The sequence below is a fragment of the Chiloscyllium punctatum genome, chromosome 33 (assembly GCF_047496795.1).
Source record: "Chiloscyllium punctatum isolate Juve2018m chromosome 33, sChiPun1.3, whole genome shotgun sequence".
NCBI classification, from domain to species: Eukaryota; Metazoa; Chordata; class Chondrichthyes; order Orectolobiformes; family Hemiscylliidae; genus Chiloscyllium; species Chiloscyllium punctatum.
In genome coordinates this window covers 21655211-22066895 of record NC_092771.1, presented here as the reverse complement: position 1 = coordinate 22066895, position 411685 = coordinate 21655211, and the positions used below count along the sequence as shown (strand labels likewise).

At 42.2% G+C, this 411685-nt stretch overlaps 1 protein-coding gene across 5 annotated transcripts; it reads right to left on the bottom strand.

The window, feature by feature from the left end:
* Nucleotides 1–123234: 123234 nt before the first annotated feature.
* Nucleotides 123235–407336, bottom strand: vps13c (vacuolar protein sorting 13 homolog C). 5 transcript variants are annotated; one of them, XM_072553135.1, is made up of 85 exons: nucleotides 407198–407336; nucleotides 403754–403797; nucleotides 398298–398340; nucleotides 391321–391416; nucleotides 380574–380675; nucleotides 374440–374502; nucleotides 356530–356589; nucleotides 352473–352582; nucleotides 352199–352258; nucleotides 332997–333056; nucleotides 329879–329959; nucleotides 327512–327569; nucleotides 324445–324572; nucleotides 322228–322334; nucleotides 320803–320974; nucleotides 317335–317397; nucleotides 317123–317255; nucleotides 316223–316317; nucleotides 312968–313110; nucleotides 312377–312569; nucleotides 302951–303065; nucleotides 302635–302771; nucleotides 296233–296362; nucleotides 293424–293541; nucleotides 288635–288767; nucleotides 287315–287402; nucleotides 282573–282742; nucleotides 279614–279767; nucleotides 276136–276215; nucleotides 274987–275046; nucleotides 269310–269481; nucleotides 265781–265897; nucleotides 262499–262602; nucleotides 261509–261676; nucleotides 258457–258761; nucleotides 256796–256943; nucleotides 255700–255811; nucleotides 253610–253746; nucleotides 250561–250717; nucleotides 247813–247892; nucleotides 244177–244236; nucleotides 241329–241482; nucleotides 240083–240196; nucleotides 238793–238896; nucleotides 236140–236307; nucleotides 232061–232365; nucleotides 228271–228418; nucleotides 221421–221574; nucleotides 220663–220796; nucleotides 217096–217265; nucleotides 216390–216622; nucleotides 212050–212282; nucleotides 211479–211571; nucleotides 210860–211225; nucleotides 207354–207443; nucleotides 205117–205272; nucleotides 203153–203417; nucleotides 202308–202468; nucleotides 201397–201518; nucleotides 198889–199186; nucleotides 194349–194738; nucleotides 192154–192258; nucleotides 186330–186494; nucleotides 185005–185133; nucleotides 182138–182271; nucleotides 178042–178168; nucleotides 173837–174072; nucleotides 162319–162463; nucleotides 161497–161631; nucleotides 157190–157271; nucleotides 157022–157091; nucleotides 154972–155083; nucleotides 152815–152928; nucleotides 150556–150695; nucleotides 148397–148478; nucleotides 146791–146904; nucleotides 146618–146693; nucleotides 146277–146440; nucleotides 141409–141454; nucleotides 140139–140262; nucleotides 138851–138965; nucleotides 129777–129868; nucleotides 127593–127713; nucleotides 126779–126868; nucleotides 123235–123649 (listed from the first exon to the last, which is right to left on the bottom strand). In XM_072553135.1, the coding sequence occupies exons 1-85, from the start codon at nucleotides 407295–407297 to the stop codon at nucleotides 123560–123562; spliced, it is 11322 nt and encodes a 3773-aa protein (XP_072409236.1). In that variant the 5' UTR covers nucleotides 407298–407336; the 3' UTR covers nucleotides 123235–123559. The 5 variants fall into 5 exon arrangements, with proteins under 5 accessions (XP_072409236.1, XP_072409237.1, XP_072409238.1 ...); XM_072553136.1 differs by having other exon boundaries at nucleotides 212050–212279; XM_072553137.1 differs by lacking the exon at nucleotides 356530–356589.
* Between the last annotated feature and the right edge of the window lie 4349 nt (nucleotides 407337–411685).

Sequence of the window (411685 nt, the reverse complement as noted above, 5' to 3'; positions counted from 1 at the left end):
ACACATAAACCTATCACTGTACTCATTCAGTATATGTGACAACAAAGGCTATTGTATTCTATGTAGGCCAGACTGGGTCAGAATAAGAGCCTTCCTCCCCTAAAGGATATTAATAAACTTTCTTTTACAAAAATTGATGATAGTTGTCATGGACACCATGGCTGAGACCGGCTTTACATTCTAAATTTATTCACTGAATTCAACTTTTACCCGCAGCCATAATGGAATTTGAGCCCAGAGTATTCGCCTGAGTATCTGAGTTACTAGTCAAGTGATCTTACCGCTATGACCCCGCTTCCATTGTTTCCCCTACAAGACCCACTGCTGCTTTGGGAAACAGTAGATATTGTGAGATACGAAGACATGTCAGGCTTTATTCACTGGCCTTCACCTCTTTGAGAGCTCAAATAAACAGAAGAAAAAAATCATTTGGTGGCGTTCTGCCAATGGCTGTCACTTTGAACTGCATCTACAAGGTAACAAGTTGTGTATTACTTTGCTGCTATTACATGCGTCAATGCCTGAATGAGTAAGTAAAGGATAATGGAGAAAGAATAATGAATAAAGGATGTCACTATACTTAGAGATTTTGGATTTTTTCCAGAGTCTGTGTCCTGCATGAGCAGATGAAAGCAAAATGCTGGAAAATTGAAAGAAAACCAGAGAAATGCTGAAGAAATTCGGCAGGTCTGGCATCATCCATGGACAGAGAAACAATGTTAATGCTTCCAGACAGGGAAAAGCTATGGAAAATGAAAGGGCACAGAGTTAAGGGAGTCAGTGAAAGAAGTGATGGTGAAATGAAGAGAAAGGTTTTTACACAACAAAGGGTTAAGGTTTGGAATGTACTGTCTGAGGATGCAGAGGAGAAAGTTTCAGTCAAAGCATTCAGGAGGGAACTGGGTTATATACCAGGAAAGGAAGGATATGCAAGGTTGCCAGGAGAAGGCAAGTGAAGGAGCCCCAGGTAAATTCCCCTATAGGAATGCAAGCATAGACATGATGTGCTGCAGGAGATATTCATGCTCTCCTAGTCAACATGCATTGCTGTAAAGCAGCTCAGGCAACATGTGAGGAGCAGGAGAGGTGATGTTTTGGGCATTACCCCTTCAACACAGTAGCTCAGTGGTTAGCACTGCTGCCTCACAGCACCAGGGCCCTGGATTCGATTCCAGCCTCGGGCGACTGTCTCTGTGGAATTTGCACATTCTCCCCGTGTCTGTGTGGGTTTCCTCTGGGTGCTCCAGTTTCCTCCCACGATCCAAAGATGTGCAGGTCAGGTGAATGGCCATGCTAAATCGCCCATAGTGTTCAAGGATGTGTAGGTTAGTTGCATACGTCAGTGGTAAATGTAGAGTAATAGGGTAGGGAAATGGGTCTGGGTGGGTTGTTCTTCAGAGGGTCAGTGTGGACTTGTTGGGCTGAAGGACCTGTTTCCACATTCTAGGGATTCTTCTAAAAAACATTCCAGATGAAGAGCTTATGCCTGAAACATCAACCCTCCTGTTCCTCGGATGCTGCCTAACCTGCTATGCTTTTCCAGCACCACATTTTTCAACTCTGATCTCCTGGATCTGCGGTCCTCACTTTCTCTCATGCATTGCTGTCAAGACACTTACCTTATACTATGGCTTTAAGAGGTGTATTTGGTCCTTTCTTTTATGAAATGTCATGAACAGCTTGTGAGACTTGGTTTTTTTTCTCAATTTGGAACAATAGAAGCAGCCTGAATGGGTGGGGTCAAGCTCCCACTGAACCAGAATTTTTAGTGTTAAGTTTTCAGTAGCAGTTACTGGGGTCTTGAAGCTGGACGTGGAAGCTGTTTTTGCTCTCTCTCTTACAGCTAAGAGCTGGGGCTCTCTTTCTGCTGCTGGAATTACCTACATGAGAATCTATTTTACTAAATTTGTCTTTGCTAAGGCTGTGTTTATGGAACAGTTACTCTTTAGGAGTTAAATCATGTACTATTCTGTAACCTTTTCCAATAGACTTGTTATTCCAATGTCTTCTTTCTTTTGTTGTATTTTAAAGACAGTGTAGAAATAAAGTGTTTTGCTTCATGCCTGATAGTTTGACCAATCAAATTGCATCCAGAATACAACAGCTGGCACTTGGCTTTAAAATAAGAAAGAGTTAGGGTCTGAGCTATCTTCTGAGTATATTTTGAGGAGGTTTGGTCTGGTCTGTAACACTTATGGATCTAACTCGCTGGGTCTCCTTTTTCTATTTAACTTTTCTGAGATCCAAACAACCCAGTCAAAATGGGTCAAAGGTAGAAGCCTTGTGAAGTCCGATTGACCCAGATGAACCACATCACAGGTTGCTGAGAGAACTAAGAGCGAAAAAAATGAGGTCCTAATCGCTTTGCAATCCTTTCAGGTCGCAACCCCTTTGAAATGTTGAAAGGGAGACTTCTTTGTGATGTTTGAAATTAAAAAAGGGGCTAGCCAGATTGGAGAAGAAAGAACTATATCCCTCAGATGAGAAGTCATCAAAAAAGGAGGGCATTGATTTAAAAGAATTTGTGGTAGGCCTCGTGAGATTTTACACTCAGAGGATGGTGGGGTCTGAAAAACTCCTTGAAAAACTCACTACATTTAAAACAAACTCTCCAATTTGCACTTGGAATGCTGCAACCCACAGGGCTGTGGTTCAAAATCTGATACATTTCGGGCAAAAGCCCTTCATCAGGAATCTGATTGGTAGCTCCGCACTATCCTTGATAGCTCTTCTATGGCTAGTAGAGATATGATGGGCCTGATGGCCTCCTCCTGAGCTAACTATCTCCATGGATTCTATAAATTACACCTCAAGGAGGATATGTTGTCTTTTAGAGTGCAGAATGACACTGGGGCCGATGGGGTGATTACACAGACTGAGATTGCACAGCTCACTGCCACCTATTCCGGGATAATTATGGATGTGCAACAAATGATGGCCTTGCCCATGGCCCTCACATCCCAGCACAGAATTAGAAAAGGCGAGTTTTGAAGATTTAAGGGGAGAACGAATTAACATGTTTAAGGTGACTGAAACATTTCATAAGATACATTGAGAAAAAAGATCTTGGACGGAGTTCGGAAAAAGAAAGCAGAATGTTACAATTGGAGCTTGTCCATTCAGGGCTGATCTCAGGAATGTGGAACTGTTCCCAGTCTTAACAGGTTCTGACCCAAGAATTACAGAAGTAATGATACCGCCGTCCAATTCTTCCATTAACCATCAACATTCTTTAGCAATGTAATATACACCATGCACTAAACAAACGGCAATATGGAGTTATTGCTGGAATTTATAGTATACCCATAACCCGTCAGGTGCAGGACTCATTGGTTGACTCGAATACATCACTGCAGTTCTAAAATTCAAAAGTCACTCTCAGTTAAAATCAGTGTCAATTCCAACGTTCTTCAGCAGTACTCATTTCAGATCGGCTAATTGTATAATTGTCCAGATATGAAACTTGGCTGTTTGGTTGCTAGGTGATGAAAACACACACACACAGACACACACACACACACACACACACACACACACACACGCGCGCATGCATACACACAGACACACACACATGCCCGCATATACACACAGACACACATGCCCACACGCACACGCACATACACGCATGCACACACACACAGACACACACACACACACGTCTTTTTCCAGAGTTGCAAGCCTCTCCTTTGTCCTAGTCTGATAAATCTGTCTAACTATATTTGGAATAAAAGTTTTTTCTCAAAGACAGTATTCACAGTGCAGCAGTGCTAATGTTATTGGGCTCTCCATCAAGACCCGGGCTGATGGGTTAAAGGAACTTTGGAACTGAAGGCTAGTCTCAGGAACGATGACCATAAAACTATTATCAATGGCTTAAAAATCTTTAGTTCACTAGTCCAACAACCTCTGGCCTACATGTGACACCAAAGCCTCAACATTATGTTTGAGTCCTAGCTGCAAAGCCATTCAAGGATAGTTAAGGATGGGAAAGAATTCTCAGCGATGCCCACATCTCATCAGTCCCTTCTGTTTCCAATGATCCAAAGCATGATGGGATAGAATTAGAATTAGGTTTATTGTCACGTATACTCAAGAACAGGAATATAGGGAAAAGTGTACAGTGTCACCAACACACGTTGCCATCTTAGGTACAAAGTACCTAGGTACAAGTCATAAGTAGAAAATAGGCAAATAAAGAAAAAGAAAGTTATATTGTGTTGCAATCATTCATTGTATAAGTTTGAAGATTAAGATTATCTGAAGAATAAGATAAAGTTAAAAAGAATAACATGGCAGATTTTCAATAAAGGGCCTGCTAGTGGATCAACATTGCGGGCTTCCACACATAGTCTGAGTGGGATCGCAAGGCACTGATTTCCCACACCGGTCCTCAGTCTGACAACTGGCCCCGTTCTTCTCCAGGAACGCTGGTCATCTCTGCTCCACTCTGGGAATGCTGGCATTCCTGCTTCGCATCAGGAACTTTGGCCATCCCTGCTCCACATCGGGAACACTGGCTGGCCCACTCCCCTCTGGGAATGCTCACTATCCCGCTCTGCACCAGGAACACTGGCCATCCTCCTCTGCAGCAGTTACACTAGCCATCCCCGCTCCGCACCGGGAACACTGCTCACTCCGCACTGGGAATGCTGGCTACCCTGCTCCACGCTGGGAGCACTGGTTATTCTGCTCCACTCCAGGAACACTAGCCACCCCTGCCATGCTCCAGGCCTCCGGCCCGCTTCAATGATGTCATCGCCCCTCCAAGTTTGTTTTAAAAAAAACAAAAAAAAGCCTTGAATAAGGGACAGAAAAGAGAAAAAAGAAGAAAAACCGTACAGAATGGATGAGCCCCAGGCTCAGGAGCCTGGAGGCTGCCTACTTTGCCACTGCCGCCATCTTGGAAGTCAAGCTGGAAGTATTGGTATACAGGGTACTGTGTTTAGAATGATGGTTGGTCTCACCCTGAGGTGCAGTTTGTCTTCCCACAGGCTCCTCACGATAATGATCTCTTCACACAAAGGGGACTAGAAACCTGGAACTCTCTCCCTTTGAAAACAATCCGTTGATGCTCAGTTGAAAACTTTTTGTTTTATTCATTCATAAGCTGCGAGCATTTATTGCACATCCCTAATAACCCAGAGGGCTATGGGGTCAACCACATTGCTGTGGGTCTGGAATCACATGTAGACCAGACCAAGCAAGGATGGCAGATTTCCTTCCCTGAAGGACATTATTGAACCATTCTCAACAAAAAAAAACCCATGGCCATTATTCAACTCTTAATTCTAGAATTTTTTTATCGAATTCAAATTCCACCATCTCCCATTGTGAGATTCAAAAGCTTGTCGTTAGAACATCAGTGGGAAGTTCTGAATCAACAATGCAGTGACAATACCATTAGTCTATCATGTCCTGCTAATTGGTTGGATATTTCTTGGCAAGGCCATTGGGTAAGTGGACCAAGGCAGGAAGAAGGAGTTGAGGTGAATGACAGGTTTTGACACAATAGAGAAGATGAACCAGATTTCCTGACATCCCTATGTTCATTAACGGCCAAAACACCAGAAAGGAGCCAGTTTTTCCAGACTGTCGCTATGTTCCTACATTTCTTTCCTAATTGATTCAGTAAATGCACAGACCCAAGGTTTAACAGGATGTTAGTGCTGTTTTAATTGGCTGCTCATCAGCCTTTACCTCCGCTTGTGTAGATACAATTACATCGCTTGAAAACCTTAATGAAGGAAAAAAAACATGGAACATGTACAAAGGAGTGCTATTCACCTCCTCGGGGTTTAATTTGCTCCGAGCTCACTGATCATGTATTCAGTCAGAGTTAACTTTTTCTCTGTGTTGGCAAAGTACAGGAGTACCCAGCCTTTCCGAGCATTTCCTCACAGCTTAGTAGCGGACCATAAGTGTCACCAAAAACTCAGTAACCAGTGCTGCATTATCCTGAATGATTGCATCTTAATCCTGCCAGTGTCAGCCAGTGTAGCAATCTATTGCAGTCTCCCCGATGTAAATGATGAAATCCTTAATTCCTATTTACTTCTCCTATCTTCTTGTTTGGACTCTGTGTTGCGAAGACTGATTGGTAGCTTGAGGCGAAAGGGAGGACTGCAGAAGCTGGAGATTAGTGTCAAGAGTGTGGCGCTGGAAAAGCACAGCAGGTCAAGCAACGGGAGAGGAGCGGGAGACATTTCGGGCAAAAGCCCTTCGTCAGGAATCTGATTGGTAGCTCTGACTAGTTTCTGTCAGGATTTTCTTTTATTTACTCACAGGATGTGGGTGTCACTGGCTGGGACTGTCTTTATTGCTCATTTCTAGTTGCCCTGGAGAAGGTGGTGGTGAGCTGCCTTCTTGAACCACTGCAGTGCATTTGGTGTAAATGGTTAAAAATCACACAACACCAAGTTATAGTCCAACAGGTTTATTTGAAAGGACTAGCTTTCAGAGTGCTGCACCTTCATCAGATGGTTGTGGTGTATAAGATCATAAGACACAGAATTTACAGCAAAAGGGTTACAGTGTCACAGAGCTGCAATGATATATTAAACAAATTTAGATTAAGTCTTTCATTTTTTAGCGTGGGATATGCTAGGTTCAGTTCTTTAATATGTAAATCCCAGAACTTCTTTTAAGTTATATTCTCAAGAGAGCTTTCGCTTTCCTAACAATAAATGCCATCTCAGCTCAGACAATGGAGTTGTCTGTAAATGAACCACAATGCTATTAGAGAGGAATCCAAGGATGTTGACCCAGCGCTGAAGGAACGGCAATATTTTTCCAAGTCAGGATGGTGGGCGGTGTAGAAGGGAACTAGGGTGACGTTCCCAAGTATCTGCTGCCCTTGTCCTTCTCGGTGGATGTGGTCGAGGCTTCAGAAGGTGATTTTTAAGGATCGTTGGTGAACCTCTCCAGTGCAAAGTAGTTTTCAACATGTGCTACAGTGAGATGTGAATTGTGTCTCTCCTGTCTATCTGATGTTGAATAGCAACAAGGGGGGGGGAATGAATATCAGAGAGATCAGAAATAACAAAATGTAGAGAACTTAAGGTTCTACTCACACAATGATGCAGTCCAAACTACAGCATTGCAGACACTGAGTGGAATCACTTAGTGAATATTTCCAAGCTGAGATTACCTCTACATGTACCATGAAGAGAATCATAGAGTCGTAGAGGTTTACAGCATGGAAACAGGCCTATTGCCAAACTTGCCAATGCGGCACAGTTTTCGCAAATAAACAAATCCCATTCGCCTGCATTTCCCTCCATTGCAATCCCAAACATGCTCTTTCCTATATGGTACTTGCCTCCTCTGGCAGCCCATTCCAGAAACTCACCTCCCTCTGTGTAAAAAAAAACTGCCCCCTGGACCCTTTTGTATCTCTCCCCTCTCACCTGACACCTATGCCCTTCAGTTTGGACTCCCCGACCAATGCCTCTAACTTTGCATGCAGAGTGTGACATGCATTAACGAATTTAAGGAGGAGATAGGTTTTTTTTTAAGTAGTAACAGGTTAAAGGGTTATGGGGAGCTGGCAGGAAAGTGGAGTTGAGGCCGAGATAGGATCAGCCATGATTGTGTTAAATGGAGGTTCAGACTCGAGGGGCTGAATGGCCTACTTTTACAATTAGTTTTTTAAAGTTATTATTAAACATACATCACTTGAAACATCATTTCAGAGTGGAACAGATGGAAATGTGAGGATGGTCAGAGCTTTAGTTTGCTCGCTATTGAAAGAAGCAGCAAAGGATGAAGTTTTTACAAAAAAAAACAACTTTAAATTACTGGGTGAGTCAAAATGGTTGAAGAAAATGTGTTGTTGGAAAAGCGCAGCAGGTCAGGCAGCATCCAAGGAGCAGGAGAATCGACGTTTCGGGCACGAGCCCTTCTTCAGGAATGAGGAAAGTGCGTCCAGCAGGCTAAGATAAAAGGTAGGGAGGAGGGACTTGGGGGAGGGGCGTTGGAAATGCGATAGGTGGAAGGAGGTCAAGGTGAGGGCGATAGGCCGGAGTCGGGATGGGGGCGGAGAGGTCAGGAAGAAGATTGCAGGTTAGGAAGGTGGTGATCTCCAGCATCTGCAGTTCTCACTTTCTCCCCGAGTCAAAATGGTTGTCTATTTTTCACTCTCTGCTGCTGTGGCAATGAAAGGGCGTATGAGACAGAATTGGAACGTTTCCACTCTCAGTAGCAAAACAACGAAATACCAACAGAATTAATTTTATATCTGTGTATATGAAGGTAGTAACCCTGCTGTTAGAGCTGAGGAAAAAGTATTAGAAGTTGCATTATTAGGCACTCTCACCGAGAAGCAGAAATGTCAGACTGCAGAGACTTTCTAGGCTATGAAGAGACACTGAACGTCATGTTATTTTTACTTATGAATGGTATTTCTTCAAAATCAGAGTTCAAAGGGAGAAGCAGACTGTTGATCTGTATGTGACTGCCTTGATGCATCCTGCTGACTCCTTTGAGTTTGGGTGACTAAAGGATGAAATTGTCAGAGGTAAGATTGTCTCCTGAGATAGGAGACTCTGTCATGAAACCACATCTCTCTGAGAGGTGAGAAGTGCACTCTCAAGGAAGCGAGAGAGTCAACCATCAGCTGAAACGTATTCATGGGAAGACAGGCATTGCATAAATCACAGAGGCATTCCAGACTGAATGAGAACTAATGGGTGGAGAACAGGAAGGAACATTTGCAGAAAAGCCAGCAGAAAGATCAAGGCCAGAAGACAGGATGCAGATATTGTGGAGGACATCACACAAAAAGGAAGGGACGGAGCCCAGCCTGGGAAATGAAGCGGGGGAGCCGGTATCGGGAAAGCAGTGCTTTAACTCTGACAAGCTGAATTACACAAATGTCTCACTAGAAAGAAGCAAAATCCAGCTGGTAACGTTGGCAGTTGGAAGAAATATCAACCGATGATTCTGATAAATCGTTTTACACCACAGCCTGGGTTGGCTTCGTCAGGTCTGAACGTAATGAATGGGTTGAGGAGTCTTAGAAGGCTGACAGCAGAAGGAGAGCATTATAGAATGCCTACAGTGTGGAAGCAGGCCATTCAGCCCACACTGAGCCTCCAAAGACCATCCCATCTTATCCCTTGTAACCCTGCATTTCCTATGGCTAATCCACCAAACATACACATCCCTGGACACTGTGGACAATTTAGCATGGCCAATCCACCTGACCTGCACATCTTTGCACTGTGGGAGGAAACCGGAGCAAACCCACACAGACACGGGAAAAACGTTCAAACTCCACACAGACAGATGTTGGAATCAAACCTGGGTCCCTGCACTGTGAGGTAGCAGTGCTAACCACTGAGGCACTGTGCCAACCTCTGTGCAGTATGATTGATGGACACCAGTGCTTTGTGCAACATTCAGAGCTTTGCAGAGCAGTATGAAATCAATCGAGCTGGTGACCAAATAAACAGTGAAGCCCTTCAACATGAGGCTGAGTCTGTACTGACTCTAAGACAACATTGACAAGCCAGTGGAGGTTCGGGACAGGGAAGTGAGAGGTGGTGCACTTTCTTCAGAAGAACATTGCAAGACAATATAAAATAGTGGGTCGAATTCTACAGGGTAGGCAGGACCATAGGGGCTCACACATTGTTGAAGGTGGCAGGAGAGAGCAGTTAAGGAAGCATACAGCTTTGTAAATCAGGGCAGAGAATGAGAGCAAGGAAGTGATGTTGAACTTGTACAAGACAATTGTTAGACCTCAGCTAGAGTGCTGAGTACAATTGTGAGTGCCATATTGTCAGAAAGATGTAAATACATTGGAGAGAGTACAGAAGTGATTTACAAGGATGGTTACAGGCATGAGAAACCTCAATGATGAGGATAGACTGAAGGAGTTGAGACTGTTCTCCTTGGAGAAAAGGCTGAGAGGAAACTTGATCATTTCGTGCAAGATCATGGGCAGAATCGATAGGGAGAAGCTGCCGAAAGGAATAAGAATGCAAGAGCATATATTCAAATGATGTGCAAATGAAATAAAGGCGATGTGAGAAAAAGCTTTCTCAAAGTGAGAGGATAACGCCCTCCCGCTGCACACCACTCTGTCACCACTTTGGTTGGCTGATGGTGGGACAGGACATTCTCAGGGGTGGTGATGTCTGAACATTTTCTGTAAGGTATATTTCCACAAGTTCTACTATTTCAAGCTACTCCTTGACCCAGTGCAACAGTTCTCATTGCTAGATGTGGCAGCAACTGATGGACAGTTGCCCACTTGATTCCAATTGACTTTAATTATGCCAGGGCTCCTTCATGAAAGACTAGGTTATCTGTTGCCTTGAAGCCAAGAGCAATCGTTGCCACATTACCTCCCACCGGTTAGTGTTATTACTGCTTTCCCAGGCCATAGTAATTATGAGCTGGGAGGGAACCAACAGTGGGCTGATGGACAGGAGTTAGCACTGCTGCCTCACAGTGTCAGGAACCTGGGTTCAATTCCAGCCTTGGGTGACTGCCTGGGTAGAGGTTGCACATTCTCCCTATGTCTGTATGGGTTTGCTCCGGTTTCCTCCTATTGTCCAGAGATGTGCATCTTACAAGGATTGGCCATGCTAAATTGTTCACAGTTCCAAGGATGTGTGTGTTGTTGGGTTAGCCGTGGGATTTTGGAGGGGAGGTCTAGGTGCAATGCTCTTCAGAGGTTTGGTGTTGAACCAGTGGGTTGAATGGCCTCTTCCTGCACTGTGTTGGGATTCTAAACCATTCAGTTCCTTAGGTCTACTATTTAACACAATCATAATTGATCTGATTGTTGCCTTAACCATTTTCCTGCCTGTTCCCCATGAACCCTTACCTCCCTTAGTGATCAGTAGTCTAACTTAGCCTTGAATACATTCAATAACCCAGCTTCCATTGTTCCCTGATTCCAACAAACTAACAACCCCCGAGAAAGCAATTTGCTCTTTATTTCCATGGGAGACTCCCTTTGTAAAGAAATTGCCCCCTATTCTAGATCCCTCAACAGTAGAATCATTCTTTCAGCTGTACCACGTGAAACCCCCTCAGAATCTTATATGTTTCAATAAGATCACCTCTCATGCTCCTGAACACCAACAAGTCGGCCTAAACCACTCAATCCTTCCTTATAAAAATCTCACCTCCATCTCAGGATTCAGCTTAGTGAATCTTAGTTGAACTGCTTCCAATATAAGTGTATATCTCCCTAGATGAGGAGACTAAAACTGTAACCAATACCCCAGGCATGGTCTCCCCAATTCTCTGCACAGTTATTACCAAAACTGTCCTTTCTTTACACTTCACAACCTCCCCCCTCGCCCCCCCCCCCTCCCGCAATACAACCCAACGTTTAACTTTCCTTCCAAATTGATTGATGTACCTGCATCTTAACCTTTATGATTGGAATACAAGGACATGCAGATTCCTCCAGACTGCAACAATTTCTCTCTGTTTAAATATAATTCTGATTTTTTTTTATTCTTCCTGCTAAAGTGGATGACTTCACATTTCCCGACACGTTAATCCATCTGCCAAATCTTATGCCCATTCACTTAAACTTTATTTTGACTTTGCAGATTCTTTTTATCTGTCAAACAACTTGCTCTCCCACCTATCTATGTGTCTTCACCAAATTTGGCCAACATGCAGCTAGCTAAAATAGAGTACAATACAGAAATGAGAAACTTAGCTACACCAAAGGCCAACGTTTCAGATTGGGAAACATTAGGTTATGTCCAAATTCTAGAGATGATCAATGAGATACAAACCAAAGCACTTCATGAGACAGAAGATTGTCAAAGATCCCAGTTCAGCCATAACATGAGTTTGACTCAAGTTAGTAGCAGTATAAAGGAAGGTGATGGCCTTGTAGTATTATCATGGGACTACTAATCCAGGGATTTAAGCAATGCTCTGGGGTTCAAATCCTGCCATGGCAGATTTTGGAATTTGAATTCAATGGAAAAGAAACCTGGAATTAAGAATCTAATGGCGACCATGAATCCATTGTCAATTGTTGGAACAATCCATAATGCCTTTTAGGGAAGGAAACTGCCATTCTTACCTGGTCTGGCCTACATGTGACTCCAGACTCACAGCAATGTGGTTGACTTTTAACTCTGGGATGAGCAATAAATGCTGCCTAGTCAGCAACACTTAAAATAAAATGTATACATGTTAGAAGTGACATTTGCTCATACATAGGGACCTATTCGCTGCTTTTGAAAGGAATTTGCTCAAGCATTTTTTGAATTGCAAGTTAGCTTGGGTGGTTTAATGTTTCATGTTGCTTTCTCCATGGTAACACCTCAGCCAATTAGTCAACTTGCCAACCAATCAGCATCCTTTTTTCCTTTCGTGGACATTATTTTGATGTTTTGAAATCTGGCATTCTTACATTTGCCCTGAGTGCAAGCTGGAAACTTCAGTAAGTTGTCTCCCTTTTCAGCAATATACAGCAATCAGACAAAGCAGCAAAGAAGTTTTTAACCTACGTGGGTTCAGAGTTGAATGTTGGCCAGGATACAACAGAAAACCCTTTTACTCTTCTACAAAATGGTGCTGTGGGATTTCCATTCAAAACGGCAGGTGGAATGACAATCCAAAGGTGGATAGGCAGGAACATTAGTCATAGAGTCATACAGCATGGAAACAGACCCTTCAGTCTAACCAGTATTTACCTAAACGTCTTTTAAATGTTGTAACTGTACCCATATCCACCACTTCCTCTGGAAGTTCATTCCACCCAGGAACCACGCCCTGTGTTAAAAAAATCACCTCTCATGCCTCTTTGAAATCTTTCTTCTCTCACCTTAAAAATATGTCCCTTAGTCTTGAAATCCCTCACCCTAGGGAAGAGTCACCTGCCATTCACCTTATACATACGTTGTTGTGGTTCTGTTCGCTGAGCTGGGAATTTGTCTTGTAAAAGTTTCGTCCCCTGTCTAGGTGACATCCTCAGTGCTTGGGATCCTCCTGTGAAGCGCTTCTGTGCTGTTTTCTCCGGTATTTATAGTGGCCTGTCTCTGCTGCTTCCAGTTGTCAGTTTGAGCTGTCCACTGCAGTGGCCGGTATATTGGGTCCAGGTCGATGTGTTTGTTGATAGAGTCTGTGGATGAGTGCCATGCCTCTAGGAATTCCCTGGCTGTTCTCTGTTTGGCTTGCCCTATAATGGCAGTGTTGTCCCAGTCGAATTCATGTTGCTTGTCGTCTGTGTGTGTGGCTACTAAGGATAGCTGGTCGTGTCGTTTCGTGGCTAGTTGGTGTTCGTGTATACGGATCATTAACTGTCTTCCTGTTTACCACTAGGACTCATAACAGCACACAAACCAACAGCCACGCTCAGACAACAACTCACCAGAACAAAGGACCCGATACCCAACATGAGCAAAACTAATATAGTGTACAAAATCCCATGCAAGGACTGCAGAAAACACTACATCGGACAAACAGGAAGACAGTTAACGATCCGTATACATGAACACCAACTAGCCACGGAACGACACGACCAGCTATCCTTAGTAGCCACACACACAGACGACAAGCAACATGAATTCGACTGGGACAACACTACCATTATAGGGCAAGCCAAACAGAGAACAGCCAGGGAATTCCTAGAGGCATGGCATTCATCCACAGACTCTATCAACAAACACATCGACCTGGACCCAATATACCGGCCACTGCAGTGGACAGCTCGAACTGACAACCGGAAGCGGCAGAGACAGGCCACTATAAATACCGGAGAAAACAGCACAGAAGCGCTTCACAGGAGGATCCCAAGCACTGAGGATGTCACCTAGACAGGGGACGAAACATTTGCAAGACAAATTCCCAGCTCGGCGAACAGAACCACAACAACGAGCACCCGAGCTACAAATCTTCTACCAAACTTTGAACCTTATACATACCCCTAATGATTTTGTAAACCTCTGTACGGTCACCTCTGAACCCCCTACACCCCAGTGAAACATTTCCCAGCCTATCCAGCCTCTCCTTATAACTCAAACCCTCCATTCCCAGCAACATCCTGGTAAACCTCTTCTGAACCCCCTCCAGCTTAACCCCCTCCAGGGAGACCAGACCTGGACACAGTACTCCAGAGAGGCGTCGCTAACAACCTCAACCTAACACCCCAATTCCTAGATCAAAGGACTAAGCAATGAATGCAAGCTTGTTAAATGCCTTTTTAACCAACTTGCCTATATGTGATGCAAACTTCAAAGAATTATGCGCCTGAACCCCTCAGTCTCTCTGCTTTACGACACTACCCAGGGCGCTACTTTTTATTGTTTTTGTTTGTTTTTTTACCAAAATGCAATACCTCACATTTATCCAAATTAAACTTCATCTGCCACTCTTCAGCCCACTGACCCAATTGATCAAGATTTCTTTGTAATTCTATATAACCTCCTACACTGTCCACTAAAGCATCAATCTTGGTAACCTCTAACCCCCTATACCCTCAAATTTACTAACCATGTCTCTTATATTCTCATCTAAATCAAATACATAAATGACTAACAAACGTGGACCCAGTGCCAATTCCTGTGGTATTAGCAGTATGGGAGTGGAAAGGCAACACTTTCTCAAGTTGTTACAATTGGAGATACATAATAGAGGCAACAGTTTGGAGGAAAATGCTTTCTGTCCTGCAGACTGCTTGGATACACCTGCTAATAAAATTTAGATCCACCTGGTGGATAGCCTGCATTGCTGTTCATGATGAGGTAGAGGAAATTTCATAACTAATGGATGGTGGAGAAAACAAGTCATCGTTTAAAGGAAGTTTGCAAGTGATCTGGTATGGGGCAAACAAGTAAGTGGCATCATCTTTTTGATTGTCTCAAGACTAAGATATAGGAGCAGAATTAGGCTATTCGGCCCATTGAGTCTGTTCCGCCTTTCAATCATGGCTGATAGGGTCTTGATTAGTTAGGTGATCAAGAGTCACAGGGAGAAAACTGGAGAATATGCTTGAGAAACCTATCTATCTCTGTCTTAAATACACTCAGTGACTCAGCCTTCACAGTTTTCTGCAGCAATACGATTCACAAATTCCCCACCCTCTGACTGAAGAAATTCCTCCTCATCGCAGTGCTATAGGATTGTCCCTTCGCTCTGAGGCTGTGCCCTTAGGTTCTAGTCTCTCCTACTAGTAAAAACATCCTCTCCATGTCCACTCTATACAGGCCTGTCAATTTTCTGGAAGTTTCAATGAGATACCCTCCTCATCCTTCAATGAGATACCCTCCTCATCCATTGAGTACAGACCCAAAGTCCTCAACTGCTTCTCATATGACAAGCTGTTCACTCCCAGGATCATTCTTGTAAACCTCTTCTGGACCTCCCTCCAAGCCCAGTAGATCCTTCTGTCTGAAGCTGTGTCCTCAGACCTTATATTCTCCTATCAGTGGAAATGTCTCCATGTCCAATCTTTCCAGGCCTCTGCAAAGGATACTGAAAATCTGGAACTCCATCCTGCCCCCTCGAACATTTGAGATTGAGGATCAATCGAAAACTTCTAAATTAAGATTGATAGAGTTTTGTTTGATGACGGTTTAAAGAATCAAATGATGGAATTCTGTTCCCAAACCTCTCTTTGTCATGTCCGTCCATTAACAGGTTTATTAAATTGATCTCTTCCACCAAGCCATTGATTATCTATGAAGTACAAATTCAAGTCGGCCTGAGTTGACTGACTGATGCATGTCCAAGGTGATTAATGGTTTCTCCTTGCATTTTCTGGGCTAGCAGCATTATAGATTGTCCATCATGCAGTGAGATTGTGCTGATTCACATTCCCCGACATTGTAGAATCCCTACAGTCACCTAGTCCTCACTGAGGCACCACCACTGACTCCACAAGGTCAGGATTAGACCTGATTCTTCAGCCTCAGACACCACCAGGGTAGACTGAGTCACTGGATAATGGAGCAACAATGAATGGCCTTCCTCACATTTTAAGTTCAAACTCCTTCTTCTGGATCGCTGTCACCAGAGGAAATAATTCCTTCCTAATTGCTCGATCAAATTCTTCAATACTCTTAAACACCTTGTTAAATTACTCCTTAATCTTCTAATGTCAAGGAGATGCAGGCTGACTCGCCACAATCCATAATTTAATCATATTAGACTCCAGCTCAACCCAGAAACTATAGTCCTGGAGACAGGGAGGCCTTCATCCCAGATATTGTTTGAGTTTCTCCACTGGCATGGTGCTCAATGGATGAGTAGCTAAGTGAGCATAGTGATGCCAGTCTGGATTTATTCAGTGGCTGACAGCAACTAGTGATTTGGTACAAAATCTGTCAATTAAGCCACATTGCTAGTTGACCTTGCAGTGAGACAATGTCCCCCATACACTGTGAGTCTATTGCTGTTCAAATTTTTGTACTTGACTGTTTTAACCATGGTGCAGGTGGGTAGAGAGACAATTACATAGCTTCATCATTCAAGTTACACCAGAGCTACACCAAAAGTATTTATAATGACATTACCATAGAAAGCTTGTTTGTAACTTGAGTGTCATAACCTCTTAGTGTCAATGCAGTGTAATTGGTAATTCTGTATCATTCCCTTTCTTCCCCTGCTAATACCTTAAACACTGGGGGATGTTAGTCACAGCGCCATAAGAATCCATTGTGGAATCTTTGAACATAGGGATGCTGTGGCACAGCTTCTACTGAATGGCCCTGACTGACCAAGAGACGCTTACAGCTTGATGTAAGCATATTGGAAGTTTTGACCACATCTTGAACACTTTCCAGATTGATCAAGTCCTGGACTGGAACTTGAACTGGATCAGCATGGTGGCTCAGTGGTTAGCACTGCTGCCTCACAGTGCCAGGGACCCGGGTTTGATTCCACCCTATTAGTCTCCAGCTCAACCCAGAAACTAAAGGCCTGGAGACAGGGAGGCCTTCATCCCAGATGTTGGTTGACTGCCTGTGTGGAGTTTGCGCATTCTACCTGTGTCTGAGTGGATTTCCTCCCACAGTCCAATGATGTGCAAGTTAGGTGGATTGGCCATATTAAATAGCCCATAGTGTGCAGGGTAGGCGAATTATCCAGTGGAAATCCAGAGCTACAGGGATAGGCTGGATCTGGGTGAGATGCTCTTCAGAGGATTGGTGTAGATTCAATGAGCCAAGTAGCCTGCCTCTATGCTATAGGGATTCTAGGAATATTATCCATAACCGCTGCCACCCTTCCAATTACATTGTTTGTTTTAGACCTCCATTATGATTAAGCTCAGATATCTCACAATCCTTTAGTCTCCCTTTAGGATTTGGATCCAATTGAAACAACATTTATGAAACATGGACATTTTCAGCATACTAATGAACTTGCACAAGGTTGAACTGGGACTTAACAATTTATCCATTTATTTCCCCCAAAAGGTCTGAACAAAAAAAATCCGTCATTGAAAGAATCTGTCACTGAATTTGACAATGATTCTACCCAAGACTCTGAAACAGTCAGTGCAATAATAAAGTGACCATGTAATTAGCTGTTAATGATAATGGACCAGATGGGAATAGAAATAATAACTGGCTCAACTAACCAATGAAACTGATGTCAATTAACTACTAATAGTGCCCATGGTGGAGTTTGGTGATCACCTTTGTCACTACTCAAAGGAGGTTATATCACAGAGTGTTCGGCTCAGAAAATCAGTGCTTCCAAATTTATTCAGCGTGAAGGGCCCAAAGTGAGATGAATACAGGCACAGTACAGCCATGTCTTCTCTTGTGTACCACGCAGCTCTTCATTAGCATTCCAACAACGTCACTACACTGCCGGCATTCACATTGCACATGCAGATCAAGCAGCACTCATTGAGATGGAATATTTGGGAAAAGTACACTTCACAGTGTCATCGTTAACATTATCACACTACGAAACAAGTAACCACAAGGATAGGTGCACAAGCAATGTGGATCATGCCAATACACATTAACATCTACAGAAAAATGGGCTGGAGAGTAATGAAAATAGCATCTTCACCCATAACAGCAAGGGAATGTATGAGCATCATAATTGGGAGGAGGTAGAACTATTCCTTGCATTGGCTGAATTACTGCATTGGGATTGAGTGGAAGGGTGTGCAGGCATTGGGATTGAGTGGAAGGGTGTGCAGGAACCAGGAGCCACTCTGTTGTTTCAAAATTCTTTCAGGGGATGAGGGCGCCACTGGCCACCTTGGCATCAATTGCCCATTTTTAATTGACCTGGCAAAGGTAGTGGTGAACTGCCTTCACAAATTACTACAGTCCATACCTTGTAGGGACAGCCACAGTGCTGCTGGGGATAGAGGTCCAGGGTTTTCACTCAATGAAACTGAACCTGGTATATTTCTAAGTCAGGATGGTGAGCGGCTTGGAGGGGAACTTGCAAGGGGTGGTATTCCCAAGTATCTGCTGCCCTTGTCCTTCTAGATGGAAGTGGCCATGGATTCGGAAAGTGCTATCTAAGGGGCTTTGCAGTACATCCTAAAGATGGCACACACTGTTGCTCCCTGGGGGGAGAGATAAACTTCAATTAGATTTTTCACCGTGGCACCAGAAGCTTTCAGAGTCAGAGGAGAGACTTCGCTGCAGTAAATGATAAGCAGCTGGAGGGCACTTTAAAAAAAGTCTGTCTTAAAAAGTAGGCAGGTCATGGCCATTGGTGAAGTGGGTACATGGGGGTTGAGGGGAGTGGTATGCCACTTGATAAAGTATGCCAGCCTGCCACAAAGTGCCCACTTCCACAGCTGAAACTTCTCCCATCATGTTGGAAAATTGGATGCAGTTGGCCTGGTTAGTCCCTTCATAGAATTCCCCACAGTGTGGAAGCTAGCCATTTGGCCCGTCACCAACCCTCCAATAAGCACCGCACCCAGAACGACCCATTCCTGCATTTCCCATGGCTAACCCAATTAGCATGCACATCCCTGGACACTATGGGACAATTTCCCATGGCCAATCCACCTAACCAACACATCCCTGAACACTATGGGCAATTTAGCATGGCCAATCCACCCTAATCTGCACATCTTTGGACTGTGGGAGGAAACCGGAGCATTCAGAGGAAACCCACACTAACACCGGGAAAATGTGCAAACTCAACACAGACAGTCATCCGAGGCTGGAATCGAACCCAGGTCCCTGACACTGTTAATGACCTTGCCACTTTTGTTAATAAAGCTTTTGATGAGCCTAATGATAAGCTACCAGCCTAGAGAAGGAGAGGTAGCTGTTGCTGGGCCCCCAGCACACATCGGCCAAGAGAGCAGATGGCAGAAGCATGATCACCCACCTTAATGCGCAGGGTCCAGCCACCTCCAACCTCAACCTAGGCAGACCCTGATATCCAGCCTCTATAATAGCACAGTGGTCACTTTACATTTTGTTTCATTGAACCGCCCCTCAAATCTTCTGCAGCACTAAATAAATTAGTGATTTGCAAACACAAAAGAGTACGGAAGGAGGGTGGGTTTGAATTAAGATGGAGTTGGAGGGGGAAGTAATGCATCCAGTCCCCGTGGTGCCCACCTCTCAGCTTTGAGAGTGTGGGTGGGCACAGCGTGCTGTCAACCCAAGGATACTTGGGTGCAACCACGTAGCCTCAGAAGAGAGGCAGGCAATCAGCGATGACAAACCCTTCCAAGGCCCACTGCCAGGACCTGTTGATGGCCACCTTGGCCAGGCCCAGGAGGTGGTCTCCGACTTGCTCCTCCCTACCCCACCCCAGACCAAGGTCAAAGGTCAGGAGCGTGAGCCTGAAGTGGAACCAAAAGCACAACAAAGTTTTTCCTCAAACAATCTAAAACGCCCACAGTCAAAAGACACATGGCTCACAGACTCCATCGCATCACAAAATAAATAGTTTGGCTGACAGCTCGCGAACCACCTTCATCCACAATTGCACAGGACAGCTGCATGCAGCACTCTCAGCCCCATATCCCTGATGGAGAGTGGAAGCACTCCTGCAAGCCCTAACTTTAATTTTTGCCAGTATTGACTTAGCAGTCTCCGGAGGGACTCCGTTAACCACCAACCCAGGGGCAGGGACTTCGGTAACCAGGGACCCAGGGGCGGGGACTTCGGTAACCAGGGACCCGGGGGTGGGGACTCTGGTAACCAGGACCCGGGGGCGGGGACTCTGGTAACCAGGACCCGGGGGCGGGGACTCTGGTAACCAGGGACCCAGGGGCGTGGACTTCGGTAACCAGGGACCCGGGGACGGGGACTCTGGTAACCAGGGACCCGGGGGCGGGGAGTCTGGTAACCAGGACCCGGGGGCGGGGATTCTGGTAACCAGTGACCCAGAGCAGGGATTCTGGTAACCAGTGACCCGGAGCGTGGACTCCATAACCAGGGACCTAGGGCGGGGATTCTGGTAACCAGTGATCTGGAGGGTGAACTCCGGTAATCAGTGACCCGGAGAGGGGACACCACTAACCAGTGACCGGAGCAGGGACACAGGTGTCCCCTCTCTAGGTTGCTGTTTACCAGAGTTCCCGCTCCGGGTCGCTGGTTACCGAAGTCCCTGCCCCGGGTCCCTGGTCACCAGCATCCCCACTCCAGGTTGCTGATTACCGGAGCACCCGTCCCCGGGTCACTGGTTACCAGAATCCTGGAGCAGGGACTCCGATAACCAGCGATCCAGAGTAGGGACTCCAGTAACCAGTGACCCAGAGCGGGGACTCCGGTAAGCAGTGACCCAGAGCGGGGACTCCGGTAACCAGTGACCTGGAGCAGGGACTCCAGTAACTAGTGACCCGGAGCGGGGACTCCGGTAACCAGTGACCTGGAGCAGGGACTCCAGTAACCAGTGACCCAGAGCGGGGACTCTGGTAAGCAGTGACCCAGAGCGGGGACTCCGGTAACCAGTGACCCGGAGCAGGGACTCCAGTAACCAGTGTCCTGGAGCAGGGACTCCAGTAACCAGTGACCTGGAGCAGGGACTCCAGTAACTAGTGACCCGGAGCAGGGACTCCGGTAACCAATGACCTGGAGCAGGGATTCTGGTAACCAGTGACCCAGAGCGGGGACTCCAGTAACCAGTGACCTGGAGCAGGGACTCCAGTAACTAGTGACCCGGAGCAGGGACTCCGGTAACCAATGACCCAGAGCGGGGACTCCAGTAACCAGTGACCTGGACCAGGGACTCCGGTAACCAGTGACCCGGAGCGTGGACTCCGGTAACCAGTGACCCAGAGTGGGGACTCCAGTAACCAGTGTCCCAGAGTGGGGACTCCAGTAAACAGTGACCTGGAGCAGGGACTCCGGTAACCAGTGTCCCGGAGTGGGGACTCCAGTAACCAGTGACCCGGAGTGGGGACTCCAGTAACCAGTGTCCCAGAGTGGGGACTCCAGTAAACAGTGACCTGGAGCAGGGACTCCGGTAACCAGTGACCCAGAGCCGGGACTCCAGTAACCAGTGACCTGGAGCAGGGACTCTGGTAACCAGTGACCCAGAGCGGGGACTCCAGTAACCAGTGACCTGGAGCAGGGACTCCGGTAACCAGTGACCCAGAGAGGGGACTCCAGTAACTAGTGACCCGGAGCGGGGACTCCGGTAACCAATGACCCAGAGTAGGGACTCCAGTAACCAGTGAGCTGGAGCAGGGACTCTGGTAACCAGTGACCCAGAGCGGGGACTCCAGTAACCAGTGACCTGGAGCAGGGACTCCAGTAACTAGTGACCCGGAGCAGGGACTCCGGTAACCAGTGACCTGGACCAGGGACTCCGGTAACCAGTGACCCGGAGCGTGGACTCCGGTAACCAGTGACCCAGAGTGGGGACTCCAGTAACTAGTGACCCGGAGCAGGGACTCCAGTAACCAGTGACCCAGAGTGGGGACTCCGGTAACCTGTGACCCGGAGCGTGGACTCCGGTAACCAGTGACCCAGAGTGGGGACTCCAGTAACCAGTGACCCGGAGCGTGGACTCCGGTAACCAATGACCCAGAGCGGGGACTCCAGTAACCAGTGACCTGTACCAGGGACTCCAGTAACCAGTGACCCGGAGCGTGGACTCCGGTAACCAGTGACCCAGAGTGGGGACTCCAGTAACCAGTGACCTGGAGCAGGGACTCTGGTAACCAGTGACCCAGAGTGGGGACTCCAGTAACCAGTGACCTGGAGCAGGGACTCCAGTAAACAGTGACCCGGAGCGTGGACTCCAGTAACCAATGACCCGGAGTGGGGACTCCAGTAACCAGTGACCCAGAGTGGGGACTCCAGTAACCAGTGACCTGGAGCAGGGACTCTGGTAACCAGTGACCCAGAGTGGGGACTCCAGTAAACAGTGACCTGGAGCAGGGACTCCGGTAACCAGTGACCCAGAGTGGGGACTCCAGTAACCGGTGACCTGGAGCAGGGACTCCGGTAACCAGTGACCCAGAGCGGGGACTCCAGTAATCAATGACCCGGAGCGGCGACTCCAGTAACTAGTGACCTGGAGCAGGGACTCCAGTAACCAATGACCCGGAGCGGGGACTCCAGTAACCAGTGACCTGGAGCAGGGACTCCAGTAACCAGTGACCCGGAGTGGGGACTCCAGTAACCAGTGACCCGGAGCGGGGACTCCAGTAACCAGTGACCTGGACCGGGGACTCCAGTAACCAGTGACCCGGAGCGGGGACTCCAGTAACTAGTGACCTGGAGCAGGGACTCCAGTAACCAGTGACCCGGAGCGGGCACTCCAGTAACCAGTGACCTGGAGCAGGGACTCCAGTAACCAGTGACCCAGAGTGGGGACTCCAGTAACCAGTGACACGGAGCAGGGACTCCAGTAACCAGTGTCCTGGAGCAGGGACTCCAGTAACTAGTGACCCGGAGCGTGGACTCCGGTAACCAGTGACCCAGAGTAGGGACTCCAGTAACTAGTGACCCGGAGCGGGGACTCCGATAACCAGTGACCCGGAGCGGGGACTCCGGTAACCAGTGACCTGGAGCGGGGACTCCAGTAACTAGTGACCCGGAGCGGGGACTCCGATAACCAGTGACCCGGAGCAGGGACTCCGGTAACCAGTGACCCGGAGTGGGGATTCCAGTAACCAGTGACCCGGAGCGGGGACTCCGGTAACCAGTGACCCAGAGTGGGGACTCCAGTAACCAGTGACCTGGAGCAGGGACTCTGGTAACCAGTGACCCAGAGCGGGGACTCCAGTAACCAGTGACCTGGAGCAAGGACTCCGGTAACCAGTGACCCAGAGTGGGGACTCCAGTAACCAGTGACCTGGAGCAGGGACTCCGGTAACCAGTGACCCAGAGAGGGGACTCCAGTAACCAGTGACCTGGAGCAGGGACTCCGGTAACCAGTGACCCAGAGTGGGGACTCCAGTAACCAGTGACCTGGAGCAGGGACTCCAGTAACCAATGACCCGGAGCGGGGACTCCAGTAACTAGTGACCCAGAGTGGGGACTCCAGTAACTAGTGACCTGGAGCAGGGACTCCAGTAACCAATGACCCGGAGCAGGGACTCCAGTAGCCAGTGACCCAGAGTGGGGACTCCAGTAACTAGTGACCTGGAGCAGGGACTCCAATAACCAGTGACCCGGAGCGGGGACTCCAGTAACCAGTGACCCGGAGCGGGGACTCCAGTAACTAGTGACCTGGAGCAGGGACTCCAGTAACCAGTGACCCGGAGCGGGGACTCCAGTAACCAGTGACCCGGAGCAGGGACTCTGGTAACCAGTGACCTGGACCGGGGACTCCAGTAACCAGTGACCCGGAGCAGGGACTCCAGTAACTAGTGACCCGGAGCGTGGACTCCGGTAACCAATGACCCGGAGCGTGGACTCCAGTAACCAGTGACCTGGAGCAGGGACTCCAGTAACTAGTGACCCGGAGCGTGGACTCCGATAACCAGTGACCCGGAGCGTGGACTCCAGTAACTAGTGACCCGGAGCAGGGACTCCAGTAACCAGTGACCCGGAGCGGGGACTCCGGTAACCAATGACCTGGAGCAGGGACTCCAGTAACCAGTGACCTGGACCGGGGACTCCAGTAACCAATGACCCGGACCGGGGACTCCAGTAACCAATGACCCGGAGCGGGGACTCCGGTAACCAATGACCCGGAGCGGGGACTCCGGTAACCAATGACCTGGAGCAGGGACTCCAGTAACCAGTAACCCGGAGCGGGGATACCCATGACCAGTAGCCTGAGGCGGGGTCTCCTATAACCAGTGACCCAGAGTGGGGACTGTGGTAACCACCACCCCCTGCACTGGTCTGCTGCAGGAGAGAGACTGTGATGTTTGCTTTTGTAATTTTCCTTCTTGTTTTTCTGACCACCACCTCCCCCCCCCTCCCCCAATGGTTATACTGTCTGTAACTACAATGTCACTTTATTTCTTTACCGTCAGTTCTGCTATAAAGCGGTGCAAACCCATGTTATAAGAAAATAGTGTACGAACAAATCATGTCAACTAATGGGGCCAGAATTGCATTATAACCAATACACGCATTAAAAGTTCACGCTTTGGAAATTCACCAATTGCATTATAACAAATTTGCATTAAAGGAACATGTTATAGCAGAACAACCTGTATTTCTTTACTCTGTACCAAGGCACTGAATGTAGTGACTTATAAACTTTTCTCTGTACACGTACTTGTTTGAGTATATGACAATAAAGCTAATTCAATCCAACTCAATCAGGCTTGTTGCTTAGCTTAATAACGACAAAATTCATACATCATATAAAAATTGATGACTATTCCCTTGGTTTAAAACTTCTTTCGTGTGTGACACAGCCTCAACCTGTTGCTGTCTTGCACTAAGTGTATCATTCCCCACCGTTAATATCTCTGCCATGGTGTTGCACCAAATTGCAACGCATCTAATTAAAAAATAATGCATGGCACAGCTTGTAAGGAAACATGTGAAGTATCAGCATTTTGCAAATAGTGTTGGTGCATCGCTCAAACTGATTGTGTGTAGCTTTACATGATCAGAAATGTGAGTGTCTAAATCCAGTATCATTTATCACGGCAAAACAGAAGGTGTTAAACATGGCTGCTTGCCAGTCACAGATAGTGAAATATTTACAATTAATTCATCAGAAATTCTCTCCTCCTTTGATTAGCTGCCACAGTCCAATTAGCCATCCAATTAAGCTACTCTAATTAGTACAATTGCTCTTATGCAAATTACATGACTGAGGGACAAGAAGAAATGTTCCCTTAAATGATGCCCTAAAACTAACATTTCAAAAACATTAAAGCTACGATGAAATTCAGACAGTGAGTGATATTCTTGGGTTTAGGGACTGTTGTGTTTTTGAGTCTTTCCTGTCCTCACTTATACTTTGGATTTGTGGTTGAATCTGGTTTCCAATGATCGAAAGAGACCTGCAGTGGGTTCAATTCCTCATGAGCTCTGGCTGACAATCAAGAAACCTTTCCAGAAATTGCTTTGTAGAATCATAGGATCCCTACAGTGTGGGCCTACTCCTGGGCCAGGCCAAACTGGCCACAAACAAGTCCAGGCATCGGACCTTAGAGCAGGTCATTATAGCCTGCCCCTCTTCCATGGTTACGTCCATGCCCGGGTGTCCTGGGAGAAGGAACACGTGGTGTCTACTAACACCCTTGAGATTTTCAGGGAGAGCTGGGCAGGGTTGTGGAGTGTTTTATTTCTTCCTCCGACTCTATTTTGATTTAGTCCCTGCCCTCACCTATCACTTTTTGATCACATAGCATTGCTCTTTGATGTGAAGGGCACTGCTTGGCACAGGCCACTCTGGTGTTTCCTTTCTTCCTGGTGGTGGAAAATGAATTAAGATTTATGTTTTTTTTTACTGTGTCTCACACACAAAATGGGTGCTGTGGAAAAATAGAATCTTTACATTCAGCCCACACCATCCTTCCAAACAGCATCCCACCCCAAGCCTGTATCTTTGCATGTCCCATAGCTAACCCACCAAGCCTGTATATCCCTCAACATTACAGGCAATTTAGCATGGCCAACTTACCCAGCATGCACATCTTAGGATAGCAGGAGTAAATTGGAGCACCTGGAGAAAAACCACACAGACACAGGTAGAATGTACAAACTCGACACAAACAGCCACCCAAGGCTGGCATTGAACCCAGGTGCTTGGCGCTGTGAGGCAGCAGTGCTAACCACTGAGCCACTATGCTAACCAGCAGAAAGGAAGTTTGTTGCAAAAAATGTGACCTTGCTATCTAAACTGAGGAACAAAATCAAATCAATATTTCTTAACAGCACGAATTTTCACAAGAATCAAGGAAATGTTAAAAAAAAACAGGATTTGATTATGGGCTGTGAGGAGATGGTAGCTTCTGAAATATGTGCAGTGTATATATTAAAGTGATTGAGGGGAAAGTCTACTGTGTTAACAAACCCCAGTCTTTATCAAGTTGTTATATAGGATTCACAGAAGAACATGTCACCCATCGGTCACTCTCATTGCACTCAGACTAATGTCTCCTGTTTCAGCATGGTGGTAGATGGCATGGGAGATTCATTCTTGCCCCAGTAATCTACCTGAGAGGGTCATCCAGCTTCTGCAGAAAGCCAGACGCCCCACATACCACGCTGTGACTGAAATATTCTCCCAGAGAACGTACACTAAATCATTCTTGCTGCAGGACCAGTGGTAATGACTCTCACCAGTCCCCTTCGTACTGGGACCACAGGGAGATTTGAGACACCGACAGAGGACATTTTAGGAGCCTGGTATTTCGCTGTGCCTTGTTACATCAATAACTGAAGGGCTGGCTCATTATACGCCTCACTAAATACGCCTCAGTAGGAACTCACCAGGGAGACAGATATGAGAGTCGGTATTTACGTGAATCCCACAGAGCTCTGCCGTGGGATTTATTACTTTGTATTGGACGGAATTGCCGATTGCTTTCCTCGATATTCATCCTTGATATTTATCCCCAAGGAATGAGTAATGTTGTATTACTTTACTTCAACAGAACCAATTCTTCATGGATGCAATTCCTCTTTGTGTTAGACCTAACAAATGCTTAGTGTATAATAGCATGCACTAATTTTATGCACCGGCAATAACTTCTTGTCAACAACTTTCCTAAAATTGCTCTAAGGACTAATTGAACTTAATGCACAGCGCGAGGTTGCATACATGAAAATTTGCTGATACTTCCCTTGTTAATGATGGCCATTATAAAGGCTGTAATATGATCGTGCAGAGGGTCAACTGAGGTGAAACAGAACAAAGAACATTTATGTACTGACCTGATGTGATGTATTTTCTATTTGTTAGCCCATGGAACACATACCACAGATACTGGGTTTTTTTGAGAGAGAGATGTCTTAACGTTTATTAACAACACTAACTATATATGATATCTTAGACTTGCACATACACACTAGGTGCTGTGCTTACTTTTGATATCAGTCCATTAGATATGTAGGAATATAGAAGAGAGGAGCAGATATAGGCCATTTGGCCCTTCAAGACTACTCCACTAGTCAATATGGTCGTGGTTGATCATCAAACTCAGTCTCTGTTTCCACTTCCTCTCCAAACCCTTTGATTCCTTTCAGCCTAAGAATTATATCTAACACCTTCTTGACAACAGCCAGTGTTGTGGCCAATCAGCCCATGGTTAAAAAAGGCTATCCCAGTTAATCCCATTTCCCTGCTCTTTCCCCACAGCCCCGTGATTACTTATCCAATTCCTTTTCAAAGTATAATTCACTCGATTTTCACTACCCTGTCAGTCACTACTGATCACAGCAATTTGCTGAGTAAGTTCCTTTGCCTCATATAGTATCTGTTTTTCTTATTGTCCATTTTAAAATCTATCTCCTTTGATTACTGACTCTTGTGTCTCAATAAACAGCCCTCTTCACTGACTCTAGCTGCACTGTTGATTCTGAACATGGAATCCCTACAGTGTGGAAACAGCCCCTTCAGCCCAACAAGTCCACACCAGCCCTCCGATCAGTAACCCAATCAAGCCCATTCCCCTACCCTATTACTCTACATTTCCCCCTGACTAATACATCCTTGAGCACTGTGGGCAATTAAGCACGGCCAATTCACCTGACCTGCACATCTTTGGATTGTTGGAGGAAACTGGAGGAAACCCACACAGACATGGGGAGAATGTGCAAACTCCACACAGACAGTCACCTGAGGCGAGAATCGAACCCTGTGTGAGGAAGCAGTGCTAACCACTGAGCCACCAAGCCACCCCAAACACCTGCATCAAATCTTCTCATAACCTTCCTTGCTCTCAGGAAAACAGTCAGCTTCTTAACTGAATCCACAGGCTACATTGAGTATTCGTGTCATGGGAGCCTCTGAGATACTTTGTCCCTTCAATGGAGGGAGCTTCATCTATCACACTGCTAGTTCTTGTCTTTCCCTGAGCTTTAGGGAATGTAATAACAAATCTGCTTCCTCATGAGTTGTTGGCTAATCAGTTGGTCATTCCACCAGTGGGAGCTGTACCTTCTGCTGCCAAGGCCCAGTAAGCTGCACACGGTCAGCAAGGAGAGATCCCATTTACAGTGAGACACAGCCCCAAGTGAGTATGTAGTTTGGGGAATTTGGAGGCAGTGTGGGAATTTGGTGCAGAGGGGAAGAGGTTCTTTATTGTTTGCTTTTCCCAGCTCATAGTTTAGAATTTAGAATCCTTACAGTGTGGAAATAGGCCATTTGGCCCAACTAGTCCACACCGACTCTCTGAAGAGTATCCCACCCAGACCCATTCTCCTTCCCTATTACTCTACATTTACCCCTGACTAATGCACCTAACCTACACATTCCTGAACACTGTGGGCAATTTAGCATGGCCAATTCACCCTAACCTGCACATCTTTGGATTATGGGAGGAAACTGGAGCACCCAGAGGAAGCCCAGCAGACACGGGGAGAATATGCAAACTCCACACAGACAGTCACCCAAGGCTGGAATCAAACCCGGGTCCCTGGTGCTGTGAGACAGCAGTGCTAACCACTGAGGCATCATGCTGCCCTCCATTTGTAAGGTTCTTTTGAACAGAATAAACTGAGGCCCAGGATCAAGGCCCAGCACAAAAAATGACATCACAAGCAAACCATAAGTCTATTGGTTGATGACAGCTGCTAATTTGACCATCTATTAGAGGTTGCTTTCAGATTGAATGTAAATAGAAATATTTACAGGATACAAACTAAACGTTTAGTATGGAATTTTTATGAAGCAATTAAGAACTAAGCAATTAAAATCGAGGTGCCACATCAAGCAATGTATTGTAGCAGCGTGATATGGATGCGAGTGGGTCCCTTTATAGTCCCCTCTGAACAAAGTTGCCATGTGAGTACGAAATGAAATTAAATCAGTAGTAAGAAGCGATATTGAGTCAGAAGGCGTAGTTTCTGTGTGGACAGAGTTGAAGAATCTAAAAGGAGAAAAGATTTGGATGGGAGTTGTGCACAGGACACCAAGCAGCAGTCAAGATGTGGGGTAGAAGATAAATTGGGAGATAAAAAAGGCACTTTAGAAAAGCACTATTACAATAACCATTGGGGACTCCAATATGCAGGTGGACTGGGAAAATCAGGTGGGTAGCAGACCACAAGAAAACAAATTTGTGGAATATCTTCAAGATGGTTTTTGGAGCAGCTTATGGTAGAGCCCACTAGGGAACATGCAATTCTGGATTTGGTGATGTGTCATGAGGCAGACCTGATTAAGGAGCTTAAGGTGAGTGAACCCCTAGAGACGGAGTGACCATAATATGATTGAATTCACCTCGCAGTTTGAGGGAGAAGCTTGAATTAGATGCAACAGCCTTACAACTGAGTGAAGGTAACTACAAAGACAGGAGGGAGGAGCTGGCCAGAGTTGAAGGAAAGGGGAACCTAGCAGGGAAGATGGTGGAACAACAATGGCAGGAGTTTCTGGGGGTAATTCAGGAGGCCCAGCAGAAATTCATACCAAGGAAGAAGAAACAGACTAAGGGGAGGATGAAGCAACCAAGGCTGACAAAGGGAGTCAGGGACAGCATAAAAACAAAAGAAAAAGTACACAATGCAGTGGATATTAATGGGAAAGCAAAGAATTGGAAAGTCTTTAAAAACCAGCAGAGAACAAATTTGGATACAGAGTTGGCTCAAAGGTGGAAGACAGAGGGTGGTGGTGGAGGGTTGTTTTTCAGACTGGAGGGTTGTTTTTCAGACTGGAGGCCTGTGACCAGTGGAGTGCCACAAGGATCGATGCTGGGCCCACTACTTTTTGTCATTTTATATAAATGATTTGGATGTGAGCTTAAGAGGTATAGTTAGTAAGTTTGCAGATGACACGAAAATTGGAGGTGTGGTAGACAGCAAAGAAGGATGCAACAGGATGTTGATCAGATGAGCCAATAGGCTGAGGAGTGGCAGATGGAGTTTCATTTAGATAACTGCAAGGTATTGCATTTTGGGAAAGCAAATCTTAGCAGGACTTATACACTTAATGGTAAGGTCCTAGGGAGTGTTGCTGAACAAAGAGACCTTGGAGTCCAGGTTCATATCTCCTTGAAAGTGGAGTCGCAGGTAGATAGGATAGTGAAGAAGGCGTTTGGTATGCTTTCCTTGATTGGTCAGAGTATTGAATACAGGAGTTGGGAGGTCATGTTGCACCTGTACAGGACATTGGTTAGGCCACTTTTGGAATATTGCGTGCAATTCTGGTCTCCTTCCTATCAGAAGGATGTTGTGAAACTTGAAAGGGTTCAGAAAAGATTTACAAGGATGTTGCCAGGGTTGGAGGATTTGAGGTATATGGAGAGGTTGAATAGGCTAGGGCTGTTTTCCCTGGAGCATTGAAGGCTGAGGGGCGACCTTATAGAGGTTTATAAAATCATGAGGGACATGGATAGGGTAAATAGACAAGGTATTTTCCCTGGGGTTGGGGAGTCCAGAGGTAGAGGACATACGGTTAGGGAGAGAGGGGTAAGATTTAAAGAGACCTAAGGGGCAACTTTTTCACACAGAGGGTGGTACAAGTGTGGAATGGCCTGCCAGAGGAAGTGGTGGATGCTTTGTTTTCACTGTCTGTGTTTTATCATGATCTCTCTTTGCTTCTCTTATGTCCTTCGTTGTCTCGCCCCAAAACCTTCAGTTTTCCTTCTGGTTCTCAATTGTATTTCCAACCTGACACCTGTCACATTTTTTCTTCTCTGTTTTAGTTTCTATCTCCACTGTCATCCAGCAAGCTCTGGATTTCTATATCCTACCCTTTTCCTCTTGAGTGAATATACTTCGACTCTGCATGAACTATCTCCAATTTGAAGGTAGCCCATTGCTAAGTGACTGGTTTTCCCAGTAGACTTTGATTCCAGTCTTTCCAACTCAGTTCTGATCTTGTCATCAGCTCTCCACCATCTTATCCTTACTTTGGATTGACCATTGCTATTTTCCATCTTGTATCTTTGGATGCAATAAGCTCTGACCCTTCAAATATTCCCCCACTGTCCTTTGATCCAATTTTCCCACTTTATTTTGAAGAACCAGGAATAACAGCATCTCCTTTCGTATCCAACTGTTCCCCCATTATAACTGCTCTATAAAGTTTCAGGTTTCTGCACTTTGACTGGTTGCTGGTCGACACTGAGTCTCGTAATTACTCCCTTCCTATTCCTCCGCTCCAGCTAAATTGATTCTCTCCTTGAACCCTCGGCAATGCTCTCCAAACCGCACCCTCTCTCTGGTTTGTCCTTCCCTATCTTTTTTATCCTTGTAAGCTGGAATATTGGACACCCAGTTGAGAGTGTGCTGCTGGAAAAGCACAGCAGGTCAGGCAGCATCCGAGGAGCAGGAAAATCGACATTTCGGGCTGGAGCTCCATTCATTCCTGATGAAGGGCTCCTGCCTGAAATGTCGATTTTCCTAATCCTCGGATGCTGCCTGATCTGCTGTGCTTTTCCAGCAAAACACTCTCAATTCTGATCTCTAGTATCTGCAGACCTCACTGTCTCCTATATTGGACACCTATCCCGCCCTTCCTCACCATTCATTATCAGAACATTCTAATCCCACTTGGCAATCTGTACCATTCCTGATGAAGGGCTTTTGCCTGAAACGTCTATTTTCCTGCTCCTCAGATGCTGCCTGACCTGCTGTGCTTTTCCAACATTACACTAATCTTGACTCTAATCTCCAGCATCTGCAGTACCCACTTCCAGCTAATATGTAACTACAGCATCCTCAGTTGTATTAATTTTGCTCCATACATTCAGATTGATGCAGTGTAACCTAGATTTAGGCTTCATTACTTTCCCACTTCATCCACCTACTCTATTTTAGGACCATCTGCCTCTCTCAACATTTTTGTGAATCCTGGGATTACTTGCCAATATTCTCTCCTAGTTCCCACATTCCCACTGAGTTAGTTTAAATCCTTCCCAAAGGCACAAGCAAAGTGCTCCATAAGGAATTAAATCCCAACTCTGCTCAGACGTAACCCATCTGGCTTGAAGTCTGATATTGCTCTGTGAAGGGGTCTTGGGATGTTTACTATGTTGCGAATGCAATATAAATGCAAATTGCTGTTTGCAATTTCACCAGGTTACATTCAATTTCCGAATCCAAGTTATTGAGCGCAACTAGAAATCATGGTGAACCTGTAACGTTGAGAATTATCAGACACTGCTGCAGGGATATTGGAAAATAAACTATTTGTACATCCTTTGGAATATTTAATTTGCCAGAAGGAACACATGGTCAATAGGTATTGGGAGATATACACCATTTGCCACGGCATGTTACAGATCAAGTGTGCCACATGAAAGACTCCTGGAGTGACCATCTAGGGGTTCAAAATGCTTTGAAGTAAAAGTTCAGTCAGATCTTCCTTGATGTAATATTCTGCCAGCCATGTATCTGCCTCAGCCAGCTCTCTGCCTTTTTGTTCTTTGCTCTGCAGGCCCTCATCTCTGTATGGAATCTGTCTTTACACAGGCCACAACTGCAGAGCAAGCCTATCCTTCAGGAATGCTCTGCTGTTGCTACGGACGCAGCCAGGTCAAGAATCTGGGAAGTTGTCAAGGCCGCTTGCACTGAGACCTGACCAACACTTGCTGTAATGACAAATACATCTTCATTTCACTTCAGTGGCGCCCAGTGTAGGCTGGGGTAAGGGAAGATCTTAGTCACAATTTTTAAATCGTTATTTTACTGAGCAGAAGGTGTGGGTCAATTAATAAGACTTTTTGAACTAATATCCAGTCTATAGTTATTGATTAACCATCCAAGATAGGAGCAGCATGATTCAAAAACCATGATTCAGGATGTGACAACTTAAAGCATGAAACATGTCCCTTTCAGAATGAGGCCCACAGTTCCTGTTGATTTTGGAAAAGCCCCTGTCATAAGATGAACTACTTTATATTTTTATAATCGATCATCCTGTGATGGTGTTAAATTTCCATTGGAACTCTCTCCTCTCATGTCAGAATCTCCATTGCACTTTTTTATTTTCAAATTCTCATCCAATTTCAAGATTATCCCACTCCTTCATAGCTAATGAGTGACAATAACTAGAACTAGAAATTAAAGTCATATAGCATTTTTGAGTAAGTAGAGTATCCCATGGTGCTTCATGGGAGTGTTAGTGTAGAACATTTGAGTGACACGGCAATATTATTGCCAATTTTTGTAATTCATGGGATGAGAGTTTTGCTGGCTAGGCCAGCATTATTGCTCATCCCTAATTGTCAAGAGTCAACCACATCACTGTGGGTCTGGAGTCAAGTAGAGGTGGCATGGTGGCTCAGTGGTTCAGTGGTTAGCACTGCTGCCTCACAGCCCTAGGGACCCAGGTTTGATTCCAGCCTCAGGCGACTGTTTGTGTGGAGTTTGCACATTCTCCCCGTGTCTGCATAGGTTTCCTCACCATGCTCAGAGAGGTAGGCCTCAAAGAATAAATTATCTTGAAGGACAAAAGCAAGTTAGAGAGCTGGAGAGGTTTAAGCAGGGAACTCCAAAGTTTATGGTCCTGCCAGTTGAAGGTACACCTACTACTGTAAGGGCTATAAAAATGGGAAGTTGAAGCAACACAGAGATCTCAGGGGTTTGTGGGGCAATGGATTACAGCAGTAGTGAGGACGAGCCCACGGTGGAATCTGAATATAAGGGTAAGAACTTTCAAACTGAAGGCCCTCCAAGCCAATATAAGTCAGTAAGTACTGGAGGTGATTGGCCAATGGAAGTTAATGTACATACACCAAAACTTAAGTGCAGGAGCTTTGAGATTCCTTCTACAGAATGACACCTTAAAGTAGAACTTCCAAGGTTTGATTTCCTCAAATCGCTGTTTTGGGAGCGTTGTATATACGTGCACTACCGAAACCATCAACCTGAATTGTATCACATGAATGTGGCTGATGACAGAATGGTTGCACAGTGCTATCAGGGCTGGAGTATCTGGCACAGTCATGTGTGGCATGGAGAGAGCACAGAAGGTCAAGGTCTTCCATGTAATAGCAAGCTGCTTCTTCAGTTCCAATGTGGCATTCTTGTCTGTAAATGATGTTAATGGAGTGTTGGGTGGCAAGACATCAAATAAGTTGTGGGCGGCACGGTGGCACAGTGGTTAGCACTGCTGCCTCACAGCGCCTGAGACCCGGGTTCAATTCCCGCCTCAGGCGACTGACTGTGTGGAGTTTGCACGTTCTCCCCGTGTCTGCGTGGGTTTCCTCCGGGTACTCCGGTTTCATCCCACAGTCCAAAGATGTGCAGTCCAGGTGAATTGGCCATGCTAAATTGCCCATAGTGTTAGGTAAGGGGTAAATGTAGATGTAAGGGTATGGGTGGGTTTCGCTTCGGCGGGGCGGTGTGGACTTGTTGGGCCGAAGGGCCTGTTTCCACACTGTAAGTAATCTAATCTAATCTAATCTAAAAGTTTGCACTTTGCACTGATAGAGATGCAACAGTAAATTATAAGACTTGGAATAAATGCCCAATGCTATAAAGTGAGGGGGAAGTAAGGGGGATCTCGATGTGAAAGTTGTTATATGGTCAGCATTGATAATGATTCAATGACTAGACTATTCTTCCCATTTGGCCAAGTCTGGGTCCAAGTCTCAACATATTTCATGTAATGCTAATCTTACAAACCAGAAATGTGATTTGATTTGATTTGATTTATTGTTGTCACATGTACCTAAGTACAGTGAGCAGTGCAGGCCGGTCATAGCACACAAAGACATGCAGATCATAGGGTGCTTAGAGCGAGACACAAGATTACACTGCACAGGAGGTGCACAAAGCAAGATCAACATGAGTTTTGAAATTAGAGATGTCCATTCAGCAGTCTAATAACAGCAGATAACATCGAGCTGCTCTTGAATCTGTCAGTGCGTGTATTCAAACAAGAGGTTGGAAGAGAGTATAACTGGGGTGGGATATTGGCTGCCTTTCCATGACAACAAGAAGTGTAGATGGAGTCAATGGATGGAAGGTTGGCTTGTGTGATGGACTGGGCTGTGCACACCACCTTCTGTAATTTGTTCCCGTCCTGGGCAGAGCAGTTGCCATACCTGGCCATTATGCACTCAGATAGAATGCTTTCTATGGTACATCTGTATACATTGGTGAGGGTCCTTATGAACATGTCTAATTTCCTAAGCCTCCTGAGGAAGAAGAGGTGCTGTTGAGCCTTCTTGTCCATCACATCTACATGGGAGGGCCAGGACAGGTTGTTGGGGATCGTCACTCCTCGGAACTTGACACTCTTGATCTTCTCCACCTCAGCTCCACTGAAATTCATCAACTTCATTAAAGTTATTTCATGGAGCTTTGTCCTGGATTCATCTGCGTGTGTTGATTTCACCTGTATCAAACAGACCCTCAAAGAGATTGCAACAGTGAAAGCATGAATGGACTAAAATGGCAATGTCATTGGAATCTTTACTGATTGGCAAATCCTTCATTAGTGCCTTCTCGAGATCAAGCTGTAAGAGCAATCTGAATGGGCTGCAGCTTTCACATTTTACTGGCTTTCTTACATGTTTAAAATAGTTTGCACTCCTAGCTTGTTTACAGCTGGAGATAAATTGTCATCAACAGAATGCAGAAAATGAATGTTTCAGAAGTCAGCACCTACTCTTACACATCAACAGACCAGAGTAAACACAATCCAGAGTAACTCAACTGCGGTTTACTCAACTCCTTAGCACGTGATCCAGATTGACATTCCAGTACAATCCTTAGTGTGTGTAATATTGTTGGAGATGCCATGCTTGGCTGAGCTTCTACCTAAAGGTTCAAGTTTATGTCAAATGACACAGAGCAGAAGTCTCCGATCCACAAATCACTTAGACAAAATCAGAAAGAAATTTGCTGCTCCTCTCCTTCATGAGGCTGCTGTGGGACAAGCCCATTGCAGGCAAGGTCAGTCAGGGTTTATCGCTCATCTCTGGTTGCCTTTAAATTGATCAGCTCTCTAGGCCATTTCCGAGGGCAGTTAAGAATCAAGCACACTGCTGTGGGTCTGGAGTCACATGCAGGCCAGATTACTTTTGCCTTAAAAGATCATGAATGAACTGGATGGATTTTTAACAATAATTTATACTGGTTACCATTGTACTACCAGCTTTTATTTTACGGTGGTGTCGCTGGATATCTAACAGCGACAAGTCAGAATACAAAGGCTTGGTGATGCGATGCAATGAGAATGACCTCTCTCTCAACGTTGGCCGAATTAAAGAACTTGTCGTTGACTTTAGAAAGAAAGGAGGAGAACATGCCCCCATCTTCATCAACGGAGCTGAGGTTGAGAGGGTGGAGACCATCAAGTTCCTCGGAGTGATGATAATCAACAATCTGTCCTGGACTTCTCACATAGATGCGATGGTCAAGAAGGCACAACAACTCTTCTTCCTCAGGCGGCTCAGAAAATTTGGCATGTCCATAAGGACCCTCGCCAACTTCAACCAGGTGCATAACGGCCTGGTACAGCAACTGCGGTGCCCAGCACCGTAAGAAACTCCAGAAGTTGGTGTACACAGCCCAGACTATCATGGTTATTAAGAAGGCATACGGTCTGTTAGGTTTTATTGGTAGAGGGATTGAGTTTCGGAGCCACAAGGTCATGTTGCAGTTGTACAAAACTCTGATGTGGCCGCACTTGGAGTATTGCATAACTCTCAACCGTTCTTTGAAGTGAGTCAAGATTACAGTAGTGCTGGAAAAGCACAGCAGGTCAGTAGGCAACCGAGGAACAGGAAAAATCAACATTTTGGGCAAAAGCCCCTCATCAGGAATTTTGCCCAAAATGTCAATTTTTCCTGCTCCTTGGATACAGCCCGACCTGCTGTGCTTTTCCAGCACCACTCTGCAATGCCGACTTCTGCCTAGTTCTTTGAAGTGGCCCAGCAAGCCACCCAGGCCATGGGAAATCATGCAGAGATAAAAATCCTAGCTTGCCAGCAATGTCCACATCCTATGAAAGAAATGCAGTCACACCTTGCTCTTTCACAACTAGATATACGTGGCTAGGCCTTGTTTCCCAAAGACACTGTCTCATCTTATCCCTTCACACAGATTCAATGGAAAGAAGGCAATGCTTGTGCCCATCAACGATACTGTCATCTTGACGTTGTGCACACATTGGTCTTTACAAAAAGCAGCCCAATTATAAGTGCTGCTACCTCATAGTGCCAGAGTTCTGGGTTCAATTCTGGCCTCGGGTGACTGTCTGTGCGGAGTTTGCACACTCTTCCTGTGTCTCTGTCACTGAGCTTTGAGATGAGAAGTAACTCTCTTTACTTCTCATTAAAAACAGGATTTGAATCTTTGGAATTCTTGACCACAGAGGGCTGTGGAAGCTCAGTGTTTGAATATGTTTAAGCTAGAGATTGACAGATTTCTGATTACCAATGACATACCAGGTTATGGGGTGTAAAAGGTATTGAAGTGTTCGATCAGCTATGATCGTATTAAAATGTGGGGCAGTCTCGATGGGCTGAATGGCCTTCTCTTGTCCTCTGTTCCTAAGAAATTCTGGAAATGTTCAACAGGTCTGCCTGTGTGTGTGGAGAGAAGAACAGAGTCTGGACTTAGTCATTCCCAGAACAAGAGAACAATATGCAGATGGAGAACCCAATTTCCCATTAGATGGGCTTTGCTGATGCTCTTTCCCATAGCAACGATATTATCATCCCAGGCCCTCTACCAAGGAGACCGGTTTATGTACTGAATCTGTCAAGGGAAGCAATTCTAATGAAGGAGACCATGAAATGGCTTCAAGGACTTGGATTCTGAACTACCACAACAGAGAGAAGATCAAGGAAGGCAGAGCCCAGACAGAGGACAACAAAGCAGGTGTGGACGGAGCTGGCTGAGGAAGAAGGTAGTAAATTTGGAGACAGTGCACCAAGAGGATCACAAGAGCATGGAGGTGACTGGCATCCCACTCCCAAGTACCAAGCTCCACAATTGGACTTAGAGAGAGGGTGATGGAATCATAGAGTCATACAGCATGGAAGACACCCATCAGCCGATCAGTTCTACACTGAACTATCGACACTAATCCCACTTTCCAGCACGTGGATCATATCCTTGAATGTTATGACACTTCAAGAGCTCAACGATTTTAAAGGTTATGAAACTTCCTGTCTCAACTACCCTCCCAGATGGTGCATTACAGACCACCATCACCCTCTGTGTGAAAATATCTATTTTCTCGCAATCTCCTGCCCTTTGTTGACCCTTCAACTAAGGGAAACAGCTTTTTCTCTATCCACCTTGTCCATGTCCCTCATGGGACTCAGCATCATCCTGCAGAGTGCCCCTCAGAGCAACAAACCGAGCACAAACATTGAATCCATTGCCCTGCAGTGAAGGCAAGTATTTGGCCACCGACAATGGACTCCCATCTGATCCACCAGGAAGGAGGTCTTGCTCCTGGAGCCTGCAGAGTTTGGGAATACTTGTTCAGCAATGTTACCCACTATGTCACGTCCTCAGGACCCATCAGAACATTTTCAGCTGTTAAATGTGCTTCCTAATGGCTGGTGGGGCTAGTTGCAGGTATTGTTCCATTCTGAGATAAAAACGAGTGTGTGACAGCAAGAAGGAGCAAAATGATGAGATCGTGTTAACCAGCTGATAATAACTCATCGAAAAACATGAGAAGTTATCTCATCAACCCCTCAGCATCGCTAATTTTCAGCTCCTGGAGTCTGATTAACAGATTATTGCATCGCATGAGGGGTTGATACAAAGACAAAGCCCACTTCCTTGAAAAAAGAATGTTTAAAATAATCGGGGACATTTTGTTGTCTGTTCCAGTGCCTTGTTTCCATGATGTGCATAAACCACATTAATCAGGAGATTTTATCTTAAACACAGATCCATGATCCAAACCTCTGTCAAATTTAATGCTGCATTTACAAGGATGTTGCCGGGGTTGGAGAGTATGAGCTACAGGGAGAGGCTAGATAGGCTGGGGCTGTTTTCTCTGGAGCATTGAAGGCTGAGGGGTGACCTTACAGAGGTTTATAAAATCATGAGGGACATGGATAGGGTTAGCAGGGTAGGGGAGTCCAAAACTCAAGGACATAGGTTTAAAGTGAGAAGGGAAAGATTTAAAAGAGACCTAACGGGCAACTTTTTTCAAACAGAGGGTAGTGTGTGTGTGGAATGAGCTGCCAGAGGAAGAGGAGAGTTCTGGTACAATTAGAACATTTAAAAGGCATCTGCACGGGTATATGAATGGGAAGGATTTAGAGGGGTATGAGTCAAATGCTGGCAAATGGGACTAGATTAATTTAGGATATCTGGTCGGCATGGATGAGCTGGAGTGAATGATACATCTCTATGAGTCTATGGCTTTCTATATGAAAGTAATTATGATAACAGAGGAAATGTTAAAAGTCGGTGTACTATAAAGCAGCTCTATGGAACAACCTGAGATAGTACTACCGTACGGAGGAGGCATTGACTTTAGTCAGATGTTTACAGTCTGCACCAAGGTCATTGTCAATTTCAAGCCAATGATGAGTGTGGGGAACCCATGTGGTCTTCTGTCACTGGGGGTCAGGCTGAAAGAATCTGTGGGGTTGCTTCGCGTTTCAGTTTCCCCAGCGGAGTATTAAGAAGTGCCTCAGTGAGGGTCTGCACATGGGGAGGCTAGAGGCAGTGGGGGGGGGGGGGGAGAGAGAGTTGGCATGGAGCTAGTGGATAGGGGTGGCATTGAGGATGCTTATATTGGGAATGAGTCTGAAAGTGGCGGGATGGTGGTCTTCTCGATGGGAAGGCTGGGAGTAGAATCGAGCTGTCGTTGGTAGCGGTAGGGTGGTTCTTAAGGGGGGGGGGAGAGATAGGCATCGACGTCTAGGAGGAGGGTATAGGTGTCGATGATGGGCATTGTTCCTTTACACCAGTATCTGGGTCTGCCTGCTAAGTGGAGCTGCCAACACTTGATTAATGAACTCACAGTGAGAACTGTCTGGTAACACCGACAGTGGGGCCCAATGGGACATTGCGATAATGTGGCTATTGGCACCATCCTTAAAAACACAACAGCGCCAGTTTGAAAAGACTCAGCCTCTATTTATAGAACGTCCACCTCAGCTGATATATTCGAGAACAAATTTCACGGAATAATCATCCCTTTGTCCTGGATCAGTGGAAATGAGAAGGAAAGATTCTGGCAACTGTAAACAATTAGTTAATATAACCGAGCCTTAATACAACAGTAAGCTGACCATAGTAATCAGCTCATTAGTGGCCTGATCATTACCATTAGTACAACAGTCAATATTAAATCCAACAGTCTCTGTTAAAATTGTCTTTTTGAAACAGAAGGCCAGAAAAATGCAATGAAATACAGAATAAATCTCAGATATAGACATTTCCACGCAGCCTGGCTGCTGCTGCAGGAAAGTGTTCTGTGATGAGAAGATGGAACATCCTCAGTAAATCATCCGGACTTTTTGGCTTGCTGCTCCCAATTCCATCTTCAGGCACAGTAGTGGGAGGTGAAGCGGTAATTTGTCAAACTCGGCAGCAAGTTGATAACGATCGGGCGAAACTCACACGGACACACTCGATGGAGCTGAGGCATCCACTGGGTTGCTGCGTCAGGTTAATGGAGATGGACACCTCACTACCTGTGACCACTCCTGTCACTGGCAGAGTTACTCCAATACTAGAACAATACAAAGCACTAACACACACCAGACATTAATTCCCTGTGACACTAAGTGGCATAAACATCACACCATTTCAACGAATAAAGCAAGGCTTGTATTCCTTTAGCTTTCTTTACAGGACATCCCAAAGCACTGTATAACCAATTAGGTCCTTCTAAGATTTTTTTTAAAGCGTTGCAATGTAGGACACACAGTGACTAACTTTTACCCAACATAGTGCCACAAACGACAACGTGAAAAATGGCTAAAATCAGGGCCTGGATTTCCCACACATTTGGGCTGGTTTCTTGTAGTTGTAACTTGTCAAACAAAATATCAACCAACCTGACACAAGTGATCACCAAATTTTAACCCAGCATCGCTGCAATTCATGTTCCCTCAGTCTTCCCCATAAATTTGAAAGCATTGTGTTGATGGTGAACGCTGTCCTCAAACCTGACCAAGGGCAGCACAATAGTTCGCACTGCTGCCTCATGGAGCCGGGGACCCGGGTTCGATTCCAGTCTCGGACGACTGTCTGCATGGAGTTTAGACGTTCGCCCTGTTTCTGGGGTGGGCTCCCTTCGGGTGCTTGAGGTTCCCCCCACAGTCTGAAGATGTGCAGGGTTTTTTTAGATTAGATTCCCTGCGGTGTGGAAACAGGCCCTTTGGTCCAACAAGTCCAGACCAACCCTCCGAAGGGTAACCCACCCAGACCCATTTCCCTCTGACTAATGCACCAAACACTATGGGCAATTTAGACTGGCCAATTCACCTGACCTGCACAACTTTGGACTGTGGGAGGAAACCAGAGCACCCGGAGGAAACCCACACAGACACGAAGAGAATGAGCAAACTCCGCACAGAGAGTCACCCAAGGCTGGAATCGAACCTGTGACCCTGGTGCTGTGAGGCAGTAGTGCTAACCACTGAGCCACCAAGGATTTGGTTGGGTGGATTGCCCATATTGTCCAGGCTAGCTGGATTAGCTATGGGTTGGGTCTGAGTAGGATGGGTTGGTGTGAGCTCACTGGGCCGAATAGCCTGCTTCTACACTAGAGTTTCTATCACCTCTCCAACCTGACCCTACACCACATCCATCCTCCCAGGTGATCTAAGCATCAACTCTTTATAATATTTGCTATTGGTTTGGGCATCTTTGAGGAAGTTGCAAAAATGTAAACAACAAAGAGGGCCATGCTTTGAAACTTTCCAACATAATTATTTCTGGTTTACTAAAATCAGGGGCCTGGATTTCTCACACATTTGGGGTGGTTTGTTTTAGTTGTAACTTGTCCAAAGAAAAAAAATCAACCAATCCATCACAAGTGATCACCAAATTTTAACACAACGCCGCCACAAGTCGTGTTCCCTCGGCGTTCCCCACAAGTTGGAAAGCGTTGTGTTGACGGTGAATGCTGTCCTCAGACCTGACCAAGGGCAGTGGTTAACACTAGCATATAACCTGACAAAGCCAGTCTCAATTACTTATAACCAGGATATCTGTAGGTAGTAGAACCGATATTCTGATTTAAGGCATGTATTTATTTTTGTAGCAACCCTATTTCCCGCTTCAAACACTGAACTGGAAGGCAATGGATCTGCTGTCTGAGTTTACTTTGTTGTGAGAAAGTGGGAACGTTTTGTCTTCTGGATGTCAGTATTCAGCTCTGGGAAGGCAGAAGCCTCCCAGTAAACCTTGTAACGTTATTCAAAATACTCAGCATGACATTGTGAAGACTTCCACAATGGTTCACTGAAAATGTGCCCATCACAGGGGGGGGGGGGGAGAGAGTGAGCCCTAATGGGAATTGTCCAGCATGGAACATCTGCAGGCCTGTGGCTGAAGAACGGACTGTAATGTTTAGCTTTTTAACTTATTTCCTTATTTTGCTGTTTTTGTACCTAGGTACCTTATGGGGAGGAAGCGGGAGAATGGGTTTGAGAAACTTATCAGCCATGATTGAACGGCAGAGCAGACTCAATGGGCTGAATGGCCTAATCTCTGCTTCTATGTCTTGTGGTCAAATATTCTTTGAAATATGTAACAAGGTCTTTTACATCAAGGTATGAGTTTAGATGCAGCGTTTGCTTAAAGTCTTTTGTGTTGTGTTAGGATCACTTTAAGGATCAGTGCTGTCCACTCTCTCCATGACTGTGGCAGAGTAGACAACATCCAGTCTCTTGGGCCTGAGTCTCGTCCATTCCACCTGATTTTCTTTTGTTTTTTGTTTTTCCCGTTGTTTTTCCTTTTTTTTAAAAAGTGTTTAGATTGGTTTTGGGTTACCTTCTGGAGACAGCTCGCTCATGGAGGCAGTGGTGGGACAGAGTGTGGTGGCAGCAGCTGTGGCTAGGCGTGAGCCCAGATGGCGTCCAGTGGCAAAGTCTGGTGCTCCCGGGTGGGACTTCAACCTGTGCAGGTGAAAGTGTGCCCAGACCTGGGGGAGAGCGTGCCCTAGTGGGGGGGGAACCCAGCGTGGAGCGTCTGCAGACCTGTGGCTTAAGAAAGGACTGTAATGTTTCGCTTTTTAAATGAGTTCTTTATTTTTCTATTTTTGTACCTTTGTGTGGCAACATTGTGCACTTATCACTGTACTCCTGTACTTGAGTACAATAAACCTAATCCTAATAATAAAAGACAGGAGGTGATGCAGCAATCTCAAGACACTGTGCTCAGTAAACAGCAGTAGGCAGACATCTCTCAATTAACACTGCTTGCATAGAGCTGTGGAAATGAAAGTTACCATAGTCACAGTGAACCATAGACTGCTCTCTCCTTGCAGAGCCTGAAGTCCACACCCTGAGTGAGGGTAAGACATCAGTCAGTGCAGAAACTGAAAATCTCCAGTTTGTATTACAAACCAGCCATCCAGCTAACCAAGCTAATAGACTCTTCTAAACTCAACTTAAAAAAAATTCACCTGTTATGATTTTGATTGGTATATATATATATATGACGATCTTAACTGAAATAACTCCCAGAAGGCCAGTATCCTGTTGCCAAGTCACCCTTTATTTACATGTGCACAGTACATGACACTGACCCAGCTCCCTCACAGCTGGCTCCTAGTGTGAGCAGAACCCCTGACACTCCTGTTTATTTTATTTTCTCTTGAAAACAAGAGTGAGAATTTTTAAATTGAAGCATTTCTTGACAGGGAGCCAATGTAGGGCTAATGGGGTGAATGGACTGAGTGTAAATTAAGATCCAGACAGTAGGGTTTTGGATGGCAGGCGAGGGGGTAGTTACCATTAACCAGAAATTTTCTTGAGTTAAACGTGTAAATGTTGTGGATACAAAAGCTGGTCAGGAGTAAAATAACTCCACAGAAGGCAGGACCCCACCACCAATTCCCCCTTTATTGATATGCGGAGTGTCCTTGACACTGATCCAGCTCCCTCAGAGCCAGCTCTCAGAGTGAGCAGAACCCCTGATATAAACTCCTGTTTATTTTTTTCTTTTTTTTTCTTTTCTAGAGTGAATAGAACCTCTGACACTCCTGTTTATTTTTTTTTAGTGCTTATTTTTTCCCCAGCACCCATGTTGGGTGTGTGCAGGTGTGAGACACAGTGAAAGACACAAGGTGCACAAATCATTATTCACTTTCCACCACCAGGAAGATAGGAAACACCCGAGTGGCCAGTGACAAGCACTGCCCTTCACATCAAAGGACAATGCTGTGTGATCAAACAGTGAAGGGGAGGGTAGGGACTAAATCAAAATAGAGTTGGAGGGGGAAATAATGCACTCCACTCCCTGCGGCGCCCACCTCTCCCTGAACACCTCCAGGGTGTTGGTGGACACCGCGTGCTCCTTCTCCAGAGACACCCGGGCTCTAACATAACCGCAGAAGAGGGGCAGGTAGTCGGCCCTAACGACCCCCTCCATGACCTGTTTATGGCCAGTTTGGCCAGGCCCAGGAGCAGACCCACAAGGAGGTCTTCAGACCTGCCCTCCCTCCTCCATACCGGGTGCCCGAAGATCAGGAGCGTGGGACTGAAGTGCAGCCAGAAACAGAGGAGAAGGTTTTTAAGGAAATCAAAAAGGGAGTGCAAACGCCCACACCCAATATATACATGGTCCACGGACTCCACAGCGCCACAGAACAAGCAGTTGGGCTGGGAGTCCGTGAACCACCGCAATCTGCGGTTGCAGGGGACCACTGCATGCAGCACACTCCACCCCAGATCCCCGAGAGAAAGGGACACTCCTGTTTTTATTTTTTTTTCTTTTATTATTATTTTTTATTTTTTATTACCCCCACACTACCGCCTAACTGCGGTAGTGCTTATTTTTTCCCCAGCACCCATGGTGTGTGTGTGTGCAGGTGTGAGACACAGTGAAAGACACAAAGTGCACGAATCTTTATTCAGTTTCCACCACCAGGAAGATATGAAAAACACCCGAGTGGCCAGTGACAAGCACTGCCCTTCAAACCACAGGGCAATGCTGTGTGATCAAAACAGTGAAGGGGAGGGTAGGGACTAAATCAAAATAGAGTTGGAGGGAGAAATGATGCACTCCACTCCCTGCGGCGCCCACCTCTCCCTGAACGACTCCAGGGTGTTGGTGGACACCGCGTGCTCCTTCTCCAAGGACACCCGGGCTCTAACGTAACCCCAGTAGAGGGGCAGGCAGTCGGCCCTAACGACCCCCTCCACGGCCCGCTGCCTGGACCTGTTGATGGCCAGTTTGGCCAGGCCCAGGAGCAGACCCACGAGGAGGTCCTCGGACCTGCCCTCCCTCCTCCGCACCGGGTGCTTGAAGATCAGGAGCGTGGGACTGAAGTGCAGCCAAAAGCAGAGGAGGAGGTTTTCAAGAAAATCAAAAAGGGAGTGCAAACGCCCACACCCAATATATACATGGTCCACAGACTCCACAGCGCCACAGAACAAGCAGTTGGGCTGGGAGTCCGTGAACCACCGCAATCTGTGGTTTCAGGGGACCACTGCGTGCAGCACCTCCACCCCAGATCCCCGAGAGAAAGGGACACTCCTGTATTTTTTTTTTTTTTTTCTTTTTGTGTGTGTGCAGGTGTGAGACACAGTGAAAGACACAAAGTGTACGAATCTTTATTCAATTTCCACCACCAGGAAGACAGGAAAAACACCCAAGTGGCCAGTGACAAGCACTGCCCTTCAAACCACAGGGCAATGCTGTGTGAGCAAAACAGTGAAGGGGAGGGTAGGGATCAAATCAAAATAGAGTTGGAGGGAGAAATGATGCACTCCACTCCCTGCGGCGCCCACCTCTCCCTGAACGACTCCAGGGTGTCGGTGGACACCGCGTGCTCCTTCTCCAAGGACACCCGGGCTCTAACGTAACCCCGGAAGAGGGGCAGGCAGTCGGCCCTAACGACCCCCTCCACGGCCCGCTGCCTGGACCTGTTGATGGCCAGTTTGGCCAGGCCCAGGAGCAGACCCATGAGGAGGTCCTCGGACCTGCCCTCCCTCCTCCGTACCGGGTGCCCGAAGATCAGGAGCGTGGGACTGAAGTGCAGCCAGAAACAGAGGAGAAGGTTTTTAAGAAAATCAAAAAGGGAGTGCAAACGCCCACACCCAATATATACATGGTCCACGGACTCCACAGCGCCACAGAACAAGCAGTTGGGCTGGGAGTCCGTGAACCACCGCAATCTGCGGTTGCAGGGGACCACTGCATGCAGCACACTCCACCCCAGATCCCCGAGAGAAAGGGACACTCCTGTTTTTATTTTTTTTTCTTTTATTATTATTTTTTATTTTTTATTACCCCCACACTACCGCCTAACTGCGGTAGTGCTTATTTTTTCCCCAGCACCCATGGTGTGTGTGTGTGCAGGTGTGAGACACAGTGAAAGACACAAAGTGCACGAATCTTTATTCAGTTTCCACCACCAGGAAGATATGAAAAACACCCGAGTGGCCAGTGACAAGCACTGCCCTTCAAACCACAGGGCAATGCTGTGTGATCAAAACAGTGAAGGGGAGGGTAGGGACTAAATCAAAATAGAGTTGGAGGGAGAAATGATGCACTCCACTCCCTGCGGCGCCCACCTCTCCCTGAACGACTCCAGGGTGTTGGTGGACACCGCGTGCTCCTTCTCCAAGGACACCCGGGCTCTAACGTAACCCCAGTAGAGGGGCAGGCAGTCGGCCCTAACGACCCCCTCCACGGCCCGCTGCCTGGACCTGTTGATGGCCAGTTTGGCCAGGCCCAGGAGCAGACCCACGAGGAGGTCCTCGGACCTGCCCTCCCTCCTCCGCACCGGGTGCTTGAAGATCAGGAGCGTGGGACTGAAGTGCAGCCAAAAGCAGAGGAGGAGGTTTTCAAGAAAATCAAAAAGGGAGTGCAAACGCCCACACCCAATATATACATGGTCCACAGACTCCACAGCGCCACAGAACAAGCAGTTGGGCTGGGAGTCCGTGAACCACCGCAATCTGTGGTTTCAGGGGACCACTGCGTGCAGCACACTCCACCCCAGATCCCCGAGAGAAAGGGACACTCCTGTTTATTTTTTTTTACTTTTTTTTTTTCTCTTTCTTTTCCTCCCTCCTCCATACTGGGTGCCCAATCTCCTGTTCATTTTTTTTTTTATTTAACCCCCACACTACCGCCTAAGTGCGGTAGTGCTTATTTTTTTTCCCCAGCACCCATGGTGTGTGTGTGCAGGTGTGAGACACAGTGAAAGACACAAAGTGCACGAATCTTTATTCAATTTCCACCACCAGGAAGATAGGAAAGACGCCCGAGTGGCCAGTGACAAGCACTGCCCTTCAAACCACAGGGCAATGCTGTGTGAGCAAAACAGTGAAGGGGAGGGTAGGGACTAAATCAAAATAGAATTGGAGGGAGAAATGATGCACTCCACTCCCTGCGGCGCCCACCTCTCCCTGAACGACTCCAGGGTGTCGGTGGACACCGCGTGCTCCTTCTCCAAGGACACCCGGGCTCTAACGTAACCCCGGAAGAGGGGCAGGCAGTCGGCCCTAACGACCCCCTCCACGGCCCGCTGCCTGGACCTGTTGATGGCCAGTTTGGCCAGGCCCAGGAGCAGACCCACGAGGAGGTCCTCGGACCTGCCCTCCCTCCTCCGTACCGGGTGCCCGAAGATCAGGAGCTTGGGACTGAAGTGCAGCCAGAAACAGAGGAGAAGGTTCTTAAGAAAACCAAAAAGGGAGTGCAAACGCCCACACCCAATATATACATGGTCCACGGACTCCACAGCGCCACAGAACAAGCAGTTGGGCTGGGAGTCCGTGAACCACCGCAATCTGTGGTTGCAGGGGACCACTGCGTGCAGCACACTCCACCCCAGATCCCCGAGAGAAAGGGACACTCCTGTTTATATCAGTCAGCCAGGGCTCCCTGATTGGATCAGGTTAACAGCCCTAATCAGGGAACTCATCCTATGAGGTCCTCCTGGCTGACTTCATTACGATCACTACATTAACATTTTTCAAAAGGCATAGCTTTGACATTGCTGCACTCTCTCAGTGTGACACTAGAGGATTAGACTGGGTTCTGTGCTCATTCCTTAGAAGTGAAGATCTTATCCACAATGTTCTGACTAACAGGCGAGTGAGATATCTGTCAATTGTGTTATCAGTATCTCAAATGAGTTACGTTTTTTTATTTTCTTGCCAATTATAGATTAGCGTGATGTGTAGTAATTGGTGTTTTCTTCTTCACTGTAATAACACACTTTACAGTCAGACAGTGTCACTCTGCAGCTTCAGTTTTGCAGTCTGTGATGTGATCCCTTCAAAATGTTCGAGGAGGGATTTTTGCAAAATAATTTTCCTCTAAGAACATTTTAACAATCATTTCCTTAAGTAATCTACATCCTGTGACCATATCATAAACCTGTGTCCCCATTGGATTAGCCCGGGGAAACAGCGCTGATTACTGTAATCGATTACTGAAATTCACACAAGATTCCCACTCTTTCTCCTGTGAAATATCAAACACCAGGCCCACTGGCTAAAATTGCACCAAACGTAGGAACATTGGAACATGAAAGAGAGTTTAGCCACTAGAATGTGCTCATTAAGATAATGGCTGAGCCATGATCTAACGCTAGACTCCAGTCATTGTTTCACATTCCTTCACACCTAGCCAAACAAACAATCTGCCAACCATAGGTGTAAGAGCATCTCTGCTGTCAAACTAACTGAGACAGTAGTAGCACTGACAGAAGGCTTGAGGTTCCACGTACTTAAAGCACCTTAAGAGGAGACAACAAATGCACACAGCGTCTTTTTGCTAACTGAGGAGGCCAAAGTGCTAGGGAGGGTGCAGACACCTCATATGCTTCTCTCACCTTGCCAGCTATTGGATAATGCTGATGGTCAAACCGATGGACACATCCCCACCATCCATCCAGGGGTCAGGTCAGTCTGAGTCGCCTCCAGTGTCACCATTCTCTCGTAAGGGTGGATGTACAGATGAGAGAGAAACGTCTATATTCATGGCCTGGATGGACACATCCGCTCTCAAAGCCAGGCCGTGGGTACTCTCTGGAATCTCCATAGACCTCACACTGGACATTGAGTACATGCCACTTCCTGGAAAACTTCAGAGAAATGCCTTCATCCTGCAGCTTAGCGTAGGTCTGGAATCCCATCATCCCCCTCAGTGACAGTGGTCTCACTGTGCACATGTATGTGCATCTGTGTGTATGTGTGTGTGTCTGGGTGTGTGTTTATGTGTAGTATGAATGTGTGTGTACATGCATTTGTGTGTGTGCATATGTGTGTGAATGTGTGCATGTGTGTGTCTGAGTGAGTTTGCATGTTTCTGTGTGCAAGTGCAAATGTTTGTGTATGAATGTGTATGCACATATTTGTCTGCGCGTCTGGTGTGTGTATAAGCCTGTCATTTGTGTGTATCAGTCTGTATGTATGTCTGTCTGTGTATGCATATTTATCTGACAGTGTGTATATGTGTCTAACAATGTGAATGTGCTTTTGCCTATCAGTGTCTGTGCGTGGCCATATATCTGTCAGTTTTGTGTGTGTGTGTGTGTGTGTTTGTGTGTGTGCGCGCGCATGTGTGTTTATCTATCCGTCTGTCTCTGCGCCTGTGTTTAAATTACTGACAGCAGTTTGCAACCCCAGATCTACTCTCAAACGTAAATGGCAGTGACTGATCTGACCCCTGAGGAACACTGCCTCCCTCCTCAGGATTGGGCAATGGTCTCCTGCAATGGAAACACTCTGTTCCTGGAACTGTCAGAGAAAAATGTAATGGCTTTTTTTTTTGCTCCTCCATAGCCAAGACTCCAGAATACACATGGCACATAGACACCACTCAATATGCTCCCTCGTGCCTAGTCATGAGGGCACCCACCATTGCACTGCTGCCTCACAACTCATGGTGGAATAGCTGCCGTGCTGCCGTGCCAATTGCCGAGAGATGTCCTCCCTGGAGTGGTGTATACTAGGGCCCCACCAATAGTCCAGACCATTTTCCACACGGATGTTTTGCACCTGCACGGGCACAGGAGAGGAACGTGAATTGCCCCAGAAGGCCATGCACAATGATTAAACAGCTGGCATCCTGGTGGCAGTCCCTGTAGCCATGCCATACATGTGCCATTGCGAGAGGCATCAGTGTCAGACACCTGCCCATTGACAAGGTAGTGTCCTGCTCCTTTCAGAGGGAGTTGCTGCAACTCTCACTCCGACATCACCGACCCTCACTCCGGCATCACCAATCCTCACTAAGGCATCACCGACCCTCACTCCGGCATCACCAATCCTCATTCCAGCATCACCGACCCTCACGAAGGCATCACCAATCCTCACTCCGGCATCACCGACCCTCAGTCCGGCATCACCGACCCTCACTAAGGCATCACCGACCCTCACTCCGGCATCACCAATCCTCACTCTGGCATCACTGACCCTCACTAAGGCATCACCAATCCTTTCTGCAGCATCACCAATCCTCACTCCGGCATCACCCTCACTCTGGCATCACCAATCCTCACTCCGGCATCTCTGACCCTCACTCTGGCATCACCGACCCTCACTGCGGCATCACCAACCCTCACTAAGGCATCACCAATCCTCACTCCAGCATCACAGACCCTCACTCCGGCGTCACCCTCACTCCGGCATCACCAATCCTCACTCCGGCATTACCAAACCTCACTCCGGCATCACCAACCCTCACTCCAGCATCACCAACCCTCACTAAGGCATCACCAATCCTTACTCCGGCATCACCGACCCTCACTCTGGCATCACCAATCCTCAGTCCGGCATCACCGACCTCACTGCGGCATCACCAATCCTCACTCCGGCATCACCAATCCTCACTCCGGCATCACCGACCCTCACTGCGGCATCACCAACCCTCACTCTGGTATCACCAATCCTCACTCCGGCATCACCAACCCTCACTCCAGCATCACCGACCCTCACTCCAGCATCACGGACCCTTACTCCGGCGTCACCCTCACTCCAGCATCACCAATCCTCATTCCGGCATCTCTGACCCTCACTCTGGCATCACCGACCCTCACTGCGGCATCATCAATCCTCACTCCGGCATCACCGACCCTCACTAAGGCATCACCAACCCTCACTCCGGCATCACCAATCCTCACTCCGGCATCACCAACCCTCACTCCAGCATCACCAATCCTCTCTGTAGCATCACCAATCCTCACTCCGGCATCACCAATCCTCACTCCAGCATCACCAATCCTCTCTGTAGCATCACCAATCCTCACTCCGGCATCACCGACCCTCACTGCGGCATCACCAATCCTCACTCCGGCATCACCAATCCTCACTCCGGCATCACCGACCCTCACTCCGGCATCACCGACCCTCACTCCGGCATCACCAACCCTCACTCTGACATCACCAATCCTCACTCCGGCATCACCAAACCTCACTCCGGCATCACCAACCCTCACTCCAGCATCACCGACCCTCACGAAGGCATCACCAATCCTCACTCCGGCATCACCGACCCTCAGTCCGGCATCACCGACCCTCACTCTGGCATCACCAATCCTCAGTCCGGCATCACCGACCCTCACTGCGGCATCACCAATCCTCACTCTGGCATCACCGACCCTCACTAAGGCATCACCGACCCTCACTGCGGCATCACCAATCCTCACTCCGGTATCACCAATCCTCACTCCGGCATCACTGACCCTCACTGCGGCATCACCAACCCTCACTCTGGCATCACCAATCCTCACTCCGGCATCACCAATCCTCACTCCGGCATCACCAACCCTCACTCCGGCATCACCAACCCTCACTCCAGCATCACCGACCCTCACTCCAGCATCACGGACCCTTACTCCGGCGTCACCCTCACTCCAGCATCACCAATCCTCACTCCAGCATCACCGACCCTCACTGCGGCATCACCAACCCTCACTCTGGCATCACCAATCCTCATTCCGGCATCACCAACCCTCACTCCAGCATCACCAATCCTCACTCCAGCATCACCAACTCAAACCCCGGCATCGCCAACCCTCACTCCGGCATCACCAATCCTCACTCCGGCATCACTGAGCCTCACTCCAGCATCACCAACCCTCACTCCGGCATCACCAATCCTCACTCCCCCAGCAGGGCACCCTCACAAGCAGCTGGCAGAGGACGCACACCTACGCAGAGTGGGAAAGGTATCTTGTGGCACATGACCTCTCCACATCCAGGCTTGTCCTTTTAGACACCAAGGCCTCCTCCTTCTGTCATTGTGGGAGAGCCTTGCTGGAGTAGCCCATGAAAACATACAAGGGAGACGCCGAGGGACCAGGGGCCCACACCGATCGCTATCTGACAGTGCTGGCAAATGTTTCTTTTCCTCAGGCCTTCAGCTGGTGTCACTTTTAACGGAGGAGATATGGCACAAGGCAAAACATCAACATCAAGCCAGATCTGACAAGTATTAATGCAGTATTTTTAAACACATTACTACCACTAGTTTCTGATCTCCCTCAGGCCAAATGGGCCAAAGATAAAAGAATAAACGCTTATATGTCTCAACTTACATTGCTGACAGAAAACCAGCAATGTTCACTGGATACAATCAGATCAATCCTTCAAACTAGGGCCTGAGCTTTCCCATGATGCAGATGCAGCTGGAAGCAGGCACCAGGATTAGAATCATAGAATCCCTACAGTGTGGAAGCTGGCCATTCGGTCCATTGAGTGTAGACCATCCCTCTGTGGAGCATCCCACCCAGACCCACCCCTCCTAGCTTCTCCCTGCAACCCTTCATTCCCAATCCACCTAGCCTGCATATCCTTGGACACTATGGGTAATTGAGCACGGTCAATTCATCCTAACCTGCATATCTTTGGACTGTGTAAGAAAACTGTGAAGGGCAAAAGCCCTGCATCAGGAACCGAAACGTCGATTTCGAAGCTCCTTGGATGCTGCCTGAACTGCTGTGCTCTTCCAGCACCACTAATCCAGGAACCCACACTAGTTTAGATGGGACCTAGAAAATGCTGCAGTCCTTGGGGTGAAGGGACACCTCTGTTAGGTATCAATCTGTAATTGGTAACTTAACCCTGAATAGTCCCAGGCTTCACACAGCTTTGGACACTTAGCGAGAAACGATTTAACCAAACCTGTTTACTCTATAATCTCAATATTGCTTATGCACCCACTTTTCAAGGTTCCACTGAGATCTTTTCATTCCATCCACACCAAACAGATTTTTATAGCTCAAGATAAATATCTTTCTCTTGCACTGGAAGTTTAAAACTTTGCTTAGGATGTATATTCCCATTGAGTAACAGAATAATATCGACTGTTAACAATAGAACACTGGGAATGGACTAAAGCGTTCGAACACAGCATTGAGACATTAAAGGTGAACACAGAACTGTCTGTGACACTGGCTCACTACCAAACACTTTATATTCTCCTTCCTTCTGGGGAGCTTCTTGCTGATGAAACCAATGGTGCATTAAAATATGATTTATTCCAACTATAGGATTTATCATGGTCATTACTGATGATTAGGGACTGCCTTTGTGGGACTCTCTTTCACTGAAAATATAATTGCCTTCATGAAAGTGTGTCGGCAAGCCATTGTGATTTTAATCATACTCTGTGATGCATAAACATTTTGATGCTTGTATTATTGTAGATAAAGAATAGCATTAAGTAGACGTTTCTAGACCATTTCCTCCATTAACTGAACATGTATCAAACAAACAGCATAAACTGTGACTGAGCTGGTTACATCCCTGCCTCTGGGTCACAGGATGTGTCTTGACATGAGTATCAAATCTAGACTGACCACCAGGGGAGCGTTGCCCATTGTATAAAAAAAGATGGCCTGAAAAGTTACACTCAATAGCTTTGGTATAGCCCTGCTCTTTGACATGTGAATTTGTGGTTGTCAGAGGAACTAGTCAATTTGTTCAACAGGTGTGAACTGGAAAAGCACAGCAGGTCAGACAGCATCTGAAGAGCAGGAAAGTCAACATTTCAAGCCAACAACCCTTCACCAGGACTGGGAAGAGGCAGGGAGCCCAGAGGTATATAGAGCGATCAAGGTGGGGCTGGGGAAGGTGGTTGGGCTGGTGATTGGTGGATGCAGGTAGTTGGTTATTGTGATTGACAGTGGGAAAGGTGGAGCTGATAGGTGAATGGGAAGATGGACAGGTTAGGTCCGGTCAGGGAGGCGGAGGTGGAGGGGAGCTAGGCATGGGATAAGGCTGGGGAAGGAGGGACTTTGAAGCTGGTGTAGACGACATTGAGGCCATTAGGCTGGAAGCTGTCCAGGTGAAATATCAGGTGGTGTTCCTCCAGTTTCTGTTTGGTCTCACTCTGACAATGGAGGAAGCCAGGGATGGACATGTGGCGGGGGAGTGGGAGGGGAAATTAAAATGGATGCAACTGGAAAGTTGGGTTGGTAGGTGCGTGCGGAGCGCACGTGCTCCACGAACTGGACCACGAGTTTGCGTTTGGTCTCCTCTAGCAAAATGTCCATCCTTGGCCTCCTTCACTGTTAGAGTGATGCCAAATTAAAACTGGTAAAACACCTCCTGATATTTCACCTGGAAAGCTTACAGCCCAAGGACCTCAACATCGACTTCACCAGCTTCACAATCCCTCCTCCCCCAGCCTTATCACATGCCCATCTCCCCCAACCCCCTCACCTCCCTGAACTGACATGTCCATCTTCATACTCAACTATCCACTCCATCCTTCCCACTGACCAATCACAATCACCCCTTACCTGCATCCACCTATCACCATTCCAACCACCTGCCAATACCTCTGGGCTCCCCTCTGCCTCCCCAGTCAGCCGGAAACGTTGACCTTCCTGCTTTCCGGATGCTGTCTGACCTGCTGTGCTTTCCGAGCCTCACATCAATTGGTTCCATCTTCCAGCATCTACAGTCCTTACTGTCTACTAGTCAGTTTGCTGTCAGCCATTAGTCTATTCTATGGTTGACATCCATGTAGTAGGGGCAGATTTGAGTGAGAAATCCAGGGAGACCCATTGCAACATTAAGACTATTTCACTCAACCTTTTGTGCTTTTGCCAAGCAGTGGCGCAAGTTTGTTGCTAGTTGACAGCGAGTTGCCATTTAAGGGGGATAATCACTTGTTAAATGTTTCATTCATAGCCTGACTCATCTCATTTGTATTCAGCTCCCTATCTTACCAAATGTATCAAACAAGCTCGATGATGGGAAAATTCAACATGGTGGACACAGCAGGTACTTAATGACTTCACTCGCAGCTCCTTCATAGGGCATCATGTTGGACACAGGGAACCAACATAGATCATAGAATCCCTACAATGTGAAAACAGGCCATTTGGCCCAACAAGTCCACACCAACCCTTTGAACAGTAACCCACCCAGACTCTTCAACTACCCTATTACCTTAAATTTCCCCTGACTAATATGCCTAACCTACACATGCCTGAATGCTATGGGCGATTTAGCATGGCCAATCCACCTAACCTGCACACCTTTGTGATTGTAGGAGGAAACCAGAGCACCTGTAGGAAACCCACGCAGTCACAGGGAGAATGTGCAAACTCCACACAGACAGTCGCCCGAGGCTGGAATCGAACCCATGTCCCTGGCGCTGTGAGGCAACAGTGCTAACCACTGAGCCACCATTCTGCCCTGCATCTCATGGGTGTGGTCACACGTACCCCATATGCATAGAGATTGGCATCTGACATGTGCCAACCTCTAAGAACCTTCATGGCCTATCTCTGATATATTTACAAGATCCTTCTTGCACTTCAATGCTACACCTCGGGCTGCTTTGGAATCTCTCACTGTGACACTGAGTGAGTGGGCAACTCAGAGGACATGTCTCTGTGTTATGGACCAGGCCAGATACCCTCAGAACATTTTAAGACCCTCACCTTTCTCGTTGTTTTAGGCAGATGTAAGGTAGATATCCCAGGAGCGATGCAGCCGGTCAAACCACATGGCTTCAAGTAAAACAGAATTTATTTACACACCACCAAAGGAAGCACAAACAAACAAAAACAGAATTTAGAACAACAACGATTTGAAAACCCAACTGAAACAATATCGCCCGCAACTTAACAAAGGGCTGTTCTGATTTCCTTCAGTATCCCATAAACAAACCCCTTGGCAAAAAGGTAAATTCAAACTCAGGTTCTTACAGGAGAGAGAGATTGCAGAGAGAATCAGGCAGGGATCATTTGCTGAATCATGGAACCCCTTTTCACTGGTGCAGCTTCTCTAGGTCCCCAGCTAAAACTAAACCAAACTAGAAAGATCCCTGAACTGTGAGAACCGGCCACTCCCCTTTCATTGTACAAATGTTTACTTTTTAAAAACACCTAAAAGTCCTTTTTCCTGATTGTTGCCTGAGGCGGTATCTGTTAGCCATAATCAAAGTGGCCTAAAACCAGACAAACCGGAACCTCTGCCTTTAGAACCCCTTTTGGATAAACTAAGGATAACATAAACTTGTTAAAGTAGCAGCATTGTCATAATAGTTAGTGCTGTTGGGAGGTTGTGGTGGATGAGAGCAAGTGTGGAAGATGTTTCAAGCAATGGGGAGTGGTAGAGTGTGAGCCTCGCTGGGAGGTGGTTGCAAGAGCAGAGATGGAGAGAGGGTTCGGTGTCATGAGGAAGTGTACGCTCTTCCAACAGCAGAGTGGAAAACGGCATTGACCTTCTTTCTCCAGTGCTAGAGCATACCTCCAGACGACGGTGGCTGCTCTAACGTGGGTGGCAGCCTTAGATCAGCCTGGGTACAGTCTAGTATTGTGGTCCCTTCTGCTGGCCTGGCAGAAGAGGGCACCCCAGCTGTGCACCGACGAGCAGGATTTCCAGTGGCATGAGAAGTTCCCCCTCTCTCGGGTAAATATCAGAAACCGTGCAGGGAAACTCCTGAGTTACAATGCTTGTCCAGGTGTACAACAGGCTTTTAGAGATGGCGTGGGCACAAGGGATTCTGGGATATTTCAGATGTTCCAGGAATGGCACACAAGTAGATGGGTCTTGGACACAGACATCACCAACACCATCAAGGTGGGCTAAGTCAAATTTGCGAAGAATCAGCTTCACAGTGAAAATCCCTCCAAAAAAATCCAGGCTTAGGAAAAAGTAAGATTCTTTTCTTAGTTATTATCTCTATGGTGATTTAACAATGTGTGTTACCCAGTATTAATGTACCTAACCAGTCTTAGTCTCTATAACCTGTTATCTTACTATTGTGCAACAACTACTTCTTGTTACTTAAGTGCATGGTTCTTCTGCCAAAGATTTATTAATGGTCGATCCTTCACCCTTTGATATTAGTGAGTCCTGATTACAAAATGGTTGATGGTAACAAATCTACCTAAAGAGGAACTTAGCATAAACAAAGGCAACGAATGTTAGAGAGACTCAGCAGGTCTGGCAACATCAATGGAGAGCGAGAAATAGCGTTAACCTTTTGAGTCCAATTGGCCTCCCTTCAGAGTTCCAAGGTGTTATCTGGGTTCTAGCAGGACCAGGTCCATGCCCTCAGCATCTCTGACAACAATGTGTTTCAGATCAGGCCTTCAACTGAGGTGCTGCCTGGCAGATCTGAAAGATTTCATGGCTGTATTCCCAAAGGAGAGTTTGGGTGTTTGCCCTGGTGTCCTCAATCACAGTACACAAAAACAAAACAGATGGTGACCATGTTGCTGTTTGTTTGAACACTAGCTGTCCAATTTCATAGATAACACCAATAATTACACTTCTAAAGCACTTGGGTGGCACAGTGGCTCAGTGGTTGGCACTGTTGCCTCACAGTGCCAGGGACCCGAGTTTGATTCCAGTCTTGGGCGACTGGCTGTGTGCAAACTGATTGCACATTCTCCCTGTGTCTGCGTGGATTTCCTCGCACAACCTAAAGATGTGCATGTAAGGTGAGTTGGTTATGGGAACTTGCCCGTGGTGTCCAGCGATACGTAGGTTAGGTGCATTGGTGGGGTAAATGCAGAGTAATAGGGTAGGGGAATGGGTCTGCGTGGGATACTCTTTGGAGGGTCGGTGTGGACTTATTGGGCCAAATGGCCTGTTTCCACACTGTAGGGATTCTATGAAAATGCCTTGGGATGTCCTGAGATCATAAGGGGCAAAAGAGAAATGAATGTTTTTATTCTGCTTTTTCAATCCTGATCTGAATAAACTACGAGATGTTCTTCCATGAAATACAGTGCCCCCTGGCGTGAATGCACTGAAGTCAGCAAGTTAGCCGACATTGTCGGCAGTCACTCACTGATGAGTATAGCTGTCCACCTGTAAATTCCATGTCACTGGCTGTGGGTTCTGTGGGACTTTGTGTGGTTGATGAGCCCAATCCTAGAGCTCAATCTGCACATTTAACAAGTGTTTCAAGTAGGACGGAGTGGTCCCTGGCCTTGAGAACACTGGCATTCCTTCCTCCGGTTCCTTTTCCGTACTTCCTCTTGCTGACAGATATTCTCCAAGAACCATGTCCTTACGTGTGAGAGGTCGCTTTTTTTCTGAACAAAGGTCTCCCATGCTTTGCCATGCGTGTTGCACTTTGAGGCAAACCTTCAGAGAGTCTTTCTAATGCTCCCTTCTTCCTCCCCTTGTTTGAATTCCTCCTTTGAGCTGGGTGGAAGATGATTAGCTTTGGCAATCAGAACTCAGGCACCCTGCGCACATGGTTGGCCCAGCAGAGTGTGAGGTTAACGGATTGCCAAAGTACTCTGTGTAACAGTGTAAGCTTGGAAATTTGGTGATTGTGGGCACTCAGTACAGTGAGGGAAGAGGAGTTATAAAATCGTAGAGTCATAGAATGACAGAGCACTGAAATAGACACTTTGTCCAACCAGTCCATGCTGACCATAATCCCAAATTAAACTAGTCCCACCTGCCTGCTCCTGGCCCATATCTCTCCAAACATTTCTTATTTATGTACTTTCAATAACTGTAAGAAATTTCGAAGTGAGTCTAGAAATATGCCTGAATCTCATGTGCAGCTGCAAGATCCATGCTACTCTGAGTCCAACAGTTTAGAATTTTGTTGTTCTGACCTTGTACAAATCAGCATTTTAAGACAGGCATCCGGAGACTGGCAGCAAGATATGAGAGCTAAAACCTGGACACATTGACTAGGAGAGCAGTTTTATGCTTTTAATTTCACTTTATACACAGGGGCAGTAGTTTAAACTGGAACTACATGTGTAATAGTACATTTATAATTAAATCAAATAATATCGATACTGATTATCATCGAGCGATAGTCATAAAACTAATTTGTTAAATAAAACACAGTAAGGGTGGTGGAGATGGATGAAGACGTGGGCACTTTATTTTACACAGAGAATGGATCTTTTGTGGAATGAATTTCCTGAGGAAGTGGTGGAGGTGGAATACAATTACAATGTTGAAAAGACATTTGGATAGCTAAATTAACAGGAAACGTTTTGGAGGGATATGGACCAGGAGCAGACGGGTGGGACTAGTTTAGTTTGGGATTATATTCAGCATGGACTGGTTGGGCCGAAGGGTCTGTTTCCATGCTGCATGACTCTATGACTCAATGTGTTGCAGCTGTAGCATGTGGGTAATGTTGGACACTAGTGCGATCCATGGCAACCACATTTGCAATTAATGGTTACTCCTCAAGGAACTTCAGATACTGCAGTGCATTTAAGGGGAGGGGGGTGGAGGGTTGTGTAGAAATTACCTGTCCAGGAGGCAATCCCACTCTTTTAGCTGAGCGATTTGAGTTTGGCGATGGTCAGGCACAGGTAGGTGTGACCGTGAGTGAGGCAGGTATGGAGATCCAGAAGTTAGTACTAATTGGCATGAGCTTTTGCAACTTCCAAAAACGTTCAAGGTTGTAACTTTTGTGGATGAGAGCATAGACTGCACGGAGGATGGGCTACTGGAGTACAAAATCATTTCACTGGTAGAGAGGATATGAGAAGGAAAACAGTTTGTTTTAAGAAATAGTTAAAGGGTAACCATTGTCCACCCCATCCAAGGGTGTCAGTGAATGCTGTGTCATCCATGGCTGCACTGAGGTTTCAGAGGAACCTGGAATGAGACCTGATAGTTCCAATTGCCTTGTTTCATATTGGGACTAATAGCAGAGGAAGAATTAGGAAAAGGGTTCTGCTAAGAGATTATGAACAGCTCAGGGCTCAATTGAAAAAGAAGACAATAAAGGTAACATTGTGTAGACTACTCTCTGAGCTTTAAGCAAAGTGGCATAGAGTGAATAAGGGCTCAAGGAGTGCATGGCTCAAAGGTTGGTCACCCCCATGAAAGAATGACATCATCAAAATGAAGGACAACTGATGACGGGAAAGACAATAATTAATGATCTGAAGAAAAGTATTTGCAGCAAGTGCAAGTGGGGGAGTGCGACAAGGTGGATTGCTCATGCAGTGAGCTAGCACAAACGTAAAAGGCTGAATGGAGTCCGTCTATGCTGTAACTATTCTCCAGTGAGTATTGAGAATTTCCAGAATTCCATCGATGAGGTAAATTTAATTTGCACTAAAGGCAGAGTGGAATAGCTCTGAGGAAATTATGAGCCCAGGTGCTGCTAGACCAATGAAAATTTATTATCGAGCAGACCAAAACCCCTCAAAATATATCAAGGAGATAGCCTAGACCCTAACTTTTATCTTATTTAGAGATAAGTGTTCCAGATGTGATTCGATTGGTCCACTAGTAAGCTTTAAGCAAAACACACTTTATTCCTACAACTCAGTTAAAGTACAAACAAACCAAAATTAATTAGCATGACTTTATAGAAATGCATAACAAAACAATACATTATTTAATTACTATTCATCAACTGTTTCAATATTGTAGCATCCCATAAACACTTAGAAAAGGCAAAATAGATTTTTTCTCACCTGCTATCACCTCCAGACCAGGAGAAAGGAACACTGAAAGAAATAATCGAGCAGCAGAGACAGAACTCAAGCTTTTCACTGCAACAGAGAGAGAGCTGCATCTATCAGCTTCAAGCCCTAACTACTTTAACCGATAGCAAAACTAAAGCCCAGGCTCTATGTGAGCCTGACTCCCCATTGAGCTAATTTGGTGTTAGAGGTCAGTTAAGGATAACAATGGGATCCCTGCCTCCATCCTGGCAATGTGCACGTGCCTTTTGCTGAGAATTTGCTTCCTAGATTTTTATAAAATAGAACCCACATTTCACCATATGCCGTTGTGGGATCTGAACACACCTCCCCTACTTCAGAGGAACCTCAAATATCCAAGGACACAGGTGGGGAGTATTTCATTTGGTGAATCGAATTCCAGATAATCGACTGCTGAATAACATAGTTGAGCCGAGTATTGGGCTGTTGCCAGATTAGCCAATATTCGAATGTCGGATAATCAAGGTTCCTCTGTATACCTTTTATTCACTCATGACTATGAGGCCAAATTCTGCCCCAACTCCATTTCCAAGTTTGCTGATGATAGCAGCAGCATAGATTGGATACAGGAAAGAGATTGCGTGCTTAACGGTACAGTGTAAAGACAACAATCTCTCCATCAATGCAACAAAATGATGGAGATGGCCATTGACTTCAGGAAATGGAGTGGAGGGCACTCCCCGTCTGAGGTGGAGATGGTCTCGAACGTCAGGTTCCTGGGAGTGACGATCACCAACAATCTGTCCTGGTCCACCCCCATTGATGCAATGGCCAACAAAGCACAACAACGCCTCTACTTCCTCCGGAGGCTAAGGTAATTCGGCATGGCTATAAAGGACACTTACAATTTTTACAGATGCACCACAGAAAACATCTGACCTGGATGCATCACAGCTTGGTACGGCAACTACTCTGCCCAAGACCACAAGTTATCACACAGAGTCCATCATGAAAACCGCCCTCCCATCCAAAGACACCATCCACACTTCCCATTGTCATGGGAAGTCAGCCGACATCATCATAGGCCCCTCCCAACATGGTTATACTCTCTTCCACCTCTTCTGTTTGGCAGAAGATATATAAGTTTGAAACATGTACCAACAGATTTAAGAAGGGTTTCTTCCAAATTTTACCAGACTTAGGAACGACTCCTCAAATGTTAATTCTCATCTCTCTTTCTCTCTGCACCTCTCTGTGACTGTATTCTGCACTCTGTTAGGCTACTCTGAAGTACATTTTATGGTACAGTTTGCTTGTAGAGCACACAAAAAACCCTTTTCACTGTATCTTGGTACACGTGACAAAAATCAATCAATCAATCAAATATTTCCAGCCTGGAAGCTGATGATGATGAATCCACAGATATAGGCAGTACACCACCACCAGATTTTACTTTCTGTAGGTTGGAGGTTTCCTCCATCATTACTCGGGAATGAGCTGCATTGGTTACCTTCAATGGACTTGTTAAAGAATCAGCAATTCAGCAGTAGCTGCAACACCAAAAGATGCCAGCAGCAGCTCGTTTTACAGTGACCTGTAGATGGGCAGAACACTAATCAGCAAAGGGGAGGGGAGCACCAGTAGACTGAGAAGAACGGGAGCTAAGAGTGGGGAGCAAGAGCATAATGAGAGATGTAGCAGAGAGAGGGCGCAGGGTTGGAGAGAGAGTGCAGCAGAGACAGGGAGCAGGGTTGGAGGGGAGGTGTACTGGAGAGAGGGGAGCAGGATTGGAGAGAGGGTGTAGCAGAGAGAGGGAGCAGGGTTGGAGGGAGGGTGTAGCAGAGAGAGGGGAGCTGGATTGGAGGGAGGGTGTAGAAGAGAGAGGGGAGCAGGATTGGAGAGAAGGTGTAGCAGAGAGAGGGAGCAGGGTTGGAGGGATTGTGTAGCAGAGAGAGGGGAGCAGGATGAGAGGGAAGAGTGTAGCAGAGAGAGGGGAGCAGGTTTGGAGGGAAGGGTGCAACAGAGAGAGGGGAGCAGGTTTGGAGAGAGCGTGTAGCAGAGAGAGGGTAGCAGGGTTGGAGGGAAGAGTGCAACAGAGAGAGGGGAGCAGGATTGGAGAGCGTGTGTAGCAGAGAGAGAGGAGCAGGTTTGAAGGGAAGGGTGTAACAGAGAGAGGGGAGCAGGGTTGGAGAGAGCATGCAGCAGAGAGAGGGGACAAGGTTTGGAGGGAAGGGTGTAGCTGTGAGAGGGGAGCAAGAGCATAATGAAAGATGTAGCAGAGAGAGGGGAGCAGGATTGGAGGGAGGGTGTAGCAGAGAGGGGGGAGCAGGATTGGAGAGAAGGTGTAGCAGAGAGAGGGGAGCAAGATTGGAAATAGGGTGTAGCAGAGAGAGGGGAGCAGGTTTGAAGGGAAGGGTGTAGCAGAGAGAGGGGAGCAAGGTTGGAGAGAGCGTGTAGCAGAGAGAGGGGAGCAGGGTTGGAGAGAGTGTGTAGCAGAGAGAGGGGAGCAGGTTTGGAGGGAAGGGTGTAACAGAGAGAGGGGAGCAGGTTTGAAGGGAAGGGTGCAACAGAGAGAGGGGAGCAGGGTTGGAGAGAGCGTGTAGCAGAGAGAGGGGAGCAGGGTTGGAGAGAGTGTGTAGCAGAGAGAGGGGAGCAGGTTTCGAGGGAAGGGTGTAACAGAGAGAGGGGAACAGGTTTGGAGGGAAGGGTGTAACAGAGAGAGGGTAGCAGGGTTGGAGAGAAGGTGTAGCAGAGAGAGGGGAGAATGATTGGAGAGAGGGTGTAGCAGAGAGAGGGGAGCAGGATTGGAGAGAGGGTGTAGCAGAGAGAGGGGAGCAGGGTTGGAGAGAGAGTGTAGCAGAAAGAGGGGAGCAGGTTTGGAGGGAAGGGTGTAACAGAGAGAGGGGAGCAGGTTTGGAGAGAGGGTGTAACAGAGAGCAGGGAGCAGGGTTGGAGAGAAGGTGTAGCAGAGAGAGGGGAGCAAGAGCATAATGAGAGATGTAGCAGAGAGAGAAGAGCAGGACTGGAGGGAAGATGCAGCAGAGAGAGGGGAGAGGATTAGAGAGAAGATGTAGTAGAAAGAGGGGAGCAGGATTGGAGAGAGGGTGTAGCAGAGAGAGGGGAGCAGGGTTGGAGAGAGCGTGTAGCAGAGAGAGGGGAGCAGGGTTGGAGAGAGCGTGTAGCAGAGAGAGGGGAGCAGGGTTGGAGAGAGTGTGTAGCAGAGAGAGGGGAGCAGAGTTGGAGAGAGCGTGTAGCAGAGAGAGGGGAGCAGGTTTGGAGGGAAGGGTGTAACAGAGAGAGGGGAGCAGGGTTGGAGAGAGGGTGTAGCAGAGAGAGGGGAACAGGTTTGGAGGGAAGGGTGCAACAGAGAGAGGGGAGCAGGTTTGGAGAGAGCGTGTAGCAGAGAGAGGGTAGCAGGGTTGGAGAGAAGGTGTAGCAGAGAGAGGGGAGAATGATTGGAGAGAGGGTGTAGCAGAGAGAAGGGAGCAGGATTGGAGAGAGGGTGTAACAGAGAGTGGGGAGCAGGGTTGGAGAGAGCGTGTAGCAGACAGAGGGGAGCAGGGTTGGAGAGAGCGTGTAGCAGAGAGAGGGGAGCAGGTTTGGAGAGAGAGTGTAGCAGAGAGAGGAGAGCAGAGTTGCAGAGGAGGGTGTAACAGAGAGAGGAGAGCAGAGTTGCAGAGGAGGGTGTAACAGAGAGAGGAGAGCAGGGTTGCACAAGAGGATGTAGCAGAGAGGGGAGCCAGAAGATGAAGAGGGGAGCAGAATTGAAGATGAGGAGCAGAAGCAGAGATACGAGTAGGAACAGATAGAGGTGTTTCGGAGTGAACAGTGCTGAACAGAGACAAGTAGAAGAGAGGACCAACTCATAGGAGGCACTGTCTGTAAAACAAGACCACTCTGCAAAGGCTGAGCTTCAGAGGAGGTTCAGCTTCTCACTCTCTGTCACTGGACTCGAAATGTTTACTGTTTCTCTCTCTGCAGGTGCTACCAGATCTGCTGAGTTTCTCCAGCAATTCCTGTTTTTGATTGAGATTTCCAGCATCCACAGTTTTTTGCCATGTCAGATATTTGCAGCCTTCGGGAAGCAGCCCAGCTCATACGCCCAGTGATTCGTCCACTAACTACCACCAACACAGTGAAGATAGATAGAGTGAACCAGGCACAGGGTGTTGGAGGGCAGGCTGGGGCACGGAGCGGGCAGAGGGCATTAGGCAGCGAATGGGGTGGGAAGAGTGCAGCTGCGAAAGGAGAGAGTGAAAAGGGTAAATCATGTGGTCACTTATATAAGGAAGAGAAAGGCCCAGTGGAGGTTGGGAAAAGTAACAGGACCGAGAGTGGGGAAAGGATTGGGAATCTACCTTCAGGCACAGCAGATAAGGGGGCAACCATGAGGAGGGGAGCAGTCAACACACGACTGAGGGTGTTGTACTTAAATGGATTCAGTGTACGAATCAAGGTGAATGGGCTTGTAGTGTTGAATGAAATTGGTAAGTAAAATGCTGTGGGTATCACAGAGACAAGCAGGTCAGGGCTGGGAAGGATATACATCTCATCGAAAGGATAGGCAGAGGGGGTGGGGTTGCCTTGTTCGAAAGAAATGAAATTAAGTCAATGGCAAGACATGATAAAGGGCCAGAAGGCGTAGAATCTGTGTGGGCAGAGTTGAGGAACCGCGAAGGGGTAAAGACTCTGATGGGAGTTTTGTACAGGGCTCTTTGCCGTAGTCTAGATATGGAGAAGGAAATATATCAGGAGGTGGAAAATGCAGGTAATAAAGGCACTATTACAATAATCATGTGGGAATTCAATATGCAGCTGGACTGGGAAAATCAGATTGGTAGCAGATCTCAAGAAACAATTTTTTTTTAGAATGTCTATGAGATTTTATTTTCAGAGCAGCTTGTGGCGTAGCCCACTAAGGAACAGGCAATTCTGGATTTGGTGCTGTGTAATGACGCTGACTTGATTAGGGTGCTTAAGGTGAAGGAATCTCTGGGATGGGCGGAAGTGACTGTACTATGATAGAATTCACCCTGCAGTTTGGGAGGGAGGAGCTGGAATCAGATGTTTGACAAGTGAGTGAAGGTAACTACAAAGACAGGAGGGAGGAGCTGGCCAGAGTTGACGGGAAGGGGAGTCTAGCAGGGAAGATGGTGGCGCAGCAATGGCAGGAGTTTTTAGGGGTAATTCGGGAGGCCCAGCGGAAATTTGTCCCAAGGAAGAAGAAACAGACTAAGGGGAGGATGAGGTAACCACAGCTGACAAAGGGAGTCAGGGACAGCGTAAAAACCAAACAAAAACATACAATGGGGTCAAGATGAGTAGGAAAGTAAAGGATTGAGAAGACTTTAAAAACCAGCAGAGGACAATTAACAACAAAGGGGGAGAAGATGAAATGTGGAAGTAAGCTAACTAGTAATATAGTGTGCCCAGGCACAGGGTGGGCACAGCCGGCATTAAGCTTTGGCAAGGATTAATTGATTTGGAGTGTTTGACATTCCACGGAACTGGCCACCCTGTTCAAGTCACAGCCATAACACAAAGTCCTCCATGTTTTAGGGCAGGCTTGTCAATTCTCTGTGTTCATACAGAAGGCCTTTCAGTACCCATCTGGTGGAGAAGACCTGCACGCTCTGGTATCCCAGCCCGACCCCTCCCATCGACCTTTGGCCGTTTGTGAAGTGTGAGTCACTGTACGTCGACTTTTCTCACCAACGCGTGCGTGCCCACCGGGTGTTCCTGTGATGATGTAGGAACAGAAGCGCTCGCTCCATCAAAGAAATTAATGTTCACAACCTCCAGAAATTGCTGTCACAAGTGTGAGGACCTTACTGGAAATGAAAGGTTGTGATGGCATGGGAAGAACATTGAATTTTATCGTCGTGAAGATTAGATGGCAATCAAGTCAGCAAGATTGATCTTCCTAACACATTGTAAATAGTTATTTTTCTCACTGTGAGTGTATTAAATGGTGGGCTTGGCTCAACACCTGGCCCACCCCCCAATCCTGTTTTCCCTAACTTGTTATCCAGTTGTCTGGCATCCTGGATTCTCCTGCACAACTTCTGGATATCTGGAGCAAGTGGGATTTGAACCTGGTCCTCCTGACTCAGAGGTAGGGATGCTACAGCTGCACCACCAGAGCCCACACAGCTCCGCCTGTATGCTGATGAGCTGGGAGATGTGTCAAGGCCCAGCAACAATTCCCTCCTTTTCTGTACAAGAGAAAGAGCATTGATCAAGGAGAACGTTGCTATGCTGGAGAAAGAAGCTGCCTTCGAGGACAAAAATGAATTTGGTGGAGCTAAGAAACAAATTGAAAGGAGCAATTACAGATGTCCCTCCTATTCACGGGTGATACGTTCCATGACCTACTGCGAGTGCCTGAAACCGCTGATAGTAGGGAAACCTATCATTTAAACTTACCTCTCCAGCATCACTCTGGAATTATTTCTGGAATGTTCCACGGAATATTTTCAGGCTATGGTAAACTGTGGATAACTGAAACCGCGGAAACCGAATCTGCGGATACAGGGGTTCTACTGAACATTGCTCAGTGTAGTCTACAGACCTTCTTAAAATTGTTTATTCCCCGGCCAGTGGAAGACTTCAGAGGAACAGATTTGCAAGTAAATTACAGGGATAGGGTAGTTGTCGTGGGAGACTTTAATTCTCTGAATATCGACTGCAATGTGGTCGTTAAAATGGTAGTGAGAGAGGAGACTCTCTCACAGTGAGTTCAGGAGAATGTTCAACAGCCATATGCTCCAATCCAAGAACATAGATGTGTCAGTGCTGTGCTTTTAAGGGGGATGTGTTCTGTACTGTTCCTTTTGCAGTGGGGTATTGCCATAGTGGTATCAGGATGTCTGCTTCAGACAGGCAGCTGGTGAACAGCTTGGAGTTATCCCTGTGTGTTTGTTTTTTCAAATGGTACAGAAGAATCATGACTGGGCAGGGTCAGGATTCACACAGACCCAGGAAGGATTTTAGTTTGGCTTTCAGTTCATCAGAAGGTTTCTGTTCCTGTGGAGCGTGAAGTCTTTTAAGAGAGGCTTCGTCTTAAAAATCAAAACGGGGCAGATTGTTTCTTCCTTCTGGACTGGAGAGAGTCAGCACATGAGAATCATAACTGTGTGGCTGAATTGCATTTTTCCCAAAGGATGTTTATGGGATGCCACCTATTTTAGAACAGTCGATGATTAGTGGTTAAATAATGCATTATATTGTTAGATATTTAAATTGAGTAAAGTTATGCCAATTCTTTTATTTTGTATTTTAACTGTGCTATAAGAATAAAGTGTATTTTGATTAAAGCGTACTGATGGGTCAGTTGAACCACATCAGGAACACAGCGCCTTAAACTTACCTTAAAATAAAAATGAAGATTAAGATTCAAGGTGTAGCTTCAGAATACTTTTGGTGCTTGTGGGGGTGGGGTGGGGGGTTTAGGGGGAAGTTGGGAGGGTCTTAGTTCAGGTCTGGACCATTACAGAAGACATTGCTCAACCTGGTTATTGGGTCAGTAAACCAAAAAAGTTGATAGGGGACCATTTAAGTGATAGCGACCATTATAAAGTTCAGGTTGGCTATGGAAAAAAGACAATCCAGAAATGCAAACCAAGGAAAAGCCAATGTCAATGGCACAAGAATCAATCTGGGCAAAGTGTTTAGAAGTCAAAATGGCAGAATAATGGGCCACCTTCAAAAAATCCTCTGAAAGGGAGGGAGAAAAATAGCAGGTCTCCCTGGATGACAAAAGATATGAATAATACAGAAGAAAAAAGCTTGTTCATGAATAGCATTCCCTCTAGTTTTTTTCTACTGCATCGACCTTCGAAGTCAGTGAGCATCAGTGATTTCAGAACCAGAGGTCATAAGACAAGCCTTTCATCTCTGGAATTAATCTGTGAATTCCGTCCAAAACAATTGTATCCTTCCTCAAGTAAGGGGACCAAAACTGTACGCAGCACTCGACATGCTGTCTAACCAATGGGCTGTGCAATTACAACACCATTTCCCTGCTTTTATACTCTATTCCTTTAACAAGAAATGTTAAAATTCCATTTGCATCCAACAGAAAATATAAAAATATAATACCTGAGGGACACTGTTCCAGAAAGTTTTCTGTTCCTAAGGGATAGAGTTTCCATCTAGCATCAGTGAATGATACAGCTACACACACCACACTGTCGAAAGTTAGCAGATAAAAATTAAAGGAAGTGTCATGTGACATGCAAAGGCCGGAAATTCTCTGATAATAGAGAAGCGAAGAGAATAAAACAAACTCCATCACAAGCATAAAGACTTCAGGGAAATGAAATTAAAACTCAATGACTCCAAAACATTAAGAAAATATTAAACATACATTCTGAAGAAGGGTCACTGATTTCTCTCTGCAGATGCTGCCAGACCTGCTGAGACTTTCCAGCACTTTCTGTTTTTGTTAAACTAGTAAGTGCCCTTTCTTTCTACAACTACACTTACACACACAGGGCTTAATGGTATTGGAGATTTCAGAGTATTCGAGAAGATTTGTAGCTCAGGTTGTGAATGAGGTTGTTGACTTGCTCGCTGAGCTGGTAAGTTTAGTCACAGATGATTTGTCATCATGCTAGGTAACATCATCAGTGCACCTCCGGTGAAGCGTTGGTGTTCTGTCCCACTTGCTACTTGTGTGTCTGGGTCTGCTGGGGTGGGTGGTGTCATTCCTTATTTTATTATTGGTTCTGTTTCTTACTGGTTGGTATATGGGGTCCAACTGCACATGTTTGTTAATGAAGTTCAGGTTGAGTGCCAGGCTTCCAGGAACTCCCATGCATGTCTCTGTTTGGCTTGTCCTGGGATGATCCAAATTGAATTGGTGCCCTTCTTTGTCCATGTGTATGGATACAAGTGATAGTTGGTCTTGTCTCTTGGTGGCTAGTTGTTGTTTGTGTACCCTGGTGCCCGATTTCCTTCCTGTTTGCGCTGTGTGGACTTTTGACAGTCATTACATGGTACTGAAGAGTTCCTGTTAATACTTTTTGCAAGTTAAGCCAATAATAAGTGTTATTTTAGAATGATTTAATGCAAAATCTAACAAATTATCATCATTACAAACATCTGGGACTGGCAAAATAATCCTTAACAGCAATGCCTCAGAATCAAGGGTGATGTCTGTCATACAGCATTGAAGCAGAAACTTCCGTCCGTACTGACCACGTTCCCAACTAACCTCGTCCCACCTGCCTGCGTTTGACCGATACTCCTCCAAACCTTTCTTATTCATGTACCCCTGTTGTAACTGTACCTGCATCCACCACTTCCTCTGGCAGTTTATTCCACACAGAAACCACTCTCAGTGTAAAAAATGTTGTCCCTCGTGTCTTCTTTAATTCTTTCTCCTCTCACCTTGAAAATATGCCCCCTTGTCTTGAACGCCCCCCCCATCCAAGGGAAAAGACCATTGACTTTCACCTTATTGTGCCCCTCATGATTTTATAAACTTCTGTAACATTACCCCTCAACCTCCTAGGCTCCAGTCTTCAGAGAAGCCAAATTTTGAATGCGCAAGTTTCTCCACAGCGAAGGTACGTCGTTGTTTGGGCAAATGGAATTTTCAGTGTTGGGCATTCATCTCCTCTCTCTGCCACCAGCGCGATGAAGTCATTCCACCTCAAAATGGCTTATGGGTTCATGATTGCAGCTACCTCATGTAGGCAGTCGACAAATTGTAGCAATTTTCTGATAGTTATTTGAGTTTGTTATGAAGGGGCAGTTTAGGTAGGATATCTCAGTTAATTAGATAAAGAGAATGTGTGGCCATGAGAGATGACACTATTTCAACGATCCTGTCGCTATCCTGTAGAACAGAGAAGGAGAGGTGGTGGTTTCGACGCGGGGGAGTGTTCATCTCTGACATTGTGCAGTCTTCAGTAACAGTCTTTGATGATGACAGTTTTTGTCCTTCCCTTGGGCTAGCGTAGAGGAATTCCTGATCTTCTCCCAAAGACGTGATTGGCTTGTTTCCCAGGATCCTCTCTGTCCCTTTTCCCCCACCCTCCCCTATTGATAAACCTTTACTTTAGGAGCTGACAATGTGTCAACCACTTGTCTAAACCCTCTCGGCCAATGACCATGGGCAGCTCCTCTGATACCAGGATGACCACTGTCCCCTTGCCCACCTCCATTTGAAGGTTAATCGCCATTCTTTCTAAGAACAAAACCTCCTTATTTTCCCAAACATGGCACTCAGACCATGGCATGGTGACCTGATTATGACCCAAGTTAAAAATCACATGACATCAGGTTATAATCCAACAGGTTTATTTGGAAGCACAAGCTTTCACAGCGTTGCTCCTTCACCAGGTAGCTAGGTAGGCTTATTACAGCACAAAAGATGTTTTTGTTTGATGAAGGTGAGTTACTATAACCCGGTGAAATAAGGAATCAGGCTACACAGGGAATACCAACCTGGAATATGAAGAGAGATCAGCTTTCAATCTCCAACACTTGACCTTGATGGACGGATCTGGCGATACCTTGCCACAGTGGTCAGCAGCTTTCTCCTTCCAGTCAGTGGTGTCAATACCTCTGTGCTTTGGGGAACTATTGAGTGTATTCTTAAACCTTTCCACTTGGCTATCCTTTGAGCTTTGGCCCATGGGGAGCTGGGAGAAGGCAGGGAGATAGTTTGAAGGCAATGGACCATCCATCAGAGTTGGTTCTTCAGGAGCAAGGCTGTGACGCTGTAGAAGCAGCTTCACAGAGGATTCTCATGTCAGTTCAGTTCACGTCACTCTCACTTGCTCCCCAGGATTTCACAATGATACCTCTTCCAGTGTTTGACTGAAACAGCAGCTGAGATTCAGGAGTTTCATTGGGCAGTGTCTTGGGCTCAACCATCCTCAGATTTAGTAATTACCTTCCCTCCACCATAAGGACAGAAGCAGGCGGTGTAAACGTGGAGCAAGACTTGGACAGATTTGATCTGGTAAGTGGCAAGTAACATGTTTTGCAACACAGTTTTTGCAACACAAGTGCCAGGTGATGACCGCCTCCAACGACGAGAGAAAATCTAAGCATCTCTCCCTGACATTTAATGGCATTTCTATCACAGAATCCCCCACTATCAACATCCTGGGGTTTGCCATTGACCAGAAACCTAACTCGATCTACCACATAAACAAGCCACTCAGTCCCTGACTCCCTGAAGCCTGTCTACCACCCACAAGGCGCCAATTCAGGAGTGTGATGGAATCTCCCCTATTTGCCTGAATGTGTATGATTGCAACAATACTAAAGTAATTCAACCCAATCCAGGATAAACATGCTTCATTGGCCAGCCATTCACATTGACAAGATGTGCTGTAGCAATTCACCTGGGGGTTCTTCCATAGCCAGTCACCTTAACTGCATAATACCACCATTTGCAAATTCCCCTCCAAGCCACACACCATCCCGAGTTGGAACTGAATCATCATTCCTTCATAATCAAAGTCCTGCAACTTCCTTCTGAACAGCACTGTAGGTATACCGGACAGCAGTACATGGACTGCAGCTGTTCAAGACAATGACTCACTAGTGCCATCTCAGGAGTAATTAGGAATTGATGGTTCCTTGCTCACATTCCATAACGGAATAAGTAATAGGACTGTCTTTACTAGTCAAACAGACCAAATCTGTGACTCACTGAGCAACAACAAAAATGTAATATTTTGTAGCACCCTTAAGGTCACAGAATCCCGACAGCGTGGAAGCAGGCCATTGAGCCCATCAGCCGATTCTCTGAAGAGAATCCTACCCAAACACACCCTAGCACTGTCACCTAACCTTTGGACTGTGGGAGGAAACCGGAGCACCCAGAGGAAACCCACGCAGATGCGAGAAGAACGTCCGCAGAGATAGCCACCCGAGGGTGGAATCGAACCCAGATCCCTGGCACTATGAGGCAGCAGTGCTAACTGCTGAGCCACCCATAATTGTTATGGTTGGGTCCAGGAGTGTGGGGTCTTGATTGTTGGCAAACATTATCTTTTATTTAAGCTTGTATGATTTTGTGGGATGTGGGTATCGCTGTGTAGACCAGCATTTAATTGCCCAGAGGGCTGTTAAGATTCAACCACATTGCTGTGGGTCTGGAGTCATGTGTAGGCCAGACCAGGCAAGGACGGCAGATTTCCTTCCAGAACAGGGATTTATTAACGAGATGGTGTTTTTCTTGACAGTCAACAATTACCTGGTCATCATTATTTTCTTAATTTCAGATTCTATAACATAGCTGTAGGTGATAACCGTAGGTGAACAGCTAACAGGAGAGAAGATCAGCTGGCATGGAAAGGAGTCATAAACAGGGAAAGGTGTGGAGACATCATTAACAGGTTTGAACCAAGCCGAACTGTTAGTGAATTGACACTGCAGATTCACGAATTATTAGATCACAGTTGGACAGAAACCCCACCGTCCTGTGGCCAAACACTTCAACTCCCCCTCCCATCTGCCAAGGACACGCAGGTCCTGGGCCTCCTCCATCGCCACTCCCTTACCACCCGTCACCTCAGGACCCTCCAACCCCAGGGCATCATTGTGGACTTCACCAGTTTCCTCATTTCCCCTCTCCCCACCTTACCCCAGTTCCAACCTTCCAGCTCAGCACTTCCCTCATGACCCATCCCACCTATCCATCTTCTATCCCAGCTATCCACTCCACCCTCCCATCCGGCATATCACCTTTACCCCCACCCCCATCCACCTAGTGCACTCCCAGCTACCTTCCCCCCAGCTCCACTTATGAGGCTCCCAGCCTCATTCCTGATGAAGGGCTCTTGTCTTGATTCTCCTGCTCCTCGGATGCTGCCTGACCTGCTGTGTTTTTCCAGCATCACACTCTTGACTCTAACCGCCAGCATCTGCAGTCCTCACTTACACCCAGCTACAATTCCTGTTAAGGAGCAGCTCTGTTGGATTCTGTGCCCAGTAGAAGGTGGCTCAAATGATGTCCGAGTCAGTGAAAGGATTGATGGGGAAACCGCTCCATGTGATAAAGCAATTAAAGGATTTGAAGCTAACTTCAGTGTCAGGAAAAAAAAACATTCACGTTGAGTGGGCGAAGTTTAATAACCACAGACAGGGACTGGGAGAGAGCGTCGATGCACACGTTCATCGTTTATAGCAGTTGGTGGAACATTGTGAAAATTCAAATCAAAGGGAACAGTTAATCCGAGGTCAAGTCATGATGGATGTCTTAGATGAAATATTATCTGAGTGTTTTACAGTCAAGAGTGGCTTGACATTATCAAAGGTCATGCTAATCTACTCTGTATCATTCCAATTTTAGTATATGTGTTGCCAAAGTGAAGCCATTCCTGATGAAGGGCTTATGCCCAAAACAACAACTCTCCTGCTTCTCGGATGCTGCCTGACCTGCTGTGCTTTTCCAGCATCGCACTCTCAACTCTGATCACCAGCATTTGTAGTCCTTGCTTCCTCCCCGTTATCAAAGGTCATTCAGTTAACCAGGCAACTGGAGGCTAGAACTCAGATCCGATTCAAGGATTGTTAGTGGCTCTTAAACATTTTTATATTTATGTCCATTATGATCACAACAAAGCTATCAACAGGGGCTAATCATAATCCCTTGGCCTTTGTAGAGAAACTCAAGATTTGAGATTATTTTGATAGAGCTTGTCAGTTCAACTTAATAATAGAAGCATTAGTCATATCACAGGAAAGGATAAGTAATGGTAGACACTTTATCAAGAAACCAATGATGCTGGAAAAGATTGAACATTTGAAAAGGCAAGGGGACTAGAAGTTGTACAAATCCTGCATAAAAAATGAGCGAGGGTGAATTAATATAACTTGTTTTGTGTTTTATTGCACACACATATTTATCTTTGAACAAAGAACATTCCGGAGCAGTACAGGCCCTTCAGCCCTCAATGTTGCGCCAACCTGTGGAACCAATTTGAAGCCCATCCAACCTGCACTATTCCTTGTCGTGAAATCCATTCAAAAAATATCATTTCACCTCTTTCAAGGGTGTAAGGAGTACGTATGCTTTATTTGGAGGCATATCCTGGCAAATGGATGTTTGGACAGATGTATGGCAGTGCAAGAATTAGTTGATAATAACTTAGAGAAAAAGTGGTACTTTGTGCTGCACAGGAACAATACCTCTGTAGTTTTTAGATAAAGCTGGATTTGATATTTCTGTAAGAATAGCTGGCACTGGGCACTCTTGTGTTGGGAATAATATAAATTGTCTAGCAACAGTTTTTCGATTGGTTTTCAGGAGCAGTTTATCATAGAACTGAGAGGAGAAAGACCAGTTGGGCTCACAGACCATCAACAGCTTGCAAAGAAATCAAATCACTTTCTCTACTGGTGTGAGTGCAAACAAAATAAAACTCAAAGACTTTGCCAAGAGAGAAAAAAAAGAACTTCTAAATTAAGCCAAGTCCGAGGTTCAACTGAGCAACTAATAAATTGAGCATTATCAAAACTGACGTGATATATTCATCAAACTCCGTTCTCCTCATAGTCTAGTCTTTTGGTCCACAGACCTTTTTGTGATTTTGCTTTCCTTTTACCCATGATATTCCTGAAGAACTGATTGTTTTATTTGTCTGTCATATTTGCGAATGAGTGCATGTGTGTGCGTGTATTTAAAGGAGTTAAAGTTTAAGTTTGCACATTAATAATTAATAAACTATTTTTCTACATTTTGAAATTATGGTCGATATAATACAGATTTTTTCTTCTCTTATTCGGTGATGAAACCGGGTGCGAGTTTCTTTTATCTTCGACCAAGGTTGAAAGTCAGGTATTAACCCTCCCAGTGATTAAAATGGTCCTATTGCACTTTTGAGATGACTTATGGAACAGTGAGTCTTGAAATCCAGTGCACTCTTCCCAACAGAATCGCAGCAAAGTGTTTGCGCAATCCTATTCTGAAGCAAAGAAGACATCTCACAGTCATAGATGACCTGCTTATTTGTGATGAGAGATTGGTCTCACATTGGGTCTTCAGACCTGATTTACTTTAATAGTTGCACTAGCATCATTTGGGTATTGTGAAAGGCAGCAGCAGAATGTAAAATTTCGTTTGGTGGTCAGGACTCTCAAAATAATTAGAACGGATGGCTTCCAATTGTATCACACGTACTGTCTATCGTAGGAGCAAAGGGAGCAATGACTGACATTTTTGATTCTGCCCAGAGAATGGAAAAGTCAAAGAATGTGTCTTCTGGAACTCAGAGTGAAAACATTAAACAATTGTACTTGCTGGGCATATCCTTCAACACTTCTCTGAACAAAAGCAATTTTCCACTTCCTTAGCATTGCCCCATATTGTAGGAAGAATGTAAGATTACCACTAAGGATAAGAATTTTAAAATTTTTGGTGTTGCTTATCATAGAACATAGAACATTCCAGTGCAGTACAGTCCCTTCAGCCCTCGATGTTGCGCCAACCTGTGAAAATAATCTGATGCCCATCGAACCTACACGATTCCATTATTATCCAAATATACGTCCAGTGCCCATTTAAATGCCCTTAACGTCGGCGAGTCTACTACTGTTGCAGGCAGGCCATTCCATGCCCATACTACTACTCTGAGTCAAGAAACTACCCCTGACATCTGTCCTAAATCTATCACCCCTCAATTTAAAGCTATGTCCCGTTGTGTTAGTCTTCACCGTCTGAGGAAAAAGGCTCTCACTGTCCACCTTATCTAACCCTCTGATTATCTTATACATCTTGATTAAGTCACCTCTCAACTTTCTGCTCTCCAATGAAAACAGCCTCAGTTCCCTCAGCCTTTCCTCGTAAGCCCTTCCTTCCATTCCAGGCAACATCCTAGTAAATCTCCTCTGAAGCCTTTCCAAAGCTTCCACATCCTTCCTATAATGCAGTGACCAGAACTGCAGCCTTACCATTGTCTTGTACAGCTGAAGCATGACCTTGGGTCTCCGAAACTCAATCCCCCTACCAATAAATGCCAACACATCATATGCTTTCTTAACAACCCCATCAACTTGGGTGGCAACTTTCAGGGATTTATGCACCTGGACACCGAGATCTCTCTGTTCATCTACACTGCCAAGAATTTTACCATTAGCCCAATACTCTGCATTCCTGTGAACTATCTCACACCTTTCTGCATTAAACTCCATTTGCCACTTATCAGCCCAGCTCTGCATCTTATCTATGTCCCTCTGTAACCCACACATCCTTCAGCACTATCCACAGCTCTGCCTGCTTAGTGTCACCTGCAAATTTACTAACCCATCCTTCTACGCCTACATCCAAATCATTTACAAAAATGACAAGCAGCAGTGGCCCCAATACAAATCCTTGTGGCACCCCACTGGTAACTGAGCTCCAGGATGAACATTTCCCATCAACCACCGCTCTCTGTCTTCTTTCAGTTAGCCAATTCCTGATCCAAACCACCAAATCATCTTAATCCCGAAACTCCGTATTTTGTGCAATAGCCTACCGCGTGGAACCTTATCAAACACCTTACTGAAATCCATATGCACCACATCAACTGCTTTACCTGCATCCACCTGCTTTGTCACTTCTCAAAGAACTCAATAAGGTTAGTCAGGCACAAAACCATGTTGACTATCCCTAATCAAATTATTCCTTTCCAGATAATTATAAATCTTATCTCTTTTAACCTTTTCCAACACCTTACCCACAACCAAAGTAAGGCTCACTGGCCTATAATTACCAGGTTTGTCCCGACTCCCCTTCTTAAACAAGGGAATAATATTTTGCTATCCTCCAGCCTTCAAGTCAGGCCAGTGAGCACTCGGGTAATGGATGAACAAGATATTTTCAGGCAGTAGAGTCATGGATTTTTAAAAATGTACTTATGGAATGTGGGTGCTGCTGGCTAGGCCAGCATTAATTGCCTGTCCCTAGTTGCTCTGGAGTAGGTGGTGGTCAGCTGTCTTCTTAACCCACTGCACCTGAGTCCACTTGCACAATGCCATTAGGGAGGGAATTCCAGGATTTTGATGGAGTAACAGTGAACGAACAGCAATATATTTCCAAGTCAGGATGGTGAGTGGCTTGGAGGGGCATTTGGAGGTGATGGTGTTCCCATATATATGACACACTTGTCCTTCTGGAGGGAAGTGCTCGTGGGTTTGGAAGGTGCTGCCTGAGGGTGATTGGTGAATTTCTGGAGTGCATCTTGTAGATGGTACACACTGCGCTACTGAGCATCGGTGTGGAGGGACTGGATGCTTGCTGATGTGGTGCCAATCAAATGGAGTGAGCATTGGGTTAAGAATTCCAAAGTACTGCACATTAACCCTATTACATTCTCCGAAAACATTGGGTAGGGAGACAATTGCAAAATCCTGTGCCGGCCTCCAGATACACGAGAGAATACAGAGTCTCAGAAATAAATAGGCTATAACAGATAATGTTGCATTGACATGCTAAAGTCACACACAGTTTTGTTTAAAGGTATTGCTGCAAATACTAAGATCAGATTTCAGGAGATACATAAATAAAAATAAAATAGTGTAGAATCTGGAAATCTGAAATAAAACCAAGTGCAGAAACCTTTTGAAGATGACAAGATGTTTGTAAATTTGCTGCGAATACTGGAAATCTGAAGCAATTGCAAAATGTGCTAGAGAAATTCAGAGAAACTCTAGCTAGGCCCCATTTAGAATACGGTTTCCAATTCCAGGCCCCACACCTCAGGAAGGACATACTGGCAACTGGAGCGTGTCCAGCAAGGTTCGCACAGATGATCCCTAGAATGGTAGGCCTAACATACAATGAACAGCTAAGGATCCTGGGATCGTATTCATTAGAGTTTAGAAGGTTGAGGAGAGATCTAATAGAAACTTACAAGATAATGCATGGCTTAGAAAGGGTGGATGCTGAGAATTTGTTTCTGTTAGGTGGGGATACTAGGACCTGTGGGCACAGCCTTAGAATTAGAGGAGGTCAATTTAGAACTGAAATGAGCAGACATCTCTTCAGCCAGAGAGTGGTGGGCCTGTGGAATTCATTGCCATGGAGCGCAGTGGAGGCCGGGACGTTAAATGTCTTCAACGCAGAGATTGACAAATTCTTGATCTTGCAAGGAATTAAAGGACACTTAGAGAGTGCGGGTAAGTGGCTTTGAAATGCCCATCGGCCATCATTGAGTGGCAGAGTGGACTCGTTGGGCCAAATGGCCTTACTTCCACTCCTATGACCTATAGTCTTATAGCTCTGGCAGCATCTGTGGAAAGAGAAACAGTGTTAACTTTTTAAGCTTGATATGATCTTCACAACCCTGACGAGAGTAATTTTGGACTCCATTCTGCATGCAAAAGTCAATTGCTGAGTTGGAAATGACCAGTTTGGTTCTTATCCTTGTAAAATTCAGTCAAGTTAATGTTTTGAGTCCCATGATCCTTCTTTGATCTCATCTGAAGACCGGTTCTGAAGAAGGGTCGCTGCACCCAAAACATTAACTAGTTCTAGTTCTCTCTCCACAGATGCAGCCAGACCTGCTGAGCTTCCCTAGCAATTTCCGCTTTTGTTGCAGGTTTCCAGCATCTGCGATTCTTCGTTTCCCTTTAATTCTTTTCCTTGTCGTGTTTTACCCACGTTCTCATTGACCTTTCCAATCAAACGACAAGATCCTGACTTTTACAGATATAGATGCTAACCCATGTAGGTCAAACACTGGGTATAAATCTTCTTGGCTTCGGGCAAAGGCAGAAGGTAGTTGACTTGCAGAGTGGGCTGGGCTCAGGCACCACAGAGAGCGGTGGGATGTGACAGGTTCATGGTCCACAGAGTTGGCTGCACTTGCAGTTGGCTGGAGGCTAATCTTCAGCATTGTGGCCAGTTGGTTGCTGATCACTGTTCTGGAACACCCACTTGCCAGCTGGGTAACAGGATTAGTGCCCAGTCTGAACATTGAGCAGAGAGGCTTGTAATCAGACTCATCCCACTTCTTATCTTAAATAAAAATTAACACATTACCAGATACATGACAAAGAAATGCAGAACTGCAACAATTAAAGACACACTCAACTTTGTGCAAACACTAATATTGGTTGATAGATCGGGAAAACATATTCATGTCGTCCGTCATTTTATCCATGTATCTGTTTTATGTTAGATGGTTAAATCAAAACACACAGGGCGGCACGGTGGCACAGTGGTTAGCACTGCTGCCTCACAGCACCAGAGACCCGGGTTCAATTCCCGCCTCAGGCGACTGACTGTGTGGAGTTTGCACGTTCTCCCCGTGTCTGCGTGGGTTTCCTCCGGGTGCTCCGGTTTCCTCCCACAGTCCAAAGATGTGCAGGTTAGGTGAATTGGCCATGCTAAATTGCCCGTAGTGTTAGGTAAGGGGTAGATGTAGGGGTATGGGTGGGTTGCGCTTCGGCGGGGCGGTGTGGACTAGTTGGGCCGAAGGGCCTGTTTCCACACTGTAAGTAATCTAATCTAAAAAAAAAGGAATTGGAAAGGCCATTCAGCACTTCAAAGCTCCTCCACCTCTCGACAGAATCATGGCTGATCATCCAACTCAGAGACCTGTCCCATACCCTTTGATCCCTTTAGCCCTGAAAACTATACCAACTTCCTTCCTGAAAACCTTCAATGTTTTGGTTGCATCCTCTACCTGTAGCAGAGAATTCCACAGGTTCACCATTCTCCAGAAGAAGACATTTCTCCCCATCCCTGTCTTAAATGGCCTACGTTGTATCCTTAGACTGTGACCCCTGGCACTGGACTCCTCAGCCTTCGAGGAACATCCTTCCTAAATAATCTGAAAATAAGATTACTGACATATAAGAACTGAAGAATGTTGTGGGAATGTTAGAATATATGAACTTCTAATTTGTGACAAATGCGAAGAACCAGTACTTGGGCAAGCCCCTATTGATGGGCAACACGGTAATTCAGTAGTTGGCACTGCTGCCTCACAGCACCAGGGACCTGGGTTCGATTCCAGCGTCAGGTGACTGTTTGTGTGGAGTTTGCACATTCGCCTGTGTCTGTATGGGTCTCCTCTGGGTGCCGCCCACAGTCCAAAGATGTGAAGGTTAGGGTGGGTTGGCCATGCTAAATTGCCCATAGTGTTCAGGGATGTGTAGGTAAGGTGGGTTAGCCATGGGAAATGCAGGGATACAGTGGGGAGGTGGGGGGTGAACTTGGGTGGGCTGCTCTTCAGGACTCGATGGGTCAAATGGCCTGCTTCTACACTGTAGAGATTCTCTCATCCATCACCTCTCATATGTCAGAGGCTACCAATTCAAACTCTAAGCCAAGTACATATTGCAGCAAACTATTTCACTAGAATGCCAATGTCCACAACTTTTACTGGTTTGGACAAGGGGAAACAGCAGGAGAGATGATAACCAGAGGATACACATGCAGGATAGTCAGCAGGAAGTCTGACCACAATGCACAAGAATTTCTTTTCATTTTAGCAAATCCTTATGATCCAGAGTGCACTGGGCTGTTCATCTCCAAACAGAGACAGCAGGAAGAGACACACAGTCAGTCACTTCACCCGACTTCTGTGACGAATGCTGATATCCATGGTTCCTATCTGAAGAAGGTTGAGTGCAGTTTTGTGTAAGGAAAATCAACAGAGGGAATGAAAGAATGGGAGAAATATAAGAATGGCAGTAGTTTGAGGAACAGGGAGCGGTCAGTAAATCCCTCAAGCCTATTATGTTCTTCAATTAAGTCATGGCTGATGAAGGGCTTTTGCCCGAAACGTCGATTTTCCTGCTCTCTGAATGCTACCAAACCTGCTGTGATTTTCCAGCACCACTCTGATCTTGACTCTAATCTCCAGCATCTGCAGTACCCACTTCCGCCAAGGCTGATGTGTCACCCTGTGAAATCGACATGCCTCTATTTCACAATGTTTGATATCTTTGCCGACCAAGAATCCAGATTTCCACAACTTTTATATCACATTTATGAGACAATCTGTAGTAAGGGTGTTAACCAGAGGACGTTGAACAGTGGATTTTACCCAGAGTCCAAAGATGTGCAGGTTAGGTAGATCAGCCACACTAAATTGTCCATGGTGTCCAAGGATGTGCAGGCTAGGTGGATTAGCTCTGGGAAATGTGGGGTTACAGGGATAGAGTGGGAGGCCGGGTTTGGGCAGGATGCTTTTCGGAGGGTGGCTGCAGACTCACTGGGCCGAGCAGCCTCTTTCCAAACTGCAGGGGTTCTATGACTCTATGTACATTTGAAACAACAGACAAAAAGTTTGAGTGCAATACTCAAGAACGTCTCTTCCATTTAGCGAGTCGCTGAAATCCAGAAGATGCTAGGCTGTTAAGGTGCTTTTTGTCGTTTATATAAATGATTTGGATGTGAATATAGGAGGTATGGTCAGTAAGTTTGCAGATGACACCAAAATTAGTGATCTAGTGGACAGCGGAGAACGTTGCCTCAGAGTGTGAGTGGGATATTGAACAGATGGGCCGAGGAGTGGCAGACAGAATTTAATTTGGATAAAAGTGAGGTGCTGCATTTTGCAAAGGGAAATCAAGGCAAGACTCATTCACTTAATAGTAAGGGGAGTGTTGCCAAGCAAAGAGACTTTGGGGTCCAGGTTCATAATTCCTTGAAAGTGGAGTGTTGGATAGACAGGGCAGTGAAGAAGGTTTTGGTATGCTTGTCTTTATTGGTCGGTGCACTGAGTACAGGATTTGGGAGGTCTTGTTGCGGCTGTACAGGATATTGGTTAGGCCACTGTTGGAATATTGTGTGCAATTCTAGTCTCCCTCCTATAGGAGCTGAAAATGTGTTGCTGGAAAATCGCAGCAGGTCAGGCAGCATCCAAGGAACAGGAGAATCGACGTTTCGGGCATCAGCCCTTCTTCAGGAATGAGGAAAGTGTGTCCAGCAGGCTCAGATAAAAGGTAGAGAGGAGAGATTGGGGGAGGGGCGTTGGAAATGCAATAGGTATTCCAACGCCCCTCCCCCAAGTCCCTCCTCCCTACTTTTTATCTTAGCCTGCTGGACACACTTTCCTCATTCCTGAAGAAGGGCTGATGCCCGAAACGTCGATTCTCCTGTTCCTTGGATGCTGCCTGACCTGCTGCGCTTTTCCAGCAACACATTTTCGGCTCTGACCTCCAGCATCTGCAGTCCTCATTTTCTCCCTCTTATAGGAAGGATGTTGTGAAACTTGAAAGGGTTCAGAAAAGAATAACAAGGATGGTGTCGGATTTGGAGGGTTTGAGTTATGGGGAGAGGCTGATTAGGCTGGAGCAGTTTTCCCTGGAGCATTGTAGGTTGAGGGCTGATCTTATGGAAGTTTATAAAATCCAGAAGGACATGGATAGAGTGAAGAGTCAGGGTCTTTATCCCAAGGTGGGGGAGTCCAAAATTAGAGGACAAGTTTAACGTGACATGGGAAAGATTTAAAAGAGACCTAAGGGGCAACGTTTTCATGCAGAGGGTGGTGCGTGTGTGGAATGAGCTGCCAGAGGAAGTGGTGAAGGAGGGTACAATTATAGCATTTAAAAGGCATCTGGATGGGTATATGAATAGGAAGGGTTTGGAGGGAGATGGGCCAAGTGCTGGCAAATGGGACTAGATTAGGTTAGGATATCTGGTCAGCATAGATGAGTTGGACCGAAGGGTCTGTTTCTGTGCTGTACACCCCTGTGACTCTGTGGTGGATAGAGATCCAAAAGTCACTTTCAAAGGGGAATTGAAGACATGCTTGTGAAAGAAAAAGGAGCAGTCACTTTATTGGGAGTTATCCACAGGCCCCCTCAATGGCAACAGAGACACAGAGGAGCAGGTTGGGAGGCAGATTTTGGAAAGGTGCAGATGTAATAGGGTTGTTGTCATGGGTGACTTCAATTTCAATTATTGATTCTAACCTCTTTAGTGCAAATAGTTTGGATGGAGCAGATTTTGTCAGGTGTGTCCAAGAAGGATTCCTGACTCAATATGTAGATAGGCCGATCAGAGGGAAGGCCATATTGGATTTGGTGCTTGACAATGAACCAGGTCAGGTGTCAGATCTCTCGGTGGGAGAGCATTTCAGTGATAGTGATCACAACCCCCCTGACCTTTACTGTACTCATGGAGAGGGATAGGAGCAGATGGAGTGGGAAGGTATTTAACTGGGGGAGGGGGAATTACATTGCTATTAGGCAGGAACTATGAAGCATAAATTGGGAGCAGATGCTCTCAGAGAAATGCATGATAGATTTGTGGAGGTTGTTTAGGGAGCACTTGCTGTGAGTGCTGGATAGGTTTGTCCCACTGAGGCAAGGAAGGGATGGTAGGGTGAAGGAACTTTTGGATGACAAGAGATGTGCAAGAGGAAGAAGGAAGCTTACTTAAGGATGAGAAAGCAAGGATCAGACAGGGATTTAGAGTGTTACAAAGTAGCAAGGAAGGAACTGAAGAATGGACTTAGGAGAGCTAGAAGGGGGCATGAGAAAACCTTGGTGGATAGGATTAAGGAAAGCCCCAGGACACTCTCTGCTTACGAGAGCAACAAGAGGACAGCCAGAGTGAGGGTAGGGCTGATCAGGGATAGGGGAGGGAACTTGTGCCTGGAGTCGGAGGAGGTAGGGGAGGTCTTTAATGAATACTTTGCTTCAGTGTTCACTAGTGAGAGGGACCTTGACGTTTGTGAGGACAGCGTGACATAGGCTGATACACTCGAACAGGTTGATGTTAAGAAGGAGGATGTATTGGAAATTTTGAAAAACATAAGGATAGATATGTCCTGTGGGCCAGGGGAATATACCCAAGGTTACTATGGGAAGCAAGGGAATAGATTGCTGCGTCTTTGGTGATGATCTTTGCATCCTCACTGTCCACTGGAGCAGTACCGGATGATTCGAGGGTGACACATATTATTCCCTTGTTCAAGAATGGGAATAGGGATAATCCTGGGAATTACAGACCAGTCAGTCTTACGTCGGTGATGGGCAAATTATTGTGGAGGATTCTGAGAGACAGGACTTATGATTATTTGGAAAAGCATAGTTTGATTAGAGATAGTCAGCATGGCTTTGTGAGGAGCAGGTCATGTCTCATAAGCTTTACTGAATCTTTGAGGATGTGACAAAACACATTGATGAAGGTAGAGCAGTGGATGAGGTGCATATGGATTTTAGCAAGACATTTGATAAGGTTCCCCATGGTAGGCTCATTCAGAAAGTGAGGAGGCATGGGATACAGGGAAATCTGGCTGTCTGGATACAGAATTGGCTGGCCCATGGAAGATGGTAGTAGATGGAATGTACTCAGCCTGGAGCTCAGTGATGAGTGGTATTCTGCAAGGACCTGTTCTGGGATCTCTGATCTTTGAGATTTTTATAAATGACTTGGATGAAGAAGTGGAAAGGTGGGTTAGTAAGTTTGCCAAATGACATGAAGGTTGATGGAGTTGTGGATAGTGTAGAGGACTGTTGTAGGTTACAGCAGGACATTGACAAGATGCAGAGCTGGGTTGATAAGTGGCAGAAGGAGTTCAACCTGGAAAAGTGTGAAGTGATTCATTTTGGAAGGTCAAATTTGAATGCAGATTGCAGTGTTAAAGGCAGGATTCTTAGCAGTGTGGAGGAACACAGCAATCTTGGGGTCCACGTCCATAAATCCCTTAAAGTTGCCACCCAAGTTGATAGGGTTGTTAAGAAGTGTGTTGGCTTTCATTAGCAGGGGGATTGAGTTTAAGATCCACAAGGTTATGATGGAGCTCTATAAAGACCTGGTTAGACCACACTTGGAATATTGTGGTCAGTTCTGGTTGCCTCATTATAGGAAGGATATGGAAGCTTCAGAGAGGGTGCAGAGGGGATTTACCAGGATGCTGTCTGGATTGGAGGGCATATTAGATTAGATTACTTACAGTGTGGAAACAGGCCCTTCGGCCCAACAAGTCCACACCGCCCCGCCGAAGCGCAACCCACCCATACCCCTACATCTACCCCTTACCTAACACTACGGGCAATTTAGCATGGCCAATTCACCTGACCTGCACGTCTTTGGACTGTGGGAGGAAACCGGAGCACCCGGAGGAAACCCACGCAGACACGGGGAGAATGTGCAAACTCCACACAGTCGGTCGCCTGAGGCGGGAATTGAACACGGGTCTCTGGCGCTGTGAGGCAGCAGTGCTAACCACTGTGCCACCGTGCCGCCCATATCTTATGAAGAAAAGCTGAGGGAGCCAGGACTCTGTTCATTGGAGCAAAGAAGGATGAGAGGTGACTTGATAGAGGTGTACAAGGTGATGAGAGGTCATAGATAGAGTAGATAGCCAGAGACATTTTCCAAGGGCAGAAATGGCTATCATGAGGGGGCATATTTTTAAGGCAATTGGAGGAAGGTTTAGGGGAGATGTTAGAGGTAGGTTCTTTACACAGAAAGTGGTGGGTGTGTGGAATGCACTGCCAGTGGTGGTAGTAGAGTCAGGTACATTAGGGCCACTGAAGCAAATCTTGGATAGGCACATGGATGATAGTAAAATGAAGGGTATGTAGGTTAGTTTGATCTTAGAGTAGGATAAAAGGTCCGCAAAACATCAGGGGCCAAAGGGCCTGTACTGTGCTGGACTGTTCTAATTTCTATGAAATTGCAGGATTAGGGGGGCAGGAATATTGTGGGTTGTGGAGCTTATTAATTGGCTCAATCCAAGGGCTGGCAAAGGCACGATGGGTCAAATAGTCTCTCTGCTGCACGATGTTCCGAAACTATTTCAGTTCCAGCAACCTAGGGACAGGAGGAGGAGGAGCTTGCTCTCCTTGAACCTGCTCCACCATTCAAGTGAACCATGGCTGATTTATGTCTTAATTGCATCTACCTGTTTTGGCTCTGTAACCCTCAATACCCTTGCTTAACAAAAATCTATCTATAGAACTGTGACAATGAGTAAAAAAAAACATCAAACTAAAAGTCACACAACAGAACTATGCGCCTGGCAGTCCTGTTGCACAATGATCTAACTGTGTCTGAGCTTGAAACTGTCTCATTAACTATGACATTGAACAAGGCTCATCTTTTGTCAGAAACCTGACACAGGGAAGAGAAATTTCCAGCTCTACTTGCGCAGTGCTGATTAAATCACTTTTACGAAAGGAGAACAGTATAACATCTGTTTAGACAGGAACATGTTTTAAATTAAATCACTAATATTTCTCAACTTGAGAACCATCCTGCCTGTCACATGTGTTAGATGCACATCCCTCCAGTCACTAACTGCCCCAAGTGCAGCAAACACTCTATTACTCCTCCTTGCGATTATTTTCCTCACCCAAATATTAAAAAAGCTAATAGTGCTTCAATTACATTCAAGTAATCTGTAAGAAAATACAACAAGTGCCAGGCTTAAAATGTTAATTTTCAAAACACTCAGAAAATTATTTTGTCTGAAAACCTTGAAGATCATAAGAAATAGGAACAGGAATAGGGCCCTCAAACATGCTCAACCATTCCTTAGGATCGTGGCTGATTCCTCCCATCCATTTTCCTGCGTTTTTCTCTGTAATCCTTGATTCCCTTACTGATCCAGAATCTACCTCAGCCTTAAATATACACAAGGACTCGGCCCCCACAGCTCCCTGTTGCAAGATGTTCCAAAGACTCTCGCCTTCCCCCCCACCCTCGCCCCCCCCACCACCACTCCCCCCACCCCTTCCTCGAGAGAGGAAATTCCTCCTCGTCTCATGCTGTGGAGGAGCCAGTATTGGACTGGGTTGGACAAAGTTAAAAGTCACATAACACCAGGTTATAATCTAACACGTTTATTTGGAAGCACTAGCTTTCAGAATGCTACTCCTTCATCAGATGGTTGTGGGGTATAAGATCCTAGGACCACAACCACCAGTTCCACTCTCGGGCAACTTTCTGTGTGGAGTTTTCACATTCTCTCCATGTCTGCATGGGATTCCTCCGGGTGCTCCGGTTCCCTCCCACAATCTGAAGATGTGCAGGTAAGGTGGATTGGTTGTGCTAAATTGCCCGTAGTGTTTAAGGAAGCATGGGCTAGCCATGGGAATACAGAGATTGGGTGGAATGCTCTTTGAGGGTCAGTGTGGACTTGATGGGCCAAATGGTCTGCTCCCACTCTGCAGGGATTCTATGGTTGCCCCTGAATTCGAGGATGATGTCTACTCAGACATTTTGCCATGGGGTTTCAGGTGGCTGAACAGACCAATTCTCAACCCCAAGGATCTTTGGACACAACAGACAGGACCTAAAGATGGTGGATCCAAGTATCTCCTTGCAGAAGTTTCTCTTTGAAACCCTGAGCCATTAGTTTGGCTTTCATTTTATATGTCTCACCAGAGAGCACTTCCTCCTACATATCCATCTCTGTGGTAAAGCTTCCTGTCCCCAATTGGTGTGCACAAAACCTTTACCACCCCACCAACTTATCTTTTAATTTATTTGCAGTCAGAAAATGCAGTACAAGCTTTGAAAGTGGACCAGGGAAGTGAACATGGTCCTGGGAAAAGATTATAGACTTTTCAATCAGACTCCCTGAAATATTAATTCTGATTTCTCTTCACAAATGCTGCCAGACCTACTGAACCTTTCCAGCAATTTCTGTTTTCTGATTTACAGCATCTGTAGTTATTTCAGTTATTGATTAAAATTAGCCTGCTTGGCACAAGATACGTTCTTGCTGTCTGTGTACTGTCACAGGGATTGGAGGTTAGTCAACCTCTGACAATACAGTGCCTGAACTCAGTGGGTAGACAGGAGCACAGTGGTAACAGTTACTGAGTACAACCAGAGATCCTAACCATCAATCTGTTAGATTGCTCTTTCCCAACACACGGTAATATAAGGAAATTCACATTGACTGGATGGTCAGACAACAGGCCATTCAGCCCACCCTGCCGATACCAACCTTTTGAAAGAGCAAAAGCAAAATATTGTGGATGCTCGAAATCCCAAACAGACACAGAAGGTGCTGGAGAAACTCAGCAAGTCCGGCAGAATCGGGTGGAGAGAAATGATTAATATTTCACATCTGGTATGGCTCTTTCTTCAAAACAATTTTCTGAGGAAGGAATCACTGGGCTGGAAATGTTAGCTCTGTTTCCTTCTCCAGATACTGCCAGACCTGCTCAGTTTCTGCAGCAGTCTCTGTGTTTGCCTTTGAAAGTGTTATCCAGTTCGGCTCACATCCCTGCTCTTTCCCCATGGCACTACAAATATTTCTTTCTCGGATATACATCCAATTTCCTTAGTGTAGTTTAACCACACTTTCAGGCAGTGCATTCCAGATCATCATAACGCAGTATGCAAAACAAACTTTTTCTCCCCTCTGGTTCTTTTTGTCAATTACCAGAAGTCTGTCCCCTCTGGATAGCAACAGTTCTGCCAATAGAAACTGTTTTCAATTTAATTCATCAAAATCGTTCAAAGTTTTGAATGATTTACCCTCAACCTTCACTGCTGTTCAGCAGCCCAGTCCCACTTTCTTGAATCTTTCTCTCCATGCCTAAAGTTCCTGTTTTTTGTTATACTGTTGCAATAAATTTCCCCTCTCCATTGTACTTCTAACACAAGGATTACATTTCAAAACTACTTCAGCACACTTTTGGAATATTGTGTGCAATTCTAGTCTCCCTGCTATGGGAAGTATGTTGTGAAACTTGAAAGGGTTCAGAAAAGATTTACAAGGATGTTGCCAGAGTTGGAGGGTTTGAGCTACAGGGAGAAGCTGAAAAGGCTGGGGCTGTTTTCCCTGGAGCGTCGGAGGCTGAGAGGTGACCTTATAGAGGTTTATAAAATCATGAGGGGCACGGATAGGATGAATAGAAAAGGTCTTTTCCCTGGGGTGGGGGAATCCAAAACTAGAGGGCATAGGTTGAAAGTAGGAGGGGAAAGATTTAAAAGGGACCTGAAGGGGCAACTTTTTCACCCAGAGGGTGGTGCGTGTGTGGAATGAGCTGCCAGAGGAAGTGGTGGAGGCTGGTACAATTACAACATTTAAAAGGCGTCTGGATGGGTATATGAATAGGAAGGGTTTGGTGGGATATGGGCCAAGTGCTGGCAAACGAGACGAGATTAATTTAGGACATCGGGTCAGCACAGACGAGTTGGGCCAAAGGGTCTGTTTCCGTGCAGTACACCTCTATGACCCTAAGCATTAAAACATGTTGAGACATTCTGAGGTTGTGGAAGGAGGTCTCTCAATCCAAATCGATCTTCAGCTCTGCCTATTTATTTAGATTTCCTTAAGAACTTAAATGTAAAATGTGAGACTTAAAAGAGAGTATAACGTAATGTAGGCCAACCAGTGAAGTTAGCAACTTGAGTCAGTTTACATTTAAACAAACTTTAAATCCAGGAACAAAATCCTTTCCCATAATAACATTCACTGAGCATAAATGACTTTGATTGCAATTGCAAAGTAAATCCTGTTACTCACTAATTGTGAATCCTACATAGTTTAAATTATATGATTTCACTGACTCCCTATTTAAAAAATGATATTTTGTACAAGAGAGAGGGTGATGTCTACCTAAAAACAGAAAATGGAGTATTTTAACCTGTCTTGTGGTTTGAATTTTTTTCTATTATAATAAGTCTATATATCTAGGTAGCATCTTTTGATCATAAGAAGAGGGCACCTGGTCTAGCAGCTGGACAGCTTGACACACAAATATAGTGCAGCTCCACAGAAACAGTTCCAAAATTACTTTATTCAATGAGAAGAGAGCTCATGAATTAAAGATCACTGTCCTCCCTCTATTATTGTGATGCTCTAGATACTGCAGGCAGCTCCGCACGCCTCACATTCCAAGCTGTGGCTGGTACAGAGTTTCTGAGGGACAATACACAATCTGTTTTATTACCCTGACCCAACTCCCACATCGCTAGCACCTTTCCTCCACCTCACCAGACACTCTCCTGACTGGAATCCATCGATCGTTTTGTGTGCAGTCATTGAGTCTTCCCTGAGCAAGATCCTGCCAATCCACTGGGACGCACCAACACCAAAGTCCTCGACCAGGCCAACATCCCCACCATCGAGGCACTGACCCCTCCCTCGATCCGTTGCGATGGGCTGGCCACGTCATTCCCATGATCGATACGAGGCTCCCCGAGTAGCTGCTCTCCTCCCAGCTCTGGAACAGCAGGCCAGCCCCAGGTGGGACAGAGGAAGGGCCTCAGGGATATCCTCAAGGCCTCACTGGGGAAGTGCAGCATTCCCACAGACACCTGGGAATCAGTGGCCCCAGACCGTCCCAAAGTGGGGGAGGAGCATCCAGGAAGGCATTGTGCTCCTCGAGACTCACCATCGGGAAAAAGCGGAATCCGGGGTGAAACAGCGAAAGGGGCGTGGTGCCACACCAACGCCCCACCCACCCCCTTCCTGTGACCACTGCCTGCCCCCAGTGTAACAGAGCCTGGGGTAGCTGCATCGGTCTGTAAAGCCACCTACAGACTCACCCTGAGAGTGGGAGAGAGTCCCCCCCCCCCTCCTCCTCTGAGGGACTGGTTATGAATGAATGAGAAATAGGTTCTAACTCTATGATCCTACGACTGCTGTATTAATGACCAGCTTCAATGTGAAGCTCACCAACAGTTCTGTGTTCTGCAGATTCACCGAGACAGCACCTTCACAGGTTTGTGAGGCAACCCTCAAACCTCAACTTCCATTTCAGGCTGAATAAAGTGTATCAGTGACACCTCGCAGCACCTCTAACATAGAAAGAAAAAAAATCCCAGCGTGCTTCAGAGGGGCATAATTGAAACATAGAAGCAGTAGTCAAAAATATAGGGCAAGACTTGGACAGTATCTTGGGCTGACAACTGCCAGACAATGGGCGAAGGTGAGGACTGCAGATGCTGGAGATCAGAGTCAAGATTAGAGTGGTGCTGGAAAAGCACAGCAGGTCAGGCAGCATCCGAGGAACAGGAAAATCGACATTTCGGGCAAAAGGCCCTTTATCAGGAATGAGGCTGGGAGCCTGCAGAATGGAGAGATAAATGACTCAACTGCCAGACAATGGTCATCTCCAACAAGAGAGAATCTAAACATGTCCCCTTGGCACTTAATAGCATTACCATCCCTCAATCTCCTATCTTCAGAGCCCTGGGCATTTCCATTGACCAGAAACTGACTGGATGCACCATATAAAAACTGTGACTACAAGGGGAGGTGCTGATGGAGTGGTAATGTCACTGGACTACTAATCCAGAACCCCATACTACTGCAGTGGACATGGGTTCGAAGCCTGTATGTTGAAATTTGAATTCAGTAAAAAATCTGGAATAAAAAGTTTACTTAATGATGATCGTGTAACCATTATCGATTGTCGCAGTGAAAGAAATCTGCCCTTCTTATCTGTCCTGGCCTATATGAGACTGTTAACTGGCCTCTTGGTAATAAGTGCTTGCCTAGCCAGCAGTGCTGACATGCTACGACAGAGGCTGGGGTATCCTGCAGTAAGTAGCTCACATCCTACCTCCTGAGAAACTGCCTCCCAGCCACAAAGCATAAGTCAGCAATGGGATGAAATTCCCTGGATGATTGCAGCTCCAACAACATTAAACTCCATTCACAATATCGAAGGGAAAGCAGCCCACTTGCTCAATAAGTTCCCTAAAGGTAAGGTCATCACAGTCCCAGAGGACCACTCTACCATCTTAAACATAGAATCACAGAATCCCTACAGTGTGGAAGCAAGCCATTCAGCCCACTGAGTCCATGCTGGCCCTTCAAAGAGCATCCCACTCAGACCCACCCCCTACCCTGAATTTCCCATGGCTAACCCACTTAGACTGTGCATCCCTGGACTCAATGGGAAAATTTAGCATGGCTGACCCATCTAACCTGCACACCTTTGAACTGTGGGAGGAAACCCACGCAGACACAGGGAGAAATTGCAAACTCCACCCAGACAGTCGCCTGAGGCTGGAATTGAACCCAGGTCCCTAGCGCTGTGAGGCAGCAGTGCTAACCACTGAGCCGCCAGTACATACATAGCTGCTTGCTCCATCTGCAAGATGGTACCATCTACAATTCACCAAGGCTCCTTCAACAGCATCATCCAAAGCTTTCCTATCTAGAAGGACGAGTGCAGCAGATACATTGGGACACCACCTATCTGTGAGTTTCTCTCCAAGCCCCTCACCATCCTGACTTGGAAATATATCACCATTCTTCCACTGTCACTGAGTCAAAATCCTGGAACTATCTCCCTAATGGTGGCTCTGGTTACACAAGGCGGACTGCTGAGGGTCAGGAAGGCAGCTCGACACCACCTTCTCCCAGACCACTACAATGGACAACAAGCGATGGTCCAGCCAGTGATGCCTTAAAGGCTCTGAGTGATGAAGAGATTATGCCTGAAACGTCGATTCTCCTGCTCCTTGGATGTGCCTGACCTGCTGTGCTTTTCCAGCGCCACACTTTTCGACTCTGACTCTCCAGCATTGGCAGTCCTCACTTTCTGCTAGTCACCAGTACAGTTAAGTACAGGTCCGTAAGGGCCTCACAGCGCCAGGGACCCTGGTTCGATTCCAGCCTCGGGCGACTGTCTGTGTGGAGTTTACACATTCTCCCCTTGTCTGCATGGGCTTCCTCCGGCTGCTCCTCCCGCAATCCAAAGATATGCAGCTTAGGTGAATTGGCCATGCTAAATAGTGTTCGAGGATGTGTAGGTTAGGTGCATTAGTCAGGGGAAATGTAGAATAATAGGGTAGGGGAACAGGTCTGGGTGGGTTGCTCTTTGGAGGGTCGGTGTGGACATGTTGGGCCAAATGGCCTGTTTCCACACTGTAGGGATTCTATATTTCTATAATTAAAATAAAAAGAGTGATAACAGGAGCAGGAATAGGCCATTCAGCCCTTCAAGCCCATTCAATGTGACTGTGACTGATCTTCCAACTCAGTCCCCTCTTCTTGCTATCTCCCCCATGCCATTTGATCCCTTTAGCACTGGGAATTATAACTAATGCCTTCTTGCCCTCAACCACATTCAGTTTCAGAGAATTTCACAGGCTCCCCACTCTCTGGGTGAAGAAACTTCTCCTCATCTCAGTCCTAAATGGCCTCTCCTGTATCATACAGCACAAAATCAGACCCTTCGGTCCAACCAGTCCATGCCGACCATAATCCCAAACTAGACTAGTCCCACCTGCCTGCGCTTGGCCCCTATCCCTCCAAACGACCCTTACTCATGCACTTACCCAAATGTCTTTTAAATGTTGTAACTGTGCCTGCATCCACCACTTCCTTTGAAAGTTCATTCCACACACATGCCACCCTCTGTAAAAAAAAAATCCCATGTCTTTTTAAAATCTTTCTCCTCTCAGCTTAAAAATGCCCCCTAGTCTCGAAATCCCCCACCCAAGGGAAAAGACATTTGCCATTCACCTTATCTATACCCCTCATGATTTTATAAACCTCTATAAGGTCACCCCTCAACCTCCAATGAAAAAAGTCCCAGCCTATCCAACTTTTCCTTATAACTTAGATCCTTAAACTGTGACCCCTGGTCCTGTACACCACGGTCATTGGAAACATCCTTCCTACATTTATCCTGTTAAGTCCTGATCAAGTATTTATTAACTATGTATATGTATACAAATCAGCAATGGTCCTAATACTTCCCTCTGGTCTGATAAAGAGACAGAGGTTTAGGGAGTGAAATCCAAACCTTTGGGCCTCAGCAGCTAGACATAACGACCAATGGTGGAATAATATCAAAGCAGGAATGTACAAGTAGCCAGAATTGGAGCCCATGAAAGTTTGTTAGAGTAGAGATAGGGGGGAGGAGAAAGCATGGAAGGATGTGAAGATAGGAAAATTTGAAATGAGAGAGGACTGGGAGCCAATGTCAGTGAGTGAGTACAGGGATGGTAAATGACCAGGACACAACAGGAGATGGCAATGTTGAACCTGAAAAGATGACATGATTAGGTTAGATTAGATTCCCTACAGTGTGGAAACAGGCCCTTCGGCCCAACACGTCCACACTGACCCTCCAAAGAGTAACCCACTCAGACCCATTTCTCTCTGACTAATGCACCCTACGCTATGGGCAATATAGCACGGCCAATTCACCTGACCGGCACATCTTTGGACTGTGGGAGGAAACCAACGCAGACGCGGGGAGAATGTGCAAACCCCACACAGACAGTCGCCCGAGGATGGAATCAAACCCAGGTCCCTGGTGTTGTGGGGCAGCAGTGCTAACCACTGAGCCGGTGTGCCATCCCTACTCACGATACTGAGGTGAACTCTGTTTTCTTTCTGAGCACCATTACCAGTCAGCAAGGAAATATTTTTATCCGCCTGGCAATAACGCACTTGGGAGCTGAAACTGTTACCGATAACTGGTTAAAAAAAGGACCAAAATTACAGTCTTCAAATGACTCCCAGACACAGGAATGTAGCCAAAATGCTGAGGCATTGACATGTGTCTACGCTGTAAGAAAATCACTGAACACTGGCATCAGAAGAGTTTACAAACTGTCCTTTCCCTTGCTTCAATGGCTTTATCACACACTTTCCCCCTTTTATTTGGATTGGCCTCCTTTATTTTCCTCTTGTGCTGTTTACATAAGGTGCACATTACTGAGCATGCTCAGTTTTAGCATCTTAGATGTGCACCTCCTAACACATTCCCCAGTGAAGTAGATCCATCGTTCCCAGTCCCGTATTCACAAGAAGTGCCCTTTTATTTTCTGGAGAGGGTGCAGAAGAGGTTTACCAGGATGCTGCCTGGATTAGAGGGCATGAGCTACAAGGAGAGGCTGGAAAAAAGGGTGGTTTTCTCTCGAGTGGTGGAGGCTGAGGGGAGACTTGATAGAAGTCTATAAAATTATGAGATGTAGAGATAGGGTTAATGGTCGGAATCTTTTTTCCCCAGAGTTGGTATTTAAGGTAAGAACGTGACTGTTCAAAGGAGATGTGAGGGGCAAGTGTTTTTGCATGGAGAGTGGTAGGAGTCTGGAACAGGCTGCCAGGGGTAGTGGTGGAGGCAGATATGACAGGGGAATTTAAGGGACTTTCGGATAAGCACATGAACATGCAAGGAATGGAGGGATATGGACCATGGGCAGGCAGAAGGGATTAGTTCAATTTGGTGTCATGTTCGGCACAACATCGTGGTTCGAAGGGCCTGTTCCTGTGCTGTACTGCTCCACGTCCGAAGGAGATCACATGAGTGGATGAACTTTGAACTTTCCATGCCTCCTCAATGTTTGGACCATATTAGCTGCACATGCTCAGAGCACAATCTTGTGGAGCACAGTCACCAACCTGCAATCCTGTGTGTGGCTCTGTACTACAGACTCAGTCTGTAAGATCAGTACAATGGTGCAGGTTTATGTCCTAGAGCCTTAAGCCACTGAGAGAAGCCAGTGTCTTCCCTGACAACTAACCTCATGATTTAAAAAAAACTTTTCTCTCTTTTACCAGGAACCTTGTTGTTAATATCTGTCGGTCCACTCAGATTAACGATTCAGACCAGATCCCAACTAGATCTGTGATACTTTATAAGTATTTGCATTTTAATATTGCCTCCCACAACCTCAGGGCATCCCACATAATGACCTAGCCAACGAAGAGACGTCTAATCCAAAAAAAAGGCAGCAAATCCTGCAGTCCTGCACAGGTGTTCCAGGAGTTAATAGTAAATTCCTTCTCAAATTCTGATCTTCAAGTACTCAGGCAAAACCCCTGCAAGATCAGTTATGATGAAGTAGAAATTGTCCAGAGAGCTGTGACGTATATCTACCCTGTGTTCTCAATTCTCAAATGGTAATGATCCTAAAGAACGTTCTTTGAAGACACTCTCAAGTTCTCCTTGGACAACATGGACCTTAGTGACTGAGAGGAGCTTGCTCAGAAAAGTGACTGAGAAAAGCATTAACTTGCCCAACAACGTGTATCTTGCTTCAAGTCGCAAATGTCTCACAGATGAGGTGCAGCAGAGAAAGAAAAGAAAGAAGCTCTGCCATCCTGGATCTCATTATCCCATCGCACTTCTTGTCCATGTGCCCAAAATTAACCTGTGCACATGAAATCAGACAAAACTCGGCACCAGCAATCTTGCGTAGGCATCATCCTTGAATCAAGAACCAGGCAAAGTCAGCCTGGATTACATATGCATAGATTCCCTACAGGCCATTCAGCCCGTACCAACCCTCTGAAGAGCATCCCACCCAGACCCATTCCCCTATCCTATCCCTGTAGCTCTGAATTTTTCATACCTAACCTACCTAGCCTGCACAACCCTAGGCAATATGGGCAATAGCCAATCCATCCTAACCCGCACATCTTTGGACTGTGGGAGAAAACCCACACTCTACACAGACAGTTGCCTGAGGGTGGGATCGAACCCAGGTCCTTGAAGGTGTGAGGCAATAGTGCTAACCACTGAGCCACTGCTTTACTCCTACTCTCTAAACCTTCCCCCTCGCCTGAAATATGGCAACCCTCAGGTTAAACCATCACCAGTCATCTGGATCTATTGAGAGAGTCGCCCTATTGTCTGTAAAACAGTGGTGATTTTGTCAAATGTTAAACACCAGAGATAAATGTTAGTCAGATTTCTTCCAGATATATTCTTTTCCGGTCGGAATTTTGTTCCAACTTGCATCAGAAAACTCCAAACATTGATTATTTGTTCCCCATGCAAATGATGCACTCAATGCTCACTCCATTACTCAACTAACTTGCATCCACTCACTGTAGGGATTGTATGAAAACAGACTCAGTAATGTTTGATTTATATCCAGCATTTGGAAAAAGACCAGTTTCTTCTTTATTCTGGACCAGTGTTAGAGGTTACACATTTTGGAGTTTGTTTGATATCAGGTGGGTGCATGTGTGGGGAGACATCCAAAACACACCGGCTCTTGAGAAAGACGCAGATAAGATCTGCACTACTCAGACTTTGAAACTGCCTTCTTCGAGAATGGGAAATGTGACCACAAGCAGTTGACAGATTTCTCTCACCCGTGTTTTTTGCTGGTGTGGGAGTCTCCCGGGTTCAGTTACATCAAGATCCTTCACACAGCATTCAGATAAAACTCCAGCTTTCCCCTTTAAGATTTTGCAGTTTTGCAGTAAAAGTGCTCAAGGCACAGAGATAGGCACAGGTGCAAAACAATGAGGGGCAGAGTCGAGGGAAAGATATATGTTGTCCTCGGAGAAGGGGGCTGGAGGAGCGTGGCTTCCCAGGGAGTGGAGCTGCTGCTCACTGAGTAATGATCAGCATGGGCTCCAACACACAGCAATCTCAGGGCCATCTGCTGAGTGCTACTGCCTTGCCCTCGGGGTGAAAGCTGACTCTGACCTTCAATAACTTTATCCCCTTTCACTTCCACCTTCTGCGTGTTCCACTTGTTCTTCGTTGTGTTTAATTCTGTTCAGTTTCCAGCCAGTTTACGGTGCCAAGGAGTGTGATACCTTCAAGTGAAAAAAAAATCAGTTTAACTTCCTCACCAACATCCCCAAGCTCCAGGTAAGCTGCTCAGGTCTCTGGGGTGTCAGCACAGCTCGCTGATGGTCGTGGTTTCAAGTCCCACATGGAGACTGAAGCACATTATTCCGACTGACCATCAGTGCTGCTGTCTCTCAATGGAGACATTAAAAGTAAAGCCCTCATCTACTCTCTCAGGTGCGGATGAAAGATATTATATCCATCCTCAAGGCAAGGCAGTGAAGAGCAGCTGTTCAATGTTTTTCCCTCAAATAATATCTCATTGATACAAACCCAAAGATTGCAGGTAAAACTCAGCAGGTCTCTGCAGAGAGAAACAGGGTTAACATTTCTCATCCAGTAGGATTCATCTCATTGATACTTAAAGGCTCAGTTTGTTTGCTGTGTTTTCACAGAGTGTTGTGGGCGCTGCTAGCTGTCAATATTTGATGGCCATCCCGGATTCTCTGCAGAAGATGGTGGTGGGAGCTGTCTTTTTGCTGCAGGTAGACCCACAACGCAGTGAGGGGGAGTTACAGTCATTCACCAGACCAGACAAAAAAGGGTTCAAAATTTCCTGTTAATCATTGCCTTTGATTTGATTGCAATGATGCATTAGGTACAGTTTTACACATACCTCAGTTCACATACAATTAACTTTTCTATCCTCATGGTGTATCCAAGGTGCCGTGGTAGGGGTCACTTGGCAAGAGGGAAAAGCAGACTGCTCAATTCAAAAACAAACATGCCGTGATAGGATTAATTTTGTCAACTAGAAATTCAGCAGATCAACCTTACATCCACTGACTGGAAAGTAATTTTTTGATTTGATTTGATTTATATTTGTCACATGTATCTAGGTACAGTGAAAAGTTTTGTTCTGCATGCAGAAGAGGCAGGTCATACCGTACAAAGCGTGTTGGGGTAATAGAACAGAGTGAGGAATACCAACCAAAGATGGCGCCCAGTTATGGTCAACTCCTTGCGAGCTCCTACGTGCAGATCTAAGTTTCCTATTTCTATAATCGTTCTACACTCTTTAAACTTAATAGCATACTTCTAAAACTTACTAATAACTACTGAATGGACTCGCAAACTCTTAACATTCACCTGTACCTGTGTTTTTGTTCTTGCTGCTGTTTACCTATTATTTACTATCTCTGCTACTTAACTCTGGGATCTGCCTGTATTGCTCTCAAGACAAAGCTATTCACTGTGCCTCGGTACATGTGACAATAAATTCAATTCAATGTTACGCTGCAGAGAAGGTGCACAAAGAGTGAGATCAATATTAAACTAAAAATGCGAGAGGTACATTCAGAAGTCTAATAAGCACGGGGAAAAGCTGCTCTTGATTCACGTGTTTAAACTTCTGTATCTTCTGTCTGGCAGAAGCGTGTTGGGAGAGATTATATCCGGGGTGGGAGGGGTCTTAGATGATGTTGGCTACTTTCCCGAGGCAGTGGGAAGTGTAGATGGAGACAATGGATGGAAAGTTGGCTTCTGTGCTGGACTGAGCTGTGTTTACAACACAGCAGTTTCTTACGTTCCTGAGCAGAGCTGTTGCCATGAAGAGACGTGAAAGACATCAGATTCCATCAGAGAACTGGATCACAGAAAGGTTTCTCTAGATGATGGGAAACAGGTATTCACTGTCACCTCCCATTTCCTGCAGGAAAGAGTTAAGTTTAAGAATTACTGGCAACTGATGTATTATTTCTTACTATTCACTTCCACAAGTCAGAGTCTGAGCTGCACATGACGATGTTTTGCTGCTTTCAAGTCAAACAAAGCTCAGATAAGAATTTAAGTTAAAACCAACATAAAAAGGGTGATTCCCTTGGCGTAAATCATTGGAGAGAGCTGGGTGAGTGGAATCTCTCTCTGGGACATTGTGAGCACAAGTGTCATTCAATGGATAGCACTCATATCTCTTCGGTTCTGCATTCAATTCCCACTCAAGAAACTTCAGCCCATAATCCAGATGGACACTGCAGCGCAGTGCAGAGGGAATGCTGCACTGTCAGGGGTACCTTCCTTCAGATGACACGTTCAAACAATTAAGGACCTGTCATATTTCTGAGGCAGGGTCACTGGACCCAAAACATTAACTCTGATTTTTCTTCGTAGATGCTGCTAGACCTGCTGAGCTTCTCCTGCAACTGCTGTTCTTGTTGCCATTCTTACCCAATCTGGCCTACATGGGACTCCAGACCCACAGCTGTCTGGCCAATTAGAGAAGGACAATAGATGTAGCTAGTGAAACCCACACAGTGTCTTAGAGTCATCTCATAAATGAATACAAAACTCTCTATTGAGGAGGAGGTGAGTTCCAGTCAATATTTGTCCCTGAACCACCATCAGTAAAACTGAATTTGCTGGACATTATGAGATTGGGGTTTATGGGATCGTGCTGTGTAATCGCTGGCTGTTGTTTTTCCCACATAATACAATTAACTCAATTTGAAGAAATATCCCATTGAGTGTAAAGACATTTGGGACATTACGATTCTGCTTGATAAACATAAGTCATTGAGGGAACACAAACAGAAACTGCGGAGACAGAAGCAGAGTTAATATTTTGAGTCCAATGACACTTTTCCAGAACTGACAACAGTTAGGGAAAGTCAGGATGGGGGAAGGCAGGGAAGAAAGGAGTAGTTAGAGATGGAACCCAGGGAGAGGGAAAGACAGTTTGACAGACAAAGGGATGGTTGATAGGAAGCCAGGGAAGGAGAGAAGCTGATGATTGCGACAGTGAATAGGTGCTGTACTGAAATGACTGTGTCATGACTGGACCTGGCCTGTGGGGCTGGTTAAAGGACATGGGAGAAGATGATCAGGCCCTAAAATGGCTGAACGTGACACTGAGTCCTAAAGACTGCAGAGTTCCCAAGTGGAAAATGAGGTGCTGTTCTTCCAGCCTGTGCTGAGCTTCACTGGAGCACTGCAGCAAGCCCAAGACAGAGATACTGATCAGGGACGAGGGTGTAGTGCTGGAAAAACACAGCCGGGCAGGCAGCATCCAAGGAGCAGGGGGATAAGGCATAAGCCCTTCAGGGTTTATGTCCGAAATGTCAACTCTCCAGCTCCTCTGATGCTGCCTGCCCTGCTGTGTTTTTCCAGCACCACATTCTCGACTCTGATCTCCAGCATCTGCAGTCCTCACTTTCTCCATGTTGGCCGGGGAACACGGTGGGTTACAGTGACAGGCAACTGGAAGCTCAGGGTCCTTTTTACGGAAGTCATTGAGGAGGGGGTCTTATGGCACAGTGGTAATGTCCCTACCTCTAAACCAGAAGCTCTGGTTCAAGTCGCATCAGCTCTGTCTGATTGGGTTGTATAAAATAACTATAAATGGTAACTGTTTCGTTGTGTAAGAGCGAAAACAGAGACAGTGTGTTGAAGATTAAAGCATTAAACCCTTACGCTGGACTGAAACAAGGTAAAATACTTCTGAATTAGAAGCATGTGTCCACCAATGAAGCCAAGCTGACACTAGCAGGAAAATGTTTCAAGGTCAGTGATTGAAGTAAGATTAATTCATAGACAAAATAGATTTTTAAAAATTAAACAGTCAAAAACAAAGGAGTTGGATGAGAAACGATATAATTCGAGAAAGCTAGAGAGAGGCCAAACCAAATTAATTGGACAGAAAGACTCAGATAAAATAACAGACCAGCAGCAAAATGCTTAATTGTGAGGTACATAAGGAACAGATTTCAAATGCATTCCAACCGGAATAAAGGAATTAGCAACTTGAAGTCTACACTTTTACATCAGCGGAACATAGAAACAGGAATAGGAAAGGCCACTCAGCCCCTCATCCCTACCCCCCCCCCATTCAAATGATCATAATTGATCTTGTATCTCAACACCTGCATTATCAGGAGAACTTTGTTGTGCTCCCTCTAAGGCAAGTCCACCCTTCCTTATATAAGGCACCCTAAACTGAACACAATATTCTGTATCCATGCAAAGTTGTAGTGCACAGAGATATTTAGCACAAGGAGGTTGCCCTTCAGCCCATCACACCTGTGCTAGCTCTTTGAAAGAGCTGTCATGAGTCGTCGCATACTCCTCCTTTTACTCCTGACAGGGACGGACAGTGGTGAAAGAAAACTTTGCTCTGTTGCATTAACGGAATTCGCTGGGAAGATCTGTCGAGCTGTCCTGGTGAATGTACTTCCGTCTCCCTGCACTCAGGGTTTGGAGGATTCCTTGGTTACAGGAACTTCCATTTGGAACTGGCAACGATCACAGGAAAACCGATAACTGACAGCACAGGAGACCATTCAGCCTATCATTTTCCTGCCAGCTCTCTGCAAGGCAACGTCATCCAGTCCATTGTAACCCCCCTCTCCCCATTTCCCTGCAGCCCTTCAATCTTTTCCTCATCAAATAATGATCAACTTCTCCTTTAAAAGCTTCAATCGAATCAGCTCCCACCACACTCCCAGGCAGTGCATTCCAGATCGTCGTGTTAGATGGTTTTTCTCATTGCTCTTTCTGTCAGTGGGCTTCAATCTGCACCCTCTGCTTCCCAATCCTCTTGCCAATGAGTACATCATTTCCCTTTTGACTCTGCCTTAGCCTCGCAGCTTTGAGCAATTTGATCAAACCTTCGTTCAACCAGGGGAGAAAGTGAGGACTGCAGATGTTGGAGGTCAGAGTCAAAAAGTGTGGCGCTGGAAAAGCACAACTGGTTAGGCAGCATCCGAGGACCAGGAGGATCGATGTTTCGGGCATAAATGTCCCGATGAAGAGCTTATGCCCAAAACGTCGACTCTCCTGCTCCTTGGATGCTGCCTGACTGGTTGTGCTTTTCCAGCGTCACACATTTTGACTTTATACAATCATCTCACCTCAGTGGGGAACAGCCTCAGGTTCTCCCAGTCAGTCCACATACCTCACCCCAGACCCATTTTCATCGATCTTTACTGTACCTTCTCTCCTGCGTTCACATCTTTATGAAGAGTGCAGTGCCCAGCTAGTTGAGATTCTGAATGGGCTAACAATTGAAAAGTCTGATAAGACTCCAGGGTCAGATGGGTTGCAACCCAGGATTGGGAGAGAAATAAAGTTGAAAATTGTATAAGTGCAGTCCTAAATCCCTCTTCATGGTGCTGGTGAATTGGAGAAATGTTCCACCTGTATTCCAAAAAAAGGGTGTAAGGGTTAGGATAAAGCCAGTAACCCCGAGGGACTCAGTTTGCTGGTGGAGAGGCTATGGGAATAATAAACTTAGGACAAAATTAATCATGTCATGGACTCACTCAGTCCCACACTGGAGTGTCAGCCTGAATGATGGACCTGAAGTCCCTTTCGATTCCCACTGCAGCAATGCACTTGAGTTGATGAATCTAGGTTAAAAATCACACAGCACCAGGTTACAGTCTAACAGGTTTATTAGGAAGCACTCGCCTTCAGAGTGCTGCTCCTTTATCAGGTAGCTGTGGAGCAGGACCATAAGACACAGAATTTACAGTAAAAGATTAGAGCGTCACATAACTGAAATTATATGTTGAACAAACCTAGATTGCTGTTAAAGTCTTTTATCTTATGTGTTGAATAATTCCTCAAACCCTTTCCTGCACCAAACTGCTGACCCAATTTCCTGATAGCTGCCAATCCCTTGGATCTGGTTAGACAAAGGGAATAATTTCTCAGGTCACTGTATACACTGTATAACGTAGCCGGCACGTCAGATGTTAAATTCTCCAATAGTCCTCCAAAGGTTAATAATGCAAATTGTAAATTTCATCCAGAAATCCTGGCCCATGTAATTTATTCATTTATAGGTTGACACCTCACTGGTACTTAAATAAAACACTTGTTGCCCATTCTTAGTCAACTGTGAGAAGTTGGTGGGGAGCCATATTCTCGAACCATAGCAGTCCTTGTGAAGGTACATCCACAGTGCTCTGAGGAAGGGAGTTCTAGGACGTTGACCCAGCGACAGTGAAGGAACAGCGATATACCTCCAAGTCAGGATGGAGTGTGGTTTGGAGGGGAACATCAAGGGGGTGGTGCTCCCTGTATTTGCTGGCCTTGTCCTTCCAAGGAGCTGAGCTTAAATCCCCACACTCTGGTTAAGAATGAATATTGTATGAGAAACAGGACCAGAGCAACCCCATGCTTTATTGTTGTGTCAAACATTTCCGAGCTCAAAGACTTGTAGTTCATGACAGCTCCCTACCTCCCATTCCCAAGTCAGGTTCCGACAGGGAGTTCTGCTGTGTCACCCATTCCCTGACTTTTTACCTGTCTCATTAATCTTGCGTATAGAACCTTGTCAAAAACCCTTTGAAAGTCCAGAGCTATAACACCCGCTGCATTATTCTTGTCAAAAATGGCAGTAATGCCACCAAAACATCGAGAAATGTAATTAAGTATGAGCACCCTTTCTGAACCAACACAGACAAGTTCCATTTTTATATTTGTGTCCATGTTAGATCCTCTACCGTGGCCTTAAATAGTGTCCTAGCTTCGAGCCTATTGTCAAAGTATTTGTTAATGCAGTATGGGGTGGCATTGTGGCTCAGTGGTTAGTACTGCTGCCTCATAGAACCACGGTCCCAGGTTCAATTCCAGCCTTGGGTGACTATCTGCATGGAGTTTGCACATTCTCCCCGTGTCTGCGTGGATTTCCTCCGGGTGCTCCAGTTTCCTCCCACAATCCAAAGATGTGCAGGCCAGATGAATTGGCCATGCTAAATTGCCCATAGGGTTAGGTGCGTTAGTCAGAGGGAAATGGGTCTGGGTGGGTTACTCTTCGGAGGGGCGGTGTAGACTTGTTGGGCCGAAGGGCCGGTTTCCACACTGTAGGGAATCTAATCTAATCATACTGTTATTATTCAATATGTTCGCCAGCTTGCTAAGGTTCTCTCTTAAATCTTGTAAATTATTAAATATTACTTACCACATTTCTCTTTTAATTGTGAATGAATTTAATCAGGACAAATGTTGAGCCTAACTTTGATGTTGTATGAACACTGCCTAACCCCTCCTCAAACCATCCCTCGCGAGCTGCTCCTGAATTTGCTTTCAGTTCTCTTCCTTCTGTAAATTTTTAATAACAATTAACTTAGCTGCACTCTATAAGGACACAGCTCAGAAATATTCCAAAATGTACAGCCTTTGTATAAAACATACTGTTTAAGCTACATATATCACATCCTACAGTGAATTATTCCTTTTATTGCTCTGAAACTCAACCCTCATTGTTTCAGGAACAATTTTAAATTGATCATCCCATTTCGCTGTCTCCTCACACTGGAGAAACATTTAATCACACAACAGACACCCTTCGTCTTTAACTTGCTTTAAAACTCTCTATTAAATCTCCAGTGATGCTTGCACCCAGGGAATAATTGAAATAGTCACAAGAGTCCACAATGTGAAGGACATCAGAGCAGAAAAAGTAGAGGACAACAGACTCATGAGCACCTATTAGATCACCAGTGATCATACCCAAAGGATCTAGAATGGTCACAAAGACATGTCCTCTCAAGTCAGCCACAAATCAGCTTTCCAAGTGAAATTTACTTGTCCTCTTGCTGTTAGTAAGCAAGACAATTCTCTGTCAGTTTGTTTTACTCATAACTAAAAATTTTCCTAAATTTGCTTTAGAAGGGCAGCACAGTGGCTCAGTGGTTAGCGCCAGGGACCTGGGTTCGATACCAGCCTTCGGCAACTGTCTGTGTGGGGTTTGCACGTTCTCCCCGTGTCTGTGTGGGTTTCCTCCGGGTGCTCCGGTTTCCTCCCACAGTCTGAAGATGGGTGAATTAGAGGGGGTCAATTTAAAATGGAAATGAGGAGACAGTTCTTCAGCCAGAGAGTGGTGGGCCTGTGGAATTCATTGCCACGGAGTGCAGTGGAGGCCGGGATGTTGGGTGTCTTCAAGGCAGAGATTGATAAATTCTTGATCTCACAAGGAATTAAGGGCTATGGGGAGAGTGCAGATAAGTGGAGTGGACTCGATGGGCCAAATGGCCTTGCTTCCACTCCTATGTCTTATGGTCTTATGATCCAATGTCCTGTTGTGTCCAGGGATGTGCAGATTAGATGGATTAACTATGGTGAATACAAGGGTGGGTTTGGGTGCTCTCCGTACGGTCAGTGTGGACTCGATGGACCAAATGGCTTGCTTCTACACTGGAGGGATTCTTTAACTAGGTGTGCTTTTTGTTCCAGTTCAATCACATCCATAGTGGGGATTTCTGTGACAATCCCCTCTCAGAGAGAGGTAAGAATCACACCAGCTGAATCCAAGCTAGCATCTCCGAAATGAGCATGTTGTACCACAATGGATACAAGGAGTACGGATCCACATGGTCCCTCTCCTTCTCTTAGTTGAGGTTGGGAGTAATTCGGGATTCACAGGACACATCAAAAGGAAGGACAGGACATTGGGAAAGGTGCAAAAAAAAAGAGCTATAGGAAGAGGCTGAATAAGCTGGTGCTGTTTCCCTGGAGCATCGGAGGCTGAGGGGTGATCTTATGGAGGTTTATAAAATCATGAGGGACATGGATAGGGTAAATAGGCAAAGGTCTTTTCCCTGGGGTGGGGGAGTCCAGGACTAGAGGGCATAGGTTTAGGGTGACAGGGGAGGGATATAAAAGAGATCTAAGTGGCAACGTTTTCACGCAGAGGGTGGTACATATATGGAATGAGCTGTCAGAGGACGTGGTGGAGGCTGGTACGATTACAACATTTAAAAGGCATCTGGATGGGTATATGAATAGAAAGGGTTTGGAGGGATATGGGCCAAGTGCTGGCAAATGGGACTAGATTAATTTAGGATATCTGGTTGGGATATCTGGTCAGCATGGAGGAGTTGGACCGAAGGGTCTTTTTCTGCGCTGTACAGCTATACGACTCTATGTTCCTGCCTTCTGAACAGCTCGTTTTACAATTCCGGACAAGTACACGAAAGACGAAGGTCATCCTACAACCCAATCAAAATAAGGAGCGGAGCTCAGATTGGAAATATGAGAGTAATCCGCCTCTCCCCCCATTCTGCAGTAATGGCTGCTTCCAATATTCAAGCCAACCACATAGGATTCATGCTTTTATTTGTTCAAGGGATGTGGGCACAATGGAAAGGTCTGAATTTGTTGCCCATCCCTGTTGCCCTTAAACCGAGTGGCTTGTTAACATATTTCAGAGGGTGGGCAAGAGTCAGCCACATTGCTGTGGGTCTGGAGTCACATACAAACCAGAGTGGGTTAGGCAGACTTCCTTCCCTGAAGGACGTGACTGAACCATTGGCGTTTGAACCACCTTTGAATATAGTTTCTTGGTCACCAGCTTTCAATTCATGATTTTTAGAACGGCATTTCACTTCCACCATATCACCACACCATTGGATTACTGGTCCAAAGGCGTTACAATGCTACCATCTCTAATTGAGCATTTAAGAGTACTTTTCTAAGATTACATCTCTCTCCAAACAATACAAAGTCCCAGCAAACCTGCCATCTAAACATTTGTTGGTCCACGATAGAAACAGATCTGCCAAAATCTGGTATTCTCCACATTATTCACATCTAACGCTGATTTCTCAGCAGCACCTTCCAACCCCGTGACCTCTGCCATTGAGAAGGACAAGAGCAGCAGATACACGGAAAAACCACAACCTGCTAGTTTCCCTGTGAGGCACTCACCATCCTGACTTAGTAATATACTGCCATTCTTTCACTGCCACTGAGTCAGAATCCTCGATCCCCAAGAGTATTGTGGGTGTAGAAACCCAAACATATAAATAGAAAGCAGGAATCATGAACAATGCTTCACCTGGAGGCCCATTGAAGATGTTACCTAGTAGGGCGACGAAACGTCTGGAAATGAGCCTTCCAGCTTGGTGAGCAAACCTGTATCCAGAATGGATATGTTCAAGCAGATGGCCAACCTCCATCTTCTCAAGTACAAATGGCACTGTAAGTGTCAGTCGGGCCAATTATACCCCAGAGCTGGACTGAAATAGTCACAACAGTCCACCATGTGAAGGAAAGCATAGTAGAAAATATTGGAAAACAGATCCATTAACCCTTGGTCTTGTTAGTTACCATACCATAGAATCCCTACAGTGTGGAAACAGGCCATTTGGCCCAACAAGTCCACACCACCCAGACTTATCCCCTTACCCTACACCCCTACATTTCCCACGGCTAACCCACCCAGCCTGCAAATCCCTGGACACGATGGGACAATTTAGCATGGCCAACCCGCCTAACCTGCACATCTTTGGACTGTGGGAGGAAACCGCAGCACCCAGAGGGAACCCATGCAGACATGGGAAGAATGTGCAAACAGGCAGTCGTCTGAGGATGGAATTGAACCTGAATGTCTGGTGCTGCGAGACAGCAGTGTGAACCACTGAGCTATCATGCCGCCCAAGTCAAAACATAGGTCAACATCTTCTGCTGAAAGGAGCAAGTGAGGACTCCAAATGCTGGAGCTCTGAGTCGAGAGTGTGGTGCTGGAAAAGGCAGCATCTGAGGCGCAGGAGAATCGACGTTTCGGGCATAAGCCCATCATCCCCACTCTCTGCTGAAAGTCTGTAACGTGCTGTTGGTAAGCAAGTCAAATCTCTGGCATGTGTAAAGAATATTAACTAATGACCCTCTTAAAGATGCTTCAAAAGAGTACGACATCTAAAGCTTACCTTAAATTCCACTGTTCCATCACCAAATTAATCCAACTTAAACCTTCAAATACAAGAGTAGTGAGGAATGAGGGAAGGTGATGTTTCTTTCGCAGGTTATTCTTGGGTATGCTCACTGACATTGTAGCACATCAATGTAAGTCACATTACATTTCAATTTCACTTCAGCTTGATGTGATTGTTTATTTCTCTTAGTCAAAAGGTTTCAAGTTCAAACTGAAAGTACAGTATCAAGGGAGTGTTACACTGTCAGAGGCACCAACGTTCAGAAGAGATGTTAAACCAAAACCATGTCCGTCCTTTCAGATACGTGTCAAAGATCCTGTGACACTCCTTGATAAAGAACAGGAAAGTACTCCCTAGAGAAACTCAGCAGGTCTGGCAGCATTTGTGGAGAGAGAAATGTTTCAAGCTCAACATGGCCCCTTCTTTACAACTATTCTGAAGAAGTCATATTGGACTTGAAAACGTCAACTCTGCTTCTCTCTCCTCAGATGTTGAGTTTGTCCAGCACTTTGTTTTTATTTCAGGTTTCCAGCATTGGCAGTATTTTCCTTTCGTTTGAGTTGTCTCTGGTGCCGTGATCATGATTTATCCCTGAACCAACATCACAACAACAGATTATCAGGTCGTCATCAAACTGCGCGGTTCTGAAGGAGGGGAACCGGGTCTGAAACATTAACTCGGCTATCTCTCCACAGATTGGCTGCCAGATCAGCTGAGCTTTTCCAACAATTTCTGTTTTTGTTGAGGGGCTTGTGGAATCTTGCTGTGTCAAAATTTGCTGCTATTTCCCCTACATGACATCATCTAAAATCTGGTGGTCATAGAAGAAAATATTTAAATACACTCGTTTTCTCTTTCGTTCAGTTCTGAGGGAGTGCTGCACTGTCTGATGTGCTGTTTCTCAGAAATATTAAATTAATATCCCATTTCCTGCTCCAGTATATATATAGAAGATGCTAAACCCCAAGAATTCCCCTGACGTTCTAACCAACATTAATCCCCCTTTGCCAGAATTAGCTTAAGTGATCATTTAAGTTTTGCTTTGTGTGGGATCTTACAGTTTATGGATTCACTACTATTTTTATCTCCAAGGCAACACTTCTTACTCATTTTGGGATTGAGGATGTCAATGGCTAGGCCGTCCCTAATTACCCAGGGGGCAGTTAAGAGTCAACCACATTGCTGTGGGTCTGGAGTCACATGTAGGCTAGACTAGGAAAGGATGGCCGTTTCCTTACCCTGAAGGGCATTAGTGAACCAGATGGGTTTTCCTGACAATTGATTCATGGCCGTCTTAATTCCAAATTTTTACTGCATTCAAATTCCACTATCTGTCCTGGCAGAATTCGAACCCAGGTTTCCAGAACATCAGCTGAGTCTCTAGGTTAACAGTCCAGTGATAATACCGCCAACCCAATACCTCCCCCTTGTACTTCAATAGGACTGCGTGACATTCTAATGTCGGGGTAAGCATGTGTTAAATGCAAGTTCTCACTCGCTTGTTTCTTCTCTGTACTAACAGAAAATGAAACCAATTAATTTTCTGAAAAGCTCCAACTGTTGCTTCACGTCTGATACGGGTAGTAGGTGTGGCTGATACATGTACCTCACTTTTGTGCTCTTTCGCAAATCTTACTCCTCTGACCTCACTTTGCTTTTCTCCTGAGACAGTCACTCCTTCCCAATTGGAGATTCACCCTCGCTACTTCACTGAAATGTCCAAGAGTTGCTCAGTAAAATGGCCATTTTAGTTCATTCTCCTCCCTTCCCCCAGCTTATTATTGAACAACATTCATTACTGTACATGGGCATCACTGGAATTGTCAGCATTTATTGCCTGTCCCTAATGGCCCCTGAATTGGCTGGCTTAGACAGACGTCCATGCAAAAGTGTTAGTGGGTTTCTTGGGTGGCACGGTGGCTCAGTGGTTAGCACTGCTGCCTCACAGCGCCAGGGACCCGGGTTCAATTCCAGCCTTGGGCGACGGTCTGTGTGGAGTTTGTACATTCTCCCTGTGTCTGCGTGGGTTTTCTCTGGGTGCTCCGGTTTCCTCCCATAATCCAAAGATCTGCAGGTCAGGTGGATTGGCCATGCTAAACCGCCCGTCGTGTTGCTAGGTCAATTAGTCAGTGGGGAACGGGTCTGGGTGGGTTACTCTTCGGAGGGTCGGTGTGAACTTGCTGGGCTGAACGGCCCGTTTCCACATTGCAAGAAATCGAATCTTGAACCGCTGCAGTCTATGTGACGTAGATACACCCATTGTTGGGAAGAAGCCCAGAGACAGTGAAGGAATGGCAGTATAATTCCCAGTCAGGATGGGAAGTGGCTTGGAGGGGAGCTTGCAGGGGATGGTGTTCTCATCTATCTCCTGCCCTTGCCCTTCTAGAGGATAGAGTGTAGATTTAGAAGGTGCTGTCGAAAGAACCTTAGGTGAGTTGTTGCAGTATATCTTGTAGATGCTACACACTGCTGCAATTGGGCAATGGTGATCGAATGGTGGAGGATGTTGTGCCAATTAAATGGGCTGCTTTTGTCCTGGACGGTGTCAGGTATCAGACCTGCACCCAGCCAGGCTAGTGTTCCATCACACTCCTGACTTGTGTCTTGTAGATGATGGACAGGCTTGCAGGAGTCAAAGTACTTGTCCCTGAGTTCTCGAACTGTGACCTACTCTTCTAGTCACATTATTCCCATAGCTGATCCAGATCAGTTTCCAATCAATGATAACTGCTGCAGTTCCTGTGTCACATGTAGGCCACACACGCGTATAAATCTGATGGAGTTTTATAACAATTGATGTGATTTCACACCACCGTTTCAAAGACTTATTTTCACAATTCAGATGCACAGATCATTCGGCCATAACATGCGTTTTATTAACGCAAATTCACTGTAACGTGATCGCCAAATTAGGGACGTTGTTTCAAAAGCGCAAACTTGAAAACGTGTGTTGACTGTAATGCGATTACATCGCCAACACTAAGTGCTGTTTCTAAAGCGCAATTTTTCTATAATAAGAAAGCAACCATTGCGTTACAGAAGAACTGTCTGTATGAACTGAATTTTAATTCTACCAGCCGCTGGTGTAGGAATTGAATCAGTGTCACTAGAGCCGTAATCCAGGCCTCTGTAAAACTAATCCATAGACGTCACTACTATGATACAACTATGAATATTTTAAAAGCTGTTGACCAATTTAATTCATGGGTCATAAATCCTGAGAGGACACAAGGATTCTTTCTGGGTTTCTCTGGACTGGTGAAGACTGTCACCCTCACTGAAGAAGCTTGGGGTGCCATGGGTGGCTCAGTGGTTAGCACTGTTGCCTCACAGCACAAGGGATCTGGATTCAATCCCAGCCTCAGGTGATTATCTGTGTGAAGTTTGCACGTTCTCCCAGTGTCTGCCTGGGTGTGCTCCGGCTTCTGTCCACAGTCCAAAGATCTGAAGGTTAGGGGGGTTTGGCTGTGGGAAATTGTTCAGTGTCCAGGGATGAGCAGGCTAGATGAGGTTAGCTATGGGAAAGGCAGAGTGGTGGTGGTGGTGGGTCTAGGTGGGATGCTTTTTGAAGGGGTGCTGTGGAGTCAATGGGCCAAATGACCTGCTTCCACACTGTAGGGATTCTCTTAAAAAAAAGCTACAAGTCAGGACTAGATGCCATACCAACAATTCTGGCTTTTCCATTTTTCTCCAGAATTACAGGTTTAAATGGAAAAATGGAGTTGGAGTGGGTCGGTATACCATCATCAAAGATTCATTTGGAGGATGTTTGTGTCAAATCAGAATTCAATGGGTATCATTTAGATCAGTCCCATGTCCAATCAAAGGATCTCGGAGTTTCAAACTGTTCGTCACAAAACAGCATTTGGATCCATCACCAGAATTCTCACAGCAGTCTCTGCCTGTCTTTTTGCTTTGTTCTATTATTAGAAACTAGTCAGTGACCACAGAACCCTGCTGAGCACCACTGCCTCATTGCTTCAGAGTGCTGTTATTTCCCTGTGCCCTTAATATGTATAGCGTTCACTGCTGACAATAGTAAGTGCCAGGTACCATTGATCAGTTGCTGCAGGTGCTCCCTGCATCCTTAATCAATGTCCCAGCAAAGAAAAGGACAAAAATTGAGATGGATAGGCAGTGAGAAAAATTCATCGTCCTGTCAATTCCCTCACAGTTGTGCTCAGCTGAGGCCATGCAATCAGCATGTGTAAATCCAGCAGCTCACGTCTTCATTTCCAAAGCTTATTAATGTGCGGAGCACCTGCACCAGAATTAACATACCGTCCCTTCCAGAAGAATGGTTATTCTCCTATGCCTTTGCTTGCGTTTGGACAAGTACTGTCCAGTTAAGTAGCTGCATTTTCACTTCTCTAAGTCACACAGCCAGAATAAAATGCCTTTAGCTTTGTTGTTCTGGACAAAATTATCAAAGGCACGATCGATGGAATGGGTGATGGGCCTTTCAGGAGGTTTGGGGGCATTATGCAGTGGATTGGAACCTTTATAGACCTCTGTCTGAACCACCAAGACAGAAATCGGCAGTAGAGGGAGCAGAAAACTATCATTATTTTCAGACTTAGTGCTGGACAGAATGGGAGATAGGGAGCAGAAGGGAGAGGCGAGTTAAATGGACAGGTCTCTTGGATTTATGGAGATTCACCAGTCCAGGCAAGACTTCTGCATTAAACCACAACCCTGCAGATATATCTGCATCATCCTTGACTATGGAGAATTGGGAACATCCCATTTGGGTTAGGGAGGGTTGCAGGCCGAGGAGGGATATCCTGATACAAAAGGCAGGGAAAAGCCCACTAATTGAAAGCTTGGTTCAATATTTGGATGCAGGGTGGGCAATTAGAGCCATTCTTCCAACTCTCACACAGTAACCAGTTCATTAATCTCTCAATAAGAATGATATATATAGAATTATCCAACACAACACAGAAAAAGGTTATTCCACTTAACAGGTCCACTCCAGTGTTTATCTCCCAGGTGAAGCTTCTGTCATCCCTCTCCATCTCACCCGATCAACGTGGCCCTCTGTTTCCTTCTCCGACATTTTTCTCCCATTTTCCCGTAAATCCAGCTCGATGTCACACTCAATCGACATCTCACCACTCTTTGGGGACAGAAGCCCCTTCTGAATTCAGGGACTAAAGAAAGACAACACATTCCCACACTTCTAGCTGTTTCCCCACTGCTCCAACAATGCTCCCAATCGAAACATTTACCCAATTTACTTTTACAAGTTAGGATTTGACCTGCTGCCATGAGCCTTTCAGACAGAGCACTGCAGCACCTCACTGTGTGAGATTGCCTCTTTCCAATTTATTAGTGACCATCTTATGACAGCTGACTGAACACGCATCAGCAGGCAGCGTTTTCTGGGGCAGAGAGTTTACTGGTGTGCCTCAATGTGCAAACTGTAACGAGGTGGTGATACTTGTGAATCGGCACAAGTTGTTGCCTGACCTGTGTTCCTCCAGCACTTGCCTCGTTATAATGTGACCCCCACCATCAACTGTCAGCCACAAGTAAGTACTGGATTGACATCATGAAGATAAAGTCAATTCATTGCAGAAAGGGAGGTTTTTAAACAAGATGGGATCTTTCCAATGGAAACCTTTATTTTCCAGTGTTACCACTCAGCTCTGGCCTGGAAATGGACAATTGACACTATAGACTCACTCTTATATGTTCTTAATATGTATCTTCATTAAAACAGCTTTAAGAGCAAAAGTAGGCCATACAGCCCTATAAAGCAAAACTTAGTTTGTAGAACAGGTGGTTGGGTCTCTTGCTCTAAGTCCCACTCTAGCCCACTGTTCAGAATGATGCTCCGGGTCACTGCCAAGGGAGTGCTGCACTGTTGCAGGGTCAGTGCCGAGGGCGCGCTGCACTGTCGGAGGGTCAGTGCTGAGGAAGCACTGCACTGTCAGAGGGTCAGTACCAAGGGAGCAGGTCACTGTCGAAGGGTCAGCACTGAAGGACTGCTAAATTGCCTGGCAGTCAGTAGTGAGTGAGTGTTGCACAGCCAAAGTGTCTCTACTGAAATAGCGGGGCATTATTGAAGGATCAATACTTCTGACACTGTCAGAGAGGAATTAATAGTCAGAGGGAAGCTTTGGGAGCACTGCATTGTCACAGAGCCAGTACTGGGCAAACATTGCACTACTGGAAGGGACATCCCTGAGGGAATGCAGCACTGATGGAGGGGCAGTATTGAGGGTGTACTGGGCTGTGGAAGAGTCTACTCCAAGGGAGTATCCCACTGTCAGATGGACAGGACTGACTGATTCTCTGCACTATTCGAGATGCTATTTTCAGATTGGATTTTATATAGAATCTAGCCAATCAAGGTCTCATAGCATTAACTGAAGAGGGGAGAATTCTCCAGGTGGTCCTGGCCAATATTTATCCCTCAAAAATGCTTGTTAGTTTGGTTTGCCTCACAGCCATAGCTCCTGTACAGCAGTGACAAGTATTTCACAAAGCCCTTACTCCAACAACAGGAAAAGATAATTTTTTAAATGGTTTCAATTGGATTTCGAGAAGCAGAACTACAAAATAAGGGAAAGAAGCTTTAGCCTCTAATGTGTTGTCTGGCTAGTTCCCTGAGGAAGAAAGTAAAGGCAATTTTTCACGTTTGTTCCCAGAATGAGTGTGCTGCTGGCTGTGCCAGCATTTATTGCGCATTCCTAATTGCACTTGAGAAGTTGGTGAGTAGCTGCCTTTACGAAGTGCTGCAGTCCACATAGTGTAGGGACACACCCATAGTTCTGGAGGTCCAGGGGTTTGACACAGCAACAATAAAGGAACAGCTAGGTAGTTCCAAGTCAGGATGGTGCACAATTTGGAGGGGAACTTGCAAGTGCTGGCATCCCCATGTCTCTGCTGCCATTGTCTTTCCAGATGGTAGAGGTCACGGGTTTGGAAGGTGCTATTGAAGGAGCCTTGGTGGATACAAATTGTCTCTGCCCCCTGCAGACAATACACAAACACTGCTACCACAGGCGATGGAAAAAGTGAATGTTTAAACTGGTGGACGTAATTGAACTTAATGTTCTTTTACCGAGTAACCCCTTAACTAGGAACAAGAAGAATGATCAGAAATGCCCTCTTGTTAGCTCAGGGCCAGAATTGAAGTCGTGAATTGCCAAATTGAACATTAACATCAAGAAGAAAGAATACTCTGGTCACATTATTATTTACAAGATTTGGTGATACCAAAATTTAAAGAGAACCTACTAAATTAATGTGGTGTGCTGTCAAGTTGTTTGATATTTACAGAAACCTCACAAACATTATTCAGACACTGTGGGGGCAAGAGACTAAGGGCTAAGGGTGAAGGAGACTCACAGACACAAGAGTTAATCCTCAAAATGAAACCCAGTAAACACTCTGAAGCTGTAGAACCTCTAGAGCAAATTTCACTTTGGAACAATAATGAGATTAAACATGAACTGAGATTATTTGTGAAAGAAATCATAACTTAGGCTGATAAAGTTAACTCACCCACCAAATGACCCGACCATTTGGGTTCTCACATGGTTCTGTGTGTTTCATGACGACAGGATCTTGTAATGGTTACTTCGTCTGTAGAATGTACGGCTCAACAGTTTAATTGTTCCTGATGCACTTATTATCAGCTGTCAGTGATTCTAATAGTGATTGAACTTCTCTCAAGAGCTGCTCTAACATCTACACATTGATGACAATAGTAAAAGGAACAGGAGGAGGCCATTGAGCCCATCAAACTGACTCCAACTTGAAGGGTAGCACGGTGGCGAGCCTTGCTGCCTCTCAGTGGCAGGGACAAGGTTTGGTTAATAAGATCTGATGAGATTGTAACCTCTACTCCAATTTCCCAGTCTTAATAAGGCACAATCTGTTGAGCATAGTAGAACAAAATATATGTAAGAGCTTCAGCATTCAAAATCCTCTTGCAAAGGCATCTGAAGAGTGCAGATCCTCCTGTGTGCACCTTCCTCTGCTTGGATCAGATTCCAACATCTCTGTTTGAAGCCTATTCCTACATGAGGTCTAAGCGCCCTCACATGGTATGCTCAGATACTGCAGTTGACATTCCTGTATAAAGAAACTGTCCTAATAAAGTCATGCAGCACATGGTTAGTTTCTTCAGTCCAAACCACCTATGCAACCAAGTTTCCCATGCTAATCCCACCTGCCTGCATTTGGCCCAAATCCCCCTCAACGTTTCCTATTCACGTACCTCTCCAAATGTCTTTTTATAGCAGTACAGTGGCTCCGTGGTTAGCACTGCTGCCTCACAGTGCCAGGCACCTGAGTGAACTTCCTTTGGGTGCTCCAGTTTCCTCCCACAGTGCAAAGATGCACAGGTTAGGTGGATTGGCCATGGGAAATTGCCGCATAGTGTTCAGGGATGTGCAAGTTAGGGGGAATTAGCCATGGGAGTTACAGGGATAGGGTAGCATGGAAGGTTTGGGTGGAATGCACTTTGAAGGATCTGTGTGGACTTGATAGGCCAAATGGCCTGCTTCCAAACTGTGGCAATTTTATGATTCGATGAAATGTTCTAACTGTACCTGCATCGATCATTTCCTCTGGCAGGTCATTCCACATACTGGAGAACTCAGAATATTCATTTGATTAGTACGAGTAGAAATGGACAAGTATGTTCATCTGTACAGTCTCCAACCAAGGACAGATTCAAAGGTCTGTCTTCAAGCAAAATACAATAGCTATTCACAGAGTCATAGAGATGTACAGCATGAAAACAGCCCTTTTGGCCCAACTCACACAGGTTGACCAAGTATCCTAAATTAACCTTGTTCCATTTGCCAGGATTTGGCCCATATCCCTCTAAACCCTTCCTATTCAGAAACCCACCCAGATGCCTTTTAAATGTTATCATTATACCAGCCTTCACCACTTACCCTGGCAGCTCATTCCATACGTGCACCACCCTCTGTGAAAATGTTGCTCCTTGGATCCTTTTAAATCTTTCCCCTCTCACATTAAATCTACGCCCTCTAGTTTTGGACCATCCTACCCTGGGGAAAAGACCTTGGCAATTCACCCTATCCACGTCTCTCATGAGTTTTTAAGATTTGCCTGCAGATTGATCTGGATGAATGTTACTGCACTAACTCCAATCCTATGTAAATTGATCACTTTTTGTTCTTATAAAGTTTACAGCTTTTAACAGTGATTTCTGCCAGGAATGAACACAAAAGCTCAATTTACCCAAAAAACAATTTGCAGCACAAGCATTCAAAGAAAGAAGTTTTGAAAAAATGGTTTGCACATATAGAAATATCTTTGTTTAGTTGTTTCAGAATTACATTCAGATTCGAACAGGGTTCGGCATTGACACAATGTCTTCCCTGCAGCAGGTGGGTGTTTCGGTGGATGAGGGGGTGCTGCAGGGGTCCCAATGCTCGGTGAGTCCTTCATCATCTACCTACCTGATACCAACCCATCACCTTCACATTCCATTTCCTCAACAAATCTCCTGCGATGGCTGCTCTTCATACCAATATGGCGGCCTCTCTCAATATCAAACTTGATCTTTCGCCCATCCATGCTCCCTGTTCCATTGCTACCACCCAATTCATTCACCCCTCCCCATTCGATCCTTGATCGTGCATTCTGCTACTGAGGAGCTTCTAGATGCAACTACAGATGAAACTGAAAAGGATTTTTGATAAAAGTAAGGGATAGAGGATTTGACAGATATTCGTAGAAAGCCTACAGCATGGAAGCAGGCTATTCAACCCATCTAGTCAACACTGACACTCTGAAAAGCATCCCAGCCACCCACTTACCCTATCCCTGTAACCTCATTTGCCATGGTTAACCCATCTAGCCTGCACACCCTGAACACTATGGGACAATTTAGCATAGCCAATCCACCTCCCCTGCACATCTTTGGACTGTGGGAGGAAAGGAGAAAGTGAGGACTGCAGATGCTGGAGATCAGAGTTGAGAGCGTGTGGTGCTGGAAAAGCACAGCAGGTCAGGCAGCATCTGAGGAGCACTCTCGACACTTCACAACCCAGGAAGTACTTTTCCAGTGCCATCACTGTTGTAGTCCACAAAAATAACTTGGTTGACAATGCGCACAAAAGCAAGATCCAACAAGTAGCCATTAAGTGAGTGAGTATATAGTCCGACTATGGCAGGAAAGCACAAAGAATTCCTCAGTGGAATAGACCAGTGTTCAGGCTCCTAAGCCAGAAACTCATCTGCTCCATCAGCTTTCGTTTTTGGTTTTGTTTTCACGTTGTGGTTTTTTCTTACCTTAGCAGCTGCATCGGTGATGACATCGGTGGTGGATCACCATGGACTGTGGAAGTGGCAAGCGAGCTTTTGGGTTCCGGGTGGTGAAAGGCAAGTTTGGGCCCAGTCTGGGACCCTATTGTATTGGCAGCAGCACTGGTCTGACATCGCCAGAGTGTAGACTCAGGTCACCAGCAGCAGGATGGAGTTTGGACCCAGCGGCATTGGTGGCGGCTGCATCAGCGAGGTTGGCTCAGAAGGCAGTATTGAGTTGGTTGAGTGCAGGACCCAGGAGGATCAGTATCGGTGGCAGCTGTGTTAGTGAGGTCGGCCCAGCGAGGACTCAGGGGCGGTGGCATCAGTGGAGGCATGATGGTGCTGAAGAATGGTGACCGTGATCCAGCAGCAATGGTGTAAGGACTTGAGACTGGCTGACGACTACATGCTGGTGACAGTCTCCGCATCGGGGTGGAAGAGTGCCCAGATCCAGGTCCATGACTAAGGCACTTAAGGCAGGCTGGAAAGTTGAACATTGTTTTCTGCACTTATATTCTCCATTTTGGTTTACTCGTCTGCATTTCAAGTTGGTGCCAGAGAATGGTGACACCACGCAGGTAGTTCTTGTATGACGTGATGGTTGCATTCTTGTGCAACCCAGTGTTATAGAAAAATTGCGCTTTAGAAACAGCACTTAAAGTGTTGGCGATGTAATTGCGTAACAGCCAACACACAATTTAGAAGTTTGCACTTTAGAAAGTGTCCCCAATTGGTCAATCACATTACAGTGAATTCGCATTAACGAAACAAGTGTTATATCTGAATGACCTGCACAACACTTTCCAATGTATTTTGTAACAAAACACACTCTATAATAAACAAACCAAATCAAAGGTGAATATAAAAGATTTCATTCTGAAGTGAGGCAGGGGAGCTCTCTCTGCTGCTTTAACATTTATCCCTGAAACAGCATCACTGAAATCAATTTAAGTTTCCTGTTAATGAGGACCTAGCCCTTCATTGACGGCTGTGTTCCTTACATTACAAGAACTGCTACACTTCAAAAGAACGCTCCAGTGCTTGCAAAGTGCGACAGGCTATCCTGGAGGTCATAAAAGGCGCTGCCCGAAAACAAGTCTTTCTTTCCTCTGGGGTTCTTTAAAACAGTCACCGAGAGGTCAGGCAGACTGTGGTTTGACATTTCATCTGAAGAAATGTTCTCCCAGGCCTAGGGAGCCCAAGCTTTGCATTTTCAAGGCAAGACAGTTTTAGTTTCTGCAAAGTTAAAAAAAAATCACACAACACCAGGCTATAGTCCAACAGGTTTATTTGGAAGCACTAGCTTTTGGAGCGCTGCTCCTTCATCAGGTGGTTGTTTCTGCAGTTATGTTAGGCCAGTGCAGCTTCGACCCAGCAATAGTAAAGTGTAAGCAGTGTGAGACACCCAACAAAAACAAAGTTAAAGATTGGCTTCCACTCGGTGTTCAGCCCAAAAAGCTTAAGCCACATGCCCTTGCTACATTATGAAGGACTCAAATTATTGATATTAACTGGACATAAAAAATAGGCAATGGGATATGAAAATGTAATCCCTTCAAGGTAAAAAGCCCAAGAGAATATGTGCTAGAGGACCTAGCAGTGGGGAATAAACCAGAGGATCGAACAATAAAAAGGGAACATCTCTGGAGAAGCGACCAGAATACAAGTTTTAAATGACATCAAGTAGAACAGTAATTGCTAGAACAAATTAGAGGCAAGCAGATATTGAGGGATAAGAAATGAACATGGGGGGGAAAATGAAACAGCAGTAATAGTGGCAGACAATGACTGGACAACAATGGGAAAGCTTTAAAATGGCATTAAACAGAATACAGGTAAAATAAATTTTGCCTAAAGAACAAAACTAAACATCAGTGAGACTCCACAGTTGAATAGAGAAGTAAGGGAACAATTGAAAGTTAGGAAAGAAGCATATATCAAGTACAGAGACAGAGAGATGTGCACAATATAAGAGAATACAGACAGATTAGAATAGAATTTAAAAATGGAAATCAAACAGTAACTATGCAATTGTTATTAAGGAGGCTTGTGTTTGAGAATGAACCCCCCCCTGGGTATTTCTAGATTTTAAATAAGCGTATGCACAGACTAAGTGATTTTTAGTCACTGCACGTTTTGTCATAAGATTCCTTAGCCTTAAAATGCTGAGCTGAGTGAAAAAGGAAAACTATGTAAAAGCAGCTTCAGAAAGTTGTGTTTCGTTGTGCAGAAAATCAATGAGCTGAATTATGGCCCCAGCTGATATTAATAAAGAACAAGCCATATCCCTGGTTAGTTACATCCTAGTTTAGTTTTTTTTCCTCAGTGAGGCTGAGTTACTAAACAGTTATGAGACCACCAGTGTACTTTTAACACGAAGAATAAAACATTTATTAAACAAGAAATGTAATTACACCAAGAAAAAAGTATTTCATTACAGAAAAGGATTCAAACTGTCATTACAGCACTTACCATTGTAAAACCTCATGATACACTTCACAGAAAAGCCCCTTCCCTCAGGCTCAGACCTAGACAGCTGACCCCAGTTTCATTACAGCGAGCTACTATGCAGCCACTACTTGCTTTTTCCCATCATACTGTACCTCCTCCTGAGGCACAAACTCAAAACTAAATTCCCTCACACTTTTAACTTCAGCAACATGTGTTTCCTGAGCTGAGCAGGCCAGTTACCTTGCCTCCAACTTCTGGCACACCTGAACATATTTGCTGGATGGTTCTGCTCCTTGGTACACCTGAAGTTCTGTCAGTCGGCAACAGCACCTTTTCCCCCCCCGACTTCAGCTTTCTTTTAATAATGCATCAAACAATTCAACACTAAATCCTCACTTCAATCTTGTAAAACCTCGTTTAAAGGCATGGAAATAGCACAAAACAGCAGACTTCTCTTAACCACTCTGATAACAAATTTAAAATGAAAAGCACATTTCCTCCTTAAGACACAGTACAAAAACAAATTCAACTTCAAGTTATATATTGTTTCCAACAGCTGGCTTTGCCGTTTGTTTATAACTAGTAGAGGTAGCTTTCCATACTTGATCAATATTTAAGCAAATCTATATGGTCGACTGAACAGTTAGTGGTTAAGTCAATCAAAAAAACTGAAACAGTTGATTGTTGACTCTGGGTCGGAGGGATACATTGTACATGAAGCTTGGAATTATGTATGGTATTGATCAAATGCAACTGTGAAGATCAAGCATGGGTGTAAACAAATTCTTAAAACGACATAATTTTCAACAGTTGGAAATTCTTTTCTGTGACAGTAGAGCTGTCCACGTTGAGAGATTCATTGAGCTTCAGTTACGAATAGAGCTGACATTTTGATTCTCAACTAGAAGCTCAGCATTTATCAAAGTGAGTGCATTAGTGACCAGATAAAAACATACAATCTATATAACATAAAGTTTTTATTTTCAACTTATACATGAATTGATTTTTAACACTTGAAAGATTTTTGGTAGTGCAAAATTAGCAAATCTTTAGAATATTAACTGAAACAATCAACATTCAGATACAAAAGAATGTTGATATCAGTACAAGCACGCCTATTCTTCTGCATAGAAAAGATACCAATAGTTCACAGAATTCATACATTGAGAATCATTTTTCATTAGAAGTAAGAAAATATATAGTTGCAGTGCAAATTACAGTTTTGTGGAAAAGCAAACACTGGACATTAATTTAGTGCAAAAGGAGCAGGAGTGCATAACACCTCAGGGCTTCAAAAACCTCAGTGATTTTCGTTTCACCAGCTGTTGCTGCTGCCTTGCTGCTTGAGCTTCTTCAAGGGCATCGATCATCCTCTGGAATAGAGCATTTGCATTCAAGTTACTGACTAATCTTGTAAAACTGAACGTCAAAAGCTCAACCACGAAGTTCATCAAATTACGTGCTGCATGGTTCAAGTCATAGAGAGTTAAACAGTGCCTTTTAAATCCACAAAGACTTTGTCTCTGAGAACAAAGGACTGCTCCCCCCCCCCGCCACCACCACCAGCCATTCATTATCCTGACTTGGAAAGGCATTGCAGTTCCTTCAGTATGTCCTTATTACAGAGGAGGAAGTGCTGGATGTCTTGAATCACATAAAAGGTGGATAAATCCCCAGGACCTGATCAGGTGTACCCTAGAATTCTTTGGGAAGGTAGGGAAGTGATTGCTGGGCCTCTTGCTGGGATATTTGGATCATCGATAGTCACAGGTGAGGTGCCGGAAGACTGGAGGTTGGCTAACGTGGTGCCACTGTTTAAGAAAGGTGGTAAGGACAAGCCAGGGAACTATAGACCGGTGAGCCTGACGTCAGTGGTGGGCAAGTTGTTGGAGGGAATCCTGAGGGACAGGATGAACATTTATTTGGAAAGGCAAGGACTGATTAGGGATGGTCAACATGGCTTTGTGCATGGGAAATCATGTCTCTCAAACTTGATTGAGTTTTTTGAAGAAGTAACAGAGGATTGATGAGAGTAGAGCGGTAGATGTGATCTATATGGACTTCAGTAAGGCATTCGTCAAGATTGCCCATGGGAGACTGGTGAGCAAGGTTATATCTCATGGAATATAGAGTGAACGCGTGAATCTGCTATCTCACCTTTTGAATACGGAGACAAGGTAAACATAATTCATTAGTCTACAAAATAATTTTAATCTGAAATTTATAACTGCGGGTTTCAAATTAGGGTATTTCGCACTTGTTTGATTTTCTGTAAACACTCAATATCCATTCACTCCAGCCATCTGCAGCTTTAACGAAACATGCACAGGATGCATCACAACAATGCACCATAACATTTCTCTGTCAACTCCTTCAACCAGAAATGTTGTGGAAAACACTTCTACATTCCCCTCCAGGCCCCAGACACACATGGGGGTCAATATCCTGTAAACCTTACTGTGACAATGCTATGACTTTAAGAGGTTATTTTGACCTTTTTGTTTTAAAAGGTTTCAAGTTAGAGGTTCTAAACAATAGAAGCAGCCTGGATGGGTGTGGCCAGCTCTCTCAGAGCAGAATTTCTAGTTTGTGATTTTCTTTTTAGCTTTGAGATTGAGCATCAGTTGTTGTTAGAGTCTTAACAGTATTGAAAGCTGCAGCAAATGCCTCCTGGCTGCTTAGTCTCTGAGTTGTCTTTTGATTTTTTTCCTTCTGGGCTGCTGGAACTACCTGGGAGACAAATGTATTTTCTGAATTTTGCCAAGGGTTGTGTTTAAAGGATATTGCGATATTGGAACAGTTAAGTAGTAATTACTTAATCTCCCCAATATTCTGTTCAGTTTTCCAACAGAAAAAAGTTATTTTAAATCCCTCTTTCTTTGATTGTATTTCAACTATAGTGTTTCAATAAATTGTTTTGCTTAATGTTTGACCAGTCACATTGCACCTGGAACACGGCACTTCACATTTCCCTTTAAACTTGAAAAAAGTTCAGATCTAGGCTACCTTCTTCATATATTTTGAGGGGACTTGTCTGGTCCATAACATTACATAACACCATGATGAAAGCACCATCACCATAAAGATTAGTGTTGGGCCAAGATGATGGACAAGGTAGAATGGGCAATAAGTGTGGCCTTCTCAGCATTATCCAGAAACTGTTCTTAAAGTAGACAAAATGATTATAGGCAGATAGTTTTAAAACTTCAACCATTTAATTAGAAACAAACTAGTGCATAATTAACAACCAAGAAAAATGCTTACGGATCCATGGTTCTTACTAAGTTCACACAGCAGTGGTGTAACACAGCATCATGAATAAAATCGAAAGGAATTGCTTGAGAATATCACCAGACTCTACCATAAGTCTTAACTGCGACATGTAGGGTATTGGATTTCTATTAGTGAACCAGATGGATTTTTGAAACAAATTTCACAATGACCATTAATGAGACTAGTTTTATATTCCAGATTGATTTGAAGACAATTCAATTCCACCAGCTGCCACAGTGATTCCATAAAGTTCAAATCTCAATCATAGAATCAGAGAATCCCTACAGTGTGGAAGCAGGCCATTTGGCCCATCAAGTCCACACCGATCCTCCGAAGGATAACTCACCCAGACACATTCCCCTATCCTACTTGTGTGTGAAAAGCCTGAATCCAGTTTCTAGATTGAGAAATCAGGATTTGACATAATGAATTGAGTCAGTTTTATTTCTTGAATAAAGACAAAATATCCCAGTTGCTGGAAACCTGAAACAAATGCAGAGAATGCTGGAGAAACTCTGCAGGTCTGGAAGCATCTGGTGGAGAGAGAAACAGAATTAACGTTTTGAATTTGGTATAACTCTTGTTCAGAATGGATTCATACTGGATGTAAAATGTTAACTCTAGTTCTCTCTCCACAGAAGTTGCCAAACCTGCTGAATTGCTCCAGCATTCTGCATGTTGGTTTCAGTTTTATTTCTTCTTGGTCAATCACTGAAATCTGATAATATAGTTATGTAATTTCAGATGTGTTTTAGACTTTGTTAAGCACAGGAGCATATCTTTAGTCCTCTCAAGTATTGTTGCACACAGCATCTCATCACAATGAGAAGGCTGACAATTTATAAATAAAACAGGAAAACAAGGAAATTATTATGCTTGGTTAAATAGGAACGAAAGGTAATTTGGGGAAAAAAGGAATGAATTTGCCAGTGCCTTGATGCTTGCCTACAGTGCAAACAAAGCAAATGCAATATGAAGAGCCATTACAGCATCAATATTGGGAGGGTTTAATCATAGCATGGTAAGCTTGCATGGGTTATTTCCCATCTAAATGTGTACATGGGGATTTCTAATAAAAATGACAGACAATTATATTAAAAAATGACAATCGGTAGTCAAACTTTCATACAGGAAGTACTCATATATCATTTCTAATGTAATAAAGAAGTGTCCCTTCAGGAAATCAGGCTGGATTCAAATACTCATTGCTCTTTTGAGGAAGTATTTACCTTCGCCATCTTCACATCCTGGAGAGCCACTTTCCTCACAAAACCTTCAGACCCACTTTTTGGGTTTGAAAATCCGATTATCGACTGATCCTGTTTTTAAAAAAAAACACACAGCTTTTCACCAATAATTCGACTGGAAAAATCTTTACAAACGATATTTTTGAATTATGTTTTAAATGTAATGGCACATGACCCAGCTGAGATATTGGCCAGAGATAGGAACAGGAATCACTGCTCCCACTCCCACCTGGCTCCTGGGCTAGACAGCTGGCCCTGCCCTTCTCGTTACCCCAGTGGCTGCAACTCCACTGACCCAAGCACAGAGGCCCACCCCGAGCCTGAGGCCTAAATATTATATTGAGAAGAGTGTCATGGGCACTGACGTACTTATAAAGTCAGGGTTGGGCTAAATTCTGAGCAAACTCAAGATACAGATAAATCATACTTTTCTAACAACCACTTTGATGAATCACTCAAACTCCTAAACTTTATTTATATTCTGCTATGCACTCAGGGAGGTCTCTGAAAATACAGAAAATTGTTCAAAACTTACAACAAAAGCTTTAATATTTAATGATCAAACTTCCAGCTACATATTAAATCACAAAGAAGCATAAGAACAATAGCCTTTGAGAAACAGTGCTGCGGAAATCTGTAGTTCGCGTTTTACATAAAGGATAACACTGATTATTACAGTAATAAAATTTTAAATTAGTATTTGCCTGTGAGCATAGTATTATAGTGGAACATTAATATCACTCTTTGATCATACGCAAGTCATTGATGCTAGATGCAGTTTGAGAAACCAGTGTACCTTGATGTACAGACTCAACACATTGCCTTCTAAAGTCGGTGGTTGAACAAATTCTTCAAAAGTGTAATTCCAGTCACTACCAAGATGGCCTAGAATCTCATCAGACAGACACACCACCCTCCTAAAAGAATGACAGGCAAACAGAAGAGAGAGATCAATTTGTGCTTAGAATGCAGAATTACTACAGGTTTCAATTCACATAGACCAATCAATAGTAAAAAAAAACTATCAAAACAATTAAAAACCTAACTGAGCCATAGAGTGTGGAAAACCTTCCAAGAGCCCTCATGGGCTCAGCTTCCCTCTGGTGAGTGGAAATCATACACCACCATTTAAATAAACTTTTCACTAAACGTCCTCAAACACTTAGGCTCATTGCAAAGTGATCAATGTATAACTAGCAACCACTTGAAAACCAATAAAATTGTTGGTATCTTCCCAAAGACCATCTAAACTTTCATCAGAATAAACACTCAAATTGATGCAAAAATAAAATCATCCATTCTGGTTTTTAAAACACAAACTGATGTCCTTTCACCGAGTATCATGGACTTGCCTTTCATAACATCGTCCATTACAAAGATCCTGCTGGCCTCAAATCTTCACATCCTAGTGATTTCTGCGTACTGTACTTAGTGAGTAAATTTCAGCCATTCCTGCCCCTTTGCTATGGTCACAGAAAACAGTAAAGCTATTGGTAATATGATACCCATTCCTATAGTATGCCTTCCCTTCACCCCCAGTGACTGGTTAGCCAGTCCCAGCCTCCTTTCTAATTAGCTTCATGGTCAAGCCTACAAAAAAAGCACAATGCTTGCAGTCACAACTAGCAATTCAGTTCTTAATCCAACAAATAAGGCCCTTGACTTATTTTGATTACTCTCTGGTTGACGCACAGCCTTAGAAAAATGGCAGAGGAAGAACAATAGATGGACAGGAAGAACAGATGGTGGAAAATAGATAGATGGAAGGCAAAAGGTTCCAAAATCCTGGAGATGGAGTTTTTAGGGTCATGCAAAACTGTTTGAAATCATGAAGAATTAGAACACATAGTCTAAGCGTTGGTGAGAACCACAAGAGGCGAAAGATTTCAGAGCATTGGAAGTGTCTGAGAACAGCAGCAATGGGGTTGTTTAGATTTAACACGATAGTAAGGTAGATGAGGGAAACAGTGATGGGATATAGAAGCAGGAGGGGGAGTAAAAGAGAGATGGCAATTTTTGTAACCTACATTTAAGGCATTATCCTCCTACAGCACTTCAGTTTTCAGGTTCCTCCTAACTGTTAGGCTGCTAGCTAATATGGAAACACCTGCTTTAAAACATTTCAGAGCAATTTTTATCATTGTTGCCAGCTCCTGCTGGCAAACTGTCTCTCGAGGCTGTGATTTTCCATTTACTTAAAGAAACCAAACCTTCCTCTGCGTCTTGTGGGAATACTATTGCTTTTAGGAAAATAAAAACCAGCACTGAACTCTCTAATACCCTAATTCCTTTCTGTGGAGAAATAGCCAACAGAAGAAAGGTTTGGCACATATACTCTGGTGGGGGGTGGCTTAACAATAAGTGTGCAAGTGTTGTTAACACTGACAGTGTAACACTCATCAAAACATCCTCATTTGACAGTTGGGAAGTCTGAAATTGTTACATGTCCCATGGGGATCATTTCTCTAAATACAACAGAAAAGAGAGACATGGCCAGATAGCAGTCTTTAGAATTACGAAGGAGTTTAAACAGGTAGGACACAAAAGAAAAGGTTTTCACTTGAGGGGGTGACAATGAACTAGGAATTAGAAATGTACAATAGTCACTAACAAATTAAGTAGGAATTTCAGGGGATCTCTCTTTATCCAAGGAGTGGTGAGAATCCGAACTCTGTACCTCAGGGTAAGGTGACTAACATAGATAGTGAGAGCAAAGCTACATATTTACTTGAGAGAGAAAGGAACACACAACCAAGTTGAAACAGTCAGAGGACATAACAATCAATTACAAAGTCCAGTGGAAGCAAATAGTTAGCTCATGTGCTGTAAATTTACAATTAAAATACACGTGTACCATTAGAAAACTAATAGTGACCATGTTAACAACTGAGAGATTAAAGTTTTGTTTGCGTTATGCTTTATTTAAATTGGTTATACAAAACTATTGACTCTGCTGAGAACCAGTTGGTGTTTTGTGTACCTGTTTGTGATGAGCAGATGAGCCTTTTTTCTCCCATACAAGCGACAATGAATCCGGTAGTGCTCCCCTTCAAATTTCTGAATATCCAATTTCTGTCAAAAAAAAAATTAAATTTCAGCTGTCATTTTCTCCAGCACCATACAACCACAGTTACGCATTCAGTGCCCATCAAGCCCATTATGTGCAAGCTCCATACTCCTGGCAGAACGGTTAATTTGTTAGCTCTGATTGCTTGCAGTCCAATCCGTATAACCAGGTTGGACATAATTTAAAGAATATTGCCTTGAAATGCTAATTGTTAAGATTCAGCAAGTGGTGCAGGGTAGAAAATGATCAACGATTCACTAAAGTGACACACACTTCATCTCCACGAGTTCCCACTGTCTACTCTCAATGATCAGCAAAGTGATAAAGGTGTTAACACCAATGCGAACAAGAACCTACTCACGGAGGTTCTGCTTGGTTTCTGTCAAACCCACCCAGTGCCTGACCACATTAAAGCCTGGTTCAATCCAGTGGACAAAACAGCTGAACTCAAGGGGGAAGAATGTCTTGCCTTGACATGGAGAGACATTTTGACTGAATGTGGCATTGAGGAATCCTAGCAAAACTGGAGCTAATGGGAATTGGAGGAAAATGGTCCACTGGTTGAGCTCTAACATAGGACAAAGAAAGATGCTTGTGATCATTGTAGGTTAATCATCTCAATCTCAGAACACTTCCGCAATAGTTCCTCAGGTCGGTCTCCTAGGCCAATGACCTTCCCTACATTATAAAAACAGAAGTGGTGATGTTTGCTGGTGACTGCACAATGTACAGCACCATATGAGAGCCTTGGAAACTAAAGCAATTAGTGTCTAAAGGCAGCAAGACCTGGACAATATGCAGGCTTGGACTGCTAAGTAGCAAATAACATTTGACAAACCACAAAAAGTGTCAAGCAATGACTGCCTCCAACAAGAGACAATTCCAACTACCTTACTTTGATTTTTAACCCCACTATTCTAAAACTAAACTAAATCAGTCATAAATATTGAGGCAAGGAGACCAGGTCAGAGGCCAGGAATTCTGCAGTGAACACTTCCTAGTCCCTCAAAGCATGCCCATCATCTTCATGGCACAAGTCAGGTGTGCGATAGAATACTCTCCACTTTCTTGGATGAGTGCAGCAACAACAACAGTCAAGATGCCCGACACCATCCAGGGCCAAGCAGCCCACCTGATTCATGACAATCCTAATACATTTAACATTTGCTCCTTGCACCACCAATACACGCTAACAGTAGTATGCAACAACTTACCAATGCTCCTTAGGCAGCACCCTCCAAACCTGTGACCTCTACCATCTAGATTCCCTTCCAAGCCACATACCACCCCAACTTAGAATTACAATGGCTGTTTCTCCACGGACAAAATCCCCAAACTCCCTTCCAATTGTGTGTGGGTCTACACCACATGGATGCAATGGTTCAAGAAGGCAGCTGACTACCACCATCTTAAGGGCAATTAAGGATGAATGGAAAATACTGGCTTAACCAATGACACCCACATCCGATGGATTAATTTATAAATAAACAATATTTGAGGAATATACACACTGCGTTTATTGGGGAGGGGAGGAATGAATGAGGGGAGGAGAGAAAGGATATATTCCATGTTGTAGAATACTAGCCAACCACTTCAGAAAACATTTGACAACAAAACCTGCAGAAACAATCTGAATGCGCTATATTTTCATCTATTTCAGCGCAGTTTCTCAAATCTGTACTGTCCCAAATTAAATTCTACATTTAAGCCAAACAAAACCTTCAATGGCAAAATCTAGGCTCAATTTGTCTCATTACAGAGAAACGTCAGATGCTAGACTGAAAAAGAGTTCAGATCTCTAGAATGGATCACTAGGAGGGGTTGTGTTAACAATTCTAAGTTTCAGCTGAGTATATACGTTAGGACAAATACAGGAGTATTTGCTAACCATTCAGCATTACCTGAAGAGAAGGCCAATGCTTTTTCTTTTGAAAACTGAGTTCTCAAATGTCAACATTTTCTGTTTTTTGTAGTCCTACCACTCAAAATTATATCAGAGGAAATTTCATGACAAAAATGCATTTTGAAAACTGCAAAGGGTGCACAAAGCACTTAACTGATTCGATTTTAACATCCTAGTGTCAACTACTTCTATTAATCAACAGAGCAACATGAAGTAAAAGCAGACAATTGTAGAGTGAAGGCAATGGATATAGTCTACTATGGATGCAGCAGAATTTAAGTGTATGCAATGTTAAGAGCATCTCTGCCAGAGCCTTTAAGCATCAATCCTTTGTTTTCCAGTTGCACAGAAGTACAATCAAAATACAGGTTTAAATTAAAACCCCCTTTCTCGGAGGAGCAGCGATCCTTATAGACTAACTTCGCAAATGAGGAGAAACTGAAATTCTATCTTTTGACTGCTTGTTAAATATGTTCTGCACTGCAACACTGTGGGTGGCACGGTGGCACAGTGGTTAGCACTGCTGCCTCACAGCGCCAGAGACCCGGGTTCAATTCCCGCCTCAGGCGACTGACTGTGTGGAGTTTGCACGTTCTCCCCGTGTCTGCGTGGGTTTCCTCCGGGTGCTCCGGTTTCCTCCCACAATCCAAAGATGTGCAGGTCAGGTGAATTGACCATCCTAAATTGCCCGTAGTGTAGGTAAGAGGTAGATGTAGGGGTATGGGTGGGTTGCGCTTCGGCGGGGCAGTGTGGACTTGTTGGGCCGAAGGGCCTGTTTCCACACTAAGTAATCTAATCTAATTTGGAAAGCAAGACAGTAGGAATCAAGGGGCATGTCACTCGAGTCAGGCAGAATTCTTATTTCTAAGGAGAACTGCAGCATTTTCTTTTGTCAATAGGTTTCCTCGAAGGCAACTAGAACACACTAGCTCTCAACCAGTATCGCAATGGAATCTTTCACGCAAGCAACTCAAGCACTGAACAGCATGGAAACTTGATCAAGATACTCAGCCTCTTCCTTCATCATTACGAATGACAGGTAACTCTCCCTTTTCATGGACTGACAAAACTGGGGAAAACACAGGACAGAAAGTGAAAGAAACCAGGACAGAACAGTCAGGACATTAAAGACAGATACACACAAATTAAACACAGATATTTGGAAAACAATGCAGAGATAACAACTAATATTCAGAACTTTTCAACATCCCAAGTTATACCACAGAGGAATCAGACCAAAGTAAATGTTGAGACAGAGGGGAAACTACAAAAGACTTGGCCACAAATGTCAGTCTTAACAAGGGTCTTAAAGAAAGAGAGCTAGGTGGAGTGGGAACAGACTGCTCTACAGCTTACAGTCTAGACAATGGAAGAGATATGACAACTGTTGGATCTTCAGGAAGGAAGCACGCACAAAATAACTTCTAGTCAAAGCAGTGAAAATAGTTCAATTAGATCACAGAGGTATCAAGGGAGAATCTAACCCATACAAGGAAATTATTAGGACAGGTAGCCAAAACATTTGATCAGAAATTAGATTCATTTTGGAAGAGATTAGCAGTAGTCTTTTGTGGAGAAACTACCTGTCTTTTGAATCTATGCAAAAGGGATAATAGTGTTAATAGTGATGAAATTCAATCCAGAAGCAAAGTTCAAAGGCAAACAATTGGAGGACTCCAGGAGGTCACACCAAGATGGGGGAGGGGTTGGGAGGGGTAGGTGGTGATGCCACAAGATAATTTTGAAGTGAAAATGTAGAAGATTGGGAGTCTATATAGGTAAGCCAAGACACAGGTGATGAGTGGCTCAGACACAGCTGACTGAGACATAGCTCGCGATGGATAAGAGCTCTGGGTGAGTGCTCAAATTTAGGGTACAAGGTGGCCAGTCAGCAGAGTATGCGAATAATGAGCTCTGGGAGGTGAGAAAGAGATGACGACAGTTTCAACAGCAAACTGACTGGCATACAGGACGAAACAGATGATGTTACAGAGGTGGAAATGGGTGAAGAGGATGAGGCTGGAGGCTAAGCTTAGGGTCACTGAGGTTGTGAACAGTGGGACAAAGATATGACTAAAATGAAGAAATCACATCAACTGACGTACAAAGCAGACTTAACATAAAAAACAAATAAATAAGTCGCAGCGACAGAATGGCATAAGCATGCTTTTGTGAAAAATGCTATGTACAGCACAGCCTAGTCGAGTGTCATGGAGTGCTACCTATTTTGTTGTTGAAAGCTTAAACCTGTTATCCTCTCATCACAGATCAACAGCAAGTGCATACAAGGTACTAGCTTCCAGCTAAATGGAAGAAACATTAGTGAACATGGATGCATGTTGTTGTTTACATGTACTGGAAACACTGATTCTACGAAAGTTCAAGTTCACTGTACATGCGAATGACAAATATATGTTTTGTAAATATGTAATTTATATAAAAAGGAAATATTTTAGTAAACAATGTAGTGGCAACTGTGTGTGTGGTTGGTATAACACAGGCCACTACAATCTGACAGGATAGGCACTAGAGTTTTCACTGATCCACTAGGATTCATAACTCATTGAAAAACAAGCTCAAGATCACTGTTACGTCATGTTTTATCCAATATTTTTGTTTAATACCAAGAATGAGAAAAATCAAATAACGTACGTGGGGATGTAAACTGTTTTATTAGATAAATGCTAGGAACACAACCAGCCAAAAAAGATTTCTGAGTGAAGTAAATATGCTGTCACTCCTTGCTCACCATTGATAAATTCAGCAGCAGTTAATTCTGTTAACTTTTTTTTGAGCAGTGTGGAGTGAGAGAAACAGAAAGGGAGAAGGAAAGTCACTTCCGCCTCACTCAAACCTCCATATTCCATCAAAATACATCCTTACATCCCCCAAAGCTAATTTTAAAATGGGCGGTTAAGGAACAAAATTGAAAGTTATAAACATTGAGGAAAAACTATGCACTCATACAGATTTTCATACAGAATAGCAATTTGGGTGCTTCCCTGTTGATAAATACTGATTGTGTTCACTTTACATTCACCCATGCAACAGGAATTTTGATCTCAACATGTTGGAATGTGCAAAACAAAGATATTGCAATCGGAACATCTCGTATTCTAAAATACCTTTTTGTTAAAAGGTTACTTATTGCTTTCTTAATTAGTAGTTTTTGAAAAGAAATAAAGTTTGACTGCAAGGTCAAAATGTGAACTGAAATGTACATTTTTAATGGTAAGTTAGAACTCTTTTTGGTTTCAGCAGGAATAGTCAGTCAGTCATAAAAATATAGATACTTCTACTGTTCAAATATACACATTTCAAAATCAATGAGATAAGTGATTACCCTTTTCGAAGCTGATGCTAACTTTAGAAATAGGAAGAGGTGACTTAAGAGTTACTCTATAAATTTTATATATAAGTTTATAATGTTACAACATTTTAATCTGTTTGGTACATTCAATTATCAATTAAAACTAATATTCCACAATTAAACATGCTCGACACATCAAAGCAAATTATAAAAATGCATTCAGGACGCACAAAGTCAGGCTTTAAAATACAATTTATTTTTATTTTAAATCAAAGTATTCACTTATATTTCCTGCTGCTATAGTACGAACAATCATAATATAGAAATGAATCAGGTAGAAATGTACATGAACAAGACTACAAGTGTTTCATAGCATGGTTCCTTCATGTTCATAGGTGTACTAGGCTTATCGGTGAGACAACAGAATAATTTGTTGTATACAAGTTTAAGCAATGTACAAACCCATTCAAAATATACCCGTCCATCATAATATATACCCACTATTTATCAGAACTTGTATGATAGAGATAAGAAAGTTATGTTACAAAATAAATATATTTACATTTGATGCTGAGACAGTAAATCAACAGGTTAAGAAAAAGCTTACAACATAAAATTAGCACAAGCGAAGAATTTTAAAATCTCATTCCATGTCTTGCTGCATGTTTAAAAAAAAGAAAGAAAAAAGTAAGAATCTTGCCACATTGAAAGGCTGAAGTGCAAATGCTTTCTCATTACATAGTTTTGTTTTGCGATAAAAGTAAAAGTGAAAACCTGCAATAAAAAGATGACTGGAAAATCACAGAAGATTTACAACATGTGGGAAAAGGAAGACCAATTTATTTTTTGGGGCATGGAATCAGCAGCAACAGTAGACACTAAATGCAAAGAATATGTATCTGCAACATTTCTCAAACCAAAATTGTATTTGGAGGTTGTAACGATAGTGAGGGGATGCAAATGCAACAGATTTTACATCTGGTTCTATGATACAGGAAAGTAAGGGGCAAAAATACGTCAGGACTATGTGGTGAGAAGCTAAACAAGGGTGTTGAGGATGGAATGGGCCTCACCAAAAAATTCCAATTCTACTCTGATTACAGTTGCTATTCCATTAATGTTAAAGTCACTTTTTGAGAGCATCCATGAGATGATCAACAACATTGAAGGTTCCAAAGCTCAGTGATTTGGATGCCACTTGCAATGACAGCTTAGGCAGTCATACAAGGGCTCAATACCTTGTTACAGAGTGGAGGTCAGGTGTAAAGTCTACACAGAGCTTGAATTATCTAAATTATTCAGCCCATAATTACCAGTGCTATCCAACTGTGTTTCAAAGATATTAATGTAGTGCTGATATTCAAGTAAACTGACATGAAACAAAAACTCTTTACCTTTACATTAGTAACTGAAAGTAATGGATGAGATTGTTAAAACAAATCATGAGTATCACCTGTATGGAAATAAACTAGGAAGTGACATTTCACATGATAATATAAAGGGCAGATTCTGTTGGACTTCTGTTGAGGAGATGGCATTGTAAGTTGGACCCCTATAGTATGGCTAACCAGGTGTGGCTTTCAATAAACCTTTGCATGAATAACTGTGGTGCAAGCACCAGATACTGGGCACCTTTGGTAAAGTGTGAAGGTGTACAGACAAGGAGCTGGTCAAGGGGAAGCAGTGGGTACCAGGTGAGGAAAGTGGCACAGGGCTACAGCTTTTCAGGAGCAAAATGACCCAAGCCAGCTTAAACGTTTCACTTGCCACAGATCATCTGATTTGGAAATGCAAACTGGTCACATTAGCAGATAAATACCAAACCGAGAGAGTTGGTGAATTGTGCTGGTAAAGCAGCCAAGAAATTACTCAAGGAGATGAACAATTTCTGAGCAAGCTGCAGCAATAAAACCATGGCAGGCTACACCCATACAGATAAATGTGGGTGGTACATAAAGAGGAAAAAGTGGCACATGTCCTTATAGTAAATTTGATCCAACACTGAAAATGCCAGCTCAATGCTAACTAGAAGCAAAAGCAAACAGAATAGATATTGGCAAAGCACACAGAAGCAAGCCACTTAGTCCTTCAAGGCTGCACCGTCATCCAATCACATCGTGGGTGAAATGTATTTCAACTCCATTTACCCAACTCTGGCTTTGTGTGACAACAAGTAAAGCTATTAATCTGTCTTCAAATTTTCAATTGTCCCCCAGACTCAATTGATTATTCTGAGGTAAGAGAATCCTAGATATTCTTCCCTCTCCCCCACCAGAGAAAATAGTTCCTCTATATCTACCCAAATTCCGCTACTATTTTAAAAAATTACCATTTAACTACAAGTAGTTCTTCTATAATTCGCGTTTTATAGTCTGCATTAGCTATGACACGATTGATGATGGTGGATGGTTTTGGAGAGCGCAAACGTTCTGCTGAAGGGTTATAGCGGTTTCTCCATAGCACGAGCTTCTCCAGCATGCTTTCCATAGCAGTTTTCCATAGTACGAGGTTACAGAGGAACGCAACTGTCATGTTATAGCAGAATGACCTGTATCTAAATTTAGATGAAAGCTATGTTTATATATCCTGTGACAATTCAGAGAAATATCTAAGTTACATGTCAGGGAAACCAATTATATTTAAAGAATGTCAAAACACCCTGAAAACACAAGAACTCTAACAAGATCAGTTTTCCATGGGGACTTGCTACGATGATGATTAATCAACAATTAAGTACATCCTCAACTATGAGACGTTCACAAGTTCCAACAATTGCAGCATGGCTGAATTAGAGTCAGAGAGAAGTACAGCGCGGAAACAGACCCTTTGGTCCAACTCGTTCACGCCAACTGGATATTCCAACCTAATGTGGTTTCATTTGCCAGCATTTAGCTCCTTTAGTTGACAAGTTCAAGAGAAGCAAGTGACATTAACACGTGATGGAGAGATGAACACATTATTGTCATAGACTGTGCAACAGAACCACAGAAAGGGACTTTGCAATTAAAGAACAAGAACAGTGAATGCACATTCAAACAATATTTAAGCCATACTGGAAAAGTAAACTACAACAGGATGATAAGCAACACAAAGAGCAAAACGGGGCTAGCCCAGTAAAGGTATAAAGAAAATCACACTCGGCCAGGGGCAACATGCACAGTCCAACCACAGGGGCTGCAAACAAACAGTCCAGTGAGGGGAGATATAAACAAACAGCTCAGTGAACGGCAATATAACAAATGCAGGTCAGCCAGTGGCAATATTGCTTGACTTTAGAAGTGGTTTAAGTGTACCAGCTTGAACTTACGTGTCCTTCATAAGGCTGGGAGCAAACATTGCAGCTGTTTGTAATTTGTATAAAGTAAAGGTCGTTCTGCTATAACACGACAGTTGTGCTCCTCTGCAACCTCATGCAATAGAAAACTACACAATGCAAACCTGCTATAGAAATTGCATTGTAGAGACTGCGCTGTGGAAAAACTGCTATACTTATTCAGCAGGAAGCTCATATTATGCAAACAACATCCTCAATTCATCATCAAGTGCATTATACCCAATTCGCATTGATGAAACTGTACGTGCGTTATAGAAGAACTACCTGCAGTGAGCATGATGCTATCTCCAGCAGCTGGGTCACTCCCTGCACAGTTATGTTGCATGCAGCACAACTTATGACACCAAAGCTCTTTGACTTGGAGCCTCACAAAATAATAGAGGATTTAGGAATGTTTGCCCCATACTTTTCAATTTCCAAACAAATGCGACAGATGTTACCTCAAATAAATGGCATCCCTCGGATTCTGTGCGATCATAAGGCCTAATGATTCCATCCTCACGGATACACCGTGGTGGGCGGAGTTTATTTACATCTTCGGTCGATTCTGCAACCCTAGTGGAATCAGATATTGTAATAAATGACTGATAATTAAATAAGGAAAAAAGTATCGATTTTTTTAAACCAATGGTGCAATCCACTACAAGCCCACTCAACATCATTGGCAACCTCCAAAAGGATTTCTCTCACTAAACGGCTAGAAAACTGCAGCAAGTGTGTAGCCTGTGTAAGACGTACTAAGTAATTCACCATGTTTGTTTCTAAAAACAGCATTCCCCAAACCGATAATCTATAATGACTAGAATGACAAGAGCAGTACGTGCACAGGAATACTGTCATTTATATTTGACATAGTATCCTGACTTGGAAACAGATCATTCCATTGCCATTGCTGGTTCAAATTCCTACAACTCCCTCCCTAACAGCACTGTCAGAGCCCCTTCACAGAGGCAGCTCATCACCAACATTGTAAGGGCAATTAGTGATGGTCAAAAAATGCTGGTCTTGCCAGCAATGCTCACGTCCTAAGAATGAGTTAAAACAAAACTGTTGAAAACAAATAAAAACCGAGGCAAGGTCTGCGCATTTTAATTGGTGCTTTATTCCGAGTTTAAAACATTCGTCATTTTAACTTACGTTGTGCTCCTTGTGAATGTTGTTAGTGCATTGTGGACAATAATGTCTGATTTAACAATCAGGATTAGTTAAATATTTTTAAAATCACAGTTCTGCTCGAAATCCAGTTTCTATTAAAACAAACTAATGAATAGATTTTTACTCCAAATTAAAAATAGCTTTTAGCGTCCCAGTTCGTAAGGGCACTATTTACAAATTTGAGTCTTCTCAACAGGCAAGAGCCATTTTGGGCAGCATGGTGGCTCAGTGGTTAGCACTGCTGCCTCACAACACCAGGGACTTGGGTTCAATTCCAGCTTCGGGCAAAAGTCTGTGCGGATTTCCTCCAAGAGTACCAGTTTTGTCCCACAGTCCAAAGATGTGCAGGTTAGGTGGATTAACCATGCTAAATTGCCCGTAGTGTTCAGGGATGTACAGGTTAAGTGGATTCACCATGGGGAATGCAGGGTCACAGGGATAGGGTCAGGAGAGTGGGATGCTCTTTGGACAGTCAGTGTGGACTCAACAGGCCAAATGGTCTGCTACCACACTGCAGGGATTCTATGCTTAGTAGAAGATTCAGATAAATTCAGTTGGTTCAGTACATCTTACTTTTTAATTCCTTGTAAAGTGCTGCTTGCCATGTCAACGATCCCACCAGTTGGCCGTGCAACGACACCAACCAGGCCTTTGCCCACTCCTTTGAAGAAACCAGCTGCGCCTTCTTTTTTGGCACCTGTTGTAAGAAATGCTACATCATTACTTGGAAGTGGTAATTCAATGAGTGGAACATATTCAGAACAGAGACTGACACCAGCTGCTTACACAAATTAGACATTACACACTGGGGTTTGGTTTTCCTGTCAGATTCTCTCACATGGACACACAGCACAACTCAAAACAAAAGAATTAAAAAGAACTGGGCAGAATTACATAACATAGGCAAAAGTGAGGACTGCAGATACTGGAAATCAGTGTCTAGATTAGAGTGGTGCTGGAAAAGGACAGCATCGGGTTCATTCCTGATGAAGGGCTGCTGCCCGAAACGTCGATTTTCCTGCTCCTCGGATGCTGCCTGACCTGCTGTGCTTTTCCAGCACCACTCTAATCTAGACCCAGAATTACATAATACGTCAAAGTCTGCATCAAGAACCGTGACAACGACAATTACAGCCAAGATTTTTTCCAAACAAAGAAGAAAGCTAAGCAAAAGAATCACGGAGCACTTAGACCATTCTTGTGCACATTTCAGTCAACATTTTGAGACAGATGTTTAAACATCAGCCCCTGGCCTACTCTCCAGAGCAGGGATGCCCCTTTAAGCCTTCAAGCTACAAGCTTGGTGGGTTTTGTTCAAATCAAAATCCTCTAAAAGAGAGTGATAAAATTCCACAATCCCACGAACCACACAGGAGGTTAACATATTCAGTCGATAACTAGTAGCCTGAATTACCAAGGAATAGAGGCGCAGAAAGTAATGCTCAAAACACAAACAATTCTCCGATAAAAACAGAATTGGACTGTCACTTTAATCGTCTTTACAGGGCTTTCATTTTTCGGTGATCTTCATTAAAAGGATTTGGAAATTAAAGATACTTAAGTTTTAAAACAAAGTGATTTTGCACATTTTGAAATGCTGAATAGGTTATTTATTCCTTCAATCAGTAAGTTAAACAGCCATAAAGCTAAAATTGGAAAGGAATAATACACTGCAGCACTTCCAAGATATGACCAGAATAGTCGAAAGCATCACAGAAGCTGAAGACAAATAGCTGAACACATTATATGAGAAATGTTTCTTTGATAGACATTCAATTGCCTGTTTATTACAATACTGTTTCAAGACATTTATGCAATTCTACAAAGTTTTTATGCAATTTACCTTCAACTGGTTTTGTGACTATTCCTGTAAATCCTCCAACCACACCCTGAAAAGATACATGATAAAAACTTGTAATTGTTTTTCATTGTGGAACCTATTACTTAATTGAAATCATCAGACTGCAACGTAATAACAGGGCCATTATGTCCGAAAAGTGAAGAACGTTTTGCTGAGCCAGTGCACCGAAAAGAAAATACAAAGTTTCATACGTGAAATTGCAAACATATTTGTTTTTAAGATTCCCGATGGCTTGGGAAATCTGCTTGAACACTCCACATGCACAGACAGAGGTGAAAATCAGATATTAGAATCTATAAAGAGGATGCTCTCACCCATGCTGCTAATCCAAACCAACAGCTGCAAGATGTTGGAAGCAAGTTACAAGTTCACAAGCTATAGAACTAACTTGGGTGAAGCGGAGCAAAAATTACTGTACTCATCGCACAAAAAATGGAAATTGGTGTTGTTCCAAAAGGTGTCTAGAATTTGGCACAACAGAACAAGTGGTACTGAGAATAAAACCAAGATCTGATTTGAGGTTACAGTTTCAAATGCATTATTTTGGACTTTGAAACAACACTTAGTGAATTTAAATATAAAAGACTTCAGAAAAACATACTACCAACGTTAAGAGTATGGCCAACTGCATTCTCGCGCTGTGAATCAGGTCACATTCACATCTGTTTTGATGTAAGCTCCTGCAGATCACAACATCTCGCCAGGTTGAAGGTTTACTTTATTTTGACAACTCAGGTTATGGAATGTAATATAAGTATTCAAAATTACAGAAGGATGGCTCAGAATAGGCCCCTCAAGTCTGTGCTGATCTATCTGCCCCAATCCCAGTTCACAGCACATGACCAATAGCACGGAATGTCGTGACGTCACATGACGGCATGTACTTAAGGGTTGTGAAGCACTCTGAAAGATTTAACTGTTAGAGCTTGGACTATAACCTGGTGTGCGATTTTTAACTTCGTCCACCCCAGTCCAAAACCGGCATCTCTACATCATCACAGTCTTTCCAGGCAGTGCATTCCAGACCATCACAACATTTGGGTTAAAAACGCTTTCCCCAAATCCCCACTAAACATCCTGCCCTTTCCTAAAATTATGCCCCCTCATGATTCACTTCTCAATTTAGGGGAAAGCGACTTCATATCTACTCTATCCATGCCCTGCAATCTGAGGGACCTCGATGACGAAACCCTTCAGTCTTCTCTGTTCTGTAGAACACAGCCTGACTTGAAGTGATAGCTGTTTCTCTCTCCACTGATAATGACTAACCTGTTGAGTATTTCCTGCATCCACAGCATTTTGGTTCAGATAGAAGCAGACTGTTTCTACTGGGAGAGTGTCTAGAATGAGGAGTCGTAAATACAAAAACCTCATGTGAGAGACACTGTGGACTTCCAAAAAGGATTAGACCGTGAGACAGAAACTGAGCCGCATCCAAATTTACACTAGTTAGATGAAAGCGTATTGGGAGAATTTAATTACGTAGAGATCAAAGTCCGACATGAACTACACAGGGAGCAGACAACACGATGAAGGATGACACAGCAGTGTTAGAAACACGTTCAGAAAGAATACTGATCCAGGCTATACCTTAGAGAATGGCGCTGAAGCAACAGGGCTGTGTTTCAGTACCACAGTAAATCAAGAAAAAAAATATACATTTAAAAGGAATAAATCTTCTGAAAAAACTGCCAAGTTGGTTAATTTCTGTTCAGTTGCATCTGGTACAAAAGTTGCTTTCTCAGTACAGTCTCAGACATTCTGGCTCTACATTTGGTTAGATGCTCTGTAGTTTACAACTTGTCCAGGAGGTGGAAGTAGTAGACAGTGTCATTCATAAATGTCCTACCATTTCACTTGCAAGGCAACAAAGTATTACAAAAAGAAAGTGATGGTTTGTTTCAAAGACGGGTCACAAGCAAGGTAGTACAACATTGCAGTCTACTTTCTTAAATTTCTGAACACTTGATTACAGTAGGACTTTGCACGTTCAGTTATTTTGTAAATCTTTATGAAGGAGCAGATTTGTACAAACATTTTTGATGGGTTTAAATTCATCCATGCAAAATGGGTGTGTTACTGGCCAGGCCAGCAATTATTGCCTATCCCTATTTGCCCAGAGGACAGTTATGGCTCAACCAGATTGCTGTAGGCATGGAGTCACATAAAAGCCAGGCCAACTAAGGACAACAGATTTACCTCCCAATGGGGATTAGTGAATCAGATGGATCTTTACAACAATTGACAGTGCAACAATTGACATGGTCATCATTAAGAGAGCTCTTTATTACTGATTTTTGTTTTATTAAACTCAAATTTCATCATCTGTTGTGGGGTATTTTGAAACCATTTCTCCAGAATATTGGCCTGGGGTTCTGGATTGCTAGTCTAATTATATTACCGCTACACCACCGCCTCCCCATAAGGATTATTCAGTAAGGAATATAAAAACAGAGTTTTTCAAGGTTTAAGACATAAGAGTTGGTAAAGCGAGTATAGGTAAAGTTACTGTGGCCCAGAGGAGCCCAGTTTGCTCTGATTAGAGAGAGATGACTGCTGATGCTTTGACCAAAAGGTCACAACGCCACAGGTGAGGGGAGAGGTTGAGAGGGACAGACCTATGTGGTAATCTCAGCTGGTGCAGGAATGGAACCTGCACTGTTGGCATCACTCTGCATCACAAACCAGACATTCAGCCAACTGGGCTAACCAACACCATTAGTTCACTAGAGAGTGAAAATATGGATGAAATAAAGAGATATTTTGCTTCCATCTTCCAGGTACCTAGGCACATTTCACAAATACCAACTTTAGAAAAGAATGATTAACGGGCTTTGGCAAGAAGGAAATGGGCCAAGTGCAGGGAAATGGGATTAGTGTTGATGGCAACTTTGGTCAGCATGGACCAGTTTGGATCAAAAGGCCTGTCTCCGTGCTGTAGGACTCGATGACTCTTAAAAAAGATTGGTCAAAGGTTGCATTAATGAAGGCTCCATGAAAAAGAGAAACAGGAAGAAGAGGAATGTTACTTGATAAGAAATTCAAGCTAGCAGCTGAAACACATCTACAAGTATTGAGATGAAGGGAGAAGATTGGATAGAAGTCTTCATGTAAAAGTATGATTTGATGATAGCATATTTCAGCTTCTAAAAGGCATTCAATAGGGTGGCACACAAAGGTGAAAGCAGCAGAGCTGAGAGGTGGAGATCATATATTAGCATGGTTGCAGCATTGCTCAACAGCTGGCAAGCAGAAAATGCAGATAAACAGGGTCATTTCAAGTTGGCAGGATGCAACTGATTGAGTGCCGCAAGGATCATTGCAGAGCCTTCAGCGATTCATGATCTTTACTAATAACTCAAACATAGAGAACAAGCATAAGCATTTTCACAATACAAAATTACAGCTAGGAGGAGGATATATACAGGTTCTAAAGGTGATATAAATTGGTTAAGTGAACACATAGGTGGGTTGGAACATAAATACAAGGAAGGAGAAATTATTCACCTCCACAGAATGCCATGTACTTTTTTTAAGTCACTCACGGGAAGTGGAGTCGCCAGCTGGCCAGTATTTATTGCCCATCCCTAGTTTCCCTTGAGAATTATAGAATCCCTCCAGTGTGCAAGCAGTCCATCTGGACCACTGAATACTCACCAACCCTCCGAAACATTCCACCGAGAGCCCCCCTGCCCTATTCCTGTCACCCTGCATATCCCATGGCTAACCCACCTAGCCTGACATCCCTGAATGCTATGGGCAATCTAGCTTGGCCATTGCACCCAACCTGCACATCTTTAGACTTGATCTTTCAGAATGTGGTCATGAGCTACCTTCTTGGACCACTGCAGTCCACATGCTGTAGGTTGACCCACAATGTCCTTAGAGAGGGAATTTAGGATTTTGACCCAGCAATAGTGAAGGAAGTGCACTATATTTCTAAGTCAGCATGGTGAGTGATTGAGCGGGTTGAAGTGGAGGTATTCCCATGTACCTGCAGTCGTTATCCTTCTAAATGGAAGTGGTCATGGGTTTGGAAGATACTGCCTAAGGATCTTTGGTGAATTTCTTCAATGCGTCTTGTAGATAGTACATACTGTTGCTATTGAACATCAGTAATGGAGGGAATGGATGTCTGTGGATATGGTGCCAATCAAGTGGACTGTTTTGTCCTAGTTAATGTCAAGTTTCTTGAGTGTTGTTGGATATGCAACCATCCAGGAAATTGGGGAGTCCGGGGATGAATTATTCACCAGAGTATTCTTAGCCTCTGATGTGCTCTTGTAGCCACTTTGATTATGTGGCAAGTCCAGTTGAGTTTCTAGTCAATGGTAACCCCAAGGATGTTGACGCTCGAGGATTCAGTGATGGTAACATGATTGAATGTCAAGGGGCAGTGGTCAGTTTGTATCTTATTGGAGATGGTCAATGTCTGCATGTGTGTGGTGTGAATGCTACTTGTCAATTGTCAGCCCACGCCTGGATATTGTCCAAATTGTATTGTATTTGAACATGAACTGCTTCATTATCTGAGGTGTCTGAAATGGTGCTGAACATGCTGGAATCATTAGCAAGTATCCTCACTTCTGACCTTATAGTGGAGGGGAAGTCATTGAGGAAGCAGCTGAAGTTAGATGGGCCTACGTCACTTTCCTGAGGAGCTCCTACAGAGATGTCCTGGAGCTGAAATGACTGATCTGCAATAACCACAATCTTCCTACGTGCAAAGTATGACTCCAACCAGCAGAGAATTTGCCCCAAAGACCCATTGATGCCAGTTTTGCAGAAAAGAATAACATTGCATAAATCTCTCATCAGCTGTCAAGTTCTAAAATGCATGTTTATCTTACTCGTAAGAAGCCTTTCCCTCCTTTGGCCAAACTGTCTCCAAAGTCTTTGGGTTGGCGGTTCATTTCCTCTCTTCGTTTCTGCTGGTATTCTTTATCCATGGTAATTGCAGCCAGCCCTTTCCCAACAGTGCCTGTGATTCTAGATACCACACCAGCTGCACCACCTGAGAGTAGCAACAGGACAAACATGAGGCACACAAGTAGCTAAGCAGTGTGGAACTAAAGTCGGATTCAACACAGTACATGATCATGCAGATTAACAAACTGATAAACATGACAATTTTACTCCTCAGCTCCAACATGTGCTAACACTGAAGGTGCATCAGAGAGTTATCACCTACCAACAGTGTGTCCAAGCAAACTCCTCACTCCTATCACAAAGCCCTCTGCGAATTCCTCTGGTCCCTGAACAGCACCCTAAAGATTCAGAATCACCATTGTTAGAGGATAAAAACTGGGATCTGCTTTGAAAATCATTTTTCGTGAGTCTTCCATGCTCTTCTCAATTACTTACCTGAAAGGGCTCATAGAAGAAGGCCTCAACACCTTCAGACAGTCCTCTGATCAGGCCAACTGGGTTCCCCAGAACATCCAGCCCCAAAACGAGTACGTACATTTGCTTTAGAAACTGAAAGGATTTTGAAGGATTTGGTTAGCAATGCAATTTAGGCTTTTCATGTCTATTAATGAGAACACTTCCACCACTTAAAAACGTAATGTCAATCCAACCACTTGTATTGTTACATTTCCCTTCTGCAAAAGAATATGCATGAAGTGTCACGTAGGAGATCCAAACCAAACAAGTGTTACAATCCCAGTTGGTGTTATTACTGGACAATTTTGACCCCAGACTGAAATGTGACTTGATAAATCATATTTTGTTTTGGTCTTGTTTAATGAGGTGGCTATTTCACTGAAACACAAGAACACAGTTCAGCTGGTTTAGTTTTTAACAATAAAACAAATGTTTATTATGAAAAATAATACAAATAAAATACGCCAGGCTATTTACGTTAAACAAAATTTGAAAATTTCAAAACACACAAAAATACAATCCCATTCATCTTCACACAACTGCCATACAGTAATTCTGACACCACAGAGAATTCACTTCTCAAACACACCTATAGGTGTGACGTAACTTTCTTTCAATTCCTAGTCTTCAGAATTTGATGGCCTTTTCCTTGAGGAGTCCCGAGCTTAAACTTTAACTTCAAATAACCCTTGGAAGTTGTGACCAAATTGCTGATTTGTGACTTTCTCATTAAAACTGTTAGACTGAGATAGCCTGGTTCCTAACATCTCTAAAACCAACTCCATCCTCCAGAAGAAACTAAATCAACTCCTGACACTGAAAGGAAGCTTTTCAATTTTTACTCAGTCCAATAATAAAAAGCAACCTTTTTCTTAGTGATTGAAAATTGTAATTCCAGAAAAGTAATAGGGACACAGCTAGAAAAGTAAACAAAGGAGAACCATAAAGTTACATACCAAAGCAAATACCTATAGTTCTAGGAATAGACTGACTGAAAGTCTGACTCCAGATGCTAGTGCAGAGATAATAAGGACTAAATAACGATGTCGGCAAAATAGAGGGAATGGACTGACAGCATTAGGGTCACTCAGTAACTCTATCTTGGGAATTCTAAATTAGAAAAAAACTCAAATCAGTTCCCTCTGTCTCTCTCTCTCTCTCTCTCAATCATCCTCTCAACTTAAAACATGCCCTCGCCTTGAAATTCCCCCATCCTAGGGGGACAGACACCTGGCATGAACCCTACCTACAGCCCTCATGATGTTATAAACTTTATCAGTAAAGTGAGTGGGGTGAAAATAATGGAAACATCACATTGGTATTAAAAAGCATCCCTGCCTCTGGATCAGGAAGCTTGGAGTAAAGTCCCACCTGTAATAACATCCCTGAATAGTATAATTAGAAAATATCAGGAGGCATTTGCTACTGCACCTCAATCATTTGAAGAATCCTATTCATACTGTCTTGATCATTGACCCAGAACATGCAAAGCAACAGCAACGTCAGAACCTTTAGATAGTCACACCTGGGCACCACCTTGAAAAATAAGCAACCTGCAGGATTATTTAAGAGAATAATCACTTACTTGTTCACTATAATGCGAAATTACAGCCCACATTAATTGATCCCGCTTTTGGAACTGGAATTTCATTTCGAAGAATGCAAGCCTGCAACACAAGAAGCTTTTCAGCTCTTCTTCAAAAGTGACTAAAATACATTCTCAAAGATCCATCCCACCCTAGCAATATTTTTCTACAACCTCTACCATTGGGGAGAGGATACAGAAGCCTTAACAGATGCACTAGTCAGTTTCAAAACAGTTTCGACCCTACTATTGTTAGAATCCTGAATGGACTCCCAAACTCTTAACATTCGTCTGTATCTCTGTTTTTGTTTTTGCTGCTGTTTACCTATTATTTACTTATCTATGCTACTTAACTCTGATCTGCCTGTATTGCTGACAAGACAAAGCTTTTCATCACTGTGCCTCTGTACACACAATAATAAATTCAATTCAATTCCCCACCTTTTCCTTCGATACATTGATGACTGTATCAGCGCCACAAGATCCCATGAGGTGGTGGAACAGTTCATCAATTTCATCAACACGGTCCACCCCAAATTTACATTCGCCCGGACCATTTCAGACACCTTCCCCGCCTTCTGGACTTCTCCATCTCCATCAACGGTGACTGTTTCGACATGACATTTTCTACAAACCCACCAACTCCCACAGCTACCCGGACTACATCGCCTTCAACCCTGGCTCCTGTAAAAACGCTAATCCCTTATTTCCAATTCCTCCACCTCCACCACATCTACTCCCAGCTGGACCAATTCCACTGCAGGACACACCAAATGGCCGTCTCCTTCAAAGACTGCAACTTCCCCTCACGTGTGATCGATGACGACCTCCAGAGTATCTCACCCACTTCCCACACCTCTGCCCTCGAACTCCACCCCTCTAACCACAACCGCACCACCGACAAATGGTCCTCACCACTAGAGATATATTTCCCTCCCCAGCCCTAGCCTGCTTCCATAAAAACCATTCCCTCTGTGACCCGCTTGTCAGGTCCACGCCCCCCACCAACCCACCCTCCCGACAGCTTCCCCGCCACCACAGGAATTGAAAAACCTGACCCCACACCTCCCCCTCACTCCATCCACAGTCCCGAAGAAGCCTTCTACATCCACTAGAGTTTTATCTGCACTTTCACACATCATTCACTGTATCTGTTTCTTCTGATGCGGTCTCCTCTCCACTGGGGAAACAGAATGCCTACTCGCAGAGCGCTTCAGAGAACATCTCTAGGACGCCTGCACTAACCAACCCCACAGCCGAACACTTCAAGTCCCCGCCCACCCTGCTGAGGACATGCAGGTCCTGGGCCTCCTCTATCGCCACACCCTAACCACCTGACGCCAGGAGGAAGAACACCTCATCTTTCGCCTCCGGACCTTCCAACCACACGGCATCAATGTGGACCACCTGATCCCAGTTCCAACCTTCCAACTCGGCATCATCTTCATGACCTGTCCATCTTCCTTCCCACCTATCTGCTCCACCATCCAAACTATCACCTTTACCCCCATCTCTATCTACCTATCACATTCTCAATTACCTTCCCTTCAGCCCCAACCACCTTCCATTTATCTTTCTACCCCCTTGGCTCACAAGCCTCATTTCGGATGAAGGGCTCTTGTCCGAAACATCTATTTTCCTGCTCCTTGATGCTGCCTGACCTGCTGTGCTTTTCCAGCACCATATTCTCAAGTTCGGAAGAAACATTAACTCTGCTTTTTCTACACAGATGCGACCAAATCTGACAAGCACTTCAGCAATTCCTGTTTCAGATTTCCAGCACCTGAAGTTCATTGTTCTTGGCTCGGTGCTTTGATTTTACTGTCTACGGGCGTTAACTTGCAGGGCCCTTTATAATGACATATGAATGGGTACGTTTAAACCTTTACGCTCCCCTATCAAATGAAAATACCCATGGAACCAACCTTGTTCCTCTAAGTAAAATGCGCAAAAATCACCTTGATATTAAAATTAATTAGGCATCCACAGGTCAATTTTGCAATTTTATGAAGTCAGTCAAACAGCTACTTGACTAGCATTCATGCACGCAGTTCAGACAGTTACTTGTTGGCAACTACAATGTTAAAAAGTTAAATTTGCGGCTTTGGGCTGTCAGAAATACATAGTCATAATATTGAAAAGCAATACTTTGCACTTACTTAAAGATGAGATCGTCCACATCTGTTAATGTTGCTCCAATGCTTTTGAGTAAGATGTGGAGGGACTGCAGTGGCACTGCTTCCTGCTTTTCTTTACTGGACTCATCTCCTCCTGAGTCGAGAGATAAACTTAGATGCAACTGTTTAGAAAAAAAAAGATTCTAACTGAGCAGAGGAATCAATACCAGAACCAGTACTCTTGTTTGCCGGCATGGTAAACACAGTTTGAATGTTTACAGAAAACTGTAGAGGTCTTATGAACTAAATTCATTCATTGTTTCTCAGGTTCAAGATAAGCTTTCTCTGGAGGGTGAAGATGAGGAAAGGCAGGCACTATAAGAGAAATTAGGTTGCAGTTCAGGAAATAAGGGGCTCTCTATGAACATAATAGCAAATAAGAAAAATAGGCCACTCGGCCCTTGGAGTCTGCTGCCCCATTCAAAAAGATTGTGGCTGATCTGATTTTAACCTCGAGACTACATTCCCAATAATCTTTCATCCCTGTGGTAATCAAGGATCTAATTCTGTCTTTTAAATTTTTTAGCAGATTGTACATCCACTGCCTTTTGAGGAAGCAAATTCCAAACTGTTTCCATACTTAATGACTTAATGACTCTCAACTCAGAAAAAATACTTCCTCACGTGTTGTAAATGGCTGTGCCGTTATTTTTAAACTGTGACCTCTAGTTTTGGAACTAGGCTTTAGATTTGATTAAAGAATACAATGAATTATGGGATGTACAAGAAAAAATACTACATATTTATATAAATTATCAACCCATCATTAATTTTCCATAGAGCAATAGGATGTCAAATTAGAATTAGGTTTTATTGTCATGTGAAGTCACACAGGAATACAGGAGCACAGTGAAAAGTTTACGATGTTGCCATTCCCAGCACCATCTTAAGTATAAGGTACCTCGTTACAAATTCTTGGGTAGCAAATAGAAAAATAATGAAATACGTTACAAGTTCAAGATGACAATTCTTCTCAATATAAAGTAGTCAATATAAAAAAGTTAAAAGCTCCAAATTATAGTCCTTCTTTGGCAATGGGCCTGCAATCTCTCCATGCTGGCCTTTCCCTATGAGGGACCAATCTCTCTCCTGCACTGGATTCAATCCTTTACTAAAGATAAAATTACTTCACAAAAACACCAGCAAGCCTGAAACCATTTTGTATAGCAAAGTTCCAGATTTCTTTTTTTAAACTTTAGTTGCTTTTCATTCAAGAGATTACTCAACTGATGCACAAAAGGTGAACAAAGTCAACAGATATCACAAAATACCAGTCCCAACTTGGCTCAGTGGTCAGCGGTCTACCTTGTATCATTCATTCCTGTTCACGTTTACACAAAGACAAAACAAACTAAAATATACTTCTGCCTGCTTTCTAAGTTTATGCTTACAGCATGGACCCTCTGGTCACGTTTAACTGGAAACATCACTGTACATTGATTACAATGGAAGGAAATGAAAGCAATGAACAGAAAGTAATTAACGGCACACTTCCAAACACTTGCGCAAAGATTCCCATGTAGTAGTGAAAATCAATCCCACTACTTCTGATTGAGAGAATTAAACATTTTGTGCACAAAATAAATATTTTCATAGACATTGCAGCTTATAACCATTACAGAAGGTATGCATGGGACAGGAAACAATGTTCAAGATGACAATCTAGGAATTCCCTGGCTGTTCTCTGTTTGGCTTGTTCTCTGTTTGGCCTGACAGGTACCCCTGCTCAGTTGAGATGGAGTGTCCTTCCTGGTAAACTCAATGGGCACAGGAAATGAACACTACCATTATAGGGCAAGCCAAACAGAGAACAGCCAGGGAATTCCTAAAGGCATGGCACTCATCCACAGACTCTATCAACAAACACATCGACCTGGACCCAATATACCGGCCACTACAGTGGACAGCTTGAACTGACAACCGGAAGCGGCAGAGACAGGCCACTATAAATGCCGGAGGAAACAGCACAGAAGCGCTTCACAGGAGGCTCCCAAGCACTGACTGTGTCACCTAGACAGGGGACGAAACGTTTGCAAGACAAATTCCCAGCTCAGCGAACAGAACCACAACAACGAGCACCCGAGCTACAAATCTTCTACCAAACTTTGAACAGAAAACAATGACAAATGAAGTATCAAAATACAGAACCACTGCTCCTTTTACTAAAAGGATCTGAACAGATTCTAATATGTAAACAATATTAATTCCTTATTGAGTTTGAAAGAGAGCTAAACTACTTACTTTGATTGGTGAAATATGGAAATATTCAAAAAAGCTAAGTCTTGAAGCATCAGTCATTGATGTTTCCATCAACTCTGCCTTTAGGGCTTCCATGTCCTGATCTATCAGATTAGTCTGCAAAATAAAACCAAAGTATTTTAAATAATCCAAACAGACCCAGCTGTGATTGAATTCATTTGCAACAATGAGCAACAGAATTGTCACAGCTGAAAGAGGCCATTCATCCCGTCACATAGGCACTGGCTCTCCAAATGAGAGAATCACTTCATGCCTTGCTCCTGCCAATCTTGCATTCATGTTAAGCTAATATTTTAAGTTTTCCAGTGGCAATGGCTATTTTACACAAGTGAGCTTGAAGACAGGAGTACATGTTAGTCATTAAATTTTCTTCAATGCATATGTGTAAACTAAAGCTATATTGATACTTGATTAGGTAAATAGTCTCATCAGGTTTACACTTTCCCCGTGAATACATGGATTTCCTCCCGCAATCTAAATACTCTGGTTTGTGCAGGTTAGGTGAATTGGCCATGCCATATTGCCCAGTGTCCAGGGCTGTGCGGGCTAGGTGGATTAGCTGTGGGAAACGCAAGGATAGGGTAGTGTGGGGTGGTGGATGGTGGTGGTGGTCCGTCTAGGATGTTGTTCAGAGGATCGGTGTGGACCCAATGAGCTGAAAAGTCTACTTCCGTACTACAGGGATTCTATGATTCCACGTTGCTTACCAACTGAAGATGTTTTTTGCGAATGCTGTTCCTCTAAAATGGGATGTACTAATACTGGGAAATGTTTCCATCTGCATGGGTAGCTCCAAAATGCAGCAAAGGAGCATCATTATATCCTTACTGGACGATGGGCTGCTCGCTCATTAGACAGAAATGATTGGTGGTAGTTTAACCTGACAGGCACCCCCGCTCAGTTGAGATGGAGTGTCCTTCCTGGTAAACTCAATGGGCACAGGAAATGAACCACTGTCCAGCTAACTGAGCTACATTTCTTCACGTGAAGCAGGACAGTAAAAGCTGAATACATGACTATGAAAAACTTCACGACAGAACCCACACTCCACCCCTCAAGGTTAATTTCTTTTTAAAAAGCGAAGAATAGGATAAGTATTGAGTACTTCACACAAATATCATTGTTATGCAACACAGATGGTAATCTTTCGTATGCCTTAAGTGCTGTATCAGGGCATTGGACTGGATTTGAATAAACTCAATGATTTATATTACAATTCCCAGAACATTCTTTGAAATATCTTGCATCGAGTAAATAAATATTGTCCAAATGCTCCTTTAAATGTAATTTTCATTGATTTCTTGTCATGTCTTGAACTCTCACATTGCTGGAATACTCCTCAGCAATTATTAATACATATCTGCTGGCCTTTCAGAGACAAGGCCAAGTTGATCTTTACATCATAAAAATCAAGAGAACTGCAGATGTTGGAAATCAGAAATGAAGAAAAGGGAAATTGCTGGAAAGGTTCAGCAGGTCTGGCAGAGGTTTCAGGTCCTTAGTTCAGAACTTCAGTTCTGAGGAAGGGTCACTGGACCCGAAACATTAACTCCGATTTCTCTCCACAGATGCTGCCAGACCTGCTGAGCTTTTCCAGCAAGTTCTGATCTTTACATCAGCAAGGTAAGATAAAAAGGAGGGACATGTGATCAGGGTCTGTACAGGAGGTCATTTAGCTGCTAGGGCTTGTCAATTCTTTGTGCAACAAGTTGTGAAGTATAATAACATAAGGCAAGGCATGCTCTTAGATTAGCGAAATCAGTTATACTTTTAGAAGCTGAAGGCAACTACCCAGAACCAGTTGGTAACACACCAAGCCCTATTGTGAATCAACAGCATTTTTATCGACCTAGATTTAACAGTAGCCTAAAACCTTAACGGGTACCCCACCCTCCCTCCCATCAAGGGGGAGTAAATTGACCCGCAGCACAAACAAGTTCAGGTTGGAGCCAACTGGCATTAGGCAATCACCTGAGCTGCATTTATGAACACTGCATATGACTATCACTCCATTAAACTGGTCAATTATAAAACTGCTTTTGTTATTAAATTGATACAAAAAGTTTCTAATAATAGAACTCATGATTGGGCAATGAAACCAACACCAATGAGTAAAAACATGACAATAACAGGCATTACCTTTTGAGTCACTGCCAGAGGATCTGATGCGGAGGTAAACAATGCTATAACTGCACTGAGAAACCCTTGATCGATCTTCACAGCCATTTCCTGAATCAGGACCATAAAGTATCTAGAAGAAAAAAAGACATCATCATAATAAGGTAATCACATATTTAAAGGCACATGCATTCCAAACAAGGCATCATTTCAAAAACATACAAGTACATATCACCACTGGCCTTTTAACTTCTTGTTTCCAAAGAGATTCTAATATGGCACAAGTGATTAGTAGTACCAGTGAAGTTTACACTGTGGTCCTGCCTGCATACTATTCGGCCAACACCTCTGATGGATCTGTCCTGCCAAGGGAACAGGGTGCACTGAAGGATAGCTGGGAGTTTGGAACACTAGCTGAGGGGGATAATTCAGTGAGAATAGCTGGCAGCTTTTATTTAACTATCTGAGGGGCAAAGTTGCCACTTGACTCCAGGTTATAGTCCATCAGGTTTATTTAAAATCACAAGCTTTCAAAGCACTGCTCCTTCGTCTTTGTCCACTCCAGTCCAACACCAGCATCTCCACAACATACCTGAGGGACTCCCAGCTCTGGTGCAATTCTTAGCAGTGGGATGTGAGCAAGAGTGGGAAGGTTGGTGATAAAGCAGGAAGGAAAGGGAGTTACATGCTGTGAGGTCTATCCAGTTTGCGTATCGGGGCAGGCCCCCAATATCATGGCCTCATTTTGTGCTTGCCAGGATTTACCCGTGTCTGGTCACCATCACTATTTGTTATGGTATTGCTTGCAGTCTCGGTATGACTTCCGAAGATGCTGGGACTGCACAAACTGTTGGCCAACCAGACTGAAAATTGGACTTGCTTCCACTGAGGAGCAGATGTCCCAATCTCTGCTTGTTAATGTTACCACAAGTAACACAGTTGCTAGGGAGCATTTTTTAAAAGATCGTTTGCAATAGGCAAGCAATATACCTAACCCCCAGTAAAATTAGAACAGAATACAATATCCTTTATTGTCACGTATACAGGAATACAGTGAGAAGTTTTTATTATGGTTGCCTATAATGGCACTACCTTAGGTACAAGTATCTAGGCATAAATCTTGGATACAAAAGAGGAAGAAAAGGAAAAGTCGTAGCATTCCCTAATTAAAGCCATGTTCTTCTCTTTGCAGGTGGTACATTTAGTTTAATTCTTTGTGAACTCTTCTGAGTTCTTGCTGGACCATTACTGAGTAGTTAAAAATCAACCACATTTCCACTGGTCTGAAGTCACATGTAGGCTTGATCCTTGGATAAGGACTGCAGATTTCCTTCCCTGATTGGCATCACTAAACTAGTTTTTTTTTTAAAAACAATCTAGTTGTTTCATGGTCATCACCACTGAAATTTGCATTTTATTCAAGCTTTATTAATTGATGGAATTCTATTTGAAACTGGCGTTTCTGAAGTTGAAGTCTTGCCCTCTGGATTGACAGTCTAGTAACATTACCTGATCTCCTTCAAAAATGGAACCTATTTCAACTCATTTACTCTATCAAAACCTTTCAGGATTCTGAATAGATCTTGTACATCTTTTGTTTAACAAGGGGAATAACCCAGGCACCCCAATCTCTCGGCAATAACTGAAGTCCCTCAAACCCTGGTACCATTTCGGCCAGCTCCATCCGAGTTCTCTCCAAGGCCTTTGAAATCCTTCCTAAAATCTGATGCCCAGAGTTGATCACAACATTCCAGTGAGGTCCCAACCCGTTAAGATCATCAAAGGTTCTGCAACACATCTGGGCCTGACCCGAAATCCCAAAGGATGGAAGTTCACAGTCTGATCACACAGTCCTCAATCAGAGAGGACACCGTCCAGTCTGCACTTGCAACTGTGTTTGAACCCCAGTCACCAAGGATGAATCTGATGAACAGCTTGACTCTACCGGTGCAGTGTTTGATGCTTATTGATAATTCCTAATAGCTACGATAATTTAATAATTTTCTAATAATCTAGTACATTAGTCTTAATGGAAGTAGCACTATTACTAATATGAAGAAAAGATACTCACTTGAACTGCATGACTTGACTGTGTTCATTAAATCTTGTGATGATGCTTATATCTACAAATGGTTTTGGTTCTAAACAGAGGACACATAAAACTATCAGTATTTGCAATATGCATGAGTAAATGATTGTAATTATAGGTTATAAAGTATTGATTCACTTGATTACTGACCGGAATCCAAAGCAATGGACTTCGGAGGTGGTACTGGATGGAAAGCTATTGGAAATATTGCACCAGGCAACTGGTTATCAACCTGTAACAGAGAAATTGCTCCAAAATTCAACAGAACTATACCTTGTATTCCAAAGCATCAAGACTTTAAACTGTTTACTTTTGCTATCAATCATGAATTCTCAGTGCAGACTCTCTCAGTTTTACTGCACCTTATGACTGTAGAGCACCTTCTGGTAGTCTTTCTGTAGGAAGGATGTTATTAAACTTGAGAAGGTGCAGAAATGATTTATAAGGATGTTGCCAGGACTGGCGGGTTTAAATTATACAGACTGAATAGGCTGGGTGTTTTTCCCTGGAGCATCAGAGGCTGAGGGGTGATCTTATAAGGGTTTGTAAAATCTTGAGGGGCATGGATAGGGCAACTAGACAAGCTTTTTTTTCACCAAAGTACAGCCCAAAAGGATAGGTTTCAGGTGAGGGGAAAAGAGTTTTAAAAAGGACCTGTGAAGTAACATTTTCATGCAGAGAATCACAGAATCTTTCCAGTGTGGAAGCAGGCCATTCAGCTCATCAAGTCTACACTGACCTTTTGAAGAGCATCCCACCCAGACCCACCTCCTCCACCCATCCCTGTAACCCTGTATTTCCCATCATTAATCAACTTAAGCTAAATGTCCCTGGATACTATGGGCAATTTCCCACGGCCAATCCACCTAACTTGCACACCTTTTGACTGTAGGGGGAAACCCACACATCAGAAGGAAAACCATGCAGACACAGGGAGAACTTGCAAACTCCACACAGAAAGTTGCAAGAGGGTGGAATTCAAGCTGGGTCCCTGGCGCTGTAGGGCAGCAGTGCTAACCACAGAGATACTGTGCTGCTGTGCAAGGTGTCACAGATATGGAACAAGCAGCCACAGGTGGAGATGGGTACAATTACAACATTGAAATGGCATCTGGATGGGTAAAATGAATAGGAAGGGTTTAGAATGGGTCAAATGCTAGCAAATGAGACTAAGTCAGATTGGGATGTCTGGTTGGCACGGATGAGTTGAACCGAAGGAGTCTATTTCCATGCTGTACTACTAAAAGTACTTCATTCTGTTTTCTAATCCCATACTCCTTTTCCCAGCAAAGGTTGGAGACATGCCCTTCTTAATGAAAAGTTCCAGAATTAGCATGCTCCAAATCCCACTCACTTGCGTTTATCATCTAAGAACGTTTAGGAACATGAGTAGGCCACTTGGTCCATCAACCTTATTCCATTACTGAATAGGGTCATGGCATGACTCCTTTCCACTTTCCCGCCTGTTCCACAATCCTCTACTCTGTTGCTCAGCCTTGAAGACGTTCAATGCACCAGCCTCAACTATTCGCCAACGTAAAATTCTAAAGATTAATGACCCTCAGAAATAAAATTTCTCCTTATCTTCATTTTAAATGGGACACCAGTAATTTTTAAATTAGGCCTCAAGTTCAAGATAGACCAAAGGAAAACACCCTCTCAGCCTCTAATCCAATCAAGCCATTTCAGCATCTAATATGTCTCAGTAAGACTGTGTCGCATTCATCTGAGCTTCAAAGCTCATCTCCCTAAATTGGCTTAACTATCATGCCGGCTGCAGGCTCTCCAAATGAGCACTGTGATATACTGTAATTCTCCTGCCTTTTCCTCCCACTCTTGCACATTGTTTTTATTGAATTAATCATCCAATCCCTCTTGAATGTCTCAACTAAATGTGCCTCCACCACACTTCCAGGCAGTGCATCCCGGTGCTATTGTGCGCAAAAGATTTTTCTCATACTGCAATTGCTTCTTTTGCAGATCATGTTAAATCTTTGACCTCCTAATTTGGATCCTCTCATAAACAGTTAAAAAAGAAATCCCCCACATCTACTCCATCCAGCACCCTCATTATTTGAAATCTCTTAGCCTTCCTCTCTCCAAGAAGAGTCCCAATCTCTTCAATCTATCCTCAAAACGGCAATTCCTTATACCTGGAACCATTCACGTATATTGCTTCAGCACTCTCTCCAGTACATACAAATCATTCCTATAGTACGGCATCCAGAACTGGGCATAATATCTCCTGAGATCTAACAATCATCTTATGCAAATGTTTCTTGGTCACTAAGTACATGGAATTATTAAGACATTAACTGGATAGAAACTTTGGTTTTCCCTTTGCTTACTCTCTGTTATTGTTTGAAGGTGTGGACCAGTACATGTGTGTCTGATCACCAGTGACCTTTGTGTTCAATGAGTGCACCTCTGCAGTGAGTGCATATAACACAGGATAAGCCCACACTAACAGAACATGACCTGCTGGATTATGTACATATGAAGTGAAGCAAAAAGCTACAGCAGTGCTTCACAAACTATTTCCCAACGTGACTCAATTTTAGCTCACCACCACTTTCAAGCATTATTTGAAAAGCAACAAAATCTGATCCTGCCAGTGATATCCACCTCGCGGCCTATTAAGGCAACTCCTGAAAATTAATGTTCCCTCAGAAGTCAACAAAAAACAAAACACAACCAGGATAATAACATTCAGTATACAGTCAGTTCTGTATTGCTAAAGCTAGACACATTTTATAAAAGCCTTTTTTTTTCCCCCCATTAGAGTCAGAGAGATGTACAGCACCAAAACAGACCTTTGGTCCAACTCACCCATGCCAATCTGATATCCTAACCTAATCTAGACCCATTTGCCAGCACTTGGCCAATATCCCTCTAAACCCTTGCGGTTCCTATACCCATTCAGGTGCCTTTTAAATGTTTAATTGTACCAGCCTCCACCACTTCCTCTGGCAGTTCATTCCATACACGTACTACCCTCTCTGTGAAAAAGTTGTCCCTTATGTCGCTTTTATATCTTTCCCCTCTCACCCTAAACCTATGCCCTCTAGTTCTGGACTCCCTCACTCCAGGGAAAAGACCTTGTCTATTTACCCTATCCATGCCCCTCATGATATTATAAATCTCTGTAAGGCCATCCCTCAGCCTCTGATGCTCCAGGGAAAACAGCCACAGCCTATTCAGCCTCTCCATATACCTCAAATCCTCCAACCCTGGCAACATCCTTGTAAATCGTTTCTGAACCCTTTCAAGTTTGACAACATCCTTCTGATAGGAAGGAGACCAGAAATGCACGCAATATTCCAAAAGTGGCCTAACCAATGTCCTGTACAGCTACAGCATTACCTCCCAACTCCTGTACTGAGTACTCTGACCAATAAAGGAAAGCATATCAAGCATCTTCTTCACTATCCTATCTACCTGTGACTCTACTTCCAAGGAGCTATGAATCTGCACTGTCTTGCACCCTTCAGGGCAATTCTTAAGAAGGCCAACATTTACACTGCATGAGGGGAAATTGCTGATCAGTCAGCAAATGGATGATGATTGATAGAGGCATTGAGACATGGATAGTGCTCCAATTAATACTGATTGTCAGTTAACTGACAGAGTTTAACCTTTAAACGAAAGAGGTGGTCTCTAAGTGGTCAAGTTGTCCATTAGGTTATTGAACACTAAAGAGGCAATGCTTCAATGAGATCGGGCATTGGTCAGACTCCATCTCAAAAACCAAGTGCAAATTTCTTGTTTCAGGAAGGATATAAAAGCATTGGAAGTGTTTCAGAGCAGGTTTACTAATGGTTGAACAGAGTGGGCTCATTTCCAATGGAGTTTAGACAAGTACGGGTGACCCGATTGAAGTGCATAATGTGCAGAATGGCCTTGACAGACAGATGTGGAAAGGAAGTTTCCTCTTGTTGAGGAGTTCAGAGCAAAGGGTTGACCTTTGAGAACAGAAATGAAGGAAATTTTTGTTTCCGAGGGCAGCACGATTTTGAAGTACTCTACCTGAGAATGTGGAACTGAATAGATTTTTGTTAGGACCAAAGGTCATCAGGAGTAGACAGGAATGTGGAACTCAAAAAAACACACATCAGCCATGATTTTATTGAATGGCAGGGGAGGATTGAGTGACCGAGTGGCCCTTATTCTGCTAGTTTTTCAAACTTTCCTCATAAAACATTTTAGATTATCAAGCAACTACAGATTGCCTCTGAACACCATGTTGCACCCAAATCATCTTTTAAATTGCCAAATACTATGCACGGCCCTGTAAGCCATTATCCCTTAAACTGAGGTTGACTATCTTTAAATGCCCAGCAGATAAAGTGAACATTTAGATGCACTCTACTTAGGATATAATTGCCTTTACAAAACACATTCACAAACATAAGAATAGGGAAGCCCATGCAATAAGCTGAAAAACCAATGAACATTACCTGCAGCCAGTTCAACTGGGCACGCAAACTCCTGTGATGAGCAGACTGCTTAAATTCAACTTGAATGCCAGATAAAAAGTTTCGCCTAATGCTCAATCGCTGAGGCAAACGGATTTGCATAACATGAAAATTAACCTAAAAGCACAATAAACATGGAATCTCAAAACAGGAAATTCATTGCATCACCTGAAGCAGTTTTCACTATACCATCTGGTGCTCTATTACATTATATACAAAGGGATAAATAAAATTTAAAAACAGCACATAAAGATCCAATTTCCCATGATGACTGAAGATAGCAGAAATGCTCTGCCATTTGCCTTTTAAATTGTGCAGAGCTCTTAAAACATCAAGTAGACTTTGATTCAGCCAAGGCACAGAAAGGAAGGAAAGAAAAATTGTATTTGTTTTACTCCATTTCCACCATTCGGAATACTATAAGCTTGTTGCATGATGATAATTTTGCTTGGTTGTGAACTAATGGCATTCACCTTGTTTGAACTAATATCATGAGACCTAACAGAAAACAGCTCACCAAAGATGACAATCTTGAAAGTAAACAACTTTCTAAATGCTTACCAATGCTGCTGTTGAAGTGGGGCGGTAAACAAATTTTATAAATGTTAATTATATGAACTTTCAGGAAGGGAGCAGCAAATCAAAATCATTAAGATTTTGTTGAGTTTTGGAAATGTCAACAAATTGACTGAGTGGAAGCATAGAGCAAGCTTGATTTTCTGGTTAAGATACGCAACTTCACAGTCATGAGCTGGCAGGTCTATTGGAACCTGATCTTAATAAGACCATCCATTTGCATGTTACCTCCAAGTTACTGTCCAACTTGATCCAGTGTTCTCCAGTCTTTTCAGTCCGGTGTGTCTGGTAGCTCTGTTCCAAAAGATTGATGTGCTTTTGACTAAAGGGCCTCCATCGTTGCTTCCGTTTCATTTCCCAAACGACTCCAGAACTAAAGTTCCAATGAAATACCAGTTATAAACAAGGAAAATGCAAATCTGGTATGCAAAGATTATTGAGAACAAGGATAATAAGTCGTCCTCCATCTCTTCATACATCAACCCTCTTTGTTAGCCACACTTAAATCCTGTCTCTCTCCAAAGACTACAGAGATATGCGTCAGCTGGAATGGCTGACATTGTTAACAATGGTTAAGCACAATGTTTTGGTAAACATACCTGCTGGACTTGAATTCTTGTTTATTTTCTACCTTTTCCAAAACTGTATTCTGTCATTTGACCTTCCCATCACAGTGATTAATATGATTATTTTTTTGTCTGTTCCTACTGTCAAGCTTCTGAAGCTAACCTTCTGAAGTTGAAATGAGAATGGCACAGGAGTGTAGATTGATGCTATAGCACCTTTCTCCGATGTTCTTTACAGGCTGCACATTCCACATTTAGACCTTACAAATGTCTGGCTTCTAAACTAAATTGTAACTTGGTTCATGATTCTTGACATGGATTCTGAAGAACCAAGTATATAAACCAACTGTGTCTCAACTATTCCATAAAATGTTAATAAGGCCTTGCCATCCTGAATCCACACTTTCCAAGCGATCATCTGTTAATCTCAAAACATCTTACAATTTGCCTTAAATTAGATGTTAAGCTTACTGCTTGATAGTTGACACACATATCCCAAACCTTTTCTAAATAAGTTAGCTTTAGATATATGCGGATTCCAAAGATTTAGAATTGTTAAATTCAAAGGTCTAACATCAAGATCATTCTTCATTCTGAGCAAGTATTTTGAAAGAATCCAACTTTTTAAAATCTATTGCCATCTATAAGCTGCTTAGTTCCTTCTCCTTTGCACACAGACATTAGATATAGGCACTTCCCTTCTTCAATAAGAGTGATCTGAAGGAACTACTAAGCAATTAATTATTCCTTGACCACAGTTTTAGATTACTTACATGATTAGATTACCTACAGTGTGGAAACAGGCCCTTCGGCCCAACAAGTCCATATCGACCTGCCGAAGCGCAACACACCCATACCCCTACCCCTGCATTTACCCCTTCACCTAACACTAGGGGCAATTTAGCATAGTCAATCCACCTGACCTGCACATCTTTGGACTGTGGGAGGAAACCAACGCAGACACGGGGAGAATGTGCAAACTCCACACAGACAGTTGCCTGAGGCGGGAATTGAGCCTGGGTCACTGGCACTGTGAGGCAGCAGTGCTAACCACTGTGCCACCGTGCCGCCCAGTTGTGCAACATTTTACATAGACCACTCAATTTTTATTTGGCATGTACATATTTCTTAGCAAACATATTAGGTTTTTACTTGGTTTTATGTACTTCTAAAAAAAATTGCTTTTTTTTTTACAATTTCACAACACCATTGTTTCCTGAATCATTGGAAACTTGGTTTACAGCATTTTAAATTTATAGCATGTGTAGTCTTTTGCTTTTATTTATGAACATCTCATCACCGTCAAAAGGTTTGTTCATTTGAACTTCCAAGTCTCTCCACTCCTACACGCTATTAAAATTGCACTATATACCGGATATTGTTTCTCTTTTTCCTGCCTTCATTCTAAAATATATCATTTCAGCATTTGAATGCTTTAAATTTAGCCTGCCATGCTCCTATCCATTTTACCAGTCTTTGATCTTCTGCATTCTATTACAATGCACCTCACAGTTTGTGTAGTCTTTGAAAATGTGCCCCCATATCCAAACCCAGAAAAGTTAACATTTCTTAAAATTAGAGATTTGTCCCAATAACTGCTCAGAAGACAACAGTGCACTCCAATCTGCGAATAATCTTATTCTATTCACATTACCACTACCCCTTTAATCCCACTGACTTCATTTCTTCTACCATTCACATTAAAATCCTTTTAAAAGTCCATTCAAATATATTAACACACTAATATAACTGCCCCCTCCATACTTTCATTGAAGACTTCAGTGTGAAAAATGACTTGCCTTTAAAAAAAATCAGTGTATTATTAACTTACGTGTGGTTTTTTTCTGAATTAAAAAATTCTTAAATTATCTGGTCTTCTGTTTACCAGTACGAATAGTGTGAGTGCAATGTCGACAGATTAAGGCATTTGCCTTAATTAATTGGTTCATAGGTCATCCCTTCACTTGCTATTTGGCTGTTGACACTTTACTCACAGCGTCTGACACTTTTGATCACCTGCAGACACTTATTATTCAATCTGTCGACACTTCACTCACTATTTGTAGTTATCTGTTGACACACAATTACCTGGAATTATCTTGCCAGCATATCTTCACCTATATACAGCATTCTGCATCTGCGTGCTTCCCTCTATTGCACTTGTTGAAGGAGCAGCGCTCCGAAAGCTTGTGATTTCAAATAAACCTGTTGGATTATAACTTGGTGCCATGTGACTTCTAACTTCGTCCACCCCAGTCCAACACCGGCACCTCCACAAGAAAAGCACAGGTCCATTTTAAACACCACATAGGGGAGTACACAGGACTCAGTACATCAAACTCTGCATAACTTGGCTGGTACAGAGGGGCCTGGAATTACTCCTGATCTTGTCATATGTTTGATGCAATGGTTTCAGTATACGTACTTAAGCCTGTATTTGAACTGCTGTAATGAATACATTACTGGCTTTGTAAATCAGAAGTCTGTCAATGGGGGAACTGATTGGAATGACACAGAAGTTTTGTTTTAGATTTAAACTTGTAAAAACTGCATCAAATTAGGGTGCATTCGTTTCTTTAAAAAACAAGCATTTTCCTTTCCTCTCCACATTTGTTTAGAATCCCAAAGCAACATTCACCCTTGATTACAAAAGCAAGTGCCAGTGAACTATTTGTTGTAATTCAGCCCCATTCAGTCCTCAAATCAATGCCAAATACACACACTTTTACAAGGCTTTGTTCGACAAACCTGAGCTGATAATTATTTGCTAACATACTAGCTCCGAGGACGAGTGCAGCTCCACAGCAAGCTAATGCCGTGGGAGGAGAACCACCAAGAAATAAAAACAAATGTGAAAGATCTAAAATATCCATGTGAACAATAAAATCACTCCTATTTCTTCAAATTGAAATTCTGTCATGGTTCCCAAAACAGTAACACACAAGAAATGCATTACATACAGAAGTATTATTCTTTTTTTTTAAAAACAGAACATAATGGAAAAGCTGGATAACACTCATTGTCAGTTTTGAATCATACACTCTGACCTAAACATAGTGCTGAATTTAATAGCCGTAGCAGCAGGCCAGTGTAGTCAGGTACTGACAGCACTTCAGTCTCAGTAGTGCAGCTGGGATTGGTCACCGTGGCCGGACCTACAGGACACCAAGAGCAATAGCATCAATGGATGGTACAGAGGACAGGGCAGTGGAGTAGGAGGAACTCTTCTGTGAGGGTGCCCCTGACACTGTGACTGCTCTCATGGGGTACAGGATACCTGATCCTCAGGACCGGTCTTCTTGCAGCCCTTAATATGGTGCAGCCCAACAACCCTGCTCCAGCCCCTGGTACAAATCAATGGCCACCCAAATGGCTGGAACTTGTTCCCTAGAGTGTAGGAGGTTGAGGGGTGACCCTATAGTGTTTATTAAATCATGAGGGGTATACATAAGGTGAATGGCAGTTGCCTTTTCTCTCAGGTCAGGGATTTCAAGACTAGGGGGCATATTTTTAAGGTGAAAGGAGAAAGATTTTAAAAAGACATGAGCATAGATAGCGTGCGGAATGAACTTCCAGAGGAAGTGATGGATACAGGTTTCGTTACAACATTTAAAAAGACATTTGGATAAGTACATGACTAGAAAATATTTGGAGAGATATGGGCCAAGCACAGGCAGATGGGACTAGTTTAGTTTGGAATTATGGTCGGCATATACTGATTGGACCAAAGGGTCTGTTTCCATGCTGTATAACTCAATGTCTGAACTGGACTAGGGCCATGAGACCAATCTCCACTTTTCCCACCATGACTTTTATTTGGGGCATGCTAGGATGGCGCAGGCTTTCCAGATTATTTCCATATTTTTTGGGGGTGGGCGGGGGACAGAGGTTGAAGAGAAGACAGAAAGAAGGGGAATGATTAAATTCCATCCAGTGTGTACAGCACAGTCTCTCCAATTGGTGCACTCCTCAGCTACTTGACAGTAAAATGCAAGTCCTGATTGTGTGTTGCAAGGCGAACCTTTTACCTTTTCATCCATTCTGTGACAACTGTACAGAATTAAGTGCTCACACTGGAACAAGATCAGTTTAAGTGAAGCAAGTATTTATATCCATGTAAAGACCAGGAATATATTTTATATCTCTTGTGGAATCACAGATAAATTGATGTTTGTCCACTCAGGCCATGATGAGACAGATCCAAAGACTAAGTTTCTATGTTTAAGATACTGAGTTTAAAGTATAGCGGAGAGGCGCTCTATATCATTACTGTCAATTCAATCCTGTAAAATGTTTTATCAGATGTAGGGAAAAAACAAACTAAGGTGAGAATGGCTGTCAGAAAATTTAATGCGATAGTGACTAAAATGTTGACTTGAAGTCAAGAACAGAAGTATGACATAAAAATTAATTTTAAAATTTTAAAACAAACATTAGCAAAAATACACATTTCACATTCCAAAAGCAACATGCGTACATCACATATACGAGTGTAGATGATCTTCTAATTTCCTATGCAAAATCCATCACTTATGTCAACATGACAAAAGTTCTGTTGACCAAGCTCTGACTTTGATTTGGCTGATTTTCTCTCTATGCTTTGCTTAAAATCAGAATATTCCCATCAGCTATTGCAATCATGTGTTTCATTCAGCTCTCTTAACATTGCATAATTTTGATTGCATTACTCCCTCTTTACTTCAGCTGTTAAACTGCCTTATCATGTGTCCTGCTGAGCTGTGTCGAAACACACCAGCAGTACAGATATCAACCTTCGCCAACATGCAACCCAGAGGACAGGTCTCCTCATCTACACAAGTGTACATGATACGTTCAAAAGAGGAAAGCATGGCTCAAGTTTAGACCATTTGTGCAATCTTATTTTTGGTATGGATGATCCTAGTTTTACTAAGAAAATATATATTGAGCGAGTTGCCTTCCCATTGTCAATTAGTCCCACTCTCTGCATGCACAGCCAAGGCTTAGACAGACAAATGCGTATTGATCAAAAGTGTGCCTTAAAAAGATAGGAATTGCTACTTGTGTGTGTCTTTGAGTCTTCCCCTCTCAAAGGAAGGTTGTGCATGCAAAGTAAACTATAGTGTCTCTTGCACAGTCACCAGTGGAGAAAAGCAAGGGAGAAATGCAGCATTTCGAATTGTCACAGCTTATGATGTGAACTCATTCTTACATGCAAGGATCACTGCTAACCTGCTTGTGAGCCAGCTGGACGATGGCAATTTAACCAGTGTTGCTGAGCTACAGTGGGTACTGCATTTCAAAGATTGTGCCTTCATACAAACTGCACAAATTCTTCCCAAAAAAATGTATCATCAAAACATTTTGTCTACATTACCATACAAGACAACGCAAGATAAGAGAAAAACAATAGGCATTACAATAGGTGATGTTCTCTGTCAGTTTGATAAGTGACCTGAATTCAAAGCTTAGATAACAAACGCTTTTACGTATTTTCTTCAGACTTCATAAGACCATACATCACAAGCAAAGATGAATTAGGATTAATTCATTTGGCCCACTAAACCTGCCTGGTTTTCACGGCTCATCTATGTGTGTTTTGAATTGCTCATTTCAATCCACCTCCAAAAATCTTTGATCCCTTGACCGAATGAGAATCTGCTACCTTCACCTTCCAAATATTCCAAGTATACCTCCACTGTCTTCTACGGTGGAGAAAGGGAGAGATGATGGTGCAGTGGTAAAGGCACTGAACTACTACTCCAAGAGGGTCAGGCTAACACTCTGGGCATATGCATATGCACAGCAGCTAGTGGAATTTAAATTCATTTCATCCTTCTGGAACTGAAAGCTAGTCTGGGAGTGACGGTGTCCGTGAAATCATCATTGATTGTCACACGACATGAGAAAACATTCATGGAGTCTCAAAGCTGAAAAGACAGAACATTTTACACTGCAGTTAAATTGCGTTGGTAGACATGACTTCCGTTGCACTTGAAACTAAGCCTCACTGTAACCTTTGAAAGTGCCAGCTTCTTTCCCTGCCTAAAGTAATATGAGAAGCTGCTCTCCTTGATTGTGACAGGCTGAACACTTACCAATGGCAAAGCATTGATCAACTTGCTGGAATAAGTGTGCTAATTACTAATAAATCAAATCAGGAATTCAGAAGCAACTTCATTAGTCAGTGTGTGTAGCGAGAATGTGGAGCTCAATACCATAAGGAGTAGCTGAAGTTAATCACTTTTTAAAAAATTTAATTTGTAGGATGTGGGTGTCGCTGGCTGGCTAGCATTTATTGCCTGTCTCTGATGCTTTTAAATGCACTTAAGGCAAAACATTTTCCCCCTGTAATCCAATTTCAAAACTTCAAAACTGTCACACTCAGTGAGCAGTGGTTTTGTGCATTAGGGAAAAGATCTGAGATCAGGGGAAGGAGGCATCAAAAGAGATGGCCATTATTGGCTGAAAAGTTCACAACCCCAAAACTACAGCTTGTGACCTCACGTTGGGCCCCCACTTGGAAAGGCCTGATTTAGGGAAAGGCAGGTTAAGTAGATGATGGAGAAAAGAATAGAATTCTGATGGGGTAAAATAACGTAGGGTTGGAAGTGGTCATTAAGGAGGATGTAGATGGGAAAGCAGGATTGAATGGGCTGTGTTAGAACTTCTCAATACACTGTCCTTCTGTGCAAGTACCAGAGCCCGGAATAAGGTGTAAGTGTAAATAATTCCACTCCATAACATTGGACACCAGCTTCACCTGTGATTTCCAAGAGTGTCCAATGTGATTTATAATTTAATTACCGAAACTAGTAGCATTAATCAGTGACAGCACATGCATTTTTTTCTATCACACTGCTTTTTTCCTGCACCCTCAAACACTTTACAAGCTTCCCTATACCAACACCCAGCCCAGAAACTATTTAATTAATTTGCAGTAAAATATAGCATTTGACTCTAACCACAGGATGTGCTCAAGTGCATCATTCAAATTATTCCTTTCAAGTCTCGGTGTGCCAAGGTCCCACAAAAAGTAAACATGGAAAATTAACAACTCATCTCAAACATGAGTTGGAGATGCCATTGTTGGACTGGATTGGACAAAGTTTTAAAAAGAAAATCACAACACCAGGTTATAGTCCAACAGATTTATTTGGAAGCCCTAGCTTTCAGAGCTTTCATCCAGTGGTTGTGGATGTTAAGATCATGATTACAGAATTTACAAGTAAAGGAGTCCAGTTTTGTGGGGATATGATAGAATAAATAATCTTGGATTAAAACCTTCATCTTTTATAATGCTGGTCAAAGAACAGAAACCAGCATATCCCATTATAAAAGATGGAAGTTTTAATCTAAGATTGTTTACTGTATCACATCTCCATAACACTGGACTCCTTTGGCTATAAATTCTGTGAGCATGATCTTAACCTCCACAACCACCTGATGATATGAGGCAGAGGGTGATGGTAGAGGGATGCTTTTTGGACTGGAGGTCTGTGACCAGCAATGCAGCACAAGGATCGGTGCTGGGTTCACTGCTTTTACTCATTTATATCAATTAGTTGGATGTGAATTTAGGAGGCATGGTTAGTAATTGTGCAGATGACACCAAAATGGGGCCAGGGAAGATTACGTCAGATTACAACGGGACATTGATTCAATGGGTCGAGAAATGGCAGATGGAATTTAATTTAGACAACTTTGAGGTGTTACATTTTAGTCAGGCAAACCAGGGCAGGACTTGTACAATTAACAGCAGGTCTCCGTGGGAGTCTTGCTAAATAAAGAGACCGAGGGGTGCAAGTGCATACTTCATTCAAAATGGAACTGCAGGTAGATGGAGGGGTAAAGTATTGTTGGTACACTTACCTTTATTGGTCAGAACAGAGTATAGGAGTTGGAACATGTTGTGGCTGTACAGGATATTGGTGACGCACTTTTAAAATACTGCATACAAGTCTGGTCACCCTTCTAATAGAAAGGATGTAGTTAAACTTGAGAGGGTGCAGAAAAGATTGACAAGGATATTGCCAGCACTGGATCATTTGAGTCACAGGGAGAGGCTGAATAGGCTGTGCTTTTTTTCCTGGAGCATCGGAGGCTGGGAGATGACTTTATAAAAGGTCATAAAATCATGAGGGTCACGGTTAGGGTGACTAGACAAGGTCATTTTCCGAGGGTGGGTGAATTCAAAACTAGAAGGCATAGGTTTAAGGTGCAAGGGAAAGATTTAAAAGGGACACAAGGGGCAACTTTTCATGCAGAGGGTGGTGCATGTATGGAATGAGTTGCCAGAGGAAGTGGAGGAGGCTGGTACCATTATGACATTTAAAAGGCACTTGGATGGGTATACGAATATGAAGGGTTTGGAGAGATATGGGCCAAATGCTGGCAAATGGGACAAGATCAGATTGGGATGTCTGATCGGCATGAACAAGTTAGAGCGAAGGGTCTGCTTCCAGGCTGTATAACTGACTATCTCAAAGAGAGCACCTCTGTCAGAGTTTCATTTTCTCAACAGTACCAGTTGATTATTAGCAAGATTTATAGTTAGTCTTTCACCTAGAAAAAAAGTAGAGGCAAAATGTAACAGTAAACAAATTCTTTCAGCAATTCAACAGTCAGAGGCAAAGAAATTAGAAAACTTCAAGATGTAAAATTAAATTGAAACAAAGATGCGAACAAGATGGCAAATATTCCAAATGACTTATGCTAACTCAAGAACAATATGCCCTTTCTAATGACTCAGAAGCAAAATTAACAACTTGATATTAAAGTTCAATATCGGACATCTTGAAATGGTTAATTATTTTTTAAAAATTCCACATTCCAATTCTTACAGATAAAAAAATAGTTTTAGGTACAACCAATAAAGTGGGAGTTATTGGACAAAGAGGAAGGTGGAATGGAATCAGGTTGATTTAGTGCCAAATATGGATTCAAAAATATACATTATCATTAGGGTTGAAAGGATGACCTGGATTCTGCACTTCGGCACGGTGGTTCAGTGGTTAGCACTGCTGTCTCACAGCACCAGGATCCCAGGTTGAATTCCAGTCTCAGGCAACTGTCCGTGTGGAGTTTGCACATTCTCCCCGTGTCTGCGTGGGTTTCCTCCGGGTGCTCCGGTTTCCTCCCACAGTCCAAAGATGTGCAGGTCTGGTTAATTGGCTATTCTAATTTACCCATAGAGGGAGATGGATTTGGGTGGGTTGCTCTTCAGAGTGTCGGTGTGGACTTGTTGGGCCAAAGGGCCTGTTTACACACTGTGGGGAACCTAATATAATCTTGAAGGGATCATGAACAAAACAAAGCTGCGCTGTGAATGTCAAATAATACCAATCCCACATCAATAAGCACAGGGCAGATGAGTTTCAGGTGACATATTCACAAAGCATATAAAAGCAGGCAGATTGCCTGCATTGGCATTGTGAAGTCTAAAGGTGATGAGGGCAGATGAGGTCAAAGCTGAATCAGATGGGTGTGAGTGTACGCAGTCTTTGTGATGCTAATAACAAGAAAACTCATTTCATGTCAAATATGACAGCAAGGCTGCAAAAAAGCTGGTTCTGCCTCAGACTATTCCAAGGGAGAGGAGTGGAGTCAGCGGCAATAGAAGAGAGTTTGGAGCAGAGACAATGGATGTGGGCTTCTCATTATTAATGTAGAAATGTCTTGTGCACCCAATACTGGCTATTGGATAGAGTGGGATGACTTGTCAACACTGTAGGTGTCAAGAGAAATGGTACTGAGGTAGAGCTAGAAGTTGTCAGCAGACAATGAAACAAACAACTGATGCAGTTGAGGCGAAGCAGGTAGATGAGAAATGGTCAGGGATCAGAGGGAAATAGATTTGCATTTAATGAACAATGTTAACAGACAAAAATGAAACAAAATCCTGAGGAACTCGGTGCCTAAAACAGTCAATTCACACACAGCAACAACCAAAGCTAGTAAAAATGCTGAGCCATGCACCCAGTGCTGTCGGTGACACGTTAGAGGAACTTATGACAACACTATATTCTGAAAAGACCACTTTAGCTACGTGCCCAATTCTGGACAAAAATGCACAAGCAGCCATTTGGCAGTAGTGCAGGCTAAAGCCACATGGCCATTCACCAGTTTTGAATGCTTGAGCCATAACTGATCATTGAAGTAACATGTGAACAGAAAACCAGAAGTTGGATACAAAGTATAAAAGGCGCCAAAGAAGTAGCTTCTGGGTTTTACAGCTTCTGAGATGGTGTGGAAAAGGTAAATCCAGAAAACTATTTCCAAGCAAAATGCAAAAGCAGGACAATGGGACCAAGAGTTAAGCTATCAACAAGGAAAAAATTAGGAATGACAGCCAGATATTTTTAAAACACCAATATTGATTTGTTTCAACCATCATAACGCAGTAAAAATAACATGGATTGATGCTGCAACCAGTCTTGATGGTTGGATGAATTAATACATACTGAATGGCCTTTCATCTATCAATTCTGTAGCATTCTGTCAACAGTCTTCACAAGTGGAAGTATTACCAGTTGAGCCAGGCTAAATTGCAAAACTGCTGAATCTGGAAGATTACAGGCTTGAAGTAATTACGCTGAGTTCAGGAGTATTTAGTTCACAGAACTATCACAATGCAGGAGGCTATTCAGCCCATTATTCCCTAATGCAATCTCCTGCCTTTTCCTCCTGATCCCAGCACACAGTTTCTATCCAAATAATTATCCAATGCCCTCTTCAATGTCTCAATTAAACCTGTATCCACCATATTCCCAAGCAGTGTGCACTCCATGCCCTACCTATTTGCTGTGTGAAAAAGGTTTCTCTCATATCATCCTTCCATGCCTCCATTATTTTTCCTTTTAGGAGTGGTTACTTCCATCACATTTAAGAGGTGAATTCTCCAAGTTGTATTTCTCTTCACATATATTATAAATTTTAATGGTGGACTTCCTGCTTCAATATTATTCAGTATTATTATAAAGTGTCTCACATTAAACTCCTTAATTTGTGTTATTTGTTAGCTTTTTATCCTGAGCAAGAAGGACCTCCTGCAGTTTTACTTACATTGCTTAATTCAAAAAAATGAACAAAAACAATTCAGAATTAAAGACCAAGACCATATTTCCTGACCAGGTTACTCACCTTTTTTTGTCATAATTTCTTTAAAACACTTAAACAGCAAAAGTAAATAGGAAACTTACCTGGTAATTCCTATGTATGCAATTTCCTGTTTGCTTTCATTGTTAACAAGTGACAGTCCGAGGCTGTGAAGTGAAATTGTAACTCCCATGTCAAACTGCATCAGATCCTCAGCTTGTCGTGCTTTAGAAATAACTGCAACATCTTCAGTGAACACCAACACACGCTGTCGGCCATCAAGGAAAGATACCCAGTGAATCTGATTGTTGTTTTGCCAAAGAAACTGCCCAAACTGATCCTGGAAAACACAAGTTATTTTATCAATGAGATAAACAGGATGGGGGTTTTGTTAGAAAGTTCTTCAAGTTGCTTGTTATGTGGTAGCCAACATGGAAACAAGATAATCAAAATGAACTAACTTTCCTCTACTCTGCATTAGGATAACCAAGATGAGAACAGAAAAAAAGATAGAAACTTGTAGAATTCAGCCTGTGCTGTTACATCCATGACCTTTTTTGGATTTTGGAGTCAGTGCAATGATAAATCAAGTGTCTGGTTCACTCTACATTCCCTAGTACATGGCTTTCCCAAGAGATATCATCTTACGGCAAAGTTTTATGGAGAAGGTGAGAGAGTCAAGAGTCAAAGTGCGGTGCTGGAAAAGCACAGCAGGTCAGGCAGCATCCGAGAAGCAGGAGAATCGACGTTTTGGGCAGTACATGCAACATCACCTGAAGCTGGAAATGTTTTTAATAACTGCAAATAAATGCTCACCTCGCCAATCTCTAGATTCCCTGAAATGAACCACTCAACTGTAATTGTTTCATAAATTTGCTAAGCGACCTCAGAAACTAGTCCTAAGTCAATTACACTTGTGTGGGATTAGAGTCACAATGGCTGGATTGGGTAAGGGAAACTAGGTTTGCATGCTCAAGTGCAAGTGATGGGCTTTATGACCAAAAAGACACATTCATAGACATTTTTGCGGTTACCGTTTTTTAACTCCAGATTTTATTTCAGATGAGATGAGAACTACACCTCTGGAGTGTTAATCCACTCCATACCATTGGTTAGTTATGAAGAAATCAGAGTAGGAGGCAGCGAAACAACTCATCACTATTTAATGAGATTCTAACTGAACGTGCACATCAACTCCACCTTGCTACATACAACAGTACAACATAGGAATAGGCCATTCGGTCCACCATCTCTGTGCCAATGACGGTACTAGTTTAAACAAATCCAATCTGACTGCACATGGTCCATATCACACTCTTCTCTGCTTGTTCACGTATGTGTCTAAATGCCTCTTAAACATGGCTTTTGCATATGCTTTTTACCATTTTCCCTGGCAGTGCATTCCAGGCACCTGCTACTTTTGTGTTGAAAAAAACCTTCCTTATAAATGTCCTTTAATCTTTCCCCCCTCACACATTAGACCTATGCTCCTTAGTATATGATATTCCTCATACTGGGAAGCACTCTGAATATCCACCTAATGCTCCTCATAATTCTATATATTTCTATCAGGTCAGCCCTCAGCCTCTGACACTTTGACATAAACAATCCAAGTTTGTCCAACCTCCCCATAAAGCTAACACACTCCAAGGCAGACATCAGCCTCAAAGCTCTTCTGCACCCTTTCTAAAGCCTCAACATCTTTGTTATTGTGACTAACCAGAACTTTGCACAGTATTCCAAACATGGCCTGATACAAGTCTTACACACTTGCCAACTTTTCTACTCAATGCCCTGTCTGATGAAGGCACGTATCTTATCCACTTGTGTTGCCACTTTCAGGAAGCTAAGACGTTGCACTTCAAGATCCCTCTGTATATCATTGTCCATAAGGATCTGACCATTTATTGAATACTTTCCTCGAGCACATGACCTCCCAAAACACATCACCTCACAATGACCCAGACCAAACTCCATCTGCCATTTCTCTGCTCAACTTTCCAGCTGATGTATATCCTGCTGGATCTTTTGATATCCTTCCTCACTATCAATAACTCTAATTTTTATAATATGCAACTCAATAATCAGACCACCAATATTTTCATCCAAATCATTTACATATATTATAAACAAAAGGTCCCAGCACTGATCCTTGTGGAACACCACTGGTCACAGATTTCCAGTCAGAAAAACACACTTCCACAACTACTCTGTCTTTGGCCAAGCCAATTTTGTATCCAATTTGACAACTCACCATGGATTCCATGCAATTTGATCTTCTGGATCAGTCCACCATGGGGGATCTTGGCATTTGCTTTAGTAAAGTCCACGCAGACAACATCCACTGCCTTAACCTCAGACTCATTTTTGTCACTTCCTCAAAAAATTCTATTAAACTAATATGCACAAAATGTCTTGGGATTCTCTTTAATCCTACTTGCCAAGAACATTTCATGGCCTCTCTAGCCATCCTGATTTTTTTTTAAGTTCTTTTCTGCTTCCTTTGTACTCAAGGGTCTTGTTTGATTCCTGCTTCCTTTCTCTTTTTAAATAACATCTCTCATTATCTAAGGTGCCTGAATCTTGTCATCTTTATCTTTCACCCTCACAGGAATAGGAGGTTCTGAAATCTGTTCAACTGGCTTTTAAAAGACTCGCACACAAAGGTAAATTTATTTCCAAATAACTGCCCTCAATCTAATTTTTCCAGATTCTGGGACGAGATGGTGGCTCAGTGTTAGCACTGCTGCCTCACCCGCCTCAGGCGACTGTCTGTGATTGCGTGGGGTTTTCTCCGGGTGCTCCAGTTTCCTCCCACGATCCAAAGATCTGCAGGTCAGGTGAACTGGCCATGCTAAATTGCCCACAGTGTTAGGTGCATAAGTCAGAGTAAATATAGGGGAGGGAAATGGGTCTGGGTAGGTTACTCTTCAGAGGGTTGGTGCGGATTGTTGGGCTGAAGGACCTTATTGCAGGGAACCTAAATCAGTTCATAACTGTTTTCATTAGCCTTCCCCCAGTTTAGCACTTTCACGCAAAGACCAGCCATATCCTTTTCCATAACTACCTTAAAACTTGCGGAATTATGATCTCTGTTACTGAAACGCTCCCCCACTCTAACTTCAAGGACCTGGCCAGGCTCATTGCCCAATTCAGTCCCCTTCCTTAGTTGGATTATCTACGTATTGTTTCAAGAATCCCTTCTGGGTGCACCTAACAAATTCTGGTACACATGGACCTAAAAGTGAAGTTTCTTTTCCCCAAAGGGTCTGAACTCACCACATCTATAGGCCTGTGCAGGTCAAGACCTTCAGTTTTCAACATCTCTTCAGTTTCATACACGTGGATAAAGGATGCCCAACCTGTAGTATATTCCAGCATTTTTCTATTATTAATCTCAGATCTGTATTACCCTAATCTATCTGCTGTTAAAAGCAGATTACATGCACTGTCCTCCAATTCAAGACGACCATTCAAGAACCTTGAATTCTTAAGAAAAGTAATCATTGCAAACCTAAGAGTTCAAAATGTCAGCTTTACTCGAAGATGGCATCACAATTTTCCACACAGGGCAAATGGTAGTCATACTAAACACTGTGATCTGGTTGTCACGGGAAAATAAACACAAACCAAAATGTTTTGCAAATCGAGTGACAGATTTCACACTTGATCCACAAAACAGACAAATGAGTTTTTGGAGACAGAGCCAGAAACAGAGAAAAAGAGACAATGCAACTTCTACTGTGAAGAACAGAAAAAGCCTACTTTTGTGTTAGCAATAAGCAGGATGCTGAGGAGAACTTGCTTGAAGCCAAGAAAATTGAACATATGGAATTTGAAAATTTCATCTCACAGATGAAAATCAGTTCTGAAAACTCAGACGGAGTGGAACAATTTTGACTGATGCTCTACATGTTGATGTAAGTTCATGTCTGAGAAGTTATCAAACAGTTCTCATTCTGACCTCAAGTTCAGTTCCTTAATGCCTCGATCCCTCAATTCTCAGGACTAATCGCAATTACAACAATAGTATTCAACACGGGCACTGCTCATGGAGGGCTCCAACTTACTGGACTCAAATGGCCATCCAACTCTCACCTGCACCTTCAGGTGACTGCTTAAGGTGTGTCCATCTCATAATGGTGACACTACAATTATGACCTTTCTTAACAGGTTGAAGTTGAGTCAAAAGGTAACATCTGTATTGCAGCACCTTCACATGGTTTAACTGCTCAGCTATTCAGTGGAGGTCAGTACGGAGAAACCTTTCTTTTCCCAGAATTCATTATTACAGGAGATAGCTACATACCTTCAGCAGGTCAAGTTCTGCTGTTTTCCAGGCGCATCCCCAATTAAGTTTCCTGACACCAGTAGGATCAGCCCACGCAAATAGTCGTGCCTCTCCGGGGTCAAGTATCAACTCATCCTGTAATCCACTGTCAGTCAGGAAAGGAGGAAGGAGCAGTTAGAACATCCTAAATGACTTGCGAACAAGGCTTTTTGTTTTTCAGAAATATTGTACTTCTATTCTAGCACAGAGACAGAGACATTCACAGAAACTAACACCTATACATTAATTTAAGCAGCTGCAGCAGAAAAGAAATCAGAAATTTAAGTACAAAGAAGCTGGAACATAGTCCTGTGTGTTCAGATAAGTGTATATGATACACAATCCGACATTTTTAAAATCATTAATTGTTAAGAAAGGTGAAATAAAATTACATGCTACTTCTAAAGCTCTACACACATGCAATGAGTTACAAAGTAGAAGTATATCTCAGGCCTCAGCTAAAAATAAACATACAGAATTTTGATCCATAATGTAACTATTTTACAACAAGTTACTGTGCAAATACATTTTCTTCATTAGGTGCCACTATTGAGCACACCTGTTTCTGGTTAGAATATCAAGCATATGATCTACTGCCTGGCCCAGATACTTGAGAAACATGAAGATTATGTAAAGAAGTTACAATCTTATTGAAACAGAAATGACCGATGTTGGAAGAGGGGTTCTCAGTGAGGGACAATAGAGTTCAACAAGTGTCAAAATTAAATTATGTTCTATGAAGTGTTCACCTTCCAGTTCTCGATGTAAATAAAACTGCTTGGATTTATATAACGCTTTTCAGGTACCTGCCCAATAATCTAAAGCATCTACAGTTGACAAATTGCAGTCACTGCTTTGCAGGCCAAGTCAACAACTGGACATACCCAAGACCCATTCTCTCAGCAGCAGGTGAGAGAAACTGTCATTTGTTTGTTTCGCTGGGGCTGGTTAAAGGAAGAAGTTGGCTATGAAAACCAAAAGATCTGTAGATGCTGAAAATCAGAAATAAAAACAGAAATTGCTGGGAAAACCCAGCAGGTCTGACAGCACCTGCGGCGAGAAATCAGAATTAACGTTTTGAGTTCAGTGAGTCTTCCTCAGAACTAGATTGTTGTGAGGAAGGGTCTCTGGACCCGAACATTAACTGATTTCTCTCCAGAGAAGCTGCCAGGCCTGCTGGGCATTTCCAGCAATTTCTGTTTTTGTTTTTAAGTTGGCTATGAAAATGGGAAAGCTTCCAGTTATTACTTTAAACAGTGCCACAGAAGCTTGTGTACAAGGAGAGATGGAACCTCCATTTAATGCTATCCCAAAGGACAGCGAAAACAGAGCATCGACAGGCAGTCACACACTTGCTAGATTGTATGTTAAGTGAAATGAATCTTTTCCCACAACTGACTCAGAGGCAAAATTGCAACCACTCAGCAGAAAGAAACATTAGGTCTCACATCCTCTAGAGAGAACTATTTCATCAAGTTGATTGCTCTTATTAACTCTTTCTTTGGTCCAGAGAGTCTGGTCGATGATGTTCTTGTGAAGGGCCTTGATATGTTTGTCCCAAATTAAAGGCATCATACAAATGTTTATGCATATCTCTGGTGAATATTAAGTGCTTAATAGGAAATGTAGAACATTATATAAAAATGTTTAAAGTTTATTTCAAAGTAATTTGAAATAAGTTAATTCAGAGGTTGTGAGAGAACACAAGGAAACAGAAAACATCATACTGTCACACACAAGGATAGTTTACACAATGTATAAACCTGAGAAGTTCAGGGCCAAGTACAGGTGTTACAACTAACAGAACAATATCAGTGAGGAAAAAAAAAATCAGTTTCAAGCTCATGGTTTTCATGTAATTAGGGATCTTGAAATAAGTCTAAGGTACTCAGACACACAAAAAATACCATCATGGTTTTTTTTAAACAGTTATTACTTGTAGTCACTTGGTAGTACAAAACTTGAATGCTGCACCGATCAGAATAATTAGTAAGAATTCCAATTCAAGAAGAAAAGTAACATTGGTCCTGTATGAAAGGAGAGTGCTCAGTGGTTGGCAAATGGACTCAAAAATTGGTGGTGGTGTTGATAATGCGGAGGACCATCTCAAGCTCGGCTAGTGATTTGGGCAGAGCAATGGCAGATAGAATGTAATCCTGTTAAGTGTGAGGCAATGCATTTTGAAATGTCTAATAAGGAAAGGATATACAGAATGATTGGTGGATTCCTAGGGAGTACTGAGGAACAAAGAATCCTCAGGTAACAAGTTCATAGACATCCTGAAGGTGTCAGCACAAGTGGACAGGGTGGTGAACAAGGCATATGGGATACTTGCCTTCATAACCCAGGGTTTGAGAATATAGGAGCAAGGAAGTCTTGTTACAACAGTAGAGAGCATTGTTTTCGCCACATATGGGATACTGTGGGCAGTTCAGTTGGCACACTATCAGAAGGATGTGAATGCTCTGGAGAGACTGCAGAGGAGACCAACCAGGATGTTGCCTGGGATGACAAGTAAGAGGAGAAACTGGACAAGTTAGGTTTGTTTACCTTGGAACAGAGAAGGCTAAGGGAGAATCTCATCGAGATACTCAAGATTATGAGAGACAGAGAGGGGAGATTGTGTGAACTCACCCCCATGGTAGACGTATCTAAGACCAGAGAACCATGTGTGAGGTGAGCCGTAAGTGGATTAAAGATCGGAGGAAAACTTTCATTATCCATATGGTGATAGAAATATCAAACATGCTAACTGTGAGTGTGGTGGAGGCAGGCACTCACTCACCATTTAAAAAGCATCTGGGTGAGCACTTAAACTGCCAGGCCATCATAGGCTATAGACCAAGAGCACGTAAATGGGATTAGCGTTTGTTGGTCAACACAGGCAGTGGCCTGAAGGGACTGCTTTTATGCTGTATGACTCTCAAAGTGAGAGGGGCTGACTTTTTCCAGCAATATTCAAGTCATATTTATCTTTAAATTCTGGTTTCTCCTTCCACAGATTTTACCAGATCTGCTGAGTATTTCCAGCATTTTCTGCTTTTATTTTAGGTTTTAAGAGGACTTCACATTCTTCTTCAAAAAGGATCTTTTTCAATTCATTAATGGGATGTGTGTGGGGCTGGCTAGACAGTATTTATTGCACATCCCTAATTACCCAGAGGGCAGTTGAGAGTCAACCACATTGCTAGGGTCTGGAGTCACATGTAGGCCAGACAAGGATACCAGTTAGACATTAGATGGGTTTTTCCAACAGTCGACAATGGAGTCATGGTCATCATTATGACACTTAAATGCAATTCTATTTTTAAAAATGGTTTCAAATTCCATCATCTGCCAAAGAGGAATTCAAATCTGGCTGCCCAGAACTTTATCTAGGTCTGTGGATTAAAAGTCTACCTATAACACCACTGGGCCATTCCCTCCCCAGGGAATCTTTACATCTCGGAGAGGGACAAAAGGGCTTCATATAAATGGGTCCTCTGGAAAACAGGATTTCAATTGAGAGCAGCACTCCTTCAGAATCAGCCTATATTATGTGCTCAAGTCTACAAAACTGAACCCAGAACCTTCTGACTCAGAGACAAGAAAACTACCAATAAACCAAGTCGAAAGACCTGATGTTATTTGGTATTTGTACCAAAGTGTAATGGCTGCACCAAATGGACCATACAAATAACACACCATGATTATAAATAGGTAATTCAAGATTATCAAAGACAGTGAGACTGATCTACTTAAGCCGAAATATTTTTCCCTCCATTTTATTTGCACTTTGGTTTAGGTAGCTTTGAAATCCTATCCAGAATTTAAGCAAAGCTAAATTCTTTCAGCTGAGACATTAAACTGAGGCAGTCTACCTGATGAGATACTCAATCTCCTCGAGAGCTCCACAGATGTTCTTGAGCCAATAGGTTGATCTAAAATATCTCATGCAAACTTCACAAGTGGAGCATTCAAATACTCAGATTCTTCCTTCAAAACACCAATAAATTATTACCTGGCCATGCACTGCAATGCTGTTGGTGGGACTTGGAGAACAAAATGAATGATTCAGCAGAAGTGTTGCACATACCTTTGCTTGAAGCGAAACTTCACTGCTGTTGTGTGATTAATGATTAGAGCAGGTGCAGAACCATCATAATAGTCTGTAAAAGTGATCACTGTGGCATGGTCAGCTACGTTCACATCCACTATAATGCCACCACACTACCAAAACAAAAAAAAATGCAGAAGATCAACTCACAGCTCAACTCAAGATTGAATTCTGAAACATAAGATTGTAAAACATTAGCAATGGTTTAGTAGACTTCTCATGTCGATATTAATGCTGCAGAGAAGTAAGAGGAGATTGATCACAGAAACATGAGAATGAAGTTTCTTTACCCATTTTGGAAAACACCATCTGTATAACAAAAGGAGGGGTGTGCATGTGTTCATGTGTGCATGAATGTGTGCATTCAATTCCTCACGATTTCCATTGCATCTACCTGCCAATTATGAACTGGATTTTTAAAAAAATCAAAGTTAATTAATTCTGCCTTGTGGAGTTTTGCTCACTCTATGTACATCTGAATTGCTCAAAATTAGATGGATTTTTAAACAAGTCTACTACAAATCTACTAGGAGAAAGTGAGGACTGAAGATGCTGGAGATCAGAATCGAAAGCACGGTGTTGGAAAAGCACAGCAAGTCAGGCAGAATCAGAGGAGCAGGAAAATCAACATTTCGGGCATAAGCCAGTCATCAGGAACCAGTGGCTGACAAACTTCAGGGCAGAGGAGATGACCTGGAGGGTGCAGTGAGAGAGGGACTCACTGAGATCCTTGTGGAGAGAGGAGGAGAACTTCTTCAAGGTAAGCATCCTTGGAAGAGGCTTCACTGTAAGATTAAAATCTACTAGGAGAAAGTGAGGACTGCAGATGCTGGAGTTCAGAGTCGAGAATGTGGTGCTGGAAAAGCACTGCAGGTCAGGCAGCATCCGAGCAGGAGAATCAACCTTCCGGGCTTTCCTGATTAAGGGCTTTCATCTGAAACGTCGATTCTCCTGCTCCATGGATGCTGCCTGACCTGTTGTGCTTTTCCAGCACTACACTCTTGACTATTGCAAATCTAGTTTATATTTTCCGCATCCTTAAACAATTGGTCATAATCCAAACAGCATTTCCTTTGGTGCTTGAAAATTGATATTCTTTGAAGTTTAGTGTTTTAGGTGGCCCAAGCAGTCTTTTAGATTGACTATGCTCTCAGTATGGCTTGGGTAACTTAGAGCTAAAGTGAGTACTATTCAAGGATAGTCAGACCCTTTCACTGATGGTAGAAGAATTCCTATTCTGTCACAGGAACAATAACACAATAGCAAAATACTGTGGATTTTGGAAATCTGAATCAGACTAGAAATACTCATGTCCACCAATGTCTGGACAGAGAAAATGTGATTAGATTAGATTAGATTACTTAGATTAGATTAGATTAAATTACTTACAGTGTGGAAACAGGCCCTTCGGCCCAACAAGTCCACACCGCCCCGCCGAAGCGTAACCCACCCATACCCCTACATCTACCCCTTACCTAACACTACGGGCAATTTAGCATGGCCAATTCACCTAACCTGCACATCTTTGGAGTGTGGGAGGAAACCGGAGAACCCGGAGGAAACCCACGCAGACACAGGGAGAAAGTGCAAACTCCACACAGTCAGTCGCCTGAGGCGGGAATTGAACCCGGGTCTCTGGTGCTGTGAGGCAGCAGTGCTAACCACTGTGCCACCGTGCCGCCCATGTGTTGAATGTTTCAGGTTAGTTGTCAGAATGTAGTTAATGACCACCTGACTAGATATATTTTTGTTTAATTGAAATCCAAGACTAAGTCGAAGTCTAAGAGGTGATATGCTGCGATTTCAATTTGTCTGCAGATTATCACTTTAGGCCTCTATATTGCATATGCAGTAACACAACTACCATGTTCCTGCTCCCAGCTGCAGCCCACATCAATAACCTGGTCGCTCCAGGTTTCTAAATATCTCACTCCCATGCACCCCCTTAGCATCCCACAGCAACACTCTGCCTCGTATCCAAGTAAGTGTGCCATCCATCTGTCTTTTGCCACATGTGTCAAACTACTGTAAAATTTCTTTAACAGCGTACAAGCCATCGCTTCTAACATCCAGCTGCAGGACCACAGGACATAATCGTTTGGTCATTAACTCTTTCCTTAAACATAATTGAGATAGATGAAAAATAGCATCCTCCATCTAAGTGATCTACCTTTTTCAGTAAAACACAGACAAAAGTAGTTTTGAACATTTTTTTTTCTAATATTTAGATATTTGGTATGCTGACAAAAAATTGGCCACCCGACTGTTGCATACCTCATGTTCTACATGCTTCATAGCTCAGATTGACAAACTGCTATAGTAATGCACTACAGCACCATCAATGCTGATATCCGAAATGGAAAAGGAAATTCAGAATTATAGTAAGCTGCGCTTTGGACACTACTATCCTCACAACTGACATCAGCTTAACAGGTCGCTGCAGAGTATAAAAGGCCCAATACTGTGGTCTTCACTCATCTTGTTAATTTAAAAAAGGTATGTTAATGAAATTCTCATGCTGAGAGAGTTATAGACTAAAGATTTTAATAAACTATACAAATAGTTCCTAATTGTGATTTGAATTATTTTTGGATAAAGGAGGATGGAGGAATAACATGAAAATATTGAGATAGGTGGATTCAATAAGAAAGATACAGGTTGATGGCTCCCACTTCTTGTCCCAACCATTTTATGTCTGCAACTGTGTTTACAGGAAGGCAGAGAACTTCCATTTGGCAATTTACTCACAGCAGACAGTAGACCTCTGCTCTCCATTTTAGTCCAAATTAAAAGAAAAATCTTCATCACCAATGAGAATATCAACTAAGCAAACCACACGAACTTACCACATGTTCCAGACTCAACAATGTGCCATTGTCTTGCTTATTATAGAAGAAAGACTTTGAATTCAGTTCAGAACCAACCACTCTTACACAGAGCTTACTTGTTGTTGTTTCAGGCCAGAAAGGAAGACACTGAAAGAAAATTAGAAACACTTATGGTGTTTTCAGAGGAACTGTCTATTCAACAGATACGACATTAAAACTAACAACATAGAATGGTTCGCAGAATTCCATATACAACTTGGTCAAGATAATTTGTTCAAATCAAACAGAATTACAGTATCAGCATACATTTAATAATGTTCAGGTCAATGTTCTGTTCACCTCATGGAAAAAATAAAGTCTTCATATTGACTGCTTGCACCATACTATCAAAATACATTATTTCCTTACTGCTGCATGTTGGAGAGGACACTAACGTGCTGGGAAAATGAAATTAAGACTCAACTTGGGGATAGAAAAATTGCTAATCAACCTCACTATCCAATATGCATTAGTCCACACAATTTTATCATATACGTAAACACATGTACTGGTGTAACTACACCAATCTCTCCTGAAATCCAAATTCAAAAACTTAAAACACAAATGATTTTGAACTTCAATACAAACTTTAACTTCACTTTCTCATTTGACACAGAAGTCACTGCAAGGGCAACTGAATAAAAAGGTACTGCAGTGCTCAAATGGTGAACAAACATCTGAACTGGGAATCCAGTCACTTAGTAGGAAGCAACTTTTGATATGTGCCCCCTGCCCCAATATTTATGGCACTGATGTAAATACTAATCATTAAATTTGCGGAGAGATCTGAGCAAATATCCAGATATTGAAGAAGTCTGTTCTTTTCTTCAGGGTAAGTTACTTAAATGGGGAGAACCCAAATGTGACTGCTTTCCAGTGAAGCAGATGGGAAGGAACATCAAAGTCACAATTATGAAAACCAATACTCCCTGCTTTGAATTTATTAGATTTGGAATAGTGGAGATAATTGCTTGGAAAAGTTATGAAATATTTGGCGAAGATACTGTATGAAGTATTAGATTCAGAACAGAATGAACATGGTGGAGGTGAACAGGCTGTCTATATAAAATCACCCAAAATGTTCAGGAACACAACAGAACCCTTGTTATGTCTATCAAAGTACTGTGCACTTTGTATTTATATTCTGCTAATGATGCACTTCTTCATTAAAGGAGCCAGCAGGTGGTAGAGTGGATGCATTAAATATGTGCTAAATTCTTGAGTAGTAATTACATATGTTGCTCCTGTAAATTTGTCATCAGCAAATAGGCTATTTTCACATTTATGGAAATACTATGTTATACCTCCATTGCTGAAATATAAATCCACTGGCCACTGTCTAATTGGCCAGCAGGCTGATCTTCGCCAACTTCCAGTTCATAGGAAGACTTATTAACTAATGTGTAGAATGGAGTTAGGGTAACAACTTTGGTCATGTTGAAACTGCTCATCTTAATGGTTACGCCAATCTGTAATTTAAGAAATAAATTAGTTATTAACGGTTCTTACAGCAAAGATTGTCGACCTTAAAAAGTGATCTTGCACACAGAATGACCTTCCAAAAACCAAACCAAATCAAGGACCAGCAATGCATTTCAGGCTCATGAAGAAAAGGAAATTGCCAAATTTCCTATAAAGGAACGGCAAATGAAAAAATATGATTGGAGGGGGCAATTATAAAGCAATGACATCTATCATTAAAAGTAGGTACGATGGTGTGGACAGAGACAGTACTTTTCCAACAGGCAGATATTTACAAAAATGAAGACCATTAACATGTGATTGAATTGAGATATTCTGAATCATTGAGAGATCCAACAATTATAGTTTAAAAAAAACTTGGAGAAACATAGAATGATTGGGCATGCATAGCTGGGTTATTCAGGAGTGAAATCAGGAATTACCTTCCCACACTAAGTATCGTGGAAATTAAGAATTCCCATAATCTCAAGAGAGGGGTTGGGATGTGGAGGATCAAGAATGACATATCTGTTTTTAAAGTGAGGTAGAGATAGGGAAATAAGAGTCAAAACAGATTATCCATAATCTAACTAAAGACAGAATTGAATAGAGTCAGATGTACAGCACGAAACAGACCCTTCGGTCCAGCTCGTCCATGCCGACCAGATATCCCAACCCAATTTAGTCCCACCTGCCAGCACCCGGCCCATACCCCTCCAAACCCTTCCTATTCATATATCCATCCAAATGCCTCTTCAATGTTGCAATTGTACCAGCCTCCACCACTTCCTCTGGCAGCTCATTCCATACACATACCGCCCTCTGCGTGAAAAAGTTGCCCCTTAGGTCTCTTTTACATCTTTCCCCTCTCACCCTAAACCTATGCCCTCTAGGTCTGGACTCCCCAACCCCAGCAAAAAAAAGACTTTACCTATTTACTCTATCCATGCCCCTCATAATTTTGTAAACCTCTAAGGTCACCAGTCAGCCTCCGACGCTCCAGGGAAAACAGCCCCAGCCTGTTCAGCTTCCCCTATAGCTCAAATCAAGAGGTTTAATGTCCTAATCCTCTTTCTAAGTTGCATTGAAATCCTAACAAAAAGCTCACCACATCTCAAAAAGATATAAAAGTGCCAAATATTAAATCCAACAGTCAAGTAGAATTCAAGATACTGGATATATTTTCAGTTCTTCGTTACAATTTTGGACAGCATCCCAAAACAATGAGAGTAAGGTTACTGAAAGATAATTACTAAAAATAAAGAAGCACATTCTAGGAACGGGAGCTAAACTACAGAACATCATGCATTATAGTCTCTAGATTATGTGTTTCGTATGCAAATTTCCACAGGGATCAGGATGGGGACATGAATACAAGAAGAAAGTGAGGACTGCAGATGCCGGAGATCAGAGTCAAAACTTGTACCGCTGGAAAAGCACAGCCGGTCAGGTAGTGTCCGAGGAGCAGGAGTGTTGACAATTCGGGCATAAGCCCTTCATCAGGAATGTTGAAGAGCTTATGCCTAAAATATCAACTCTCCTGCTCCCGGGATGCTGCCTGAGCGGTTGTGCTTTTCCTGCACCACACTTTTTGACATGAATACAAGGCTCATTAAGTGCTGTGGGAAAGGGGGGAAACAATATCATGGGATATTGGCACAAATACGGGCAGCACAGTGGTTAGCACTGCTGCATCATAGCACTAGGGACCCAGATTTGGTTCCAGCCTTGGATGACTGTTGCGTGGAGTTTGCACATTCTCCCAGTGTCTGTGTGGGTTTCCTCCAGGTGCTCCAGTTTCCTCTCAAAGTCCGAAGATGTGCAGGCAAGGTGGACTCGCCATTCTAAATTGCCCCGTAGCCTCCAGGAATGTGCAGGCAAGGCGAATTAGCCATGGTAAATGTGGGGTTACAAGGCTAGGGTGGGATGCTTTTTGGAGGGTCAGTGCAGACTGTCAGGAGCCAATGAATCTACACTGGAGTAGGAGAAGACTGCATATTATTAGCAAGCTCTTCTGTAATTGACAGTGATCAGAGTTGTAATTGAAAGGATGAACGGGGTGGTCGCAAAGACTTCATTAAAGCCAAGAGTGAGGGAGGTGCTCAGCTGGAAAAGTTTTCACTTAACAACTTGTGAAATGAATAGGGAAGACAGCAAGAAGGTGGTCAAATTGTGATTTGAGCACCCAAAGTACTGAAAATTAAAATATTTCACAGATTTAAACTAAGTGCGAGAAATAAGGAACATGTGAGTAGAGTATTAATCCAGAAGGGGAGTGTGTGCTGCATCGTTTCATTGAAAGTTTTTTAGAAAAACATGCAGGAATATGACAATCAACTTCAATGAATGCAAGATGCAGTCAAGGTGAATTCTGACACAAATTCAATTTGAGCATAGATGGCAATCATTAAAAAGACATGGCTACAAGACAGTCAAAAATGGAAACTAAATATCCTAAGTTCAAAAAGGTGTACATGAAAGACAGAAAAATGATAGAGGGGAGGAGTACTCTTCCAGATCAAGGATGAAGTAGTTTTAGTGGGAAGAGAGGATATAATGATGAGAGGTAAAACAGATCCTGGAAACTTTATGGGTAGAACTGCAAAATATAAAAACACAAAGATTATGGTGAAATTTACATTGAATCCTAATAGCAACTGTGAAGTAGCAAACTGTACAAAATCTGGATAATCATTTACCAAAAGTAAAATGGATTTAATGAGTTTGCCTGGAACTGCGATATTCCCTCTCTGAAAAAGGAAGCAGGCCAGATTAAATTAATAACTAGTAACAAATTAGACTTTGTTAACAATCTAATGGTGGGTGAACCTTTCTAATAGTGTTCATAATATGACTAAGTTCAAATTTGTGCTCAATAAGTGAAAAGCATAAGACAGTGACTAAGATTCTAGACCGAGTGGTGTTACCTTCAACCAGATTAAGATAGAGATAATCCACAACAATCTGAGCAAATTTATCAGAAGATGATCAGTGGAGCATGTTTGTAAAGAAATACAGATACAAAACAAGCTTATAATACTAAAATGTTGAAGGTCTACTCGACAAAATCATCCATGGATAACTAAGGGGTAACAGAGAAATAAAGTTAAAATGCATAAAGATATAGACTTGTGTGTGCGTGTGTATATTATATACATATATCTTGATGATTGAGCAATTTAGAAATACTGGTGGGTTAAAAAAAAGTCTAAGATCCACATGAAAGAATGAAAAGTGCACAGGATATATTAAAAACCATGCAAACAGACTTCAATGTTTGGCTTTTTTTTTTAAACTGTCCAAAGTGGATGACCTCCCAAGGTAATGACGAAATGGTGAAAATCCACAAACAATTGACGTCTCAGGAGACTTGAGGGCCCAAATACATACATAATGAAAATGCATCGTAAAATTAACATAGGCAATGGAATGCTAACCCTTGTACTGGAATGCAAGGCAGTAGAAATCATGTTTCAGCAGTCAAAGCTCTAGTTAGATCACATCAGGAGAACAGTGAACACTTCTATACACCACACCTTTGAAGAATATAACGGCCTTGGAGGAAGTGCAGCTTGGATTTACCAGACTAATATCTGGACCTCATGAGTTAGAAGAAAAGCAGTTATTTATTGAAATGTAGAAGGTGAAGAGGTGATCTGAAGCTATTAAAGGAACAGATAGAATACAGATAAACCATCTTCTCTGGTTAGAGAATCTAGGACTAGGGCACAGAGTCCAAAAGATGAGAGGCAGACGTTTCTTGAATGAAATCCCATGCTAAGCTGGTTAGGAAAGCAGCTGAGTAGCAAAGGAAAAAAAACAATACGATGACAGATATTCTAATTGGCAGAACTGACGTGTGGCACCTGCCAAGCATCGGTGATGGCTCAAACTATTCACTGCATTAAACTGCAGTTCTACAAAAACATCTAACAGGCTGGAAGATGGAGGAGCAGACGTAGGTCATTGAGCCCAAGTCCACACCCCCATTTAAATGAGATCATGGCTGAGCTGATAATCTTCAAATTCACTTTCCTGCCTTTATCCCCATAATCTTTGATTCCTTTACTAATTGAATATCTATCTCAGCCTTGAACACGCTTAATTAAATCAACCTTTTCAGCCCTCTACAGCAAATAATTCCGCAGGTTTATTTCCCTCAGAACAGATTTTTCATCTCAGTCTTAAATGGGTGACTCTCTGCAAGGGAAAACGCATCTGCTAGTCAAACTCACAAAGAATCTTGTGTGTTTGAGTAAGGTCTCCTCTCAGTTTCTGACCCTAATGAAGGCAAGCCCAACATACTCAACCTCTCCCCATAAGAGGATCCCTTCATAACTGTGATAAACCCAGTGAACCTTCTCTGGATTGCCCCCAACACCAGTAGGTAGGGGTCAAAACTGCTCACAGTATTTTAGTTGGATGTTGACCAGTGCCTTGTATAGGTTCAGCAAGACTCCCAACTTTCACATTTGGTTCTCTTTGAAATAAAGGCCAGCATTCCATTTATCTTCCCTACTGCCCACTGAACTTGGACACTAACTTTGAGATTTATGCACAAGGTGGCCCCAAATGCTTGTGCTGCAGCCTTGTGCATTTTTAAACGTGGAATTCCTCTTTTCCTCTTTCCAAAGTCACATTTCCCACATTACATCCCAAATGCCAAGTTTTTGACTCATCATTTAACCTGTCTCTGTCCTTCTGCAAACACGGTCATCTTCACCTTGCCTTCAAAATATTTGTGTCATCCACAAACTTGGCTCATATATTCACTCTCCTCATCCAAATCATTTATAACATAGTGAATAAGTGCGCCCTCAACATGATCGACAACCTTCAATACATATTTCTATAAACACTTGAAACACCACAGCAAAGGAATTGGGATTAGAGTAGATAGAATCTCGATAACTGGTGCAGAATTAATGGGCTGAATGGTGCAGTTCCGTACTGCATTACTCGAATTCAAGAAATTCAGAAACACTTCTGCAGAGAAACAGTGATGTGCAAATGGTAATTTGAGAGATTTTGTGAAATCTTTTAATTTATGAGATTTAAAATTTTTGTGAACTAAAGGTATTCAAGAATATGGAGCAAAAGGCCAGTACACGGATTTTGGTCACAGTTCAGCAACAATCTCGCAGCCTCTCTGTCTGGTCCTATAATCGTATATACCTGTTATTGTTCACAGAAAGTAAAATACTGGAGTTCTACAAACACAGAATAATATTGATAATTGAAACAGTGACAAAGGCAGTGATACATTTAAAGCAACATCATTGATCAGTACGTTGTAAACTGTCAAAAAGGTGAGGTTTAAGCTAAACCCAAATGTACACAGGAAGAGCTGAAATTGCAAAACATTAATTCAGTACATCATTAGCTGAGGGGCAATGTGGGTGGTTGGCACATGAAGCAGAGAAGTGATGTGACTGCAGTAATGGCTTGTTATACATTGGGGTTAAGGTTAAATGCTTGCTCAGAGCTGAGAATATACATCCCATATAATTTATGAACATTTGCGGTGCTGGTCACACTGAACTACAAATCAAATATAAAGTCGATTAGTGCTACTTGGCCTACAAATTTTAAATATTTTGAGTGTAAAACGTAAGGACCTCACTTTTTATTAAATATTCAAACTGTGCTTCAAATAAAAAATCTCACCAAATATTCCATATGCTTTGCTGGACACTTCACACAACCATAACTTCCCACAGTGTCTAATGAGAAACCATTAGACCAGTTGCTAGTAGATACACATAGCTGAATCTGTAAGCCAAAACAACAAAAACATTTCCAATTCAATATTTCACAATCATCAGCTCTCAGAATCTTCATAGCAAATCAATTGAATGATTAAAAAAAAGTACTTAGAATATAAGAACAAAATAGTGCACAATAGAGCAATACTGTTCAACAGGGAGTCTGAATGAAATCCTCACCAACTTCAGGCCTTTCAGGCCTTACTTACATTCTATAATTTCAAATGACGACCAAATAAGCAATGCACTGCAGATTACTAAGTCTCTGATAAGCTGAGTAAAACTGGGTACTGTGTTAAAAAAAGGGAAGAATTGACCATTTTGGTAGTTCGTTTTATGAACAAAAATTAGCAAATTTTTTGGGAGCCTGTTGATATTACATAGCTGAAAGTACAAAAAATATAATACACAATTCCACACGAATGAAAACACTGGAAGGGTAGATTAAGAAGTTTCCCTGACACACCATCTACGTTTGCCAATGAGCAAGGCAAAGGCAGGTATCAGAAATGTCAAAATGCTTGGATATTGATGACGTACCACCAAGAAAAACAAAACCCGAGCTCAGATTAGGCCACTTAATCACATCAGTAATTACAAAGCAAGAACCTCTTTCCCCATCATAAAGCTGTTCGTTCGGTGATTTTTCAGTCATAACTCTTCTTGCCATGAGGACCGCTCCCAAATCTTCTTTCACTTCACGTGAAAAGTTGTTCTATAAGTCTCATCACACTTGCATTTGAGTTAGCATTTTAGATTCACCTTCATCATGTCATTTACACATCACTGAGGTAACCGCTCATTGCATTTTCCAACATTTCATCAGATCACTCATACTTATGATTGCGATGCTTCCCTCGGAGGTATGAATATTTCTTCTATGCATCACTAACCATGATTACAAACAGTATTCATGGATTCAGTGACTCAACGGATGTATAACTTAAGCATGACTTCTTCAAACTTGTAGCCTACCACTTTGGTTATAAAGGTGTCATAGTCTTACCAGACCATAGAGCTGCTCTCCCATTCGAGAGAGAGAAGACTGGTGGCGTTTTGACCAGAGGGTCACTATGCCTCAGGTGAGGGAGAGGTTCAGAAGGAGAGCCCTACACGGTAACCTCATTGGAGTGGGAATTGAACCCATGTTATTAGCAACACTATGCATTGCAAACCAGCCATCCAGCCAACTGAGCTAAATCAACCCTGCTTTTCTGAAAGGAGATATGAAAGTTTTTCAACTTGGCTCTCAGCAGGACTGAAATGCAAGAAAAGCAACACTGGAAAGGAAACAAGAATTTATACAACATGAGAAAGGGTGCTAACTGGTTGGACTATGTTTGGTAGAGAATTAAATCTGCTACAACTCCATGTCAAAACTTCATGTTACACCATTTTGGTTACACATTCCAGCACATTGTTGGCTTGAAGAAAATCCATCATTACTCGGGGTTGAAGGGCCACCAACGCCGTTGCGACTCTTATGGCTTATGAATTTTTCGTGGGGCTCAGGAACTCGAATGTGGAACAAGGTGCCACTGTGGTCATGGCTGCTCCAGCCTTACAGAAATTGAATAAAAGCACACTAACACTGCAGTATCACTTCCTGTATTTGCACATCAACTGAATGCTATCATTCCAAATTCACACCATGCATTACTTACCTCAGCCTCCATCAGTGTTCATTAACAGCAGAAGTAAGAAAGATAAACAACACATGAATAAAAAAAAGATGCTCTAGACCCTGTAAGAAGCTGCAATGATTTATTCCACCTACAAAACAATTTACCTCCCCTTGGGCCCTGTATGACGTCTTTCACTAACTGGGTCTATTTCAACCTTTAATGCATTGTAACAGCAGGTTAGTGACCTCTATTTGTGAATACAGAATTAAAACTTGAACCGAAAGGGGATACTTCTAATGATGAAGAGGCACCCTTAAGAAAAATCACAAACTATAATTTATTTTATCTAAATATGCTTTGCCATTCAGCCCATCTACACCTCTTAAAACTGCAGATGGCTATCCATTATTCAAATAACTGGCAAATCTCCTCTATCTCCTCTAAGCTGAAACCACAAAGGAATGATACGCACCTTATTTTTGCTGAAAATGTTTTTCCGTTTGAAGGAAAATAGGACAACATCACGGAAGTCAGCCGCATGTTTCACATGTATATCTTCTGCACGATATTGCAGGACCCGGGATGTTTTATTAATGATCCAGTACGGGCTATAAATAGACAAAACCAGACGGCCACTAATTTTCCGAACGTGCACCAACAAATCAATGCTCATGCGATCTTTACTGTCAGCAGTGAAGCATATTGGAAACATTTCAGCCAGTCCATCTTCAATTTTAACATGGCCACTCCAGTTCCTGCCTTGATATTTAACGAGGACTAGTTCCATTATTTCACCCTTCATTCTGGATTGGAGTACGTCTGCTGAGGATCCTTCTGCCAGTTCATTAATTTCAGCTGTTGCCTAGATAAAACAGACAATTTATTTCAAGAGCAAAACTTTCAAAAGTAATGTGAACCATCACATTTTGGAAGAAAATTTGAGAGCTAATATTAACTAAATAATACAAGTTTTAATGGAATCCAGGAATAGAGATCTCCACAGACAGTTGCTTGTGGAAGATCGGGGCTGTTTGCGGTGTTTCCTTTACGTGGAACGGTCCTCGTTGCCATACCGGCACCACAGCCCCACCTGTTCCTCCACTATACCGATGACTGTATCGGCGCTACCTCATGCTCCAACGAGGAGGGTGAACAGTTCAGCAACTTCACTAAACACCTTCCACGCCAACCTCAAATTCACTTGGACCATCTCAGACACCTCGTTCCCATTCCTGGACCACTCCATCTCCATTTCCGGCAGACTAACCACGGACACCTACTACAAGCTGACTGACTCCAACAGCTACTTAGACTACACCTCCTCCTACCCTACCTCCTGTAAAAACGCCATCTCTTATTCCCAATTCCTCCGCCACCGCAGGATCAGTTCCCAGGATGACCAATTTTAGCTTACAAAATCTTTGATGGCCTCCTCTTCAAAGAGCACAATTTCCCATCCCACGGGGTCGATGATGCCTTTCAGCGCATCTCCTCCACTTCCTGTACCTCCGCCCTTGAACTCCACCCATCCCAATGCAACAAGGACAGAACACCCTGGGCTTCACCTTCCATCTCACCAACTTCCATTTATATCACATCATCCTCCACCACAAAACAAACCCCACTACCAGAGATATATTTCCCTCCCCACCGCTATCAGCGCTCTGGAGAGATCATTCCCTCTGTGACTCCTTCACGTCCCCAATAGCCCACACCCAATTCCTGGCACCTTCCCCTGCCACTGCCACTGCAGGAAGTGCAAAACCTGTGCCCACACCACCTCAGTCCAAGGCTCCAAAGGATCCTTCCACATCCATCAGAAATTTACCGAGACCTCCACCAATGTCAATTACTGCATCCATTGTATCAGGTGTGGTCTCCTCTACATTAGGGAGATAAACGTTCTGCAAGTAGGTCTCCTAAGAGAATATCTCTGGGACACCCGCACCAACTAACCCCACTGCCCCATGGCTGAACACTTCAACTCCCCCTCCCACTGTCAAGGACATGCAGGTCCTGGACCTCCTCCATCGCCAAACCCTTACCATCCGACACTTGGAGGAAGAACTCCTCATATTCCGCCTTCAGACCCTGCAACCACATGGGATAAATGTGGATTTCACCAGTTTCCTCATTTCCCCTCCCCTCCACATTATACCAGTCGCAAGTATCCAACTCGGCACCACCCTCTTGACCTGCTCATTACCTTTCCCATCTATCTGCTCCACCCTCCTCTCCAAACTATTACCTGCTCCCTCACCTTCATCTACCTATTGCATTCTCAGCTCCCTTCCCCCTAGGCCCAGCCACCACCACCATTTGTCTTTCAGCCTGCCCGGCCCACAAGTCTAATTCCTCATGAAAGGCTTTTGCTGGAAACATCAATTCTCCTGCTCCTCTGACTCTGTCTGACCTGCTGTGCACTCCCAGCACCACACTCTTGACTCAGGTCTCCACAAGTGACTTAGAAGGCCAACATATGCAAATTCTTCTTGATGACAGGCCAGGTTAATAAGATGGCTAAAAAACGTCACACAGGATCCTGAGCTTTTATAAACAGAATTAGTGCTGGGTTTATTGTCACATTACTCAAATGATTACAGTGAACTGTTCACAAGTCGCCACTTACGGTGTCATCTTAGGTACAAAGTTACCTAGGTACAGATTCTTCAGGAAAAAGTTTAGAAAAATAAAGAATTAAAAAGTCCAGCAATACAGATCATAGGAATAGATTAGAAAAATAAAAAGTTCAGAATAACAATCCTTCCAACCCAGTACACGCTGGCACCTCGCCTCCATTCCAGGCTAGGCCTTGACTCCAGACCAGGAGGGCACTCTGGAATCATCTCAATGCTGGAAAGTCCACACTAAGGCCATACCAAGCCACACTGAGGCTGAGAGCTCGAGTGCGCACTGCGTCCAAGAGTCTGAGTCGGCATTGAGGCAGGGAGTTCAGGACAGAACCGAGGAGAAAGGGAAAAGAAAAGCACAAAGGAGAAAATAAAAAGGAAAAAAGCAACGAAACAGGACAAGTTCCAGCTGAGGAGTCCTATTCCGCCATCTTGGAAGGAAACAAGCAGAAAAGAACAAAAAATAGGAAGCTCAGTTTCACTTTCATGAATCACTGCTTAAATCTCAGCTAAAGTGCCATGACCAATTATGGGCATCATACTTCAGGAAGGATGGCAGTATCTTCGAGGGGCTGCAGGGGAAATTTACTGGAATAACCCCAAGCATAATTAATATTAGTTACTACACAGATGGGAATCTGGATTTCTTTCCCACAAAACACGAACAGTTAAGTGGAGATAGAAATGCATAAAATTCTGAAGGGCTTTGATAGATAGGCAGAAACTTGATGATAGCAAGGATGCGAGGTTGGAAGTTCACCTCAAGGTCAAACAGAACAATGGTTACTAGCAGTCTGGTTCAGCGTCAGACAGTTATCACAGAAAGGTTGAGGAGATGGCTGATCAGCAGAGTTTGTCACGATGAGTGAAAACAATGCATTCAGTGTTCTCAATATTTAATTGGAAGAAAGATCTTTCATCTAGCACTGGATGGTGGAAAAGCAGTCTGAATTTAAACAGAATAGCAGACGACTCACCATCGTGGGTTGTGCAAAGGAATATGTGGCAGATAAGTGGCTTGAAGAAGAGAGAGTACATAGTAACTGAGTTAAGAATTTTGATGTCAAGATGAAGGATGGGAAAACATAACAGGAAAAGGTGGCAGCAAATTGTGTAAAGCCATTTATTTGCAAAAGAGTTCTGAAAGTTAGTCAGAAAGACAAAAAAAGGCAAGTCTCAAGTTGACAGAGATAGCAAACAGTTTTACTGGTGGTAGGACTGAGAATGGCGAGAAGGTTATGGAGTCAGGAGGTTGAGGATACAATCTTGGCCATGGACTGAAATATTAAATTTGGTCTATGATAGGCCACTGAGGCTGCACACCATCAGGATGAACTTGACCGGCATCAAAAATGGTGGGAACAGGGGTCGATAGCATAACACATCTAACATTGTCTCAATAAGGTGGTTTAGTTCTTGACAATATGAACATGTAAATGAGCTGGCACTTGTATGATTCAACATTGGGTAAACTAAGCAACAATTGTAGAATCAAGGATGGGTAGCACAAAGATAAATTTCATTACTAATCAGAGATATGTGAAAACTGACTCTGCACTTAATTTGATGATCTTCAATAACCCCTATAATAGCATCAGAGAAACGGAGGGGATCCTAAGAGAAACTTGGACATGCCAGAAAAGAAATCTTAGCACATGTGCTAAATGGCTTTGAGACTGGTAGGAGTGTTACAGTAAAAAGTAGTACATGGAGTGGGACTACATGCGAGGCAATCAATGTGTGTTTGTTGACTCCGCCAAAAACCAGAGGGTTTGAGGGTCACTATGCATCATGATCTATATTCTCACCGAAGGTGAAAGACTTTTTAAACGAGGTCATCATTAGTGCTGTGACGAAGACAAATTGGAGATGAAAAATATGGAGCTATCACTGGAGCATTTGGGACTTGAACACAGCCCTCTTCTCAACAGTATATCCCAGATAATTAGAGAACAAGCTGAGGTGGAAGATGAGGAAGGTAAACATTTTAAGAATAGGTTGAGTACAGCAGCTTAGAAAGTAGCATCCAAGACAGAGAGAGTAGTAGTAGTTTTGGGTCAAATAGTATAGTGATTAGAAGCCACATTAGGGGTGTCTCAATACAGCACAACATTATTTCCAAGTTAAAACATCCACCACTTTATTCAATGCGCTCTGTTGCATAGTGTTATGATTATGAGAGGTGGTATTAAACACGTAAAACAAAACTAAATCAAATTTGAAGTCATTAATTTGTTTTTAAAAATAACATTTACTGTTAAGCTACAACTTTAACTTAAAAAATAGCTAAAATGGATCGTACTTCCAATTCAAACCAACCCAAATTCGAGAAGCATAAAGATACTTCATTGCAAATAGCCACTCTAAATGAACTGAACTCACCTCCAACATGTAACGCAAACTATATGGCAGAAGATTTCTGATTGTAACTGTTGGGTAGAGGTGAATAATATAGGCTGGATCCCACTCATCTTCACCATGGCTACTAATAAAGTTCAGTTCATCTGGAATAGCAACAGTATTAACTATAAGAGGAAGGAAGCTCATCTCAGTGGAAGGGCATTGCAATGTGCATCGGATCTCGGTGCTTCTGTGAAGCTCCTCCTTCCATGTAATGTATGTTGTTGACATTTTGAATTGGTCCTCCAGTCTACCCGATGGCTTCAAAAACAATTGCCCCCTTCAAAAAGAAAGTAATATATTAGCGCTTTGTACAGCTCCTACCTTATTGATATCCAGAATCAACCTGTTCAGATCTGCTGCGGAGCTACCACTGCAGCATTTGGGTTTTGAACGCAGACCTCTTGTTTCAGAGGTGCGACACTACCACTGCACCACAAGAACCATTTTTGTTTTAAATCAACCTGTTCAGATGTCTTCCAGAGCAGGCAGGACTTGAACCTACAGCTCTGGACCAGGAGTAAAGGTACACAAAGAATTCACTACACAAAGAGTTCATCAACTGGGAAGTTTCAGATATTTATAAATCAACTTGTTCAGGCTTGTTTTGACATACCACAGGAGGAGGGACTTGAACTCCGAAGTATGGACTGCATCATAATGGCCCACTCTAATTTATCATACACTTAATGCCAAAGTATAATGAAGCTTCTCTTCAACATAAAATTGTTCTTCTATGGAGTTGCCTGAAGCCAAATGTGTTTATAATATTAAACAGCTATGGTTGAATGGTGTTCAACCATGCTTCTCTTCTCTCAGCCATCATTCCAGTCCTTAGTTCTATTTGTAAACCTTGAAGATAGAAGTTAATTTTGCCTTGTTGAAAACCTACATCTTTAAATGGAAGCATTGGACATACAAAGTTGCTAATTTGTAGTCCTATATTGCTTGGCTGTTTGCTAACGATGTGACTGACTCCCAGATACATGGTCCAGACTGCCTTTCTCAAATCTGAAGTTTGAAAATAAGTAGAAGTCTTAGCACGATGAAAGGATTTGAAAGATGTTTGGATATTAATGCCCACTGCATATTTTTGAGGGTTGCATGAAAAATTAACTGATGCTTTTCTTAAATTCACTGGATATAAATGCACAATGTGCATTACAGCTGCATAAATAAACTTTTAAGTAAATAAATTATTACATTCTCAGTACAAACAGAAACAAGGATTCCCATTTGCCCCATTCCAAAAATGAGATACTTAATAGTTTTTCCTGTGATGCATCTTCAAATAAAAAAACAAATTTATCTTCAAGCTCTTTTCAAAATGCTTTAGTGAAAGAAAATAAAATTTGAATATTTCCATAACTTGACACACTAAGACTACTGCTTGGCAAAAAATAAAACTTTTACTCAGCAATTATACTTCTAAGTTGCAAGGGTGAACATTTGATTATATATGACATAAGAAACAATATCAAGACTTTCTTTACATGATGGAGAAAGTGAGGACTGCAGATGCTGGAGATCAGAGCTGAAAAATGTGTTGCTGGAAAAGTGCAGCAGGTCAGGCAGCAAAGGAGCAGGAGAATTGACGTTTCGGGCATGAGCCCTTCTTCTCCTGAAACGTCAATTCTCCTGCTCCTTGGATGCTGCCTGACCTGCTGCGCTTTTCCAGCAACACATTTTTCTTTATATGTTGTCAATACTGGTCATAATTTTTTTTTCAAAAAGCAAGGTGATCTGCAATGTGCATCATACTGGAGACAGGTAACAATTCAGCAGAGATAGCTATAGTTACCCCTAGACAGGGTTCTGATGGCTTGAGGAAGATTACTGGGAGATTGGCAGCACAGCCATTGACATCTTGGAGTTTCTGGAATCAACTTTTAATTTAAAAACTGCAAGATGGTGACAAAGATGGCTGCACAGCTTATCAATCATTCAATGTGATGTAGATTTGGGCACCAGCACAATAGCTCAAGTATGGACAGTCACCTGCTCGTCAGATCAACAGTCACTGAAGGTTTGGCCAGGCAGGAAGCGTGGCTGGATAGGGCAGCTTTGTGTTAAGTTGCAAACCCTGACCAATAACAACTCTCAACCTTTGCAGTGATGTGACACTAACTTGTATTCACGCTAACTTGCGTGCAGTCACTGCGTCATGACAATAATCAGAGCTTTCCTAAATACTGCGAGCGTATCCACACAATGGAAACACCAAATCTACTTTAGGTAGATTCTGAGGTTTGAGGTAATTGAAGATTGCTAGAGTTTGATAGGAGTGGGTGGAGAGATGGGAAACATTTTGAGTTGGTTGGGAATGGAGAGCAGATTCCACGGAGTGGCTTTCAGATTGACAATTCTGTGATCTGGCTATTCTTAATGCAGATGGAAAGCAATGACATGTCCTGTCATGGCTAAGCACATCTTATCTCCCCAGTTCTGACTACATGATCAACATCGGATAACGTTACATTAGATTTCCACCTGTAAGAGTCTAAAGGCACGTGGAATTCCTCCTCAGGATTAGCCATACCAACAGTCTCCAGTGACTGGTCATCCGGAATAAACTTGTAGATGATAAAAGAGACAGAGAAATGGTTCTTGATCTTTAAACATGGGATAAAAAAAACAATAATCAGCATTTAAATAACCATACCATCTTAAAAACCAAACCATCATACAAGTTTGTAAATCCATTCTTGTCATTCTATGACCATTCAAATAACATGGTCAGATCAAATTACAATTCAAATGGCTGTCACCATTGCTCTAAACCAACTAGTAGTACCAGCATCATACTAATCCAGGGACAAACCACTGTTTAGTTTTCATAGTCTCATAAAAAATATGCGGCATCCACTCAAATTGTGCATGTTCTATTAATTAGCCAGACTAGTTCATTGTCCACAGTGTCATTCTTCCTTCAAGGAATAGATTACTGAGACACCTGCTGAAGGTTGATTTAGTTCTTAACTTTCCTTGCCTGCCAAACATGCAGTTTTTTATAACTATCACCCTTCATGACCATGGAAAGACAAAGTTGGATAGACAAGGTACATGCGCAGATTTTAACCAAAGTGTGAAGCAGATAACTAGACTACTTAAAATTGTAATATAATTTGTCTAAAGGTGAGGCCGGGGTAGGGGGGGTGGGGGGGGGGGGTGTGTGGGTGGAACACATCTAACAAAACAATAATTCAATGTCCACGCCCCTTAGTAAATGAGAGGTCTGGCTAAAGAAGAGTGGAGGCTCCCATTTGTCACCCAGTTGTCCTTTTTTGTCACAAAAGAACCCATGATTAAAATAACTACCAAAACAGTTGAATATGGTCAGTAACAGCATTAATATGAACTTAGAAAAAGCAACAATAAAAGCACTGAAGAGAAGTTATTACCTGGAGAGGAGAGCGGATTATAATTCTTTTATCACCTTCCACAACATCTATCTGGGCTACAAGTGACACTGAATGTGTGCTGCCAGATTGGAGGACATTATACAGACGTCGGCCTGGCTTAGCAACAGGGATATTTGCTACTTCAGTATAATCATATGGCACTGAGAAAAATAAAATTTACTTTCTTTACTATGAAACTTAATCATGCTACTTTTCAGCAAAACATTATTACATACCTGAGAGAATCAGTTTATTTAAGCAATGCTTTGTTCACTTGGCAAATCTGTGGTACAATACTTTGGAAAATTAATCAACCAATTCAATATAATTTTACTAGTTAAACCTAAAGATCATTTTATAAACTAGTTAATTGGGACTGGAAGAGTCAGATACCTTGGATATGAATTCATTTTAGTGACAACATAATTTATAATGTCAACATAAAAGTCTACAAATTTCATGTTTTGTTCAGTACAGGAATTGTTCTAGCCCACAAGAGTTCCAGACAGGTTCTGATTAGCCTCAGAGGATCACAGTGATTAGTTGCAACATGACTTGAGTGGGACATATCCAGGTATTCTCATGTGTGAATACAGAAATAAAGAAAAACAGAAACCCATCTCAAATTCCAAATTACTGCTTACAACAAGGACAAAAATAATTCAGTTGTCTAAATTTAAAAACTAATGGAGTATCGAAAACCAATAGGCAAATCTTTACAAGGGAAAGGAAAAGCAAATGCCCTATATAAACATATTGTCTTCATCAGGTTATTTCCTTCATAATGCACATCAGAAAATGTTTCTGCTTGTCATGCAAGTATTTGCTCTCATTGTTCAACTTACCTACAGTTAAACTAAAAAGACTACTTTCTTGTCTTTCTAACACAGAAAGCTTTCCTCGATTTCTGGGTTGCACAGCCAAGTAATCAAGTTCCAGTATCTGCCCAATATCCAGATGATGAAATTTCTGATCAGGAGGCAAACCAACGGCACAAAGATTTGCAGAGTGAAGCACATCCAAAGGAATGCCCAGTGCATTTTTTAAGGTATATGGTACTTGGTCCTTCAGTGAATAATCAAATGTTGAAGCAGTTCCTGCTGAAAACGCCTGTGGAGCGTACACACAATTCATATGAATATTTGCCACATTCAAAAAAACTAGCATTTCTAAAGGAAACAAGAAAAAGGGTCTCTGCACTCAATACTTTAACTCTGTTTCTCTCAGTATATCATACTGACTCTGGATGCTCAAAACTAAAAGCTCTGCATGAACTTAGTTACCACAAAAAATGGAACAGCCATTGGGCTGGGTCCCAGAGCGATATGGATACTGTGCAGACAGCCACGGTTATTTCTTAGCAAATTCACAGAAAAGTTAAAAGAGAACAATTATAACATTTCATGGTGAAATAGCTGCACACATCATAAAATCCCATTGTAGTTTTTTTCAGAAATAATTCTCAGGACGTGGGCATTGGTGGTTGAGCCAGCATTTATTTCCCACCCTTAATTGCCCAGAGGGCAGTTAAGAGTCAAACCCTTGCTGCAGGTCTGAAGTCGCATGCAGGTCAGACTAGGTAAGAACAGCAGTTTCCTTCCCTAAAGGACATTTAAGTGTCAAATGGGCTTTTACAATAACTGAGGACTGCAGATGCTCGAGATCAGAGTCAAATAGTGGTGCTGGAAAAGCACAGCAGGTCAGACAGCATCTGAGGAGCAGGAGAATCGACATTTCAGCCATAAGCCGGATGCCGCCTGACTTGCTGTGCTTTTCCAGCACTTTTACGATAATGGACAATGACTTCATGATCATTAGGCTCTTAATTTCAGAGTTATATGGATTTCAAATTCCATTCTTGCGGCAGGATTTGAACACAAATCTCCAGAACGTTCTCAATTTCTGGGTAGTCTGGCAATAATATCGCTCAACCATCACCGCCTTGCTAAATGCATTCGGAACAATTATATCAATACATTTCAACTCCTTGCTTAACAAGAATTTATCCATCCACATAAGCAAAATACTGTGGACACAGGAAATCTGAAGTGAAACCAAAGTGCCAGAGAAACCTAGCAGGAATGGTAGCATCTCTGGAGATGGAAACAGAGTTAATGTTTCAACTTTAACACAACTCTTATTTCGGTTTTAAAAATAATTCTCGCACTAAATTATAACACTGTATTAACTTTCCTAATGATTTGCTCTGCCCACAAACCAGCGTTTTGTCCTATATGCACTAGGACACCTAAATATCTCTACATCTCAGAGCTCTGAAATCTCACTTCAGTCTACGTGCTTGGTAGACAACATGCCTCAGATTGAACAGCACCCTCACCAACCAACCTCTTGCACAGCAATTATACAATCAGGAACAACTCTAACCCCATTATCTTGGTTCTTTGATCAGCACAATCTTTACCTGGAACCCCATCATCCCACTAAACAACACTTCAAGCCACTCTCTGCTCTTAGCAAATCATCCAATCAACTCCAGAACACACATACAAATCAGTTCCCAATTTGTTCAAATAAACAGTTGGCCAGACTCGCTGCCCTGATTTTACTCTCAGAGGTCAATACACATTCATCTAAACTGCCAAGTAATTGCTGATAAACTATTTCCTTTCAACACCATTCAAAACACATGACCATCCAAGCATTCACTCACCCCTCTCCCACATCAGTGATCACATAAATAGCCCCCAATGTGAAATTGAATACCTCCCTTTGAACTGCATAATGTACTGATAAAGTTATAAAACATGCCTCTTTAAAAAAAAGGATATTAAAAGTACTGGTATTTTACCTTGGCTAAGGCATCAAGAACGCTTAAGCTGCATTTGGACACAGTGATATTCAATATGTCCTTTGAGGAAATAGTAATGGCAGTCTGCGGGTCAAGAATTTGAAAGAAATCATCCCCTGGAACAAGTGCTGTGTCCTGGCCCATGTTGGTTTTCATCTGAATTGAACAAACACAAACATGTAACCAATAGTGCACAATCTCTTTGAAAAAATACTTATCAGGAATATTCAGCCCAAAGTTTATTCCACTCCACAGATGCATCAATCGACTGCCACAAAAATCCCCCTCCTTGCTAAGTAATAACTCAGCTTCGACAAACTCATTAATTTATCCCTGCTGTACACTAAAATCTGAAGCATCCAAGGTAATTCATTATCAGCTGACATAAATGCCAGAAATTTGAAGGATATGAAGCCAGTCACACTCTGGTGTCAACACGGATTACTGAGGAAAAATGTCACGTCCAGCAGTAGCTTCAGTAAATCAAAGCACTGGTATAAAGCCACAGTTTAAAGCCAAATAAATATTGATAAATGCACATGTAAAGACAGATATTATGAGCACGGATAAGGAAGGTTTCACATTCAGGCCTCACATGCTGTGAACCTAACATGGAGCATATTTCACAAAACTAACACACTAGTCTATCTGACTTCAAGTAGAATGAGAATCCCAGTTTATATTAACAAAAGCAAAAGAATGTTTTTAAAAAGTAAAAAAAAAAGATTTTTACTTGTTACTGAATATTCTATGAAAACACAAATGCTGTAAGTTTTAGCAGCCTACGTTCAAAACACATTTTGTAAGTGGTATGACTATTAGGTTCCTCCAATTGCTCTGCACAGACCTTTCAATATACAATTGTAACAACTCTTCAGTCCTTTTTTCACCCATAGTAAAGGGACCTATAACAAAGTGCTACACGCTCATTTGGCATTTTAGACAAGAGATGCTTACTTATTTTGAACTTTTTAATTTTCTTCAGAAGATCCACAAATTTAGTTTACATCTTTTGTATCCTATTTTCAACACTGTGCTAACTTATGCTCATTATACTGTGTTTGATGAGATTTCTTAAAATTCATTTGTGGGATGTGGATGTCGCAGGCTCGCCAGCGTTTATTGCTCATCCCTAGTTGCCCTTGAGAAGGTGGTAGTGAGCTGCCTTCTTGAACTGCTGCAGTCTACCTGCTGTGGGTTGACCTAAAATGCCCAGAGGTAGGGAATTCCAGGATTTTGGCCCAGCGACAGTGAAGGAACAGCGTTATATTTCCAAGTGAGGATGGTGAGTGGCTTGAAGGGAAATGTAAAGGTGGTGGTGTTCTTATGTAGCTGCTTCCCTTGTCCTTCCAGACGCAAATGGTCATACATTTGTAAGGCGCTGTCACAGGATCTTTGGTGAATTTTTGCAGTGCACCTTGTAGATAGTACACACTGCTGTTGCTGAGCGTCAGTGGTGGAGGCAGTGAATGTTTGTGGACTTAATCCCTATCGAGCAGGCTCCTTTGTCCTGCGTGGTGTCAAGCTTCTAGAGTATTGTTGGGGCTGCACTCATCCAGGCAGGGGGTATTCCATCACTCTCCTGACATATGCCTTGTAGGTGATGGACAGGCTTCGGGGTGTCAGTTACTTGCCAGAGTCTTCCTAGCCTCTGACCTGCTGTTTATGTGGTGAGTCCAGTTGAGTTTCTGGTCAATAACCCCCAGGATGTTGATAGTGGGAGATTCAGTGATGGTACCACCACAATGTCAAAGGATGGTGGTTAGATTAGAATTCTGATGACAATGGTGAAATGACCTTGTGGAAGTCATAGAAAATCTCTCACAACTGGCACGCAGTGCCTATGCCAGACTTCAGGAGCTTAAGACCATAAAGACCATAAGACATAGGAGTGGAAGTAAGGCCATTCGGCCCATCGAGTCCACTCCGCCATTCAATCATGGCTGATGGGCATTTCAACTCCACTTACCCGCATTCTCCCCGTAGCCCTTAATTTCCCGAGACAACAAGAATCTATCAATCTCTGTACTGAAGACATTTAGCGTCCCAGCCTCCACTGCACTCTGCGGCAATGAATTCCACAGGCCCACCACTCTCTGGCTGAAGAAATGTCTCCGCATTTCTGTTCTGAATTTACCCCCTCTAATTCTAAGGCTGTGTCCACGGGTCCTAGTTTCCTCACCTAACGGAAACAATTTCCTAGCATCCACCCATCCTGCACTTTAAGATCTCATTACCTGAAATGTCAGACTCCACCTTTTCTGGCCTCCAGCAACTTGCTCCAAGAGAGGCTCCCACACTGCACTCATTTCATTATAATAAAGAACCTGAAATCAAGCAGATAAATATTATGAAGTTTCCAATTACTCACTGAACGCAGTTGAGTTTAGAGGAAAAAAAAACTGACTGAACAAGGGGTAGAATACAGCAGTTCAAAGAAATTGCAAATATAACCTCAGGACACCTCAACGCACTCTATTGCTAATTTAGCAGCTCTGATGAATTATTACTTTTACAATGCAGGAAATGTCACTGATAGTTGAGTGAAGCAATGGAAGAGGAAACATACACCAGTCTCATTTGAGAATGGAGGGGTGGAATGCAGGACTCTCAGACATTCTAAAGATAGGTCACAGCAAGACCACAAGGGCTAGTGTTGAGAGGGGAGTGATTTTAGAACTAATGCAATCAAAGATGGATAGCCAGTGGATTGGTGATGTCATGTTAATGATATTGGTCTAATAATCAATCACTCGTCAGACATTGACTAACTCAATGGGTAAATTTATACAAAACAATATACAATATGGGTTTGATAGCAAATCAACTAATTTCTGTATTCGTAGCTTGTGGACTACAGAAGGCAAACTACCAGCAGTCACAATATTGTACAAATGCAGCATATGGCATTCGCACAAAAAACACTCAAAGTACAAATATAAATCCCTTCCCCGTCCAAAAGTTTAATTGCTTACAATAACAAGTGAGCTGATGAGTTTCTAACAACACATAGTAACTTGCTTATACAGTAGTCGCCAGAAAATGCCAATAGCCTGTATCAGGGATGCCTTTTCTGCTATTTCACTTGCAAACATATTGAACTTTTAGATACATTCCAAGACCTACTCTGGATGCCCAAAACCGTGGATAGGAGTGAACCCATTTTTAAATTGGAAATTTACCTCCCTGGCAGCCCCTGGTTCTTGGTTCTGGAATGTCCCATGTAATATTTTGGGCCGCGGGAAACTGAAACCGCGGAAGCTGATTCCACGATACGGCAGCTGCCCTGTACATCCAGATCTCATGATGGCGACTGTCTGGAGATGTTACTGATTTCTTAAGTCATCAGTGATATTTCTATCTGAAATAACTCCAGAGAGTCACCATGTCACATTTAATTTATATGTGTGGAAAGTCCTTGAAATTGGTCTAATCTCACTTAGAGCCAGCTCTCAGTGAACAGGATGCCTGACACTCCTGTTCTTCTGTCAGTCAAGGGTCTCTGAATGGACCAGATGAACAGCCACAATCAGGGAACTCATATTCTATAATGTCCACCTGGCTGACCTCAGAATCACTACACTTTTCATTCCCGTTTCTGTCAAGGTTTCCTTTCATGGATTGTAGTTGCTGTTCCAGAATTGTTCCGATAAACCACAGCCAAGTTTTGTTCCAACATTAGCAACTGACCAGTTCAGTTCCACAACCAGCTTTCAGTAGTTCAATCTTTTTAGCATTTATTATTTTGTCCTTTAATGAGCTTCCAGATCATTAAAGGGGTCAGTGTCAGGACCACAACAATTCACGTTACACACTCAATCTGGATGAACGAACTGAGGGCATTGTTCCTAACTATGCAGATGACACAAAGATAAGTGGGGGCCAGGTAATGTTCAGGAATTGAGGCAGCTGCAGAAGGACTTGGAGAGTCTAGGAGAGTGGGCAAAGAAATGGCAGATGGAATTCAATGTGGGAAAGTGAGAGGTCACGCACTTTGGTTGGAAGAATTCAGGCGGAGATCAACTGGGGAAATCTTTGGAAATTTTAAGCACAAAGGGACTCAGGAGTTCTTGTTCAAGATTCTCTTAAGATAAACATGCAGTTCAGTTGGCAGTCAAGAAAGCAAATGCAATGTTTTCGAGGGGGCTAGAATACAAGGACTTGGATGTCCTGCTGAGGCTGTGTTAAGATTCTGGTCAGACCATTTTTGTAATATTACGAGCAGTTTTGGGCCCCTTATTTAAGGATAGATGCACTGGTTTTGGTGGGAATCCAGAGGAGGTTTACAAGAACGATTCCAGGACTGAACTGCTTGTAATATGAAGAGTGGCTGAGGATTCTGGGTCTGTACTCAATGGAGTGTAGAAGGACGAGGGGGATCTCACTGACACTTAGAGAATACTAAGAGGCCTGGATAGAGTGGACGTGTAGGAGATATTTCCACTAAGAAACTAGGACCCAATGGCACAGCCTCGGAGTGAAGGGTTGACTCTTTAGAACTCATGGCCACAGAAGCTGTAAAGGCAAGTCATTGAATATATTTAAGACAGAGATAGATTGATTCCCTTACTAAGCAAAGACCCAAGGTTACAGGGAGAAGGCAAGAGAATACCAAATGACAGAACAGATTCAATGGACTGAATGGCCTAAATTTGCTCCTATATCTTACGGTTTGTGGGCACATGTTCTACAGGATTTGCAGGGGTAATGTACTGGCATTGCCTTTGTGCCACTCTTAGCCAATAATGAGTGTTATCAATTTTCTAAAGACAAATAATTTGAATTTTTGTGATCACTTAGAATTGTTGGATACTACCCACTAAACTGATAGCGTGAAACCAGTGTTCACCGTGTACATCCGATTCTGGGTCCTCAAATGACTTCAGTATTTGCTTCCAGCAAGACACCAGATGATCTTCACTGTAGTTTAAAATAACTTAGTGTATGCAAGGTCTACTGCTCTTTGTAGCTGCATGTGTCTTTGGTCTGGGACACAGTCTCTACCAATGGCCTTTCTGCTATTTTACTTGCAAACATATTGAACTTTTGGACAAGACTTTTGTTCAAAGAAACAAAGACTGACTGATTATCTAACTTTTAAGCATGAACAAACACACTGGTGAAAGTTTCCCTGTGTGAAGCCCGGAAATGTCACATCATTAGGGTGTTAAGGAAGGTTCAGAGGGTGAGACGTCAAAGGCAAACTAATTATCTCCTCAGGTTATATTCTAGACTGGGGACACAAGTCCAAAGATACATTTTGTTTACCATCCCAGGAATATACAAACAGCAATTAAAAGCCAACTGCAGCCCCTAAATTGTGTGTTCATGGACAAGTGAGCGGTGAAGCAAGAGGACAGGTTTTAAACACCTCTGTACTGTACGTGAAAAGGGTGTGCCTTACTCTGAGCCAGCCACCATGATATCAAAGAGAAAAAAAGAACTTCAGCTGATCTGCAATATCAAACATCTCAAAATCAACTGCTTCCCTACCAGCATCAGTGCTGCTCTTCTTCCAAAACAAGGATAACACAAGGAGTGCAAAGCACTTTGCGATGTACCAAAGTTTGAACGACATTAATCAAATGCACTTCTTTTATTCTAATTTAAATCAATATGTACATTGCAGTGCTAACTATTACATTGATACTACCCTTAGAAAAAAGGCAATATAAACAGTTCAGCTTACTTTAGTCACCAAGACATTATGTATCTAATCAAAGCACAGAAAAGCAGAAAATACCTCAAGTGTCATATCTGAATTCACACTGACAAACGATGTCCAATTTTCAATTCTTCCGGAAAATGTTGACTCAGTCAGAAGTAAAGGAATTGTGCAGTGACCATGCCCACATTCAAGAGTGACTTGAATTAATGAAATGTCTATTTGGAAGGACTCCCCTGTCCTCTCCCGCTTTTCCTCTGTGAAAGTCTCTGTTGCTTCACTGGCCATATCTACTCCCAGAAACCAGTAATTACAATTGAAGACATCCTTCACAGCCCAGAGGTCAGTCACCTGGTCAGTTACTTGCTGGATTTCCATCTCCTGCACTTTGGGAGTCATGGCAGACATGATTGTCATCACTGTATTTAATATAATTGGGGAAACCTGTAAACAAAAGACAGTCAATTTACAAGACATTGTACAGAACAGTAAGAGAATTTATCATTCATTGGTTTAAAGTTCAATTATTGTTGCAAATATCTTTTGTTGGAGAAACAATTGAAAGTTCAGACATATATTAAATTACAACTGTAACATTAAGAAGCTGAAAACAGCTTGCTTTGTGGAGGATAAGAAAGACAGCCGTATGCCCATAGCTCACACCTTTGAATACTAAAGTACTAGGACATTGCCTTACCTTTACAATTATCTCTTCTACCTTAAGACTGATATTTTGTGGCCCAAATGAGGGCTCAAAGAAGTCCAAGAACAATGAACATGGTTGCAACACCTGAAAATATATAGTACAACACAACAATTAACAATGAAGATTTTACCTTGAGTAGTTTGCAGAAGGGATAGAATACAGATCTAAGAGTCAATAACATTAAAGAAGCTGATCATACAAAAGGTGGTATAAGGCAAAAAAGAGGTACAGGCTTGGTTTGTTTTTGGTAATTATATCCTCTGACTGGTATAACATTTGTCAACGTTTTCTGCACTATACACTATCATCAAACAATAATTTCATGCCCCAGCTTCTCAAGGACAAATGTTTTATCCCATGATCTTGTATTTAATAGCTAACAATAACTACAGATAGGAACAGAAGTTGGGTATCCACTTGTACATATTCACCAAAAGCGCCACAAAGTCGGTCAGCAAAGTGTGCTTCTGATTTGTAATGGCATCAATATGAAATGACTATAAGCACAAAGAATAATGGACGCCCAAACCCACAGTTGTATCAATAAAGATGCTGCTCTTACTGTGGTTATATTTGTTCCTCTCTTCTCTCGGAGGAAAGGACAGGCTAGAACCTTTAAGTCACTGACTAGGGCAATCATCTTACGGGACTGCTTTTCACAGATGAACGAGAAGTCACAGTGGAACGAAGCAACAAGTGCAGGGGCATCGGCTTTTGAGAGGTTTGCCACAAACACAACTTCAGGATTCATCACCAGTACTTTCACATTGATTTTTTGTTTTGGAGTGTCTACTGCTGGAACAAAATAAAACCAAGTTAAGACAGATTGCAAGTGCTAAACCCATAGTGTGGTCTCATAAGATTACATTCTTACTTTGTGAAACAAAATATTCTATCCATTTATTTCAACAGGAATCCACAAAAAATCTGAAAAAAACTAAGAAGGTGCATTTCAAAATTGTTATGTAAGTTACAAAATAGTTGGACAGATTTGTTATCATCTAATGTACAGATTTCTAGGTAATCGGGATTGGGGCTTCACGGCGTTATGAATTCTTTGTAACAGGAGCTTATCACAAGAGAACAGTCTGATATTTTAAAGAAAAATTGGTTTGCTATGGGTTATAAGATCAACAATAAAAACCAAAAAAAAACACAAAGCAGATGGGGTACAGTAACACAGTGTCTTGATCAGAGTAGTGCTGGAAAAGCACAGGTCAGGCAGCATCCGAGGAGCAGGAAAATGAACGTTTCGGGCAAAAGCCCTTCATCTATTCCTGATCTGAAGACAAGAATCCAAATGCCACCACAGCAAGATTTAAAATTCTGTTAATTAAATATATCTGGAATAAATCAAAGCTCCCATCAGTAAAGACTAACAAATGACGTCCACTCATGTCCTTTAGGGAAGGAAATCTGTCATCATTGTCCAAGGTTATATGTGACTCCAGCCCCACAGCAATATGATATTTTTTTCCCTCAATAGGCCTTTGAAATGGACTGACAAGCCATTCTCATATTTCAGAAAGCAGACCAATATACTCGTCTCAAAAGCAATAAGTTCAGGTCTGATTGATAATGCCCTCGTCTCTTGAATTAGTAAACTAAAATGTATCAGAGCAAACTCCCCTCTCTCTAATCCATTCAGTTTCTGCACTATATATACACAAATTGAATTTGGAAAGTCAAACAATTCTACAGAACTGAAAAAGACAACCTATACCAATGGTTCAACTAATTTTGGATGGAGGTTTGCTCGCTGAGCTGAAAGGTTCATTTCCAGACGTTTCATTATCTTACTAGGTAAGATCTTCAGTGGGCCTCAGGCAAAGCAATGCTGAAAATTTCTGCTTTCTATTTATGTTCGAGTTTCATTGGGTTGGTGATGTCATTTCCTGTGGTGAAGTCACTTCCTGTTCCTTTTCTCAGGGGGTGGTAGATGGGGTCTAACCCGATGTTTTTGTTGTGTGTATTCTGGTTGTAGTGTCATGCTTCTAGGAATTCTCGTGCGTGTCTTTGTTTGGCTTGTCCTTGGACAAGCCATACAAAATAAATCTTTCAGTTCTGCAAGCAAACCTACATCCAAAACCTCAACCTGAGCTATAAATCTTCTCAAAACTCACCAGATCCAACTAATTATTTGGTATTCAATTTCTTGAAGTGTGAAGCTGTTTAACCAGCTTAAAATGTGTACAGACTATATGGGGACTTCGCAATTACTTATAGGAACCACTGGCCTGACAACACTCTAACCTAACAAAGATCTGCATTCTTTCCTAAAAAGATTTTAAGCTTTAATGATGCACTAAATGGGAACACCACTGTAGTGACTGTAATGAGGTCAGCCAGGTAGACCTCAGATTGAGTTCCCTAATTGGAGCTGTTAATCTGGTCCAATCAGGGAGCCCTCGCTGACAGATATAGGTTCTGTTTATTCAGAGCTGGCTGAGGGGGACCTGGATCAGTGTTAAAGACTCTCCATGTGTAAATAAAGGGTAACTTCATGATGGGATATGAGCCTCCAAGGAATTATTTCAACCAACGCCTGCAAGTTCCTTCCAAGTCACTCACTGTCCTGACTTGAAAGAATAATCGCCATTCCTTCATTGTCACTCTGTCAAAATCCTGAAATTCTCTCCTTAAGGGCATTGTGGATCAAACTACAACATTTGGACAGCAACAGTTCAAGATCACAGCTGACCTCTACCTTCTCAAGGGCAAACTAGAGACAGGAAATAAATGTTGGCCCAGCTAGCAACATCCACATTCCGCGAGTGAATCAAAAAGAATAGTAAAATATGCACGTCTTCAAATTTTTGTTTTTACAAACATGACTAATTCGTGTGCCTACAGCTAAAGTGAGAAACAACAGTGTTATTGGATCAGCCATTGGAAAATGAGCATTGCTTGGATCCCAAGATCCAATACAAAAGGGCATCAAATAAAATGCCTAAGAGAACATCTATTGGACATTTATTTTGAATAGAACATGTACATATTAGTATAGTCAGACATTTACAGAAAACAACAGACGTGTATTCTCAATGCTTGCTCATATTAGGAAAGCAGGCCAAAGCTGTAAATTTCACAGATGTGAAAGCTTCATGATCTAGTTCCTGTCATCAGCCATGTTCTGCCAAGGGCTGTCCACCCCCACAAGGCAGAAAGCCAATTAGGCTAATTTAGAGATTTTAAGAGACAGTGGATATTGGAATCCAAATGGAATTTTTCATTTGGATTCCAAATTCCTAACTTAAGGAGGCAGTTCAACATCCTTAAGGGAAGTAATTAGTGGAAAGCTAGGAAACCATCATTTCACCAAGCTGCTTTTTCTATTTTCTAATTCAATTTTTAAAAGTTGCAGTAAGGGGCACTTTCTTGTTGAGACTTACTCTCAGTTAATCACCAGCCATTGAGTCAGCTGCTCCTGTGAAGCTGGAAGGTACCTGATCAGCCAACCAACCTCAAGAATCTGCCTGCGGCCCTTAATTGGGTAGGGAACATATTTACTTGCTAATTAACAGCATCCTGGTCAAACTTCCAATGAGTAGGCATTATCCATTCCTCCCTTTTCCTCTGGGAGCAGTTTCAGACCTGGCTATCCCTTACTGCAAATAATTCAGCCTTGTGTGTTATGGTAGCATTGCACCTACATGGAATAGCAGTCATTCACTCATGGGCTATTATGGGATTTTTATATCTGATTAAATTGAAAAAACATAGGAGAAAGTGAGGACTGCAGATGCTGAAGATCAGAGCTAAGACTGGTGCTGGAAAAGCACAGCAGGTCAGGCAGAATCTGAGCAGAGGAATCGACATTTTGGGCAAAAGCCCTTTTGATGAAGGGCTCATGTCTGAAATATTGATTCTCCTGCTCCTCTGATGCTGCCTGACCGGCTGTGTTTTTCCAGCACCATACTCTAAATGGAAAATATAGCAGGTACAGACCAATTAGTGCAATCAGCTTCTCAACCAGTTAACCAACCACCAGCATTACCCTCAATTCTCGACTTTGATGCAATTAATTGACATCTTAAAAACAAAAGCCAGAAGTCCAAAAACATTGTGCAACCACCTGGTACCATGTGATTCTCCAAATGAAGTGAATGATCTATAGTGGCACTACTGTACAGTAGCTAATAACTTTAAAGTTGCACAAGCAAACAACGGGAGACAATATTCAATGTATTCTCACATTGTCTTTGATGTTATGGGCAGTTATTAGAATTGCAGAGTCTTGTAGTATTTTTCTCTGGATTAACATCTTTGTATGAATATATCATTTAATGCCTTTGCTATGTATTAAGACTCCATAATGCTATTTTTCTTCAAAATAGTTTAAGTTAGCTTCTGAGATAATATAGAGTCAGAGGAACAGCACAAAAATAAACCCTTCGATCCAACGCATCCATGCCAACCAGATATCCTAACCTAATCTAGTCCCATTTGCCAGCATTTGGCCCATATCCTTCTCAACCCTTTCTATTCATATACCCATCCAGATGCCTTTTAAATGCTGTAAATTGTAACAGCTCCCACAACTTTCTCTGGCAGCTTATTCCATACACGCACCACCCTCTGTGTGAAAAAGTTGCCCCTCAGGTCCCTTTTATAAATTTCCACTGTCACCCTAAACCTATGCCTTCTAGCTCTGGACACTCCTATCCTAGGGTAATGACCTTGTCTATTTACCCTATCCATGCCCCTCATGATTTTATAAACCTCTATAAGGTCACCCCTCAGCCTCCGACGCTCCTCCAAAATTTCAACAATTGGAGACCACAGAATGGCAAAGCCGACCAATGTGCCACTTTGAAGTTGAGCAACAACGTTTGAAAGAAATACCAGGATATAGTAATTATTTTGTACAGTATTTAGGATGTGTACATAAGCTATACCAACCACCAATGGGAGAAGCCTTTCCAGTTTGTTTCGAATATAACTGGACAGATTTGTCAGCTGATTTTTCAGGCATAGCTTTGATGAAGAAATCTGCCACATTCAGCAAGAACTCCACACTGGCGCAAAGATACAAATGTTCCAGCACAGTCGTGATTGATATCTCATCCTCCATCTGGTTGTACCGCAACTCAATCATGACGTTTTCCTGAGCATCTTGTTTCTTTTCAATCATTCTGCGGTGAAAGGAAACATTCTGATCATTTAAAAACACGATTCACGCAGTAAAATAATTAATGAAGCAGATGTTGGATAATTTTAAAATGAGAAGAATAAAGAGGAGGAAGGAAACAGATACATTTAAACGATTTTCAAAGGGGAGTAAAGTGAGAAAATTCAAAAAGCTAGAGAAAAGTAGAACTAGACACAAAGAGCACTTTCGAGAAGAGTGCAAAGAGAAGGAAAAAACACCATGTGAGCACAAGCAATTTTCAAGTTCAAGTAAATTTGAATGTTTAATGTTTACACCAGTTACAGGAATAAAGCTATTCCATTGCATGATTCCTATGGTATATTAACAATGTTCCTTGCAAGTGAAGCTACATTTCCCTCGACCTGAGGTCATTATTATCTGAAAACAAATTAAAAATATTCAGCAATAATAATAATGGCAGGAGAGAAATTAGAGAGCGACGTAATTCATTCTAACCTCTGTGTAACTTTTTCAACTCCATCTCTTAGATCATCCAGTGTACATGTGGTGAGGTTCATGTCAAAAACCAGCGAACCATCTGTGAACATCATCCCTGAAGCTGTGGTGAGATGTAACCTGAACTCCCCGAGACATGAACCTTCCGGACGCTGCAGCTGGTCAGTAGACTGCAATATGCAAAGTTCAAAAAAAATTCTACAAGCGTTCTGAATAAAATAATCTACATGGATTGAAATATTTAAGCGATCAAAATGTGAATACTGGAAATCTGAAATAAGCATAAAATATATGGAGAGATTCAACTCGTCAGGCAGTATCTATGGAAACATTTCACATAACCCTATCTCAAGAGCTTTTTGGCTTCATTTTGGGAACACCACCACCAAGTTGTGCAAGGAGTGCTTACATGCAGGAACACAACTTTGCAGCCAGCAGACATCACCAGCCCGCACCTGCTGTCATATTAACACCTGGATGAGGAGGGACATCATTGTGTGGGAACAGGCATAGCATCAGTTCTCAGATTCCCAACTTTGGGAAAGGCCCCTCTCGGTGAAACGTAGGAACTAGAGAGGGCCAAATGATCATGGATTTGGAGTGAACATAATAAGAAAGTGGCATCCCTGACATCCTACTCTGCAAACACCGCAGGTGAGGGGAACTCTATTCTGTCACCTCCATCCTCTACATTCTTAACTTGGTGATGACATGGATGATATTTGTGCAGAGATCATTTTGATGGGTTGGATAATAACTCCAGAAGTTGTAAGCCTGAAGTTGGAAAGGGGTAAAATTAACAAACAAGAGGATCTGTAATAGGGTGGGTGCCAAGAGGAATGAAATAACACATGCAACATCCATAAAGACTGGGGATTAATATAAAAGTGCACTGAACCAAGATAGCAGCAGAAGTGACAATTGAAAGTCGTTAAATTCAATAGAATTCAGAAAGCTGCAGAATGGTGCAAAAAATGGCCTTGTTCCTCCAGTTTGACTGAAGAGTCACTTGAGCACTATTCAGCCAAAGACTGAAAGGTCAGCATGGAAGCAAGATGGAGAACTGAAAAGTTCAAATTTTTATCTCACTGCAAGGAAATAAAGTATTGCACAAAATAACAGATAATATGCAATGAGGGAAAGTGGAATAATAAAGGAAAATAAAGCAATTAGTTTTCTTATATCCTTAGATGATCAATGTTAACTCTCAAATACGTGCATTTTTTAGCACCTCCCCAAAGCACAGGATGTTCAAGAGTGCTTTATAGCCAACTAAATGGCTTTGAAATGCAATTACTGTTGTAAAGGCAGAAAGCAGGACAGCCAATTTCATACACCAGATCATCTGCTCCAAGTGAGTCTGTGAGGTTTTCAGCCTTTCATCGAACTAATTCCCAGTTCTGATGAAAGGTCTTGGATTGGAAATGCTAACCTGGTTCTTCACAGAAGCATCTTGTCCACTTAGCATTTGACGTTTTTTTTATGTCAGAATTTCAGCAACATTTTGCTTTTGAAGCTGCTTCATGGGTTGCTTGAAAACTAAATATTAGCCAGGACATGGGAACTCCCCTCTCTGCTGAATATAGTGCCATAGGATCTCATGCCCACAAGGGGGAAGACTGAGACTCTATTCAACGTCTTACTCAAAAGACAGCATTTTCAGAAGTGCAGCAATCCCCAGTTGTCATACTGAAGTACTGGTCTGATTAGAGATATCAAAAGTATTGGGAATGCTAGAAATCTGAAATAAAATCATTACGTTTTGGAGAACTTCAAGTTTGGCAGCATCAATAGAGAGGCAAAGCTAATGTCAAGTTTAATAATACTCTTCTTTGGAACTGTTCATATGATATTGAATTGGAGAATTGGAGAAATGAATATTGTGCTCAAATTGGTATAAACAGTTGCCCATTCAAATTATAATGCATTGTACAAAAGATAAATTTTTTGAAGTCATTTGCCCAAAGTGTTTTAGAATATTGTGTGTCAACCTCTAAATAGCCAAACTGAATGAAATGGTCAAAACAGTGGCTTCTTTTTAGGGTTCTCTACGTAACCTTTCCAAGTGTTTATCATTTCATTTGAATGACACGATTCAAGTGACATTAAATCTCTCAAAGATCTTTAACCTCTTAGCATTTATCAAATGTACAAATGTCAATTAAAGATGGCTCATTTGCCTGACTTTGACTGTAGCTAATGTCAAAGTCTTGTAAAAATGAAACATTACGTTCGCAGTTACAGGCTATATACTTTCTGCTTTAAGCAATCATTCTAGCCTGCAAATAAACTTGACTTATGACATATAAATGATAACTACATTTACACAGCATTTTTAAAGACAATAAAAGCATCCCAACGGGCTTCACAGGAACACTATATCAGATATGAGCCAAATGGGAGGTATACGTTACCTCAGCTGCGTAATACAGAGTCTGCAAGTTGTCAGGAGAGGTTGAGGCCAATAATTAACATAATTAAAATTGGAGATGCACACAGCAGCAGTATCAGAGCAAATGAATTAGTGTTGTAGAGTTGGGAGGAAGGTACAGAAAGATGGTATGACGACATCATGGTGGAATTTGAACACAAAAATGAACATCTAAAATTGAAGAATTGCCAGATAAAATCCCACACCATGAGAACTACAATATTTTGGAGTGAATAGAATAAGACATTGACAATATTTATATTTTATATTTAAAAATCAAAATGATTGTTTGCTGAACAGATTGCCAATGTTAAACTGTAGAGACATGACTATACTTACGAAAACTTTTTATTTCTTGTAAAGAGTTTAATGTTAACAACCCTATCTAGGCTAGTATTAACCTTTTTGAGTGAGGATGAAGTGAAGATCACCAAGAATAGAGTTTCAACCAAATAAACTACTTTAAGAAAACGTAATCGCATAACAGTGTGACACTTTGTGGAGGATCTCCACTCAGTCATGATCTTACCATTGTTTGCCATTTTAATTCTCCACCTTGTTCTTACACTTACTTTTATTTTTGGCCTGCTGCAGTGTTCCAGTGAAGCTCAATGCGAGCTTGAGGAATAGCATCTCACATTCCTAGAAACTTTAAAACCTTTCAGATTTAAAATTGAGTTAACCAATTTCATACCATTCATCTTCAATTTTTCATCACTTAGAACTGTTTTATTATTGTGCCTCACTCTGGATCTATGCATTATCATTTACCTTTTGCTCCATAACATCTTAGTTATGTAATCTCTCCTACCTTCTACCATATGCCAGACCCTTCCTTGTGCATGTTCTTGCATCCCTTCATTTTACATACCAATTACATTTCTACTTCCATTTAAATCGGAAGTAGTGTTATAATCGACTTTAGTCATTAACCTGCTCCATAGATACCATCTGATGTGATATTTCCAGCACTGTTTTTGATTTGCAGCATCTACAATGTTCTTTTAAGTATAACATGATTTCTGCTCATGATTAAGAAAATTCTTGTAGACAGCATTCTTTATTGCACAGCTTCAGACAGATTTTAAAAAGACATAACAATTTTCAACTCTGGATGAAGTAAACATGCAACTTACCTGTTTGAGACCTTCAGTATACAGCAGAATCGAAAGTGATTCAAACTTGAAATCGAACTTGAGTGTCTCATAAGGCTCAGGTTTAAGCTTGGATTCGACATAAGTCACATCGCCTGCTTTCACCCGTGGAGAGCCTGCAAAATGATGTACGGGATTCAGACACTTACTGAGTCAATGCATTGCAATTAATCATAACACATGACAGCTTGACATCAAACTAAACAACAAACTTTATTGAACTCTGCTATTTTCAGGAGTATTTCTAGCCAATTGCTGCAATCCCAGCCCAATTGTGCGTTGGATTGATTTAAATCGGCATCATTCTTGTCTGTAGACCAGAAGTTGTGGTCTTATATTGTTCTGCAAACAAAAAGTCATGGGAGGGGTTTGGTCAGATATGCAGAATGGTGACAAAAAATAACTTAATCCAGAAAATGTAAGATAACCCTTTTTGGGTGCACTATAAAGGCAAGGAGTGCATGGTGAATGGCTCTGATTGCTGAGGGTGTTGCCATGGGGCCATGTCATTGCTGACATGAATCCTCTGAATTTGAGAAACATGCAATGCATGTGCAAATTCCTTTTGTCTTCAGAAACCAAGATCATGAGCAATTATGTATGCAGTTTCTAGCATGCACACACAAAAACAGACTACACTATGCACCAAGGTGATGATTTTACATTGGTTTTCAGTGTAACTGATGCAATAATCTTTAGTTCACCAGCCAAGTGTCAACTTCTCCAAAATGGTCAAGTACCTTCACATTGATTGGCTCCAGAAGCAACAATTTTGTCTCTTATTTTGTCGGAGCCTTTTGGGTCGACTGCAGCATTCTTATCACTTGTGGCCTCACCGAAGTTTTCCAGCAGGATTTTCAGAAGGATTGTCAAATCATCCTGACTAACTGTAACCTGCAAACAAGACACGACAAAGAAAACCAAGCATCAATGTCATGTTTTTTCAGGAAATTTTCCACTCTATATCAATACTGATTTCTCACCATCGAGGAGCCAAGAGCTGAGAAGGTCAAGAGTAGCTTTATTTGTCATTTCTACCACATACAACCGATACAGTAACCACGAGACAGTGCTCCTCCAGGACCAAGGTGCTATATGGACAGCACAAACTACACGATCATACACAGGGCGGCATAAAGTGCATACAAAGTGCAAAACACACAAGACAGCACAATAATTCCTGACATATCAAGACAATAGCCAGAGTGGTGAACAAATTACAGTGCAAAAAAAGAATGAAAATTAATAAAACATTGTTCTAGTAGCAATTCAAAGTCATGCAAAGAATATCAGGTGGAATAGAATCTGACCATAGTGTTAAGGAGCCTGATGGTTAAGGAATGAAACTGTTGCACAGTCTGGTCATGAGAGTCTGAATGCTCTGGTATCATCTGCCAGATGGCAGGAGGCAGAAGAGTTTGAGTGAGGGGTGTGTGGGGTCATCCACAATGCTCTTAGCCTTTTGGATGCAGCGTGTGGTGTAAATATCTGTTAAGCAAGGAACAGAGACCCTGATGATCCTCTCTTGTAGGGTCGAGACATTGCAATTCCCGAACCATGCAGGAATGCAGCAGCTCAGGATACTCTCAATGAATCGTCTGTAGAATGCGGTGAGAATGGGGTATGGGAGGTGGGCTTTCCTCAACCTACACAGCATGTAGAGATGCAGCTGGGCTTTCTTGGCTATGGAGCTGGTGTTGAGGGACCAGCTGAGATCCTCTGCCAAATGGGCACCAAGAAACTTGGTGCTCTTCACAATCTCCCTGGGGGAGCCGATGTCCAGCGAAGACTGGTCACTCCGTGCCCTCCTGAAGTCAACAACCATCTCTTCCGTTTTGTCCACGTTCAGGTAGGTTGTTTGGTGTTGTTGCGCCTCTCTGTATACTGACCAGTCATTCCTGCTAATGAGACCCATTACAGTCGTGTCATCAGCAAAATTCATGATATGTTTCAAGCCATGCATCCTTGCACAGCAGGGTGAACATCAGTGGACTGAGCACATAACCTGGCGGAGGAGCCCATGCTCAGTGTGACAGTGTTGGAGATGCTGCTCCCAATCCGATAGACTGAGTCACGAAGTCCAGGACCCAGGTACACAGGGAAGTCTTTCGGCCCAACAGACTCAGTTTTTCAATCAGGTGCTGAGGAATGAGAGTCTGCATTTAATACTATGAACATTAAGCTGACGTAAATGTTCTTCTGCGCCAGGTGAGTGAGGGCCAGATGGACGGTGGTGGAAAAAGCATCACCTGTTGAGCGGTTTCCACGATACACAAACTGCAGGGTGTTCAGTGAACGGGCAGCAGGGTCTTCATATGCCTCAGTAAAACAGACAGGGAAACATGAGCTGAAATGTCCCCATCTCTCACTGCTACAACAGCGAGTATAAACACCTGGAACTCAACAAGGAAGGTCAAATGACCAGGAGCGTGAGCAAGTAGTAACATGCCCAAACTCTTTTTGTTAACAACCAATGAATTTCTGCAATGTTATTTAAGGCTCAATGGAAATGTTAATACTACACTTGGACTCATTATCAACCTAACAAGTTTTCTTTCAAAGGTAAAGACAGGATTTTTAAAAAATAAAATACAGAGGTCTTACTGGTTAAAGGCAGTGGGAGCCAAGATGCACAAAAGACAATGAGGCAAGTGTATAAAATAAGGGATTTAGCGAGCAGGATTAAGGAGAATCCCAAAGCATTTTATTCTTATGTAAGAAGCATGTGGGTAATGAGAGAAAGGATTGGTCCACTAAAGGATAACAAAGGAAGGCTGTGTGTCAAACCTGAGGAGTGAATGGGTGAAATTCTGAATGATTACTTTGCATCAGCATTCACTGAGGAGAGGAACATGATGAATCTTAAGATTAGAGATAGAAATTTGATTAGTCTGGATCATGTTGACTTAAGTAGGGAAGATGTGTTGGCTAAGCTAGAGATTATTAAGGTGGACAAATACCCAGGACCAGATGGGATCTATCCCAGGTTGGAGAAACTGAGGACTGCAGATGCTGGAGATCAGAGCTGAAAAATGTGTTGCTGGAAAAGCGCAGCAGGTCAGGCAGCATCCGAGGAGACAGGAGAATTCACGTTTTGGGCATAAGCCCTTCTTCAGGAACGAGGATTCCTGAAGAAGGGCTTATGCCCGAAACATTGATTCTCTATCCCAGGTTGTCAAGGCGGTTGAGTAGGTTAGCTTTATTTTCATTAGAAAAAAGGAGATTGAGGGGGGAGCTGATTGAGGTTTACAAAATCATGAAGGGCATAGACAGGGTGGATAGAGACAAGCTTTTTTCTAGGGTGAAGGATTCAACAACAAGAGGTCACGCTTTCAAGGTGAAAAGTTTAAGGGGGATACACATGGCAAGTACTTCACACAGAAGATTGTGGACATTTGGTACATAGAGGCAGGCACGGTAGATTCATTTAAGATGTGTCTGGACAAATGCATGAGTAGGTGGGGAGCAGAGGGATACAGATGCTTAGGAATTGACCGACAGGTTGAGACAGTACATTTGTATAGCCTCAGGCTTGGAGGGCCGAAGGACCTGTTCCTGGGCTGTAAATTTTCTTTGTTCTTTATTCCAGATCTCTGCAGGGCAAGATTATGGAAGGGTTTGAAGAAAAAGTTGACAATTTTGCATTTAAATGTTTTGAGAGCCAGAACCATTGCACAGAGGGGTCAAAGGTGATGAATTGTTAGAAATTAGAACAACAAGTGCAGAGAGTTCAATGATATGGAGTCTATAGAGAGTGCAAGAAAAGCTAACATTAGGACACCAAATAAGCATGGATAAGGATTACAGTTGCAAAGATGTCAGAACTAAACAATTTTGCTGACTAAGAATAAGCTTCCTGGGGCATCTATTTCTAAATATCTTCCAAACATCTACATGTATTAAGTATCAACCAATCATTTAACAGAAAAATCCTTCACTTGGTTTCAACCTTCTAATCTACTTCTTCAAACTCCTCTGTTGCCTCTCATTTCTGAAAATATCTGATTTTTCCTGAAACAAGTATGCCACTTGGGCAAGTGTGGGTTAATTAACAAATGCATCCATAATGGCAAATCATATTTAAATAACTTGCATGAGAAACCCACGCAGACACGGGGAGAATATGCAAACGCCACACAGACAGTTGCCCGAAGGTGGAACTGAACCAAACTGGGGTCCCTGGCACTGTGGGGCAGCAGTGCTAACCAATGAGCCACAATACTGCACAATGTACCAGGATTATTGAAGTGCAATGTTGCTGTAACATCACTGCTGCAACATCAGGGTGCCATTGTTTGATGTGTTCGAATTACAGGATCATCTCAAATTGAAGATTCCAATCAAATCAATAAAGCATTTGATACTGACAAAAGCAAATTTCCATTGTAAAACTAATCAATTCTGGTTTACTGACCCATAAGTTTAAGTACATTTATTTCTGCATTCTACATCACAAACATTTCCAAGTTACTTACACAATTAACTAATACCACAGAAACGGCGGCACGGTGGCTCAGTGGTTAGCACTGTTGCCTCACAGCGCCAGAGATCCGGGTTCAATTCCCGCCTCAGGCGACTGACTGTGTGGAGTTTGCACGTTCTCCCCGTGTCTGCATGGGTTTCCTCCGGGTGCTCCGGTTTCCTCCCACAGTCCAAAGATGTGCAGGTCAGGTGAACTGGCCATGCTAAATTGCCCATAGTGTTAGGTAAGGGGTTAAATGTAGGGATAAGGGTGGGTTGTGCTTCGGCGGGTCGGTGTGGACTTGTTGGGCAGAAGGGCCTGTTTCCGCACTGTAATGTAATCTCATCTAAAAAAAAAAGTCCATTTGACCAATCAAGTTTATGTTTGTGATTTGTTTTCAAATGAATATGCTAATCTTATTAACCTCCACATTTTAATGTTTCTCATTTTGAAGTCAACTTCTATTTCCCTGTCAAACAAATTCATCAACTGAGTCAACTTCTGTCATTGGACAATGACTTCTGTATGTTTACTTCTGATTCAAATCCATGCACAAAGACCACAAGTGACATTTCAAGTTGCTCTTTTTTTCATCAGCTTCTCTGGTTATGATGAAAGGTCAGCAACTATATCCTCTCACCTTGATACTGTCTGACCTACTCAGCATTTTCAGATTTCCAACACCTGGAACATTTCGTTCTGATTTATTGTATGAAAATCTAGAAGTGCTCAACAATATTAAGTCAGTCACATCTATTTCTCATTCATATGCTGCTCCCTGGCAATAACATCCAAGAACACATCAGGTTCTACACGTATACTGATGACACCCATCCTGCTTCATCGTGACCTCTGCTGGTCTGACATACAATGCTGAATAATCACATTCCCTCCAACGGTATACTAGAATGTCAAAGCAATCATCTTTACCCCCAACTACAAACTCAATCACAAGCTAGAAACATTTATCAATTTCCCTGGCAATAAACTGGAAAGGTATCAAAGAGTTCACAAACTTGGGGTATTTTTGACACAGATGAGCTCTCTGCTACATAACTCACTCGTCACCAAAACTGCCTACTTCCACCTTTGCAACGACACTGGGGCTTGGATAATGAGGAGAGAGGAGATAAAATGGCAGATGTCTCATCTTGTCTCATTATTTAGGAGTGGGTCATGGGAAAGGGAAGAGATGCTGGGGCTGGCTGAGGATTGGAACAGATCTTCCAGAAGAAACAACCCTTTGGAACAATGAAAGGAAAGAATGGGAGATAGATTTCTTGAAGGCATCATGGGAGGTGGATGGAGGGATGAGAGCAAAGAATGGATCTAATCACAATTTTGTCAATCACAGAAGAGGAGAATGTGTATTTGAGGAAAAAGGTAAGACATAGCAGCACTGAACATAGAACATTCTAGCGCAGTTCAAGCCCTTTGGCCCTCGATGTTGCACTGACCTGTGGAATCAATCTGAAGCCCATCTAACCTACACTATTCCATTCTCATCCATATGCCTATCCAATGACCATTTAAATGCCCTTGGTGAGTCTACTACTGTTGCAGGCAGTGCGTTCCATGCCCCTACTAATCTGAGTAAAGAAACTACCTCTGTCACCTGTCCTATATCTATCACCCCTCAATTTAAAGCTATGTCCCCTGTGCTAGCCATGTGCTATGTTCAATGCTGCCTACTACACCAGAGGGTTTGAACGGTCTTCCCTTATCCTCAAACACAAATTCTCCTCTTCTGTGATTGACAAAACTGTGATTGTGTCCACTCTTTGCTCTCATCCCTCCATCCACCCTGTCAAATGGGATACAGATGGTAAAACAAGAGAATGCAACAGAGGTCTTTGAGGAAACTCTCGTTCATGTAGCTTGTAGAATCAATGCAGACTCATAGCAGATGCCGGTCAATAACTTAATGATGGAGTTGAAAGTGGATTGTGTGAAAGCATGAGCAATGACTTGGAAAGCTAATGAAATACTTTAGTTCAGAGCACGAAACCACAGTGATACAGAAATCCAAGTGAGGAAGTAGACCCCCACACAGGACTGAAACAAAGGATGTTCTATATATTCCACAAAAAGACCAGCACAGTTATAAACCTACAGGTTCCACAGTAAGACATTTTATTTGGACAAAGTGAGTGGATTCAGAGAAATTACTCAACTTGAAAACAATTACTCCCATCTCCCCCCAAAACGTGTAATGATTAATGACTAACACAGCCTCAGTTCATTAAACAGACTGTCCTCAGGTCATTCTGGTAGGAATTATGGGAATGGTGGGAAGTCTGGCCAGAAAACCAGAAACTCTCAATCATAAAGGTGCAGGATCATCAGTTTTCTGGATTTTGGAAAAGGAAGGAGAAGTGAGCTACTCCTGGTCGGCTCTCGAGGGAAGAACTTCAGAGGGGAATGAGGTTTGTGACAGTCTTTAATATTAATGTTGATGTTTGGCAGAGAGACAGACCAGAAGAGGTGCGAAAAAGTTGGATTTGGCTTTTTCTCAGTAAAGCTCATATGCTAAAAGTTGGATAACAATGTTCAAGTCAGACTGGAGAGAATGAAGTGCACCAAATTAAAAAGGAGATAGTTCTAATTATTGTGGTCAGCAGGAAGGTTGAGACAGCTGGTGCCACACCAGTACTTCTTAATGAAATGATCCATAAAGATCAAGAGGTCGGAGAGAATGGAGTACTTTGAAACAGAACCCTGAAACCACCACGCAGGGTAAGACTCATTGTCAAAAGAGTGGGCAGGGAGGCAAAAATACAGAGCTTAGGTGATAGGCTCACAATTCACAGCAGTTGAAATTAAGAGGATAAAACGGAATACACTGCTAAGGACTGATAGTACAACATCAGATACAAAAGGTCAAAGAAGAATGAAAACAAGCCAAGTAGAAGACCATGACATTACCAACAGTTCCACTGTTTTATTCCAGGGCATAGCTGTTGTATGGAATGATGTGATATATTTTCACATTAGCTTATTGACAACTGTTCTTCAACTGAAAGGTGAAGGCATTCACCAAAGAACATCCAAATGTCAGTGTAACATTGCATTAAATGCTACAGCAAATTCATTTTTGTCTTTCATTGAAGCCTTTCCAAAATACTTACATTCATTGCTTTCAGATCCCCATTTATTTCCATGCCAGGGATTTTGTGATACCACGCTACAGCCAGATTTCTTTTTATTGTCAGCAGCATGTTCACTGGCTGCAAAATCAGAAAATCAGGCTGCGCCGAATCCTTCTGGAGAATCGTGCTGAAATGAGAAAGGAGCGATTTCAAGAAACTAGAACTGAACTGCTTACAGTGGACTCATTGCCAACAGCAAAAGAATGCAAAAAAATATTAAAGATTAGAACACAAATGTCATGTTCATAAGGCCAAATCCAAACACTCTTTATTACAATGTTTTGCGAAACGGTGGATCTTCAACAACTTCATGAATGGGGTTTAATCAAACTTGAGTGAACCCTTTGAAGATCGTATAAAAAGCTGTCACCTCCACCTATTTGCTCACTAGCGTGTGTTTCATCACGAGGTAGATAACACTTAATGACAGTTGATCAGATCTGGAGCTTCTTTTGATTAGAACTGAAGATTACTCAAGTTTGCACAATAGAGGCTTTCAACACTGCCAGAAATCTTAGCAGGAACATATTTTAATGAAAGCCATCTTCATAGCTTTGCAGATTCCCTCCAGATTACTTTAATGTTGGGATTACATACTTACAGACCGAAAGGAACTGAAATATAGAATTACGTGTACGTTCTGCATTAAAAAATGGCTAAGGTTTTGAAAGGACTAGAGAATTAGAATGGTTCAAAAGTAATGTGAGCAGTGATCACTTGGTAATTATTGAAAAGACATGTATTTATGAAATGGAGACAAATGAAGCTTTTAGGAGAGATAAGGGATGTGGTGTATGCCTTCACTGGATGGATAAACCTGGTTTGGAAGAGACGGGGATGACGTGCTGAAAACTGACTAACACCACTCTTCTTGAGTTAATTCCTGTTTTCCAGAACACCTGGGAAAGGCCAGGAAAGACCTCTGACATATGCATTAAACAACATTTGCTACTGAAGCATTTAGAAGGAGCTTCACAGGAGGAAAATCTTCAAAATTCTCTCTGTAAAGAACGTTTAGAGAGCTGAGAAAATTCCTGACTACCTTAAAACTGAAAGTGGAACTGTTACTTCCAAAGAATCAATTCTAATTAACTTCCCATCTGAATTGAAGTCTAAAGATATTCCATCATGAAACAGCAGTCAGTATTTTGATCTCAAATCAGGAGTTGACAGGAAATTCGGGGAACCGTGAGAAGTCATCCCATTATATCATTTCAGTTTGGCATACTGACCCACGGGGTATCTGTTTTCCCTTCTTGTTCTTTTTTGAACTAAGTCTGCAAAGCTGTTGTCTTGTTTGTGTCACTGCTTGCACTTCAATTAAAGGGGATGTAGTTTAATTCTGCAATATAACTGAGCTGTTAACCAGTTTTGTTTCTAATAACGGAGTTAACTCGACTTTATTCAAGATACCAGGTAGAAATCTCTCATTATTACAACTATGCAGAATAAACGAAACACAATTTGGCCATTTTGGGGATTGCTGTAACTCACAGGGGACAGTGTGCTATAAATCAAACCCCTCTGTTCCCAGAGTCTTCACAAATGTGAACATTTGACTAAAGCACTGAAGTGTCCAATTCTACCTAACTGCCTAATTTAGATTAAAGGAATGTGCACAACTGTTTTTTTTCATAGACAACAACTACTTCTCGCCTTTAAACTCTTCTCAACCAACAGCAAGTAGAGCAGATGAATTGCTAATGGACATCTTTATAAAAGATCAAGGACAGCAAAAGGGCAGGATTTCTCATTTACCTAACTTGCATTCCATGCACAAAGACAAACAGACACAAATATTATCAGTGGAGGGGAAAACAATACTGAGAGGAACAGTGTTTTTCAGAGCAAAGTGGCATGCATCAGCAAAGTTGATGCAGTAAACCTGTGAGGCTTCTGTCTTGTTTTCATTGCCCTCAACGAGGTCTATGCTAAACCGCAGCCAATCTAGTCATAAGGCTGTTACTACACGAAGCTCTCTTAAACCCACAACATCTAGTGCCAACTGAAACACTGATCATAAATCTAAACACACCAAACACACTGAACAGACAGTGGTGTCGATTTGTCTAGACATTTCCCCCGCCACCCCCCCCCCCCCCCCCCCCCCCCCAACTGTTTCAATAGACAATTTACATGCAACTCAATGTATTCCAGTAATTTGCTTTTTTATTGAAACTGCAAAAACCTTAAATATTTGCCTTGGTTTAAAGCAGTATCTTTTCAATTTTTAGTCCACAGTCCAAGGAAAAGTGGTCTTTACATAACTGAATTAAAATATGTATCCGGATAGTTTGACTTGTGGTGTATAGTGATTACCAACATATGCTTCAGGCTAACCCTCACCTGTGTCCAGCGCATTTCCCATAACTGTCCTCACCCTTTCCCTCCCAAAACAACAATATAGACTCCACCCCCCGCCCTCACTTTCAACCCCACAAGTCTCTGTATCCAAAGACACACATCCCTTCCACTCCCTTGTCAGTCATCCTCAAACACTATTCCCTCCAAGAAATCATGGTCACTGCTCCTCCACTTCCAATACTTCCCCACATCACTTCCTCATGCAATAGTAGAGATGTACACTTGCAGATTATCTCCTCCCTCCTCACAATCCATTGTCCCAGGCACATTCTCAATGAAGCAGCGATTTACCTGCACTTCATACAACCTAGTGTACTGGGCTTGCTCTTGACAATTTGGTCTCCAGTACTGTGGAGAAATGCAATATAGACTGGGTGACAGTTTTGTCAAACACCTACAATCCATAAAAATGACCCCAAGCTACCACGTGACTGCCACTGTAACGTGTTCCCATGCCAAACTGCAAGTCTCAGTCCTGCTGCAGTGCTCTGGGAAAGCTCAATACAAGCTGGAAGTATAACACCTCAACTTGCACTGAGGCACCTCACAACATGGAGGACTCAACAATGAATTTAACAATTTCAGAATGTGAAGATCATTCTCCATGCCAGGTGCAGATATCTGAGATCTCTCTCAATGTTCACTCTTCAGTTTCCCACTCACCACTGGGGAACTTCTAGTATACTCCCATCAAGGTGTTGATCCCCTTCTTATTTGAGTTCCACTCATATTGATTGTAAAATTATGGAATTAAGTCTAATGTTGACCATGAAACCATTGTCAACTGTCAGGAAAAGCCCACCTGGTTCACCAAGTTCCTAACTGCCATCCTTACCTGACCTGGCCTACATGTGTGACTCCAGATCAACAGCAATGCGGTTGACTCTCAATTGCCCTCTGGGCAATTAAGGGCAGGCAATGAAAGCTGGCCTAACCAGTGATGCCCACATTCTGTGATTGAATTTTAAAAAACACCAAAGATGAAGTGCTCTCTCCACTGCCAATCAATCTTAGCTCTAATCAACCGGTTGCACATTGAATACAACAAGAGTGGACATTTGCAATTCTATGAACAAACCGCCAATCATTTAAACAACTTTTAGGAAGGGAAGAGTTAACTGAAAATAATCTTCTGCCCTAACTTCACCTGCAGAGTGCCAAATAGGTTAATCATCTTAGTCATTGTGCCAAATGCACCATCCAGAATTATTAACAATGAATTAATCTCTATCGCACTAACGGATATCAAAAGATCATGAAATAATTGAAAACGTCACACAAACAAAAATGGAAATAACTACTCCCCTCTTCTCAAACAGCCATCGAAGTAAAGTTGTAATCAAAACCACTTTCTAGACAGGTTGGACAACAATCTACTGAATTAGTTCTTCTGCTTTTATCATACCGTGAGAGTTTTAGTTGTGTCAGGTGAACCTCCATGATGTCCACCACTGGTGGCAGTGTGCACTCTTCAGCAGAGATCAGAGAAAATTTATTCTGCACAGTAATCAAACCCAAATCTGCCACAATAGCATTCATGGAGATGGAGGACTCAGGGACGATAATAACCGGAGCTTTCAAGTTGATGTCCATTGCCAGTCGGAAACTCTTCTGGGCGAAATCCTTGACGCTGGAGGCTGCTTTTTCTGCAGCCTGGGCTGTTGCTGCACTTAACGCTTCCTTTGCTGCTTGGAAGTTGTCAAAGAAGTTCTAGTGACCATAAAACAAACAGTATTAACATTTCTTTTACATAAAACCCACAAAAGAATTCTCCTTATAAAAGAAGAAAATCTAAACAATTGGTGGGGGATACAATATGACGTCTTCTCAAAAATGCCTGTTCAAAGCAAGCCTTCAGTGTTTCACAATATGGCACTGACTGCTGCTGAGACCTTCAGTCAAACAAGTGAAAACTACTGTCTGCTCGATTTTCAAAGATAAATGACAGTAAAATCATATACAGAGGAAACAAGGCAATTTGCCTTAATTCAGCCGTGTTTTCCATGTGAGGTAATTCCCAGGGATTAAAGTTTGGTTTCTAGTACACTTCTTCTACTTACTTCCCTCCCTTCTTGACATCTGGAAGAATAGACTTATTGGGGACGGTCAGCATTGTTTTACACAGAGGAAGACTTGTCTCACAAACTTAAGTTCTTTGAGAAACTGACCAAGATTATTGATGAGGGCAAGGCAGTGGAAGTATTATCTCCATGGACATTCCCAATGCGTTTGACAAGGTGCCTCATGGTCGGCTGAACCAGAAGATCAAATTGCATGGAATCCATGATGATTGGCAAGTTGGATAGAAAATTAGCTTGGCCATAGAAGACAAAGAGTAACTGTGGAGGGATGCTTTTATGACTGGAGGTCTGTGACCGGTGGTGCTCCACAAGGATCCATGCTAGGACCTCTGTTGTTTATAATACAACGCAGGGGAACCTCGATTATCCAAATACCAGTTATCTGAAAATCAGATTTCCGAAGGAGATCTCGAGGGCCCGATAGAAACATTACATTAAAGACGTGTTGCCAACAGTGATCACGTCTTTTGTTTAGTGATTAAACAGGCATCGTCTCCAAATGACTGACCTCCTGCACTGTCTCTCTCCCTGGAGTTCTACAGAGGCATGTACCCTAAACCAGTCCCCCACCTTCCCCAGATAATCTCTCCAACATTGTCCTGTACAGGGCAAAAAGTGGAACCTGTAAAAACGTTGCAGTAAAACGTTGTGGGTGTGCACGTGTGTGTTGGGGGGGGATGGTGGACAGGGTTCTGGGTGCAGGCGGTGGGGGCAGTTTTCAGGGCAGGGGCTCGCGCGCTTTGTGCTGGGGGCAGGCGGGGGACTGTGCTGGATGGGGTCGGGGGGGGGGGGGGGGGGGGGGGGGGGGGCGGATGGGGTTTTGGGGGCGGGGGGGGCAGGTGTTGGACGGGATCAGGGGTGGGGGGGCAGGGCCTCGCACGCTGTGTGCTGCTGCCATCTCCTCTGGGACTCGGACCTTTTTAAAGTCTGCTCCCTGTTCAGGAAAGACATTTAATCCATTAACCAAATAATCGAATATCCGAACGAAATAGTGCCCGCCCCTCACTTTCAGATAATCGAGGTTCCCTGTATATATTATAGAGGATAAAAAAGGCAGTGATCTGATTAGTAAGTTTGCAGATGACATGTAAATTGGTGAAGTTGTCATTACTGAGGAAGGATATCAACTGATATCAACAGGATAGAGATCAGATGGGAAGTTGGGCAGAGAAATGACAGATGGAGTTTACTCCGGACAAGTTGGAAGTGATGCATTTTGGGAGGTCAAATGTAAGAGGAAAGTATACAGCAAATAGCCAGACCTTAAGGAGCACGGATATACAGAGGAATCTAGGGGTCCAAGCCCATAGCTACCTCAAAATGGCCACACAAGTGTAAAACGTGGTAAGGAAAACATACGCATGCTTACCTTTAGATTTTTTTTTTTAAAAGATTCCCTACAGTGCGGAAACAGGCCTTTGGCCCAACAAGTCCACACCGACCCTCCGAAGAGTAACCCACCCAAACCCATTCAGCTACTCCCTACTAATACACCTATCACTATGGGCAATTTAGCATGGCCAACTCACCTGACCTGCACATCTTTGGACTGTGGGAGGAAACTGGAGCACCCGGAGGAAACCCACGCAGACACAGGGAGAATGTACAAACTCCACGCAAACAGTCGCCCGAGGCTGGAATCGAACCCGGGTCCCTGGTGCTGCGAGGCAGCAGTGCTAACCACTGAGCCACTGTGCTGCCCCAAAGCTGGGGTGTTGAGTATAAAAGCTGACAAGTCTTACTGCAACAAGATGAGACTTTGATCAGGTTGCATTTGGAGTATTGTGCACTGTTCTGGTTGTCTTACTATAAGGAGGACGTGGAGGTTTTGGGGAGGGTACAGAAGAGGTTTACCAGGATATTTCCTTGATTGGAGTGCATTAGTTGCAGGGAGAGGTTGCAACTTGGATTGTTTTTGCTGAAGCATCAGAGGCTGAAGGGCAATCTGAGAAGTATATAAAATTATGAGATGCATGGATAGGTTGGAGAGTGGGAGTCTCTTTCCCAGGGCGGAAATGTCAAATACTAGTGGCATAGGTTTAAGGTGAGAAAGGGAAAGTTTAAAGGAGATGTGCAAGGCAAGTTTTTGTTTTCAGAAACACAGAAACGCACTGTCAAGGGAGATAGTAGAAGCAAATGCAATAGTAAGGTCGAAGAGGCAGTTAGACACATGAGCAGATAGGGAATAGAGGGATACAGACCACACGCAGACAGATGGGCTTAGTTGAGAACCATGGTTGGCACAGATAGTGGGTCGAAGGGCAAGTTCGTGTTGTACTGTTGTATGCTCTCTCATCAACTAGGATATTCCAAGATCTGAGGATTACTTCTCAAATGCATTTTTCAAACTATACTGTACTCAATTTTTTCATGTAAGGAAACTACTCTTAACTCTCCACCCCCACTGCTCCACTCTTGTGTAAAGTTTAATGGGTAAATTTTCATTATTGATTTTCGCACTAAAATTCTACTTTATGAAAACATTTTTAAGTTAGTAATTTTGAAATGCTCCGTTTAATTCTCTTCTCGGCCTTGCAGCCCATTGGAAATATTGCTTTTACCTCATCTCTGACCATAATTAGACACTATCATCCACCAAATTCACCTGTAAGATGGGAGGTTGGTCAAGGAAACATCAGAATAGCTGAATTAGGAGATAAAAGTTTAATGTGCAGAATTGACAAGCAGTACAAATATCAACAATTACATGCTTCTAGACACATGTCTGTGCAGCTGTCATGTTCTACCTATAACAGATGTCCGAAATCTCTCAATGTACAATTACCTAATCAATGCTTTTGCAGCAGGAACACCCAGGACTTTTAAAAATTAACTGCTGAGTGACATTAAAATTATTTTTTCCAATCTCTCTAAGACGATAATTTAAACCACCTTGAACTGGTAAAACATCTGCATTTACAACAAAATCACACCAAAAATTAAACTGAGCCAATGGAGGTACCATTAGGGCAGATGACTAAACACTGCTTCAAGTGAATATATTTTCAAGAAAAGTATTTGAGGAGTTAAGAAGGTACAAGAGGTCTAATCCATGAGTTTCAGAGTGTAGGGTCTAGACAGCTGTAGTCACTGCTGCCAGTGGTGGGATCAAAGATCTAAGGGATGCACGAAAGGTGAAATCAGGGGAAGAAATAGAATGTACAGGTAAAGAAAGGGCAAGAAGGAGCAATCACATGAAAGCATCAGAATCAGGAGCATTAAAACATGAAAATCAAGTCAATGGTGCAGCTGGACCCCCTCAGTGGGCAAGAAGAACAGAGGCCTGGGCTTGACAGCATTTGGGTAATGTCAAGTTGAGCACTTTAGTCAAAAACATATTGGAATAGTTGAATTAGGAGTTAACATAAATTTGTTATGTCGAATTGGCAAGCAATACACTTACCAACAATGACATGAAGAATTTGTGTAAGTAGACCAACTGAATGCAACCCATCTGCAATGTCACCTCTCCATCCACTTTTGACATATCAAAGTAGTCCTTTCCTTCTGTAGCACTGGAACACAAACTCATCTTGAAGCTGAAAACTTCATCACCAATGATTGAAACAATCTAAAAATATACAAATAGAGTAAAGGTCACTTTTTCCATTGGTGTGAAATCACTGGAAATCAAGCCCTGCTACTCCTGGAGATGTCGCAAGAGTTTAAGATTTTATAAAAATACTCAAAATTTCCCAAATTACTTGCGTTTTTAAAGCCCAGTTTGAGAGAAAATAAATAGACTCCACCTACAGGCAAACAATGACAAACTGATGGCATCCAACTCTACTCATTAAAACTTGAACCCCCTTGTAAACAGCCCCTCAATATGAACAATACATGGATGCTCTGGGAGGGGGAAAAGACTGCTAACTTAGTTTAATGGTTGCTATTCCCAGAATTCACAGAGATGATTCTTTTGGTTTGTTAGGATGTTGCTCCTTGATTTTCCTTCTCCAGCATTTTTGGTCAGGAGGTGTAGGGAAGCTGGTTCACACTAATAAAGTATCTGATTCACTGGTTAAAATGCTACAGCTTACAGCAACTGATGAGGGAAAAATAAACTGGCTTTTTCAGGTTTAAGAATATTTTTAATGCACAGAAAAGGCACAGGTCGTTCCCTTTTGGAAATGAAATGGTTTCACCCAGAAGCTGTTCACTACATAGGAACCAATCACATAATTGATGGCAGGCTCCTGCTAGTCTGTAGCTGGACTAACACCCACTATTAGGGCAAGCAGCTTTGTAAACAGCACTTATAATGGGTGTCAGACAATTTGCATTTCAGAAGCACAAGTCATCCTTCAACTATCCATTAAACAATCCTTTTCCCTTTTCAATTCATAATCACAAAGACAGAAAAATAAAAAGAAACAAATAGCCTTTACAAAGTTAACGGATTAATTCAAATCCACAATTGTGCAATGAGGAAGAATTCAATTATTTGAGTGTAGTAAATGAGTTTCTAGGGAATTGTGATTAAAATCAAAAGTTTAAATCAAGGGGCTTAGCTCTCAACAAAGTAATCTATGTAGGTATGAGGTGATGAAGTGAAAATTGGAAAACCAAGTAAAAAGTTACAAAAATAGATAGACAATGATGAGCATTGAAGATTTATTTCCAAATGTGTAAGTAATACACATTTCTTTGAAGGATTTTTGAAAGCCAAGGGAAAAGTGGTATAATCACGGCTAGCAAGTTATGACTGAGTAAATAAAAAGCTAATGATGTTATCAAAAGAGTAAAAAGCATCAAGATGAGAAGGATTTTAGTATTCTCTAAGAAATAATCAAGATAAAGAGAAATCAACTGGGAATAGAAGATGCAAAAATAGATTGCAAAAGCTTATGCAGGCATGTAAGAGAGATTAGCAATAAGAACCACTTACAAAGAGGTAGAAAATTAAAATTGGAAATAAATAAATGGAAGATAAATTAAAACAAACACTCATCTTCACAACAAAGAACTGCAAAACATCTTAGAAATAACGGTAAACAAAGGTTTAGTGAAAATAAAAAAAATTAGAGATATTCCAACAAGTAAATAGCTGGTTTTTGAGAAGTTACTGGTACTTGAGAAGTTATTGGGACTTGAAAAGCAACAAATTCCATAGATTCGAACGATTTTAAGAGAGATGGCTGCAGAAGTAGTGTATGTATTGGCTTCAACATTCTAAGATTCTTAGGATTCTAGGTCAGTGTCCATGGAATGGATGCTAGCAGATGCAACCCAGTTATTCAGTTAAGGAAAAGGAGCAAGAACAGAAACCAAGTTAGCCTTGACATCAACAGTGGGGAAAATGCTGAATTATGAAGTACAGGTTTGAGAAGACTTAGACGGCCATAACATAATTAGGCCAAGCCAATATTAATAATCCAAAGGATTAAAAATTTAAATCATACTGCTTGAAAATTAGAACATGGTTGGAAAAAATCCATAACTTTAAAGCTGTAACAAGTAAAAATTAAAATTAAGCCACTGGATTGCTACAATAACATTAGAGAGCCAATTGGGTTATGATGAAAAGCAGCTTGCCCTCCTTACCCAGCCCTTGTATGTACATGTATGAAACTTTACACCAACAGCATGGTGACAGACTCTTAATCGTCTCCTTCAAGTAATGGCTTGCTTCCATACTAGAGGGATTCTACAATTCTAACAATGCAGATCTTGTTTAAAAGTTAAAAATCACAACACCACATTTAGTCCAACAGATTTATTTGGAAGCACTAGCTTTCGGAGCGCTGCTTCTTCATCAGGTAGTTGTGGAGTATAAGATCACAGTACAATAGCAACTTATCACCTTCTCAAAGCAACCTGGGATCCTCTGGGCTGCTCAGCTCAAAGAGGCTTCAATTGAGTCACCCCATTGGCCTTGGAGTGTTCATTTTAAGTTACAGTCTACGTGACAAACCATGTTGGCAATTTGAAGTAAATGACTATTTTAGCGATTAAAACAAAACTGTTATTCAGTTTGTGTATTTGAACCAACATGGAACAACACCACAAAGCACCAGGTGCTGCTCAAAATAATTGACTCACATTGAACAGCTTACCTTTTTATGTAGAGTCTTTGAACCAACATCTGTAACAACTACATCTTTGAGTCGGGCAAAAAGATCTATCTGCTTTGACAGTACAGCTACGGATGCATCCATACCTAGAAAGTTTGGTTGGAAGATCATCATATAATCACAGATTTGATATCAAGCCACAGAACATGGTATCGCATTAATAAGCCATTTCTCCATCAAATGAGGTCCTAGGACGACTATAACTCCCATATTACGATCTTAGTGTTAATGTTGGCATTAGCAAGAGCATGTGGAGTAATCTGAGCAGTTGTTGTTTTTAAATCCAGGTAAAGCTAAAAGGCTGCGAGTAATATTGGTCTACAGCCCATAAACTAAAGCCTAAAAACAATACAGAAGACAAACTCACCAATAATTTGTACACCATTCATTTGAAGTGTATTTTACAGTTTAAAATTAACCCGGTTACATTAACAAACTTAATATAAAAGTTTTATCCCTTGTTTGAAAAGCTCAGTGAAATTGAGATATATTTATTACCACTTGCCTGGATCAAGAAAATGGAGATTGATCGTCAATGGCTACAGTCATGATGAGAGCCCACTAATAGTAGCAACATGTCAAATACATCTCTATTGTTTGTTTTGTATAGACACGGTGAATAGGTTATTCCATCGGATAAGTGCATAGATTTGTCTCTTCTCAAAACCAGAGGATGAATGGAGAAGAATTTGACATCCACCTGTCGATTTCGATGGAACTTGAACATGCAGATAACTAAAGCCAATCCCTCACCACGATATCCTCAACTGAGGTACATAGCAATTAGGTTATGTATTGCTTTACAGGTGCCTAAATAAGATGAAAGTGAGGACTGCAAATGCTGGAGCACAGCATGTCAGGCAGCATCCGAGGAGCAGGAGAATTGACGATTCGGGCAAAAGCCCTTCAGCCTTCATCAGGAATGAGGCTGTGAGCCAAGGGGGTGGTGAGATAAATGGGACGGGGTGGGGCTGGGGGGAGGAGGAAGGTAGCTGAGTGTGTGATAGGCAGATGGAAGTGGGGGTAATGATGATAGATTGGAGAGGAGAGTGGAGCGGATAGATGGGATGGAAGATGGACAGGTCTGAGGGCAGTGCCGAGTTGGAAGGCTGGAACTGGGATAAGGTGGGGGGGGAGGGGAAAAGAAGAAACTGGTGAAATCCACATTGATGCCGAAATAACTGGCACGTAAATAACAGTCGCGCTATCACACATCTCAGAAAATACGAGACATTGCTTTTAAATCCAGAGCTCAATCTGGGTTTCATTTACCTTGTATTTTGATGTCAGCAATGTCGAACTCTTCATCACAAACAAATATGTTCAATGCACCGAGTTCAACAGAAAACTTTAGGTCAAACACATTGACTGCTGTGTCTAGGGAGACTAAATGAAAAAGCATTCGCTTTGTCAGTAATGTGAAAAGAACAACCAAAAACAATTGTTACACATCTCAAGAGATGAACTGGCTTGCACTGTTTATTCCTGTTCGAATGGTAAAGCTACCAACAGCAATCATATTCTAAAAACCTGACATCACCATAATGCCTTCAATGTAGCAAATCATTCAATGTCTTCAATGTAGCAAATGTAGCTTCAGAGATACATCAGACAAGATCTGGCAGAGAGGTGACCAAACCTTGAGGCTTGAGTGCCTTAAAATAAGGATTCAAATTTAAAATAAACATATAAAAAGGCAATCAAGATATGCTATTTTCTTACTAAGAGTAAAATGAGAAGTTATGGCAGTGAGGTAGGATAGGTAGGTGGTGGGCAACATAGAAGCAAAGTGACAAAACTTGAGCTCCCCCCAACCACGCTGTTCAACCTTGCTGTTCAAGACATCATGAAAAAGCAGCAAGTAGATAATCAATGCTTCTCTGCCAAAAGGAGAAATAACTAGCGCACATTTGGAAACACACCAATCATATGGAGATCTGTCATTCACTTGCAGATAACATGCACTACTACATGGCCAAAGATGGGAAGACAATTAGAATCTTTGCCTTTTAACTGTTGCCTAAATATACAACAAATATTAGCCGAAGCTGCCTCACATCTCCATCTATAACCGTCTGCTCCATCGGATACTGAGAGAGATAATCATTCCACAATCATCAGCAGTATGCGTGATACAGACCAAGATGCGCAAACTATGTTTCAAAGATGAATCACATCTCATACCAGGTGATGGTGCCACATGACTCATCTAAACATAATTTAATCTGTACCTCAAACAAAATTCCTAATACAGGAAGAGGTCAAATAGCAACAAAACGGAGTTCAACAATTTTGTTTATCATGCACTGTGGATTTCCACCGCTTGCAGCAAAAAGGCTTATTTCTTGTTCACTACATAAAGTGAACTACTCAAATCTTTCTCTCAACAATTTATGCAGTATTTCTGCACATATGAAGCATCAGAAAACAATGCAGAATACAAACTAAATGCTCATTAAAAACATACATCAACTCTTCATTCGATGCACTATTCAGCTTCCCTTTTTTTCTAACCTACCTGCTTTCGTCACAGTCTCCTTTTCATGGTCTGTGCTTGGTTTTCTTTCACGCTCATGATCAGGAATGTGCGATGGGAATACAGCTGATACAAAGTTCATGGTTGAAAGTAAGGCTTGCGAATGAAGGATCAGGTCAAGAGAAGAAAAGGCCACCTGATGCCAAAACAAGTAGTTTCATTATTCCACTTAATGGATAATTTCACCGCAGTACAAAAATGATGAAAAACTAATAGGCAGCACCAAAGTAGCAATGTTTAAAAGCAAGCTTAAATGGTAATTAGAAAATAGTCCAATTTTATGTTACATGTAGAATATATGGTAGAATGTATGGTTGTAGAATTGGTCAAGAGAAGAAAAGGCCACCTGATGTCAAAACAAGGACAGCCAGTAAATGATTGCAAGATACAATTGTGACAGGATGTCATACAGTCAGTCAGTTAAGAAAAATACATTTGGCTCCTTTATGTATTTGTATGCTAAAATCTACAAGTCTACAATCAAGTTAAATAGGTCAAATATATCTTTTAGGGTTTTGATACAATTCTCCACAACGAAAACAATTGAAAACGTTCTGCAATTATTCCAAACAAATTCATCAAGAAGCTCCCAAAAGAGGAAAACAAGAGTCAGAGATATCCCACTGTATGAAGCAGGCCATTCGGCCAATCAAGAGCATGCTGGCGCTCCAAAGAACATCATACCCAGACCCAAACCCCTAGACCTGTAAATCTGCACATCTCCCATGGCTAATCCACCAAACCTCCACATCCTTGGACACTATGGGCAATTTATCATGGCTAATACACCTAACCTGCACATCTTTGGATTGCGGAAGGAAACCAGAGCACCCAGAGGTAACTCATGCAGGCACGGGGAGAACTTGCAAACTCCACACACAGTCATCCAAGGCTGGAATCAAATCCAGATCCCTGGTGCTGTAAGGCAGCAATGCTGACCGCTGAGTCACCATGCTGACGCAGAGTCAAAGTAATCAAAATTTTAAAATAATGCAGTACCAGCCAAAATTCTTCAGGGATTAAATCTACTTGTTTTAAATAAATACACAATTAGTATTCAACAAAAGTGAGGAGCAGGGAACTGGGGGAATGGTCGCAAAGAGCATGAAAACCCCATCTGATAAGAGAAGGGAAATTGCAGTTCAGACCATTTTCTCAGGAATTGTTGAAAGTTGGTTGAAATATACAACAGATTTCTATTCTAGATCGCTTCTGTTCCTTGTGTGCATAAATGATGTGGGCACAGAATCATAGAGAAGAGGGTTGACATTATAGATGGTACTAACATAGAAGCCAGAATTAAGAATTTTGGTGGAAGGAATAAAATGATAGGATGGGTAAAAAGACAGCAGATGGAATTTATAGTTAGCATATTGGATAATAGGAAGTAACAAAAATTCTCATTTAAGCAGAGAGGCTATGTACAGAAGTAGAGGAATCTGGCTGCTCAGACTCAAGAGAAATTACCCAGTGGATAAAACCATTAAATAAAATGATAGCCAATTGGGGTTATGGCACACAGAGTTCAAAAATGCAAATGGGAAGTTTGAAGCAATATAAACTTCAGCAAGATCATAGCTAAAGGACCGTGGGCAGCACTGGCTACATGTCATGAGCATCTTGAAAAAGAAAGAGAGATATGAATTGAGTAGAAAGAGAATTTAAATGTAATCTATTTTTGGGATTCTGTAGCAATATACACCTATCGTGACCAGCTCACTTAGTATCCAGGAAGCGAACAGAAATTTATTTCTAATTTTATCCAAACTTTAGAGATATACAAATTCTGGGAATAATAAATTTGTACTCCACAACAAACCATTTTAAGATACCACAGCAAAGATAACAAACTTTGTTTTTTGAAAAAATTCCAAATAGGATGAAATAGGAAATAAATGACTTGAAACTGGCATAAACTCAATATTTATTTATTCAAGGGTTAGATGATATGAATGAAATTTCTGAAAAAAACCATGAACAAAATGTCAACGATGGAAAAGTAATATCATAGAATGCTTCTTCTGGTCCTCTTGGCAGAACAATTCCCATGTTCCAAATACTGCTTACATGGAAAATCTCAATGGACAAAAATTTCCCAAGATGCTCCATAAATGGTTGGGAGAAATTAGGTAAAGAGCCACAAAGGAAAAGGTGACTTAAAAGGTGACCGGGCTTTCCAAGAGTTTTTAAAGAGTTAGACAAAAGAAGGGAATTTCAAAGAGTATCCCAAAGGCAGTTGAAAATTTCAGCAAGAAAATGGGAGGAGAGACACCAAGATCAGAGGAAAGAGTGTTGAGGAAGATGATAATCAGAGGTGCAGGAAAAGAAGAAACAATTCTGAATTTAATGCACGACAGATGAAGAGTCAATATCAGTCACCAATGACAGGAGTAATAAGAGAACAGAATCTGCGCTGACAAACTCTATTGAGCAGTGTTTTGGGAAAATTTCAATTTGTGAAGGATTGCAGATGTCAAAAGTAACCAGATTTCCATTCAGAATGAAGGTTAAAACAAATTAGAATTATCCAGCATGAGCACTGACCACAATGAATAATTTCACTTCCAAAATCCGAGGATTAATATGCTCAGTTAACACTCCAATCACAGATGCAGAGCACCTAGGAGAACATCTCAAATGAAAAACTACAGAACAATCTGCAAAGAGCTTGTTAATGCAGGGAACACAGAAGAGCATGGGCAGCTAGAAGCAACAACGATTTACCCAAGTAAACCTCAAAACAAGTAAACCTAGCTAGAGCATAATTGACAGGAAGATTAATAAAAAGTTACGGCACCAATATATTTTGAACACATTATAAATTACTTACAGTGAGCGTTTGCTCAGTGCTGTCATAACTAGTTTTGAAACGTGGTCCATTTCTGTCTGCCTGTGAACAAAAAATTATTATGTCACACTTATCTGATCAAATGAAATAAACATACCATGCTGGCTCTTTGAAAGAGATATTCAATTAGTTCAAACCTTCACATTGCTGTCAACATGACAATTTACAAAACTTTCTTCTTGTGCATAAATTCCCCTTGTGAACTGGGAAAATTACTTGTTTTTTTAAATGCCCACATCTGCTAATTAATCCCTTGGGATGATGCTTGACTGTATGCGCGCCTTAAATTTTTCTTGCTTTAGGAATCAGTTTATGACTCTGAGGGCTTATAATAATAGGACAGCCAATCTTAAATATCAACAGGACGGACACGAGGGTAAACATGCAAAGACTGCTCAAAGTCACTGGACAGGTTGAGAACATGTTGAATAAATCACACAGTAACCTACAGTTTACTACTAGGGACATGGTACATAAGCAAAGTTATTTTAAACCGATATAGCCTTATGTAGAGTATTGCATCCAATTCTGGGTACTGTACTTTAGTAAGGATGCAGGGAAAAAAAAAATCAGAATGGCCCAGGACGAGGAACTTCAGTCATGTAGATTGGCTGGAGAAGCGTAAGACTGTTCTGCTCGGAAAAGAGAAGCTGAAGTGGAGATTTATAAAGATGTTCAAAATTGTAAGGGATCTAGATAGAATGGATAGGGAGAAACTGTCGCCATGGTTCGAAGATTATAGCACCACAGGGCACTTGGCAAAAGAATCAATGCCAATCAGAGTTAAAAAAAATTTTATACACAAAATGGTTCAGATCAGTGTATTGGAGGCGGATTCACTCCAGGGATTCAAAAAGGAATTGGATCATTATCTGCAAAGATTTACAAGGATACAGGCTAAAGACAGGGTAGCGGCAGTTGGTGAATTGCTCATACATTGGGCCAGCACTGAAAATGGCCTCACATCTGTCAAATCCATACCCCATCCAGGGTGCATTGAACCAACGATTTGCTTGCAAAGATCCACACCAGCAGGTTATCAATCTTGATTTCCCTACAGAAAATTAAAACTATTATCACAATTTATAAAGTTCACCTTCCAACTCTATAGGGTATAGAGGGTTTCCAGGAGGGGCAAAAGAAAAGACACCCAAACGTCAATAACGTGACGTGATAAGCCTGCACACCACTCTAAAGGAAAAGCAGCTTTGGGTATGAAATCAACAAATTTTGGCAAGTGTCATAAAATATTAACTGCAAAGTTGGGAAGACCTTATTCTTGATTTTTAGTTCTATCACTTGAACGTACTTTGTTAACTCAGTTTTTGTAGAATATATGAAACAAAAATATTTCCAGTTCTTCAAAATAGAAACAGCTCTCTTCAGGGAAGTTACAATGAACATTAACATTTCTCCCATGGGAACAATGCCAAATACAGTTTAAAAAAAAAATGGACTTTCATTTCCTGTAACAGCAAGTCTTCAATAAATGGCACTGACGACAATCAACTATCTAGTACTAACTAGTTTAGGGTGTAGGTTTGCTCGCTGAGTTGTAGGTTTGATATCCAGACGTTTCATTACCTGGCTAGGTAACATCATCAGTGGCGACCTCCAAGTGAAGCGAAGCTGTTGTCGCCTGCTTTCTGTTTATATATTTCTCTTGGATGGCGTTCCTGGGTTTTGTGGTGATGTCATTTCCTGTTCATTTTCTGAGGGGCTGATAGATGGCATCTAGATCTAAGTGTTTGTTTATGGCGTTGTGGTTAGAGTGCCAGGTCTCTAGGAATTCTCTGGCATGTCTTTGCTTAGCCTGTCCCAGGATAGATGTGTTGTCCCAGTCGAAATGGTGGTTTCTTTTCATCCATGTGTAGGGCTACGAGGGAGAGAGGGTAGTGTATTTTTGTGGCTAGCTGGTGTTTGTGTATCCTGGTGGCTAACTTTCTTCCTGTTTGCCTGTACACAGATTCCTCAAGAACAAACCACGACAAGACGACCAAATACAGCCAGAAACCCTAACCACCTTACCATACATCAAAGTAGTTTCAGAAATGACAGCCAGACTACTAAGACCCCTCTGAATCCTAGTAGCACACAAACCCACCAACACTGTCAGACAAAAACTAAAAACCTTAAAAGACCCAGAACAACCCATGGACAAAACCAACGTCATCTATAAAATTCCATGCAAGGACTGCCACAAACACTACGTAGGACAAACAGGAAGAAAGTTAGCCACCAGGATACACAAACACCAGCTAGCCACAAAAATACATGATCCTCTCCCTCGTAGCCCTACACACGAATGAAAAAAAACCCACCACTTCGACTGGGACAACACATCTATCCTGGGACAGGCTAAGCAAAGACATGCTAGAGAATTCCTAGAGACCTGGCACTCCAACCACAACGCCATAAACAAACACACAGCCCCTCAGAAAACGAACAGTAAATGACATCACCACAAACCCCAGGAACCCCATCCAGGAGAAAGACATAAATAGAAAGCAGGAGACAACAGCTTCGCTTCACTTGGAGGTCACCACTGATGATGTTACCTAGCCAGGTAATGAAACGTCTGGATATCAAATCTACAGCTCAGCGAGCAAACCTACACCATAAACCTCAACCTGAGCTACAAAGCTTCACAAACCCTGCAACTAACTAGTTTTCCATCTGCTCCAAACAACATATGGTCAATGGGCTTTCCTCATCAGTAGGTCTGATGGTATATCATAAAAATTAAACCCGCAAATATTGGACTCAACAAGGCACCCTTCTGTTTGGACTCTCACTTTACCACTGTAACAGATTTTCCACAGGGAAAGAACTTGCCATTGGGATATCATACCAGGACCACAGAAAATCAGACCTGGCCTATAGTCTTCATTGGTCAGGAGATATAGTCATTCCACTACGAATGAAACCATACTGCTTATTCCTTCCTCCAGTACCAATCTTGCTCAGGGCATAAAATCTTTCATAAAACATGCCAGCCACTTGAAAGATGTAACATCAGGAAGAACCTGAAGCTAAATAATACCATGCCATTCCTCTTCCCATAAACGATGCAAATCATCAATAAAATTAGCGATTTTGCCATGAAACATAAAAGCTAAGAGATTCTAAGTGCAAAAAAAAGCCTCAAGAAAATGCAACTGGACTGTAAAATCAACAGCTCAATCTCTGGTTCTCCAGTTTATGCTGATCTAAGCTAATTCCCAGCTGCTGCACAACTGGGGTTTTGTTATAAGAGGCCTGAAGGTGAGAAGGCATAGCCATGTTACAATATCAAGCTTAGCATGACAATGGGAAACCTCATCAAGCACTATTTACACACCAAGGTTTCCCAATAACCAACCCAGCTAAGCCAAGCAATTTATAACATTGTGCAGTGTCACTGGACTTGAAATAGTAACTTTTCTCTCCACAGATGCTGCCAGACTTGTTCAGTTTCTTCAGGAATTTCTGTTTTTGTATGTTATGCTGGGCTCACTCAGCAACTCGTATAAGACAGACTTGAGAATCAGTCATATTAAGGTAGTCTGCAGCTGGCTGAGAAAGCAGTTAACTTTTAGATGTCAATCTTCTGAAGAGTTGTGAAGATTAAAACTCTACCTTAATATACTGTACTTTCAGAAGATCAGATCCAGGTTCGTCCGAAGAACTAATCAAATTAAGCGGTTTACGATTTGAATCTGCAACAAAATTAGCAGTAGTGAGCTTTGGACGAGGAACATCAAGTTAGGTTTCCATAAGTTGAATTTTAATAACTACAAATACACTTTAACAAACAGAATACAACAATACATGTAATATAAAACATATATATAAATGCTCAAAAACAACCCAGGATGTAATTTTGAAAACAAAAAAAATATTTTCAGGAAGGGCAGTGGCTCAGTGGTTAGCACTGCTGCCCCACAGCACCAGGGTCCCAGGTTCGATCCCAGCCTTGGGCTACTGCCTGTGTGGAGTTTGCACAGTCTCAGTGTCTGCGTGGATTTCGTCCAGGTTCCTCCCACCGTTACAAAGATGTGCAGGCCAGGTGAACTGGCCATGCTAAATTTCCTAATTGGGTTAGGTGCATTAAGTCAGAGAAAAATAGGACTGGGTGGGTTGCTCTTGGGAGGGTTGGGAGGGTTGGGAGGGTTGGGCCAAAGGGCCTGTTTCCACACTGTAGGGAATCTAATCTAAAATCTAAAAAAAAGTATCAAATAAAAACTAACACCAAAAATTGCAGACTTTTGTTCATAACTATTTCTTCATCTTCACCCATAAGACCATATTTCAAAATTCAAGTTAGACATTCATTTAAAAGCCAATGAAACAGTCCAAGAATAGGATGTCAGAAGAAACTCTACTAAACCAATAAGGCATTCTTAATTCGAAAGTTTTGCAGAGTAATAGGGATAAACATACCAGAAGAAACAGTTTTTGTAAAACAAAGTTCACCCTCTTCTTATGTAGACTCAATTAGTGGATCCTTTGAAATTTGGCATTCTTGTGATTCTGTCCCGATGAGGGCAAGATACCACTCTTGTTTGTTTTATTTATTGGTTTATTATGTCTTGAAAAGTTGCTGGGATGGCTCTTATTTTGCATTCTGAAATGATCCTCGAACTGCAGAATGTATGACAGCCACCCAGAACAGTAAGTACGTTCATTTTCACTCAAGCTTTGCTATCGAAGTTTATATTTTGTACAAGGACATGTTTTTGTTCAAAAGAAAGCAGGGATTTCCCACACATACTGCATTGGATACGAGTGAGCCATGTTGTAATGAAAATGCTTCACCCCTATCATAACGGCCAGACACTGCGTTGGTGTGGTTAAATTTAGACTCACTATTGCTGAAAATTGAATTTGACCTATGCATGAATAACACCTTTGACATGCAAGCTAGTTTAACAATTACTTCTGAAACCCTGCTTATGCCTTACAGCTCTGGGCGGTTGAACATGAATTTTGTATTTCTTGGGTCATTTCAGAATGCATAAAATGTGGCACTCCAGGTATTTTTAAAAGATGGCCACATCATAAAACTGCATTTCTCACAATCACATTACAATTACTTTTTACCATGAGTCCAATGCCAAAGTTGAATTCAATTCATTAATAAATACAAGCAACAGCTTTAAAGTTTTGAAATTATTTTACAATAAAATAAAATGCTGCATATAAAACTGATTTCCATAAAGTACACTGTGAAGAGTTACACATACCAGTGACAAAAGCTTTCAAAAACAAAAATGTTTCACCAGATAACTCAATCAGGGCTGTTTCGCCAGAATTTTCTAGCAACACGCAGCTCTTTATGAAATATAGCTCAAAACACCAATTAAATATTTATCGTAAGATGACATTTGACTAACAATGTTTGATAAAGATGTAAATTATACTTATGAAACCAGGTTTATTGTGCAATTAAAGTGAAAATTTCTATCTTGCTTTTTTTAAAAAATGTTGCAATGGCAAACAGACTATCAGCAAGGTAGTAAATGTAAGCATCAATGACTATGCTCAAAAATACTACAGTTAACACAGTACCTGGAATGAAGCTGAAATAGTACAGCAAGCCAGACAACTGACAACAGCACTGAACTTTACCATATTCAATGCATGGGCAATTTTTGGAAAATATCAAGCTAATAAAATGTTGGGATTCATAGCAGAAGAGTATACTTCAAGTATATAAAGATAGTCACTAATAAATCCAAATGGAATGCAGGAAAAGACTTCTTTATTCAAGTTGATGAAAATACAGAACTTGCCCCCATATGGAGTGGTTGAGATGCATTCAATCGCAAAGTCGATACTTTGTGATCAGGCATCAAGGCTATTCTGACAAACTGAGACAAAAGCAAGGTGGGAGAAGGTTTGTGTAAAATCTGAACCAAATGGTCTATTTCAGCACTGTAAATACTCCAGGCAAGGTTAAGGTTTTATAATGTATCACTCACAGCACAATGGAGTACTAAGTTCAGCAATGCTCAACTGGTGTCCTCAGGACATTGTAGCATATTTTTTTAAAAATCAATAGTTTGAAGGTAAACACGAGGAGATTGAAAACGCCAAGCATTGCCTTAAGTGAAAAGGGAAACACCTGTACATGAAATATAAAAATGAAAGTGTGGTAAGCATGCTCAAAAATAAGTCAAGATAATATCATCACAAGTTCCATTCCAGCAGAACAGTAAATGCTTTGAATAATGTGCACAACTGAGTACCAGAAACTCAAAATAAATCTGGACAGTACAATGGGAAAGCTGGGGTTCTGAGGAGATGTGCTTCAATAGGGTAAATCACATCTTCTCACTCTCAGCTCTTTTACATTTTACATGATCTTACAACTTATCGCCCCACCTGTAAATTCACAGCAGTTCAAAGCAATTTTCCTCAGGTAGGCTATTGCACTCAAATCGAACTTCCTTACTTTGGTTTCAGTTCCCAATTGCACTACATGGAACATGAGAAAAGAGCTCTTCTGCTTGTTAACCTGTTTTGTTAATTCTATTACAACCTGGAATTACAACAGAACATAGATACTAGTCACAACAAAAACTATTGAGTATTTAATTTAAATTACTTCACTTACACTACTACATTTGATTGTTAAGTGTAATCCAGTTAATATGTACTTCGAAAAGAAGAATGTCTTCAATGTTTCCTGTTTTATCCTATTTACTTTGCAGGATAAAGCTGTGGATATACTCAGACATTGTGAATGCTGCTTGCCTGGTCAGAAAGCATTAGGATAAGCCAGGTGATGGCAGTATTACACAGCTAAAATGTAGTTCCAACAGTGGGAACAAATTATACATATCTGTACAATTAAAACCAAGGATCTTCTGCATATTCATGAGTGAGAGCTTCTAATGTTGCTCATTATACAGATCAACCAAATAGGCCAATCCAATCCAAAAATGAATTCACATTACACCAGATATCAACTTGCTCATGAGAAACAGATTGTGAACTTTTTTTAAACACCACTTAATCAACTGTGATACTGCAATGCAGTCATGACAGTCTACAGTATTATTTGAGGTGCTATTTTATATGAGACATCATCCAGAGGCTCTGTCTGTTCAGGCAAGCGCAAAAGACATCGTTGCACTACTCCCAAGAAAAACTAGCCCTAACCCCTTACTCTTGGCACAAAGAATAGGATAACAGGAAGCTATTTGAATGGAGAGACTGCAGAACTCAGTGGTAAGAAGGAAGGGTATGGGGGGGGGGGGGGGGGGGGGGGTGTCATGGTACACGAATCATGAAAAGTTAGTATGTAGATATAGCAAGTGATTAAGACAACTGGCATGCTGATAATTATTCTGTTAGGACCAAGGTTGGAGGTGTGTATTGTGTTTCTCGACTCCACTGACCGCAACATCGATTGACTATATTGTTAATCAGTAAATGTTAATTATGTACTTACCCAAAATAAGGTTCATTTCTTAAATAAACAATATTTCTGCTTTATTATAACAAGAGTTAACCCACAAAGAACTAACAGTCTGAATTACGAAAGTAAAGACCCATCTAAATAATTATAAAGTCACAGAGATGTATAGCACGGAAACAGACCCTTCGGTCCAACTCATCCATGCTGACCAGATATCTGGACATTTTCTTTGCAAAGATTCGGAAAAACAACTTGGACAAAACAGTTAATTTTCAGACAGTAAAAGGATGAGGTATGAAAGGTTCCAGGTTGGTTTTAGCCTGGTGCCTTTCTATGTGTGGACAGGTTACTACGTGCAGATGATTGACCCTCTGGGACCTTTTCATTGAGAACGTCAAGATGAAAGTTTCTTGGAACCTTGTAAGGAAAGTAGCGGTGAACCCTTCCAGTTCTGAAATGATTCTCAGGAGTTTTTTTTTGAAAAGTGACAAAAGGCTGAGCTGGGAGCTTTGTCTTCTCCAGTAGGTCCCTCATTGAACTCCAAAACACTAACAACCAGCCATACTCCTAATAGCTATAAACCCAGGCGTGACTTCCAGGCTCAATCTGAAGTCATGTGTCTTCCAATAAATCCAAGCAGTTAGCCAAAGACATGGGTCTTCCAGCACATTGCCTTTTTGCTTGTTAAAAAAAGGGAAAGTCCTAGTGTCCCTTCAATGGCCTTTTAAAAATAAAGCAATGGGTTTAATATCACTTTAGCACCTCAAATGAATCTGTTTCACAAAGCTTCAGACATCAGTCCTCAAATAATGCCAATAATGGAGGCACATTCATAACAGCTGGCTATGGAATATAAAAGTAAGAAAGTTTTAATGCAGCTGTGAAAGGCCCTTGAGAGGTCCCATCTGGTGTTTGGTTCTGGAGGTTTGGTTTCCTTATTTGAAAAAATATGGAATTTCATTGGAAGCCCTTCAGAAGATTCAGCCAATTTACTGCTGAGATGAAGGGGCTCCCTTATGAAGAAAGATGGAACAGATTTAGCATACCCCTTTGGAGTTGAGAAGAATGAGGGGCAATCATAAAAAGAGAAAAAGATCCCAAAGAGAATGGACAGGGTAGATCTTGTGGGGGTGGGGTGTGAAAGGCTATAACTGCAGGATTGTTTAAAAATGAAGGTTTTTTTTTAAAAAGGAGGATTTTCTTTTCTTTCAGGCATTGCTATCTATGAAAGAGAATTCCACAAAACAACGGGTGCTGGGTTATTGATATTTTTCAATAAAGACAAAGTTAGATAGAAACTTCATTATAACAACAAGACTTAATCCACAAAGATGCAGAACCAACGGTCTGAATGATGAAAGTGCAAAGGTTTACCCAACTAAATAATTGCAACAGAGTTTAAAAAAGGGAGATTCAAGGATTACGGGATGGGGGTACAGACGAGTGCGCCAAGTTGAAAGCACAATCACATCAGCTATGATCTTATTGAGTGGCAGAATAGGCTCACAGGGTGACGTGGCCTGCTCGTGCTCCTAAGATACATGTTCCTGACATTCTGGCCAGTCTCTATCTACCCAACAAAAAATTTCTAGTCATCTAGCTTCTTGTCAAATTTTGCCATGCGCAATTGGGGACAGCATTTGTCGTCAGCTTAAAAAGACATGCATTTCTACCTCGCTTTTCTTGACCTCCCAAAATACTTCATAAATTCATTCTCATCTTCCAATTGACACAGGCTCAAAATGACAGATTGAAAAAATCACTGGGCATAGAAGTACGCACTCATATGGCATCAACTACCAGTTGCAGTACCTAACTTTGCAGACTGTTGATCCTAATCCAGCTAATCCAAGTAGTACAACTACATCTCTAATGCAATAAGCTATATAGTTGAAGTGTTTGCCAAGAGTTAGTGCACTGGGCTATGTTAGCTAACGAACTTCTCTGAAGCTTCTGTGGCAAGACCGAATAAGGCAGGTTTACATTTCTAATAAAAATAACACAACTCACCTCCTTAATTTCAAAGTTCAGCTGAACATTGACAACGTCATCTGATGCACCTTTTATTATATCCAGATCTGCTGCTGAGCCTTCAGTTGCCACAGTTTTCACAGGCTTGGTTGCCTCTGTGGGATCTATGAGTTTCTCTGTTTATTTATTAATATGCAAAGTGTTCGTAAATCTCATTTTTCAACAATAATAAAGAATTACATTTTATTAAATTAATACACCAAGGGTCACTTACAAGAGTGACTGATTGATCAATTTAAATGAAGTATTTATTTTAAAATCTTTGACTGTGATTTTAACTTGGTATCCATACATAACAGTCCACGCAGCTTCGAGTGCAAGCGCATGTGGAGTTTCCTGCTATCCATCAGATCAACACACTACTCAAAGGTCACCATTGGATGACTGCTAATGAAATATTATAAAAACCCCCATGAATTTACACAAAATCTTTCAGACCCCACATGAAAGCATCCCATACACTACAAACTAATAGAAGACCCACCTTTCAATGACACAACACAACTTCGATCTCGTAACTATACAAACTGTGGAAGTTCCAGCTTTCCATGAAAATCTGGACAACTGGAGTGGCAAGTGGCAGCACCAAGGCTCAGCGTATGGCACCACTGCCTCACAGCGCCAGGGACCCGGGTTCAATTCCAGCCTTGGGTGACTGTCGTGCAGAGTTTACGCGTTCTCCCTTTGCCTGCAAAGGTTTCCTCCAGATTCCAATTTTCTCCCAGAGTCCAAAAATGTGCAGATTAGGTGGATTGGCCAAATTAAATTACCTCGTAGTGTCCAAGGATGTGAAGGATAGGTGGATTAGTAATGCTAAATGTAGGATTATGGGAATGGGTTTAGGAGCTGGGTCTAGATGGAATGCTCTTCAGAGGGTCTGAGCAGGCTCGATGGACCAAAAGGTTCATTCCACACTACAGAGATTCCACAATTTTATGAACTACTTGAGGACAGGTCAGGGAACATGTGGTGACTTGCTCCACAAATGAAAAGAATTAAAAAAAAGATTATTTGTAGCCATCCAAGTCAGACCATTGCTCTGGGAGATGTATTCATGCTGGCATCACCAACCATTCACACTGAGCTGAAGCCATTGAATGGATTGTGAACTTCAAAATTAAACTAACTACTATCCCAGCCATTCAAAAATAAACTTACATTATTTAACCAAATACTATTTAATGGAAAAGCACAGGTCAGGTAGCATCTTAGGAGGAAAATCGACATTTCGGGCAAGAGCCCTTCATCAATTTTCCTGCTCCTCGGATGCTGCCTGAGCTGCTGTGCTTTTCCAGCACCACTCTAATCTTGACTCTAATCTCCAGCATCTGTAGTACCCACTTTCACCTAAATACTATTTAATGACAAGCTTTTCTTAAAATTTAAATCAAAAGCAATGTCAAAATAAAATCTTTAAATTTATGATTTTGTCTATAATTTTCCACAAGAAAATAAAGATTGCAGCTCATAAATGATGATAATTTTATACTTGATCAAAAATAAAACCATTAATGTGTTTTAGTACTATGCTTCACCTAAACAGAGCTGCTGAGTACATTGTTAAAATTATAAAACCAGTGAAATAATGGAGATCAAATCAGTGAAACGGAAGGATGGAAATCAGCTTAGCTCCCTCTCAATTTACAGGCACAGATATCTATTTAGAGAAAAACGCTCAATTAAACAAGTTACAAAATTGCACTCTTTTCAACTCAAACATGACAAAACGAGTTCTGTGTAAGCATTAAGCAATTAAGTGAGCTCGCTCAGCAACGTCATTCCTTAATCACATGCTGAGATTTAGGTCAAATGTTTATCAGCTTCTGCACATAATTGTGGTCCCAGAAAGTAAAGGGAAAAACTGTGTCATCAAGAAACAATCAAAAAATGACAACCGTTCGCAGGAGAATGCACAGCAAGAGAGATTAAATGAAAGCAAACAGAAAATACATATGGTCAATAAAGTTCTTTTGTAGGTCACTGGTTTTCACTCACATTTAAGTTTTATGATTTAAAACACAAGATTTAATTGAAATTATACTCCGCATCAATCAAATGATTGCCCTTACTTTTCACGTCATCCTTCAGAGCTTTTACTGCATTTGTTTCTTTGCTGCCTTCACCAAGATTTTGCTCAAAGACCTTCATCAGAACAATTAGATCATCTTCACTGAGAACAATCTGAAACAGGAAAACAAGTAGCGAAACAGTACAGCAAATACAAAACATTTTGCTCATAAATACTAATTGCAATCATGCCTCTTCTAGCGTAAATTTTGGGAAGCAAAGTTTGCTCCTGCCCTGCCAGACATTAAAAATAAAAGTTTAAGAAACAGAGGTAGGATTAGGCCATTCATCCCACGAGTGAGGCCTGTATTTCAACAAGGTCACGGCTGATCTGGCCATGGTCTTACCCCCACTATCTGGCCTGCTTCCCAATTATCTTAAACTCCCTTGTCAGTCAAAAATCTAATTTAGTCTTGGAAATATTCACCGACCCAGCCTCCTCTGATATTTGCAGGTAGAAAGGTCAATAAATATAAAACAACTCTTGTGCAGGAAAGTTTGACATGGAATATTGCACACCCTGTAAGACACCTACCTGATTTTATTGATAGTATCATCAGATGGGTCTGGTCACCAGTAACCAGAACCCGGCCCACACCACATTTTTCTCTCCAGTCATGCTAAAACATTGAGAGAAGTCTGAACCAATGATTTATTGAGTGCACAATTTTGGACATGACATTACAGAAAGGATGTCAAGGCAAAGAAGAGGTTCACTGCAATCAGAATTGGGATGAAGATCTTTAGTTGTACAGAAAAACCAGAAATATTGGCACCTTTCTGTTTAGGGCAGAGAAGGTTAAGGAGGGGAATGACAGAGAAGTGCAACCTTCTGACATTTTTTGACACTGGGGGGAATCTCCCTTCATCACCTGGGAAAGGACAACCAGAGGTCATGGATTTAAAACAGCCCTGACGAGAACTACAGGGAAAATGAGGTTTTCACCACCAGACAGAGCATGGTTAAAATCCAGAGCACATTACCTGAAAAAGAGTGGTAGTAACCGATCTCAAGGAACATCTAAAATGGCACTATGCAAAATATCCTACTTAGAACAAGCATGAAAATGAAATACCATAAAACATGCTATTACCCACATTCATGGTCTTTAAATCTCCTTTGATTTCCACATTTGGAATTTTGAAGTACCAGGCTGCTGACAAATTTCTTTGCACAGTGAGTTGTAAGTTGGTGGGCTGCAGCATTTGAATGTCAAGTTGAGATGAACTGGTGTGCAAGACAGTCCTGATTGAAAAAGATGGCTGAATTAATCCAGGGCAGAGTAGAGCTCTTTATGTAATGATATTACACTAAAAAGATAATTCCTTTAATTTGTCTAACTAAAAAATGGCTTTAAATCTTTAATTTAAAAATCTACATCGAATGTCAGAGTTCTAAGTTGAGGGGGAGGGTGTCGGGAATTGATCCTTCCACCCAATTTTTGCCCAAAAGTTTCCTAACATTTCTTTGCCCTACAGTTCAATACTATTGTTATCATCTAAATTCAATTCCTCACCCCCTTGTGTGAAAGCAGACAGTGACCTACATACTCAATCCTGGCAAAGGAAATATTACAGTTAAACTCCTGGCAGTGCAGAGTTCAATCTGACATGACCACTTCACCACCCCTCTCAACCCTAACTCCACTCCTGCCTTGGTTCATGTGCTGCCGATCTCCTCATCCATGCCTTTGTTTCTCAACCTGACTATTCCAATGCATTCCTAGCTGGCCTTCCAATTTCAACAAACTCAAAAGTTATCCAAATGTCTGCTGCTCACATCCCAACTTGGGCAAATTCCTGTTGACCTTTGCGCCCACTGATCTACACTGGCTCCCAGATGAGCCATGTCTGAATTTTAAAAGTTCCCTCCATGGCCTCTGCCCTCCATATCTTTGACACCAGTCCTCCCCCTGGAAACTCCATGTTCTTTTACTCCTGGCCTCTTTAGAATCGCTGATTTTATTTGATCCACCACCAGTGGCTATAATTACAGCTGCCAAGGTCCTGCACTTTGGAATTCCTTCCCTAACCCCTCTGCTTCTCTGAAATGGTCTCCTCCTTCAAGATGAATCATGAAAACTATATTTGACTCCACTTTTTACACCTGCTTCATGGCTCAATGTCAAAATACCATGAAGTACCGTGGGATATTTAAATAAGTTAAAACTTTCACACATCCAAGTTCTTCACATTTCTGAATAACTATCAACAATAGAAACTCCAGATTACTCTCCCTCTCCTTGGCAACGTGTCACAAAAGCTCAGTGCCAACATGCTGCTCATCTTTTTCCAGCTCCTCAATGGAGGGATCAAATTTCCAACAGGGGATTTTCAGGTTTTCACAAATGTCAGTTGACTCCCTTCCCAAAGAAATCATCAGGAAAAGATCAAAGCACTTGAAAATGTGGTCTAAATGGGCAAGTTGAATACAAAAATAATTTAGTGCAAATACCAGAGGGGTTCTCAGCTCCTCTATTCTGTTCCAGACTTCTACTTAATCGTGACTCATCTTAAGGAGAATCACCACAATGGCCAATGGAAAATTATTACAAATCCCAGGAAAGTTAACTTATTGCTCATTTATGAAAATAGTGCTTCATAATGTGAAATTCAACATAGAATATAACCATTAAATGCAATGGAATTACTAAATTATTGGTTAACAGTCCAGTGCAATTTATTTATTAGGCAGATTTTGAGCTAAAGGCAGATGCATCAAACTCACTGGACTACAAGATGCAAAAATTTAACTTTACCTCGAAAGTTTTAGCTGTGTTAGATGAACATCCATGACGTCCAATACAGGTGGTAACGAGAACCCCTCATCTGGGATCAAAGTGAATCTATTTTGTACAGTAATCAAACCCAAATCTGCCATAATCGCATTCATGGAGATGGAGGACTCTGGGATGATAATAACCGGAGCTTTCAAGTATATGTCCATTGCCAGTCGGAAACTCTTCTGGGCAAAATCCTTGACGCTGGAAGCTGCTTTTTCTGCAGCCTGGGCTGTTGCTGCACTTAATGCTTCCTTTGCTGCTTGGAAGTTGTCAAAGAAGTTCTACAGTAAACAGTTAACAACAGTTCATCTGTACTCAAGCTGTGGTCATTTTTCATTAAAAATATTAGAAAAACAATTTCCCTTAAGCAACTTTAAGTCAGTGCATTGGAGTAGAGATATATGAAACTTTCCCACGAGAAATGGTTGAAGCATTTAAGGGAAAACATACAAAACCATAAAACATGAAAGCAGATGCAGACCATTCAGCCCATCGAGTCTGCTCTGCCAATCAATAAAGTAATGGCTGAGCTAAAAATCCTCAACTCCACTTTCCGGCATCTTCCCCAAAACCTCTCATTCTTTCTCAAATTAAAAATCTGCCTCCCTTAAGTTTGAAATCACTACATAATCCAACCTCAACAGCCTTCTGTAGTAAAGCATTCCACAATTTTATTACCCTCAGAGTAGAAATTCCTCATCTCTGCCTTTAATGTGTGATCCCTTAGTCTGAAACCAAACCTTCTGGTGTTAGAGGAGAAAGTGAGGACTGCAGATGCTGGAGATCAGAGCTGAAAATGTGTTGCTGGAAAAGCGCAGCAGGTCAGGCAGCATCCAAGGAGCAGGAGAATCGACGTTTCGGGCATAAGCCCTTCTTCTGGTGTTAGGCCCTCCTATACCTACCCTGTCAACTTCCCCCAAGAGTCATATGTTTCACCAAGATCACCAATCATTCTTCAATATTTCAGTGAGTAATAGCTCAAACTACTCAAACACTCAAAGCTTCAATGAGGAAAAAGGAACGTGGCCAAGATGGAGCGTAATCACATAAAAGGCCAGGAACAGAACTAGGCCATTCGAGGTCATAGCCGATCTCGAATACCGCAATGGCATTCTCACATTATCCTCATACCCCTTGACATCATGAATATCTAGAGAGCTATCAATCTCTGTATTGGTCATACATACTGGTAAATTATCAACTGGGTGGGCTGAATGGTCTGATTCTGTGTCATATATTCTATTTAATCTTCTACTTGAAAAAACATAATTTGCAGTTACCAAGATCCCAGTCGCGACTACAAGATCCAATTTGGTTCAACCAGTGAAAAAGAATTAGTCTAAGAATCAAAATCAGAAAATTACAGGCTGCAGAGCCAATTAATGGAAAATCACAGCCAGAAAACAGAACTACGTATTCACATGTTGCCAACCTTCTCAAACTCCTTTGTACATCAGTGGTGTGCGTGCAGATTCTCACCCGAAAACAAGCAGTACTTTCCAGTCCGCATGATTCCCTGAACAAGCCAATTAAACCAACCCACAAACACAGTACTTTAAGCAATTAAAGTGTGACCATAAAGGTGGTAAAATCCAGTCTGTCTGGAGTGGTGATGAGAAACCACATTCAAACTAATAATCTTTAGCCTTCAAAAGGACACACCACCTGCACTGTGGGATCATCATTATACATGAGGTATTTCATAATATAAAGCTCCTGCCCATAGCAAAGTAGTTCACCTGCTGACTTAGCTTAAGCAGCGACAAAGTTAATTTTCCATTTAAAAACCTAAATAAACCAAGTAAATCTTGTCGGTGATTTGAAACAATTCTATAACCTCATTTTTGCTAAACTGGAAACAAAATTTAAGATGGTATCAATAACAGGTCCTCAATACTATACACATAAAAACATTGAACTATCCAGCATACTCTTATTCAACTGCAAAAATTAAAATCGTTTCATTCATATAGCAACTTTGCCATCTTTAAGAAACTCCATGGTTCTTCAAAGCTACATGATTACTTCCAGCAAACACTCACTAGTTCTGGAGGCAAACATGCAGGAAATTTCCACACAGCAAAACATCACAACAACAAATGGTGGTTCCTAGAAAGATCTTCATATTATTCGGGAGGGTTTAAAATTAGAGTGGCAGGGGCTAAAAACCAAAGCAGCTCAGCATGCGGAGGGATTGGGTGGGGGGTGGGGGCGGGGGAGGAAAGGAGGTAGATGACAGGATCTGCAAGTTCAAGGAAATAGCTGATATGCAGCAGGTGGTGAATGGTACATGCAAAGAGCCGGCACAGAAACAATAGGGAACGTGTTCTCCATCCCTGCTATAACCAATCTCTAATTGGAAATGAAGCAAGCAAACACCAAATCATTAATTCATTCTTTCAGCCAAAAGGCAGCTCCTTAGTTAACTGTCTCATGTTTCATCCTGAGCCATTTCCTAAATAGTTTTTACCATTAGTGTTGGTTTACCTTTCTACTCTCAAGAACAGAGAGGGGAAGCAGGTCCCAAATTTGCTTCACCTAGAACAGGGATCAAACCTGGCCTGTTGTTAGTCTGAGTCACATGCTAGCCATCAAGCAAACTGAGATAACTGGCCCCCTATACGAAGTCATCCTAACTGCTAGCTACATCTCAACTACTAATGCAATGACGAAGTACAAAAACGTATCCCCTATTATTCATTCATTCCAAATATTCCACCCCCAACTCTGCATTCCTTCATATATGAACAATGCAGCAAGTGACATCAGCACAATCCATGTTATTCCATGACTGGGATCAGGTGTATGACATACATCAGGTCAACACACAAGAACAGAAAATAGTAACTTCAAAAATCAAGAAAAGGTGTTCTGGAGAAAATAAATTGGTCGGATGGGGTTGCTATGAGGAAAGTTGCTTTTACACAAAAACTCCAGCTTAAAAATATGAAAAATGATATTAACAAAGGTGGTGTGTTAAATTTGTATTGATCAGTACATTCAAACCGACTTTAAACAATGGACTTACCAATAATGACATAATAAATTTATGGAGATATATAATCTGAATACAGCCAACTCGTAATGTGATTTTGCCATCGACCTTCGACATATCAACATAGGTCTCATCATCAAAAGCATTTGGATAAAAGGTTATATTAAAGCTGAACACTTCATTTCCAACAATGGAGACAGCCTTGAAAAGGAGAAATGACAGTTAATTGAAAATAAACACGGCACTAAAATATTTTCTATTTTCCAACAAATAGACCTTACAAATAACTTCAGTGTGCACAGGTAGAGATTGCTATCATTTCCTGAAAAACAGCACTCTCGCATGTTAATTCAGGTACTCACCCAAAGGTAACTTCAGCAAATCTAGCAAAGCAGCAGCTTTGTAGTACCACAGCAGCTTCAGGATAAGAGGTTGCAGAATTAAACGAGCGGGAAGGAGAAATTGTTTCTCTCAAAGGGCCATGAATCTGTCAAATTCACCATCCAGAATGTGGTGGATGCCAGAACATTGAGTGAATTTAAGGAGGAGATAGATAGATTTTTAATTAACATCGGGTTGATGGGTTTATGAAAAGTGGTCAAGAAAGTGGACTTGAGATCAAGAGGAGATCAGCCATAACATATTGAATGGCACAGCAAGCCCAAGGGGATCAATGCCCCTCGGATGCTGCCTGACCTGCTGTGCTTTTCTAGCACCACTCTAATCTGGACTCTGGTTTCCAACATCTGCAGTCCTCACTTTTGCCTGGATCCATGCCTATACCTGCTCCTAATTCTTCTTGGGTTCTAATGGAGCATTCTATCATTGGCCAAGAGCTCAGATTCAGGGCTTATCTGAGGACTCTATGTCAAAATGTGGCCAACCAGAACCATGTGCTAGCTGCAATGCAACTGCCTTTCACATTGAAGGACTCCACGCTTACATTCTTACCATGAACAAATATCATCCTCATTTCAAGGGACTATCAGAGGAAGAGGGAAAGACAGAAATCTAGAAAAGCACCTTTTTATGTAACGTATTTGAATCAACATCGGTAACAACGATATCCCGGAGTCTGGCAGAGACTTCCATCCGCTTTGACTGGATTGAAGCGGACGCATCCAAACCTGCATGATTAAACAAACCATTCATAAATTATTACAATGATGTTTATTTAACTGAAATTAGGTTAATAAAGTGGGAATCGCATGGGTTTGTTAGGCACACTTTTTACGATACATTTCAAACCTTCTATTAACACCACATAATGGGAAGATATAAACACAGACCAGAAAGGCTAGGACTTCTTTCACTGCAGCGTAGGAGATGAGGGGTGATCTTAAAGACGTTTATAAAATCATGACAGGCATGGATAGGGTGAATGACAAGGGTCTTTTCCCTAGGTTAGGCGAGTTCAAAACTAGGGTGAATTTATTTTTAAGATAAAAGGAGAAAAATTTGAAAATGACATGAGGGACAGCTTTTTAAGAGTGTAGTTGGTGTGTGGAATGAACTGAGCGCAAGTGATGGATGCAGTTACATTGTTTAATAGACATTTGAATAAGTACATAAATAGAAAATGTTTGGAGGGATATGGGCCAAGTGCAGGCAGATGGGACTAGTTTAGTTTAGGAACATGGTCAGCATGGACTGGTTGGACCAAAAAGGGTCTCTTTCCATGTGGTATGATTCAATGGCTTGAAGTGCATAATGTAAAGATATTGAATTTATATAGCCCCTTAATACATTTACATATCTGTGATGTCACCAAGTGCACCCGATTTTTTTTTTCCAGGACTGGAAAAAGTAGTGAAGTGTACTGATGAAAGCTGGGGCAGCACAGTGGCTCAGTGGTTAGCAATGCTGCCTCACAGCGCCAGGAATGCCGGCTAGCCTCCAACCTCAGGCAACTATCTGCGTGGAGTTTGCACATTTGCCCTGTGTCTGCGTGGGTTTTCTCTGGTGCTCCAGTTTCCTCTCACAGACCAAAGATGTGCAGGCTGTTTGCATGAGGCATGGGAAGTGTAGGTTTACAGGGACAGGGTTACGTGGCGAGTCTGGGTGGGATCTCAATGGGCCGAATAGCCTGTTTCCATGCTGAAGGGATTCTTTTAAAAAAAAATTCTCAGTCAGTAAAATCACCTTTTCTTTTGCATATTTAACAAGTAGGTGCAACAAATTCTCAGCATGTTAATTATTTCACATAGCTAGAATTTTAAACTCATTTACATCTTGAGTCATTTGGGAATTCAGAATGTGAACATTATACAAGAGAGAGATGCTGCCAAAGCTGTTTGCCTGGCACTCCTCAGGGCAAATGCAAGAATACCAAGTTTCAAATGATCATAATTTATACTGCAGGAGAAAAGGGTAGTTGGCAAGGCAACTCAGTGGTTGAGATACCACCATGGATAAAGGAACAAGAAACTCAAACTAACATTTCCAACCTTCAAGGTGATTCTGAGATTAGGAAGCAATCTTGGGAATAGCTAACACCATTGCAGGGTGTTGGAACTGCTGCAATGATATTAGGTACAGTGGTCCTGGTTTTTAACTCAGCCAAGGTTAAGGAATAACAACAGTCAGGATGGCATTACTTGGAAGGGAATTTACAAGCAGTCGTGTTCCTATCTGCTGCTTTTGTCCTAAGTGGGTTTGGGAAGTGCTCCTAAAATAGTCTTGACAAGTTGTGTTTGACAAGTTGCCAGACCATGGCAACACGACGCCTGGAGGAAGAGTGCCTCATCTTCCGCCTAGAAAACCTCCAACCACAAGGGAGGGATGCAGATTTCTCCAGCTTTCTCATTTCCCCTCCACCCACCTTATCTCAGTCCCAACCCTCTGACTCAGCACCGCCTTCCTGACCTGCAAAGTTCTTCCCGACCTCTCCGCCCCCACCCCCTCTCCGGCCTATCATCCTCACCTTAACCTCCTCTCACCTATCGCTTTCCCAGCGCCCCTCCCCCAAGTCTCTCCTCCCTACCTTTTATCTTAGCCTGCTTGGCACACCCTCCTCATTCCTGAAGAAGGGCTTATGCCCGAAACATCGATTCACCTGCTCCTTTGATGCTGCCTGACCTGCTGCGCTTTTCCAGCAACCCATTTTTCAGCTCTGATCTCCAGCATCTGCAGTCCTCACTTTCTCCAAATTGTGTTTATTAAAGGATACATAATGCCAAACCCTACGTGGCAACAGTGCATTTTAAGGTGATGAAAGGGAAGGTAATTGAGAAGGCTGCTGAAGTTTCCAATCATTTATTTCTTCTTGCATGGGATATGGTTACTGCTGACAAGGCAGCATTTGTTGTCCATCCCTAATTGCCCTTAAACTGAGTGACTGGCTAGGCCATTACAGAAAGCAGTTAAGAATAAAACACATTGCTGTTGATCTGGAGCCACATGTCGCCAAACCAAGTAAAGCAGTCAGATTTCATTTGTGAAAGGGCCTTAGTGAACTGAATGATTCCATTTCAAACAATCAATTTATCATCACAACGTTGTGGTTCTGTTTGCCGAGCTGGTAATTTGTGTTGCAAACGTTTCGTCCCCTGTATACGTGACAGAACCACAACAACGAACACCCGAGCTACAAATCTTCTCCCAAACTTTTATCATCACAACAGATACTAACTTTTAATTGCAATTTACTCAGAATCCCTACAGTGTGGAAACAGGCTCTTCGGCCCAACATGTCCACACTGACCTTCCAAAGAGTATCCACCCAAATCTATTACTCTGCATTTACCCACGATGAATGCACTTAACCAACACATCCCGGAACACGGCGGGGACAACGTGCAAACTCCACACAGTCATCAGAGGCTGGGATCGAACCCAGGTCCCTGGCACTGAGACACAGCAGTGCTAACCATTGAGCCACCATACTCATTGAATTTGAATGCCGTTAGCTGCTGTGGTGGGATTAGGACCCACGTCTCCACATCATTAGCCTGGATTATTAGTCCAGTGACATTACTATCACATCACCACCTCCAATTAACCCATTTGACGTAGGGAAAATAGTCATGTTTTAGTCCGAGTGGCGCACATACATGACAAAACATTTCACGTATATAAAATATTCTTAGGACAAGCTGTTTCTAAACATCATCTGCCTTTCAATGTAAAACAAAAGCTGACATAGGCCATTCTGTCCTTGATATCAGTTCATACACTATGTAAGATCTTTGTTAATTTTCTACCTCAAATCCAAACATCATGGCTGTTAAATCCACAGAGGAAATTTGAATGGCGAAGAATAAATAATAGATAATAATGTTAGTTCTCATTAAATCTATGTCTTACCTTGTACTCTAATGTCTGCAATACTGCACTTTTCATCACAAACAGCTACATTAAACGCATTCATCACTGCAAACATCTTGAAAGCAACCAGGTCAGCATCCTTTGAGCTTTTCAAAACTGCCAGAAAGAGTGCAACAAACTCAGATGCTTTTTTTCGTTACATCAAGCAATCAAGAAAAATACTTCAAATCAAAAGCTATTTCTTCTTAAAGTACTGTTTGGGAATAGGTAAACAGTTTATTTATAGATATTAGTGATTTGACTTTATGCTGTGTTCCAGTCACAGGATGAAAGCATGATTTCAGAGATAATACATAGCAGCCATGAAAAATAAGGGTGTGTGTAAAAGGATGGTTAGACTGTTTAAGGGATACAGAGGTATCCCTGCAGGTGATAAAAGTCAGATTTACTGTTCTGCAGGTGGTACAGTAGGTTGTTTGACAGGCTGTAATTATGGATTGTCCTTAATACCAACTTGACTGCAGACAAAAACAGCCACACAGTAAAGAAACAAGAATTCCATGGTTCAACACTACAAATAGATACAAACCTCGTAAAGAGCTGAAAATAAAAGGTGGGAGAAAGAAAATTTATATTTGCTCCTGTAACAAACAGAAATAATTGAGCAGTATCAGTTAACATTACTTACATATTTTAAAGTATTCATAATCCCTCCTTGGACAACACTGCAAAATAAAACTTAAGTTCCCTGTCATGATTTGGAGATGCCGGTTTTGTACTCGGGTGTACAAAGTTAAAAATCACACAACACCAGGTTATAGTCCAACAGGTTTAATTGGAAACAGTACCTTCTGGAGCGCTGCTCCTTCATCAGGTGGTTGTACCCACCTGATGAAGGAGCAGCCTTCCAAAAGCTAGTGCTTCCAATTAAAGCTGTTAGACTATAACCTGGTGTTGTGTGATTTTAACTACGTTCCCTGTGATAGCGAATGTTGGTTTGATTTGCACATGGACACAGAACCTTTTATGGGCTGACCTCTCAACATATTGAACATGCATCAACTGAGATATCAGCAGGAATAAAGAAAAATAATGCCAATACATTTCTAAGCCTGAAAACGTCAACCCCAATCAGGGGACTGTCTACCTCGTAACAATTTTTCCTGTGGTTTCTTTTTGAAGTTGCGCGTAGGCTTGCACTGCACAAGCAAATAGATCATAGGATCTGCACAGTGTGGAAGATGGCCGTTTGGGCCATCAGCTCCGCACCAACCCTCAGAATAGTATTCTGCCCAACCTGACACCCCCTGCCCTATCCCTGTAACCCTGCATCTCCCATGGCTAACCCACCCTAGCTTACACATATCTGGACAATTTCCCATGGTCAATCTACCTAACCTGCGCATCTTTGGATTTTGAGAGGAAACTGGAGCACCTGGCTGAAACCCACGCAGACATAGGGAGAATGTGCAAACTCCACGCAGACAGTCGCTCCAAGATGGAATCGAATCCAGGCCTCTGGCGCTGTGAAGCAGCATTGCTAACCACTGAGCCACCATGCCACCCTTGCAGGTATTTGAATACCGAGGCTAAATTAACTGGTACATCAGCTAGTGCACCCTGGAGAACATAAGAAATATGAGGACTAGATCCTTCAGCCTGTTAATACTGCTATATCATTCAACAGGATCACAATTTCAAGATTCAACTTTACTTCCACACTACTACTTATCCTTGCATTCCGAGGGATCAAAAATCTGAGTATCTCAGTTTTTAAAATATTCAACCAAGTTACACCCTCAGCCCTCTTTGATACTAAACTAAAAAGTTCACAAACCTCTGAGCATAAAAAAATTTCTCATTTCCCTTATCCAAAGTGATCAATCCCTTCTTGTGAAACAGTCTCTGATGCTCTAGTTTCCCCAGACAGTGAAATAAACCTCTCGTTATGTAGCTTGTCAAACCCCTTCATAACCTTAAACAAAAACAGATATTGCTGATGAAACTCAGCAGGTCTGATTGCATCTGTGGGAAGAAAGCAGAGTTAAGGAGGTAGAGTGTCACTGGACTCTAAACATTAACTCTGATTTCTTCCCATAGCTGCTGCTAGACCTGCTGAGTTTTGCCAGTTCTTGAAGATCTCCAGCTTCCACAGTTCTTTGTTTTATTTTCCATTTCATAACTTTGAATATTTCAATGGGATCACCTTTACCGTCTATGCACTATGGTCATGTATCATTGTATCAAACTTGAAATTGATTGGTCACAACATCAGTAACTGGAGAAAATGCCAGCCAAATGAATATATTTTTGTCACACAAGAGCTTACCTCATGATGAGTCAGGATTAGGCAAGAACAAAACATTGTTAGCAAAGTTGTTGTTTCCTTTAATTAGATAATGATGCATAAACCATCTCAGTGAAACCAAATTCAAAAATTTGCTTCAAGCACAAATTACAGTGTAAACTTGAAAATATCTCCTCAAAGCTATCATGTTTTCGAAACCCTCTCAGTAAAGTGGGTATGGAGGAGGCTGAAACAACAAATCTATTCAATTTACAATGTGACACATAATACAAACATCTCCAAGCAACTGCAAGAAAAACTGCTAATGAAGTCACTTGAGGAAGAACTAACTTGCATATATACAATTGAAATCAAGAAAGGCAATTCTTGGAAATCTGAAATTTAAAAAAAAAGCAAAGTGCTGGGGAAACTCAGCCGATCTTCCAACATCTAAAGTGATAGAAGCAGAGTTAACATTGAGCCTTCATGAGGTTCTCATTAATATAATTGCAATTACAAGGCGTTTTCAGATCATCTCGGATGCCCAAAGTAGAACAACTTTACTTCCACACTACTACTTATCCTTGCATTCCGAGGGATCAAAAATCTGAGTATCTCAGTTTTTAAAATATTCAACCAAGTTACACCCTCAGCCCTCTTTCTGGGCGGCACGGTGGCACAGTGGTTAGCACTGCTGCCTCACAGTGCCTCAGACCCGGGTTCAATTCCCGCCTCAGGCGACTGACTGTGTGGAGTTTGCACGTTCTCCCCGTGTCTGCGTGGGTTTCATCCGGGTGCTCCGGTTTCCTCCCACAGTCCAAAGATGTGCAGGCCAGGTGAATTGGCCATGCTAAATTGCCCATAGTGTTAGGTAAGGGGTAAATGTAGATGTAGGGGTATGGGTGGGTTACGCTTCGGCGGGGCAGTGTGGACTTGTTGGGCCGAAGGGCCTGTTTCCACACTGTAAGTAATCTAATCTAATCTAAACACATACAAAGAATTACGACTAAAATGCATCCACTGTTAAATAGGGAAACACCTATCATGCTCTCTGTAGCCAACCAGGAATAAAACTAATTGTGGCTACATTGGCACCAGAGTCTAAGACCATACACCAACATTTCATAACTTCCAGATATAAAAAAGTAGAATAAATATTATCTGGTCTTTTTAAAAAGTCACATGTTCTGTTTAGCTAACTGTGATTTGACTCCACTAACATTAACTACTCCAATTCATTAAGAAACAATTCTGACATTAAGTCCTACTAATGCTATGTACCTGTTCTCGATGTAACCCCTTTCTCGAGATCCTCCTCCCGCTTTTGAGCATTTGTTTCACGATCTCGATCAATCGAGCCAGTGTCAGCTGATGGGATAACTACGGTCAGGAAATTGATGGTTGATAGTAAAGCTTTTGTATGCAGAAGAAAGTTAAGTGAAGAAAATGTGACCTGTTGGTAAAACAAAATAATGTCATCCATTCTATATAATTTTACTAGATTTCAGCAGTGTATTTCAATCTAACTTTAAATTGAAAAGATCTAATGTCTATTTCTGCTTTTTATAATTACTTTTGTAATCTATAGATTTTGTATATTATATTCATGTCACTCATTCAGAAATACTAAAAGCCTCCATTTGTGAGAAGTGCATATCTAACACTCAAAAGCTATTATATAGAACCACTAAAATTGCAAAAAATAGAGGAAAGTACATTTACAGCCTCAAGAGGAACGATTTATTTTCAACCCAAGAAAGAATCCGAGAATAAGTTTGGGAAGACACTGAGTGAGGAACAGAAATGAAGATTGAACTGATCTTCAATGGATAGCTTACATATTTTTACATTCATTCATGGGATGTGGTTATCACAGGCTGTGCCAACATTAATTACCCATCCCTAGTTGGCCTCAAGGCAACGGTGGTGAGCTGCCTTCACGAACTGCAGCAATTCATTTGCTGGAGGTTCATGCATAATGTCATTCAGGAGGACTGATGTGGAGGTGCCAGTGTTGAACTGGTGTAGATAAAGATAAGAATCACAACACCGGGTTATACTCCAGCAGATTTATTTGTAAGTACTTTCAAATATAGATATAATCTGGTGTCAAGTGATTTTTAAATGTGGGAGTAAATTCAAGGATTTTGACCTTACAGTGTCACTGGTAATTAGGTGGCTTCCTTGCTGGAGTTTGTACCAGGAGACTTCATGGAGTCTGAAGTCAATGTCATAGTAATCCTCTCCTGACTGTATACAGTAGTGCTGTCTCACTTCCAATAGGTCTGTCCTGCTGGTGGGACGGGACAGGATGGTGATGTTCTTGCCTGTGACATGGCACAATTCCACAAGTATGATTATGTCAATCTGTTGGAGTCGAAAAGTGTGGCACTGGAAAAGCACAGATCAGGAGCATCCGAGCAGCAGGATGGGGCGACATGTCAGGCATACGCCTTTCTTCAGGAATGGGGAGGCGGGGCTGAGAGATAAATAGGACTGTCAATCTGCTGTTTGACTAGTCTGCAAGACAGTTTCCCCAATTTTAGCATATGCCTTCAAATGTAAGCAAGGAGGAGCTGAAAGTAATGGGAAAGAAAGGAGACTCAACACAAACCTTTACTGAGCACAAGCAACTGCAGTAAAGTTCCATCTTATTCTAATATAGATCAGAAATAAGACAAACATGGGCTATACTGGAATCTTCTCTGTACTCAACTCATCGAAATTAGCTTGATTTGCTTAAAAGTTAGGTTTAAATTTGCAGGTGTGCAACTGATAAATCAAAGAACAGATGAGACGTTACAAGAAATAAGAATAATCAGAAACAAAATAAAATGCGAAATTAAAAAAAAGCTTCCTTCTTACTGCAATGATCATTTTACTTTTTAAACGATCTTACCACAGAACGGTTGGCTTCCCATTAAGACCACTGTTCTGTAATTCAGACTGTTCAGTCAAAGGATGCGCAAGTGTGCAGACCCAAAACTGAACATCCATCACCTCTCCAGAGAAAATAGTGACTTGTTTGATATACTCAGAATCCAAGCAGGCAACCATCACATCATACTGCCCCAAGCTGGGAGCAAGACAGCATCTCATCATATGGGGCTAACTTTTGCTAGGCAAATTGTTCAGTGAGTTTAATCTTGAGTACTTTAAACAGTCAACCACTGAAAATATTGTGTTCATGCATGATCAAGGCTTTTTCTTTAAAATACTTCATTGTTAGGGTGTAGGCATCACTGGCAAAACTTGAGTTAGTTATCCATCCCTAGTTATTCACAAGTTACTGCGGGCAGACCCACTTAAACAGCTGAGGTTGACATGAAGCCACACGTACAAAATGGACGGGGAGGGTGTTGAAGGAGTTTGACCTGGTCATGTTCTTGTTAATACAATCATGACAAATCAGTTGTGTTATGATGTGTTAACACATCACATGGTTATGTGAACTCACAGACAATGCATCTATCAACTGGATTGAATAGTGCCAATGTACCAGCTGTACACCACCATTTATATGGAGAGTATTCCATCACATGCCAAACTTGTGCTTTGAAGGTGGCGAGAAATTTTGAGGAGTCATTCACGATAGAACTTCTGTCTTCTGGCCTATTGGCCTATATGCCATGCATGAACTCCTTCCACTAGTTTTCTCTTTAGTTTACTTAACTTCTTTCAAAGTAATGTGTTGCTGGAAAAGCACAGTCAGGCAGCATCTAAGGAGGAGAATCAACATTTCAGGCATAAGCCCTTCATCAGGGATCTGCCCTGAAACGTTGATTCTCCTGCTGCTCAGATGCTGCCTGACCTGCTGTGCTTTCCCAGCAACACACTCTCAACTCTGATCTCCAGCATCTGCAGTCCTCACTTTCTCGTTCTTTCTAAGTAACGGCAATACAACTGAATGACATGGTAAGATGGGTATTTAGTTTCTCTTCTTTGTGAAGAGAAGGTATTTGATGAAGCAGCTAAAAATGTTTATGGCAAAACAGTATACTGAGGAACTCCTACAGTGATGGACAAAAAAGGAGGAGCACGACCTGCAATCATCTTTCTCTTAGTGCTTGCTACAACCACTGGAGACTTCATTTTATTCCTGTTGTTTTGAATTTTACTCTAAATTTGACCTCAAAGCAAAACTCAGTCAAATGGTGTTCGGACGTCAAGAGCGTTCCCTCTTAATTCACCTCGAAAGTTCAACCATTGTATTGATGTTAACCCACGAGTGCTGGGACCAAGTAGCCTTAGTGGAACCCAAGCTCAGCACTAAGCTGATTTTAGATGAATAACTTATTTTCCAGCACACTTCCTGCCATTACGGAATTGTTGATTAAACGGTGAATAGCGAAATAACTTAAGACAGCTTGAATTTAGCCTATTTTTTGTCAGCAGGACACACCTGGGCAATTTTCGACAATCTCATGTGGATGCCAAGGTCGCAGCTGTGCTGAAACATCCTGGTTAGTGAGTGATCGGGAAACTACTGGACCACAGATCTTCAGAACTACAGCCAAGAACTAATTATGGTCCAGATTTTTTTAAGATTAGATTCCCTACAGTGTGAAAACAGACCCTTCAGCCCAACAAGTCCACACCGACCCTTCGAAGACACCCAGTCCTATTTCCCTGTAACTAATGCACCTAACACTACAGGCAATTTAGCCTGGCCAATTCACCTGACCTGCACATCTTTGGACTGTGGGAGGAAACTCACGCAGACACTGGGAGAATGTGCAAACTCCACACAGACAGCCACCCCAGGCTGGAATTAAACCTGGGACACTGGTGCTGTGAGGCAGCAGCGCTAACCACTGAGCCACCATGCCACCCCAGGTCCAATTTTTGTTATATCCATTGCACTATACTTTCCCTGGACATCATGTGAAGTGATTTGATACAGCAGAAGACCAACAGGTGCGATAGTGGGAATCTCAAGAGGAAGTTGAGAAGGGTCAATCACTCACCACCTTTGATAATTACAATTGCATCAGCTTTGAGTTTTGTACTCACGAGACAGGCTTAATCAATGGGGATTTCATGAAAGCTCCTTCTCCCTTAAGATGATTCTCCGGATTGCTGAGGAGTCATTTTGGACTCAAAACATGAAGTCTGTTTCTCGAGCCACAGATTCTACCAGACCTGCTGAGTTTCTCTAGCATTTTGCTTTTATCCCTGGTACTAACCCTGGCTTACTACATGCTTCATAGAACCAGCAATGGATGCCTGCCTTAAGGGTGACAGATGAGTGAGGGAACACAATTCACCTGCTGCTGTTGACCCACAGTGCCCCAAATAAGATGCCCAATTTTGAGCTTCAAACTTGTCTGTGATACAGGGTGCGTGTGTGTCTGGTTAAAAGATATCATTCTGTGAATTACATCAGATTATTGCTCAACTAATACACAGGATAGCTCTCTCAGCTTTGGCATAAGACTCCCAGTGTTAATGAGGAAGATTCTGTACGGTCAAATGAATTTTATGAGACTCCATTATCTTGTTCGAATTTGTTCCTTATGTAAAAGGAATTTCATTTTCACAAGTACAATTTAAAATTAACAATATTGTAATGCAAGATCACAGGCTGAAAGGCTTGTTGGAACCCTTCATTAATCAAAATATTTGCTTCAGTTCAAGTGGAATTATGTCCAATGTTGTTCTTTAAATCATAAACCTCAAAAGAAATTCTCCACAAACTGTATGCAACAAACAAATGACAACAAAATGCGAGCAGTCAAAGGGCCTGTTTCCACACTGTAGGGAATCTAATCTAATCTAAAAATCTCCAAACTGTAATAACTAAGCCTTACAATGGTATTTCAGAGATCACTTGGGTACTGATTAATACTGAGCCATGTACTCTTTCCAGTTTTTAACACATGGTTGAACAAACAACACTTTAACTTGCAATACCTTATCATTTTCTGTGAGAACATAGATACCTATGTAATTTGAATAAATGGCGTAGAGGAGATGAAGGGGAACACACCGGATAACTGTTGCTTCTCTATTGCAATGCAAGCAGCCATTCCCATCTTCATTTTAATTCAACAGCATAAAATTCTCCACCGAATCAAGTCAACATTTGGGACTTTTAAATAGAAGGAAACAAGGTATAAGGTGGGATATTTCAGAATTTACATTGTGGGCCAAAGGGCTTGTTTCTGTGTTGTACTGTTCCATGTTCTTAATTGAAGTGCAAACAAACTTTGCTGGAAGGACAGGGCTGCAACTGCCAAGGGTTGAAAAATTACAAACTATTTTTCCTCTTAAGAACAGGTTTTTTTTTAATGTAACTGCAGTCACAGACAGCAAACGTCATCATTCTGCAAAAAAAGTAGGCCAAACTCCATTACTTTGTGAGTTCATAGAAAAATTATCTCATCCTGCACTGTGTTGTTCTAAGATTCTGCCTTCAGTATTATCAGATTAAATACTCTCCCCCCTCTCTATGGTCTACTAATTTTCACAAACCATACAAAAGGAACAGTATTTTATCTGGTTATTGAGCTCATGTCACAAATGTATTTCATACAGAAACGTAAATATCATCCCTGAACACTAAATTAACGTAAATTATTATGTTATTGTAGTGAATTCAACCAATATTCAAACTTGACCTACAAATAACATGCAATATTAAACAGATTACACTTAAATGTGGGTCAAGAAACTAGGACAAAAGCTTTTCAAAAATCCTTAAATACTTGAATCATACGCAACTGAAAAAATGAAATGTACTGACATTTACATTTTTAAAAATATTGTATGAGTCAGTTTTGACAGTTCATTGTATCCGAGCAAAATCCATTTTCTTGTGAAAAGCTCATTAACCTAGATTTCAAAGTGTTCGTCATTTTTTTCAAATTAAGTAACAAATTTTATGAAGAAGTTTTTAATCAAACCAGTCTTCTTCAGCTGGCCATCATGCTGCTGAGGTAAAACAATAATTGCTTACCTTCAGCATTTGTTCAGTGTTGTTGTAATTACTTTTAAAATGTGGTCCATTTTTATCAGCCTGCAAAACAACATTTTTACAAGTTAATTCCACTTCAGTACTGACATAATAAACAGCAAATACTGATTACCACCCTTCCTTACGATAATGATAAAGACTTGCAGTAACATAGCCTTTTTCACAAACATCAGACTTCCAACAAGAGCTTCAGCCCATGAAGTAGCTATTGCCACTTTTGTAAATAATGTTGGATATAATTTACAACTCCTACAAACAGCAATGTGATAATGATCCAAACTGCTGTTGTTGGTGTTTGAGGCAGGACATTGGCCAGAACTCCCCTCTTCTTCTTCCAAATAGTGGAATGGAATTTTGCTCATTCGTGGAAGTTGGCAGGTGGGACTTTGGCTTAACTTTTCAATAAGAAGTCAGCACCCCCAACAAAGTACCACTCTATCAGTAGTGCACACAAGTGTCAAGCTTTCATTAGGGGCAGCACAGTGACTCAGTACTTAGTACTGCTGCCTCACAGCGCCAGGGACCCGGGTTCGATTCCAGCCTTAGGTGACTGTTCTCCCCATGTCTGTGTGGGTTTACTCCTACAATCCAAAGATGTACAGGTTAGGTGGATTGGCCATGCTAAATTGCCCCATAGTGTTCAGGGACGTGTAGGCTAAGTGTATTAGTCAGGGGTAATGTAAAATAATGGGTTAGGGGCATGGGTCTGGGTGGGTTACTCTTCAGAGGGTCATTGTGGACTTGATGGGCCCAACGGCCTTGTTTTCACACTGTGAGGATTCGATGATGATTTTAATTACAAAATCAGAAGTTGTTGGAAAAGCTCAAGTCTGGTAGCATCTGTGGCGAGAAACTAGAGCTAACATTTCAGGTCCAGTCACCCTCAGAACTGACTGTCGAGCCAGTCCAGCAATTTCTAATTTTGCTTCTAATTTATAGCATCTGCTGTTCTTTCAGTTTTTACTTTGTCATGCTTTGATTTTGGTTTGCAGCCTTAAACCCAGAACCTTGTCATTCAGGTTAGAATGCCACAAAATGAGCTACAACCGATAGCACGTATAAAGAAAATACTTCTAACTCATTGGAACCGTTGATATCTATGTTTTATCTTTAGGATATATTTAGAGAAACCTTAATGTATTCCACTTTCAGAAGATCGGAACCTGGCGTATCTGCACAGCTTATCAAGTCTAACTTCTGATTTTGGGCATCTGGAAAACACAAAGTCATGAAATCCAGTTTTAGCACATCTCACTCAAAGATGTCTCAGGATTAAAGCATCAATGATTGATGTAAGAGAAAGCTGTGGGTGCTTATCCAAAACCTCCAAAACCACATGTTTTCTCACCAATTAAACCGCATGTAAAATTCATCTAATATTGGTTCTTAACAGGTCCCAAATCGATCAGAGTAGTTTTTTCAAACTCAACATGATTTCCATCTTACTTCCTCACTTTAGTTTGTTAAAAACATTACAAGTTACCAACTTGGAGAAATAATTAAATGCTAGAACTACCCACAAAATAATGATGGCAAAAGATAGCACTCTCTCCAACTAGTGCAGGTTAAACTCAGCTCCACAGCCAGAAACATCATTTGGGTTTTGGGAATTCCAGACCTCTTAGCACGGAATACATTGCAGAGCTTGTGATTTTGAAAGTTTTCCAACACAACTAGAGAAGCTAGAGCACACCACAATTCGCATTATGGAACCGCTAAACAGAATTGCTCAGCATTATCAGGATGACAACACGGATGAGTAACTTCGAACCAGATACCAACAGTTTTTGAACTTTAAACAAGTCAAGATGTCTGGGGACTCTGCAGGGAAAGTGTGGTTAAAGTCAAAAGATCAGTTATGATCACATTGAATCAGGAAATGGTTATGAAGGGCTGATTGGCCCACTCCTGCTCAGATTTTTTCCATCAATTATGTGGAAACATTTGAGATATTAAAACGATTGCTGGAAGGCCATTATGACCCCATTCATGATCATGACTTATTATTTTGCAATATAGAAGTTAGGGTGGGAAACCACTGAACATATTCACACAATGTACTTTGAACAAAAGACGACAAGTTTATAGAAAAAAGGGAGAGAAAAAAAAAGGGAGAGAAAAAAAAGGAGAGAGAGAAAAAAAAAGGGAGAGGAAAAAAAAAAGGGAGAGAACTTGACAACTTGGGACGATCAAATCATAAACAGGGAAAAGATAGATTAAGACTTATTTCCCAGCAATATCCTTGACAGATACTCCACCTCAGTGAGGTATTATTCCTGTCTTCAGTTGTCTAAGAATTTAGAGAATGATGAGGTTGCAAGCATTTCCTTTCAGCAAATTTCTGCCCATTTCCTGAATGTGATTCTCCCTATACTCTCAGAGACACATTTAGAAAAATCAATGAGTTAGCCTACATCAATGAGTTCTGAGAAAAACATTAGAGCTTTTTCCAGTTACTTATAAGCAGTTAAAAGAGCGAAGCAGCACAACTGCTGGTGTGAATCTTTTCTTTTGAACTAAACCTGATCCTGTCCTTTTTTTTTGCTCTGGGTCATAAAATCTCAACTGAGTAAACATGACTTGGAGATGCCGGAGTCGGACTGGGGTGTACAAAGTTAAAAATCACACAACACCAGGTTATAGTCCAACAGGTTTAATTAGAAGCACACTCGCTTTCAGAGCACCGCTTCTTCATCAGGTGGTTGTCCACAACCACCTGATGAAGGAGTTGCGCTCCTAAAGCTAGTGTACTTCCAATTAAACCTGTTGGACTATAACCTGGTGTTGTGTGAATTTCAACTGAGTAAACACTTCAACAACTCCCTCACCAGGCATTTACCCAAGTGCTTTGTTGAAAAGCTGCTTTGACCCAATGCTTACAAACGTTTCTGGCCTTGAAATAAAGACACTTCCACAAAATTAAAAACCAAGCACCCATTTATCTCTACTTTAGAACTGAAGTTTGCAAATAAAAATAATAAGTTAGTAACTTACAGCACACCTTGTTGGGGTAGTTAATTATGTGCTTCCTCTGGCAAGTAAATCAGTAACCAGAGGTAACAAATTTAAAGTACCTTGCAATACCTGGGGAGACTAGCACAATTTCGTTCATGTAGAGGGATTTGACGTGGAACATGCTACTTGAAATGGAGGTGGAATCAACTTTAAGACCTGAAGAATACCAACTTGCAAAGTTATGGAGAAAAGTTGGAGTGGGAATCTAAATTAGGCAACTCCTTTAAACAGTCAGCAAGGACACAATGGATTTGAATGGTTTCCATTCATGTTGTAAGATTCTGTGATTGTTTAAATGGAAGGAGTTAGGCATGCCACAAGTATGCATAATACACTTGACAACTGTACCAACTCGTTTTCTCTCTTAACATTTTCACCCTACATTATATGCCCCCATAATCACCAAGCAAAATTGCAGTGATTGGAACCAGGTGGATCTTATTGACAGAGTTCCCTGACTGGGGTTAATGTGGGCCATTCATGGAGCCCCAGATGACAGATATAAATTGGGGATTCAGAGTGTCTCCTCATTTCAGGAACTGACACAGAGGTGGCTGGTCACAGCCAGAGTACATTGCACGTGTAAATAAAGTCGGAAGTCACATGACACCAGGTTATAGAACAACAGGTTTATTTGAAATCATAAGTTTTTTTAAGCCCTGCCCCTTTGTCAGGTGACTATAACCTGGTGCCATGTGACTTCTGACCTTGCCCACTCCAGTCCAACACAAGCACCACCACACGATAAATAAAGTATGACTTGGTGGTGGGATACTGGCCTCTCTGTAGTTATTTCAATAAATGTTAAGCGAACCACATACATTACACAATATTTAGAGAGACCTGGCTGTATCAGTCAAGAGGGCGAAAGTGAGGACTGCAGATGCTGGAGATTAGAGTGGAGTGTGGTGCTGGAAAAGCACAGCAGGTCAGGCAGCATCCAAGGAGCAGGAAAATTTATGTTGGGCAAAAGACATTTTACCCGAAAAGTCAATTTTCCTGCTCCTCGGATGCTGCCTGACCGGATGCGCTTTTCCCGTGCCACACACTCAGCCCTGCATCAGTCAAGAACCTCACAAAAGAGCCATAAGGGATCTTCAGGTTTTCCTTCCTCTTACTACACACACCTCAAGGCTAATTACCAATCCCACCCCAATTCAGCCTCGGCAAGGCAAAAACTAAACAAAACCATTGCTGTCACTTGGCACTATAAATTACCAATTTCAACAACAGTATGCTATCCTGTGTTATAATAAAACACACTAAACTATGAACTATTTGATGCTTACATATTTGAATTCCAACAACTTAGGAAAATACAGATGTTCAGAAAAGGTTTTCAAATCTAAGATTAAAGTTGAATTAATTTTGACATTACTAGGAAGGTATAAAAAGCTTGTTCAAAGTGGCTATAGTTATTAGGTTCTCCAAAGAAAAGGAATTTTTCCAAATATCAGAATTGCGTAGCTCATTGATTTTTTTTTAGTAACATTGCTGATACGAAGGTTGAGATTCTGTTTGTAAAATATATTGCCTTTTTTAAAGCACAATCTTAATTTAGCATTTGGGGGGGTTTTAAGAGGTAAATACTCACCAGGAAATTCACAATAATTTAAGGTGATTTTCTTCAAATATGATGTAGATGTCAAATCAAATGTTCTGATGTTCACTTCAGTCCCCAACTGAGACACACTAAAAACAAGCAATGGCTTCTCCTGGTCTTCTTGCCTTGTCAGTTCAACGACTACCTACAAGATACCAAAACATAACTCAACATAACCCAATGCAACAAAATGTGCTCGCTTGCTCGAAGTATGTATTCCAATCTACATGCAGTTTTGACCACCTCGCTAGCACGGTGGGCGGCACGGTGGCACAGTGGTTAGCACTGCTGCCTCACAGCGCCTGAGACCAGTGTTCAATTCCCGCCTCAGGCGACTGACTGTGTGGAGTTTGCATGTTCTCCCCGTGTCTGCGTGGGTTTCCTCCGGGTGCTCCGGTTTCCTCCCACAGTCCAAAGATGTGCAGGCCAGGTGAATTGGCCATGCTAAATTGCCCATAGTGTTAGGTAAGGGGTAAATGTAGCTGTAGATGTAGGGGTATGGGTGGGTTACGCTTCGGCGGGGCGGTGTGGACTTGTTGGGCCGAAGGGCCTGTTTCCACACTGTAAGTAATCTAAGTAATCTAAGTAACATATAGGTCGAAGAGCCATAAATCTTTCACATTCAAGTCGCAAGTTTGACTTTCAAAGCAAATTTCAAGTCACTTACCATTTCACGATGTCCCTGTGATTGATGGGGAGCTGCTGAAAAGAGGCAAAAGTGCCTTTTTCTTGATTACAATCTACAATAATTAAAACTGGCTGAAAGGGTCTTATTAGAGGTGAGATGCAAGTAATGCATCTTTCACTGAAGTCTGTGACAATTACTTTATAAATATTTTTATTACAATTGAATTTTTTTAATCATAAAATTACTTTAAAATAGAAGAACAATTTTGCAATATAACAACAATAAAATGTAAACAAACTACTACTCTACTCCACAAACAATTTAGGAACAAAAAACTCCACACAAACTACAATTCAATAAATAACTAAATCAAAACATAAAGCAACTAAATTAAATGGAGTTGAACCAAGGCAAATTCCATTAAACTACGTTAAAGTTGCAACACTCAGCACAATCCCAAAGCTCCCCATCAGCAGGGACATCAGTTGGCATACCCGTATTTGTTCAGAATTCTTCCTCCCAGGGGCCCCTGCCAGACACAGCCCTCATGGCCACACAAAGGCCCTGACCAATAAGTCTGCATTTATATGGTTCACAAAGGGCCACCACGTCCTATTAAAAAAGTCCTGTTTTCTGGTGCACCATACTTGTAAGGAAGTCCAGGAGGACATGCTCCACAACTAACCTACGCCATCCCGAGTCCTGGGGGATTTTTCGACACCCAACCCATCCGAATGGTCTTCCTTGCCAAAATGAAAGAATATTAAACAATGTCTTCCAATGCGCGCCCAAAGAGGGGAGATTCAGCAAATGTAAGAGGAAGGACACCGGATCTATCTCGACCTCTGTTCCCATGACCACTTCCAAAACACTCACTATAGTGCCCCAATACCTACGAAGCTTGTGGCATGATCACAAGCAATGAATAAGAGTACCAACATCTATTTTACATTTGAGGGCGACATAATTCTTAATCACACCAAAAATAAAGGTGACCCAGAGTGTGGGATCACTGTATTCTTGGTCTTGACCATACATCCTGGAAGATTTTGAGAACTACAAACCTTCTTTCAACACTGACTACGATTATTTTCAAAACAATACCTATAGCTTTATCTGAGCATACAAACATGGAATGGTGCATGGAACAAGAGAAACCAGAGTTATTCTATAGAAATGCTTTCAAACAAAGAGCCTCATACCAAGAACAGCGCCCACTACTTGAACCACACTTAGAAGCATGACCAGTAATAGTCAAGCCATCTGATCCAGATCAGCCATAATTTAATTGGCAAAGATGCAATACTGATACAAAAACAAATTTAAATGAGCTCAATGCTAACATACAAAAAATGTTTTATTAACAAAAACACAAATTGCCGGAGAAGCTCAGCGGGACTGGAAGCATCTGCGAAGAGAAATCAGAGTTAACGGATTCCTCAGAACTGATGGCAGCTATGAAAATATCGAGTCATATGCATAAGATGGGATGGGGGCATGGGATAAGGAGTAAATGTTGGGTGAGGAAAGAGCCCAAAGACAGGGAAGAATAATTGGACAGACAAAGGAGTGGATAGCGATCTGGTTAGATAGGTGAATAGTTGTTAATAGATATTATTAGCAGCTAACAATAGGTAGTGCATAATGGCAGACTGTGAGATAACCTGGAGTGTGGAGTGGGGGGGCCCCCAAGTGGAAAGTGAGAAGCTGTTGTTCTTTCCGGCTGCACTGAGCTTCGCTGGAGCACTGCAGCAAGCCTGAGACAGAGGTATCAGCCAGGGTACAGGGTGGGGTGTAAAAGTGGCAGGCAACTAAAAGCTCAGGGTCTTTTCTGCAGACAGAACACAGATATTCTCAGTCCCCACTTGGGACCTGCAGCCCTCCAGACTCCCTATCGAGTTCAATAATTTTAGGGCCTGAACTCTTCCATGTTCATGTCCCCAACCCCACACACCAGACGTTATCATCATCTTGTCGGTTATTACACACAACCCATTGTTAGCCACTAACAGTCCCCATTTAGAGCTATTTCACCCTTCTAACCAGTTCGCTATCCACTCCTTTGTCTGTCAAACTGCTCTTCTCTCTCTTTGGGCTTTATAATCACTTTTCATTTACTCCTCAACCCTACCTTCTGCATATAAACTGACATTTTCTTAGCCAACATCAGTTCTGAGGAAGAGAGTCACTTGATCCAAAATGTTAACTCCGATTTCTCTTTACAGATCCTGTCAGACCCACTCAGCTTTTCCAGCAACTTATATTTTCATTTCTGCTTTACACCATCCGCAGTTCTTTCAATTCTTAGAAAATGTTTGATACCTCTTTCACTTCAAACTTCAGCTGGAGATCTGTCAATTCCTCACAGACACTCTCCAGGTCCTCTTGCTGAACATGATAGGGCTGTGCATCGCCAGCTGCCATTACAAGTTTACTTGGCAAGTCAACTTCTTCCTTTGCATCACAGAACTCTGCTTCAGATTCCAGTGAACCTAAGAAACAAGACTGCATATAGTTGAAAGGAAACAAGAAACCATGACCGTTTCAAAACAGTAGTACTCAAATTATTACAGACATAAAACATTTGCAGGCAATAAGCAAAACAAAACAACCCACCTCCAAGACCAAGCAGAACTTGATAAAATCAGACAGCTGTATGGCTGCAAGTTCAGAATCCACAAATCCATCACTGGTCTTGTAATAGTTTCTTAACCAAAAGTAACACAAACTGATGTGGACATCAGGTATAAATTAATTAAAATTAAATATTAAACTGATAGTTAGTAGTAATTAAGTCTAATATAACTGGTAGATCGCAAAAGCAATTGTGCGCAAATGCACAAGGCCCTCCTTGTCAGTACGACATTTGAGCCAAACTGAAAAGTATGGCTAATACTAACTCTGGCAAAAGTTCCTTCCACCTGAAGTAAATTGTTGCACCATCTCACAAGCTGCATCAACCAAAAGAGCAAGGGAAATGGGCGCATGAGGGCACGTTCCAAGTTCACCTCCATGCCCCAACTCCAAAATAAATCAGTGTTCCTTCATAATCTCTCAGTCAAAATCCTGAAATTTCCTACCCAACAGCACTGTAGTAACACCTTCACCACTCAAGACTGCAGTATTTCGAAAGGTCTACCACCACCTCAAAAGACAGTAGGCATGGTCAATAAAAAAGAGACAGTACAGGGAGCAATATTCACATTCCAACAACAAATTCAAAAATCAAGTCATTTCGTTTCAGCTGTGCACTTTCCATGGCCGACGACAACACTGGCCAGTGATACACAAGTCTGACATTTCCATGTACTGTATCCAATGAAAAGGACACAAACTTCTGACCAAAGTTTATCATACTGCAAAAGACTCAACTCCAACATTAGCTGTGCTGAAGCACAAAGCACATGACACTTCCCTACAGGCTAGTGAAGAATAACGAAAGCGCAGAACCCCAGTATCTTTTCCCAAGCGCAAGTAGGTGAAAGCGCAAAAGCAGGTTGTCTGCTCATTCCCTTGGCCAAACATGGAGATGATGAACGGAAGTTAAACCTAGTTCGACAAATATAAAATAGCTGTTTAGCTTATTAAAGGAAGGCAGCAAGATGGAGCACAGTTATTCAAATCGCACTGGGAAGAAAAATCATGATTTTAGAAATGTTTCACAAGGTAATGCTAAAAACACTCAAAATTCAACAGGACAAGATTCACTGACACTGAAGATCTAGGAGAATTTAGAACAGAAATGCAACAACTTTGAGAAGATTTGGAGCTCAGGTTGAAGTTCGGGATGTAAGTTTGCTCACTGAGCTGAAAGGTTTGTTTTTAGGCATTTTGGCACCATACTAGGTAACATCTTCAGTGAGCCTCCGGTGAAACACTGCGTGTTAGTGACCTGCCTTCTATTTGTGTGTTTCGGTTTCCTTGGGTTCACCCCAGGAAATGGCATTATCCACCCAAGGAAACCTAAATACAAACTGAAAGCGGATTACTAACACAAGTGCTTCACCGGAGGCTCACTGATGATTTTGCAGAGTATGGTAATGAAACGTCTAAAAACAAACCTTCCAGCTCAGCAAGCAAACCTACATCCAGAATGCAAGAAATATCAGTGGACCACAGGGCCATTCGAGCACACAATCATTAGTTGACCAGTGACCCAAATTTTACTTCCCGAATTATCCACATAGTCCGAACATCTATCGATCTTGACCTCAAACATGCTTGCCAACTGAGTATTCACAGTTCTTTGAAATACTCAGATCCTCAGAAAATCTTAGGTGACTTGACATACAAGAGGCTGAAAACATGTTTCGCCATGTTGGACAGACAAGAACTAGGGGACATAATATGACAGTAAGATGGAGATGAGGAGATTTCTCTGAGGGCCATGAGTCTATGGAATTCTCTTCCCTGAAGGCTGGGTCACTGACTATTAAGGTTTCAGGAGTAGGCAGGAAAGCAGCATTGGGGGGCAGAGTGGCCTTCTCCTGCTCCCAACTCGTTAGCTCAATTTCAAAATTCCAAAATTCTCAACCTCTAACTGAAGAAATTTCCCATTTTCATCCAAAGTAGCTGGCCCTTTATCTTGAGCCTTTTTTCCCGTAGTCTTAGACACTCCTGTCAGGGGAACTAGCCTTAGTAGTGAACCCTTCTCAGAATTTTATACATTTCAATGTGATTACCTCTTATTTTTCTAAACCTCAGGGAACAAAGGACCATTCTGCTCATTTAATCTCTTCTCATAGCACAACTATTACATTCCAGGAATCAATCAAATGAACCATTTTTCTTTCTACCTGCTTTACGGCAAGTACTCACTTCCTGAAGTAGAGACTTAAACAGTATAAAATGTCTTGGGTGCATTTGCATGAAAGCTCTACATAATTACAGCAAGATTTCATTACTCTTGTACTCCAATCCCACTTCAATCAAATCTTTCCTAACTGCATATTGTACCATAAGGTTAACATTGTTTCAAGTGCCAGAACACCCACTGCTCTCATTACCAAAATCTAATAGCTTCTTGCCATTTAAAAAACTCAATTCTCACATTATACCTACCAAGATGAATAAATATCTTCACATGTCCCCCCATTATTCCCTTTTCTTTTGCAGATTCTACATTTCTCCTCTCAGTTTACTTTCTCTCACCTAACTTCGTATCATCAGAAAGTTGGGACACATTATCAATAACTGATCAAGGGACCAAATGTAAAGATTGTACATAATTTCACTGCTCACAGTGACCCATTTAATTGTACACTGTCCATTAGCCAACTCTCAATGACACTAACACGTTACACCTCACCCGACGAATCATCAGCTTGCATGTTTCGCCTTTGAAAATCCAAACATCTTTTGTCCACACAGCTTCAAAAAGAACTTTTATAGATTTGTCAAAACATGACTTTCCTTTCCTAAAGGATGCTGATTCTGGGCAATCATAAGTGATCTGATCCTTTCTTATGGATTCCATCAATTTCAAGACGACTAATGCCAGGCTAAATGGTCTCTCTCTCCCTTCTTTTCCTGAATAACATTATCGCATTAGGAAGGGAGATTCGGGTGAAAAGACATGTAGGGGTGATGTTGAGAAGCATTTCTTCGTACAGAGGACATCAGAAATGTAGAACTCTTTCTCTCTCTCACCCTGCCCTCATAAAACCCTGATGAAGCTAGGTCAATTGAAAAATTCAAAACTGATAGTGCCATAAAATTAGAGTCATAGAGATATACAGCATGGAAATTGACCCTTTGGTCCAACTCATCCATGCCGATCAGACATCCTCAATAAATCTAGTCCCATTTGTCAGCACTTCACTCACATCCCTCGAAACCTTTCCTATTCATATACCCATCCTGATGCTTTTTAAATATCAACAGCTTATAAAACAGTAACAATGCTCCTAGAATGAGGAAATCAACACTGAAAATACCTCAAAAAAAAAGGAGCAGCTCTTACAGCCACAATTTTTTCCCATCCTCCATTTTAGATTAATATCTTCACTAAATTTGTAAACAGTGAAGATGACAGAAACAATATGGGTTAAAAGCAATTAAATTGCAAATCAACTATTACTCCAATTAAAGATCAAAGATTCTAGATGTTCGATCACCTCTTCCTATTCTTATATTGCCATCATCAATCCATGACCAATAGTGCAAGTGAAGCTGTTAAATGACAGTGTAACATGACTTCAGAAGAAAGGTTTATAATGTTACACAAATAAAGTCTGAAGAGAGGAAGGAATTCAGATAAAAATAGCTACAAAACTGAGAGTGGGGAAAGAAAACATGAAAATAAGCTAGGACGAGTTAAATACAGATTTTAATCAGAATGTAAAATGGGACTACAGCACTGAAAGCAAAAATGGATCCTCTAAAGGAAGGGACAGGAGGAAATTATAATGAAGAATAAGGACATGGCAGAGATATCAAACAAATACTTTGCATCTTTCTTCAAGGTTGAAGACAAAGAGCATTCTGGAAACAGTACGGGACAAAGGAAAAACGTGGACAAAATAAATTCATCTTGTATTGGACACTGCAGTGCAGTGATCTCAAAACAATTAGTAATAGCTTGATAGGCTGAAAAGTTTTCATTCTCTCATGTTTAAACATTCTTAAGCTCCTGAACTAGGCTGACATTTTCCAGCCCAAAAGATGCAATAAACTATTATAAAGAGGTCTCTTTGAAATTTGGTACCTGAGAGATACTGGAAAGAATGTCATGAATTGAAATAAAAATGCAAAACTGCATATCAATTCATATATTTTCACAGGTATAACTGGAAGAGGCACAGAATCAAATTATGCTATTACACATTAATACCTTGGCAAGCATCTTCCATTTAGATATTAGATTCCCGACAGAGTGGAAGCAGGCCCTTCAGCCCAACAAGTCCATACCGACCCTCTGATGTTTTATAGAGGAGTTTTAAAAATAGAATTTACATTTCTGATAAATATTGAATGTAGGCAAACAAAAGAACACAATTTGAAAATACTGGAACATGCAGCAATAAAGTCATCAGGCCTAAGAAGTTAAGATTCTCGAGTCTTACTTGAATCATCTCCTTCCAGTGATGCTGCAGAACCAACAGCTACCAGATGAGGGTCAAACAACTTCCTTGGTTTTGCAGCCAATGATATCTATCACAACAATATACAAAGTATTATGCTCATATCATTTGATCAAGGAACACTGATTGAGTATACAAGTCTAAAGTTAAGGCTGAATACAAAAACATTTCAATATCAATCTTTTTAAGGTCTATTTAGATCATGAACATTGAGCTCTTCTTGAATATCACTCCAAAATCATGAGCCAGAAAGAGTCTGAATACATATTCAATGTGGTGGGGGTGGTGGTGGTGATGGTGATGGTGGTGATGATGATGGTGAGGATTAAAAACTCATGTCCAACAAGATGATTTTAAACACATGCTTAAAATCAAACTGACTGAAGAATTTCTACACTAGGAATTATTTGACGAGAATTCAAATCAATACAAGAAATATAAAGATTGCTTCGGAAAGGGACAGCAATAAAGTTTAGAGACATTAAAATGTTCCAAACACAAAACTGTTAAGTTTCTAGGATGAATCCAGTGTGAAGAAAATAATGACCAAATTTGTTGATATATTTCAAGAGTAACATGCTGCTGCAAATATAGAGGACAATTAAAAAACAATAAGTTCATTGCACAGGTTAAGGTAAAGTATATCCTTGGCGGGAAAGCAGGGATGAGGACCACTTACTGAACATTGACTTCAGCACATATGAAGAGACACATACTTATGTTGGTTGTACTTTGCAGATATACCTTTGTATATCTGTCTTTCTTTGAGAGTAAACCTAATTGAGTAGATTGACATCTGGTTCCTTCCTTCAACTGCAATAAGAGAGATTTAACAACAGCTAAGCTCATACGTAGTGTGTTGACTTAAATATTGCAGATTTAATGGGTCTGATTTTGCTGCAGCTGTTTGATGTGCAGAACACATGGTAACATGTGGGAGCTTGGTAATTTTACTGTTTCTTGATCTTAACATTACAGAAAAATCAGTAGGACCTCAACAGCAATGTCAAAAATTTAGAACACACTGTATACAGATTCCAGGGGAACAGATTATGACAGCATGAAAATAGCAAAACAGGAGAGAAAAAAAAATGTGATTGTCAAGATTGCATAATGCAGGAAACAGTAGCCAAGTACCAATAGACAAGTAACATTTGTACAGGGAAAAATGATTTAAAAAGATATACTGTATACTTCTTGCAATATAGATTTCAGAGAGGACACAAGCTGCTTAGAATCAGAGACAAACATTCTCCATTCAAATCATTAATGCAGTGCAAAAGTATAAGTCATCACACCAACCTTGGCTTTGATGGGAAATCTGGAGGATGACCTCAGAGGTAAGGGAATGCTATCAGTGAGCTCGAAAACACTTCTGATTTTTTGATCTGACATTCTGACATGGAGTAAAGGGAGTTCACCAGAGACTTTAAACCTAAAAAAAAAATTTGTTACAATTTGTCTGTATTGAATCCAGTACATGAGGAGACAGGAATTCTCAAATCAAACCTAACCTAGAACTGCATCAAATAGTTAATCACAGATCACAGAAAATCAGATACAGAGGAACCTTGATTATCCTAAGGACACAGGTGGGGAGTCTTTTGTTCAGTTAATCGAATTCCCGATAATCAAATGCCGGATAACAGTTTAGCCAAGCATCGGGACCTTGCGATCTTGCCAGATAATCTCATATTCGGATAATCGAATGCTGGATAAATCGAGGTTCCTCTGCACTACACTGGAGTAGACAAAAGGAGGTTGCATCCCAATAATGGCAGTGAATCATTTAAGGTGGGATGTCCACCATCACGGTCAGTGGCCAGGGTGACCTCACATCAGGTGGGAAACATGTTTAAAATGCAACGGCAAGCTCTTATGCCATGCAAAGGATGACAATATTCATTATGAAAGCACACCACATGGAGAGTCTGCTACACACAAACCATCCAGTATGAGTGGCCTACCAGTGAGATAACAGGACAAATTTGTGGTTCTTACTGTTGGGCTCGGAGAAGTGGAATGGACTGCAGGTGAATCAGTGCACTGAATGTACCACCCACAGAGAGTTAGTTGGCATAATTCAGGCAGTCAGGAATTAAAATCTAGTCCACTATTTCGAATAACAAAGGCATCATGTCATGTTATCAATTTGTCATGAAATAAAATTCATTTTATTGCAATTATGTAATGTTTCGATTTTTCGAAACCAATACTTTCAAATAATAAAAAATAGAGATTATACATCTTTACAAAAAAATGCAAATCCATGGCCAAGATAATTATTGCAGTGTTATTTCCATACATTACTCGATCTGTAGCCTTTTTTTTAAAAGATAAAGCAGCACACAAACAAAACAGTTTGCAAGATACAAACCTCTCTGACCTGATGTCTGGCAGTTAGCAGCACATGCCTACCATTGGCTTTAAGTTTGCAACAATGGGCTGCAAGTCCATGTCTCATAAATTCAGGTGCAGGATGTAGGGCATTGCTCATGGACAGGAATGAGGAGAAAGCAAGGAGGGAACTGCCTGGCAATACGGGTGGACTCTATTTTGGGGAGGATTGATTATTAGTTAGATGGACTTTGAGATTGGTAATGATGTCACTGGGAAAGCTTGCAAAAGCTACACAAACATTGTTTTAAAACGACACAGATGTGGCACCAAGGTAAAACAAGAACAATTTGAACTGTGCACAACGACAAAGCAGTCTGCTACAAGCAAAACCTTCAATTTGCCCATTCGCATCAGTGAATACTTACCTTTGGAACTAGGTGGGAAGTATAAGAGCAATACAACATTGCATAAGTGTAGAGGAAGAAGCTCATTGGCTAAAGAAGAGCAATGGGTTTTAATACAGACACAAGTGAACATATATTGGAATGGCCAATCTGTACTTAGCAAAGCATGGAGTCGAAAATAGGAGAAAGTGAGGACTGCAGATTCTGGAGATCAGACTCTGTGTGGCACTAGAAAAGCACAGCTAATCGGGTCAGGCAACATCCGAGAAGCAGGAGAGTCAACATTTCAAGCATTAGGTCTTCATCAGGAATGTTGAGGAGGTTGGGGCGCCAAGGAGATAAATGGGGGGTGAGAGAAAGAGTTAGCTAGGAATGCGATAGGTCAATGAAGGTGGGGTGTGATGATGATAGATCAGAGTGGAAGGATGGACTGGATAGGAAAGATGATAGACAGGTAGGACAATTCAAAAGGTTGGACAGTTCGAAGATTGGATCTGGGATAAGGTGGGGGTAGGGGAGATGAGGAAACTGATGAAAATGACTGATTCTGTGTGGTTGGAGGGCCCCAAAGCGGACGATGAAGTGTTCTACGTCCAGTCGAGTGGCTGGGTTTGGTGGTGGAGGCAACCCAGTACTTGCATGTCCATGGTGGAGTGGGAGAGGGGAGTTGATGTTATCAGCCACAGGGCACTGGGGTTGTTTAGCGGGTGTCCCAGAGATGGTCTCTGAAACCTTCTGCAAGTTTGCATCCTGTCTCCCTAATGTATAGGAGACCACATGAAGAGCATCAGACACAGAAGATGAGGTTGTTTGGAGATGCACAAAAATCTCTGCTGGATGTGGAAAGATCTTTTGGGGCCTTGGATGGCGGTGAGGGGGGACGTGCCGGTGCAGGTTTTACACCTCTTACAGTGGCAAGGAAAAGTGCCAGAGGGGAGGATTTTTTTTGGGGGGGGGCGGGGGGGAGAAAGAGAGAAAGAAGGTGTGGATTTAACAAGGAAGTTGCAGAGGGAATGGTTTCTGTGGAATGCTGAAAGGGCTGGAGAGGGAAATATATCTCTGGTGGCAGAAATGGCAGAGGAGGTTGGTCAGGTCGGGGGTTCTGTCCTTGTTGCGGTTGGAGGAGTGGGGCTCAAGGGTGGAGGTGCTAGAAGGGGAGGAGATACACCGGAGGGCATTGTTCACCAAGGAAAAGGTGTCGGTGTAACTGCGGAAGATGGACAGGCATAGCTCATGCCTGTGCAGGTGCTCAATACTACCTCTCTGACCTGAAGAAAGTGGGAAGAGAACTTGTTGAGGGCGAAGACGAGTTTAGCCAATCGAATGACCGGGTCAGTGGAAGGGTACTGGTTGGGTCAGCTGGAGAAGAAGAAATGGAGGGCTTGGAAGTACGCCTTTGTCATAGCTGATGGACATGTACAGGGCCTGGATGCCCATGGTGAAGATGCAGCACTGGGGACTGGGGAATCAAAAGTTGTGGAGGGCGTGGGCGGTGTCCCAAATGTATGTAGGGAGATCCTGGACCAAGGGGAACAGGATGGCGTCAAGGTATGCGGAGTTACGTTCGATGGGGCAGAAGCAGGCAGAGACAATGGGTCAACTGGGGCAGTCAGTTTTGTGCAAGAGGTAGAACCAGGCGGTGCAGGGTTCCAGAACTGAGGTTGGAGCCTGTGGATAGGAGATCCCCAGAGGTGAAGTACTTGCGGATGATCTGGGAGAAGATAGTTTGGTGATCAGAAGTGAAGTCATGGTCGAGGGAGCAGTAGGTGGTGGTTTTATTTTTAAACACAGGTCGGTGCACCAAACTGCCACTGTGCACCCCCTTGTCCATTGGTTTGATGGTGAGGTTGGGTTGGAGTAGGAAATGGCCATTAAGTGGGGTGAAGTCAAGTTAATATTTTCATTTTTCCTCATTTAAAGTTGATCACTTTGAAACAGTGGTTTCCCAGTTCTTGGTTACAGTTCAAGCCATTGAACTTGCACTACCAATATCTATCTCTCAGCATCGTAACCAGACAGTGTCCATTAACAAGACTTGGAAATTAATACAGGTATATCTATCAGTTAACATACAAGCTGAATCAAAACACCAACTAAGCTACTGAAATAATAGGTGATATTCATTAAACCATGAACAGACATCTGAAATGCCTAATAAACCTGAACATTTATCTTCAAGAGAAGGTGATGTGTCAGAAGGTTCAGAGAAGATTAGCAATAATAATTCAAATCCAGAATTTCAAGTATCATAAACATGAAGCTGACAATTTTATTACAAGACATCTCCATGACTCTATGACACTTAAAGTGATTTGATCGATGTCTGTGGTACAGGTTCTTTGCCTGCATCACAACAGAACTAGAGAGCAATTTCAAAAGTATTAACTTCCAACAACGGATTTCTTCCCTCTCCTCCACTGTAAAGTCCTTCTCATTGTTGGGACAGGAGCAGCACTGGCTGGGCCAACATTTATTATCCATCCCTAAGTGCCCTGGAATAAGTGATGAGTTGCGTACTTAAACCTCTGCAGTCTGCGTGGTGTAGAAATGCACTCAATGCGGTCAGGGAGGGAATTCCAGGATTTGGACCAAACTACTGTGAAAGAATGGCAATATACTTTGAAGTCAGAATCAAAAAAATGTCTCAGCAGAGAACCTGCAGGTGATAAACCATCCATCTGCTGTTCTTAATCTTCTAGGTAGAAGTAGTTATGGGTTTGGGAGATGGTGTCAGATAATCTAGGTGAGTGAGCGCATTGCATCTTGGAGGTAGCACACACATTGACTCCCTTCATTATCTCACAGTAGCAATGTTGAAGATGATGGATGTACTGCCAATTACACGGGTTAGTTTTCCCTGGTTAGTGTCAAGCTTTTTTGAGTGTTACTGGAGCTACACTCAGCTAGAAAGTGGGAATTTTGTCCCTTACAGATGAAGGGCAGCCTTTGGTGAGACAGAAGCTAAATTCTTCACCACAAAATTCCTAGCCTCCAGCCTGCCGTTGTAGCCACAGTACTTACATGGCTGGCCCAGTTGAGTTTCTGATCAGGTGACCCTCCATTCCCATTCCATGCTTTGTTATGCATTGGTGTTCAATGTTACCATTTGCATTTCATTAAAATCATTGCAACATCTCAAACTGTTTGAGTCAGACGAGAAAGTCTCTTTCTTGTCAAGCAACTTGACTATTTAATCCTCCAACAATTCTGCTGCTTCTACATAAACAGGTGGCATTAGCATAGTGAAAGAGACATCTTCATATCAATATATTGCACCATACATTTTGTTTGTGCTGCTGGAAATATCCCATTTTCATAGACTGAAACAAAACTACAACTGAACATACTTAGGGATTCTGGTATCTTTCTCCACAATGGCTCTTGAAAGCTGAACCTTGACATCCATGGGCTGTAATATATGCTGAATTGAGGAGCATTGCTTCCTAGCAGATTTCCAATCTTGACCTAAAAAGAGGAGAGATTACATACTTAAAACCTACCAGGGAAGTAAATGCAAAAACAATTATGCAGAGGTAGTCATACTGCATGCTGATCTCATTCTCAAGGAACCCCAAGTTGCATTTGTACAACAATAACCAACTTCTATTTACACAGCATCTTTAATGAAATAAGATGTTCCTAAGGCACTCCACAGGAACATTACAATGCCAGACTTGATACTGATCTATACAAGACAATAAATCCGACATCAAAACAATGATTACACTTTCAAAGTCCTTCATTGGGAGCTCCATTGCTAAATTAAAACCCTTTTACAAAACAAAATTTTGCCACCATCTTTAAAAGAAAAAAATGTCTTCTTCAGCTGGACAGTTTTCATTTTGGAGTAATCCATAATATTAATCATTTTTATGGAAATTGGCTGTCATGTTTGGTTACGTCATAATGACCACAATTCAAAAACTGATGCACTGATTCTGGAGGCGGCCTGGATACACTGTACTGCTTTGCTGTGGACATCATCTTCATTCGTACTGCTTGGGATGTGTTGAATTCAAAAGAGAGAGGAACAAGAGAATCCAATATATTGCAAGAGGTAGATCTAATCATCAATTCAACAGAAAAAAATTCCTTGGCAACATATTGAGACCCAAACAATTAACCTGAATGTGAAGTCTATCAAGGAGGAACAAGGAAATAGCTAACAAAAGCTGTCTGGGATACCTAGATGAATATCTTCCCACCTTAGGACTCTCAACCACACAGCATCAACACGAAATTGACTTGTTTCCAAATCTTCCCTCCCCCACCTCATCCCAGATCCAACCTGGCACCGCCCTCTTGACGTATCCATCTTCCTTCCCACCGATCCGCTCCAGCCTCCCCACCCACCTATCACACCTACATCCACCAATCACGTTCCCAGCTACCTTCACCACCCCCCCAGTGGCCCACACCCACCCTATTAATCCCTCAGCCCGATTCCACCTCCCCCCACATTCTTGAAGGAGGACTTATGCCCTATAAGTCAACACTTCTGTCCCTCAGATGTGCCCAACCTGCTGTGTTTTCCCAGCACCATACTTTTCAACTCTGTCTCTCCAGTCCTCACCTTCTCCTAGGTATAGTAATAAACCAAGTTGAAACACTACTTCCATGGTATTAGGAGCAGGAGATACTTCAGTATTTGAGTCGTTGCAAACATAATGCAATCATCAGCATACATCCCCACTTCTGACCTAATGAACAAGGGAAGGTCATTGATGAAGCAGCTGAAGGAGGCTGGGCCTAGGACACTACCCTAAGAAATTCCTGCAGCAATGTCCTGGAAAAGAGATGATTGACTTTCACGAACCACAACAGTCTTGTTTTGTGCTAGTTAAGGCCGGAAACGTTTTCTTCTGATATCCATTAATTTAAATTTGGCTCTGACTCCTTGGTCAATGATGCTCTGTTGTCAAGGGCAATTAATACCATGTCACATCTGAAACTTAGCTTTTCTGACCACATTTGGATCAAGACCACATTGAGGTCAGGGGCCAAGTGGTCACGGTGGGGCCCAAACTGAGCACCAATGAGCAAACCACTTATTAACTTGATGCTGATTGATAGCACTGTCAACAAAATCTCATCATTTTGGTGACGACCAAGGAGGCAGCGTGAACGGCAAGTAGTCAGACTGTATGTTTTTTGAGGACAGAACATAAGTGGGCTATTTTTCACACTGTCAGATAGATACCAGTGTTGCAGCTGCACCAAACAAACACATCTACAGTAAGTGGCTATAATTAACGAAACATCAGCACAGAGTAATCGAACTGTGGACCAAGTACCAGAACAGAAGAATTACCAAGATATTTCAGCTCTAGGAAGCAGATACAACCCATTAGGATAGGATGGTCTGATTTGGTCAAAGTTCAGGATTAGAAGAGGGAGGCAGGTAAGGAAGTTGGGAAAGTGAAAGTGGAAGATTTTTTTTTCAGTCTTTGTAATTATCCAGGAGATTTAATGCTCTTGCACCTTGCACAAATGAAACCTGGAGTTGCAGAGTGAATGAATGAACGGACCATGGCACTGAGAGACAGGAAATGCAGCAGTCAATTTGAATGCAATAAGGCCCCATAAACAGTAATAATATAATAATTTTATGAACATGATTCAGCAATAAATATTGGCTTGAACCCAGGGAAGATAGATTCTGCTCTTCTTCAAAACAATGGCAGGGTATCTTAGGTTCACTTGAGAAAGCCATAATTTCACATTTCATTCCAAAGATTACCAAAGAGGAATAATGCCATTCGTTACCACCCAATGTCACCCTGGAGGATATGTTCTGGTCTCTGGTGTGGAACTTGGAACACGCAAAGTTAGAACCCAGAGATCAGTGTGTTATGATTCACTGAGCCACAGTTGATACCACCTTCCAATTAGCTGGTGGAAGCAGAGTCTCTTAGCCATGTGAAGCTTGAGACAGAGTATTCTGTCAAGGATTCTTCAACGAGGTTGGAGTAAAAGCTAAGATTAATTCCAAAACAGCAAGATAAAATCGACAATAAAATAAAGGTCTGCAGATCCTGGACACCTGAAACAAACAGGAATTGCTGGAGAGCAATCTGGCAGCAGCTGAGAGGAGAAAACAGAGTTAATGCTTCAAAACCAGTGGCTCTTCTTCAGAACTTAAGATAAAACTCATACCTGGCTTACTGAACAAAAGTTGAACATTTCTGAGTTCCACATCAAACTTTTCATAGGCTCGTTCCAAAATTTCCTCCAAAGATAAACTTGGGGATGTTGCTTTTTGGTCATTGTGGCTGATGCTGTTTAACTGCACAAAAGTAGATTTATGACTTCGACAAGCATTGTTATTCATAGCTAGTCAAAATAACAAAAACATTTTAAATCCAATAAACAGCGTAAAGATTTGAGTTCTGGGCAGAGGATAAAACAGCTAATTTGTATTTTTGCTGATTCAAAGTGAAGGTCATAAACTTCCATTAACAGATTAATAAACTCAATATGATCTGGGGGGTAAAAACAGTTGCTTTAAGGAACCTCTGAAGATACTTTAAGTATAGCATTGAATATTGAAGCTATCAGAAATCTGCTAATCTCTTCAATAAAATTAAGAAATTGACCTTTTTCTTGGAAAAAAAAACAGCAAACTGTTTCAATCTCCCTATACCACATAATGCAAACAGCTGAGACCTGTTTCCAAATCACTGCCTAAACTATTCTGAATCAGAGTGTAGTGTGTGGGAGAGCCTGTGACGCCTTTGAGAGTTTTTCCTTTCTTTTCATGGGTGGTACGTAATATTTGCTTGGTCACTTCCCCCATGGCACAGCAAAGGCCAACAATTCATTGATCGAGCTGACCTCTCACATTAATGCAGAATTAATCGCTTTATGGTGTCTTACTTTCATCATGAAAAGGAGCTGCTCATATTAACGTAAATAAAAACTTCTTCAATCTTACCACAACTATTCAGAGTTCCTACACTGCTTACTGAAAGACGTTGCCTGAGGTTAGCACCACAGGGAACTGACTTTTCATTATTCTAATCTTTCCCCTGTGAGGTGGTCCAAAACTAGGAGTCATAAATTTAAGAGAGAGGGATTAATACATCCAGGAGGGGATTCACAAGAAACATCTTTACACAGAAAGAGTTCTTGGAGGAATTTATTACTAAGTCATGTAATTGCAGTGGATGTCTTCAAGGGGAAGCCAGATAAGCAACTGAGAGAGATTTTATGATAATCCACGATTTCCTTAACTAATGATATGTTTAATATCACATTTCAGAAAAGGATGGATATGCTGGTCAGAGGAGATGCAATGGGGTGGAAGGAAGCTTAAGTAGAGCATAAACAATTGAACTGAATTTTACATTTGTTTGTAAAATCTACAGACCTGGTGGTAACCAGAAACAGACCGAATACAGATCACATATACGTGACTCAATTCAACAGGCCGTGCCAGTTTTAAATCCCACACCAGTCTCCTCTCCTGTCTTATCTTATTTCATTTCACTCAGTCAAAACATCTCTATTCTTCACTAACTCATTCAGTGTTCCCTGAAAAGAACCTGGTTCAACCATTCCACGTGATAAGTTCCACATACCCATTTCTCTGAACCAAGGGAGACTTGTTAAACTGGTCAAGTAAGACGACAGTAGGCTTAAGCAGCAGTGGTATGTTATCAGATTCCTAATCACAAGACCATACATTTAGGATCTGAAGGAGGCCATTCAGCCAATCAAGTCTGTTTCACCAGTGAGATCATCTGATCTGATAATCTTCAACACCACATTATTATCTTTTCCTCATGCCCCTTGATACCCTTAGGTGATTTACAATTAGTCTATCTCAACCTTAAATTATACTTAATGATTCAGCCTGAACAGCCTTCTACGGCAAAGAATTGCACAGATTTACTAACCTTCTGAGGGAAGATATTCCTCATTTTTGTCATGAATGCGCAACCCCTTGTTCAAAGATTATACCCTCAGGTCCTAGACTCAAAGGATTAACCACCCCTCTGCATCTACACTGTCAAGCCTCCGAAGAATCTTGTTTGTTTAAAAAAGATTGCCGCTCTTTCTGCGAAACTCGAAAAAGTACAGGCCCAACCTACTCAATTTCCCCTAATAAGGCACACCCAACATCAGACTCGTGAACCTTCTCTGGGCTGACTCCAATGCCAGTATATCTTTGCCTGGATAAAGGGACTCAAAACTGTTCATAGCATGCCAGTTGTGGTCTGACCAGTGCTTTGTATAGTTTTAGCACAACCTCCCTACTTTTAATCAAATAAAAACACTATAGATGCTGGAGATCTGAAACAAAAATAGAAATTCCTCTGAGAAACTCAGCAAGTCTGGCAGCATCTGCAGGAAGAAAGCAGAGTTAATGTTGAGTCCAGTGATACTTCAAAGTCATAGAGCTGTACAGCATGGAACAGACCCTTTGGTCCAACTTGTCCACATCAACTGGATAACCAAACCTAATCTAGTCCTATTTGACAGCATTTGGCCCATATCTCTCTAAACCCATTCTGTCCATGTACCCATCCAGATGCCTTTTAAATATTGCCATTGTATCGCCTCTATTCCCTTCTCTGGTTGCTCATTCCAGTTCTCTGCATGAAAATGTTGCCTCTTGGGTCCCTTTTATATCTTTCTCCTCTCGTCTTAAAACTATGCTCTCCAGTTTTGGATTCCCCCACCCTGGGGAAAAGACCTTGACTGTTTACCCTATCCATGCCCCTCATGATTTTATAAACCTTTATAAAGGCCACCCCTCAGTTGCCAAAGCTCCAGGGAAAATAGCCCCAGACTTTTCAGATTCTCCTTATAGCTCAATCCTACCTACTCTGGCATCATCCTTGTAAATGTTTTCTGAATTCTTCCAAGTTTCACAACATCCTTCCAACAGCAGGGAAACCAGAATTGAATGCAGTATTCCAAAAGTAGCCTAAACAATTTCCTGTACAGGCGCAATAGGACCTCCCAATTCCTTATACCCAATGATCTGACCAATAAAAGCAAGCATGCCAAACACCTCCTTCACTAGACTGTTTACTTCCAACTCCAGTTTCAAGGAGCTAGGAACATGCACTCCAAGATCTCTTTATTCAGCAATACTCCCCAAGACCTGACCATGAAGTGCATAAGTCCTGCCCAGATTTGCCTTTTCAAACTAAAGCAGCTTACACTTATTTAAATCAAACTCCAGCTGCCACTCCACAGCCCATTGGCCCATCTGATCAGGGTCCAATTGTACTCTGAAGTAATCGTCTTCACTGTCTGCTACACGACCAATTTTGGCGTCATGTGCAAACTCACTAACCATACCACTTAGGTTCACTTCCAAAAAGAACAACTGATTTTCTCCAATAATTTCTGTTTTTGTTTTATACACAACATTCCCTTAGAGATAAAGGCCAGAAATCAATTACCTTCGCCAATCACCTGAACTTATATGCTAACTTCTTGCGGTTTAAAACACCAAAACATCCAAATTTTTTCTGCTGTATCTTTTTGCAGTCTTTCTCCAATTAAATAATATCCAACCAACGTGCATACCCTCACATTTACCCATATTATTTTCTATTTGCCATATTTTTGGCCCCTTAACTTACCAATATCCCCTTGGAGAGTTTTTGTTCCATCCTCATCACTCACTTTCCTATCCATTTTGTATGATCTGCTAACGTGGCTAAAGATCATTCATTTTTATCTTCCAAGTCATTAACATGTCTTGTAAATAATTTTTGCCCTAGCACTGATACCTGCGGCATTTCACTAGTTACCGGTTAGCATTCTGAACTCAGAAGGAAAGACAAATGGTCCAAAGACACGAACTTAAATGTCACCACGGAAATGGAGAAATTTAAATTCAGCTCACTATTTATATCTGGAATTAAAAACCTATAACCATTAGGTTTCATAGTATCACGATAATCATGTCACTGTGGAATAGTGATAAAATCTCTCCTCTCTGGATCATACTCTTCAGAGAAGAAAATCAGTCATCCTCATCCAATTTAGCCTACATGGGAGCAGTATGATTGATTCTTAGCTGAAATGGCCAAGCACATCACTTAGACGTATGGAATTGTTACAACTGAGAATCATTATTTCAGACCCAATACTAAACATGTGCTTTAATCAGCTTTTCTGCACAGAGAAGCAGCTTCAACCACCTTCACTATACTGTTTACCTGTGACTCCACTTTCAAGGAGCTATGAACCTGCACTCCAAGGTCTCTTTGTTCAGCAACAGTCCCCCAGACCTTACCAATAAGTGCGTAAGTCCTACCCAGATTTGTCTTTTCAAACTAGAGCACCTTGCATTTATTTAAATCAAACTTCAGCTGCCACTTCTTGGCCCATTGGCCCATCTGATCAAGGGACCATGGCTGAACCCTAAAGCATCAATGCTGCCACAAAAGGGTCTTAGATTTCCAAAAAAAACAGATAGACCAAATATAGAGGCTATGGTAATCTCACTTGAGCCAAGATAGATGGGATATGAGGAGTTGTGAGGTACCCAAATAGGGAATGTACAAACAGGTGTCTGATCCAGAACTACTCCAGGAACCATTTACATGGGGATTGCTCAAAGCACATTAAACTTCTGAAAGGCACAAGTTAAGGAGGTGATGGAATACTCTGCACTTGCCTCATTATCTACAGATCTGACAGCACTCAAGACTAATTAGGTTTGCTCGCTGAGCTGGGTTCATGAACCTACCAGCTCAGTGAGCAAACCTACATCCAGAACCTCAACCTGAGCTACAAATCTTCTCAAAACTTGCTAAACACTCAAGACATTCCAGGACAAAGCATGGCGTGCCTTAAACATCTTAATCGTTCACCTTCTCCACAAGGTGTACTGTTGCTGCTGCATGTACCACCTCCAAAACGGAGTAGATCAACTCACCTCACTGAAGTCTTAAACCCATCACCTAGTACAAGGACAACACGTGCACATGGGATCGTCACAACGCTTCATCCCAAACTGAAGCTCACCATCTAATGGTAATATGGAACTACCTTGACCATATGTACTGCAACAATTTCAGATAGCTCATAACCACCTTTCAAGGGCAATTAAGGATGAACAATTAATTCAGGCATCCTTCCGGTGAACAAATATTAAAGAAAATGAAACACCAACATGGGCCAAGGCCAAATGACATGTTTCTGCACCTTAAATAATGGAGTGTCAATATTTTTTTTAAATACATCACTGGATTTATTACAGATTCTCTTGATGTTGTGATCCAGGCTCTATTCTATTGAACCCCTTTGTAATTTTAGACTTTTAAAAACCTCCCATTTCTTAATCTGTCTGGAATGGAAGAGTTTAAGGCCATTCAGTGCTTGCTGATATTTATACTCTGTTTGGTTAGCAAACTTTTAGAAATTTCCTCTGCTGTCTCTTTGTAACCTGGCAAGTCTAATCAAGGCTTTATTAATTTAACATTTCATTTCTTACACTAAAAAGAAAAGTAATGAGGGCTTCATTAAACTGCACAACTATTCTCAAATTGTGAAATCATCACAGAATCCCGACAGTGTGGCAACAGGCCCTTCAGCCCAATAAGTCCACACTAACCCATTCCCCTACTACTCTACAATTACCCTGACCAATGCACCTAACCTACACATCCCTGAACACTGAGTAATTTAGCTTGGCCATTCACCTAACCTGCAAATCTACACACCTAACCTGTGGGAGGCAACATTAGCACCTAGAGGAAACCCACGCCAACATGGGGAGAATGTGCAAACTCCACACAGACAGTTGTCCAAGGCTGGAATCAAACCCAGGTCCCTGTGCTGTGAAGCAGCAGTGCTAACCACTGAGCCACTTATCCATTGATGCTTTCGCACCTCTACTCAATTTAAACTTGACTCTTCCACATCCTAAAATACACCTTTTGACAATTACAAACACTGAAATTCAATTGCCATATATGCATTATTTTTGTATCTCTTAATACTTCACAATACTTGGTCACAGTTTGCCTCACTATTAACTCATCACTCAACTCTGTTGTCTGAAAATTTTGGTACTGTACTCCGAATTTCCAAAGCCAATCCATGCACCCAAATGTAAATAATGGTGGTCTCAGGACTGATCTTTGTAGGGCATTTCTTCCCAGCTTCCATAAACTTAAAATACAATGGATCTAAAATAAAAACAAAGTATTAGAGAACTTTGGAGAGAGAAACAGAATGGGTTGTATTATTATTGAAACATGAACTCTCTCTCACCCTTACTATCAGGCCTGCTGAGTTTCGCCAATACTTTCTGCTTTTAATTTCTCTTTTCTGCCAGTTTGACATTCAACTACTTTCCAGTTTTCTATCTGGGAGACCTGTTTCCATTTTATAGCAACTGTTCATTTTACCGTGTGGCCTTGATTCTATATATTCTGACCATGGTTATATGTCTACTATGTTGCCCATGCTACACCTTCAGTGTTATATTCAAAGATTCAACTTGAGAAAACTGAAAATTCCTGATCAAACTGGGAGGTAACAGTTCTCTATAAAGAGGAAGCTTTGAAAGTAAATGCACTTTCATACCTGCAAACTTCCAAAGTCCACAATCAATAAGTTTGAATTCACATCGTAAAAGCCCGTCTGTGGAACCACAAGGTAGGATGGTTTCAAGTTGATACGGAGATCAAATGTTTTACGTGTTTCAATAATGTACGACAGACCTAAGCATTTAAGCAAATAGTTGGGTTATAAACATAATTCATGTTAGAATACAGGCATGTTAGAACTCAAACTGTCAAAAATAAATAAAAATCATGACGACATCATATTAGATATAAAATGTATTAAATTGGGGACTCTGTTTCTTAGCTTCCATTTTCTGGGCACTTCAGGTTTTTACCTGTTGCAGTCTTTTCTTTGATTTCCTCCAACTTGAGCAAAGTGGCTGAAGTCAGCTGCTCAAGATCAAGTCCTCGGCTAGTCTGGAAAAACTCCACCAAACTATTTATTGTTTGCTATGAAAAAAAAAAGAGAAGGAAATAGAAAATACATTTCCAACATTTGCTGTAATAGAGCAAAACCATGATTTAAAAATACAACTTTGAAAGGACAAATGAGTTAACACAAAATTAATTATAAACTTACACCAAATATCATTTTCTCATCTCTACGAATAACGAACTCTCATGTATGCTTGGCTCATCTAGGTTTTCATTCACCTGCAATCTTAGCACTTACCATATCATTCAACCTACTTTGTCTAGGTTGTTAAATAGAGATGTACCACACAGAAACAGACCCTTCGGTCAACTTGTCCATGCCAACCAAATACACTAACCTAATCTAGTCCCATTTGCCAGCACTTAGCCCATATCTCTCTAAACCCTTCCTATTCATATACCCATCCAGATGCTTTTTAAATGTTGCAATTGTACAAGCCACCACCATTTCCTCTGGCAGTTTATTCCAAACACACATCACCCACTGCGTGAAAAAGTTGCCCCTGAGGTTCCTTTTAAATTTTTCACCTCCCACCCTCTGTGTAACTATAGTCCCAACACTGACCCCTGAAGAACTCAAGCCATTGGCTGTCAACCTGAAAAAGACACCTTTATCCCCAACCTCTGCCTTCTGCTAGTCAGCCAATCCTCTAGCCAAGTCAGCATCTTGCCCCTAACACAATGGGCTCTTCTTTAGCAGCCTCCTGTATAGCATCTTGTCAAAGGTCTTCTGGATATCCAAGTAGATCACGTCCACTGACTCTCCTTTGTCAAACTAGCTCATTATCTCCTCAAAGAATTCTAAGAGATTTGTCAGGCCTGACCTCCCCTTGAAGAAGCCACGCTGACTCAGCCCTTTTTTACCATGCACTTCCAAGTACTCCGTAATCTCATCCTTAATAACAGACTCCAAAACCTTACCAACAAGAGGGGTCAGGCTAACTAGCCGACAATTTCTCTTCTGAAGCATGGGCTTACATTTGCGATATTCTAGTCCTCTGGGGCCCTCCCCGACTCCAGCGAATCCTGAAAGATCACCACCAGTGCCTCCACGATCTCCTCAGCTCCCTCTTTCAGAAGCAGGGTGTAGTCCATCCAGCCTGGGTGATTTATTACTCAAACCTTACAGCCCTCCCACTATCATCTCCTTAATCATGGCCGCTACATTGACCTCTAACCCCTGATCTTGGAAGTTCTAGCATGCTACTGGTGTCTTACACTTTGAAGACTGATTCGAAAACAAAAGATCCAAAACAATTTCAAGCCAAAGCACCAGCAGTTCCGATTACTCTCGATTTCTGTCTACTGGTCATCTGTGAATGTGCGCTTTTTTAAAAAAAATTGAATTAACGAATATAAAATATTCTGAACAAGCCAATAACACTATAAACTATCACATGCATACATCTAGAATAATCCCAAAACTGACCAACTTTAATGCATCAAGCTTTTGCCATTTAATGCAACACCTTATAAATGATTTTTGCAGCGTCGCTGACAATACATGGTGTCCAGTTTTCACCTGCTGTCTATAAACTGAGTTCTTGTATATCATTCGCCGGGTAAAATAATCCCAATCCAGACCAGTTTAAATTTATTTTTCAGTTAAGTATTCTCTGATTCACTTCACTGATGCCATTACATATATTTCATTATTCAGTCAAGGTCTCTGTTAACCAGTGTTGTTGGGAACATAGCTTGAAGTTCCTTTAATCTTGCCACTCAGGCACGATGGCTCAGTGGTTAGCACTGCTGCCTCACATCACCAGGGATCTGGGTTCAATTCCCGCCTTGGGCAACTGCCTGTGTGGAGTTTGCACATTCTCCCCGTGTCTGCATGGGTTTCCTCCAGGTGCTCCAGTTTCCTCCCATAGTCCAAAGATGTGCAGTTCAGGAGAACTGGCAATGCTAATTTGCCCATAGTGTTAGGCACAGTTGTAGGGGAATCAGTCTGGGTGGGTTGCTCTTCGGAGGGTCGGTGTGAATTTGTTGGACTGAAGGGCGTGTTTCCGCACTGTAGGGCGTGTTTCCGCACTGTAGGGAATCTCTTTTATGTCTGGAATCATTCTTTGTGCTATTTGCTGTAACCTCAAGGGATGATATTACTTTTGAAGTGTGAAGAGGATGATGGTAGAGAATTCCAGGTATGGTCTGAATGGTTCTCTGTATATCCTTGTTACAACATACAAGAGACAAGTTATTCTTGGTTTGTCTCCCGACACAATTTTTAAAAATTATTTTCCAACTTTGAAGCCTACACATCTAGCATTCCTGATAGGTTTCACTACATGGGAAAAATTGCAACAACTCTGGAATATAAACCTTGATTCAGTAATGGTGACCATGAACTACATCGATTGTCAGAGAAACCCATCTGGTTCACTTAGGTCCTTTTGAAAAGAAGGAGACATGCCATCTTTATTCACTCTGACCTTCAAGTGACACCAGTCCCACAACGGGGTTGACTCTTATCTGGCCTCTTAAATAGCCCAGTAAGCCACTCAATCCAAGAGCATTTATTAGTGGGCATCAAATGCTGGTCTCATCAGCAATAGCTACATCAGAGGAAAAACTGCTATTTTTCAGACTGGAGGCCTGTGACCAGTGGAGTGCCGCAAGGATTGGTGCTGGGCCCTCTACTTTGTCATTTACATAAATGATTTGGATGCGAGCATAAGAGGTACAATTAGTAAATTTGCAGATGACACCAAAATTGGAGGTGTAGTGGACAGCGAAGAGGGTTACCTCAGATTACAACAGGATCATGACCAGATGTTCCAATGGGCTGAGATGTGGCAGATGGAATTTAGTTCAGATAAATGCGAGGTGCTGCATTTTGGGAAAGCAAATCTTAACAGGATTTATACACTTAATGGTAAGGTCCTAGGGAGTGTTGCTGAACAAAGAGACCTTGGAGTGCAGGTTCATAGCTCGTTGAAAGTGGAGTCGCAGGTAGATAGAATAGCGAAGGAGGCGTTTGGTATGCTTTCCTTTATTGGTCAGAGTATTGAGTACAGGAGTTGGGAGGTCATGTTCCAGCTGTACAGGACATTGGTTAGGCCACTGTTGAAATATTGCGTGCAATTCTGGTCTCCTTCCTATCGAAAAGATGTTGTGAAACTTGAAAGGGTTCAGAAAAGAATTACAAGGATGTTGCCAGGGTTGGAGAATTTGAGCTAGAGGGAGAGGCTGAACAGGCTGGGGCTGTTTTGCCTGGAGCATCGGAGGCTGAGGGGAGACCTTATAGAGGTTTACAAAATTATGAGGAGCATGGATAGGATAAATAAGCAAAGTCTTTTCCCTGGGGTCAGGGAGTCCAGAACTAGAGGGCATAGGTTTAAGGTGAGGGGAAAGATATAAAAGAGACCTAAGGGGCAACTTTTTCAAGCAGAGGGTGGTACATGTATGGAATGAGCTGCCAGAGGATGTGGGTGGAGGCTGGTATAATTGCAACATTTAAGAGGCATTTGGATGGGTATATGAATAGGAAGTGTTTAGAGGGATATGGGCCGGATGCTGGCAGGTGGGACTAGATTGGGTTGGGATATCTGGTCGGCATGGACGGGTTGGACCGAAGGGTCTGTTTCTATGCTGTACATCTCTATGACTCTAAAAGCTCCTCAACTATTTCTTGTTAATTTATTCTATTCCTTTATTGTCCACTTATTCCTACAAACTATGGAATTGAATTGAATTGAATTGAATTTGTTGTCACATGTACAGAGGCACAGTGAAAAGCTTTGTCTTGCGAGCAGTACAGGCAGATCACAGAGTTAAGTAGCAGAGATTAGTAAATAATAGGTAAGCAGCAAAAATAAAAACACAGGTACAGGCAAATGTTGAGATTCAGTATTCTAACAACAGTAGGGTAGAAACTTTCGAAACCGGCTGGTGTGCGTGTTCAGGCTTCTGTAAAACATTGCTGGGTGGGATGGATCTCTTAGAATGCTGGCAGCCTTTCCTTAATAGCGGGCCTGGTAGATGGATTCTATAGTGAGAGGTAAGCCTTTGTGATTCTCCCGGCCGACTTCACCACTCTTTGTAACCATCTCCGATCTTGAATGGTACATCCAGACAATGCTGACTATGACATACCTATAAAAGTGGGCGAGAGTAATCACAGTCATGCCAAATTTCCTCAGTTGCCTGAGGAAGAGGAGATGTTGTTGAGCCTTTGTAACCAGTGCACCCACATGAAGAGTCCAAGAAAGCTTGTTCTGGATGACCATTCCCAGGAGCTCGACACTCCACCGCTGTGCTTTTAATGTGTAGGGGGCATGAGTAACATCCTGCCGAATGTCAATAATGAGTTCCTTGGTTTTGCTGGCCTTGAGAGCTAGGTTGTTCTCAGTGCACCATTTTTCTAGGTTTTCCACCTCCCGTCTGTAGTCTGTTTCATCGCCATCTGAGATTTGACAGACTATGGTGGTGTCATCAGCGAACTTGTAAATGGCATTAGTCTGGTATTTGGCGATGCAGTCATGAGTATACAGAGATTACAGAAGGGGGATGAGTATGCACCTGTGGGTGGGCTCCAGTGTTGAGTATTAGGTATATTAGATTGGTTTGCATAACAAATGCTGTATCAAAAAAGTGCTGCAAATGGCAGCAAGGACAGGGGGAATGGGCGAGTAGGATTTGATGTGGTTTACAACTCAGATAATTAAATTTCAGGTCGTCCAAATTTCTAAGGGTAGAGGATGGGGACAGAGTCAGGAAAGACTCCAGAGGTGACAAAGGCCTGGTTGAAAATTCCAGATGGATGGAGAGAGAGAGACAGGTAAGTAATATTACAGTAATAACAGAAGGATGTGTGCAGTCTTTGCCATAGACATGGTATGGTTGTTGTTAGCTCAGCTCCAGAATGAATTTGAAGTTGAGGTTGCAAGCACCTCAGTCTGCGACAGGAACTGGAAAAGTCTTGTTCCACCATTCAATGAGGTTGAGACCGATTTAGGCCTGCCTTTACTCGATACTCACCGATATCCTGAGCAAACAAGAGCTGTTGAGCTGAGTACTGAAATCCGAGCTTACATAATTTGTTACGGTGACCACTCCACATTTCCATCATTTGTGAAAAAGCATGTTCTGATTTCACTTCCAAGTGATTTCTTTTTATTCATCTGCACTGTACTACCTCATTAGAATAGCTTCCATGTTGCATTCCTTAAACATTTTAATCATTAAAATCATCTCTCAATCTGCTAAACTGCCAGGAACACGAATTTGATGAGCAAGGAATTTATCTGCATAACTGAACCCTTTAAACTCTGTAGAATACACTAACAGTACAGATGTCAGTCGTAAGACCAATGTACCTTTTCTGAAGGTGCTGTTCCCAAAACTGAATGAAAAACTCCATAGGGGATCTGACCAAGGGTAATGCAATTGGAACTTGCTTATTTTTGAACTCCAACCTCCCTGAACTAAAGGCCAACATGCTATTAGCCTTTTCAATTCCTTTTCACACCATTGTGCTAGCATTTCGTGATTTATAAACCTGAATACTCAAATCCAACACTGCTCCAATCTCTCCCCATTTAGGATATATTCGGAGTAATCTTGACACGGAGTGGATAAAGCTAGGTCAAATGTTCTATGGTGCTTGGTAACCTTTTGTTTCCATTTGCACAGTTTATCTCCCAATTCCGTAAACTTGGATGTACAACTGCTATTCCATACGTATTAAAAATCTGACGCCTCATATACTTCTCTAGGCAACACTATTAGTTAAGTTTTGCCTCAGTCAACAATTTTCATCTCTACACTTAATCTTCCATGTTCATGCCACCTATTAAACAACCCATAACCAAAAGACTATCTCTGGTTCACTACATTTTTATTATCTTTTACGCAGAACCTAATCAAATATCATCTGAAAATCCATGCAAACAAAATTAGCAGGCAGTCCCCCATGTGTCATGTTAGTGACTTGCTCAAAATTTCAACTAGATTAAATCAAACACGGCCAACCTTTCACAAATCCAGCCAATCGCACGGTTACAAGTAAAACTAAAGGAGGCAAATGGAAATGAGAGCACAGGCACAGGAAGATGCTGCAGGTGGATGTTAAAGCCTGAAGACTGATCATGAACAAATACGGACAGCCATTTTGTGACAGTTGCAGAAACCAGGCTGGAGAGACTCCAACAACAAGGAATATGGGCACAGGTGGATACATCAGGTTTAACAAGTCTAAGAGGGCTTTGAGAAATTTAAGATGCCCTGTACTTTGCAGCAACAGAGAAGTCAAAATGGGCTTTTTTTGAGAAGACAAGTGACAACAAGTGTTTTAAGGGCTGGTGAGGAGGAAAAAAAATGGGTAAAGGAAGGGGAAAAGTTTAGAGAAAATGGAGTTGAAGAAGCCATTAACTGAACACAAATTAGAAATAAAATGGCAGGATGCTTTGGTATAACTGAATACCATGCTAGTTAGTGCATTCAAATATCAAGTGACTGGGGAGCTGCACTATAATAGAACATAGAAATGTACAGCACAGTTCAGGTTCTTCAGCCCATGATGTTCTGCCGAGAATTAATCCTGATCTAAAATAAAATAATCTAACCTACACTCCTCTCAATTCATTGCTGTCCATGTGCATGACTAGCAGGTCTCGAATGACTCCGCTTCCACCACTACCACTGGCAAAGCATTCCACGCGCACACAACTTTGCGTAAAGAACCTACCTCTGATGTCTCCCCTACACCTTCCTCTTCACACCTTAAAACTTTGACCCCTCGGAGCAGTCGACCCTAGCCTGGGGAAATGTCTCTGGCTGTCTACTCTATCCATTCCTCTCATTATTTTATACACCTTGAACAGGTCACCCCTTTTCATCCTCCTCTCCAGAGAGAAAAGTCCGAGCTTAGTCAAACTCTCCTCATAAGACAACCCTCCAGTCCAGGCAACATCCTAGTAAACCTGTTTTGCACCCTATCCAAAGCCTCCACATCTTTCCTATAATATGGCAACCAGAACTGGACAAAATATTCCAAGTGTGGTCTCACCAGGGTTTTGTAGAGCTGCAATAAAACCTCTCAGCTCTTAAACTCGATCCTCCTGTTAACTAAAGCCAAAATACCATATGCTTTCTTAACAATCCTATCCACTCGGCTGGCAACTTTCAGGGATCTCTGCACTTGAATAGCAAGATCCCACTGTTCCTCCACACTGCCAAGAATCCTATCTTTAATCCTATATTCAGCATTCGAGTTCGACCTTCCAAAATGCATCACTTCGTATTTATCCAGGTTGAACGCCATCTGCAATTTCTCAGCCCAGCTCTGTATTCTGTCAATGACATTCTGCAGCCCGCAATAGCCCTTAATACTATCAACAGCACCTCCAACCTTTATCATTGGCAAATTTACTAACCAACCCCTCAACCTCCTCATCCAAGTAATTTATAAATAACTACAAAGAGCAGAGCCCTGCGGACCCTACTGAACACTGACCTCCAGGCAGAATACTTTCCATCTACAACCATTGTCTGCCTTCTGTCAGCCAACCAATTCTGAATCCAGACAGCCAAATCTCCCAGTGTCCCATACTTCCTGACTTTATGAATGAGCCTACGATGTGGAACTTTATCAAATGCTTTGCTGAAGTCCATGTACACCACATCCACTGCTCTACCTTCATTGACCTGTCTTGTCACCTCCTCAAAAAACTCAATGAAGTTTGTGAGGCATGACCTGCCCCTCACAAAGCCATGCTGACTGCCTTTAATCACGTTATGTTTTTCCAAATAGCCATAAATCCTATCCCTCAATTCTTTCCAAAACCTTGCTGACCACAGACGTAAGACTGACTGGTCTGTAATTACCAGGGATTGCCCTATTCCCCTTCTTTGAAAGGGGAGCAACATTCACCTCCTTCCAATCCTCTGGTACGACTCCCGTGGAGAGTGAGGAAGCAAAGATCTTCGCCAGCAGCTTAGCAACCTCCTTTTTCACTTCCCAGAGCAGCCTAGGATAAATCTTGTCTGGTCCTGGGGACTTATCAATCTTAATGTTTGCCAAAATTTCCAGCACATCAACTTCATCAACCTTGATCTGGTTAAACCTGTTTCCCAATTCCTCAAAGTTCTCATTCACAACAAAGTCTCTTTCCTTAGTGAAAACAGAAGCAAAAAACTCATTTAGGGCTTCCCCCATCTGCTCAGACTCCATGCACAACTTCCCTACACTATCCCTTCTCCCTGACCATTTTTGTATTCCTCATGTATATGCCTTTGGGTTCTCCCTAATCCTTCCTGCCAAGCCTTTTTCGTGCCCCCTCCTCGGTCTCCTCAGTCCATTTTTGAGCTCCTTCCTCACAAGCCTGTAATCCTCTAAAGCTGTGCTAGACCCTTGCTGACTCCACCTTACATAAGCTGCCTTCTGCCTTTTGAGGAGAAGCTCCTCTGTTCTGGTCAACCTAGGCGCTGGAACAAATTTATGCATCACTTGCAACAACTGCTCCTTTAACAGTCTCCACGCCTGTTGAGCCAGTCCTGTGGAACAATTGCTCCCAGTCTGTTCTTTCCAACTCCTGTCTGATAGCGTCATGATTTCCTTTTTCCCAATTAAATATTTTCCCGTGGTAAATACTCCTTTCCCTCTCCATGGCTATGGTAAATGAGACACAGTTGTGGTCACTGTCAAACTGTTCGTCCATCACGAGATCTGACAGCCAGCCTGGCTCATTGCTGAGCACCAAATCCAAAAAGGCCTCTTTCCTCGTCGGCCTGTCTACATGCTGAGTAAGAAAACCTTCCTCAACACACCTAACAAAAACGGCTCCATCCAAACCATTGGCACTAAGGAGGTTCCAATCAATATTAAGAAAGTTGAAGTCCACATAACAACAACCCTGCTATGTCTGCACTTTTCCAAAATCTGCTGGTCTATGAGTTCTTCAATCTCCCTACTGCTATTAGGGAGTATATAATGCTGAATGCAACAGGAGAAGAATGCATTGGAAGGATCTTAACATGGAAATAGATCCAAACCATCAATTATCAAGCAAGAAAGAGACAAAAATCTTAAGAATTAGAACGGCAATTGAACAAAGAACGGAAGCCTGAACCGTCAGAGTAAATACTTTTGCTTCTCAAGCACAAAGCATTAAGCTTTGGCTCTACGATAGAACTAAATCAAAAGCAGATGAACTGGTCATTAATTTCTTAGCTGTCAGTACTCTCTGTAAATTAAATGTCACATTTTCCAACATTGATTGCATTCCAAAAAGACTTAAAAGCTTTGGATGTGAAAGGTGCTACACAGACAGACCTTCCCTTCACTTGAAAAAATAGCTTTTGCTCACATTAGAATCAATACTTACAGCATCATAAATCAGTTCCACGGGTTGGGACTGAACACTTAGAAGCTGATCTGCTTTGCTTTCTTCTGGATTAATCTCAAAACACACATTCAGCAAAGACGACTCTGTTCCTCCAACAGAAGCCATGAGAGATGGAACTGTATTCTGCTGTTTCAAGCCTGTAACATACCAGTGTTCCAGTCGAGCCTCCACCCTGCAAAAGGGGACACAAGTGTGATTAGTTTGAGAAGGTAGCGATGTGGTAGGTCAGACATGGCAAAAGTGTACTCCTGCAGAACACAATGGTGGATGCATTATCCATTTGCCCTCCAGTGGCTGACAAATTGACAGCCCAGCCTTAACCAACTACCACTGACATTCCAAATTAAGACAGCAAAGCCCAATTTAGTAGTTAAACAATATGGTGCCGATTTTTGTCTAAATTACAACAGAAAACCCATCCACATGTATGCAGCTCTCCTTCCAAAGAAAATAAAAACATCTACATTTAATGGGAAATTGTAAAGCACAGCAGTTTCAATAATCAAAAATATTACAGTAACGTGCAACAATTTATTTACTTAACACAGCGATGAGAAATAAAACTCTTACTTAAGGCCTTTGGCTCCAGGACGCTGAAACACACTTGTACTCAGATCTATCATCTGCACATTGAGTATCTCTGGAACGCTGGGTTCTTCTCGGATTGTGATGGAGGTAGCAACCAACTTGAAGCTAATCACATTTGCTACATACTGCAAGACATCAATAATAACAGGAAATGAGAACTCTTCAACTTCAACCTAACCTGTTCTCACTCTTATCAGAGACCAAAGTGAATAAACTTCATGCTATGGACAGTGAACACACAATTGCTGAACACACAATTGCTGGAACAGGATATTGACCAAATTTCAACAAAATGAGACCATTAAAAATGATAAAACCGCTTGTTCTATTACCACATCACCATAGCTTTACCATTTCAAAATTAAAACTTTGGGATTTCAGAGAACAAGACCTCAACGTGTCTTAAAAAAAAATTGCTAGATGTGCAAGAGACAACATACAAAAACAAAACACACAAAAATGCAAATGAGAAAGAACAAATCCTCACTATTGGGAAATATACCAAGGACAGTGAAAAGTTCAACATTTACAACTCGAAAACAATGGCCATTCCATTGAAAAACAGTTGTCGTCAATGAAATAAGGAAGTGGCAAACATGTTGAGGTCAACATGCCAGACATCCAAATGAAATGTAGATTGCATCAATTTCAGGAACTGATCAACCTCCAGAAATATCCCAGGGGTTAAAGGATATTAGAAAATTGTCACAACTTTCACTTTCCAAAGTTGTCACAGTTTGGCAACTGTTCCTTTCAACTACAAGATTCTGCTCATTATTCAGTTCCTTAAGAAAGGCCAAGTAAAGCAAGAAAACTATAGGCCTGTTAGTATAACATCTGCGGTTAGCAAATTAGTGGGTTCTACATTGAAGGACAGGGTGAATAAGGACCTTGAAACTTTTCAGTGAATCAGAATGCATTTATAATGGTGGGTGGCAGCTGATTGCAATGACAATGTTCTGTCGAAGTGACTGAAGTATTGGTCATGGGCAAGTTCATGAATGCCATTTACATCGACTCCCAGAAGGCACCTGATAAAGTCCCTCATAGCAGACTGTTTGCTAAAGACTGTTCATGAAACTGAAGGCAACTTACTGACCTAGTCCAGAAACTGGCTAACTGACAGGGAACAGACAGTTGGAATAACGGACGAATATTCACATTGGCAAGATAGGACTACTGGAATCCCTAAAGGATTGTGTTAACAGCCATACTCATCAATGACTTAAAATTTGGAATCGTAAATCATAGATCAGAAATTTTAAAGATAACACTCGAAACAATGTTAATTAAGTTGTACCATTGTAAAAAGGCAGAGCCATTGTCTGGAAACAGTCCAACTTAGTCCACACCAACCATGTTCCCAAACTAACCTAGTCCCACCTGCCTGTGCTGAGCCCCTACCCCTTCCTATTCATGTACTCATCCAAATGTCTTTTAAACATTGTAACTATACCTGTACCCTCCACTTCCTCTGGAAGTTCATTACACACATGAACCACTAAAAAAGTTGCCCCTCATATCCTATTTAAATCTTTCCCTTCTCACCTGAAAAGTGTGACCTCTAGTTTTGAAACCACCCCCATCTAAAAGACCTTGGCTTTTCACCTTCGAGATATTTATAAAATCATGAAGGGGATTTATAAGGTCAACTCTCAATCACCTATGCTCCAGTGAAAAAAATTCCCAGCCTATTCAGCCTCTCCATAAACTCAAACCCTCCATTCCCGGCAACATCCTGGGAGGTTTTTTATCGAACTAACTCCAGTTTAATAATATCCTTCCTGTAACAGGACAACCAGACCTACACAGAACATTCCAGAAGTGGCCTCACCAACATCCTGCCCAACCTCAACATGACATCTCAACTACAATGTTCAAAGGTCTCAGCAATGAAGGCAAGGGTGCAAAATGCCTTCTGAACCACACTGTCTACCTCTGCAAGTTTCAAAGAATTACGTACCTGAACCCATAGGTCTCTGCTCTACAATACCACCTTGCCTTTATCCCAAATAAATTCCATCTGCCACCACTCAGTCTATCGACCCAATTGATCAAGATCTCATTGTAGTCTGAGGTAATTTTCTTCACTGTCCATTATGCCACCAATGCATAAACTTTCCAACCATGTCATGTTGTCATCCAAAGAGTTCATATAAATGACAAACAAGTGGACCCAGTACTGATCCCTGTGGAATACCACTGGTTTATTGATAGATTTCAGTGAATGGACTATGAAACAAAACTCTGGCAAAGGGAGGTCAATGTTTGCAAATGCAATCTAATCCACTTTGGAACTAAAAAGGGAAATAAAAACTTTGTAAATTCTGAAAAGCTGGAAACTAATAGAGGTCCAAAAGAGGCTTGAGGATCAAGCACATGACCAATTAAAATGTAATGAGTAGTCAGAAAATAACCAAAAAAGGTTGATGGAATGTGTGCCATTCTATCTCAATAGAGTAGAAAGCCATGCTTCAATTATACAAAACCGTATTCAACCTCATCTGGAGTATCTAGCGTAATACTGGGCAACGAAACATATACTGGTCTTGAATGTAATACCGAGTAGACTCGTTGAAAGGAAAGCTGGATTCTAAAGGTTGTGTCACGAGGAGAGATTACACAAAATAGATTAGTGTTTCTTGAAAATTGAAAGTATAAGGGATAACTGAGGGAGATGGGAAGGTAGGTATGTTAAGCTGCGCGTCAGGTAGTCCAAGCAGGGGACAGAAGTCAAGCAGATGGAGGTGGGGGAGGAGCACTTGGTGCTGAGATGTCAAGTACTAAGCAGGGTTCAGGGGAGACCACAATCGGACTAAATCAACCTGTTGTTATCAGTACACTAAGAAAACCAGAATTAGACTGAGAGGAGTCAGGAGGAGTGGGTTAAGAGTTGCCTGAATGAGATTCCAGGATCCCAATGATTCCATTGTTGAGGGAAGTATGTGCTGAACAAGAATTTATTTTCGAAAAAAAAATGACTGAAAAATTTTGAATCCTGTTAAAAGTCATTGACCAATTATAATTATAATTATGTATTGCTGCCAATGAAACATACAGTCAATTCCCCAATCCAGCAGCATCATCAGATTATACTACTGAGATCTCAGAAATCATAGACAAGAGAATTCCTTCAAGTATGATTTCTGCCCTGAAAATGTTGGATCACCCAATCAGCTGTTATTCAGAGTTTATCGATGTACTATTTTGTTACATTTGATTAAGAAAATTAGGCACCTCTTTGGGAAAGGTCAGGTTGTGGGAGCTCTCACTGTATCCAATAGCAGTGTACAGCTTGGTCTTTTCTTCAGCTGTCATAAGGTCATTAATACCTGGTTAAATCCAATCAAAGAAATATGAGCAAACTCTGAGCCATACAAAGAATACTGAAAGCTTCTGAGACTTCCAACTAAAATTCTGTAACAGAGAAACATTGATAAGAAATGCACATTTAATATGTTATAGTGTCCATCAAGTCCACAGATTCTCAAGCATTGATAGAGCAGTTACTTTTGCACATAAACACCAATTATAATTTAGTGTGATGAAATGAGAGATTTTTATATAAAAAGTTTAAATCAAAGTTCGAGCTTGGATTTCAAACAAGTGGTATAGCTTAACAATAACAACAAGATCAGCATGTCTGCACAGAACCAATATCTAACGCAATACATGACAAAGAGCAGGTGATCCTTTACAGTGCCCTTGATCATGCACAAGACGAACTTTGGACTCTACCTGCTGCAAGAAGCCAAAAGTAAAAAGAACGATGAAAGTGGATTTCTTTACCCTGCAATAGTTCAACTCTGACAAGTTGCTTGGTTTTATAATGGACTGTTTGAAAAGCAGCAAAATGATTGGGTCAGTTGGCTTCAGTGGTGTACTTACACAACCTCTCAGCGAGGACAAAAACACTCCAAACAGAAAAAGTAACCGTTCAGCGCTGACTACTATTCTTCAGGGTTCTGGCAGGACTTGAAATTTTAACCTTATTATTTCACTCTCTACAAATGATGCTAATTTAGTATTTCAAGCATTTTCAGTACTTATTTCAAATTATTATACTTATTAAATTTTCATGGATTATCATCAAATTATTAAGTTACTATCACAGTTTATCATGGATATTTCACTAACTTTCTGGAACTGATTTATCTTCCTCTTCACCCTTCTTCTTGGACTCTTTTCTTCCCCAAAATCCACGGAACCAGCCCCCACTCTGCTTCTCTGATCCCTTCTTCCCCAGCATCTTATGTCCTGATCTGATGACCTGGAAACAAAAAAAAAACAAAATGTGAGTAGGACATTAAAATCTAGAATAAATCACTCAAAATTTCACAATCAGTTACCTCCACATGTGCCTGCTGTCTCGCTAATGTGATGTTGAAAATATCCAGTGATTTCTCCAGGTTCTGAGAAGAATACAAAATAAATTGATAAGTGCACAATAAGAAATACTTATAAAACAGCAGAACATTTTAAAATGAAATGCAAGTTCTTGCTGAATAGATGGAACCTCTGAAGAATTGAGTCCTCCTCATGCACTAACTCACATTCACCGCTTAAGAAACACCACAAACACAATGCGTTGTCATTTTACCTTCATATTGTCTTGGAGATTGTGCATGCACAAATTGGTTGTTGCATACGCCCAAATTACAACAATTGCAACATATTCTGGTCTCAATATTAAAAAAGGACATAGTACCACTGAGGAAGATACTAGCTCGATTTGAAAGATGATGCCAAAACTTAAGATTGCAACTAACAATAAAATTGAACAGTAAACAGTCTCTTTTCTCAGAATTGTCAGTTGAGCTGATTGAAATCTTTGTCAAAGGACTTAATAGGGTCAAAGAGAAAAAGGTTTTCATTTTATTTACTAACCTACATGGATCTTTATCGAAAACCTGAAAAGCCAAATACACCACACTCACTGCTTTCCACTTATTCACCTACATGTACATCCTCCAAAAGCTCAAACAGTCCTCCCATTATTTACGAAGTGTACAGTTATCACATACTTCACATTTGATTCCAGTACCTTCTTGCCCCGACACAAGACTGTTATTCTGAGTTTTCACTCTTTTCTCTCCCTAGTCTACAGGGATAATTCCAGAATCTGCACAATTTTGTAAGATAGCCGTCAATGCATCCACTACCTCTACAGTCAACCCTTCAACACCTTGGGACTAAAGCATCAAGTCCAGGGGATTCATGCTTCCTGCCACTTGACTTCCATAAAGTATGGTCCATTCTTTATCAGTTTGAGTCTTTGATTGCTGAATTCTAAATATTACCAATCCTCTGGTTTACAACCTTATGCCAAGTCCTACGGCAACTTGACAACACTACAATCTTTGTTGTCTCTTATTTGCCAGAGTTTAATCACTTTCCGTGTCAGGCTTTGTTCTCATAGGAATATATTTTTGTTGTAATCCATGTTGATAATTCTTGAATTGAAAGCCATAATCTCATATCCTCCTACATTTCAATGTAGTTTTCCAGTCTCTCATAGCTAACCTGCCTCTTACCTTCAGTTTCCTTTATTTAGATTCAAGATTTGAATGCTGGATTGAACAACATCACTTTCAGATCAAATGTAAAATTCTAGCATATCGTCATCACTTTTCCTTAAAAGTTTCTTTACAATAAGATTAACAACTAGACCTCTATCACTGTACGATGCTAGACCTAAGAATTGTTCTCTATTTGATTTACCAACAGTACTGATCAGAAAGCCCATCTTTTACACAAACCAGGAATTGTGTGGGATAAGAAGGAGAAATTTCTTTTCTTTAATTTTTTTCATTTTTCTTCCACAGAGAGCAAAAGAGGCTGTTTAGATAGATGTCATGACCCCAACTGCCAAATTAATGCTACAATCTGGCTCAGGGCCAGTAACTTTTCATTTTAAAAAGTGATCAAACAGTGAGATCCAGGGACTTACTGACAGAACAAAGCCACAAAATTTCACAGGCATGAGTGTGGTGCTGGAAAAGCACAGGTGGTCAAGCAGCATCAGAGGAGCAGGAGAATGGACGTTTTGGACATGAGCCCTTCGTTAGAAATAACACTTGTGGGTCAGGGGGCTGAGAGATAAATGGGAGGTGGGTGGGGCTGGGGGCAAGGTAGCTGAGAATTGCAATAGGTAGACAAAGGTGGGGGAGGTGGTGGTAGGTCAGAGGGGAAGGTGGAGCTGATAGATGGGAAAGACAATGGACAGATCAAGTTTTGAACAACCATGAACTTTACTCTGTATTACTGCTGTAGTGCTGCAATGTGCTGAACATGTATAACTTACTTCTAACGCCCAGGGTTAACATGTGGAAAGTCAATAATACATTGTGATCAGACATCCTAAAGCACACACCAAACAGCAAATGAGATCAAACCAGATCCTTTGGATTTCTCAGCAATTCTCATCAATCATTAAATGACATGTTAGGCCATCAAATCTCACCCGAATTTCACAAGGGATAAAAATTCTTCATTTTCACCAAGTTGGCCTTGAGGAGCTTTCTCAAGAGCCATTCCATCATGGACTGCCTCAGTAACAGCTCTGGTTCAAGTCAAATCACTATCCTTTCCACAGTCTACACCCTCCGGACTCCGGAAACCACCTTCCACTATTTATTCATAGGCACAACGCTAGCTTTCCCAAACTATAACCACTCTTGAACTTATTTCTGGGCTCCAAGCTAGTCCCTTGTATCAAGCAAATACAGCTCAGGAGTTTTTCAATCCCCAGGATCTCAGCTGCACCAGTTGCTTGCAGGCTTCTTTTAAGCTTCTCACTGCTTCCTCCAATCGAAGACAGCCAACAACCTTCCAATTCTCTCAGCTCCAACACTTAACTGTCAACTAATTCCCAGAACTTCTCAGAGTTATAACTCCTCAGAACAATTCAATTATTCTTGACTCCTCACCAAGTCCCCTATATATAACCCATGTCGTTCAACTGCCTTCCCAGCAGGACCACTGACTGAAGCATTCCTAACTTGGAGACTACAGTCATAGAGAAGAACAGCACAGAAACAGACCCTTTGGTCCAATTCTTCCATGCCAACCAGATATCCTAAATTAATCTAGTCCCATTTGTCAGCACTTGGCCCATATCCCACTAAATGTTTGCTATACATATAGCCATCCAGGTGCCTTTTAAATGTTGTAATCGTACCAGTCTCCACCACCTCCTCTGGCAGCTCATTCCATACATATACCACTCTACATGAAAAAGTTGTCCCTTAGGTCCCTTTTAAAATCTTTCCCCTCTCACCCTAAAACTATGCCTTCTAGTTCTGGATTCCCCCACTGCAGGGAAAAGACCTTGTCTATTTACCCTATCCATGCCTCATGATTTTAAAAATCTCTATACGGTCACCCCTCAGCCTCCAACACTCCTGTGAAAACGGCCTCCGTCTATTCGCCCTCTCCCTAAAAGCTCAAACCCTCCAACATCCTTTTCTGAACCCTTTCAAGTTCCACAACATCCTTACTTCTGTCAGTTCCTTTCTCCAACTTAGTGTAATCTTTGAACTGTTGACCCCAAACCATGCAATAAGCTTCCACCCTATTACTGCGTATAACTGAAATGTTGCTACCTTGGCAACTCTTGGATTCCTTTCAGAAATGTAATGAGCTATGGATTGCTGACTTGCTTATTAGAAAAATGGATAGAGGATTTCAATGCACAGATGTTGACCTACAAAGGTGTACAATGATAGATGAGCAGACAAGAAAATGAGTTAAGACCACAATCAAATCAGTCTTCATCCTCCTGACCATGTTCAAATTGTTTTAAAAATTAGTTTTACCTGAAGTTGTTTCAATACTTCTTCAGAAAGTTTGGTCTGTGTCAGTTTGTTTTTATAAGCCACTTTGTAAGCCTTCAGATTTTGCCTGTGACTTTTAATGTTGCCCCAGGACCACATGCGATATCTTCTTCGGACATGAACTTGCAGAATTCCTGTAATTGCATATTTCCACCTAGGAAAATAAAAATTAATTTATGGGTAAAAAAAAATTGCATTTCCTTGGTAAAAGTGTCACAGAAAACTATGAATTAGCAAAGCAAATCGCAACAGCATCGAGACAGCATGCCAGAATGGATTCTTGTATAAATGGTTTTCATGCTTTTCTCCAACTGCATTGAGTGAGAAGGAGGGATTTTCTTTCTAGCGTACTGCATACACTGTGCCAAATGCACTAGCACAGACACTGACCAACAATGCTGCACCTCCAGTGGCACAATCAATCAAATGAGCTGTTAAAACCGGTGCACCTCAGTCCTCAAGTTTGTTAGCACTCTGTTTTCCAATAAGGAAACAGAAATAACTAAAAAAAAAGTCCAATTTCATCTGGTAAAGAATTAACTTAATTATTTACCCAAATCTAAAGATAAAACTAAATGAACTCAGTTATGATTCTTGATTAGTTACCTAAACAATAAAAAAAATCCACCACTTCCAAAAGCAAACCAGCAACACATGGTCCTTCCAACACTATGTTGCCCTTTAAATTGTTGCATATAGCACTCATGCCGGAGTCAGAAGGTTCAAGGCTCACACAACAGAGACTTCAGCACATAATACAGGTGAGCTGGCAAATTAGTGCAATATCACCGGAGTGCTGGACCTCCTGAAGTATAGATTTTCAGATGAAACATAAAACTAAAAGGTGCCTGAGCCTTCCAAGGGATGAACAGGATCTTATGGCACCACTTTAAATAGAGAGCAGGAGCCGTGTCAACATCACTTAAAACAGACTTGGGCACATGTTGAATTGATGTTCCAGGAAGTGGACTATAATGTTCCTGCATTGCAACAGCAACTTTTATCCAATAGCTGTGAAGTGCTGTGGAATGCCAAAAGCACTACAGAGATGCCAAGTTCTCTTTCATTTTTGGATGAAAAGGAAGTGTACAGATTTCATTACATGTGCACATGATACATGTAAAAATGGACATCGAAGTTTGGCTAATGGCTGTAAATGCAGCATTGGCTGTGCTCAGACTATTCTGCAGATTAAAATGCACCATTGGCTGTGCTCAGACTCTTCTGTAGATTAAACCTGTGATTTCACCCTATACGAGTTCTCAAATCTCCAGAAAGCGCAGCGTTATAGCCTCGGGGCAAGATTTGTAATATAGGTTAGGTGGCAAGGGCTGAAAAGTAGAAAAGGAGATGGGTGATGTCAAATTCAATGTTCACTATTTATCCATAATGTTCAAATAAACTTACCATTTACTGGCATTTTTATGAAGAGGTACATTGGGCTTATATTTTCTGTAAGGAGCGTTTCTAACCATATAGTCCACAGATTCCAACAGATCTATAATACTGAGATACTGGAAACATAAACAATTGTCAGTCCGCACATATAGAGAGTCTGTCTGTATTTCAAATTCATTCAAAGAGTTGATCAGTGATACAAATTTATATCATAATGTTTTAGTAAAGCCACAATTTGGCATTCAGATTGACCTATAAAGAAGTTAGTTGCCTAGAAAATCATGGACTTGGAAAGCAGAGAATAAAAAGTGATCAAATTAATTGTGTTAATTCATGTTCAAGATCTTTGAACATTCCTTAAAATGTGGAGTCAGAATATGCTCAAGGTGGGGCCAAATCAATGATTCTGAACTGGGTGGTTAGGTCATTCTTACACAAATCCTGAATGCCAGACTAAGCAGAAGAAGAGTCGAACTTCTGCCAATTACCTTTTCAGTCAGCGTGGTGTGCAAGAATGAAAACTGAAGAAATATTTTAAGTAACTTGCAGTAATGAGAATGTATGAAAAACATCAGCACTTTAGTTCATCCTCCAACTTAAAAGTAGCATGAAAGCAGAGAAAGATGATATGATGCAGATTAAGTCTATTAAAGACACAGATCAATTAACATTTTGTTTAGTTAAAAATCACAGCATCAGGTTATAGTCCAACAGGTTTATTTCAAAGTACTAGCTTTCACAGCACTGATCCTTCATCAGGTAGCTAAGGAGTAGAATCGTAAGACAGAATTTAGAGCAAAAGATGAAAGGGTCATGCAACGGAAATGATATATTGAACAAACCCATATTGCTGTTAAGTCTTTCATCTTTTAGAAAGAGTTACAGGTTTCGGTTCATTGATATGTATATCTCAGAACTTCTTTCAAGTCACATTCTCAAGATACCTTAAGGTTTCACAAAAAAAGGGACATCACAGCTCAGACAATGCATTAAAGGCGTGAGGTTAGAGTCTGGCTGTATCCCAATCTAGAGTCAGACTGGTTGTATTTCCAAAGTGGGAATTTATGAAATGTTAGATGGATTGACTACATGTAGGCTCCCAAGCACTGAGGACATCACCTAGACAGGGGACAAAACATCTGCAACACAAATTCCCAGCTCGGTGAGCAGAACCACAACAACAAGCACCCGTGCTACAAAATCTTCTCAAACTTTGGATTGACTACAGATTGTGTGTTTGCGAACAAACTATAATATATCTGCAAGTAAAATTCTGCAAACACAAATTCACCCCAAAGACACGCACACATGTGGGGGAGGAGAGCGAGAGAGCGAGAGCAAGAAAATGGATGTGAGAGAAACAGTGGGAGTGGATGTGACAGTGTGTGCTTGATCGAGTATGTGAGAGTCTGACCGAGTATTCAGCCTGTGAGAGGGTGTCTACATTGGTTTGAGAGAGAGTGTGCGTGCGCTCGCGTGTGCGTGTGGCCAGGGAGAGGGAGCGAGGTGGGGTGGGTGAACCAGGGAGAGAGGGCGAGAGAGAATATGGATGCGCAGAGGTTTCATTTTCCCCAGGAGTTAACTTTAAAAATGGAATTTCAGAGGAAGCAATGAAGCCTGATTGGTGACTGTCCGTCAAGACGGAATTAGGAAGAAAATAAATCAGGGCAGCTGCAAGGCCTAGACAAATCACTCTGCAAAATAACAAGTGCAAACACATCTGGGACCTTGCCACATTCTCATGCATATACTTCTGATGACGACTCTGGAACGCCTTTTTTGAGCTCCTGGAATCATGTAAGGGGTGGGGACAAAGGTTTATTGAAGTTATTAGATTGGGCTGCAACTAGCCAAGGAGGATGGAGGCAAGCACATATCGATCTGGCACTTTTTGTGATATCATCATACCATGGTTATAGGTGCATTTACATTATAGCAGTGTTAACATATACTTGCATAATACATTACATATCATACATAATTTTTGCATAACTATATTATTAAAGCAGTACTGTACGATTCCATTAGAGCACTGCTATCACAGTCCTTCATGTCAAGTTACACTTGAAAAATTACAATGGCAACTCTTAGGAAAATAACTTTTTTGTTACATGCAGTCTCAATTTATTTCTCAATTTTTCAGCACCTTCCATCTTGCTTTTCAAGTTCCCAGAAAATTTTGGTGGAAATGTCAAACAGCAGCAAAGCTGATGAACACAATCTTACCTGAGGTTTTGTCATTTCTATGTCAATGCTCTGTACTTCCATGTCCAGATTTATTTTGGGTGAATTCAATTCAGTTTCAGCAGAAGGATTGATGCAAAGTTTTGCAGACGCCGATATAGGCTTAAAAACTTTAACACAAAACAACACTAAGTATTACTATCTACTTAGATGCATTGTTTTTAAGTAAAATGAACAGGCTTTGACTTAAAAGCAATTTCTTCATTTGATGTTTCAGCTTTCAATTTTAGAAATCCTACATGGACAGATTCAATTGTATAATAAAGCCCATTTTCCTACAGTATATTTGAGATTACTGTGTGTCACTGTACTTGTCATGTAAAATGACAAGAGAAATTCAAATGCAAACTCAAATAATCAAAACTAAATGTTATTTCTGTCCTTTGAGTAAGCTTCTCAAATTGCAATTGGGACCTAAATAGAAAGTATAAAGACCAGTCTAAGCATTTGTTTATATTGGTTCTGCATGTGTCCTGCACCACGTCTTAAATACCACTTCAACGGACATTATTGCGAGCAAGAATTTTTTTAAAAATTGTAATTGAACAAAGTGTGTCCAGGTCAACCACTCTTCCAGATACATGGAAAAATCACAACAGTCCTATGCTTTAAGGAGAACAATCCCAGCTTCTCTAGTCTCTCCACATTAATACCTCTGATCCTTGGGACCATTTCAATAAATCTGCTCAGCACATCTTGACATTGAGCCTGAAGTGTGGCACCCAGAAGTGAACAGAATATTTCAATTAAGAAGAAACTAGTAAATCATAAATGTTTAGCGTAATTCCTTGCCTTTGTACTCTGTACTTACATTTGTAAAATCTCCATGGGTTCCTTATGCAGAATTTAACCAGCCCCATACAATCCAGACCTCTTAACTCCAAAGTAGTGCTGTACCATTTGGTTCATATTTTCTCTCCGCGGTCAAATATATCCCATTTAAAGAAACGTACAAAGGCTCTTTTGGAAGCACCTTTCAAACCTATGATCTCTAGCACCTAGAGGACAGAAGCAGCAGTTGCACAGGTTCACCAGCATCTGCAAGTACTTCTGCATGCCACACACCATCCTGACTTGAAAGGATATTCATTCCCACACTGTCACTGTCAAAATCCTAGAACGCACAGCATGGACTGCAGCTGTTTCAAGGCAGCAGCTCAATAACTACCTTCAAGTATAATTACATACAGTAACAGATGCTAGTCTAGCCAGCAATCCTCACATTTGGGGAACTTTTTATTAAAAAGTGTATTGCTTTACAATTCTCCACATCAAATTTCATCTGCCAGGTCCATCCCATTTTAGCAATGTCTCTCTCTTCCTGAAATCTAACTAGCTTCCTCATGGTTTCCTACATTTCCAAGTTCCATGTAATCTGCAATGTTTGAAATAAAGCTCCTTATGCTCCAATTCGTATCATTACTATTATTTATCTACGTGCATCAAATTCAATGGTGCAGACACTGATTCCCACGACAAGTGCGATTTGATCAGTTATCTTACAAAATTCTCAGTTGTCAGCCTTAACTACTACCTCAGCAATATCCCCTTCTCCAACTTATTCCCTATGGACTCAAATTGAAATTTAACTCCACCACGTTTCAGACTCTCACACAATTTAATACCAAAATATTCAGTATTTCTCAAACCGCTATGTCCACCACATTAATCCATATATCATGTCCTGGTGATAAATCATCCTACGATTTAATAAAAATGTTTTCTTCTTCTTTCCAGGTGAGATGAATCATAAACTTTAACAATTCTTGGATACCAATACCCATCCGTTTATTCAATCTCAACCATTACCATTATTCATGATACTCTCTGCATTTTCCATTGCTGAACATATACAATCTGCCTTTAGCTTCATTTCCTCATGGATTTCTCAATTAATTTCAACCTCAGCATGATAATGAGCACATAGGCCTTCATCTTTACTTCTGGAACCACTCCTTTGGCCTGCAGTCTATTCCTGGCTCACGAATCCTTTCACATGTCCTCAAGTATTCTTCCTCCATCCTCTAGCCCTTTACCCTCCCAAAATCCTTCCACTCTCTTTGCTAACAATACAATCAGTACAAAAACAAGTTCAAAGGATACAGGGAGTCTGCAAAGGCACACAGATGATTCAAGTGACTGGGCAAAAATATGTGCGTGGAGTACGGTGCTGGGATTATCCACTTTGGTAGATAAAATAGAAACAGTTATTTAAATGGATAGGAGGTAGAATGATGCGATACGGAGGTGTTTGGGAATCATTAAATGTGAATCACAAGAAGTTACTATGTTGGAGAGGCAAATGTGAAATTGGTCCTTATTGGAAAATAGACAGATTAGCATATTAGGAAAGTCATCACACAGTTCAGGGCACTGGCAAGACTGAGCCTTAAGTACTGTACATAGTCGAAGAGTGTGGTGCTGGAAAAGTACAGCCGGTCAGGCAGCATCCAAGGAGCAGGAAAATTGATGTTTCGAGCACAAGGAATGAGGGGGTGGGCCAAGGGAGCTGAGAGATAAACGGGAGGGAGGTGGGGCCGGTGGGGGTGGGGGGGGTTGGAGAATACTGTATATTGTTCTGGTTTCCTTACTTAAGGAGGGATTAACTTGTATTGGAAGCAATCCAAAGACGGTTGACTTGACTGACTACAGAGGCTGAGGGAATTTTCTTGGGAAAAGAAAGTTGAAATTTAGATCTTCGACATGTCAGATAACACTAAGGAGGCTTGACAGTATGCTTTTCCTTCAGCATACAAATCCAAATTTCAATAAGGTAACTCGCATCACCACTACCTTCTCAGAGCAGTTCTGGATGGGCAACAAATACTGACATTTTCAGAAACATCTACACTCCAAGAATGAATTTTGAAAAAAATAGTTGAGTGGAATTACACAGTTCCTGCTTATACAAAACAAATTAAATAAGAAGCCTTTCAAAAACAAAGAGTTCCAGTCTCAACTGCAATAGGGTTTTACGTTTTTGTAAACATATTCTACAAGTACTCAAGTAGGAACAGGCGACAGTAACTATTGCAATGATAACACTTACTGTAATCATGACTTTTGGGTTCATTAGCACTTGAAGCTATCCCTTCTTTTAGCTGCAACTATTAGACAAAAATCAAGATTATAATGATGAAGCAGTTACTGAAACAAAAAAAATTTAAACAATACTGCCCAATTTGTGATCAATATATTTTCCTGAAATATCTGTAAAATGGAGGTCTGCTCAAGGAGTGAGATACTCGATTTAAATGTCACACAGTCATAAAATATTGCTAACATGGAGCATTTACCAGTGCTACTTAAATACAAGCTAGCATGGTATTTGTTCAAACATCATGTATGCAGTAATATATTACCTAAAAGACACCAAATCTGAGGGGAGTCCATTTACTATAGACAAGTATCCATTTCGCCTGGACAATATTTATCTGCTTTTTTTTTAAAATACAGGAGAGATAGCGGCCTAGTGGTAAATCAGGCATAAGGACTTGTTCAAATCCCACAGCAACAGCTGGTGAAATTTAAATTCAAGTACTAAAATCTGGAATTGAAAGATAGTTTCATGGTCAATAAAAACCCATCTGGCCCACTGATGTCCTTTAAGGAAGGAAATCGGTCATCCTTATCTGGTCTGTCCCATGTGAGACTCAGATCCTTCCTTAATTAAAAGCAAGAAAAATAAAATGCACCTAACTCACTTCCTACAACCAATGAAAAGGAGTTATATTCTCTTCCATCCCTTTAAGATTAGCCTATTATCAGTCTCGTGGCTCGTAGAGTTATCACAGCACATGTGCCATTTACAAAATACAATGATTTGTAACAGGAGACAGAAATGCACAGAAATCCAGGTGATCATTCCATTGATATGTATCAGGCAAACCAAATTCAATGTAATTGCAATAACAATGTAATTGTTATACATAAGCGTTGTGAATGAGATTATAGGGGACATGGCAAGTTTGAAGAGGATAACAAAATTGGTGATATAGTGGACAGTGAAGAAGGTTATCGAAGAATGCAAAGGGATCGTGAACAACTGGGCCAACAGGTCTAGGAATGGTAGATGGAATTTAATTTAGATAAGAGTGAGGTGTTGCATTTTGGAAAGACAAACCAGGGCAGGACTTACACAATTAATGGAAGAGTTGTCAAACAGAGAGATCCAGGGATTCAGGTACAGAGATCCTGGAAAGTAGTGTCACAGTTAGATAGGGTGGTGAAGGCATTTGGCACGCCTGTCTTCTTTGGTCACAGCACCGAATACAGGAGTTGGGACGTGACGTCACAAGACATTGGTAAAACCAAATGTGGAGCACTGCATACAATTCGGGTCGCCTTGCTAGAGGAAGGATGTTATTAAACTGGAATGGGTAAAAAATGATTCACAAGTATGTTACAGAGACTGCAGGATTTGAGTTATAAGGAGAGGCTGGAAAGGTTGGAACTTCTTTCCCTTGAGCATAGAGGCTGAGGAGTGACCTCAGACATTTATAAAATCATGAAGGGCATAGATAAAGTGAATAGACAAGGTCTTTTCCCCAGGGTAGGGGAGTCCAAAACTGAACATCATAGATTTAAGGCAAGGGGAGAAAAATTTTAAAAGGGACCTGTAGGGCAACTTTTTCCTCACAGAGGGTGATACGTGTATAGAACAAGCTGCCAAAACAAATGGCAGGAGTGAGTACAGTTGCCACAGTTTAAAAAAAAACACTGACAGCTACATGGATAGGAAACGTTTAGAAGGATACTAGCCAAACACCGGCAAATAGTTGTACTTCACTTGAGGAAACCTGGTCAGCATAGAGGAATTGGGATGAAGGGTCTGTTTCCATGCTGTTTGACTCAGTAATTCTATAACAAGATGGGCGGAAATATCAATTCGCAGGCTAATGCGGACTCGTTAATAAAGCAATGTAGTGAGAGAAAGGCAAAACAAAATCATTGTTTACTAAAGCAAATAGGGCAGCGTGCAACTACATCAAGGAAACCGAAGTAACTCTGAGGAAGTATCGGAAAAGATACAGCATAAATTCCAGATGTAATTTGTACTCATGCTTTGCACAGACAGACAATCAGATCTGGAACACTGGTTACATTTCTGGTCACTGTAACCCCAAGCATTGGCAGCAACATGAAAAAAGGTAGCCAAACCAATACCTTACTGAACACATCTGAACAAAGAAGTTGAAGAAACTGGAATTGCCATTTCTGAAGGCAGCTCAGATGATTTTTCAACAAATATTTCTCTGGCTTTCATCTCTGAGGAATGGCAGCAAGATGTTTCATGGGTCAAAGGAAGGAAATGAAGGAAAGTACAAAATCTCATATGGGATTGTGCCCATGACAATTCACAAATGAAACTATTATAAACACTCAATTCTTCCAAGTCAGTGACACAAATACATACCAAGATTTGCTCCCTCGTGTTATTGCACAGCAGCAAGCTGTTCACATTCCAATAAGCACAAAGGCAATCTAAGCGGACAAGCTGAAGAACAAACAGCTGTGATTACTCCCAAAGTAAAACAGCTTTGAAGGTAAAAATCACAAAAAAAAATTCAAGGATTACATCATCACGATTGCAAGCAATCAATATTTTATAATCACAACACGAGTCACCTTACATTCCCATTTAAATACGTGAACAATTTCGGTCAAACAAGGTTTGTAGCATTACTCCAAAACACTTTGTAAACATCTCTTCAATCCCACCCGGCTCATTGCCGAAGGCAGTGATGTGAACTACTGTCATGTTCAGGGAATCATTAGTATAAGAGGCTACCATTTGGGCCATTTGGCTGTGCTATTGTAACATCAGAGAAGCTATTATATGAAATAAAAAAACAAGTACAGATCTTCAAAGTCTGAGGGAAACAAATCATGTTTATGTTCAAATCAGGTATCTGTGGCGTTTTCATGATAGATGAAGCATCAATTCAGTTTATTTTTGCTTGGTGTGCTGTTTCAATCCTACTTTTCCCTGCACTTTCTTCATTTCACCTTCAAGTTGCCACGCAATTCCATTTAAGATGTGGTCAGTTTATATTTGACAAAGACTGTTGTACTGACCCTCTCATACCAAAAATGTTCCCTTCATTTTTCCAAGTGATAATCTTAAGCCTATCCTCTATTTGCTCACAGTCAAAAAGTGTGGCGCTGGAAAGGCACAGGACAGGCAACATTGGAGGAAGAGTCGACGTGTTGAGCATTAGCGCTTCATCAGGAGGACTTACCAACCAGTGGAAACAATCCTTCATTATTACTCTTCCAAAACCTTGTATGATCGTGTTTTCAGGATCACAGCACCCTTACTAACCTTTTGTATTTTGAGAGATAAGTGACACTGCCCAGAACCTTTATTCACACGGATATCCTTACTCCCAAATTATTTTCCTGATTCACACCACAAGATAAAGGAGCAGAATAAGGCCAATCAAGTCTGTTCCACCATTCAATCATGGCTGATATGTTTCTAAACCCCATTCTCCTGCCTTGATCCCCTCACTCAATGATCCTATCTCTGTCTTAAATGCATTCCATGACTTAGCCTCCACAGCCTTCTATAACAACGAGTTCCATAGATTCACCATCCTCTGGCTGAAGAAATTCCTCATCATCTCAGGTCTAAAAGGCTGTCTCTTCATTCTGAAGCTGCGCCTTCAGGTCGTAGTTTCTCTTACTAGTGAAAGCACCTTCACTTCCATTCTCTAGATTTGCAGAATTCTGCAAGTTCCAATCAGATTCCTCCTCCTTATACTTTTAAGCTCCATTGAGGACAGGCCCAGCGTTCTCAACCACACCTCATATGACAAAGTTCTTCATCCCCAGGATGATTTTTTCAACCTCCTCTGAACCGCCCTCCAAGACCAGCACAATCTTCCTCAGATTCAGGAGGGAAAACTGCTCTCACTTCCAAAATGTTGTCTGACTAGACCTTTATAAAGTCTCAGAAGTTCATCTTGTATTCTCGCCCTCTTGAAGTGATTGCTAACATAGTAGTTGGGAAGCCAAATACAAACTGAACCTACCCGTTAACAGAATCCTGAACTAGGATTCGCAAGCCCCTCTGCACTTCCGATTTCCAAAGCCTTTCTCCATTTAAAAATAGTCTATACCTCTATTCTTCCTACAAAGAGCATAACCTCACAATTTCCCACATTGCATTCCATGTGCCATTTCTTTGCTGACTCTCCTAGCCTGTTGATTCTGCAGCTTCCACGCTTCCTCAACACCATCTGTCCCTCCACCCTTCTTTGTTGCATCTGCAAACTTAGCAACAATGCGCTCAGTTCCTTTATCCAGATCAGAGTCATAGAGATGTACAGCAAGGAAACACTTCAGTCCAAAGCGTCCTCGCCAACCAGATATCCTAACCTAATCTAGTCCCATTTGCCAGCACTTGGCCCGTATCCCTTGAAACCCTTTCTATTCATATAACTGTCCAGATGTCTTTTAAATGTTGTAATTGTACAAGCCACCATCACTTCCTCTGACAGCCCATTCCATACATGCACCAACCCTTGCATGAAAAAGTTGCCCCTTAGGTCGCTTAAATTCCACCACCCTATATGTATAACATTAATAGTTGTGGTTCAAACACTGACCCCTGAAGAACTCCACTAGCCATTGGCTGTCAACCTGAAAAAGACACCTTTATCCCCACCCTCTGCCTTATGCCAGTCATCCAATCCTCTAGCCAAGCCAGCATCCTGCCCCTAACACAATGGGCTCTTCTTTAGCAGCATCTAGTGCAGCATCTTGTCAAAGGTCTTCTGGATATCCAAGTAGATCACGTCCACTGACTCTCCTTTGTCAAACTAGCTCATTATCTCCTCAAAAGAATTCTAACAGATTTGTCAGGCCTGACCTCCCCTTGAAGAAGCCATGCTGACTCAGCCCTTTTTTACCATGCACTTCCAAGTACGCCATAATCTCATCCTTAATAACAGACTCCAAAACCTTACCAACAAGAGGGGTTAGGCTAACTAGCTGACAATTTCTCTTCTGAAGCATGGGCTTACATTTGCGATATTCTAGTCCTCTGGGGCCCTCCCTGACTCCAGCGAATCCTGAAAGATCACCACCAGTGCCTCCACAATCTCCTCAGCTCCCTCTTTCAGAAGCAGGGTGTAGTCCATCCAGCCTGGGTGATTTATTACTCAAACCTTACAGCCCTCCCACTATCATCTCCTTAGTCATGGCCACTACATTGACCTCTAACCCCTGATCTTGGAGATTTGGGTATGCCACTGGAGTCTTCTGCTGTGAAGACTGATTCAAAAGCAAAAAGATCCAAAACAACTTCAAGCCAAAGCACCAGCGGTTCCGACTACTCTCGATTTCTGTCTACTGGTCACCTATGAATGCATGCAGTTTTTTTTTAAAATGGTATAAACCAAATATAAAGTATTCTGAACACGCCCAATAACATTAGTAAATATCACATGCATACATCCAGAATAATCCCAGAACTTATCAACTTTAAATGGAAAAAGCTTGATGCATCTACTGTGACAATCAAATACCTTATAGATGATTTTTGCAGTGTCGCTCAAAATACATGGTGTCCAGTTTTCATCTGCTGTCTAGAAACAAAAGTTTGATTAATATAATGTGGTTTTTTTCAAAAGCTATTTGCAATGCTATAAATATTTTCTAATCAACCTGCTTAGAAACGTTATTACACACCTGTGGAGTGGTGGGATTTGAACCTGTACCTTTGAGTTCAGAGAGAAGGATATTACCATTACTCCAAAGAGCACCTCACCCTAACTATTTGAACAGCTACATATGTGTTTGATTTTGAGGTTTGAATTTTAAGTACTTTTCAAGTGACAGTACAGTCAACATAAGAGGGGACCATAAGTAAAGCAGCAGTCACTCTCGATCTATTCCATTACAGGTTTATAGTAAGAAATGAACTGTGGCATGCACATGGACCAATGACTGCCTTTTGTGCTGTAACATTCCAACAATTGAGAAATTATTGGAAAAATTAGCTCTCCAACTAGTAATCAGAAATATTGCAGTGCAGGAAGATGACACTTGGCCCATTCAGTCTGCACCAATGCTCTGAAAGAGCATCATTATTTACTGCCATTCTCCCACCGCTTTTCCAATAACCCTGTTTATTATTGCCATTTAAGTAGCTGTCGGATGTCCTCTTGAATGTTTCAACTGAATCCACCTCTACCACTCCCTCAATGCACACCAATCACAGCATCGACTTGCTGTTCCAGAAGTCATTTCCGCGCACAGATCTCATAGGCTTGTGCAGTGGGAAAGAAAATTAGAAGGAATGCCACTTCCAGGCCCTACATGCCAGGCCCAAAGCACTTGCTATGTAAAAGTTTTGTTTCTCATTTCATTTATTCCTTAAGCAAATAGTTTTAAATTTATGCCCTCTTGTTCTTGATCTTTTTACAAATAGAAATAATTCTGCCCTCTGCTCAACCTTGAATAATTTTGAAAACTTCTGTCAGATCTGCTCTATGCTTTTTTGTTTCAAGGAAATTAGTCCCAGCTTCTCCATAACCAAGATTTCCCAACCCTGGAACCATTCTCAAAGCTCTTACGCATTCGTTCCAAAGGTGTTCACATGTTTTGTAAAGTGGGATGCCCAGAGATGCACACAATACTCCAACTAAGGACTAACTAATATCTTACACAGGGACGCAAAACCTCCCTGCTCTTGTTCTTTATGACCCTATTAACAAAGGCTAGGATATACTGCATTTTATATTAACTGCTATCTCCACTTATCTTGTCATCTCAAATGATAGATGAACATATCCACGTGATTACAGTCTTTCCATTTTATTCCAGCAATTAATGGTAATTCCCAGGATGGTGGAGGATATCAGTAATGGAAACGTCAGTGTATATTAAGAAATGTTTGTATTCTTTTACGTTGAACACGATCATAGCTTGGCACTAATGTGCTGTGAATTTTTGTTGATTATCAGTCCAAGCCCACATGTTCCAGGTCTTGCAGTATGCAGGAACAGATTGCTTCAGTAGGAGTCACAAATGGTATTTAACATTGTTTAGAGGGCTTCACCTACTCACTTCTAACCATATGTCGGCGGACACGTCATTGTTGAAGTGAAGATAGTTGGGCGTTCGACACTACCCTGACTTACTGCGAATCACAATGACTGAGACAACTGATCTCCAACAATCACAACCATTATCCTTAGGTATGGCCCAAAGCAACACAATTTTGTTTCCTTATGTGCATTAACTTCATCAGATTTATATTTTGCATGATCTCATTAATGTCATATTCAATCAAATTCTAAACTGATCCTTTCGTCAGTGGTGCTCATCTAACTTGTTGAAATCAGCTCTTTTGTCCATGCTTGGCCCAAGGCGTTTTCAGATGCAAACTCAAGTGCTCCTGGCAAAACCCAACTGTATATTATGGAGCACTGTTTGTCATCAAATGGTTGATTATCCAGAGTGGACTGATGGGACTGTGATAACCAGATTCCACACCTCCTAATTTTTTGAACAGAATACGTCTATTTGGTTCATCCAATAGATGCTGGTGTTTTATTGCACTGGAGCATGATGTTTAGGGGTACAGTGAAGTCTTCAGTATTGCAGTCAGGATGTTGACAGATTTTACTTTTCAGCTGTTTCTTGACAAGTGCCGACTTCAGAAGGCAAAAATAGATCACCTACTTAGTTCTTCTGACTGAAGATGGTTGCAAATGTTTCAAACGGCTAGGCCTTCCTGTCATTAAAAGATGGAAATACTATGTAGCCTCTTGTTTCTGTCAGCTGTTTTAGTTGTCCACCATTGGATGCAGCAAGAGTGCAGACATCTTATTTGACACATTGATTATTGGGTCATTTAGCTCCATCTTCGACAAGCTGCTTCCACTCTTGACAGCATGCAATTCTGTGCTGTGATTTCTCATGCTGATATAAGCCTAAAGCTGCTCCAAGCGTACTCTCCCACATTCCGCAATGGACAAATAATGGTGGTATGAGGCCAAGAAGGTACAGACTGTCACAAATTAGCTCTGCTGCTATTAATGAGCCAAAGCAGCTCATGAAAGCCCACGTTAAGCTATTCCAAAATTTATTCCATTTAGCAGGATAGTAGTACCACACAGTATGCAGCTGTCCTTGATATGGAGTCATACCTTAGCCTCCACAATGACTGTGTGGCAGTCACTCCTATAAATATCGTCAATGACAAATAAAGACAGATTGATGAGGTGTAGTCGGCTTCTCCTTCCTGATGGCTACCTCAAAGCTAGTGTTTAACGTATACCCAGACCCTGGTATAAATGAGCAAGACAGCAAAACTTTTATATCAAATCACACTAGTTCAGTGGTAAGCACTGCTGCCTCACAGCACCAGGGACCCGGATTCGATTCCAGCCTTGGGTGACTGTGTGGAGTTTGCACATTCTCCCCCTGTCTGCATGGGTTACCTCCAGGTGCTCCGGTTTCCTCCCACAATCCAAAGATGCGCAGGCTAGGTGAATTGGCCATGCTAAGTTGCCCATAATGTTCAGGGATGTGTAGGTTAGGTGCAGTGGTCAGGGGTACATGTAGAGTAATAGGGTCTGGATGGATTACTTTCGGAGGGTCAGTGTGGACCTGCTGGACCTAATGGCCTGTTTCTACACCGTAGAAATTCAATGATTCTATTCTATGAAATGATGCATTTGTTCAAATTTAACATCACATGAAACAGCTTCAATTTCACAAAGACTTAAAATTTCAGAAGCAAATCAGATTTAAGAATTAAATCCATTACAATATTACTTTTGCGGCATGAACTGTATGCGTCAATTGTTAACATATTCCATTTATCCAATAAAATTACATTTTCTGCTTATTGAGCTCAAAGTCAATGAGCAAAAAATTTCTTCAGCAACTTTGCAATTAGTCGAATGACATCATTTTCATAGCAAGGACTCCTCTGCTCACTCCTGCCAACTCATATTCCTACAACTGAGCTGACTTTCCATTTGGTTGCTGTATTAATTTCACATTTGGTTTAGCTTATAATAAAATTCGGGTGAAGCATTAAACTAATCTTGCATCTATAAAGGCAAATCCTCCAGCCATTTCCCCAGTTTATAGTTGGAACCTCATCAGTGTCAACAGCAATGAAATCTCATTAGAAATCTCTGAATAAATGAATCCAAGTTTGTTTTTCCCCCCCAACGAACAACCTTTTTAACACTTTTTCCATAATTGGAACGAGAATATAAAGTTATGCATTTGTGTTAGATAAAGTGTAATGTTTTGACACCAAGTTTCCTCATCTAAATCATTAATATATATTGCGAATAGTTGCAGTCCAAGCACAGATCCCTGAAGTAGTCCACTCGTTCATGTCTGCCAATTGGAAAAAGACCCATTCATTGCTAGCCTTTGAAAACTGGTAGACAGGAAACAATCTGTTTCAGTGCACAGCCTCCAATATCTTGCACTTGGACTTTGCATAGTAATCTCTTATGTTGGACCTTAGAGAAAGCCTTCTGAAAGTCCAATTAAGTCACATCTACTGCCCAATCACCCCCCCGTTATCTACTCTACTAGTTGGATCCTCAAACAATTTCACATTTGTCAAGCACGACTTTCCCTTCGTAAACAACTATCATAACTTGATCGAAAAGCCCAAATGGATCATCAGCGTTCTTCAGGGAAAGAAATCTATTCTTACCTGGTCTGGCCTAAATGCAACTCCGGGGCTACAATTTATTTGACTCTTGACCACCTTCCAAATGGCAAGGCAATGGTTTAACATGGATGGTCACCACATCTCAGGTTAAGAAGGTGAGTCCTTCCTGGTAACCTGAGCCAGTGACAGAATTTCACACACCCTGTTGATATCATTTGGCATCACAATCCAACTGTCCAACAACTGAGCTAACTGAACCCCTATCCTCTGAATGGCTTAGGAAGGCACAGAGTTCAAGAGCAATTCAGGATGGTGACCAAATGCTGATTGTACCTCTATTGCCTGCATCCCATGAAAGAATTAAAAAAAACAAATGGTTCCTGAATATATTGGAAGCACTGGGTGAGCAGAGTTCAACTCATTTAGATCATGGGGAAAATTCCAGCACAAGCTAAGATCTTGCATGACATGCAGCCAGAAACTGCATAATTTGTGGATTACATTATTCTGAAGTCCTAGGGTCTGACTGTGTATGGAAAATTATCCCATGTGGATGCATGACAGGAGGCAAGATGGAATGAACTGCTCCTTACAGCAAACACTGAATGTGCCACTATTAGGTATGACCTGTCACTCAGTCACCAATGCTCTCAAAGTAATTTCAAAGAATAACCAGGTAATTACTTTTAGTGATGCTGATTGGTGGATGACCAATGCAAGATTCAGTGCATTTAGCAGCCTTATGTCAACAAATTCAAATACCACATTGCTTCGTATGCCTCCTCATAATTTACTTTAACAACTGTCAACATCGAACACAACACTAAATTATGTTAATAACAGGATTTCACTTCACTTAATAAGCAGTTTTTTGCAATTAATTGCCAAGCTACACCGCCTTACATCTTACAAACCTAAAATTAAGGAGATTGGGGAAGAACTCCTTTTACATGCCTAAGGACTAGGTGAGAGAAATACAGAATGCTGAAGAAATTCAACAGCTCTGGCTGCATCTGTAGAGAGAGAGAAACAGCATTAATCTGGAGTCAGATACGACTCTGGCTAGATGAAACCTCAATTTAACATCTTGGCCTAAAGACAGTACCTCCAACCTTGCAGTGCTCCATCGTTGCGAATTGGACTGTAAGTCTAAAATACATGTTCAGCTTCCGTAGTGAGAATTTAACCCATGGCCTTCGAACTCAGGTCAAAGGGTGATTGAGTGGGCCACAGATTGGAGGCCTACATGTGAGGAGAAGCAAGTGACGTTTCTCAAAATAATGAATTACTTTGACACCAGTAAGCTACATCATTCCCTTCACATTGCATCTGTTCATACATTGGCCATAGCATTGACGATAAACTAGTAATTTTGCCTGGGCTATAAGCAACTACAAATGACCATCATCGTACTTTCGTGGTGATGAGCTACGTTGAAAACTGTGTATATATTATCCCTCCTTCACCTCATTTTAAATCACTAACATTATTTAATGAAAAGTTTTTTTAAATCCTTTCATAAAATGAGAGTGGTACAAAGCCAGTATTTGCTGCTCATCTCAAGTTATCCCAAGGTGGTAGTGAGCATCTTTGTGAATCACTGTACTCTATGTGGTGCAGGTAAACCACATGCAGTCCCTGGGTTATAAACAGGTTCCATTCCAGACTACATTCACAAGTTGATTCGTACACAAGTCAGAACATGACGCAGTACAATAAAATAGCTATGATGTGGAGGTGCCAGTGTTGGACTGGGGTGGACAAAGTTAAAAATCACAACAGCTGTCAGCATGATTGAACGCTCACATCAGATTCTTAACATTAATCTGGAATCTCATCGCTAAATATAAGAAAGTGTTCATAAATCGGATGTTGGACATTCATAAATTAGGAACCACCTGTATAGTGTAGTTTGAATGGAAGTCCTACTATTCTGATCGAGCTGAAGCATACGAACAGCAATTCAGTTTCAAGTCAACAGGAATTTCCAAGGAGATCTTTCAGGCAGCTGCTACCCTTGCCTTTTTCAAGGTTGCCAGTCATGGCTTTGGACTGTGCAGAAATACCTTAAAAATAGATTTGCAGAAACCTCAAAGAAAAATCCAAATTTTGAAAACCTTTACAGAAACTAGGTCTGTGAATCAAATCACCATCCTTGGATTACATTTTCCTTTAAGTACTCTTGCTGACTTTGTATCATACAACATTGACTAATAAACTGGATTACATTTCTTGGAAAAGCATGATTTGGAGATGCTGGTGTTGAACTGAGGTGTACAAAAGTTAAAAATCACAACACCAGGTTATAGTCAAACAGGTTTATTTGGAAGTGCTAGCTTTCAGAGCACTGTCCCTTCATAAATTGGTTGTGGAGTATAAGGTCATAAGACTCAATTTATAGCAAACGTTTACAGCGTGATGTAACTGAAATTATATCTTGGAAAAATACCTGGATTATTTGTTAAATCTCTCATCTTTTCGAATGACCATGTTGGTTTCAGTTCTTTTAAAAAAGTTCTGAGATTTATATATAAAAGTTACATTCTCAAGTGAACTTTAACAATTGGTGCCATGTTGGCCCAGATAATGCACTTAAGGTGTGAGCTGCCCCGTGTGAGACTGTCTGCGCCACAAATGGTCAGACTGATTCTTATCCAAAAAACAGATTTACTGAATCTTACATGGATTCATGCAGTTTTTGAGCAAAATAAAAGGTAATTCTGCAAGTACAAATTCACCCCACAAACTTACATGCGTGTTTGTGCATGTGGATGCATTTATTTTTGGGGGCGGGGGCTGACGTGAGAGAGAGAGTGAGAGAGAGAGTGAGAGAGAGAGTGAGAGAGAGAGTGAGAGAGAGAGTGAGAGAGAGAGTGAGAGAGAGAGTGAGAGAGAGAGTGAGAGAGAGAGTGAGAGAGAGAGTGAGAGAGAGAGTGAGAGAGAGAGTGAGAGAGAGAGTGAGAGAGAGAGTGAGAGAGAGAGTGAGAGAGAGAGAGAGAGAGAGAGAGAGTGAGAGAGAGAGAGAGAGAGAGTGAGAGAGTGAGAGAGTGAGAGAGTGAGAGTGTGAGAGTGAGTGAGAGAGAGTGAGAGAGAGAGTGAGAGTGAGCGTGCGCGCGAGAGAGAGTGAGCGTGCGCGCGAGAGAGAGTGAGCGTGCGCGCGAGAGAGAGTGAGCGTGCGCGCGAGAGAGAGTGAGCGTGCGCGCGAGAGAGAGTGAGCGTGCGCGCGAGAGAGAGAGTGAGCGTGCGCGCGAGAGAGAGTGAGCGTGCGCGCGAGAGAGAGTGAGCGTGCGCGCGAGAGAGAGTGAGCGTGCGCGCGAGAGAGAGTGAGCGTGCGCGCGAGAGAGAGTGAGCGTGCGCGCGAGAGAGAGTGAGCGTGCGCGCGAGAGAGAGTGAGCGTGCGCGCATGTCACACACCTACAGATCCATAAACACACGCAGACCCTCTCTCATACACTCCCACATGCACCTTCTCAGTCACTCATAACCCCTGCCTTCCCTCCACCCCCGACACCCACATGCACAAACACACATTTTGTGGGGAGAATTTGTACTTGCAGAATTACATTTTATTTTGCTCAAATACTGCATGAATCCACGTAATATTCTGCAAATCCATTTTTTAGATTAGAATGGTCTCATACAGGGCAGCTCACACCTTCAATGCAGTATCTGGGCTGACATGACACCAATTGTTAAAGTTCACTTGAGAAAGTAACTTTTACTTGTGAAAGAACTGAAACCAACATGTGCATTCTAAGAGATGAGACTGAAACAATCCAGGTCTTTCTCAATATATAATAATTTCAGTTACATCACAGTGTAAACTTTTGCTATAGATTCTGTGTCTTACGATCTTATACTCCACAACCACTGATGAAGCTAATGCTTCCAAATAAACATGTTGGACTATAACCTGGTGTTATGTGATTTTTAATCTTGGAAAGGCATATGCTTTGAAATACTTCAGACCAAATATTTATCAATTTCTGGCTGTAGATCCATTGTTGTTCATTGGAGTCTGTTAAACACAATTTTACTTCATGGTTGAGACTATCGCAAGGATTTTCTACCCACCATCTGGAGTTGTGTGGTTACTGATCATGAAGCAGCCCCAAATGCAAACAAGCAAATGTCTGGGCTGCAGTAATTCAACTTTCAAGCATTATTAAATATAGTTTAAAGTCACCCTTTCCTATAGGAAATGCTGAGTTCAACTTTAAGAATGAAAAGTTATTTTTTTTTAAATTGGAAAAGCCTTTAGTGGAGGGCCGTGATTTCACACATCATAAGAAAGTAGTAATGGTTTAGTAAGGCCAATATGGGCTTTGAAGCAGGAGAAGGAGAAATGATAAAGGCAGGTAAATAATTTCAATACTTGTTGGCACTGGGAAGAAATACATTTCCAAATGTTTCAAGTTGTCTGTCACACATTAGAATTATTTGCAGTTACATTAATATTATGACTGGTGTGAAGTCAGATTAAGTCATAGAGATATACAGCATGGAAAAAGATTCTTCGGTCCAACTTGTCCATGCTGAACAGATCTCCTAAATAAACACACGGTGGTTCAGTGGTTAGCACTGCTGCCTCGTAGCAGCAGGGAGCTAGGTTCAATTCCAGTCTCGGGCGACTGTGTGGGCAGTTTGCACATTCTCGTCTGCTTGAGTTTCCTCCGGGTGCTTCGGTTTCCTCCCACAATCCAAAGATGTGCAGGTTTGGTGAATTGGCCAAGCTAAATTGCCTGTCGTGTTAGGTGCATTAGTCAAAGGGAAATGGATTTGGGTGGGTTACTCTTTGGAGCGTCGGTGTGGACTTGTTAGGCTAAAGGGCCTGCTTCCACACTGTAGGGAATCTAATCTAATCAAACCTTCTCCCACTTGTAAGCATTTGGTCCATTTCTCTAAACCCTTCCAATTCATATGCCCATCCAGATGTCTTTTAAATTGTGTAATGGTACCAGCTCACTCCACACAGACACCACCCTGAGTGAAAAAGTTGCCCTGATGTCTTTTTTAAAGCTTTCCCACCTCATCAACAACCTATGCCCTGTAGCTTTGGACTTCCGCATCCCTAGGAAAAATACCTTGTCAAACCATGTCCCTCAGCCTCGAGGCTCCAGGGAAAATAGTCCCAGCCTCTCCCTATAGTTCAAACCCTCCAACCCTGGCAATATCCTTATAAATCCTTTCTGAATCCTTTCATGTTTCACAGCGTCCTTCCTATTGCAGGGAGACCAGAACTGAACGCAGTATTCCAAGAGCGACCTAACCAATGTCTTGTACAGCCACAGCATGACCTCCCAACTCCTATACTCATTATACTGACCAATAAAGGTAAGCATACCAAATACATTAGTTTATAGCATTGCAGGCAACATTCTTATAGCTTTCAGATAGAGATTCTATGAACATTTTTATAGAATGCAAGAACCCTAATTTTTCCCCTCCTTAATCATCATTTCTTATTCCTGAAATGTCCAGCATGAATCAATGTCTGGACTTCTCTTTTATTCCTGCATGGGAGGTGGGCATCATTGGTTAGGCCAACATTTATTACCTTTTCTAATTGCCATTGAACTGCCTTCTAGAACCATGGTCATGCTTGGGCAGCATGAGTGGGTCCAACAAAGGTTATGTAATTCCAAGTCAGGATGATATGTGGTTTAGAGTAGATCTTCGAGGTGGTGGTGGTACTCCATGCATCCGGTATTTTTGTCCCTTCAGTTGGAAGAGGTAATAGGTTTGAAAGAAGTCTGGAAGTTTAGAAGACTATGGTTTTCTCCTTTATCTGCTGGGGTACCTAAACCTGCAACTAATAATATTGAGGTGTCTTAATCCAGGTGTTCTGGGTTGTGGCTTGTGGCTCCCTGATGTGATTGAAGATCACATGTGGGGTCATGAGCTGCCCCTGTGCAGATGAGCATATCCAATCCAGATGTTCACACAATTCTTTATTGCTTACCCCCCTTCCCCTACACCCCCACAACTGCCCACCCAAAAGAACAAACAAACGCATACACAAACACCCAAGCTCAAGTTTCCAATCATGCTCAAGATTCTAAACTTGAAATTCTGTCATAGCAAGTGAATTTCCCTCAACATGGTCACTTGCACTTAGACATTGATATACAGTTAAATCTTAAATAAATGATCACCAAAATCTATCAAACAAGAAAACAGAAATGCCAAGAGAAAAAAAAGAAAACTCAACTAACTACTCATCTAACTTAGAACTGACCAGAGTGTATCATTAAAATTCTTACATTATTCAAGAGAAAAAAAACCCAACGGATAACACAAATTGAGCAGTGAAATACATGCCTGGAATGTGTTAACATCGGATCACAACACAAACCCATATTTATCCAAAACATCCCAAGCATAGAGCATATAAAATTCACAAAAATAAAGAGCTCTTTAGTACATTCAGATCAATATAATTAAAAAAACTATTTCTAAATAGTAAAAAAAAGTATAAAACGTATTTAAATGGAGATCTTCCCCCTTATTCCCAGGGGGCATCACTTCCTTTCCAAAAAACCCATCCTAACCTCTCCCAACCAGTGCCCCACCCTTGACCCAGGCACCCCACGATGGGATAAAGAAAATTCAAGTATACTACTGAACTAGAACTAACAGTGAGTACCATATCCCCCGCCTCCCCCCCAACCCACACCAACACCTGGATATATTTGGTAATGTTAATACCATATATGAACATATATGACTATAAAATTACAGTCTCAGCAAATATATTAATAGAAAATAACAGGGAGGGGGGGAAGAAAATCACTAAGTAAAAGATGAATAAATAAACCCTTCTTCCCACTCCCCGGAGATAATATTAAACAGTAAGGTAATGAAAGGGAAAAAAAAAGAGGGGGTAAACTGGGGTGGGGGTAGGGCAAAACAACGTCAATTAACTCTTATAATTTGTCTAAGAGAGTCCAAAAGTTCCTTGGCCTTCTCCAGTGATCTGAAGTTATACACGGACCCTTATATACAGCTGAAGTCTAGTATAGCTGGGTAGCGCAAGGAGTATTGAATGTTTAAACCCCTTAAACGCTTCTTTGCTTCATCAAACACCTTCCTCTTTCAGACCAAAGCTGGGGAAAAATCCTGAAATAACATCTTGGATCCTTTATAAGTCATGGCTTAGGGACCTTTCCCAAGATTTCTGGAGCATCTGCCTCACCTTGTAGCTCTGCAGCCGGAACAGGACAGGACGGGGGTGCTGGTTCGAGCCAGGCCCGCGTATTGCAACCCGGTAGGCCCATTCCACCCTTACCTGGCCTGATCCAGCCTCCAGATTCAACAACTGCAGAAGCCACCGTTCAAGGAACCTTGTAAGCTGGCCTCCTCCTTCCTGTTCGGGAAGGCCCAGCAAACTAATATTTTTTTGACGACCTCTATTCTCGAGGTCGTCAACATGATTCTCTAAGGTCCGGACTTGCTGCTTGAGTCTGGACCCAATCCACGGCCGATTCTGCAATGGCCTCGGAGGTCGTGGCCTTTAGCTCCGCCCCTCCGACTCAGCATTCAATTTCCTCAATGTCTCTGTCGTGCTTTTGTAGCGCGGCAGAGAATGAATTCCATCGGCTTCGGGACTCTAAGAATCGATCTTCGTGTCGAGTTTAGAGATTATTTCCACGAGGCTCGCCACCAGAGGTAAGTCCCCCGGGGTGGCTGCGGACGGGTCTGCTGCAGCTGGAGAGGGTGGGGGAAGGGGCTCCTGCCTGCTGAGAACTGCAGGCTCCTTTCCCCCCAGTCATTTTTTACAGGTGACTGAACTGTTTAAATTTAGTACTAAATCACTAATTACACTAAGTAAAAACTATTTTTAATTGATTTGGTGAGTGAGGAGGAGGAGGGTGGCTGACTTTGCCTAGGTCTTGGGAGGAGCACTATAGACTCAGACTTGCTCAGTCGCCGCCATCTTGGCTCTCCCATCAGAAACCCTGATGGGCTTTTGCCCGAAACGTCAATTTTCCTGCTCCTAGGATGCTGCCTGACCTGCTGTTTTTCCAGCAACACACCCAACTCTGATCTTCAGCATCTGCAGACCTCACTGTCCCTCCTGATCTACTAAATGCCCAATTCACCCACTGCTCAACATGTCGGCTGATTGCAGATTCATATTGACAGTTATTCCTGCTGTTCAGGAGGGAATTTCATGAAAGATTAGCATCCAAACATGTTTGAGAACATTAGAGAGCTGGGGGAGAGTTGGGAACATTGTCCCCTTGTGTGCACTGGAAGCAGTTCCAACTTGGTGACTAAGTGAATAAGATATACCTACAATAGCTGCAGATAATATAATCCTCCGAAGAAAACTAAAAATACGTATAGTCAAAGATGTACAGCACGGAAACAGACCCTTCAGTCCAAATCATCCATGCCGTCCAGATATCCCAACCAAATCTTCTTCCACCTGCCAGCACCTGGCTCATATCCCTCCAAACCCTTCCTATTCATATACCCATCCAGATGCCTTTTAAATGTTGCAATTGTACCCACCTCCACCACTTCCTCTGGCAGCTCATTCCATACACGTACCACCCTCTGTGTGAAAGAGTTGCCCCTTAGGTCTCTTTTATATCTTTTCCCCTCTCACCCTAAACATATGCTCTCTAATTCTGGACTCCCCCACTTTGGGGAAAAGACTGACAGTTCAACCTATCCATGCTCCTCATGATTTTATAAACCTCCATAAGGTCACTCCTCAGCCTCTGACACTCTAGGGAAAACAGCCCAGCCTATTCAACATCTCCCTACAACTCAAATCCTCCAACCCTGGCAACATCCTTGTAAATGTTTGCTGAACCTTTTCAAGTTTCACAAATTCCTTCCAATAGGATGTTCCCAAAGTGGCCTAACCAATGTCCTGCACAGACAGAACATGACCTCCCAACTCCTTGTCTCAATACTCTGACTAATAAAAGGAAAGCATACCAAACGCCTTCTTCACTATCCAATCTACCTGCAATTCCACTTTCAAGGTGCTATGAACCTGCACTCCAAGGTCTCTGTTCAGCAACACTCCCTAGGACCTTACCATGAAGTGTATAAGTCCTGCTAAGATTTGCTTTCCCAAAATGCAGCATCTCGCTTTTACTTAAATTAAACTCCATCTGCCACTTCTCAGCCCATTAGCCCATCTGATCAAGACCCCGCTGTAATATGAGGTAACCTTCTTCACTGTTCGTTATATCTCCAATTTTGGTGTCATCTGCAAACTTACTAACTGTACACCTCTTATGCTCGCATTCAAATCATTTAGGTAAATGACAAAAAGTAGAGGGCCCAGCACCGATCCTTGTGGCACTTCACTGGTCACAGGCCTCCAGTCTGAAAAACAACCTTCCATCACCACCCTCTGTCTTCTACCTTTGAGCCAGTTCTGTATCCAAATGGCTAGTTCTCCCTGTATTCCATGAGATCTAACCTTGCTAATCATTTTCCCATGGGGAACCTTGTCGAACGCCTTACTGAAGTCCAACTAGATCACATCTACTGCTCTGCCCTCAATCTTCTTTGTTGCTTCTTCAAAAAACTCAATCAAGTTTGTGAGACATGATTTCCCATGCACAAAGCCAAGTTGACCATCCCTAATCAGTCCTTACCTTTCCTAATACATGTACATCCTGTCCCTCAGGATTCCCTCCAACAACTTGCCCACCAGCAACATCAGGCTCACTGTTCTACAGTTTCCTAGTCTGTCCATACCACCTTTCTTAAATAGTGGCACATTAGCTAATCTTCACTCTTCCGGCACCTCACCTGTGACTATTGATGATACAAACATCTCAAAGGGCCCAGCATCACTTCCCTAACTTCTCAGAGTTCTAGGTCCCCAGAGATCAGGTCCTGGGGATTTATCCACTTTTATGCATTTCAAGACATCCAGTACTTCCTCCTCTGTAATATGGGCATTTTTCAAGATGTCACCATCTATTTCTCTACATTCTATACCTTCCAAGTCCTTTTCCACAGTAAACACTGATGCAAAATACTCATTTAGTATCTCCCCCCATCTCCTGCAGCTTCACACAAAGGCCACCTTGCTGATCTTTGAGGGGCCCTATTCTCTCCCTAGTTACCCTTTTATCCTTAAATGTATTGATAAAAACACTTTGGATTCTCCTTAATTCTATTTCCCAAAGCTATCTCATCTCCCCTTTTTGCCCTCCCGATTTCAGTCTTCAGTATACTCCAACTGCCTTTACCATTTCTAAGGATTCACTTGATCTATCCTGTCTATACCTGACATGTGCTTCCTTCTTTTTCTTAACCAAACCCTCAATTTCTTTAGTCATCCAGCATTTCCTTTCACCCTAACAGGAATGCCATCTCTGGACTCTCGTTACCTCATTTCTGAAGGCTTCCCATTTTCTAGCCATCCCTTTACCTGCAAGCATCTGCCCCCAATCAACTTCTAGAAGTTTTGTCTAATAGCGTCAAAATTAGCCTTCCTCCAAATTAGAACTTGAATTTTTAGATATGGTCACTCTTTTCCATCACTCTTAAAACTAATAGAATATGGTCGCTGGCCCCAAAGTGCTCCCCCACTGACCTCAGTCACCTGCCCTGCCTTATTTCCCAAGAGGTCGTCATGTTTTGCACCTTCTCTAGTAGGTACATCCACATACTGAATCAGAAAATTTTCTTGTACACACTTAAATTCCTCTCCATCTAAACCTTTGACACTATGGCAGTCCCAGTCTATGTTTGGAAAGTTAAATTCCCCTAATCACACTATTATTCCTACAGATAAGTGCAATCTCCTTACAAATTTGTTCCTCAATTTCCCGCTGACTATCAGAGGGGTCTTTCATACAATCCCAATAAGGTGATCATCCCTTTCTTATTTCTCAGTTCAACCCAAATAACCTCCCTGGATATATTTCCAGGAATATCCTCCCTTAGTACAGTTGTAATACTACCCCTTAGCAAAAAAAGCCACTACCCCCTCCTCTCTTGCCTCCCTTTCTGTCCTTCCTACAGCATTTGTATCCTGGAACATTAAGCTGCCAGTCCTGTCCATTGACACAAAGCTGGTTTTTTTTTCGCAAGGTTACTCTGTCTTTGGTTTTTTCAGATGAGTAATAAACCGCTCTCAGTTCCAATTAGTCTAGTTTGGTATAGAAATTAAACGGTATTGAGAGGCCCTTTTGTTTAAATGTAAACAGATGAGACTTCAGGCCAAGTCATGTTTTAGAACTGACCTGTAGAATGAAAGGGGAGTGGTCAGCTCTCTAGCTGAGCTGAACAGTTTAGTTCAGTCCAGAATTGGTTGGGAAGTCAATGGTGACATATGCAGAAATTCTCTCTTCTGCCCTTCCAACTTCAACCTGTACACATGTGACCCTTTCTTTGTACTGTGTTTTAAGGGGGTTTGCCCATTGGGACTGTAGCGTATATTCAGAACAGCATAATTAAGTCTAGTTTGGGCAGACTCAGTTCTATATGGGTTCTTTATTCTGTTCATGTTTCATTGTGTAATTTTGTGAATAAATTTTTGGCTATTTTAAACCTGGTAGTCAACCTCTCTAACTTAATATGACTAATTTTCACTGTATACTTCCTGTTATGAAATATGGGTGTACCTTTGATAGTTAAAAGCAGAACCACAGCACCAAGCGTTCTCAATAAGGCAACAATGTAACACTCGGTCGAATAACTATTAGCTCGTTGCCTGGAGCCAAGAACAAATTCGAATTTGGCCACTCAGTTTAAATTATACCCCGAAAAATATCAAACTCCAATCCAGTTTGAATTGAGTATACTGACAATCTTAAAAGCCAATAACACAATCAATGCTTTGGGAGGGTATAAGACCGGGGAGAATTGAACAGTGGAGAGGACAACTGACAAGCCCAGCATATAAACAGACTGCCTGAAAAAATAGCTCTCTTAAAAAGGTACCTTTTCGATCAGTAACCTGTGACGCAAAAATTCCCAAGAAAAAGAAAAGATGATACAAGTAGATCCAAACAAAAGAACGAAAGCTGCCTAATTTTGAGATTAGAAGGGTGGTTTTGTAAATCTTAATTGGGAGTTTTATCGGTATTCTAGAAGGGGAGGTAAAAGATAGGTTTGAGGAAGAAATAGTAAATAGTTGCTAGTTAATTATTCTCAGTTATACTTTAGAAAAACCAATTGTTAATTTTTACTTTAAATAGTTCTTGGCCACTCAAATTTTGACAGATTACTGTATAGGATAAATCTTTGCTGTGTTGCTGGTTTTGAATTAAGCAGGAGGGTTTACCCAGTCTCGTAACACTTTCCGAAACAAATTGCAAAGTTATGGCCTGGGCTGCCTGCTGAGGAATGTTTTGAGTGGTCTGGCCTAGTCCATAACACCATCCCTGAGCCACGTTTCTGTCATGGCTATGATATCCCAGTCCTATGTTACTAACCATGCCCGGAGTTCATCTTCCTTCCCAGTTAGGCCTCTTGCATTGAAATAAATGCAGTTTAATTTGTCAGACCTATCTTTGTCTATGCTTTGTCCCTGCCTGCCTTGACTGTTTGACTCTTCTGTTCTCAACTGTATCAGATCGATCTCTTTCCTCACCATCTCTCTGGGTTCCAACCCTCCACCTTACTAGTTTAAATCCTCCCGAGCAGCTCTCTCTGCCAGTGCATTAGTCCCCTTCCAACTGAGGAGTGCAATCCGTCCTCTTGTACAAGTCACTTCTACCCCAGAAAAGATTCTAATGATCCAAAAAGGTGAATCCTTCTGCCATACACCAGCTCCTCAGCCATGCATTCATCTGCTCTATCCTCCTATTCCTACCCTCACTAGCTCATAGCACCGGGAGTAATCCAGATATTATTACTCTCGAGGACCTCTTTTTAAAATTCCTGCCTTACTCTCCATATTCTCCTTCAGAATCTCATCCATTTCCCTTCCTATATCATTGATTCCAGTGTGTACAATGGCCTCCCACTGGGCCCTCTTCCCCTTGAGGACTTTCTGCAACCTCTCTGAGGCATCCTTGAACCGAGCACCAGGGAAGCAACACATCATTCTGATGTTTCACTGCTGACCACAGACCTGTCGGTGCTTCGGACTAGAGAATCCCCTAACACAATCGATCTCTTGGAACTGAACATACCCCTCATTGCATGAGAGCCAAATATTGATACCAGAAACCTGGCTGTTTGTGCTGCATTTCCCTAAGAATCCATCACCCACTACAGTTTCCAAAATAGCATACTTGTTTCAAATGGGGATAGCCACAGAAGACTCATGCACTACCTGCCTACTTTTCTTAGCTTTCCTGGAGTTAACTCATCTTCCTATAACTGCCATCCATTACACCCCAATGCTTTTGTAAATTCCTCATTGCCTCTCCAACCGATCCATTTAACCTGATTAGTTGCAAAGCCCATGGCATTTATTGCAGATATAATCCTCAGTTAACATGTAAACTCTCCCTAAACTCCCACATCCGACAAGAAAAGCATATCACTCTACTAAAGCCCATTTTTGCTTCTTTCAATCTTAGACCCAGAAAAACAGCAGTCTTATTTCTCAACAAAACACTGTTCCAGTCTAACTTAATATATTTTTAAGTTTCTTCAAGAGACATATCTCAATAAAACATTATCGAGAACCAATCCACTTTACTCACTACTGCAGACTTACAATAAGGCCACACTTAAGACTATTCACTTTTCTGTTTCTGTGCTGTGACCTCTCCCATCAGGTTCCTCCAAGATCAGATGTGAACTTCACTGTTTGTTAATTTTCCCAGATGTACTCCGATGGCCAGTAATACACGAATTCAAACAACAAAGGCAGTAACGGCGCAGGCTCACTGCTGTGTCAGTTAGCAGCGTGTGTTTCTTTCCCTCTCATTCTCCTGCACTGACTGACCATGTGCGACTTTGTCTCTTCCTCTCCCTTTTAAAAATGCTGTTGTTTTGACTAATTTTTCTCCAAAGTTCCAAAGCAATGCAACAGCATATAAAACAGTAATTGGTGTTCCTGAAATTTGAGGAAATACCTCCAACACCTAAAATACCTCAAAAAAAAAGAGCAGCCTATTACAGCCAGAAATTTTTCCCGTCCTCCATCTTGGATTACCCAGAATCCACGTGTACCTCAACTCAATCACATTCTACTATTAGTGATGCTAACAGTTTAAAGTGTCAGATTGAACTTAACACTGAAAAGTGGGAGATAACATTTTGGCAGAAAGGACAAGGAGAAGCAAATGAGACAATTCTAAAGTGTGTGCAGGGACAGTCAGACGTTTTAAAAGAATTTAAAATGGCAGTACATATTAATTATAAAAGCAAACAGTGATCTGCAGTTTCAAACAAAGGTACAGAATACAAAAGCAAGAAAGCTTACCAAATTTTCATAAATCTCTGCTTAGGCCATAATAGCATTGTGTCCAGTTCTGGTTATTATCCTTTAATATAGATGTGAGAATCCTTGAAAAGGTTAAGATAATTTGTTTTTACTGTTTCACAGGATGTGGACATTACTGGTTAAGCCAGCATTTAATGTCCATCTCTAATTGCCCAAGGTGATGGTGATAGCGATGACATGCTTTTTTTTGAACCACTGCAGTCCATGTGCAGTAGGTATAGCTATAGCGATTTTAGAAATGGAGTTCTAGGATTTTGATAGAGTGATAATGAAGGAACAAAATCTAGAATAGATAGAGTTTGGTTGGAGAACCTGGGTTGTTCAAACAGCAAAGGAGATTGAGGAGAGATTTTATGGAGGTGTGCAAGTCTATGACAGGCTTGCAGAGAGACAAAGTAAAGTTGTTTCCATTACGTCATTACCCAAAGACTTGGGGTACAGATTGAAGATTCTAAACAAAACATGTCGGACTGATGCAAGGAAGAACTTTTTAATGAAGCTAGTAGTTATGAATAGAACTGGAAACTAATTATCTCATTAAGGAAGTTAATTGCAGGATCACTGATAGATTTGATGAAATAGGGTTGGTTAAAACCTTCAATGCAAATCCAACATGGACTCAATAGGCCAGATGTCATTTCCTACTCCACAATAACTCTTATAAAACTTAAAAAATCATTTATCTGGATTACCTGTAAACTGAGTTCTCCTAATGTGACACCAACAGAGACTGGCCTCGAAGAATCAGTAATCTAAAAAAAAAATCACAACAATCTACAGTTTATAAATCAACGTAATTACTCAACTGCATTAAGAATAATAAATGATAGTTGTACGAAGAACAGGTTTCCCGTCCTCACATACCATATACTAACCCTGAATTAAAGCTCTGTGATAACATACAATAATTGGAATCTATATAAAACTGGTAATAAAGCAATACTTTCAGCAAACAAATACACTTACAGCATCTTCATATCTCACATGAATGCTTGTTATTTTGATTTGCAGATTTTTAATAATCTGTGTTGCAAGCTTTTCCGCAAAGGAGTCCTTTTTCTCTTCTTTAGGTTTATCTTAAACAGGAATAAATAAAAATGTCTGTCATTCGTCTTCAGAAAAAAAAAGTATAAAGTGCAAGCCAATTAACTCGGAGGAAGTAAAGCTTCTGATGCTAGAGATCAGAGTTGAAGAGCGAGATACAGGAGAAGCACAGCTGGTCAGGCAGCATCTGAGGAGCAGGACAGTCAACGTTTCAAGCATAAGCTCTTCAATGAAGACCTTATGCTCGAAATATTGATCGTCCTGCTCCTCAGATGCTGCCTGACCGGCTTTGCTTTTCTAGCATCACACTCTTCGACGCAAGCCCATTAACTGACAAGCAATCCGGAGCTGTGGTTTTAGACAATTTTCTGAACATCAAGATTGCTCGCAAATTAGAAGCTGCCCTACAGAAGTCCTTCCATTAGTGAAATCAGAAGTCAGTCATACAGCTGAACAGGACACACCATTGTTGGCTTGGAATCTCAACGGTTTGACACAATGTTATAGGGGAGCATTCATGCTCATGAACTACATGGTGTTTCATGCTGTGCCACCATAAGCACCTCACAGAGTCATAGTTGTTTCAATCAAGATACTCAAACTTGCATTGGCTGATAAACAAATTTTGCTCATCCCCCTTGGGAAGTTAAGAGCTACAAAAGGAGGTGAAATTCCATCACTCTTCTGAAATAGATTCAGGGATCTAATATCACAGTCAGGTAATTGAGTAATACTGAAATATCACTGCCTTGAAAGTCAGCCTCATTAATATAAATCTGGCAAAATCACCTGTCACCAGATCTTACCTGCTTGGTTCCTGACAACCCTTTTGCCTCACTATCTGTGCTGTCACATTGCATAGTTTTAAACACATTTAACTGGAATACGAAACCAAATAATAATCAAGCATCCTAAACCCTGCCCAAGCAAAGTTTTATCCAAGGTCTCTTGGGCTGCAAACCATCCTATATAAAAGTATTAAACTGCAAGAGTTTGTTTTGAAAATAAAAATCTGATCATATGCAGCTTTTCTTTTTGCCTAGTATGTGAATGATTTCATTTTGAACCCAGTAATGCTATAGTGCAACACCCAGGTAATTAGATATAATCCATTTAACATTCCTCCTCATTCCTTGAGTCAAGCACTTGACTATGTACCCTATGTGCTATTATAATGCCATTATTTACCACATGCTTTGACCAGTTAATCCACCTCAAAGCATCAGAAGAAATTCAAAGAAAAGTATCCCAAGAGTGCTGTTCAACACACAGCAGTTCTCCCTTTCCCAATGTGAACAGCAAAAATGACAATTCCTCTCAAAGTGGCAATCACCTGTGCATGCAAACTGTACATGAGATCAGACTCCAAATGTAATGGGGAAGCACTTGGATCACAATCTGTTCATTTGTTTGCAGTAGCTATAGTCACCCCTAACCCGAATGAGTATTTGTTTTTAAAACGCAATATCAATGATCTTTCTTCCCACAATGAAACCAATTCCCAAAGAAAGTAATTATTATGCTATCACTGGAAATAGATAAGACTCGTGTTCAGATTATTTCCATTTCAATGTTTTGTTTTTAAAATCAGTATAACCATTTTGGCAGAAAACGCCAAGTTATTTCGTGCTACCCCTACAAATATTGGCAGAATACGGATAAAAGATCGAAGTAGAAGAGGCAGACTTTTACACAAGAATATGATCCATATCTTTACCTCGCCAACATCAACTCTGAGGCATCTTGCATAGATGAACTGTATCCAGTGGATGTACATGAATTCTAAAATACTTCACTGAATGAACCATTATGTCTGCTTACACAACCATTCTAGAGATTAACCCCCGATGCTGTTCCACGAAGTACTCCAAAAACTACAGCTCTGGGAGAGGATGGTTCAGCATTCTTTGTTTCCCGTTAGTAAGGAAGTAGAATGGACTGCTTGAAACAGAGCTCCTATAGAGTAATGAGAACATTCTGCTCTTACAGATGCCTGGACAGTCAAATACATGATCGGAGATAGTGTAAGAAACGGATTCTGTTCAAGTCTGCTCCTCTGAACTGGATTCAAATTCTTTGCTGCTGGACAGAATTCCAGAACAACTTTTCATCAAGGCTCTGTGCACAATCACAACCCACTTTTCATCATGTGCTGAAAAGGAAGCAACAATCATCTGATGTCACTTAAGTCAAAGCAGCGAAAAATGATTTCCTAAAACTCATGATCAAAGCAGTCACAATCTGCTGCTAAAATGCAATCAAATCAAATAGTTCACATGGATCTCAACTAGGCTTCCCTCTGCTAGGCCAATATGCACAAAAGCTACAGGGAAACTAAACCCACCATGTGTCTATAAAGGCAGTCTGCATCTGGGGTGCATCTTTCCATCTGGATATATGAATGTGTTCCACCTTCTTTCCAGAAGAAAGTTTTCCAGGGAAATAATCCACCAATTCGTTTACAATCTCAAAAACTATTCGCCCCGGTAAGAACTTCCATTCTCAAAAATATGCAACTGAATTGCATGATCTGGCAGTTGTTCAAAACTGCCCCAAGGATGGCAGATTGGAATTAGTGCTAAAACACAAGTAAACTAATGTAAAATAACAAATCGTGTAAGGCAACAAGAACCAACTTATTGCCTGCCTGAAACCAAGTGTAGCTCAGCATAGGTGGGAAACATTCCCTCAGCCAAGGGGAAAAACGATTTCTACTTCTACATGTAATGGCTTGCACAATTTTCTCCCAGGCTTCTAATTTTGAAGATATTCCATTGTACAACATACAAACACAAATGGAAATAAAATGTTTCACATACTTCAACTGTCTGCATGCAGACTCACTTCCAATATTGTTTCCTAAACATGCTCAATTTAGCCACTGGATTTTCTTTGAGGGATTGATCAGGTTGCAAATTTCAGATCTGATCACAACCTGATGCCAATTAGGAAATAGATTTTGGACTTGGAAATAATGAAGCTATTGCCGAGAACACATTTTATATGATCAACATGGTACAGACTAAGAATGCCTTCCAAACCAGAGGCGCAATTGCAACAATGAAGGTACAAAATCCATGATCATAATGCTCTAAAAAAAACAGAACAGACAAAAATACAAATTCCATCCAAGAAATTGAAATAACTCTGCCTAAAAGTTCTGGATATTGACGTAACATCACTATTGTTTAAGCATAACCAGATCCTCCATGTTCTCAGTGGAGAAACCTGAATGCCCCCAAATTACTCAAGTTACCGAAGTGACCCTGGTTTGACACTAAATTTCATACTTCAATTCCATCATGAGTAAACATCTCTTTGAAACACTCTACCTTTGCATTCCTCCAACTCTGCATTCCAAGTTTTGATGAAATAGCTTATTTATGTCCATCCTGTTCATCATCTTCAAAGTTCCCATCTTTACAGTTTTGAGTGGAAATGGTTGAGGAAAGACTAATTCACTTCTCCCAGTTTTATACCAGATATATTTCACAAAAAACAAAAGAGAGGCTCCACATCAACAGATTACTGAGATATTGAATGCTATTCCCATTCTGTTTCTCTTCTCCCTCCCCACAAAGCCTAAGCATTCCCTTCAGCTGTCAAGTCAGTAATTTATATGCATTCACTCTTCAAATTCAATCGTATTCCCTAAACAAATAAGTTTAGCTTTTGGTTCCAGTTACCCAAAAATAATTTTGACCTCCCTCTACAACAATTGATTTGGTGCCACCTTCCACACAAACCTACAGTTAAACTTTACATTCAGTTCATCTAATTAGGAAGTAGCCATCTGAAACATGAACATATAATTAGGAGAACATACAGTTTATGGTGAAAAACAATTCATAAAGTTATTTTTCCTACACACAAGATTATTTAAAGAATGCAAGCAACCAGTGGTTTTAAAGCATTGGAATAAGAGCAAAAATCAATCAAGGATAAAATGCAAAGTGCATCATAAAATATTCATACATACCTTTGGAACGCGCTTTGGAAGATTTCTTAAAATACTTTTTAGACTTTTTACGTTTACGTCCTTAGCAATGCAAGCAAGCAAGACATACAGAAAGAGGATAAAGTGATGTTAGTCAGAGCTAGAGACATGCAGCACTAGAAAATAACCACTGTGTTGGTTAGTAGTATCTTGTGTGGAGAAGAAATAAGAAAAGTGAAGGAACAATTTGAAAAGCTGAACAATGTGGTACAAACTCTACAATAAAAAAAAGCAACATTCATTTTCAAGTTCAAATGGATTCCCCCACAATGAATGCAAAAAGAGTGTCAATTTTCACAACAGCTTTCATCACATGCAGCTCAAGGGGTGCAGGGAGACATAACAATACAGTGGATTTAAAAACTCAAACACAGACTTAACAGGTTCTATTACATAATCTGCAAGTAATCTTAACCAAATTCTCAGTTTTGCTTTAAATTTAAAATTAGGCCCATTAAATACTGTACAGAGAAATTGTCAGCTGAATTAATTTTTGATCACAGGCTTAATTAATAGGTTGCTTGTGCATTAAAAGAGCAAGTGACAACATAGCAATAAACTGAGCAAAGCAGGAAACAGTAGTAGTGAGGCATTTTGTTTTGGACTGGTGGAAGATCAGAGGACACCTGCTCCTTGGTAAGTAGGAATGATTTATGTGGGTATATAGGGAACAACTTCAAAAAACTGGAGAGGACTCAAAGCTTATAAGTATCATAAATGGTAAGGATAACAATGAACCTCAAAAGATGATGGAGTGGGTGGACAAGTGGTAGATCAACGTTAATACTGAGCAGTCTAAAGTGATTCACTGTACTAAGACAACCAAGCAATTCAATATAAACTAAAGGGTGTAATTCTCAACCAGATACTGGGAGCTATATCTGCATAAATCAGTTAAGATGAAAAAAACAGTTTGAGAAATCAGTTCTTAAAGTACATGGAATGCACAGAGAAGTAAGGATATGATGAAAAACCCAGGTAAAACTCAAGTTCAGCCTCAGGTGGAGTAGTATGCATAGTTCTGGTCAGCACATGTTTGGAAGGATGAGAAAGGGTGCAGAAGAGATGTATGAGAAAGAAACTCATCCCTGGAACCAGTTACATCAATAGAGTGGAAAGGCTGAGACGCTCCCTCCAGAGAAAAGAACAGGTGAAGACTTGATAGAGGTGGTCAAAGACATGAGGGCCTGAACAGAACACAAACCTTTCCCATTGGTGGGGGGGATGGAGAAACACAGGATAACACTTTAAGATGATAGGCAGAAGAAGCAACTATAACATCTGGAAGATCCTAAAACACAGCATGTGGTCTCAATCCACAATACACTGCCTCAGCACATGGTGCGGGCAGGTTTAACTGCAGCTGTAAAAAGGAAACTGGATAATTGGTGAAGTAAAATTGCAAGGTTATTGGGAAAAGGTAACAGGGCAGATTAGGGAAATTGCTCTTGCAGAAAACCTGCTCAGACATGACAATCCAAGAGCTCTCCAGCTGCATTGTAACTATTCTATGAAACTATACAAAGTGTCTGTTAAAGATTCATCCATCTGCATTTCTTCAAATTATTTCCCTTACGGCACTCTCACAATCCTGTCACGCCAGTTCCATTGAGGCTGTTATTTCTGTGTCTCCACTGTCTCTCAACCATTGGTAGGGCTGTAATTCAAGGGTTTTATATATTGAATAGCAGGCAATTCATTCTCCCATTTTTGAAGCTGACCAGTCACACTTCAATAACTAACTTCATGTAACAACAACAACCTTAAGGTTGAAGTAATACAAAGTACTTTTCAAAACGTTCAATTTCCATGTATGCTTACTCAGTAAGACTAGCAAAAGCATATGGTTTATTTTGTTTCACTGTTATAAAAACATTGTTTCATTATTTACTGCAAGTTAAGACTAAAAAAAATCATTTTGCCGGCTAGTCACTAAAACTTGCCATCTCGTTGCACAACAAAAAAAGATAAAGCCACCAGTCTTGCTGGACCACAAGCTGCTCTCTCAATAGAGCGCAACAACTTGTGGTGGTTTAACCTGAGAGTCAGCTTGCCTTAGGTAAGGGAGAAGTTGAGGAGCAGCAAACTTCAGCCAATGTGGGAACTGAACCCACGTTGTTAGCATCACGCTGCATCACAAATGAGGTACCCTACCAACCGAACAAAGTACAGTATGGACAAGAAACACATCAGGTCGGGTTCAGAAAAGTGAAATCTATTTAAATGGGTTTTATTTTTGTACAATGAAGCAGGAATCACAATAAGGGTTCTACCATTTAAATTGTCTGCTCAGTTCATATTTCAGTAATTTAATGTATTTCTTGCCCAAATTGTACTTCACTCAGTTGACAGGGCAGCTCACTTGTGATGAGCATAGCGTTGTTCAAAACTGACAAGATCCACAATCCTGACAGAATTTTTGCTGGTGGGTAAAACTAACTCCAGCCCAACATTTTTTTTAAACAAAAAGCAGAACATGCTGGAGAAACTCAGGTCTGGCAGTATCTGTGGAGACAAAACAGAGTTAACACTGAATCCTCTGACCCTTTTCTCAGAACTAGGAGATAAAAGAGAGAGCAATTGTTAAATTTAAATTTGAAACAAAATATTTTCGACCAGAAGTTGTTTTTTAAAAAGTGCCATCTAATAAACAAATTCATGTATAACGTCTTCAAATTCATTTGAAAAATTACCTCAAAAATAACTTATTTGAATTAAAAAGCTGCTCTTTTTGCAATGTAAATTTTGATATACTTTTAATACAGAAGCAAAAAAATCATTTTCTCTCTTTAGATTAATAAATTTAACAATTGTGCAATACGGCTCACTGTCAGGCGTGCAATGTTCTCCTGGGCAGTTTACCATCACAAAATAAAAATGTTCAGTTGCCCATATTCTGGCTTACATTAAGTTATACTCATTCATCATCCACATGCTGAAGTTCCGATACTTCTGTTCCAGCACTAGCGCACACTTAAGAATTCTCACACTTTGCTCAAATTCCTCCCACCATCCAAAGATGAATAGGTTTGGTGGATTTGATATGGGTTATGCAGGATTAAAAGGGATAAGGTAGGAAGGTGGGTCTGGGTGGGATTCTCTTTAGAGGGTCAGTCTGGACTCGATAGGTCAAATGGCCTGTTTCCAGACTGTAGGGTATCTATGATTCTATGAGATCGCCTTATTTTTCTCTTCCTTTGAAGGTTCTACTTGAAACCAATCTCGCTATTCATATCCTTTGTGGTTCAGTGTCAGATTTTACCCAATTATGTTCCTGTTAAACTCCTTTGTGCATTTTACTAAGTTAAAGACAGCATAAAAATACAAGCTCTTGTATAGAGGAATGTATACAAAAATGCACAAGAATTGTGCATCTGTGTAATACAGTTCACATTTAACAACGTCTGTAAACATTCACAAGGAATGGAATTAAGCCATGAGAGTACTCCACCATTCATTTAAAAACCAGCAAGATGTACTCAACTCTTCCCAAACAGGATATCTAACTCACCTCGACTCCAATGATCTATCCCAGCTTTGAAGACACACAACTGTCAAAATCATTTCCTTTTCATAAAGCCGTATTGATTCTGCCTAACCATTATGTGATGTAAACACCCTTGGAGTCCCTTCCTTAATAATCAATTCCAGCATCTCCCCAACTGGCATCAGACATTTTTCACATCAAGGTCACATTTGACAGAGTGTGGCATAAAGAAGCCATGGGGGAAACCAGCAGTGGGAGATCAGGGGAAATTCTCTGCATGGATGGAGTCATACCTGACATAGGGAAGCTAGCTGGAGTTGTTGAAGGTCAGTCATCTCAACTCCTGGACATCTGAGCAGGCATTCGTTAGGGCCCTACGATCTTGAGCTGCTGTACTTCCACACACGTCATCTACCGTGTGTGTTGCTCTTAATGTGGTCTCATTTACACTGGGGAGACAGGACACCAACTTGCGGAACACTTCAAGGAACATCTTTGGGACACACACACACACCAAATCCACCCCACCACCCTGAGACTGAACTCAACTTCCCCCTCCCACTCCCACTCCACCAAGGACATGCAAGTCCTTGGCCGTCTCCACCCAAACTCAAGCCACCAAATGCCTGGAGGAAAAACACATCTTCCACCTCAGGACTCTCCAATCACACGGGATCAATGGCGATTTCACCAGTTTCCTCATTTCCCCTGTCCCTACTTTATCCTAGATCCAACCCTCTAACTCTGTACCACCCTCTGGAACTGTCCATCTCCATTCCCAACTGTCTGCTCCACCATCCTATCACCATCACCATTCCCAGCTACCTTCCCCCAGCTCCAACCCCTCTCATTTACCTCTCCATCCCTTTGGGCCCCACCTCCCCATTCCTGATGAAGGGCTAATGCTCAAAACCTGCTCCTCGGATGCTGTCTGACCAGCTGTGCTTTTCCAGCACTCTTCTCCAGCAACTGCAGTCCTCACTTTCTCCTGTTAGGAATTATAGCAGGACCTTGAGCAGCTGGGGAAGTGGGCTTGGAAATGGCAAATATAGATAAGTGTGAGGTTTTGCACTTTGGAAAGTCAAATCAGGGTAGGATTTTCATGGTGAGTGGTCAGGCCTTAAAGGAGTGTCGTGGAACAGAGGGACCTTGGAGTTCAGGTGCACGGTTCTCTGAAAGTGGAGTCACAGGTAGACAGGGCAGTGAAGGAGGCTTTAGGCACACTGGCCTTCATCAGTCAGGGCATTCAGTAGAGAAGTTGGGAAGTTGTATGGCATTTGTACAGGATGTTGGTGAGGCTGCAGTTGGACTATTGTGTTCAGTTTTGGTCACCTTGTGATAGGAAGGATGTTATCAAACTGGAAAGAAAAGGTGTACAAGAAACTTACAAGAATGTTGCCTGGACTCAATGGTCCGAGTTACAGGGAGAGGTTGGATAAGCTGGAACTCTTTTCTTTACAGCACAAGAGGCTGGTGTGTGGGGGCGGGGGGGGGGGGGGGGGGGGGGGTGGGTGGGGGGGGGGGGGTGGGTGGGTGGGGGAAAGAGGGTGGAATCTTATACAAGTGTATAAGATCATGAGAGGCATGGATAGCGCGACAGCACTCAGTCTTTTTCCCCAGGGTTGGGTAATCAAGGACTAGACAGCATCAGTTTAAGGTTAAAAGGGGAAAGAATAAAAGGGAACCAGAGGGGCAACTTTTTTTTAAATAAAAACAGTGGGTGGCATGCACATGGAACAAGCTGCCAACAGAAGTGATTGAGGTGGGTACATTGTCCAAATGCCTTTTAAACGTTGATAAATACATGGTTCGGAAAGATTTAGAAGGATACGGGCCAACTGCAGGGAAATGGGGTTAGCATGGTTGGCATGGACTAGTTTGGGCTGAAGGGCCTTCTCTGTGCTGTAAAACTCTGACTCACTACATCCTTTCTCACTCCTGTCGCTCTAAGTATTACAATTCACAGGGTCAATAAGGTTTGAGGTGAGCATGTGACTTAAAGATTGATGTGGATGAAACAGGTTCAAGCTCAGGGGGCACTGATACCACATGAATTATGCTGAGACCAGAGTCCTGGTGAATTGCATAACTAGGACTGTGTCTAGGGATTTTCAGTAATGAGTGCAGGAGTGCATTCAGTTGTAGGAAAAAGTGAAAGGTTGTGGGGAGAAAGAGGTTCAGTATTAAAGTTCCCAGGACAAGTAATAGGACGGAATATGGAAAGGATCAGGAAGCGAACTTCAGGCAAAGCAGATAAGGGGACAACTATGGGGATGGGGATTTGCAGTCATTGCAGATGTGAAGGTGTTGTACTTAAATGTGCACACAATACAAAGAAGGATAAATGAGCTTGTAGCACAGCTACAATTACAATGGAAATTGGTAGGTCCGATGTTGTTGATATCACAGAAATGGCTACAAGGGGATCTGGGCTGGGAATTAAATATCTAAGAATAACTGTCCTAGTTAAAGGACTGGCAGATGGGCAAAGGTAACAGGATTATCTTGTTAGTAATAAAAAGTGAAAAATTAAAAATCGATAAAGTAGCACTGAAGAGCCAAAATACATGGAATCTGCGTCAGTAGAGTTGAGGAATCCAAAGAAAAAAACAAAGACCCTAATGGGTCTTGTTTACAGGTCTCCCAGCAGTAGTCAGGATATGGGAGGGTGGCGGAGAAAAATACTGAAGAGATAGACAAGGCATGTAAGAAAAACACTATTACAATAATCATGAAGGACTTTATTATACAGGTGGATTGGGAAAATCAGATTTTTAGCTGATCTCAAGAAAGTGAATTTGTAGAATGTCTACAAAAAGGATTTTTGGAGCAATTTGTGGTCGAGCTGACTAGTGATTAGGCATTTCTGGATTTGATGTGTAATGAGGCAGACAAGGAAGCCCTAGTGGACAGTGACCATCATATAAATCAAATTCACCCTGCAATTTGAAGGGTATGAGCTAGAATTAGATGTAGCAATATTACAATTCAATAAAGGTAATTGCAGAAGTGAGGATGAACTGGCCAGAGCTGATTGGGAAAGGAGCCGAGCAGGCAAGGTGGCATTGCAGCAATGGCAAGAGTTTCTGGGAATAATTCAGGAGGCATAGCAGAAATTCATTCCAACAGAGAAGCAGCATATTAAGGGGAGCACAAGGCAACCACAGCTGACAAGGGAGGTTGGGACAGTATAAAAGGAAAAACAAAATGTTAAGATTAATGGGAAGCTAGAGAATTATGAAGCCTTTAAAAATGAGCAGATTATAACTAAAAAAGCAATATGGGGAGGAGAAGATCTAAGGAGAGGAAGCGAGTCACTAATATAAAAAACAGCTAACCAAAAAGGTGAGGGGGAGGCAACAGTGGACATTGTTACATTGGATAAGGAGGCTGGAGAATTAGAATCCCTACAGCATGGACTGGCCCTTCAGCCCAACAAGTCCACATTGACCCTCCGAAGACCACCCAGACCCATTACCCTACCCAATATTTTACATTTCCCCTGGCTAATGTACCTAACGTACACATCCCTAAACACGATGGGCAATTTAGGTTGGCCAATTCACCTAACCCGCACACCTTTGGACTGTGGGAGGAAACCGGAGCACCCGGGGCAAACCCACGCAGACATGGGAAGAACGTGCAAACTCCACACATCCTGAGGCTTGATTCGAACCCAGGTCCCTGGCACCGAGAGGCAGCAGTGCTAACCACTGAGCCACCATGCCGACCAGTAATAGTAGTACAGAGGAACAAAGAAATGACAGACGAACTGAATAGTACTTTGCATCGGTCTTCACAGTGGAACACATCAGCAGCATCTCAGAACTTCAAGAGTCAGGGAAAGGAGTGAGTGTAGTGGCCATCACTAAGGAGGTGCTGGTGGAGAAGGTAAAAGTTCAGAAAGTGGATAAATCACCCAGACTAGATGGACTACACTCAGAATTCTGAAGGAGATAGCCGAAGACATTGAGGCATTGGTGCTGATCTTTCAGTAATCAGAGTCAGGAAGGCTTCCAGAGGATTGGAAAGTAGTGAATGTAACACCTGCTAAAAAAGGGAGGTGGTAAAGATGGAAGGCAGGAAACTACTGGCCAGTTAGTCTGACCTCTGTCATTGCAAAGATTTGAGTCTTTTACTAAGGATAAGATTGCAAGTATCTGGAAGTGCATGGTAAAATAGGGCTAAGTCAGAACTGCTTCGACAAGAGACCAGGCTGTGAGAATTCATTGAGGAGGAAATGAGCCAGTTACACAAATGACAGCAAGAGGACATAAGCTATTTGCATTTCCAGAATGCTTCTGGTAAGATGCCACACAGGAGGCTGCTAAATAAGATAGTGTTAGGGACAAGTAACTGGCATGGACAGGGGATTGACTGACTGGCAGATGGCAAGGAATGGGGAAATAGGGGTCTTCTTCAGGGTGACAGCCGGTGACTAGTGGAGTCCTGCAGGAGTCCCTTTTGGGACCACAACTATTCAAATTATACATTAACAATCTGGACAAAGAAGCTGAAGGCATTATTGCTAAGTTTGCAGATGACACAAAAATAGGTGGAAATACTAACAAAAAGACATAGGAGCCCTAGTTCAGTATTCTCTTCAGATTAACATGCAGGCAGTCAGGAAGGCAAATGCAATGTCATGATTTGGAGATGCTGGTGTTGGACTGGGGTGGACAAAGTTAAAAATCACAACACCAGATTATAGTCCAACAGGTTTAATTGGAAGCACTAGCTTATGGAACGCCGCTCCTTCATCAGGTGGTTGTGGAGGACACAATTGTAAGGCACAGAATTTCTAGCAAAAGTTTACAGTGCGATGTAACTGAAATTATACATTGTCATGATCCGTAATCTTTTTGGGATCTTTCCTGCTTGCCTGCATTTCTGTAGAAACTTGATGTCTGTGTTGATATGTGCGATCTTCTTGGAAATCCTCTCCAAGGGAAATGCAATGTCAGCATTCATTTCAAGAGGGCTAGAATACAAGAGTAGGGATGTACTGCTGAGGCTGTATAAGGGTCGAGTCTGACTACATTTCGAATATGGAGTGTAGTTTCAGACCTCGTATATAAGGACGAATGCGCTGGTGTTGTACAGAGTCCAGGGGAGTGATTGCAGGGATTTAGAACTAGTCATGAGTAGTGGTTTAAAAAAATAAATTAAACAATAAATATGTAGACCTACAATTGTTAAAGAGCAGAGGGAAAAAATGCCTTGAAGTATTTATCTTAAATATTGTACGGCATAGTTGTTGTTAAGTTTGCATTGAAGAATGAATGATGTACTGAAGAATACTGACTTTCTGCTGATTAGTTGGAAATACATCATCAATACAGTCATACACTGAACAATAATCTTCACAAGTTAAGCTTATTTTCATCAAGGGTGAATGCCATCTGGGACAAACAAACGTAATAAACTTAAGATGCAGGTAATAAAAATTGAAGAATAGGAGGTAAAGAATACATTTTCAAAAATTGGAATTTAAAAGCATGAATCAGAAAAGGAGATATTTATTTTTCATTTCACTGGCTTTGAAGTACCCTCCAAGTATATGCAAGTTATTTCTCTTTTCTTGTTTGAGCTCGGAGGGTTCTGGGTTCATTTTTGCCAGTTAATCATGTCAAAGTAATCATCGAGCTTAAATGCTAGGCAACACATAAATAAAAAAAAACAATTTGGCAGACCAAGAGGTAGGTGAGAGGTTGGGGGTGGGAGGGAAGTGTTTGCAACACTTTTAGAGTGTGAGACAGCAATGTCATTGCTACATTTAACAAAACAAAACACTAGCAAAGCCAGGACTTGGAGCCAGTGCTTGGAATGTGAGGTCAGACAACTGCAACACAAACATGGTGGGATTTCTAGAGGAACAGGGAGCCAATGGATTTTAGCAAAGACATGGATGAGCAGAAAATTAGACCGGTTTAAAAACTGGATAAAACGGTCATCAGTTTTATAAAACAAACTGAAGTCCGTATGAAGTGAAATATGGAAGGCAGTAAGGACAGTTTTAGAGAAATCAATCATGAAACTCAATAACATGACAGTGGGTAGATGGAAATCAGTGCAATATGGTTTGTGGGAGTACATGAAAGATGTAAGAATGACACATTTAATAAAAGGAAAATAATATATATTCAATTGCTGTACTATTAACAAAGTGAAATCTGTTGGTCCTTAAGAAGCAGAGTTCATTGTGACTCCCATGACCTTTGAAATTACAAGTCAAACATAGTCACTAAACTGCAATATTCAAGTCAAATTCAGGTCATGAAGAATTTTACTTCTTCAAACTTGGCAATTCACAGGCAGTCAATGACCATGAAGGACTGAAGATACTGGAGTGCCAGACTCAAGAAATGCAATCCCATCTTTACACTGTGAAGCTGTCACTAATTGCAACATCCGTTTCACTCTCCTGCTTTAAATGTCTGTAGCCAGCGAAATATCCCGCCAACTGATATTCGGGCAAAGATGCCTTTTCTCTCAGTTCATGAAGATCAATTTTACTCATAGCTTGAAGTTTACAACTGATCCATCCCATCAGACGTGAACGTTATGTACCCATCTAGAACTCTCTGGATTTGCTGATTTAAAGCAGTGCCCACAAAAATACATGCCACTGTAGTAACCAAACAAACTAACCATGCTCCAGATCCCACACTGAACAAAAGAGGTCAAGGATAAAAAGTTCTTCCACTCTCCACCACTTTAATTCTTAAATACAAACATTATTTACATTTCATATTTGGCAACTTAACATTTCATTTCATAGAATATTGCATTCTTTTCAGCTGAAATTGGATTATTTCAAAAATAAACGAGAAAAACTTCCATGACAAAACATGTCTATATACTTTTCGTCTCCGTTCTCAGAAGATATAACAGTTACTTCAAGTACAGCAAACATTGGTTTAACCGCAACTCTCGATAAACCAACACAATGTACATCAGAAATACTGGAAATTTACTGTGTTACTGTGATCTACTGTGAAGTCTGAGTAGTCACTTGAGGGTGCCAGTGAGAAGGCTGTCAAAGTTTTAAGGCAGAGGCTGCAACACTATTTCAGCAATGTATGCTTCAAATGAAGTGTAACAATGATGTGTATACCCCTGCAATTACTTAGTGTGTTTTTACATTGATCATATGGATCTCTAACTAATGCACCTAACACCATGGGCAATTTAGCATGGCCAATCCACCTGAACTGCACACCTTTGGACCATGGGAGAAAAGTGGAGCACCCAGAGGAAACCCACACAGACACAGGGAGAATATGCAAACTCCACACAGACACAGTCACCCAAAGCTGGAAGCGAACCCAGGTCCCTGGTGCTGAGAGGCAGCAGTGCTAACCACTGAGCCACCATGCCACCCTAGTTTCCTGTCTCCTGTCTTCCTCCCTTTTTAAACAGACCACATTTTACATTATTCTGGATTAGTGGTGCTGGAAGAGCACAGTAGTTCAGGCAGCATCCAAGGAGCTTCAAAATCAACGTTTCGAGCAAAAGCCCTTCATCAGGAATAAAGGCAGTGAGCCTGAAGCTTGGAGAGATAAGCTAGAGGATGGTGGGGGTGGGGGTGGGGAGAGAGTAGCAGAGATGAGTGGGGGAGGGAATGAAGGTGATAGGTCAGGGAGGAGAGGGTGGAGTGGATAGGTGGAAAAAGGAGATAGGCAGGTAGGACAAGTCCAGACAAGTCATGGGGACAGTTACTGAGCTGGAAGTTTAGAACTAGGGTGAGGGTGGAGGAAGGGGAAATGAGGAAACTGTTGAAGTCCACATTGATGCCCTGGGGTTGAAGTGTTCCGAGGCAGAAGATGAGGCGTTCTTCCTCCAGGCGTCTGGTGGTGAGGGAGTGGCAGTGACGGATGCCCAGGAGCTCCATGTCCTCGGCAGAGCGGGAGGGGGAGTTGAAATGTCAGGCCACGGGACGGTGTGGTTGATTGGTGCAGGTGTCCCGGAGATGTTCCCTAAAGCACTCTGCTAGGAGGCGCCCAGTCTCCCCAATGTCGAGGAGACCGCATCGGGAGCAACGGACACAATAAATGATATTAGTGGATGTGCAAGTAAAACTGATGGATGTGGAAGGCTCCTTTTGAGCCTTGGATAGAGGTGAGGGAGGTGGTGTGGGCGCAGGTTTTACAGTTCCTGTAGATGGGAGGGGGGGGCGTGGACCTGACCAGGTAGTCACGGAGGGAATGGTCTTTGCGGAAGGCGGAAAGGGGTGGGGAGGGAAATATATCCCTGGTGGTGGGATCTGTTTGGAGGTGGAGGAAATGTCGGCAGATGATTTGGTTTATGCGAAGGTTGGTAGGTGAGCACCAGGGGCGTTCTGTCCTTGTTACGGTTGGAGAATTCATACTCTCAACAAACAGTATTTCAATTCCATCTCAAACATCAAAAACTAAGTACAACAAACTTTTATCTACCCACCTCCATAACCAGCGCTCCTCAAACATCCCAGAAGATTCCCCTGGCCTCGGAACCTATTCCACCATTAGCCATGCGGATGCAGCTGCCACCCCCACGCTGATTGATGATGTCACTTCTGCCCCCATCATGGCCACTCCCACAACCACTTCCACCCCTCTCAATTCCTCATGCATCACACCGGACATCACTTCTGCCCTTCACATCATCGCTGATGCCACATGCTCAGTGACTTTCACCACCCCTACTGCCGTTGTCACCACTCCAGACGCCCCCAACAGTACCCTTCCACCAACACTCATTCATTTGGCTGAACTGGTCCTCACCCTTAACAATTTCTCCTTTGAATCCTCCCACTTCCTCCAGACCAAAGGGGTAGCCATGGGCACACGTATGGGCCCCAGCTATGCCTGTTACGTAGAGCAGTTGATCTTCCGTAATTACACTGGCACCACTCCCCACCTCTTCCTCCGCTACACTGATTACTGCATTGGCGCCACCTCGTGCTCCCGCGAGGAGGTTGAGCAATTCATCAACATCACCAACACATTCCACCCGGACCTTAAATTTACCTGGACCATCTCTGACACCTCCCTCCCCTTCCTGGACCTCTCCATCTCCATTAATGACGACCGACTTGACACTGACATTTTTTTTTTTACAAACCCACCCGACTCCCACAGCGACCTGGATTACACCGCTTCCCACCCTATCTCTTGCAAAAATGCCATCCCATATTCCCAATCCCTCCGCCAGATCTGCTCCCAGGAGGACCAGTTCCACTACAGAACACACCAGATGGTCTCCTTCTTTAGAGACCACAATTTCCCTTCCCACGTGGTTAAAGATGCCCTCCAACGCATCTCATCCACATCCCGTACCTCCGCCCTCAGACCCCACCCCTCCAACCGTAACAAGGACAGAACGCCCCTGGGGCTCACCTTCCACCCTTCGTATAAACCAAATCATCCGCCAACATTTCCGCCACCTCCAGGGATATATTTCCCTCCCCACCCCTTTCCGCCTTCCGCAAAGACAGCTTCCTCACTGACTACCTGGTCAGGTCCACGCCCCCCTACAACCCACCCTCCCATCCTGGCACTTTCCCCTGCCACCACAGGAACTGTAAAACCTGCGCCCACACCTCCTCCCTCACCTCTATCCAAGGCCCTAAAAGGAGCCTTCCACATCCAAAGTTTTACTTGCACATCCACTAATATCATTTATTGTATCCGTTGCTCCCGATGTGGTCTCCTCTACATTGGGGAGACTGGGCGCCTCCTAGCAGAGTGCTTTAGGGAACATCTCCGAGACACCCGCACCAATCAACCACACCGCCCCGTGGCCCAACATTTCAACTCCCCCTCCCACTCTGCCGAGGACATGGAGCTCCTGGGCCTCCTTCACCACCGCTCCTTCAGCACCAGACGCCTGGAGGAAGAACGCCTCATCTTCTGCCTCGGAACACTTCAACCCCAGGGCATCAATGTGGACTTCAACAGTTTCCTCATTTCCCCTTCCCCCACCTCACCCTAGTTCTAAACTTCCAGCTCAGCACTGTCCCCATGACTTGTCCTACCTGCCTATCTCCTTTTCCACCTATCCACTCCACCCTGACCTATCACCTTCATCCCCTCCCCCACTCACCCATTGTACTCTATGCTACTTTCTCCCCACCTCCACCCTCCTCCAGCTTATCTCTCCACGCTCCAGGCTCACTGCCTTTATTCCTGATGAAGGGTTTTTGCCCGAAACGTCGATTTCGCTGCTCCTTGGATGCTGCTTGAACTGCTTTGCTCTTCCAGCACCACTAATCTAGAATCTGGTTTCCAGCATCTGCAATCATTGTTTTTACCACATTATACATTTGCCATTTTCCAATCCTCTCGGATCCTCCAGCTCCAGTGATCCCTAAAAGATCACCTCCAATGTCGCCACAATCTCTTCAGCTATCTTCTCCAGAAACCTGGGATAGAGGCCATTTGATCCAGATCACTTATCCACTTTCAGACCTTTAAGCTTTCCCATCACCTTCTACACTCAGCTCTACCCACAACTCTCAAAGTTTGCTACACAGTTGAAGACAAAGTACTATTCAGTTCTTCCACCATTTCTTAGCTACTCATTCCTACTTCTCCAGCTTCATTGTTCAGTAGGTCAACATCCACTCTTGCCCTCTTCACTTTTTAAGCTATCTAAAACCTCTTGCAATCTTTTATATTACAAGTAGCTTACCCCCCTATTTCATGGTCTCTCATTTTTTAAAAAAAAATTATCCTCAGCTAGCTTTTAAAGGCTTCCTGATCCTCAGGTGTCCCACTCATCTTCTCCATATTTAAGCTTTCTCTTTGACTTTTTGCTGTCCCCGACTTCCCTTGTCAGCCATTATTGCCTCATCCTCCCCCTTGGTATGCTTCTTTTTCCTTGGAATGAATTTCTGCTATGCTTCCCAAATTACCCCCACAAACTCCTGACATTGTTGCTCCACCATCTTCCCTACTAGGCTCCCCTTCCAACCAACTCTGGCCAGCTCCTCCCTCATGTCTTTGTAGTTATCTTGAATGAATTGTAATACCGTTACATCGGATTCCAACTTCTCCCTCTAAACCATCAGGGTGAATTCTACTATACCATGGTCAATGTGCCCTAGGGACTCCAGAGCCTGAAGCTCCCCAATCAAGTCCCACCAAATCCAGAACTGCCTGTTGCCTAACTGACTCTACCATAAGCTGCTCTAAAAACCCAACTTATAGACATTACACAAATTTGTTTTCTAGTGATCTGCTACCAACTTGATTTTCCCAGTTACTATTACTTTAAAAATATTATTTTGCCGTGGTTTTTTGTTTGAAGAGAGGTGTCAAACTGGCTACTGGAGATGGCCCAAGTAAACTACTTGGCAGGCCTTTAGGATTTTTTAACATGTTGGAACAATGGAAGCAGCTTGAATGGGAATGGTCAGTTCTCACAGAGCAGGCTTTCTGGTTCTTTGTTAGCTTTAGCAGACAGCAGATGTTTGAGGCACCAGAAGAGGTAGAAGCTTCAGTGAATGGCTCCTAACTGCTACTTTGTCCGAAATCACTCAATGTTGTTTCCTCCTGGATTGGAGAACTGCAGGTAAGGATTGGTGTCTAAAAACTTACCTTTTGGCCAACGGGTGTGTTTATGGGATGTTACTATATAAAAACAGTTAATTAGTAATAGGTACTGTATCCATTATTCTGTTAAGTTTTCCAATAGTTAAATTATTCTACATTCCTTTTCTTCTGTTTGTATTTTAACTATAGTGCTTCAATAAATTGTGTTCTGCTTAACATTAAGTAGTTTGACCAGTTGCATCACATCAGGAACACAGCACTTCACATCTTCCTTTAAAAGGAGAAAAAGTTAGGGTAGAGGCTACCTTCTTAAAATATTTTGAAGGGGTCTGGCCTGGTCCATAACAGTCCTTTCTTAAATGTCTTTTCTATCTCCAGATTTATTTTCTTCCCCATATCATGACTACTGCTAGGTGGCCTGTACACAACTCTCACTAGGGTCTTGTTTCCTTTACAATTCCTCAACAATACCCACACAGATTCCACCTCGGGACCCTTCAACTCCAGGGCAATGTGGACTTCACCAGTTTCCTCATTTCCCCTCCCCCCACCTTACCCCAGTTTCAACCTTCCAGCTCAGCACCACCCCCATGACCTGTCCTACCTGCCTATCTCCCTTCCCTGACCTGACCTATCACCTCCATCCCCACTCCCATTTACCTATTGTACTCCTAGCCACCTTCTCCCCAGCCCCACACACCCCTCACCATTTATCTCTCCACCCTGGAGGCTTCCTGCCTCTATTCCTGAAGAAGGGCTTTTGCCCAAAACGTTGATTTTCCTGCCCCTCGGATGCTGCCTGACCTGCTGTGCTTTTCTAGCACCACTCTGATCTAAACCCTACAGATTCTATGCCTTTCAACTCGTCACTTCTTGATATCCATTTAATTTAATTTCTTACTAACAAGACAACTCATGCCCCCGCCCATCATTTCAACAGGAACATTGGATATTTAATTCACAGCCCTGATCCCCTTGCAGTCATGTCTGAGATTCATACAACACTACCTTCCAACTTCAATCTGTGCTACAAGCTCATTTACCTTCTTTCGTATTTAAATATGACACCATTAGACCTGTGTTGACTGCCCCCCTCATAGTTGTCCACTTCTTTCTTTTTTATTCATCCACAGGATGAGGGCATTGCTGGCTATGCGGCATTTACTGCCATCCCTAATTGCCCAGAGGGTGGTTAAGAGTCAACCACATTGCTGTGGGTCTGGAATCACACGTAAGAATGGCAGATTCCTTCCCTGAAGGATATTAGTGAACCAGATCGGTTTTTCCAACAATCGATAATGGATTCATGGTCATTACATTCTTCGTTCCAGATATTTAATTTAAATTCCACCATCTGCTGTGGTAGGATTCAACTAGAGGTCCCCAGAACGTTATCTGGTTCTCTCAAGAGTCCAGCGATAATACCACTCGGCCATCGTCTCCTCTGCTGTGTCTGAAGTTAGATGTCCAAGTCTTTCCATACTCTGTCCTATCAATTTTTATGGAACTTGAATAAACTGAGTCCTCCCCATCGTTAGCTTTTCCCATAATTTTCCATGCAACCAGACCCACCATTTTTCACATTCGTTTTCACGCGATATCTGCGTGACACAAACTCCTTCAAGAAACCTGCAACTGAAACATGGCTCACGTCAACACACTAGCTCCCAGGAAAATCAGCCACACTGGTTCTCCCAGCTTAATATTATGAGCCTGCCCATGTCGTTGCTCCTTTGCTTTACTATTCCTTTAATAAATCTCCTACTTAGAGTAAGCCTAAGGCATATTCTAACTCACAATTAGGAAGCCGCTGTTCAGCCCTTCAAGCCTCCGTCATGAACTGTTTTCATGTTTGATGGGTTTGTGGCCTTAATGCAACTTTTCTGTATATCCCCGACAATTTCTGAACACTTTGTCAATCAAGAATGCAACTAATTCAGCCTGGAAAACACAGATACCACATCCACCACACTCTGGGAAAGAATTCCACAGACTAACAGCACTCAAAGTGTTTCCCCATTCTGAAACAGTGTCCTCCACAAATGAAAGTATTCTTTCAGCATCCATCTGGTGAAATGCCTCAGGATCTTTTATATTTCAAAAGGACACCTCTTATTCTACTGAATTCCAATTGCTACACAGGCCCAAACTGTCCAACCTTTCTTCATAAGGTTACTTCTTCATCCCAGGAATTAGTTGAGTGAAGCTTCTCTGAACTGCTTCTAATCCACTGATATTCTTAAAACACGGTACTCTAGGTGTGGTCTCACCAAAACCTTGAACAACTACAGCATTACAAGTTCACATTTTCCCACATTATACACACACTCAATATTTCTCCCCGCCAACTCACAATCACTGATGTCCTCTTCGTAACTTATTCCCTTGCCCATTTTTGCATCATGAGCAAATTTAGCAACCCTATATTTAGTGCCTTCATCCCAATATTGATATGGTTCGGAGTTAGTTGAGCTATTAACAGTGAACCCTACGGGAGTCCATTCATGTCAACCTGTCAATCCCTTATTTCTAAAAGCTTTGGTAAACTCAACATTTTAGCTTGTGTTCAGATCTTCATGTATTTATTCTCAACCTTTGTCCAGACGCACTGACATTTTCTACTACTTCACTGGTTATAATCATTCACCCTGCTCACTTCACCACCCCCACAACTTGCCTGTTAAACCTCATTCCACTAGTTCACTGGGTTAGTTTAATGGTAAAATCCAAGTGTTGCGTGGGAAAATTCATGCAGTTTCTTTATAAAAATTTTAATAAACAGGTGTTGCCACAAAATAAGCTTTTGTTTTATTAATTTACATTAAACCACAAAACAGATGCAATGTAATTATGCATTGAAGTACCTACCAGGTTTGGCGTCCTTATAAACATAGCTTTCCAAGGAAAGCAAGAACTCTCCTGAAGAGGCACCTTCATCCCAATACGCAGCAATAAGGATAAAATATTATATATGAAGACAACATTCACAATTCAATAATCAGAACAAAAATCACTTCAACTAGATCTTCACATTTGAGCATGAAAACAATGTTGTATTGAATAAAATTCAACTGATGAACCATCCTTCAAATATCCCACAATCCAAAGATGTGCAGCTCAGGTGAATTGGCCATGCTAAATCGCCTGTAGTGTTAGGTGCATTAGTCAGAGGGAAATGGGTCAGGGTGGATTACTCTTCAGAGGGTCGGTGTGGACTGGTTGGGCCGAAGGGCCTGTTTCCACACTGTGGAGAATCTAATCTATCCAACAATAATTGGAGAAATAAATCTATCTTCCCCTTTGGATTTGCTGTTACAATCAACATCATTGAGTCTTAAAGACAAGCAAGGCAACATAAATCACCTGCTGGAGTTAAATGTATTTCTCCCAAAGTAGGATGCAACAATTGATCTGATCACACATTTAGGCCTGGCACCCCCCGATCTTTAATTGGTTAATAGTGAAGAGCCAATGATAGCTATGAACTAGTATGAGTCACTGTTCAAGGAGAAAAGAGGATCAAGGACAAAAAGGAGTAAAAACAGAAAGAGAGAAATTAGAAATACATTGGTCGAGGAATTAAATCTTGATTAACTTGTGAGCCTAAAACACAAATAACTACAAAATTATTCGAAGTTCATGATAAGTGGAGAAACATAATGAAACAAAAACAATATTTTCTAAGTTACAACTGTCTCAAAAACACATTTAAAAAAGATATAATTAACAATTCACGCTAAATTAAAATAATCTATTGAATTAAATTGAAGTTCAGAAATTCCAAGCCATTAGAAGTTAGTTCATCATGCATGCATAAAATCCATCCAAACTGCAAACCAGCACTCATCCTCCAATATTCTCTACCACTTATGCAGATCAAAGACATTCATAAGGTCAACAGGATTTACCAACTGAACAAGAAAAAACAATACTTAAGCTACCTTACATATACAAAGTCATTTAAATTAAAAACCATCTAATAGAGAGAAGAAAATTTAATAAAATCCTTCTTGGGAGTATTCACAAATCAATCATTCAGTAATTTGAATTCAAACAATTTGACAGCACAAAAATCTATTTTGAAGATTCAGGAGTAAACTGGCACAACACAGAAACTAATCACATGTGCTTAGAACACCGTACAATCAAGCTAGACTTGTCTAACTACTCTGGAGAAATAGAGGTGCAATTAATATCTATGTTGAATAGGTAACCAAGTAATTGCTTTATTATCAATTGTAATGCAATTAGAAGTTACTTTCAAGAAAACTCGGAAATTAAGAAACATCATTTTACTTTCATCCAAAAGGAGAAGTTAATTTAACATCTAGATTATTCATGAGGGCAAACAAGGCAGCTCACTTTGTAAATTAAGAGAATTCATAGATGAACATGAAAAGCCTTGTTATAGAATTAAGGTTCGGACTCAAGTACACTCAACCTTTCCAATCTTTATCCTGAGGAAACAATCTAAAGACAGGATGAAAGGAATGAAGACTGTAAGAGCGGTTCTTCATTAACAAGATTGTAAAATATGTATACTTGTTTCGTTCCTCCAACAGGAATACAAGACAGTCTGAACACCAACTCGAAAAATTAACACTTCCTATTGCTGTACTGAGGCACTTTGAAAACAGAATGCTGGGCCACGTCATGATCAAAAACCTCTTTTGCAGGTATTTTTAGACTCAAGATAATAACATTTGTTCATCCTTGAGCAACCTAACTTACAGTCAACAGTTATACCATACAGCTCTTTAATCCGTCTATGTATCAAGATACTATCTGTTTAATACAAGATACGGATTTCTAACATTAATATCCTAACAGTCCCAGATAATGACAAGATAAGCAGCCTGAGTCAGGGGACAGAGAATGAAGAAAAAAATAAATTGAGATAGGATTTCCAGCACACCATCCTTCTTTCATAAATGACTTAAATTCCAGATTTGGAACATTTTACCTTTTATTTTCATTTTGATTTCTTGGAGGAAAAAAAAACATGTTCTGCACCTACAATAACTTCCACAAGTTAGCTTTATGCTTCATTTGACATTTCCCTGCCAGTTGTATTGAGCCAAAAACATTCTGCAAAATATTCAATGCATCTTTCTTCTTACTGCCCTTCTACTTCTATCAATGCATTGGGCGGCACGGTGGCACAGTGGTTAGCACTGCTGCCTCACAGCGCCAGAGACACGGGTTCAATTCCCGCCTCAGGCGACTGACTGTGTGGAGTTTGCACATTCTCCCCGTGTCTGCGTGGGTTTCCTCCGGGTGCTCCGGTTTCCTCCCACAATCCAAAAGATGTGCAGGTCAGGTGAATTGGCCATGCTAAATTGCCCGTAGTGTTAGGTAAGGGTTGATGTAGATGTAGGGGTATGGGTGGGTTACGCTTCGGCGGGGCGGTGAGGACTTGTTGGGACGAAGGGCCTGTTTCCACACTAAGTAATCTAATCTAATCTAAAAAACGTTACAGACAGGAGTTCAATCTTTCAAACTGTATGCCATTCAGTACCTCCCACAAGACGCCATTTATACTGACCCTTAAAAGCAGGGAAGTCTTTACTTTTAGTTGTGAATTCAATTCCCACTCTTAAACAACCTTCCGCGGCTTTCAGATCAATCATTCATACAGAAATTCTGGGCTGTCAAAGAGGTGGATTGTTTGTTCGTTCAACAGGATATACCCTACTAAACTCACTCACTGTTAATTATTAAGGCATATGTTATAAACATCAATTCCAAATATAGATTACATCTTTTGATGCAAGAGCAATTAGCCTGTACGTTTCTAGGTCAAAAGTGTGCCTTTCCCCTAAGCGCAAATAGTGTTTACAGACTGCTAGCCTTTCAGAATGTCTCCACTTCCCAATTAATTTTCCAACACCTAAAGAACACATGTTCACATTCTATTAGCAATTATACACAATGGCAGCTATCTGGAATAATTTTGCAGATAACATTGAGCATAACAAGGAGCTGCAGTCAACTATTGCACATTACTAAACCTTCTGTCGGGCTATTTTCTTGGTGAAATTTGTTTGATTTCTTTTACCACGAGAGTACAGTGATTTCAACTGCAACCATCCAAAATGTGTCAGTTCCTCGATGAGCTTATGTTAGACACCCAGCCCTTTGCACAGAGTCTTTGAGTCTTTTATTACAGAGTCTTTCACAATAAGAATTTGGGTATACTGCACTCTATAATCCAATACTACCTTGACATGCTACCACAGATGGTTCACTCAAAACTCTAATACTAGCCCTACAACTGATCTTTACATTTCATGCATGCTGACACGACATCATGATATGTCAAAAGGCACAAAGTGGCAAAAAACACTGCCATCAAGTTGCCTTTTGTCTATCCCCACTTATCCTAGTCATTCTGTGACTATGGTTACATGATCCACTTAAGCTCATCACGAGCAGACCAACATCCCCAGACCCTGAAGACATGGATGAATGCCATTCTTCTCTTGTATCCCTTCGATTCCTGACCTTGACCTGATGCGTGCTTCACCAAGCATTTCTGTTCAAATGAATAGTGTTTTCACAGATTGAGCACAGATCCCTTAAAAACCACCAAGTCACTGTGATACATTGTAGATGTTGTCACCTCAAGACCCTCAACTCCAAAGCGGAAGTAATCATTCTCTGCTGCCGAGACACTATCACAAAGAGGGTAACAAATTTCAACACCTTCATGCTAAACAAGTTCAGGAAATAGCCAAAAATATTTTAAAAATTTCACTTAGCATTGAGTGTAACAAACAATGGGATAAGTGCCTGAAAGTTTCAGCAAGTAATTGTGTTTTAGTTCAATCAGGTTTGAGCATCACCAAGTCACAAAGGAGTGGGGTGCCAGGAAAGAACCCCATCAGAACCTTCTTACTGGAGAAAGTGTGCAACTGTCCCAGTTTTCTGAAAATTAAAACATAACAACCATTTCATCTAACACTGATCCCCACGTCACCTAATACTTAATCTATTCCCTTCTCAGCACAAATAAACCTATATCACGAACACAATTGGCAATTTTCACAAAAAAATGTTAAGCCATTAAGTAACTTGAAGGAACAAGTGCGTTAGTAAAAAGGCTCCATTAGGACAAACAAAACATGATAAAATTTCACGCAGCTAATAAGCCACTTAAGTCTGTATAAACGTTTGGAGGATTCATTCAGCTAACTAGGGAGCACTTCACATGCCAAAGCACCAGCTAAGAAAAATAAGCTAATCGAACACTACATGCAATCAGCAACAGAAACAGCTCAACATGTTGCTGAGCGACACAGACCAAGACATTGAAAACTAGTTGGATGTTAAAATTCTGCATATTGGAAAACTATATTTGTGACTACATTATCCTTCATCATTAAATAGCTGCAGTTTATTGTACATATAAACAAGTCTGCATCCAAATGGAAGAGGTTGACACTTATCCTGTCTGCACAATAAAGGAAGACAGTAAATGAATTGAAATGTGCAGAAAGCATAACCAAGCACTGTAACTTCCACACAAACCAGTCAACAGCCAGCATTACACCTCACTGCAATGGACAATTGAAAACTCAAGTCTGCAGTCTTGATATTGCTTTCTGTTAAGGTAAAACTCCTTTGTTACTCCAACATCACTGCCTATTTTAGTGCCAAGCCACAGCTATTCAACACAGGCAACAACAGGGCTGCTCAACACATTCACAAAAGGAATTCTCGTCATTTTAAAAGCAACTACTTTTCAAGAAAATAGATTTTCATAGTTGCGACAACCAAACGTCAAAGAAAATTGTGTATTTTACTTTAAGGAAAATAAAAAAGGTTTTACACACTTCTTGTAGCTAGTTAGGTACGACATTTTTGGGACAGATACAAAATAAATGCAACCTGTAAGTGAATTTTCAAAACCATGAATTGATTTTAAAACTTCACTGGCTTAAATATGCATGAAGAAAAAAAATAATGTTGCTCTGATTGAATCAAACACCTTAGCTTCCCTTCCAAATTAAAATGAATTGATTTATATCCCTTTTCCTTCTGAAATGCTGGTTTGGGCTGAAAGCCTGACATCTGGCACAGATCATACAGCATAGAAACAGACCCTTTGGACCAACTAGTCCATGTTGACCAAGTTTCCCAAACTAAAGTTATTCCCACCTACCTGTATTTAGTCCATATCCCTCTGAACCTTTGTTCATGTACATATCCAAAAGTCTTTTATAATGTTGTAACTGTACCTGCATCTACCACTTCCTCTGGTAGTTCAGTCCATATACGAACCACCGTCTGTGTAAAAAATTTGCCCCTCAAGTCCCTTTTAAAGCTTTTCCCTCATGTTAAAGATATGGCCCCTAGTTTTGAACCTTCCCATCCTAGGGAAAAGACCTTATCTATGTCCCTCTTGAATTTATAAACCTCTATCAGGTCACGCCTCAACCTCTTATGCTTCAGGGCAAAAAGTCCCAGCATATCCAGACTATCCTTATAACTCAAACCCTCCAGTCCCACCAAAATCATGGCAAATCTTTTTTTAAACCCTCTCAAATTCAATAATACCATTCCTATAAGCACTGACCAAAACTGTGCACAGTACTCCCTACCCCAACAGTCTGGTGCATATAGTTCTCATTGAATAACTTCCCATTCAAATTCTGCCTGCTCAGGATAATAATTCATTGCCGTTGTTTTCTCAGATGTATTGCACGTTCTAATTCTCAATACTGGTTAATATGATGCAGCAAAAAAAAAAACTTGTTTTAGTTTGTTTTTTTTTAGAAAACTTTTTAAATGATGCTTTGAGACAAATGATAGTCAACAGTATTTTTGGCTTTCATCTTTCCAATACATGTTTATAGATTTGTTTGCTTGGTCATGGTTGAAGACCCCTCAACACTCTGTATTCTGGCTTGTAGCCTTTAACCTAATCATCAAAATCAAATTACATCCACTATGAACAACACCGTAAAGGCTAGCAGAGATTTGTCGCACAATTTCCATACCTTTCATTGCTGCTTTTTGCAATGCATCTTCAATTCGAAGTAGCTCTTTCTGTTTGTTCTCCTGCAGCTGTTTCTCTTCCTTTTCAGCATCGTACTGGATACCTGCAGGAACAAATAATCATTGTGAAGTTGTACAATGCATATATTGATCGCATTTTACCCACCGCTAGACCAAATAAACAGGAGTAAAAGGGCAAGTCAGACAAATCCTGATAAGAGCTTATCCCCAAAACACGGATTTTCATGCTTCTTGGGTGGTGCCTGATCGGCTGTGCTTTTCCAGCGCTACACTCTCGACTGGCATCTCCAGCATCTGCAGTGCTCTCTTTCTCCAAGTCAGACACAAGTCTGTTTAAATGCAGTGATAAATGAGGTAGCATCACTAAACTCAAAATACAGTAATCTATGATCCTGCCCAGCTATTTGAACAAAGTCAAATCTGCTACTTTGCAACAGCATACATGATAAAGAAACTAATATTTGAAATACGAATGGTGGAAAGCGATCTTTAATAACCGCTGGGAATGCACAAAGGGAGGAGATCCTCAACTTATTACAACAAATGCTTCAACTGGGGGCGGCACGGTGGCACAGTGGTTAGCACTGCTGCCTCACAGCGCCGGAGACCTGGGTTCAATTCCTGCCTCAGGCGACTGACTGTGTCGAGTTTGCACGTTCTCCCTGTGTCTGCGTGGGTTTCCTCCGGGTGCTCCGGTTTCCTCCCACAGTCCAAAAATGTGCAGGTCAGGTGAATTGGCCAGGGTAAATTGCCCGTAGTGTTAGGTAAGGGGTAGATGTAGATCTCGATGTAGATGTAGGGGTATGGGTGGGTTACGCTTCGGCGGGGCGGTGTGGACTTGTTGGGCCGAAGGGCCTGTTTCCACACTGTAGGTAATCTAATCTAATCTAACTTTTCAATGACCTATAAACCAATTTTATAGATTTGGAACTGGTCATCAGAACTCAAATTTGCTGAGAATTGTTAAAAGCAGTGGCAATCAGTGGAGAATACAAGGAAAAAAAGATCAATTCTTGTTATTTGATCATGAAAGGATGCTTTTGGTACCTAAAATCAATTTGAAAAGCTATCTGTAACATTGAAAACCTCTCAGAGCAAACTATAACATCTGGACCAAAATTTGCATTCCCTGCCATATGTTTAAGATCAAATAGCTTATGATTTAAAGGAATAATCCTGAATGTATTTATTTGTAATTATTTTCTGGATAATAGGTCTCCACTAACCTTGGTAATATTATCTGGCACAGAAAAGAGCTCTCTGTAGTTGATAAGGTAACACATAGGCACAGGCACACTCATTAAACAATTTAAAATTTATGAGCTGTTCATCTGGTGAATGATGATTCCGAGCCTGTCAGCACACAATGCAAACCTTTTTTTCAGATTTGATTCTCAGGTTCTTGGCAACATGGCAAGGGCAACGTTTGCTGCCCATCTCAAATTGGCTTCCTGCAAGTGGCGGTGAGCAATCAGCTTGAATCGCTGCAGCCCTTGTGGTGTTTGAAATAACTGGTGGAATAGGTGGTAACCACAACAGGCTATAGCCAATACATCAACAGTAGTTAGCTCAAACGCTGATAACAATTAATTTAAAAAACAGCATCCATCTTGCCTTCAATTAGACGCAGCAGTGTTCAATAATAGTGCTCAGAGTGCTCTACAAAACCATGGCTACAGCTACAATTCCTATGAATCTAAAAAACAGGAATTGAAATCTCACTCAAAGTGAAACTGAAAGGCACCCTTCAGCAGAAACTGAACTCAGAACTGGAAACAGTCGCACAAAACAATTGATGATTATGAATTTTGCAATTCTGAATCCTACAAGCTGAAACCAATACCATAAATCACACCGTTCCAGGATGAAACCTTAAAAAGGTACTGCACTATATTCAAAGGATATATGAATATTGAGGGGTCAGTTCAGACAATTATTTCCAAAACAGCTGACCCCATGAGCACCATTCTGTTGAGTATTCTTTAATTCAGCTAGAGACACCAGTTAAGTAGATTAGGTTGGGTTCACAATCACAGCAGAACAGATTGTTCTATTTCATATTTCTCCTGTTCTATTTCATGTGACAGGTGTCTGCAGAACTGGTTCAAAGGCTTTTGGTTCCTGGAATCTATGATTTCAGAGCAACTCCCTTAACTCAAATACCCCAACGCTAGTCCCACCCATCATTCTCTTCTCCACTCCGCGCCCCCAAAAACCCAGCAAAAACAAAACTCCCTCATCCAATGTTGCTCTTTAAGAAGGGCGAAAAGAAAAGCCAGGGAATTACAGATCAGTTAGCCTAACATCTGTAATTGAGAAATTATTAGTTAATCAGAGAGCCAACTTGTTTCTGAACATACAGAACATGTATTCACAACAGGCAGGTCATGCCTGACAAACCTCATTGACTCTTTCGAAGGTGACTGAGGTAGTGGACTGGGAATGTATATGGATGTTGTTTATATGGATTTCCAGAAGGCATTTTATTAAATCTTTCACAAAGAGAGACTATTAACAAAGATAGAAGTCCACAGAATTGAGGGAAAATTACTGACATTGCTGGGAAACTGGTTGAGTGGTAGGCAACAGATTGAGGGATAATGTGGAAGTACTCAAAAATGGTAGGACATCCCAGTCATGTCACACAAGGATCTCTGCAAACTGAGCCTCTATTCATATTATTTATTAACAACTCAGATAATGGAATAGAAAGTCAGATTTCCAAATCTGCTAATAGCACAGGCAGCAATGTAGACAGTTTAGATGATAGCATAAAATTACAAAGGGATGTTGATAAACTAAATGAAATGGGCAAAATTGTGGCACTCAATGTAAGCAACTGACAGATTATCAATTTTGGATTGAAAAAAGGTTTGATTAGGGGACTTTCTAAATGGTATGGTATGAAGTTACTTACAGTGGATACTCAAAGAGACTTGTGTACACAGGTGCATACATCTTTTAGATGTCACAAAGAGGCAGAAAATAATCAGGAAAGCTAATGGGATGCTGGCCTTTATATCTAGATGACCAGAGTACATGGATGCACAGGTTATGCAGCAGTTACATAAAGCCTGAGTAGACCCCATTTGGAATAAGAGTGCAAATCTGGGCATCTTACCTTCAAAAGGATATACCGTATTGGACTTGGAGGGTATACACTGTAGTCCAAATGTTGAGATAACACAAATTAAGTTTATATTCTCTAGAATTTTGAAGGTTAAGGGGTGATCGGATTGAAGTCTTCAAGATAATAACAGGAAAATACAGGGTAGAAGATAAACTATTTCCACTGGTTGGAGATTCTCGAACTAGAGGTATGGTCTAACAATTAGGGCTAGGCTGTTTAAAAGAAAAGGAGACATAAGAAAGTACGTCTACACACAAAGGATGGTAGATGTTTGGAATACTCTACCACAAATCAGCTGTTAATTTTACATGTGATAGATAATATCTTTGCTCAACAAAAAAAGAAAGGGTTACGGACCAAAGGCAGGTATATGGAGTCAGGCCACAGATGAGCCATAATCTCAGTGAATGGTAGAATAGGTTCAAGGGGCTGAATGTTCCTCTGCAAATTCAATGAAATTTTACCTGTGCTTACTTGGCATTTGAAATGGCAGATTCGGTGCCCAATGCAACAGCCCAGTTCGCCTATATGATTGGGCCAGCACTGGATATTAGTTAAGAGGTATGCAAAATGAGAGGTATAGTGAACAAAGAATGATTCTTAACCAAATCAATATCAATGTTCAGATCAGAAACAAGTTGGCTATTAGGTTTGCTTGAGGAGAAAGTGAGGACTTCAGATGCTGGAGATCAGAGCTGAAAATGTGTTGCTGGAAAAGCGCAGCAGGTCAGGCAGCATCCAAAGAACAGGAGAATCGACGTGTCGGGCATAAGCCTGAAGAAGGGCTTATGCCCGAAACGTCGATTCTCCTGTTCCTTGGATGCTGCCTGACCTGCTGCGCTTTTCCAGCAACACATATTCAGTATAAGGGTTACTTATAGATTCTGGCCCAACAATTCAAAGATCTCAGCCACAAGACAATAAAATCCAGATATAACCGCAAAGCTGGAAGTTGCAGACCTCATGCTTTACAAGGGCAGCAAGGGTCCACCGGACATCCATCCTCTCTCTTCACAGGTCATCTGTAAAGCTGCACAGCACAGAGCTAACTGCTAAAAATGTGTATGTTTAAGTCAACAATCACGACTCTCTATTTACCTCTGCCTTCAGGTATGTCAACTCTGAACAACTGATATTATAACAAAATGTTAATTTCAAGACTGTTATACGATATGAGGCTTTAAATGATAGTCAGACACTGCTCAGCCTCTGTTTCTTCTTTTCAGCCATCTTAAGTGTGAAATTTGATTGCAGCCTTACAATCACTTGTTAATACAATATGTGGATAGTTTCAAAATAAAAATCTTCCAAACAGATGGTTATAATTAAGCTTTGGCAGAGGGGTAGAATATGAGGTTAACTTTCTACCTTTACAGTTCAAAAAGGGTGAATAGAATATGAACAAATTCAATCAAAATTGATCAAAGGTGTTATTCAAAGTACTCTGAACTTGTATAAATATGACTGTACTTTGCCACTTAGGACAAAGCTTTTACTGTGAAACAGTACGCAAGATAAACGCTAGAGTGCAATCTGGGCACCCATCCCTCTGTTTTCCCTGGAGCATCGGAGGCTGAGGGAAGACCTTATAGAAGTTTACAAAATTATGAGGGGCACGGATAGGGTAAATAGGCAAAGTCTTTTCCCTGGGGTGAGAGAGTCCAGAACTAGAGGGCATAGGTTTAGGGTGAGATGGGAAAGATATAAAAGAGACCTAAGGGGCAATTTTTTCCACACAGAGGGTGGTACGTGTATGGAATGAGCTGCCAGAGGAAATGGTGGAGGCTGGTACAATTGCAACACTGAAGAGGCATTTGGATGGATATATGAATAGGAAGGGTTTGGAGGGATATGGGTAGGGTGCTGGCAGGTGGGACTAGATTGGGTTGGGATATCTGGTCGGCATGGACGGATTGGACCGAAGGGTCTGTTTCCATGTTGTACACCTCTATGACTCAATGCTGCTGCCAGTTGGATATTTAGACCCAGAGTCTGCAATCAGAAATCTGTGGTACACATCTCAAAAAAAAAATCAAGAAATTCATCAACCACAAGCATGACTTGTTGGAGGGCAAGAAGCATTCAAAGAGAACCTTTAAAGTGGACAGAATTTGGTATATTAACTAATATTTGTTTAGTTGGGGCAGGCAAAGTGACCCCTTAAGGTCAGAAGTCCAAATCAAGGATGTGTTGTGTTAAAAGTTACTAAAGAAATACCTTTGCTCGAGCCAAATGAACTCCATATGCAAGGTATAATTCCACAGATCCTTACCATGTGAAGGCCCAGGAGTGTGTCAAACCATAATGTAGAAGCAAATTACTGCTGATTCTGGAATCTGTACTTAAAACAACAAATGCTGGAAACCACAATGGTTCAGACAGCATCCAAGGTCCAGACTCAAAACGTTAGCTTGCTATCTGTTCATGGATGCTGGCTGACCCACTCTGATCTCCAGCATTTGTTGTTTTCAGTGTGTCAGAACACGTCTGAACAGACGTATTTATAATTGAGTTTTACATTGGACTTTTGAGCAGGGCACAAAAAAGACAACATGATGTTTCTTTGCATTCTCTATCTAGAGGAACGATTCACAAGACAATGGAATTCAGCAGACTGAAGCATTTGCAAGACGTGGCCCAATGACTAGCTCTGTTAAGCTCTGCACCCCTTTAAATACGTACCAGTCTGCGGTGCTTATCACGGGGGAGTGGGGGAAGAGCATCTTTCTACCAGATTAGATAACTAAATTACTTCATCCTTTTAAACACAGCAGACACCAAAGTACTTCATATAGCAAGGGCGAGTAGGAAGTATATCTTCAAATATAGGGGCTTTGAACCAAAATATTTTTATTCAGTAACCTTTAATTTTTTTTCCTTGGAAAAGAAGCGAAGATTGACTAGATTAAATTTTCAATGACTGGTGCCCATCCAATCGAGTTATTTTGAAACAGAAACTCATCTTGAAAGGCTCAGCTGAATAAGGTTGGAGGCAGCCCATATGGACCATCACTGACAAACTTCCCAAGCACAACTTGTATCTGTGTGGCAGCTACATTGTAAATGAATGAGAGATGAAAACCAGGGAAAAAGGGAGATAAAATAGTGAACAAAATCTTTAGTTATATGGGGCTCCTGAAAAAAATCCATTCAGATTAAGTAGAACATCAAAAAAAAGACAAAGAAAGGAAGATTGTTGTGGGAGTTGGAAGTTAGTCATCTCTGCAGGAGTTTTTTCGGATAGTGTCCGGAGCTCAACCACCTTCAGCTGTTTTATTAAGACTTTACCTCCATCCTAAGGCCTGAAGTGGGGATGTCCACTGGTGATTGCACAATGTCCAGCACCATTCAGAACTTCTTAGATACTGAAGCAGTTCACGATCAAATGCAACAAGAACTGGATAACATCCAGGCCTGGGCTGACAAGTGCCAAGTAACATTTGCACTACACAGATGTCAGGCAAGAGCTATGGCCAATAATATAGTATGTAACCAACCCCCTCCCCGACCAAGCTTTGACATTCAATGGTGCTATCATCACTATTACCAACATCCTTGGGGTAAATATTGACAGAAACTCAACTGGAGCCACTACAAACAGTGGCACACACAAGCAGATCAGAGGTTCAGAACGCTGCAGTGATTAACTCACCTCACGATTCCACAAAGCCTGTTCACCATCTACACGGCACAAGTCAGGAGTGTGATGGAATACTCCTCACTGGGTACAGCTCCAACAACACTCAAGAAGCTTGACACCATCCAGGACAAAGCAGCCCACTTGATTGGCACATCCACAAATATCCACTCTCTCCACCACCAATGCTTACTAACAGCAGTGTACACTATATACAAGATGCACTGCAGAAATTCACTGAAGATCCTTAGACAACACCTTCCTAATACATGACCACTTCCACCCAGAAGGGCAAGGGCAGCAGATCACTTGGGAACATCACCACCCCCATGTTGCCCAAGCCACTCGCCAGCCTGACTTGGACATGTATCGCTGTTCCTTTCCTGTCGCTGAGTCAAAATCCTGAAATCCACTAAGGACATTGCGGGTCAAACTACACCCATGGAATGCAGGGGTTTAAAAAGTCAGCTCACCACCACTTTCTCAAGGACAAGTGAAATAGGCAGTAAGTAGTGGCCTGGCCAGCAACACCCATAACTGAGTGAATTTTAAAATAGCAAAGACAGCTGTTCTTTTCTAAAAATGACAGCTGACTCATTCCACATGATTTAAGCAAAGGTGCCCACACTCTCACTGAAGTGACATAACTCTTCCTCTTTCTGGAACCAACAATCATACAAGCATTAACTTGGAGGGGCTTTCAAAGACTCAATGTCGTGAAGCGTCCTCCATCAATCCTTACCCAAAGTCATCAAAATACAATCAAAAAGGACATCATTACCAAGTATCTTTAATCAGAGAACCGACCCACTCTAAACTGTCCAACTTGAACTAACCATCCATCTGAGTTCTCAACAGTCATGCCGTGATCAAACATTTATCAAAGTGAAGTCTCTTTTACCCAAGCAAAGGATCAAAGTGTTTTTCGAAAACACAGCCACAAACTACAAACAATTAAGCCTCATGGACATGGACTGTGGATTGGTACTGCAGTGACGAGGTCAAGTCAATTTAATTCCGATCCCACTGAACAGTACGCAAACTCAAATGTACTCCTGTCTTCATTTAATATGAACTACAAATTTCCTGGAAAGTCCCTTTCTCGTTCCTACAACTGAACAGTATGTCAAACTTAAAAACTGGCATTCTACTGATTTCACGAGCATCTGGTACCAACTTGAAACGCTCTTTGCGCATTCCCATTCTAAATATTGCATTTGAGGAATTTTGCATGGCATTCTAACATAAAGCCCTCCCTTTCCAAGGAGGAACATTCTGAAGCTTGGCACTTTTTGGGGTGAAGAAACAAGGACCAGTGTGTGTAACGGAACAGCATAGACACACATGCACACTGCTGCTCCAGCTTCAAACTCAGCTTCTCACAGATCCACCACAACTTCCTCAGGGCAATTCAGGCGCTCTGCTCATCCCTTCACTGCTCACTGTCTGACCAATGCTCTCACCTTTAGCTCCTTCGCTTTGTCCTCCCATATTGAATCTCAGATAAAATGCCAAGTTAACACAAAGTGAAACCAAAAACTTGGATCAGTTTAATCAAGTTGAGCCTCCAATAAAAAAGGGAAATTAACAGGACAACAGGTTGCAGAGCCACTGGATTCATTCCATACATTAATCCCATTTTGATGGATTGTTTTATTACAACAAAATAAGCCTTCTGTACACTTTGCTTCTGTGCTGGGTTAGGAGCTTTCAGCAGCATCGTACTGCTCGAGCATTGCAATACAGGAGTAGGCCACTGAAATAAATGCATCTTCCCACACTATCGTCCTGTTCCTTGATATCTTTAATATCTAGAAATCCATCTGTCTTGAGCATATTCAATGACTGATATTCCACAGCTCTCGGGGGTCAAGAATTCAGAAGATTCACTACCTGCCTGATGAAGAAATTCTTCATTTCAGTCCTAAATAACTTTCCCCTTTTTTTGAATTTCTGACCCCTGGCTCTAGAACACCCAGCCAGGAGGAAAGGAACAATTCTGAAAAAAAACTATTATTCCTTCTCATGTACCAGTGCTCATTTGGACGGGTATATGAATAGGAAGGGCTTGGAGGGATATGGGCCGGGTGCTGGCAGGTGGAGCTAGATTGGGTTGGGATCTCTGGTCGGCATGGATGGGTTGGACCGAAGGGTCGGACCGAAGGGTCTGTTTCCATGCTGTACATCTCTATGACACTGACTCTCTACATTCCTTTATGAAGTCAGAAAGAGATCCAAACTCTCCCAACACAATGGGTGAAACATTTAATTCTCACAGGGCATAGCCATCAAACTGCTTATGGATTATGTCTGGCATAAGAAAAACAAATCTACCTGGATATTCACTATCGATCTTTTGATTTTTAATTTGCAACCAACATGGTGCTGTTCTGAAACACTATTTACTTGAAAACAAGTTTTACTTTAAGCCACTTTAATCTAGGTCCTGTCTGTACAAGAACAATTAAAGAATTCCAGATAGTTATTTTTGTGCATTTCATTCCTTTGATCCTAAGTAGACTTCCCTACTAGAAGATTATGCTGGAGTCTTCAGAAATTGAAGATTAATCTCCAGGACACAGCTGGGAGTGACCAAGAGGAAATTAAAACATTGAGGCAGCTTCCTAAAAAAAAGACATTTTCTAAACACTTCTGTTTGTGTATGCACGAAACATGGGTGGCTAAAAACATCCAATCAAGACCACACAGAGTACTGAGAGCAGGTCTGAGCACCACCCCTTGAAAATAAGTTTGGCCTTGGAGAGAATTCAACTCAGGTTTACAAGGATGATAGCTGGACATCTGTAGTGATGTGGAGAGATTAGGCAAATTAGGACTACAAATGCTGGAGAGTTAGAGTCGAAAAGTGTGATGCTGGAAAGGCACAGCAGGTCAGGCAGCATCCAAGGAGCAGCAGATTCGACATTTCAGGCATAAGCCCTTCATCAGGAAAGGGTGGGGGGAGCTGTAAGATAAATGGGAGGGAGAGATGCAGGTGGCAGGGGAAGAAAGGAGGAAGGTAGGTAGAAAGGCAATTGGTAGATGCAGGTGTTTCATACGAAAAAGTACCTTTGATAGGAGTGTGCTTTCTAATTTCTTTGTCAGCAAGATGCTGGATGGGCAATTAGTTCTCCATGAGTTTCTCTCACCACGGCAGTTGCTCTCTGACCAAATTTATACCCCATAAACATCAGATCATCTCAGAGTTTGAATTTGTTTTGCCAACATCAAACCAAACTCAATTGGGCATAATTTAAACTGATTGACAATTCAAATTTAACCATCAAAACAGCAACCAAAGCTCAGGTAGCCATTTCATAGCCAAAAGTTTCACATTTCCAAATTTTATATTACACTCGAACTGCCACCTAGTCATACAGTCTCTCAGTTCAGAACAGCATTCACTCTCTCAAAGGCACAGTACATGTTTTCAACTTCATAACAATACAGAGAGTAGTATAGGTTTGGAACTTTTGCTCAAACCGCAGTCAATGCAAATTCAATTGTTAAACTTAATCCAAGATACACAAATTATTATTAAGCCTTGGGCCCTATCCCTTAACACCCTTGCTTAATAACAATGTGTGTACCTTGGATTCAAGTTTAACAACTGAATTTGCATTGACTGCGGTTTGAGCAAGAGTTCCAAACCTACACTATTCTCTGTATTGTTATGAAGTTGAAGGTAAATGGAGTTAGACCACATATCAGTCCATGATTTCAAGGAATGGTGGAACTGGCTTGAGGGGCTGAATGGCCTCCTCCTGCTCCTATGTTCCAAAATCACTTTGATCCACCACTGTAATAACTTATAACAACTCTACAACTTTTATGAACATCTAAGAAAAATCCTAGCTTTTCAAAACACATTAAAACACTCAATTTCAAATGATGCTTAGATTAGACTAATTGACAGGTCAACATTATAAATTAACATGAAAATTAACAGCACTGTACTTACTTCCTTCTGGAACAACCAGAAGGTTCAATCCATCCAGAGTAGCAACCACGGCTTCACTGTACAGATTCTTCCAAGGGATCTTCAAAGTCAGCTTGTCTATAAATGAAATTAGCATAATACAAAACATGACACAGTATACTTAAAAAAAACCATGAGGCTTTAAAGAGACTTAAAAAAGAATATTAGCAAATGACCTCAAAAACCTAGATGCTTTACTGCACAAAATCCCAAAACTTGAACATGCTTTTTCAAAAGGATAGAATTACAGAATTCCACAGCACAGAATGAAGACATGTCTGTGTATATCTCTCAAAAGGCAGACCATATAACTCATCTGGACTAGGCCAGACCATTCAAAACATTCTTAAGCAGGCAGCCCAGACCATAACTTAGCAATTTGTTTCGATAAGAGTAAGTTAGCTAGGTTGACTACTAGATTTTAAAACAGACAAAAATTTATTCAGAACATTACACAATGAAACACAAAGCACAGAATAAACAACCCCTACAGAACTCAGTCTATCCAAACTAGACTTCATTATGCTGTTCTGAATATACACAACAGTCCCAATAAGCAAACTTCCTTTAAAAACCAGTATGAATGGAACACATGCTTACAGGTTGGAGTGGGGGGCGCGGGGGGAGGGGGGAGGGGGGGTTCCACACAATTCACTGTTGAACTCCTCACCAGTTCAAGACTGAACTAAACTGCTCAGCTAGAGAGCTGACCAATCCCCTTTCACTATACAGGTCACTTCTAAAACATGACCACTTTGGCCTGAAGTCTCGTCTGTTTCCATATAAACAGAAGGCCTCGAAAAATCCTTTTCATCTCTGTACCAAACCATTCCGATCGGAGCCCGGCCTGGTTTATTACCCCTCTGAAAAAAAAATCAAGGACAGAGTCTCCTTGAGCCAAGGAACAGCTTTTAGAAAAAAAAAGGGACTAGCTTTGTGAAATAACATTCATTGCCCCTGCAATATACTCTAAGCAATACTTTTCAAATATCCATCTAATGGAAATGAAAGGGGAGGGGGTTGGAAGAGAGAAAATGTTAATATTTAAATTCAAATAATTTTCCAAATCAATTAAAATCCAAACAAGCAGCAGTGGACACACCATTAATGCTGGCATTTAGCCTGCGAGTGAGTCACAGCATCAGATCTCAATCATTTTGACTCTGATCTTCAGTAAAATCAGCTGGTGTCATTAACCCCTTCACTTACTACTCCAATGTCATAAACTGACATTGTTCACCTTTCAGAAAATACAACCCTTCATCAAATCAGCAACTGGTTTGGGTTTTCCTCATATAAATACCCTCTCTAGAAAGTGAATCTTAGTTCAGAATGAATTCAAGAAGTGGTTCATAAAACACTCTTCTTGACTGGTCAACTCCTTCATAAATCAATTTGGTGTCACAGATCCCTTTTGGCATTCCAATACAACGTACTCTTTGCACATTTACATTTCTGAATGCAAATTTGTAAAAACATGTATGAGACTTTATCAGCTCGTCATAGCAGCACAGAAACAGACTCTTTGGTCCAACCAGCCCATGGCAACCATAATCCCAATCTAAACTAGTCCCACCTGCCTACGCTTGGCCTATTTCCCTCCAAACATTTCTTATTCATGTACTTGTCCAAATGTCTTTTAAATGTTGTAACTGTACCCAGATCCACCACTTCCTCTGGAAGTTCATTGCACATGCAAACCACTGTGCAAACACATTGTCCCTCATGTCTTCCTTTAAATCTTTGTCTCACCTTATAAATATGCTGCCAGTCTTGAAATGCCCTACCCGAAGGAAAGATACCTGCCCTTCCCCTTTATCATCAATACCCCTCATGATTTTATAAACCTCCATGAGGTCACCTCTCAACTTCCAACACATTAGTTAAAAAAATCCCAGCCTATCCAGCCTCTCCTTATAACTCAAACCCTTCATTGCCAACATCATCCTGGTAAACCTCTTCTGAATCCTCTCCAGCTTAATAATATCCTGCTTATAAGAGAGTGTGACCAGGACTTCACACTACTCCAAAAGATGTGGATGGCAGTTGCAGGGAGGGAGATAAACTGAAGACGCCAACAGGTAGATCTCCAGGAAATGTAGAGGGGGAGCCAGGTTGTGCAGGAGTAGCCTGCAGCTATCCCCATTTCAAACAACTATGCCGTTTTGTAAAATGTTGGTGGTGATGGACTCTCAGGGGAACCAGCACTAACAGCCAGGTTTCTGGTATCAAGACTGGTTCTCATGTGACAAGAGATACATCAAGTTCCAAGCGATCGATTGTGATAGGGGACACTGGTCAGAGGCAAAGACAGAAGTTTCTGCGCCCAAACAGCAAGACATCAGAGTGGTGTGTTGCATCCCTGCAGCCAGGATCAAGGATATCTCGGAAATGGTGCAGAATGTTCTCAGAAGGGCAGAGGGGCCAGCAGGAGGTCACTGTACATATTGGAACTAAAGACAAAATAATAAGGAATATAGTAGGTTCAGCAGGAATTTAAAAAAAATAGGTCCTGGAAGGAAGAAATATCTGGATTACTCCTGGTACCACAAGCTAGTGAGGGTAGGAATAGGAGGATAGAGCAGATGAATGCATGGCTGAGGAGTTGGCGCAGGGAGAATGATTCACATTTTTGGATCATTGGAATGTCTTCTAGGATAGAAGTGACCTGTACAAGGAGGATGGATTGCACCTGAATTCGAAAGGGACTAATATACAGGCAAGGACATTTGCTAGAGCCACTCAGGAGGTTTTAAACTAGTAATGTGGGAGGGGGGGGGTTGTTATTGTTGAGGGGAACCAGCAGTGATAGTTAGAAAAAACATCAATACGAGACGGGTACAGTTGGGAAAAAAACGAGCACAGGCAGAAACAAAACAGAACAAGGAAGGGCTGATAAATTAAACTGCATTTATTTCAATGCAAGAGGCCTAACAGGTAAGTCAGGTGAACTCAGCATGGTTGGGAACATGGGACTGGGATATTATAACAATTACAGAGACGTAGCTCAGGGATGGACTGGACTGGCAGCTTAATGCTCCAGGATACAAATGCTATAGAAAGGATAGAGGAGGGGGTTTAGAGTACTCTTCATCAGTGTTTACTGCGGAGAAGAATATGGAAGCAAGAGAACGTGGGGAAATAAATAGGAACATCTTGAAAAACATACATATTATAGGGAAGGGGAGCTGGAAGTCTTAAAAACAAAGGTGGATAAATCCCCAGGACCTGATCAGGTGTACCTGGAACCCTGTGCAAAGCTAGGGAAGTGATTGCTGGTCCCCTTGCTTAGATATTTGGATCATCGATAGTCATAAGCGCGATACCTGAAGACTTGAGGTTGGTTAACATGGTGACACTATTTAAGAAAGCCGGTAAGAAGAAGCCAGGAAACTGTAGACCAATAAGCCTAACATCAAATGGTGGGCAGGCTGTTAGAGGGAATCCGGAGGGACAGGATTTACATGCATTTGGAAAGGCAAGGGTTGATTGGGAATAGTTAACATGGTTTTACGCATGGGAAATTGTGCCTCACTAACTCAATTGAGTTTTTTGAAGAATAAACAAAAAAGGATTGATGACAGCAGAGCAGTGGACATGATCTATACAGATTTCAGTAAGACATTCGACAAAGCTCCTCATGGTAGACTGGTTAGCAAAGTCGGATCACGTGGAATAGATGGAGAACTAGCTATCTGGATACAGAACTGGCTCAAAGGCAGATGACAGAGGGTGGTGGAGGGTTGATTTTCCGACTGGAGACCTGTGGCCAGTGGTGTGACACAAGGATCATTGTTGTGTCCATTGCTTTTCGTCATTTATATAAAACAATTTGGATGCGAATATAGGAGATACAGTTACCAAGTCTGCAGATGACACCAAAATTGGAAGTATAGTGGACAGGAAAGAAGGTTACCTCATTGTACAATGGGATCTTGATCAGACGGGCTAATTGGCTGAGGAGTAGCAGATGGAGTTTGATTAAGATAAATGTGAGGTGCTCCATTTTGGAAAAGCAAATCTTAGCAGGACTAATACACTTAATGGTAAGGTCCTTGGAGTGCAGGTTCATAGTTCCTTGAGAGTGGAGTTGCAAGTCGGTAGGATAGTGAAGGTGGCTTTCGTATGCTTGCCTTAATTGGTCAATGCATTGAGCAAATGAGTTGAAAGGTCATGTTGTGGCTGTACATGACATTGGTTAGGTCACTATTGGAATACTGCGTGCAACTCTGGTCTCACTGCCATAAGGATGTTGTGAAACTTGAAAAGTTCAGAAAAGATCTACAAGAATGTTGCCGGGATTGGAGGGCTTGAGCGAAAAGGAAAGGCTGAATAGGCTGGGGCTATTTTGCCTTTTACAGGTTTATAAAATCATGAGGGGTAATGGAAAGGGTAAATAAAGGTCTTTCTCCCAGAGTGGGGGAGTCCAAAACTAGACAGCATAGGTTTTAAGGCAAGAGGAGAAAGATTTAAAAGGAGCAACTTTTTAAACGCAGACGATGGGGTGTGTATGGATGAGCTGCCAGAGGAAGTGGTGGAGGCTGGTGCAACTACATTTTAAAAGACATCTGGATGGGTATATGAATAGGAAGGGTTTAGAGGGCTATGGGCCAAATGCTGGCAAATAGGACTAGAGATTTATTTAGAATGAACATATTGGACTCAGGGAGCTGTTACTGCACTGAATATCTCTAGGACTCTGATTCTGTGTCCATATAGTGAATATGGATGTGATTGATGATGTAAAAATGTTAACCTTTTTAGATGAAGAAAAGGTTAACATTTATAATAACATGTCAGTTCAACACTTCAACATCCTGCTCTTCCAAGAGTGGGATAAGACCTGTGGTCTTCTGTCAGGAACACTGACACTGTCTCACCATGTCGTCAACTCACCTCAAAACTGCTGAATATTTTAGGGTTCTACCCACTTCCTCTGCAGTTTAACTGACTGTCTGCATTGGAACATCATGCCACATGCTTCCTAACTTAATTCTACAAATGAATGCAAATTACCTCCTCCATATGCAATTTTAGTTGTTCATTGCCATAAGAGTACATCTTGACCTCCTTACTTGTAGGTGATGGTTACACCTGCCCCATGAATGAATGAGGTAATTAAAATTTCCAAAGGTTTTTCAAAGTCCAAGCTCTATTTCCACAAGTATGAACTGGTATGAAGTGGCATGCAGTACCGTACCAACATTCTAGTGCACATGAAAAGTCCAGCTCTGCAACATTCTTGCATCAAAATTAGATTAGCAAAATGCTTCAAATTTCTCTTCCTAAAATGAGACGATATGTAGCCTGTGGGCATACAGCTCAATACTGGCAGGACTCAAATGGGGGAAGGCCAGTGTAGCAGTCTCCAAATGAAGACAATAACTGGTCTGATGTGGTGAGGATCATGTTGGCACTATCAATGCAGTCAGCATTCTTCAGGAAGTGAACACTACTCGGCACCAATATCGGAATGTTTAACTGCATGCCGCACAGCTTTTTGTTACTTCTATCAAGATGCAAACACCAGTAATATCCTAATCATCTAACCCCATCTGCCCTGATAAAACACTGAAGCCAGTACTTTTCTTGAACTGCCTCAAGTTCTACGTTGACAGCATTTGCTCAATGTTGTTAGCTGAAGTGTTCCCCAATGGTCATCCAGAGAAAATAAAGAAATGGGAATAGATTTGTCATTAGAATAATGTACAAATTGGAGAGAAACATGGAAGTGAGGTTGTCCCCCTGACAGTGCTTTCAGTCCTTTGCAGGTTATGGCAGGGGTGAAGTGCTATTGTCGTGGCAGTGAGTTGCCGATCATGTCTGGATTGCAGACCGAGCTTAGTGACAAATACCGATCAAACAAGCCACTTTGTTACTGGTGTCCATCCAAGCAAGTGCCAAATCTTCCACTGTACATTCCACCAGGGTTGGAAAGGAAATCAAAATTGGAAAGGAAGTTAACTCTAAAATTCCAAACTGTCTGACCAAGGTCTACATTAAATTGTCTTTTCTGACAAAAACGGTTGAAAAACATGGGGGAAGGAAAAAAATGCATACCCATGTTCAGATTTAAGTGGCCAAGAGGGAAAGAAGGAAATCAGAAAGGAGCAAGGAACAATTCAAACAACCTGCCCTCCAGGTGTTGTGTATATCTTACATATGTCACTGAATATTGATTAAATTGACAAATTACCATTGTATTAGTTTTTCCTCAGCTCACCTCCTACTTAAGCTACATAAGTACAACTTATTCTATCAAAAAAGTGTTCACATGCTGAGCTCATCGAACAGCACTTCCAGCAATGAATTACTCACTGTCATCATTTGGTATGGAACAAATTTGGTGTTCAGCAGTACTTTACAAATAGGAAAGATTAATAAGCAATCTTCTACCTTGATAATGATCAAGCAACGAATGGTTTCTGAAGACAAGGTTAAATCTCCTCTCTCGCTTTAGAAAAGAACAGAATTTTTGACAACTATCTAACATCCCTTTGCTAAGTGTTGTTTTCCTAACTGATGGATTAGTATTTCAGGCTGACACTGAACTATAATTTATAGCATTATGGCAAATGATGCTGGTTCCACAGACTGTTTACAGAATATTTCCTATTTTTCTCTTAGAAAATATCAACATCTTATTCCCACCCAATACTCATCAAAAGGCTCTCGACAGTGCCACTCAAATTTTGTTAATTCCAAATGAGTGAAATTTCATCAATAAAATACTAAATTACATAGATATTAACAGTTGTGTTTACAGCTGCCAAACAGCAAATAATATATAAACTGTCAGTTCTTTAAATAGTAACTACTTATTTATTCACACTTTCTTTAGGTAAGATCATTAATTGAAGCTTTGACAAAGTTGACACAGTAGTTACATATTAAAAAACTCAGTTTAAGAGCAAAGCAAAACACTGCAGCTCAGTAATAGACAAAAACAAAGAACATACCTATCTGTCCAGCCTTGACTTTGAAAGGGACATCAAAATCATTCTGGTTGGGAAGAAGAATGGAAGAAATCATTTTAGCATAAAAGAGAACATGCAAATGCATGTGATATTTGCAGATTTTCTACCAGAATATAAGTGAACACAAAAACCAAGATCAATAAAATAATTCTGAAGCTGTATGAGCTGCAGACTGCCTGTACAATAGGTACGAGACAACCTCACTTAATTAGAAGTCATAATTATAAACAGGATTTCACCTGTGCAAACCTGTCAGGCAATAGTAAAAAGACAGTAGACAGGCAGGAGGCTGGAAGAACACAGCAAGCCAGGCAGCATCAGGTGGTGCAGAAGGCAATGTTTCTGGTGTGACCCTTCTTCAGGTCTAAGGGTTACACCCAAAACATTGCCTTCTCCACCTCCTCATGCTGCCTGGCTTGCTGTGTTCTTCCAGCCTCCTGCTTATCTACCTTGGATTCAAGCATCTAGTTTTGTTTTGTCTCTAATAGTAAAAATATGACCAAGAACAACTTTAAGATCGGAATAGTTTATTTGAGCCATAAAATGATCTTTTAAATATTGTGATTGAAAATCCACTTACAGGAGAATAATGTTTTCAAATTTATGCATTGATATTATGCATGTCACAGTTTTCATTCTCACCAAATTGCTCACAATCCAAACAGCTGCCTAACTGAACAGTCCCCTCACATGCACAGTCACCTTCCTTTTCAAAATAAAGTCTCCTGTTTTGCAAACTAACCTTGGGCTCTTCCTAACACAGGCTTCAAATGTGTTGTCACCCACCCTATAAACATCCATATTATGACTGAAGTTTAATATAAAATTCCAAGTGAGGTTGTTTGAAGAGCAACTAAGGTCTTAAATCTAAACAAAGGAAAGCATGAAAGCACGAAGATGAAACTGACTACGGTGGATAGGGAAACTATATTCGAAGGTTTTGTGGTAGACAGGCAATTGCTAATAGCTAAAAAACTAAAACAGGTTATATACTATTTGCCATGTTTTTACATTAATTTTCTATCATAATATGGACATTATAACGTGGATGATGACACATTTGAGGATGTGATAGGAAGAGCTGAAAATGTATTGCTGGAAAAGCACAGCAGGTCAGGCAGCATCCAAGGAGCAGGAGAATCGATATTTTGGGCATGAGCCCTTCTTCAGGAATCAGGATAGGAAGAGCAGTGTTAGCAATAGAAATCAAGAACTGTATTAAAGGAATAGGCCGGCAATGTTGCCCAAAAACACATGCCTGAAGGTTAAGAGCATTTTAAAATTCTGCAAAGTTGGACCAAGGAAAAAGGGAAAAAAAATGTAAAAGCTAATTTGCAAGGAACATAAATAACAGATGCATGAGGCTTCCAAAAGTGGACAAGATGAGCAAAATAAACATGGGTCCATGTACAAGCAAAGTCACAAAGATTTATAGTGGAGAATAATTAAACAGCAGAGACACCAAAATATTTTATGACTGTCTTCACAGGGGAAAAACACTAAACAAACTCCAAAATATAATGGAGAATTTGTGGGCTTGATGAAAACACGGAACTGCAAGATATTAATCTTAAAGTTTTAAAAAAACTGGAGACATTAATAGACAAAGTAGAAAAATGCCTTGGCATTGCAGAGTTTTGAAAGAGGTTGACTGTAGAAATAGTGGATGTGCTGATGGCCATCTTTCAAACTCAATTGACTTTAGAATGGCATCAGCAGACTGAAAATGGCAAATTTAACACCACTATTTCAGAAAGCAAGGACAAAAAAAGCTGGATACTACAGACCTGTGTTAGCCTAACATTAAGCATTGGGAAATTGTTAGAATCTACAATAAAATGTGCGCTAACAGGACAGTCTAGAAAATAACAGAAGGACAAGGTAGAATCAACATAGATTGATGAATGGCAAAATCATGCCAAAGAACCCTGTTGTAGTCTTTTTTGAGAACATAAGCAGAATAGACTAGAGGGAATGGGTGGATGTGGCATATTTAGGTTTTCAGAGGCTTTTGAAAAAGGTCCAACACTTCAGTTGATGAAAAGTTAGAATGCTAGGACTGATGGGAATATACTGGCATGGATTGAAAACTACTTAACAGACAGAAAACAGTAGGAATAAATGAATCATTTTCAGGTTGGCCGCCTAGATCTAATGGAGTATCACAAGGATCAGTGCCCAGTTATATACAATCTATGTTAATGGTTTAGATGCAGAGATTGGATGACAAAATTAGGTGGAAGTAGGATTTAAAAGGAGAATACAGAGGCAGTTCGAGGGGAAATTCAATAGCAAGCAAATAAGACAAATAGTATGTTGGCCCTTATTACAAGAGGATTTGAGTAGAGGAATAAAGGCAACTTACTGAGATGATATGGAGCCTTGGTGCGACCACACTTCAAGTACTGTGTAAAATTTTAATCTCATTATCTAAAGACAGACACACTTGCATACAGGGAATTCAATGAAGGTCACCAAACTAATTCCCAGAGTGGAGGGACTGTCTTAGTAGAAAAGATGAAACGTCTTGGACTCTCAAGAGTCTTACAGGAATTGACAGGGTAGATATTGGAAGAATGTCCCAGAGAAATTTGTACAGCTAAGACAGAGGGGCTTGAAGACTGGAAGATTGCTAATGTTATGCCTTTATTTACGAAAGGCTGCAAGGAGAAGACTGGGAACTATAGATCAGTGAGTCTGCCACCAGTAATGGGCAAGCCGTTGGAGGGAATTCTGAAATACAGAATGTGCATGCATTAAAAGAGGCAAGGACTGATTAGAGATCATCAGTACGGCTTTGTGCATGGAAACTCGTTGTCTACATGGACTTTAGTCAGGCCTTTGACAAAGTACTAACTGATCTACCATATAGAAAAGTTAGATCACATGGGATTCAGGGAGTTTGCCAACTGGATACAAAATTGGCTGGAGACAGATGGTGGTGGAGGAGGAGGGTTATATTTCTAACCAGAGGCCCGTGACCAGCAGTGCGCCTTAAGGATCGGTGCTGGGTACACTGTTGTTTGGCATTTATATGAACGATTTGGATGACAATTTCGGAGGTATGGGTTAGCAAGTTGGCGGATGGCACCAAAATTGGTGGCACAGTCAACAGTGAAGAAGGTTTTCTAAGATTATGAAGGGATTTTGATCAATTAGACCAATGGGCCAAGGAATGGCAGATGGTGTTTCATTTCGATAAATGTGAGGTGTTTGGTAAACTGAACAAGGGCAGGACTCACATAGTTAATGGTGGGGCCCAGGGAGTGATGTCAAACAGAGAGACTCAGGGTTCAGGTACATAGTTCATTAAAAGATGCACCACAGGTAGTCAGGGTGGTTAGAAGGCAAATGGCATACTTGCATGCATTGCCCAGACCACTGAGTATAGGAATTGGGATGTCATGTTGCGACGTACAAGACATTGTTGAGGCCACTTTTGGCGTACTGTGTACAATTCAGATTGCCCTGCTATAAAAAGGATATTATTAAATTTGAGGGGATGCATTAAAGATTTTTTAAAATACTACCGGGACTGGACGGTTGAGTTGAGGGCAGGCTGGATAAGCTGGGACATTTTCCACTGGAGTGTAGGAGATTGAGAGGTGACCTTAGAGGTATATAAAATCATGACGGATATAGATAAGGTGAATAGCAAAGATTGTTTCCCAAGCTAGGAGGGTCCAAAACAAATGGCATGGGTTTAAGGTGAAAGAAGAAAGTTTAAAGGAATCTGAGGGGCAACCGTTTTCACACAAGGTGGTACATACATGGAATAAGCTGCCAGAGGAAAAGGTACATGCAGGTACAGTTACAACATTTAAAAGACATTTGGTCAGGTACCCGAATAAGAAAGGTTCAAAAGGATATGAGCTAATTGCAAGCACGTGGGACTAATTTAGTTTGGGAAACTTGATCGGTATGGACAAGTTAGACCAAAGGGTGTTTCCGTGCTGTAGGATTCTATAACTAAGTTATATACCCATGAAGTAGAAAGACAAGACAAACAGAACTTCGTGGATAATAAAAAGGAGATTAATATCAAAGTGAACAAAGAAAGGTCTATTTATGCCTACTGTCAGACAGACAATACAACACAGTGAACGAGGCTGAAGATAATCATAGAGAGACAAATTTTAAAAAGTATACAAGACAGCATTAAAAAACAACACAGCTAATATAAAAAGAAAATAAAAATCTTCTCTGAACATATGAGTAAAAGGAATGGTTTAGATATAAGTCAAAAGAGGGATTTTCACTGAGGCTGTGGGCACAACTGAGGTATTAAATGAATACATTGCATCTGTCTTTACCAAGAAATGCCACCCCAGTCATGGTGAAAGAAATAGTATTTCAGGCATGAGCAGATTTTAAAATTGACAAGGTGAAGGTATTGATGAGTCACCTTAACCTGTGTGGTTAGGAAGCTTCCAGAAATGATCATTTAAGACAAAAACTAATACTCACTTGAACAAATATGAATAATTAAATTAAGGCAGATTAAGGGCAAGTTATGTTTAACTAGACTGAATTATTCAGATAAATGAGTGTGTGTGTGTGGATGCAGGTCATTCTGTTGACATGGTGAATGCAGACTTCCTAAAGATATTTGATGAAGCGCACAAGAGACTAGTGAGAAAAATTAAAGCTCATGGAATAAAAGGGATAGCAGCAACATGGATATGAAATTGACCCAGCGATAGGAAACAAAGAGTTGGGGGTGAATCAATGGTTTTTGAACTGGAGGAAGATTTGCAGTGGAATTTCCTTCAGGTCAGTTTTGGAAGTTTAGTTCTTCCTGCTATTTACTAATGACTTAGGCCGACATATACAGGGCATAAGTTCAAAAACGTGCACGTGCATAAGTTCAAAAACTTGGAAGCAACGTGAATTGTGAAGACAATGGTTTAGAACTTTAAAAGGCACTCAGATTGGTGATATGGGCAGAAATGACAGATATAAGTTCATGCAGAGAAATGTGCTATGTTCCATTTTAGTAAGAGGAATGCTGTAACAGAAACAAAATAAAGGGTACAGCTCTAAAGCAAAGACAGAAGCAGAGGGGCCTAGATGCATATGTGCATAAATCATTAAAGGTGGTAGGACAAATTAAGAGCATAATTAATAAAGCACACTGTGTCATGGGCTTTATCAATATGGATTTGAAGTATTAAAACAAGCTCAGCCTCAACTAGAATACTGCATCCAGTTCTGGGTACTGCACGTTACGAAACATTGTAAAGATGGCAGGGAAAAGAAAAAATTCAAGAATGATCCCAGGGATAAGGCAGGATAAAGGATAAACATGAGCCTGCCAACTCCAGGGAACCTCACTCCCCTTTACACTTAACTAGAAACTGTCAACATGCACAATCAGATAAGCAATATTTGCCAAAACAAAAATTAAGAGAAGCAAAGATTAAACATAAATTACTTACTAGAGCATTTTCTTTGATTTTCAAGTTATCAAGGACCACATTTCCTAAAAACAAAATAACATTCATAAGCACAATTCACAAACACTATAATTTATGTGATAGACATCTTAAAATCAATGGCTGCCTATAATTATCCAAGCAACCATGTTTATTTTTAAGTTTAATAAAAAACAAATTAAAAAAAAGGATAACATGTGGCCAATGTTATGATAAAATTATCTTCAATAACCCTCAACTTTTAGACACAGCAGTTATGTAAAGGTTAAAAAACAAAAATTCACAAAGGAAACCAAAACCACTAATCTAACCTACACAACCTACAAGTGACAGCTCTTAACAGTCAATATACAAGTTACATAACAGTAGGTGCCTTGTTTCCACTTGATTTAATTAACGAGTGTCACCACTGATCAGAAATTTAACTAGACCAGCCATAGAAATACGCTGCCTACAAGAACAGGTCAGCAGCTGGGAATCCTGCAGTAAATAATTTATCTTCCACATCCACAAAGACTGTTCACTGTCTACAAAGCTCAAGTTAGAAGTGTGATAGAATACTCTCCACTTTTCTGGATGACTCTACCTTCAGCAACACAAACTCAATATCATGCACAAAAAACCAACCTGCTTGATTGACACCCACTTGAATCATACATCATCATCGGTCCCTCTTCCACTCACAGGGTGAGTTTGTAGGTGGCTGTACAGATCAATGTAGCTTCTGCAGGCTCTGTTACATTTGGGCAGAAGGTGGCCGTGGGAAGGGGTGGGCAAGGTGTTGGTGTGGCAGCGCACTCCTGCTGTTTCAACCTGGCTTTCACTTTCCCCCACAAGAGAGTCTCGAGGTGCTTGACCCCTTCCCGCATACAGTTCCTCCACTTTGGACTGTCTTGTCCAGTGATTCCCAGTGAATGCCGCACTTTGCCAGTGAGGCACACTTCCTCTACCTGCAAGGGACTCACCTACTGTTTCAAAGTTGGAGTAGATCACCTGCTCGGGGAGTCTTGTGTCGTTCCCACAGACAACGTGCCCATCGTAGCCAATCAACAGTGGTCAGTGCCTCAATGCTCGTGATGTTGGCCTAGTGAAGGATGCTGATATGGGTGCATCGGTCTTTCCCAGCAGATCAACAGGCTCTTGCACAGGCAGCTTTGGCGGTACTGTTCCAGCACCTTTAGGTGTTTGCTGTAGAGCCCACATCTCACAGCCATACAGGAGGGTGAGCACCACCACAGTGCTGTATATCTGATCTCAGCTTCAGATCTAATGTTGTTGTTCTTGAACATTGTCCAAAACTGAAACAGCACCAGCAGTATCTACCGTTGTAAAACTGCAATGAAGCAACTCATCAACCCTCCTTCAATGACAATTTCCAAACTCCCTGTAACCTAGTCAAGAATAGAAGATGCATGGGGACACACCCACCAGCAGGATCTCCTCAAGTCACACATTATCCTGATTTAAAACTATAATCATCATTCTTCAACATGAAGAAATCCAGAATTCCCTTCCTAATATTATTCTGGGGAAGGGAAGGAGGGGGCGGCGGCGGTGAAGCAGCATGCAAATGTGGATCTGGGGAGTTGAAAGGGAAGACAATATGTCCTGGATAAATATGATGTATTGCATTTTTGTACAAAAAACAAGCTAATACAATCATTGGTAGCTACTTGGGTACTCTTGTAGAGCTTATGTACCTGCAGATTTAGGTACATAATTCTTTGAAGTTTGCCTCACATTTTGACTGGGTGGTTAAAAAACACATTTTAACATGCTTGTCTTCATTGCTCTGTCCTTTGTGTATAGGAGTTGGGGCATCATGTTGAAGTTGTACAGGACATTGGTGAGGCCTCTTCTGGAATACTGTGTCCAGTTCTGGTTGCCCAATTATAGGAAGGATATTAAGCTTGAGAGGACTCCCCCACCAGAGGAGGGAGGGGGGAGGAGGGGAGGGGGGGAGGGAGGGAGGGAGGGGAGGGGAGGGGAGGGGAGGGGAGGGGAGGGAGGGGAGGGGAGGGAGTGGGGGGAGGGAGTGGGGGGAGGGAGTGGGGGGAGGGAGGGGGGGGGGAGGGAGGGGGGGGGGAGGGAGGGGGGGGGGAGGGAGGGGGGAGAGGGAGGGGGGAGAGGGAGGGGGGGGAGGGAGAGGGGGGGGGAGGGGGGGGGAGGGAGGGGGGGGGAGGGGGGGGGAGGGAGGGGGAGGGAGGGGGGGGGAGGGAGGGGGGGGAGGGAGGGGGAGGGGGAGGGGGGGGGGAGGGAGGGAGGGAGGGAGGGGGAGGGGGAGGGGGGGGGGGAGGGAGGGAGGGAGGGAGGGGAGGGAGGGAGGGAGGGAGGGGAGGGAGGGAGGGAGGGAGGGGAGGGGAGGGAGGGAGGGAGGGGAGGGAGGGAGGGAGGGAGGGGAGGGAGGGAGGGAGGGAGGGAGGGGAGGGAGGGAGGGGAGGGAGGGGGGGAGGGGGGGGAGGGGGGGGAGGGGGGGGAGGGGGGGAGGGGGGGGAGGGGGGGAGGGGGGGGAGGGGGGGGAGGGGGGGAGGGAGGGGGGGGAGGGAGGAGTGGAGGAGGGGAGGAGGGGAGGTGGGGAGGTGGGGAGTACCTGGGGAGGGTGTACATGGATGCTGTACATGGTGGGGGAGGGGGGGTGGAGTGGTTTGGGGGTGTACATGGTGGGGGGTGGGGGGGTGGAGTGGGTTGTGGGTGTATATGGTGTGGGAGGGGGGTGTACATGGTGGGGATGGTGGGGATGGTGGTGGGGGTGGTGGTGGGGGTGGTGGGGTTGACTGGGAGGGGGGTGTACATGGTGGGGGTGGGGGTGGGGGGGGTGTACATGGTGTGGGAGGGGGGTGTACGTGGTGGGGGGGTGGAGTGGGTTGTGGGTGTACGTGGTGGGGATGGTGGGGATGGTGGGGGGGTGGACTGGGAGGGGGGTGTACATGGTGGGGGTGGGGGGGGTGGAGTGGGTTGGGGGTGTACATGGTGTGAGAGGGGGGTGGAGTGGGTTGGGGGGTGTACATGGTGGGGGTGGGGGGGGTGGAGTGGGTTGGGGGTGTACATGGTGTGGGGGGGGGGGGTGTACGTGGTGTGGATGGTGGGGGTGGTGGGGGGGTGGACTGGGAGGGGGGTGTACGTGGTGGGGGTGGGGTGTACTTTGGGGGATATGAAGACTATATGGAATACACAGGATAGTATTTTGAAGAGAGGTGTATGGGGAGGTATATAAGGATTTTGAAGGAAGTGACATTGTTATTGTCATTGTCATCATTACTGTAATTATATACATTACCGTGAACAGGAAAGTTAACTTCAGGTTAAACATTAACCAACCTCCCACACACAAACCTGGAGAGAATCAGGGCGGCACAAAATGCCCAGTTGATCACCTTCTGAGATCCATAATAAAACGCAAGAACACAAACCCAGTGAAACGTCCCGTCGCCGCGGGGCCCCCCTTACCTCCCCAGATCCCCAGCTTGAGCTGGGACTTGTCCAGATTCTCCACATAATCACCCAGGCCCCGGTTCAGAAGCTCAGCCACCAGCGCCTCAAACACCATTGCCCTGCTCCAACCGCCCGAGCGTCCGTCTGACAGAGACCCGGGAGGGGCGGGGCGGGACAGTGACCGACAGCGCCTCCTCTGCACTGGAGGATTTCAAACAACAAGGGCGCCTGGCGCACGGGCTCCGCTCCCACTCAGTAGGACAGTGTGCTCATCCCTGAGACACAGACCTCACTCTGTAGAGACATACTGCCTGCATAAACACACACCCTCGAGAAACACAGAGCCTGCAGAGACAAACACTCTGTACAGATGCACTCCCTGCATAGACACGTACTCTGTATAGATGTGAGTTGGAGATACTGGGGTATACAAAGTTAAGAATCACACAACACCAGGTTATTGTCCAACAGGTTTATTTGGAAGCACTAGCTTTCGAAAGCTCGTGCTTCCAATTAAACCTGTTGGACTATAACCTGATGTTGTGTAATTTTTAACTCCATATAGATGTACTCCCTGCATAGTCACAGACCCTGTAGAGACACACACTCTGTTTAGATGCATTCCCTGCATAGACACAGGCCATGTATAGACATACACTCTGAATAGATGCACTCCCTTCATAGAACCAGACACTGTATAGACATGCACTAATCTGTATAGATGCACTCCCTGCATAGACACAGACCATGTATCGACACACACTCTGTATAGACACACTCTCTGCATAGACACAGACCATGTATAGACACACATTCTGTATAGACACACTCCCTGCATAGACACAGACCCTGTGTCAACAACTATTGCAGTTAATACAGACTGCTCACTCTCCCTGTCTGTGTAAACATTCGATAGAGACATACAGCACAAAAACAGTCCCCTCAGTCCAATTTGTCTGCGCCAACCAGACATCTCAATCTGACCCAGTCCCATTTTGCCAGCACTTGCACCATATCCCTTCCTATTCAACTACCCATCCAGATGTCTTTTAAATGTTGCAAGTGGATCCATATCCACCACTTAGTGCACAGACTGCACACAATCCTCCTTGTGCACACTACATTTCCCATGTACACACTGTATCCTTGTGTTTACACAAATGCTGCAGTGTACACAAAAGCTAAAAGCACTGCGGATGCTGTAAATCAGAAAGAAAAACAGAAATTGCTAGAAAAGCCCAGCGGGTCTGGCAGCATCTGTGCAGAGAAATCAGTTAATGTTCCAGGTCCAGTGACCCTTTCTCAGAACAGTTAGCAATACTGCCAGGCCTGCTGAGCTTTTCCAGCAATTTCTGTTTTTGTTGCTGCACTATACAGACTGCATAATCCCCCTCTGTACACACACTCTTTGCATACACGCACATACTCTCTATATATACAAATGCTACAGTGCACCGACTCCACACTCTCCCCATTTTTATCGTATCTCTGTATACAAAACTGATGCAGTGCACACACTGCTCACTCTCACTCTAAAAGATAATAAAAGAATGGAGCAGAAGTAGCCTATTCAGTCATCAGGTCCACTCCACTATTCAATGAAATCATGGTTGGTCTAATAACCCTTCACTCCAATCTCCTCTTTCCTTCATAACCCTTAATTCTCTTATTGATTACAATTTTTTCAATTGAATCTTGAATTTATTTTATTCATTTAGAGGATGTGGGTGTGGCTGGCTAATCCAGCATTTATTGTCTATCCTTAGTTGTTCTTGAGAAGTTGGTGGTGAACTGTTTTCCAGATCTACTGCAATTCATCTGGTATGTGTGGACCCACAACGCCATTAGGGAGGGAATTCCAAGATTTGCCCCAATGACACAGAAGGAACAGCAATATATTTCCAATTCAGGATAGTGTTTGGCTTGGAGGGAACTTCCAGGTGGTGGTGTTCACATATATCTTGGAGATGCTGGAAAGTCAGAGGCAATGAAGTATGGAGCAGCATCGAGAGTGTAGTACTGGAAAAGCACAGCAGGTCAGGCAGTACCCAAGGAGCAGGAGAATCAACATTTCGAGCATAAGCCCATCATCAGGATTCCTGATGAAGGGCTTATGCCCAAAACGTTGATTCTCCTGCTTCTTGGATGCTGCCTGACCTGCTGTGCTTTTCCAGCACCACACTCTCGATTCTGATCTCCAGCATCTGCAGTCCTCACTTTGTACAAACTGTGGAGCAGTGTCCTGATGAAAGGTTCAGACCTGAAACATCGACTCCACTGCTCCTCTGATGCTGCTTGACCTCGTGTTCGCTTGCACCTGCTGCCTTTGTCCTTCGAGATGGCAGTGGTCATAGGTTTGGAAGTTGCTGTCTAAGAAGCCGCGGTGAATTTCTGCAGTGCACCTTGTAGATGGTACATACTGCTGCTACTGAGCATTGGTGGTAAAGGAGTTTTGATTTGATTAGATTTATTATTGTCTCATCTACCTAGGTGCAGAGAAACGTTTGTTTTGTGCGCAGTGGTGCATAGTCTCGTGAGACCATGGATCTGCCGGGGAAGTCCTGCTTCAACTTTTGTTGGTAGAGCAGTGTCTGTTGTGGCTAGAGAGGCCCACACAGAAGTGGCAGTCTCAGCAGTAGCGACTACACTTGAAGGCACTCTCCTCTGGTTTTGTCTTGGTGCTGTTTTCTCTTTGGCGGGACAGCACCTAATTGGCTGGGGGCTGCCAGCTTAAGGTGGGCATTGGCTGGCCATTCAGGTGCAACGGCCCTCCCTCTGTCAAAAGCAACCCCTGGCGCCTTGTTCTACACCAATCGAGCACAGGTAGACTGCTGCTTTCCGTGTTGTGCTGTCGTGGTGAAGCGACGTTGGAGTGTTCTCTCCAGGGCGCAGGCCTGGGCGAGGTTGCTTAGAAGACCAACATTTGCCCATGCAGCAGGACCCCCTCTCCATGCCACCGATGTTGTCCAAGGGAAAGACAAAGGCTGATACAGCTTGGCATCAGTGTCGTCGTAGGAGTTGTCAGAACAAGGTTGAAGACAACGTCAGACTGCCTTAGGGACTCCAGATCCAGATTTGTCCTCAGGGTTTCCTCCCAAAGCCTTTCCCATGAGTGTGCACTACAAGCAGATCATACCATGCAAAGTGCATCAGGGTAATAGAACAGAGCAAGGAATACAATGTTACAGCTGCAGAGAAGGTGAGCAAAGTGAGGTCAATGTTAAATTTAAAATGTGAGCAGTCCATTCAGAAATCTAACAAAAGCAGGAAGAAGTTGTTTTTGACTCTGTTCGTACATGTGTTTAAGCTTTTGTATCTTCTGCCTGATGGAAGAGAGCAGAAGAGATTATAACTGGGGTGGTAGGGGAGTCTGATTATGTTGGTTATTTCCCCAAGGCAGCAGGAAGTATAGATGGAGTCAATGGATGGAAGGCTAGTTTGTGTGACAAACTGGGCTGTGTTCATGACTCTCTGTGGTTTCTTGTGGTCTTGGGAAGACTAGTGTCAAACCACTCAGTAATGTATCCAGAGAGAACACGTTCTGTCGTGCAGTTATAAAAATTGGTAAGAGTCCTCGTGGACATGATGAATTTCCTGAGCATGCTGAAGAAAAAGAGACATTATTGTGCTTTCTTGACCATTGCATCGACATAAGTGGACCAGGACAGGTTGTTGGTGATCATCATTTGCAGCAACTTAATACTCTCGACCATCTCTGTTTCAGCTCCATTGGTGCAAACAGGGGCAAGTCCTCCACCCTGCTTCCTGAAGTCAATAGAACATAGAACATAGAACAATACAGCTCAGAGCATGCCCTTCGGCCCTCGATGTTGCGCCGACCTGTGAACTAATCTTAGTTTAATACCTCTGGTACTAAACCCGTATACAATGATGACTCAGATATCAAAGCTAAAGGTTCCAACACCTCCTCCCTAGCTTCTCAGAGAATCCATGGATAAATCCTATCTGGCCCAGGGGACTTGTTTACTTTCACTCCTTCTAGAATTGATAACACCTCTTCTTTACTAACCTCAATCCTTTCTAGTCTAATATCTCATATCTCATTCTTCTCCACTACAATATTCTCCTTTTCCTGAGTGAAAACCAATGAGAAATGTTCATTTAGCACCTCGCCGATCTCTACAGGGTCCACACACAACTTCTCACTTCTGTCTTATTCCTACCCTATTCCCACCCTCGTCATCCTTTTATTCCTTACATACATATAGAAAGCTTTAGGGTTCTCCTTTATTCTATTTGCTAAAGACTGTTCGTATCCTCTCTTGACTCTTCTTAACTCTCTCTTTAAATCCTTCCTAGCTGATCTGTAACTCTCCATCACCTCATCTGAACCGTTTTGTCTCATCGTCACAAAGCCTCCTCCTTCCACTTAACAAGAGATACAATTTCCATAATAAACCACGGTTCCCTTACCTTATCACTTCCTCCCTGCCTGACAGGAATATATCTATCAAGGACACGTAATATCTGTTCCTTAAACCA

What these genes read in the sequence shown, in the direction of transcription:
- vps13c (XM_072553135.1), bottom strand. Translation starts at nt 407,297, where the DNA reads ATGGTGTTTGAGGCGCTGGTGGCTGAGCTTCTGAACCGGGGCCTGGGT. An exon ending in GATTTCCCATCAAAGCCAAG is followed by an intron (nt 287,403 to 288,634) that starts GTTGGTGTGATG and finishes TTGTTGTGATAG; the next exon opens with ATATCATTGGCTGCAAAACC. An exon ending in GAACTGCTGTGAATTTACAG is followed by an intron (nt 247,893 to 250,560) that starts GTGGGGCGATAA and finishes ATTTTGTTGCAG; the next exon opens with ATTCAAATCGTAAACCGCTT.